We start from the raw sequence: 576,716 nt of genomic DNA, 5'->3' as shown, positions 1-576,716 counted from the left end.
GAAACGCAATGACATATATTCTTTCCACAAGCTCCATGTTTTGTTTTAAAATATTCTAATAGCGATGAATATTAACTATAGGTTGTAATTTGATATTCACAACCCTGTAACAATTGGCATAACAATCAAAAACTGTCTCCAAAGAAACCAAACAATGGGCCAAGAACAGGAACAAAACAACATGGGCCGAAATTAATGCTATGATTCTTTCTTCGTAATGCTTCCAAAGATTAGCACGAAGAGGTGACCTGAGAAAAGACAAGATAGACAAGGAATGGCTAATTCCCTTATCTGAGGGATGGAAAATGTGAGGACTATAGGGGTCAGTCCCTGGAGAAGGACATCATACTTGGTAAAGAAGAGGGTCAGCGAAAAGGAGAAAGACCCTTAACAACATTAATTGACACAGTGGCTGCAACAGTGGGCTCAGTCATAGCAAGGATCGTGAGGATGGCACAGGATTGGGCAGTGTTTTATTCTGTTGTACATAGAGTCTCCATGAGTGGGAAGAGACTCAATGGCACCTAACAACAACAACAGAGACAAAGTAGTTACCTGACCAGAGACATATAATTTGTTGGGTATATGACCAAGACAAGCGCTCAGCTTGCCATGTTCCAGTACCTGTCTTGCCTAGATGTAGGGAAGGGGTAAAAATAGAGAAGGGCTCGATCATACACACATACACACACACACACACATTCCAAATTTTCAATGACTCTTCTCCTTCATTGTCCAGAATGCATACCTTCCCATGACTTATATCTGAAGTGAATATTTTTCATTTATTTTCTTTCTTTCAAATATCTGCCAACAGGTTTATCCGCAATATCAACATATACTTATCTAAATCTTAATTTTGTTTAAAAAAAATCACAAATGTTTGAAATGCTTCTTAATGTAGAAGTAACACTAATTCCTAAGTGTAGCACAGTGATTTAGATTTTTTTGATTGTTTGCATTTTATATAATATAAATTCTATGCAAAAAATGAAATAAAATAAAGCAGTACTACTGAAACAATAAAATAACTTGAAACAAAGTTGGGACAATATGACTAATTTTTTACCTTTTCTAAGTAAGCATTTTCCAATTTAACATTTACCTAATTTTTCCTTAGCATTTTTTCCAATGTGTTATAATTCAGTAAGGGGCTGGGTTGTAGGAATAACAGAAAATGAAACATGGCCCTTACAAAGTGGGATCGTAATTTAAATTGTAAATGCTAAAACAGAATGTCCTGGGAGTGTAATACTTGCCCCCTCAAAGCAGGGCTCCTTTTGATGTCCTGAAAGAGCTCAGCCAGTAGTGATGCAGGGGTGAGGAAGAAAGGGAGAAAGGATGGACAGTGACTAGAAGTTGGCATCCGATTTCAAAACTGGGGTGCTGACTTGTTCTTACAGCCCTGAAATTATATTCTGAAATATAAGAGCCTGCTGATTCTGAACACACTTAAAAGGAAAACGACCAGGTCCCCAAGCCCCTGAGGGTTTTCACTGATAATCAGTACAAAGGTTTTAAGGCAAGTTCTTGAAATAGGGGTGATACATTGAATAATGTGACACTCTGATTTAAAAAAAAGTTTAAGAAACTTCTTTCTATATTAACAACACTCTAGAAAATCAATGAAATTAGGCAGAGAGAACACTGGGATGATCCAATTTTGAGAACAGTGAAAACCGGCTTTTTCAAAACAAAAATTTTTTGTGCTTCAAAAGCAGTTTTATTTTTAGCTGTGAACACACATAACACTCAATACTAGTGTCCTCTCGCCTCTGTCAATCAAGATAAAAATAGAAATTTATACCGATGGCCCTTTTCTTCTAATTTAAGCTTGTAGGAAATCATACAATTTGTCCCAGATTGATCTACAACCCATGTCATGGGGCAAATCTGACATTGCATGCCCCAGATCTAAGACAGGCTCAATCATAGGCCTACCTGTCTTTTCCCCCTGTGGTTTCTCTTGGTGTCAGAAGACAGCCTGAAGGGCTGAGGGGATTTTTCCTCTTGCATTATACCTTCAGGCAGAGGCCAGTGCTGTTGTTAGGACTGCATCACCTTTACTGCGTTTCTTCCTCCTGCCCAGATGCCTGGTTATGCTGGAGCTATGGTTAGCAGAACCAAAGACTCATGGCTAGAAACGTTCTGAAGCTCCCATCAGACTAGACCGCTGAGAGAGTGTTGCTTGAAGGCAACGTGGAGAAGGAATGCAAACTGTGGAATAAAACCTCGGGCAGCAAGACGCGACACCACTGCCCAAAGCACCAAGAACTCAAAAGCACTCTTTGGTGTCCCATGTTGATCAAAAGCCGTGATAGTGACTGTGTGTATCAAGCCGTTCAGAGAGAAAGAGAGAGACGGAATGATTCAATCACAGTAAAGCATTTGGAGCTGCTTTAAAAAACAAGTTAGTAACAGGACAGGCATTTCTAGATTCTAGCTGCACAGTCATAAAGGGAAGTCACAGCAAACTAGGCCAACAGAGTGTTTCTGGACTTGTCTAATTTAACCACTACACCTTCCAGCCTGTCCCCACATCAGAAAAAAAGAAAAATTGTATTGAAGAGAAGTGGAAAAGCCACGTCGTTTGACATACAAATAAATACATCAGACAATCATTTGAATTCTGAAGGTAGCCTGAGGAGCTACAGCATAACCTAACACCCTTCAGAATTGGTCTGGCACACTGTGCTAAGATTTTTTATTCAAAAAACCCCTAATTTCACACCTTATCTGAATGGGCTCCTTAGAGCCAAGAGTAGCTAGGGTTTGGGGATTTGTTTTTGTTTTTTGTTTTTAAGTTATTTCTTTGCTTGAAAAAAAAAGGAATTGGGGGATTCTGAAAAATATTGCCTTCTTTTGGAGATTTTATGATACCTAGTTTGTACCATAAGTTAACCTTTTAAGGGGTGCCAAATATATCGGCCAAAGTTCTTCTATTGTCTACTTCATCTAGCTGGAAAATACCTGAACTTTGGGAACTGCAGATGATGCTAGATTCTCTATTTTGAAAGAAAGAAAGACAGGCATGGGTAATACACAAAAACAGTCACGAACAGTTACTGCATTCTAAGGACCAGGTACTGTCTTAAGTCATTTACATGCATTATTGCATTTAATCTTTATGATAACCCGTAGAACAGGTATTAAATTTCCTCCTTTACAGGTGAGGCAACTGGAGTTTATGAGGATTAAGTATCTTGTGTAAGTCCATCCCATTAGTAAGTGGACCGAACCCAAATATGTGTGACTGCAAAGGCTACGTGTATGTCCTTAGCCACTATTCTCTACTTCCTCATACAATCAGGGTCTGCAAGAAGAAAAACACACTGAGGAGACACCTTCAAACATATGCAGGTTCTCATAAAATCATGGCATCTCAGCATGGGCATCCCCCACCATATTTAAATTCTCCCAACGTCCCAAATGTTCCCTCTATTAAATATCTAGGCTCAGCTCCCTGTCAGGGAGCTTAACCAAAACCAAACCAGGGGCCAGTGAGTTGATTCCAACTCATGGCAACCCATGTGTCAGAGTAGAACTGCTCCATAGGGTTTTAAAGGCTGTGACATTTCAGAAGCAGGTCTCCAGGGATGTCTTCCAACATGCTTCTGGGTGGGTTCGAATAGCCAAACTTTCGGTTAGTAGTTGAGCACTTAACAGGTTGTACTATTCAGGTAATTTAGTGGGAGAGAAAAAGAAAAAGGAAAAAAAAGTCTAGATTATCATGGAACATCTCTTCATGATATTCCTTTCTTCCATATACTTACCTGGAAAGATGGGGAAAAAGCAAGTGTAACACAGTCAGAGTCCCATGTAGAAATATAAAACTAGCTCTCTCTGCTCCAATTGCTCCTTCACACACCTTGTTGTCGTTAGACGCCAGGCAGTTGATTTTAACTCATAGTGACCCTAAGTGACATAGTAACTGCCCTATAGGATTTTCTAGGCTATAATCTTTACAAGCGCATATGGCTAGGTCTTTTCTTCCACCAAATGGTTGGTGGGTTCAAACCACCGACCTTTTGGTTGGCAGCCCAGTGCTTAGTTGTTGTGCTACCAGGGCTCTTTTCGCACACCTTACTCCCATGTTTAAGTCTTTTAGCACTTAAGAACAGTCTTCTCCTTGACCCCCTCCTCTTCATTGGCTGCCATCTTTCCCTCTTAAAAGAACAGTCAACTGGTCCCTAAAACTTTACATCACTCGCCATCAGGAAAAATATTTTTCACCGTGTACCCCAATAAACATATATATTTTTAAAACTTGTCTCTCTTCAGCTACAAATAAATCAGTTCTAAGACAAGTAGGTAGGTGCCTCATATTAATTGGATTATGCCCTTAGAGCTGCTCCCAGACATGGGTATGACATTTTCAAGAAGTTTCTTTGCTTCAAAGGCTGCAGTAGCACAACGGCAGGGGAAAGCTTCCACCCAATATGAAGATAACCAATATCCTTAGAAAGATAGGCGAATGTACTACATCCAGAAAGAGGGTAGCTTTTTTTAATGAAGAAAGAACAAGGTTAATAGAAATCAAAAATATAAGAGCAAAAATAAAAAAAAAAAAATAGGATTAGAAAATAAAGTTGAAAAAACTGTCCTACGAAGTAGAGCAAAACACAGATGGAAAAAAAAATTTTTTTTAATTAGAAAAGTAGAGCATCAACACAGATTGTCCCATATTCAAATAACAGTTATTCCAGAAGAGAGCAAAAACAAATGGAGAGGAAGAAATCAAATAGTGATTTAATAAAATTCCCCAAAAATGTGTTTCCAAATGAGAAGGGCCCATTGCCCAGCACAATAGAGGAAAACAGAACTACACCAAGACACAGTCTCGTGAAATTTCAGGAAACTGGGTGCAAAGAGAAGATTCTAAAAGCTTTGAGAGAAAAAAAAAAATATGTACAGTGAGTCAAGCATTAAAATGGTTCCAGATTTCTCAACATCCAAAATTAGAATTAAAAAACAATTGAACAATGCTCTCAAAAGTCTGAAATTATTTCCAACCTAGAATTCGTCACTCAGCTAAAATACGAATTAAGAGTGACAGCACGTAAAGATTTCCAGACATGCTTAGAATTAGAAAATTTACCTCCCATGTACCATTTCTTAGGAAGCTACTGGAAGAGGTTTTTCACAGGAACAAAAGAAAAAACCAAGACAGAGGAAGACATGGGGTACAAAAAATAGTGGAATCAACTCAACAAATTAACAAAGAAAGTTCCAGAATGATGGCAAAGGAGAAGTTCAAGATGGTCCTTTATGAACCAGGGGTAGAGGGTACACTCCAGATTGGATGTAAAAAGGCTTTGAGAGAGATGTGTCCACTGAATTGTACACCTGAAAAATGTTGGGGGGGAAAAAGAGAGAAATGTATCCAAGAAGATGACATTGATAGAACATCTGGTGGACTTGAATATATTCTGATGGGGAGTTTAGAGATGAATAGGAAAAAAATAAAATAATAGAAAACAACAAGATAATTACATAATACGTTGAAATTTTTCAAAATGGCGTTCAAGAAAAGAAAAACATCCCTAATACACCACATAGCTCAGTTTTAAATACTATTTACGTAGACATAAAGTCATAATCTTGTAAATGCTGAACACTGGTATAACCAAAATTATGATTTAGCTACACAGAGTGGATGAGAGATGCAAAGTGTGTTTGTGCGTGTGTGTGTTTGAGAATGTTGAGTAAAAGAGAAGAGGTAAATTCTTACCTTGTGTAGCCCACAGAAAATACCTAAACTGAAAAATCAAGATAGAGGGCTGGAATATTGGGAAGAGGGACAGTGTCAGGCTGGCGACAGCTGTTTTTTACAATAAGCCTTCCAAAAAAAAACCAAACCTGTTGCCATCGAGTTGATTCCGACTCATAGTGACCCTATTGGACAGAGTAGAACTGCCCCACAGTGCTTCCAAGGAGCGGCTGGAAGATCCCAACTGCTGACCTCTTGGTTAGTAGCTAAGCTCTTAACTCCTGTACCACCAGGGCTCCATAAAAAACAAGAGAAAAGATTTTTACTCATTTCAACATTTGTTAAGCCGCTGTCACATGACAGGTTTTGTACTAGGTCATGGGAACACCGCTGCTTCCCTGAGGACTCCAGATTCTATGGTGAAATGCTAAACACGCAAGACTTTGGCAAACTCCACGCAGGTCTCGGAGAAGCTGGGCTCACCTCTGTATCCTTGGCGCCTAGCCAGCTGCCTGGCCCAGTGAGGCGCCTCCACCGCGCCTGCCTCCAGGAGCTCACATCTTGCTGGGGGAGAAAAGTGCGGTAACAGATCCAAGGGTAAAGCGCACAGTGCACACAAAGTATTATCATTTTGTAAATTATCCTTTAAAAATTCTACCTTTATGGCACTCCCTCACACACACACCCCTCATTTTATGTCTTGTTCTTCCCCACCATGGTGTCGTTGTTAGGTGCCTTTGAGTAGGTTCGGACTCATAGCGACCCCATGTACAACGTGAATCTTCCCTTTATTTATGGCATGCTGGTTGCCAACTTCACACCTTTGCTTGGTTCCTGCTGACTCCTTGACATGGAATGACCTTTCACCCCTTACTTCATCTGTCCAAAATCCTAACCTCTGCCATGAAACCTGTCTTAGTCTTAAAGGGCTATTAATTCTTTAAACTACGTGCATTAATAACTCATAAAAATAAAGATTAAACTTGTTAAATTAAATGACTTATTAGGGTGGATTCACATCTTCAATACAAGGAGAAGTAAATGAAGGTCTAAGAGGGTAACAGGAAACCCTGGTGGCGTAGTGGTTAAGTCCTACGGCTGCTAACCAAAGGGTCAGCAGTTCGAATCCACCAGGCGCTCCTTGGAAACTCTATGGGCTAGTTCTACTCGGTCCTATAAGGTCGCTATGAGTCAGAATCGACTTGACTGCACAGGGTTTTTTAATGGGGTAAGAAGGGAAAAAAAATCATAAACTGGGAACTGTCAGAAAGTTAGCAAATAAGAGAAACAAAAATTTAACTTGATGGTGGAGTAATCCTTTTTTCAGAGCTCATCAAAATCCATAAGAAAACGAAATAACTTTTTACACTCCCTCATCATTGTTGAATAGGGAAATTAATAACAGACAACTTACTTTGATTTAAGGTTTTTCTTCTCCTCAAAGCCAAATATTAACCACAAAAGCCTGATCCGAACTGCAAAAGCCTGCCAGAAACTGGTCTACAGCAATACAAATGTGTTTTATCCTGCTAGAAAAGGTAGTTGTAAGACCATTGCCTCCTAAATTAAATCTCACAAAGCCTCCTGGCTGCAGATGGGTAGACCAAATTTTAGCAGCCTGGCCAGAAGTAACTTGATATCGGTTGATTTCAGTAAAGGTGGGGAAAAGAAAAAAAAAAACCTGTTCTAGAGTCCATTCCAACTCACAATGACACTATAGGACAGAGTAGAACTGCCCCATAGGGTTTCCATAGAACTGTAAATATTTATGGAAGCAGACTGCCACATCTTTCTCAGGGAATGGCTGGGGGTTCGAACCACCTACTTTTCAGTTAGCAACCAAGCACTTTAGCCACTGTGACACCAGGCTGTTCTTAAAGGGGGCAAGGCAGGGTTCACTGGTTAAGATTAACCAATAGATGATCCATTCTCCCTTCTCTTTATAAGCCTCTTTGTACTTAGCTTCTTCAAGCCATTTGCTTTTTCAGGAATCAAAATTATCTCCCTATATGCATATGAGGAGCCCTGGTGGCGCAGTGGTTAAAGCGATCAGCTGCTAACCAAAAGGTCAGCAGTTGGAAACCACCAGCGGCTCAATTTCCTTAGAGATTTACAGCCTTGGAAACCCTATGGGGTCGCTATGAGTCAGAATCAACTCCACGGCAATGGGTTTGTATGCATACAGAATAATTGCTCGGAATAAAACTTATGGTCAAATTTTGGTGAGTTTTGATTATTTTTTAACATCTGTAAAAGTAGGAGATTTTGTAGTCCTAAACAGTAAAACTGAAGACAAAAACCAAAAATGGATGGCGAAGTAGCAACTAGCTTGCCCAGTGACAGAAGGTAAAAACCCAAGAGGGGTATATGCTGAGGGGCTGGAGGTTCAAATCCACCCAACAACTCCACAGAAGAAAGATCTGTAAAACTACTTCTATAAAGATTACACCAAGAAAACCCTAAGGGGAAGTTCCACTCAGTAACACACGGGGTCGCTATGAGTAGGAATCAGCTTCACAGTAAAAGTTTACATTGACAGGAAGCCAGCTGTTTAATCTCCAGTTTCAAGTGCTGGGAGTGTCAGGCACTGAAGATGGTGGCTGGTGGGGAGGGAGGAATTGCTGAAAAGAGAGGGCTTGAAGAAAGCCTGGAAACCCTGGTGGCGTAGTGGTTAAGAGCTATGGGTGCTAACCAAAAGGCTGACAGTTTGAATACACCAGGCAGTCCTTGGAAACTCTATGGGGCAGTTCTACTCTGTCTTATAGGGTCGCTATGAGTCAGAATCAACTGGATGGCAATGGGTGAGGAAATTCCGTACAAGAACATTTGGGTCAAATGGTGATGGTCGCACAACATGGTGAACATAATTAATGGCACTGAATTGTACATGTAAAAAAGGTTGAAACAGCAAATGTTTTGTTATATATATTTCTACCACAATAAAAAATCATTTATATATATATATTTTAAGGGCATTTGAACCCCAAATGCCTGCCATACCCTCTGCAGCCAAAGGGTGACCCTCTCCACTCTCTCAAGAGACAAGAGCTTTATTCTCTGCAGCCACTGAACCAGGCCTGAGATGTCTAATCTTTAGGCAGTAGGCACAGTGAAGGGCAGAGAAGAGACGACAAATGGAAAATAGGGCATTGAATACAATTTTGCATACAAAATCATGAGATCCCATCCCAGCCTCCTGGATGTCTATAAATCCCCATGAAAACCTCCAGTCCCTTGGGGAAGACGAATACTTGAACAGTACACACTGTGAACCACCTTCCTTTGAACCCCAGAAGCCATAACAATGAACATCTCAGTGGCAATCATGGTACCCTAAAGACCAAAGGCTTGTCCCTGAATTTTCTAGACTGTGTATATTAGCCACCAGTGTCCTCACCCAAAAACCATGGCACATTGTATTTCCTGACAAGAGATGGGCAGAGACCTGAACCAGGTTTCTTTTTATTTAGAAAAAAATAAACAGATATGTTATTTCTTGCACCCGAGTATTGTGGCAGTTACAACTGTCTGTTCAAGCTGTTCCTTCTGCCACAAATGCCCTCCAACATGTCTTCCTAGTGAAATCCTCATTCCAAGAACAACCAGATCACCTCCTTTCTCTAGCTTTCCCTTATTCTCTTCCCCCTGGCAAAATTACTTACTCTTGAATTTGTATTCCCATAGCTCTTTATACTTACCTTCAAGACAGTTCTTTGCTCTTTTGTAACTTCTTCATTGCCCTAAGTAAATGTAAGACTGCTAGATTATAAATTCCTTGATGGGCAAACCAATGTCTTAATTCATCCTTGCAATGCCACTCTCTCCACTCTCTTGGATCGAAGTCTATTATGAAAATCAGCTATCATCATCAAAGGTCATCATCAAAGGACTACTTACCATCATTTTTTTAGTGACTCAACAAAGTCTGAGGAGGTACCTATGTTTTAGAAAAAAATAGCATAGTATGCTTTGTGTATGAGTATAGCACTAAACATATTCATTACTTCCGTATAATAAAAACTTGAAAAAAATTTTTAAGCTATTAGAAGCTTTGAAATAGATCAACCCAAGACTTTGAAACAGATCTACCCAAGACTTTCACCTCTTCACTCAAAGGGGGCAAAAAATCACCACATAATCAATTTAGTAAACACTTTTAAGAAACCTCCATCCGGAAAAATAATCAGCATGACTTCTAATCCTAATCTGAATTACCTAATTTCCCAAATCAGAAAGACTGTCCTGGGAGAATAAGAGAAAGCAGGACTTTTATGAGGCCCTTATCAGTATCTTAGAAAGTATGGATACAGGGTTGCAATCATATCCTGGCCATCAGAGCAGGCTAGGCAGGCATATAAAAAGGAATCTGTAGGGATCTGTCTAGGTGCCCTAGACTCCAGGCTTTATTGTTAATAGCAGAAATTGTTATGAGTCTGTTTAGCCCTATAGGATCACAGCAGAGGAAAAGTGGAAGGCACACCACCAGCCACTGCCACAATCCATGGCATGATTGATTTTAGTTGCCATCAAGTCACCTTCAAATTGTGACAACCCCATGTACAATAGAACAAAATGTTGCCCAGTCCCAGGCCACCTTCACAATTGTTGTTATTCTTGAGTCCATCCTTGGGGCCACTGAGTATTTTGAGTGGCTTCCAACCTAGGGGGGTCATCTTCCAGCACTATGTCAGACAATATTCTGTTGTGATCCGTAAGGTTTTCATTGGCTAATTTTTGGAGGTAGATGACCAGGCCTTTCTTCCTCATCTGTCTTAGTATAGAAGCTCTCCTGAAACCTGTCACCATGGGTGACTGTGCTGGTATTTGAAGTATTGGTGGCATATCTTCCAGCATTATAGCAACATGCAAGCCACCACAATACGACAGACTGACAGGTGGCAGGAGACATGGTTGGACTGCTCCAAACGACTCCTCCCACAGAAGCAGAGTTCATTGACAAAATTACAGCACAGAAAGAAACCAAGTACCACGAGTAAGAGCCAACAGATCCAACTAAACAAAGAATTTACAATATAGAAACTAGGGTAATAGAACAATCTGAAAGGGATTTTAAAATAAGTTTGTTTTAAATGTTTAAAGGGCTAAGAAAGAATAGAATCCATAAGGCAAGGATGGGACAATATTTTCTAAAAAGTTACATTTGAAAATGAGTTCAACTGAAATAAGAAATGAAAATATAAAGTAATTTAACAACGACTAACTAGAGCACGTTTTTTGTGGGCCGAACCCCACGCTAGGGCCTGATAAAAGGCACATTTTATAGAACCAATCTGTGTTCAGTTTTAAAGAGTCATGTACAGAGTCCTCTGACCTGCACGCTTCTCCTACAGTCAATAAAAAAAAAAAATCACTGAATGATACTATGTGGCAGGCACTGAGCTGGGGGTCGGTGGTAATAAAAATGAAGAATCATGCAAACCGAAACCACAATGAAGTATCACTTCACCCTGCTAGGATGGCTATGATAAAAATTAAAAAAAAAAAAAAAAAACAGAAAACGGCAGGTGCTGATGAAGATGTAGAGAAACTGGAACTCTTATCCATTGCTCATGGGAGTATAAAATGGAGCAGCCACCGTGGAAAACACTTTGGTGATGCCTCAAAAAGTTAAACATAGAATTACCACACCAAACCCCTTTCCATCAAGTCAATTCTGACTCATAGCAACCCTATAGGCCAGAGTAGAACTGACCCATAGGGTTTCCGAGGAGCACCTGGTAGATTCGAACTGACAAACCTTTTGGTTAGCAGCTGTACTCTTAACCACTACGCCACCAGAGTTTAGAATTACCATATGACTCAGTAATTCCACTCCTAGGTATATACCCAAGAGGCTTGAAAGCAGGAATGCAAACAGATGCTTGTACAACAATGTTCATCGAAGCACTATTCACAATAGTCAAAAGGTGAAAGCAGCCTAATTGCCTATCAACAAATGAATCGATAAACAAAATGTGGTATATTCATACAATGGAATATTACTCAGCCATAAAGAGAACTGAATTCCTGATTCATGATGCTACAACATGAATGAACATTGAAAACATAATGCTGAGTGAAATAAGTCAGTCAAAAAAAGACAAATATCCTATGATCCCACTTACATGAAATATCCAGAATAGGCAAATGTATAGAGACCAATGTACATTAGTGGTTACTAGGAGCGGGAGGCAGAGGAAAAGGGAGAGTAATTGCTTAGGGGAAACTGAGTTTCTTTTAAGGGTTGTCTTAGGCTGAGTACTCTAGAGAAGCAAAACCAGGAAAGCATATAAATATATAGAGAGAGAAGATTTATATCAAGGAAATGGCTCACGTGATTGTAGAAGCTGGAAAATCCCAAGTCCATGGGTCAGGCTGGAGGCTTCTGACTCTTTTAGCTGCAGGGGCCGAAGAACCCAACATCGGCAGATCAGACAGTAGGCCTCTGGCTCACAGGCTGTGAAGACCAACAAATTTCAAGACTGGCAGGCAAGATAGCAGGTAAGCTGCTAGCTCAAGTCCCGAGAACCAGAGGTCGGACGAACAGGAGCCAGCTGCAAGACCCAGAGCAAGCAAAAGCCCACAGTGTAGGCCACACCCCCAAGGAAACTCCCCTTCAACTGATTGGCTACTCACAGCAGACCCCATCATGGAGGTGATCACATGATATCAGATCCCATCATGGAGGTGATTACATCGTTATATGACTGTCAATCTACATCATAACTGCCAAGCCACTAAGAATCATGCCCCAGCCAAGTTGACACACAACCTTAATGATCACAGAGCGATGGAAAAATTTGGAAATGGACAGTAGTGATGGTTACACAACATGATGAACATAATTGGTGTCACTGAATTGTACATGTAAATGTTGAAATGGCAAGTGTTTTGTTATACATATTTTTGGCACGATTAAAAAACAGAGAATGAAGGATGCTTCAGCTCTAGAGGAATTCACTGTCCAGTAAGAGAGTGATTTCTATGGGTGACAAACAAGAATAGAATATAGTCTAATTATAATAGTTGTGGTTGTAACAACTAAGCATGTGCTCAGCTCCATGCAATGTGCCTACCTAATTGCATTCTCTAATCTGCCCAAGAACCATGTAAAATTAGTATTTTCACCCTCATTTTACCAAGCAGAACACTGGTGCTCAGAAAGTTATAGCACTTTTCTCAAACTCAAACAGGTAGTAAATTTTAGAGTTAAGATTTCAATCCAAGGCTTCTGACCTGACGCCCACCTTCTTTCTGATATGCTGTTTTTGCTAGTTGCCGCCAAGTCAATTCCAACTCATGGTAACCCCGTGTGACCTCATGTGCGCAGAGTAGAACTGCTCCATAGAGTTTTCAAGACTGGGACCTTTTGGAAGCAGATCATCAGGTCTGTCTTCTGAGGCACCTCTGTGTATGTTGAAACCACCGACCTTTTGGCTAACAGTCAAGTGCTTAAGCTTTGACATCACCCAAGGACTCCTTCTTTTTTGCTCTATGGTGGCACCCGGACAAAATGGCTTTGGTGCACAGAGGAAGGCATAATGGTCTGACCTTGTAAAAGTCTCTATCTTCTTAATTTGACCTTTTTCTGATTTCATAATTAAGACAAATCCTACCCAGAGTACAATGTTTTAGCTAAAAAGTCAAAGAATTTTGAGGTATGGTTCCAACTAGCAAGGAGGTTCTATTTTAGGAGAAAGGGGAAATATATATATATATATATATATATATATATATATATAGATCCTGGTGGTGAAGCGGTGAAGAGCTCAGGCTGCTAACCAAAAGGTCGGCAGTTTGAACCCACCAGCCACTCCTTGGAACTCTATGGGGCATTTCTACTCTGTCCTATAGGGTCGCTATGAGTCAGAGTCAACTCGACAACCCACAACAACTATACATATATATATATATATATATATAGTATAAATATTATAAAATATGTAAATAATATATTTATGATATATTAAAATTATTGCTAAAAAGGAACAACACTGAGACCTCAAATAGTCAAAGAAAGCATGGAAGATAGGAAGGAAGGTTGGGGACAGCTAGGCCTTGAAGAAAAACAAAGATATTAAAGAAAAGAAAGATTGTTCTGGGGAGTTAGTCGATTTAAAGGGTTGGAAAATTCAATCCATGTGTTCGCAGTAAGAATGGCAAATTTTCAATCCTAGCTCTTGTATTTACCAACTATTTGAAAGCTATTATTAACCTCGGCATCTCAAGTGTCAATTTCCTTATCTGTCAAATAGGGATAAAAATGCCTGATTTGCAGGATTTTGTCAGAACTAAATGAGATAATTTCTGGGAAATGCTCAGTGCCTAGTACATCACGAGGAATCAACAAATGTCAGGCTCACACGTATATTATTCCATCTAAAGCTGAGAAAATTGAGGGAAATTTAATTATAGCCTTCTAGTATACGAAGGGTTTTGAAAGAAAAGATGATAACTGTTTTCCATCTTCACAGGAGAAATAACCAAAAAAAAAAGATTTAAACTGATATGTGGGGATAGTCACTGATACTAGTGTTGGACATTGGAATACATTTCAGAAAGTTGGAACCCGGGGGTGGGAGGGAGGGGGTGATGTCACTAAATGAGAAGAGACTGCTGTCTACACCCATTTTAGGGAGGGTCTTTCACGTACAGGGGATAGACTTCTAGTACTAAGACCATAGGATTCTGTGAATATGTAACTTGGTATTTGCCAATAAAAACTTCCTCTTGTGTGGCCCTTTTTATCCAATAAAGATTTCCTGTTCCACCCTGGCTGCCAAATATATCCAAAATGTAATCAGTGTGTGGATTCTGAAGTCAAATTGCAAGCTTTAGAAGAAATGGCTAATGCTCTGATCACATGTAGTCGAAGTTTAAACCCAGCCAAGGTTTAAGGTGTCTTGGGGCTGTAGGCTCAGCTATAGTTCTGTTTTAACCTTTTCCTCTCCCAAACCCTCAGAAACAAACAGCAAGAATCCTCTTCCTCAAGCATCTTCTCTTCTAATTAAAATTATTCCCAATATCACCTTGAGTCAAAGTAAAATGTGAAAATCCTGGGCTTCTGAGTTATCAACCAAATCCACTCCTATCTCTACCTAACTTTCTCACATCTTTTCCAATCTATCTAAATTCAACCAGGAGAAACTACGTACCTCTTGTAAAAAGCCACTTCAAGAGCATCAGCTGCTAAACATTAGCCCTTCTAGAAACTGTGACAGATAGGCTGAACTTGCAGAATCCAACCAGGAGAGGCAGAGATAGAGTACCAGGTACAGTGGGTCTTTAAGTTCCAGGCACTAGGTTGTCTCTGTAACTAATTTGCCTGTAATGTAAACCTTCCCACTTTGAATTCCCAGGTCCCTAAACATAATTTGTCACCCTGATAACAGCCTCTCTTATCTGTCTCTCTTCTCGCTTCCTGCTTCTGCTTAATACAGATCAGAGTTTTTAGCTTTCTCATGGTAATCCGGAAGGAGCCCTGGTGGCGCAATGGTTAAGTGCTGCTAACTGAAAAGGGGTCAGTTTGAGCCCATCCAGTGGCTCTTCAAGAGAAGGACCTGGCGATGTGCTCCTGTACAGATTAAGGCCTAGGAAACCCAAACCCTGTGGAGCAGTTCTAACCTGTCACATAGGGTCACTATGAGTTGGACTTGACTTGCTGGCACACAATAGTAACCAGGAGTCCTGGGTAGTACAGTTGATGTGTTCAGCTGCTAACCAAAAAATTGGAGCTTCTTCAGCCTCATCTAGCCTGAGACCAGAAGAACTAGCCGATCCCTGGCTACCACTGCTGACTGTTCTAATCAGGGACACAATAGACCGACCCAGATAGAAGAAAAATACAGAACAGAACTCAAATTCTTTAAAAGTCCAGACTTACTGGTCCAGCTGAGACTGGAGGACTCCCTGGAATTATCACCCTGAGATTCTCTTTGAAGCTTGAACTAAAACTATTCTGAGGTCACCTTCTAGCAAAATAACAGATGGGCACTGAAAAAGGATATTACCCATGATTACAAGGCTCCTAAGGATAACGATTACTCTAAAGCGAAGATGAGATGACAAAGGGGGCAGGGAAATTAGAGTACTGGAAACAGAACAACCAGAATGCAATGAAGGAGAATGCTGACACATTGTGAAAAAATGTAACTAGTATCACTGAACAACTTGTGTAGAAATTGTCAAACGGGAACCTAATTTGCTGTGTAAACTTTCACTGTAAACACAATAAGATGTTATTAAAAAAAAAAAAAAGACTGAAGGTCTGAGTCTACCCAGAGGTACCTCAGAAGAAAGGCCTGGCAATCGGCCTCTGAAAAATCAGCCATTGAAAATCCTACGGAGTGCAGCTCTACTCTGACACACACGGACACACACGGAGTCACCATAAGTCAGAATCAACTCCACGGCAACTGGTGGTTTTTAACAGTAGTTTGAACCCCCCCCCCCACACACACACATACACACACGCACCCCCCAAGTCTTGATGGCTCCCTGGCATTCCTGATCCTGGAATCACACTGGCTGTGAGGGAAGTTTCCAAGCCAGCATCTTCTGTTTGTTTTCTGCACAACACTGGTTTGGGTACATACTCTTCAGGCTAAATTCTCCTGCAGATTCACTCTGTGCTGTGGCACGATAGAGACTCTAAGACATCCTCCAGAAAGACGCAAGGGGGGAAAGTACTTGTTCTAACTGTGTTTAACCCGGCTTTTTCCTAACTAGCCCGGATGGCTGTGTTTTCATCAAAATATCTACGTCTTCCATATTAGTCTCTTAAATCCAAGTAGTGGTTTAGTATTGGTGCTGGGCTCAAACCCTGGCCCTATCACATACCATCTCTCTGACCTTAGGCAAGTTACATAGAGCCTCGCAGTCACAGTTTCCGTATCAGGAGATCATGCAAACATGAGTTAATATTAGTATCTCCCAGGGCTGTTTTGAAAATAAGACTCATTCCCAGCATATGGTAAGTTCTCATTAAAAGCTTTTTTTTTTTTTTTCTTTCTTCTGCCTTGAGCATGCTGCTCTTTCAAGAACTATCTATATATGGGATCAAGTTGACAACACAACTCAAAAATGAGATAGGAAACTCAGGAGGCAGTGAATTTATTTTAATGGGGAGGGAACAATTCAAAAAAGAAGGCTGAGAATCATTGCACAACTCAAAGAATGTAATCGATGTCACTAAATGATCCATGTGGACATTGTCGAATCGGTGGGTGTTCTGTGTATATTCTCAATGACAAAAAAAAAAAAAAGTTTTTTAAAGTTCTGTTTTTCATTATTTCTCTTCCTTTCCATTACAGCCCTTCTAGATAATACTTTCTGAATTACAGAATCCAGCTTTAGGTCTCCTCCCTACTCCACTGACTCCTGCATATGGTTGCCCAAAAATCAGTCCAAAATACTGCTTTTATCAGATTCCTGGTTTCTCAGTTAAAAAAAAAATAAGCTAATTAAATTGAATCCAAAATTCTCTGCCTGCCTACGAAAGTCCTCGGTACCCTGGAGCTTCTCCTCCCTGCCTGGCCATCAAAGCCTCCCATACCTGGGAAGAGTCTGCCTGTTTTACCATGACAACTAACTCAGACAGAGCTCACTGTTCCACACACACGCACTGTACATTGCTTATATCATATACACATTGGCCTGTGGAAGGCACACTCCTTTTATTTCACCTCTTGAGTAAAGCTTTCCTTAACTCTGCCAGTCCATATTGATCACTCCCTCTTCTCAACTTTCTGTGGTCTGTTCCACACAATTTAGCCTTTAATCACATGCTGTCTTCGCTGGTCCTCTAAATGTTTCCTGTACCTTAGTTTTATCTTCTCAAATAGGTTGTAAACAACTTGAGGGCAGGGACCGTATCGTACACTTTGCTTTTTAATAACCCCATACTCACGGCTTAGGCACTTAGTTCCCATTTGCCAATTACCTGCAAGTTAGCCTAACCGGACTGCTAGGGAGTGATCACAGGGCTTGTACGTAATTGGTGTACATGAGCCTGAAAGACCTTACTATAATGCACATTTGTGACAGGTTCTATGCTTTATTTACATTTCAGTTGCACCTAATTTACCTGTTGTCTAAATACGTCCATGCTTTAACAAATTCTTAATGTGTGGATCTGGGGCTTGAAAACAAAGCTCTTCCAAATCCCCTGTGACTTGCTTGTAAGTAGTTATGAGGGATGAATGGCCTTACTCAGTTCTCCCAGCTCTCTTTTGGGAGCTGCTCTTCTGTCTTGGGAAGTTCATGCAAATGATGCAAGGAGCTGGTGGGAGACTTAATTACTCTCCAGTGAAAACCCAGACTGCTTGTTACCATCTGTTTCTTCAAGGAGAGTCAGGCGAGACACAGACTAACCTACAGTAAAGTTCCAACCCCAAAGGTAAAGGACTTCGTGGTCCTTCGATGAAAGGAAGCCTACAGGTCCAAGGCACTATTATTATTGTCATAAATAAAGGTGCTTTGTGTTTTATCAAAGGACCTTAGAGTGGTTTGCAAACGTTGACTAATTAATCCTCTGGAAAAAAAAAAAACCTATGATGTAAGTAGAAGGGAGATATTATTATCCCCATTATGTGGCTAGGGAGACTGAGACATCTATAAATTCACTGACTTACCCAAAGTCACATGTCAAAGTCGGAAATAGAACTCAGGCCTCCTGATGCCCAGTTTGAACAGACCACATTGCTTCTTGTGACGTGTAAAATAAATAAATAAATAACGTATGATTTGTGATATAAAAATAAGCCTTGCGAAACTAAAGGACATCTAACTCTTTCAATGGCTGTCGGGTAATAAAATAGCAAATGTGGGGAAAACAACATCTTGAAGGAAAGACGTGTGGGTAGAAAAGTTTAATAAATGCAATGCTTTCATCAAAGCTTTCCAAAAGGAACTAGTGACTCTTTAAGGAATCTGATATTTAATCATTGCTGTTCTAATGGTTTAAAACAAAGAGGTATAATCCACCAAGTTTTAAACAGAAACTAGTCCAACAAGTTCTATACTTTATTTTTGAACTCTATTTCCTTATTTTTCAGTGTTCTAAAGAACATTTTAAACGTTTATCCATGTGATGCAAATGTCACATGGAGGATATAAATATTACTCTTCAGATACCTCACATTCCTCCTGATTCAAAGTCATAGTTTAATATTAATGTAATTCAAAAAATTGACAAGGAACTGTCTCCAAGGAAACCGGGTGGAGGAGGGGGAAGGAGATTGGAGCCTGTGATTTGTTTAATAATTAGACACTGCCATTTTACCACTCTCCATCTCGTCCGTGAATAGCTACAAAGAACCTGCAGTATCCGCAGTAGAAAATCCCACCAAAGAGCCGGCAAATCCTGACCAGATAATGATAACTAGTTTTAATTTCAGGAACTCTATGTCATCCATCCCCAGATTCCATGTGGTAATTTTTTTTTTCAAAACCACCCTACATATAATTTTATTCTCTGATATCTACCCTCATAAGCTTGTATAAAATGGTACAGTAATCCCAACAATTCTATACAAAAAGTCACCAACAGAAATTGAGGTCAAATGAAAAGCCCTGAGATGACGTCAGACACCCCTTTGAAGTTGAGGCATCGCACCACAGAATCTTCTAGCAACATTATTCAGCTTCCATTCAAGAAGAAGACGTCAATAATTTGTTCTGACTTATCCATTATGTCCACATGTAGGTCTTTTCTGTGGTGCCTGTCTTCATCACAATGCCCTGTGTACTCAGGAGGAGATATTGTAATGAAACAAAAAGATAGCCAATCTGATCAAGAGGTCCTGGTGGTCTTATACCCCAAAGACTAAAGAACAGGACCTGTGATTTTTAACACTGCCACTCACCTATCAGAGAGCCATGAGCAATTTACCTTACTCTATTCTCCCATGTGTCTGTCAGTTTGTGGTACTGTGGGGGTTTCTGTGTTGCTGTGATGTTGGAAGCTATGCCATCGGTATTCATATACTAGCAGGGTCACCCATGAAGCACAGGTTTCAGCTAAGCTTCGAGACTAAGACAGACTAGGAAGAAGGACCCGGCAGCCTACTTCTGAAAAGAATTAGCCAGTGAAAACCTTATGAATAGCAGCAGAACATTGTCTGATATAGTGCCGGAAGATGAGCCCCCCAGGTTGGAAGGCACTCAAAAGATGGCTGGGGAAGAGCTGCCTCCTCGAAGTAGAGTCGACCTTAATGACATGGATAGAGTAAAAGCCTTCGGGACCTTCATCTGTTGATGTGGCACCACTGAAAATGAGAAGAAACAGCAGCAAACATCCATTAATAAATAAATCGGAACCTGGAATGAGCGAAATATGAACCTAGGGAAATTAGAAATCGTCAGAAATGGAATGGGATGCATAAACATTGATATCCTAGGCATTAGTGAGCTGAAATGGACTGGTATTGGCCATTTTGAATCAGGGAAGCATATAGTCTACTATGCCAGGAATGACAACTTGAAGAGGAATGCTATTGCATTCATCGTCAAAAAGAACATTTCAAGATCTATCCTGAAGTACAATGCTGTGGAAGACCAGTTAATATGACTATTATTCAAACTTACGAACCAACCACTAAGGCCAAAGATGAAGAAGTTGAAAATTTTTATCAGCTTCTACAGTCTGAAATTGATTGAACATGTAGTCAGGATGCATTGATAATTACTGGATATTGGAATGTAAAAATTGGAAACAAAGAAAAAGGATTGGTAGTTGAAAAATATGGCCTTCACGACAGAAACAATGCCAGAGATCAAATGATAGAATTTTGCAAGACCAGCAACTTCTTCGTTGCAAATACCTTTTTTCACCAACATAAACCGCAACTATACACATAGACCTCCCCAGAGGGAACACACAGGAATCAAATCAACTACATCTGTGGAAAGAGATGATGGAAAATCTCAATATCATCAGTCAGAACAAGGCCAGGGGCCGACTGTGGAACAGACCATCAATTGCTCATATGCAAGTTCAAGCTGAAACTGAAGACAATCAGAGCAAGTCCACGAGAGCCAAACTATGACCTTGAGTATATCCCACCTGAATTTAGAGACCACCTCAAGAATAGATTTGACATGTTGAACACTAATGACTGAAGACCAGACGAGTTGTGGAATGACATCAAGGACATCATCCATGAAGAAAACAAGAGGTCATTGAAAAGACAGGAAAGAAAGAAAAGACCAAGATGGATGTCAGAGGAGACTGAAACTTGCTCTCAAATGTCGAACAGCTAAAGCAAAAGGAAGAAATGATAAAGTAAAAGAACTGAACAGAAGATTTCAAAGGGCGGCTCGAGATGACAAAGTATTAAAATGACAAGTGCAAAGACGTGGAGATAGACAACCAAAAGGGAAGAACACACTCGTCATTTCTCAAGCTGAAAGAACTGAAGAAAAAATTCAAGCCTCCAGTTGTAATGCCGAGGGATTCTATGGGGAAAATACTAAGCGACGCAGAAAGCATCAAGAGAAGATAGAAGTAATACACGGGGTCGTTATACCAAAAAGAACTAGTCAACATTCAACCATCGTGCTTATGTTTCCATTTAAACAAGAACCAAAACAATATACTCTTATCAATTAAAAAAAAAAAAATTAGGCGTCGTAGATCTAACTTTTTTTCTTTCTCATACACAAATTATTTCATGACGTTGGTTGCGATCACTACGATGTGTCAGCACTCTCCTTTCCACCCCTGGTTCCCCGTATCCATTCATCCAGTTTTCCTGTCCAGTCCTGCCTTCTCTTTGCTTTTGGGCAGGTGTTGCCCATTTGGTCTCATATACTTGATTAAGCTAAGAAGCAGGTTCCTTGTGTATGTTATTGTTTGTCTTATAAAAAAAAAAATTATAGGACTGTCTCTATTTGGCTGAAAGGTGAACTTCCGGAGTGGCTTCAGTTCTGAGTTAGCAGACTCTCTGGGGACCATAGTCTTGGGGTTCCTCTGTCAGATCAGCACGTCTGCTCTTTTTTTGTGAACTTGAGTTTTGTTCTACATTTTTCTCTTGCTCTGTCTGGGATCCTTTGTGATCCCTGTCAGAGAGGTTGATGGTGGTAGCCAGGTACCATCTAGTACTTCTGAGCTTAGGCTGCTGGAGGCTTGGTTTATGTAGTCCAATATTTCTTCAGACTAATATTTTCCTTGGGTCTTTGGTTTTTTATTCATTTTCTGTTGCTCTGAACGTGCTGACCAATAGATGTATCTTAGATGACCACTTGGAAACTCTTAAGACCCCAGATGCTACTCACCAAAGTAGAATATGGAGCATTTTCTTTATGAATTATGTTATGCCAGTTGATCCAAATGTCCCCTAAGATTATGATCCCCAGCTCTCAGGCCCAGTAACTTGGTCCCTCAAGGTGTTTGGAGGTGTCTAGGAAGCTTCTATGAGTTTGCCTTGGTCAAGTTGTACTGACTTCCTATATTGTGTGTTGTCTTTCTCTTCAGCAAACTTGACACTTGTTTACTATCTCCTCACCTCTCAGTTCCCTCATAACCACCAAAGATTGTTTTTTTCTGTGTGTAAACCTTGAGTTTTTATAATAATGGTCTTAGACAGTATTTGTCCTTTTGTGATTGACTTATTTCACTCAGCATAATGCCCTCCAGATTCATCTGTGTTGTGAGAGGTTTCACAGATTCATCATTGTTCTTTATCATTGTGTAGTATTCCATTGTGTGTACGTACCATAATTTGTTTATCCACTCATCTGTTGATGGGCACTTAGGTTATTTCCACCTTTTTGCTGTTGTGAATAATGTTGCAATGAACATGGGTGTGCATATGTCCATTTGTGTGGTGGGGGATTGCTGGATTGTATGCTATTTCTATTTCTAGCTTTTTAAAGAGGTGCCATATTGTTTTCCATAGTGGTTGTACCATTTTACTTTCTCACCAGCAATGCCAGTCTCCCTGAAACCTCTCCAACATTGTTATTTTCTGTATTTTTGCTTAGTGCTGGTAATGTAGGGGTGAGCGCGTATCTCATTGTAGTTTTGATTTGCATTTCTCTAATGGCTAATGATTGAGAGCATTTCCTCATGTGTCTATTAGCCACCTGAATGCCTTCTTTGGTCAAGTGTCTGTTCATACCTTTAGCTCATTTTTAAATTGAATTAGTTGTTTTTTTGTTGTTGAGGTGTCAAAGTATTCTATAAATTTTAGAGATTTGACCCTTGTCAGATACGTTGTAGTCAAAATTTTTTTTTCCCAGTCTGTAGGTTCTCCTTTTACTCTCTTGGTGAAGTCTTTTGATGAGCGTAAGTGTTTTTTAGGAAGCTCCCGGCTATCCAGTTTATCTTCTGGTGTTCGTGTGTTGTTAGTTATGGTTTGCATTGTTTATTTATGCCACGTGTTAGGGCCCCTAGTGTTGTCCTTATTTTTTCTATCATAATCTTTATTAATTTAGGTTTATATTTATGTCTTTGGTCCATTTTGAGTTAGTTTTTGTGTATGGTGTGAGGTACGGGTCCTGTTTCATTTTTTTTACAGATGGACATCCAGTTTTGTCAACATCATATGTTAAAAAGACTGTCTTTTCTCCATTTGATGGACTTTGTTCCTTTGTCAAAGATCAGCTGACCATAAGTGGATGGATTCACACCTGGGTTCTCGATTCTGTTCCATTGGTCTATGTGTCTGTACCAGTTGTACCAGTACCAGGCTGTTTTGATTACTGTGTCTGTATAGTAGGTTCTGAGATCAGGTAGTGTGAGGCCTCCTACTTTGTTCTTTTTCTACAATAATACTTTGCTTATCTGGGACCTTTTTCCTTTCCATATAAAATTGGTGATTAGTTTTTCCATCTCATTAAAGAATGCTGTTGGTATTTAGATCAGGATTGCGTTATGTTGTAGATTGCTTTGAGTGGAGCTAACTTATTTTAAGTGCCTGAAAGCCTTTGCAAAATGGAAGCCTTATACAAAAGCAGAACAAGACAGAAAGAAGAAGAAAAAGAAAAACATCCAGATGATTAATACCAACAAATACTTCATCACCTTCAGCTGCTTGACAATATTCCTCACAATACACCTTCTACAGCCAATACTAGAAAAGCAGGTTGTTATTTCAGAACATTTTTCAACCTACCAAAACACACTTAAATCTCAAAAAGTGAACTGAGAAAATGGACTGCTTAAAAGAATCGAATTTAAAGAAATGATAACATTCCACTTTAAAAACAAAATTTTTGTTACCAGGGGCTTATCTGTGCTAATTCCCACTCTTTGCTGATAAAAAAGTAACCGATCAGGATTTAGGCATTTCTTCAAATCAAGCAACCTGTTGGACAACTCCTTAATGTGCCTATCAATCATCTGGTGATAAGAAGAGTTTGCATTCATAATAGCTAGTTGCTAAAATAAATATGAGTTACTATAACGAATTCAATCAACAATAGGACCTCAGAGGTCAGCAAAGAAATAATCAAACAGTAAGTATGAATAGGTTGTAATTTTTCTGATTAACAAATGTTCTCCTTGTCATATGATGTTAAGAGCTGCTTAAAGCGCTCAGGTAAATTTAGAACGTATGTGTTTACATTGGAGAGGTCTGTGTGCACTCTCCCAATCAGAAACCCATAAGCCTGTAAGTTTTGCAAACATCAAGTTTTGCTCTCAGAAAACATTTCCTTATATGGCATTTAATTTGAACAGGTTCAAGTACCACAATACATAGAATCCAACAGAGATCAAATAAAATGCCAACCCCACTTTTTAAAATAATTCTAGACTGTTGCTGTTGTCTTGGGCGATCAAGTTGATTTTGACTCGTGGCGACCCCATGTGTAACAGAGTAGAACTGCCCCATAGGTTTTGTTTTGTTTTGTTTTTGGCTGTATTCTCTCAGAAGCAGACCCACAGTGCTTTTCTTCCACAGTGCCACTGGGTCGGTTTGAACCACCAACCTTTAGGTTACTGTTTGCACCACCAGGGACCTTTATATATTTGTACCAGACCCTCCAAAATTATCTTATAAGCCAATTGTTGACTGAAAACTAGATAATTTCATCTTCTTTTTCCTATTAGAATTGCATTCTTTACTATGAAGAGGAAGAAAGATATTTGGATCCTGATCCAGAAAATCACTGCCAAACCAAAACCCACTGCCATCGAGTCGATTCTGACTCATAGTGACGCTATAGGACAGGGTAGAACTGGCCCACAGGGTTTCCAAGCCTGTAGATCTTTATAAAGCAGCCTGCCGCACCGACTTTTGTTTAGCAGCCCCTGCTTTTACCACTGCACCACCATGGCTCCTTAAAAACCTTATAGCCACCCAAATAACCAAGGTCAACTACAGCCCTGAAGGGGAAAAACAACAAGCTGATCACACCTTGCCCTGGCTGCACATTCATAATCCAACCAAAATGTAAGAGCTAGGTTTCTCTCAATCCCAACTTCTCATCTCTGGTCTATCTTCTCAACCATTTTGTTGGGAGCAGTAGCAAATAGAGTCCAGGTGTAAAATAGAATTGTTTAGTTAGGTTGCACATTTTAGGGGGAAACAGTGACAATATCAAAGGCACAAAACTGGAGAGGCAAACAGGAATGGAAGCTAAAAACATCAGCGATGAATGGAGGAAGAATCATTTCTTTAATTTAGACCTATAACTCCACTGCTGCCACAAATTCTAAGGTTTTTTAACAGCTGCTTGGTTTAGCCCTTTTTTTAGCCATAATAATTTACCCCAGATTTCAGAGACAGAGTAAAGGATGAGTGAATTGGACAAAGAGCTGTGATTGACTTCATGTATTGGTGTTTGAGGTGTCACTGTAGAATCCTGCAGAGAAATTCAGACCTACAGAGGCCCATCATCGTATTTCAAGCCTCCAAGAGTGGTGGGGATTAGGATCTCAGAAATACTGAGAACTGAAAAACATGCCACGTGACATTTATAAAGGAAGCAAGTGACACAAAATGACTGTTAAATGCCTAGCTATGAAAGCATAAATGTCATTAGACAGTCAGGTTTTTCTCTGGAAACTGGATTTTAATAGGTTTTTGATTGTCACTTTTCTTCTTGTTTCTTCATTACTCACTCCTTGGAGGAATTCACATTCAAAAGAATTTGCTTAAACTTCCCCCTCAAAATCCAATTTGCAAATACACCTGCAATTGAATTTTCAACATGCTCAGTCACAGGTGCTATCTTGTACATGCAAAAGAGTTTGAGCGAACAAGCCTGCCCATGGCAACACAGCTACACTGCAGAGTCCAGGTGGCTGGTTTCTGCAGTAAGGAAGCAAGTGGGAGAATTAAGGCCATTATTCAGCTGCTCAGGCCAAAAGTATATTGGAGTGAATTGGGAACTACAGATATACCCTCCTATAATCTAAGAGTTGGGCCTCAACTTTTAATAAGTAGAATTAATTTAGATCTCAATTTTATTGGTAGAAATATATCCAGAAACCAAAAAAAAAAAAAAACCCATTCCCATCGAGTCAATTCCAACTCATCGTGACCTTATAGAGCAGAGTAGAACTGCCCCATACAGTTTCCAAGGAAAGCCTGGTAGATTTGAGCTGCCAATGTTTTGGTGAGCAGCCATAGCTTTTAACCACTACGCCACCAGGGTTTCCGTGTCCAGACAGTGCAGACATTTTTCTGATACTTAGAAAAATGTTTCATGTGTTAAATCAACTATGGATTAACTCACCTGATAGTTAAATAACAGACTGGCTCACAAAATCATGAATATCACCCATAAGCACTGTGCTCCTTTAAAAAATCACCTGTATGAGACCAAATGGTTAACAATTATTTTAAAACAAAGATGAGAATGTAAGGCAGTAGGGAAACTAGATTAATGCAAACAGAGCAACCAGAACGGAATTAATGAGAATGTCCATGTGTTGTGAAGAATGTAACCAATGTCACTGAACAATTTGTGTAAAAATTGCTGAATGGGAACCTAAGCTCCTGGGTAAATTTTACCTGAAACACAATAAAATACTTTTTTTTTTTAAATGACTGTGGATTATTGGATCCATATTTTGTTTATTCTTTTTGAACACAGATCAAAATTATATACTCTGACCCTGGGCAGTCAAGGATTTCATCAGTCAACAAATATTTTTTGAATGCCTAATGTGTGCCAATCTTGCACAGGGACTAGAAGGGACTAAAAAAGAAGCAATGACTTCAGTGGAGAAAGCCGAATTATAAAAATCTATTAATAACTAAATCTGTGTAGCACACAATCAACCTACTTAGAAATGACAAGTTATATAAAACAATTTAGGATTCTAGTACATTAAGACCCTTATGTAATCTTAGGGAAAACAGATCTTTTAAACTTTATTTGAAGCTAAGTATACAGTTGCTGTTTATTAATTGAATTATGCCAAGTTAATTTTCAATTAATTTAACAATTACTGTAATGGCAGATTATAACAGTATAATATCTTCCCCGATATGCTTGAAATTTCCTACAGCACTCTTGATTCGAAGAGTTCTTTAAAGGATGAAAATATATTCTCCTTCTTGCTAATCAGTAAAATAATAAACTTTGAATGCTTTTTTTTCAATTTATATAAGTCTAAATTATACTTCCTGCTGCTTCCTAATTGCAGCCATTTCTGTGTTTTTATAATTTCTCACACTCCAATAAATTCCTTCTTCCTTTATCTTGGGAGTCCCTGGATGGAGCAAACAATTAACACTTGGCTGCTACCAGAAAGGTTGGAGGTTCAAATCCTCCCAGAGATGTCTCAGAACAAAGGCCTGGCAATCTACTTCCAAAAACTCAGCCACTGAAAACCGTACGGAGCACAGTTCTACTCTGACACACATGGGGTCACCATGAGTCGGGTCACCATGGGTCGGCGTTGGGGCCCAGTTGACAGCAACTGGTTTTTTCCGTGTATCTTTATGTCATCCCTGTTCTCATACCAGTCTAAGACACCTTCAATATGTTTCTTAATTTTCTGCTTCCATCCAGTTCTTCCCTGAGACATCTTATAATCTACGCTTACACAGTTTTCATTTTATAACTTTTGTTCATAGCACCCAAAAATAGTTTCGTGGTTACAGGTGAGGGTTGGAGGAAGGAGATGAAGGCAGAATATATTCATTCATCACATCATGCCAAAGAAAGAAATGCCTACATCTGTGAAGACATACGAAAGCAAGCTGGTGATTTAAAAGAGAGAGAGAGAGAAAGACATTTGGCAAATTTTCATTTTAATTCAAAGGTAATTTTTTTCTTTCCAGAAGAAAGATTTATCCTGACATTTTGTCTCATTTAAGCAATTCTTACATGAAATTATGAAATTTCTATTTCTTTATTATGTCCCAGACGGCCACTTCTTCCTAACATCTGGTTCTGGTTCAGGTATTTCCAGAAACTTGATAACCTTTTTTTTTTTTCTTCTGGTTTTACTAGCAGTGTTCTGTTTAACACCTGAATTAAGTTAAAAATCACCCTAAAAACAACTGGATATGATTGTTTTTCCACTCAACTCATATCTATTTTAATTTTGCTGTTCTATCCCGTACTATAAGGAGCCCTGGTGGTACAGTGGTTAAGCGTGCAGCTGCTGACTGAAAGGTCGGCTGTCCAAATCCACCAGCTGCTCCACAGAAGAGAGATGTGGCTAAAGATTTACAGCCTTGGAAACCCTATGGGGCAGTTCTTCTCTGTCTCAAAGGATTGCTATGAGTTGGAATCGACTGGAAGGCAATGATTTGGCAGGAGTGTTTTAGCATAGTCTTATATCCCTTGTCCTGGGATTTGCTTCCATTGTTAGACTTATCACCCTTTACCGCAACATATTATCTGTCTATCCAACTAGATTGTGAGCTCTTTGAGGGCAGCAGCTGTGAGCTAGTATCAGATCAGGCTCTGAGTAGATAACTAATAAATGCTTGGTGAGTGATAAGTGAATTCCTTTGTGTTGAGTGCACTTCTCCATGTACAATCTCATCTCCCTTTACTTTCCAAGATACGGCTCTCCACATCTCTTCTCCCTTCAGCCTTTTTACTCAGGACTCCCAGTTCTCTCCTCTAGCAGCCTAGGGGCAGGAAGCCTCAGGGAATACCTCACCTGGGTTGCTTACCACAATTATGTACATTGCAAATCTTGATGTCATTGCTGTCCTTTGGATATCTAAGGTCTTAAAAATTTACATATCACTAAATGGCCTTTAACATTCCTTACAATTCCTAGATTGTAAGATAAAAGAATTTAGGTCTTTTAGTTTTCATGGAAATGCCGGCTTTTGATACCAATAAAGAAGTGAGTCACCTTGACCACGTTGACCAGATTCAGTCTGTGGTTTAAATGTGAAAAGTATTAAGGAAAATGTAGAATATTAATATAAGAGTAAAAATGCATAGATAACAATTAAGTTGTTGTTGTGGTTGTTAAGTGCTACTGAGTAGGTTCCAATTCATAATGAAGGACCCTACGTACAACAGAACTAAAGGCTGTCCAGTCCTGCACCATCCTCACAACCATTGCTATGTTTAACCCCATTATTGCAACCACTGTGTTAATCCACCTCGTTGAGGCTCTTTGTCTTTTTTGCTAACCCTCCACTTTACCAAGCATGATGTCCTTTCCAGTGACTGGTCCTTCCTGGTACATGTCCAAAGTATGTGAGACAAAGTCTCGCCATTCTCACTTCTAAGGAGCATTCTGGCTGTACTTCTTCCAAGTTATACTAAGCAAAGCCTGAGTACTTCCTCCTCCCAATCTCTTCCAGAGTTTAAACACATCTTTATCCCTCGCCCCCGTGCTTACTGTAACTATAAAAGATTCACACCAAGTGTTCTGACTACCTGGCTGGCTGTTAGAATCGCTTGTAAAACGTCTGTTAAAATTCAGATTGCTGAGTCTCCTGCTGTCCTCCTGAGGGCCCGGCCACCACAGATTCTGATTCAGTGAGGCTGGAATGCCCCCCAGAATCTAGATGTCTAACTAGTTCATCAGATGGTGACACTCGGCTAGATTTAGGAACCAAGGATCTAGAAGGAGTTCCACAAAAAGCCAAGGGCTTTCCTCCTTCAAGGATCCCACAACTCCAGCAAGGGTTTTTTATTTTTTTTTTTTTTTTGAGCAACTGGCTTAACTCTTGGTTACTGAATTAAATTGTTTTTCAGTAAGGTGGTCAGAGGCAGGTGGGAGGAGGTGGGGAGTTAAAGTCAGGTGGGTAAAGCCAATGAGCTGGGTTTGTTTTTTTGTTTTCTTTTTTTAAAGAGACGCAATATGATTTGATGAGACAAAGAGGCCCACATAGGCTGCAGAAATGCCACCATCAAGTAGTAACCCTCAGAAAGAGAGATTTTATTTGTCTGAATGAAGAGGACAAGAGAGGATTCGAGCACTTGGGAGCATTAAATAAAGCCATGAAATCTCACATGCCAAAACTGGAAGGCGTTTTTCCAACACACCTGAATTGAGCACCCAAATGCCGAGCTCTGCCCGAGGTGCCAGGGGTTCAAGACTTCATGCATGGGCCCTGTCTGAAGGAGCACAACTCTGATATCAGCCACAAGGCATTAAAACTCCTCAAGGTCAACATTGTTTTACAGAAGAAGGGAACATTTAAGAATTTTCTTAAAAAAAGTTGTTAAATGAAAAGGTAACTTAATTTCATAATAAAATATCTTTTGGTCAAAGAGATAAAGTAAAATGTTTTTCTGCCATAAACCCCAATGCAGGTGTTTATTACGTTTCTCTCATGTCATTACAATACGTTCCTCATCTTCTTGACTCTGATCCTTCCTATATGCTTTACATCTTAATTAATCACCCTTGTTCAAAAATGTTCCCTGCCTCCCCAGTGAGGAACAAAAGAAAACAAGCAAAAAAGAACTGAATTACTTAAAATTACCCTCTAGACCCCCTAAGATCTAGTCTCAATATTCCCTTCCAATCCAGTCCCAGTATTTGTTCAGCATTCATTTGTTTATCCAAAAGATATTTACTAGACCCTTGCTATGTATGGAGTCCATGGGTGGCTCAAATGGATAAGAGGCTTGCCTACTACCTGAAAGGTTGTAGGTTTGAATTCACTCTGAGGCACCTTGGAAGAAAGTCCTGGCAATCTACTTCCAAAAAATCAGTCATTAAAAACTCTTTGAACCTCAGTTCTACTCTGACACAAATGAGGTCACCACAAGTTGGAGTCCATTGAATGACAGCCAGTTTTTGCTATGTATAGAGCCTTGAGAACACAGAGGAGAAAATAAGGCACAGCCTCTGCCCTCACAGAGGTAAAAATGAAAATAAATAGCATAGTTATATAATAAAATAATCACTTTAAAGGAATTACAAGCCCAAGCGTAATGGATGCATAAGAAGATAGGTCAAGTCGGGGGCAGTGGCGGGCAGGGGGGTAAGGTGGGGATGAAGGCTGCGAAGGCTTCAAGGAAAGCAATTTTAGGGCTGAAACCAAAATATGAGGCAGAGTTTGCCAGGTAAACACAGGCAGTGTGAGAGAACATGTTAGCTTCTCCCAAATGCAAGTAGTTCTGCATTGCAGGGAAAGTATAAGAGGAAGAGGGAAAGTGTAAAGGGTGAGACTGGGCAGTCACAGGAGACACAGCAGGAAGGCTCTAAAGTTTAGATATTTATCATATCGGTGATTGGGAGACAATGAAGAATTTTGTAAGGGGAGAACAACACAATCAGATTTAGAAAGGTCATCTGCCAGTAATGGGGACAATGTATTAGGGGCAAAGTCAGGGGGTGGGGGCATTGAAAGGAGTGAGATGAAGAACAAATTACAGGTAGGGAGAACCAAGAGGCTATTGCAATGATTCGAGCTACAGTGATGAGGGTTTCCCTCAAAACTCTAGTCAAACTAAGCTCCCTCTTGTTCCTCATTTAAAAACCACAGTTTCCTGTTTTATGGTTTTGCTCATGCTCTTCTTACATCCAGGAATGTTCCCACCCACCCCAACCCCTGTCAGTTCTGCACGTGCAAATTCAGGTCAAACACTACTTCTCCTGCGGGCTTTCCCTAAAACCCGAAAGGGAAAAATCTCTGCCTACTGCAATACCTGTCTCATTTTATCAGTATCTCTCCCAAATCACATAACATTTTTTCCTCGCTGGCATGCTTCTTGACACATACGCGGTATTTCTCCTGCTACTGTAAACTCACAGGGAAGCGAGCAAAACATAGACATCTGTCAAGTGTAAACCCAGTGTAATGAGTTAATAGTTGATTTATGCTACTTCACATGGAGCAGTTCTACTCTGTAACACACGGGGTCGCCATGAATTGGAATCTACTCAGCAGCAACAGGTTTGGTTTTTGGTTACTTACCCCAAGTACCACCATCTGTCTGTCAGTTGGTCATATTGTGGTGGCTTATGTATTACTATGATGGTGGAAGCTATGCCGCCGGTATCTCAAATACTAGCAGGGTCACCCATGCTGAGCAAGATTTGGCAGAGCTTCTAGACTAAGACAGATTAGAAAGAAATGTCTCGTGATCTACTTCTGAAAATTAGCCAATGAAAACCTTATGGATCACCAGAGAAGATTGTCTGATACTGTGCTAGAAGATGAGCCCCCTGAGTTGGAAGGCACTCAAAAGTGGCACAAGTGGCTACAAGAATAGACTTGGTCCTACCAATGATCATGAAGATAACACAGGACCGGGCAGCATTTTGTTCCGTTGTTCATGGGGTCACCACGAGTTGAGGCCAATTCTATGGCAGCTAACAATAGTACTTATCCCAACAAGTTTCAGTTTCCTCATCTATAAAACTGGACAATTAAGGCCTACTTTTGCAAGGTCTTTTTGAAGAAAAAACAAAATAATAAATGTAAGGCACCTAGCATAGAAGCCAATCCACAAGACGTGCTAAATAAATGGTAGCTATTACGATTACTACTATATTAATATTTCTTTGATACAGAATCCATGACTGATCAGCCTTGGACTCTGCCACATCACCTTGCACAGAAGTGTTCAAAGCCAGTATTCAATATATATTTGATGAATAATAATAGCTAACATTAGTTCTTAGTTCTTACTAAGCGCTAGGCACTGTTCTAAGGGCTTTACATGGACTTTGAATCGTCACAATAACGCCATCAGTACTATTATTACCACCATTTTATAGCCAGTAAGGCGTTGCTTAACTTCTTCAGTGCTCAGCAGCAAACAAAAGGAAAGTCTGACTCACGATTCACAAAGAGGCTGTCTCTAGGTAGGTTCACCCATTGGTGAAACAGACTATGGTCAATGTCATACAATTGGAACCACCGGAGAAAAGAATCTGTGTTCTACCTACAATTCTTCTAACATGTCATCATTAAAACTCTCTTAAAGAATCTTCCTTTGAAAGACTTGGAAGCAGGTAATGGTGATGGTTGAACAATATGATAAACATAAATGACGTCCAAGTAAAGAATGTTGAAATGCAAAATGTTTTGTTACATACATATTTGCCAAAAAAAAAGAATTTTCCTTTGAATTGGCAAAGAATTTTTCTTTTTAAAATGGGGAACACAGCTCCTAAGTTTAACCCAGTAATTCTTATCAGTTTCTAACACTTTAGTATACATAATTCTTTCCAGCTTTAACAAGTGGGCTTAGGCCACTGATCCAGTGTGAGAGAAAGCACACTACAAGGAATATCCAGGGCAAAAACCATGCCTTTATATCCCCAAGACTTGCAGAAAAGTATGGTCTAGTTAACATTTGTGGAAGACAGGCAGGCAGGCAACTCAGTAAGGGCACTGAGTCTCGAATGTTGCTAGACTACAGGGGATAGAAGAGCCTTTGCAAATTGTTGTACGCTGGGTCCAAAGTAGACGCTTGAGTTCAGTTCACACGGAATATCAACAGCTATAAAAGTCTGCCATATTCTTCCATACCTGAGTTACTTACTTTTAGAGTCTAGAAAAATATTATCTCTACAAGTGGTTCTCAGTCAGGGACAATTTTGTCCTGCGCGGGACATTTAGCAATGTCTGGAGACATTTTCAATTGTCAAGACTGGTGGTAATGATGCTACTGGCATTTAGTGGGTAGAGGCCAGGGGTGCTGCTAAACATCCTACAAAACCCTAGTGGATTCGAACTCCCGAGCCTTTTGGTTAGTAGTTGATCTCTTAACCACTGCACCACCAGTGTTTCCTAAAACAGAGTAAGTCAGAACAATTTACTGAAAGAACGCTCATCTGCATTATTATACTGATTTGCGTGCAAATATTTTCTGCTTAATTCCAGCTGGTTTGCATGCTCTTGGGGTCCTTCAGGGAGTCTTCTCACTTTCTGTACTTACACAGAATGGATTAGAAAAACAGCCTTTCTGAATATGTGTTTAGCCTTTGGCTCAGGTGGCTTAACTATAGTCATTCTCAATTACATCAACCAAATGTAAAGAGTGTTTTCAGGATTTCTTAATTTCTAAACTCCTGCCTTAAGCAGGTAAGTTTTCTACATTCTCTTAACTTATCTCCCAAGGTCAATACCTAGCAACAACATGAGAGAGCTGATAAGGATTAGGGTTGCAGCATCTGGCCTGGAGACAGATTCTATATGTTCCCTGGTCAGTAAAAGACAGTTGTCCTGCCTGTCCCTGATCTGTGGTTGGTGAGGAAGGGCTTCATTTCACCAGCTACTTCCTGAATTATTTTGTTCTTGTCTTTTCATTCTGAAATTGGGCTTCTCTTCCAGTGGTGAGTAGCCATCTAGGACCAATTATGACTTTCAATCATCAAAATTCAAAGCATCTACTCTTTGAAAGACATGTTATAAGAATAAAAAAGGAAAACCATTCACTGGGAGAAAAATTTGCAAAACACATGTTTGCTAAGAACTTGTATTTAGACTATATTAAGAACCCATAAACAATAACAGGAAAACAAGCAGCCAATTTTTAAATAGGACAAGAACTGAACAGACACTTCACCAAAGAAGATATACTGATGGCAAATAAGTACCTGAATATACTAACATAAAATTTGTCATTTCAACCATTTTTTAATGCACAATTTAGTAGCATTAGTTCTGTTCACTGTGTTATGCCACCATCACCACCATGTATTTCCAAAATTTTCCATCATCCCAAACAGAAATTCGATGCCCCTAAAGCAATAATTTGTCATCCCCCCCCCCCACCCCCGCCACCTACCAGTCCCAGGTAACTGCTCTTCTACTTTCTTTCTCTGTGAATTTGGCTGTTCTGGATATTTCATATAACTTGAATCATACAAAAAACAAATTTACAAATAGTATGATCTTCTTTGGGACTTAAAATCTTCGGCTTATTATAAGGAAGAATTAAGACTGTTTCATTTTGTTCTTTGCCTGCATTGTTCTATTCAGTTTAGATTGTAAGATAAAAATTAACTTCTATATTAAGGAAAGGAATAATACCTGGTAAAAAATATCAAGTTTAAGTTGTTTTAGTTCAACAAAAACCAACCAACCCGTTGCTGTTGAGTCAATTCCGACTTATAGTGACCCTGTAGGACAGGGCAGAATTGCACCATAGAGTTTCCAAGGAGTGCCTGGTGGATTCCAACTAACAACCTTTTGGTTAGCAGCCATAGCTCTTAACCACTAGGCCACCAGGGCTTCCTTTAGTTTAACAGAATGTCTTTATATGTTTTCAGGTAAAATATATGAAAATTTGCAACTGAACTTCCACTTATGGATTATCACAAATGGTGTTCACTGTACACAGACAAAGTCTAAGTAATACTGGATAATGAAAACAATAGAGAGAGGGTCTCTACTTATAAGTGACAATGTTTGCCGTCAAATTCCCATAACCAACATTTTACTGTGTGTTGTGTGCAAATGATTTGAACCTAACATTTATGTCTGAAATAAAACTCTCCAATTGTTTCTTTCTGCCAAAAAGGAAAAAGTCTGGGGAAAGAAAATATCTAATTTTAACGTAATAGTAAATCCAAAGGCAGTACAGCTGTTTGGTTTTGGTTGTTTAGCTCAGCTGTTTTATTCTCAGAAAAGCACAGCTGCCTTTTGATGTTGTCTGTTACTCAAGACTGTTCTTTAGGGGGTTTAAATGCACAAGAACATGTAGACCACTGATGGGTTCAGCTTCCTTTATTGCCACAGTGCCATTTCTTGGTCGTGTTCTTTACATTTCAACATTGGCTAATTGGCCAAGTTCCTTCCGCTGTACCTTGCTTTTCTGTCCAGAATTCTGCCCCCATGAGCAGCACTGTTGGTCGAAGTGTAAATTAGAAGCTTTCTTTTTTTTTAAGGACAAGTTTTGAGAACCTATTGAAATTTAAAATGACATATCTAGACCATATTAGGAAAGTATTAACGTTTAAAGTATAAAAACCGTGTGGTGGTTTTTTTTTTTTTTTAATGTGGTAATCTTTTAGAATTACATACTGAAATATTTATGAATGAAAGGATATGAAGTCTGAGATTTGCTTTAAAATAGTCAAGGGGGAAGCCAGGGAATGGGTGGGAGCAGAGGCAGTTTAATTGATTACCCTTAAAGCTAGATAAAGAGTGAATGAGAATGCGTGTTCATTAAACTATCATCTCTGCTTTTATATTTGTTTGGAAATTTTCCTACTAAAAAAGTTTTAAATTTACTAATTATAAATAAATAAATGTTTATATCTGTTGACTGCTCAGTTCCACATCTAGTGATATCTCCTATAGAAACATCAATACACACACACACATTTATGTATAAAGATGCTCCTATGGCACTGTTTGTAAGAGCAAAAAATTGGAATGTGTATTAATGTCCAAAATACTAAAATTAACTGTAGTGTATCCAACTGTCTAATTTTTTGATCTCCCTAAACTTGGAGTTAGTCAATATAGGATAGTGTCAATAAAGGTGAGAAGATGCTACACTTATAAGGACACTGAATGACATTCCAAGGAGATTGTTGAAATGAATGGAAGTCTGGCAGCTCATTGAGTGAGAGCTGCTCAGCACAATGCCAAGCCCCTGAAAAGAGTAAATCATCTACTTGGAAATCTTCTGGATAACTTTGCCAACAATCCGATGACTCAGAACAAGAGGGTGCTGACAAACACAGGATGACATCACCACTTCCTGCCTCAGGAAGTCTCTTAAAGGGGGAGGGGAGGCCACTGGCAGGTAAAGAAGATCAAAGGCCTGGGAACATCTCCCACTTTCCCTTTATCCTTGCTTTCCTTTAGGTAGAATCATAAGGAAAGTACTTCCCATTCTTTTCCTACAGTGACTTGTCTTATGTGGCTTGGATAAAACAAGTTAATGGATCAAGCATTCCCTACGCATGACAACTCCGATCTTCTACTATTCCTCTGAGGGACACTCAGGGTCTGCTCTTCTCTCTCCAAGCAGATAAATCCACCCACCACCTTCTTATCAGGGCTTACCTGCTTCTCTTGACAGGTCCAGGCTGGGAACTGGCTCCTACTCCTGGAACTGGCTCCTACCCCAAAAGGAAGGCTGGAAAGCCTTCAAGAGGCGCTGAAAGTTGTCTCCAGATCCAGATTCTCTAATTTCGTGACTCTGATGGGCTTCCCTATACTTATAGCGAGTCTCCTGACTCTTGAAACAAGTCTGTTACTGTGGAAAGAGCCAAGGAGTTGAAATCAGAACTCCCAGCTCTGTTACTAGCTATGTTTCCATGAAGTAAAATTAGTCACTTAACCTTCCTGAGCATTATTTTTCGATAAAATTTGTAGTACCTGGTCCCTTCCTGTTGGTTCTATCAGTTCTCAGTTTCCTGGTCACTGTTCATTTTGTTAGCTTTGAGTCACTGCTGCCTAGAAGCATGATGGTTATACATCTGTCCTGGTTACCTCGTACTGCTGTGACAAAAACTACCACAAGTGAGTAGGTAGCTTTCAAGAACAGTTCATTATTGTCTCACAATTTTGGAGGCTAGAAGGAGAATCAGGTCCAGGTGAGGGTCCTTCTTTGTCAGTAGTTCCAGAAGTTCCTTGGTGTTCCCTTGTATTCCTTAGCATTCTTTGGTGTTCCTTGGCATTCCTTGGTATCTGTCTTCACCTGTGTGTGTCTCTGTCAAGGACAGATTAAGGCATGTGAGGGCCCTAAGCACTGATAATCTCCGGTGCCTTCTCCTCTACTTACTCACCCATTCCAATGGGATGTGTGAGTTATACGTATATATATGTGTGTATGTGTATGTGTTAGCCATCCATGATGCAAGTTCTTTCAAATGTAACTATAATACTAGCGATTGAATGTGGCAAATGTGGCAAATGTGGTATGTGCCATTTTAGTGGAATGAGATGAACTGGATTATAAAATTTTTAGTGGTTGTGGGGTGCTAAGATTTTTCTATATATCACATTTTCTACAAAAAGAATATTCCATACATTCTACAATGAGTCAGAGAACTTAGTTGTTTCAACAATCAATGTAAAATTCTGTTGCTATCCCACAATGAAAAATTAACTTTTCACAAATTTTCCTTTAAATGGCTCATACTTCAATTTTGAGGCTTGTTTCAAAATAAATTCTATAATTATAAATGAACAAATGAAAATACGTCATAAAAGAAAATTTAATGATCAGAAAACAAATACTACAAATTACAGTATTATATTTTTCAATAGATCTTTCATCTCTAACGTGTTATAATAAAAAATATTTCTTTCTGTTCTTTATATATTCTTCAGTGATTTCATCACAATTAAGCTGCCGAGCAATATCTACTTACATACATAATAAGGGTAACGAACCGAGTCTTTCTTGAATCACTGTTGTGTGCTGGCTTTTCCTTATGTCCTTGGCATCTATGAGTCTTTGCTGTGGACAACTGGTGCCCCTGTTTTGTTAATGTCCTAAGCACGTGCTTACCTTGCTTATTGGGTAATCTGTTCCTGGGCTTTGCATCTATTCTGCTGTGCTTATAACACAGCACTTAGAAGTAATTAGGTTTAGGACCCACCATACTCTGGTATGACCTCATTAACATAACAAAGGAAACCCCTATTTCCAGACAGGGTCATATTTACAGGTACATGGGCTTCGACACATATTTTGAGGGACACATTCAATTTATAACAACATTATAAAGTACTAGTAGAGATTTAGTTATGAAAAGCAAACAAAATGCTGGGCTTTCCAAAAAAAAAAGACAATATCACTTTCTGCTTTGATGGCAGAAAGGTCTCCAAGTGTTTCAGCTCTTTGTTTATTCAGCTCTTCTTAATCCTTGACCCATTTAGACCTAGGAAGTAAACCACTTGCGGAAGTCCAGTTGCCACTGGGCAGGAATCAGATTATTAACAACAGCTACATCCAAAATTTACCTCCAGAACAATGTGTGAATGGATGCTTACTTTACATCTGTGTAAGTAAAGATGCCATCCAGAGGGTTAATTTTTGTTTTTTCAAAAATAAGGAACAACCAGCTCCAAAAATATGCGGGGGAGAAAGTCTGCTTGTAGCTTTTTAATTCATTAACATTTAATGTAATTAGTGATATTACAGGATTTAGATTCACATTTTACTATTTGTTTTGTTTGTTTCCATTGTTTTTTATTCTTCTCTTCCTCTTCCTCTCCTTATTTTCTCTTTGATTTTTCTTTTTAGAATCCCATTTTAATTTATCTATTGGCTTTTAAGCTTATCTCTGTATTTTTTAGTAGTTTTTCTAGGGATTATAAAATGCATCTCTAACTTTGTGCAGTGCACTTCGAGTTAATATTGTACTACTTCATGTAAAATGTAGAAAACTTGCAACCAGGTAAGGCCATTTACCAGTCCCCTGCTTTTTGCTGTAGTTGTCAAATGTATTACATCTACATGTGTTATAAACCCCAAAAGACAGTGTTATCACATTTGCTTTAATTAAGCACTCATAAAATTTAAGGAAATTAGTAGGGAAAAATAACATTTGTAAAACATCTCTAATTTTCTTAAAGGAAAATATTTTTCTTAAAATTAGCCTTAGTAAAATGCCTAGAATATCGAAGCACTTTGTTTTCTATTGTATCACAAAATCTGTTCCCTCTTAGTCTTCCCAAGTAACTGACTCTATTTTTATTATTTTTAATTTTTAGTCTTCATACCTCACTTATCTGATGCCATTCCAGGATTATAAACAGTCCATTTGTTTCACTTTTAGCCAAAATGGAGTCCCTGGGTGGTGCAAATAGTTAACGTACTCACTGCTAACCAAAAGGTTGGAGGTTCAAGTCTACGCAGAGGCACATGGGAATAAAAGCCTGGTGATCAACTTCTGAAAAATCAGCCGCTGAAAACTCAATGGCGCACCATTCTACTGTGATCCACATGGAGTCACCATGATTTGGAATCAACTTGATGGCAACTGGTTTGGTTTTTTTGGTTAGTCAAAATATCAACATTGCCCATAATTTCATAACAATCACATTGTCAAGGCAAAAAACAGAACATATCTTTCAACAAATGAATATCTCACATTCTGACGAATAAACCTTGGAGGGTAGAAGGGAATCTCTGAAGTTCTAGTCATCTTTTCAATTATATAATAATCTTCACATTTGGTAGACATTTTTACAATGACCAAGACAGCACTCAACACATCTGGACTATATTTTCAAGTATTTAAAGAACAGGAATTTATTGTTTCACAGTTTTGGAGCAATAAATTCTTGTTCTTAGAATACTTCAATCTATTATAAATGTATTCAATTAAAAACTTTTGTTTATTTTTGTATAAAGTTCATGGAATACTGTGGGGAATCATGTTGGACAGATAGATAGCTTCCCAAGCCTCTACTGGAATGATGACAAGTATAATTTGGTGCTGCAATCCTATGAAATCTTTGGTTCTCCACCACCTCCTACCAAACCAAAACCCACACCACCAAGTCAATTCTAACTCATAGTGACCCCATAGGAGAGAGCAGAACAACACTTAGGGTTTCCAAGGCTGTAAATGTTTACAGAAGTAGACTGCTACATCTTTCTCTTAACCTTTCTGTTTGTAGTCGAGCACTTTAACCACTGTGCCCCCAGAGCTGTGCCACCTCCTACAATCCCTGTGAAAAGTGAGACAAGAAAAGGAGCTGTGACACTCACTCTGGTAATCTCACCTGGGTTTCACAGCTCCACAATTCACCTGGAGTAGTGTAAGTGTAAGGAGCCGTGATGGTGCAGTGGTTAAGCACCCGGCTGCTAACCAAAAAGGTCAGTGGTCAAACCTACTAACTGCTCCATGGGAAGAAGATGTGGCAGCCTGCTTCCTTAAAGATCATAGCCTTAGAAACCCTGTGGGGCAGTACTATTCTGTCATATAGATTCACTACGAGTCAGAGTTGACTTGATGGCAATGGGTTAGTGTTAAGTGTGAGTAAATCTGGAATCCAAGAGCAATTAAAATTCAAAGAGGAAGCTATAATATTTTCAACAAAAGTTGCATTTACAAAAACTTTTGTGCTTGGGAGAAAATTATTGTGGTATTTTTTGGGTTTTCATTTCTGTTGTTTTTATAAGGAGAGAGGAGGAAAGAAAGAAAAAAAAACTTTGTCTCTGGGAAAATAAACAAGTTATAATCTTTTGGCAAAGAAACACACATGGGTCTTAGCCGTTGTCATCTTCAAACAAGTATTCTAAGGGTAAGATTAGATGGCCCTATCCCCCAACTCAGACCCTTCACTCCCTTAGAAAATGAAGTGAAGACAGATAAAATACATTACCCAAGAATTTAGTATATTATTATCAAAGTTTAAATTTTGTATTAGTTTTAAACTTTTTTTTAAACCTTAACATCCAAACAATATTTTTAATAAAAAGTAATTTTTAAAATACATTTGAGCATGATTTTCTTTTAAAAACAAAGATCCACATCCCTTCAGCCACATAGAAAATTAGCAGTACTTATTACGGTGCTTTAATTTAAGTGTCTCTGCAGGTAGACAGAGAAAAAAGATACTAATCTAATTCACAGCAGCAGGGCCATGATTAATCATTGAATATTTTCAAAGGGCTGTGCTTTCAAAGATAAAATTTTCTATGTAAATAACAAGCATATTGTTTTTTGGGCTCATTTTAGGGTCAAAGAAGAATAAATATCACTTCATGATCTTTTTATCTTTTTTTTCCTTTCAAGCATATACGAAATCAATGTACTTAGCAAGGTATGTTTATTTAAGTACAAAAGATATTAAAAGTGGCTTTGAATCCTATTATGTGAGTCTTAGTATATCCATTGGAAACCCTGGTGGCGTAGTGGTAAAGGGCTACGGCTGCTAAGCAAAAGGTCAGCAGTTCGAATCCACTAGGCGCTCCTTGGAAACTCTATGGGACAGTTCTACTCTGTCCTATAGGGTCTCTATGAGTCGGAATCGACTCAAAGGCAATGGGTAGTATATCCATTATTCAGCAGATTAGTATTGTCAAAAGCATTTTGTAACTTATAATATTCAAACTGTAAAATGCTCTTATGTTGATTTCAAAATATTTCCTACTATAACACAGAATACTAGCTTTTTAATAGTATCTGGTAAGAATTCATGACCAGTGTTTGTATTTTTTACTCAGATTTTTGTTGTTGCTAGGTGGCATCCAGTCCGTTCCCACTCACAGCAACCCTGTGTACTGCAGGAAGAAACACTGCCTGGTCCTGCGTCATCCTCACAATGGTTGTTATACTTGAGCCCATTTTTGTAGCCACTGTGTCAATCCATCTCATTGAGGGTCTTCCCCTTTTACGTTGACCCTTTACCTTACCAAGCATGATGTCCTCCTCCAGGCAATGGACCTTCCTGATAACGAACCCAAAGCATGTAAGACAAAGCCTGGCCATCCTTGATTCTAAGGAGCATTCTGGCTGTATTTCATCCAAGACAGGTTTTGTTTGTTCTTTTGGCAATCCATGGTATATTCAATATTCTTCGCCAACACAGTAATTCAAAAGCATCAATTCTTCTGCAGTCTTCCTTATTCATTGCCCACCTTTCACATGCATACGAGACAATTGAAAACACCATGGCTTGGGTCAGGCGCACCTTAGTCTTCAAGGTGGCATCTTTGCTTTTTAACACCTTAAAGAGGTCTTTTGCAGCAGATTTGCCCAATGCAATGTGCCTTTTCATTTCTTGACTGCTCCTTCCATGGGTGTTGATTGTAGATCCAAGTAAAACAAAATTCTTGACAAATTCAATCTTTTCTCTGTTTATCATGATGTAGCTTATTGGCCCATTTGTAAAGATTTTTGTTTTCTTTATGTTCAGGTGTAATCCATCCATATTGAAGGTTGTAGTCTGATCTTCTTCAATAAGTGCTTCAAGTCCTCTTTGATTTCAGCAAGCAAGGTTTTGTCACCTGCATAACGAAGGTTGTTAATGAGTCTTCCTTCAAACCTGATGCCCTGTACTTCTTCATATAGTCCAGTTTCTTGGATGCTTTGCTCAGCATACAGATTGAATAAGTACGGTGAAAGGATACAACCCTGATGCACACCTTTCCTGACTTTAAACCAAGAAGTATCCTGTTGTTCCGTTCAAATGACTGCCTCTTGGTCTATGTACAAGTTTTGCATGAGCACGATTAAGTGTTCTGGAATACCCATTCTTTGCAATGTTATCCATAGTTTGTTATAATCCAAACAGTCAAATGCATTTGCATAGTTAATAAAAAACAGGTAAACATCTTTCTGGTATTCTCTGCTTTCGGCCAAGGTCCATCTGACATCAGCAATGATACCTCTTGTTATTCAGATTTAGATCATCCTAATTTTCTTTTTTTAATTTTCTTACTCTAACTTACCTAAGGTTTCTTCTCTGTTCATCAGGATTTTTGCAGATTATTTATTCAACTCACATTTATTGAGCAATTACTATGTGCTAAATGCAGTGTGGAAAATTAAGAAACATGGAGAGAAATAATTATTTCCTATGAGTTTTTTCAAGATAACTGCATTGTTTGGTGTGTTTTTACTTTGTAAACCACAAACACTGATATCAGTGTGTCAACACAGATTGCTTTCGACCATTTTGTATAATAAAGAGTCTTCAAATATTATTATATCTAACTCCTGGTGGAGCCCTGGTGGCATAGTGGTTAAGACCTCGGCTGCTAACCAAAAACATCAGCAGTTCAAATTCACCAGTCACTCCTTGGAAGCCCAGTTCCACTCTTCAATTAAACTCAAAACTCTACCAGTTGTCTAAATCAAGGATTTGCAAACTTTTTCTGCAAAGGAAAACCCATTGCCATTAAGTTGATTCTGACTCATAGCAACCATATAGGACAGAGTAGAACTGCCCCATATGGCTTCCAAGGAGCAGCTGGTGGATTAGAACTGCAGACTGTAAAGGAGACAGTAAATATTTTAGGCTTTGTGGGCCACATACAGATTCTGTTGCATATTCTTTGCCTGTTTTCTTTTTCTTCCTCTTTATTCTCAACCCTTAAAAATGTTTAAGTCCTTCTTAGCTGATGAGCAGGAAAAAAAAAAAAATCAGGTCACAGACTGCGTTTGGCTATGGGTTTAGCCAAATGGTATTCATATGCATCAGATATTGTATCGATTTCATAATCTTAGAGAAAATTATCCCAGAGATTCCAACTCGTTCCAATCAGGACCAGTTGCCCTCTATGCCTGGTCTGCAACCGGGATCTCCTTCCACCATCACCCCTGAGAATCACCCGCACCTTTCATCTGTGCTGATTCTGTGTCTAGTATCCCCTGTGTCTCTCTTTCTTGGTTTACTCCCTCATTTTGGTCAAGTGCATCCTTCAGTAGCTCCTGGAAAGATAAAAAAGTAAAATTTTTGCAGGCTTACATGTCTAAAAATGTTTCAGTCTTTCCTCACTCTTGATTGATAATGAGACTGGGTATAAAATTCTAGATTAAAAATTCTTTTTTTTTTTTTCAGAATTCTAAAGACATTTCTCCTCTGTCTTCTAGATTTCATTGTTGCTGATAAAAAAGTCTGAAGTCATTCAGCTTCCTTCATATGTTACTTTTTTATTTTCCTCTCTAGGAGTTGTGGGAACTTCTCTACGACCTCAGGATTTGAAATTTCACCCTGATGTGCGTCTGTTTTACACTGATGTGTGGGAGCTTTTAGAGGGCCTTTTCAAACTTGAAATTCTGCCCTTTAGCTTTAAGGAATTTCCTTGAATTGTTTTTTAATCCTTTCATTCCTCATTTTTTCTATTCTTTCTTTCTGAAGTTTTTATTTAGGTGATAACTTCCAGGACTGAAACTCTAATTTACTTGTCTTCTCTTGCACTTCTTTTCTTTTTGCTCTACTATTGAGTCTTACATTTCTGCTGTCATATTTTAATTTTTTACTCTCTGGATATTCTTTAGAGCACCCTGTGTTTTTAATAGTTATAATATCTTTCTAATCTCTTTGAGACTATTCATAATAGTTTTTCTTTTTCAGTTAACATTCTAATCACCTTACATGTCTTCTTTTTCTCCCAGTTGCTCTTAACTTTTTTCATCTTTATCTTTTAGATATCTGAGAAATCTTGGTCATTTGTTAATACTTGAATACTTATGAAGGACCAGAGCGCTTATTGGAAGTTCTGAGAATGTGTGTGAAGCTAATCACCTATAGGTTTCTCTCTGAGCTGATTGGGCTGGGTGATGGGAACTCGGCATTTTCAGTATTTCAAATCTTTTCTCTTGAGCTAGTACATTCTGGATACTCTTCCAGCCTCCTTCCTGGAGGGTAAAGGCCATTTCTAACATTCTGAGAAGCAAAATTAAAAAACCAAACTCTTTGCCATTCAGTAGATTCAGACTCATCACAACTCTATAGGACAAAGTAGAACTGCCCCATCGGATTTTCAAGGCTGTAATTTTACAGACGCTTAATACCACATCTCTCTTCCTTGGAGCAGCTGGTGGGTTTGAACTACCAACCTTCTGGTTAACAGCCAAGCACTTAACCATTTCACCAAGAACCAATGGGGGGAAGATAAGGGTGATTCATCTCAGCAACCAATATGTGAGTATTCAATTAATCTTATTTTCCATATGGCCCTCCTACCCTCAACTGGGTCTGCTTTTCCATTAATTTAGAGACCTTCTCTAGGAGAAAAACTTATAAACATATTTTTTTACTGGGGTAAGGACTAGCTGGTTTTTCTCTATTCACAGTGAGAAGAAGAGCTAGGGATTTAATCGCTTCTTAGGCCAACTGTTAACAATCTTGTTTTAGCTCCAATTCCAGAAATACTTGGTGCCACCAATTCCTGAGACCTTTTGAGATGTTGTATATTAGTTCTCAGCTTTCTCCACTACTAGCTTAGCATTCAGCTTTTCCAATTCTGTCCAGCCTGCTGCCACTTATCTAGCTTCAGCTTCCAAAATTGGTTGTTGTTTCTCTTAGGTTTTCCCCATAGGTTTAAGCCTTGGTGGGGGGTGGGGGGAGGGTGCCCCATTTTAGCAGGGTTTTATGAAATTGCAAAATTAATTTTTTCACAATCTACCATCTTCACCTATAAGTCTATACGAGCTTCTTGGTTTCCTACTCAACCTCGTTTTTTTGTATATGTGTGTTTTTTTTTAGTAACTGAGTCATTCAAATGTCTTTGGTGGCCAAATAGCCTTAAGTTAATTTTAAGGAACCCTGGTGGCACAGTAGGAGCCCTGGTGGTACAGTGGTTAAAGCGCTCGACTGCTAACCAAAAAGTTGGCAGTTCGAACCAACCAGCCACTCCACAAGAGAAAGACATGGCAGTCTGCTCCTGTAAACATTACAGCCTTGGAAACCCTATGGGGGCAGTTATCTGTCCTATAAGGTTACTATAAGTCAAAATCCACTCAACAGCAGTGGGTTTGGTGTTTGGGTGGATGGCACAGTGGTTAAGCACCTGGCTGCTGACCAAAAGGTCGGAGGTTTAAACCCACCAGCCTCTCTGTGGGAGATGTGGCAGTCTGCTTCCATAAAAATTACAGCCTTAGAAACCCTATGGAGTAGTTCTATTCTGTCCTATAGGGTTGCTGAGTCAGAACTGACTAGATGGCAATGAGTTGTTTTTTTTTTTTTTTAAGGCTAATTTTTAGCATTCTCTCCCACCAAGTTACCTTGTGTTTTGTTCTACTTCATTATTTCATTCCTTTCTTACATTGCAACTTGGGCTAAATGCATCATTTCACGGTACCCAATTAGAGAATCCTTAGATAAGCACGACATGGCCTGCCTACAGAAAAAATGTTCTTCAAAATCTAGCTGGATTCCCTCTCCTATCTGCAACTAAGCCCACCAGACCTCCCTGGATTAACTTATGGGCCATAACATAACAAAAAAGGGTTTTTTTCTCCTTTACTAAATCTGATCTCTACTTTGAAGTGAACCAAATTCCATCTTTGGTTAGATTCTTCTCTGCAGTGTTGAACTAATCAACAAGACTATTTTTTGATTACTCATCCCAGAGTTATAGGTGACAAAATCTTGAAATTATTAAATAGCTCTTTTAACTGACTACGAAAGAAAAAAAAAACATAATAAATCACATGAAAGGTATTTATAATTAGAAGAATTTTTTATACAGAAACTCAGAATTTTCACTTTTCTTTGTAAACCAGCTATCTTTATTATGTTTCTATTCCTCCTAGCAAATATAACCTCATGAAAGCTTTTGGGGTTATAGGAATGCTTATATTCTTGCATATGAAAGTATCAACTTAAGATAGTTAAAATTCAGAGCATTACTTATTTGAAACCAGACCACATAGATGCATTCTGCCCAATCAAAATCTGGTGTATTTTTCTATTTTTGTCTTGTTACTGCACCTTATTTACAAAGAGGCTGGTCAGATTATGTTTGAACACAGATATTTATTTGGTGGAAGTAATAAAGACTAGCAATTAAATTATTTGCAGCTTTGAAAACCATGTTAGGCAAAGTTGTCTTTCTAAAACAATTTTCCCTTGAAAACCCATTAATAAACTCAAAAATCCTCAGGGCATTACATGTTTGCTTGTATCATAGTCACAGTTCCACAGTCACACATCTTATCAAAAATCCAATACTAAAGCTCTATCAATAGTGCAACATGAAGAAGAAATTTGGCAACTATCTGGCTTATTCAATTGTTGCAGAGGCTTAAGCCAGTTTGGACAGCACCAGAAAGCTATGTTTTGACACCTGCTTTATCAATCAATTAATAAGGGCAGAAATACAAAGACAATCCAAGAGATGGTATTTCTTCTCAAGAGCTAAAAATTTGAGGAAGAAAAGCATGTATATTAAAAATCAGAAAATAATTCACATGCTGAAATATCATAATGTCTCCAAATAGAACAGACGTTCCAGTTACTGTGATTAATCAAAGATAGAGCGCCTGAGCTGAGCTTTGGCAAATACGGATTTTTTTTTTTTTGTAGGTGGATGGCAAGAGAAGAAAAAGGACCAGAAAGGGGAGCCTACAAAAGAGGAAAAGGGATAATTCAGAGAGGGAAAAGACAACTTGAAAAAACTATGCCCTCTAATCTGGGGTGAAATGCTGTTTAAATGCTAGGAAGCTGAATACAATTAAGTATGGGGAACTGAAGCAAGAATGGAGGTTTCTACTCACAAGAAAATTTCTTAATTCAAACAGTTATCAGTTACTAACTCAATACCGATAAATCTCTGATTTTTGTTATGTAGACATAATAGAATTGTCCTTGCTTGCAAAAGCCTCACAGTTTTGTTTTGTTTTTTTTTTTCAATTTCTAGAAATAAATTTAAGTCAAAGAAATGATCTTATCTCCCATGAGCAGGTAACTTACGATTTTTTCTTGTACTCACCCTAAAAAAAAAAAAAACCCGTTGCAGTCGAGTTGATTTCTGATTTATAGTGATGCTATAGGACAGAGTAGAACTGCCCCATAGGGTTTCCAAGGAATGGCTGGTGGATTCGAACTGCAACCTTCTGGTTAGCAGCCAAACGCTTAACCGCTGCATCACTAGGGCTTCCTAGGAGGTAAAACTAATGATATTTATGTACGAAGAGGCTAGAATGATAGAACCAGCCATTTTGATATCCACTTAAGGTTCTCTCCTTCAGACAGGCATTGTAAAACAGGTTGCAGTTTTTCACATTCAAATTCTTAGCATAATTTTGGGGCAGAGCCAGATAATGAGAAAACTTGAAATTAAAAGTGAAAATATCTCCCAGTAATGAAGTCATCACTCCTGAAGTTCACCCTTCAGCCAAAGACTAGACAGGCCCATAAAACAAAACAAGACTAAAGGGGCACACCAGCCCAGGGGCAAGGACTAGAAGGCAGGAGGGGATGGGAAAGCTGGTTAACAGGGAACCCAAGTTCAAGAAAGATAGTGTTGACGTGTCATAGGGTTGGTAACAAATGTCACAAAACAATATGTGTGCTGTTTAATGAGAAGCTAGCTTGGTCTGTAAACCTTCATCTAAAGTACAATAATGAAGACAAAAAAAAGAAGTGACTCTGTCTTCATGAAACCAAATGAGGGGGTTATTCTCCTGAAAGGCATCTAATTCTATAATATCTATATCATAATTTATACCCCATCTACTTTTAGAGACAATTTGAAGTGGCAGATAAACAAAGTCAGCAAATTCAAACTTACATCAGTAAAACTTTTATATTTTTATTTTATTATTTTACTTCAGATGAAGGTTTACAGAATAAACTATCTTCTCATTAAACAGTTAGTACACATATTGTTTTGTGACATTGGTTACCAACCCCACGACATGTCAATACTCTCCATTCTCAAACTTGTGTTTTCAATCACTAGCTTTTCTGTCCCCTCCTGCCTTCTAGTCCTTGCCCCTAGACTGTTGTGCCCCTTTAGCCCCGTTTTGTTTCATAGGCCTGTCTAATATGTGGATGAAGGGTGAACCTCAGGAGTAACTTCAGTTCTGAGCTAAAGAGGTGTCTGGGAGCCACACTCTCAAGGTTTCTCCAGTCTCTGTCAGGCCAGTAAGTCTGGTCTTTTTTTATGAGTTAGAATTTTGTTTCATATTTTTCTCCAGCTCTGTCCGGGACCTTCTATTGTGATCCCTGTCAGCAATCGGTGGTGGTAGCCGGCCACCATCTAGTTGTGCTGGACTCAGTCTGGCGGAGGCTATGGTAGTTGTGGTCTGTTAGTCCTTTGGACTAATCTTTCCCTTGTCTTTGGTTTTCTTCATTCTCCCTTGCTCCAGACAAGGTGGGACCAGTGGAGTATCTTAGATGGCCACTCACAAGCTTTTAAGACCCCAGATGCTACTCACCAAAGTAGAATGTAGAACATTTTCTTTATAAACTATGTTACGCCAATTGAGCTAGATGTTCCCCGAGACCATGGGCCCCACAACGCTCAGCCCAGTAATTCAGTCCCTCGGGGAGTTTGGATGTGTCTGGGGAGCTGCCATGGCCTTGCCTTGGACAAGTTGTGCTGGCTTCCCCAGTATTGTATGCTGTCTTACCCTTCACCAAAGTTACCACTTATCTATTGTCTATTTAGTAAAACTTTTATATTTTTAAATAACTGTGTTAGGTTATATTTTCCCTAGCCTAGTGAATGGGTTAAAGTTTGTAGTTATGGCTGTAAGTACGTGTGTTTTGCACCTAAAATAAGGAAAGGCACAATGAGAACTCTTGGTACAGAACTCACTGCCTCTTTGACAAAAAATAAGGTTCATAATAGATTGAACACAGGACAGGAACCATCCCCGAAGACAACTCATCAGACATGAAAGGGACTGGACAGTGGGTGGGAGAGAGATGCTGATGAAGAGTGAGCTAATTATATCAGGTGGACACTTGAGATTGTGTTGGCATCTCCTGTCTGGAGGGCGGATGGGAGGATAGAGAGAGTGGGAAGCTGGCAAAATTGTCACGAAAGGAGAGACTGGAAGGGCTGACTCATTAGGGGGAGAGCAAGTGGGAGTACGGAGTAAGAGGTATGTAAACTTATATGAGACAGACTGACTTGATTTGTAAACGTTCACTTGAAGCTCAATAAAAGTTAATAAAGAAAATAATAATAATAGATTGAAAAACAAGAGGAGATTTAATGCATGGTCAGGAAAGTTTCACAAAATATCATTGCCCAAGCTCAGTGCTCACAGATCCTAATTTAATGGTCTGGGGTGAGGTCCAGGCATCAGGGTTTTTTTTAAAGGATGCCCAGGAAATTCTAATGTGCAACAAAATTTGAGAACCACTGTACTACATCCTATCACTTTATCAGTAAAATTGACTTTTATTAATGATACAGTGATGGCTATTTATTTTGCTAGACTTTGTGCTAAGCAAGATACTACCTGTTGCCATCAAGACAATTCCAACTCATAGTGACCCTGTCGGACAGAGTAGAACTGCCCCATGTGATTTCCAAGTCTGTAATCTTTAAGGAAGCAGTAATAGAGAATTCCCATATACGCCACATCCAACTTCCCCTATTAGTGACATCTTACATTAGTATGATACATTTGTCACAATTGTTGTTAGGTACCTTCAAGCTGATTTTCGACTCATGCTGACCCCATGTGACAGAGAAGTGCCCCATAGGGTTTTCCAGGCTGTAATATTTACGGGAGCAGATTGCCAGGTCCTTCTCCCGCAGAGCTGCTGGGTGGATTCCAACCAACCTTTCGGTTAGCGGTAGAGCACTAAACCATTGCTGCACGAGGTCTTTTGTCACAATTAATGAACCAGTGTTGATACATTTTTCACTGAAATCCATATTTCATACTCCCCCACCTTTCCCCTAATGTCTTTTTCTGTTCATCATCCTCTCTAGGATAACCCATTACATTTAGTCATCATGTCTCTTTAGGCTCCTATTGGCAGTCCCAGTTTCTCATTTTCCTTGTTTCTGATGACCTTGACGGTATTTTGTAGCATGTCCCTCAACTGGAATTTGGTAACATTTATGATTAGACTGGGGTTACGGGTTTGTGGGGAGTATCAGAGGCAAAATGCCATTCTCATCACATCAATGGTACATGTTATCAACATGACTTATCACTGTTGCTATGAACCTTGATCACCTGGCTGAGGTAGCATTTTGTCAGGATTCCCCACTGTAAAATTACTCTCCCATCTCCTTTCCACACTGTTCTCTTCTGGTCACTATACATAGCCTACACTAATGAGTTACACTCCACTTCCTTAAGGGTGGAGTATCTACGATGATTATTTGGAATCCTCCTGCAGCCTTTTCATCCATTCACGTGTATTGTTATAATATAAACTTACAAATACGTGCAGGAGTTTTAGCCCTTCTTTACTTTCGGGCACTACAAGGTGCTCCAGGCTCACTTTACGTATTTCCTGCGCTGGTACTACAAGGAGCCATTTTCCCAAGGAGCTTCGTTTTTATTGGAGAATGCTATTAGAAACCAAGATCTAGGTCCTAAGTGTGCTTGTCGTTATTGGGTTAAAAATAAAATAAACTTTTAATGTTCACTCTTTAAAAAAGTAAAAATATTAAAGACACAATTTTGTTTGCATCTGAGAAAATCTCCATACTAGCAAACTACTATACTGCATTATTTTCAACTAAGGATCTTAATAAGGTTAGTGCAATGTCTGTAGTGACCAGAAAAAAAGTCTTCATGAATCATGCCTCCCTTTATACTTCTAATTAAAAGGTTAATTATATTTTTAAAATAAATCCCTATCTCACAGGTAGATGTTGGTTCAGTGTGGCTCATGGAAAATGCCTGGGAATTGATTTTTTATTAACTGCCCTAATCAAACAAACATTCCTAAATAGTTAGCTTTGAGAATGGCATCTGCTAGCTAATTGTTCTCACTATTGTAGGTGAAGAAGGAAATCACAACATGAATATTTCAGGCACTTTTTATTTTCCAAAAAAAAAAATTGTCGTTAATATATAAACATCTCATTCTCTCAAAAAATTCTACAACTATACAGCTGTTTGCTCCATTATTTGCATAGGAAATGACCACAATACAAAAATAAGAGGGAAAAAGAAGCAAAACAGCAACCGATTTATGCTTTTTATGTATGTATGTTTTCACGTATAAACATTTGAAGCCTCTTACAAAATTATTTACACCGTTTGGCAACTATTTACACGTTTTAAGAGCAACTTTTCTAACAAACAAAACTATAATTTATCAAGTTATGAAAATTGTTTTCTAAAAAAACTTACTATATTACCACAAAATAAATAAAGATAAACAATATTTTAAAAACAAAATTAAGTTCTCATTTTCAATTAAGACCCCTTTTGGCATTTTGTGTATTTATTCTGCCCTTTGGTTAACAGCATCGGCATCACACTACTATTTTATATTGCATATATGTAGCACTTGCTTCCTTAAGTTTTCAACATGTCATTTATATTTAAAGGCAGACACTGAGTCAGTATTAACAGATTAACTACACTGCACTGTAATTTAGGTAAAATTACTGTGTCTCACTGTATATTACATGCAAAATCCACAGAAATTGGCATTTAACCGACAGTACCGCACGAGTGAACATTTTAGTATATGAAAACTGCATCACAAATTCAACATTGCCATGTGAAAACTACATCCTAAGTCCTTCTTTTTAAAAATGATACTGTTTAGCTTATTTTAAGAGGTCTATCTTTTGTATACTTTAACCATCTTTCTTAAGCTCTGGCATCCAGAATTCATACAAAATGTCTTTCCGTATTTAAAATAAACAATCCTATTATAATCAGTGCATGAAATTTGTTTTTTAAGTTCATTTGAGTGATTATCTCTCCCCCCCGCCCAGAGAAATTAATTTGGTAACATTTTTGAGAGGTATCTTACCACAAATCCTAACTGTAAATGTATTCATGCTTATTTTCAAATAAATTATGATTTTCCCCCAAAAGAATCCTAGAAAACATGTAATAAACCTATAAAGCTGATTTGTATATTTACAAAATTTCGAATAGCAAAATATGCAACTCATATGTTAAAAAAAAAAACAAAACACATTTGTTCAATGGCTATTTGTGAATTGCCACATACATTGGGCACCTCCAAGGAATTACTTTAATATTGAAAAACATATCCCCATGTCAAGTAAAATCTTGACATAAACTTCCTCCTCCTTCCTGTGCCTCCCAACTGATTTGTTTACTAAACACTGTCACATTAAATGATGGTGCGTACGTAAAAACACTGCAAACGCACCCCGTGCTGCCCCTACCCACCACCCCCCTACTCATATTGAGATGCGGCTGCCTGTCATGAGATGAAATCTGCTTGAGTAAAGCCATACACCTTACAGCAAGTATTCCAGATTCTTAAAATGACCAAACACTTTGGTATTCACACAATATATTCCCTGTTTTCTCAAATATACAAAATATACATTTCCAGTTTTTTCTTTTTTTTTTATATATATATATAGTTAAGTTTGTAGTTAAAATTTTGCCAGATGAACTGCATAACGTCAGTATGAATTGCATAGGCACGGAGCGTCCAGCAGGCGGTGGCCTCAGTTCTGGTGCCTCTTCATGTGCAGGGCCAGGTGGTCGGAGCGCGAGAAGCTGCGGTTGCACACTGCGCACTGGAACGGCTTGGCACCCGTGTGCTTCCGATAGTGGCGGGTCAGCTCGTCCGACCGTGCGAACCTCCAGTCGCAGCCATCCCATGTGCACTTGTATGGCTTTTCACCTGTGACAACGAAAAGGAGGAGGAGAGGTCACAGAAACTGCCTGGGAAAGAATGTGAAAAAGGAGAAAAATCATGGTCCTAGGAAGTGGGGAAAGATCATGAATTACATTAAAAAAAAAAAAAAAAACCATTGCCAGTCGAGTGGATTTTGACTCACAGTGATCCTACAAAGCAGAGTGACTGCCCCACAGGGTTTCCAAGGAGTAGATGGTAGTTTCAAACTCCTGACCTTTTGGTTAGCAGCCATAGCTCTTAACCACTGTGCCACCAGGGCTCCGTGAATTACATTAGGAACTAAATATTAAAAACTTTCAACGCAACCTAGTGAAGAGGTAAGGTTACCACTTCATCAATGGTCAATAACTTTAACTAATGAAGAAAAAACTATTTTGCATACCTTTGAAGAACTGAAAAATGGCAATTTTAAATGAACCAGTGCTTTTATTTTTATGTACTATTCTTGCACACATAAATTCATGAAATGATTAGATGAGCTTGGGTGGTTTTGTCATCACTGTCTAAATACAATTTCTATACCAACAAACTGAAATTATTAAAGGACTAATGGGCTATAAGATAGCCGCGGGAGGAAAATAACTGGGAACTACCCAAGAGGGAGCTCATCAAATCATTTATAAGATGAAATTGACGTACCACAATTGACATCTTTTATGTGAAACTTGTCCAAACACATAAACCACTTCACTTGAACACAAGGCCTCCAAAATCAATTACTAGGTCACCTGGTTGAGATTCACACTAACGCGCGCGCACACACACACACAGTCACTCTGGATTCAGGTTGGATTAAAACAAAAGAAAAATTTTTAAGTTGATAGTTTTAAACCTTTACGCATTAATATGCTTTCATATTTAATAAATGAAATTAACTAAGATAAATAAATTTAATAAACTCCTTAACCAGATCAGAAAGTCTGGTACTGATTAACTTCACTTTGGTAAAGAGTCAGAGAATATAAAACCATAATTCTAATATCTGCTTAATAATTGCCAACTGTCTATTATATGCCAGGTCCTCTCCTGCTTAGAATATATCAGAAAAAAAAAAAAAAGGCCTGTCCTCATGGAATTTACATGTAGAATATAGACCTAAAATGACTGCAATCATTCCATTAACTTATTCTATACTTTCACAGCTCTCTTCACAGAGTAAACTGATATTTGAGCCCCTCGAAAGCTGTATTACTCTTAACATTATCCCAAGTTTCCTAGCTTATCTTTCAAAACCACTTAATACTTATAATGCAGTTTTATTTCACTCTGCTTTGGAATTAATTAATCCTATGTAATCAAGGCCATGTGTTCCCCCCTAAATAAATCCCAGATCTTTCACCAAGCATTAACTACTAGTTCCTGCATTTATGCTTTAATTTTGTTACGATTTTCTAAGAATCAGTGTTTTTTTTTTTTTTTGGAGGGTAAGGAGTTAGAGATAGATTTGCATATTAAAGTAGTGTTGGCTGACTGTGGAGTTTTATTTGGGTAATTTTTTAAACTCTAATTCCTAAACCATACACAAAAGCCTCATTTCTTTTAAAAAAAAAAAAAAAAAGTTTTCTTCAGAAAGGAAAGAACCTCAGAGTTGCTCTGAACAATTGTCACTTAATACCACAGTGAAATTCAACAACCTTTCTGCCTGCCTCATTGTTGTTTAGGTGCCGGAGCCTGTTCCGACTCTTGGCGACCCTACGTTCAACAGAACAAAACACTCCTTGGTCCTGCGCCATCCTCACAATCGTTGCTATGTTTGAGCCCACCGTTGCAGCCACTGTGTCAATCCACCTCATTGAGGGTTTTTCTTTTTAACTGACCCTCTAATTTTACCAAGTATGATGTCCTTCTCCAGGGACTGTTCCTTTCTGATAACATGTCCAAAGGACACGAGCCTGCTTTAGCAGTATTATATTCAGAAAGATTTAAGATTACTCAGCTAAGTCTGTATCTTTTAAAAATACTGTCCACATCAACTGCGATTTCTACAGCATGTGGTTAATATATTTTTGCTGCCCTGATAAGCACTATGACTCTCAAACAAAATTCCATAAGCACACATACACACAAAAGGCTTGAATACAGAACATAAAATGTGCCTCAATTATTTCCAGAAAGAGTCCACATTCAACTCCTATGGTATGTACCACCTGCCTGCCATCTTTTCTCTCCTCCTTTTTCTCTAAACCAAGACACTTTTTTAAATTCTCTTTCGGTCCCTACATCATTCCATTTTAACAATGTACATCTTAATTCTTGTACTTTTTTTTGGAGTAAACTCATACTGACCCTATAGGACACGGTAGGGCAGGAGCAACTGGTGGATTCCAACTGCCAATCTTTTGGTTAGCAGCCGAGCTCTTAACCGCTGCACCACTAGGGCTCCGGAGTATACTCTAAAAATTTTCAAGTTAATACACTCAAACCTTTAAAGTAATATAAGAAATAATCCTTTCACTTATATTCACATAAAATCTATTTAATTGAAATATTTTAATACTAGTAAGTGTAACTGCTAGTATTAAAAGATCACCACACACACTGGGTTGCCATGAGTCGGAATCTCCTGATGGCAACAAACAGTTGCTGTTAAGGATCACTCTTGAAAACTAAACAGAGAAATCATTCTTGTCTTTTGAATTTAATAATTAAATGGGCAGGAGAAATGAATTTTCAGAGTTTATTCAAGAAGTAAGGGACACTAGACTCTTTTTGTTCACTATTTTTATTGGCTATGAAGCAATAAACTACACCAGTATTTTTAAAAGTTTACGTTACTAACTGGTTGAAGTACAGTAGCCATTAAAGTTCCTGAAACATTTGAGTTTTGCTCTCAATTCACACACATCTATAGATTCCTCAGCCAAGAATATTAGCAGTATCTGAAACTTACAGTTATTGGGGCCAAGTCTTACTATTGAAGCAAGGACAACTACTTCCCACTTGGGGCAGTTTCTATGGGATTTGTTCAAGTATCAACACTGCTCAAGCAAAACATCGCAGAGGAAGCTGGTACTACCAATTTCTGGCCAAATAGCAGACCGGAGCCTTTCTTCCTCAGCCAGAAACACTATGCAAAGTACTTCTGGGAAACCAAACTGACTTCCTTTAAGTTATATTTCAACAGGATAGTGCTTTCAAAAGTGTAATTGGATTTCTACAGAATCTCTTTCCAATACCACCAATTTAAAATATTTAGTTAAGCTCTTTCAACATCAACTGTATTTTTAAGTTCGCATGCTGTTAATGTGAAACTTTCCAAAGGCAAAGAGAAAAAACTGACAACTTGTTCAGCATGAAAAACAAGCTTTGACTCTATCTCAAATAAAGTCCGCATTTTCTCATCCTGTGTTAAAATTAGAGGAATACTTTGCTACGAATTCCTATCTTTGGGGGAAAAAAAAAGGCTCAAGGTAAACATACCATCCATACTGATAAGGTCACTGATAAAATTTATAAAAATGTTAATGAGAAACATTACCAGTAAAAGGAACAGGCATTGGGTGCTTATCATTTCACTAAATCCTCACAATAACCCCACAAGTTAGAAGCAAAAAAAGATGAGCTCAACATGAAGAATCCTGACCTGCCACTTTTCCTTAATGTCCTACTTAAATCTTCCATTAGCAAACACTAATACGCTCTCTCTGAATGATTTAAGAAACACATGAATAGTGTTCAAATTTATTTAAAGATTACGAAGCCACTTGTGAAGGTCAGCTAAAGAATAGCTTAATGGGCTAACAGCAGACCTTGAACCCCGGAAAGTCTGAAGCACAGGTCACACCCAGGCAGAGCCAGTCCTCTGTGGAAGACCCCGTTTCAGGACCCGTGGGTCCCCAAAACTGCTCTGTGCTGGCTCTGACAGTCACCAAATAGTAATTAACAATAGCACCCCTTTACCCCAGGCTAAGTGAATTTCAGGGGGTGAGCAGAACATGTTTGTAAAGCCTTTGAAAATCTTTCAGACTAAAACATTATTTTTTTCCCTCTGATGAATAGATAAAAAAAATGACATTTGAACCCTATCACAATGGAACGGGAGGTTTCTCTGCTCTACTGAACATATTCAATAGAGTCATACCAAGACCTTTTCCTAGAATGTTCTACATGGATTCTTCTTACAAAAGAAAAAAAAGATGAAAATAATTCTTTCAGAATAATTGTTTTAGGTAACTTTTAAAAAGTTTATTACAGCAAATTTGTACATAGTCCTTTCCTGATGGCTGGAAGACAACCCAATCAATTATATCTGACTAGAGAATAAATGCTAAAAACAATCAGAATTAAAGTCAATGTTTAGTAAACATGACCTGAATTAAATGCCTTATAAACACCCACAAATAAGACTTGGTCTCTGACCTGAAGGAATTTAAAATCTATATGCTAGTCTGAGAAACAATGTAAACTTTTAAAGTAGAAAGAGAATTATTTCAATAGCTAGTCCCTAACCTAATCTTAGAATTTAAGACTCTTTGAGGTTCTAAAAAAGGAGCGCTGGTAGTACAAGGGTTAAGCACTCGTATGCTAACCAAAAGATCAGTGGTTTGAAGCCACCAGGCCCACTCTGTGGGAGAAAGATGTGGCAATTATGGCCTTGAAACTCTATGGGGCGGTTCTACCCTGGCCCATTGGGTCGCTATGAGTTAGAATCGACCTGATGACAACAGATTCGCATTTTGAGGCTCAAAATCAGCTGATTTCAGGAAGAAAAAATTTTCACTCAATTCAGTTAGATTCCCCCCTCCCCCACCAATCATTACATACTTATGGTATTTACAGTCTGAAGTAGGCTCAATATTGTATTTTCTTCTATTAGCCGAAGGTAAAAGTTGGAAATATTGGTATCGAGATATCAAAGAAAGTCATGGAAAAATATTTACATATCTATGACAACACAGAAAAATGGCAGGACAATTTTGGCTCACTAGTTCTTATTTTTATGTATCTTGGTCAGTAATTTTCCATTAAAAAAATCTTTTTTCTTAAAGCTCACTGTAGCATACCTCCTATTCTTGGAACAGAGGGAAAAATAAGACAGTTTACTTCAAAAATCAGTATTTTCAAAATGTGATTAATATTTATTAAATATACTATCCTCGTCAGTATCGTGCTCACTTTGAAGGAATTAAAAGAAAACGTTAAGTGAGAATTTCCCTTCTTTCGTCCCACTGTCAATTTATGCTTTCCTTACTTCCTTTAAAATCTGATTCACTGTGCCCCTTCCAGAAAACCCCTGAACAGTCCATAAGGGATCATTCCACTTCTCTGTATCCCTACCATCACTTAATTTCGTTTTGAACTATTGATTTGCACTTGCACATATATTGCTTTCTGAAGCCTTCAAATAACTGTATTTTGCCTCCTTAACTAGCTTTTCAGGTTCCTCAAGGGCAAAGACTGTATCTTCTATTTCTGCTGTGATGCCACAATTTTCCTAATGCATCTTTAGAAAAACCACGTTTGTCCCAAGTCTGACGAACTCTTGGTTATTCTCATTAGTGAAAAAGAAGGAAGGTTTAAATCATGGAAAAGCATCTTGTGTGGATCTGTCAGATTGTCTCTTTTTTTCCTGTGGTCCCACGCACAACAGGGCTTTGCCTGGCTCTAGCTGCCTGGGACCACTGAGGACGACAGTCCAAGTCAATGTACAGACACTGAAGTGACCCGTGCTTTGGGATTCTTCTCGAGGAAATATTCTCAATTACTGTCTTTCCTGAAATTGTACAAGAATAACTAAAATCTATGTAAACCCTTTTTTTTTAACAGAGTTGGACTGGAATTGATGAAAACCAAGAAGGTCTGGAGTCCCTAGTGCTCGTCAAAGGCAGCAAAGAGACTTCTCCAGAAAGCAATGGTCTGCTTTAGAAGATGGGATGGCATGCTCATGCTGTCAAGGGTTTCACTTGGTCCTAAGTGAGCATACCTCCAGGCTGCAAAGCTACTGCTATTTCTCCTAAGGGTTCTTGACAAAAACAATGGAAAACCTCCTTTGTCAACTAATAAAAACCCAGTGAAATGAAATACCAACTTCTGAGTTACCTGACAAAAAAGTTATCATTCAGATTCACTTTCTTGTAAATAAGAGCTGAAACAGGTTCCCCCAGAGCCCCCCCGCAAAAAAAAGGCAGTATGGCAACAAAGTATCAATACAACATTTTACTTTTCCCTTTTTTTAACCAAATCAACAAATCCTTGTATTTTTTTTCTAGCACCAAGTAAGTGACTATATATCCTTTCCTTTAATTTGCATTTACTGTGATTACCCTGAGTCTCCTACCAATCCTTAAGAGTTTGCATTTATAAAGCAGTCAAAAATTTTTAAGAGTTACCTACTGTGCACTTTTAAAACACAAGGCAGTAATTCATCCTTAATCAAAGCTGTTAGAGATCCCTGAATATAAATAATACGGGCTGACAGAATAGGAATGCTGCTAGTGAGATACTCTTACTAAAGTAGGACATTACTTTGTTTCTAATCTTTCACCAGAAAAGATGTAGGTCATCAAGTAAACAGCTAGTACATTCTATAGAACTAAAAATATCTGCCAAAATAAAATTCTTGGGTGATTAAATTATTTTTTAAAAATATTACTCTGCATTCTGTCTACCTTCACAGCTGATTATTTCTATCTCAACTTCAGCCATTCTATTTAATCTCTTTATGAACCATCTTCTCCCACTTGTTTAAGAACGTAAGGGCAAGAGGAGATTGTTCCTACCCATCTTTGGATTCCCCACAATGATCAGTCAAAAATGTTTCTTGAAACAAATTAAAATTCTTAACCTTTCATAAGCTTTATCATCGCAAAACACTGTTTAATCAATTTTCTATGTAAATGTTTTTCAGATGAAAGAACAAGTCCTAGAAGCAAAGCTTCATCTTCCCAGTGAGTCACTAAAAAGAAACTGTTTCGAAGCGTTCATGCTCATAAATACCTTTCCAGGGGTCTGAACCAGCATGTCCATAAGCCATTTTTTTAAATAAGCCTGAAACTGCCAACATAGAAAACAAATTTCGAAGCAGCAAATGAAAATAAAGGGTTGAAAATACTTAATTGAAAGGTTTAATTAGTAACATCTTAACACTATAAGATAAATGTGATGATTTTTCTGCAGTTTTAAAAATAGACTTAAAAAAAATCACTGGGTACAAAATGTCATCCTATAAAACTTTTTTTGGGGGCGGGGGGAGTATAATATCTCTACTAATACCAAAAAAAAGCAAACCCACTGCTGCTGAGTTGACTCGGACTCATGGCAACCCCACTGGACAGAGCAGAAATGCCCCACAGGGTGGATTCAAACTGCTGACTATTTGGTTAGCAGCGTAATGCTTAACCACTGCACCACCAGGGCTACATCTCTACTAATACCTACTATCTCTACTAATAACAGAGGGGAGTCATTTAACCAATTTTGATCTATCTCTAGGTCCAAATTATATGATCTCCATTAAGGCTCTTGTATTGTTTTTTATCTTATGCTGATTTAGCTCTAAGTAAAAATTTTCCAAGGAAACGAGATTCTTTCTATACATACTTAAGAGCCTTTCAGTCCTTTTCTGTACTTCCACCAAAACAGTAACAATTACTTAGGCTGAGAACATTTTGAATAGTTCTTTTAGTAGGGAAGTAAGCGCCAGGAAAATCTTCAGTCAACATTGTATTTTTTCATCGAAATCTGTACCTAATATATTCAAATGGTTAGAGTTCAGAGCAGAGAACTAGAACAGAAATTTATATGTAAGAATTTTTAGTACTTAAACTGTAGTATCACTTCATGAAATTATGTGTATTTAGCAGCAGGTAATGTAGATGTAGAGGATCAGCAAAAACGAGGAAGACCCTCAATGAGATGGACTGACACAGTGGCTTTAACAACGGGCTTAAGTGTATCAGCGATTGTGATGATGGCACAGGACCAGGCAGCGTCAGTGTTTCATTCTGTTGAACACAGGGTCGCTATGAGTGAGAAACCAACTCAATGGCACCTAACAACAACAACATCTAGCAGCAAATCTCAAGTAGGGATTGTTTTTTAAAGTATTACATACTGGTATCTTAATTATCAGATGCCTCTGGGGTATTAATTGTTCTACATAAGCAAATAATACAGAACATACGAATTCATCCTCTTTACAACCAGATCTGGGCTAAAAATCTTTCCTGGATGTAATGTGGAATTCTTTCTTAAACTGGGATCCTGACTATAACTCACTGTAACACGCAGCACTGAATAGCAAAGTGCTTCACTTCCACTCTGTGTTCCTGGTATAATATTCCCGATTTCTTTTGTGGGGGATGTCTTCAATTGCCTTTTTTCTTTTTTTGGTTGTTTTCATCTTTTTGTCAACCTGTGGTCAGCTATTCTGGGGCCATTTAGTACACACGGACAGCCAATCCATGCAGTCCGCCTCTGGGTGCTGCCTGAAGCAAGCATGAGTGCTGTGTAAAGGCCTTCCACAGAGAGCTGCCCCGTTCCAGACAGGTGAGACTGATAGAGCGCAAATGACTATACTGCTGCTTACAAGAAAGGGATGGTAGTACAGTTTTAAAGGTTCTGAATTTATGGTAGGTTGTTCTACTTGATTCACAAATCACAGAAGTTCAGTCACGTTAATTTATAAGAACAGAATATGTAAAAAAAAAAAAAAATTTTAAAGATGTTTTAGGAGCAACTTAATGATGGCAATGGGCGTAGTCCCTTGTATACACCATAAACGAAACCCACTATCTCACAGTGACCCTATAGGACAGATCAGAACTGCCCCATAGGCTTTCTAAGGCTGTAGATCTCTATGGAAGCAGACTGCCACGTCTTGTCTGAGTGCTTTAACCACTGCACCATCAGTGCCCCCTACACAAATTTTAGTAGATTGTTTATATCTTAATGTTGCTGAAACTACAAATATTTTTATTTGGAATTAGGCCATTTGACACTGATGCCGAGAAATCATAATTATTTCTAACAAGAAGCACAACATGTATGTATACATATACACATTACATATAACACACACAAACGCCCATGTAAGTGCCTATATGGGCCTACATATATGCTATCTTACCTACGTACAGATACAGCATGTTTTTAAATGAAATATAATTATTTCCCAGAAGAGAGGCAAATTATGTTTCAGGTAAAAAGTCTAACCATACAAAGAAAGAGTTTTATTTTACACATTTTCTAAATATAAAAATCAAAATACATGAAACTGAGAAAAACTTGAGTACTATTCAACTTCTGGTTCGAGAAACTGGCATCTTCTACTCTTTCATCCCAAGTAAAAAAAAAGTTCTGTGCCTTGGAAAGGCAATTTGCAAGGCACATTAGGAAACATTTACAACCTAAAAATCCAAAATAAGCAACTAGCTAGAACTCAGACATTGTTTAAATGCATTTTTAAAACACGGGGTCACTTGACATTTTAAAGTAATTATATTCCAAAAGAAACGTTAGGGTGCTCTTCTTTCTGACTGTAAAATGGCAATCATTAAAAAAGTAATGTATTTTATGTCATCAAAATATAGATCAACATTCCCACGTAGAATGCTTTTCAAGTCCCCAGTAAACTGTCCAAGTTGGGAGAGGGAACAGAAAAAAAAAAAGTTATTAAATGACAGAAGATATTTATAAAGAACTGTTTGATCCACCTGGGCCTTAAAAGGAAGGGAAAAAAAAAAAAAAAACCCAATCCTTTGTTGGCTTCAGATACATTCATTTAAAAACAAAGGGTGGGGTGGGGAGGATGCAATGGGAGACCACAGGTCATTTTAAAAGGCATTGTCTAGAAACTAGAAATGAGGAGAAAACAACTCAATGCTCTATGATTACCCAAGAACGAGTTTAGCCAGATGAACAAGTCTGCTACAAACCCTCCCCAAGGCATTTGAAAGACTATCAAACAAAACTTTATTAAACTGGATTACACGGCCTCACTCCTTAGATGTTGAAGGCCACAACGTTTATGCCGACGTTTATGATCAGGTGAAAAAGTCGACGGATGGAACTCAAACTAGGCCTAGGCCCTCTTTTTAGTTTGTTTTTATTAGTACAAGCATTGTTAAGACAACCCGCTATTAAATTTCTTTGCCAGCAGGTCAAGTTCCTGAATCTCAGGCATAAGCATTCAGAGCACTAAACCCTGGCGGGGTGGAAAGGCTATTTAGATAGGTGCTGACCACATCCCTGCAATAAGCAGGTGATTACACTGTTATGTGCAATTGTACTCCTCTTTTATTAGGAGACTTTAACCCTATGAAAATGTGTTTCCTCCTTACTGTCTCCCGTTCAAGGACATTCAAAAGAGAAAAAAACAAGAAACAGTTGAAATGTTTCTAAATATTTCCCCCAAGGCCCATTAATATAAAATTCAGATAAAGATCCAACCTCAACTTTTCCATAAGATAATGTATACTCAGTAACAGAACATTTTAGTACTTCTACATAAGGAGTATTTTCTTTGCACATTTGTGTTTTGAAATGTTTACACTGGCTTTTTTATTAGATGCTTAATTCTACTACGGGTATTTTGTTTAACTGTAAACATAATTTCTACCTTGGGCTGCTTATGTAGTATTTTTCCTTTTATATAATCAATTTGTCTGTATCTAAAAACCTCAGGCCTAAATAATCCATTTATTTCTTTAAAAGCAATTTCTCGAAAAAGCCCTGGAATCTACCACCTTGTCGCCCACACTATTTAGATTTTAATAAGTAGTGTTTATCGCTAAGCCATCAACCAATACTTCCTAACATGCATACAAAATGTCTGCAACCATATTCCTCTCAGTGCTTTACTGAAGCACTGACCTTTGTTCAAATGCTTTTACTTTTTAATGCAGCAGTTAGAGATAACTACTTCATTTATCAAAACTCAATTTCCATAGTAACATCTAGCCTGGGGAGATTCAAGTCCTCACACTAATCCAACAACCCATTCAAAGGAACTGTTGAATACTTTGGTTTCCATAGCAATGATGGAATAATACATTTTGCTAGGTCATTGCTTTTATTAGCAAACTTATTCTTTGAACTTTAGGTAAGGCTGTATTTGTTCAGAGGGGGGAAAAAAGCAATCACTTTATATAAGTTCTTTCCATTAGGGCTGTTCTTTTAAGAAAGTCACAAATAGTAACCATATATGTATTTGAAAATACTTTGCGTATTTTCAAATACGCTTTTAAAGAATGCCATCTAGTTTCACCTTAAACTGGGTTAAAAAGCTCTTGAATGTGATTGCTATAGGCCTGACAAAACAAATATTTATAAAATTAATGGGGCTAAACTTAAAAGCACATTTTAAAACAGGGATGATACAAACTAGAATGAAGTCTCTGAAACCCATCAAATGTGGGCTGAGGTAGAGCGCAGAATAATTGATAAGCCACAAGCGATTCTTGGACTGCCTGATCTTAATACTCGTGCAATTTCAGCCCCACCTTTCAGTAAGCACAGAAAACACGCTAAACACAGATATTTTGGGCTCAACGTGAAATTAAAGATTAAGCAGTTCTGTTTTACATGCTACAAGAAAAAATTCTGGTACTTAAAACGCCGTTATAGAAGCAAAATCAGTTGTTTTTTTTTTCCTTTGAGGCAAGAATACCGCCTTTATAGTGTTTAAATCCATTCATAAATGATGCTGTGTTTAAGTTTTTGAGTAATTAATTCTACGTGAGGTGACAGGGCAAGGTCTGAGAGAGGAGGACATCATCCTTCCTGGAACCAGACTTTTTCATTGAACTGGATTTTGAGCCAAGCCAGTGCTGAAAAGGTAGGCCATTAAAAAATAAAAGTTGACAGAAGAAAGAAGAGATCAAACACGTGTTGGCTTTTAAAAGGATGAATACCACTTACACTATTTACACAACTCACAGAATTAACAAGAAAATTACATACCAGTATGAGTCCTCAGGTGAGCTTTTAAATGAGAAGACTTCGTATAAACTTTTGTGCAGCCTAAAATAAAGGAGGAGAGGAAGAACAGCTTGTCATTTTGGGGATCCTTTTGAAATCTTTACATTTGATGATTCAGTATTTAAAATCTGGCTTTAAAGATGAAATCCCTCATGCTAGCTGAGATATTTGAAGTTTTGGTTTTAAAAGAAGTTTTTAAGAGCCTTCCCCCATTACCTTATTAAAAAGGCATAAAGTGATTTGTCTTATGCATCGCTTTTGCAGGAACAGATGCAGTTAATCAAGCCAAACTACAAATGGAAAATTTGTGTTTATACCCCCAAAAAACCAAAACCAAACCCACTGCCACTGAGTCGATTCCAACTTCAGCAGGTGCCTGGTACTAGTAACAGTGATTTAAAAGCTACTTACTATAGTATATATTCTAAATAAATTTAAATGGCTCTAAAGCCGACAATCTTAAACCATTATCCAAGATGATTGTAATTTTCCATACTCCTACGCACCATGTTTTTTCATTTAGCATGGCATGCCGTATCATGTACCATAGTCAATAAATCGTACCCCCGTTAATCATATGAACTAGCGTATACCAGCAACTTACACAGTCATTACCATCATCAATGTATCCTGAGCCATGTACCTCACTCAAGTATGATACTAACATAGGCTATCAGAACCATCCTTAAATCCACCCTGTAGATGGTCTTGTCCCTGTATCAGGCTAGCTGCCTACCCAGTTGCCACTTCATTATCACAGCTTAATTTCCCTCCCAGTACATAATCTCTTTCTGGGGCACTTCATTTAGAATTAAAAACTCAACTACATTAGATGGCTATGTTAAAGTAACTGCAGCACAACTTTAAATGATATTGGAAATCCAAATTTTATTTAATATCAAAAGTCCAAAGTAATTTTTTCCCCCAAAATATGCTAGTCATTTTTGTTTAACACATAAAAACAAGCAACAGACAACTAGATGGTTACATGTAAGGACAAGGCAGAGACTGGGACATGGAAAGTAAAAAAAAAAAAGAAAAAAATTTTATCGTCAAGCACGATACTTCCCTACGTTAAGTTTAAAACTGTGAATCTGAGGTTGAAAGACACATACATACACACAATACACCTATTGATGCTTTAACCAGGTAAAATCACCTACCAGGGTAATCGCAGTAGTGGATGCGTCTTTTCTCCAAATCAGGATTACTCCTTCTATTGTATCTGACAGGTTGGATGTTCTGTGAATTAACTTGCAGGGTGGGAGGTAAATTTGGGTTGTGGATTGCCAGTTTAGACGCGATTGTAGCAGCATAGGATGGAGGTGGGGTTAGATTCTGGAGCATCTCTGCTTGCCTATCTGGACTTCCAGGCTCTGAGCTCGGTGGTGACGGGGGAAAGTAAGTGGCCTGTTGTGGAACAAACTGACTTGGCATTGTGTATGTGCAAGGGGGCATGCCCTGGAATTGTTTCACTGCAGTCTGCGGAAGAGCAGAGGTGAGTGTATTAAGGCCAGCCATGGCGGCTGACATAGAGACATTAAGAGAGTCTATTACTGCTGTCTGGTTTGTAGAACTGGGCATATCTAGATCCGGTGTGTTCAGTAGCTGGTACAAGTGGCCCTGCTGGGAAGGGACAGAAAGATGAAGATCTGGGGTAGGAACTTCTTGTTTGATGAAAATATTGTTCACCTCTGGAGCTGCGGTCTGGTGGGAGCTGAATATACTGGTGAACTCGGGGAGGGCCTGGGTCGGGGCCGGAGGAGGGGCAGTCGTTTCGCTCTGGTGGCTGAAAATGGTAACAGGTTCTGTCTTGATGTGTGTTACACACGGTCTCTGGGATTTGTAGAGGCCAGTTCTCAGGTGAGTGATGTCAGGGAGAAAGACGTTCATGTTGATACTGTAAGGTAACCCTTCACTGTCAGTGAAGAACTGGTCTACAACTGAGGCACTGTCTCGTCTATACTTTTTATGCTCTGGAATTATAGGAACTGGAGGAAGCTGAGGTGTCAGATACTTCTCCATTTCACATCTTGTCTGAAAAAGAAAAGACACAAACATATGCATGATCGACCTGACTCATCATCACAGGAAGAACAAACCTTGCTTAATAAAATCTTCCCTATTCTCCACGATCTCTTTAAAAAGTATTAGGGCAAACACCTTCCGAGGGTTTCTTATAAACATAACCAGGTTTTTTTTGTCAACCTTGTGATAACTGGTTCGCCAAAACCTTATGAAACTCTGTATAACGTGTATGTGGTAAAAATCGCTTCCCCAATCAATCCCGGACAAAAAGTCAAAGAGGCAAATCAAAAAAGGGAAGCAAACAGAACATATCCCTTTCTGATATAATAATAAAGTACCTTTCACATACAGGCAAGATTCCCTGCCCCATTTCACAGTAGTCTGCAATTAAAGTACAGTATCATAACATTGCCAAACTACCTCAACTCTGTTCACAGCATATAGTTAAATTTAACCCATTTTTAAAAACCAAATATGCAAACCTTAAAAACAACGTTCATTGCAAAGGTTTTCACTTGGATAGATACTGCCGAGATAGCTAATCTAAAACATATTCCTTGGCTATTTCAGTGCCTTTTCTTGTTTATAGTTCAATGGAAACTTAAATACAGTGTTCTGAGCAAAACACAGAATCCACTGAAAAAAAGAACAAAACAACTTCACATTCAACATTTGATCTAAATGTTGATTTTAATCAGCTGATTCTGTAATTGGTTAATACGATAATGAAATGTTCCTATTCATAACCCTATCTAATACAGATCTTTAATTACCTAGTTGGGAAAATCACTCCCTTGGTGGAGTGGTGCTGAGGAGCCTGTGGGTGGGGAGAGGCTCCTGTATTGCTAGCACAGTCATCAGCGAAGCATTTATCATGTCCTATGTCCTCTTCAGTGGGGCAATGCTACGTTCCCCCTTACTTTGTAAAAAGCTCAGTCATCCCTTATCCTCTTGGTGTCTCCTAGGCAGAAAACTGACAAACCAAATTAACCAAACACCTTTCAAATGGTGATTTTTTTAGGATATAACTTGGCTTGTATCCAGACACCTCAATCTTTTAACAACTATCTTCCCTCCTAGTACGACAGAAGCTTACTTTCAGGGGAAAAAAAAAATCCCCAACTAAATGAAATGTCTCAGCAACTCATTCACCTTAACCGGTGAATAAGACAGTCATTTTCTGCTACTACTTAATTTCAAAAGCGTTTCATTTCAAACCTTGGATCCTTCGTTGTGGATGAGAACGGGATTTCCCGGACAGACACAATTTAAAAATAAAATTAATGCTCCAGTCATGTGAATCACATCTCTGACAAATGCCACTGCCCTCTCGCAGCACCGCGACACTGGCAGACAAACCCCCCAGAGTAGGAGTTGGGTAGCAAACACACAATATGCCAAGGGGCTATATTAAATGAAGTGTCTTGAAATAAACCGAACTAAACCCTTTCGTGCACTGCGCTCCCGTGGCGGTTAGTGGTTTCTGATTTTAGCTCTTCCAGCTGTTTGCATGTGGGTATGTTTCCAATTTTTTTTTTTTTTTGTTTGTTTCCTTGGGACAGGCTAAAAGTCCCGGGAAGTTTTTTCTGGGCTATATGACTCCCTGCGTGGGCGAAAGAAACAGGCGGTTGCTCTAATTCGGCTGCTGGGCAAGTGTAAAGCCAACTGCCAGCTTTCAACGCGGCTCTGGGAGGAAATTTACGCGCACACCAAGGAAACAACAACCCCAGTTTTTAGGGTTTTCTTCTTCTTCTTCTTCTCTCCCTCTTTTTAAAGAAAAATTAAAACTTCTCCAGTGCAACCTTAGCTTTCCTAACTTGAGTTTCCCAAACATGCAGCCTCACAATCGCGTTTAGAAAAGGTCGAGCCAAGGGGTTTCAAACTAACACCCTGAAGAACCTCCTCGACACTTTAACTTGCGTTTCTACTTAATCCGAGACGCCGACGGGGGTGCGCGGGGACCTCCAGGGTCTTGGCGCTGGGGGGGAATAGGGGGGTTGTAAAGGCCAAATTTCAGGAAAGTTGGGCATGGGATACAAGCTTTCGTCCCGCAAATGTAAGAAAAACAACTGCGAAGCGCCTAAGAAGTCAATTCTCTCTTTAACCTCGCCCTGGCCAGGCGGCCAGGGCACGTTCATCTTCGACTCCCTCCCCCGGATCCCCCCGCTTTATCTTCGCGAAACACGGATGCCCAGGTTAGGGCTCAGGGCACGCTTGGCCACCCCAGCACGGGCTCCCGGTGCGCCCCGACGCACGCCCCAGCCTGGAGCGGCCCCTGTCGCCCGCCCGTCGCAGTGGCGGACACGCCCGAGCCCCGAGAGAGTAAGGGGAGGGGAGCGGCTCTTCCTACCTGGACCAGCTCCTCCGGCGGCAGCCGCGGGCCGGCAGTGGGCGGCGGCGCCGGCTGCGGAGGCTGCGGGGGCGCGGGCTGCGCCTGCGGGTGGTGGTGCGCGTGCTTCAGCTCCTCGCCGGGGAAGAGCGCCGCGTCGCGGGCCGGGTTCGCGGCGCCCAGCACGGGCTTCAGCTGCGCGAACACGGGCTCGTCCTGCGGGGCCGGCGGCTGGGGCACAGGTCCCAGACGGGCGCTCATGGTCAGCACCCGCGTAGCCATGGGCACTCGGCTGGCGGCTCCGGACGCGGGTCGAGCGCGCGTTCCCACCTCGCCCACTCTTGCGAGGACCGGCGAGCTCGGCGCGGGGCCGCGAGCGGAGGAGGGGGAGGCTCCTGGGCGGACCCCTCAGCCAACAGCAGGCGCGGTTTTCGAAGGCGCGCACGAAAACCAAAACTCTTCCGCTCGATCACGCGTAAACGCCAACGTCCTCGGGCGGACACTTTCTCCCGCCCCGCCCCACTGCGCTGCGCTCCCTCCCTAGCCGGAGCCCGCTCCCGCCGCCGCCGGTCTCCGCGAGAGAGTTGCGAGCGCGCGTACCTGCCCCGCGACTACTGACACTTGACGCCCGCCTCTATTTCACCCAACTCCGAGGGGGCGGGGCCCGCCGCCCTGACTGGCAGCGCCGCCGCCAATCCCGAGGTCCTGGGGCCGGCCCTGTCGGCGGGGCCAGCCTATGAGAGGGGAGAGTTTCGCCAAGGGCTCCGCCTCCGCTGGGCCGACCGCACCCCTCTCGGGCCACGAGCTTCGCGCGCAGAGCGGCCGCGCAGTTTGTACACAACTTCTCTGACAGATTAGGCTGGCGGAGCCGGGGGCGGAGGGAAGGGGAGAAGCGGGGTGGAATCTCGGAAGAGAGGGAATTAGGGTGGAGACGCCGAGGGAGATTTCTTCGGACTGTTGTCTACCAGGATGAGGGGAAAAAAAGGCTTTTTGCACGTCTTAGGTGTTGTGCAAGGACCTGAAACTCAAAAGCTGAAAACTCAGACGGTGGCTTGGTGGGGGAGCTAAGGTTTTTAAAAAATGAATGTGTGTTTTTAAATATATAAAATGTACTCTTCTTTAGCGGAAAACTAGGGGCAGTGTGATAAACAAATTTAAAAACAGATCTTGTCTCTGTGTATCTTTAGCAGTGAATATATCCATTTAGCAAAACAAATTCGGAATGCCCTGGATAAGAAGTATAATGGCAAGCATTTTTTAAAATCCTTGCATAAAAACCTGTGTTTTTCCTTCAGTATTTAAATGGTTAGAAGATGTTTTCACACACATTTCTATCTCATATCAGTGTATGGAAAGAGAGGGGGATGGGCCATATAAATTTTGAAATTTTTATTATTTAAAATGTTTAACCGAAGCATACAATCTAAGTACTAATAAACAGATAAAATATGTATTTAAATAGACATTACGTATTTGGCTTATTTTTACTAGCATGTATGTTCAAAAAATGGAGTGTAATATTTACCAGACAGAACAGCACATTTATCTAACACCGTGGCACCTTTTCCTACGAAAAGACAACCAAAGAAGTGACAAACACCGGAGGCTCAGTAGCAGCGCTGAGAACTAGGGATCAAAATTTGTAGGAAAGTAATAGGCAAATATATTACCGTCCATTTACTATGTTATTATAATGGGAATGTGAATTTTTGCCAGCAATCACCTAAGGAAACCACTTCCTTTAATCCTTAATGTTCTTGTACATGATTTTATCTAGCTCATTGGGAAGCTAATATAATAAACTGCAATAAAAATGCCTGGAATATTACTAGATATGTACTACATGTTAACAGCATACTATACCATTAGGCAGTTTTACCTATGCATCAGCCCACTCATCACAGTAAAACAGCTTTAATAAAAAGATTGCTTAGAAGAATGTTCACTTCAAAGAGCAGTCTTTGTCAGTGATATGAATCTCATTTTCAATGTGTAGACAAAAAAATATGTATGCAAAATATTAGATATATTTATTATGAGAAAAGATACGATTATGCTGTAAAATAGATTTTTTTTCTCCTTTTCCTTCCTGTTAATACATGATTCATTTTTATAGCTATAATCCCTGCTTTCAGAGACTGGTCGATGACTACTTTCCTGTTACCTAAGTATTTAATAAGTGTTTTTGCAATCCCATACTACCCACCTTCATCTTTGAAAAGCTGTCCTGCTTCTCGAATTAAACAGTTTAAACACAGGTGATAGGATTGGTATTGGATTTAATATAACTTTAAAGTTTTGAACTTTCAAAGAGTTTTACATACTTAATGCTGATAACATGACCACACCTGTGTATGATATAGATAATACTTAATAGAACTTTTGCACTTTTTTTTTCTTTTTACTTTAGTCTAAATCTGACTTAGATTTAATACAATTCAGTATCCATTTATACTTTAATTCTTTTTTAAAAACCTATCTAGATCTTTCCTTTTGTCTTTCTTTTCATCAGAGTTTCGGTGGCCTGTTACTCAACCCAAGTTTTCACTGCAACAAAATCCATTTATTTTACTGGAAATGCTTATATAATTTGACACCACTTTTTAACATGCTTTCATTTCCACAGGCTTTCCCATTGCAAAAAATGAACAACAAAAAAAAACAAATATTTGATAAATTCTTGACAATATATTTTATAGTCTTGTTCACTGTTTTCACATTTCCACTTAATGAAATATAGATGTGAACCTAGCTATGGTTGGGAGTTTACAGTAATTTACATTAGAAAAACTGGAAACATTCTTTTTGGCTCAAGTACTGTGGCGTTTATTTAAATTTCATTTCTGGCATAAGGATTCATGAAATAGGGCTGCCACTTTTAGGTAATGGTTTCTCTGAAATGCCCAGCTCTGCAATTCTCACAGAAAATAACTAGCTTAACACTGTACAATAGTACGGACATTGGAAAGTAATCCTTTTTTTGAGATGTTTGCTATGCGGAACATATAAAGAACACGTCCAACCAAGCTTACTACTTACTGTTGCTGTTAACACAAATTCTACAGCTGAAGACCTGTTTCACAAGCTTAGCAAAAAGGGTTAAAACTTGATAAATACTTTTCAAATGTTCCAGGTTCGACGTTGGCGTGAAGCCAGGCAGTGTGAATGGACAGATCCTCAATTACTTTGAACTTTCTAGTTCTTTGCATTCCTTCCTGCTTAGTAGTGCTGTACCACTAGGGAAGATAGGAGAAAACAAAAAACAAATGTCAGATTTCAGAAATCAATTAGTGGCCTGGCAGTGGTGTGTTAACTGAACTGTGCCAAAAGAGAGGCTTCGGAGAGAATGGAATAAAAAAAGTTGAGTAGTCAAGTTAGGTAGGAGGGTAAGCATAGAAGCCACGCATGCTTAAGTCTTTAGTCACTGGGCAACACAGATTTAGTCTTAGAATAAACCCTAAGTGTCACTATCTTTACGGGAATAAATACGCCTGAATGTGTGGGGGCTGAACAGGCAAAAAATGATAGGAGGTGGGGAAACTTGAAGGAGGTAGTGGGAAAAAAAAGAATAAATAGCTTCTGAAGGGTGAGATGAATATGAAGCTATCACTAGGGTAATGTTCACGCTAAGACATGACAAAAGAAATATTCATATTCAGTTGTTCGGAAAAATCAGGGAGAGCTTGAAATTAAGGGTTATGGAGTATTAAGGCTAACACATGTTCATAGGGTATTCCATTTCTGTAAAATCAGAATCAAATCACCTTCTGAGTTTGGGCCACAGAACAAGCATGGGAATGAGTAAAAATAACTTTTTATAAGGGAGGACACTCTTTTCCCGGGTAAGATTTAATTAAAAGTTACTTTCTGGTATTTGTTGATTCTCTACTTAGTGTTAGAATCTCTACCAATGGAAACATAATTTATGTCCGCCAAAGCATTTCGCATGCTTTTAATCTTTCTATTTTTTTTTTTCATTAATGGGACCGGCTTTAAGCCACACATTCAAAAAAAAAAAAAAAAAAAAAGTCAAAGGAAAAAAAAAGAACACAATAAATAGAAGCTTCAATTGAAATTAGTCAGGATCCAAACCATTTGACTTAAAAAGTTGAGCGACACGAGATGATCCTTTGTTAATTGCTTTTCTGATGAAAGAAATACATAATTTAAATAGAACTATATACTTAATTTTTGTATAAGCTAGAATGTTATTTTCCTTACCCACAAAAAAGCATAATGATCTATTTTTTGTACTGTCTCCTACTCCCAGTTCTTAATAAATTAAATTTTCTACTGAAGTTTGGATTTGAATGTGTTCTTTCTGACAGATATAAAGCTCCCATTGTGCACTTACTCTTAAATGTACTGTCATTTACCTAGCCTAACTTAAAAACTCTAGAAATATACAAAAAACAGTAGAATTTTACCTTTTTGGGAAACTGGAATTGCTTTTTCCTCCTTGTTAGTATAATTAGCAGGCAAAAATGACATAAATATAAATGCCTTGAACCAAGTTATAGGCCAGGCGTACTGTAGTCTAAACAGTACAGCATTTGAATTCTGACTCTAAACGTGATAGGAAAACTTTAGCTAAAAATCCTGAACTGAAGCAGTTACACCAAACAATCTTTTAGAACACTAAGGAGGCCACATCATCAGCATCACAATGAACAGAGTTTTGAGCCAATTGCTGTTCCTGTTATGGCAAAAGCAATAATGGTACTAGGCTGTGGGGCACATGCAGAAAATGCTGAAATGAACTGTTCACAGTTATAAGACAATACCTTTTTTGCAGGTTGATTTATAAATAAAATGTGTAAAAATAACGTTAATACCAATACTGATTTTTCATGCCTTTACTTGCATAAAAAAAAAAATAACACAAAGATGATAAGAAACTACAAAACGTGTGTATTTTGGTGGCTACCTTTGGATGGTTGAATTATGGGTAGTTTTTCACTTGTTTATACTTTTCTGTATTTTCTACCGTGTATTATATCATGCATTCCTTTGGGAGTCAAAATACATGTTTTTAGTAAAAACATAAATATTGCCTTTACACAATTAAGGACTAATTAGAACTGTAGGCGATAATTGAAAAATTTCTGTTTGACTTCAGCAAGTATAGCCACAACTTTACAACACCTTGTGCTGGGAAATTATGCAAATTTACTTAATCAAACTGCCAGGTTTTCAGGAGTCACTGCGGCATCAGCAAGCTGAAGAGTGATAACAAAGGAGAGTCTGAAGCTGAAATGGGAATGTTTTAAATATAAACATGCTGTAATGCATCTCCTAACTGACCAGCAAGACTTCTAGAATGATTTTTACCCAAATTTGGGGGTAAAAATTTCAGGTATTTGGAGTTATTTTGTTAATTTATTTTCCCCTATTAAATAAACTAGGTTGTTTACAGAGTTTTGGCAAAATGTGTAGAATCTTTTAAAGTACAATTAAGTTTATATGATCTTTTGGGAGGTGTTGTGTCATTCGATTTTTTTAATTCTAAAATATTCGTATAGAAGACACAGAATGAATAGTTTCAAATGGGATGTCCACACTACCTTTTTCCTAAGAGCCTTGTTCTCTTTCCCAGCACCCAAAGTTTTCCAAAAGTAATTCCCAAATTGGCTACTGGCAATTTAAAAACTAAAGGGAGGGGTGGGAGACTGGTCTCAGAACTTGATATTTAAAATATTGTCTACAAAGGCTTCAACAGAGAGCCATCTTCTGACCTAACGGCCACAGCACCCCACCCTCGTGACCCCAACCCATGTGTAAAGCACACACATACACTATGCCCCTTGCCTGTGAACGTTTACTGAACACCCTCTATGTGCTTAGTGCTGCCGCAGCCCTCCAAAATATAAGGATAAATAAGATACAGTCCCTGTCCTAAATACTCTAAGCATCGTCTGGTAAATAGGCAACCCACTCGTCAAATATGTCTAATTGCATCCCTGAGTGAGTGCCTTCATCAGCCTGGGACTGTGTGCCGACTCCAGGCTATCTTTGCAGCCTTGAATCTCACTCGGTCTCTCTTCTTCTTCTCCCATGAAGCTTAGGCTCTAACCATAAAGGATTATTTGTAATTTCCCAATTGTATTCTGTATTATTTTTCCCTTGCTGTTCCTTCTAACTGTAATGCCTTTCTTTGACCATTTACACCTGTTTGTTCTTCAAAAGCACCACTAAAATCCCACTTTTCTCTTGCAGGTCCCTGGGGGCATAAACAGTTTGTGCTCAACTACTAACCTGAAGGTTGACAGTTCAAATCCACCCAGCAGCATTGTGGAAGGAAGGCCTGGTGATCTGTTTCCATAAAGATTAAACCAAAAAAACCCAAACCCAGTGCTGTCGAGTTGATTCTGACTCAGTGACCCTATAGGACACAGTAGAACTGCCCTGTAGAGTTTCCAAGGAGTGCCTGGTGGATTCAAACTGCCAACCCTTTGGTTAGCGGCCATAGCACTTAACCACTATGCCACCAGGGTTTCCATAAAAATTACAGCCAAGAAAACACCATGGAGCAAGTTCTACTCTGTGCCACAAGGAACTACCATGGCTTTTGGTCCCCAGGGTCTCTCCATATCAATTACGCTCTCTTGATTTGCCCTCCTTCACATTAGCTTTGCATCCTCTAGCAAAGCACGTCTGAGCATTTGCCTTATGTCTGTATTCCCCAATAAATTGTATGTCCCTGTCAGGGGACTCGGAGGCAATGGGAATGGGTGTCAGGCACAATGGCCATCTTAACACAGTGCCCCATACAAAGTACATAGCAATGTTTGGTGAACTCAATTTTATTCTTAACAGACATAAAAGGTAAAACTAAAAAAGAAAATCTGGTAGAATATCATCTTAAAATATAGAAGGAAAAATAGAGTTAGAAAGAAATCACCATTTTCAAACATCATAGTATTAATTAATTCAGGGAAGAAGCTATGGGAGCTAAAACGACTGGGTGAGATTCTGCAGAGGAACAGGATATTTACACAGTTGCAAAGTATCCCCCCACAGATTACTTATTAATTATGGGGGAAATGGTAACTTAAGAGTGGAAAGACCTGGCAGACAAGAGTTAAGCAAATGATTAAAATTAACATCATCATTAATGGGACAAACTGGGCATCCTGTGCTTCCTGATGTGGTGAACTGAGAAGGACACACCATCGTTTCCAGTGTAAAAAACAAACAAACAAACAAAAAAACTGTTGCCATAGAGTCGATTCTGACTCATAGCGACACTATAGGTCAGAGTAGAACTGCCCCATAGGGTTTCCAAGGAGCCGCTGGTGGATTCGAACTACTAACCTTGGTTAGCAGCCAAGCTCTTAATCACTGTGCCGCCAGGTCTCATTTCTGTTGTGTTCCCATCGAAAATGCATAGCCTGAATCTAATCACCAGGACAGATCAGACAGACATAGATTCAGTAACATTCTAGGAAACAACTGGTCTGTACTCTTCAAAAATTTGTCAGGAACGACAAAGACAGACTCAGGACCTGTTCCTCTTTAAAGGAATGGACAATCCTGGGTTTGATCTAGATGGGGGGTGGGGGGAGGTTAATTAGCAAAATTTGATTAGGGACTATATTAGATAAGAAACCTATGCTATATTTTTTTTGCCTTGATAATATAACTGGTTGTTTAAGAGAATATTCTTAAGATTCACTGATGTGGTGATTATTCACTGATATACCCTGAATATTTATGGGTAAAAAGCATGATGTTTGCAATTAACTCTCAAATTACTCAGGACAAGAAATGTGTGTGTGTGGATATGTATGTATGTATCTATCTGTCTCTACCAAAAAAACAAATCAAGTCAAGTGATTCATAGTGACAGAGTGAAGTTGCCCCACAGGGTTCCCAAGGCTATAGCCTTTACAGAAGCAGACTGCCAAGTCTTTCTTCTGAGGAGCACCTGGTGGGTTCAAACCTCCGACGTTTTGGTTAGCAGCGGAGTGCTTAACCACAACCACCAGGGCTCCCTATCTATCCAGCTAAGGGAGAGTAAAGCAAATGTGGCAAAACGTTAATGACTGGTGAATGAATCTGTGTGAAGAATAGTATGGGAATTCTTCGGATTATCCTTACAAATAATTTTGAGATGGAAAGAAAAACAACAAGAAAAAAGAATACGAGTTTGGAGGCTGTCTTATTTACTTCAAAAGAGGAGATCCTGCCTTCTAGGACTGGTCTCCCCAGATTTGTGTTAGTAGGAGAGTGAGAGGTAAATTGAAGAGATCCCATCACAAATCCACAAAAACAACTCCATCTCAGCTAAAAGATGGCCCAGCCCTTTCCTCGGCTTTTATGAACCCATTATTTCTCTGTCATGATGGCCCTGAGGTCCTGAGTATCAACCAGCATCAGCACACTTATCACATTCCTTTTCATTATATTCCCATGTTATAATCATCTTTGCCTCCCCAGCTCAGTCTCTGCCACGTAGAGAACTAGATGAGTTGAATATTTGTCTGAATGAAACGTACACACACACACACACACACACACCTTCAGAGTTTCCAACTAAATTGCCAGAAAGAATATTATTCCAGTAATGTCATTTAGAGTATCATGAAAGTATTTACGTATAAAATGATGTGAACTTTGAGATTTGCTTCAAAATAACACAGAGAGGGTGAAGAATGATTAAAGGTATGGAGGAAACAAAATTGGCCATGGGTTAACAGTGGTTGAAGCTGGGCAATGGGTACATGAGGGTTCATTCTGTCTATTTTTATGTTGTTTTGAAATATTCTATAGCAAAAAATAAAAAAAGGTAAACATAATAGAAGCAGTTAGTAATAATAGGCACAGCTTAAACAACTAATGAAATAATTTTGTGTTAATATAGCTAAATTAGGTTTTGGCCTTTTCATTTTGAAAAACAAACAAACCAAAAAGTTCCCTAAAGCCATGGTACCTCTTAAGTGGATCCCACTGCTACATCCCAAACAAGATCTGTGATTGTATGTGAGAAGACACATCTGAGGTAGCAGGAAGTAAAGGCCCATGCCAGGGCACAGGAGTCCCTGGGTATCACAAAAGGTTAACACGTTGGCTGCTAACCAAAAGGTTGGCAGTTCGAGTCCACCGAGAAGCGCCTCGGAAGAAAGCCCTGACAATCTACTTCTGAGAAATCAGCCACTGAGAACCCTGTGGAGCACAGTTCTACTCTGGCCTATAGGAGGTTGCCACCAGTCGGTTTTTGTTTTTGTTTTTAAACCAGGGCACAATTTGGAGTTCAGAGACAAGTCTTTCAAATTTGAAAAAAATACTAAATTCTCCTTTAGGCCACAGGAGAATTTTGAAAAAAATTCAGATCCTTAACATTGTTCACAACTTTACCGTTGAGCCTTAAAGCCCCAGACACTGAGGAGGTGTGGCCTAGTGACAAATTACTCAAAACAAAGGACAAATTACACAAAAGAGATCGTTGAAGAAATTCATATGTAAATCGCCCGCATTGCCCACGTGAGCGCTGTGTGAGAAATAGATTAAATATTTCCCTACAAGAAAAGCTTTTAAAACCACCAACAAATACATTCTAGATTCTTTCTATGTGTAAAGCACTGTGAGTTCTGACAAAAGCAAAGAGTCAGCTAAACAGTTTCTCCTCTAGTTAAAGTTATAATGTATGTACACAAAAAATACAAAACAACTTTATCATGTGGTAAATGAATGGTGAACAGGGGAGAAGGGAGATCGCTGTGGACTTTGACACTTGAATTGACCCTTAAAGAAAACAAGATTCTATAAAACAGTAGATAAGAGGCAAGGAGGAAACACGGGACAAGAAATGGCATGGTGCTTAGTGTAAAATGCAAATTGGATAGAGAGGTGAGAGCATTAGCCCATGAATTGATTGAATCAGATTGCTATGTGCTGCTTAAAGAATTTATGTAATAAAGTCCAGAAGAATTTCGAACACAACAGAAAGTCTTGTAAATCAGTATGACCGTAAAGTTAAAAGACAAGTGACGCTCCCCTCTCAGATGGTAAATGACCATATGGGAGAAAATATTTGCAATAAAGGATTAATATCCATAATCATAAAAGAGATCCTAAAAGTCTATGACAAGAGAATCCAACAGAAAAGTGGGCAGTGGTGGTAAATAGGCAATGTAGAAAAGGAGATGCCCAAATGGCTGATAAACATCTGAAAGGATGCCCCAACCTCTCTAGTAATCAGGGAAATGAAAATTAAAACAACAACGTAATACCATTTTTTGCTCACTGATCGACAAACATTAAAAAGATTTGGTGAGATTGTGGGAAAACCCAGTCTCACAATGTTAGCAAAAATATAATTTTTATGGACTTTGTAAAATATGCATCTGTGAAGAGGACAACTCCCCAAAAGTAACATTTTCATATGCTGTGAGATAGCACTTTTCAGAATCTATTCCTCAAAATTTCTTAAATGTACACAAAGACATGCACGGTTTACGGCAGCATGGTTTGTAATAATGAAAAATGAGCCACCATCTAAATACCCCTCAGTAAGTGAAATAGTGATCGAAAGTATGATTAAGTAAGTTCTAGTGCATCGCATCCACTTCGTGGGATACTGTCTAGCAATTTTAACAGGATGAAGTCACTCTATTTGAACTGATGTGCAAAGATTTCGAAGGTACATTAAGGAAAAAAAAACTGGTAATACATATGTCATAATAGCATTTAAGTAAAAATTTATGCAAAATATACATTGGCTAACATATAACTGTTAACAGTTTACCTCTGGGAAGAGAGAGAGATTGAGATGTGTGGGTGGCAGAGAGGAGGGAGGTTGCTACAAATGTGTTAAGCGCAGTTAAGGTATCAGTATTATCATTCCTTAAGCATCGGCAATTCTATACACAAAGCAGTCTCCCTTCACAATTTTCCTACTATTGTCAGGTTTTTGGTAGCTGGCCTCCAGTCTTTTTGACTCATAGCTACCCCATGTGGCAGAGTAGAACTGCCTCATAGGGTTTTCTAGGTTGTTATCTTTAGTGAAGCAGATTGCCAGGTCTTTCTCCCGAAGAGCTGTTGGTGGCTTTAAACCACCAACCTTTCCGTTAGCAGCTGAGCGTTTAACTTTTTGTGCCATCAGGGGTCCTTTTCCTAATCTCAAGGGTTCATATAATTTATTGGATTGAAAAGAATCAGAGTTCATCTATCCTAATAGAACTCTTTCAAATGGAAACCTATTATTCAGTAAACATTAGCCTACTAAGTGACATGAACTGTGCTAATGAGCACTGGGAACTCAAAGGGGACCAAAAGTGTTATCACAGGTTAAGCTAAAATCCAATGGAAACCCAGAAGATAGAGCAGAATCTGTGCCAACTAGTCAAGACAGTCTTTCTGGAGGAACTGAGCTTTGAGAAGGGCCCTGAAGAATTTGAATCCACAGTAATCTTCCATGACTTGACCCCGGGTTTCTGTCATAGAAGCAAAGGCAGTAAGAGGTAATCACAAATAATCTCACGTTTCTGGAAAGAAATCAGTATAGAGAGAGAGGCCTAGCTATCTATTAAAAAAAAAAAATTAGAAACTCAGAATGACTGAGTTTAGTTTCTCGAGCTCCTACATACATACTGGAAGAGATAATGCTACTGGCAGTAGCTTCTGAAATGGAAGCAACTGCATCTTCGGTATGATGCTGTTGGTAGGCTTTTGCAATGTCAATTTAGGGGATTCAATTATCTCAATTTTCCTGAGCAATTATTTTGAGTTGATTATATCCCTGGAGGAGCCCTGGTGGGGTGGTGGTTAAGAGCTCAACTGCTAACTAAAAGGACGGCAGTTCAAACCCACCAGTGGAAAGATGTGGCAGTCTGCCTTTGTAAAGATTTACAGCCTTGGGAAACTCTATGGGGCAGTTCTACTCTGCTCTGTAGGCAACAGGTTTGGTTATAGTTTTTGGTTCTCTCCCTGGAAAATCTCCTCTTAGGGGTATTCAAACTAAGCATCATAATTTTTTGCCCCCCAGAAAGCATCCCCTTTTATACTTTTTCTTGTTTTATTTGGTTAACTGTGTTTGACGCCATTGTTGTTTTTAGCTGCCATGGAGTCGGTCCCCAATTCATGGTCACTTCATGTGCAGTGGAATGAAGTGCTGCCCGGTCCTGTGCCATCCCCATGGTCAGTTGCTGATCTGACCATCGTGTGAACCATGGTTTTCATTGGTTGATTTTCAGAAGTGGATCGCCATGTTTTCCTCCTCCCTTAATCTGTCTTAGCCCGGAAGCTCTGCTCAACCTTGTTCAGCCTCATGGCAACACAAAAGGCTCCCTGACAGATGGCTGGGTGTTGTCTGCACGTGAGGCGCTTTGGCTGGGATGGAACCAGGGTCTCCTTCATGGACGGTGAGGATTCTACCACTGAACCACCACTGCCCTTTAGTTATATGTTATCATTGGAGATATGCTGTGTAAATATTTTCAGGAATTTATGAAAAATTATTTTGTTAGGAGGGAATAATTCAAACCAATGCTAAATCAACCCTGTGACACTCAATATATAACTACATTGACCATGTGACACTTAGCAGCACATATATTGCACTGCTACGGAACTGTGAAGTCCAGAACATTTAAGAAGGTAAGTTACTTCCTAGGAATTGCAAGAATACAGCCAATAATACATTTTTATGACAACTTGGAAAGTCTCTTAAAGACAAGGGAGAGGTTTATGACAGAAATGGTGATAAAGCTTTAACTACGTGTGTGGTTAACTGTGTTTCAACCATTCAAGTTAAATTCTACCTATATTTATGGGCTTGATTGCATAACATACGAAGCTTGTAGGAAGTATCTGGAAGATAAGGTTACATAGACAAGTTATTTAAGTTTGAAAATAAACCGCAGTTCATGCTGGGAAACCAGTTTATGGACAATTTTGTAACACAAGTGAATACGTCATTCATTTTTTTTTTTTTAAGTTTTTTCTTATCTCATAGTTAACATTAGGCGATTAATCATTATTTGAAAGTCCAGTATAGTAAGTTAACCACAGAAAGTAGCATCAAGGATTGATTAGTTGAAAAGGCTATAAATTGCATTATAAAAACGAAGATAAATATCTGATGATATTCAAACAAGGCTAAAGAAATGGATGATTTTGCACATGTGATGATGTCCCAGGAGACAATGGTGTCCTTCACGAGCTTGATCCAGTAACGAGGCTCATTTCTACTGGCAAATATTACTTGATCAATAGACCTGCGTTTGTCACAAGAAATGACCTTTCATGGTTAATGTGTAACTGATTATTGTTCTTCCTCTATAAACCAAAACCAAACCCATTGCCATCGAGTCGAATCCTCTGTAGTAACCTAGGTTTTACAGAGAAATACACTGTGTACACCCAGCACCCTAAAACACTACAACATGTCAAGTGCTGGTAGTATACATTCATAGTATTACGTCTGAGGTTGTACAATGGTTATGATACATTTGCATTGCGCAAACCCACTGTTTCAGTACTTGCCGTAATATTTAGGAAGGAGCCATCAAGGACATTCTTTTTTACAAATCTACATTAAAAAAAAAAAAGCCTCTAATGATGACAACAGAGATGTTGAATGTTAATGTATATGGAAGAGAAACTACTCCATCCTAATGAAAGCAAATTACCCTAAAGTCCTTGTTTTGGAAAATTAAAACTAATGACATGTTCATGCTGAAATGCAAAATTGCCTGTAACCTAATTTCCCACTTTGAGATGCAGTTTATTTTCAAACTTAAATAACTTGTCCATTTAATAATTTGCTTTTCTCCATTACTGCAAAGGAGCCATTAAAAACAGCCAACTTTCTGTTCCATTAATTGTCAAGAATCATCCAAGGGAGTTTCATTATTTCCCCTGTGATAATTTCATTTTTTCCCCCTGTGATAAGCTTAACAGATTAAGCTATTTAAAATTATTCATATATCTGAGGGTTCCAGCTTTTAAACAGATGCAAATAAAATTTGCCGCCATATTTAGTTGAAAATGGTCTGTTACCTGTTCTTCCTTGACCTTGTAGAGAAGCTTTTCAGTGACAACTGAATTTACCAGGTGAGGGAGGTTCTTTGAGGGGGTCAGTCACACTCCATTGTGTGGGATGGCACTTAGTGACGTATTTAGATTAGCCTGTGGAGGGAACAAAGCTAGGTACCGCTCTTTCCAGCTCCGGGTAAACATAATTATTGTTCTTCATCCCTGCTGGCTGGAATGAATGCGAAGCTGCAAAGCTAATTGCTGCCATAATTAAGGGAGGAAAAAACAAAAACAAAAACACGAAATGACTCGGAATGTGCTAATTCAATATGGTTTAAGCCTCAGAGATATCATTTCCCTCATATACAGGTGTGGTAGGTTCTATTTATAGCTTTAAATCATGAATTTAAATGTTAACACAACACTGAAAAAAAATCCTCTCAACTTAAAAGGCAGCAGCTAGTTGCCAGGTCTGAGTGCTTAACGGTGGAGCATTCTAGGCCGGTGGGTAGAAAACCGTATTTTGAGATTTAATACTATCTGCAATAACAAATGCAATCGCTTGAAAGGTTCCCTATTAGGGCCGGCCCTGTTCCCCACACCGGCTTTGCCCCACACCCTTTCAGAAAATATGCAACTTTGAAGCCATCTCCACATAAGGCGATTTCACTCTGCTGTTGTGAAATCCTTCCGCGCGTCTGGCTAAGTCTCTCTATCGGCAGTGTAGCAATCTCATTTCCTCACACGTTCAGTGGTATGTAACATTCTATATTGACATATATGTTTCTTAAAACATAGCAAAACAAAGAAAATAAGTCTAATACCACAAAATGAAAATACGAGGACTTTAAAGAAATCTTGCCTGCCCTCCAAACTGTACTCGAACCCTCTCATGATTATACAGTTGGTTTCAAATTTAAAAAAACAAGATTTAAGGATCAACCATTATTTAAGTTGTGGATTCCTTCTAAATGTAAAGTCTGAGGGGCACAGACTTCTAAGCTGTCAGGGTAATTACGGATAACGGGTTAGCAAGCATGTTACATTCTGCTTTACCTTTTCTTTCATGCTTTTTAGGAAAAACAAAACATTTTTAAGATATAAATCTTATTTTTCAATTAGATAACAATTCCGACTTATGTGACCATTAATGAAAACACTGATAATTATAGCTTTTTACTATTTGGCCTCAAATAATCTTTCTACTATAATTAGATTTGAAGGGGAACTAGAAAAGACCTTCAATAAAATGTCACACGAAGTCCCTCCAAAACTGCTTGCCTGTAATTAAGGTGCATTTACGGATCTGATATTCCCTAAAAGAAGCATTAACATTACAAAGACCAATTATTCATGGTCAAACAAAGGAGATTCAGATTCTCTGATCAAAGCAGTAATCTCTTTTACAATTGTTATTTTTGAAGTATCTTCAAACGGGACAAACACACATTGACTATGTAAACAGGTATGGCTGTGGGCTAATTTGCTGTTTCCAGGATCAAATCGTTTTCCCACAGGGCTCAAACTTAGTATGGTCTAGAGGGTTTTCCATTCCAAACGCTAAACTGCTGATACAAAGGAATAAGGACCTTTTAAGAGAAAACCTCCAAATACAGTTTTCAGTATTACAACTATTATAAAGGTCATCTTATATTTTTAATATACCCTTGCCCATTCCTCACTGTTGCTGATTTCTAAAAATGTCAACAGGCCTTTTAAATGATTAAAGGCTGAAAGGCAAAGACATTAAGTGAAAGAGTACTAAATTCACGTTGAGAAAAACTAATCTGAGTTTCAGTTGGGTCCTTTTCTAGCTATATAAAAAAAAAAAAAAGGCTTGAGCAAATCCCTTAACAACTCTAGATTTTTCTCCTCAAATGTAAAACAAGGATAATAGCACGTGAGGAAACAAGGTTGTTGTGAAGTCCAGATGAGGCCTCAAGATATAGGAAGCCCTTTGTAAACACCAAAGCACTTATCCAAACGTGAGGTACTTTAATTTAAATAAGAATATATGCTTTAAAATTTCTTGATCTCTCTGGATAAACATCCTTGGGGTCCCAAAAAACAAAAAGAAAAAAAAAAATCATTAACACATTATAACAGCTTATGCCAAACATGCTTCTTGAAACTCTAGCTCTGTGGTTCAGGAAAGTTAAATGGGTTTCTTTTTAAAAGGACTTCTCAGAACCCTTTGAATTTCTAAGAGAATCACAATAGTATGAAATGTATGTCAAACATTTGACAGTAGAACTTTATCCTGAGGCTATTGGAAAGACTGGTGTTCCTCTGAAAACACTTTGAGAATTGTTGCCTTCTGTACCACAGCTGCGGAGTCCAAGGTGTGCTGCTGGTTGGATTGGGTAGAACATTTAGATACTCAAAAGAATCTGCTTTTTAGTCTATACCATTTGGTAAAAGTGAACCATGGTTGCAGAGTATCCTAAAATAAATTATAGCATAAAGAGTTTGTCAAAATTTGCCCCTTTGAGATAATATATGTAGTAGCTCCATCACTGGGAGACTTTAGGTAAGTTTTTTAGGTAAGCTTTTTCATCTAAGCCTGTAAAACAAAGATAATATTTACTGCATGGGTTGTGACAAAAATTAAATAAATGCAGTTAGCACAGCGAGTTTAATAAATGGTAGATTGAGTTTTCTCATTTTTTTTGGAAATGTTTATGTTAAAAGAGCAACTTTCCCTAGGTCACATAGGAGTCCAGTGATGTTGCTAAAAAGGAACTAGAATTTTGGAAACTACTCACTATTGAATTTGAATCCACCTGTATCAACATTCTGGAATAGATCATAAAAGAAATGATTTGTAAGAAGAAAAGTAATTAGTCCTAGGAACTAATATTATTTCAATAAATAGCAAGTTTAGCTAAACTAAGACAGATACTTTCCTTTTTCAGCGGGGCTATTAGACAACAGGAAACCCTGGTGGCGTAGTGCTTAAGTTCTACGGCTGCTAACCAAAGGGTCGGCAGTTCGAATCCACCAGGCGCTCCTTGGAAACTCTGTGGGGCAGTTCTACCCTGTCCTATAGGGTCGCTATGAGTCGGAATCGACTCGACGGCACTGGGTTTGGTTTTTTGTTTGTTATTAGACAACAACATTAGACTGGTAAAAGGAGCCCTAGTAGCATAATGGTTAAGCAGTTGGCTGCTAACCAAAAGGTCGGAGGTTTGAACCTGCCTGCCACTTCAGCAGAGAAAAGATCTGTGGATCTGTTCCCGTAAAGATTACAACCTAGGAAACCCTATGGGGCAGTTCTACTTCGTCAGATAGGGTTGCTATGAGTTGGAATTGGCTTGACTGCACACAACAACATTAGACTGGTAGGTAGCCAGGAGGGATGCCCAAGGCGTGAAGAAAAATATCCTTAGTTATTCCTGTGAACAAGATAATGTGATATGTGCATTACGCCACAATCCAGTAAAATTAATTTATACCCAGTTGAAAAAGCCATACCCAGAGAGTGATTGATTCCAACCTAGGAGGAAATGTTTAGCACACGTCACAGGGTCCCTATTTGGTTCTTCCTTGGTTAACATTTTTATCAATGATTTGGAGGAAGACATGGGTTGTTGTTTTTGTTATTAGGTGCTATTGAGTCAGTTCTGACCTATACTGACAACAGAACGAAACACTGCCTGGTCCTGTGCCATTCTCACAATCGTTGCTATGTTTGAGCCCACTGTTGCTGCCACTGTGTCAATCCATCTCCTTGAGGGGCTTTCTCTTTTTTGCTGACCCTCTACCAAGCATGATGTCCTTCTTCAGAGACTGGTCACTCTTGATAACATGTACAAAATACGTGAGATGAAGTCCTGTCATCCTTCTAAGGAGCATTCTGGCTGTACTTCTTCCAAGACAAATTCGTTGGGTTATTTGGGCCCATGGTATATTCAATATTCTTTGCTGACCCCATAATTTAAATGCATCAATTTTTCTTCAGTCTTCCTTACTCATTGTCCAGTTTTCACAAGCATAGGAGGCTACTGAAAATACTATGACTTGGGTCAGGTGCACCTCAGTTCTCAGAAAGACATCTTTTATCATGATGTTGCTTATTGGTCTAGTAGTGAGCAATTTTGGAAGACATGGGAGGCACACAAAACCCAAGTAGGATTTCCTAATATGTTGGATGGCAAAAATCATAAATCTTAAAGATCCCAACAGGCTGGAATGAGGGGCGGAAACTAAAAATGATATTTAACAAAATAATAGAAAATAAGTATGACATTAAAATCCAGCTTTCTCACTTTATATAAACCCTGTGATTTAGATCCTAAACATTAATTTAATTACAAGTGTGGATCATAACTACCTCGTGGAGTTGAGAATTAAGTAAGATAAAAAGCCCATGGTAAGGGATGCTCAGTGTACTGCCTGACACATATAGTTGGTCAGCTTATTGTTGTTTTTGTTGTTAGGTGCCATCGAGTTGGTTCCAATGCATAGCGACTCTATGCACAACAGAATGAAACACTGCCCGGTCCTGCGCCATTCTCATAATCATTATTATACCCATTGCTGCACCCACTATGTTATTCCATCTCATTGAGAGTCTTCCTCTTTTTCACTGACCCTCTAGTTTACCAAGCATCATGTTGTTCTCCTAACAACATGTCCAACATATGTGAGACAAAGTCTTGCCATCCTTGCTTCTACGGAGCATTCTGGTTGTACTTCTTCCAAGGCAGATTTGTTTGTTCTTTTGGCGGTCCATGGTATATTCAATATTCTCCCTCCACACCACAATTCAAAGGCGTCATTTCTTCTTTGGTTTTCTTTATTCATCATCCAGCTTTCACATGCATAGGAGGCGATTGAAAACACCATGGCTTGGGTCATGCACACTTTAGTTTTCAAGGTGACATTTTTGCTTTTCAGCACTTTAAAGAGGTCTTTTGCAGCAGATTTGCCCATTGCTATACGTCTTTTGATTTCTTGGCTGCTGTTTTCATGGGTGTTGATTGTGGCTCCAAGTAAAATGAAATCCTTGACACCTTCAATCTTTTCCTCATTTATCGTGATGTTGCTTATTGGTCCAGTTGTGAGAATTTTTGTTTTCCTTATGTTGAGGCGTAATCCATACTGAAGACTGTGGTCTTTGATCTTCATCAGTAAGTGCTTCAAATCTTCTTCATTTTCAGCAAGCAAGGTTGTGTCATCTGCATAACACAAGTTGTTAATGAGTCTTCCTCCAATCCTGATGTCCCATTCTTCTTCATATAGTCCAGCTTCTCAGATGATTTGCTCAGCATACAGATTGAATAGGTATGGTGAAATTATACAACCCCGACACACACCTTTCCTGACTTTAAACCATGCAGTATCCCCTTGTTCCATTAGAAAGACTGCGTCTTGATCTATGTACAGGTTCTCCATGAGCACAATTAAGTTTTCTGGAATTTCCATTATTTGCAATGTTATCCATAATTTATTGTGATCTACACAGTCAAATGCCTTTGCATAGTCAATAAAACGCAGATAAACATCTTTCTGGCATTCTCTGCTCTCAGCCAGGATCCATCTGACATCAGCAATGACATCCCTGGTTTTGCATCCCCTTCTGAATCTGGCTTGAATTTCTGGCAGTTCCCTGTCAATATACTGCTGCAGCCTCTTTTGAATAATCGTGTGACAGAATTTTGCAAGACCAATGACTTCTTCACTGCAAATGCCTTTTTTTGCCAACATAAACAGTGCCTATACACGGGGACCTTGCCAGATGGAACACGCAGGAATCAAATCGACTACATCTGTGGAAAGAGATGATGGAAAAGCCCAATATCATCAGTCAGTCAAGGCCAGGGGCCAAGTGGAACAGATCATCAATTGCTCTTTTGCAACTTCAAGTTGAAACTGAAGAAAATTACAAGTTGATAAGAGCCTTCAGTATATCCCACCTGAATTTAAAGACCATCTGAAGAGTAGATTTGACACATCGAACACTAATGACCGAAGACCAGACGAGTTGTAGAATGACATCAAGGACATCACACACGAAGAAAGCAAGAGGTCATTAAAAAGACAGGAAAGAAAGAAAAGACCAAAATGGATGTCAGAAGAGACGCTGAAACTTGATCTTGAATGTAGAGTAGCTAAAGCAAAAGGAAGAAATGATGAAGTAAAAGAGCTGAACAGAAGATTTCAAAGGGCAGCTAGAGAAGACAAAGTATTATAATGACATGTGCAAAGACCTGGAGATGGAAAACCAAAAGGGAAGAACGCACTCCGTGTTTCTCAAGCTGAAAAAACTGAAGAAGAAATTCAAGCCTCAAGTTGTAATATTGAAGGGTTCTATGGGAAAAATATTAAATGACTCAGGAAGCATCAAAAGAAGATGGAAGGAATACACAGAGTAACTATACCAAAAAGAATTGGCCGATGTTCACGCATTTCAGGAGGTACCATATGAGCAGGAACCAATGACACTGAAGGAAGAAGTCCAAGCTGCACTGAAGGCATTGGTGAAAAACAAGGGTCCAGGAATTGATGGAATACCAACTGAGATGTCATCTTACTAAGTAGTAGTAATAATAATAAGTACCAGTAATCATAATAATCTACCACCTGTCTGTCTTACTGTGATGGTTTGCAAGTTGCTACAGTGCTGGAAGGTATGGCACCAATATTTTAAATATCAGCAGGGTCACCCATGGTGAACTGATTTCAGCAGAGCTTACAGGCTAAGACAGACTAGGAAGAAAGGCCTGGTGATTTACTTCTGAAAATCAGCCAATGAAAATCCTATGGATCACAATGGTCTGTTCCCTAACTGATCATGGGGATGGCACAGGTTTCCTTCTTTTGTGCATGGGGTTGCCATGAGACGAGGCTGATTCCAAGGCAGGTAGGTGTACATATTCAGTTTTAAAGATAAGGAATTAAGTTTCACCGAAGTTAAGTGGTCATACAGCTAGTAAGAGGTGGTGCTGGAATACGAAGATGTAGAAAAAGGGATTATTTTATTCACTGTACTGTACCAATGTTAATTTCCTGATTTTGATCATTGTACTGTGATTATGTAAAAGATGTCCTAGTTCTTAGCAAACATTCATTGAAATATTCAGAAGTAAAGTACTCTGAAAAGGTTCAGTTAAAAAAAATAGATACAAGGAAAAGGACAAAGCACATGTGGTAAAATGTTAACATTTGGAGAACCTGGGGTAAAGGGTAAATGGAAATTATTTTATTATTCTTCCAACTTTTCTGTACATCGGAAATTGGTCAAAACAAATGTTTTAAAGAATTCGAAGATATGTAGGGTAACAAAAAACAGAAAAGAAAATTTATGAGGAAATGTTCTGTAGACAAGTCTTTAGACAATTTGTTACTAGTGGTGGAAAAGACTCCAGCAATGTAAAGGCTACCAGGAAGATTTGAAAGTCATACATGAGAAAGGATGAGATTAATTGATTGCTTGATTATTCATCCCTTTCATCCATTCACTCAGGAAAATACTTTTCATCACTTAGAACATTTTTTTATACAATTGAACTATTAGAGCTCAAGGAGCCCAGGAGCCCTGGTGGTGCAATGGTTATGCTCTTGGGTGCTAACCTAAAGGTTGGTGGTTCCAACCCACTCAACCGGTCCATGGGAGAAAGACGGGGCAGCTCTACTCTGTCACATTGGGTTGCTATGAGGCCAAATTGACTCAAATGTACCCAACAACATTTAAAGCTTGCTGACACTTTTTTTTTTTTTTCCAAATTAAATGAGTTTTTAAGCTATATGGTGGGGATACTGCAGTGACATAGATAAGATTGTTTGCTTCCATGAAACATATACTCTATTTAGGAGTGACCGGCAATGAGCAAATAAAGACTAAATAAGTGAATTTTAGATATTGTTCTAAAGAAAGTAAAACAGAAATGGAATATAGAGTGACGTGTGAGGTATAGTAAGGTGTGGGGAATGTGGGGGAGAGGGGCTGACCCTAAGCCTCATAATATGAATTTAATTACTTATGTATCTACATAGGGAGCCCTCGTGGCACAGTGGTTAAGTGCTCAGTGGCTAACCTAAAAGTTGTAGGCTTGAGCCCACCAGCCAGTCCGCAGAATGATGTGGCAGCTGCTTCCTTAAAGATTTACAGCCTTGGAAACCCCCTGGGGCAGTTCTACTCTCTCCCTCCTGTAGTGTCGCTATGAGTCGGAATTGACTGGACTGCAAGAGGTAACTGACTTATTTATAACATACCAAATAAGTTATAAAATCCAGGTAATTTTTAAAATTCATTGGGCTTTAGATAAGGTTTACAGAGCAAATTAAATTCTCATTAAACAATTAATACACATATTGTTTTGTGACATTGGTTGCCAACCCCACGATGTGTCATCACTCTCCCCTTCTCGACCTTGGGTTTCCCATTATCAGCTTTCCTGTCCTCTCCTCCCTTCTAGTCCTTGCCCCTGGGCTGGTGTGCCCCTTTAGTCTTGTTTTGTCTTATGGGCCTGTCTAATCTTTGGGTGAAGGGTCAACCCCAGGAGTGACTTCACTACTGAGTTAAAAAGGTGTCTGGGGGCCATACTCTCAGAGTTTTTCCAGTCTCTGTCAGGCCAGTAAGTCTGGTCTTCTTTTGTGAGTTAGAATTTTGTTTTACATATTTTTCCAGCTCTGTCAGGACCTTCTATTGTGATCCCTGTCAGAGCAATCGGTGGTGGTAGCCAGGCACTATGTAATTGTGCTGGACTCAGTCTGGTGGAGGCTGTGGTAGCTGTGGTCCATTAGTCCTTTGGACTAATCTTTCACTTGTGTCGTTGGTTTTCTTCATTTTTCCGTGCTCTTGACGGGGTGACACCAGTGGAGTATCTTAGATGGCCACTCACAAGCTTTTAAGAACCCAGATACTACTTATCAAAGTAAAAATCTAGGGAATTTTTAAAAATAAATTCAAGACTAATTATGAGGCAACAGAAAATCACATCAATATTCAATAATTTGGTATGCTTCTACCAAAACTACTTATCCCTGACCCTAAAAAACCAAAACAAATAAGAATCAGTTAAAAAAAAAAAAAATTCAGTTCACCTATCTGTATGAATATTTGTCAAAACAATCACATGCTAAGTTTTATGTTACCTTTACTGAAGCAATGGGTCCGGAAAGAACCGGTGATTGAAGACCCTGCAAAAGCAAACATTTTCTGGTGCATTTGGCCGTACGATTTATTTCCATTAACTGAATGGAAACAGTAATTAATCCTACAATTGATTATATGTACATATTCAGTGTCACATAAGTAAAGGACATGGCTATCTTCCCTGCTTGTCCATTGACTCAACCAACTTGTATCGAGTATTCATCATATGCAGATATTGTTCTAAGCTCTGTGCATACCCGCAGAGTCTTTGTCCTTCTGAAGTGTTTTATCCTTCTTTAAGTCACCAAAGGCAAGAGGAATGAGATAAATGTTGTCATCATTTGCTCTAGGTCCTTAGGATCATTACTTTATTCTAGATCTTGGTGCAAGCATATTGAATATGTCTATATATATATTGATATATGTATATAATACTTTTTTCTTTTAGAAAATACCTAAGAAAGCAAAAGTTGATCTAACATTTATAGAGTAGCTAGTATATTCCTGGAACTTTGATAGTAACTGATGATGATAATGATGAAAACATACTAAGAATAGTAAATCAAGCTGATCATACCAGAATAAATTGAAGGAACTGAAAGTAAAAGAGGCTGACATTTATGACTCTCATTGTAGTATTATAAACAAATGAGGAGATTCATGAGAAGACAGCAGCAGTTCAGAATGTTACACATACCTTAGAGCACAATTTTTAATGTTAGTGGCATTTCTGATACGTTTGCTATATAACATTAACAACTTGCTTACTAAAGCACCAACAGATGGTTTTCAGGAATATAACATATGTTATGAATTTTGAATGTTTAGGGGATAGAAATTTAATTTTAGATTCTCAGTAAATGTTTTAATTATTTATAGTTGTAAGTTTGATAAAGCATGATTAGATAAAGAAGATATTTCTTCAACAAATATCTGATGTAAAGTAACAGAGATCAAAGATTAAATAAAAACAGATTCTATCATTCTGATTCAGGTACCAATTTTTGAATTAAAGAGAAAAAAGGAAGCTTTTTTTTAGAAAGAAAAAGAGTGAAAGTGAGAATTAGAGAGAAAAAAAGGGATCTCGTAAGTACGTGGCCACAGAGAATTTCATGGAACTTTCCTGAAAATGATGTCAGTGAAAATATACACCACTAGTGGTACAAGTAAATCCTATTACTTAAAGACAATGTTTATAAGCTGATTAAAGTGACTTTTACATTTCAATTGTGTTTAATGATCTTAGGCAAGATATGAGGCACAATCTCCTCTCTTAAAAGGGATTAATTAAAAAATATTAGAAGTTTGAACAAGGACTTCAAAATCACATTACAATAACAGCATTGGGAATGAAATAATCATTCGTGCAGCTGGTATGTGGCATGTAAGAACTGCGGAACAAAGTCATCCTCTGTGAATGAACTCACCACTCACTGGATTTGAGCAGAGATATGAAAAGTGACCAAAACAAACAAACAAAAACCCCGTTGCTATGGAGTTGATTCCTACTCATAGTGACTCTATAGGACAGAGTAGAACTGCCCCATAGGATTTCGAAGACTGTAAATGCACTGGGTTTTTTTTTTTAAATCTTTACAGAAGCAGACTGCCACATCTTTCTCCTACAGAAAGGCTGGTGGGTTCACACCTCCTTTGGTTAGCCTCCGAGCGCTTAACCAGCGTACCACCAGAGCTCCTTCCAAGTGACCTAGAAGGGAGGTTTATAGGCTCCTAGGCTAATAGGACTAGAATGTAACTGGATAGAAGAAATCAACATCTGTGAAGAGAGAGTGTGGCAATGCAGGGGCGGTGTCATCGTCAATCTGAAAACTATAACATGAGAGTCTGGATGGCATTGTACACCCTAGTATTGTCTAGGGCAGTGGTTTTAGAAGATTTTGTAACCATGATCTATAGTAAGAAATATGTTATATTATGATCCTAATTCTTTCATAGTGTATGTGTGTTTATAACAAAAGTCTAAGACCTAAGGGATGTGGAGGAGTTAGCCAGGGGAGGGGGATACAGTATTCTAGGCAGAGGAAGCAAGCAGCATGCGGTGAAAATCCTGAGAAAAGAAAGAGCTGGGAGAATTTAAGAAGTTGGATCCCCTGGGCCTTGCTAGTAGCGGGAGTCGACTTGAACTAGCTCCAGAGAGCCAACTGTACACATCTCTTCCTAGCTCCGAGTACTCTTATTCCATCACATCATAAAAACTTGCAAACGCTACAAATCAGGGCCCCTTTTCTTGGGAGGCGGTTGTTAAACCTTTACTAACACACTACCAAAAGCCAGTTGGTGTGGAGCCAATTCCAAGAAGAACTGTGCTCCATAGGGTTTTCCATGGCTGATTTTTCAAAAGCAGAATGCCAGGGAAGTCCCTGGGTGGTACAAATGGTTAAGCACTCAACTACTACCTGAAAGTTTGGAGATTGGAAGCCGCCCAGAGGTGTCTTGGAAGAGAGGCCTGGCGACCTACTTCTGAACGGTCACAGCCTTGAAAACCCTAAGGAGCAGTTTTATTCTGCACACATGGGGTCACCATGAGTTGGAATAGACTCCAAAGCAACTAACAACAATAGGTCATCAGGCCTTTCTTCTGAGTCCCCTCTGGGTGGACTCAAACCACTCTGTGTCGGCAGCCGAGCACTTAGCCATTGGCACCACTGGGTCTCTCTACTTTTTGGATTTGGTGCATTTTCCTCTAGGGTTCAGGATATGGACACTATTACCATAAACTAAACACCACCCAAGAAGCTAATAATATACCCCTTTTTTCCTTTCTAAAAGTGCTCCAGGACATTTTTTTTTCCCCCGTGTTGCTAGTCTTTCAAAACAGCTTTTCAAAAGAAACATTTTTAACCTTTTCTTAAAGCAATAACATTAACAAATCTGAAGAAAGTATCTGCTTGCCTAAGAAATTTGGCAGTTACAATATAATGCCAAAACAAACTTTATGACCAGAGACTCCATCAGCCTGAGACCAGAAGAACTAGATGGTACCCGACTACAACTGATAACGGCCCTGACAGGGAATACAACAGAGAAACCCTGAGGGAGCAGGAGAGCAGTGGGATGCAGACCCCAAGTTCCCACAAAAAGACCAGACTTAATGGACTAAGACTAGAAGGATCCCAGAGGCCATGGTCCCCAGACCTTCTGTTAGCCCAAGACAGGAACCATTCCCATAGCCAACTCTTCAGACATGGATTGGACTGGACTATGGGTTAAGTGCTACGGCTGTTAACAAAAGAGTTGGCAGTGTGAATCCGCCAGGAGATCCTTGGAAACTATCGGGCAGTTCCACTCTGTCCTATAGGGTCGCTATGAGTCGGAATCGACTCCACGGCAGTGGGTTTGGTTTTTTGGTTTATGGGATAGAAAATGATACTGGTGAAGAATGAGCTTCATGGATCAAGTAGACACATAAGACTATGTTGGCATCTCCTGTCTGGAGGGGAGACGAGAGGGCAGAGGGGGCCAGAAGCTGACCGAATGAACTCGAAAATGGGGAGTGGAGGGGAGTGTGCTGTCTCATTGGAGGGAGAGCAATTAGGAGTATATAGCAAGGTGTATATAAATTTTTTGAAAAAAAAGCAGTGGGTTTTTTTTTTAAATGTTTTATATAAATTTTTGTATGAGCAACTGACTTGATTTGTAAACTTTCACTTAAAGCACAATAAAAATTAATAAATTAAAAAAAACTTTATGGTCACAACGAACACAAAATGAGCATGCTAAGAATAGGGGTTTATGTTGGTAGTTTATTTTGTATACTTTATACAGTTTAAAAGTATATCCAAAATTTCTAGCTTGTATTCAAGCTATGTAGTAATTTAACTTAAAATGATTTTTAATTACAACAGGTAAAATATTTATAGTGTTTCTAAGGCTGCAATCTTTACAGAAGGAGATAGCCAAAATTTTCTCCAACCCAGCGGCTGGTGGGTTTGTATTACCAACCTTTTGGTTAGCGTTGAGCGCTTAACCACTGTGCCACCAGGGTTCCTTAAAAGACAGTAACACAAGCAGAAAATTAATAGAAATAATGAAGCCTGATTTAATCTATGTAAAGTGATAGAAAATAAGGGTATATTATTAATAGTCTTGTGATTTTTCTTTCTCTAGACCTTAAAAGATGGTATGGATGGAGAGAAGAGAATCTATGTCATTTAAACATTTGTTTCTGTATGTTAAAAAGTTCCAAAGAACTGGCTGAGGTTTCAAGAATCAACATGTTAACCCAGTGTGATACAGTAAAATTATAGTAATAGTGTAAAAATATAATAGAAAGATTTTACAAAATATTTCAAAGTCATGACAAATATATCTATAACTATCTATCTAACATATTCTTGGCTTCAGTTTGAAGGAAAGTATGAAGATAAATTAACTGAAATGTGTTCCATGTATTTCCCTGAAATGGCAAAGCTGAAGTTCTTCGATTAGTTTCTAATATTTTCTTTGCTTTTATAATAGGGCATAGGTTTTGATTGCTTGAGGGAAGAAATTACAATTTATTTTTTTCCTCTGTTCTTAATTCATTTATTCTACATGACAGGGCATTTTAGAAAATTAAAGACAAATTGTACTACTGTGCATCACTCTCTGTGCTTGCCTTGTCGAGTGTTAACACAGTCTCTGTTTAAAATGAAAGTAAACAGTTTTATTGACGGCAAAGGCAGCTCGAGCTGGGGACTGCTGGATCTCACCAAGTGAAAATCAGCGCTCTGAAAAGCTGCAGTCACACAGTATAGTTATAGGGTTGAATCAGGAACTTCGCTTACAATATTCTGATTGGTAGGCAACCAATCAGTAAAGTGGAAGGCAGGGCTTTGGTTGGGATTGGCTGACAGAGTATAGGGGGGTTAAGGGGACTGAATACTCGCACATAACTGAGGAAGTACATGCTCAACAGCATCAAGAAATGATTGGTGGGGGGTCAGGGTCTGCTGATTCCACCCAGCCAGAGACCCAAGGTCATATGCATATGAATGGGCAGAAGACAGTCTGCTGGTTCCACCCAGCCAGAGGCCCAGGGCCATACGCATATGAAGAAATCAAGGTTACATTCTCAGGAATGCATAAGCAGCAGTCACAAAATGCAGGAGGGCCTACCCCTGAGCCAGCCACTGTAGGCATACCAGGCACCTGTCCTGGAACCCTTGCATACTTGGAACTACTTGTTATTAGTTTTCATGAAGCTGTCTGTCAGCTATAAGGCACACTACTTCTGTATGAGTATCTGGTGGATTTGAACTGCCGACTTTTCGGTCCCGCTAACCTTTTGGTTAGCAGCGGTAGCACTTAACCACTATGCCACCAGGATTTCCTCTGTATTATAAGCTGTATAATTCAACAATTTAAATGTTTAAAGTTTAAAACTTTTTTTCCCTAATAAGAGATACAGAAGCATTTCTATTATTAGAAGTAAATTTCCAGTATTACCATAAAAAATTTTTTATATTGCATCTAGGTTAAAAGGACAGTCTTATTCTATTCTATTCGGGACAGTTTGTTCGATAGGTTCTAAACTAAATACATTTTAGAGTCTGTTTCTTTAGCCACATAATTAAATGTAATGCATTGTGTTGTTTTTACATTAGAAAGTGCTCACCTATGTTGTTAGTGGCTGTTGATTCCAACTTATAGCTCATCTATAAAATAAAAATAAAGCCCAGAAGATAAAATAAAAAGTTAATATGCTCTTTGCTTATACCTCAATTGCATCTTGTTCTGTTTCCTAAATTCATATCTTATTAATATCCTGTATAAACTGTGCATTATATTCTAAAAATTGTAATATCAAAAACAAACATTATTCTTTGAGGAGAACGGCTTGGAGGGAGGCATGAGTAGACTTCGGGAGATTGGTTAGGAGACTATTGAAGTAATCTAGGGAAGAGGGCACCATGGTTTGAACTAAGGTGGGGATAGGAATTTTATATGCAGGAAATGAAATACAAGTAAAAAATCAGTTAAAATATTTTAATCTTAAATTTCGATTGGCTGTATCAGTAGGAACTCACAATTTTTCTCCTTTATTTAAAAACACGTATTTCATAGCTCTGTCTAGTGAAAAAGCCTAGGGGCAAGGAAGGCCTAGAAACAATGCACTTTTCCAATGCCCAGACTGTCGTCTGTAAGTGCCATTCACCAAAAGGGGCCAGGGGTTCTTAAAGAAATAGCTGATTTTAGGTCTGGGGCAGGAAAGGTACAAGACAAACCTGAAACAGCTTCGTATTTTAAAAAGCCATCAAATAGCCAAAGGAGTCAGCTTAAAGGGGTTCCCACTGGCCAAAGATGGGATAATTGGAATATAAAAAACAATAGTGACTGCAACTAATTGAAACACATTGAAAATGAGTATTTCATACTCATACTCTGAATATTTCATATTCATACTCTGTGTGTGGGTGTGTGTGTGTGTGTGTGTATGTGAGAAACAGAGAGAGAGAGAGAAACGAATCAGGTGAGTTTCCAGGTAGTAGAGCGGGGAGAAGGAAACCAGACAAAGCCTAGTGAACTCCCTGAGTTGAGAAGATTGAGCTGAGAGTTCAGGGAGACCAACGCTGCTAAAGTTCACAGGACAGTATAGCAGAGAATAGTGATCTGAAGAAAGAAAACTCTGGACATCTTGAGAAGGTCTCCCTCAAGTATTCAAGAGAGTACTGATGAGCACATGAGAGTGAAGAAATTACTCTAGGCTGGGAATTAGAAAGAACGGAACCCAGCACTCACACTGGGCTGCGAATATGCCTGTTCCTACCAACCAGACTGGAAAAATCTTATAATCCTCAGGGCATTTGGTAGAATACTCAAAAAGGTCTTGCCTCAGCAGTGGAGAAAAATTAGCCCTAGACTAAATGCTGTTTTGGTCCCACCTACCAATCAACTGAATGGCACACAATGACAACAGATCTTAAAAGCAAGATCTGAAAGGATCAAACTGGTTCCAAGTAATGTAACTGCATTCCAGGACAAAGCTCAAGAATATTTCTAAGAATACAAAACAAACAAACAAACAAAAAAAACCCTACCATCCAACAAAGTAAAAATCAGAATGTCTGGTACCCAACTGAAGATTACCAGGCATTTAAAGAAGCATGCATCCATCATCCAGGTCCCAAAATCATTAGTATCTTGCCTTGTTTCATTTGTTTTTTCCCTGAAATATTTTAAAGCAAATGATAGACTTCGTGTCATTCCACTTTTAGCATAACCTTACATATTCACAATGCCATTACCCCATAGAGCAAACTTAGAACTACTGAACAACATCTAATAACTGGACCATATTCAAATTTTGCCAGTTGCCTAAAAAATATTTTTTTATACTTAGTGTATTCGAACCAGGATACAAACAAGGTCCACATATCGCATTTAGTTATGTCTCGTCTCTCCCGTTTTTAAAATGTTATTGACTTGTAAGAAACCAGGTCAGTTGTTCTGTACAACGTTCACATTCTGGCTTTAGTCGATTGCTTCCTCTGGTGTCACTTCTATTTCTTGTTTTGCCTGTAAGCCAGAAGTAAGATCTAAAGACTGGATTTGGGTTAACTTTGTTTTTGGCAAGGATACTGCACAGGTATTTTATACTTCACATTACATCGTATGAAGAGGTACATAATTTCTTGTTGTCCCCCTTTTAGTGATGCTTACCTTGATTAGTGAATTTAGGTGATTATGGCCTGATATCTTCATTATAAAGTTCCCTATTATCCTTTCATCTAATTGCCTTAGCATTCATTGCTAAAGCACAAATGAATCATTACATGGTTGCCTGAATCATTCATTTTATTAAGAGTTGCTAGGTGGTGGTTTCTTTTTCTTCTTAAACTTCTTTATTGAGGTACAATTGACAGACAACAAACTGATGTTGACATGTGTATAAACCCACAAAACCATCAATACTATCAAGATAGTGAACATATCCATCTTCCCAAGATGTCTCCTCTGCTCCTTTGTATAAATGAAAATTTTCATAATTAAAGTTTAAAAAAAAAATTACGAGGCAGATCAACAGAAATTGGGGATTGAATGTTGGGTATTGTTAATGAGGGAATGGCCTGAAGTGACTCCTAAGTTTGTGGTATGCACCACTGAATAGGTGACGGTAACATTTACTGAATCCAGGAGCACTTGAGGAGAAATGTGGCGGGTTCAGTTTTGTACATGTTAAGTTTGAGGTCGCAATGGGACATCCAAATAGAGATGTCAAGTAGGCAGATGTTAAATTAAAACGAAAAGTCTGGACTAGAGATACAAACTTGGGAATATTTTGTATGGTAACTGAAGCCAGAGAATGGAAATTAGCTAAAGAATAAGTATAGAGTGGGAAGAAAAAAGGGTTTAGGAAAGAAAAAACCCTGAAAAATGCCTAATGATCAGGTAGAAGAGGAAGAACAGCTTGAGAGGTAGGAGGAAAACGATGAGTGTGCAGCCTTGCAGAGGCTGAGGGAAAATAGGGAGAGAACAGGCCAGCTGTACTGACCCCCAGTACATCATACTGGAAGAGTTTTACTTCTCACTCAAACTGAGTACCTTAACATCATGAGTTATACACTACAGAATGTGGGTATCCTCCTGAAAGACGTGTGTCACCTTTAGTGTATTCATATCCTGTAGAGCTGAGGACTGGACTATGGAATGTGACAAATCAACCAGCCTTGTGAGGACTCCTGGTAGCTAAATGGCTAGCCTTGTCTGCTGACCTCTAAGCTTATGGAAGTCTTTCTTTTAGGCATTTATACTATCTATTAAATTTAAAATGAGTAATATGAAAATAAACTTTTTATTGTGTATCATTAGCCTATCTAATATTAGTGGGAAAGTTATAGTAACCAAAATTTTTAACCTATAAGATTAAGCACGGTGAAAAAAACCAGCATCAATTTCACTTGAGATTTGTTCAGAAACAAAGTGTTTCCTTAATTAAGACAGTAGTACTTTTAATGTTTCTTCAAATAATTAAGTGGGAATTCTCATCTTTGTTTTTGTTGTTAGGTGCTGTTAAGTTGGTTCCGACTCATAGTGACCCTAGGTACAACATAAAGAAACACTGCACCATTCTCACAATTGTTGCTATGTCTGAGCCCACTGTTGCAGCCACTGTATCAATCCATCTCGTTGAGGGTCTTCTTTTTCAGTAACTCTATACTTTACTACGCATGATGTCCTTCTCCAGGTACTGGTCCCTCCTGATAACGTCTGAAGTGTGTAAGACGAGGTCTCACCATCCTCCCTTCTAAGGAACATTCTGGCTGTACTTCTAAAACAGACTTGTCTGTTCTTTTGGCAGTCCACGGTATAGTCAATATTCTTCGCTAACACCATAATTCAAAGGCATCATTTCTTGCTCAGTTGTCCCTATTCATTGTCCAGCTTTTGCATGCATATGAGGCAACTGAAAATACCATGGCTTGGGTCAGGTGCGCCTTAGTTCTCAAAGTGCTATCTTTGCTTTCAAACATTTTAAATAGGTCTTTTTGCAGCAGATTTTCCCAAAGCAATATGTTATTTGATTTAGATATAAATTATTTATAATAGTCTTCCTGTTTGTCATAGGATCTTAGCCTGGGAGGAAATCTAGCTTATTAACAACCTCAACCTCCCCTAAATGTGGGAATCTTGTTTTTAAAATTCCTGACTGATGATTATCCAACCACTGCCAGTAAACATGGGGGAATTTAGAGTACTTTGCATGACTCTATGAAAGCTCTTCCTTTTAGAGATTTCCATATTGCAGATCATAATAATAAGCCCCCTTCTTGGGTGTTTGAGATATGACAGGGTTCTTTTTCAGGGCTCTTTGAGAAAAGATAAAGAAAAACAATCCATAGTTTGAATATCTTACATACTTTAGGTTTTTAATGTTTGTTTAATGAAAGAATGGATGAGTCAATAAAATGAATAATGTCACGTCACTTGTTCTGAAAGTTGACCACATACTCTTAACCTAGTAAGAACTGCTAGAAGAATCATGGAATTCTTTAACACTAGAATCCTTCATCACTCAAACGTTAACATCTTTAGGAACAGATTTGATATCCATGAAATGGTCTTGAACAAACATGCAACTGTGCTAAATTCCACAGATTTTTTTTTTTTCCCTCAAGAAAATGTGATGGACACAAGATTTTTTTCCTCCTTCCTTCCATACTGCTAGGGGTAGGAACAAAATATGAGAAGCAATGTATTGTGTTGGAAAGGACAGCGCCATTAGAATCAGACATGATTCCAATCCACTTCTATTATTTCTTAAGTGTGTGATCTTGGGCTATTTACTTACTCTTGAGTTTCAGTTTCCTCACTTTAGAAATGAAGATAATGCTTACTTGGCACAATTACTATGAGGATTAAATGAGTTAAGGTGTAGTAAACATGGAACACAGCAACTGGCTGGTATTAAGTGTTTGATAGTTGTAGCTATTACTTTTACATTTGAGCAACCATTTAAAAAATATTCGCCAGGAAAAAAATGTAAGAATTGTTATGTTTAATTTTGTCTTTATGTATTTTTTAATTAAATAAAAATGCTAAAGCCAAGAGAGGATCAAGTAAGGGTTAAGAGGTAAGGAAAAAGTGAAAGTCTGAAAAACTTGGAAAAGAGGCAAGGGTTGTAGTGAACAGACTTTATGATACTAAAAAACTCATCTCTAATTTCTAAGATATACACATCACTGTATGTCATCCATGCCCAAACTCAGTCAATAAACATTTACCACCTAAGATCAAGGCACAGTTGTAAGTACTGAAGACCAAAAAAGCACAAGAAATTCTTGCCTTCAAGGAAATGGACAAGTAAACTGACAATTATAATAAAACGTGGTATGCAGAATTAAAGAGTACAGAATACAGAGTATTATGGAAGAACAGAGAAAGGCGTTTCACCCAGTCTGAAGACTGGCATCTGAAATAGAAATTCACAAATGTTTTCCCCAAAGTTACATATCAGAATCTAACTCTGAGGTTTATTAATAATAATTATGGTAGGAGATGACAGAAGGAACTAGTTTTTTTAAAAAGTAATTCATATCCAGGAGCCCTGGTGGCACAGTAGTTAAGTACTTGGCTTTTGGCTTTTAAGGTCGACAATTTGAATCTACCAGCGGCTCCGAGAAAGATCTGGTGATTGGCTCCTGTAAAGATTAAAGCCTAGGAAACCCTATGAAACAGAACTGTCATATAGGGTAGCAATGAGTCAGAATTAACTCGAAAGTATATGACAACAACAACAATTTGTATCTACATACAGAAGGAAGGGAGGAGGGAAATAAAGAATTACGGATTAGGAGGGAGGACAATTTTTTGTTTCTTCATCACTGGATTTTCCATTTCTTGAATTAGCTTCAACTTTTCCTACTTCTGTGCTTTTGTTCACATCATTACTTTGACCTGGATAATCAATCGATATGGCTTTATATTAAAACATGTACATATAACAAACTGGGTTGATTGAGCTACATTAGAAAATGCTTTTAGAATAGAGTTGAAAATAAAAGATGTTTTCTTCTAGTATCTTAGAAGGTGATTTAGGAGATAATACTGGAGCCATTATTCCTTGTCCTTGAGCATAGAGAAAGTGACCCAGCTGGAGCTGGACTCACAAGGACACATCAACTAACTGGGCCCTGAGATATAAAGACAATAGCTATGACAATCTGGGAGAATATCTTTTAGGGAAGCTTTTACATAAACCAAACAAAGAGAACACAGAAGACATTCCACTCTTATCTTTTTCTTTTGGCATTTAGTGACAACTCAAAATGTAGAATCACAGTGATTTGGCAGTTTCCGGCCAATCTCTGAAAAGGTGAAGCTTTCAATGGTTTGTGTCCATTTTGTAATGTTAATATATACCAAAAACTCTGCAATGTTCCTTGGGCTCCAGCAGACATGGCTCTAGCAGCAGGGTTGTCCATTTTCCACTCTTGTCTCTTCTGTGATATTCCTCGGACTTGGGCAGACGTGGCTTTGTTGTAGCGTTGTCCGTTTTCCACTTTGTCTCTTCTGTGATATTCCTCAGATTCGGGCAGACGTGGCTCTGGCAGCAGGGTTGTCCACTTTCCACTTTTGTCTCTTCTGTGATATTCCTCGGATTTGGGCAGACGTGGCTCTGGCAGCATGTCTGTCCATTTCCCACTTTTGCCTCTTTGAACGTATGCCAAATAAAATGTCGTTTTTTGCTTTAATACTAAACTTTGTGGTGTTTTTGCTTTAATACTAAACTTTGTGATGTTTTTGCTTTAATACTAAACTTTGTGATGTTTTCACACTAGAACAAAGGAAATATTAAATTATGTCTTCAAGTTAATTTAGTTTGAATGAACTATAGTCATCCTGGATTTAAAATGCATGCCTGAGAAACGCTGTGTTGTAGAAAGTCATATATTGCAAGATGTATTCAAATGAAACAAAAAGAGAGGATGAGACTAGGATTTTTAGGCCAAAAATAGCTGTTCGAGCATATATTATTATCAAAGGGTTTTCCTGTTTTTTCAGACTCAACTAAGGGCACAGCATTTTGACTTCAAAGAACACACCGAAGAGATAGCATTCTTTTCTCACATCTACAATAATAATCATTGATATGTATAGCACTGATTCTTCACTGGTGGGGCGGCGAGGGGTGGGGGGTGGTTTGCCACTCAGAGAACATGAGACATTTTTTGCTTGTCACAAATGGGGGAGGGTGGGTTTGCTACTGGCATCTGGTGGTGAATGCCACGATGCTGCTAAAAATCCTACAATACATGGGACTGCCTCACATCCTACTACCCACTACCTCTCATCTCACCAAACAAAGAATTATCTGACCTAAAATGTCAATAGTGTCAAGATTGAGAATATATATCAGGTTAAAAAATACATACAGACACCCCCCCCACCACAATTTTCCTTCCTCCCTTTCTCTCTCTTTTTTAAATTATGGATCTTAAACAAGAAAGGGAACACATTTAATGACAAGAAATTTTGTCCATACAGCATCTGGACCAGCATTATTTTGACCAATTTAACAACAGACTTTCCGCCGGATTTTTAGTTGACCAATGGTATAGCAGACCTTCTACCAAATTTTATTGGTTAATAATAATATGAAATATAAGGAAAAACAGTGCCCAAAGAATGAGCAGTCCGTATCCATCCATACGGTATCTGACCACCATTATTAGATATTTGAAATGTCTTCTAGTACAGTTCACGAACGATTCTTAGTTTTTTAAAATGTAAAATGTCTTAGCCACACACTTTGAAACGTATTGAACAATTAGGAAAGCTCCAAAATTTAAATAATAAATACAGTATACTTTATTCTGTATCAAAATTGATAACACCAAATAGAAAGTATACTATATTTTGATTATTATGCCAAAATGTTAATTTAACATTAAATTAAAATAAACTTCTAAATTAGTTATTTAAAAAAAAAGTCAGGTTCATGATTAAGATAAGCTTTTTCCATCAGAAAAAAAAATATCCAGAGTAAACAAAGAAATTGCAAATCCGTCCAAAATTCTAGGTCTTTATCTTTACTTTCTTGGACAATTCAGGTGCTTCTTTTTTGGTCTGTAAAAAAGAAAAAAAAAAAAAAATCAAGTAAAATGTTTGTAAGTAGGTCAAGAGAGGCAATTCACAGAGCTAAGTACATACATTGAGGCTTTTTATGTAAAACTGCAGTAAATAATTGCTTTCCTTAAATCAAAAGGTTGCTTAAGCCAAAAGTTTTGTCTTGTAACAGAAACAATCGGTATGTATGTAGAAGAAAACACATCTGTGGTTTTTCTTTTTGGGGGGGTGGGGTGGGAGGGCGGGGCTCAAAGCCTGTATTTAACATATCCTGTGAACTGATTCTATTTTCAAAGAGAATTATAAAAATCAAGGACAAAACTTCTTCTTAGTTGTCTTATCTGTATAGATATGGCTATTCATCCACATAATAAATATTCATTGAAGAATTACTATGTCTGGATTATTTTGTTTTAGATCTTCTGACATGCTAAGCATTTACCAGAGTGCTGCTTCGTTTCTTGCTCAATCATTTCAGCCTGAAAAGTGCTGGGCTGTACAGCATACTAAAACAAAACAAGAAAACCCAAACAACTGGGGTGGGGAGGGGGAGGGAACTGTTTCAGACAAAGCACTCAGAACTCCTTACATAAGGCAATGATTCCAATCCAAGCATCCTATTTCATACAATAGATTGCTGCTGTTAGTTGCCACTGAGTCAGCTCCAATTCATGTCATCCTTATGTATAACAGAATAAAACATTGCCCCTTCCTACAGTAAATTACAGTCAATTAAATATGCAGTTTACTCCTTTCCCACTTATATCTGCTTAACACTAAGAAGGACCACATTCCTAAATATATACACTTGACTGCGTGGATCATAACAAATTACAGGTAACATTGCGAAGAAGGGGAACTCCAGAACACTTAATTGTGCTCATGTGGAACCTGTACATAGACCAAGAGGCAGTCATAAGAACAGAACAAGGAGATATTACATGACTTAAACTCAGGAAAGGTGTGTGTCAGGGTTGTATCCTTTCACCATACTTATGCAATCTGTATGCTGAGCAAATAATCTGAGAAGCTGGACCATACAAAGAACACTGCATCAAGACTGGAGCAAGACTCATTAACAACCTGCGACATGGAGATGACATGACCTTGTTTGCTGAAGGTAAAGAGGACTTGAAGCACTAACTGATGAAGATCCAAGTCTACAGTCATCAGTATGGATTATACCTCAACATAAAGAAAACAAAAATCTTCCCAATTGGACCAATAAGCAACATCATGATAAACTGAGAAAATGCTGAAGTTGTCAAGGACTTCGTTTTACTTGGATCCACAACCATCACTCATGGAAGCAGCAGTCAAGAAATCAAATGACGTTTGCATTGGGCAAATCTGTTGCAAAAGACCTCTTAGAAGTGTTCAAAAGTAAAGATGGCACCTTGAGGACTAAGGTGTCCCTGATTCAAGCTGTGGTATTTTCAATTGTCTCACATGCATGTGAAAGCTGGAAAACGAATAAGGAAGAACTGATGCCTCTGAATTATAGTGTTGGTGAAGAACACTGAATATATCACTGACTGCCAGAAGAATGAACAAATCTGTCTTGGAAGAAGTACAGCCAGAATGCTATTTAGAAGTGAGGATGGTAAGACGTCATCTCATATGCTTTGGATATGTCACCATGAGGGACCACTCCCTGGAGAAAGACATCATGCTTGGTAAAGTAGAGGGTTAGCAAAAAAGACAAAGAGCCTCAATGAGACGGACTGACACAGTGGCTGCAACGATGGGTTCAAACATAGCAACGATTCTGAGGATGGCGCAGGACTGGGCAGTATTTCCTTCTGTTGTACATAGGATAGCTGTGAGTTGAAACCGACTGGATGGCACCTAATAACAACTCTTTGGAGCCCTGGTGGTGTAATGGTTAAGAGTTCAGGCTGCTAACCAAAAGGTCGGCAGTTCAAATCCACCAGTCACTCCTTAGAAATTCTGTCCTATAGGGTTGCTGAGTTGGAGTTGAGGGTTTGGCTGGAGCCCTAGCGGTAAAAAAAAAAAAAAAATTTTTTTTTTTTTTTTTCTTATAGTGGTTAAATGTTCAGCTGCTAACCAAAACATCAGCAGTTCGAATCCACCAGCTGCTCCTTGGAAACCCTATAGGGCTGTTCTACTCTGTCCTATTAGGGCCGATATGAGTTGGAATCAACTTGACGACAACGGATTTGGTTTTTTGGTTTATACGTACACACACATATATATGTATGTGTATATATACACATGCACACACATATGAAAATAGGCATATAGGTAAGTACACATTATCTTTCCAATATTGTTTTATATGTTATACCTGATGCACAAAATGTTGGAAGTAACATCAGTGATCAGCTCCTCTGAACTTATTCATGGCTGTGGCCAACTAAAATTACCACTTAAATAAGTCAGTGAGCCCTCTCCTTCCCCCTTATTTAAAAACTCGTATCTCTAACTTGAGCTACAAATGCTTTCACATGGATGGTCCCCACAAACAACTAAAATTCAGTATGTTAACGTGAACTCCCCAACTCCTCCATATTCTCTGTTTTGGTGAATGCTATTTTTTTTTATCAGTATTTGCTCAGTCACTTAAACCAGGAATGCTAGATTCCTCTTCATCTTAGATTTCTCCTCCTTTTCACCTCTTATTATCCATTCTAAATAGTCCCTAAATTCTATTTTATTGTGATAATATATATGACACATAAGTTTTTGCTATTTTGACAATTTTTAAGTGTACAATTCAGTGGCATTAATTACATTCACGGTGTTGTACAACTACCATCTCTATGTGTTTCCAGAACTTCATCGCACAAAACGGAAACTCTGGGCCCATTAAGCATTAACTCCCCATTCTTTCCTCCCTCCAGCCCATGGTAAATGCTAATCTACTGTCTGTCTCTATAAAGTTGCCTTTTCTAGATATTTCATGTAAGTAGAACCATACAGGAAAACATACAATATTTGTCTTTCTGTGTTTGGCTATAGAAAGATACTTCCATGGGCAAAATAAAGAAGCCACTTGGAAAAGGTCAGATGCTGTCTATCAAGAGAATTCAAAAGTGGCTGAAGCTAATCAAACCCAAAAGAAACCAAAGTGCAGGCCAGAATGCTAGTTTATTAATCAGTGATGAGAAATAAATTCGTCATTTGGTTAGGAAAGTCTGTCAGTTTTATTAGTGCTTTATTTGTTTTTTATAGCCACAGAACATAAGGACAAGTCTTAAGAGTAAAACAGCATTGCTTGGTTCTCTCATATCATCTAAAAAGTCTGGGTGACTGGAAAAGATGGGTCGGTGAAAAAGTCTAAGCCTCTCAGTATTCCCAGTGACAGAAGAATGTCTATGCTGGTGTTTTTCAAATGCAGGTCTCTACCTATGGGTTACAAAATACAATTTAGTGGATAAAGATAAGAATTGAGAAAAAATAGAAATATCTGAGTAACTGCCACAGTAAGGTAACTTCTGGTTTGAGAAACTGTGATCATCACTCAGTCACAATATAAAATGGTTTTCTTAACTGTGGATCCTAGACAAAATAATTTGAAAGCAATTTCTACAGTCCAAGTTATACATCCTCAGGATCATAGCAAATGGTACAGAATTTGTTTGTACATTTGCATTTTCTTAATCAACTGATATGAAAAGTTTTATTACTATTATATTTGTATGGGGAAAGAGTAAATAAAAACTTCATATTAAAAAGAAGCCATTGTGGTCAAAAAAGAAGCCCTGGTGGTGCAATGGTTGAGTGTCTGACTTCTAATCAAAAGGCTGGCAGTTTGAACCCACCCAGCGGCCCCCCAGATCACCTGCTGATCTGTTCCTGTAAGGATTATAGCCCAGAAAACCCTACGGGGCAGTCTAACTGTCACATGGGGTTGCTATGAGTCAGAATCGACTCCACGGCATCTAAAACAACATATTCAAAAAAAGCAGTACAAGAATTTCAGGGGGAGTTCTACCCGCTCTCCTTTTACCTGTGTCTGGGCCATAGCATTCAATCCCTTCCCCCATAAGCTATACATCCTTTCTTTAGATGTGTTAATGTGGGAGATTTGCCCAGTAAATGCTTGTCCACAACTTAAGGTGAGTTTTCAGACCTTCGATCACAACTATTTTAAATTAACTTCTTGGTTCGCTCCCATAGGATTAATGTATGTTCCTTATTGCCAGGTTATTTTGTGCGTGATTGTCATCATCACTGTCTTGTTCCAACGAAATTTAACTTAGAAGACAGGGCCCTTTAGGATCATTCCATATTTACTTTTAATCCTTTCTTTTGAACTAAATCATTTGTAGTTGAGATTACTTCAATAGCATTTATTGAGTACTTACTATGAGCCAGGTCCTTGTGTTAGATACTGGGGAATATAAAAATGAATAAAACCATATGACATCGGCTGCTGCTTATCTAGTCTTGACAACAGAGTTCTGATTTTATTAGGGCACCAATGTGCTCACCCAGTTGAAGATGACATTTATCAGCCCACTTTGCTGGGAGGTGTGGCCATATGACTAAGTTCTGGCCAATGCGATGTATGTTGAACAGCTTATGGGAAAACTCCTTTACAATGGGAGATGGTCTTGGCCCCACCCCTTCCTTTTGCTTCCTGCTTAGAATGCAGAAGGGATGGCCAAGGCTATTGCAACCATATTATGAATCTGAGAACAGAAGCCACACAACACGAAGGATGGTTGAAAAGGGCAGAAGGGATCTAGCCCTGATAACTTCATAAAGACACATCTTACACAACACATCAAGTTGAGTCTGAGTCGGAACTGCCCCATAGGGTTTCCTAGGCTGTAATCTTTACGGGAGCAGACTGCTATGTATCTTTCTCCCGCTGAGCGGCTGTGGTTTTGAGGCACCAACCTTTTGGTTAGCAGCTAAGCACTTTAATCACTGTGTACCGTACCTGTAACTCGTCACTGCTGAGTCGATTCTGACTCACAGCGACCCTATTATAGTACAGAGTAGAACTGCCCCATAGGGTTTCCAAGGAGCGGATGGTGAATTCCAACTGCTGACCTTTTGGTTAGCAGCCGAGCTCTTAACCACTGTACCACCAGGGCTCCATAAGGCCACGTATCAGCCCTGAAATGCTTATCTCCAGGCCTTTATCTGAGAGACTAAACAATTTGCTTAGGATACTGAACTAGCAGAACACAATTCCTAAAGATGCTGACTTTTTTCCTCAAATAATTTACAGTGTTTATCTTGTTTAATGTTGTATCTTCAGTACACAGTAAAGCGCCTGGTCTGTAGTCCATGCTTCCTTTGACTTTGTATGGTTTTGAGCACAGTACAGCACAATGGTTAAAGCACAGGCCCTGGGAGGAGACAGGCTCCAGCCATGTACTAGTTTTGTAAGCTTGGGGAAGTGAATGACTTCTCAGTTATTCGTATGTAATATGGAGAGAACAAAAAATACCTGTGCTGGGTATTCTGTGTGTTCTCAGATTTACTCTCCATTCTTGTTGAACCTGCTCTGAGCCCCAGGAGGCTGCCAGCCTTGCCTTCTGGTTTCTGGTTAGGTTCAGCCAATGGGAGGCACAAACGGTTTGTAGGTGGGAGAGGAAATGAGGGTATTTATTCCCCAGCTCTTTCTTTGCCAGGCCACAGTTTGGTAGTAATTAAATTCTTCTATGGAAGACCAAAGTTTCCATAAGGAGGCCCCACTCCCTTCCCATTGCCTGTTCAGGCCTAGGAGTGGTGCACCTACATTTTATGGATTTGTTAACTCAGACTTTGACGGGTTAAATGATCTACTAAGGTTACTAAGTACAACCGGAATGCTCTTTAGAAGCAAAGATGGTGGACTTTGTGTCACGAACTTTGGATATGTTATTAGGAGGGACTAGTCCCTGGAGGAGGACATCATGCTTGGTAGAGCGTCTGCGAAAAAGAGGAAGACCCTCAATGACATGGATTGACACAGTGGCTGCAACCATGGGCTCAAGCATAGCCACGACTGAGAGGATGGTGCAGGACTGGGCAGTGTTTCGTTCTGTTGTACATAGGGTTACGATGAGTTGGAATCAACTCAAAGGCACCTAATAACAACAGTGCGTGAATAATAATGAATTTAACTAAATATAAATAACAATAAAATAATGAAATGAAGCAGTCCTCTGCCTTAGTCACCTAGTGCTGTAATAATAGAAATACCACAAGTGGATGGCTTTAATAAACAGAAATTTATTCTCTCACGGTTTAGGTTAGAAGTCCAAATTCAGAGTACTAACTCTAGGGGAAGGCTTTCTCTCTCTGTCAACTTCAGCCAAAGGTTAGACAGGCCCGTAAAACAAAATGAGACTAAATGGACATGCCAGCCCAGGGGCAAGGACTAGAAAGCAGGAGGGGACAGGAAAACTTGTAAGAGGGAACTCAAGGTCGAGAAGGGAGAGTGTTGACAGGTTGTGGGGCTGGTAGCCACCGTCACAAAACAATATGTGTACTAACTGTTTAATGAGAAGCTAGTTTGTTCTGTAAACCTTCATCTTAAGTACAATAATTAAAAAAAAAAAAATTAGGGAGGTAAAAATGAGTAATCTTTAAGTGTAAAAAATAAAAAAAATTGTTTTGAGAAATGGCAGCATTGTTTCTAATGTTAGTAACTTGGATTTTGCTGTAAAAAAAAGTCATATTTTATTATATATTTTGCACTCTAAATAGGAAAAATGAAAAAACAAAAAAAACAAATGAAGTAATAGGACCTAAACTCTTCTGTATTTAACAGCAAAATAGGTTTCTATCAGAATCTATTTTTATCTAGGTATGCTGCCATTTAAAATTTCCTACATATTATAAGATAATGATGGAATCTAGAAAAATCCAGCTGCTCAAAAACCCTGAGCATGTGCTCTAACTTCCTTAAAGTCTTTATTTCATTGTCACCTTCTCAGGAAGGTCACCCCTCCCCATTTTTTCATCTTCCTGTTTTATTTTACTTTATACCATTTCTCACATTTGGACTTCATATATATATATCCATATACACGTACACATATTTTTGTTAGTTATAGTCTATCTCCAGCCAAGAATGTAAGTTTCATGGAGTCAAGATTTTTTAAATCCCCACTGCCTGGAAAGAATAGTACTTGGCATGAAGTAGAGATTCAATAAACATTTTTTGAATGAATACATGAATGAATGTTGTTTGGATCTGCCACGACAGAAGCCTCTCAGTTTTGTTTCAGTCTAACCACAAAGTCTCATGAAAGTTATTACTTAAGAATTCCCCCTATGCAACATGAAAGAAAATGCCACTAACAACAATGCAATAATACCAAACCAACCAAACCCAGTGCCATAGAGTCAATTCCGACTCATAGCGACCTTATAGTAAAGAGTCCACATAATCAGGCAACATTATCCTTATCAGCATGATGGGCAGTATTTATGATTCTAAGAAACATCCCAAATATTGAGTAGAAATGATAATAACCAGTAAGGTATGGAAGCAACATGTTCTGCTGTATTCAAATTCACTGGTATGTTCAATACTTGTATTGATGAACTTCTGCTCTCAGTCATATTATTGTCTGAAATTCAAGTTCTCTGCCAATCACATTAGGATAGAATATGTCCTAGTGATTTCTCATCTATCTCAGTACCAAAGTCTAATCATTACCAAAATTCAAACAAACTCTAAGTAGATAATTATGATTGCGGAAAGTTGATTTTTGATGCTCATTAAATGTACATTCTTCACTCCTAGATATTTCAGTCAATGAGGTACTCTCCATTAGTGATGGCTCTATGTTTCAGACACTGGAAGTTTCTAAGCCTTTACAAAATCTTCATTAGTATTGAGTAACTCGACTTAGATCAGGGATCGGCAAACTATGGCCCGTCAACTGTTTTTGGATGAACTTCCTGTTAAGAATGGTTTTGACATTTTTAAAGAAAGGTAAGAAAAAAAAAGAAACTCAAAACACAAAATATGCAGCTGAGGCTATATGTGGCTCACAAAGCCGAAAATATTTACTACCTTGCCCTTTACAAAAAAAAGCGTGCTGACTCCTATTAGATAACTGTTCAAAAAATGGGCACAATAAAATAATTCTGATATGCAATTAACTGTTTTATTTTAATTCCACTGACTTGTTTGAACAGTAGTGTTTCTTTTATACTACTGTCTTAATAAAGATATTTACCCATAGTACACATATGATGGTGCTTTATATAACAAATTTTTATATGCCTCCTCAGTTATTAAAATAATTAACCTTTAAATTCAGGAGGGCCTTTATTTTCTGGCTATTTCACATTTCTGTTTTTTTTTTTTTTAATTTAAGACCCCAGCAGGTTCCATTATGTGAAGTTCTGTATATACACATATATATTTGATATATACATATAGTTCACATTATTTTGTTATTGTTGCCCTGAGTCGATTCCGACTCATAACGACCTGGGGCTGTAATCTTACACATGTAAATTATTTACAGGTAGCCTTTTTACACTGGGAACAATTGCCTTAATTTTTATGTGCTGGTTTAAGTTAATTATATATGTCATTGTTATAAAGAAACAGTATAGATTAACATTAATTAAAACCTTGGGTTGTTAGTGAAGTGTTACAGGCCGCACAGTAAGCTGTATTCCAGATTTAGGAAAAGCCCAGGAAGCTGTGGCAGAAGCAAGTTACAGGATTAACTGGAAATCTACCAGAAGTAATTTACTATGTAACAATGTGATTCTGGAGATAAATAACTGATAAGATAGGAACTCTTGTGCCATCCAAAAGTAGCCAACTAAAACATTAATACATAACTTGGAGATCACAACATATTGAGAAAGTATGTTAAAATGAGGAAGAATGATAACTGATAAACGCTGACATAATAAACCTGGTAGACACTCCTGGAATCTAGAGAAAGAGGTACAGATTAAGAATCTATTAGTGTTTAACCAGTACCACTTCTCTAAGGAAACTTAAGACTACGTCTAATAGATATAATTATTTTGTTGTCTGAAAAAGCTATAAACTGAGAGTCAAATAAATAAATACTTACCAGTGCTTATAAGTGGGGCCCAACTTAAACGAATCTAGGAAAGATTCTACCAAGTCAATCTACCACTAGATGAAACCTTTTGAGATCATTCAACCCTCCTGGTCCTACATCTATATCAGAAATTCCTTAATAAGCTAACTTACATCAGGAAGAGGCTACAATGAATAGTCCTGATACTAGAAATTGAAATTTTTTTATTTTTAAAATGTAACTACATATAGCCAGATATCTTGAGGTCTGATCACACTTGGGTGAGATAAAACTAGTTTCAACATTAAAAGTTGACAAGCTCAGTGAGATCAGAACCAGTTAAACCGGTTGCCTTCCAGTTGATTCCAATTCACAGCCAATCTATAGGACAGAGTAGAACTGCCCCAGACAGTTCCCAAGGAGTGGCTAGTAGATTCAAACTGCCTACCTTTTGGTTAACAGCCAAATTCTCAACCATTGCGCAACCAGGGCTCCTCAGTGAGATCAGAGCATCCAAAAAAAATGTACCAAGAAAGTGTCACAGGTATGATGAGCTACTGGACCCTCAGCCCCCAATGCCACGGGCAGGGCCTGGGGTGGCTGCAGTCCCTTCAGTCTACCTACAAAGTTCATTTATCCCAGTGTCTCATACAAATATTATACATTTCCACGTATGTTACAATGTGAACAAGGTTGGGAGGCACTGTAGCAGTGCTAGCCCAATGAGGCACTCTGTGTCACTTGTCTTAATACGGAAACCCTGGTGGCATAGTGGTTAAGTGCTATGACTGCTAACTAAAGGGTCGGCAGTTTGAATCCGCCAGGTGCTCCTCGGAAACTCTATGGGGCAGTTCTACTCTGTCCTATGGGGTCGCTCTGAGTCGGAATCGACTTGACGGCACTGGGTTTGGTTTTTTTGGTTTGTCTTAATACATTCAATTGTACTCATTACATTACTATATTACAAATAACCACTAAGCCCAATTTTTTTTTTAATTGTATTTTAGATGCAGGTTTACAGAGCAAATTAGTTTCTCATTAAACAATTAATACACATGTTGCTTTGTGACGTTGGTTGTCAACCCCACGACATGTCAACACTCTCCCCTTCTTGACCTTGGGCTCCCTATTACCAGCTTTCCTGTCCCCTCCTGCCTTCTTGTCCTTGCCCCTTGGCTGGTGTGCCCATTAGTCTTGTTTTATTTTATGGGCCTGTCTAGTCTTTGGCTGAAGGGTGAACCTTAGGAGTGACTTCATTACTGAGCCAAAAGGGTGTCTGGGGGCCATACTCTCAGGTTTCTCCTGTTTCTGTCAGGCCAGTAAGTCTGATCTTTTTTTCTGAGTTAGAGTTTTGTTCTACATTTTCTCCAGCTCTGTCTGGGACCTTCTATTGTGATCCCTGTCAGTGCAGTCGGTGCTGGTAGGCTGTTACCATCTAGTTGTGCTGGACTCAGCCTGGTGGAGGCTGTGGTAGATGTGGTCCATTAGTCCTTTGGACTAATCTTTCCCTTGTGTCTTTGGTCTTCTTCACTCTCTCTTGCTCCAGACAGGGCAGGACCAGTGGAGTATCTTAGATGGCCGCTCACAAGCTTTTAGGACCCCAGATGCTACTCACCAAAGTAGGATGTAGAACATTTTCTTTATAAGTTATGTTGTACCAGTTGAGCTAGACAGATGTTCCCCGAGACAACAGTCCCCAGCCCTCAGCTCTAAGTTCAATTTTTGAAGAAAATTATAGAATTTTCCTCGTGAACAATAATAACCTACCTACATTTTTTCCCCCTTTTTTCCTAAAGGAAAGTGTTACTAGGTGGTGAAATGACTGAAGTCAGATGTAAGAATGGACTAAGACAGGAATAAAATCTAGATAAAGAAAATACATACTAAATATCCTATTCTTGAATAATGAAAAGGACACAAGTTAGAAAATACTTTATGAATAATGTATTTTCTTTCCACTTGGAATTTCTAACTCTAACCTGATATCTTCACCTGCCAAAATCCTAGCCATTCTTTAAGGCCAAGCTCAAATATTCTTTCTCACAAGGCTTTCCCAGAGCCTGCCAACATTGAGTATCTGTTCTTTCTCTGAATTCCACAGTAGTTTCTATTTCCCTTGTCTGCCAATTTCACCTTATATACTGTTGTTTGTTTACTTTTCCTTGATTCCAGAGTAGGGGTGTCTTTAAAGCTGATTCTGTACATTATGATCAAATATCCTATGTCTGCTATAGGTTCTTGCATAGTGCCTTAGTCATCTCGTGCTGCCATAACAGGAATACCACAAGTGGATGCCTTTAACAAAGAGAAATTTATTGCCTCACAGTAAAGTGGGCTAAAGTCCAAATTCAGGGTGTCAGCTCCAGGGGAAGGCTTTCTCTGTCGGCTCTGAAGGAAGGTCCTTGTCAGGTACAGGGACCCCAGGTCCAAAAGATGCTGCTTTCTTGGTGGTATGAGGTCCCCAACTCTCTGCTTGCTTCCCTTTCTTTTTCTCTCTTGAGAGATAAAAGGTGGTACAGGCCACACCCCAGGGAAACTCTCTTTTGGATTAGGGAGGTGACCTGAGTAATCCTTTTAGCCACAGGCAGAGATTATGATTTATAACACATAGGAAAATCACAAAATGGAGGACAACTACACATGGCCTAACCACATTGACACATATTTTTGGGGGACACAACTCAATCCTTTACATATAGAGATGGTATGAACTTGTTGAAGTGAACTGTACTCATCTGAACATTTCTTTTCCCTTCCAGATGACCATGTGTAGCCTTCTGAATTACTTCCAGAGAATCACAGCGTTCATTTATGTAGAAATTACATAAGCTTAATTTACCCCTCCAACATATGCTAGCCAATGAGATAACCAATACATGCTAAGCTTTAAACCTTACCATAAACTCACTGTAGCACTTCATACACTTTATCCTGGTCCTGCATATTCTTTCCATGTTGCCCACTCTACTTGCAGTTAAGACTCTTATTTTAATGCCTACAATCTACAAACAGGTTGTTAGAATCTGTACTTTTAGGGAGATATTCAGAAATTAGTGACAATGATGTGAATTCTAAGTATAAACGGTATTCTGGCATAGAAGGGCAGCAGACAACTACTGAAAGATTCCCAAGCTGCTCTCGAAGGAAAAAGGTATGTTGCTGCAAAGAGGATTAGTAGAGCTCCAGTTTTTCTTAGGAGACAAGTGAGGCTAGAAAAAAATAGGCCAGCACAGTTAAAAGCCACCTTGAGAGAAGGCAGATGATTAGTGGGAAAGAACTGAGTGTTTCTGAATGCAATAGGCTGACATTTTGTTCGTGGCCGAAGTGGCACTATTAGGCTGCTCTCATTCTCCTTGTGGTTTAGGTAGGGTGCCCGGGGGTTGCAGTGGTTAAGCGTCTGACTGCTAACCGCAAGGTCAGCAGTTTGAACCCACCAGCTGCTCTGCCAGAGAAAGATATGGCAGCCTGCTTCAGTAAAGATTACAGCCTTGGAAACTCTATGGGGCAGCTCTACCTGGTCCTATAGGGTTGCTATGAGTCGAAATCAACTCTAAAGCAATGGGTTTGGGTTTTTTTTTGGGTGGTTTAGCTTAATACTAAAGTTCCCCATATAGTTTAGAGTTTTAACAGCCAACCTAACTAAACTGGGGAGGCAAATAATTGTTATTTTTTCCTCCTCCAATGGCAAATATTTAAGGGTTGGCTTTGTTCATGAGCTGTGCAAGGCAATGGAATACAGCTTTTGTCCTTAAAGCACTTACATTCTATAGTTCAATCTAGTCTTTGTGTATTCAACATCCAAATACTCCATCGCACCTGTGATTTCAATGGCTTGCGCTTTTACGTAAAATGCTCCTTATGGGGCTGTCTTCATACATAATACCACATGTGTACTACGAAACATTCATATGATGTAAAAGCACATAAAGTAAAACGTCCCAATTTCCCTCCTCCTCCACATCGTAGTGCAGCACCCACCCCATTACCCACTTAGCAGTGGTCGTACGTGTACGTTTCCTCACATTTTCAACGTACATACAAACATGCACCCATACGTTCATTTACCCATCCATCCTTGAATCTTCTAGCAGGAAAAAATGCCAACATCAAATAATTTCAGCCAAGGGATTCAGAAGTAAGTTAGAAACATTATTTTCATTTCAGTTATGAAACTGTAAGATTAGGAAATTATTAGATATTATTTTCAAATATCTGAATCATAAATTCCTTATTAACAAGATAAGATCAGAGAAAATATTAAAAAAACATGGTTATGGAAGGTTGAAAATATTCAAAAGAATAACTGTAAAAATTATGATGTGTGTCCTAAGAGAATCATAGCATGTAAGCAGTCCAGATCTCATTTCATGTAACTTCTCTTCCCATTTTACAGATAAGAAAAGGCCCAGGTCATCCGGTCAGTTCACATTACTAATTTTGCATTAGCACACAGCCTTGATTTGACTGGTTTACAGTATTAAAACCAACTGACTGACCGACCGACCCACCCATTGCCCTGGAGTTGATTCTGTTGTGTTGACTCAGCCTCGTGGCAACCCCATGTGTTACAGAGCAAAACTGTTCCATAATGTTTTCTTGGCTGTAATCATTATGGATGCAGAGCATCAGGTCTTTCTTTTGTGGCACTGCTGGGTGGGTTGGAACCACAAGCCTTTTGGTTAGTAGTTGAGAGCAAACTGTTTGCGCCACCCAGGGACAGTGTTACCTTTCAGTTTTTGTTAGGACACAACTGACTTCATAACTTCTTTTGAAAATGTTCTCCATATTATAAAAGAGATAAAGCTTATGGTAGGGGAAAAAAAAAATACAGATGCGCAAAAAGAAGTAAAGAAAAACCCTACCCACTTAATATTTTACAGTTTGAATCTTCTTAATTTTATTCTCACTGAGTGACCTTATCTTGAGGTACTGAGGAAAATCCTAGGGAAAAAAAAAAAAAAAAAAAAAACCAAACCCAAACCCACTGTCCTCGAGTCGAATCTGACTCATAGTGACCCTGCAGGACAGAGGAGAACTACCCCATAGGGTTTCCAAGGAGCAGCTGGTGGATATGAACTGCCAACCTTTTGGTTAGCAGCCAAGCTCTTAACCACTGTGCCACAAGGGTTTAAAAATCTTAATGGTACAAGCATCCTCACAACTGGACCAATAAGCAACATCACGATAAGTGGAGAAAAAACCGAAGTTGTCAAGGATTTCATTTCCTTGGATCCACACTCGACACCCATGGAAGCAGGAGTTGAAAAATCAAAAGATGCATTGCATTGGGCAAATCTGCTGCAAAAGATCTCTTTAGTGTTGAAAAGCAAAGATGTCACCTTGAAGGCTAAGGTGTACCTGACCCAAGCCGTAGTGTTTTCAATCGTCTCATACGCATGGAGAAGCTGGACAATGAATGAGGAAGGCTGAAGAGGAAGTGGCGCCTTTGCTGCATAGACACATCCAAATTCCCTGAGGAACCGAATTACTGTGCTGAGGGCTGTGGGGACCATGGTCTCAGGGAACATCTAGCTCAATTGGCATAACATAGTTTATAAAGAAAATATTCTACATTCTATTTTGGTGGGTAGTGTCTGAGGTTTTGAAAAAGCCTGTGAGTGGCCACCTAAGACACTCCACTAGTCCCACCCTGTCTAGAGCAAGGTAGAATGAAGAAAACCAAAGATACAAGGGAAAGATTAGTCCAAAGGACTAATGAACCACAACTACCACAGCCTCTACCAGACTAAGTCCAGTACAACTAGATGGTGCCCAGCTACCACCACTAACTGCTCTGACAGCGATCACAACAGAGGGTTCTGGACAGAGCCAGAGGAAAATGTAGAACAAAATCCTAACTCACAAAAGAAGACCAGACTTACTGGCCTGAACACAGACTGGAGAAACCCTGAGAGTAAGGTCCCCGGACACGCTTCTAGTTCAGTAATGAAGTCACTCCTGAGGTTCACCCTTCAGCCAAAGATTGGACAATCCCATAAAAAAAAAATTAGACTAAAGGGGCACACCAGCCAAGTGGCAAGGACTAGAAGGCAGGACGGAACAGGCAAGCTGATAATAGGGAACCCAAGGTCGAGAAGGGTTGGTAACTAATGTCACAAAACAATATGTGTACTAATTGTTTAATGAGAAGCTAGTTTGTTCTGCAAATGTTCACCTAAAGAACATAATAACAATAATAATAAGAAGAATTGATGTCTTTGCATTATGGTGTTGGTGAAGAATATTGAATATACATACCATGGACTGCCAGAAGAAGAAAAACAAATCTGTCTTGGAAGAAGTACAGCCAGAATGCTCCTTAGAAGCAAGGATGGCAAGACTACGTCTCACATATTTTGGACATGTTATCAGGAAGGGTCAGTCCCTGGAGAAGGACATCATGCTTGGTAAAGTAGAAGGCCATCGAAAAAGAAGAAGACCCTCACTGAGATGGACTGACACAGTGGCTGCAACAACGGGCTCAAGCATACAATTAGGATGGTGCAGGACCGGGCAGTTTCATTTTGTTGTACATAGGGTCGCTATGAGTCAGAACTGACTCGATGGCACGTAACAACTACAACAACAACTACTGCTTATGTACTGGAGACAGTCTGGATTTCAGAAGTCAGATTTAGGTTTCCAAGTTAAAGTTAGAAATGTAGGAGGGTCAGGGTCAGAAGGAATAGTTCATTGACTGAAACAGGGTGGGTGAGAAAAGCAGATTAGAGGGTGCCGACAAGCTTTAAGTACCTGGTTGTATCCTGTGGTTTTCATCTAACCCTACTTTTCACATTAATGTCTATATATTCAACATGTATTCTTCCTATAGCTTATAACATAACAGACATACTTTGTGCCATCATCTCAGCCCCCTTTCTAAGGAAAACTTCCATAGGCACAGTCCATCTAAATAAATAGCTCCAGGCAGCTATATCTGCTCAATAGCCACAGTTGCTGATAGGGGTGGGAGAGATGGGGAAGGTGATGGGGTAGTACATGACTCAAGAGCAGCTATTCAAAAGGCTGGCTAATAACCTTAAGAAGTCTTGCCACATAGGATTATCATGCAACAAGGATAAGCTGCACCAGTTAGCTTCTTGCTCTAGGAAAATAAAGGGAGAATTAGGTTATATGAGTACATAAAGAAAGTGTGCACAGAAACACGACTCAGCACAAAGGGTTCTGAGTAAGGTAAAGTTACGAGGAAGTAGAAACTATGAGTAAGCAGAACTAGGAGAGCAACATATACACAAAGAGAAGCTGATGTACCACTAGAGGATAATATCCATGTGCTCAGCTGCTGAAGTCCCTAAAGCCCAGGTTGGTCAATCTAGGCTTCCTGTTTCTCCATCCTGTCAGCTCAGTCTCCATTACCACCACATGTATTCTTACAGCAATTATTTCTTACGTGATCTAGATTGTAACTCTGTATCATTAAAAAAAAAAAAAAACTAAAAACAAAAAGACAAAGGAGGTTGAATTATATATTCATTAAGAAATCTCTCCAATCTCACTGATCTTGAGTAGCATTATCCAAATGTATAATGAAATGGCTTAGATCAGAAGTTCCCATACTTGACTGATTATTATAACTATGTAGGGAGTTTAAAAAAATCAAATTCTGGGGACTCACTGAATCAGAATATCTTAGAGGAAATCTTCCTAGTTTTGAGTCTTTCCCCTGAGGAATGAAAGAATTGTTGGGAAACAATGTTGAATAAAAGTAAAATATTTAATGTTCCTTCTACTTTGACTCTGTTGCCTTTTTATTTCCATTCTTATTACTTGTTAAAGTATATCATTTTCAATATTCCATAATTTATTTTCTCTACCTTTTATCCCAAATTTTCTAGTTTCTTTTTCTTTGCCTAATTTCTGTGCACAAATTAATTTCAGTCTAGTTTAATACGATTGTTTTTATACTTTATGAAGAAACCCTTAGAGCAAAATATACTATTTTACAAATAAAAGGAGGCAGGTGTTATTTTGCATACCTTTTATTCTGAAGTAAATTAAAAAAAAATTATATAAAATGGCTTTCTGATTTCCCTATAATTAGTCCCTGGAGACTTGGGTGATGTAAGCTCTAGATTTAGGGTCATTTCTGGGTAAGTCCTATATGTTAATTGAAAACAAAAGACACAAATACTAACTGTAAGACAGGTAATATATTCAGAAAATGGATTAATATAATCTTTCAATGCCCCCCATAAACGTATTAAAATTATTTTAAAACCAACATGAATGAAATTTAAGAGAGTTCAGCAAAATATATTTAATGAAAATCAGAGATATTACAACTCTAAGTTTTTTCTTAATTATACTTACAAAGAGTGTTGGTGTGGGTATGAATATATTGTTATCATGTTCTCTAGGCACATCCAGAGTCTCTGATTTCTGATTTTCTGTCACAGTTTTTGAATCCTTTTTGGTAAGAAGTAAGCTGCCCTCATGAGGCTTACTACGCATATTAATAAGAATCTGTTTCATTGCTGCCAATTCCTGTTGGTATAAGAAAAAAGAAAAAAATCACAAGCATGGTTTCAGCAAGTAAGCTAATACAGACTGATATTAAAACAAATATTTTTATTCTTGAAAGTAGAAGAAACACTGGAAAGGAATTACACTACATAAAAGAGGGAAGTTGTGAAAATTACAAAATATTAATATAAAACAGTGATGCACATAAATCTTATAATCATTAATAGTCTTTCAATATGATAAATGATAACCATAACATTACACAGGCTAATGATTCCGAACTTGTCTCTCACTGGGATCGCCTGATGCCTGTGTCCCACCCCCAGAGGCTGTGAGATAATTGGACTGAAGTACGGCCTGGGCTTTGGAATGTTTTAAAGACCCCAGGTAGTTCTACTGAACAGATAAATTTGAAAACCACTGACATAGCCACTTTCCACCGAAGTTTTTCTACACCATCGTTGAGTAGGTTATTTAGGCACTGAACTTCTCCTTACACTGTATTATTTCCTTATGAAGTCTTAGAAAAAGATAATAGGGATAAAAGGTCGAAATTGTTTTTTCTTGGCTATGAATCAGCGTTTCAAACAATAAGTTTAATATAGTTTCAGGACTCCTTTAACCCCATTATCCTCTTATCCCTTTTACAAATGATAACTGGAGTTGATTTTATCAATTACCTGTTGAGCTAAGAATTATGCTGAACTTACTGAAGAGTTTCGATAAAAACTTTCACCCACTCCGTTTTCCAAGCCTGTTTTGTCTATTACCCCCGCCCCCCCCAACCCCAGTCAGACCTTTAGCACCTTATGCTACTGAGTGGATATTTACAATGAATTACTGAACAAATTCAATCAAACACAAATAAATGGAGAGATGACAGACTAAACTCTCCTTTACCTTAGTTATCTGTAGAATAGTGGCAGGCTGTGTTGGAGGTAATTTTTTTCCTATTATTTTATTTCATCCTCATGTCAAGAGACAAGAGCTATGGCTGATAGAATGTTCTGCTCCCTTCTACCGATCTGTTTATAGACATCAGAGCAAGTTCCTACAGGCCTTTCTTTTCTGGCAGTCATTAGTTCTATTTAGAACCATCTAGCCTGAGTGGGTATTTTAAAACAGAGCTGCTGAATTTAAGCCACATAGCCCTAATAGATCTTAGGGACAGGAGAGGAGCTGGAAGAAATGCTGCCAGAATCCTCTTTCTCTTTTTCCGTACTGGGGCTGGCCTGGTCAGTGCACACGAGAGTGTGTGCACCTTTAGATACTACCAGTTTGATACACATTATTTGAGCCTTTTGGGGGCTCTTTTTTTTTGTTGTTGTTGGAAGGAGTACTTTAATAACCATTTCAGATAATTGTGATATAATTCTCTGATTCTACTACAAAATTCAACAAGTGATCATTTCTTTTAATTTTTATTGTGCTTTAAGTGAAAGTTTACAAATCAAGTCAGTCCCTCATACAAAACCTTACATGCACCTTGCTATATTCCTGTGTCTATTCAGCCAGCTTCTGCCCCCCTCTGCCTTCTCACCTCCCCTGCAGACAGGAGCTGCACACACAGTCTCACGTGTCTACTTGATCCAAGAAGCTCACTCCTCACCAGTATCATTTTCTTTCTTATAGTCCAGCCCAACTGGGGGCTCTCTTTGTTTTCAAGATTGTGTTATTCCATTTATATGCTCCTCTAATACACAACCACTGATCTAATGTTAAACATGTCTGGTAGATTTCAGCTCTGTTCCACTTGCCAAGGTAAGGAGAAGGGAAAGGGGAGATGATGGTCTCCCAGCTTCCCGAAAAAACAGCTTTCTATCTGAAAGGACTTTTTTTTTTTTTTAAAAATTGTGCTTTAAGTGAGAGTTTACGGATCAGGTCAGTCTCTCACACAAAATCTTATGCACACCTTGCTATGTACTTCTAGCTGCTCTCCCCCTAATGAGACAGCAACTCTTGAAAGAACATTTTTTTATTAGCCATAATTTTTGTCTCTTGGCCTGAAGATAAGATAAAATAACAGGAAAAAATTATCTCCAACACAGCCTACCACTATGCTACAGATAAGTAAGTAGAGTTTAGTTTGTCCTACTTGCTGGGGGAAGGGAGGAGGGGAAGAAATGAGGAGGGAAAAAAGGGCTATGGCCCCCGAATGCCCTAGACGAGCCCATAAATTTTCTTCCTGTTTGGGTCCCCTCTGTTGGAGTTATCGGAGCAGTTAAGGACACAGATCACCCCTGATGCAGGTCAGGATAGCCAAGAAAAATGCACACAGCTTTGCCATACCCAGACCCAGGATCACCCCAATTCGGGGTGCTGTCACAGCACTACTTTTGTTCATCTGATAGTACAAACAGTGGCACCACGGTTTCTGAAATTCAGGTAAAGAACACTTTAAAATTGTTTAATAGTGTCCCCTAAAACTCATGTTCACCCAGAAATTCAGAATGTGACCTTATTTGGAAATAGTCTTTGCAGGTGTAATTAATTAAGCTAAAATGAGGTCGCTCTGGATTAGTGTGAGCCCTGAATCCAATGACTGGTGTTCTTGTAAGAAGGCCAAGTAGAGACACAGATACACAAAAGGAGAAGATGGACATTAGAATATGGAGCCAGGACTGGAGTGATGCTGCCACAAGCCAAGGAATGCCAGGAGCCACTAGAAGCTGGAAGAGTCAAGGAAGGACCCTTCCCTAGAGTCTTCAGAGGGAGCACAGCCTTGCCTACATCTTGATTTGAACTTCTAGCCTCCAGAACTAAGAGAGAATAAATTTCTGTTGTTCAAAGTCATCTAGTTTGTAGTATTTTGTTACGGCAGCCCCAGGAAACTAATATAAAAAGTAATAAAATTCTGTAAAATCCCTATTAGAATAATACAGTTATAATGGATACCACAATAATATTTAGAACAATTTTGTTCAGTTTTGTTATGTTTGATTTAAATGCTGATCTCTTTTATGTCAATGGTAATGAGAACTAAAAACATCCCACTTTAACATCATGTAGTATCCACGATATCATCATAGACTGATCATACATATGCCAAGCACACACAGTAGAAATATTTTAGTATTAGGCCAGAAGTTAAACATATCTCTATTTAAAAAAAAAAATTATTTATTGTGCTTTAGGTGCAAGTTCACAAATCAAGTCAGTCTCTCATACAAAAAGCCATACACATGCCACCACGTACTCCCAGCTGCTCTCCCCTTAATGAGACAACACATTCCTCCTCTCCACCCTGTACTCCCTGTGTCCATTCAACCAGCTCCTGTCCCCCTCTTCCTTCTTATCTTGCTACCAGACAGGAGTCGCCCACATAGTGTCATGTGTCTACTTGAGCCCCAAAGTTCACTCCTCACCAGCATCCTTGTCTATCTTACAGTCCAGACCAATCCCTGTCTGTAGAATTGGTTATGGGAATCGTTCCAATCTTGGGCTATCAGAGAGTCTGTGGACCATGATCGTCAGGGTCCCTCTGGTCTCAGTCAGACCATTAAGCCTGGTCTTTCTACGAGAATTTAAGATCTGCATCCCACTTTTCTCCTGCTCCATTACGGATTCTCTGTTGAGCTCTGTCAGGGCAGTAATAGGTGGTAGCCTGGCACCATCTAGTTCTTCAGGTCCCAGACTGACGGAGTCTCTGGGTCATGTGGCCCTTTCTGTCTCCTGGGCTCATATTTACCTTGTGTCTTTGGTGGTCTGCATACTCCTTTGCTCCAGGTGGGTTGAGACCAATTTTTGCATCTTAGATGGCTGCTTGCTGGTGTTTAAGACCCCAGATGCCTCTCACCAAAGTGGAATGCAGAACGTTTTCTTAATACATTTTGTTACGCCAATCGACCTAGATGTCGCTGAAACCATGTATACCTCTGTTTCTGACTCTATTACTGATTGTGTAAACTCAGGCAACTTACTCTGGTTCAGTGAGCTTTAGTTTCTTAATTGATAAAATGCAAGCTTGGGTTACCTTTTGGGATTTTTGCCATTCTGATAAGTATTTGAGTATGTTTAATTTGCATTTCTTCTGTAGTTAGGTTGAGCAGTTTTTCATATATTTAAGGCTATTTCCTTTTCTGTGAACGTCCTTGGCCCATTTTTATGCTGGGTTGTTAAGTCATTTTATTCATTTTTGGGGGCTCTTTATATACTAGGAAAATTAGCCCTTTGCCATGTGAGTGGCAAATATATTTCCAATTTATCTTTGACTTTGTTTATGCTTTTTTTTTTTTTAATGCAGAATGTATTGGTTCTGGTATACCTGAATGTGTCAATCTTTTCTTCAGTGGCTTCCTTTATGGTCTTCTGTTTTCTTCTTTCATTTTTTCTCAAGTTACTTTCATGGTTTCTTTTTCAAACATTTGTATCTTTGATCTGTTTGCAGTTTAGCCAAGGTTAGCCTAGTTTATGGTGAAAGGTATGGATCCAACATTTCTCTCCTGTCCCACAACCCCTGTCCGAGATGGCTATCCTATAGTAATAATTCCATGTATTGAAGAGACCATTTTTTCCCTCACTAATTTGAGATGCTATCTTTATCAATATACTAAACTTCCATAAGTGTATGGTCTATTTCTGGACTTTTGGGCTCTGTTCCAATGATCTGTTTACGCATATACCAATTTCACACTGTTTTATGTTTAATGATTGAAATAGTTTTCTGGCTATATTCTTGGGGACTGGAGTAGGATTATGCTGAATTAAAAGAAACATAACAACAACTGGCTTCTTTATAATGTTGGGTCTTCCTCACCATGAAAATACTTTAATATATCTTTTATCTATATTTTTGACATATATTGCCCTGCCCTGTTTTATTTATCTAGTGCCACTATGACAGAAATACCACAAGTGGATGGCTTTAACAAAGAGAAATTTATTCTCTCAGAGTTTAGGAGGCTAGAAGTCCAAATTCAGGGTGCCAGCTCCAGGGGAAGGCTTTCTCTCTCTCTGTCAGCTCTGGGGGAAGGTGCTTGTCATCAATCTTCCCCTGATCTAGGAGATCTTAGCCCTGGAGCCCTGAGTCCAAAGGATGCGCTCCCCTCCTGGTTTTTCATTCTTGGTGGTAGGAGGTCCCTTTCCTCTTTGCTCCCTTTTATATCTCAAAAGAGATTGACTCAAGATACAACTTAACTCTGTAGATTGAGTCCTGACTCATAAATATAACTGCCTCTCATCCTGCCTCATTAACATCTTAGAGGTAGGATTTACAACACAAAAGAAAATCACATCAGATCACAAAAGGGTGGACAACCACACAATACTGAGAATCATGGCCTAGCCAAGTTGGCACATATTTTGGGGGGACACAATTCAATCCATGACACGCCCTAACTGGTGTTACTATAACAATGAAATGATCACAATTCACAAAATCCCAATTCACAAACTGGCAAATAAACAGTAAATGTACCAAAATAACATGCAAGAACTAGAAAACATATTGGTCATTATAAAATGGAATCCTTTGGTTGAGATGATATCGACTTGAATTCTTCCGGTTTGTTCCTAGCCTCGTTCAAGTTCTTGTCCTATTCTCGTTTGCTCCTGATTCCTGGCTCCAACTCCTATTTAAGATTCTGCTCTTAGTGTTTCTGCTTTGCCCTGTTCTTTTCTGATTGCTGTGTAGGTTTATTTGTAGTACTGCCTAATGATTTGTAAATACTGTTCACTGCAGAGCAGAGAGTTCATTTGGTCCACAGAAAAGGAACCTATGTTGTTCAAAGGAGAATATTTCACTTATTAAGAGTTCAACTGGACTCTTTTTCTTACATGGCATCTACTGCTCAAAATCATGCTGTTTACTTAGGTTCCTATTTGGACCTTGACATTCTTAAAGAGATTTTTTCCGTCTCTTCTCAGGGTTTTTGCCTTTACTTTTTCTCACTGATAGAATATATGCTCCCCTCACCCCCATATTACTTAAGATTATCTAGCTTCCTAACCATGTTGTTTACTGGGATCAATTCTGTACCAACTGCTTTTGGGCCAGAGGTGCAGCTGTTATCCTGACATTTCTTTTTATTGCACATCTTGGCAAGTTCCACATTTCTTGCATCTCCCTTTTTTTTCTTTTGTTTTTAATGGCATACAATTTAGTGCTTTTTTGATACGGTACTGTGGAAGACAGTATCATGCTTTTCTTCATAATTTTGATTTTCTCTGCCTTCTAAAATCAAGTTTCTGAGAAGTATGCCAAGATGATTCTTACTTCTTTCTCTCTGCAATATTCTATAGTGTTCAGCGTTTCCCTTTTAATTTCAATCTTTTTATTTTTTAATATGTTTTAGAGGAGTATTGTAACATTTCTCACATCCTTCTACTGGCATTTTTACTTAGAGTAACTTCATAATTTTGATTTTATCAATTTTTGAAAATTTCACAAATTCTTTTTTTGTTCACTGTTTCTTGTTGTATGGAAATACTACTTTCTCAAAACTTTGTGAAGAAACTATAACACTTTGTAAGTTCTTTTCCGCTCCAGAATTTTTTTGATTTCTCTGGGAGAGGGGATTAGTTTCTCTATTTGTTTATTGTGTTTTTTTTTCCCTTTTGTGCTATTCATTTTCCTCAAGTGCCTGATGGTTCTTGGTGGTGTGTTCTAATTTATCAATGAAGGCTTGGCTTCCATGTATTTTCTGCTGTCATGGGCCACCCATCTGAATGAGAGGGGTGATTAGGATCTCTGTATACGTGGACAAGATAATCTGTAGAGCACGCTTCACTCTAGGGTCTTCTGCCTCTAGAAAGCAGCAAGCAGTAGCATCCTTCCCCCAAACGGACAAAACGTGTTCTACTCTGGAGTCCCTTCATTGCGGCAGTTCTAGCCCACTCCTGGCAGACGCTCTACCAATTTAGAGTCATTTCCCAAAATATTTTTTAAAACTCCTGTTTTTTAAATTGTAAAAGCATTACTCATTCATTGTAAAACTCAAATGCTGCAAAAATACCATGCCCCCAAACTCTCCTCCTTTTATACTTCTGATATGGTTTTATACTAACTTTCAAAAAGTTAATAGTACATGTTATAATTCTACTATATCAAATACATATGAAAATTAGTTACTAAAAAAATGAATGCACCATTCATTAGAATTAATGAATGAAGAATTAATTCTGATGATACACTTGAAAATTAGCATAAAACTAAAAACGACAACAAGAATCATATTACGGTACCATAATTATTCTTCAAAATAGAAAAGTCTGGCATTATTTATTTTAAGGGCAGGGACATTCTCATGAAACTTCCGAAAGACGATGACTAATGATGATTGCCCCGAACAATCTCTGTACTAGAGATAAATTGCTTTCTTGAATCCGAAAGCGTATCTGAGTCATTTAATATTAACCGTCTGCACAGAGTGGGGGCATATCAGAACAGCTCAACTGCAGAGCAGCTGCTTAATAGTATTGCATAGTCGATGCCAATAAGTTGCTGAAAGTTGTAAACTCTGCAAAGATGTTGGCAAGGGGACACATAGATGGCATTTCTTGATGAAAATAGCTCTGACAAGTATAATGCAAACTATGTGTGCCACTTGAGGTTAATTAAATGTAAGGGCTTTCATACAGGAATAACAACGTATCAGAACTAATAAGCCAGGCAATTCTGTGTGTCTTTCCTACTTGAGATAGCACCATGTAAAAAATCAACTTTGTTTTTAAACTAAGCTCATATTTTAGATCTTTGACTTCATCTAAAAGGAAATAAAAAAAAGTTTTATTATAGACTATTTCAAACATACACAAAAGTAGAGAGCATAGCGTACAGAGCCCCTGTGATGGTTATTTTTATGTGTCAGAAAACTCTAAGACAACTTCCAACTAAAACTGTTCAACTTCAATAATATCCAACCTTTTGCCAATATTGGTTTTTTAAAATAACTTTGAGATATAATTCACATAGCACACGATTAACTCATTCAAAGTGTACAATTCAATGGTTTTTGGTATGTTCACAGATATGTTTAACCACATTGTTGCTGCTGCTGTGTGCCGTCAAGCTGACTCCAATTCACAGCGACCTTACTGGACACAGTAGAGCTGCACCCAAGGGTTTTCTAGGCTGAATCTTTAAAGGAACAGACTGCCAGGTCTTTTCTCCTGTGGACTCACTGGGTGGGTTCAGACCACTGACCCTTTGGTTAGCAGCTCAGTGCTTAACCATTTTGCCACCATATTAGCACAGTCAATTTTGGACTATTTTCATTATCTCAAGAAACCCTGTACTTTTCAGCTATCTCCCTCTCCTCCCCTGCCTCTCCCACTTCTCCATCCCACCCCTAGCCCATAGCAATCATTAATCTAATTTTGCCAATATTGTTTTATTTTATCACTACTTTTCTTCCCTGAAATATTTTAAAGTATATTCCAGACCTCATATCATTTTACTTACAAATACTTCAACAGGGATTTTTAATAGGTAAGGACTCAACAAAATAGTAAATTGTCATTATTACATCTAACACAGGGAAAAATAATTTAAAATAAAATTTAAATTTAATTCAAAGTCATCCATATTCTAAGTGCTTAATAAGAACTTAAAAATTATTACCCAGGCAAATTTTCAACACAGTTAATACATGATACTCACTACGCTTTTAAAGAACTTTAAATGTACCCTGAATGCCAATAATAAAAAAAAATACTACTACACTATAAATGATACACAAAACAGATTTTTTAAGGCAAAACTGTTAGAAAATAGTATCAATATTTGCAACAGTAAACTGCTGTTTTCCACAGCTCCTTGGTGTTCTCATGTCCCTGGTAGTGCAAACAGTTTGTGCTCAACTACTAACCTAAAGGTTGGAGGTCTGAACCCACTTATTGGTGCCATGAAGAAAGGCCTGGAGATTTGCTTCAGCCAAGAAAACCCTATGGAGTTGTTCTACTCTGTAACATATGGGGTCACCATGAGTCAGAATCGACTTGAAGGTAATGGGTTCAGTATTCCCATCTAAATACTAGCTCTCATTTTTAGGCCAACCCCACCCTTTGCCTTAAACCCAGTACCCAGGGCCGTCGAGTCGATTCCGACTCATAGTGACCCTATAGGACAGAGTAGACCTGCCCCACAGAGTTTCCAAGGAGCATCTGGCAGATTCGAACTGCCGACCCTTCGGTTAGCAGCTGTAAAAAAAAAAAAAAAAACGGTTAGCATCCATAGGAGATGTATACAAAGTTTTTAGGTCTGAAGGAAGGAAGAGAGGATAGGAATGAACATTCACTAATACATTCCATGGAGTCCCTGGGTGGTGCAAACTGTTAAGTGCTGTCAGCTACTAAATGCAAGGTTGGCTGTTTGAGTCCACCCAGAGGAGCCTTTGAAGAAAGGCCTGGAGATCTACTTCCAAAAGATCACAGCCATTAAACACCCTATGAATGCACAGTTCTACTATGAAACACACAGGGTTGTCATGAGTTGGAATCGACTTGGTGGCAACTGATTAATATCTATTATGTGCCAAACGGAGCCCTGGTGGCACAGTGATTAAGAGCTTAGGCTGCTAACCAAAAGACTGGCAGTTCAAACCCACCAGCTGCTCCTTGGAACCCCTATGAGGCAGTTCTACTCTGTCCTAGAGGATCCCTATGAGTCGGAATCGATTCGATGGCAGTGGGTTACAGGTTTACAGGTTATGTGCCAGACAGGCTTTATGGTTTATGTATTTTACACAATAATTTAATCCTCTTCCGAACACCACTGTTTTTGGTATCGTTGTCAGTTGCCATCAAGTTGATTCCAACTCGTGGCGACTCCATGTGCGCAGAGTAGAAATGCTCCACAGGGTTTTCAGGGCTGTGATCCTTCGGAAGCAGATCGCCAGGCCTTATCTTCTGAGGTGTCTCTGGGTAGGTTTGAACTGCCAGCCTTTCAGCTAGTGGTTGCGTGCTTAACCGTTTGTGCCACCCAGGGACTCCTTCAGAACACCACTCAAAAAAAAAACCACCACCAAACTCACTGCCGTTGAGTCGATTCTGACTCACAGCGTCCCTATAGGACAAAGTTGAACTGCCCCATAGGAGTTCCAAGGAGTGACTGGTGGATTCAGACCGCTCATCTTCTGGTTAGCAGCCTGAGCTCTTAACCACTGTGCCAGCAGGGCACCACTAGGTAGATATTATTTCAAGTTTGAAGGTGGGTAAACTGAGGATTAGAAGGCTTAAGAAATTTACCCAAGTGTATTTAGCTACTAAGAAGTGAAACCAGGGTTCAAATACAGGTCTTTCTGGGTTCAGATGCCCCCGTCAAGACCGTGGACATACACAGTTTCGGGTTTGGAGGGGATCTTTAAGTTATTTAATCCAGTTTCTATACACAGTTAAGAATCCCCTCTGACCACAATGTGACCTAACTCATGCTGCTTTTCCATATTGAAATGTTAAACCAAAACCAAACCAAAAGGAAAAACAAAAAAAGCAAAAGACAAAACAAACAAAGCAAAACAAAATAAACAAACTTGTCTCCTTATAACTTCTATCCTTTGGTTTTAATTCTATCCCTTGGAGACATTATAACAAGTCTATTACTTCCTCTTTTACAGACCTACTTTGAATTTTTTAACATATCTAAGTCTTTTCTTTGCCCCAAATCCCAGTTTATTCATCTCTCTTAGAACCAAAAATAATTCTTTCACCATGCTGATCAGTTTCCTCAGATTATCTCTTATCATTAAAACTTTTGGGTCTAGAACAGAACAAAGAAAGAAGCCCTGGGCAGAGCAGAGCAGAATAAGGTCTATCTACTCCTTATTTCGGAATCCAGGGCACTGGGTTTTTTTTACTCCTTATTCTAATACATTTAAGATGACAAACATTTTTGGAGCCTTAGGACTGAAAGCTGAGTGAGAGCACAAGCATTTACATGACTTAGAGCAAATGAAAGACAACTATGCTAACATACCTTAGGGAACGTCACTAATCACCTGAAACATTCTTTCCAGGGCCTGGATCCGATCTTAGGGTCTTTCTCAATACCCATGCAGGTAGAGGGAGGGCGCTAGTATTAACACACTGAAGAAGGCCCCTGAGTTGAAATCCACAGGCACTACTGACCTAACCTAAAACAGACATGTGGGAACCCTGATTCTGTTCTGACTGGTTTGCCCAGGCCTTTTGGCTCATCTGATTCCTGAACAATACCTTGGACTTCTGACTGCTTGTACTGCTTTACCTTCTGGTATCCACGTCCTCTTAATGTCTGGGCTTTTTGGACCAAGTGCATTGTTTTGCCCTTCTTTAACGGTCTCCATCTAGCTGCTGCTCAGTTTCTGACCTTCGCTATTTCAGTATACTCTGACAGGTCTGGATGTACATCACTGCTGATTTTCAGCTTCAGCTGGAGACCCTAAACCCTATCTTTTACTTTGACCACTGGTTCCCAGAGTGTGACCCATCTCAGTGCGACGTTGTATTCTCAGCCTTCTTCTCTCAGTGTTTGCATCTTGATCTGTGGTCAATGCCTTGTTGAGTTTATATCAAAATACTGCCAATGGGGTGCCTAACAGAATTATGACCATAATGATCTCATATTATTGTTATATATTCTCCCCTGTCCGCCACAAATTTCCAGAGACTGATTTTAAAGTTTTGCAGTTTTTTTTGTTTGCCCTGTGGCTCCTTATGTCCTAGGACTGTTTGGTTTGTTATAAGCTGCTACTATTCTAAGAGAGTCATACAAACACAGGGTTGGAAATGATAGCAAGAGGTCATTTGTTTGTTCCTTACTGACAAAAAAGGTCAGAGAAGTGTACTTACTTAAAAAAAAAAAAATAATGCAGTGGGGAAAACACACATTTCACTCTTAAAAAAACAAAAACCAACAACTAAAACAAGCAAACAACTACATAATAGATGTGAAAATGTGATGTGAAAAAAGTTAAAAGAGTATGTGTGTGTGTATACATATATAGTATTTTTGTGATAAAGTGTAATACTGCTTCACGCAAGAGAATTTTACTTGTAGGATACAACAAAAATAATTGTAATTTTAATAAAGATGAATGAAGAAGATAAAGAAGAAGCCAAAGTATTATGGAAACCAAAGTAATTCTGACCTAGTTCTATAACATTCTGTACAAGTCCGTATAAGCATAGAGTCCAAAGAGTACAATTTAACAGGAATTCAAGTGTTTTTTATGTAGCTCAAGGAACTGAGTCTAACAATGGGGCTCTGAAAGGTCGCAGCCTTGAAAAACCTATGAACAGCTCTACTCTGTATAGGTGGAGTTGTTTTAAGTTGGAATCAACTTGACAGCAACTAACAGCATTCCAAAGAATAGACAAACTGGGATTCAGTCTTTGCCACTGCAAAATGCATATAAGGCTGTTTTGAAGCTTAAGTGAAAGACATGAATGTAGAAAGCAGTCTGTAAACTATAAAATAATACATAAATATTAAAAAGTCTTATTATTTACTGAAATAACTTATTTTTGAGGAAAAGCTTAATTCCCTCTAAATTTCTAGAAGACAAAAACAAAAGGCCACTTCCTTCACATATGGAGGGGTAATTTCAAACTTCTTTTCTCTGATTCTTTATTCCCAGATACACTCGGTTAAAATTATCTATAACTGATCCCTTACTAGGGTAGCACCACATAATTGATCTGGAAGTGTTTTAGACATTTAGGTAGAAAGAAGTTGTAAAAATTGGTCAAGATAGTATTACTGGTACAGTGCAGGTTTGACTGAGTCACACTTAAAGTATGTATAAATGCAACATTTGCAACGAGTATTTCCTCAGACCTGAATTCATATACTCTTATGCAGAAAAAATAATCTTAAACTTATGCACATAAAATAAGCCTTATACTATGTGTGTTTTAAGTTTCACTATAACTATCTGTCTTTAAAGTACCCATTTACATCCAGCAAATAGAAAAGAACAAATTTTAACTTGAAGAGCACCACTATGATGAGAAATGCATAAATACAAGAAGTAACTATAACTTCATATAAAAAAAATTAACTTATCCACTCAGTGCTTTTTTTAAAGTCATGCTGACTGTAAAGTTTAACTACATAGGTGTATAAGAAAAACATGTAAAAAGGTATTCTTAAGAAAATTTCAAAACAGTTAAGTACAAACCAAAAAGAATGACGCACATATAGAAATATGTAATTTGTTTGAAACCTTTATGAAGTGGATTGCCTAAGGGGCACTTGTGATGCTGAAATGTCCCTGAAACTTTCCGAGAAATCACAAAGAACATACAAGTTAGGAACCTGGAACATAAACATACCATAAAAGAATGATAATTATACTGTGACTTCACTTTTAAGAAACCCAGCTAACTGCAGGGTTTGTTTTCTTTTCATTAAAGTGACCTGCTCTGTAGTAAGAGGTAAGTTATCTGGGATAATGAAGTTGGTCCAACATTCAGGCAAGTGTGGAGCCTTGCTTATTCTGGCTACTTAGTAAGGACTGTTCGATTAATTCTGGTTAAATACCAACTGAAATGCCTTGGTCCTAAGAGGTATTATTGGTAGAAACACTGAATACGAGGATAAAAGATATCCGAGGTCTTTGAAACAGCATCTTACATTCCATAAATACACACACCACTCTTCTGTCAGTTTGTCATACTGTGGTGGCTTGCATGTTGCTGTGATGCTGGAAGCTATACCACCGGTACTTCAAATACCAGCAGGGTCACCCATGTTGGACAGGTTTTAGCGGGGCTTTCAGGTTAAGACAGACTAGGAAGGACGTAGTGATCTACTTCTAAAAAAATTGGCCAGTGAAAACATTACAAATAGCAGCGGAACACTGTCTGATGTAGTGCCAGAACATGAGCCCCTCAGGTTGGAAGATACTCACAATATGACTGAGAAAGAGCTGCTCCTCAAAGTAGAGTTCGTAAAAGAAGGATTGGTAGTTGGAAAATATGGCCTTGGTGATAGAAACGATGTTGGAGATTGCATGACAGACTTCTGCAAGAACAATGACTTATTTACTGCAAATACCTTTTAGCAACAAAATAAATGGTGACCATACACATAGACTTCACCAGATGGAAAACACAAGAATCAAACTGCATCTATGGAAAGAGACCATGGAGAAGCTCAATATCATCAGTCAGAACAAGGCCAGAGGCTGACTATGGAACACATCAACTGCTCATATGCAAGTTCAAGCTGAAGCTGAAGAAAATTAAAATAAGTCCACAAGAGTCAATGTATGATCTTGAGTTTATCCTACCTGAGTTTAAAGATCATCTCAAGAACAGATTTGACGTACTGAACACTAATGACCGGAGACCAGACGAGTTGTGGGATGGCATCAAGGACATTATACATACAGAAAGCAAAAGGTCATTAAAAAGACAGGAAAGAAAGAAAAGACCAAAATGGATGTCAGAAAAGACTCTGAAACTTGCTCTTGAACGTACAGTAGCTAAAACAAATGGAAGAAATGATGATCTAAAACAGTTGAACAGAGTGTTTAAAAGGGTGGCTCAAGAAGACAAAGTAAAGTATTATAATGAATTGTGCAAAGACTTGGAGTTAGAAAACCAAAAGGAAAGAACACACTCAGCATTTCTCAAGCTGAAAGAACTGAAGAAAAAATTCAAGGCTTGAGTTGCGATATTAAGGGATTCTATAGGCAAAATATTGAATAACGCAGGAAGCATCAAAAGAAGATGGAAGTCAGTGTATCAGAAAGAATTGGGCAATATTCAACCATTTTAGGAGGTCACATATGATCAAGAACCAATGATAACGAAAGAGGAAGTCCAAGCTTCACTGAAGGCACCGGCAAAAAACAAGGCTTCTGGAATTAAAGGAATACCAACTGAGATGTTTCAACAAGTAGCTGCAGCGCTGGAGGTGCTCATTCATCTATGCCACAAAATTTGGAAGACAGTTACCTGGCCGAATGACTGGAAGAGATCCATATTTGTGCCCATTTCAAAGAAAGGTGATCGAGCAGAGTGCAGAAATTATTGAATGATACCATTATCACGCACAAGTAAAATTTCTGAAGATATTCAAAACAGGTTGCAACAATACATTGACAAGGAACTGCCAGAAATTCTAGCCAGATTCAGAAGAGGATGTGGAAGGAGGAATATCATTGCTCATGTCATATGGATCTTGGCTGAAAGCAGAGAATACCAGAAAAATGTTTACCTGTATTTTATCGACTATGCACAAGTATCTGATTATCTGGATCATAACAAATTACAGATAACACTGTGAAGAATGGGAATTCCAGAATACTTAATTGTGCTCATTCGAAACCTGCATATAGATCAAGAGGCAGTCCTTCAAACAGAACAAAGGGATACTGCATGGTTTAAAATCAGCAAAGGTGTGTGTCAGGGTTGTATCCTTTCACCATACTTATTCAATCTGTATGCTGAACAAACCATCCCAGAAGCTGGACTATATGAAGAATGCGGCATCAGGACTGGAGGAAGACTCATTAACAACCTATGATATGCAGATGACAAAAGCTTGCTTGCTGAAAATGAAGAGGACTAGAAGCACTTACTGATTAAGATCAAAGACTATAGGTTTCAGTATGGATTACAACTCAACATAAAACAAAAATCCTCACAATTGGACCAATAAGCAACATCATGAAGAAAATATTGAAGCTGTCAAGGGCTTCATTTTACTTGGGTCCCACAATCAATGCCCATGGAAGCAGCAGTCAGCAAATCAAACGTTGTTTGCATTGGACAAACCTGCTCCAAAAATCTCTTTTAAAGTATTAAAAAGCAAAGACGTTACCTTGAGGACTAAGGTGTGCCTGACCCAAGGTATGGTATCTTCAATTACCTCTTACATGCATGCAAAAGGTGGACAACGAATAAGGATGATCAAACAAGAATTGATGACTTTGAATTATGGTGTTGGCAAAGAATACTGAATATACTATCAACTGCCAGGAGAATTAACGAATCTGTCTTGGAAGAAGTACAGCCAGAATGCTCTTCAGATGCGAGGATGATGAGACTTCATCTGACATACCTTGGATATGTTATCAAAATAGACCAGTCCTTGGAGAAGGACATTATGCTTGGTAGAGGATTAGTGAGAAAGAGGAAGACCCTCAATGAGATGGATTGACACAGTGGCCTCAACAATGGGCTGAAATATAGCAATGATTGTGAGGATGGTGCAGAAGCAGTGTTTCATTCTGTTGTACACAGGGTTGCTATGAGTTGGAACCGACTCGACGGCACCCAACAACAATAATAAACTCCTCATTTATTATCTTGTTATCTGACATTTTGCATATGCAACAATAGTAAAAAATCTAACCTCTGACTGTTTTGTGCATAAATGACATATATATGGCATTTTTTAACGAATGCAGAGGTGCAAGGCAAGAGTAACACGGGCTGTGACGGTTAAAGTTACATGTCAACTTGGCTGGGCCAGGATTCTCAAGTGGTTTGGCAGTTATGTACTGACATAATTTGGCCATTACGGAATGATGTAGTCATCCTTTATTTCGTGATCTGATGTGGTTGTCCTCCATTTTCACAAAACTTCAATTTTTGTAAAATGAATTGGTCTTTGGGAAACCCTGGTGGTGTAGTGGTTAAGTGCTACAGCTGCTAACGAAAAAGGTCAGCAGTTTGAATTCACCATGCGCTCCTTGGAAACTCTATGGGGCAGTTCCGCTCTGTCCTATAGGGTCGCTATGAGTCAGAATAGACTCGATGGCAATGGGTTTTTTGGTTTGGTTTTGGAACCTAACCATGTCAATAAGTGAGGAGTGTGTGTATTGTCCTTTGATGCCTGATGCTGGTTTCTGAGGCTACGGCTACCATGTCCAGGTCTTTAGTAGTGGTTCTACTGTAGACAAATTGTTCAGGCATGACTTTTTTTTTTTTTCAATAATTTTTATTGTGCTTTAATTTTTTAAGTGAAAGTTTACAAATCAAGTCAGTCTCTCACACAAAAACCCATATACACCTTCATATACACTTTGCTACACACTCCCAATTACTCCCCCCCTAATGAGAAAGCCCGCTCTCTCCCTCCACTCTTTCTTTTTGTGTCCATTTCACCAGCTTCTAACCCCCTCCACCCTCTCATCTCCCCTCCAGGCAGGAGATGCCAACATAGTCTCGAGTGTCCACCTGATCCAAGAAGCTCACTCCTCAGCAGCATCCCTCTCCAACCCATTGTCCAGTCCAATCCATGTCTGAAGAGTTGGCTTCGGGAATGGTTCCTGTCCTGGGCCAACAGAAGGTCTTGGGGCCATGACCACTGGGGTCCTTCTAGTCTCAGTCAGACCATTAAGTCTGGTCTTATGAGAACTTGGGGTCTGCATCCCACTGCTCTCCTGCTCCCTCAGTTGTCTTCCCTGTCAGGGCAGTCATCAGTTGTAGCCAGGCACCATCTAGTTCTGGTCTCAGGATGATGTAGTCGCTGGTTCATATGGCCCTTTCTGTCTCTTGGGCTCGTAATCGCCTTGTGTCCTTGGTGTTCTTCATTCTCCTTTGAGCCGGGTGGGTTGAGACCAATTGATGCATCTTAGATGGCTGCTTGCTAGCGTTTAAGACCCCAGACGCCACTCTTCAAAGTAGGATGCAGAATGTTTTCTTAATAGATTTTATTACAGGCATGACTTCTTACTGGCTACTTTCAGATGGTTCTCTGAAATGCATTTCTTGGTTTAGGAGAGCTTCTGTGATTTTCCAGTTAAAACGATATCAGTTATCAGAGTGAAATTTACATTTTGAGGGAAGGATATAAGTATATATTAAATGCTAGTTTCTAAAGCTTTCTATTTGACTAATAGCTTCCACAACAATTATTATTAAGGACTAGAAAGGATCAAGATGATCTGCCAAGTACTGAGCTAGAGGCTAAGATACAAAAGGAAATAGGTACTCAGTTGGGCAAGACAAATGCATAATTATGATATTATAGTGATACAAATATCAATAGAAATATTGAAACATTGGGAAAGGGGTAGAAAAAAGCTAAGTTTTGCTTTGTCAAGTTAGCGAGGTCTTTAAAAAATAGAATGTATTTGAGCTGACCCTTGAACTCCCTAAATTCTTACCATCAAAACTACAAACTTGCTTTTATCTTAATATAACCTTTCTTCCTACTCCTTAAAATGGAAAGGGTGTCTCTCCCATCTAAAGCTAAATCCCATCGTTTGCTGTGGCCTCTCTCCTTTTCCCAACACTTTGTTCAACTGATTATCCCCTCTCTTTTGTACTCTCAATGTCTTTCTCTACTTGGTTCTTTCCTGTGACCATTTAAACTGGATAATCTCCAACTCTGGAGTGTAAAAGCCCTTGATCTCATGTTCGCCCTTGTTCTACCCATATTTTCTTATTCAAATAACTTAAGAGTTGCCTAATCTTCCTATGACTACTCTTCATCAATTCACTGCAACTGTCTTTTAGCCCCACTGAACCTGCCCTAGCATCTCGTTAAATCCAAACGACAACTCTTTCTCTTTCATCCTTGTTTGATTGGACCTCTTGATAGCAACTTGCTGACCACTCCCTTCCTCCTGAGTGGTTCTTTCTGGGCTTCCCTGACCCAACTCTTCCTGATGTTTCTGCCATCTCTCCAATCATTACTCATTCTTCTTTGTGTAAGCGCTTTATTCCTCAGCCCATTCCTTAAATGTTGGTGTTTTTAAAGATTCTGCCGTAGTCCTTTTTCTGTTTCCGTTCTATATACTTGTACTAGTTTTCATTTAATCTATTTCCATGGCCTAAATTACCGTCTTTCCACTGATGATACTCAAATCTTTTATCTCCAGACTAGTTCTCTTTTTTGGGCTCCAAAATCTCTATTTTAAACTGTCTACTGGGTTTATCTACTTGGATATTTTCTTGAGCTTTTCTTCCCCAAATCTATAACTCCTGTGTTTTTTGAGGCATCACTGTAGACCCAGAAACACAAAGCAAAAATCTGGGCATCATTTCTCATTCTGCCTCTCTCAATCATTTCCAAAACCAATCAGTCACCAATTCTTGTGAGGCTGCCTCCTAAAAAGCTTTCAAATTGGTTCATTTTTGTAGGATCCTATTATCACCAGTCTAGTTCAGGACGTTACCACTGCTCATCAAATTACTGAAGTAGCTTCTTATGTGAGGTTCTTTACCAGGGTCTTGCTCTTTGTCTTAGTCATCTAGTGCTGCTATAACAGAAATACCACAAGTAGATGGCTTTAACAGAGAGAAGTTTATTCTCTTACAGTCCAGTATGCTAGAAGTGCAAATTCAGGGCATCAGCTCCAGGGGAAGGCTTTCTCTCTTTGTTGCCTCTGGAGGGAGGTCTTTCTTGTCAATCTTCACCTGGACCAGGAGCTTCTCCAAGCAGGAACCCCAGGTCTAAAGGATGTGCTCTGCTCCTGGTGCTTCTTTCTAGGTGGTATGAGGTCCCCAACTCCCTGCTTGCTTCCCTTTCATCTCTTGTAAGATAAAAGGTGGTGTAGGCCACACCCCAGGGAAACTCCCTTTACATTGGATCAGGGATGTGGCCTGAGCAAGGGTGTTACATTCCACCCTAATCGTCTTTAACTACAGGCAGAGATTATGATTTATAACACAAAGGAAAATCACAAAATGGAGGACAATCACACATGGCCTAACCAAGCTGACACGCATGTTTGGAGGACACAATTCAATCCATTATGCTCTTCTCCAGTCTATTTTCCACAGTGCAGCCAGAGTGATTAGTTTGTCAGCTTACCTACCTATCTATCCTTTCTTCTTTTTCTAAGAGAAAGTTATTAAAACATTTAACAAAACACAATAGAGAACAAAATATAATAATAAAGCTAACATCTGTAATCTTACCACCCTAAAGAGATGTTATATTTTTGGGGTGACTTTCCTAAAATGGAATTCTGATTATGTCATTTCTCTGCTGAAAATTCTTTTATGGCTTTGCATTAGTTTCTGATAGCTGCCATAACATATTACCACAAACTTAGTGGCTTGAAACAACAGACATTTCCTCTCTCACAGTGTAGAAGCTAGACATCTGAAACCAAGGTGTTAGCAGAGCCATGCTCCTTTGGAAGTGTCTTGGGAATAATCTTTCTCTGCTTCTTCAAGCTTCTGGTGGTGCCCAGCAATCACTGGCATTCCTTGCTCAGTAGCTTTATCACCCAGTCTCTGCCTCCAACTTCACATTGCCTTCTCTGTCTCTTCTCCTCTTCTTATGAGGTCACCAGTCAGTGGATTTAGGGCCTACCCTTATCCAATATGTTCTTAACTAATTACATCTGCAAAGACTATTTCCAAGTAAGTCACATTCTGAGGTTCCAGGTGGACACGACTCTTTGGGGACGCTATTCAACCTGCTATAGACTTCCTACCGTCTAAACTTCTTAAATGATCCTTCATGACCTGGTCTCTGCTTACCTCTCTGGCCTCATGTGATGTTTCTCCCTACTGCTAGGAGATAATTTTCCATGGATTTCTCATGTTTATGCATGCCATGCAAGCAGAGGTACTGACTGCCTTTGTTCTGGGCTTTTTTTTTTTTTTTTTTAATTTGTGTTTTAGGTGAAAATTTACACCGCAAATTAGGTTCCCCTTTAAGTTTTTACACAAATTGTTTCTTGCCATTGGTTACAATCTTATACAATGTGTCAGCATTCTCATTCTTTCTATTCTGTTTGCTCTGTTTCCATTGATCTAGCTTCCCCTCCCCTCCTTGACTTCTCATCTCTACTTACAGGTAAACGTTGACCGTTTGGTTGCATACAGTTATTTGTTTAACGGAGTACATTACTCATGGGTGATAATTATTTTATAAGCCAATCCATTATTTGGCTGAAAGCTGGCCTGGAGAAATAGCTTCAATTCCAAGTTCAAAGGGTCTCTTATGGCCACAGTCACAGGGGTTCCTCTAGTCACCTTTTATCTAGTAGGTCTGGAATTTTTTAGGAATTTGAGTTTTGTTCTACACTCTTCTCCCACTCTATCCGAGAACTTCTATTGCGTCCCCAGTCAAAAAGGTCAATAGTGGTCACCGGGTACCATCTAAGTTCTTCTGGTATCAGGTTGGATGAGGCTGTGGTTTGTGTGAGCTATCAGTCCCGGGGACTAGTCTCTTCTTTGAGCCTTTGATTTCTTTCGGTCCATGTAAGTAGAGACCAATAGTTAAATCTTAGATGGCCACGTGTAAGTTTTTAAGACCCCAGATGCTGCTCACCAAACTAGGACATAGAACATTATCTTTGTGAACTATGTCATGCCAACTAAGTTGTCCCCTGAGACTATGGTCCCAAGCCTCTTCACCCAGTAAACCGATCCTGCAAGTTGTTTGGGTATGTCTAGGAAGCTTCTGTAACTGTGCCCCATTATGTGGTTTGATACACATGTCGCTATATATGCAGCGCACAGAAACGTGTATATACCTACGCCTACATACACACCTGTACATGCATGTGCACTTACTTGCATACGCCTTCCGCATTCATATCTGCCTGTGTAACCATACACACATAGTTTTTGGTTGTTTTTACTGTTGTTGCAAAATTGTATGTTATACCATTTACTGAAATTGCCCCTTTTTCGTGTGTACTTCTGAGTGTCTTTATTTACCTTTGTCAAGTTGTGCTAACTTCATTCATGTTGCCTTTCCCATCACCAAAAGTAACAACTGTCCCAACCGTCTACTATCTAGAAAGTGATTCCCCCTCCTTCTCCTTTCCATCCCTGCTAACCATCAAAGAACTTTGCTCTCTGTGTGCATACCTATTCTTGACTTTTTATAATAGTGAAACCATACAATATTTTTTTGTGATTGACTTATTTCACTCTGCATAATGTTCTCCAGATTTATCCATGGTATGTTTCGTGGACTCTTCATTATTCTTTGTATTTGCATAGTATTCCACTGTATGTATGTATGTACCATAATCTGTTTATCCATTCATCTGCTGGTGGGTACTTAGGTTGTTTCCACCTTTTTGCTACTGTGAACAATGCTTCAGTGAACATATATGCACAGAGGTCTATTCATGTCACTGCTCTCCCATCTTCAGGATATACACCTACGCGTGGGATTGCTGGATCATAGGGTATTTCTATTTCTAGCTTTATGAGGAAGCACCATGCTGTTTTCCATAGTGGTTGTACCATTTCACAATCTCACCAGCAATGTATAGAAGTTCTAATCGCCCCACAACCTCACCGGCATTTGTTGTTTTCTATTTTTTTGACCACTGCTATTTTTGCAGGGGTGAGATGGTATCTCATTGTAGTTTTGGATCTCTCTAATGGCTAATGGGAAACCCTGGTGGCGTAGTGGTTAAGTGCTATGGCTGCTAACCAAAAGGTCAGCAGTTTGAATCTACCAGGCACTCCTTGGAAACTCTATTGGGCAGTTCTACTCCGCCCTATAGGGTTGCTATGAGTCGGAATCGACTTGATGGCAGCTGGTTTGGTTTTTTAATGGCTAATGGAAGAAGCCCTAGTGACAAAGTGGTTAGAGCGCTCAGCTGCTAATCAGAAGTTTAGTAGTTCAAACCCACCAGCCGCTCCATGGGAGAAAGATGTGGCAGTCTGCTTTGGTACAGATTTCCAGCATCAGAAACCCTATGGGGCAGTTCTACTTTTGTCCTGTAGGGTCACTATGAGTTGGAATCGACTTAATACCCGTGGGTTTGGTCTGGAATGGCTAATGATCGTGAGCATCTCTTCAGGTTATTTGTTGGCTGCCTCTTTGGTGAAGTATCTGTTTGTTTCTTTTGCCCATTTTTTGATTGCATTGTCTTTCTTTTTGTTGTTGAGTTGCTGAAGTTTACTATATATTTTAGAGATGAGGCTCTTATCAGATATGTCATTGCCAAAGATTTTTCCCAGTCTGTAGGTTTTCTTCTTATTCTCTTGGTAAAGTCTTTTGATGAACATAAGCATTTAATTTTTAGGAGGTCCCAGTTGTCTAATTTATCTTCTGTTGTTTGTGCATTTTTAGTTTTGTTTGATAGGCTACTTATGTAAAAAATGAGGTCCCCTACTTTTGACCCTTTGTTATCTTCCAGGAACTTTATTATAGCTTTAGCATTAACATTTAGGTCTTTGATCCTTTTTGAGTTAGTTTTTGTGCAAGGTGTGGAGTATGGATCCTGATTCATTTTTCTGTATATGGATAGCCAGTTTTGCCAGCACCATTTGTTAAAGAGACTGTTTTTATCCCATTGAATGGACTTTGACCCTTTGTCGAAGATCAGCTGCCTGTTAATGGACAGATTTACTTCTGGGTTCTCAATTCTATTCCATTGGTCTATGCATATGTCACTGAACCAGTACCAGGTTGTTCTGATTACATGGCTGCATAGTAAGTTTTGAGATCAGCAAGTATGAGGCCTCCTACTTTGTTCTTCAATATTTAGCTATTTGTGGTCTCCTTCCTGTTCGTATTAAGTTGGAGATTAGTTTTTTCATTTCATTAAAGAATGTTGTTGGGATTTGGATCAGGATTGCATTATATTTAAAGATCCCATTTGGTAGTGTTGACATTTTCATAATGTTAAGTGTTCCAATCCATGAGCATGGCATGTTTTTCCATTTATGCAGATATCTTTTAGTTTCTTACAGTTGTGTTTTATAGTTTTCCTTGTATAAGTCTCTTATGTCCCTGGTTACACTTATTCCTAAGTACTTTATCCTTTTGGGGGCTATTGCAAATGGTATTGTTTTCTTGATTTCCTTTTCAGAGTCTTCTTTGTTAGCGTAGAGAAAACAAACTGATTTTTGTGTATTGATCCTGTACCCTGCCACTTTGCTGAATCCTTGTATTAGTTCCGGTGACTTTCTTGTGGAGTTTATGGGATTTTCTATGTACAAGATCCTGTCACCTGTAAAAAAGGATAGTTTTACTTCTTCCTTTCCAATTTGGATAACCTTTTGTCTTAGTCATCCAGTGCTGCTGTAATAGAAATACCACAAGTGGATGGCCTTTAACAAAGAGAAATTATTCTCTCACAGTCTAGGTGGCTAGAAGTCTGAATGCAAGGTGTCAACTCCAGAAGAAGGCTCTTTCTCTCTGTTGGTTCTGAGGGAAGGTCCTTGACATCAATCTTCCCTGGTCAAGGAGCTTCTCAGTGCAGGGACCTGGGTCCAAGGGATGCACTATTCTCTTGGCTCTTGTTTCTGGATGGTATTAGGTTCCCATTCTCCTAGTCATCTGAATGGCACCTCCACCCTTTGAGACCCCAGAGGTTGTGGTCCTATCCTTTGAGAGTGAGGCAGCTCTGCTTCCGTGTTCCTTTTTTTTTTTTTTATTGTACTTTAGATGAAGGTTTACAGAACTATTTTCTCATCAAACAGTTAGTACATGCATTGTTCTCTGACGCTGGTTAACAACCCCACGACATGTCAGGACTCTCCCTTCTCAACCCTGGTTCCCTATTACCAGGTCCTTGCTTCTTCAGCTCCTGTTTCCTGGCTCCTTGGCCTCTCAGCCCCTCGGGGTACATTGCCCCCATCTGCCCTGCTGGGGCAAGTGTTCCAAAGCTCTTTAACTTCATCGATAAGTGCACCCCACTCTGCCAGTAAACTTCAGCCCGGAAGGCACAATTCTCTTGCTGCATGGGTCGGCAAGCCTAGCTCCAGTGATAAGTGTTCGGAGACACCCTACTCTGCCAAGAGGCCTCCTGCATGAAGGCACTTAGCTCTCTTGGTCTGTGGGTTGCCTCCTGCGCTGTCTTGCGCTGGTCTCCTAGTTCTGCTGCTGCCTCTTGCTGTCTGTGCCATCTCCAGTGTAACAGCTCTCCGTATTTCCTTCTGAGTCCTCACCAGAATTGGCTTTGATGTACATAATTCCACCAAGAGTTTCTTCAAAGCAATCTATGCTTTTATGCTTTTACTATTAGGCACTCTAAAACTCTTCCAGCCTCTATGCACAGTTTCAAAACAGTTTCCACATTTTATGCACAGCACCCCACTCTCTTGGTATCTCTTCTCCCTCCATCTTTATCTGGCAAATTCCTACTCTTCCTTTAGGACTGATTTTAGTTGTTGCTTTCTCTAAGAAGCCTTCCCTGAATGCAAATGTGAGTAAGATGCAAATACTATAGAAACTTTTATTACATTTTTGTTGTTAAGTGCTGTCAAGATGGTTCCAACTCATAGCAACCCAATGTATAACAGAATGAAACACTGCACCACCTCATGCCTTCCTCACAATCGTTCCTATATTTGGGCCCATTGTTGCAGCCACTGTGTCAATGCATCTTGTTGAGGGTCTTCCTCTTTTTCAATGACCCTCACTTTGCCAAGGATGATGTCCTCCTCCAGGTACTGGTCCCTCCTGATGACACGTCCAAAGTGTGTGAGCCAAAGTTTCATCATCCTTGCTTCAAAGGAGCATTCTGGCTATAGTTCCTCCAAGACAGATTGTTATTTTTCTGGTAGTCCATAGTATATTCAGTATTCTTCACCAGCACCATAGTTCAAATGCATCAATTATTCTTCAGTCTTCCTTATTTACTGTCCAGCTTTCGGATGCATATGAGGTGACTGAAAATATGATGGCTTTTACCTTTTTTTATCCTCAAGGAGACATCTTTGCTTTTTAACACTTCAAAGAGGTCTTTTGCAGCAGATTTGCCCAATGTCATATGTCTTTTCATTTCTTGACTACTGCTTCCATGGGTGTTGACTGTGGATCCAAGCAAAATGGAATCCTTGACAACTTCAGTCTTTTCTCTGTTTATCATGATGTTGCTTTTTGGTCTAGCTGTAAGGATTTTTGTTTTCTTTACATTGAGGTATAATCCATACTAAAGGCTGTGGTCTTGATCTTTATCAGCAAGTGCTTCAAGTTCTTTTTGCTTTCCGCAGGCAAGGTTGTGTCATCTGCATATTGCAGGTTGTTAATGAGTCCTCCTCCAATCCTGATGCCCATTCTTCTTCCTATAGTCCAGTTTCTTGGATTATTTGCTCAGCATAAATATGGTGAAAGGATACAGCTCTGAAACACACCTTTCCCGATTTTAAACCATGCAGTATCCCCTTGTTCTGTTTGGACAACTGTCTCTTGGTCTACGTACAGGTTCTGAATGAGCACAATGAAGCGTTTAGGAATTCCCATTCTTCTCAATATTATATTACTTACGCTATATTATAATTGCTGATTTACTGTTGTTATACGCACTAGGCTGTAAACTCCATGAATGCAGGAATTGTGTCTCTCTTAATCACTATGTCGAGGGCTTGCAAAGATATCTATTACAGAAGAGGTACAAAATAACTAACCATTGAATAAATTAATATGATTTTCTATATCAGTGGAATATATAACAACAAAGATGGTAAGATAAATTGTAGGTAAGAAACAAGAGCTTTTTTAGGAGAGGAAACATTTAAAGTGTATTCTGGAAAATGGGTAGGATTCCCATAGGCAACAAGGGGGAGAAGAAATTACAGTTAGAGGAAATCAAATGAATAAAGGCAAGCGATCTGTTGTAGAAGACAACAGATATATATGTGTGAGAGAGACTGTAGTAAGAGGTAAGACTGGACTGGTATGTTGAGGTTAAATCACAGATGGTACAAAATTACAAGTTAAGAGTTCTAGGCTTATTCATAGAGCTGTCCCCCCTTTAACCTCTCCCCCGGGGATATGCATAATCCAGAAATTAGACCAAACAATTAGCTACTAAAAAAAAATTAATTCTTGGTTAATGAGAAGGTCACGTCTGAAATGAAAACGATACTGAAATTTCAATGAAACATACCAATTAGCAATAGCCATATACCCCTCGCTTTATTTAAAAAAACTGATTGTTATGTTAAAAATAATGATTTTACTCAATATAATTCCTTAATTTATAGAGGAGAGGAGAAGAAAGAGTGGCAGTGAAAATGATAGAAAGGCTATAAAAATAAGTAAGTTGAAAAAATTCAACTGGAATCAATAGCTTACATCTATGCGGTAAGGAAACCCTGGTGGCGTAGTGGTTAAGTGCTTCGGCTGCTAACCAAAAGGTTGACAGTTCAAATCTACCAGGTGCTCCTTGGATAGTCTATAGGGCAGTTCTACTCTGTCCTACAGGGTTGCTGTGTATCGGAACTGACTCGAAGGGAATGGGTTTGGTTTATGTAGTAAAGTAGATGAATGCATAATTACTTTGTAGATTGCAAAAACAAAACGTAAAAATGAGATTTTATTGCTATATACATTTATATTCCTTTAAAATGAGAAATTATATCTAAATTTCATTTAATGTTTGTTGGAAAATACAGAAAAACACATTTTCGTAATGACGAAAAATTATTTGCGAAACTACCTTCTTAAAACTGGAAGCTTTCAAACTTGCTATCTCAGGAACATTAATGATACACTTAATGAGTATCAGTTAATTTTATCAGAATAACAGCGAGATTATATAAGATACAAAAATATTAAGAAAGACAATGTTAAATATTAATTTATATAAAGGTTGCTTATTCAGGCAATTCATAAAGCTTCAGAGTACAACTAGGTGGGCACAGTCTACATAATTTCCTAGCACAATGTCTAGAATAACAACAAAAACAAAAATCACCACCACTACCATAACAATAATGACTCACATTCATATTGTGCTTACTGTGTGCCAGGGACTGTTCTAAGTCCCTTTATTATTAACTTATTTAGTGCTCATAATCACCTTATGAGGTAGGACCTATAATTCTCACTCGAGGAAAGTGAGGCACAGAGAAGTTAGTAAATAACTTGCTCCAATACACACAGCTAATTAATGTTAGAACGATGATTCAAATCCAGGCAAAGGGTTCCAGAGTCTATGTTCTTTACTACTACAGAATACTACTTCTTTATATTGGAACACGGTAGGTGGTCTGCAAATATTTGCTGAATTATTTAGTAATATTATACAGAGCAGAGGTCTCAAGAACACTGCCTTGTAAACATAGTCTAAACCACTTCTAGATTACAGCTGAGGAAGAGAGGAAGAAATCAATATTTATTAAGTATCAAATGATATGGAAAATGCTGTGCAAAACAATTCAGATTGGCTTCTTCATTTTAAATGTCAGTGACCTGGGATTCATAGATATTAAGTTGCCCAAGGTAATATAACTAGAAATGCTGGACTCTGGATTTCAAACTGTCAAATTTCAAAGTTGATTCCCTTTCCACTCTATCAGCCTTCCAGTCTATGAACTCAAGACAAACACTTTAGGAGAAGGAGTGTATCATGTTCTACACTGTTATTTTATCATAGTGACAGGTAAGAGAGTCAGGCAAAATGCTGCTGAACAGAAAAACTGTCTGAGGACATTAATCAATGGAAGCATATGTATTTATCATCATACAAAGACGGCTCTGTCATGTATCGTCCTGAACCATTTCACTATGTAGACTCTACCCTTAATACAGCCCTAAAAGGTAACAGAAAAGTAGTTTTACATTGGTTTCCTAAAATTGAGCTCAGTATTCTATTAGACATTGGGCTGAGGACAGAAGACACTTTTGCTCATCCCCCAACCCTGTATTACTAAGGACACATGACCAAATACATAAAAAGAAAAGCAGAATTAGACTTTCCAAAGACTTTTCACTAAGGCAAACATGAATGAATAAAAATGAATGAAAAATGAAAGCAATAAATAAACCACTGGGAGGTAAGGTAAGCTCAATAAGAAAGAAACCACTCTAAGGAATCATATTGCCTATACTCAAAAGCCTCTCAAGCTGAAGGTTTTATCTAAAGCATTTTTATTGTTATCTAACAGTGAGATGATCATATCAGTTGATTTTTTTCACCAAATTATCTCAGGTTTATATTTTATTTACACCTAAGAGGTCTTAATCATAGCATAGTGAAGACATTAAGGGTACAACAGATTACAGCCCACTTGAAGGAAGCAGAAAAAAAAGTTATTCTGAGGTATCAAAATTAAAAAAAAAAAAAAAGATTATGGCACACTTGGATAAGACATTCTACTCTGAGTTTTCTAGAACCTAACACAAAAAGGAAACATATTAAATTACATAGTTTTTACTTTCTGACCAAGAAAAGAAAAAAAGAAGAAGAATATAATTTGATCTACAGAAGCAAAAATTTTCCCGGAACTAATGCAAGTAATAATTCATTACATTTCAGTCTAAATGGAGCTAAGGAAAAAGACCATAAGCTGTTTTTAGAGAGAAAAATTGATTTATTTTTAGTTTCAAAGTAAGTATGTTGTTATGGTCAAGTTACTTAACTTCTATCAGCATCAGTTTCATCTGTAAATAATAGGGACAATGATATTTATCCTAATGGACTGTTGTAAAGATTAACTTGTGTAATACTCATGGAAGTACTTAGTAAAGTGCCTTCAACGGTTTTACAAAACAAAGAGAGATCACATCAGATTTTATTCTGACCTATAAAGGTAGAGGGCATGAACATTAAATCATATCTTAATGGGAAGAACTTTGTGAGGAGAGATATTTTATCCCCCCCTCCAACCCCAACTCCGCTTTATAAAGATTTCACTGAACACTGGGGCAGAACTTGGAGAAATCAGAACGAAAAAATTTGCATAGATGCCTTTACCAGGTCTCCTTTACCCTGTCGGTGTCGTTCTGCTTTCCCAAGGAGGCCTAAACTCTGCGAGACGAGGGACGGATGTTCACGGTGAACCAGATCGCTCTCACCACGGGCCGCCAGTCTCTCTTCCCTGCCTGTTGGCGGTGGGTGGAAGGTAAAGGTGCAGAATACAGCCCGACCTCACTCCCCGCGCCCAGGGGCCCTGAAGGCACGGTGAGTAAGTGCTTGGCTGCTAATCCAAAGGTCAGCAATTCCCCACCAGCTGCTGGCGGGAGAATGGCAGTCTGCATCCATAAAGATTACAGTCTTAGAACCCTGTAGGGCAGTTCTACCCTGTTCTACAGGGTTGCTATGAGTCCGTGGCAACAGGTTTTTTTTTTGTTTTGTTTTGGTTTAAGGTCTCAATTCAATTTATGATCAGATCTTTTGGCCAGTATTTGTTACGCAGATCCTTTAACCTAATGTATTTGCCTATTGTAGTCGAGAGAGTCGTAGTCTAAAAAACCCCTCAAATATGCTATTTTTTCCACATTCACCCATTCTTCACATCTTTATATCTTTTTTCTTACTATTAGACTATTTTTTCTGAAGAAAAACTGTGAATGAAAATCACTTACCGTATTTTTATGCAAATAATGTGTGACTTCTACCTTTGTTTGCCAACTGCTCCCCCGCCCCCGAAGGTATTTTTGTAAGTGCTACTATGTCAATTTTTTTTTATACGTTGCTGTGAAAACAAAACAAAAAAAAACACTGGCATTGTGGGCTTATGAAAATACATGGGGGAGGGGAGAGGAGGGTGTGGGTTGCAAACAAACGTAGAAGGCATGTGTTATCTGCATAAAAATACGGTAATACTTCACTTATAATTCCAGAGATAACTACCATTTTCCTTTCTAAGTATATACAAGTAAACATAACTTTTTAAAAAATGAATAAATTCTAATAATTTATATCATAAAACCAAAACCAAACCAGATGCTGTTGAGTTGATTCTGACTCATAACGGCCCCATGTGTTATGAGGCCAATATTAATTTTATCGTTTCTTAAAATTTAAGACTTTGAATTTTTTAAACCACAATCAAATCTGTAACATGAGAAGAGTTACTTTTAAGCTATATTTCTTTAAGCTCACACTAATATAGAAAGTATCAACAATCAATATCCATGGAAGCAGCAGCAGTCAAGAAATCAAATGAGATACTGCATTGGGAAAATCTGCTGCAAAAGACCTCTTTAAAGTTCTAAAAAACAAAGATGTCATTTTGATAACTAAGGTGCACCTGACCCAAGACAGGTCTTTTCAATCACTTCATGTGCATGTAACAGCTGGACAATGAAAAAAGAAGACAGAAGAACTGATATACTTGAATTGGGTGTTGGCAACGAATACTGAATATACCCTGCGCTGCCAGAAGAATCAGTAAAACCAGAATGCTTCTTGGAAGTGAAGATGGTGAGACTTCTTACTTACTTTGGACCTATCATCAGGAAAAGCTAAAAAAGGACATCATGTTTGATAAAGTAGAGGGGTCAGTGAAAACAACGGAAATCCTCAATGAGACAGATTGACACGATAGTCTCAACAATAGGTTCCGAACATATCAAACATCATGGAGATGGCACAGGACTGGACAATGGCTCTGTTATATGTAAGGTTGCCATGAGTCAGAACTGACTTGATGGCAACAAACAACAACAATATAGAGAATAAAAATCTTCTGTGACTATGCCTAGAATTGTCAACCTAGAATTGTCCTGTTTTCTTTTTCATTTAATACATACTGAACCCTCAAAATGAGTTGGTGATCTCATGTCATATTACATGGCCATATATACAGTTTATCAGAACTGACACTGCTTAAAATGTTGCCCAATGCAAAAAAAGAAAATGAACACCTTTTGAGTGTTCATTTGGTATTTCTATGCATCTTTAATAGGAATTGTCAAAATTTAGCAATTAAAACGTTAACTTGTATTAGAGAATTTTTCCAGGGTTTTTTTTAGACTAGGATGAGGCAAGAGAAAGGCTGCGGTGCAAACTTTAAGTAGGTACTGGTTTTCAGGTGCCAACTCTGCACTTGCACGACTCTGAGAATAAGTGCCTTCTTAAATTTTGTACCCTACGTGCCTTGCTTAGTAGTTTCAGATCCAATTTTTACTTTCAAGAAATAACATGGATCAGTTATTCTTATACAACTGTGATTCACTGGCTATTCCGAGCACAACATGACCCTCAGAGACAAAAAGTGAATAAATCAATCCCGCAGTCCCTTGGTTTCATCAGGTAAACATTTAAGGGGATGGCCAAGCATTTCCATGGGTCACCAGGTGCTCTACTTTCATAGAAGCAGTTTACACAAGCTTCTGCACCACATACACCATACAAGTTGGTATTAAACTATTTCTTAGGAAAAAAAATAACAATTTGTATCAGATTTGCTTTGTAAAACTTTAAGTCTTCCTTTGTTTTAGAAAGAAAAAAAGTTACTTTTCCTTAAATGCTCAGCATTAAGGAAAGCCACAATATTGCATAGCTAAAACGTAACTACTGAAATGAACAGATATCGTCAAATGCATGAAAACTGACAACTTACTTCATTAGATATGCATCTATAAATATTTCACTGATGCCACACAGCAGTAGATAGTTTATGTAAGTAGTTTAATTTTGTTAGTATTTAAACATATTTTCTTCTAAATCTACTCAGTTTTCAACATAGTAAGTAAAATTTTAGTTTTTATTTAGGTTCATGAATAATGTCATTCCAGGTATGATGTATAAGAGCTATAAATTAGAATTGCTCACATATTTTTTGAGAGTCAATCATAACCCTTTAAAATTAAATGAAAACTGCCATTCTGAAAAAACAAAAAACTTGGTATGTGTTTTTATGAACGAAGTAATGGCTATAACCAAATAATCATCTGTTGTTAGTAGCTCTTAAACATTCTACTTAAAAACATTTGTGAAAAGTCAATATGGAGTAAGTTAGCTTCCACAGTGAAGAGAAACAATTTTGTGAAGGCAGAATCCTAGGACATAGTGATAGCGGTAGTGACGAATGAGGCCGGGAATGTCAGTAGTCAGAAGCTTCTGAGAAGCTTTCCTCAGCTCTGTTAATTAACCTATTGTTAGATTTATTTATCCACCTGAAGTCATCTCTAAAACCTAGTCCCTTATCGCTTTTCCCATCATATAATGGACACATTTAAGAAAACTCACACTATACGTCATTTCTAAGATACAGACAATCTCCCAATTCCTCTGACACCATTTCTATTATATGCACCTTTGAAATGTTTCTAGTAATATTTTCCAGTTCAGCTTTCTCAATAATACCCTTTCAAAAATATTTTCCCAAATATTTGGTATACTTCTTCTAGACTAGGAAACAATGTCTTTAGGATATTCATCAACCATGGTCTTTTTTAAGCATTTTTTTCTCTTTTGGGATGACAAAATGGTAAAAACACGGTAAAGATGAGGCAGTGTTAATTCAGTGGAAAAAAGGCTTTGGATTAAAACACTAGGCTTGACAATACCAGCTTCTGTCAAGGATATGCAGCAACTGGAACTTTCATTCACTGCTGGTAGGAACGCAAAAAGTACAGTCACTTTGGAAAACGGCTGACAGTTCCTTATGAAGAAAGCGTTTACCATACAATCCAGCAATTCTGCTTCTGGATATTTATCCAAGAGAAACAAACTTATGGACACACAAAAACCTGCACATGATGGCTTATAGTAAGGTTATTCACAGATGCCCAAAATTGGAAATAAATGTCCATCAACTGGTGAATGGATGAGCAAACTACGATACATCCATACAATGGAATACTGCTCAGTGATAAGAACAAATGACTAACATTTGCAACAACTTGGATGGAATCTCAAATGCATTATGCTGAATGAAAAAAGCCAGACTCAAAAGGCTACAAAATGATAAATTCATTTATATGATATTCTGGAAAAGGCAAAACTGTTAACAGATTAGTGGTTACTAGAGCAGAGGGTTCAGGAAAAGTGCTGACTACAAAGGGGGCAGGCAGGAATTTTTTGGGTTGATGAAATTATTCCCTACATTGTGGTGGTGGTTACACAACTGTGTGTGTTAGTAAAAAAATGATACACTAAATTTTACTGCATGTACTTTATGCCTCAATAAACCTGACTTAAAAACAAAAAACGAAAAATCTGGGCTTATGCCTTAGTTACTAACTGGCCTTGGACAAGCCACTTAAGACTCATTTCCCCTTCTATAAAATAGAAACTGTTGTCATTGTTGTTAGGTGCTGTCGAGTCAGTTCCAATTCACAGCCACCCCTTATGTACAAAAGAACGAAACAACGCCCAGGCCCATGCCATCCTGACAATCACTGTTGTGTTTGAGTTCATTGTTGCAGATACAGTGTCTATCCATCTCATTGAGGGTCTTCATCCTTTTTCCTGATCCTCTACTTCACTAAGCATGATGTCTTTCTCCAGGGACTGGTCACTTCTGTTAACGCCCAAAGTGTTTGAGACGAAGCCTTGCCATCCTCGTTTCTAAGGAGGATCCTGGTTGTACTTCTTCCAAGACAGATTTGTTCATTCTTCTAGCAGTCCATGGTATATTCAATATTCTTCACGAACGCCATAATTTAAAGGAATCAATTCTTTGGTCTTCCTCATTTACTGCCCAGCTTTCGCATGCATATGAGGCGAATGAAAATACAATGGCTTGGGTCAGGCACACCCTAGTCCTCAAAGTACGTCTCTGCTTTTCAACACTTTAAAGAGGTCTTTCACAACAGATTTGCCCAGTGTAATACATCTTTTGGTTTCCTGACTGCTGTTTCCATGGGCATTGATTGTGGATCCAAGTAAAATGAAATCCTTGACAACTTCAATCTTTTCTCCGCTTATCGTGACGTTGCTTATTGGTCCAGTGGTGAGGATTTTTGTTTCCTTTATGCTGAGGCGCAATCCATATCGAATGCTATAGTCTTTGATATTTATCAGTAAGTGCTTCAAGTCCTCTTCACTTTTAGCAAGCAAAGTTGTGTCATCTGCATATTGCAGGCCACTAATGAGTCTTCCTCCAGCCCTGATGCCATGTTCTTCTTCATATAGTCTAGCTTCTTGGATTATGTGCTCAGCATACAGACTAAGTATGGTTAAAGGATACAACCCTGACACACATCTTTCCTGATTTTAAGCCACGCTGTATCTCTTGGTCAATGCACAGGTTTATCTTGAGCATAATTAAGCGTTCTGGAATTTCCATTCTTCGTAACGCAAAAGATTTTTGGTATGGACCAAATGAAAAAATAAAATAACTCTATGAACTTTAAAGTACAGCACAAATATCATATCCTAGGCACTGGGCATACAATGATGAATAAGACAGAAGCAAGCTAAAGAAATTTACTGTCTAGTGGAGACAGAGATAAAAGAGATAATTATTAAATAATGTGGAAATTCAATGACAGAGATATGAACAAGGCAGTACAGGGGCACAAGAAGGGGCATTCCAGGAATAAGAATTAAATGAAAGTATCACATAAGTTGCATAAAAAGGGACAGGTCATACACAAATGTGAGAAGTCATTAACGAACATGGACACTGGAATCCAATAGTCTTTACCAAACACGGACTTTGAAAAAGCCTAAAAATGGTGAAAATTATGGCAAACGGGAAAAGTACCTCACGATGATTTAGAAGCTGTTCCAAATCTAACGCCATTTGATTCTTCATCTGCAGTAAAGCTGATTTTTCTTTATTTAAATTGCTGTAAAAAAAAACAAAAACAAAAAACAAACCCCGAATTTAAAAAAGTCATCATATTGGTGCAATTTAATTAACAGTAAATAACAAAATTAAAATAGTAAACATAAATCTGATGGTTTGAATTAAAGATAAATTTTTAGTCCATAAAGATATCAGACCAGCTATTGTTACATCCAATTTAACCAACGCTATTTTGTAAAAAGACTGTGTATGTGTGTGTGTGTGTGTGCGTGTGTGTGTACAATAATCATTTGGCAACGTAATTTAGATAATTTCCTGAGACTAGTTTCCTGACTATTTTGGGTATAAAATTAGGCTTTTAAAGATGAATGCTTACTTCTGAAATGTAAAAAGATGAAGTGGGACATAGAAAAAGGTAAAAAGCAAGTATATATGGCCAAAATACTACAACAGAGAAATGGAAAATCAAAACATTTATTCTTAAAAGTAGGAGTCCTATTCTATAATTTACCACAACCTAAAACACTGGGTATATAATTTGGTTAGGTGTATAGATGAGATATTGGTCGGTGCTCAACTTGGGAAAAGAATTTTTGTCTCCAAATTCTTAGTTCAAGCCTCAATTTCTTAGTCTGCACTGTCAATTTCCCTTTGATATCGCCTATTTTCTGATACCAAAGGATGGGAAATTATCTTATGAAACTGTAATTTTATAGGATAAATAGTTGGGGACTATTTTATGCTCTCTGGGGTTTGATTATTCAACATACATAAATTAATTAGAATCATTAAATATGCTTCTAAAGGCACTGGAATGAATCTACCCCGCTAGGATTACAACAAGAATTGAAAGAAAAGCAATAATGAATTGTAACAACATAATTCCTTAAATACTAAGACAAAATTTGCAACAGTAAAATTAATGAGGATTGTTTTGCTGAACAGGTAAGAAAGCTTTACTTCTTTAAAAAAAAAAAAAAGGGAAGCCCCAGTTCTTATTTTTTCTAAATTTTATTTATTTTGTTCTTGTTGTTGAGAATACACATAGCGAAACATACGCCAATGCAACAGTTCCAACATCTACCATTCAGTTACACTGATTACATTCGAGTTGTGCCACCATTCCTTACCCGTCTTTTCTGAGTTGTTTCTTCCCCTTTAACATAAAGTCACTGCTCCTCCAGGTTCCTATCTAATCTTTTGAGTTGCTGTTATCAAATTAATCCATATAGTTCTTTTTTTTTTGTACTTTAGATGAAGGTTTACAGAGTAAATTAGTTTCTCACTAAACAATTAACACACATATTGTTTTGTGACATTGGTTGCCAACCCTGGGATGTGTCAACACTCTCCCCTTCTCAACCTTGGTTTCCCCGTTACCAGCTTTCCTGTCCCCTTCTGCCTTCTCGTCCTTGCCCCTAAGCTGGTGTGCCCATTTGATCTCGTTTTTGTTTGTTTGTTTGTTTAAGGGCCTGTCTAATCTTTGGCTGAAGGGTCAATCTCAGGAGTAACTCTGGTACTGAGTTAAACGGGTGTCTGGGGGCCATACTCTTGGGGTTCATATAGTTTTTAAAAGAGCATAATGCTCCAGGCAGACATTTTTTACTAGTTAAGCTAAACTGTTGTTTGGTTTTAAGAAGACTTTGGGGGATATTTTTGGTTTAAGGATTAAAGATTATCTTAGGGCAACAGTTTCAGGGGTTCATCCAAACTTCATGACTCCAGGAGCTCTGGAGTCCATGAAAATTTGTAATTCTGTTCTGCATTTTCCCTCTTTTGATCAGGATTCTTCTATAGAATCTTTTAATTTTTTTTCTCTTTGAACATTTTATTGTGGCTTATATGATAGTTTACAGGGCAAGTTAGTTACCCATTCAACAATTTATACACAGCTTGTTTCATGACATTGGTTTGTATCCCCTTAGTGTGTTAGCACTCTCTGCACTTCCTCCCTGGGGTTCCTGTTTTCGTTCACCCAGCTTTCCTGCCCCTTTCTGCCTTCTGAACTTTGCTTTTGGGTAAATACTGCCTTTTTGGTTTCGTAGGGTTGATTGTTCTGGTGAGCACACTCTTCTCTGGGGTTATTGTTCACCTGACTATTGTTTGGCTGAAAGGTGATCTTCCGGAGTGGTTGAAGTTTCAAGTTTGAAGGGTGTCTCAGGGCCATAGTCTAAGAGGTTCCACCACTCTTTATCAGACCAGTAAGTCTGGTTCTATAGAATCTTTGATCAAAATGTTCAGCAATGGTAGACGGGCACCATCCAGTTCTTCTGGTCTCACGGCTAGGAGGCAATTGTTCATGGAGACAATTAGCCACACATTCCATTTCTTCCTCCTATTCCTGACTCTTCTTCCTCTTCTGTTGCTCCAGGCTAATAGAGACCAAGTCCCTAGTTTTTAAAATATTAGTCTAAAATTTTTTTTAATGCAAGAAATAATGGTAGGGTTTCTGGAAGAACTGGTTAATTCCAGGAATTTAAGAGGAAAAAGCCCACATTCTCCTCCTTGTGAATAATTGAGAGCTTCCTTATGAATCATCACAGGTTGCCCTCTGAGAATAAAGACTATATGCACTTCTGATTTCTATTTCCAGTTGTGCCACTGACTCAATCATATTGTACAAAGCCTAACAAACCTTACTTCACCAAACCTCAGTTTTTACATCTGTAAAAGTGGAAAATAATACTCATGTATGTCAAAGGATATGTGAATTACCTAATGAATGATTATATAAAGCACAGAACACATAAAAGTCTATATAAATGCTACACGGTATTACTAATTTAGATGAAAAACAGGCATCAGCGGAAAACAGTAATTAAACGTTAATAAATGTAAGCAGCTCAGCAGAAAAACAAATCAACTTTTAGAGTTTGGCGCCGGAGATCCTATTGAGCTGAACTGAAAAGAACTAACCGGTGTAAGAAAACTGAGTGCCATGTTCTGCAGGAATCCCCCCAAACATGGTAAGGACCACATGTTTCTTTAACTCCAGAATTCTAATCTACCTTTAGCTTGAATTGTTTCAAAAGAAAATATTTTTCAAATTAAACACCCAGTAAAAAGGAAAAGGGATTTTCAAGGAACATGTATGTGTTCATATTCACACACATGCACATACATACACACAGTATACAAACACATACTGACAAACAGTGCATTAACACACACAAATGCCCTCAACTACCAACAGGCTTATCAAATAAAATGTAGTGGAATAGGAATGGAATGCTGAGGTGATTAAAAGTTTTTGACTGAATAATTCCTGAGGTGTGATTTATATGTAGTGTTTAACCTTTTTCAAGAATAAACTAAATATTCTACATTTAAGTAAAAAAACAAACTTTATAACATGGACTAAAGGGTGGATGGATAAACTAATTTACAGAACAACTCTGTGGTATCTGTTAAGATGTCAGTTTTTCACAAACAGTACAGAATCCACAGACAATACTTCTATCATTAGAATATATGGGTATGTGTTTCCAAAGTTTTAGTCTTCTCTTAAATATTCTTAATAATATACTCTTAAATCACAAGAGAGACCATCTTCAACATGTGGGTATCTAAAACTGAATATGACGATGACTATACTAGTGTTCTTCCACTATGTATGTAATTACTCAACAGGTTAGTCTTCATGAAAGACATTTCCTAACACTGGAAACTTACCTTTAAAAATACAAAGCTTCTATGTGTGACTCATAAAGCAACAACAAATCTCCTTATAAGCACATCTATCTTGAATGGTATATTATACCCATAATTGTTTAATTCACTGTTAATCTTTATGGTATATTACACCCATAATTGTTTAATTCACTGTTAATCTTTATGGCTCTGTTTCACCGACAATATGAAAACATATTTCTGATATATTGCCCCTTAACTTCCTGGATCAATATACCCTGGGGTTTAGTCTTACAACAGAAGTTAACTACTATAACTAGTGGTCTTTAACTACTAGTTAAGAATAAACTGAGAACTGACAACAGAACTATAGATCAAACTATATAACCCAGACTGTCTCCTGTGGCTTGGTGGAGGAGAGGTACAGTATTATTTTTAAGACAGGTTATTACTTTAATGATAGGAGAATTCGAAGTAAATAGTGACATCTCGAATGTTAGCTTTAAACATGTTTATAATGATTTCATTTTAGCACATATTTACTTTAGCCTTTCTAGACACTGAATATATTGTATAAACAGCAAAATTTGTGAGGAGTGGGTACGGTATAGTGGTACGTTTTAATTTTCTAAGAAGATCACAAAATTATTCAGTTCTTTAAAGGGCTTTTAATGTATAAGCTAGAGAAACATTTCTACAGTCAGGTAATGTAAATATTCTTTACAATTAAACATCCAGCAAAGAAGAATAGGAATTTTCAAGTAACATAGTTACTGAGCAATCTTTTTGGCTGGGTCATCTAATTTTTAAAATTTGAATCAAGAGGAAGTAACATTACTAAGTTTTTCCTATGTGCCAAAAGCTTTATATGAATTACTTCACTTACACTTCAAAACCATCCCTTAATGTTCATGTTAATATGTTTATTTTACCAAAACTTTTACAGTAAGAAAAGAAACAAGGTTGATGTGTTTTCAAAGCCCAGGTTAATTCCACTATATCTCTAGGAGGCTAACTATGGGATTTGAAACGTCATTGGTTCAGAGGAGGGGCGAACTGTGACCTATCCTGCTGTACCTGACTAGTTGATTGGGCTGACTTTTTTATGGCATCATAACATTACATCCTTTCTAGGTGACCAGAGTACACCTATAGCAGCATCTCAAAGGCCATAATTAAACTACTGGAAGCATTTTAATTTTTCACATTAGAAGGTGGTGTTGTTGTTAGGTACCACTGAGTCGATTCTGACTCACAGCAACCCTACAGGACAGAGTAGAACTGTCTCATAGGGTTTCCTAGGCTATAATCTTCACAGGAGCAGTTTACCTGGTCTTCTCTCCCGTGGTGGGTTTGAACCGTTGACCTTTCAGTTAGCAGCTGCGTGCTTAACCACTGTGCCACCGGGGCTCCTTTCATTAGGAGGTAGTAAGATTTCATATGCTGAGAAATAACAATTCAGAATCTACTAAAATATTGCACAATAAATTTATGAAACACAGACAGGTGTAAAGGACTCAGATGCTTAGCAAAAAAAAAATCAGTTAAGTCCATAATTAAAAAAAAAAGAATTTTTTTTTAAAAATTATATTATTAGCATAGCTTTAATGATACTGTTGCTCTTAGTAAGGAAGTTCTAATTTTTGTCCATATTCAACACATTTGAGGAAATTTTATTTGTCATTTTTAAGATTTTCAATGTAAAAATTAGTTGACTGTAGGATAAATACTAATAATAACAAATATTTATCAAGCATATACAACGTTCTGGGCATTGTGTTACATATATCACAAGGGCTATATCATTTAATCCTCAGAACAGCTGTAAAAATGGCACGGGGTCAGCATCTGACCTCCTCTAACTTCACAAGGGGGAAGGAGAATTAAGACCAAGGTTCCTCTGAGGCGGAGGTCAGACATGCCTCCTCCCTCCAACCTTTTTACCAATTCTGACACCAACTATCCCTCCCATGGGACTCCCTATTTCTCCACTGGACTCGATAATTTCCTGCAATGGCCACACAGGACTCACAGACAATAATCACAATTGTGGAGTTTATTAGGGAAGTGACAAGTCACAACTCAGGTTTAGGAATGCTCAGAATATAGTTCTTCCATCAGGGCAGCTCCTTCTCAGCCATGACCACAGGCACACCTCCCTTTGGCCCCTTGGGCTCTGCCCTGCTCAGCCAAGTGTTACAAAGCTCTTTTAGCTCTGCTAATAAGTGCCCCAGAGGCACCCACTCCACCAGTAAGCCTCTGCCTGCTCTGCTGTCAAGAGACTGGAGGCACTCTACTCCACAAGGAAGCCTCCTGCCCAAAGGTGTTTAGCTCTCTTGCTTTGTAGGTCTGCGAGCCTAGCTCCAACAAGTGCCTGAAGGTGCTCCACTCTGCCAGCAAGTCTCCTGCCTGAAGGTGCTCAGCTTTTTTGCTCCGTGGGGCAGGACGCCCACCAAACCATCTTCTGCCGGTCTCCTGGTTTTGTTGCCTCTGCTGCTGCTGTTTCTCTGCTGCTGCTTCTTCCCATCTTTTGCTGTCTCTGGTGTTACAGCCCTCTCTCTGTCCCGTGGATCTAGAAGGTTCTTAGAGCAGGGATACCCAGTCCAAAGGATGCACTCCACTCCTGGCTCTTCTTTCTTGGTGGTGGTGAGATCCGCCCTTCCTGCCTCTGGAGTGGCTCATTTTAAGCCTAGCCAGATGACAAAACTGACCAATCCTATTTTTGTAGATTGACTTCTGCCTCATTAACATCATAGAGGCAGGGTTCACAACACATAGGAAAATCACAGCAGATGACAAAATGGTGGACAATCACACAGTACTGGGAATCATGGCCTAGCCAAGTTGATACACATTTTTAGGGGACACAATTCAATCCATAACACTATCCAATCGCTTTGGTGGGCCACAAGCACCTCATTTGCATAGTCCCACCCACTCATTTGGTGGAAGTTACAAAGATCTATGGCTGGAAGAATCATATTAAGATGCTGTTAGCACCACTCCCATTTCACACATGAGGTAACTGACTACACTGCCTAATACTGTAGCCATTAGCCCTAAATGGTAATTAAAATAAAAACAAATAAAATTAAAATTTAGTTTCTCTGTTGTACTAGCCACATTTCAAATGCTCAAGAGCCACATGTGACTACTGTGTGCCGTCAAGTGGGTTTTGACTCAAAGTGATGCCAAATGCCAGAGTAAAACTGCCCCATGGGGTTTTCTTGGCTGTAATCTTTACAGAAGCAGATTGCTAGATCCTTCTCCCACAAAGCAGCTGAGTAGGACTGAACAGCCAACCTTTTGGTCAGCAGCTGAGTGCTTAACCATCTGCATCACCAGGGCACATGTGGCTAGTGGTAGCCATACTGGATAGTGCAGATGTGGAACCTTTCCACATTACAGAAGTTTCTATTGGACAGCAGATGTTTAGAGAGTTTAAGTAACTTGCCGAAATTCAAAACTAAGTACTGAGCTAGATTTGAACCCATGCAACCTATCTATAGAGCATGTACTCCCTTTAAGAACATATATATTTTTTTCTTTTTTTTTTTAAGAATATATATTTAAAAAAAAACTTTTTTTTTTTATTATGGAGTATTTCAAAACAAGAAAATGTAACAACAAATGTATCTGTCACCCAGTTCCAACAATTATCAACCCATCAAAGCCCTACTTTTAATCACTATCATACAATGATATGCTGTCTTTTTGCTTCTCTTCCTTAATTATACTACGTCAATGAAAAACAATCCCTTATTCAGAATAGAACATAGGGAGGCAGTATAACAATGGTTAAGCACACAGAATTAGAAAGCAGACAGATGTGGATTCAAATTTTGGCTCTACCACAAAGCTACATGCACTTAGAGGACAAGTTAATTTCTCTAGGGCTGACTTTGCTCATCTTAATACTTTTTTATAATAGATAACTGTTATTCTTCTCTATATTAAACTCTCCAGCTACCTTATTTTAATTTTTAGTAAAGTAAGTATTCAAAGAACTTTATTTGAAGATAATTGTGAAGGAGGTAATTTTTCCTCATGTTTTTCATATATCCTTCCCTCTAAGAGTATAAAAATAAAACTATTATTAAAAATTTCCAAAACAACAAAAATATGTAAATAGGAAAGCTCCATTTGGAGTTCCTCTCTCAATTTCCCTAAGATAACCAAGCATGTGGTGAATAGTGGCAGACACACTTTCTATTTCTCCTAGTATCTATGAACAATTAATGTTGGTAATACATATTCAGAATATAATTTTTAGCTTTAAAATTAATCTAGAAATAATTCCTTTGTGATTTATTTTGACGTTTCAATGTGGTTTTAAATTAATTTTTCAAATCATTAAAAAATTAAGACCAGGAGTAAAGTTCTGGACCAATTATTTTGGTGGGGTAGAAATGAGAAAGGAAGGTAATCATTCTGATTTAACAAAAGGAAAACTCATACTTTGGAGCTAATTACGAATAGTTCTATATTTTTTGTTACATACCCTAGGAAACTTGGATTTAACAACTACTTTCTTATTTTTTTTCCAGTTTCTCGATTTAACAATTGTCACTCACATAAACTTTCAGCTTACATATTTGTGAGTCCATTAATAATTTATCCATAAAAACTTAAATTATTCTTATAATCGTAAATCTAATAATTAAGCCAACCAAGCAGCCATCCAAGAGTTGAAACCTCTTTCTTTAAGCATAGTTATCATTCCTTTTACTTCAATTTAAAAGAATTTAAATGATCATATAGATGAACAGTTAAAAGAATCTGAATAGTTTCTAAATGGAACAAGCCTTTCAGATAACGTCTCATGTGAAAAAACAATTTCATTCTAAAGAAAGGAAAGGAATTTATTTATTTACATTTAGGTATTTCATGGGTTTCCGTGTAAAGGGTCAGGGGAAGAAAAACCTAAAAATTCCTTGGAAAAGTCAACATGAATCTAAGTAAATGTGTACATTTTACCTCTTTAAAAAGTCATTTTGACCCCTTGAATGGCATATGGGTTATATTCCTCCTCTTCCTTTTGGTCCACCCACATCCCATTAAAGATTTCTAGGTGAATAAAACTCATAATTACTCTATGACTTTTAGATACTCTTTGACAATAAATTTCTAGCCGTATATACATGTTTAAATATTTTTTCTCTTTTCTCCATAATCACCAGCAAGGTCAACTGAGGCTAAAGCTTTGCTGTTTTTCTGGGACAAGAAATAATTTATAATTCTTCTCAAATGAAGCATACATTTATGAGATCTACATACTTCTAAAAAACGAAGACCTAAACTTACCATTTATTTCAGCACTTTAATTTTTTTAAGCTCAGTAAAATAATGAGGGCAAATATAATTAAACATTAAAATAATTTTACAGTCAATCCACATGATAGCTGTTTCGTGTTCTAGGCAGGGTGGAGTGTTTTGTTAGTAAGTGTAGGATTGTTATTTTCATGGTGAGAATTCTGATCATAAGGTGGAATGCGAACGCCTGACACGACGTGATCTAGTTTTTCTAAAGAAAAACCACATCACGTTTCAGACAACCTTCGTTATTTAATTTCTTCTTTACAATTTACAACTTGAATGTACCTATAGCAGCATATATTTACACTATCACTACTCTCCAAATATAAGATTTGTAGATGGCTTACCTGACATCTTTCTCAAGTTGTGCAACACACCCCTTCAGTGAATCGATCTTTGAATCTCTCTGACGCACTGATTCAATAAGGTATCTGTAAGGCTGCTGTGCCTGGTTTAATAATGAATTGGCCCTGTCAAGCTGAAGAAAAAGATTCCATTAAAATTTAGACAATTTTCCAACAAACCAAAATCACTCAAAATGGGGTAGCCTAGATACAGCATACAAACTCTGCCTTACATAAACTATTCTGAAAAGTTTGCCTCATATAATTTTGAAGGTTTTAAAAATGATTAACCAATATTGCTATTCTTCATAATAATAAAAAAAGATGATGTGAACAGGAAAGCAACATTTTAAACACAGTATTAGTAGTTAATGATTTTGGAGATGGGGGTACCTAAATTTTCTTAACATTTGTTGGTTTGAGAAACAAAGTGATATAAAATCAACTTCTTTAATAAAAATTCATTAGCTAAAAATGAAAATCTTTTATTTAAGCTTTATTTCTAGTCAAAATAACATTAAGAAAAATTTTAACACATTCATGATCACATTCTAATTTAGGAATTTTTTCACATCTACGTAGTTCTTTCTAGTCTGTTTGTAAGAATACATAATTTATGTATCTGATGCTATGTATAATTTTACATTATCCTTTTCATTTAACCTTACATCATAATCATTTTTCCAGGTTGTTGGAGTATCCGAATTTATATTTTTAATAGTATGAAATTATTAAACAAGCCAATGCACTATAATTATATTCATTGTAGTGATATTTAGAATGTCAAGTTTTGACTAATAAATAACGCTACAACAAACTTCTTTTGTATTTTAGACTTTTTTCTTAAAGTACTATTCATGTTAAATTTTTAAGAACAGAAAATGCACTAGGTTAAGTGGTGTAACAATTTAATGCTCTTTAATATAAAACCAATGTTCTTTCCAAAAGGATTTCATCAATTTACAATCCTACCATTAATATGAATATATCTACTCAGTCTTATTTTTTGTCCTCCCCCCAACCCCAAGCAGATATAAAATGTATGTCACTATAGGACTAAACACAACACTGTCTAGTAGGCCCCTACTTTGGTACATAATGAGTTCTTGAAAAACATTTTCTAAAGTTGGATATGCAAAAACTGAACAACCCCAACAAAACTGGTGGATGGATATCCAGTACAACGGTGAGGGGACAGGGGGCTGGCTGGAATGTATTTTATTTCAGAGAACAAAAATATTACAGAACTTCTAATTACTCTATGACTTTTGGATACTCTTTGACGATAAATTTCTAGCCTTTTATACCTGCTTAATTTTTTTTTTTTTTTCTTTTCTCCATAATCACTAACAAGTTCAAGTGAGGCTAAAGATTTGCTGTTTTTCTGGGACAAGAAATAATTTATATGTTTTTTCTCTAATGAATTACACATGTATGAGACTAACATTTTTTTTTTTTAAAAGAAGACCTAAATTTATCATATATTTTAGCACTTTAATTTTTTTTAACTCTCTTACTAAAATAATGAGGGCAAAATGTAATTACACATTAAAATAATTTTGCGATCAATCCACGTGCATAAAGATAAAAACATCACTGAAGTTGAACTGTTGTCTACCAGTCAGAATTTTCTCTTAGAAACAGAAATCAAAGTATAGGACACAAAAGTGTAAGTTGTCAGAAAACATTTTGTTGCAAAAATCATAGATCACTATTATTGGCAGTCCTTGCTTTGCACAATTTCAGCATTAATTTCAGCTAACAGAGTTTAGGTAAATAATACCAGTTCCCCAACAACATAATACAGATTTTAACCACCACAGTGTACTGTGAGTAATAATGTGCAAGCTTCAGTGATGGCCGTTTAGTCCACAAATCACTACGTATGATACAGACACACATCATGATCAGTGACCAATCACATTTCTTTCAAAGTCTGTTGATGATTGGTCAGTGTGCATCTGTTATTTACTTCACACACATACAACAAAATGTGCAGTTGTGTTGCCTCCTTGTAAATCAGTGACAAACTCAAGTGACATTTTATGAAAATGGAAAACGAAAGAGGGAATTGGCCAACAAAGATGAAAGGGCAGCAAAGAACATAAAAGACAATAAAAACAAGAAAACCAAACCCGCTGCCGTCGAGTTGATTCTGACCCATATCAACCCAACCGGACAGAGTAGAACTGCCCCATACAGTTTCCAAGGAGCGCCTGGTGGATTTGAACTGCTGATCTTTTGGTTAGCAGCCACAGCTCTTAACCACTGCACCACCATGGTTTCCAAAATGACAATGGTGGAGGTGAAATTCAAGTAGAACGTAAATGGAGTAATAGAAGAAATAGTTGATTGTGGAAACTGCTGCCATTGTGGAGACTCTAGATATGCAGTCAGCAGAACTTAATGGGGGGAAAATTATCAATATAAATGAGGAGGGTGGTTGTGACAAAAGGGACGAATGTATCCCTTAGGAACTGACTTGACTAAAAAAAAAAAAAAAAAAAAAAAAAAACCACCGCATTAAAGGACTCTCAGAGATACTTCATTACATTAAAAGTACAAAGGATAAAATCGTTAAGAATACAACAATTTTCTAACATATAAAAGATGTTCACTCTGAATCATAAGTTATCTGACAAGAAGGTGGCAAGTACTATGCAAAGAACTTTAAAAAAAATTTTTTTATTGTACATCAGGAGAAGGTTTACACAACAAACTAAAAAACAAACTAGTCTCTCATTAAACAGTCAATACACATACTATTTTATGACATCGGTTAACAACCCCATGACCTGTCAACACGCTCCCTTCTCAACCTTGGGTTCCCTATTACCAGCTTTTCTGTTCTCTCCTGCTTACTAGTCCTTGCCCCTGGGTTGGTATTCTCCTTCAGTCTCATTTTGTTTTATGGGCCTGATCAATCTTTGGCCTAAGGGTGAACTTTAGGAGTGACTTCATTATCGAGCTGAAAGGGTGTCTGGGGGCCATAGTCTCAGAGTTTCTCCAGGTCAGCAAGTGTGGTCTTGCAAAGAACTCTTTATAAGATTTTTATGAAGAAATAAAACACTTTAATGCTCATAATAAATATTAGTTTTATTTTTTTTGTTGTATGTAGACCACTCATATTTAAAAGGATTATTGATATAGTTGGCTTAATATTTATCATATTTGTAACTATTTTCTATTTGTGGCCCTTGTTCTTTGTTTCTTCTACTCTTTTTTTCTGCCTTTTCTAATTTTAAGTGAACATTTAATACAGTTGCATTTCCTCCACTCTCAGTATATCACTTACACTTTTTTTTTTTTTTAGTGGTTGTCCTAAAGTTTGCAATATACATTTTCTAAGAGTATCTTCAAATAACATTATACCACTTCATGGACAGTACAGGTATTACCAATTACAGAATATTACCAATTCCTTCCTCACATACCTAATTGCACTGGTGTCATTAATTTTACTTATTCACAAGTTATAAACATTGAATAGATTGTTACTATCATTAATTTCAAGAACCTGATATCTGTTTGATTAAATAAGAATAAGAAAAAAAAATTTATTTCACATTCTTTTTTTTCCTTGAATGCTCTTCCTTTATGAGATCTGAGTTTCTCATCTATATAATTTTCCTTCTCTCTGAAGATCTTTTAACATTTCTTGAAAGGAAGGCCTAATGGCAACAAATTCCCTCAATTTCTTTTCCAAGAAAGTCTTTATTTCTCTTTCACTTGTGAAGGCTAATTTTGCTGGATACAGAGTTCTAGGTTGATAGTTCTTTTTTTTCATCACTTTAAATGCTTCACTCTACTCTGCTTGTCTGCAGAGTTCCTGAAAAGAAGTCGGGGTGTAATTTCTTTCCTTGTTCCTCTAAAAGTGTTCTTTTTCTTACTCTGGCTTCTTTAAAGGTTTTCTCTTTGTCTTTGGTTTTCTGCAGTTCGAATATGATGTATCTAGGTATAGATTTCTTGGGTATTTAGCCAGCTTGGTGTTCTCTGAGCTTCCAAGATCTGTGGTCTGGTGTCTGTTACTAATTGTGGAAAAATCTCAGCCATTATTACTTCAAACATTCCTTCTCCTTTGGGTATTCCCATTATGTGTATGTTAAACCTTTTGTAATTGTCCTATAGTTTTTGGATATTCTGTCGTTTTATTTTTTTTTCCCTCTCCTATTCTTTTTCCTCTCTGCTTTTCAGTTTTGGGAAGTTTCTATGGACATATCTTCAAGTTCACTGATTGCTTCCTTGGCAGTGTCCTGATGAGCCCATTTCAAACGTATTCTTCATTTGTATTACAGCCTTTCTCTCCAGTTGAGTTCTAGCATTTCATTTCAATTCTTTGAGTTTCTGTCTCTCAATTCTTTGAGTTTCTATCTCTCAGCTTATATAACTCATCTGTTCTTTTATGTTGTCCACTTTTTCCATTATAGCTCTTAGCACATTAATCATATAATAGCTATTTTAAATTCTCAGTCTGATGATTCTAAAATCTCTGCCATATCTGTGTCTGGTTGTGATGCTTGCTTTGTCTCTTTAGGCTGTGTTTTTTTTTGCCTTTTAACATGCCTTGTACTTTTTTTGTTGAAAGTCAGACATGATGTATTGGATAAAAGAAATTGAAGTAAATAGGCTTTAGTGTGAGGTTTTATGTTTATCTGGCTATGAGTTAGATTGTTTTACTGTTTGCTGCAGCTGTAGGTTTGACAGGCTAAAATTTCCTGTAGTGCCCTTGTTTTTGTCTCCCCTGTCCTTGGGTTTCCCTAGACAATCCTTCTTAAATAGGGTCTGTGCCTTGCAGTGCTTTCAGCTGTAATCTCTTATTAGTCTGATTGATGTGGGGTAAGGTGCAGGGAAAGAGAATGCATCTCGTGAGCCATTTCCACTAGGCTGTGACCTTCACAAGTGTTTCCAAGTTTCCCTTCTTTCTCTTCCTCCCAACTTAGGTTAGACAGAAGGGCTAGAGATGACTGAGGTTGTACCTTTCCCTTCTCCCATGTCAAAAGCTGGTGGGGGCTGAAGTTGGGTATTTCCCTTCTCACAGGTCATTCAGTCTCTGGTAAAACCCAAGTCAGTTAGACTCTGGTAAACCTGTTTCCTCTAAGGGTAAAGAGAACAGAATGCCCTTGGTTTTTTTTTGAAATGGCTACTTTTCCCTCCTGTTTTCTGGAAGTATGAGGAAATTTTTCTTCAGTCTTCATCCTGGTGGAGCTTCTGGGTGTAAAACTCATGCAAATGTGAGGGTTCCTGAGACGAGGCCCTCTGGAGTGTTTAGCTCTCAAGCTAGTTCACACTGAGCCTCCAGCAATTCATTAATTACGGTTTAAGTGTTCCTACAAGTATTGGCTCCAGTGGTGGGCTTCTGCTTTTGGGCTTTTGCTCTTGGTAAGCTGTGATTCTCAGTCTGCATTTCTCTCTAGTTTTGGGGGCAATGGTTTACCCTGTGACTTTAATACTACAATGGATGTAAAAAGAATTGTTGGTTTTCAGTTTGTTTAGCTTTACTCTTTTTTTCATATAGTTAATTTTGTTGTTGTTGAAAATATATACAGCAAAACATACACCAATTCCATAGTTTCTACATGTACCATTTAGTGACAATGATTACAATCTTCAAGTTGTGTAACCATTCTCACCCTTCTTTTCTGAGTTGTTCCACTCCCTTTAACTTAAATTCAGTGTCCCGGTTTAGCTTTTTTCTTATGAGAGCAAGAGTGATGAATTTTAAGCTCTTTACATGTTGAAGTATGGTTATTTTAAAAACTTTTTCATTTCCCTATACATTTATAAGTGACAGTAAGAGAGCTCTTCATGTTTTGGAAAAAAAATTTTAAAGGCTTTGAAACAATCACATTTTTTTCCATTGGCTGTTAAGATCCTTTTGCCTGGTTTTAGGTAACATGCTCATTTTTCTGAAGTACTAAAAATGTACTTCCTCCCACCTGTCTGTCAGTTTGTCATATTGTAGAGGCTTGTGTGTTGCTGCAACGCTGGAAGCTAAGCCACTGGTATTCAAACACCAGCAGGGTCACCCATGGCAGACAAGTTTCAGCTGAGCTTCCGGAATAAGACAGACTAGGAAGAAGGACCCGGCAGTCTACTTCTGAAAAGAATTAGCCAGTGAAAACCTTATGAATAGCAGTGGAACACTGTCTGAACTTCAGAGCTGAACAGAAGATTTCAAAGGGCGGCTTGAGAAGACAAAGTAAAGTATTATGATGACATGTGCATAGACCTGGAGATAGAAAACCAAAAGGGAAGAACATGCTCAGCACTTTTCAAGCTAAAAGAACTGAAGAAAAAATTTTAGGCTTGAGGTGCAATACTGAAGGATTCTACAGGGAAATTATTAAATGACACAGGAAGCATCAAAAGAAGATGGAAGGGATACACGGAGTCACTATACCAAAAAGAACTGGTCGATGTTCAACCATTTCAGGAGGTAACATATGATCAGAACTGATAGTACTAAAGGAAGAATTCCAAGTTGCACTGAAGGCACTGGCAAAAAATAAGGCTCTGAGAATTGATGGAATACCAATCGAGATGTTTCAACAAATGGATGCAGTGCTGGAAGTGCTCACTCATGTATGCCAAGAAATTTGGAAGACAGCTACCTGGCCAACTGACTGGAAGAGATCTTTATTTATGCCTATTCCCAAGGGAGGTGATCCAACTGCATGCAGAAATTATTGAACAGTATCATTAACATCACATGCAAGCTAAATTTTGCTGAAGATCATCCAAAAGCAGCTGCAGCAGTATATCGACAGGGAACTGCCAAAAATTCAAGCTGGATTTAGAAGAGCACGTGGAACCAGGGATATCACTGCTGATGTCAGATGGATCCTGGCTGAAAGCAGAAGGATGTTTACCTGTGTTTTATTGACTATGCAATGGCATTCGACTGTGTGGATCATAACAAATTATGGATAACACTGTGGAGAATGGAATTCTGGAACACTTAATTGTGCTCATAAGAAACCTGTACGTGGACCAAGTGTCAGTCGTTCGAACAGAACAAAGGGATACGGCATGGTCTGAAGTCAGGAAAGGTGTGCATCAGGGTTGTATCCTTTCACCATACCTATTCAATCTGTATGCTGAGCAAATAATTCGAGAAGCTGGACTATATGAAGAAAAATGGGGCATCAGGATTGGAGGAAGACTCATTAACAACTTGAGTTATGCAGATGACACAACCTTGCTTGCTGAAAGTGAAGAGGACTTGAAGCACTTACTGATAAAGATCAAAGACCACAGCCTTCAGTGTGGATTACGTCTCAACATAAAGAAAACAAAATCTTTACAACTGGACCAATAACCAACATCATGACAAATGGAGAAGACTGATGTTGTCAAGAATTTCATTTTACTTAGATCCATAATCAATACCCATGGAAGCAGCAGTCAAGAAATCAAATCATGCAATGGATTGGGCAAATCGGCTGCAAGAAATCTCCTTAAAGTGTTAAAAAGCAAAGATGCCACCTCGGGGACTAAGATGCATCTGACCCAAGCCATGGTGTTTTCAATCGCCTCATATGCATGCAAAAACTGGAAAGTGAGTGAATAAGGAAGACCGAAGAAGAATTGATGCCTTTGAATTGTGGTGCTGGCAAAGAATGTTGAATATATCACGGACTGCCAAAAGAGCAAACAAATCTATCTTGGAAGAAGTACAACCAGAATGCTCCTTAGAAGCAAGGACGGCAAGACTGCATTTTACATACTTTGGACATGTTGCCAGGAGGGATCAGTCCCTGAAGGATGTCATACTTGGGAAAGTAGAGGGTCAGGGAAAAAGAGAAAGACCTGCAATATGATGGACTGACACAGTGGCTGCAACAATGGGCTCAAGCATAGCAACAGCTGTGAGGACGGGGGAGGATTGGGCTGTGTTTCGTTCTGTCATGCATAGCATCGCTATGAGTCAGAACTGACTCGATGGCACCTAACAACAACAGCAATAACAAAAATGTATTTCAGATACCAATCACATAGCCTGCCTGTGAGAAAAGGGCAGCCTTATGAGGGGGATGTGACCCTCCTCCCCTTCAGGCCTACTGATACAGTTCACTGGACAAAGGATGGGCATCCAGCCCTAGAGAATTCTGTTCAGAGGTTTGCTTTGTGACGTACGATCTACAGCCTGGTGCAAAGAAGTAATCTGCTGTAATCAAATCTCTTTCTTGGCAATTTGAGTTGAAAATCAGGGTCAGAACAAGCAGTTGTAACATAGGTGGAGAAATGATGAGTTTAAAAAAGAAATCAATAAATAGAATGTACATTGTTCTCATATAATGAGTTGTGTCTCACACACACACACACAGACACAGACACAGAATATTCTCTTATTTCAGTATTCATTTTTTTTCTCTTTAAGTCATTTTGGAGCAAGGTACCAGAGGAGATTGGTGAAGGGGAAGCCTTGGAAAGGAGATACGCCTCTTCCTCTAAAGACTGTACATGAATACAATATATGAAGATAGATACATCATTTTGGAAATTATGAATAGTTCATGCTCTGTGGAATCTATTTTGTATGAAATAGAAGGCAAGGTCAAGAAAAAAAAAATGAAGAAAACAAAAAATATTTGAAATACCTTCCACGAAAATAAGCAAGCTTAGGCGCTAAGAGTAAAAAACTGCAGAGCTATGTTCAGAGAACAATTGAGATTGGAAACCATAAAGCCACAATGACGATGAGCAAGAGGGTTCTGCAATTTCACAGGCGGTGATTAGCACCCCAGGAGCCGAAGGAGTTGCAAACAGTGGGATGGGTATAGTGGAAGGCAGGTGGCAGAAAGAGTCAAGGGCAGTAGTGAGAACACTGTTAAAATAATCAACCACAAAACCCACTACCACTGCTGAAATCAACCACAAGGCTAGGTAAATAAGAAAGAGGAAAGTGAAGCCAGGAAAGAACTGTGAGAGAACTGTCTCCTTGCAGTCAGAGGACTATTTTGTAAAAGTTATTTAAATTATTAATCTAAATTATATTAGAAAATTTTCTTATGGTTATACTAAGTATACTTCAGGAAAACACTCCTGAAAGAAAAAGGAATAAATGGTGAAAGAAAAAAAGACTTCTTTGAACACATGTCATTATTGTGAACCTCAGCCATAAAGGAAAAAAACCAAAAAAACACCAGAAATATTTTCTACAGTTTGGGTTTTAATGTCTTTTTCCTTTGCTTTGGTAAAATTGTAAAAATCTATTACAATGTCACTGGAATCTTATTATTCTGTTAAGTTACTTTACGAACATTCAAATATGCAGCTGGACAAAAATGAAACTAAGTTCTATCTACCTGTATAACCAGTTTCGCTAGTCAATTAAATCAAACAATTGCCTTGACTTTGTTTTCACAGAACCGACCCTAACTGAATAAACTGAACTGACAAGCTGCTTTGTGTTTTAAAGTGCATAAAGTACGTGTGCATGTGTGGGGAGGCTGGAGTGAGAGTGAGGCGGGTAAGGAAGGACTAACAGCATTTTCAAACTGTAGTTAACAGTGGTAGAGAGTGAGCTATGTTTAAAACTTATCAAATTGTATTTCGATTGCATACAAAAGATCTTATAACAGCAGCCATCGGTCTTAATTATTTTAGTTCAAATTTTTCAGGATGGCAATTACATATATTTGGTTTTAATATTATAAATAAAATTAAGGGCCAAAAGCCTTGATTTCAAAAGCTACCTCCCTAAATAATAAAAGCTACCACAGTGCTGTCAATTTTAAGGATATATTTCTTCATAAACTTGTTTGTAGCCTTCTAAGTCCCCCAAATTTATTTTTATTCTTTAGGAAACAAATACATGCCTCTCAATGAAAAGTAATGCTAATTTATCTCCTATTTGTGAAGTACATGCAATTTAACAAAATTTAATTTCATCCCCCCAATATGGTTTTAAAAAGTCTTTCCTTAACTATCATACATAATTAATATTCAAAAAGTTTCACAATCACCACTTTGTCTATTGTTACTAAGCTTTTCCTTTATAGGAAAGCCTTAGTAATTAGCGACTCTGGAATCAACTGTGTAATAAATGATGCAGTACTAGGTACAGGACACACCATTTTAGAGAATTACTATTCCTTCTTTGTTTTAATAAACTGTACATATGATTTAGAAAAAAGCAACACCTAATTAAAACATATTTTTAAATACTAATTTAACTTATCCTCAAATAATAATCTAGAAATATGTATTTTTCTCTTCAAATTTTACAAATTATGTAAATGTGACATTTTATATATTTCCTACATGGGAACTATTTTCTTGAGTTTTTTTTCACAGCAACTCCTAGAAATGGAGCTCTTTTCCTGCCAAGGACATAATGCATTCTGTTGAATGGAATTTAGCACTGAGTTACTTTCTGTGTGTAAAATTTATACAAGAGATACTTTCTAGTAGTGGTGGTAGGTTGTGCTGCACCACACACAGCCCTTGCCTAATCTTATTGATCATGCCATGGAATGTAAAATCCCTGTTTGTAATCCAATGTTTGGTACTTCTCTGTGTTCTCAACTAAAGCAGAAGCTCTCAAACCTGGCTAATCACAGGTGTGATGGTTAATGTTATATGTCACCTTGGCTAGGCTATAATTCTCAGTGGTTTGGTGGACACTATGTATTACCTCCCATTTTGTGATCTGATGTCAGCAATCGGGTTGGAAGAGGAGTTTCCTTGAGGGTGTGGCCTGCATTCATGATATAAACTAATGTTCTGGCAAAGGTTGGTCTCTCTTGATCCTGCATTTGTCTCATCATCCTCTGACCTCCAGTACTTGGGACATGAGAAGCCTTCAGCCTGCTGCCTTACCTGCAAATTTTGGATTCATCAGCTCTTGCAAGCCTGTGAGCCGGCAGTCTGTCGCCTGACTGGCAGACTTTGGATTCGTCAGTCGCTGCAATTACATGAGTCAGGAAAAGCGTCCATCCTGACACCTGACTCATGGATTTGGGACTTGCCAGCCTCCACTGTTGCATGAGCCACTTCCTTGAGATAAATCTGTCTCTCTATATTTGTATATATGCTTCACTGGTTCAGCTCCTCTAGCGAACCCAGACTAAGACAGTTAGGGTCATTTAGGGGGGAAAAAAAAAAAAAAAGCTGATTGCTGGGCCATGCCCTAGTCCTGCTGAATCAAATTTCTCAGGGTTAGGCTTAGAATTTGTATTTTAGAAGCTCCCCACATGAGTGATGATCAGCCAGATTTGGAAAGTACAGACCAGCTCCTGTGATCTTGGGCTTGCTGCAGGCCACTCCCTCCTATTTTAGTAGGTTTAGCAGTACTACTTATAAATTGGAAACCCTGCTGGGATAGTGGTTAAATGCTATGGCTCCTAACCAAAAGGCTGGCAGTTCAAATCTACCAGGCGCTCCTTGGAAATTCTACGGGGCAGTTCTGCTTTATCCTATAGGGTCTCTATGAGTTGGAATCAACTCAACAGCAACCGGTACAGTATAGGTACTTATAAACCATCTTACCTTCTGAGCTTATCATCCTCCCCATGGAAGCCAGCTCTGTCTCTTCTGTTCCCATATGGTTAATGACATCATCATCCTTAAAAGGGGTAATATCTAACCGATATAATTTAACCAATTAGGATGCTAGTCGTAGTACTAGAGCTGGATCCTGAAGAAACTCTGTCATGTCAGGTATTATCTCTTTGTAAATGAATTGCAGAGAAGTCAAGGGGGTCTCTGGAGAAGAGCAGGTCAGATAGGACTGTGGTGGTGGAAAGACACTCAGGGGTTGGGACAGCTGCTGTTTACCAATGTTTCTGCAAGTATTTTATTATTTTACCAATCAGAACGAAGTACATACTAGCTGGTTATCAGCCTTGATTCTGGTCCTGAGATTCTGAAAGTGTGGTCCATATAAGGCGAAATTCATGATAGTAGAATGTTAAGATACTTGAGAATGATCAACATGAAGTGATGGCTGAAATCACTGGCGTAGATAGGACAGCAGAGAATTATTTTTTCCAAGTGTGACCCTGCATGAGTTTTATTAAGGTCACAAGGACAGCTTAGTAAAATGGAGATTTCTGGATTTTATGTTAGACCTACTCAATCCCAGTCTCTAAGGGCAGTGTCTAGAAACCTACACTTTAAACAGGAATCTTTGGTGATTCTTATAGTAAGGTTTGGAAATCACTGTTACGGTGTAAACACAGGGCCAAAGGGTAGATAACTGAGTGATACCTACATTTCAGGGTTAGAAGAAAATTAAAAAGTCAGCTAATAAGACTCAAGAGTCATCTGAGTTACAGGGCAACAGCCAGAGAGAATAGTGCCGTGAAGTAAAAAGAAGAGAGAATTTCTAGAATATCTATAATGTTATGCCATAGATAGATCAAGTAGAATGAGGATTAGAAGAGACCACTAGCAATTATGAGGTCATTAGTGACCACTGAAGAAAGGCACTTCTAACGGGGAGAAAGAGCAGAAGGAATTAAGTACACAGAGAGAAGGTTAACTTTCAAAGGAAGAAAGGATCTATATGTACATAATACATACACATGCAAATATACACATACATACACAGGCAGTTTCCAGAATACGAACAAGTTCCAGTCCTAAGTCTGTCTTTAAGTCAAATTTGTACTTAAGTAGGAACAGTTAGGTACTGTTTGTATCTAATGTCAGTCAAATGTCTTAGTATATAGTTTACATTTCTATGCATTAAAAAAATTAAAGAAACACTTCCAGATACACTAAAATATCTTTAACATAGTAATACAGTAATAATACTAATGTTTTGATGCATTTTGCAAAGTAGCACTTGTTTATTATTACAAACCATTCTATGTACCTAGAATTTTTAATATAATAGGCTTTACAGGTGTTTGTAACTACGGGTTGTGGGTGTAAGTTAGACGTTCATAACTGGGGGACATACATACATGTACCCGTTACCCTTTGCTGACGAGTCAGTTCCAACTAATAGTGACCCTACAGGACAGAGCAGAACTGCCCCATAGGGTTTTCTAGGCTGTAATCTTTATGGATGCAGACTGCCACATCTCCCATGCAGCAGCTGTGGGTTCAAGCCGCCAACCTTTCAGTTAGCAGCTGGATGCTTAACCACTGCGCCACCAGGGCTCCTTATATGTACATATATATGTCTATGTCTCTCTCTCTCTCTATATATATATAAATATATAATTTTCTTTTCTTGGACTGGAAAACAAAATGGGGAAAGGAGAGTAATTGAAGATACTGAAAAATCCTCAGGTAAAAGGGATTTGAGAAAAAAAGTTTAGATGTCCTCAATATAATCAGGAAAGGAGATGAGATTGATAGTTTGGGTGAGTAGAAGTGATCTCCAATGAAGATAATGAAAAACGGATAGATACAGAAAAATAAAAACACCGGGCAACAGTGACAAGGGCCTAGTTGATGTTTAACAACATGAATTTGCAATGGTTCCAAGCAGCAAAAGTGACAGATTTCCACAAGAACTTTTCAGTATGCTAGCATAAAACCAAAGAATTTTCTCCTCCTCTTTTCCTCCTTCCCTTTCTCCCTCCCATTAAATATTTATAGAGTCACTACCAGATTGTAAGATACTATGCTACAGGTAGGGGCTGTCAAGAAAAGCATGATGGATGAATTTGGCAACAAAGCAATCAAGAGTGCTAGTGAATGTAATACTCAAATAGCTGATAAGATCCAAGACTAGGTAGGAAGAAAAGTGAAACCAGGAGGAGCTTGACAGATTGGAGAAATTCGAAGAGTCTATGAGACTAGGACTCATAATGAAGCCAAATAAAGCACAGATTTAGTGAGAATGAAAGGACCAAGGGAGCTGGAAAGGCAGGAGATTACAGTCAGAGAACAGAATTTTTAAGTTCAAGCATTTGAAATATCTTTTTCCTTCAAAGCTACCCCTCAGAAGTTCATTTTATGTGGTTCATGCTACAATGCTGGTTGGCAAGAAAGATTTCTTGGTTTAAGCATTGGGCAAATTTAGACACAGAGTTGTTACTACAATGAAAGTGAATATTTCGTCCATGTAACAAACTTAGCCATTCATTGATAAAACCACCACTCGTCTGTCAGTCTGTCGTACTGTCGATTGTATCTGCAAAAAGACGACAGAAAAGCTCAGTTGTCATCAGTCAGAACAAGGACAGGGGCCGACTGCAGAACAGACCATCAATTGCTCATACGCAAGTTCAAGGTGAAGCTGAAGAAAATCAAAGCAAGTCCACAAGAGCCAGAATATGATCTTGAGTGCAAAAGACCTCTGTAAAGTGTTAAAAAGTCAAGATGCCACTTTGAGGACTAAGGTTAGCCTGTTTCAAGCCATGGTATTTTCACTTGCCTCATATGCATGCAAAAGCTGGACAATGAATAAGGAAGAATGAGGAGGAATTGATGCCTTTGAATTGTGGTGCTGGCGAAGGATACTGAATATACCATGAACTGCTAGAAGAATGAACAAATCTGTCTTGGAAGAAATACAGCCAGAATGCTCCTTTGAAGGGAGTATGGCAAGACTTTGTCTCGTGTATTTTGGACACGTTATCAGGAGGAATCAGTCCCTGGAGAAGGACATTATGTTTGGTAAAGCAAAAGGTCAGTGAAAAACAGGAAGACCCTCAACGAGATGGACTGATACACTGACTGCAACAATGGGCTCAAACACAGCAATGATTGTGAGGATGGCATAGGACTGGGCAGTGTTTCGTTCTGTTGTACATGGGGTTGCTAGGAGTTGGAACTGACTTGATGGCACATAACAAATGGTTGATAAACACATGGTTCATCATTATTAGAATAAAAATGTTAATTTCTATATAATTCCTTATCAGGAGAACCTAAAAAAAACAAAGTGACAACACTTAATAATAATTTATACATATTAAAGGCAACTTCTGGTATTCAGTTTTGATCGTGTCACACATTCCTATGAGTTTTTGTTTTAACAGCCTCTTCACTTAAAACTCTTCTTCATGAAACTTTACTACCCATCACCAATTTAATCAGTCCCTCACATTCAGTTACATTAAAACCTGTGCATCCACAAAATATTTGAGAATACTAACTTCACAAGGGTAAAACACTACACATAATACACATACAGAAACACACAGAAAACTAGGTTTCTCTCAAATTCTTAAACATTATTTAAGAAAAACACAAGTTCTATCTGTTATCTATGTCAAGAAGTTAAGTTACAACGTTCCTCTAAAGTTACTTTCCAGGGGGTATTTTCCTGCTACTGACAAAACTAGCTTAAAGGACTGCCAGTGTGCACAAGTGACAAAAGGTGGCCATGATTACCTTCACAGAAAATGACCACTGACATTCCCATCCCTCCTTCCTTTCCTTTTTTTCCTTTCTGTCTCTTCTCTACCATGGTTCTCAGATTCCATCCCCTGTATCATCTTTCTTTGCCTGTTCTTAAAAGTTTCTTTTTCCCTTCTGTATTGCCTTTTTTTTTTCCGTTCAATGTTACAAAACATAATCTGTTTTAAAAACTACGTGTATACTACTCATGTACTCAGGAAATACTTCAATGAAATATATTTTATTTGGAACTTAAATAACGATGATTAAATAAAAACCTTCATGTAGTACTTTTGCTAAGCATTGTTCTAAACGCTTTACATATATCAACTTATTTAATCCTCATACCGGTTGCTGTTGAGTTGATTCCAACTCATGGCAACCCCATTTGTTATAGAGTAGAACTGTGCTCCACAGGATTTTCAAGGCTGTGGTCTTTCGGAAGCAGATCGCCTTTCTTCTGAGGTGCCTCTGGCTGGGCTCAAACTGCAAACCTTTCAGTTCGTAATTGAGTGTTTCACTGTTTGTGCCACCCAGAGATTCCTTTTAGTGCTTATAGTTCACTACTAAAATTAACCTTTTTTAGATGAGGAAATTAGGACAAAAACATGTTAAGTAATGTATCCTGTCCCTAGACCTAGTGAGTGGCCGGGCCAGTATTTGAACCCATAAAGTTTAGCCCCAAAGTCTAGGACCTTTACCGTGACTTTCTAGTTCCCAGCAAACAACTAATATATATGCTTAGTATGTGCCAAGCACCATTCTAAATCCTCATATATTAATTCATTTATATCTCACAAAATTTTAGGTATTATTGTTTGCCTCATTTTACAAAGGAGAAGGCTGAGAGGCACAGAGAGGTCAAATAACTACATAAGTTTACACAGCTAGGAGTTACCAGAATTGAGATTTGAACTAAGTTAACCTGGCTCCAGAGTCATGTGCTTATATATATGTGCCAATATTCCTTACTGCCTCTCAATAACTGAAAAGAAAGCAATACCATGTAAGAATGGTACAAAATATGTAGACATAAGAATCCCTTTCCCCTACCACCCAGAAATGAAGAATGTGGACTAAAGGCACACACATAGACAAACAGTTAAGAAATATGACCAGCTATCCACAAAGAGGAGCCCTGGAGGCACAGTGGTTAAGAGCTTGGCTGCTAACCAAAAGGTTGGCAGTTCAAATCCACCAGCCACTCCTTGGAAATCCTAAGGGGCAGTTCTACTTGTAGAGTAGGGTCGCTATCTGTCAGTTTTTCTCTCCTCTTATTACAATATAAGCTCCAAAGGGCAGCAATTTTTGTCTGTTTTATTCTGTGATTATCCCCAGAACCCAGAATAATATCTAGAACACAGTAGGTACACAATAAATATTTGCTAAAAGATTGAATTTGATACTAGAACTACCTAACATCTAACAGGAGCCCTGGTAGTGCAGTGGTTAAGAGCTCAAGATGTTAACCAAAAGGTTGGCAGTTTGAATCCACCAACTGCTCCTTGGAAACTCTAAGGGGCAGTTCTCTGTTCTACAGGGTCACTGTAAGTCAGAATTGACTCAACGGCAATGGGTTTTAACACTGAACGAAAGTGGTTTATTTAATATACTGAGTTAAATGGCATGGAATGGACTAAAACATTTTACGAATAGCGTTACTGTTAGAAATTATTCTAACCTAAGTCTTTTTTTTGTGTAAAGAGCCATAAGAAAACACATTTATTTGTAGGAAAAAAACCCTAAGGTTTCTATAATGAGAAAACTTGCTATGCATTGGAGTTGCTTGTTAAAGTTCAAAACAAAATTCCTTTAAAAATCATATGAAATTAGAGCGGTACACTTTTGTGAAGACCATGCCTAAAAACTTCTCTATATAAAGAACAAAAATAGTGGGGTTCTCTGGAGTCTTAGCCATGCATATGTACTATAAATGTTCTGGAGGATCACAGTGTACACTAAAATTAATCCAATTTGTAAATGCTACTAACTCCAACCAATGGTGAGAAACCATAATAAATATGTTCAAGACTGTTCAAGGGGCAGAAACGGTGTGGGACAAAAATATGGGAAAATATAACAGTTGTTTCAGCAGTACACTATATTAATTCCAAAGGATACAGAGACTGGTCTAGGACTGCTCTAGTAAGTAGATGGTGAACATATGAAACTGAGAAGACTTTCATATATTAGTCATACCAGTGACTTCATATTGCTTTAACATGATTTACTCATTTTTCCCCCTACTCATTCTTCTCTTGTATAAGAAGAAAATGTGTTACCTAACTGTCCAGATGAGTGTTTTCATACTGTGGGTGGTAAGTAGTATTAAACAAACCAAAAAAAAAAAAAAAAAGAAGAAAAGAAAAAAGAAACAGAACATAACAGTACCTAATAGAATGTATCGCATGTGTAAGGATATTCACTATACCCTGAAAATTATTTCATACACACACACACACACACATACACAATGTATATTGGGTTGCTATGTAAGATGCACTTTTTACTGTGAATCCTGGTCCAAAGTATGAAACCGATTTGTCTAAGTGGTAGTTACATTTTTAACTACAGAAGGCTGAATCTACATTCAAATCAGTCTTAGGTCAGTTTTGTGGCCAGTTTTCCTAGGGCTTAATTACTTAGGGAAAATTTTAGATTTGAAGAATGGAGATACCATACTTAATATGTTAACTATAGTCAACAATGTACCTACCAGAAAACTAAAAGTAGATTGAGTAGATTTTGCATTCGAGTCATCTTTCTAATTTTTTGCTTCTCAGAAATACTTGCCACCATCATCGAAGCCCACTCAGTCACATGAGTTCCTTTCAGGCCTAGTAAACCAACCTGGGTAAGCTTGCTAACGCGGAAGGTTCCAGTTAGCTTAAGCAACACTCCCATGGTTTCATGAAATGCAATGACTAGCAATGAGTAGGCATTCAAAACTGCTGACTTAGTATCATTACTCATATGTAAATGTGTTCATACGATAATTCTGATTTTAGTAAAATATTTACTTAAGATTGGTAATAAAGACTATATTTTCATTGTTAAATAACATCTTTATCTTCATTTTCTTATTATATATTATAATTGCTTAAATTTTACTTTTCTATACACTGATTTGGAGCCCTGGTGGTGCACTGGTTAAGTGATACGACTGCTAACCAAATGGTCGGAAGTTCAAATCCATAAGCCACTCCTTAGAAGCCCTATGGGGCAGTTCTACCGTGTCCTGTAGGGTCGCTATAGGTTGGAATCAACCGGACGGCAACAAGTTTGGTTTTTTTTTTTTTGGTATATACTGATTGAACTAATTTATTTCATCAGTTATTCATGTTCTTTAGTTTGAATATAACAAGTCTGGTTAATTACTTTGAAGTTTTTACTAGTTTGAAAATATACAGTTTTTTACATTTCTCCTAAGATGCTTAGTTTGTATGCAATTAGGTAGAGTTTTACATTTGATAAGAATAAATTGAATGCTTTTCAGAACTGGAGTTTTAGTACCACGTACCTCTTCATATAAATTATTTAAATTATCATTTAAAAAATCTAACTATACTATGTTAAAAATCCATTCAGAGAGTTCATTCTGGATACCTCCACATAGGCAAAATAAGCATTATTTATTCTAATTCTGAAGCTACTTTTTTCTTAAAAAAACTTCTAGGTTTATGAACAAAATACTTATTTTATCAATAATACACACATTTGTGACGTTGGTTGCCAACCCTGCAAAGTGTCAACACTCTTTCCTTCTCAACTTTGGGGTCCCCATTTCTATTCGTCCAGCTTTCCTGTCTACTCCTGCCTTCTCATCCTTGCCCCTGGGCTGGTGTGCCCATTTTGTCTCATATACATGGTTAAACTCTGTGTGTTTGTTTGTTTTATCAGCTGGTCTAATCTTTGGCTGAAGGGTCAACCTCAGGAGTGTCTTCAGTACTGAGTTAAAAGGGTGTCTGCGGGCCATACTTTCATGGTTTCTCCAGTCTCTGTCAGACCAGTAAGTCTGGTCTTTTTTTTTGTGGGTTTGAATTTTGTTCTACATTTTTCTCCAGTCAGGAAAACACGTTAGAAGGCACATAAATCCTATCACTTTTCATCTCTTCTCTGAAAAGGAACACATCTTACAATTGCTGTTGGTCAAGTCTACTCATGTACCGATTTTGGTCTCAGCTCTTCCTAGAGTCATTTCAGCTGAGTTATAAGTAAGGCTAGGCCTTCATATGTTGAGTTTAATTGCCATCAAAATGTCTTCGAAAAGACTACAAAGCTATTCAACACCAAAAAAGTCTGTGTTAGAAGAAAAGCATAGAAACAAAGCTGTGTGATACATGATCAAAATCACCGCCTGAAGTCTAAAACAGCTTACATATAAGATTAAAAAAATAATTAAATGATAATAAAGCATTGTATCATAGTTTAAATGGCAGCATGCCCCCCACCTTCATCCTTTAGTGGTACATAAAATAGTGGACTGGTTTTCACACCACTGGAATCTTAGAAATATGGTGTGAAGGTTGGCCTTGAAGTTTAATCACATTTAGTTGTTTAAGGGCTATGGCAGACATTTGAGTCTCTCCTTCTGATATGCGGTCTGCAGGGCTGTCTGAGTTATGTATGTTACAGTAACCTCTCCTAAAGGACTGCGCTCACTGGGGATGCCGGCGAAATACTCCCATGAGTTGTCAGGAGCAGAGGAATGGGTCAGGCAACTCAAAGGACAGAGGCAAATGTTTTATTCACGTAGACACTTATTTTTACTGTTTGTGGAAATGCATGTATGCACTGTCACTGGTACACACTAGAACATACTGGAAAGTATCAAGCAGATACTTTCCCTTTGTCACATCACTTTTTCCCCCTGCCTGAGCAGACATTAGGCACCCTTCCTGTTTCCGGCTCTCACTCCTAAAGCTTTCAAATGCATATTTTACCTTTTCAGATGCTTTCACATTTTCTTATAGGGAATCCCTTTTGTTGACGTTCTGGAACTCTTCCATGTTACTCTAATATTAACACTTGTTCTTGATAATGAAATGGAAGGCAGGAAGGGAGGGAATGAGGGAATACCACATGCACAGATAAGTGCTTCAAATTACAGAGAAGAAATGTAAACTGAAAGGATATCTCCCATCTGTCCTAGAACTTCAGTGCCTCCTCCCCAATGATAACCACTATCAATGATTTTGTTGTTTATATCACTCCAAAATACCTTCACGCACATATCATGGGTATATGTGTGTGTGTGTGTGTGTGTACATGTGTGCATCTGTGTAATGAAATTTTAGATAACAAAACAAATTGCTAGGATGCAATCTTTGTTTATGGATCTACTTTTTAAAAATAGGTTTTTACCATTATTTTCATAATCTTTATAAACCTACGTAAGTTTGGTGGATGGGCTATATCAATGACCTACCATATTTTTATGCAATTAACATGCGCCTTCTACATTTGTTTGCCAACCACTCCCTCCTCCTGTGAGGTATTTTCATAAGCACGCTATGCTAATTTTTTTAACAGCAACATGTGAAAAGAAAAATTGATATAGCAATGCTTAAAAAAAAACCTCATGGGGGAGGGAGTGGTTGGCAAACAAATGTAGAAGGTGTGTATTATTTGTGTAAATGTTATATGATTAATTAACATTTATTTTCTACCTATTATGAGTTAAATACTGTGTCGGTCACCATATCTGTGTCTTTGAAAAACTCTTTATAGGTTTAAAAAATTCATAAATCTATGAAGGTTAGAATAAATTGCAGCAATTTAAAAATGTTTAAGGTAAAAATGAGTAGTTCCTTGTTACTCCACTCCTAACCCCAGAAATAACCACTGATGTTAAAGACAGACAAATCTGGACAGCACTGGGGGCTCATTTCCTCTTTTAGTTATCGAGCTGATACCAGTTACTGCGCTCCAGAGACTCCCTATTCCATTGCTACATTGTCACCTAGATGTTCTCTGTTCTCTTTAAATATGCAGAATGTTATGAGGTGGAGTCCCTCTACCCACGCTCTTTCAGGGGTATATCCAGACCAAATATGCCAGGCCTAGGCACACTCTTCTTAGGGGGTGGTGTATGCTCTGTTGGTTCTCTGGAAGTTTTCCCCCAATAAAGCATAGTTTATATTCACAATGCATGACCTAGTGGTATTTGTGTCCTCTCAGAATGGTAGTTACATATTTTCTAAATGTTTTCCTCTAAGCTTCAACACAAATACCTCCTATACATACATACATATATGCAAATATATTAAAACCAAAACAGGGCCATACAATGCATATTTTTGCCCAAATTTCCTCTTTTTTGAAAAATTATTAATATAGCATGAACATCTTTTTAAAGTTAGTACATATAAACCAAAAAAAAAACAAAAAACAAAAAGCCCCAAACCCGTTGCTGTGGACTTGATTCTGACTCAAAGTCGACCCTATAGGACAGAGGAGAACTGCCCCATAGGGTTTCCAAGGAGCACCTGGTAGATTCAAAGCGCTGACCTTTTGGTTAGCAGCTGTAGCTCTTAACCACTACGCCACCAGGGTTTCCTAGTACTTATAAAAATAGGAGGTATAACAAGATAAATTAGCCAACTGAAACTAACCAAGAAATAATACTATTGTTGTTGTTAGGTGTAGGTTGAGCTGGTTCTGACTCACGGTGACCCTATGCACAACACAACAAAACATTGCCAGGTCCTACGCCATCCTTACAATTCTTGCTATGCTTGAGCCAATCACTACAGCCACTGTGTCAACCCATCTCATTGAGGGCCTTCCTCTCTTTTGCTGGCCCTCTACTTAACCAAGCATGATGTCCTTCTCCAGGGACTGGGCCCTCCTGATAACATGTCCAAAGTACATAAGACAAGATCTCACCATCCTAGTTTCTAAGGGACATTCTGGCTGTACTTCTTCCAAGGCAGATTCGTTTGTTTTTCTGGCAGTCTGTGGTATATTTAATATTCTTTGCCAACACGATAATTCAAAGGCATCAATTCTTCTTTGGTTGTCCTTATGCATTGTCTAGCATTTGATGCATACGAGACAATCGAAAATACCACGGCTTTGGTCAGGCCATCCTTAGTACTCAAAGGGACATCTTTGTTTCTGAATATTTTGAAGAGGTCTTCTGCAGCAGATTTGCCCAATGCAATATATTGTTTGATTTCCTGACTGCTGCTTCCACCAGCAATGATTGTGGATGCAAGTAAAACGAAATTCTTGACAACTTCAATACATTCTCTGTTTATCATGATGTTGTTTATTGGTCCAGTTGTGATGATTTTTGTTTTACGTTGAGGTGCAATCTGCACTGAAGGCTGTAGTCTTTGATCTTCATCAGTAAGTGCTTCAAGTCTTCTTCGCTTTCAGCAAGCAAGACTGTATCATCTGCATATTGCAGGTTGTTAAGGAGTCTTCCTTCAATCCTGATGTCACGTTCTCCTTCTTACAGGTCAGCTTCTTAGATTATCTGCTCAGCATACAGACCGAATGAGTATGGTCAAAGGATAAAACCTTGATACACACCCTTCCTGATTTTAAACCACGCAGTATCTCCTTAAAACTCAACGATGGCACTAGGTTAGTATCTCCTTGTTCTGTTAGAACAACTTCCTCTTTGTCTACATACAAGTTCTTCATGAGCACGATTAAGTGATCTGGAATTCCCATTCTTCACAATGGTGTCCATAATTTGTTATGATCCACACAGTTGAATCCCTTTGCATAGTCAACAAAACACAGGCAAACCTCTTTGTGGTATTCTCTGCTTTCAGACTTGATCCACCTGACATCAGCAATGACATCCCTGGTTCCACGTCCTCTTCTGAATCTGGCTTAAATTTCTGGCAGTTACCTGTTGATGTACTGCTGCAACTGTTTTTTGATTTATCTTCAGTAAAATTTTACTTGGGTGTGATATTGATGATACTATTAGATAATTTCTACATTCTGTCAGATCACCTTTCTTTGGAATGGGCACAAACATGGATCTCTACCAGTCAACTGGCCAGGTAGCTATCTTCCAAAGTTCTTGGCATAGACCAGTGAGTACCTCCAGAACAGCATCTGTTTGTTGAAATACCTTAATAGGTATTCCGTCAATTCCTGGAGCCTTGTTTTTCACCAATGCCTTCAGTGCAGCTTGGACTTCTTCTTTCACAACCATCAGTTCTTGATCATATGCTTCCTCCTCAAATGGGTGAACATGGACCAGTTCTTTTTGGTACAGTGACTCTGTATTTCTTCCATCTTCTGATGCTTCCTGCGTCGTTCAATATTTTTCCAATAGAATTCTTCAATACTGCAACCCGAGCCTTGAATTTTTTCTTCAGTTCTTTTAACTTGAGAAAGGTCAAGTGTGCTCTTCCCTTCTGGTGTTCTAACTCCAGGTTTGCACATTTCATGACAATACTGGACTTTGATTTCTTGAGCCACCCTTTGAAATCTTCTATTCTGCTCTTTTACATCATCATTTTTTCCTTTTGCTTTAGCTCCTCTATGTTTAAGAGCAAGGTTCAGTGCCTCTTCTGACATTCATTTTAGTCTTTTCTTTCTTGTCTTTTTAATGACCTTTCGCTTTCTTCATATACAATGTCCTTGATGTCATCTCACAACTCATCTGGTGTTCAGTCATTCATGTTCAATGCATCAAATCTATTCTTGAGATGGTCTCTAAATTCAGGTGGGATATACTCAAGGCTCTCGTGGACTTGTTCTAATTTTTTTCAGTTCCAACTTGAACTTGCATATGAGCAATTGATGGTCTGTTCTGCAGCTGGCCCCGGTCTTGTTCTTACTGATGAGCTGAGCTTCTCCATGGTCTCCTTCCACAAATGTAGTCAATTTGATTGTGCATTCCCTCTAGTGAGGTCCACATGTATACCAAAAAAAAAAAAAAAAAGACCAAACCCATTGTTGTAGAATTGATTTCGACTCATAGCGACCCTATTGCTACATGTACAGTTGCCATTTACGTTGTTGAAAAAAGGTATTTGCCATGAATAAGTAGTTGGTCTTGCAAAACTCTATCATGCGATCTCTAGTGTTGTTTCTATCACCAAGGCTGTATTTTCTAACTACTGATCCTTCTTCTTTGTTTCCAACTTTTGCATTCCAATCACCAGTAATTATCAATGCATTGTGATTGCATATTTGATTAATTTCAGAATGTAGAAGTTGGTAAAAATCTTCAGCGAAGATCTTTGGCCTTAGTGGTTGGTTCATAAATTTGAATAATAGTTGTATCAACTGGTCTTCCTTATAGGTGTATGGATATTATCCTATCATTGACAGCAGTGTACTTCAGAATGGATCTGGAAATGTTCTTTTTAACTATGAATGTGATATCACTGTCATTTCCAGCAGAGTAGACCATATGATTGTCTGAACCAAATGGCCAAAAACACCCCATTTCAGCTCACTAATGCCTAGGATACTGATATTTAAGTGGTCCATTTCAGTTCTGACAACTTCCAGTTTTCCTAGATTCATGCTTTGTATATTTTATATTTCAATTATTAATGGGTGTTGATAGGTGTTTCTTCTCACTTTGAGTTGTGCCACATCAGCCAGTGAAGGCCCTGAAAGCTTACTCCATCCATGTCATTAAGGTTGACTCAACTTTGAGGAGGCAGCTCTTCCCCAGTTGTATTTTGAGTACCTTCCTACCTCAGGGGCTCATCTTCTGGTACTATATCAGACAGTGTTCCACTGCTACTTGTAAGGTTTTCACTGGTCAATTTTTTCAGAAGTAGACTGCTAGGTCTTTCTTTTTAGTCTGTCTCAGTCTGGAAGCTCTGCTAAAAACCTGTCCACATGGGTGACCATGCTTGTATTTGACATAATGGTGGCACAGCTTCCAGCATCACAGCAACTGTAAGCCACCACAGTATGAGAAACTGACAGTGAGAGAACTGGCAGACAGGGACATTAAAACTGTTATTGTCACTTATTTAGTATATTCAAGAAAATACAGGAAAGAGTAAAACTTTTAAGTAGATACTTAAAGAGAAAAAACAATCCAAACCAAACTGCTAGAGATGAAAACTATAATATTTGAAATGAAAAATACACTGGATAGTACAAACAGCAGAGTATATACCAGAGAAGAAAAGATTAATGAATTTGAAGACACAGCAGGAGAAATGATAAAGAATTAAAGAAAAAAGATAAAAAAATAATAAACAGAACACCATTTGCTCTGTTGTAGGAAAACTTTAAAGAGCCTCGTACAATATTTTTACACATATAATGCACACTGTCTACATTTGTTTGCAACCATGCCCTTCTTCTGTGAGGTACTTTCTTAAGTGTGTATACTAATTTTTTACAGCAACGTGTAAGCAAAATTGGCAGAGCAGCGCTTATGAAAATACTTCACAGAGGGAGGCCATGGTTGGTAAATAAACATAGAAGGTGCAAGTTATTTGCACAAAAATACAGTATATATCTAACTGGAGTCCCCAAAGATAAAAGGAACAGAAAAAAAAAATATTTCAAGAGAGAATGGTTCAAAATTTTCCAAATTTGATGAACTCACATATCCAAAAAGTTCAATGAAACCTAAGCACAGGAAACATAATGAAAATGACAGCAAGTTACATCATAAGTCAGTGAAGAAAAAAAAAAATTTCGAAAACAGCCAGAAAAATAAGACACATTACCAAGTGAGGAACAAAGATAAGGATGACAGCAAGTTTCCTGGCAGAAACAATACAAATTATAAGAGAGTGGATCAACATCTTTCAAGTACTGAAAGAGAAAAAAGGTTTACCATATATTCTTTACCCAGGGAAAATACTTTCAAAAACAAAGGTGGCTCCAGCAATTCCACTTCTATGTATATATACAAAGAACTGAAAAAAGGTGTTCAAACAAAAATTAGTATACCAATGTTTATAGCAGCACTATTCACGATAGCTAAAAGGTGCCAACAACCCAAACGTACATCAATGGATGAATGGACAAGCAAATTATGGTATATACAGTAGAGTACTGGTCATTCATAAAAAGGAATGAAGTACTGACACAAACTACAACTTGGATGAACCTCAAAACATTATGCTAAGTATGGAATCCAGACTTTTGGGATCCATGGAGTCCGAATGAACCCCCGAAACTACTGCCTTGAGATAATCTTTAAACAGTGAATCTTAAACCAAAACTATTTCCTGAAGCCTTCTTAAAACCAAACAATAGTTTAGCTTAACTACTAAAGAAGTCTGCCTTTTGCGTTGTGTTCTTTTAAGATCTATCTATGCGAGATCAAACTGATAACATATCAAAAGATTAGACAGGAAACTTAGTTTATATTAATGGGGGAGGGACAACTCAGAAAAGGAGGGTGAGAATGGTTGCACAACTCAAAGACTAATCAATGCCACTGAATTGTACATGTAGAAATTATTGAATTGGTTTATGTTCTGTTGCATAGGACATAAAAATAACAACGAAAATATTATCCAAAAAATAAAAAATAAAATAAATTATTCAAAAAATTACTCTAAGTAAGAGAGACCAGACATAAAAGGTTACATATTATATGATTATATTTATATGAAACATCCAGAATAGGTAAATCCATAAAAACAGAAAGCAGACTGGTGTTTGCCAGTGATTGGGGAGAAAGGGTATTATATTAACTGCTTAATGGACATGGGGTTTTTATTTGGGGATTATGAAAATGCTCTGAAACTAGAAAGAGGTGGTGACTGTACAACACTATGAATGTACTAACATCACCAAGTAGTTCACTTTAAAATGGCTCATTTTATGTTACATGAATTTCATCTCAATAGAAAAATAATTAAACAAAACAACAACAAAAAAAACACAGATGAAAAACAAGGAACAAAAGGAAAAAAACAGATAAATTGCATTTGATCAAAATAAAAAGCTTCTGTGCATCAAAGGACACAATTCACAGAACGGGGGAAAATATTTGCAAATTATGTATCTGTTGAGGGTCTAGTCCAAAAAACCAAACCAAACCCACTGCTGTCAAGTTGATTCCGACTCATAGCAACCCGACAGGACAGAGTAGAACTGCTCCATAGAGTTTCCAAGGAGCGCCTGGTGGATTTGAACTGCCAACCTTTTGGTTAGTAGGCATTGCACTTATCCACTAGACCACCAGGGCTTCCAAGGGTCTAGTATATAGACTATATTACGAACTCTTACAAGTCAATAACAAAAAGACAAGCAGCCAAATTAAAAAATGGGCAAAGGACTTGAACAGACATTTCTCAAAAGAAGATATATGAATGACCAGCAAGCACATGAAAAGATGCTCACCATCATTAGTCATTAGGAAAGGCAAATCAAAACTGCAATGAGATAGTACTTAACACTCATTAGGATGGATGGAAACTAAAACAAAACAAAAATCAGAGAATAGCAAGGATGCAGAGAAATTAGAACCCTCATCCACTGTTGGTGGGAATGCAAAATCATGCTACCCCTGTAGAAAACAATTTGGTGGTTCCTCAATACATTAAACATAGAATTACCATTAAAAAAAAAAAAAAGAAACCCGCTGCTGACAAGTCAATTCTGACGCATAGCAACCTTATAGGACAGAGTGGAACTGCCCCATAGGATTTCCAAAGAGTGCCTGGTGGATTCGAACTGCCGACCTTTTGGTTAGCAGCTGTAGCTCTTGACCACTACATTACCAGCGTTTCCAGAATTACCATAGGACCCTGCAATTCCAGTCCTGTGTGTGTATATATATATACATACACACACATACCTAAAAGAACTGAAAGCAGGCTTTTAAACAAGAACATGTACACAAATGTCCATAGCACCAATATTCACAATAGCAAAAAGGGGGAAAAAACTCAAATGTCCGTCAAGAGATGACTGGATAAACAAACGTGGTGTATCTATATATTAAAATATTCAGTCATAATGAAGTACTGATACATGCTATGTGCATTAACCTTGAAAACATTATGCTATGTGAAAGAACCTAAACACAAAAGGTCATATATGGTAGGGTTTTCCATTTATATGAAATATCCAGAAAAGGCAAATCTGTAGAAACAGAAAAATTAGTGGTTGTTAGAGGCTGAGGGGAATGAGGAAAGGGAGTGGAAGTGACTGCTTACTGGACACAGGGTTTCCTTTTGAGGTGATGAAAATGTTCTGGAATTAGTGGTGATGGTTATATACATTGTGAATGTACTCAAAACCACTGAAAAGTACACTTTAAAATGGTTAAGATGGCAAATTTTACATTATGTGTATTTTGGATACACATAAGGAATAAAGAGCTTTAGGCATGGTAACTAGTTAAATATAATACCTTTTCTTCAAATTATAAATCTCTTTAAAATATTATCAACTGTTCAAAGTAAAAATAATAGCAGTGTAATGTAGGGTTTATAAAACATATAATGGTGCAGTGGTTAAGAACTACAGCTGCTAACCAAAAGGTCGGCAGTTCGAATCCACCGGCTGCTCCTTGAAAACCCTATGGGGCAGTTCTACTCTGTCCTATAGGGTTGCTATGAATTGGAATCGACTTGACTGCAACAGGTTTGGTTTGACTTTATAAGTAAAATGGAAGAAAACGAGAGCACATGGGTTGAGAGTAGACAAATGGAAGTTTACTGTTATAAAGTTTTTATACTATATATGAAGTGGAATATTATCACTTAAAGATATTCTGTAATTGGTTAAAGATATATATTATAAACCTAAGGCAATCACTGTAATAACAAAACAAAAAGTTATAGCCAGTAAGCGAACAATGAGATAAAATGGAATGATAACCACGACAATAAACAAACTAAATGTAAATGTTCTAACAACCTCAATTAAAAGTGATTTTTTATCAGACCAGATAAAAAAGCAAGACTCAACCTCTGTATGTTGTCTACAAGAAACACATTTTAATTATAAAGACACAAATAAGCTAAAAATAAAAGAATGGAAAAAGATATACCATGCTAACACTAATGAAAAAATGTGAGACTTTCACACTGAAAACTGCAAAAAAAAAAAATCCCAAAAACACTACTAAGAGAAATTAAAGAAGGCCTATTTCACCTGTATTATCAGTATTGTTAAGATGTCAATCCTCCCATTTCATCCGTAAAAAAATGCAATTCCAATAAAAAATACATTCAGGTGTTTTTGAAGAAATTAAGATTCTAGAATTCACATGGAAATGCAAATGACATAGCATAGCGAAAAAACTTTGAAAAAGCACAGAGTTGGAGTGTCAATGCTACCTGATCTCAAGACATTACAAATCTACAGTAATCAAGATGGTGTGGTATCAACATGATAGACAAACAGATCACTGGAACAGAACACAGTCCAGAAATAGATTCACACATACATGATGAACTGATATTCAATAAAGGTCTTTTCAAGAAATGGAGCTAGAACAATTGGGTTTCAATGGGCAAGTAAGTTAATTTCAATCTACATTTGCACTTTATTAAAAAAATTAATTAAAATTAGAATGGAGACCTAAAACTATATGACATCTAGAAGAAAACTTAGACAAAAACTCTTGTGTCCCTGGGTTAGGCAAAATATGTTAGATATAACACCAAAAATGCAACCCATGAAAGAACACACTAATAAATTCAAAGTAGTGAAAACTAAAAACTTTTGCTCTCCTAAAGACACTGTTAAGAGAATGAAAAGGCTTGTATTTAGAATATATAAAGAACTCTCAAAACTCAGTAAGAAGACAAACAACCAGATAAAAAAGGGCAAAAACTTTGACCAGACACGTCTCCCAAGAATATAAACAGAGGGCAAAGAAGCATATGAAAAGATGCTCAACATCATTAGTTATTAAGGAAAAGCAAGTAAAAACCAAGACGAGATATCACTACACATCTATTAGGATGGCTAAAATGAAAAAGACTGACCATACCAAGCTTGCCAAGGCTGTAGAGGAACTAGAGCTTTCATAAATTGCTGATGGGAATATAAAGTGGTACAACTGTTTTGGAAAACAGTTTGGCTGTTTCTTAAAAAGTTAAACATACATCTGTCATATGATCTGGCCATTCCACTTCTAGGGATTTAGCTACAAAAATGAAAGCACAGCTCATACAAAGAATTGTAAATGAATGTTCATATCAGCTTTATCTGTACGAGGAAAAAACTGGAAATAATCCAAATGCCCTCAACAGGTGAACGGATAAAATATTGCATATCCACACAATGGAATGTTACTGAGCAATGAAAAGGAATGATCTATGGTTGAATCTAGAAATAATTATACAGAGTGAAAGAAGGCAGATAAAGAGTAAATGCTTATGGTTCCATTCATGTAAAAGTCTAGGAAGTGCAAACTAATCTGTAGCAACAGAAAGCAAATCAGTGGTTGCTTGGGGGCGAGAATAGAATGTGGGGAAAGGCAGGGAGGAGGAATTCCAAAAGGGCACAAGAAACTTTTGGGGTGATATATGTGTTCATCATTTTCATTTTGATAATAATTTCATGGGTATACACATATATTGAAAGTTATATTGTACGCTTGAAATATAATTTCGTGCAGCTTATGGTATGTCAATTATACTGCAATAATGATGTTAAAACAGTAATTTCATTTTAAATATTATTTAGCATTCTCATTTTAGTAATGCATTTATATATATCAGACATATTCTGAATAGCATATAACTTTATGGTAATTCAAACATGAGTTATTTGAGTTTCATATTTTTTTTAAAATAATTTTTATTGTGCTTTAAGTGAAAGTTTACAAATCAAGTCTGTCTGTCACATATAAGCTTATATACACCTTACTCCATACTCCCATTTACTCTTCCTCTAATGAGTCAGCCCGCTCCCTTCTTCCAGTCTCTCCTTTCGTGACCGTTTTGCCAGTTTCTAACCCTCTCTATCCTCCCATCTCCCCTCCAGACAGGAGATGCCAACACAGTCTCAAGTGTCCACCTGATACAAGTAGCTCACTCTTCATCAGCATCTCTCTCCTACCCACTGTCCAGTCCCTTTCATTTCTGATGAGTTGTCTTCGGGAATGGTTCCTGTCCTGGGCCAACAGAAGGTTTGGGGACCATGACCGCCAGGATTCTTCTAGCCTCAGTCAGACCATTAAGTCTGGTCTTTTTATGAGAATTTGGGGTCTGCATCCCACTGATCTCCTGCTCCCTCAGAAGTTCTCTGTTGTGCTCCCTGTCAGGGCAGTCATCGGTTGTGGCCAGGCACCATCTAGTTCTTCTGGTCTCAGGATGATATAAGTCTCTAGTTCATGTGGCCCTTTCTGTCTCTTGGGCTCATAGTTATCGTGTGACCTTGGTGTTCTTCATTCTCCTTTGATCCAGGTGGGTTGAGACCAATTGATGCATCTTAGATGGCCACTTGTTAGCATTTAAGACCCCAGACGCCACAGTTCAAAGTGGGATGCAGAGTGTTTTCATAAGAGTTTATTATGCCAATTGACTTAGAAGTCCCCTTAAACCATAGTCCCCAAACCCCCACCCTTGCTCCGCTGACCTTTGAAGCATTCAGTTTATCCCGGAAACTTCTTTGCTTTTGGTTCAGTCCAGTTGAGCTGACCTTCCCTGTATTGAGTATTGTCCTTCCCTTCACCTAAAGAGTTTCATATTTTTTAAGAACACCAAGCTGGTTTAAACATTCAACCTGCTTCAAAGAATACAGAACCTCAGAGAATTTCCTTCTCTATTTTTTCACCACCTATCATGAATTGTCTATTGCTACAAAAGAAATCCAATAGGGAGGCGGAGCCAAGATGGCGGACTAGGCAGACGCTACCTCGGATCCCTCTTACAACAAAGACACGGAAAAACAAGTGAATCGATCACATACATAACAATCTACGAACCCTGAACAACAAACACAGATTTAGAGACGGAGAACGAACTAATACGGGGAAGCAGCGATTGTTTCCAGAGCCTGGAGCCAGCATACCAGTCAGGTACGGCACAAGCACAGAGACCTGCTCCACCCCCCTGAACTAACCCCGGGAGGGGGACTAGCCGGTTCCACGGGCGGCGTGGGACGCAGCCGTTAGGAGAAGTCCCCGGGAGGCAGTGACTGATCTTGGAGCAGAAAGAGCAGCATCCGAGCCGGGGAACCGTCCCACAGGGATTTGGACTGCACGCAGGTACGCCATAAACACGGAGAGTTGCTCCACCCCCTGAACTAACCCCGGGAAGGTGACCATCCGGGTCGCGCGGGCGGCGTGGGACGCAGCCGGTAGGAGAAGTCCCCGGGAGGCAGCGACTGGTATTGGAGCGGGGAGAACAGCGTTCCAGCCGGGACACTCGGTCGCGGCACAAGCACAGGGAGCTACTCCACCCATCTGAACTAACCCCGGGAGGGGGCCCACCTGGTTCACGGAGGCGGCACGGCCACGCGGCTGGAGGGACGAGAAGTCCCCGGGAGGCAGCGACTGATTTTGGAGTCGAGAGTGCACCGTCCCAGTAGGGGAGCCTTGACGCTGGGCGTGGGGCTGGAAGCGGAGGATCTGACCGTGACTCCAGCGGGCCAGACCCCCCGGGGGCAATCTCCACACAGACAGCACACATAGGCGACGCGCCCGCGGGAATCTCAGATATAAGAGTCATTCCAAGCAAGACAAGCAACTCTGGCTATATTCTGAGGTGCTACTCTCCTATCTCTCTGTTCCCTCCCCCACCCTGCCCAGGCGGCTTCATTAACATCTGAATAGCCTGAGCCAGAGGGAGAACTCTGATAGGGATCTGACTGCAGTTTTTTTTTAGCGGATTTTCTGGAAAAACTAGTTTCCCAGTGATGGCTCGGAGACAACAATCCATATCAAACCACCTAAAGAAGCAGACTGTGACAGCTTCTCCAACTCCCCAAACAAAAGAATCAAAATCTTTCCCAAATGAAGATACAATTTTGGAATTATCAGATACAGAATATAAAAAACTAATTTACAGAATGCTTAATGATATCACAAATGAAATTAGGATATCTGCAGAAAAAGCCAAGGAACACACTGATAAAACTGTTGAAGAACTCAAAAAGATTATTCAAGAACATACTGGAAAAATTAATAAGTTGCAAGAATCCATAGAGAGACAACATGTAGAAATCCAAAAGATTAACAATAAAATAACAGAATTAGACAACACACTAGGAAGTCAGAGGAGCAGACTCGAGCAATTAGAATGCAGACTGGGACATCTGGAGGACCAGGGAATCAACACCAACATAGCTGAAAAAAAATCAGATAAAAGAATTAAAAAAAATGAAGAAACCCTAAGAATTATGTGGGACTCTATCAAGAAGGATAACCTGCGGGTGATTGGAGTCCCAGAACAGGGAGGGGGGACAGAAAACACAGAGAAAATAGTTGAAGAACTTCTGACAGAAAACTTCCCTGACATCATGAAAGACGAAAGGATATCTATCCAAGATGCTCATCGAACCCCATTTAAGATTGATCCAAAAAGAAAAACACCAAGACATATTATCATCAAACTCACCAAAACCAAAGATAAACAGAAAATTTTAAAAGCAGCCAGGGAGAAAAGAAAGGTTTCCTTCAAGGGAGAATCAATAAGAATATGTTCTGACTACTCAGCAGAAACCATGCAGGCAAGAAGGGAATGGGACGATATATACAGAACACTGAAGGAGAAAAACTGCCAACCAAGGATCATATATCCAGCAAAACTCTCTCTGAAATATGAAGGCGAAATTAAGATATTTACAGACAAACACAAGTTTAGAGAATTTGCAAAAACCAAACCAAAGCTACAAGAAAAACTAAAGGATATTGTTTGGTCAGAGAACCAATAATATCAGATATCAGCACAACACAAGGTCACAAAACAGAACGTCCTGATATCAACTCAAATAGGGAAATCACAAAAACAAACAAATTAAGATTAATTAAAAAAAAAATACACATAACAGGGAATCATGGAAGTCAATAAGTAAAAGATCACAATAATCAAAAAGAGGGACTAAATACAGGAGGCATTGAACTGCCATATGGAGAGTGATACAAGGCGATATAGAACAATACAAGTTAGGTTTTTACTTAGAAAAATAGGGGTATATAATGAGGTAACCACAAAAAGGTATAACAACTCTATAACTCAAGACAAAAACCAAGAAAAACGTAACGACTCAACTAACATAAAGTCAAACACTATGAAAGTGAGGATCTCACAATTTACTAAGAAAAACGCCTCAGCACAAAAAAGTATGTGGAAAAATGAAATTGTCAACAACACACATAAAAAGGCATCAAAATGACAGCACTAAAAACTTATTTATCTATAATTACCCTGAATGTAAATGGACTAAATGCACCAATAAAGAGACAGAGAGTCACAGACTGGATAAAGAAACACGATCCATCTATATGCTGCCTACAAGAGACACACCTTAGACTTAGAGACACAAACAAACTAAAACTGAAAGGATGGAAAAAAGTATATCAAGCAAACAATAAGCAAAAAAGAAGAGGAGTAGCAATATTAATTTCTGACAAAATAGACTTTAGACTTAAATCCACCACAAAGGATAAAGAAGGACACTATATAATGATAAAAGGGACAATTGATCAGGAAGACATAACCATATTAAATATTTACGCACCCAATGACAGGGCTGCAAGATATATAAATCAAATTTTAACAGAACTGAAAAGCGAGATAGATACCTCCACAATTATAGTAGGAGACTTCAACACACCCCTTTCGGAGAAGGACAGGACATCCAGTAAGAAGCTCAACAGAGACACGGAAGATCTAATTACAACAATCAACCAACTTGACCTCATTGACTTATACAGAACTCTCCACCCAACTGCTGCAAAATATACTTTTTTTTCTAGCGCACATGGAACATTCTCTAGAATAGACCACATATTAGGTCATAAAACAAACCTTTGCAGAGTCCAAAACATCGAAATATTACAAAGCATCTTCTCAGACCACAAGGCAATAAAACTAGAGATCAATAACAGAAGAACGAGGGAAAAGAAATCAAATACTTGGAAAATGAACAATACCCTCCTGAAAAAAGACTGGGTTATAGAAGACATCAAGGAGGGAATAAGGAAATTCATAGAAAGCAACGAGAATGAAAATACTTCCTATCAAAACCTCTGGGACACAGCAAAAGCAGTGCTCAGAGGTCAATTTATATCAATAAATGCACACATACAAAAAGAAGAAAGAGCCAAAATCAGAGAACTGTCCCTACAACTTGAACAAATAGAAAGTGAGCAACAAAAGAATCCATCAGGCACCAGAAGAAAACAAATAAAAAAAATTAGAGCTGAACTAAATGAATTAGAGAACAGAAAAACAATTGAAAGAATTAACAAAGCCAAAAGCTGGTTCTTTGAAAAAATTAACAAAATTGATAAACCATTGGCTAGACTGACTAAAGAAATACAGGAAAGGAAACAAATAACCCGAATAAGAAATGAGAAGGACCACATCACAACAGAACCAAATGAAATTAAAAGAATCATTTCAGATTATTATGAAAAATTGTACTCTAACAAATTTGAAAACCTAGAAGAAATGGATGAATTCCTTGAAAAACACTACCTACCTAAACTAACACATTCAGAAGCAGAACAACTAAATAGACCCATAACAAAAAAAGAGATTGAAACGGTAATCAAAAAACTCCCAACAAAAAAAAGTCCTGGCCCGGACGGCTTCACTGCAGAGTTCTACCAAATTTTCAGAGAAGAGTTAACACCACTACTACTAAAGGTATTCCAAAGCATAGAAAATGACGGAATACTACCCAACTCATTCTATGAAGCCACCATCTCCCTGATACCAAAACCAGGTAAAGACATTACAAAAAAAGAAAATTATAGACCTATATCCCTCATGAACATTGATGCAAAAATCCTCAACAAAATTCTAGCCAATAGAATCCAACAACACATCAAAAAAATAATTCACCCTGATCAAGTGGGATTTATACCAGGTATGCAAGGCTGGTTTAATATCAGAAAAACCATTAATGTAATCCATCACATAAATAAAACAAAAGACAAAAACCACATGATCTTATCAATTGATGCAGAAAAGGCATTTGACAAAGTCCAACACCCATTTATGATAAAAACTCTTACCAAAATAGGAATTGAAGGAAAATTCCTCAACATAATAAAGGGCATCTATGCAAAGCCAACAGCCAATATCACTCTAAATGGAGAGAACCTGAAAGCATTTCCCTTGAGAACGGGAACCAGACAAGGATGCCCTTTATCACCGCTCTTATTCAACATCGTGTTGGAAGTCTTAGCCAGGGCAATCAGGCTAGACAAAGAAATAAAAGGTATCCGGATTGGCAAGGAAGAAGTAAAGTTATCACTATTTGCAGATGACATGATTATATACACAGAAAACCCTAAGGAATCCTCCAGAAAACTACTGAAACTAATAGAAGAGTTTGGCAGAGTCTCAGGTTATAAAATAAACATACAAAAATCACTTGGATTCCTCTACATCAACAAAAAGAACACCGAAGAGGAAATAACCAAATCAATACCATTCACGGTAGCCCCCAAGAAGATAAGATACTTAGGAATAAATCTTACCAAGGATGTAAAAGACCTATACAAAGAAAACTACAAAGCTCTACTACAAGAAATTCAAAAGGACATACTTAAGTGGAAAAACATACCTTGCTCATGGATAGGAAGACTTAACATAGTAAAAATGTCTATTCTACCAAAAGCCATCTATACATTTAACGCACTTCCGATCCAAATTCCAATGTCATATTTTAAGGGGATAGAGAAACAAATCACCAATTTCATATGGAAGGGAAAGAAGCCCCGGATAAGCAAAGCACTACTGAAAAAGAAGAAGAAAGTGGGAGGCCTCACCTTACCTGACTTCAGAACCTATTATACAGCCACAGTAGTCAAAACAGCCTGGTATTGGTACAACAACAGACACATAGACCAATGGAACAGAATTGAGAACCCAGACATAGATCCATCCACGTATGAGCAGCTGATATTTGACAAAGGACCAGTGTCAATTAACTGGGGAAAAGACAGCCTTTTTAACAAATGGTGCTGGCATAACTGGATATCCATTTGCAAAAAAATGAAACAGGACCCATACCTCACACCATGCACAAAAACTAACTCCAAGTGGATCAAAGACCTAAACATAAAGACTAAAACGATGAAGATCATGGAAGAAAAAATTGGGACAACCCTAGGAGCCCTAATACAAGGTATAAACAGAATACAAAACATTACCAAAAATGATGAAGAGAATCCCGATAACTGGGAGCTCCTAAAAATCAAACACCTATGCTCATCTAAAGACTTCACCAAAAGAGTAAAAAGACCACCTACAGATTGGGAAAGAATTTTCAGCTATGACATCTCCGACCAGCGCCTGATCTCTAAAATCTACATGATTCTGTCAAAACTCAACCACAAAAAGACAAACAACCCAATCAAGAAGTGGGCAAAGGATATGAACACACATTTCTCTAAAGAAGATATTCAGGCAGCCAACAGATACATGAGAAAATGCTCTCGATCATTAGCCATTAGAGAAATGCAAATTAAAACTATGATGAGATTCCATCTCACACCAGCAAGGCTGGCATTAATCCAAAAAACACAAAATAATAAATGTTGGAGAGGCTGCGGAGAGATTGGAACTCTCATACACTGCTGGTGGGAATGTAAAATGGTACAACCACTTTGGAAATCTATCTGGCGTTATCTTAAACAGTTAGAAATAGAACTACCATACAACCCAGAAATCCCACTCCTCGGAATATACCCTAGAGATACAAGAGCCTTCATACAAACAGATATATGCACACCCATGTTTATTGCAGCTCTGTTTACAATAGCAAAAAGTTGGAAGCAACCAAGGTGTCCATCAACGGATGAATGGGTAAATAAATTGTGGTATATTCACACAATGGAATACTACGCATCGATAAAGAACAGTGACGAATCTCTGAAACATTTCATAACATGGAGGAACCTGGAAGGCATTATGCTGAGCGAAATGAGTCAGAGGCAAAAGGACAAATATTGTATAAGACCACTATTATAAGATCTTGAGAAATAGTAAACCTGAGAAGAACACATACTTTTGTGGTTACGAGGGGGGGAGGGAGGGAGGGTGGGAGAGGGTTTTTTTATTGATTAATCAGTAGATAAGAACTGCTTTAGGTGAAGGGAAAGACAACACTCAATACATGGAAGGTCAGCTAAAAAAAGAAAAAAAAAAAAAAAAAAAAAAAAAAAGAAATCCAATAGTATTATACTTCAGCTAAGTAGTTTATATAATTACTTTCAATTTAAGCAATATAATTTTTATAAGGCAGAAAATATCAAACTATGAAATATTTCAAAGTATAGCACTTTCTCTTAAATCTTAAGGATAAAGTTATATATTACAGTCTGCAAAACTTCTTTAATAGAGGGCTACTGATTCTTTTAAAAAATACCTTATTATGAACAATTTTCAAACATACACAAAAGAACAGATTTGAATAATGAGTCATCTCTATGTACCCATCACCAGGCTGCAAACATTATCAACATTTTGCAATTCTTATTTTATCTATTAAACACCTCCCCTCTTTTTTGGAATATTTTAAAGCAAATTCAAAGTATCATACCATTTCACATCATAAGAATGGGGCTTTTTCTAAATATATGCAAACAGCTTATTTTAAAATAGCTTCATACAAAGTTAATTATACTTTATTGTTACAGCACTCAATTTTCTACATTTCCCCCTATAATTTATATAAGTGTTATGCAGATTTAAATTCTCATTTCAATTAACTGAGGTGCTCAGGCAGGCAGGTTTTTTTTTTTTAAATAAACACATACATGTATACAAGTCTACATATACCTTTATACTTAAGAATTTTTTGATAGGTTATCAGCATGTTGTTGTTGACCCCATATGTGCAGAGTAGAACTGCTCCACAGGGTTTTCAAGGCTGTGACCTTTCGGAAGCAGATCACCAGGCCTGTCTTCCAAAGTGCCCCTGGGTGGGTCTGACTGCCAACTTTTTGGCTAGTAGCTGAACGCTTAACTGTTTGCACCAAAATCTACAATATATTAGAAAACAGAGGTGCATTTGTTTCTTTATTCATTTATTTGTTCATGCTTCCTTCCACCCAGTGGTGTGCTGGAGCTGGCTTGTAACAGTTTGTGAGAGTAAACTATTTTTAGGAACTTTGTGAGCTAGCTGTTAAACATAAACATTATTGAGTATTAAATTATTTAAATTTAAAATTAATTATATTAAAAACAAAGGAATACAAACTTACCAATTTTTAATTATTTTATTACATTTTACTATCATCTATGCTCTTGAGTTCATATACATTCATTATGTGTATGGTGGAAACATTATGTAGTGCTGTGCCACTAAGCGTCTCTACTCTGCATTCAGTGATGTTATGTCGGCAGACTGAAATCAGCCTGGTGAGAATGTTTATCCCACATATATAAGCAAATTGGAGTCCTGCATCACACACCTGCCCAGGGAGCTGGCTGTTAACATTTTCCAGCACACCGCTGCTGCTGCCGCCCTTAGCGTTATCTATGTGCAAGGCACTGCAGTAATAAAAAATGATTCTAGTCTTTTGAAATTTGAGGATGAAGATCCTCCTAACGTTATAGTATTGAAAGTGCTTTAACAGAAGACACTCTGAAGACAAATATGAACCGGTCCTTAAGAAAATGAAGAATATATAAAAAAAAAAAAAAATAGTATGTATTAATAGTATTATACAATATCTTTAAAAAGTCCTTTATTATAATACAATCCAAAATCTTTAAATATAAACATAGAAGAACTTTTCATGCTGAAGCTCAGAAAATATAAGGCACTGAGGTGCCATCTTTTCACTTTATGGCTTGGATTTCAAAAGTATAGAAAAATGTAGCTAGGTGTTGAGTGAGTACGATAATTAAAAATACCATGTAAAATGTATACATATATACGTATTCTTTAAAAGACATAATCTAAGGCTTAGGAAAATAAGAAATGTAAACCCGATTTTCGAAAATAAATATAATTTAGGACCTATCACATACCAAAGAATGTGAGAGCTTAAGTGTATACCAAGTAGAGTGTGCTTAATAGATAACTAGTTTCATCAAACACAGAAGTCAAAGAGCAAGCCTATTTAAAAAATTGGGTATTAGTTAAAAATTTAAAATGCCACTAAAAATTGCCAGACTTGTTTTGCCAGTTGATATTCTCAGAAATCAAAGCAGTGTCTGTCTAGTCTACATTTATATTTAGTCTGGGCAAATTAATCTCTCTTTTGATCTTCGTTTTGCCATATACTATAAGTTGTTTTATAAGGCTTTAATATTAATTTAGGTTCATAAATTGTGAAATCATTTTATATTAGCAAACAGCTTATTTTAAAACTGCTCAGAAAATAATTAAAGGAGTTATAAAGAATTAAAGTGAACACTGTGATGCTTTATACATGTTTCTTTTGTTTAAGTTATTTACCTCTTGTGAAAGCTGTGTTACTTGGTCCTTTTGATGTTCCAGGTCTTTTAAAATTAGTGAGTTTTGTTTTTCTAACTGAAGCACTCTTCTTGCCAAGTGGACACTAGGCCAATGAAAAGAGAAAATTAATACTTACAGAAGTGAAACCCTGTCTAAAATACTAGAAACGTGTTTGTGTGCTTGAAAACTGACTTACCATTGCCTAATAATGCTTAAATACTAACAAAAAATAGTCAAATAATATTTTCAGATGGCAATAGTAGAAGACTAATACCCCCAAACAACTCAGAATTTTGAAAGTAATATTAAAATTTCCATAATAACATAACTGTGATACACTGTAATGGTTTCTAGCCCTTGCTATAAAAGTAGAGTTACATTATAGTTGCTCAAAAAGACCACAAGACAGCAATTTGCTGTTTTTTTCCTCCACTTGTATAAAAATTTCCCAATTACAAACAAATCAGGCAATTAGTTGAAATTTTATGAATGTTAATAAGTTTGCACTCTGAAAAGCATCAGTTTTACCTCCAACAATATAATGCATTTTAGATATACACAATTGAACAGATTTTCTATTGAAAGTGGAGATGGAACAGATTTATGAAACATGGGGAATGTCTACAATAAAGGCAAAGACTCCATACTGAAAGAAATTGCTCCCTTTCATGATCTGCATTACTACAACTTATTGCACTAAGTGTAATCTTTAATATTTAAAAATCACATTAAATGTGCAATGTCCCAATTACACTTTAAAACTATGTTTTAAGAAACAAAATGATTCAGTTATACAAAATCATTCCTCCTAACGACTGGAAAAAGAAGTAGCATAATTTTCAAGAACTGTTAATAATGTTGAGAAGGATTGTTGCTCCAAAAAACTTCTCTGCAATTTCTGAGAACCTAAAATTTTCATATTTATCACGGTTTTATGTATTTACGTCTACCTGAGGTAAATCTATTAACATAATCCATGCATACTGAAGACAAGATATTCTACAATGACAAGTAAGAGAGCTTCACTCAAAATAAAATTACAGGACAGAAACAATTCTGCTGTATCTTTTATATTTCCTAACAAGGGAATGTAGAAAAAGTCTCGAAAATAGAATACATGTTTATCTTTAAGAACTCATTATTCCAAATGAAAAACATAAGTTTTGGGAAAAGTTTTTTTTTTTTAATAATTTTTATTGTGCTTTAAGTGAAAGTTTACAAATCAAGTCAGTCTCTCACACAAAAACCCATATACACCTTGCTACACACTCCCAATTACTCTCCCCCTAATGAGACAGTCCGCTCTCTCCCTCCACTCTCTTTTCGTGTCCATTTCACCAGCTTCTAACCCCCTCCACCCTCTCATCTCCCCTCCAGGCAGGAGATGCCAACATAGTCTCAAGTGTCCACCTGATCCAAGAAGCTCACTCCTCACCTGCATCCCTCTCCAACCCATTGTCCAGTCCCTTCCACGTCTGAAGAGTTGGCTTTGGGAATGGTTCCTGTCCTGGGCCAACAGAAGGTCTGGGGGCCATGATTACCGGGGTCCTTCTAGTCTCAGTTAGACCATTAAGTCTGGTCTTATGAGAATTTGAGGTCTGCATCCCACTACTTTCCTGCTCCCTCAGGAGTTCTCTGTTGTGCTCCCTGTCAGGGCAGTCATCGGCTGTAGCCGGGAAAAGTTTTTATAGCGAATTGAACAGCTTGTTTAGATTCACTCAAATCTAAGTCTGTTCTTTCAACAGGCATACAATTTTGCCTTAATAATCACCTGAAGTTAGAGATGGAAAAGAGACACAGTTCCTGTTTTTTGACAATCACTTTTTTTTAAGTTGTTATAGAGTAGAAAGTTTTATTGATGTATAATTTATAGACCATAATGTCTACCCATTTAAAATGTACAATTCAGTATTTTCTATTATAAAGCTGTATATTTATCACTTTAGTTTTAGAACATTTTCATGACCCTAAAAAGGAACTCTGTGCCCATTAGCAGTCACTCCTACCCTCTCCCCTCCTGCCTCCTACCCCAGCCCAGGTGAATTACAAATTTTAAAGGCATTTACAATTTATGGCTATTTTATTTCTCACTCCTAAACCAAGTATACCGAGCTCTCTCAAATTTGACCCTAAAATAATAAGGTCTCTACAAATAAAATACACCTTAATGCTATTTTTACATTTAAAAATCTTTTGTTCTATCAGATGTTTATAAACACCAGTATTTTGTATCATTAACTCTGCTTTTCATTAAGTTAATTTTAAAACATTGGCATTATCTTCATTTATATTCTCATTCTTTCTCATTTTTCATATATTTTAGGAAGAGTATTTTCATCTTTCTGTCTCCCACAGAACTTTAGCATTAGGGTCTTCTGAATGTGGTATTTTCTCCTTAAATGTATGTTAAGTATAGCATATTATTTGTGTAATATTCCATGTACAGAACAATTAACACAATCAAATGCAACTACACAGAAACAGAATTTCTAATGAGATGAAATGGAAGACTGAGGGACATAAGAAAATAATGAGATGCAAAGGTCACCCATTACTAACATTCTGAAGAAGATAATGACTTGAAGACATCAAGTTTAATGATATTAAATTGTTCATTTAGTTTGGGCGCTCTTTGCTTTTTTTTTTTTTTTTGAGAATCGTGTAATGGTCTTATGCAGATATGACACCACTAAACAATGGAAAATGTCCCAGGACGCAAAACCCTGAACACGAGTAGTTCCTGGCATGTTGGTGCTTAAGCCTTGACATCAGGATTACACTCCTTTTAACGAGGATTCCCCTAGTTTTGGTTGGGGAATTCCAAGTGAGAAACGCCAACTCTAAATGGACAGAAAGCATCTTACAGTGTCTTGAAATTGCTCATAGATGTGTTCTGCAGTCCTCTGATTAGCAGCTTATGGTACTATTTTATCAAGGGAAAACTTTCTTGGGCCTGATGCTGATAGGAACGGCTAGGATTATTACTAGGTGCACTGATGTTATTTAAGATGCATAATAGTTATATTGTGGAAGACACTGTGGTACCATTGGGTCACATTTTAGAAAATTCACTTCTAAGCCAGTTGTAAGGACAGCAAAACACATTTCCTCATGAAAATATCAGAAATGGTATTAAGGCTCCCAGGTTGCCCTTAAATACCTTTTTAGCCCAAAACAAAAGAACGAAGAGTAGAGAATGACACTGTGAAATCTTTTTCTTTAAGCATATGTTAAAACACACAGAACATGGCAAAAACAAGAAATATAATTGTTCATGATTACAATATTTGCAACAAAACAAAAATGATAAAACAAAATTAACAATTTTTTCTTGATTCTGAATATCAATGATTGCAGAAAAGCAAGTTGAATTAGAAGAAAAGTTTTCATTAATTCATTCAAAACATTCACAAACATCCACATTTTCTTTTAACTAATATTTATTAACAGCTTATAATCTTCATGTTGTTGTTGTGTGCCTCAAGTTGATTTTGACTCATAGTGACCCTATGTGCAGAGCAGAACTGCCCCATAGGGTTTCCTAGGCTTTAATCTTTATGGAAGCAGATTGCCAGGTTTATTCTCCTAGGAAGGGCTGGTACTTTGAATCACCAACCTTTTGGTTAGCAGCTGAGCACTTAAACACCAGCACACCAAAAAATAAAACAAAACGAAACAAAACTGTCTTTGTAGGTGCTGCTGTTATTGGGTGCCATCAAGTCAATTCCAATTCATAGCAACCCGATGTGACAGAGCAGAACTGTCCCATAGGGTTTTCTTGGCTGTAAGTTTTATGGAAGATTCTGGAATCCGCAGAGCTGCTGGATCGGTTTGAACTGCCAACTTTTCGGTTAGCAGGCAAGTGCTTAACTGTTGCGCCAGCAGGGCTCCTTCATGGTCACTAGAAACACACAATTTCTGCCTGGAGGAACTAAGAGTCTACTGAGGAAGACAAGCAAACAAAAAGAAAAGCTACTATAGTGAGCTAAAACCTTTCAATGGGTATACTGAGAAATGAAAACTAATACTGACTAATCTGGTAAAGAAGCAGAAAAATAGCATTCTGGGTCATAAGCAAAAGTAAAAACATGAGATAAAGGATGATGTGCTGGGGAAAATTGTAAGTAGTATGGTATGGATTGATAAAACATGGTACATAGTGAAGGTGAAGCTAGAGAGATACAGGTAGGGATATATGATGAAAGAATGCATTTTATCCTCAAGCTGGTCAAGCATGGCATGATTGAATCTGCACTTGAGATAAAGTCCACTAGCAGTAGTATGCAGGATAGCTTGAAGAAGAAAGAAGACTGGATCAGTTAGAAAATATGGTCACAGTTTAGATTAGTGGTCTCCAAAAGGAGGTATGTACAAAATAATCCCTTGAAATGTGAGAACTTACATTTACATTTATTTTATATCACACATCTTTAAGTCTTCATTTTCTGTATAACAGTTTTATAATTTACAGAAGATATTATCTATACTGTTGTGCGTGCAGATAATCTATAAATAAATACTAGTAAATATATACATATATTGGTGGGTGTATGCTCAATTTTTTTGCTGATAGGGATTAATAAGGAAAAAAAAAAAAAGGATACCACTGGTCTACACCAGCTCTGTCCAAGAGAAATACAATGTGAGCCACACACGTAATTTTATGTTTTTCAGCAGCCACATTAAAAATAGTACAAAGCCCTTAGACCTCTATGTATGAGCTGAAACAATAAAACTCTCAGAAGAAAACACACGGGTAAATCTTCATGACTTTGGACTTGTCAAAGGATTCTTAGATATGACACCAAAAGTACAAGCAACAAAATAAAAAAAATAAATAAACTGGATTTCATCAACATTAAAAACTTTTGTGCTTCAAAGGATACCATTAAGAAAATGAAATGACAACCCACAAAATGGGAGAAAATGTTTGTAAATCACATATCTGATAAGGGACTTTTATCTAGAACATTTAAAGAACTCTTACAAATCAGTAACACAAAGACAAATAACTCAATTATGAAATGGTCAAAGGATCTGAACAGGTATTTCTGTACAGATAAATGAATGGCCAATAAACACATTAAAAAATGTTCAACATCATTAGTCAACAGGGAGATGCGAATCAAAACCACAATGAGATACAACTTCACACCCACTAGGATAACTAGAATAAAAAATTCAGATAATGACATAGAGTGTTGGCGAGGATATGGAGAAACTGGAACCTTCATACACTGCTGCACTGCGGAAATGTCAAACGGTACGGTCACTTTGGGCAACAGTCTGGTAGTTCCTCAAATGATAATAGTAGAGTTCCCGTATGACCCAGCAATTTTATTCCTAAGTACATACCCAACAAAAATTAAACCATATGTCTACACAGAAACTTGTATACAAATGTTTATAGCATCATCATTCATAAATGTCAAAAGATGGAAACAACTTAATGTCTATCAACTGATGAATGAAAGAACAAAATGTGGTATACCCATATAATGAAATATTATTTGGTCACCAAAAAAAAAGAATGAAGTACTGACACATACTACAACATGGATGAACCTTGGAGACATTATGTTAAGTAAAAGAAGCCAGTCACACAAGACCATGTAGTATACAATTCCATTCATATGAAAGTTCAGAGACAGAAAGTAGATTAGCGGTTGCTCAGGGCTGAGAGTAGAATAGCAGGTAGGGGAGTAGTAGCTAAAGGGTACAGGGTTTCTTTCTGAGGTGATGAAGATGTCCTAAAATTTTCTGTGGTTACAGTTGCACAAAGTGGCACAATGATTAAATGCTTAGCTGCTAACTGAAAGGTCTGTGGTTCAAACTCACCCTGGTGATTTCCTCCCATAAAGATTACAGCCTAGAAAACCCTATAAGGCAATTCTACTGTCATATTCGGTTGGTGTAAATCGAATCGACTGGAGGCACAAAACAACAACAAAGTTGCACAAATCTGTGAATATCCTAAAAACCACTGAAATGTCCACTAATGGGTAAATTGTATGGTATGTGAATTATATTTCAATAAAGCTGTTTAAATACTAGTATAGAGAAACAGGCAAAATTGATTTTAGTACTGTATTTAACCCAATATATTCAGATATTATCATTTAAAAATCTAATCAATATAAAAACTATTCATTAGATAATTTACTTTTTTTTTTTTAAAAATACTAAGTTTTTGAAATCCAGTGTGTATTGTATGCTTGCAGCACCTCTCAGTTTCATCAAACCATATTTTAGTGCTCAACAGGCACATGTGGCTTGTGGCTACCATATCAGACCACACAAGTCTAGATCAAACATGATTTGTGGAAATGAGATTGGAAGGGATAAAGAAGCACAGAAGGTCATGGAGCTGTAGCAAGAGATGGAAGCACAAAAGGGAATGAGGATGGGAGTTTCACTGTCAAAAAGGCTAATCACTGTTTTTCAATGTAAAAATTGCTTCTAGGTTAGATGTTCTGAGTTGAGAACTGCTTATACTATTACACCAAAAGACATAATACTAAAATCATTAGTTTAACATTCTCTTCCCTCAGGGACTGTTATAGTACGTAAAAAAGACAATTTATGAACTTCATTCCTTTCTGATCAAAGAAAAATGCTATAAATGAATATTTATTAAAAACTAATATATAAAACAAAAGGCAAAATTATAGTCTAAAAACAGTTTAATACTGAGAACATTTTAAGTTTCATTAACTCCCTGTTTCTGTTTAGCCTTTGATCCAGGTAATTATAAAAGACTTACTTTGTTCCCTTAGTATTTTTTCTTTTCCTTCTAAATTTTATTTGTTGTTGTTGAGAATATACACAGCAAAACGTATGTCAATTCAACAGTTTCTACCTGTACAATTTAAGGACTGTCTTAGTCACCTAGTGCTGCTATAACACAAATACCATCAATGGATAGCTTCAACAAAGAGAAATTTATTCTCTCACAGTCTAGTAGGCTAGAAGTCCGAATTCAGGGAGTCAGCGCTGGGGGAAGGCTTTTTCTGTCAGCTCTGGAGCAAGGTCCCTGTCATCAATCTTTCCCTGGACTAGGAACTTCTCTGCGAGGAACCCTGGATCCAAAGGACACGTTCTGCTCCCGGTGCTTCTTTCTTGGTGCTGTGAGGTTCCCAATTCTGCTTATTTCCCTTTCCTTTTATCTCTTGTAAGATAAAAGGTGGTGCAGACCACACCCCAGGGAAATTCCCTTTATACTGGCTCAGGGATGTGACCTGAGCAAGGGTGTTATATCCCACCCTAATCCTCTTTAACCACAGGCAGAGATTATGATTTATAATAAACAGGAAAATCACAAAATGGAGGACAATCACAAAATGGCCTAACAAAGCTGACACACATTCCTGGGGGACACAATTCAATCCATGACAGGGACACTGATTACATTCCTTGAGTTGTGCAACCATTCACACCCTCCTTTTCTGAGCTCTTCTTCGTTTATCAACATAAACTCTAAGGTTCCTCTCTAATTTTTTGAGTTGCTGCTGTCAATTTGATCCCATATAGATAGTTCTTAAAAGAGCATAATGCTCAAGGTAGACCTTTTTACTAGTTAAGCTTAACTATTGTTCATTTTTAATATTTCATTGTGTTTTAGGTAAAAGTTCACAGAGCAAATTAGTTCCCCATTCAAAAAATTACACACAAAGTGTTCCATGACATTGGTTGCGATTTCCACAGTGTGTCAACACCCTCCCCATTTCCACCCTGGGTTCTCTGGTTCCTTTTGTCTGGTTTTCAAACCTCTTCCTGACTTCTCATCTTTACTCCCGGACAAATGTTGCCGTCTTGGTTTCCGGTAATTGGTTTTTTAATTGTTCTGTGGAACACGTTCTTTTCAGGTGTTACTGTTTATATTACAGGCCTGTCTATTGCCTAGAGCCCTGGTGGCACAGTAGTTAAGAGCTTGGCTGCTAACCAAAAGGTCAGTGGTTCTAATTTACCAGGTGCTCTTGGAAACCCTATGGTACAGTTCTACTCTGTCCTATAGGCTCGCTATGAATCAGAATCAGCTTTACAGCAATGGCTTTGGTCTACTGCTTGGCTGGAAGGTGGTTCACAGGAATGGTTGCAGTTTCAAGTCAGAGAGGTGACACATGGCCATGCTCTTGGGGGTTCATCCAGTCTCTACCAGACCAGTAAGTTTGGTCTTTTTTTAGAAATTTGATTTTGTGTTCTATATTTTTCTCCTGCTCTGTACAGGACCCTCTATTGTGATCCCAGTCAGAGTAGTCGGTAATAGCATCCAGGCACCATTCGATTCTTCCAGTCTTGGGGTCTGTCGGCTGTGTGCATGTAGTCCACTAGTCCTTTGGGCTAAATGCTCTCTTGAGTCTTTGCTTTCTTCACTTGCCTTTACTCCAGACAGGATGACCACTAGTTGTATCTTATTGTTTGGTTTTAAGATGACTTCAGCTGACATTTTTGGTTTAAGGTTTAAAGATTATCTCAGGGCAATAATTTCAGGGGTTCATCTACCCTCCATGGCTCCACAAAGTCTAGAGTCCATGAGAATTTAAAATTCTGTTCTATATTTTCCCCGTTTTGGTCAGGATTCTTCTATGGAATCTTTGATTGAAATGTTCAGTAATGGTAGCCAGGCTCCATGCAGTTCTTTTGGTCTTACAGCAAAGGAGACAGTTGTTCATGGGGGCAATGAGCAACGCATTCCATATCCTCCTCCTATTCCTGACTCTCCTTTTTCCTCTGTTGCTCCAGGTGAATAGAGGCCAATTTTTGAGCCTTGGATGGCTGCTTGCAAGCTTTCAAGACCCCAGGCACTACACAATGAAGTAGGAGGTAGAACAGAAGCACCAAACACGCTATTGAGCCAAAAACAAAAAACAACAACAAAAAAACACTAAACCCATTGCCGTCAAGTCAATTCCAACTCATAGTGACGCTACAGGACAGAGTAGAACTGCTCCACATAGTTTTCAAAGAATGCCTGGTGGATTCAAACTGCCAACCTTCTGGTTAGCAGCCGTAGCTCTTAGCCACTATACCACCAGGGTTTCTGTTATTAGGCCAATTAACTGGTATGTCCCATGAAACTATAACTCTAAACCTTCAAGTAAGGAACCAAATCCCATGAGGTCTTTGGTTGTACATAAGCAGCCTCAGCAGTTACTCTTTTTTTTGTCATCGTAAATATATCTATCACACAACTTCTGCCAATTTAACTTCTTCTAGGTATACAGCTTACTGACAGAAATTACAATAATTGGCTGCACAACCCTACCCTTAATCAATACAATTTTTCCATCACTATTTAATCCTCCTTTCCCTCCTCCCTCCTGTCCCTGGTAACCACTAATAAACTATGATCTCTACAAATTTGCTGTTCCTTGTCTTTCTATATAAATGAGGTCATACAATGTATGTTCTTTTGCGGCTGGCGTATTTCGTTAAGCATGTCTTCAGGCGCCATCCATACTATCCCCTTAGGATTTAATTAAGTTATATGGTGTTATTTGCTTTATTTGTTGAAAGGAATTGTCACAATATGAAGACAAGTCTCTGTCCCAAATTTGAAATGCGTTTTATCTATTATCTCATATTTTATCACCTTGGTATATTTTTAAATTGTTATTTAGTTCAACGAATTGAAAATAAATTAACGTTTTAACCTGTAACTCTAATATGTTCTAGCTACTGCAAAAAATCATTAATGAATTATGATTCAATCCTTTTTACAGTAATTATTACATCAATTGATTCTGATCAGCATTTCAGCTCAAATTGGTGAGATAAGGAACTAAATATACGGAAAAAGTCAACTTAAAAGTGAATATATGACTAGTTTTAAACCACTTGAATTCACAGGAATCATAATCTGCTTTCTTGGTAAATTTAAGGGATAGTAGAGATTCTTTATCTACTTACTATATTTTATTATTGTCTCTACGTTTTTTCAAAATGAAAATGTTTTATCTCCCCTAAGGGTAAAAGTAGAACACTCTTGTTCTAATGAAATAAAGGCAAAACTGAAATAAAATGCTAATTAAATAAAAACTAAAACAACACAGTAGAGGTTTATAAAGATGTAAGGAAAGCGCCCTATAATGTAATTCTTCCATGAAACTTCTGGTAACAGTATAACATAGGGATATGACTCTTTCTGCACATATGGAAATTTAAAAAATCATCGAATATTTAGGGTTGGTAAGAAACAACAACAATGCATGCTGTGGATGCAGACGTATCATCTCTTTTAGTAGCTGTAAAGTAACTCACTGTACAAAGGAACCCACCATAATTCATTTACACAACTATCTCTTGATGGACAGTAAGGCTATTTCTATATTTTTGCTATTACAAACAATTTTGAGATTAAAAAAAAAAAAGTACCAAAACAGAGTGGGTATGCTCTAGAGTCAGACTGTCAGGGTTCAAAAAGAAATTCTGTCAGTTTTAAGCTAACAAAATCTGAATCTCTCTCTGTGCTCAACTTCTCTGGCTGTAGAAATCAGGTACTGGTGGTACCAACGGTAGTAAAATAGTGAGGATTAAAAGAGTTAATTAAAATGTAGAGCATTTACAGCACCGGTGATTTACATACACACCCACACACAGACGGAGCGCTGGTGGCACAATGGTTAAGAGCTTGGCTGCAAAGCAAACTGTCGGCAGTTTGAATCCACCGGCCACTCCTTGGAAACCCTACGGGGCAGTTCTACTCTGTCCTATAGGGTCGGTTTGAGTTGGTATCGACTAGATGGCAATGGATGTATATGTATACGTATATGTACATATTTGTGTGTGTGTGTATATATATACCCACACATGCATATTAATATATCTTTGCACTCCCTGTACTGTGATTTCCTTAGAATGTTTAATGATTGGGTCAAAACACATTTGCATTATAAATTTTCAGATAGTCCTTTTGAATGCTGTACAAATTTAAATTCTCATGGACTAGAATGAATGCTAAGGATAGAAATTTTTATTTTATTTCTTTCCCTATGTATCCCAATGCCTTGAATAATATTTTGCACAAAGGAGGTACTCAGTAATTACCTAGGGAATGAATCAACTTTATATAAGACCTCCTGTTTCCTCACACCCTAGCCAACAACCCTGGGGCATCATCAATTTTTAACTGTTTTACTAACTTTATAGATAAGCAATAGAATTTTGTTTAAAATTTATTTATTTGTGAGGTTACATACTATCTCATGTTTGTCAGATATCTGCATTTTTTCCTTAATGAACTGATGTTTATGCCCTTTTCCCCACACATTTTAAATCTTACCTACATGGTTAATTCTACCCTATATTTAATTTTTTAAAAAATGTCAAGGCCCTCTATAATCTCACCTGAACTAATTTTAATTCCCACTAATGCCTATTCTACTTAATGTTCCACATCAGTCTGAAGAAGACAGGTTTTTTCATCACCAGTTAGTCCAACTTAAAGGCTTTCTTCGAGTTCCAATTCCTCCTTTCCTGACCATACTGGGCCTTCATGGATCTCTAGTCCTCTGACTAATATAAGCTAACACACAGTACAACACTAAATTATATATTTATAGATGTTTCTTGATACTCTTTCGTGTGTTAACTTTTTCTCCCCGCAAACAGATGCAACTTACTTGAATACAGGGGTCTTACATATCCCTTGGTGGTGCCTAACAACAGAACTGAATGCAGTGACACTTAATAAATATTTCCTAATTGGTTGTGTTGCAGTGAATTTTGTCCAAATGAACGCACTGCTAGAAACCATATTTCAAGTTTGCAGAGGCTCAATATTAAAGTTCACCTAATGGTAAGTATTTAAGCACTGAAGTAACAATTAAAAAGTGTACAAAGTTAATAAGGGAGAAAAAGACAAATGTCACAAATGCCAATTCACACTTCTATATTTTCAATCGTCTCAATCTAAATGCAGCATATTGCTTTCAGGAGCGATTTGGTGTTACAGGTAGGTTCTGTTTAGAAAGTTGGGATATGAGAAGTGGGAAGGAAGGAGCGGAGTTTGGTTTAGCTGAAATTCAAAGCAATACAAATGAACTGCTTAATTACAGCTGAGTTTATGTCTCCTCGACCACAATGCACACAGAATGAAAAGAAATCCTTTCCAAGTTCTCTATAAAGAGTAACTATGGATACAGTGAGGGAAAACGACTCTTGCTTAAGGTTATTTTTTGTATAGAATGTACTGAAGTTCTCAAGAAAGCAATGTTTTTACAAGTTATCTGTTGTGACGCTAAAGTAGGTACAACACACAATACTTCTTTGTAACTATATTAATTGCCATGTAATTTTTATCTGTACCAAGATTAAGTTTAATACGAAACTAGAAACTAATACCAGAGAATAGTTTTGTATCTAAATATTAAACCAAAATTTCATCTGTTACTTGATAAAGTTATTTCCCCAAAGGTTATTTCTTGGCTATCGGCAGTTCTGAACTCCAAATAAAGATTACTTCCCTTGGATCTGCCAATGGCAGCCAGTGCCTCATTATTTCACATACAATTTCTTAACAGTCTAATCCAGGCAACGTGGACATGGCAGAGTTCTATTTAGAGCTGACTGATGTCAAGGAAAAATGGGGGACTGATGCTCTATACTAAGTCCTTCAATTGTGATATGGTTCTCTCGTGCTGTCAAAATTCAAAAAATAAAAAATAAACAAGTATATGTGAGGCATGCTAATTAGTTAGTTGCTATGAAACAACCTTTGGTTTTTTGATCTTCTTCACTTTTAGCAGGGCAGTTACAGCTGTATTAACATGGCAAGAAAAATGGTTTAATAAAAAGGCAGATGTACCAAAATGATTCCAGCTTTAGAAAGCTTCAGGTTGGGTCTGGCACCACCTGCTCTGGGGGCAATTACTGAGGACTAAATAATGGTCTCATGCTGGTTATCTGTTGTTATATGAGAAGTTTCCTATAGATTTAAACTTCCAAATTGATCACGAATGAAATAACAGTAATTTTTTGAAGCATTATTCCTAAAACCAACCCAAATGAAAGAAAGCACAGACCTTCTTCAAGGATAAAAATGAGAACTGATATACATGAGGATAAAAGAGAGGAAAACATATTTTCATTACATAAAAAAGTTTTTATTTTTTATGTAATGAAAATATGAGTTTATGTCTCCTCGACCACATTTATTTTTTCCTTTATTATGAAGCTCAGTCTACTGTGAAAAGTTTCAACTTAAAGTTCTTTTTAAAACTAGACGGAAACTAAAACAAAAGGTCTACAGAGCATGCAGTAAATCTTGCAATCTGAAAAGCTTTAAAACCTTTAGAAAAGTTCCACATTCATACCTGCCAAAACAAATAGAAAAGCCCACACTAAGGCCACTTAGTGTCTGGGTGTCACCCATTCAGTATTGCAGATTAAAGAGGATAACCAAAACATGTAACCAGAAAATCTTGTTTGCTATTTTCAAAACAGTCATGACTAAAACAAAAACATTACTTCAGATTTTCAAGTTCAGTCAAGTCAGGAAGAACTCATTTTATTTTAATCTACTTTAATTGTATAAGCCCTTTTAACTTTCCTTAACTGTGCCCCAGAGAGAGTTTAACACAATACGTAGTTCCTATCTCCATTGCAACTTCAAAATGTGAGTTACCTTATTTTCTAATTATAATGTGTTCAAGAGATATTTGGGGGAGTTATTTTTTAAACTAGAAAAACTAATTATGCTACCACTTTGTAGGAAATTGGCATCAGAGCATATGTCTTAAGGAACTGATTGCTATCAAAGAAAGTGAAGCTTGAAACTGGTTTCATGTGCAAGGGGTGTCTCTACTAATTATTTCAGGAAGTCTCACTAAAATTTTAAAACAAAATGGTTTTAAACTAAACTTCAAATTGTGCCTAGTGACAGTTCTTGGAATCCTGGCTTTTCTTCTAAAGTCAACTATGCAATTTACTTTAAGAACATATTAACTGATAGAATAAATTAACATTTACTGAACATCTACTGTATTTTTACACAACTATCACACACCTGTGTTTGTTTGCCAACCACGCCCTTCCCCTGTGAGGTATTTTTGTAACTGTGCTATGCTAATTATTTTTTCTACAGTAATATGTAAACAAAAAAAAATCGGTATAGCTGCACTTATAGAAAATACCTCGCTGGGGAAGGGCACAGTTGGCAAAGAAATGTAGAAGGCACATGTTATCTGCATAAAAACATGGCTGCTAACCAAAAGGTCGGCAGTTCAAACCCACCAGCCGCTCCTTGGAAACCCTATGGGGCAGTTCTACTTTGTCCTATAGGGTCACTATGAGTTGGAACTGACTCGATGGCAACAGGTTTGGGTTTCTGATGCCAAGCACTGTGTGATGAACTTCACATTCATTTTCTCATTTTAACTTCAGAATATTCCTTGGATAGCAATAAATAACTCATAAAATTTTTCAGTAGCTATTTTATCTAATGTATTAACAGCAATACAGTACTCAAAATCAGAAGGTTTAAAAACTAAGGCTTTTGATAACCATTAAAAAATGATCTTTTTGAAAAATATCTGATGACATAAAAAAATATTCAAGATATATTGTGAGTGGCCATCTAAGATACTCCACTGGCCCCACCCAGTCTAGAGCAAGGGTGAATGAAGAAAACCAAACACCCAAGGGAAAGATTAGTCCAAAGGCCAATGGACCACAATTACCATTGCCTCCACCAGGCTGGGTCCAGCACAGGTAGACGATGCCCAGCTACCACCACCGAATTCTAGAAGAACTCCTCTGACAGGGGTCAAAATAGAGGGTCCTGAACAGAGCTGGAGAGAAATGTAGAACAAAATTCTGACAGAGACTGTTGAAACCCCGAGAGTATGGCCCCTGGACACCCTTTTAACTCAGTACTGAAGTAACTCCTGAGGTTCACCCTTCAGCCAAAGATTAGACAGGCCCATAAAACAAAACGAGATTAAAGGAGCACACTAGCCAGAGGCAAGGACGCGAAGGCAGGAAGGGATAGGAAAGTTGGTAAGAGCGAACCCAAGGTCAAGAAGGGGAGACAGTTGACAAGTCGTGGGGTTGGCAACCAATGTCACAGAACAATATGTGTATTAATTGTTTAATGAGTAACTAATGTGCTCTGCAAACCTTCATCTTGAAATATAATAAAAAAAATCCAGGATGTAATTCTAAGATAATAAACTACTAAACTACGTAACAATACCCTAAACATGTTAAAAAAATACATGTACCTGTATAAATTTTTGAATGGTTATCTTTGGGTGGTAAGATTATCAGTAGTTTTCTTAGTTTTTTAATTTTTAAATCAGAAACTCCCGTCCAATTAAATGTTACACTAAAAATGTCTAAATGCTTGTAAAATACATAAGGTTTTGAATCAAATTTAATATGAATGGAATATATTATATAAAAAAAATTATAGTAGTTGGGAAATAAGTTTCTTTGAAATTTTAATATATTTTGGTATAAGCTTATACATAACGAAAACTGTATTATACAAGCATTTCATTTGCTGCTCTGTGTTGTTTTAGAATTCACCTTAAGTTTCTACTGCTTTGATTTGAAATGTGAAGGATTAAATATAGATTCTCTGAAAGGCCATACTGATTTCATGTTAAATTATACATAAAGGGAGCATAAACCCATTTGCCCTCTTTATAATATTAAGAATGAAAAATGTGGATTCTGCAAACTATAGAAATGCATCAGATTCTGAAACAAGTATCTTCTGTGTCTCCGATCAATGTTGTGCATGCAGTAGGCACTCAATAAAAGTCACTGAATGAATGGATGAAGGAATGTATACATGAAATAAGATGCCCTCTTTGGATATCTAGACTTTCCCCTCTCTGAGTTTAGATGACCTGAGAAGCACTTCCTCAAAATAACCCTCTGGTTCACCATAAGAAGAATGCCTGGCACCAGATGGCAAGAGATATTAATAGCTCGCCCATTAGGCATTCATTCAAGGCACACAGATAGCCTGGTGATAGAATCTTCAGAAATATTTGAACAGTTAGATTATTCAGAATATGAATCAGTTGTGGGTCCCCAAATCTTCACTCTGTATATTAAGAAACCAACTTCTGTTTTTGGAAATTCTTCAAAAGTAGAAAGGTAACAGCAATAATTGCTTTCAATTCTAGAAGAACTCAGTGTTTGGGGCTAAAGAAAGCAAGTTTAAAACAGCAAAATTCTTTTTTTTTTTCTTTTCTTTCTTGTGACAAAGATTCTTTTGGAGAGAATCCAGGTGTTACAATAGAGAAGAAAATGGACATCTTCCTTCACACTTTATTTTTTCAGTATTTTATCTATCATTTACTAATAATACAGAAGTCTCATACCCATAAAACTATGTTACTAACCTTCCCTAGGTAAGTAACACCATGCTAAAAAACAGAGATACGTATGCTAAAAATTACAAAATATCCCAGTGACCTTTGGAGGGACTGCAAGAAGCCTGGAAACGGGATGGGGCTACAGCTAATTTCTTATGTAATATGGAATTTAGACATACATGCATCTTCACCAGAGAGAATTAACCACTCCAGCTAAAACTGATACTTTTTAGTCATTTATCCTTGATCTCAATTTGGGAGATATTTAGTCTAGCCAGGAAGAGATACAAGTTCGAAGCATTCTTTTGCTACCTCCCATAAAATGTTCACATTCCATATCCTACTTAGTATCAGAGTTTAGATCTGATTTTTTTTTCTAACTTAGTAAGTCTCTAAAAATCTAAATCAATTAATACAAAAATAAGATAAACAGTTTCGAATTTTCAAATACTCTGATGAAGAAATGTCTTACTAGCAGGTATCTTGCTCTGTAAAGGGGACCTGGTGGTGCAGTGGTCAAGTGCCTGGTTTCAAACCCACCAGCTACCCACTGGTACGGACATGGTAGTCTGCTTACATGAAGATTTACAGCTTTGAAAACACTGTGGAGCAGTTCTACTCTGTCAGACACAGTTGCTATGAGTTGGAATCCACTTGAAGGCAACGGATTTGGTTTTTTGGATCCTGAACTGTGCTGGGTAGAGACAGTGGTGAATAAATAACAACGTGGGGTTGGTGACCTTGAGGAACTTTCCAACTAGCTGGGGAAATTACATGGGAAACTACAGCTAATGAGATAAGATAAATGCTCTATTGTGTGGTATGCAGAAAACAGACTGTTTACAGATAAAAAGATACACCTACTCTCATATTGGGTAGAGAGATAAATGCGGCTGGAGAAGTGGGGCCTCTTATGGAGGGGCTTAGAAATCTGGGAAAAACATTTGGATTTGGTCTGTTAGCAAATAAGGCAGTCAGAGTTTCTGCAAAAAGCATAATGTTAAAGAAAGATTGGCATAGCAACTATATGTAGGGGAAAAGGAGTTACAAAAAAGAATCAGCTAAGCCAACCAGAAAACTGATTAATATACGTATAATTTTCTGTTAGTGTACTTTAAGCAGTGTCTCACTAGATAACTAGCAGATCTTCCAAAAATTTCAATTACTATACATGCTTTCTCTCTCTGTAAAGTGTATGTCAATGAATACGGGCAGGTGAATAAAAAAAAAGAGATAAAGAAAATAAGGAAGCCTAATTAATTAATTTTAATCTGAAAATTGTTGATACACAAGTCTTTGTAACTCCTCTTTAAAAAGGTGAATAAAATTAAAATGGCTTTATTAGCACTGAATCTAATTCTAGGAAAATTCTAATGTACACCTCTGCCAAAATGATCATTAAACTCATTTTAAAAAACATGAAATGCATGATTCTTACTGTGTTTTATTTTGTAATGAATATTTATGCATACCAAGAATAAAGTAAATTCACTTCGTCGCTCAACTCTGCACATTATCAAAAAGCACAATGTAATTACACTTAGCTTGAGTAGATAAGTAAAACAAATATATATTGATTTTTACCTTTGCTTTAGTCGTCTTTTGGCTGTTGTGGGAACATTAGCTCCATAGCCATAGGAAAAAAGAATCCTTTCAGCCTCATCTTCATTTTCAACTGGAAAATATAAAAGTGTATGTGATATGAAATCTTTTTTCTTCTTAAAAAGCATGGCAGAAGTGAAAATAAAAGAGGTCATAATAATGAATTAGGGAGCATAAGAACATTAAAAAGGATTTAATGCGTAATCTCAAACAGTCCATTTGTAAGTAGACGCATACTTCTTAAAGCATGTGCTTGCCTGGATTTGCTCCATTTATTTTTAAAAGGTGTAAGGGATTGCATCGTATGGCACATTGAGTTTTCCTGTCATAAAGCATAACAATACAAATGTATTTATTCTCAACGATTCAAAGGCTTTTTGCATGCAATGTATGTTATGCAATTGAACAAATAATGATACCATATCAATTCACTACTTCCCTTCTTGATAAAAGAAGTGACTAATAATGATGTTGAGAAAACACACAGCAGAACGTACACTAATCCAACAGTTTCTGTATGTACAATTCAGCGACACTGATTACATTCTTCCAATTGTGCAACCATTTTCCCCCTCTTTTTCTGAGTTGTTTCTCTCCCATTAACAGACTCACTGCCCGCTACGGTTCCTTTCTAATCTTTTGAGTTGCTGTTATCAGTTTAATCCCATATAGATAATTCTCAAAAAAAGAACACAATGCTCAAGGCAGACATTCTTTACTAGTTAAGCTAAACAATTGTTTGGTTTTAAGAAGGCTTCAGGGGATGCTTTCAGTTTAAGGTTTAAGGGTAAAGATGATCTCAGGGCAATACTTACGAGGTTCATCCAGCCTCCATTACACCTTAACATAAAGAAAACAAAAATACTCACAACTGGACCAATACGCAACATCATGATAAACAGAGAAAAGACTGAAGTTGTTAAGGGTTTCATTTTTACTTGGATCCACAATCAACACCCATGGAAGCTGCAGTCAAGAAATCAAACCTCTTTAAAGTGTTAAAGACCTCTTTAAAGTGTTAAAAAGCAAAGATGTCACCTTGAAGACTAAGCTGCATCTGACCCAAGCCATCGTGTTTTCATATGCAGGCAAAAGCTGGACAACGAATAAGGAAGACCAAAGAAGAATTGGTGCCTTTGAATTCTGGTGTTGGTGAAGAATACTGAATATACTATGGACTGGAAGAAGTACAGCCAGAACACTCCTTAGAAGTGAGGATGGTGAGACTTTTGTCTCTCGAATTTTGGACATGTTATCAGGAGGAAACAATCTCTGGAGAAGGGCATTATGTTTGGTAAAGCAGAAGGTCAGCAAAAAAGAGGAAGACCCTCAGTGAGATGGACTGATACAGTTGCTGCAACAATGGCCTCAAACATAGCAATGATTGTGAAGACCGTGCAGGACCAGGCAGTGTTTCGTTCTCTTGTACACAGGGTCGCTGGGAGTTGGAAACACCTTGATGGCACTTAACCATGACAACAACAGTTAGGCAGAAGAGACAACAAAAGTGATGGAGAAGAATCAAAGGCAGGTGATTCAAACAGCAAGAAAACAAAGTTTTGAGAAGTGGGACAAATGCCTAGCAGAGGTTACCAGTAGGAGGAGGATGAATCGCAAGCAAGTCACTGAATTTGACAACTAGAAATCCAATTTTCTTTTATATTCAGTTTATTTAGCTTTTAGTCAATACTTTTGTACTTTTTAGCAATTGATGAGATCTTTGAGAACGAAACTCCTCAAATATCCAAGTACACTTATTTGATTACAAAAAGGGATTTGAGTGTAAACAGGATACTATAATTTGCCATGGTCATACTTTACTAAATGAAGCCCAATCATCTTCATGTCAGCTGAAATTATCTCAATTAGCTCATAAACCTTTGACAAGTTATACTCATTGAAGCAGTATAAAAAATGTTTTGCATTCACATTATGGAAATTTTTGGCCAATCAATAATACTCATTTAAAAAAAGGTAGTAATATTCTCAATTTCCAGTGTGAACTGATAGAGAATAGTTTCTTGATCTTCTAAGTACAAGTAAATGTATTTCATTCTAAGATGGTTTTAAGATTCTTCATACGGCATTGTAGAAAAAATAATTTCTATATTCTTCCAGGAAACCCTGGTAGCACAGTGGTTAAGTGCTATACCTGTTAACCAAAAGGTTTGCAGTTCGAATCTACCAGGTGCTCTTTGGAAAGATTTTATTTATATTTACATACATGGAAGAGATGAATCAACTGTGTTGCTGTTGTTGTGTGTCGCCAAGTTGATTCCGACTCATAGCAACCCTATATGACAGTGTAAAACTGCCCCATAGGGTTTCCTAGGCTGTAATCTTGACAGGAGCAGATCACCAGGTCTCTTCTCCAGCAGAGCCACTACTAGGTTCGAATTGCCAAGCGCTTATCTACTGTGACACCAGGCCTCCTTGAATGAACTGTACAAATAACCAAAACCTGGATTCTAAATTAATTTGCTATATTTGCTTATCACACATGTATCCATGCCTGTATTCACCCACAAATTTATCTCAGTTTTTTCAGTGCTTTTCAAAATAAGTTGCAGACATCCGTATACTTTGCTTCTAAAACAGTTCAATATATAAATCATCAACTATAGTTCAATATTTATTTATGGTTCTTTTATAAAAATAAAATTTACACACGGTTAATGGCATAAATTTTAGCTTCAGCATTCAATGAGTTTGTGAGAAATATATACCCATGTGTAATCTAAACCTTATCAAGATACAAAACATTACCATCACCCCAGAAAGTTTCCTCATGCCTCTTTTCCCAGTTAATTCTTAGTTCCAACTATCCTTAGAGGTAACTACTATTTTCACCAAAGACTGGTTTTATTTCTTTTAGAGCTTTATATAAATTGAATCATAAAGTATGATATTTTTCAGGTAAGGCTTCTTACACTAAGCATAAGGCTTTTCAGTGAATCTGTGTTTTTTTAAAATCTTTATTTAGTATTCCACTGTATAAGAAGCCCTGGTGGTGCAGTGGTTAAACACTTGTCTACTAGCTGAAAGGTTGGCAGTTCAAACCTACCAACTGTTCCATGGGAGAAAGATGTGGCAGTATGCTTCCATAAAGGTCATAACCTTGGAAACCCTATTAAAAAAAAAAAAAAAAAAAAAAGTCTATTCTGCCCCATAGGGTCACTGTGAGTTGGATTCGACTAGACAGCAATAGGTTTATTTTGTTTTGTTTTGATTCCACTGTATGAACGTGTGATGGTTTAACCATTTTCATGCTGACAGGTAACTGGGTTGTTGCCAGTTTTTTTACTATTATGATTAAAGCTGCTATGAACATTTTAGAAGAAGTCTTTATGTATGCGGTCTTTTCGTATGCGGTCTTTTCTTTTGGGTATACGACTAGGAATGAATAGCTGGGTCACTGGATAGGTTGTTTGGTTTTATTACAAACTGCCAGCTAGTTCCACATTCTCACCAACACTTGGTATAGTCAGTTTTTCTAATTCTAGCCATTCTTACAGGTATGTAGTGGCATCTCATTGGGTTTTTAATTTGCATTTCCCTCATGACCAATAATGTTGAGTACTTTTTCATGCGCTTATTGGCCATTCATACATTCTTCTTGTGAACTGTCTCTTCAAACTTTTTGCCATGTTTCAAATTGGATTTTCTTTTTATCACTGAGTTGTACGAGTTCTTTATCCTGGAGTACTAGTTTCTTATTGCTGCTGTAAAAAGTTACTACAAACTTAGTAGTGTCTTAAAGCAGCTCAAATTTATCATCTTACAGTTCTGGAGGTCAGAAGTCCAGAATCAGTCTCACTGAGCTAAACGTCAAGATGTTGGCAAGGCTGGTTCCTTCTGTAGGCTCTAGGGGGGGAAGAATCCATTTCCTTGCTTTTTTTAGCTTCCATACGGTTGCTATGAGTTGGAATTGACTCAAGGGCACACAACAACAACAACACAGATTGCCTGCATTCATCGGCTTGGGGCCCTCTCCTCCATCTTCAAAGCCAGCAGTGTACCATCTTTAAACCATCTTTAAATCCTCTGACATCATCCCATTATCTTCCTTCTTATAATGTCTCTTGTGATTTACATTGGGCCCAACTGATAATCTGGATATTCTCAAAATCCTTAGCTTAATTCTTTCTGCAAAATCTCTTTTGCTATGTTAGGTAAAATATTCACAGGTTCCAGAGATTAGGACATGGACATCTTTGGGAGGTAATTTTTCAGTCTACTACATCTGGATATCCCTTCTTTGTCTAATCTGTTTCATTGATATTTTCTCCCAGGATTTTCTAATTTTGGGTTCCATTCCTTTATCAGATAAAAGATTGTAATTATTTCCTCCTAGTCTGTGGCTTGGCTATTCATTTCTTAATGGTGTCTTCTGAGGAGCAGAAGTGCTCCATAGGGTTTTCAATGGCTGCTCTTTCAGAAGTAGACTGCCAGGCCTTTCTTTTGAGGTACATTTTGGGGGACTTGAACTATCATCTTTAGGTTAGGAGTCAAGTGCATTAACAATTTCCACCACCCGGGGACTACTGTAATGACCTTAAAAAAAAATATATCCTGCTAAATTCACTTAGCAATTGTAGCAGTTGTTTTGTAATCTACAAATACAATTTTACTCTTCGTTTCTGATCTTTGTATCTTTTTGTTTGTCTTTTCACTGGCTAAGGGCTCAAATGGTTCATAGAAATGGTTAAAACAGAAAACTTGCCTTTTCTCTACTTAAAAAGGGAAAACATTCAATATTTCACCATTAAAAATAATACTAGCTGTAGGTTTTTTGTAGATATCTTTTGCCAGACTGGAAACCCTAGTGGCATAGTGGTTAAGAGCTATCGCTGCTAACCAAAAGGTCAGCAGTTTGAATCTACCAGGTGCTCCTTGGAAACCCTACAGAGTTGCTATGAGTTGGAACTGACTCGACGGCAATGTGTTTAGTTTTTTGTTTTTTTGACAGATTGAGAAAGTTCCCTTCTATTCCTACTTTGCTTAGAGCATTTGTCAGGTCTGGTATCAGGGTAATGCCTGCCTCATCAAACAAGGTGTGAAGTGATTCCCCTGATGTTATTGTAGAGAGTTTGTGTAAGACTGGTGTTATTTTTTTCCTTAATGATGAATTCATCATTAAAACTCTCTAGGCTTCGAGTTCCTCTGTGAGAAGATTTTTGATAACGAATTCAATTTCTTTAATAGATAGAGTTATTCAGATTTTCTGTTTCATATCAGTTTTGTTCAAAGGAAGTATGTTCAAAGGAAGTCATCCATTTTAAATTTCTAAATTTACTGGCATTAAGTTTTTCATAATATTCCCTTAATGGCCTCTTACGAGTCTGCAGTATCTGTACTGACATACCTTTTTGCATTCCTGATATTGGTAATTTGTACTTTTATCTAGTTAGGAGTTTATTACTTTTTTCGCTTTTCTCAAAGAACCAACTTTTAGTATTGCTAGCTTTCTCTATTATTTGTCAAGTTATCTATTTCACTGATCTCTGCTCTTATATTCATTATTTCAGTTTTTCTACTTCGAGTTTACTTTGCTCTTTTTTTACAGCATTTTAGGTAGCACAAGGGATCACTGATTTTATACCTTTCTTCTGCTCTAATATAAGCACTGAAAGCTGTACAACTCCTTCTAAACACTGCTTTAGCTGTTTGTACGTGACAAATTTTAGTATGTTGTAATTTTCATATCATTCTGGCAGAAATATTTTCTTATCTTGTACTCTGCTTTTTTTGCTCATTTCCTATCTTTTGAAGAAAAATTTTTAAAGAGATCATAATTTATCAACTTTTAGCTACAGAGCTCCACTTTATCTTTTTAGTCAGTGCTCTAGGTATTACAATACACATCCTTAATTTTTCAGTCTTTTTAGTATTAACATTGTACTGTTTCATATAAAATATAAGAATTTTGAGTCTTGAGTCTTCTTAACTATAAAAATGGTAAGTTGCTCCATTTATTCAGGTATTTTTTATATCTTTCAATACATTTCATAATTTTGTACCTAAAGGGTCTTGTACATTTTTCATTAGCTTTATTCCTACATACCTTATATTGTATATTACTGTTATAAATAATATACTTATTTTTAAAACAGGAGTTTTTGTTTGTTGGTGGTATTTGGAAATGCAACTGACTTAACTTGATCATGATCTTAAACATTCTTTTAATTCTATTTTGCCTAATATGTTCTTTTGGGTTTTCTATATAGATAATCAAATCATCTCCACATAATAAATGTTTGTTAATTTTGATTTCTTATTTTCTTCTTTTTCCTTTTCTCTTATTGTGCCAGCTTCGTTTTGTCTCTAACTTTAAAAGAATACTTTAACATTTCACCAGTAACTGTGATGTCTGCTACGGTACATTATTTTTTTTCAACAGTCATAAATAACAGCAGCATTCTTCTAAAATTGGGAATAAACTTCAATTGAACTTGAATGTGAATCTAGACAAAGTTATTCTAATTATTTTGGCCTTGTTTTCCTATAAGGATAATTTTTTTTTTCTGATTAATATAAGAAAAATTTTACTTCAATCCAATCACTCTATGTCCCATTTCCAAGGCCAATGCCTGATAACTGCAATGGAATCCAAATGTATATTCAATTTCTTCACTGTAGTCAGAGTAATCTTTACAGAATAGAGATTTGCTCATATCGTGCCTGTTATGGATTGAATTGTGTCCCCCAAAAATGTGTTTAACTTGGCTAGGTCGTGATTCTCAGTATTGTGTGATTGTCCACCATTTCGTCATCTGATGTGATTTTCCTATGTGCTGTAAATTCTACCTCTATAATGTTAATGACATGGGATTTTTAGTGGCAGTTATATCAATGAGGCAGGACTCAATCTATAGGATTAGGTTGTGTCTTAAGCCAATCTCCTTTGAGATATAAAAGAAAGAAGCAAGCAGAGAGAGAGGGGACCTCATACCACCAAGAAAGCAGCACTGGGAGCAGAGTACATCCTTTGGACCTGGGGTTCCTGTGTGGAGACACTCGTATACCAGGGCAAGACTGATGACAAGGACCTTCCTCCAGAGCCGACAAGAGAGAAAAAGCCTTCCCCTGGATCTGACACCCTGAATTCGGACTTCTAGCCTACTAGACTGTGAGAGGAAAACCCTGGTGGCATAGTGGTTAAGTGCTACGGCTGTTAACCAAAAGGTCGGCAGTTCAGATCTAGCAGGTACTCCTTGGGAACTCTATGGGGCAGTTTTACTCTGTCCTATAGGGTCACTATGAGTCAGAATCAACTTGACGGCAATAGGTTAGGTTTGGTTAGACTGTGAGAGAATAAACTTGTTTATTGATGCTATCCGTTTACGGTATTTCTGTTGCAGCAGCACTAGATAGCTAGGACAATGCTCTTGCTTTAAGGTCTTGCTATTGTATTTACTAAGACACATAAAGTAAAAGTCCTTAGTACGGAAAATTCCTTTTTAAGAATAGGCTCTTGTGCATCTTTCTACCTTTTCATATTCTGCCATTTCCCATCAGATGTTATTATTTTGTAAGTTTCATATTTTTTCTTATTTCTGTAACTTTTGCATATGTCCCACTATCTATAATGCACTTTTACACCCAACACAGTATATTCAGTGAATTTCTATTCATTCTGCAGGACTCAGTTTAAGTGTCATCTCCCCTCTTAGATATTCCCTACCTGCAAGGTAGAATTAATGCATGTTCTTGTCTGTATTTCCAGAGAGTACTGTCTGTCTCTCGTTTATAGCACCTCTCCCGGTAGACTAGACTAGTAATACCCACAAGGCTAGGACTATTTGCATGACTCCATGGACCATGTAAACAGTAATTGTTGAATGAGTAAATTAGGTAAAAAAGATAAAATCTATCCTATATGGCCTACTTTTTCTTTGCTCCCAATTGCTGGAATTAAGATTAAATTTTTAAATAAAAATACTCTTTAGAAAGTGATTATCAATTATATTTTACTGAAATCTATAAAAGCAGTTTTAGCAATAATACCAGATTTGAAGTGCCAGTAAAGAAAAGCACACATTTGTGAGAGACTTACTTTCTGCAGTTTGCATTATTATCTCATCAAGCTCTTTTTCCAGTTTCTCATAAATATCTAGCCTTGCCTGATGCTCAGAGTTCTGTGCTTGAAGTTCAGTAATGCGTTTTTCAGAAGAGGCTTGGAGACTATAAAATTCTTTAGTTAAAACCTAATAGTGGAAGAAAAAAATTTAAGAAAGCAGAATTAAATAAGTTAGCGGTTAAGACAAAAACATGACACCAAAAAAGTATTTTAGGCCTTTTTCTCCTTTTTAATAAATTAAAGATTAAGAGAAAGTAGCTTAATTGAGATGACTAATGAGGAAGTAAAATACATTTATTTCTAATGTAAATAATGCAGTTGTTTCTAACTAGAAATTATGAAGCACCTTATGTAAGCTTAATAAAAAATAAATTTATAACTTAAAAATAGTTCTAAGAGTAAGATTAGCATTGTCACTGCTGTTGCAGGTGCTATCAAGTCCTACTCACAGCAACCCTATGTACAAAAGAACGAAATACTGCCCATTCCTGCACCATCCTCACAATTCTTGCTATGTGTGATTAGCACTGGCTTGTTGGAATTAAAAAGATGCAATAATGCTAAACTTATCCAGAGGTTATTTATTTGGCAATCTTAGCTGAGAAAGGTTTACAAGCAGTCTAAATGTAACAACGCTGTGTGTGAGAACTATATACTCATAATGAGTCCCTCAGTTTTCTATCACTGCTTATTTAACCTATAACAAGCCCTGGTGGTACACTGGTTAAAGTGCTTGGCTGCTAACCACAAGGTTGGTGGTTTGAACCCACCAGCCACTCGGTGGGAGAAAGATGTGGCAGTCTGCTTCTGTAAACATTTACTGCCGTGGAAACCCTATGGGGCAGCTCTACTCTGTCCTATAGGGTCGTCGTGAGTCGGAATTGACTCGATGGCAAGGGGTTTGGTTTGGTTTCTACCATGGTTTTAAAATTTTTGATATCCTGGCCAGCCACAAATTCAAACCAACAAATCAAAAGATAACTATGCAGGGCCCTTGGTCAGTATGAAAAATGTCTTTGTAGAGAGAGGGTGAAAATTTTTCTTAAAAAAAAAAAAAGAGGAGATGTAAAGAAGCATGGAAATTGTGGCATTTTGCATAAGCAAAAAAAAAAAAAATCCTACATTCTTAATAATATCTTATTAAAGGAATCACTAAGATGACAATAATGAATTGACTAAAAAGAGAGACACTTCTAATAACAAAGGAATGTTTTAATGTCTAGGGTAAATTCTAATTATCAAAAATGTTCAAGTACTAGTACAGACCAAATTATGGAGCGGTGCTACACTTGCCTCCTAATACAGCGTAAGTAATGCACTACTTCCTGAGAAACAACGGAATATTACTTCAGAGCCAGAAAGATTTTGTCTTCAATCCTGGCTTCACACTTAGAAGCTGTGATCTCAGGCAATTACTTACTCTTCCTAGGCCTACCTCAAAACATCGTTGGAAGGATTAAGTGAGATGATAAATTCATAGCACTTAGCAGGGTGCCTGGAATATAGTAAGTATTGAAAAACAGTACTACTACTATAAGAAAAACAATTATGAAAGCTTTTGTATTAAATAGCTCATAAAAATAGAGCTCACTAATTATCCTGAGTTCTCTACAATTAAACAATTTTGAAGACAACTTATTTTCTCTAATGATACAAATGTCACCTTAACAAAGGTATGTGATTGTATGCTTTCTGTGATGCCGAAAAGATAAAGACCTGTTTATAGTTCTTAATTCACTCTATATCCTTCAATTAATTCCATCAAAAGAACCCCAATAGTAAATAAGACATTATCCCCTCTCTTCCCTTAAATAAATTCCTTCAGAGCATAAATAAAGAAAAGCATGGGAATAATACTTATAGGATGATTTCTAGTGTCCCTCATCAGGTCAGAAAAGCCAAAATGAACAAAGTAAAAATCACAAATTCATGTTTTAGCATTATTTCTGCTTTATTCATGCAGACTGAGAAGGTGTCTTCTAGAAAAGTATTAATTCATTCCAACAAAATCACTGCTCAGTGAAACAATCTGGGCTTTCATGGAGCTCAGTATATGCGAAGTAACTCAGTAGCAATTATGTGCCTGATGATACTTTTGAGTTCCCTGCCAAACGAGAGGATGAGTAAGGAGAGTGTTAAATGACTATTCCATAACATAACGGATACTTTTCATCTATACCCCACTCCCCTTAACAAAAACACCACAGAAAGAAAACCTGCAGGAACAGATGTAAAAAGATAATCAGGGTGCTAAAGAAGGGATCTCATGAAATATTTTAAGAAGAGATTTTAAGAGAGGTATTAAATTGAAAAACACAATTTAAAATTCTCCATAACTTGGAGGAAACTTTTAATTTGGGGTATCTCCCCACACATCTAGTGTCCCATGATGAGGAACTCCCTTTTATTATACGTTTGTATGAGTGGCTGCTATGGCTAAATTTATTACTGTTTCTGAAAAGCCAAGGAAGAACTTGGTTATTGGATTTATGGAGAACCTTTACTGTTCTTTTAGGAAAAACCAACATAAGAACACTTGAGTTGAAAAATGAAGGCATGAAATAGGTCAATTACTTGAAGTGCTAAATATCTACATGTGGCTAGTGGCTACTAAACTGGACAGTCAGTATACATATTACAGCATTCCCATCATTGCAGAAAGCTCTGTTCAAAGCCCTGAACTGTTAGCTTCTTGAAGACAGCAACTGTTTCTTGTTCAAAGTTGTGTGCCTAATCAGGCCGAGTACAGTGCTCATTGCGTATCAGATGCCTGGTTAGAAATTACCGAAAACCATCAATTCAATTACCTATACGTCAGATTCTGGCTAGGTCCTGGAATATGGCAATCATTTCAAAAAGGCCCATTTTATGGCACTGTGGAACTTTTAGACTAGTGAGGAGAATGAACAAAATAAAAACCACCCATAACTGTACTATGCAGAAATAAATTTCGATATTTTCATCTATTTCTTTCAAATCTTTCTTACTGTGTATATTTATGGTTTTATTGAACACATAACCCATAGTCAAGATCATGCTAAAGACATTCTTGTATCCTTCATTTAATGATTTTAATGAGCATTTCTCCCAAATCTAAAATATTCTAGAACATGATTGCATGAATGTAGCAAATTGCATACTTTATAACATACTGAGAACTGTCTAATTATCTTCTATTGGACTTCTGAGTTACTTCCAATATTTTACTATAATACATAATGCTGTGATGTACATCATTAATATAAACCTTTATCAGCATCATCTATTATTTCTTCACATAAAATTCACTTAAAAAAAGCAGTGGATCAATTTTTTATGGCTTTTATTACTGATTACCATACTGCCCACCACAGTGGCTGTTCCATTTTTTAACTGCATGCAGTTTCCCGTTTAGGGGTACTCCTGCCAGCGTGTTAAAGACAGACAAAAAGACCTACGTAAAGGTAAAAAAATTTACATTTCTTTAATTATTAGTAAAAATAGGTATTTTCACCCATTATTAGCAATCTGCATTTCTTTTGGAAATGGTCTACTATTTCTTTCCACTTATTTATCCAGAAGAGGAAGGAATGTTTTCTTGATAAAAGATTTTTTTAAATTAAGGACACAGACCCTTTGCTATACATATACAAGTATTACTTTGTAGTTTTCATTCTAGTGTTATTCAGGCTTTTTAAACACATGGAAAGTGTTCCTCTTAAAAAATTTTCCATATGATTTCTTTCCTTGCTTTAACCAACAGAAAGGCCATCTCCAAACTAACGAACTATAAAATTTCATCTGTATTTACTTCTAGGAGTTTCATGGTCTCATTTTTAAAATTCAGCTTAGTAATTCATCTGAATTTTACTTTGTTATATGGTGTGAAGTATGGACCCAAATATTTTTTCTAAATATTGATGAGATTATCACAGCACCATTTATTGTCCTAGCCATTATTTCCCACTAATTTGAAATATGATCTTTACCATGAGTAAATTCTTAAAATATATGTGAATCTGTTTTCTGGGCTTTGTATTTTGTACTAATGTTCTTTTACTTTGTGTTTTAAATATTCTTGACTCAGAATACATTTAAAAATGGGATATATATATATATTTCCTCTCAATTAAAAAAATTCTTTTTTTAAAATATTGACTATTATTATATACTTTTCCTTTCAGTTGTACTATAGAATTATACTTTGTTGGGTTACGTACAACCAGCATGCTTGCATTTGATTAAAGTGAACACATAATACTATCTGATGATAATTGAAAATGTGTAAGACTGAATATTCCTGTCCAGAAAGATGGAGTTCCTTTCTTTATATACTTCAGTAAATTTCTTGATATAGGCTTTGCACTATTCTTATTAAAAATATTCCAGGTAATAGTATATTTTGGGTTGCTACTGTGACAGTGGAAGCCCTGGTGGTACCGTGGTTAAGAGCTTGGCTGCTAACCAAAAGGTCGGCAGTTCGAATCCACCAGCTGCTCCTTGGAAACCCTTTGGGGCAGTTCTACTCTTCTATTGGGTCGCTATGAATCGGAATCAACTCAAAGCAAAGGGTTTGTTTTTTTTGGTTTGTATTGTGACTGAACTTTTTCCATTTTTTTAATAATTCCAGTGTTTTTTGGTATGCATTTTTCTGAAATCCGTAGTTCTTTTTTGTGTGTGTGCAGGACAGTGTTAAGTCCTACAGGGGAAATAAAGCTCAAAATAACATAGTCTTGTACTTAAGGAGCTTACAGGCTATGCTAATGTCAAAAGAAAAGCTTTTACATGTACCTCCAATTTTTTCTGGTATTTTTCACATTCCAACTGACACTGGGTGAGATTTCTTGCAGTTTCTTCTTGTAGAAGTTGAACACGCTCACATTCAAAAGACTTTAATTTACTTTGATGGAGAAATTCTGTCACTTTGCTTTCCTCACTAAGTTGTAGTTCTCTGTATCTGGACGAAGTAAAACGGTTAGAAAACCTCTCCAAAGAAACAAGTCTCAACAATTTATATAAACATAACGTTACTTCTACTTCTCCCATCCCCCCTTCCATATTTACAAAGTTAGTAATTTATATCTATTTAGTAAAGCTTTTATAAATAATTTAGATAAGCAAGTGTATGGACTTCTGTAAGTCCAGAGCACATACCATACCAATTAACTTCCTTCATTCCTCCCTTATTTCCTTTCATCCATTCAAAAATAATATTGTCTATTATTTTTTTTGCAAGTCACTTAAAAAATAGAGAAAGTTTCACTTATAGTGCTTAGAATAATTTTATTTCAACATATTTCATAGGTCTTAATTTTACAACATTGTTTCCAAATATATTTTGCTCTAAGTTTAAATAATGTCAGATGCAGAACATGAAATATGTACATTAAACTGCAAACTTGTGAAACACTTGTAAAATAAATTTTTACATTAGTAAATATCATATATATTTGGATACTATGAGAAAACATAATGTAGAAACAGTAAGATAAGAACAGAACCACGAGTAGTCTATTATAGCACAAATAAGGAACATTTTCGTCATCCCAGGTATAACTAATAATAAAAACATTTTCATTTAACCTATGAATCACCACATATTATAAATTTGAAAATACTTCAAGTTGATTATGTCCTAACAAAAAGTAAAACACAGATACAGTACGCCATTTCAGGGAGCTATGATGAACCCAGGCGAGTGCCAGATATGGTATTAAAATTCATCTACTCAAAGATCTATTGAGTTAGTCACTACATTTCGTAATTGACCTACAATGATAGACAAGGCATTGTTTTTCCTCTTAAGGAACTTAAGATATCTCTGGTAAAGATATGCAATTAAACATAACAATTCAATAGAGTATTAAAACTAAACCAAAGATAAAAAAATCAAAACCCATTGCCGTTGAGTGGATTCTGACGCACAGCGACCCTACAGGACAGAGAAAAACTGCCCCGTAGGGTTTCCAAGGAGCAGCTGGTGGATTCGAACTGCCAACATTTTGGTTAGCAGCCTCAGTTCTTAACCACTGTACCACCAGGGCTTGTGGAGTATGAAAAGTGCTTCAGTAGGGTAATCTCTAGGTTCAATGGGAACATACAGGAAAGAGATCTCACTTGGTTTGTGTAGGTGTGTGTCTGGATGTGTAAGACAGCAGGAGGCATAGGTGGAAGATGTTCTAGAGAGAAGAAACAAGAGCACACGCAGGCAGCGAAGCAGAAAGTATACCTGCTATGCAAAACTGTTTTGTTCATAGTATCTCATTTAATCCTTACAACAACCCTATTAGGCATTTTTGCAGAAACTATGAGAAAATTGAGGCTCAGAGATGTCAAATAATTTCTTTAATCAGGAAGGAGCTGTCTTAAATTTCAACATGGGACACAAATCCAGATGTTTGATTCTACAGCAATGGTCTTTCCACTATTATGTGACACTCTTAGCTGTTATTTCTGAGGTCAGATAAAACTTAAGTGTTTTTTTAAAAGGCCATTTCACTCCTATGACAACAATAATAATAACATTCAAAGAATAAGCAGAGAAGACAGGCACTGGGTATTTGCTATAAGCTATTCCACTCTCAGCACTTTTATCTCTGGTAAAAGCATCTCACACTCAGATTGGCAGAAGTTCTGCACAATGCATATTGGCACATGTTACTTAAAATACAGCAAGACTTCGAGGTAAATTTCAGCTTTTGTGCTTAGCTTTTTGGATCGTCCTGGCATTAATTATTAAAAAATAAAACCCTTTCAATTTAAAATTTTATTTAAAAAAAAAAAAAAAAAAAGCTTGTTTATATAGAAAAACAACCATGGATAAAAATATTTTTTAGTGAGACAAAATTCACATACTATAAAATTCACCCTTCTAAAGCATACATTTGAGTAGTTTTTGGTATATTCATAAGGTTGGACATCACCACTATGTAATTCAGAACATTTTCATCACTCCAAATAGAAACTCTATATTCATTAGCAGTCATTCCCCATTCCACCCTTCTCCCAGGCCCTAGCAATGGATAATCTACTTTCTATCTCTATGGATTTGCTTATTCTGGACATTCCATATAAATGGAATTTAGTATGTGCCTTTTTCTGTCTGCTTTGTTCACTCAGCTTAATGTTTTCGAGGTTCATCCATTGTTGTAGCATGAATCAGTTAAGTACTTCACTCCTTTTTTATGGTCGAATAGTATTCCATTATATAAATTTATTACATTTTGTTTATCCATTCATCAGTTGATGAACATTTGGGTTGTGTCTATGTTTTGGCTATTATGAAAAATACTGCTATAAAATTCATGTACAAGTTTCTGTGTGGACATGTTTTTTTTTTTCTTGGATACACACCTAGAAGTACAACTGCTAGATCATACAGTAACTCCGTGTTTACCTTTTTGAGGAACTACCAAATTGTTTCTAAAGTGGATACTTTATTTACATTCCCACCAGCCATTCACGAGGATGGTGATTTCTCCACATTTTCGTCAACACTTGTTATTGTCTATCTTTTTGATTATAGCCACATTAATAGATGTGAGAAGAAGAAAAGATTCTTTTATTAAAAAAAATCACTCATTCAATACTTTACTCACATGAAAATATCCCTGTACTCCATGGGGCAAGTAATTTCACAAATATAAATTTGAAAACAACCCCTTTTTGTACGCTAAACTATGGAACACACATAGACCACATTACTGAAATAAATTTTGGATAAGATATTAGGACGTGATATTGATCTTTAAAACAATTTGTTTTGAAAGGATTAAACTGCAGGTTTTGCCTTTCTATGGATTCAGGACAGCGTGGGTGATCCTGAAATCAATGCCAACTTCAAGTAGGAAATTAAAGACTTAGATTTTAGCTTGACCTGTTCTTCTTATTCATTACATGGCACTTGAAAGTTACTTTTAGCACCAATATTCTTCCTCTATGTTGGAAAGTTAAAGAATAATAATATAAATTTGAGAATACCAAGACTGATAAACTGATGCTTCTATAAACCAAATAACTCTAAAGGACTACTCTATTCCCATGTTGTTTTTACGGTGAAAAAATCTGCTTCAAATCATTATGCCTTTGTAATACTTATAATTATTTTAATTTGTTAAATGGACCTATGAAAACATGCAAACATCAGAGCTATAAAAGTGGCTCTAGCAGTGAGGCGCAGATGAAGACAAGAGCATGGCCTGACAGTTTCAGGTAACTCCCTCTTACTTGTTTTGCTAGATTAACATTTTACTTTGTTGACTCAGACTTCTCATCTCATCTTCTTAATCTGAGTTTCTCATTGAAACTAAATCTGTATTATTCACACATTAACAATTTTCTGCTTAACATTTTAATTCAGCATAATAACCTTAAGAGGTCACATTTTCTATAAAATTAAAATATAATGAGAATTTCCAATCATTCTTACAACCATTCCATTCCAGGTCCTATATTTGGCTAGATTTGTCTTCACGCTACATTTGTAACTGTCTTTTCATTTTCATAAAGCCCATCTATGTGTTTCACCGCACTTTAAAAATAATAATATGAAGTCTTAAGATGCACTGTTTCCTCTGAAGGAATATTCACTGCAACAGAGATTTTGGGCTGGAAGTAAAACAAGAAAAAATACTAAAAGGTGAAAGGCAGCTATCATGTAGGGAGTTATAAAGAAGTTATTGATCCAGAAGAAGTGCTCTCAGGCTACAATGAATCAAACTTCAAGCAGCATGTTCTGCAACACTGAGAAACAACCACAGGAAGACAACCATAAGGCAGTCAGTTCTCAGAAAGGGGAGAATATATTTGAACAAAGGCACTGCATAAAATATTAAATAACGAGGGCTTTTAAAATAATACCAGCAGTCTTCACATACACAGTGTGACAACAATAACATGCAAAGTATAAGCAGAGAAGATAGACATTAGATATCTGCTATAAGCTATTTCACTCTGTTGTTACACTCTGATGTATATAGTTTATTCCTAACTACTAACAAAGTTATCCTTGAGTAAGAAGGTCAAAGACCGATATAATTATTAACTTTTTTATTTTATCCCAGTTTTTTATTCCAATGAGAAACGCTTGATCTTTGATTTCTGATCTTTGAATTTTGTTCACACACACACACACACAGTTCATGGCTTCTTCAGTGTTAAACCGGGCTTTTATTCTGAACCTAGTTATCTAATCTCATTTGGTAGAAAGGCATTCTAGGGCAAAATACCCCAAAAGTACTGTATTTAGTGGTCCTTACATTAAGAAGTTTGGTTCAGTGTGGAAGTAAAGCAGTATAGTGATTGAGGCAAGGCATTTGTCTGCATGCAGCAGGACAATTATTTGTAGATAAAGAGTATGGGATGCAGGATCCTGCTCCATGTAAGAATGGCAAAAGAAGCTCAGCAAAGTGACAGGTTCTTGAGTTACCAGTATTGGTTCAAGGAAGGATTTTTAGTACTAAGGCATTAAACAGATTACCTGGGCAGAAAGTGCTGGAAGGGACTCTAGGTCAATACGGAGAGAACACTCCAGCTTAGAAGAATACATCTGATCAAGGAGTCTTGGCTGGGCCACTAAACCCAGTAAGGAAGTGGGGCAGAGGCTGCTGATAAACTTTCTATGCTTGAAAGGTATGCTTTCAAACAGAGGTGGGTCTGAGTCGCCAAAAAGGGAGCCACCAGTGGATTCAGCTGTGGGAAACTGAAGGTGACAAGGACAGACGCTAACATTTCTAATGAACTGGGAATTCAAACTTGGTTACTTAGGTGGGATACCAATTCCATTTTATTTTGGTATCTCCAGTTCTTCTTTCTCTCCATTCTTTTAAGAACGCCTCACTAACTGATGTTCAATTCTATATGAATTACTCATTTGGTGGTGCTAATAACTAACCACACCTTCAACTACTCTTTGCCTGTACTATTTCCAGATCCCTGGGGTAAGAACTCATTCCCTTTCTTTTTAAAGAAAATTTTGGTTGTGTTTCTTGACTCATACCACATGTATTTCTAGGCCTATATGGTATGTTCAAATGTCTCTGGATAACTCACTGAATGACAATTAATTGAACCTTAAAACTAATGTACTCCAAACAAGAGAAAAAGATTCCTGTTTCTTTTGATTTTGTGACTTTATTTAGCTAAGGAAAAGCTAATTAATCTTAATTATCTAAAGATTATTTTCTTGCTTACAACAGTATTGTATTCCCTACACATTTAAAGCACAGTAAGTATGAGGTGCCACAAGACCTTTGATAATATTTTTTACTAAAGTATATTTTTTATTTCTTACTTCTTTAAAAACTGCTATTCCATATATGGCTAACTTTGCATTAACCAGAATATTTAATTCCTCAACATCTAATTTATTTAAAAATATTTACTGTGCATCTACAATGTGCTAGATACAATATGCTAGATACTAGTAGATACCTGTAAACACAAACAGCATCACTACTGCCAAGGAAGTCACACCCTAGTGGTGAAAGGCAAACAAGTGTATGTGATAGTAAATACCAACAAGTGCAAATAATAATGACAATAAAGCAGAATGAGGGAACAGAGAATGTTAGCGGTATTAGTGGTGGTGCTATTTTAGAGAGGTTGGGCAGGGAAGCAATCTCTCTGTTAAGGTGATATTTGAGCAAAGACACACACACCAGGATTTACTAAAATCTGTATTTTAAAAAGCTTGTTAATTAGAACATATTTACCGAACATCAATCACAGTCAAGATTTATATAATATACATTCTCCAGTTTAGAAGCAGAGATACAATGTCAGTCTTCAGGGAACAGAAATCCTTTACACAAATGAAACTTAGTATTTTAAACCAGTAACTAAAATTATAAACCAAAAATATACTAATAGATCTACTAAAGAGCTTTCTCTATATGAACTGCAACTAAAAGAAGACTGAATTTTTAACAAATAAATTAGAGACATTAAAATGACTGCTACCATTTCAGAGGATTCGGGAAATATACACTTATTTAAACACTTATGCTATTGTATAAAAATAGTTTGAACTCATTTTCATTTTGAGGTAATTAATAAGCCACACAGAAACCCTGGTGGGTAGTGGTTAAGAGCTACGGCTGCCAACCAAAAGGTCAGCAGTTCAAATCCAGCAGGTGCTCCTGGGAAACTATATGGGGCAGTTCTACTCTGTCCTAAAGGGTCGCTAGGAGTTGGAATCGACATGACAGAAGTGGGTTTGGTTTTCGGTTTGGTTAACAAGCCACACTAAAAAATGTCCTTTTACTGTTTATAGTTAACAATGTCTTTAAAAAAAAGTCTCTTAAAATTTTATGCTGACTACACAAGCAATACATATTATAGTTTTAGAAAATACAGAAAGAAAAATATGAACTGTAAGCCCCCAAAAGCAACTGCTCTTTATATTTGCATGTATTTCCTACTCTTTTTCTCTATACTATTAAATATTCTCAAATTTATTTTCAATTCTATAAGTAATTAATTTTATTCATTTTTTAGGATAAAAAAACTTCAAACACTACAAATAAAGATTTAAGGTCACTTTATCACCACTCTCAACTTCATTTCTCCTCTCAGAGATAATCACTGTTACCAATATTCTGTGTATCTTTCCAGGTTTTTTTTTTAAACAATGCATACATACTATATAAAAAGTATATAGCAGGCTTCTTTCTGTTTGTTTTAAACAAATGGTATTATATCATACATACTCTGTAGCTTACTTTTTTTTTAACTTAAGAATATGTCTTGGGATCTTCCTATGTCTGTATCTCATTCTTTTTATTTGCTACATAATAGACCACAGTGTGGACGTAGTAATTTAATTAATTCCAAGTTGATGAACATTTAGATTGTTTCCAATTTTTTATTCTATACAATGCATCAAAGGCAATCCTTATCAGTGCCTCCACGTGCAAAAGTCAAAAGTCAATGTTTCTCTAAAAAGACAATGAAGTGAAACTGTTAGATCAAAAGATTTTAGATTTCAATAGATACTGTCTGTTAGCGAGGGTTCTCTAGTGAAACATATCAGTGATAGATCATTTTCTCTACATATACTGGAAACCCTGCTTGCGTAGTGGTTAAGTGCTACGGCTGCTAACCAAAAGGCCGGAAGTTCACATCTACCAGGCACTCCTTGACAACTCTATGGGGCAGTTCTACTCTGTCCTATAGGGTCGCTGTGAGTTGGAATCGACTCAACAGCAAGGGGTTTGGTTGGGTTTTGGTACACATATGTAAATATAGGGACTGATTAATTGACTAATTAACTTCAAGAAATTGGCTCATGTGATTGTGGGGGGTTGGCAAGTCCAAACTAAAAAGGTCAGGTGACAGCAACATTAACGAGTGAGGAAGTTCTGGTAAAATGTCTAATTATACTTTGGAGGGAGAATACATCTTACAGAAACTTCTTGTTTCTCTTAAGGCCTTCAACTGATTGGTTGAGGTCCACAAACATTATGGAAGGCAATCTATTTTAGTTTTAAGGTCAATGGCATAAAGGACATCATACATGAAGAAAGCAAAAGGTCATTAAAAAGAAAATGAAGAAAGAAAAAACCAAAATGGGTGTCAGAAGAGACTCTGAAACTTGATCTTAAACATGTTATTGTTGTTAGGTGCCGTCAAGTTGGTTCCGACTCATAGCGACCCTATGCACAACAGAACAAAACACTGCCCAGTCCTGCGCCATCCTTACAATCATTGTTATGCTTGAGCTCATTGTTGGAGTCACTGTGTCAGTCTACCTCGTTGAGGGTCTTATTCTTTTCCGCTGACTCTGTACTTTGCCAAGCATGATGCCCTTCTCCAGGGGCTGATCCCTCCTGACAACATGGCCAAAGTATGTAAGACGCAGTCTTGCCATCCTTGCTTCTGAGGAGCATTCTGGTTGTACTTCTTCCAAGACAAGTTTGTTCATTCTTTTATTCAATATTCCTTGCCAACACCACAATTCAAAGGTGTCAATTCTTCTTCTGCTTTCCTTATTCACTGTCCAGCTTTCACATCCATATGATGTGACTGAAAATACCATGGCTTGGGTGAGGCGCACCTTGGTCTTCAAGGTGACATGTTTGCTTTTCAACACTTTAAAGGGGTCCTTTGCAGCAGATTTACCCATAGACCAGCTAAAGTAAAAGAATAAATGATGAAGTAAAGAGCTCAACAGATTTCCAAGGGCGGCTTGAGAAGACAAAGTAAAGTATTGTAATGACATGTGCAAAGACCTGGAGATAGAAAACCAAGAGAGAAGTACACACTTGGCATTTCTCAAGCTGAAAGAACAGAAAAAACTCAAGCCTTGAGCTGCAATACTGAAGAACTGTTTGGGTAAAAAAACTGAATGATGCAGGAAGCATCAAAAGAAGATGGAAGGAATATACAGAGTTACCGTCCCAAAAAGATTTGGTTGATGTTCAACCATTTCAGGAGGTAGCATTATATGATCAAGAACTGATGATAATGAAGGAAGAAGTCCAAGCTACACTGAAGGTACTGGCGAAAAACAAAGCTCCAGGAATTGGCAGAATACCTAATGAAATATTTCAACAAATGGATGCAACACTAGAAGCACTCAGTCTTCTATGCCAAGAAACTTGGAAGACAGCTACCTCGCCAACCAACTAGAAGAGATACACATTTGTGCCCATTCCAAAGAATGGTGATCCAGCGGAATGCAGAAATTATTGAACGATAACATTAATATCACTCGCAAGTAAAATTTTGCTGAAGATAACTCAAAAATGATTGCAGGAGTACATAGACAGGGAGCTGCCAGGAATTCAAGGATTCGGAAGAGAACATGGAACTGGGGATATCACTGTGCTGTCAGATGGATCCTGGATGTAAGCAGAGAACACCAAAAAGATGTTTACCTGTGTTTTGCTGACTATGCAAAGGCACTTGACTGTGTGGATCATAACAAATTATGGATAACATTGCAAGGAAGGGAATTCCAGAGCACTTAATTGTGCTCATGTGGAACCTGTATATAAACCAAGAGGCAGTCGTTCTGAACAGCACAAGGGGATACTGTGTGGCTTCAAATCAGGGAAGGTATGTGTCAGGGTCGTATCCTTTCACCATACTTATTTGATCTGTATGCTGAGCAAATAATCTGAGAAGCTAGACTATATGAAGAAGAATTCAGTGTCAGGATTGAAGGAAGGCTCATCAAAAACCTGCGACACAATCTTGCTTTCGGAAAGCAAAGACGACGTGAAACACTGATGAATATCAAAGACCACAACCTTCAGTATGGATTACACCTTTACATAGAGAAAACAAAAATTCTCACAACTGGACCAATATGCAACATCATGATAAATGGAGAAAACATTGAAGTTGTAAAGGATTTCATTTTACTTGGATCCATAATCAACGTCCATGGAAGCAGCAGTCAAGAAATCAAACAACATGCTGCATTGGGCAAATCTGCCGCAAAAGACCGCTTTCAAGTGTTAAAAATCAAAAACGTCACCCTGAGGACTAAGGTGTGCCCGACCCAAGGCATGATTTCAATCGACTCATATGCATGAGAAAGCTGGACAATGAATAAGGAAGACTGAAGAAGAATTGATGTTTTTGAGTTATGGTGTTGGCCAAGAATACTGAATATACCATGGACTGCCATAAGAATGAACACATCTGTCTTGGAAGATGTACAGCCTGAATGCTCCTTTGAAGCGATGATGGCAAAACTTCGTCTCACATACTTCGGACATGTGATCAGGAGGGACCAGTCCCTGGAGAAGGTCATTGAAAAAGAGGAAGACCCTCAAGGAGAAGGACTGACACAGTGGCTGCAACAATGGGCTCAAACATAGCAATGATTGTGGGGATGGCACAGGACCAGGCAGTGTTTCATTCTCCTGTACATAGGGTCTCTAGAAGTTGGATTTGACTCCATGGCACCTGACAACAATTACTTCATAACAGCAACTAGACTATAGTGCTCTACCAAAGAACTGGGTATGATAGCCTAGTCAAGTTGACACATAAAATTAACCATCACACTGTCCATTATTTTCCTCCCAAATGGCTGTATTAATTAAAATGCTACCAGGAAGTGTATAAAATATGGTCCCTCACCAATATTTGATATCATATATAAAAATGTTTACCTATACACATTATACATGAAAACCCTGCCTTTATATAGAAATTTGCTATCCTTTTCCCCGATACTATAATTTATATATTTTCCTATGTTATTAACACCCTTCCATAAATATTATTTTTATTGGTTCCATAATTTTCCATTTGAATTATTCCTCTATTGTTAGACAAGCCTCTCCTCAATTTCTCATCCCAAATAATGGTACCCAATTTATTCATCCATTTGATGCAATGGGCTTTACTCTGGACAATGTTTCAATTTTCAAAAGTAAAATACATTTTTGAAGGAAGACTGTTGTCATAATTAAGGCCTACTCTGAGGACTGTGCTGCAAAGTAACTGAACTGAGCAATAGGCACTGCTGGAAAATATACAACCCCCAAAGATGGCTGCTTTGGTGAAGGAAATTCTCATTTGGGTCCATATATTCTGATGTGTTTCTTTTAAAAAGGTAAACCTGACATATATCAGGGATGTATCTAAAATCACATACAGGCATTTAGAGTTTTATGTATATATATATATATATATAAAATTTTATACCCTGAAGAAATGAAATCACCATAGGTAAAGGTTGTCTGGGAGAGGGAAGGTTAGAGGAGAAAGTCGTTTTTATATTACACGGTTCTACTTAAAAGTAATTTTAGTAAACCAAAAATACTGAACCCGTGGCTATCAAACCTATTCCTACTCATGGCGACACGTTGTGCTCCATAGTGTTTTCTTGGCCCTAATCTTCATGGAAGCCAGTCATTAGGGCTTTCTTTCGTGGCACCGCTGGGTGGGTTCAAACCACCAACTTTTAGATTAATAGGCAGATGTAAACTGTTTGTGCTACCCAGGGACCTAATTTTACTAAAACAAAAAAAACTCATTGCCTCAAAGTAAGTCTATGGTTGGTTAGTTTTTTGACATCTGTAAAAATGGCTTGGGGGCAGTGCCTGGCCTCCTCCAACCCCACAAGGGAGAAGGAGAACCAAGATCAACAGACCAAGGCTGATTCCTATGAGGTGGAGGTCAGATACACCTCCTCTCTTCACCATCTTTACTAATTTTGACACCAACAGCACTCTCTACTGGGTTCGATAATTCACTGCAATGGTCACACAGAGTTCACAGGCCACACTCACGATTATGGGGTTTATTAGGGAAGTAATCGTTACAATTCAGGCTCAAGAATACTTAGGATACAGTTCTTCCATCAGGAGAGCCTCTCCCCAGCTGTGCTCACAGGCACGCCTCTCTCTAGCCCTCGGCTTCTGCCCAAAGGCACTCCACTCAGCTTTCTCTCTCCATGCTCTGGGAAGGCCAACAGGCCATCTCCTGCTGCTGGGTCTCTCCTTCAGGCTTCTTCTTTCTTGGTGGTGGTGGGCTCCTCCTCTCTGCTCTGGAATTGGCTCTCTTTTAAGGCAAAACTGACCAATCCCCTTGGTAGGCCACAACTACCCTATCACACAATCACCTGGGTGGGAGTTACAAGACCATGGCTAAAAAGGCAACATACAAAAGCCATTAATCATACCGCAACATCCTAAAAACAGCTGAAAGATCTCTGAATCCAGAAATAAGGACCCGTTACCCTACCATATCCAAACTACGATTTCTAATCTTTACTTAAAAAAGCAAATAAATAAAACAAATAAATTTTTATATAATTCAGAATATATGTGCATTTATATAGAGGTATATTTTACGTTTATATAAATTACTATCATGATTTACAACTGATTTTTGAAAGGCAGATTTTGTGAAAAATGACAGATCTTCCTTTAAAAATAAATTTTCACATTCCCACATATTTAGTATGCAAATATGACAGCCATTTCTTCAATTAAATCAAATTCTACATCAGTTGGTAAGGAAGGAAGATCAGAAACTTCCTTCACTCAGATTATGTACCAGCTTGATACATTGTAATATGCCCTTCTAGTGGGCTGTGCTTGTTCTCTAGCTGAAAAATCACCTTATGTAACCAGAGAAGTTACTGACAGGATTATGTTGCACATGTCAAAGTTGTGGAGGTAGAAACAGGTTAAAGACCAAAACTAAACCAAAGCCACTGCCACTGAGTCAATTCCAACTGACGGCAACCCTATGGGACAGGGTAGAACTGTCTCACAGGGTTTTCCCAAGCTGTAGGTCTTTATGGCAACAGGCTGCCACATCTTTCTACCCGGGAGCGGCTAGAGGGTCGAAATCTTCGACCCTTTAGTTAGTAGCCGTGCAGTTAACCACTGTGCAACCAGGGCTCCTTATGTTAAGGACAATTGCTATATATTAGAAAATTCATTTGAAATAGTTTTCTTTTTATAGTCACATTAAAATACATGGAAGGTATTATTTCAGATACTTTACTTTTGTTCGTCACTGCTAACAGTCCTACCAACTGTTCTTTCATTTTTTAGTTATTTCTGTATTGCTGTACTAAATTTTAAAATATACAACACATATATAGAATCAAATTTATTTTCACTAAAAATGGGGGCAGCAATTACGAGGTTTAAAAATAAATACACAGATGAAATTATAAAGTTCTAGTAACTTTACTCTTCCCATTTCAATTGTGAAGTTTTCCAAACTGAAAAGAAGGCCGGTGAGGAAAATGTAAAAAACCACCATGAACGGCTGTCACAATGAATACTACAGGACTCAGGAAAAGAATTTAAAAGACATTTGTGCGTTTGTCCAAAGGTTTCTATCATTTAGATGATTTCTTCAACCAGTTTGCTTCTCAGCTGTAATACTACATCTGTCATTTTTGGCTTACAAGCTAATTCGCAAATGAATGTGAGAGATCTTTTATTGCCGAGTTAAAAACGCTAAGTATGTTTAACAACTGTACCATGGATTTATAAGAATCTCAAGCATGCATTTAGAGTCATTCAATGCATCTATCATATCATGATCAAATAAACTATGTAATGTCATTAATAAAATAAACAATATGTAGTAATATTTGGCCATCTTATAAAGGCAAAGTAATAGGCACTTCAGGTATGTGAAGATAAAAAAATACTTAAGTGAAACAAATATAACGAAAGGAATGCTGCCTTAAAATAAATCAAAGCATACACGGGATTAGAGTAAAACATTTTATAAGTGTCTGAATGGGTAGCTTTCCCCCCCCCCTTTTGTGGCAACATGACAACAAACACTTAAAATTCATCCTGAATCATCCCTGTGAACCCAGGGTATTTATTACACCAGTGCTTCACAGCACTGAAAACTCTACTTTGCATTGCTTTCAACAGACACCTTAGAGTGTTTTTTTTTTTTTTTTAAGAAAAAAATCACAATAAATAAAATTAAACCTAAAAAAGTAATAATAAAAAACACTTTTATGGGATGTTTTTATATATAATAGTGTCAAGTACTAACAGTAGCAGAAAGGAGGCTAGTCACTTTTTTTTTTTCCCTTCTGATTTTTCCATAATATACAGCTCATTGAAAGAAAATCAATTCACTGTGGTTAACATATATTGTATAAGGACTCTATCCAGGCCAACTTCGTACTAACCAGCAAGCCCTACAAATTGCAACTTACATAAATCAGCGTTCTGAAAATGGCTAAAGACTTCCATGAGGACTCTAAGAAAAACTCCTGAATGGGGATCTAGAAACCAGAGCCCTAGGTCATCGAACCCACAGAATTGGGTTAGAGTTAAATCATTAGTAAGACTTCTTTCTTTTCTAAGAACGAGGACGGCTCTTGGGTTTGATTTCCCTTAAACCGACCAGTGATGACTCTCAGAACCACTTGTGTAACTTATAAAAACTATAGATGCCATGGCTCTAACCTAGATTTGCTGAATCAAAATCTCTGGTGAAAAACTTTGGCATGTTGGGTCCTGGGACTTTAAAGAGATAATACAAGTAAAAGGGCCAGAACAGTGCCTTGAAGAATTAAAATAAAAATCCCCCAAGTGCAGGAATCTTGTCTAACCCATCTTCAGATTCCTAGCATCTAGCATAGCACCTGGTACATTGTGAGCTCTTAACAGCTCTTTATTAAATGAATGAATGGAGTAATATTAGCCAAGAGACTTTCAGGTGTTATAAAATTTAAATTACGAAATAGACTCAAGCCAGGATAGAACGCACTAAAGCATCACAGACTGATCTGATAAGGGAGAGTCTCTTCTGAAGTATGGCAAAACCAGTGAATTAAGATTTGTATTTCTAGGTTTAGGTGTCAGTAAGATAAAAACAAATTACAGGAGTGAAGAAAAAAGAAACCAAAATGATTATAGGATAGGTATGACTGAGCTTCAAGATTAAAGTGTCTAAAAATGTATTTTGGTTAATGACTAATGTGGTAGAAGGAGACATGACAACATTCTAAAATCATTTTAAAAACAGAAATGCAAAAGAAAAGGCAAAGTTACTGTGATAGGATATATCTAAATTTTCTAATGAGTTAAAATTACTACAAAATTTATACACGATAAAAGTGCAACTAACTAGCCTACTGATAAGAATATAATAAAGTCTTATGAGGGCATGTGAAACAAACAGTGAAGGACACCAACATACTAAAGAGAAGAGCTAAATCACATTGTTAGGTCTGCCTCCTCATCTCTTAATTTCTCTCATTAGATTTAAGTACTTGTTAGTTTTTCTGTAAAATACTACCTTGGGATTTTCAAAAAAGTAGATATTAAATATAATATGCCCGTTAGGCATTCAGTAAACATGTATCCTATTTTTATTTTCTACAGCTGTTTACCTGAGGAGAAAATGTATAAGGTTCCAAAAAATGCCCGTGTAAGGAACCTGTGAAAGGCAGAAACCTGTCAGAGAAGGAAAACTCGCTGGGTGTTTATGAGGTAGGATTCTTAACAGAGAGCAACAGATAAGTGTGAGCACTCTGTCAAAGGCAGCAAACTTGCAAGACCTGGAAAAACAAGGCAGTCTCCTTGAGTGTTGGCTTGAATAGGTTTCACTGTACTTAGGTATCTACCTAGCTCATCTGTTTACAGTTATAAACACTTCCAGATAAAAATGAAATAATAAAGTAGCTAACAGAATCATGAGCCCTGACGGTGCAGTGGTTAAGCTGTTCAACTCCTAATTGAAAGGTCAGTGGTTCAAAACCACCAGCGGCTGCGCTGGAGAAAGATGTGGCAATCTGCTTCCATTGCTGAGTCTGAATCAACTCTATGGCAGTGAGTTTTTTTTTTTTTTTGGTTTAACATAAGTAATCACAGAAACTCAATAAATATTCATTGAATAAAAAAATCAATATTTTTAACTTTATAAATTATTTTTTGAAGAACTGTCTTTCTGTAAAAAATATTTTCTTGAGCCTCACTTTTCTCCCCCCACTTTTCCTATGCCCTCTCACCCCAGAAAGGGTTTTCTCTCTTTGGTTTTTCTTACTACTACTGCTCTGCCTCCACTATGATTTCTTACTTGCTATTGTAATTATGACCCAGCCAATGGGTTGTAAGAAAAAACCAGTGATGAAACTTAAAGATGTTTATACTTAGAGGAAATTGAAACTGGCATGACTCCTATCAGCGCGTGTGGAGAGCAATATGATGGAAAGGAGACTAACTTTTTTTTTTTTTCCAGTAGCCTAACACTTGAGTGACTTGTGTTTACATTTGCTTTCCTCATGCTTTTTCTTTTCACTTCATTTCCAAAACCCTAACAGAGAATTCATGGTTATTCTGTTTAAGAAACTGAGACTCAGAGAAGTTAATAACTTACCAAAGTACTAAAGCCAGAATTCGCACCCAGGCCTCCCTCCAAATTCTGTGTTCTTAAAAAAAAAAAAAAAAAATTTTTTTTATACTATACTGTCCTGTATCCCAGAGAGAAGAAATTAAAACAAACAAATAAATGCAATGGCAGAGGTGAGAGAGTCAAACAAGGAATCACTGAAAGTCTAAGATCTCTATTCAGTTGTCTGTGGCACTGGACACTAGATTGTAAGAGGTTAAATTGTGAAGATGCAGAGTCAGGAAGCGTAGACGAAAAAGGGAAAAAAGTTAATTTGAATTTCTTCTTCGGTGAAGTTATCTATGCAAATCCTTTGGCCAGTTTTTTTTTTAAATCAAAAAGTTTGATAACAGAGTGCACAGAGGGTAGAGTTATGGAAACTTCTTGGACTGGGTTACTGAGCTTGAAGGCTAAAGACCTCTCAGGGGTCATCCAGGTCAACTGGCATAACATCCTAGTTTGGTGAGTAGCAGATGGGTTTTAAAAGCTTAACTGTGGCCATCTAAGATACAACTACTGGTCTCTTCCCATCTGGAGCAAAGGAGGGCAAAGAAAACCAAAGGCTCAAGGAAGCAATTAGTCCAAAGGACTAAGGGCCCACAGGAACCGCAGCCGCCTCTTATCTGAGACCAGAAGAACTAGATGGTGCTGGCTAACACTACCAACCGCTGACCAGGAACAAAACAGAAGGTCCCGGTTAAGAATGGGAGAAAAATGCAGAACGAAATTCAAAATTCATAAAAAAGACCAGGCTCACTGATCTGACAGAGACTACTGCCCTCAGATACCCTTTTAACTTGGACCTGAAGCCACTCCCGGAGGTCACCTTTCAGCCAAATAATAGACTAGCTAATAAAATAAACAATAACACCTGAGAGGAGTGTGCTCCTTAGAAGAATCAACTATAGGGGACCAAAAGGGCAACATTTGTCCAAAAGCAAGGATGAGAAGGTAGGGAGGGACAGGGATAGCAGAAAAATGGAAACAGGGAACCGAGGTAGGGAAGTGCTGACACATTGCGGGGAATGCAGCCAATGTCATGGAACTAACTGTATATGAATTAATGAATGGGAAACTAATTTGCTGTGTAAACTTTAACCTAAAGCATAACAAAATCTTAAAAAAAAGAGTTGCCTTCTTCCCATTAAATTGTAAGTACTCTGGATAAAGTCCTTAATTACATATGTACTTTGCAAATATTTTCTCCCAGTCTGTGGCTTGCCTTTTTCTTTCATCAGAAGAACAAAAATTTCTTATTTTGATGAAGTCCAATTTAATAAGTTTCCCCTTTATTTTTTTTTTTTATGGTTCATGTTCTTTGTATTTATGAAACATGTGATTAACCCAAAGTCACCATGATTTTCACTTATGTTTTCTTTTAGTTTTTTGAATAGCTTGTCAATTTCTACAAAATGCTAGTTGGGCTTCTGATCAGGATTACACTGAATCTACAAATCAGTTTGAGGACAACTGTCATTTAGCAATATTGAGTGTTTTAAACTATAAACGGGCTATATCTCTACACTTATTTAGGTCTTCCTTATTTTTTTCTTAGCAATATTTTAAAGTTTTCAGGGCACAGGTGTTGTGCTTGCTTCATATTTTGTTAATTTTATTCCTAAGTATTTAATTTTTTTTATACCATTGCAAATGGTATTTCTTAAAAATTTCAATTTCCAATACTTCAATTGTTTACTGCTAGTATAGAGAAATACAACAGATTTTTGTATAAATGACCTTGTATCCTGGAACCATGCTAAAGTAATTTATTAGTTTTAGTAACTTGTTCGCAGATTCTAGCCAAGCCATTTTTAGAAAATTAGTTAACCAATTTGAGCCTCAATATTCTCACTTAAATAAAAGAGCACTATGAGAAATAAAAAATGCAAGTAAAATGAATCAAACAACCAAGAAAATCCTCACAACACTGAGCACAGTACCTGGCCCGCAGCGGCAGATGTTCAGCACTTATTAAAGTCTTACCGGAACTTCAGAATTCTTGCTACTTCAGACTTTGGCAATATTGACAATGTCCCACATTTTTATTGCTAGGCCTGACCTTTCTTACAGGCTGAGATCCTTATTCCCATTTGTCTACTATATTTCTACACCTGCATCTTGCTTCAGTACTGCAAGTACAAGTTCTAAATAAAAATGGTAACTTCATTCACCCATGAATCACTTCTGCTTTCTGAAAGTCCTATTTCTAATAATAAAAATCACAACTACCCAGTAAATATTGTAGAAATCATTGATTACCCTCCAAGACACTTTTAAATCTATTCAGTTGCTGAATCTTGTAATGATCACAGTAGATAACATTTAAAGCTTATTATGTGGCAAACACGATGTCAAACACTCGTTTAATCCTCACAGCAATTTTGAATTACTGTTGCCTTTATTTTATTTTTTATTTTATAGATGAGAAAACTGAGATATAGAGGTTAAATAACTTTCTCAAAGTCACACATCTAGAATGAAAGAGCCAGAATCCTAACCCAGGCAATCTACCTCCAGAATCAGTACCCTTAAACATAGGCTACATGGTCTCTAATGTGTGCATTCTGTAGGTTTCCCTTTTAGTGGTGATAGCAGGGTTGGGGTGCTATTAGATGATATTTGTGGGCATCCAAGAAATGTTTTAATGCTCCATTAAAATAAGCACCCCTCAGCATGAGGTTTCTGAAAAAGGTATGTGCAAATGGGCCAGTAACAAATGGGAAATAAAATTATGACTGGTGTTGGGTGGTGGTAGCTGGGCTTGTACTGTGAGTGCCAATTTAGAGCTCTCTGGTCGACTGGGCTAGGGAATGTGACAGGTTTAAGGTTTCGGAGAGGCTGTTAAGCCCCCATCTCCACCTAAACATTGGTTGGCTTCTGGAGATTAAAGAAATTGGAATATAAACACATATGTGTAGATATATATGCTTATAAAGAGCATAAGACTGAAAAGAACTCTAACCCTTCTGTTTTGTAGTACCAGGAAAAGAGGAAGTGGAAAATACACTTATGATTGCGACCTTTTAACTAGAGACCCATCAACTGAAAATACGGCCCAGACTATGTCTTGCAATATAATCAAAACAAATTTGTAATTTCTTTTCTTTGAGAAGAATGAATAAAGTATGATGGAGAAATCTCCGTCACTCATAGCCCTGGTATTGTATTTCTAAAACCAATTTTCCTATCTCTATTCCCAGTGCCATCAAACAGTTCAGGCCACTGTATCTCACCTGGACTTCAGGCACTCCTATTTGGGGTATCTTGAATTGTCTTAGGGGGAAAAAAAATACATATATATACATATATGCATATATAACTGCCAAATCAATTTCTCTAAAATGCAATTTCCACCAATTTACCCCTCAATTGCTTACTGAGGTAAGGATAAGCTCTTTATTCTGACATTCCAAGTGTACCAAAATATTACATCTGTGTATGTGGCCTTATCTCCTACTTACTTGTATACAACAAATCAATAAACTGAGCAGTCTGTTGTTTTCCGACAATCCTTTCATTTTCTTCCTTCTATACTTAGGTTTCTGAAGTTTTTGGAATGCTTCTTTCAGATCTGAGATCAAAATTCATTCTTCAAATGCTTGTTTCATATACCAGCTCCTCTAAAAGGTCATTCTCGACATCTTCTTAAAATAGATAAGGACATTCATTGCTCTATAGACTCCTTAAGAAATACATTTTGCTTTAAAATATAAATACGTACACTTGCTTATTCTTTTAGTTCTTTGAAAACAGAAACCATGCCTAAAATTACTTTTATTCTTCTTTGGTGTGTCATGCACAAAGGTTCAATAAATATTAAACTGAACAATTTCTGGCCCACTATAAGAAAAGTTTACAAAGATATTTTCACTCCTTATTACTCTCACCATAGTCTATACTCCACCAAAGAGAAATCTGAGCACAACATACATATTTTTCTCCACATTCTCCTCTGAAACCATGGGGAGAGCTGTGTTTCTCTTTTGCCTTTTGATACACACAAGAAAGTGCACAGTTCATACTGTTGGCTCTCATTTATGATAAAAGAAAACAAAGCAAGCAATGTTAAACCTTTGGACCGGAGAGGAAGGAAACCTTAGGTTCATCCACACATTAATGAATTAAAGGAAGAGGAGAACAGTTGGTAAAACTGGGCAATGGCATCTCGATTCTTAAAAGGAAAAGGCAGTCATGGTGGTTAATTTCCAGTAGGTTTTCGTATAAATTAATGGTAAAGGAAAATGAGTTTAGCTAAATGGAATTTTACTTTATATACAATTATGTGGGAACAAACTTAAAACATTTATCAGATAATACCTGCAATTAAAAATACATAAAAGTACTTATAAATTAAAACTTTTATAAAGTTCATAAGAGAAAAGTAAGAATTTTTTTTTCATAATTCTATCCAAATGTGTCCCAAGAAATACTACTGCTATTCTTTTATTGAAAGTTGATGAGAAGTCTGAGGTATTTAATTCAACACTGTTCTAGCAACAAAGATGTATGTATGATTATGGAACCATAAACTTTAGTTATATCTTGGTATAACTTACAATTTGCAAATGTGGTATTAAAATTTGTGGGATTAAACTAGTACATAATCCTGAACAAAGACAATTAGAGTTTACAAATTTCTTTTAAGTGGAATGGTTAACATTAAAGGGGGCTACTGATAGTGGTGGAGCCTGGTGGCACAGTAGTTACGCACTTGGCTGCTAACCAAAAGGTCGACAGTTCGAGTCTACGAGCTGCTCCTTGGGAACCCTATGGGACAGTTCTACACTGCCCTATAGGGCTGCTATGAGTCAGAATCAACGCAATGGCAATGGGTTTTTCAGTTTATTGATAGTGATGGGAGTCCCTGAGTGGTGAAGGTTAAGGTGCTTGGCTGCTATGCAAAAAGTTGGAGGTTCGAGTCTACCAAAGGTACTTTGGAAGGAAGGCCTGGCAATCTACTTCCAGAAAAATCAGCCACTGAAAACCCCGTGGCACAGATGGGGTTACCATGAGTCAGAAATGACTCGATGACAACTGGTTTTATTACTGATGGTAATAGGGAAGAGGTAGTGTCTATAAGGAGCCCTGGTGGTACAGTGGTTAAGAGCTCAACTGCTAACCAAAAGGTTGGCAGTTCGAATCCACCAGTTGCTCACTGGAAACCGTATGGGGCAGTTCTACTCTGTAGAACTTGGAACTGACTTGACAGCAACAGGTTTCGTTTGGGTTTGGTAGTGTCTGCAACGAAGAGAGACACTGCTAGCTATCCTGGACATCAAGTGGAAGTATATACACCAGACAAATAGCAACTGGCTGACAAATTGTTTTCTTTTAAAACATTCAGTTCACAGTTTTAATTAAAAAAAAAAAAATTAGAGATAAGTACTTTCAAGAATCAAAATCTATGTTTACTATATACAAATGCTTGAATTTCACAACACACATTTCTGATTTAAACATCTGTTGACTTATTTCTGGATCAAATGCACAGTTTAACCAATTGCAAAAGATGACAGATGAATAAGAATAGACATGTTTTGTGGGACCAACATACAGAACATTCCATTCTCATAACTGACAGGCTATTTACCATACTTTGATTTTCCTGTAAACTATTTTTAAAAACTATTTCGAAGCTAACATTTCATTGTCATTTACAGGTACATGAGTTCCCGTATGGGTTTACATATGGACAGCCTATCTGACTAGAATGATCAGGACGTACTCTTGCCTGGAGGCAGGGAGATGTTTTCTTTTGAGCATTTTCTATCTCAACGATTTCTGACAAAAAGAATTTAAGAAATGATAGGCATTGTTACAGTCAGAGTATCTATGAATAATCTAGCTAATAGACATTCACACTGGGGTCTCAGTGAATTAAAAGAAAACATCTGAATTTTAATAATGGATATGTAGATGTCACTTAAGCTTTGTTGTCTGAAGAAACATTAACTCGTTTTCTGCTTTTCCCAAAGAAGCCTAGCAGTCTAAATAAATTAACACACTTTTTTTTAACAATAAGCACAAAAGTTTTTAGTACCATGTTTTGGGATAAACATAATGGATGTATTTTTTTTTTTTTACTTATAAAAAGACACACGGAAAAGCTCGACAGTATGAACTGCTAATAATTAGAATAATGTTAAATTGAGGAAAGGGATCTCCTTTTTTAGAGAGCCTTGTAACAGTGGAGGTTATCCATCTGCATGCAAACAGTTTTACCAGATCTATTCAGAGACTGCAACTAGCCCTTTTCCCTTCCAGAGCAGAAAACGGAACATAGGCACGTCTTGCTTTAAAAATCAACTAAAGAGATGATAATAAATGATAACCAAAAAACCAAACTCAGTGCCGTCGAGTCAATTTCGACTCATAGCGACCCTACAGGAGACAGTAGAACTGCCCCATACAGTTTCCAAGGAGCATCTGGCAGATTCAAACTGCTGACCCTTTGGTTAGCAGCCGTAGCACTTAACCACTATGCCACTAGGGTTTCCATAAATGATAATAGCTAACATTTATTGAAAACTTATAATAAAAAGATTTGCATGGATTATCTCATTTCATTCTCATTAATAATTTTATGAAGCACTGATTATATATCGGTTACATTTCTTCTTTCCCTTACAGTAATACACTTTGAATAGATAAAAAGGAATTGAGAATATCTTCACATCTAGTAATAACGACTTCTGGAATTTCTTCACATCTAGTAAAAATGATTTCTATGGAACCAGAAACTAAATGATCACCTATTGAGCATATACCATTGAAACATACATGTTATACATAAAAGTTTATTAAAACCAGGAACGACGAGAAGTTTGCTAGAATGAAAAAAAAGTACGTATGACAGAGGTGAAACATGAAATAGTAATTACATTCGTAAAGCCTTCAAGGTCTTACCTAATGAATCTCAAATACTGTAAAGCAAAATTTAGTTGGTATACAGAAAAGAGCAATTACATGGTCCATAAACAATTTTTTTTTCTATAAACGAATTTAAGATACTTTACCTTAAACTAGATTTTTAGACTGTGCCTGTTAAAAATGTCCAATTTTGTTTCTTTAACCCTTAGTGTTACTGTCATGATGTTATTAAAGAATGCTGCTAAGTATTCATGTAGGATGAATTTTAATTCATAATAAATATATGCCATACATCATATGGTATAACATCTAGAATCTCTAAGGCAGTATTTTGTTCAAGAGATAATAATCCACTAAATGGCACCTTAAAATATAAGGGGAAAAAAAAAAAACAAAACCCTGTTGCCGTCGAGTTGATTCCAACTCATAGTGATCCTACAGGGCAGAGCAGAACTGCCTTGTCAGGTTTCCAAAGGGCAGCTGGTGGATTCGAGCTGTCAACCTTTTGGTTAGCAGCCGAGCTCTTAATCACTGAGCCACCAAGGCCTCCAAAAGGCACCTTACACCAAAAAAAGCCAAACCCGTTGCTGTTGAGTTGATTCCAAATCATAGCGACCCTACAGGACAGAGGAAAACTGCCGCACAGAGTTTCCAAGGAGTGGCTGGTGGACTTGAACTGCTGAGCTCTTAACTACTGCACCACCAGCACTCCAAAAGGCACCTTACTAGGTTAAAAAGATAATCCAACTTCAAAGAACTAGAAAGACTTCTAAAATTAGCTGATATAAAATTCTGGTTGAACAATTTAAAAATAAAATGTCATTCAAAAAGAAGGACCTGGATAAACAGTAATTCAGATGACTTAAATGGTACATGGGGTGGGTTGAATGGTGGTCCCCCAAAAGATATGTCCGTCCTAATTCTCAGAACCTGTGAATGTTACCATATTTGGAAAAGTGGTCTTTACAGATATGACTGAGTTAAGGATTTTAAGACAGGAGCTTATCTTGGATTATCTGTGGGCCCTGAACGCAATCCTGTGATTCCTTAATAAGAGACACAGAAAAGAAGGAGATACGAAGGCAGAGACACAGGCTGGTGGAGTGTTGTAGACATAGCCAAGGAAGCTAAGGAATGCATGGAGTCACGAGAAGCTGGAAGAAGCAACAAACTGATTGTCCCCTAAAGCCTTTGGTGGGAGCACAAACCTGCCGACACCTCGGTTTCTGACTTCTGGTCTTCAGAACAGTGAGAGGATACATTTCTGTTGTTTTCAGCCACCAATCTTGTGGTAATTTGTTATGGCAGGCATAAGAAACTAATAAAGTTCTGAATTTTGTTATTCTTTTCTATGTATATATGAGAACAAAATGTACCTACTGATGTTGCTCAACATCACACATTGCTTACAGATAGTATGACGTTAACAGTGTGGCAGACTGAACAATTAGGATAGGAACAGAGAGAACTAATGTCTTTGTTCTAACTTGATGTCTAATTTCTGGCTGTGATCCTAATAACAGTATAACTGAGAGCAAGTCACATAACTTCAGACTTGTGTTCTCATTTGTAAAACGAGTGGGTATTCTCAATGATCTCTAAATTTTCTCTCAACATTGGAATTTTCGAACTTTTTAAGTATCAAAAATAATAAGGCACAGTGTAAAATGTATCATAATAATAATAAAAAAAGACTATTAAAATAGTAACAGCGGAAAGGTGGGTCAACTGTAATCTGCCAGAAGATACACAGGATTTATAGAATTGGACAAATTTATATAATGATAATTATTAAAAACTGATTGAGAGTTGGCAATACGTAAAATTCTCCAACAGTCATTAGCTTTCACAAACTCACATGTAGTTCTAGTTATGTCCAGAACTGTGCCAGACTCCACGTTTGTAACTGAAACAAAGCCTGAATGGTTTACAAAAATATTAACGATTACCCATTATGTGGGTAAGTCATATCTTTTCTTCTTTTAAGTGCCTTCCGTATTTAAGAAAATACTTAAAAGGACTTCACAAATCACAAAATTTTATAGATAACATTAACAAGGTTTACGTAGTAATAAAATTTTAAAAGGTTAATTATCTGATTTTTACTCAATGGCAACTTTTTTTTTTTGCTTCTCCAAAACATACACTTCCAATCAAACCTGTTTCCTTTTTACTGAAGGAACTTTTCATGATGACTGCAATACTGAAGTATAATTCAGAAGCAGTCTCTAAAACTGGGAGGAACGTCCATCTAAACACGCCTGCCAAGTTTAAAAATGTATTAGGAGTTAAACTGAAACATGTTGAAAATGACTCACTGTAGACCAGAATATACACTGCAGGAAATAAGAGCTCATTTACAAGCGGGAGAACTACACTCACACTTCATCTGTGGTCATTCTCTGGACTTTCCTTCCAGTAAACATCATATTTTAAAATAATCGTGGAAAATATCCTACTTTTAAGTGAAGTTTTTATGAGTTGATTTAGTCAGCTGGTATTCCAATTTTTTACACATATCTTTTTTTGGACATGGGTATATTTACCAAATCTAAATCTATGAAATTTTCCCTAAAGCAACAGAGCAGTAGCCTATAAAGGAAGTTGTATAAACACACACACACCTTTTCTCTCTTTCACTCTCTCTGTCCGGTTCAGTTCACATGCACAATGACCAACTATGACTCCAGATTTCTATAAAAGCACCCTAAAAATACAGGCACACATTTAATAATGTGCTTTCCTTTGTTTACAAACACGATGTTAAGGTCACTAAAAGGACATGTACGTGAGTTCCTTTTTTAGCAGTACTTAGATATTTGTACTGATTCAATCTACTCTCTGTACTTGTGACCCAAATTACACATTTGTGAGGCAACTGGCTAGACTTAGAAAAGGCCATGGGACAAAAAAAAGGAAGCCTATGAGTGAACCTCGTGGTGTAGTGCTTAAGAGCTATGGCTGCTAACCAAAAGGTTGGGAGTTTGAATCCAACAGGCACTCCTTGGAAACTCCATGGGGCAGTTTTACTCTGTCCTATAGGGTTGCTGGTATAGGGTTGCTATGAGTCGGAATCAACTTGATGGCAACGGATTTGTTTTTTTTTTGAGTGAACCTGAAACCGTGGTCTCAATACCGATACATTGTCTTTAAGCTATATTGGCCACATTTTAAAATATATCAATGGACATAGCTTTAATGTGGCCATAAATTAGATTCAACTAAAAGGTGCTTATGAATTAACAATATGATTCTGGTTTTTAAATTTTTTCTGAGCTTTATTCCCTTATTTCAATTATTTAATGAACAAGAACTGCAGCGGACAATTCACTGAAGACATGTACATGTTTTTACTGTCACTTCAAGGAACTGAGAATAAATAAACTCCCTCTCATCTGGCACACTGAAAATGAAGTGTTCCAGTTAATCCAATATTCTAGTGGGAAATACACTAGAACTATATCATCAACTTTTGAAAAAAATGTAATTAGTAAAGTTAATAATGGAACCATATCAGCCAAATTATTTCATAATTATAATAGAAGCAAACATTGCTACAGTCCATATCATGTGCACGACACTGTTCTAAGTGCTTTACAAACATTACACGATTGAGTCCTCCTCAGTGATTCAGAGGACACTTCTGGGCACAGAAGTATCCCATGGCCTTTAGAATAAATATCATTCCTAATGCAGGCACAAACCCAAACCCCAAACCCACTGTCATCCAGTCGATTCCAACTCACAGGGACCCCCCAGGGTTTCCAAGGCCGTAAGGCTCTACAGAAGCAGACTACCGTATCCTTCTCCCTCACGTCCACTGACCTTTCAGTTAGCAGTCGATCGCTGTAACTGCTGCGCCACTGGGTTCCTTAATGTATGCACAAGTAGAATAAAAAGAATTCTACGTGTCAGGGCTTAGTATAAATATAAGTTGGCTGATTTTAAGATCAGATTTATTATTCGCTGCTTCTGAAATTCACAAAAATGCACAAAAGCTAGTAAGTCAGAGATCTTATAAAATTCTGCCTGAATATAAGTTGTGGATTAGCTAAAATCTGCTCTTTTCTTTTAAAGCTTGTTCATTTGCCCATAAATCTATTCTAGAGTCATCCCTAAATATATTACATTAAAAAACATTAACCCATACCTCACACCATACGTAAAAACTAACTCAAAATGGATCAAAAACCTAAATGTTAAACTCAAAACTATCAAGTTCTTAGAAGAAAATACAGGGACAAAACTATGGGATCTAATCTTTTTTTTTTTTTTTTTTTAAATAAACAATCAAGCACAAGTACAAATGCATGAACAGCGGAAGATAAATTAGGTACCTGGGACCTCACAAGAATTAAATACTTAGGGTCATCAAAAGACTTTATCGGAAGAGTAAAAATACAACATACAGACTGGGAAAAAATCCTCTGGAATGACACATCCGATAAGGGTCTAATCTCTAAAATACATAAAAAACTTCAACAACTCGATGACAAAAAAAAGAAATCACCCAATTAAAAAACAAAGGACATGAACACACCTCACCGAGGAAGACACTTAAGCAGCCAACAAACACGTGAAAAGATGTTTACAATCATCAGCCACTAGAGAAATGCAAATCAAACCCTAAGGAGGTACCCTCACACCCCTGCTAAAACAGCACTGACAAAAAAACCCGGAAACAACAAATATTGACAAGGGTGTGAGGAGACTGGCACCCTTATCCACTGTGGGAAAGAGTATGGCATTTTCATAAAAAACTAGAAACAGAATTACCTTGATTCATCAATCTCATTTCTAGGTATATACCCTAGAGATCAAAGAGCCCTGGCGGCACAGTGGTTTAGCATGCAGCTGCTAAGTAAAAGGTCAGTGGTTAGAACCCACCAGCTGCTCCATGGGAGAACTATATGGCAGTCTGCTTTCATAAAGATTAGAGCCTTGGAAACCCTACAGGGCAGTTCTACTCTGTCCTATAGGGTTGCTATGACTTGAAACTGACTTGAGAGCAACGAGGATGCTAGAGATCTAATACTAAAGGTACAAACAGACACGTGCACACCTATGTTCACTGCAGCACTATTCACAACAGCAAAAAGATGGAAACAACTTAAATGCTTACCAATGGATGAACGGATAAACCAAATGTGGTACACACATACAGTAAGTATTATGCAGCCAAAAAGAATAATGATGAGTTGTCAAAATACAGTATAATGTGGATGAATCTAGGGGGCATTATGCCAAGTGAAATGAGTCAATCACAAAAGTAAAAATATTGTACAATTTCACTTTTATAAAAAGACAAGAATAGGTATACATACAGAAACCAAAGTTCCCTGGTGGTTACCAGGGATGGGAGGGGGAGAGAGGAAGAATCGCTCTCTAGATAGTAAAAAAAAAAACAAAACAGTAGACACTTGTTATTTCCGGTGATGAGAAAGGTAGCACTGAACACGGGTGAAGTGGGCACAACCTGACAAAGGTAAGCGACGCCACTCAGAAGTATACAAGAATAAGGGACATTTTTGGCAAATGCTCTAACATATATAATTTTGCAACAACAACCAAAAAATATGTGTGTGGTTACATACGTAAGTGTGTACGCATATACGTGTACCGTGTTTTTATACAAATAACATGAGTGTTATGTCTATTTGCCAACCCATGACCTCCTCCTATGAGCTATTTTCATAAGCACACTATGCTAGTTTTTTTACATGTAAAAAAAAAAAAAAGTTTTTTTTAACATGTTGCTGTAAAAAAAAAAACATGAGCATAGTGCGTCATGAAAATACCTTACAGGAGGAGAACGTGGCTGGTAAAAAAAAGTATAATGTACATTACTCACGTAAAAATACAGTATAGGCAGATATATGTGTGTATATATGTATAGGTGTATGTATAAAACCAAAACCAAACCCACTGCCGTGAAATTTATTCCAACTCACACTGACCCTATAGGACAAAGTAGAACTGCCTCATAGGGCTTCCAAGGAGTGGCTGATGGATTCAAGCTGCTGACTTTTGGGTTACCAGTTGAGTGCTTAACCACTGTGCCACCAGGGCTCCTAAGTTTATCTACAGACATACGTATGTATGCGTAAGTGTGTGCTGCGTACATATTCATATATATATATATTAAAACCTGTGAAAGCTGGAACCTGTGTAAGGCACAAACCTGTCAGTGAGGAAAGCTCAAATATTTTCCACTAAAACGAGTGACAGAAATGTGGTAAGGCTGCACCGAGTCGAAGGCGGAAAACTTGTGAGACACAGAAAAACAAGGCAATCTTGTCAAGTTCTGGCTCTCAGAGGTTTCACTACGTAACAAAGCACATAGAGGGCACAGTTATGGATACTTCTTAGACATAACTAAACACCTAGCAGGACTGGTTTCCTGAGTTTGAAGGCTTAGGTCCACAGTCTTGAAAGACAACTCAGTCAATTGGCATAATATAGTTCATAAAGTTTATGTTCTATATCCTAGTTTGGTGAGTAGTGTTTGGGGTCTTAAAAGTTTATGAGCAGCCATTTAAGATATAACTCTTGGTCTCTCTTTGTCTGGAGCAAAAGAGAAAGAAGGAAACCAAAGACTCAAAGAAGAAACTAGTCTACAAGACAAAGAGCCTACACGAACCACAACCTCATCTACTCTGAGACTAAAAGAACTAGAGGGTGCCCGGCTACCACTACTGACTGTCCAGATCAGGGACACAACAGATGGACCCTAATAGGAGAAAAACGTAGAACAAATTCAAATTCTTAAAAAGTCCACACTGACCAATATGGACCGGTTGAGACTAGAGGAACCCCCGAGACTATTGCTCTGAGATACCCTTTAAAGTCTGAACTGAAACCACTTCCAGAAGTCACTTTTCAGCTATGTAACAGATTGGCTCATAAACAATATCACCCATGAGTAATGTACTGTGTTCCTTTAAAAAAACACCTATATGAGACCAAATGGCCAAAATTTACTTTAAAGCAAAGATGAGAAATAAGTACGGGGTGGGGGGTATGGAGAAAAGATTAATGGAAACGGAACAACCATCACAGAAATAATGAGAATGTTGACACACTGTGAAAAAGGTAACCAATGTCTCTGAACAATTTGTATAGAAATTGTTAAATGGTAACCTAATTTGCTGTGTAAACTTTCACCGAAAACACAGTATTATTTAAAAAATAAAAACAAACACAGAAAAAACATCAACAAAAGTCAAGTAATTCTTTAGTGGATATCATCTAGATTTATTAAGGGAGGGTTTTACATAATAAAAGATAAAAAATAAGATAGACTTTAACAGTACTCTAATAAAAACAGCTAAATTATAAATTCATTTTATACTAAAATCCTTAGAATCAAACATATTTTCACATTATAGGAATGATTTCTTCAGTATTACATTTATTACACTTTCTTCATGGGTTAAGGTTATGAAGTTGGTGTGAATACAACAGTATAACAATTTGAGCCATTCTAAAAGATACTGACAATAGGTTAATTATGCAAAGGCGTGTATAAAATTTTTTAGTTTAATGTATTGCTTAAATCATGACGCAATCTGTAGGTCTTCTTTTAACGATTAAAAGACACTTGAACTTAATTTCAAAAGTTCACCAATATGTGAAAGGTATATGAAAATCTTTGTTGTATTTTACCAACTTTTCAGTAAGTCTGAAATTATTTCAAAATAAAAAGTTATACTACCTAATTTCAAGACTTACTATAAAGTACAGTAACCAAGACAGTGTGCTATTGGTGAAAAAACAGAAAAACAGACCAATGGAACAGAATAGAGAATCCAGAAATTAAGCCACACAAATACAGTCAACTAATCTTTGACAAAGCAGCAAAGGCAACCCAATGGAGAAAGGACAGTCTCTTCAACAAATAATGCTGGAACAACTGGACATCCGCATAAAAAAATATATATATATGTATCTATAGACACCGACTTCACATCTTTCACAAATATGAACTCAAAATGAATCACGGATCTAAATGTAATGTGCAAAACTATATAAAACTTCTAGAAGATAACCTAAGAAAAAATCTAGGCAAGCTTGGGTTGGCAATGAGGTTTTAGAAACACCAAAAGCACAATTCATGAAAGGAAAAAATAAGTTAGAATTTATTACAATTAAAAATTTCTGCTTTGTGAAAGACACTATTACTAGAATGAAAAGACAAGCCATGGAGTGGGAGCAAATATCTGCAAAACACATATGTGATAAAAGACTTGTATACTAAATAAAAAGAACTTTTACAACTTAATAATATGAAAACAAAAAACCCAGTTACAAAATGGACAAAAGAGCTAAACAGACACCACACCAGAGAAGAAATACAGATGCAAATAAGCATATGAGAACATACTCAAATCATATCATGATGAAATGGCGAATTAAAACCACCATGAGATACCGCTACATACTTATTAAAAACAAACTGCTGTTATCGACTTTAACTCACGGCGACCCCATGTGTCAGAGTAGAACTGTGCTTTATAGTTTTCAAAGGCTGATTTTTCAGAAGTAGACGGCCAGGCCTTTCATCTGACTCCAACTTTCCAGTTAGCTGCCGAGTGTATTAACTGCTTACACCACCCAGGGATTCCTATGACAATGGCTAAAATGGAAAACACCGACACCACCAAATGCCGGCAAGGATGTGAAGCTACAGGAATCGTCATTCTTTGCTGGTGGGAATGCAAAACAGTACAGCCACTTTGGAAGACAGTCTGGCAGTTTCTTACAAACCTAAACATAGTCTTAAAATCCAGCAGTTGTACTCCTATGTATTTACCCAAATGAGTTGAAGGCTTCTGTCCATATAAAAACTTGCACATGAATGTTTCTATCAGTCTTATTTATTTGTAACTGCCCAAAATTGGAAGCACCAAGATGTCCTTCAAAAGGTAAATGGATAAACAAAATGTGGTGCATCCATACAATGGAATATTCAGCAATAAAAAGAAACGAACTATCAAGCCATGAAAAGACACACAAAATCTCAAATGCACATTGCTAAGTGAAAGAAGTCAGTCTGAAAAGGCTGCATACTATATATGATTCCAACTATCTGACATCCTAAAAAAAGGCAAAACTATAGAGGCAGTAAAAAGATCAGTGGTTGATAGAGGTTGGGGGCAGGGGGAGGGACGAATAGGTAAAGCTGTGATCTGTATAAGTCTGTATCAAACTGTGTATAATACTGTAAACAGTGGACAAGTGGCGTTATACATTTGTCAAAACCATCAGAACCATACTATACAAAGCATGAGCCCTAATTTAATCTATGGACTTATAGTTAATAATGTATCAATATTGGTTCACCAATTGTTACAAATGTGTAACACCAATATAAGATGTTAATGACAGTGCCAACTGGAAGGGATCAGGAATGAGCCAGCATATGGAAACTGTATTTTTTCCTCAACTTTTCTATGTAAACCTAAATAAATAAATCTAAATACTACTCTAAAAAATAAAGTCTATTAAATAAGTAATAAAAACCCCTCTGTTTACTCTGCATATAGTCAAAGCACTGAAAATTCAGGGGATTTAATGAGGTAATGGTATTTACTTTAATACTCCTCAGTGATTTTCCTTGTACTAAACCAAACCAAAACCAAACCCAGTGCCGTCAAGTCGATTCCGACTCATAGCGACCCTCTAGGACAGAGTAGACCTGCCCCATGGAGTTTCCAGGGAGCGCCTGGCGGATTCAATCAGCCGACCCTTTGGTTAGCAGCCGTAGCACTTAACCACTACGCCACCAGGGTTCCCTTGTAATAAGAACCTAAAAATAAATATCATTTTCTACTGATAAATTAGACAGTTCTCTTCCACTTCCTTCAATGCACATACACCAGAACATACAGGTTTTAAAAAAACGAACAAGGGAGCGTAAAATGGTGCAACCGTTCGGAGAACTGCATGGCAGGTTTTTTAAAGTAATACCTTCATCTACCTTACAACAAACAGTAAAAACATACGCCCATAAAAAGAGCTCTCACAACAACTCTGTTCATGATCATGCCAAGATGGAAACAACCTAAATGTTTAATCGACAGGGGAATAAATAACCTGTGGTACAGTCACACTCAGTAATAATAAGGAATAACCACTGACAGACACAACAGCATGGATGAAAATATAATACTGACGAAAGAAGCCAGGCACAAAAGAATACATCTGTATGATTCCATTTATTTTTAGCCCAAGGTCTGCAAAAACTAAGCTATGGTGACAGAAATCAGAAAGTGGTAGCCTCTTGAGGGGTTGTGGTTGAGACTGACTGAAAGGAGTACAAGGAAACTCTCGGGGGTGACTGAACTATAGGCAGTCTCTGGGTTACAAATGAGATCCGTTCCTAACTCTATCTTTAAGTCGAATTTGTAGGTAAGTCAGAACAGGTGCATATGGTTCTTTTTAGCCTGACTGTAGTGTAAGAGGAGCCCTGGTAGCACAGTGGTGAAGAACTTGGCTGCTAACCAAAACCAAAAGGTTGGCAGTTTGAATCCACCAACCACTCCCTGGAAACCCTATGGGGCAGTTCTACTCTGTTCTACAGATCACTGTAAGTTGGAACTGACTTCATGGCAATGGGTTTGGCTGTTTTGGTTAGTGTAAGAAAAGGCTCAAAGCCTTTCCAAGGATTCCAGGTGAAGGCGATTGTGATAAAAAATTTGTTGCTAGTAGGGGTTGGTTCAAGGAGTAGGGGTTGGTTCAACTGTTTCAAAGTGAGGACAAACTTACTTAACATTAAAGGGCACGTACCAGTTGTCCGTAAGCTGGACATTCATAACCCCGGGGACTGCCTGTATTCTATATCTTGTGTCCAATATATGCAATAATACCATATTATAAAAATATCTCATGCGAATTATACTTCAGTTGAAAAGAAAATTATACTTCCATTAAAAATACATTTTCTAAAAGAAAAAGTAACATAAAAATCAAAGAGTTTTAACATTTCTATTTTCAGGATCCTTACCTGTCTAAGAGTTGATCATGTTTTTCTAAAGCATCCTTTTCAGCCATCACAGCTCGGTCCTTTTCAGCCACTGCATTATCTCTTGCTTCGCGGAGATTTCTAAAATGAAATACACACTGCAGCTATTTTAAGTGCATAAATATCCATCTTTTAAAGATTCATAAGTGTTCTTGCTAAGACTTGGACTATATGGCAATCTTCAAGACTCACTAGAGCCTGGTGACCCAAAGTGTTTATTATATTAATCTGCCCGGCTTGGTGAGTTTCTAGTAGCACATAGCAGTGTAGGCACAAACATGGTCTATCTCTAAATACCATGCAACCTTTCTCCATGTGGGTGTCAAAGGGTAGGCGAAATGGTTTGTATATATAGCAACTAATTTAATCCTCACCATAATCCTATAATGTAGCTATAAATACTCACATATTAGTCACAAAAACTTAAGTTTAGAGAAGTTAATACTCTAAAATATTTTAAGTAAAAAACAAAATATACAGATCACAAGAATCAAAGTTGGAAAGAAGTTTGGTATACAAGAAAGATAACAGTTGAAATGAACCTTGAAGTCTCTGTTGTAGGGGACGTGAAAAGAAAGGAATATAAAAATGGCTGATAGATGAAGAGAAAGTGGAGGGAACAAAGGGCAGGAAGTCTTGATAAGATGATAAGATGGAAGTTATTATACTAGCAAGATGTAAGATAAAAGACTGCTGTTGGAGAATGGTGATTCAGAGGTAGAAAAACATTACCAGAGGTAGAAATTTAGTTGACAAGATCCAGAGGGTGACCATTCGAGTGGCTATAAGGTCCACAGTTCAAATCCACTAGCTGTTCCTTGGAAACCCTATGGGACAGTTCTGCCAGTCCACAATAAACAGGGACATGTCCCAAAGGCTAGAAAGTAACACCTCAGTAAACAGGGGAGTGTCCCAAAGGTTGGAAGGCAACAATAGTGAGCAATTAGCAGATGACACAGCCATGAGCCTTAAATGATCAAATTTTATGTGTCTTTTTTTTTAATCAAGGTAGAATTTTGGATCAAGAAAAGTATCAGCAGTCTTTGAAGAGAGTCACTTTTTTTTAAATCTCTTTCTCTAAATACACCTACTTCTCATTTATAAGTCAATTGTCCGATATTTTGCATTTATGACAATAGTAAAAAATATACTATCTGACTATTTTGCACATTAATGATGTACATCCGGCAGTAACAAACGCTGAGGTACGAGGCAAGAGTTAATGGTGGCTGTGATGGTTGTGGTTATGTGTTAACTTGGCTGGGCCATAATTCTCCATGGTTTGGTAGTTATGTAATGCTGCAAGTTGGCATTTATGTAATGATGTAGTCATCTTCCATTTTGTGATCTGATGTGGTCACCTTCCATTTTCACATAATGTTGATTTTTGCATAATGACATGATCTTTGGAAACCAAACTTGTCCGTAACTAAGGAGTGGATGTAAATGATTTTGCTCACTTAATCCCTATAAATACCTTATGTTTTAAATATTTTATAAGCTATTTTGTAGCTGAGTAAGCTAAAGTCTAGCAAGCTTAAGCACCTAGCCCTAGGTCACATAACTTAAGTGTTAAAGCCATAATTTGAACTCAGATACGTCTTACTCCAAAGCCAGTTGTTTTTACATTATCCCATCCTATCTTCTTTACAGAACTGGACTGGATATTAGAATTTGGTTCTTATTGTTGACGAAGAACATTAAGTCAGGAGTCACAAAGGCCCTCTCAGTTTGAGTAAATCTATAAAAGCTTAATGGTCATACTTGCTGAGCCAACACGCAATGTGGTCTTTTGCTCGCATATGCTAACAACAAATTAAAAATTGAAAACATGTCAAACATAAAAGATTCATCAACAGTTTACCAGACAGAAACAAAAGTTTTTAAAACTTGAATACAAATAACTCACTAAAAAGAAAATCTACTTTTGTATACTATAAGTAGATGTGTGTTTTAAGCAGATATCACAAAATTGTATGTTGTTATTTTCTGATGTAATCCTGATTGCAGTGACTTTCAAAAAATTCTGTTGTAAAATTAAATTGAGACATGAAAAATTAATTTTATGAATATAATAAAATTCTCGAAATACATTAAACATTTACATATTTTCATCCCTAAATGACCTAAATATTTTAGTCAATAAATCACCACAAATTGGTTTTAATTTTCCTTTCCCAAAAATAGCCTCAATATTCTATATATATTGGTCACATTATCAGCACCAGTTAATCACAAAAGGTTAGTTGGTAGATGGAGAAGCTTCAGTCCACAACTATACTTCTTTTCCTGCAACAACAGGCATTAAAATAAAAGCAAGCGATGAGGAATCAAAGAAAACCCAGGAGCAGCTGACATTAGGGTTTACGGCAGAAAGTGTGATTAGAGGGTACTAGTACGTTCTCTATGCCACAATCTGTATCATCTAGCTACCTATACTAAGTGCTCTGTTGAGGCATAAGCAAAATTCTATGACCATAAAGAGGAGAAATTATTTCTAACCAGAGGAAGAAAAAAGAGGAAGAGAGGTTAGTAAATAAAGAAAATTTTCAGAAAAGAAGGGACACAAAAGATGACAGTTATAGGCAATTCAGCAAGAGAAAACTGAACTAGGGGAATGTACTAGAAGCTGAAGCTGCTTTCAGTAGATGCTCTCACAGGTGTTTGCTGCTAAGATCTCTGTGTAAACCATATTCTCCTTACCAGACAGCACCTCATATATCCTACACACAACCCACATGCAGCATAATTCCATATAACACGAAAAGATGAGATACTTCCTTTACTATCATCAACTGACTTTTAAGGTTTTAAGTTAATTGCTGAGACTTGTAAGTTCAATGTATTCTTCCACTGATAACAGTAATAGCAAACACATATAAAGTGCTTACCACGTGCTAGGAACTGTTCTATGCACTTTACATATAATAACTCACTTAATCCTCAAAACAATCCCACAAGAAGTAGGTTGTGTTATTACCTCCATTTTATAAGTGAGGAGACTGAAACTCAGAGAGCCTGAAGTCACATAGGGGAACCAAAACAGTCTGGCTCCAGAGATCATGTTCTTAATCATACTATGCTACCTCTCTCAAGACTCCCTTTGTTTCATAGAAGTTATCTCCTTGGAAAGTTCTGACATGATGAGATTTTTATTAGATGATCACCTCATAGCACAAATAGATGTTAAAATAAACCTTGAATATGTTATACATTAACAGTATGTAATAAGGCTCTTTCAAAACTAGACTGGTTTGATAAAACACCAGATGGATTGGATTCCTAACACAGATAAAACAATAACTGTCCTATAGCTAATAAATTATCCATCTCTGAATGTTAAAATGCATTAGAAAATGTAATACAATTACGGAATAGCGGGAATTCAAATGTTCTTCAAAAGGGAAACTTGAAAAACTGGTAGATGATATTTGTAGCATGTACAAGCTAATGAATCTCAAGTTTTAAAAGTCTAAACTGAGTCCACGGTCGAATGTAACTGTAATAATAGAGAAAGATGTTGGGAGGTGGCCAATTGGCCAATATTATAACAAATGTTTTAGAACATCAAAACTTGAACATTTCATCTTTAGAAACACTTTTACAAAGCTAACATTTGATCTCAAAACTCGTTTTCATGATTCTCTCATGCTGTCTCCCACCCATCGTATACACATACCTACCTCTTCTATCTCCCCTCTGTTTGTATGTGGGAAGTGGACTGAGAAGAAAGATGGAATAAAAGGGAAAAGAAATCTTAAACCAATCTTATTTGTGAAATAGAAAGGGAAAGTGAGTATCTACTATTATAACCAGAATGTCTAAACAATGTATATTTTAACCTGGGACATTTTTTAGAACAAAGGGGGTGCTATTAATAATGACACCAGAGAAACAGGTGTAAAATAGAACTTTCTTGCATAAACTGGGAGATGTGGTCACATAAATTATAATATTTAAACAAGAAACTTAAAGAGTTAAGTTCTTAATTATTTCTCCAAGTAATGGGATTTCACTATTATAACAAAATAGATTTATTTCATATGCGATATAGTGCCATTTGTGCAGATGATTTAATACATGTAAGTTTATCCAAAAATACCTCATAAGCCAAAACCTGAAAACCTTACCAGAAAACATACATAACAGACTTCTGTACAAAATAAATTTTCTTTCTTTTTTTTTTTTTACTAAAAGACGATAAATTTCACAGTACTGATAGGCCAAATCAAGATTCATACCTGAAAAGAGGTAATAAGGATGAGAAAAACCTTAGGAAACCTTTGAAATTCTAGTAGCAACAAACCAGAGTTTGGCAATGCCAAAAGCATAGCATGTTTTACTTAGCCTGAATAAACACCACTAATGCCTTACAGGGAAACCCTGGTGGCATAGTGGTTAAGAGCTACATCTGTCAACCAAAAGGTCGGCAGCTCAAATCCACCAGATGCTCCTTGGAAACTCTATGGGCAGTTCTACTCTGTCCTGTAGGGTTGCTGTGAGTTGAAATCGACTCGACGGCAACGGGTTTTTTAATGCTGTAGAACTTGAAATATATAAAGAATAAATAGTGAAAAAATCACGGCTGTCAGGTGAGCTCAGCATGCATAACTAAGCAACTCATTCTTCTCCTTCTGCCTCCATGTAAAAAGTATTTTTGGTTAATAAAGTGAACCCATATTTTCCAGTTAGAACAAAAAGGAATTGAAAAAAGCTGTTCACACTATAAGCTTACTTATAGGGGAAGTGTTTGAATTAATCACTTCTACAGTCCCTGGGTGGTGCAAATGATTAAACACTCGACTGCTAGCTGAAAGGTTAGTGGTTTGAACTTACCCAGAGGCACCTCGTAAGACAGGCCTGGTGATCTGCTTTCGAAAGGTCACAGCCTTGAAAACCCTACTCTGCACACAAGTCGCCATGAGTCAGAATCGACTTGAGGGCAACTAACAACGAGAACCGCTAGATTCTTCTTCCTGAACAAAATATAAAACTACTAATTTCCTTTGTTTTTAAGATGGCCTAGAGTAAAAGGGTTGCAAATGGAGTATCTGCTATTTATAATCGATGACCAACAATTTCACTGTTAATGAACACAGACAGTTGAAAAGTGAATGAATGGGACACAGAAAGAGTAAAGTGGAAATTTTATCTAATAAAATTTCTTAAGGCAAGTTATTAATTTTAAGGGAAGAAAAATTTTGAGAACTCACGTTGACTGAACATGCTATACTTCCCTATGCTTTTATTTCAGTTGGTGCTTAAGCAGATTTTTTTTTTCATTGAATAGATGTGAATACTAAGGCACAAAGTACAAAAGGATATAACCCAAACAGTGGGCCCCCCAATAAATAAATAAATAAATAATAATAAATAATGAAATATTTAAGCCCCCAAATGCAAAATACTCATTTAAAGTTCATTAGTGCATTCAGGTTTAAAAAGTAGCTGACAGAATAAAATATATCAAAATGAGACTTAGGGGAATTTGGTGGATGGTAAGCTGAGTACTAACCACTATATATCAATGTTCGCATATAGTAGTATTGCATATAGTATATATATAGTAGTACAGGCGCTCCTTGGAAACTCTATGGGGCAGTTCTACTCTGTCCTATAGGTCGCTATGAGTCGGAATCGACTCGACGGCACTAGGTTACTAGGTAGTTACTACTATACACTGTATACAGTATATGTCCATTGCTGTTGAGTCGATTCTGACTCATAGTGACCCTATAGGATAGGGCAGAACTGCCTCCTGGGTTTCCAAGTAGTGGCTGGGGGATTCGAACTGCTGACCTTGGGGTTAGCAGCCATAGTTCACTGTAGCTCATATACTATATAACTACTACTACATACTATGTTGGAAACCCTGGTGGCATAGTGGTTAAGAGCTACAGCTGCTAACCAAAAGGCTGGCAGTTCAAATCCACCAGGCACTCCTTGGAAATTCTATGGGGCAGTTCCTCCCTGTCCTATAGGGTCACTATGAGTCGGAATCTACTCGATGGCAACAGGCTTAGTTTTTTTGGTTTTATATACTACGTTTGGTCCTGATCAAATCCATTTCGTTATAAACCAATAAGCCACCTGATTTCTAAAAAATAGTACCAACTCATTCTTTAATTAAATAAATTTTTTCTGACAGTTTACTATGTACCAGACGTGGGAAGCCAATACTAAACAGCAGATGAAAATATACAGAAGTAAATAAAATATGTAGTATGTTAGTAGTGCTCTGGAGAAAAATAAAGCAGGGAAGGAGCTAGGGAGTAAGGGGAAGGAGGGGCTCAGAATTTTAAATAGGGTATCAGAGAAGATTTCAGAGCTGGTGGCATTTGAGGAATTGGAGACAGTATGGGAACAGGGCTCTAACGGTATCCAGGAGGGAAGGCTAAGGAGTGGGGAGTAAAAACACAAGGGTCCTGAGGTGGGAACATGGCTAACAGCTAAAGGAAAGCAAGTGAATAGGATGGAGTAGGAAAAGGAAGAATGTGATAACAACACAGGTTGTGTTGTGTCCTGGGCCATTACTGTAATCATTTAAATTTTTCTGAGTGAGATGAAGAGAATTGGAAGATCTGGGCAGAGGAGTGATCCGATTTGACTTACCTTTTAACAGGAACCGTAGTGAGAACAGACTGAAGAGGGCAAGGAAGGAAGCTGGGGTCGCTTAAGAGGCTATTGCAATAATTCAGGCAAGAGATAATGGTGGCTTGGACCAAAGAAGTATTGTGAGATGGTAAAGAAGTCATCAACTTTGAAGATACAATCAAAAGGATTTGCTGATTAATATGATGTTGAACATTAAAAAGAGAGAAGAGGGTGAAGATGGCTTCAAGGTTTTAGCGAGTAAGTGGAAAAACAGAGTTTTAATTAAGCTGGGTGAGAATGAAGGTGGAGCAGGGTTGGGCTGGGGTGCGGGGCAGAACTTTGTTTCTGGATATATTACATTTAAGATGCCTATTAGACATGCAAGTGGAAATGTCAGCTAGGCAGCTGCAAAAGATGTCAAGGAGATGAGGAGGAACTACCAAAGGGACTTAACAGGAACAGGCAGCAAGAAAGGAGAAAAGGCAATTGTGTGGTAGCCTGGAAGCCAGTTAAAGAATGTTTCAAGGAGTAGGCAGTAGACCTACACTGCTGATAGGTCAAGTAAGGTGAGACCTGAGGACTTGACCACAGCTCATTTAGCAAAATAGCTTTGTTGGAGTGGTGTGGGAGACAATAGGTTGATTTAAAAAATGGGAGTAAAAAAATATATACAAAACAGTTTCCAGGAATTTTGCTGCAAAAAGGAGCAAAGAAATGGGGCGAGAGGGGGAAGTTGAAACAAGAAAGACTTGTTAAAGACTGGGGAAATAACATGTTTGCAGACAGTTGGGAATTATCTGGTATAAAGGGAAAACTGACAACACAGAAGATGGGAAATTTGCTGGAGTTCTGTCCTTCAGCCAGAGAGGAGACGGACTCTAATACACCAGTGAAAGGTCTGGGTCTTAGGGGAGTGCTATCAGAAAGGGAGGCTTTCTCAGAACATTATATGCGATTTCACAGAAATGTAAAGGCCTCTTTACTAACAAAATTATAAATGCTTTTACAAACTTCTAATGAGCCACAGGAAGCTCTGGTGGCGTAGCAGTTAAGAGCTGTGGCTGCTAACCAAAAGGTCAGCAGTTTAAATCCACCAGGTGCTCCTTGGAAATCCTATGGGGCAGCTCTACTCTGTCCTATAAAGTCACTATGAGTCAGAATCAACTGAACGGCAATGGGTTTGGCTTTAGAAACTCTGGTGGCGCAGTAATTAAGTGCTACACCTGCTAACCAAGAGGTCAGCAGTTCAAACCCACCAGGTGCTCCCTGGAAACTCTATGGGCCAGTTCTACTCTGTCGTATAGGGTCGCTATGAGTTGGAATCGACTCGACGGCAATGAGTTTTTAATGATCCACACTCAGCTCTCAAGTGTAGAAAGGGTTTGGAACCTCCCTTAAAAGACTGACTCTCTTCTAAATAAATTACCACCAAAATTACAGTTTTGATTAAGAAATATCTATCAATTTTCATAGCTTTGAACAGTAAAATAGAAGTTGGCATTGCATTGTGGAATCAGACGTATCTAGTTTCACTTGTTAAAACATTTGTAATTAGGCAAATCACACCCTCTCAGTTCTTTTTTTAGAAAATGGGGAGCCTACAACCTCATAAAGTGTCCCATTTTATTTTCTGTGTAATGTACGTGAAAGCTGAGTACAATGCTTGATGCATAACGATCAATAAATAGCTCCTTAGCATGTTATTTAAATATAAAAATCTGAATTAAAAATATGAAGTGCTCACTTAGAGAAAGGTAACTAGAGCAAAGCTTGCCAGTATGTTCCACTGTATAAAAACAAAGTGGTAATACTGGATCTGTAATAGCACGCTGGGAAAAGGGAGAGACTGCTGGAGGGGCTTTGGCAGCTTAAGGTCCCTTCTGACACCCTGAGGGCTGATGGAGTGAATCTGGAGCACGCTAGAGAAACATTTTTAATAATAAACTATGTGATTTTGGGCAAGCACTTTTGGTCTTGATCTTATCTGTAAAAGATCAAAAATGAGCTATCTTACTTTCTAAATCTTGTCTGCCACCTTGAGTTCAGAGCCATGCCTTACCATCCATCTCCCACAGACTACTAAACTAGAAAAGCTGGAGTCATTCCTGATGCCCAGCACCAATCAATCATCAGGTGCTGCCAATTCTACTACCTAAATATTCTTTAACACTACCCTCTTACTCTCGCTCTCACTTGTCACCTTCCCCTAAGCTTCTGCAATAGCCTTCTAACCAATCTCACTGCCTCTGGGCTCTTTTCAACTATAATCCACTCCGCATTGCCATGGCAGTCATTTAAAAATGAATAAATCACGTCACTCTCCTTCTACAAAACCTCCCAAAACTCTGCTTTTATTATCTGGCCCTATCCTACTTTACCAGCCTTCTCCACCACTCTATGAACTATACGATGCAGGCAAACCTAACTTCTTGTGTAACCTGAACTCACCTTGCTTCCTACCTAGACCACCCAATTACATCTTAAAATACTTAAATGCTATTAATTAAATAGTGAACACATGTGGTAATCACCTATGGACATAAAGAATACAGGTAGTAATAAAAAAATACAGCTAATTATAAAAATTCATTTATAATGATTTGAAAAGTTAAGATACCGAGTTACCCAAAGCCATATACTTCCAGAATAATCTAACGACAAAATAGAATATTCTTAAATTTTCCTTAAAAAATTATACAGATATCTGGAAAGGTATCAACAAATGAAGTTTTTTTTTAAGCACTAATAAAGACATGAACTTTTAAAATGACTAATGGAACCTCTGTTAAATAATTCCAATTTACTCACTGTAATTTATTACATATACTCAACTACCCTTTGTAAATAAACTTAGATTCAAATACTCAAAGCTGTTTAATATCACTCCAAGATTCTACACAAATTTCAAGTTTCTGTTATTAAAATTTCCCCTTGAGTACTTTTCTAAGATGATAAATTGTGATCAAGATGATTTTTATTGAGATGGTAGCAAAATAAAGTCACTAAAGAAATACTAATTGTTGTACTTAAGAGCACCTATTTTAATCATGTCCTTTTCCCTACTGCCTACCCCTGTTCAAGCAATTATAGAGCTACTTAAAGTCTGAATTTCCATATTTTGCTCAGTAGCAAGAGCATAAGCAGTATCTCTAACAAATTCATTCTCGTCCTTTTTGCAGTTATTACTCTGAGAACAGAACTTTCTGTGTTTATAATAATGAGACTACCTTAGATAAAGACAGCTTTACTTTCTGGAAAAATCAATCAGCCAAATTTACCTCCTCTTAATTTATTATTTCAGAGTATTAATTAAGGAACAAATAAGTTAGCTATTACATGCAGAGATTTAGACAGAAATAAATGGCATGAAGACTTTTTATGTCTATATCATTTAAGAAACATGATTAAATGCTACATGGAGATACACATAAGAATAACTATATATTTCATAATCATGCCTTTTAATGGTAATAAACAATCCCACAATTTTATCAACTGACTTTTATAGAAGGCTCATTTTACTTAAATTGTCAGTGCAATGGATAAAAGACTTCTCCTTAAGTATTACACATAGGGAAAGGTATCAAACTAATCATTATAAATATGTAAGTTCACAGTTTATAATGTATTTGCATATACATTATCTCACTTAGACCTCAGAAGCTACTCTGTGAAGTATTATTTGCTCATTTTATAAAAGAGGAAATTAAATTCCAGAGATATTAAGTGACTTATCTACTCAGGTAATAAGTGGTAGAGCTGGACTTAGTGTTTTAATCCAAATCTTTCAGGATATACTCCTGCTCATCAAATAAGGCTTTTTTTCCAAATACAAAGGACAATCCATAACATTCCAGCCATATGATATGTGCTAAGAAGTTATTTACAGGCAGTCCCTGGGTTACAAACATCAGACTTATACACAAATCCATAGTTAACAAACCTACCCTCTTACATAAAAAATTTGAGGCAGATACAATGGTTCATAATAACAAATGGGTGCTACTTTGCGACATGCATCAAAAATTATTATTATTAAGGTATTATTATGTTAAATGGAAACCCTGGTGGTACAGTGGTTAAGAGCTACAGCTGCAAACCAAAGGCAGTTTGTATTCACCAGGCGCTCCTTGGAAACTCTATTGGGGCAGTTAGTTCTACTCTGTCCTATAGAGTTGATATGAGTTGGAATTGACTCGACAGCAATGGGTTTGGTCTTAGTTTATTATGTTAAAGATGGTTTGGTATACTAATACTCATGAAGAGTGTGCTTCTTAGTTCAAGCAGACACACGAGACCAAATGGGTGGCTCCTGTCCGGAGGCAGGATGAGAAGGCAGGAAGGGACAGAAGCTGGTTGAATGGATATGGGAAGCCTGGGATGGAAAGGGTGAGTATGCTGTCACATTGCAGGGACTGAAACTAGTGTCACATGATAACATGTGTATAAAATTTCATATGACAGATTAGCTTGAGCCATAAACTTTTACCTAAAGTACAATAAAATTAAAAAAAAAAAAAAGCTTTTAAAATAAAAGTGGGTAGGAAAAGAGCAGTTGGTTGTGGTTGAGAAGCAGATGGATGTAAGAACAGGCCTCCCAGAGAGGAGCTGAGCCTGCTCATGGTGGGCAGCAGAGTGACTAATCACAGGCTCCCACTGGCTAGAACTCTGAGAGCTGCCGCAAACCCAAAACTGCCCTGATTTCAGGTGCCATGAGGCCCAGCCCCACCGCTCTTTCTGGTTTTGGATTTGCAGAGATTCTGCCTGGCTTTTTTGCTCTACACGTACCCTCTTAAGAAACAGCCACTGGAGTTAGCCTCAGTGTCTGTTACTCTCCCAAAGAGTCTAACAAGAACAGCTAAAAAATTGGCTTTCCCTGCATTTGGGCCACAGTATTGGGAAGAAAAAAAAAAGATGTTTTAGTGCTTCTGGAATATTTATTTAATGTTTTTAATGCATAGACAGGTATTCTGAATACTAAGACAAACATCTGATTAACTGACGTCAGATATGAACCGTACCTAACTCTTCTGACTTACATACAAATTTGACTTAAAGACAGACTTGGGAAGGGAAAACTTGTTTGTAATCTGGGGACTGCCTGCATATAATAAACCTCACCACTGGAGTAATTTCACTCATAATTTCCCAGAGGTTCAACTGGCACTTTTAAGTAGCTACAAAATACAGAAAAAGACAAGCTTAACTTACAGACTGAACCAAAATATAAATACACATTATAATTCCAATTATAGTATTTTTGATGTACCCAAATACCCAAGTTCTTTCTCTGCTCATCTTTGCCTTTTCTTAAGTGTAGTATATCTTCTACTTTCCTACTCTTCCCTCTCAATCCCTTAACTTCATAAAACTACGTGTACGACTTGATACCAAGATTAGATGGCATGAATTCCATCTTTCTTTTCCATATCTAAGAAAAAAAAAAAAAAGACACTTTCTTAACATTTTCCAATGTCTAGAAAGCTAATGAAGGGTAAAACATATTTCTCCAATCTTATAATTTAACTTATTACTAAAATATGTTTATTGGGGGAAAGGTTGGAGGCTAAGTACAAAGATGCAAGTATAAATAATTTATTCATTTTATTTCAGCCCATATAGTAACAGTTCATTTTGATAAAATACACTTAACAGACAAAATTATGCACCTACATCTAAAGCATGTAATTAATTTCTTCAGACACAAAAACACTTAATGCTGAAACTTGTTCTGAGTTGCATGTTTTACAACAAGGAATACTAGAAACATTTCCTTAACCATTTTAAGTTACAAAGTGTCAAAAGAAGTAATTTACAATTAATTTTCATCTTGTGAAAACTAGTGGGACACACCCTCTAACCACAGTTAAATTATGCCATAACAAGGAAAAGTGCAATCCAAAAAGATTCGGTCGCATAAAATACTATGTTAATAAAATGATCAAGGTTAAGTCTGTACAGCTAGCTAGCTAGGTGTTCCCTGTGCAATTCAAATCTATCCTGGCCCAGGTTGCAATGTGACACCACCTGGTGGCAACCGGCCATTCTACTGCCAATATCCTTGGAGTCAATTCCAGGTTCTGCGGCTGGCTAGGGATTCTAGGGCAGTAGCCACAATCCCAGAAATATCCAGGTTCAGTTGTACTCATTTTGATATGGACAGGGCGGCAGAACAACACTTGGGACGAGGACACTGACTTTCAGCTTCCCCGCTTCCAGAAATGACTCCGCTATTTCTCCACATAGCTTTACTCACCTGCCTCCACTAACCATCTTACCAAAAAAAACCAAACCCACTGCCGTCGAGTTGATTCCGACTCATAGCGACCCTACAGGACAGAGTAGAACTGCCCCATAAGAGTTTCCACGGAGCGCCTGGCGGATTTGAACTGCCAACCTCTTGGTTAGCAGCTGTAGGGTTTCAGAGAATACCAAAACCAAACCCATCACTGTTGAGTCGATTCTGACTCAGTAACCCTACAGGACAGAACAGAACTGCCCCATAGAGTTTCCAAGGCTGTAAATCCTTACGGGAGCAGACTGCCACATCTTTCTTCCGTGGAGCAGCAGGGGGGTTCAAACTGCTGATCTTTCAGTTAGTAGCCGAGTGTTTAACCACTGTGCCACCAGAGCTCCTATCCTTAGAAATAGAGATAATATATCTAAATTTGTTACCATGGGATGCATTTTCAAGAATTCTTTTTTCAAACAAAAACTAAAAAGTTATGAAATTGTCAAAATGATTTCATACCAAAGTTTATGTGGCTACGTGAACTGTTTAGAAATAGTCATGCATTTACATAAAAATAGTCCTGTGGTGGCTGGTTTTGTGTGTCAACTTGGCTAGGCTATGATTCTTGGTTGTTTGGCCAGGCACTAGTCTGGTTGCTGTTACGGAGTAGTTATATATGATTAAATCAGTTGACCTTGGGTAGAGCAGATTACCTTCCTTAATGTAATTTAATGTAATATAATGCAATTACATTGTGTCTAATGTAATGTAATTACAGTGCAATAAAATCAATATAATCGATCAATCAGTTGAGAACTTTGAGGGCAAAAAGACAGTTTCCCTAGGGTGTGTTCTGCCTCTAGACTACAAACAGATTGGAAGAACTCTCATACACACTCTTCCAGCTGCCTGACCTACGGAGCTTGGGATGCAAGCCTGCCTGCTGTTGGACCTATGGATTTTGGAACTGCCAACCTCCATCCCCCATTTTAGCCAATTCCTTAAAGTAAATCTCTCTTTATGCATATATCTTGCTGGTTCTGTTTCTCTAGAGAACCCTAAGACAAGCTCCATAAAATTTAACAAAAGCCTATGTAATTCATAGCAGAACTGTACCACAGGACTAATAGTGCTTCTTTGTATAACAGAAATAATATCACCTATGCTGCAGACGGAGTTGTTCCTGGGTGGTGCGAATGGTTAACATACTTGTCTGCTAACTAAAAAGTTGGTGATTCGAGCCCACTTAGAGGCACCTGCGAAGAAGGGCCTGCGATTACTTCTGAAAATCAACCACTGAAAACCTGATGGAACACAGTTCTACCCTGACATACACTGAGTATCCATGAGTCAAAAATGACTCGATGGCAACTGGTATGCAAAGGTCTAAATCCTGCCCAGTCTTTCTCCTGAGATTTAGAATCTTACAGCCAACTTTCCTATTTAGGTATCTCACAGACATTTCAAATGAAACTAAATTTACCAAGTTTTCCTGTTAAGCCCTCTCTTTTTCTAATATTAGGAATTGGGTCACCATTCGCTCAACTGCCAGGTCCTGAAATTTGGGTGACATTCTTAACTTCTCATCCCCAATCTAATCTAATCGCTGAGTCCTAAACATTTTCCAATCTGTCCCATTCTCTCCATCTCTACTGGTCCTCATCCAGTTCAGTCATCACCTCTCATGTTCATGACGGACACAACTGCTAAAAGTGGCTTCTTTGTCTATAGTCCTATGGTCCTTCAATCCATCCTCAACACTGTTGGCTGGTCTTTTCATATAATGATATATAAAAAACTAAAGTATACTTTTCAGAGATGCATATTTAGATGATAAAAGTATAAAGAAAATCAAGTAAGTTATTGGCATGTAAGTCAGAAGGGCATACCTTCACGAAGAGAGGAGTTAGACAAAAAGAGGCTAAAAGATATTTCTGTGACACTGGAAATATTCTACTTCTTGACATGAGTGGTGGTTAAATAGGTATTTAATTTATAATAATTTGTCATATGTTCACTGAAAAAAATGTACAATTCTTAACATGTGCTGTATTTTACATACACATACAAGCAAATGTATACAAGGTTAAAAAAAAACATAACAAAGTAACTAAATGAAAACCAGTGCATTTTAAACAGTAGCCCAAAATTTCTTTGAGCTACCTTGAAAAATATCTTATCAGGATTCAAATATAAAGGCTAAATTAGGACTTCAAAGGCCTTGATCACAGAAATGATTACAGTGCTCCCACTGGTAATTAAAATTTAAACACTAAAATATAAACTATGTGTAAGGAAACAAAAAATGTTTTTATTTTTCCTAAGATAAAAATTTTTATTCTTTTTAATTAATGTAATATATACATATAATTTAAATTTAATATCCCTGCTTTGCTGATCCCCAAAGTATATAGTCTGTCACTGGTAATACAACACTGAATAACCACTTAAGAATTTTTACATTATGAAGTTCTTTGTCACTTTCATTGTTAATAAAATCCTAAATTATGGCTGCATCATAATAATTTCATAGCTCAAAAAAGAGAAAGAACAATGCAAGCAGAAGAAAATAACCACTAAATATTTGTTAAGTGCACAAGTGAATGATTTCTTTCATGTTCAGTGTTCCCAGTTCTTTGTTAATTTCCTTGGGCATATACTTTTACACAGACTTAAAAAAAAAATCAAACAAGTAGATAAAAATCTATCCCTGTATGCTATATTTATGAGAAAAGTAATGATTAACTCACTAACTTATAAGTTACTGTATCTTAAAAAAGAAAAAGATAGCCTTTAAACTAAAAACACTGTCATATATTGCCTCCTTTGTTACCATAAAGCAACATTTCCATAAAAGAAATCCAAGAAAAAAATCATACTGCTCAAAAGGATTTCAGCATTATCATAAAAATCTCCCCAGTCTGCCGTATTAAAACAGTAATTTAACAGTAATTAAAAAAAAATCTTTGTTAATTTACTACCCCAAGGATAATTCTACATATGTAGTAGCTCTTGCATATTTTTCCCACTAGAAGTCAACTTATTGACACTATTGGAGCCCTCGTGGTGCAGTAGTTAAGTGGTACAGCTGTTAACCAAAAGATCGGCAGCTCAAATCCACTCTTTGGAAACCCTATAAGGCCATTCTACTCTGTCCTCTCGGGTCTTTATGGGTCGGAATCGACCCAACAGCAACATGTTATGTTGTTATAATAGAGAGCAGTTTTTTCCTCTGGAATTAAGGAGTGGAATCTTAAATTTTTCTGCTAGTATAGCCCTAGTAAAAATATGTTACTGTGCTAATTATAGATTATTTAAGTTTAATTTAAAGTATCACTGACAACAATCAGAAATATCATACACTTATAACAGTGCTGATAAACTATCCTGGCAATTAAGTTAAATTCAAAATAATTTCCCTATTTAAAATATAAACTTTCAAAAACCACATGAATTACAATGATGGTGTATAAAAATAACTGCCCTTATAGTAAGTAGCAAGTATTCCCCCCTAATACTTCCAGTTACTAACCTAGGGGAAACCAACATACACTAATCTAAATGTAACTGCATGAATTCAAAAGATCTTTCTTCAGAATTATCTAATATGACACCTTTCAGGGCCAGCAGCTAAGTGAGGATATGTAACATTTCATAATACTCTTTTAGTATCAAAAAGTTTCCAGGAGAAATTGTTGATATGGTATAAAAAAGAAGTACTTGCATCTCTTCAAAGTCAGCTGCCATTAAGTAGATTCTAGCTCATGGCAACCCCATATTTATCAGAGTACAACTGTGCGCCACAGAGTTTTCAATGGCTAATTTTTCAGAAGTAGATTTCCAGGCCTTTTTTCATCTCCACCCTCGATCTTAACTGAGGTAAAGGCAAAAGGACAAGTTATAGGGGTAATAAAGAAATAGTGGGAACATCAAAGTAAAGAAGCCTAAAAGACTGATAAACCTTATTCTAAAGCTAGCTATGAAAGATTTTGAAACTTTAATACTCTCATTATATTTGGGCTTAGGTTTATGTCACATTTCTTTAATGCATTCAAAAGGACATTATCTTATAGAAATAGAGCTTAATTTCAATAAAACTCCTATAACCTCTAAAAAAAAAAAAAAAAGAAAGAAATATCGCACAAACATCCTACTTTTTTTTTTTTTTTTTTTACCTGTTTTCCCGTTCATACATTTCCCTAGAGGCACTCCGAAGCTGATCAATCTCTTGATTAGTTTTCAGTCTTATTTGTTCTAGTTCATCACGTAGTTTATTTTCATATTCTGTTTTATAATGGTCCCTGCAAAGAGTCAAAGGGAATAACCACTAATTTTTTTTATGTAACACAAGTAGGCTTTTGTAAGATTTGTAGGATTTTAGTATCTTATGACCTACTTGTAAGATTTTAATAGCTCATGTCAAATGTACTCTCTGTGTATACTGTTATTGGAAAAACTTAACTATTACATAAAAGTTTTATAATTCCTAAAAATACTGTTTCAAACTAGTCTCACCTAGGGTATCAGCTTGTTAAACACACTGTCTTAAAGGATTACTATATAAATATAAGTCATATTGAATAATTATTCACCTTCAAAAATATTTTACTAATAGTTTTTAATGCATATGGCTGGAGGAGGCTTGAAAGCTGATGCATATGAAACGGCTCTCATTTAAAAATAATAATATGTTGACTTGTAAACTTGCACTTAAAGCACAATAAAAATTATTTAAAAAAAATAATATGGTGTGATGCATGCTGAAGGACAAATAATAGCAACAAAAATATAAAAATAAAATGACTAATTGACTCTTTACAAGGCTACTGTAATCTCTTAGATAAGGCAAAAGATTATACAGAGTATTAAGAAGAAAATCACAAACTGGTGAAAAAATACTACAGGCCAGAGAAAAAGTCACAAATATGTAAAGAATTAAAGGATACAACTTAACTTTTGTTTTAGTTTTGAATGTGTTGATAAAAATAATTCAAGGATTATAAGAGGCATAAGTACATAAAGAACTCTAATAAAGAAATTATATATGTATATGTAATAATAAAAGACAACAATCATGTAATATTTTTTTCACAGTTTACTATGTGTCAGGAAGTATGGTAAAGTTCTACATCTATATTGAAATCTCATATGAACCCTATTAAATTGTGGTTATTATGGTTGTTTCTTTTACAAATAAAAAAAATGAGCAGGTACGGAAGGTAACATCTTGTCCAAGTTTATACATCCAGTAGAAGAGTGAACCCAGGATTCAAATGCAGGGAGTCTGGTTCCAAGGCCTGTACCTTAAAACAGGAAGCAATGGTGTCTCCTAATTCTCCTCTTAAATTTCACACTGTCAGAAAAGGCCAGCATAGTCAGGATTTTTATGATAAAATTTTCTTTCAAAAATATACTCATATAGAGATACTTTTATATTCACTTTCAAAAAATACATACATAGAAATCTTAGTCATAGGGAATTTAGAAAGAGTATGTCACAATTAAAAATAGTGTATGTACACTTTATCTAAAAGAAACTGGGTTTTGGATGTTATGTTGGGAAAACCATTGTATCATAAAAAAGGAAAAAGATCAACTAATTAACTAGAATGAGAACATCTTCTAAGGAAACAAATCTTAAGGTCATCCTACAGACCTTAAAAAAAGAAAAAAATCACTATTCGTCCCCCAAACCATGAGTTCCCTCAAAGAAGATGGTATTAATTTGTAACTATTTACGTGGAAAATAATGAAAATCTTGCCTGGATGTTACGTATTTTTCATACATCTCTTCTCTAGACTTTTTGGTTTCTTCAAGTTGAGCTTGCAGTCTTTCAAGGCGATCCTCCTCATGGGCACAACGAACACTAAGTTCCATGTTTTGGCGATTTAGATATTCTTTATCTTTTTGCAATAAAGTAACAGTCTGCTGTAAGGTGGCTACCTACACATATGGAGAGACAGACAGTTTAAGAGCAACGTTCTCTTACTTTTCAAGGTTAATCATGCTATTTTCTGTTCGTTTGTGCTTTTTACCCACCATATAAAAATTCTCCTTTAAAAAGAACTGATTCTTACCTTTCAATTTTCAGTCCCAACTGAACGACCGAAAGTCCCTGCTTTTTGGGAATCACGTCAAATAGGAGAAACATCCCTTCCACATTTCTGGCCTGGGCTGTTTTCCACTAATCCTGTATAATAAAATTCAAGTGACTCTATCTGTAAGCTTACCTCTTTTGATAATTCACTTCTTTCTTTAACTTGAGTTTTGAGAGAGGCTTCAAGTATTTCATGTTTTCTCCTAAACTCAGTTGCTTCCTGTTCAAGTGCATCACGTTCACTATGAAAATAAAATTCGAACACACGTAAAACAAACCTGACTTCTCTTTCTACAGTGAACTTTTAAAAAACACTGACTATGTTTCGGGAAGATGAACAGAGATAACCAGTAACAGCGGTCCTGCGGACTCATTCTATGAATTACAAAGGATCTACTTTTCAAATTTAGAAGGTGCTCTCTGTTAAAGACCTTGTTCAGATTCGTACATATAAATTTACTACCTTTAAAAAATAAATACGTAAGCCACACTCACCAGTAAATAATAAAATTTTTTAAGGTATACTTTGCTACCTTTTCAATAATCATCTTCAATCTTATCGTGAAGCCAATACTTTTAAAAGAATTTATGCATGGCTCTAGGCATTCAGTTCAGTTAAGAGATAAAAACCTTTTACAATTTATATCTTAGGTTGCATAGCAGATACATAGGCAGGAATTCTTGTGATTATTTCATTCACAAATTATGATTACTCAGAGACTCTGATTTCCATTTTCAGACCATCTCTCTCCCCTAAATAGCAATACCAAGAAATGGACTGAAGCCAACAATGGGCATCTTAAAAACCTGAGTGTGTGAATGTGTGATGTATGAGCTATGAAATGAGCAGAAAAAGAGACTTCCTATTGTGTAACTAATCCTCTCCAGTCAGAAGCAGTGCCTTTGCACTTTACCTATCCATTTGGTATTCCCATGAAAAGGGCTGTTAAGAATTGTTTTTCTCTATCAATAATTCATTTACAAAGCTCCTCTTTGCCTGGTTAACAAGGTATTATGTACATTGAAGAAAATACAGAAAAGCATAAGTTAAAATAAGAATAAGCCATAGATCTGGCTACCCTTAATAATATTTTAATATATATTACACAGGTATTTTGTGCTTTTATAAGCAATACTTTTATTCTCACACAAAAATGAACATGTTCCCTTTGCTATGTTTGTCTTATGTAAAAATTATAAAGCATGATACAGCAAAACATCCATAAACTTGCTCTCCACAATTAATGACAGTTTACATTTGTCCATACTTGTATAAAAGTTTTGTTTTGCTTTTTAAGATGATAAAATACTATAGCAGCAACCTCTAACTAAATTAAAAAATACAATCTAAAGCCCCCAAAACAAATCCTAAAACTACATCCTTTTGTGAAATAAAGAGTAGGGTATAAAGTAGAATTAACAATGCTGATGGTAGGAATTCAGGTGACTTTGACACATGCATAAAATGAGAACTACTGTCAACATCTTAACTACTTACCTCTTGACTTTATCATAGTTCTCTTGACGGTAATCACCTTGCTGAATTAATTGCTTTGTGTCTGCTAATTCTAGCGCCAAACGTTGACATCTATTTTGAAGCTCAGAGCAGCTTCTTCGCTCTTCTTCATAGGTCTATAAGTTAAAGGAATAGTAAACATTTCAAATTAAGTATAGTTGACCAAACACTGTATTGAATTCTTCTGTTAAGCTGTGAATCTCCTTGCAACTAAACCAAACAAACAAAAAACCCTCGATTTTTCTGTTTAGGAATTTTTTTCCCTACTTAAAGATATATAATCTTAAACTCAAGGAGCCCTGGTGGTACAACAGCTAAGCACTCTGCTGTTAACTGAAAAGTTGGAGGTTCAAACCTTCCCAGATGTTCCATGGGAAAAAGACCTGATAATCTGCTTCTATAAAGATTACAGCTTAGAAAACCCTACTGAATAGTTCTACTCTGCCACATGCGGTCACTATGAGTTGAAAGTCGACTTGATAGCACATAACAACAAAAACGTCTTAAACTCACAGAGTAGTTTATAAATTCATTTGTAAGTCATTTGTTTAAAACCTGAACTTTGTTTTCCGTTAAAAAAAAATTATAACAACTATGTTTTGGTTCCTAGGATAATACATAAAATGATTAAACCAAAAACGTATCATCATCTAACTAATTCTAACTCGTAGAGACCCTATAGGAGGACAGAGGAGAACTGCCCCATAGGGTCTTCGAGGCTTTAATCTTTACGAAAGCAGACTACCACATCTTTCCTGAGCAGAGGGGCTGGTGGGTTTGAACCATCAACCTTTTAGTTAGCAGTGAAGTGCTTAACCACTGTACCACCAAGGCTCCTTCACAAAATGACTACAAATGTTAAATTACTTTTTCCAACATTTCCTGAGTTATTATTACGCCAAAGATATAGAAATGAATAAAACACAGTCCCTGTTCTTCAGGAGTTCACAATTTAGAGATTGATCATGCTGCTTCAATTCTGATATTCTGCAAAAAAGGAACTGTGGCCCTGGGAACACATGCCTACACTGAGCTGCCCTCCACTCATCATGCTGCAGCACACACGGACAGAGTTACTGAGATATGGGGCGAAGGGTGGAAGTGAACACCTTACAACAATCACATGCCTCTTCAGAATCTGGTCCTGCTTACTACAGGCCTCATTTCTCACCATTCCTCATGTTCACACTTTACCCTCCAACCCTATATCTGAAATTTCCATGCTTTCTCTATCCTGCAGGATTTTTAAGCGTGCTATTCCCACTACCTGAATACCTGCATATAATCTGAATATTTGCCTCCTTCCAAGCACTGATCTCACTCTATCACTGTCTTGTTCTCTATATACCTCACCAGAATAAAACATCTTAAGGGCAGGCACTTTGTTTTGTTCATCACTGAACAGCCATCACTTCACACAGTATCTAGTATACCAAAAAAAACAAAAACAAAAACAAACCCGTTGCCATCGAGTTGATTCCGACTCATAGCAACCCTACAGGACAGAGTAGAACTGTCCCGTAGAGTTTCCAAGGAGCGCCTGGTAGATTCAAACTGCTGACCTTTTGGTTAGCAGCAGTAGCGCTTAACCACTACGCCACCAGGGTTTCCAAAAGTGGAAAGGAAGACTAAATCTAGAGCAAAGCTTCCATTAAAGAAGAATGTTCCAGTGGTCTACAAATGAGGAAGGTTATAAGTCGGGGTATCCAGATGACACGAATGCCTAAAGAAACAGGAGTTTTTATGTGAGGGTGGCGGTGTAATCCTCTAAAAGTGTAAAGATTTAGAGAGGACACCAACCCCCTAATCCTGAAATATATGGGGTATAAACTTTTAGTGCAGAAGAGCAATTCCATGGGATATAAATTAATTTTCTTTAAATATAAACACCATATGACCAACTATAAGCAGAAAGTATATACATTCTACCAATACCTTCTTTAGGACTTTCCACCTGAATAAAATTCCCCTTTTAAAAAAAATTACTTTTGTATTTTTTTTTTTTTTTTTTAAAAACTGCTTCACTTGTTATCAGCAACTAAAATTAAGGGATAGTACTGAAAAATGGGAAAAGTAGCATTTTCCTGTAAAATAAACCAGACCTCACAATTGTGTAGAACTTTGAAGTTTAGACTGAAGAGAGCAGAAAATATTATTTTGTCCCACCCCTCTACATTCCTCCTTGTCTTGAGTTCAGCATCAACTTCTGAGGGAGGCCTCCAAGCCTCAGCTCTGAGTTGCATGTCTGTCTTGTATTTTCCCACAGCATTTGCTTTTACCTCTGACAGAAAACCCAGCACATGTACTGTGATCTGCTATTACTTGCCTCCTACATCATAATGAAAAACTTAACCTAGTACCTAGTACTCTATTATACAAAAGATTTGCAATTAATGGCTATAGAAAAGGACATCAAATAGATTAAAACAAAAGAAGAAAAACAACAACAAAAACCTTTTCAAGCATAAATAAGCATAAACTTCTAGGCACCAGCCCTTTGTAACTGAAAATTTTCTACGTAACAGTAAGTTAACAGCAAGTCTTAATTTCCTTAAAAAAAAAAAACTACACCATGAAAATAAGGACAATCCCAGTCACTGAGAAGACTTCAACTGTTTGCCAGTTCTTCACATATATGGAACAGAACTGATTTTCACTGCCAGGGTTAACGTCATCTTTCTAGCTCCTAAATTAGTCACGTGAGGAAAGAAAACAAGGCTACCCCTAGCCTGAAAAAACTAAATCTGTTATTGTAATTGCATGTTTTCTTCTTTTGCCTATAGCTCTTGCACTTTTCCCACACCCGCGTAAGACTTGGAGCTCCTTAAAGACCTCTTTTCTCTGTATACTCTAACGCCGCCAAAGTTTACAGAATCAGTAATTGTTGAAATGCGAATGGGCTATGCAGCCCTAGCTTTTAAAATAACTAGCTCAAGTTGTAGAAAAAGTGTCCTTAAATGTTGATAAATATTTAACAAATTATCAGTTTTCTAACTAAATTCAAGACTATTATTGTGTATCTGCAAATAAAACCAATCTAAAACAATATTCTATATAACATATATACAGAATGTTGTCAAAGATTTTCTCTAAACAGCATGAAGGAGCTTCTATTTCTTGATCTGGGTGGTGGTTAAACAGCTGTGTTCACTTTACGAAAATTCATCAAGTTGTACAATTATGATTTCTGTACCTATATTACACTGAAACAAACCCCCAAAACAAGAGGATTTAGCGGGAAAACCATTAACTGAGAAATTCTTCATAGATGCTTACATTAGGAACAGCAAGGGGGACGCACGAGATCCCCATCAAAGTGGAAAAGGAGCAGGATGGAACAGGATGGTAAAGAGACACCTTTTCTACTGTTTTTCTACTGTTTCAAGTTTTCTGTAATAGGTGTGTATTATTATTTTAATTTTAAGATATATTTAAAAACTTAAACAAATGATTTATTTTTGTATCCCCAATGGTTAGCCTGACGTTTAGGACAAATCGAGCATTCAATACACAGCGCCTTAATGGACACATGAATTAAATTTCCTGGAACTTAATAAATTGCCAAGTAACCACAAATTTTTTTTTTTTTTGAGAAAACCATGAATCTTATAGATCTGATTTTAAATTCGGCTGTTAGACACAAGAAATTGAAAATTTTATATTATGGGCTAAGCTATCAACTATTAGGTCCTTTATTTTCATACTGAGATGCTTTTTTACCAATGCCTCGTTTCCAAATAACAGCAGCTAAGCATTTAGATTAACAGAATTTCAGAGATGAAAGATGTCCCAGAGATAATGTCGTACAATCTTCTTATTTGATAAGGTAAGAATATTAAGGCCAAGAGGGGTTAAAAAGGAGCCTTGGCGGCGCACCAGTTGAAGTGCTCTGCTGCTAACCAAAAAATCGGTAGTTCAAACCCACAAGCTGCTCCACAGGAGAAAGATGTGGCAGTCTGCTTCTGTGAAGATTAAAAAAAAACCCATTGCCATTGAGTCAATCCTGACTCACGGCGACCCTATAAGACAGTGCAGAACTGCCCCATAGGGTTTCCAAGGAGTGCCTGGTGGATTCCAACTGCCGACCTTTTGCTTAGCAGCCATAGCTCTTAACCAGTATGCACCAGGGTTTCCTCTGTAAAGACTACAGCCTTGGAAACCCTATGGGGGCAATTCCACGCTGTCCTACACGGTCGCTATGAGTCAGAATCGAATCAACATCAAGGAGTTTGGTTTTGGGGGGTTTAGAGGGTTAAATGGTTTGTCCAGGACTCCAGAGCTAGCAGAGACAAAGCTAGAATTTAGATTCCTGAACTCACAAATAGTTCATTTTTTTTCTTAATTTCAAGTACCTGTTTTCTGAAGAATCTATTCTGTGAAAACTGTGAAACTACTGATCAGAAGTTAATATTATTATTTATTAATCAAATCCATGGCGTTAAAAGAACTTTAACTGCAAATTTTGTGGGCTCAAAAATGGCACATGAATAGATTCAGTTAATTTGGGGATTTCCCTTAAAACAATTACTGCAATTATTCCTTATGTACATATTAAAACGCAACTTGACAAAATTACACTGAATTTAAACACTGAAAGTAAAAAAGTATTCAAAGATGCAATTAAACAGGTACATTTTAAACAATCAGCAGCTGCTGTATAAACCAAAAGGCAATTACTTTGGACAAAAAGAATTTCGGAGCATCACTTAAATCTTTGGCCTCTCACACCATGTAAGTGGAAAAGAAAGTGGCAGCCTGTGTGTCACAATAAATCTTTTAAGAAGTGAAGTGACCTCCTGCCTGTGGGGAGATAGGGCATCCAAGGAAATTGGAAACAGGATACAGTGACATTTACCTTAAGGTCAATGGTTCAAATCAGAAGCAGTTTACATGGGATAGCAGTTCAGTCTATGATAAGAAATGGCTTGGTTAGCTATTCTGGAAAAGTAAGAATTTACTCTTCAAAATTCGCAGAAGTTTCACATTGTCAGTAACCTAATCCAAGCAACTAAATACTGAAAGAACAAGAAATGTAATTAACAGTTACAGGCTGTCCCTCTAAGTCACAACAGAAGTTTACTTTGCTGCCAGACTAACTTCTGCTGTGACTTTAAAAAAAGGTCTTGGGTTTTTAAAAAGTCTTTAAAAAAAAAAAAGCAAAAAGCTGAAGTAATAAAAGTCTGCTGTGGGCTAAGAAGGAAACAAGAAAACGTTAATGCTTTTTATTATACGCTATCTTTTCAATTACATTTTCTTCAATAAATGGTGGGTTCAAACATAAAAGGGTGAGCCTTTCTAAAAAAATTTAGACGGAAAAAGAAAGTTAACTTTTATCAAGTGTGATAAACACTACATTGAGATAAGAGACATGAATGAGTTCAAATTCTGACTCTAGAACAAGGGCTCTGGCAAGTCAACCTCTCCGGACTTAAAGTGCTGCCTCTGTAATGTGAACATACTACCTGATTCATTTGTTCGTTTACGTGTCTATGACTGTGCTAAAAATTGTATTACTGTATTAAGACATGATCCGTAGCCTCATGGATATCACAGAACCCTCCATTTCTAACACAAAATGTTGATGTGTCGGGAGGCCATTTTTAAATAGCCAGCATTTTATTCAGCAAAGAAACAAATTTGAAACATTGGTCTTTCAATAGGTACTGACCCAGAAGTGACTGAACCAAACATTTTTAAATCTTAGTATTTTAAAAGAGACAAATTTGCTAAATTATCTTTAAAATCTCACTTATTAAAAAGAATGTAAGTATATCAGGACCGGGCAGTGTTTCATTCTGTTGTACACAGGATCACCGTGACTCGATGGCACCTAACAACAAGAAGTATATCAATGCAAGAAAAGTATGTTTTTTCATGCCTTTAGGGTGTCTTAAATAAGCATTAAATACCTTTTTCATTTTTACCAATCTGCGTTCTTGCTTAATTGTATTTCCCAAATGCTAGCAATGTTGAATATCTGGCCACTTGTAATCTGCACTTCTTATCAAATGCCTATTTACAATCTTTGCTCATTTTTCTATTGAGCTGTCTTTTTCCTGAAATTTATTAAAAAAAAAAAAAAAAAACCAAACCCATTGCCACAGAATCAATTATGACTCACAGTGACCCTACAGGACAGAGGAGAACTGTGCTGTTGGGTTTCCAAGGCCGAAAAAAATTTTTTTTTTTTTTTTTAATCTTTATGGAACCAGCCTGCCATGTCTTTCTCCTGGAAAGCTGCTGCTGGGCTCAAATCACTGACCTTTCAGTTCGGAGCTGAGTACTTTACCACTGTACCACCAGAGCTCCTCTGTGCATTACTAAGAGCTTTACATAGTATTGGTATTAACTTTTTATCACCTGTATTCCAATTTTTTCCCCAAATGTGTCCTTTAAAAATTAAACTTTGCATGTGGTATGCTTTTTGTCTTTTTCTTGTAAAGCTTTTACCCCACCTCTGGAACAGCACTGGCCAGAAGAGCTCCCTTCAATGATGAAAGTCTTCTGTACCTGCACCATCCAATAGGGCAGACACCAACACATGTAATCATGAGATAGTGGCACTGAATTCTAATCAAATTTAACAGCTGCATGGGGCTGTGACTACTTTATGGAAAAAATTAGCCACTCACAGTTCAGCCCAGGAACTGGCATAGGCTGGGAGCACTGATATCACCTGGGAGCCTGTCAAAAATGCACAATCTTGAGTCCAACCTCAGAGCTTCTGAGTTAGAATTTTCATATTCACATTAAAGTTGATTCATATTCACATTAAAGTTTGAAAAGCACTGTCATTATTCACCTAAATTAAGAATTTTTAAACTTTTTTGTACAATGGACCCCACTGGCAATATAGTGATGCCTGTGAAACCATTTTGAGAATATTTCTAAAAGCATAAATTAAAATTATGGAATTACAAGGTAAACAAATTATTCTGAAATAAAGTTATCAAAATATTTTTAGAAGTTGTATATGTCCTTTATTAATACATTAAAGACAAGACTTAATGAAGTGTCTAATCACACAGTAATGGTGAACTAGTGATAAGCATAAACTATTGAAAGATACCTGCAATAACTACACTGTGATACGAAAATACCTGATTTTAAAGTTGAAGGAGTCACAGGTAACGGTAATACTACTTTGATTTTTTTGCCTACGTTTGTAATTGAAAGAAATGCTAAATTTTAGTTGGAAGTGAAAATAATTTCTTCCCCGTACCATCTGAAGGTCGGCAGACTCTAAGTTAAGAATGTCTGTGTTTGTTCAAGTAACTGCTTAGGTTTTCTTCTATAAATTTTAATCCACCTGGAATCACTGTTTGTGTATGGTATAAAATGTGAAGACCAGCTTTTTTTTTTTTTAAACAGATGAATACTAGTTGTGCTAGAACTCTTTTAATTAATAAGCATCTTTCTCAACCGAACCGAAGTAACACTACTGTGGTATGTAATTAGATCTGTTTCTGTAATCTGTTCCACTGATGTTTGTCTGTTTCTATGCTGGTATCACCTTTGATTATCTTAGTTTTGTAGTATAGAGTGGGATCTTGGAAGGACCAGTCTCTTACCTTCCCCCACGTCCTATCTTCTTTTTCATGCTCTTGACTATTCTAGAGCGCTTATTTTTTTCATAAAGTCTAAAATTATTGTACCCAGTTCTAATCCATGCACACTTCTCTTTCTCCCCCGCCCCCGAAGAAAACAAAAACAAGAAAAATATTGGGATATAACAAAACTGCATTAGATTAATATATTAACAGCGGGCAAACTGCTATATTTATGACCTTGTCATCCCTCTAGGAGCCCAGGTGTTGCAGTGGTTAAAGGGCCTGGCTGCTAACCAAAAGGTTGGTGGTTCAAAGCTACCAGCTGCTCCGCTGGGAAATTTTATTGCCTTCTTCATATAAGTTCATTACTTCTCTTGGGAATAAAATATTTTCTCCCATGTACGATCCAGACAGTTACTGTAAGTCTAAAGAAATGCTACTGATTGATTATGCATTTACCTTGTATTCACTCACACTATTAAATTTCCTCATTATTTTAGTTGTTTTCCAAACAATCTAGAAAAAAATAAAATTTTTTCCAATTTGTTGTTTTTTACCCTATCCTTTCATATTTTAATTTTTCTTTATGAATTTGCATAGAGGATATTTCTTACAAACAATACACAGCTGGATTTGGTTACAGAGTCAATATAAAAGTCCCTTTCTTTTAATGGAACACTTTTGTCTATTCTTCAGCTTTCTAGAGGTAAAGGAGTCCAAACACACTTTAATCCTGAGGGGGTAGGGCCCCAAAGATTTTTACAAGTCAAGATCTGCCTGCTCAGGGCTCTTTCACACTGTCTTCAGGCTCTCACTCAAGCTAGGGGAGAGAAATGTCAAACTTTGGTAGTGTATCTCCAACACGGCCTCTATCAATTTCTTTCCTTGAATGTGGCAAGCTATGTCCTGATTGAGAAGTAGAGTCGATTTCTCTTAATGACTTACTTGACCAAGACAATGTGGCAGAAGGAATGTTTTAGGACGTCCAAGTTAAGCCCTAAGAAGCCTTTAAACTTCTGCCTGGGTCTTTAGAATGTGTACTCTGGAGGCGGCCAGTTGCCACATCCTGAACCTGCCATGCCTAAATTAGTCACGCGGAGAAAGCGGTGTTTCAGCCACCCCATCCTGGTCCTAAACGTGTGACTGACGAAAGCTTCGTATGACTCCAATGTTAGCCAAACAAGAAATACCCAGCTGAACCTATAAACCTTCAGAGCCATAACAAATAATACATTGTTTTAAGACATGAAGTTTTAGGGTGGTTTGTTATGAAGGAAGGAGCCCTGGTGGCGCAGTGGTTAAGCACTTTGAACCCACCAACCACTCCATGGAACAGAGATACGACAATCTGCGTCCACAAAGATTTATAGCCTTGAAAATTCTATAGGGCAGCTCTACTCTGTCCTACTACAGGATCGTTATGAGTTAGAATCGACTCGACGGTAACAGTTTGGTTATGTAGTGATATATAACTGGAATAGTAATTCTCCCAAAGTCTAAGACCTCACTAAGACCCAGGCTGCCTTAAATTAATGGTGGCTTGGCTAAGAAGCAGATAATTGGAAGAATAAAATAAAATAAAAATTATATTTATTCAGGTTGTCATCTCTTAGAATCTCTTTATTTCCTCTTCTTTTTACTAAATCTAAACAGTAAGCTTTATTCTATCCAGACAGAAGTTTATACTGACTATACAATTTTATCTTAAAATGTTAAAATGATAGTTTATGTAGTTCTGAGTCTAGCATAGCTATACCCTGTAGTGAGTACAATGATTTAATGTTTTCACTATCTGAACTGTGAAACTTTATTCAGTGATCTGTGATAGCATATGGCCTTTATTTGACTCAAATACATATTAAGTTGACTGCTGTTCTTTTAAAATTTTCTTTTGTGTGCTAATGCTATTACAAAATTAAATTCAAACATGAATTCAAAATTAAATTTTAAGCAGTGCTATTCATTTTAAATATAAAGAGTCTAACCTATTATTGTTTACTAATGAATCTGTTTAACACTAGGATAATTACAACTGATGGGTATCATCATATAAATACGTCTTATAAAGGAATTTTAAGCTCATCAGTTGGGCAGAATTAAAAAAAAAAAAACAAAACTTCTGGAATACAGTTAATACTCCCTGAAGTATAAAAACAAGTACGTATCATTAAATACCTAATTTCATCACATTAACTAACTTACTTACAGATGAATATTTAGGATAAGCCTCAAGTTTATATTACAGACTTTTTCTCAATAAACGTAACTATGTTTTGAACAAGGAAACCACCTTGAACAAAACACTCTTGTTTCCTAGTTACCTAAGTTCTCATAAGAGAAAAAGATTCACCATTTCCTCATGAAACTTCATAGGTTTACTAAATGGTGACTCATTAATGCCTTGTATTGTTTACATTTCTTCTTTTTTGAAATGAAAGAAGTATCCTGAAATAACTCTACAACAGCACAGCGGTTGCACATAGCTTACCTGCACATGATGGACCAAAATTTTGACCTGCTATAAAGATTTTATAAAGATAATTCATAAGAATATCATAAAAACACTAAGTACCATACAGAAGCTCACATACATAATATAGCTCAAACTATGATACAATTAGACTATATTATTAACACTTACAAATAAACTCCACATTTGAAGGAAAAGATGAGCCGTATTTTTCAGTGTTAGTATCTAGATACTTCCAAATAACTAAAGTTCTGGAAAAAATTACAAAAGAAAATTCCAGAAATCCACTAAAAGTGGTACTTGAAGAATAATTTCTTTTTTTAAAAGTGAAGAATCGCACTCTATTAAATTTCGAAAACAGTTCCACCTCCTATCTGTCATGAGCTAGCAGATTACATGAATAAAAAGTGCAGTTAAATCAACTGTGTGGCTTTTACATTTCTGAACACTTTTGTTAGGGATAATTCTGAACTCAGTACACTGAGAAACCTCCGATCTGAAAAATATGTATTACACCAGAAAAGTTTTGTTTTTTATAATTTTTTCTCCCAGGGCTTCGAACAGGTTCTAAACAGTTCAGTTGGTCATGGCTGATGGAAACAAGGCAGGGCTTCAAACTGGCTGGATGTGGTTCAGTCACGGCCTATGGCAAACAAGGGCAGTACAGGCATTGCATAGAAACCAAACTTCTTGTGCATCCGCTTTTGACCAGGGGAGGAAATAGGCAGCAGTGCCCTACCCAAAGATGGCGGTCAACTCCGCTGCTTTTAGTGTGTATGGCTCCTTACAGTTCTGCCAATAATCTAATCTCCTGCATTAGGCTCCTGAAAGTTTCCTAATGCGGGAGATTGGATTACTGGCTCCCAAAAGCTCCCTGATGCAGGAGCTTGGATTATTGGCAGGATTGATGAAAGTGACACACATTCAAAGCTGCGTGGTTGGCTGCCACCTTCGAGCAGGTCACCGCTGCCTGTTTCCCACTCAGGCCAAAAGCTGATGTACAAGAGGTGTGGTTGTTATACAGTGCTTACTGTGCCCCTCTTTTCGTCGGCCATGACTAAACCACTTTGAACTGGTTTGAGGCCCTACCTTGTTTCCACTGGCCACGACTGAATTGTTTAGAACCGGTTCAAAGCCCTGCTTTCTCCCAGTTACAGATCAAATGAGTTTCACTAGGAAGAAATAGTATTTGATTAGTTGTAGGAAGTTGATATAAAATAAGGAATACAAAAGAAAATGAGGTAATCTAATGTAATGCTTTGGCCTCTAGATCAAAAATGTCAAGAAATTCTAAGCAGCCCCAAACTGGTTAAAAAAATAGATGGACATATGCTGCCACCAGGTGGTGAAAAAAAATTAAGATAATTTTGGATAAAACAAGATCAAGCCAAGGAAGTCTTAATTTTAGAGTAAAATGGAAAGTTTTGTTTTCTTAATGGCCAGCCTCAATTCTCAGAGACATAGATAACAAGTATCTTTCAGCTTCTTAGTAAAATATTATGGCACTATCATTATTGGTGTCATTTTTGAGACATCTATATATTTTGGCCTATGCCCGTTCTTTTAAGTTTCTATCAGGTTCCTAACTGCTCTATGAGATAGTAATATCTTCTATTTGTCCTGAGTTTATCCTCTTTCAAGTCAATGCTCACTTTATCTGTACTATGATTTTATAAACGCCCAGTTTTTTTTCTTTCTCGGTTATTAGTGTCCACATGACACATCCTAATCTTTATGTAAGGAGCCCTGGTGGCTCAGTAGTTAAGCACTCAGTTGCTAAGCTGCTCATCAAAAGGTCTGCGATTCGAACCTACCAGCTGCTCCGTGGGAGAAAGATCTGGCAATTTGCTTCCATAAAGATTACAGCCTTGTAAACACTATGGAACAGTTCTACTCTGTCCTATAGGGCTACTATAAGTCAGAATCATCTCGACGGCACAGAACAACAATCTTTATGTGTCAGCCCCCACCTACCAGATTATAATTTCTATATTTTGAACTTTATAGGTTTGTCAGGAATTCAATAATTGTTAACTGGTAAAAAGTGTAAACAACCAAAATTACAAACAGTATTCCAAAAACTGCATGTTTTATTCAGATACGTTGATGTTTATTTTGCTTCCACTATTTTTCTTAATAACACCTAACATGTCATCATCCATGTTAGTAGAAAGCTAAGCATGTTGAGAAAAATACTCTCCAATAAGGCAAAGCTCATTTCTTATGGGAAGAAAAGGGGTCTCAGAGTCAAATATTCTATATTCACAGATGAACTTCTGATTTTCTTCACTTGCATATAAAACAAAAACGTAAGATGGTTTTGCTTCTGGTAAATGGCTGAGTAAAATCCCCCTCGCCTCATCCTGCTTCAGATAGAACTATAAATTCTGGGCAAAATATAAAAACAACTATCTGAAGGCATAGAAGATGACCAAAATCAGATTCTGGAGGTAGGTTCATCTACACGTGGAAGGTGGAAAGGAATAGCCCTGGGTAAGTTGTCTGTTTTTTGTTTGTTAGTTTTTGTTTTTTTTTTTAATGGCTTTTAGTTGAAGGCAGGCCCAGTCTACGGCATGCTGGATGGATAATAGCGGAATAGAAAATCCTGTTTTCCAGCTCTAAGAACCAGAGTTTCAAGCAATCATGACTGCTTTTTTAAGGTGGGGAGGGAATTCCAGAGACTGGCAGGTGGAGTTCTAAATTCTGTGGATAGTATCTGTCCAAATCTCTGGCTGACTTCTGAACAATACACGTGCAGGACAGACAACAAGCAGCCCTGCTAAAGCTAAAAGAACCTAACTGAAATTTGACCTGCTGCCCAAGAGACAGAACATGCAATGTTAAGTACAACTAAGTTAATTTCCTACTAAGTAAAAAACATCAGTACTCTTCACAGAAATATATCAAAACCCTGAAACTAAAATCTGGTAGGTGGCGGAATGAATTTACTATCTAAGAACACACAGAGATTAGGTGTATAAAACGGATTATATCTGAATATAACAATATTACATTCACAACGTTATGATTTATATTTACTCTATTATTTCAAGAAACAATTTAAAGTTACTTGATGTACGAAAAAATGGGAAAATGTGACCCATTCATAAAAGAAATGACTATAAACACAGGCCAACCTGAGGTGATCCTGCTGTTGGAATTAGCAGACAAGGATTTTAAAGCAGCTATTTTTAACTGTTCTCAAGGATATAAAAGAAAATATGCTCATGATAAGAGAACAAATACAAAATCTCAGTAGAGAAATAAAAGCTACAAAAAACTCTACAACTCATGGAAATTCTAGAAGAATCCCACTCAAGTATTTACCCAAGAAAAATGAAAACATACATCCATACAAAAACAAATTGCAAATGTTCATAGCGCCTCTATTTATAATCTCCCTAAAGAAGAAATAATACTAATGCCCAACAAATAGTTAATAGACATTACTCGGAATACAGAATACATTACTTGAAAATAGAAACAAACTACTGATATATGAAAAAAATTATCTAATAATTTCTTATAGAGTTAAACATGACCGAATGGATGGATGTATTATGTATCAAAGCAAATGCAGTAAAATGTTAACGTCAGAAGTTAGGTAATGATACACTGGTGTTCACTGAAAAAATTTTAAGTTATTTATATGTTTAAAATTTTTATAATAAAACAGAAAAAATACACCAAATTTATAGCAGGTAATCTATTTTGAATCAATTCTGAACAGGCTAATTTCGGGAATATAAACTGACAGGTTATTAAAAGAAAACACATAACCAGTTCACATGTTATGTTCTAAGATCTTCCTCCAATGTGCCTTTTAGTTTGGTATTCTGTAACTCAGAAAAACTGTACTATCTGCAAACTTGAGATTTTACTTTCTGCTTCCTCTCCAATATAACTATTAATATGTTAACTGTTGAATAAGATTGGACTTCACAGTTACCTCTAGGGAATACTTCTATTTTCATTTTTATTGACTTAAGCTCCTTTTTTTTTTTTTTTTCCAACTTTTTGGCTCTCATCCTTTAACCACTAAAGAGAAAGCAATTCCCTGACAACTCATGACACTAATTCTTAAAAAGTCTGTCAATTTTTAGTGTGCATTGTTTTTAATTGACATTTAGAACACTGTTGATGGCTTTTTTAAAGTCTTCATCTATATGAATAGTTATCACTCAACTAAAATATAATGATGTTCATTTATAAAACTCTTTTTTGCCATTCCCCCAGTAAGTTAGTTAGGTATTGACTGATCCTAATCCTCAAGCATTCCACAAGTTCAATAAAGATGGAATTGTAGCTTATCAGTTTGGAGTTCTAGGGGCCCTTAGTTTCTAGGGTAAGGCAGGCAGTTTACCAGCAATCCAGCAATCAGACTTAACGTAACTACCCTATTTGATAACGAGATTATACGTGGCTGCTGTTTCAGCTTCATACTTCAGGTCCTTTAAAATTCTTGGGTAAATACCATCTTGCCATATTATCTTTCAAAGTTTGTGTTTTATTAAACTTTAAAATTACACAAAGTAATCTATAGAATCTATGCTATTCACCTTGAAACATTTAACTCTAAACACATGTACCTTGAAGACTGAAGTATTTGCTGAATTACTATGAAGAGATAGTTTAAATCGTACCTTATCAAAAGTTTCAAATTATGTTTTACTAAAAATCAGTAACCTGATAGTGGCTGCAGGTAGCCACTAATAGCATGGCCTTATCCTGAGCCTAGAAGGAACCTGGTGGTGCAGTGTTTAAGTGCTCAGCTGCTAACCCAAAGGTCAGTGGTTCGAACCCACCAGCAGCTTCATGGGAGAAAGATGCGGCAGGCTGCTTCTGTAAAGATTTACAGCCTTGGAAACCCTATAGGGCAGTTCTACTCTGTCCTACAGGGTCACTATGAGTTGGAATGCGCTCTTGGGCACACAATAATAACAATAACCCCATGCCTTACTATGACACAGCATCTTACTACAGTCGGCTCTCTGTATCTGCAGGTTCCCCATCTGCAGATTCAACCAACTGCACATTGAAAATACTCAGGAAAAAAAAAAAAGAGTTCCAAAAAACCAAAACTTAAACGTGCCCTGCACCGAGCACTCTGCTGAATCCACATGAACGAAGTGAAGTGTGGGCATCCCTGCTGTAGCTGCCCACCATTTCACAGACCCTCAGTCTCTCTCCAGCACTTGTTGTTTGAGCATGGTTCACCTCGTATCCTGGTTGTTTATTTGCTACTTGTGAGCACTCTTGGCTTCTGTGAAAAAAAAAATGGCTCCTAAAATGCAATTAAGTGGTCACAGCAATCCTTCAAAGGCTAACTATGAGAAATAAAAATCTTAGGTCTTTTGAAAAGTGGCATGTCAGTTGCTGAAGTAGACCGTAAGGTTGGTAATAAGGAACTAAGCATTCATACGATAAAGCAGAAAGAAGCTGAAATTCCTGCTCCCCCTAAAATGGTAAGAATGGTCTCTCTGGTTTCTGATAAGGTACTTGCAAAGACTGAGAAAGCGTTAAATGTTAAGTGTAAACATTAACAACTATTTACACAGCATTTACATTGTATTCGGTATTACAAGTAATCTAGAGTATTGTAAGTAATCTAGACAAGTACAACTAGAATGCTCCTTAGAAGCAAGGATGGCAAGACTGCACCTTACATACTTTGGAATCAGTATGGAAGGAATCAGTCCCTGGAGAAGGACATCATGCTTGGCAGAGTACAGGGTCAGTGGAAAAGAGAAAGACCCTCAACGAGGTGGACTGACACAGTGGCTGCAACAATGAGCTCAGGCATAACAACGATTGTAAGAATGGCTCAGGACCGGGTAGTGTTTCGTTCTGCTGTGCATGGGGTCGCTATGAGTCGGAGCCGACTCGACGGCACCTAACGACAACAACAGAGATGACTTAAAGTACACGGGAGGATGTGAGTAGGTTATATGCAAGTACTATGCCATTTTATATAAGGGACTTGAGGATTTTGGTATCCGCAGGTGTCCTGGAACCAATCTTCCACAGATGACCGCATTTGCAAAAAGAGTTAATACTTCCAATTTTTTAAAATAAAATTCAGGAAAGTTTAGAGTCAATGACCACTATCTTTCACTGGATGATTTTCAATTTGTTCAATACAAAACACAAAATTTATTCCCCTTGGGGAGAAATTTAAATTATCTTTCACAGTAGTCAAAAGAAAAATTTACCTTTTTGGGTCAAGAGACTCAAAATTGATGATGCCACTATAAGAGTCAAAATCTTTTGCTACTCCATTTGCATACTAGGCATTTTTGTTTTTCTCACTGCCTGACTCTGACCACCAATAATAAATATTCTATATAAAACACAAATACCTAGAGGAAAAAATAAAATGCCACTGGGTAAAAACTACCAAAATGACAGCATTTCAAGTAACAGGAAAAAACTGGTATTTCCAACTCAAAATGGATAATTTAATTCAGTATTTTTACTAAACTATGTGCTTGTGGCTACATAGTTGAAAGTCCTAGAGACAGTGATTCTTACTGATGATAATGAAACTCCAGTGACTTTACAGTCTCCAACTACCTTTTTGGCCTCCCAATTCAAACACCCAGCCCTTTAGTACTTCCTCCAATGATCAAGGTCAAATGTCTTCTACCTTCCTTATCTGTTATAATCATAGTCTTCAGTTTAGAAGACTGAGCTTCAACCTTCTGTGAAAAGATCCTACATAATTAAAAATCTAGTCATTAAGAGATAAATGATTTCACTTTACTAATAAAATCATTATTTTCTTTCAGGACTGTTACCTGGGATATTAAGAAACTTCTTTAAGACCCATCAGAAATAATTTAATCAACAAACAGCCCTATATTCTAATACTTTCTCCAAAATATCATAATTTCAGAAGCATATGATATTGGCTATTCCCCAAATAGTTGATTCTTGTTTTTACCACATGGGATCAGAATGAAGTCTTAAGTGTCAAACACAAGTATAAACTGGTAGTCTAATAGTACTGCCTACACTGCTGGCTAACAAACTAATGTCTTTCTGTAGTTGCTGACAATGAGAAACATTTCTACTATTTACCCAGTGTGTGTTTACATAAATTAGCTGTGGCATCTCCTATCTTAGAAATAAACAAGAAAAAACACGTCCCGTCGCCTTTACCCTGTTCTCTTTGTTACCCTGTACAGCAAATATCTCAAAGTAGTCTATACTTCTCTCTTAAATTCCTTGCCTTCTACTCACTCTTTTTTTTGGTAGCAATATACACACCAAACATATATCCATTCACAATTTCTACATGTACAATTCAATGACACTGATGACATATTTAACATTGTGTCACCATTCTCTCTATCTCTACCACTAATTTAGACTCTCTGCCCCTTAAAGTTCTCATAATGGTTGTCAATTTGAACTCAGGTAGATACTTCTCTATAAGAGCCTATAAAAAAAAAAAAAATTTTTTTTTTTTTTTTTTTTTAATGCTCAAGGCAAACATTTTTTATTAATTGAGTTAAACTGTTGATGGCTTCATGGGTTAGTTATGGCTGAAGGTTTAAAGATTGTTTCCGGGCAATAGATTCAGGGGTCCCCTCAGTCTCAATGGCTCTATTAAGTCTGGTTTTCATATGAATTTAGAGTTCTATTCCATGATTTTTCTCCTTTTGATCAGGATCAATCAATTGTTCATTAATGGCAGCCAGGCTTCCTCCCACTCACTCTTAAACACACACTGTAGTCAAGCTTTTGACCTTACCATTCTACCAGAACGACCCTTAATAAGGTTATGAATGACCTTATTAATTCCAGTATTAATTCTCAGTATTCACCTTGCCACACCTATCAGCAGCATTTCAAACTGTTAATCCCTCTGTCTCCCTTGACAGACTTTCTTCCCTTGGCTTCTAGAACATCATTCTTCCTTCTCTCCTACCTTTCAATATTGAAGTGCCCTAGAGCTCTGGCCTTGGTCTTCTTTGTACTTACTCCCCTCTGGCAAACTCATTCAAGCTTTAAATATCATCTTTATGCTGAAAATTCCTGAATATTTATCTCCCAAAGTTCACACTTGTACATCCATCTCCAACTGTACATGTAATAAATCTCTTAAATTCAATGAGTAAAAGCTGAACTATTTTTTTTGTCCCAAATCTATCTCCTCCACAACCTACCCATCCCAGTCAAACGCAACTCCATCCTTCTAGTTACTCAGGCCAGAAACCTTGGAGTTAATTTGGCTCCCATCTTTTTTCACCCACTCCCTCCAATCCATTAGGAAATCCTATTGGTGTACATATAAAATACATCCAAAATTTAACCAGTTGATGCCATTTCTACTACTATCACCTAATCTGAAGTAGTCTACCATACTTCAAGAGCCTCGTAACAAGTCTCTCAGATTCTATTCTTATAGTTCTTTAGTCCATTTTCAGCAAAAGAAAATTTTCTCTAAAAACGATTATGTAGGACATTCCAAAAGTTCTTTAGTACTAATTCAAAGTAATTAAATTGGCAAGTGTTTATTAAGCGTCTATTTTTTATGTACCAGCCAGAATGATTAAACTGTAAGTCAGATCATGTTATGCCTCTTTCCAAAATCCTGCAATGCTTCATTCACATATGGTTAAAATCAAAATCTTTACAATGACATCAAGCAACCCATTAGCTCTCTGATTTTATTTCAACTGCTCTCCTCCCTTCAACCAATCCAGTCATATTGCCATCTTCATTGTTCTACAAACACCACAGCATCCTCTTGCATCTGCATTGGCTGTGCCTCTGCCTGGGAAACCCTGGTGGCCCAGTGGTTAAGAGCTACGGCTGCTAACAAAAAAAGGTTGGCAGTTCGAATCCACCATGCGCTTCTTGGAAATGCTATAGGGTAGCTCTACTCTGTTCTGTAGGGCTGCTATGAGTAGGAACCGACTCAATGGCAACAGGTTTGGTTTGATTCTTTTTTTGGTTCCTCTGTCTGGAAGCTCTTCCTTGAGAATTTTGATATCTTCCTCACCTCCTTCAATCTTTGTAAACTTCCTTCCTTTCACTGAGACCTGCCAGCCCACCCTATGTAATTCTCTAATATGTTTTCTTTGCTGTTCTCCATCCAGCACTATCAATCCACCTCATTCTGGTCTATTTTGAAAATATTCCTTTGCAGTTAACCACCTTCTAACATACTATATAATTTGCTTATTTATAATGTTCACTGTTTGTTTTCTATTTATTTATTGTTTTAAACAATATTTTATTGTGTTTTTGGTGAAAGTTTACACAGCAAATTAGATTCCCATTTGACAATTTCTATACAAATTGTTCAGGGACATTACTTTCATTTTTCACAATGTGTCAACATTCCCTTTGTGCTCTGGTTGTTCCATTTCCAATGTTCTAGTTTCCCTGCTCCCTTCCCAAAAAAACCAAACCCAGTGCCGTCGAGTTGATACCGACTCATAGCGACCCTACAGGACCGAGTAGAATTGCCCCGTAGAGTTTCCAAGGAGTGCCTGGCGGATTTGAACTGCCGACCCTTTGGTTAGCAGCCGTAGCACTTAACTACTACGCCACCACGGTTTCCCCTGCCCCCTTATATTCTCATTTTTGCTTTAGAGTAACTGTTGACCATTTGGTCTCCCACTCCTTTTAAAATATAAACTCTATGAGGGCAGGGATCCTTGTTTTGTTCACTGAGGTATCCCAAGTATCTAGGAAAATGCCACTCACACGGTACATGTTCAATAATTTTTCACTGAATGAATTTCATTCTCATAATAATGACTATGTGAGGTAGGTGTTATATATTATCATCTTTATTTCACAGATGAAGAAGTTGTAAGATGAGGGAGGTATGCAGAAAACTAAGTATTTTATCCAAGATCATCAAACCACTGCCAAATTGCAGAGATGGAACTCAAACCAGTATCTTTGAATTCCCCTATGTAAAATACCAGAGCATTAAGTAATTTAATGAACCATTAAAAAAAAATAACCTCCATACGTAGTATGGCAAAGTTTCTGTAATATTAAATAGCAAAATTTATTGTTCACTATTTTTTTTAATATCCTTATAAGGAAATCCTGGTGGCATAGTGGTTAAAAGCTACAGCTGCTAACCAGAAGGTTACAGTTCAAATCCACGAGGTGCTCTTTGGAAACTCTATGGGGCAGTTCTACTCTGTCCTATAGGGTCGCTATAGGATCACTATGAGTCAGAATCAACTAGACGGCAACAGGTTTGGTATGGTTTGGTTGACGTATATATAAAAAAGGTCATTAAGAAAAATAAACTGATTAGCAACACCAATCTGATATTTAATTTAAAAATATTCATTTAGTTTTTATAAGTGTTGGCAAGTTGACTTGTGCTATGCCCTTGGCAGAGCAGAAAGACTAAACTTGAAGGTTGGCCTTAATAGAAAACTCATTCTATTGAGTCTCAATCATATGCTCTGAATTTCTAATGCCTTTTATTTAGTTGATAAGAGACTGCTTAATTTCTTTGTTCCAGTTTATAATTTAAACCTCTGTTTACATTATTATTATTAAATTTAGAAAAGCATTTAAAACAGAGTTTATTACACTTTTAGCTGAGCAGCGACAGACCTTTAAGAAAGAAAAGTGTATGTGGACTCATTAACAAAACTGTTTTCTATGTTTAAGAGTTATTAGCATGTTAACAACACTCAAGACTGCTATGAGTCAAACCAGTATTAATTATCTACGCTCTCCTATCAATAAAATACTAAAAGTGCTAGCAAGGTTGAAACAAACAAACAAAAATCGGAGATATAAAAGGGGGAAAGTGACCAGTTAAGCCATTAACTGACCCTTGAATCTTGAGAATAGAGAGGCTTGCTTTCCCAGGCAGTAAAATGTAATTCAAGAGTTGCAAGCTTTTTTTTTTTTTTTAAGCCTGAAGAATGCTTTGTTCAAAAGAGATCACTTTTAGAAGCACCAAATGTCGAAGTTATTTAATGAAGGGGTGTTTTGGTACCAACAAGGACAGGGCATTCCTCCAGGCCGCCTGCTACACCATAATAAGCTCTCGAAGGATGCCGAGGTACCATGGTGTGCTGTAGAACCAAGTCTGAGAACTTATCTAACTGCCTCCCCCCAATACTCCCTGAAGTTTTGATTATTATGACTGCGGAAAAAATTTTTAAACTTAAGATCTATTATTCCAAACGTATAAAACTGTTTACCTGCACAACGTAGCAGGTTAGCAGCAGAAGAAAAAAACAGAACCTTGCAGTGGGGTTCACATCTGCACATTGACTTCTCTGACATCGCTACTGGGGAGTTCGTTACTCCTATGAGGAAAGGAAGGAAGCTGTGCCTTCATTTTGCCTGTAATATTGCCTTTATATTACTGATTTAAGTAGATCCTGCTCAGTACTAATAGCACAGTAAGTTAAGGCATCAAAAATACAAATTAAACTATATTTATTTATTTATGGGTAACATCTTTGGTAAAAGCTGTTTTTGAAACAGCAAATATTTACTTTCAACTTTGCTAAAATTGTGTTTTTACTTTGAAACAGAACCATGGGCAATTCATTCCAACAAATGGACCAAAAAACCAAACCAAGTCTGTTGCCGTCGCGTCGATTCCGACTCATAGCGACCCTATAGGACGGGGTAGAACTGCCCCAAATGGTTTCCAAGGAACACCTGGTAGATTCGAACTGCCTATCTTTTGGTTAGCAGCCGTAGCTCTTAACCACTATGCTACCAGGGTTTCCAAGAAATGGACAAACAGTATTATTTTCTCCACTTGACAGCACAGGAAATATTACGTGACTTGTTCAGGGTCAAACAGTAAGACAGTGTCAAGATCTCATCTAATGTTCTAACTCTAATCCACTAGAATTTAAGTTCTAGATGGCAAACATGGTCTCTCTTCTGCTTACTGCTGACTGCACCTAGCAGAATACCAGGCACATCACTGGAGTTAATGCAGAGATCAGTACATTGCTCAAAGGAAGTATTATGAGAGTTAACTGTATTTGGAAAGTAAAAGAGGCAAAATGACTGATAAATGGGTCCTAACTCCCTTTCATATCATGAACAAGGCTAAATTGTAATTGAAGAACTGCAGCCAGACCTTATTCATCACCTCTAAACATAAGCTTTTTCCTTCTAAATTGATGCCCTAATTAAGATACCCTGAAAAAAAACAGCTATAACTGCTACCAAAAACCAAACCTGTTGCCATCGAGTTGGTTCCAACTCACAGCAACCCTGTAGGACAGAGCAGAATCGTTCCATAAGGTTTCCAACGAGCAGCTAGTGGACTCGAACCACTTACCTCTTGGTTAGCAGCCAAGCTCTTAACCACTGTGCCACCAGGGCTCTGTAACTGCTACATGGTAGTATTAATCAATCTATTGCTACATATTCTTAGCAGACTTAAGTACATGATAGTATTCTGGGATATTCTGGTCAATGCAATAACCAAGCTAATAACTAGTCTACCCTCCTATGGAGGAGAGTCATAAGTACAATGACCATATAATTTATTACCCAAACTAGAATACTTTTAAAAGAGAATGAAGTTCTATTAATACTTATACATAGGAATAAATGGTACTCTACTGAGCAAATCAGAACACCTGAGTGACCCTACTTAAAAGCCAAAGTATCCTCCTTTACTTCTTTTTTATGACGCCTGCGAAAGATCCCTTGCATATCTCAGCTTCCAGTTCTTGTTCTGGCTAAATTTTCCAACAGAGTGACTTTAGAAACAGAAACTTAAGTTATCAAATAAAGTCTTATGTGCCCCTGACTCATTTGGATAATTACACAGCAATTTTCAGACATGGCCTACATTAGGATTTCAAGATCAGCTGACTGTAAAAATTAGTTAAAACAATGAAATGGTCAACCGTGGATCACAGGTCAATATTATAGCCATACCTTGTCAACCTTTAAGATACCTATTTCAATTTTAGCCACTTTCCCACTACTTACAAAGAATCACAGCAGTCAGCACGCCCTAATTCCATTTTTTGATCATTGAATTTTATACTCCTTAACACAAATCTTGAGGAACTCTTCATAGAAAAAGTTGGCGCCTCTTCCCACCAGCAATCAAAACCATACGAACCTCCATCAATTGCTTCAGTTGGCCTTTGTTTGCACTCAGTTCTTCCGATAGGTCATTCTTTTTCACTTGTAGCTCACAGATTTCCTTTCTTAATGGAGTCACTAGTTCATAGAACCGAATCTTTTAAAAAAAAAAAAAAAGTCAAATTAATAAGCAGTCTTGAAATTTAAAATATAATTAAAATTTGCCAATGTACAGTACTCTCGATTACCAGCAATAAAAGGGAGTACCTACAAAACTAAACGAAGATAGCTGTTAATTGACCCAGACCACTGATACTTTATTAAGTCTTAATGTTTGATTAAATTTCTTCCAGATCAGATTATCTGTAACTCCCCAAACCGGCCACAGTCTCCCTTTCCTCTCTTTTACCAATACTCCATTTACTACTCCTCGTCCGCTACTACTGCTCACTCCACACTATCTGCTTGTCATTTCCCGAACACATGAAGTGTTCAAGGGGTTTGTTCTTGCTGTTTCCCCTGCTCGAAAACTTTTTCCCACATAAATGCATGGCTCATGCTTTCACTTCCTTCAGGTCTCTGGTCAAAAGTCACCTTATCAGTAAAGCCTTGCTTTATTCCCTTAGCCCAATTGATAACAGCACCCTCATTCAGCACTAGCTATTCTTCATTCCAGTTTTTTTCTCCATAGCACTTAGGACAAATCACATTCCACATATATATTTTTTTAATTCATTGTGCTTTAGGTTAAAGTTTACAGTGCAAATTAGTTTCTCATTCGAAAATTTATACACAAATTGTTTTGTGACATTGGCTGCAATTCCCACAATGCGCCAGCACGCTCACACTTTCCTGTACACCCTGGGTTCCCTGTGTCCATGTGTCCAGGTTTCCTGTCCCTTCTTGCATTCTTGTCTTTGTTTTTGGGTGGGTGTTGCCCATTGCCAATCTTGTATACTTGATTGAACTAAGAAGCACGTTCCTTACGTATGTTACTGTTTGTTTTGAAAGGTGGACTTTGGGACTGGCTTCAGTTCTGAGTTAGTAGGATGGCCAGGGGCCATAGTCTCAGGAATTCCTCCAGTTTCTGTCACACCAGTAAGTCTAGCCTTTGTGAATTTGAATTTTGTTCTACTTTTTTCTCCCGCTCTCTCCAGAATCTTCTATTGTAATTCCTGTCAGAGCATAGGTGGTGGTAGCTGGGCACCATCTAGTCCTTCTGGGCTCAAGCTGGTGGAGGCTGTGGTTCATGTGCTCCATTAGTCCTTTGGACTAATATTTTTCTCATGTCTCCGGTTTTCTTCATTCTCCTTTGCTGCAAACATGATGAGACCAATAGTTGTATTTTAGATGGCCACTCCCAAGCTTCTAAGATCCCAGACGCTACTCACCAAAGTAGGATGTACATTTTCTTTGTAAACTATGTTATGCCAATTGACCTAGATGTCCTCCTAGACCATGGTCCCTAGCCTTTGGTGCCAGTAATTCAGTCCCTCAAGGTGTTTCAATGTGTCGAGGAAGCTTCTAAGACTTCGTCTTGGCCATGTTGTTCTGACTTCCCCTATACTGTGTGTTGTCTTTCCCTTCACCAAAGTTAACACTTGTCTACTATTGTTAGTGCTTTCCTCTCCCCACTCCTCCCCTCCTTTGTAATCATCAAAGATGGTTTTTTTTTTTCTGTGTGTAAACCTTTTCTTGGGTTTTTATAATAGTGGTCTTATGTGATATTTGTCCTTTTGTGATTGACTTATTTCACTCATCATACTGTACTCCAGATTCATCCACATTGTGAGATGCTTCACAGATCCATTGTTCTTTATCATTGCACAGTGTTCCATTGTGTGTATGTACCATCATTTGTTTATCCATTCATCTGTTGATGGGCACTTAGGTTGTTTCCGTTTTTTGCTACTGTAAATAATGCCGCAATGAATAAGGGTGTGCATATGTCTATTTGTGTGATGGCTCTTATTTCTCTAGGATATATTTCTAGGAGTGGGATTGCTGGATCGTATGGTATTTCTATTTCTAGCTTTTTAAGGAGGTGCCATATCGTTTTCCAGAGTGGTTGTGCCATTTCATATTCCCACTAGTAGTGCATTAAGAGTTCCAATCTCCCTAAAACCTCTTCAACATTTGTTGTTTTGTTTTTTTTTTGATACATGCCAGTAAATGTCGGGTTGAGACGGTATCTCATTGTAGTTTTGATGTGCATTTCTCTAATGGCTAATGATTGGGAGCATTTCCTCACGTGTCTGTTATCTGCCTAAATGTCTTCTTTGGTGAAGCGTCTGTTCATATCCTTTGCCCATTTTTTAAATGGATTATTTGTCTTGTTATTGAGGTGTTGAAGTATTCTATAGAATCTAGAGATTAGACCCTTGTCAGATATGCTGTAGCTAAAAAGTCTGTCCCAGTCTGTAGGTTCTCTTTTTATTCTTTTGGTGAAGTCTTCTAATGAGCATAAGTGTTTAATTTTTAGGCGCTCCCAGTTATCTAGCTTATCTTCTGGTGTTTGTACATCGTCAGATATGGTCTGTATTCTATTTATGCCATGTATCAGGGCCCCGAGCATTATCCCTGTTGTTTCTTCCATATTCTTTATCGTTTTAGGTTTTATATCTAAGTCTCTGATCCATTTTGGGTTAGTATTGGTGGATGGTGTGAGGTACAGGTCTTGTTTCATTTTTTAACAGATGGACATCCAGTTTTGCCAGCACCCTTTGTTAAAAAGGCTGTTTTTTCCCCATTTAACGGACTCCGGTCCTTTTCAAGGATTGGGGTTTACATCTGGGTTCTCAATTCTGTTCCACTGGTCTGTGTGTCTGTCATTACACCAGTACAAGGCTGTGTGGGCTACTGTGGCTATACAGTAGGTTCTGAGATTAGGCAGTATAAGGCCTCCTACTTTGTCCTTTTTCTTCAATAATGCTTTGCTTATACAGGGGCTTTTCTTTTCCATATAAAGTTGGTGATAGGTTTTTTTCATCTTGTTAAAAACTGCTGTTGGTATCTGGATCAGGATTGCCTTATATCTATAGATCGCTCTGGGCAGCGCTGACATTTTCACAATGTTGAGTCTTCCTATCCATGAGCATGGTATTTTTTCCATTTATACAGGTCTCTTTTGGTTTCTTGAATTAGTGTTTGTAGTTTTCTTTGCATAGGTTTTTTACATCCTTGGTTAAAGTTATTCCTAAGTATTTTATCTTTTTAGAGCTTTTATAAATGGTATTGTTTTCCTGATTTCCTTTTCGAAGTTCTCTGTTGGTGCATTCTACGTATTTTACTTTTAATTTATCGTCTGTATTGCTGTACTAGAAATGTAAGCTCCATAATGGTAGGGATTTTTGTCTGGGTGAAGTTTACTTTTCTTTTTCTCTAAAGTGAGATAAGCCGTAGAAATCTTTTTTTAAATTGCGCTTTAGGTGAAAGTTTACAGAGCAAATTAGTTTCTCATTAAACAATACACAAGTTGTTTTGTGACACTGGTTGCCAACCTCACTATGTGTCAACACTATCCCTTTCCACATTGGGTTACCTGTTTCCATTCGTCCAGTTATCCTGCCTATTCCTTCCTTCTCGTCTTTGTTTTTGTGCTAATATGGCCACTTAGTCTTACATACAGGATTGAACTATGAAGGATGTTTCTTACGTGTGTTACTGTTTACCCTATAGGCCTGTCCAATCTTTTGGCTGAAGGGTGAACCTCAGCAGTGACTTCAATACTGAGTTAAAAGAGTGTCTAGGGGCCATACTCTTGGGGTAAAGTTTACTTTTTATTTTCATTTTAGGCTCTTGGTTTACTGCAATCATTACAGTGTAAAGAATAATTAGGATCAATCGAGAGGTGGCTTTCACATCACTACTTCCATTCAGTTTAGACCTCTCTTCCCATTCGTAATTCCCTCAGGAGAATTTTTCTTCCCTAAACTAGTGAAGAGTTCCATCTAATAAAGTTCTATGAAATTAGGACATCATCAGTAAATTCGGAAAAGACAATTAGGGACTCCTTCTTATATAGGAATAGAATCTGAAACCCCTCAACATATTACCATATTGCAGCAAAGTCCCATATCTCGTAAGAGTCCCAAGTCTTAAGACTAGTCCTTAACATATTAATGAATCTGTGTACAAATAACTAGTCAGGATAATACTGTCTGCGAAAACAAAAGATGGGATAAAGAATATTAACAAACTGGAGAGCAAAAATATATATATAACTGCCACCAGTGGGACACTTGATACCCACTATGGATAAATCCTCAATGACAGCCCCTGGAACATTTAACACGTTTTAGACAGCACAATTTGCGCAGAAAAGCTATATTTGAACTATTTAAATAAAAAGCTGCACAAGTACACTTCATTTTATAGGAAATCACAAATCTGGAAACAATATCCAAATGAGAACTAAGAGTAGCAATAACCACCCCAGCAAAAAGAATAGATAATATTTATTATGTGCATTCTATGTCTAAGCACTGTCCTAAGCATTTTATGTTTATATACAAATTCTTAATCTTCACAATTACCCCAATAAAAAAGCCCTATTATTATTATTGACCTTTTATAGATGAAAAACTCGAACTTCTTAAGGTGAAATGACCTCTATTAATCATAAGCCAGCAGTTCTCAGTAAGTGGCCTGGGGGCCCCTAGGAGGCTCCCAATACCCATCCAGGTGGTCCAGAAGATCAAAACCACTTTCAGCATTACAGTAAGATGCTTTTTGTCTGTTTCACTCATTCTCTCGTGATTGTATGGTGGAGTTTGCCAGAGGCTGCTTAACGTGTGACGGTGTCATTGTTCTGAAGGCTAATACAACGTGTGCTTGTGTATTCTTGTGTTTTAAAAATTTGTTTTAATTTCTAATATGGTAAATATTGATAGACATAACCTATGTAAAACAAAAACTCTTTGAAATTCTCAACACTTTTTAGAGTGTAAAGGGGTCTTGACACCAAGAAATTTGAGACCACTGCCATAGATTAATCCTATATATAAACATGACCTCTCAATTTATTTAGGTATTAATTTGTGAAATTATTTAAAAATAATTATAGATTCACAGGAGGCTGCAAAAGGGTCCTGTATGTCCTTCAACCAGTTGCTCCTAATGGATCCATCTTACATATGTATAACACAATATCAAAGCCAGGAAATGATATTGGTACAATGTGTGTGTATACCTCTAGATTCCTGCAACCACCATCACCACAATCAAGATCCCGAACTAGTCTACCACCAGAAAGATCTCCTTCCTGCTATCCCTTTTTGATCACACCCATTCCTCTCTCTTCCACTATCCCTAACCTCTGGCAACCACTAATCTGTTCTTCATCTCTATAATTTTCCATTTTGAGAATGTTATATAAATGGAATAATACAGAATTTTGAGACTAGCCTTTTTACTATTAATCCCTTGAGATCCACCCAAGTTGTTGCTCTTCCTCAGTAACTTTTAATAAAATTTTATGATATTCTTCATGAAGAGTTTGTATGTATTTAACAGGTTTATTCTGAGGTACTTTATGCATTGCATTGCGATTATAAATAGTATACTTTATAAAATTACATCTTCTCACTATTGGTTGCTGGTAGATAGAAATATGTGTTGAAAAAGTAAATCATGTAGTTGAGAATATTAGCCTAGAATGACCAACACCCAGATAAAGTCTAGTAAAATTACTGCACTTAAAAAAAGAGAAATTTTTTTTTTCCATATCCAGGCAAAAAGTGACTAAGGGAAAAGAGATTACCATCTAATTATTTGACAGCAGCACTTTAGAAGATAGTAAAGAAAGAAGATGTAAACCAAGGATCATCTATTTAGCAAAACTGACTTCCAAGTATAAAGGGCAGGGATAAACTTTATGAACTCAGGGAATGCAAGAATTCGGGGAATGTTGTCCTCGCAAGCTCTTCCTTAGCAAACTACTACATTCCGAGCATCAGACAACCAAAATGACCAGCCAGGAATTGACCTAAGGACCTGCAGATTTTAAAGAAACTTAACAGTTTCTTATAACAGATAATTACTTACACAACTAACACTAAATGAGGGTTAAAGGAAGACAGTATAGTATATAATTGCTTTAAGCTCAAACAAGATACAGTACAACTACAAAAAAAGGCAGGGGGGAGATAAAGTAAGTGACTACTTATGGGATATTCTAATTCCATCATCCCCTGTGTCCTTGAGAACCAGAATTTGTGGTGAGGAAGAAAAAAACATACAAATGTAGCACAGAAGAAAATTAAGTAAAACCTTGCAAAATTTATTTGAACTGGAGTTATCAATATGAACTCGAGGTATCTTATCTTTTAAAAATACACATACACACATGCATATTCCTGACTTTGTTCACTGACAATGACTAGTCTAGGAGCAATGATTCCTACTGCCCAGATGAAGGTCTTGATACATCACCTCCCACCAAGAAGCCAGGGTTTCTTAGACAAATGGTTGTTTTCGGGTTTGCGGCAGGAATTGTATGAGATGAGCCTGGAAGCCTTGTCAAAGCCAGATAGAAAACTATCAAAGCCTAGGAGTCACGTCAAAAGGACTCAGATGCTCACCTGAAGAGGCTCTCATTTGCCAAAGATTGCATTTTAAACTTCAAAAAGTATTAATGGCAACTGACTGAAACCCATAAATGTTCAAATTCATGAGTTCATAAGGACATGAACTAATAAGGATATAATCATAAGGATGAGCATATATAAATTTGCATGTATCCATATTTATATAATACAAATATGCATAAATATAAGTATATTAGAAATAAATAAAACTAACATCTTTGGAGTTTGCTAGGGAACCAGTTTTAGATAAATAGAGGGAATCAAGCATTTATCCTGCCTTTCCAACATAAACTGTACAACTTCGTAATCAAACAATACATGAGGGAAGCATCTCTTAAGAATTCCAACTAACAAAGAAAAATGAAATTAAAGAATTAGAATACCACTGTTCAGAAACCCTCAATTAATTCATGTATTTAGGCATTACACATCAATAGCTGTTAACATCATAACAAAAAAGAGACAAGCAGATATTATGTGCCTCCCGATGAAAGAATTTAACACCACAAATTAAACTTGCCAAAGGTACCAAATGTTAGTGTGTTCAAGTTCTAGATTCGGTTGTCAATTTGAAAGAAATACAGAGAACAAATGAATATGTTGAACTACAGCATGAGAATGTAGTCATAAAATCCTGAATGTGAGAAACTCTAAGACTGGGTTCTTCAATAGACAAAATGGATGAAAAATAAAGGAATGGAGACAAAACTTGCAGATTTTAGAGAATCTTAACAGACATATCACATTTTTTTAAAAATGAACAAAACTACAGTGTTTCAGTTTTATAGTCTTGGATGACAAAACTACAAAGAAATATAAAGAAATGATTACTGTAATAGTCAGATGATGTTTATTTTGGGGGGAAGAAAGAGAGCTTTGGCTACAACAGAGAATATGGAGGGGGCCTGAGGAGGTGAGAAAAGTTGTATTTTTTTGACTCAACTAATAGCTATTTGGGTATTCTACGTTACCTCATTAAGCTATACATTAATTTTGTGAAGGTCTCTATTATTTTATCATAAAAAGACTAAAAAATTAAATTGAAATGGGAATACAGAAAACATAGAATAATCCATTTCTAAGATTTCCATATACTGACATATATCCATACACGTTTGTACGTGAAACTGGTTACTTCTTGGGAGCGGGACTAGGAAGGAATGAATGTAGCACTTCTACTTTTAACTTCATACATTTCTGTGTTGGTTAAATTTTTTCTATGTATTACTTCTGTTATTTAAAAAACCAATAACGTTTAGTCTCTGATACAGAACCTGGAGAGATGTCAAGTGGGAGGAATTAATTCCTAGGTAAAGGTCCTCTATGGAATAATTTCAGATTACTCTTGAATAGAAACTATGCAGTATAAAAACCTCCAAATACATAAGTGATGGTTAAGATTGTGTGTCAACTTGGCTGTGCCATGATTCTCAGTGTTTTGGCACCTGTATAATGTTATGATCACTTCCCTGTTGAAATCTGTAATGTGATCACCCCCATGACGCAATCTGCTGAGTGTTACTGGCAGGGGTGAGACCTGTGGTAGCTCACTGTCCCCTCAGCCTTCATCTCTCTGCCTTTTGCTGCCTATTTCCTTCCTGTTCACCTTGCCAAGGTTTTTGGCTTATTCTGGATCCAGCAGCTGCCTCTTGTCTGACCTCTGGTTCTTGGGACTTGAGCTAGCAGCTTACCTGTCCATCTTGGGGTTTGGCAATCTTCACAGCCTGCAAGCAAGAGTCCTGCTCCCCAACCTGCTGATCTCGGGCTCGCCAGCCCCTGCAGCTACGTGAATCAGGAGAAACCTTGCAGTCTTGCCTGCCAACCTTGGAATTCCTTGACCTTCACAACCTGTGAGTGGGAGCCCTGATCTCCAACCTGCCGATCTTGGGTTCACTGGCTTTTGTGGCTCCATGAATTGGGAAAGGCCTCTATCATGATCCATGGACTTGGGACGGTCCAACCTCTACAATCGCGTGAGCTGTTTCCTTGATGTATAATCTCTATATATCTATATGCCTTACTAGTTTTGCTTCTCTAGAGAACATAGCCTAATGCAAGATACTAAAGAGAGGAGGTTCATAACCAGGCTTCTTGGAGTCAGCTGTAGAGTAGTTTGCCTCTAAAGTATTTCCTCATTTGTCCAAGTTTCAGTCACGATTGTTTGGGTCTAAAGGCCAGAGTTCCACTCAGGCTAATGAAATGAATGTTTACCATTAGGATAAATGTGTACTAAAACAAGAAAAGCATCAAGAACTGAGGCAAAGGTATGGACATGCTATTTTATCTTTCTTAGCAGTATACCTCATGGTCTCTCCTTGCATACTAAAAAACACCAAGTCCATGGCCATCGAGTTAATTCTGACTCATAGCAACCCTACAGGACAGAGTAGAACTGCCCCCACAGGGTTTCCAAGGAACAGCTGGTGGATTCGAACTGCCGACCTTTTGGTTAACAGCCTGAGCTCTTAGCTATTGCTCCGCCAGTCCCTGTAAACATATTCTATCCTCTACTCTGTAAGACCTGGTCTACTTTTTCCCTATTAGGGATACAGGGGATCTCCTGGGGAACATGCTAATAGCTAGAGAAGACTTTCTATCCATAAACTGCTTTTAACTATCTAGATGTAACTGGTCTGCCCATATCGCTTATTTAAATAAACTTGGAATTTATAGATTTATGGGGCATGGTTCACTGGAAGGAGCCCTGGTGGTACAGTGGTTAAAGTGCTCAGCTGCTAACCAAAAGGTCGGTGCTTTGTGGGAGAAAGATGTGGCAGTCTGCTTCCATAAAGGTTACAGCCTTGGAAACCTTATGAGGAAGTTCTACTCTGTCCTATAGGGTTGCTATGATCAGAATCCACTTGATGACAATGAGTTTCAGTTTGTGTTTATTGAAAAATGAAAAATAAACTAATGTAAGCATTTCCTATCTTTTTATTAACAGAACATAAAAACAGAGAAGCTCTGAAATCATATTTCAACAACCTCACCATTCCCTACAACACCCTTCGATCTGTATTCGAGCCCCCTTAGGCTTATCCTGGTGGTGACAAATACCTCTAATTAGACGGCACATTCATCTCCTTCAGAATCCCAAAAGCTTCAGGGTCATGCTGTTGTTAGTTGCCATCGCATCAATTCCAACTCACGGTGACCCCATGTGTACAGAGCAGAACTGCATTCCATGGAATTTTCAAGGCTGTAACATTTTGGAAGCAGACTGCCATGCCAGGTATGTCTTCTGAGATGCCTCTGGGTGGGTTCGAACCACCAACTTTCCAGTTAGTAGTTGAGGGCTTAACCTTGGGCACCATCCAGGGGCTTTTATGACAGTGCTACCACCAGTTTATGATGTAATTTTTCATTTCTATAGACTATAGTCACTAACTTCAGAGACCTATCTACTGCTTGACCTTGGAGATCGATGTTCAAAATCTTTAAAATTTGGCTATCAGAACACAACTCAACATCTTTAGATTAGGGCCATAAAATAATTTATCAAGTGAGTATCCCAAAAGTATCTAGAAACCTACAATCACAACCATATAAATTGCAAAAATTTAGTCTGAGAATATATGAAGGATTTCTTTTTTTTAAGTGATACACAATACTTACAGACACATATTCAGGAATCGAGAGCTGATCTTCAGGAAAAGCTTTTAGTTTCATATATTGCTCTTCTGCCAACTCAAAGTCACGAAGGTTTCGACGAATATCTCCAGCCTTCTCTCTTAGCTGAAGATTTGTCTCCTCTAGTTGTTTCTGTCTCAATAAGATAGTTTCCATTTCTTGTTTCAATAGTTCTTGATATTTTCTATATTAAGAGAGAATTTACAGCAAACTTAAGAAATCTTTGAGATTTAATTTTCTCAAAGTTTCCTTTACATAGTAACATAAAATTCAGACATGAGAAGCCCAAAAGAATTTTTGACTCTAGCTAAATGCTTATTTACGTAACTAGTTAAACATGAAATAACAATTTCATACTAAAAATTATTAGGTAGACACATAAGTTTTTAGAGAACTGGTACCTTTAAAGAATGATTTTAAAGGTTAAAATTATAAAATTATTCACCTCCTCTGCTTAAGGCTTAAGTCTTTTACATCTGTTTTGGGCCCCACCCATTAAAGTCATTTTCATTCTCTTTATCCAGGTACTTTCAGGTATACTTCTCTAAGATGGCAATACTGAACCATCATATGGCAACCACTGAAGAAATGTATATAGAAATCTGCACATAGTCACCATTCTCAAAGAATATATGCAGCAGACATTGTTATGGCAGGTTTAAGTAGAAAGTGACAATCTGATTTTTTTTTCTTTTCCTACTGTAACACTCCCATCAACACAGAAATGTGCTGTTACCTCTTTTACCTTAAAACAAAGGAACAAAAAATACAATTTTTGACCCATTTCACTACCTCCTCTATTTGTTCCCCAACATAGCAAAACTTCTCAAAAGTTGTCTAAGACCCCTGTCTCCATTTCTTTCCCCTTAAACCCATGCCAATCAGGTTTTCACCCTCTCTACCAAAATTTCAAGATCACCAATGAATTTCAGATTGCTAAATCCAATGATAAATTTTTAGTCCTTTTTATCCATAACTGACTTACAGCATTTGACAAAACCAATCTCTCTTGATACCGTTTCTTCAGCTGGCTTCCAAGACACCACACTCTCTTCATTTTTCTCCTTTTTTCACTGGTGGCATCTAATAAGCGTCCTTTTCTGGTTTGTCTTAATGTTGGAGACCTTGGTCTTCTTCTCTGTCTATATTCACTTCCTTGGGGGAACACATCCAGTCTCATGACTTTAAATACTATCTATACTCTATGACTCCCAGATTTATATCTCTAGGCTGGACTTCTCATATACATCCGATTGGATATCTACTAAGACAACTCTAACTTAACATGTCCCAAACTGAACTCCTGTTCTTTACCCACAAGCCTATCCCACTGTGGTTTTCCCTATTCTCACTGGTAGTAATTCGTTCCTTTCATTTATTCAGGCCAAAAACACTGGCACTATCCTTGACTTATCTTTTTCTCATAAACTACACATCTAATCCATCAGGAAATTCTATCAACTCTACCTTCAAAATATATCCAGAACCCAGTCACTTTTTACTACCATTAGGCATCAAGAGGATTACTGTAACAGCCTCCCAACTGCCCTCTCAGTATCATTCACCTACTGACAAATGTTTAAAGAATTAGAGTAGAAGCCCTAATAATGAATGCGGTATTTCCTGCAGTGTGGTCCCCAGCACAGGGTCATCAGGATCACTTGGGAACTTGGTAGAAATGCAAATACTCAGGTTCCACCCCAAATCAGAGCCTCTGAAGGTAGGGCCCAGCAATCTTGTTTTAACAAATCCTCCAGGTGTTTCTGCTGGATGCTAAAGTTGGAGGACCACTGATCTGATGTGGTAGTGGCCAGTAACTGGACAGGTAATTTTTTTTTCAAAATCAAGATACTTTTTATGGATTTGTTTGACTTTGCCCTCAATATTTAAACCTGCCTTGCTTACATTTAATGATTTTTTTTTAGTCAATCATTTTTATTGAACTGTTCCAAAGGATTCATTTTAGTTTTCATAAAACAATGCATCTTCTTTGTACTTAGATTTCAATTTTAAGCTCAATTATGCAAGTATAATAGCAAGTACAATTGGCATAGACATATTTGACAGTAAACACCATAGGTTCTTAAGGAGCACAAAACTCAGCCGGAGAAAGTATACAGGTAATACTAGAAGTTACTTCAAGCCAGGAGCATTCAAGGAGCCATGGGGTTCAATCAGTATGTTTCACACAGCAAATGAAGAGAGGTTAACCCAGAGAGTAGGTTAAGTGGTAGTCCGTTTAGAGAGCTTCCACTGTCATTTTATGGTTTACATACATTGGTCAATACTTGTCTGTTGAGTGAATACTGAATTTGTGTGTGTGCACGTGTGTTTGTACTGTATCAAGTAACCTACATTTTGCTGGTCTGGATGTAAAAATTATTACCATCTCTCTCTTAAAATTTCTTTATCTTGGCTCACAATCACATATATGAGCAGGTAATGAAATTGCTTTTGGCTGCTAAATACATAATGCTGGTGTTTTTAAACTCTTCTTACCTGGCATCCTTCTGCTGAAAACTCAATTGGTTGTCTAATCTCAAGGTTAGCAGCTGCTTCTGGTGAAGTGCATCATTCAGTTTCTCTTCCAATTCTTCAATCTTAATAAAGAAAAAAAGGTAAATTATACGTTAATTTTCAAACTTATCAGAAAGAAAGAACTATGTCTGAAAATGGTAAATATTAAAAAAAGAAAAAAGGCATTTAAAAGTAACAAGTTAAAAACGAGTAGTTTTTTTTTTTTTTTTTTTTGGCAACAGTTGTCTACGAATTGCAGCCTTGCTCATAAAAATGGTTTTCAAACTATAATTTGAAACTGTTCTCCTAAATGATTTTTGCCTGCTGCCATCAAGAGACAATTTTATTCCCTTTACCCATTCTCATTGAGAAGCTCATGTATAATGGGAATTTTATGTTGGTGCCTTCCCTGGGTTATTTCCAGCCCAGACTCCACATTTCTACTACAGATCCATGTATCAGTTTACTACCCGCTGCTGTTGGGTAGATTCTGACTCATCGTGACCCCACATGTTATAGAGAAGAACTGCTCAGTAGGGTACTCTTGGCTGTAAAGTTTTACAGAAGCAGATCGCCAGGCCTTTTTTCTGTGGTGTTGCTGGGTTGGTTCGAACTGCCAACCTTTAGATTAGTAGAAAAACCCAAACCATTTGCCCCACACAGGAACCTTATCTGACTACTATACATCTTCAGTTGGCTACCTTAGGGGCGATGCCATCAATATCCATTTTGAAGATTTATTTGAAGCATATTTTTAAACTCAAAAAGTAATAGGAAATAAACAGACGCTTTGTGATTAAAGATCTAGCCCCTCGCAAAGTCTCCATCATAAATCCCTCGAGGAATCTCGTCATTTTCAGCTTTAAATTTCTAAGGGGTAATTTTTAAAAAGTTATGGGAATATTCAGATATATTAATGACATATAAATGTTCAATAATTAATTTGATAATAAGATATAAATTACCAAACAAAAAGCTGTAAAATATGCCTTTCTAAGAATACCTTTTGGCCTCAGGGACACTGTGTAAAAAATTTAGGTGATGCTAGAGATAAAGAAACGGCAACAGAAGTTCTGCTCCTTGAGCATGACGTTCCCCATCAGCCTTTCTCTCAGGCTGTTCTCAGCTTTCTGCCAAAGATGCCCTGGGGCGTTACTGAGAACGTAAGTTAAAAAATTCTTAATATCATCATAAATAATCAAATCAAAGCTAGTTTTAAGTCCAATATGTGATTTTAAATACGTAGAAACCAGTGTTTTTCCTCTCTGCATTTAGTAAAGCAAAGCACTCTGGAGTACCACTGAAACCATTTGCTTCCTTGTTGAAAGATAATTTTTCTAGGGAGGCAATGCTACGATATGTCCGCTTTCTCAAATACGACATCATTGCTAGTAGTCGCAAATCAGAATGTGTGATTACCGTTAAGAAAATGAAGTTAGATTGTTTTTTATATAGACACTGATTTCAGAAGAACTCTGTTGCAGTGGTACTGGTGACGTAATTGTTTATTTCTTTGTAATATGGCCTCTCCTAGGACATGAAAAACTGAGAAGACCTGAAGCATCTGTGTGTTTCTAGTTAACCTGACAACCACTGATTTGTTTCTGTCACTCTAACTTTGCCTTTTCTAGAATTTCATATTAAAGTAATCAACCCAAACCCAATGCCGTCAAGTTGATTCTGACTCACAGCGACCCTATGGGCCAGAGGAGAACTGCCCCATAGAGTTTCCAAGGAGCGCCTGGTGGATCTGAACTGCCAACCCTTTGGTTAGCAGCTGTAGCACTTAACCACTATACCACCAGGGTTTCCTATTAAAGTGATCAGGCTACATATAAAGTCTTTTGTGTCTGGCTTCTGTAACTTTGAAAATTCATCCATGCTGCTGTGTGTATCACTAGTTTGTTCTTCTTTTCCCACTGAGTTGAATAGCATTCTATATACATATATATGCTGCAATTTGTTTTATCTATTTACCAGTTTTTAGCTATTTTGGATACAGTTGGTATGAACATTCACATATGCACCTTTGTGAATTTCCGGAGTGGTTGCACCATTTTGCATTCCACCTCTATATGAGTTCCAGCTGCTTCATATCTTTGCAAAGCTTTTTAATGTCTATCTTTAATGTTAGCCATTCTATAGGTACGTAGCAGTGCTGCACTGTGGTTTTAATTTCCATTTCCCTAATAACTAATGAAAAGAGCCACGGTGGTGAAACATTTAAGCACTCAGCTGCTAACAGAAAGGTTGGTGGTTTGAACCCACCAGGCGGCTCCATGGGAAAAAGACCTGGCGATCTGCTTCCACAAAGATTGTTGTTGTTGTATACCACCATAGAGTCAATTTTCAACTAATAGCAACCCTATGTGACAAAGCAGAACTTCCCCACAGGACAGAACTGCCCTGGTAAGTTTCCCTTTCTACATTGGAAGCTCCTGTAAGTTTTATGGTTCTTAGCTCTAATGTTCAAGTCTATGGTCCATTTTGAGCTAAGGGTAGAAGTTCATCCTTTGGCATATGGATATCTAATAGTTCCAGCACATCCACTGAAAAGGTTCTCCTTTCTTGATTTGAATGATCAATCTACTGAAGGTTAAATGATGATATAAATATGGGTCCATTTGGGACTCTCTTAGTCTGTTTGGTTCATCTATGTGTCTATCATCATACCAGCACCAAACTTTCTTAATTACGTAGCTTTACAGTATGTCTTGAAATCACATAGTGCAAGTCTTCCAACTTTGTTATTTTTCATAATTATTTTGGCTACTCTAGATCCTTTGACTAACCATATAAATTTTCCAATAACCTTACTATTGTCTACGAAAGAACCTGCTGGGATTTTGGTTGGGGTTACATTAAATGTACAGATCGATGTAGGGAGAATTGGCACCTTAACGATATTGAGTCTTCTAATCCCTGACCATGCTATGTATCTACTTTAATTTGGTCTTTATAAATTTCCATCAGCAATGTTTTATAGTTTTCAATATACATGTATTACACATATTTTGCTAAACTTATCTTGAAGCATTTTATGATTTTTTATCTATTTAAATTCCAATTGTCTGATGCTAATATAGGGCAATGCAACTGACTTTTGTATATTGACCTTGCATCCTTCAATTTTGCTGAAGCCACTTATTAGTTTTAGTAGCTTTCTTGTAAATCCTTGAGGATCTTGTACATAGACATCATGTCTTCTGTGAACAAAGTTTTAATTCTTCTTTTCCACCTTATATCATTTTTCGTTCAATGCAATTTTAATAAAAATTCCAGCAGGGATTTTTGTTGTCCTCAACAAGCTGGTTCTAAAATGTCTATGAAAGATGCTGAAGAAGGAAAAGTAAAACAGGTATTTGATAACAGAAAAATACACTGTGGCAAAGATTGGTTGGATGTTCACCAAATCCATTTTGTCTTCCTTCGCATACAGCCAAACTGTCTTCCCAAACCCCTTCTCATTTAGGCGGAACCATGTGGCTAGTTTTTGTCAATGGAATGTTGGTGGAAAAAACTAGTTATAGTTCTGGACAGTTAAAAGCGTATAAACTTTCTTCATACTCACTCTCTTTTCCTTTCCTGATGGTCCTCGAGGCCATATGCCAAAGATGACGGCAATACCATCAAAGATGGAAGGTATCTGGATCTATGAGTCACCACTTGTAGAAGACTCACCAGAGAGGGTGTGTGGAACATCCCCCATTGGTCTTTGAGTAAGAAACTCAATGAGATATGGGGTTTGTTACATTAGTCAGCCTATCTGACTTTTACCATCACTATAAAGAGAGATGCCCTAATGATGTCCTTTTTTTGGCCATCAAAGCTACAAAATAATAAGCATTCATAGCCACCTCTCCTGTGTAAATGGAAAAAGTGTCCCTGCTCTTCCTAAAATCCAATCCTTAATACATTCAAGCTATTCCCTCTTGCATTGTCAAATTCCTTTCCTGGATCATTCCTACCATCACGCAAAATGTTCAATATCCCATTTCAAAACACAACAAACAACATTCCTTCGATGACAAAACTTCCTTTGCTACAGCACCATTCCTCTGCTCGCCTTCCGAGCAAAACCTCAATACACTTGTCTTACACCATTCCAGTGCAACTGTTCTTGTCAAAGGTATGAGTCACTTCCACAATGCCAGTTCGATAGTTATTCTTGTATATTTTTCTTACTTGATTTTTTAGCATGACTTGACAGAGCTGACCATTTTGTCTTCCTTTGTTTTCTATGATACTACTCTCTGATTTTCCTCCTAACTCACTGGACACTCTTAAGTTTCTCAGTCTTCTTTGCTAGATTCTTTTCCTTTATCCCACTTCTAACTGTTGGACTGCCCCTTGGTTTTGGACCTTCTTTTCTCTCACTAGGTAATACTATCCAATCCCATGGTTTAAATGCCATTTATATGCCATGTGTATTTTATATACATATTTCTAGTCACAGACTCTCCTCTAAATTCTAATTTCATTTAGGAGTCTAGCAGGAATCTAAAATTTAACACGTTCAAAACAGAATTTATATTGTAACTCCCAACTTTTCATTTCTTAGTAAATAGCTCTAGTAGATGATGCTAAAAACTTAAGATTCTTACATTTAGATTATTTGCAATAGCTTGTCTACTGTTTCAACCCCATCTGCCCTCAGTCTATCACATCAGTAATATTTTGAATACAAAAATCAAGACATGTAACTCTGAGCACAAGCGTAAACCAACTGCCTAAAATCCGCCAATGGCCCCCCGACTACATAATCTAAAGCAAGGGTTAGAAAATGATGGCCATGGGCCAAATCCAGCCCATATCCAATTTCTGTGCAGCCTACGAGCTAAGACTAAATCTTCAATTTTTAAAGAATATATTAAAAAAAAAAAAAGGCAGAACAAAGAAGAATATGTGATAGACCATATGTGGCCCACAAAATCTAAAATATTTACGATCTGGCTCTTTACAGAAAGAGTTTGGTGACTCTTTATCTAAAGGAGAAAATCCACACTGCTAAGTCACTCTATGTCATATGACCTCTGAAGATACCGTTTGATTGTTGATCACTTCTCTCCTGTGAGTGTAACCTCCATAAAAAAAGGACTGTCATATTCATTGCTATTATACCTCAGCAGCATGTCTCATAAACATCTTCAATCAATAAATAATATGATTTTCCACAGTTTTCACTATTAATATTTTGCAAGTCAAGAATACTGTTAGCACAAGGAGAGAAACTACTACTTTTTTCTAAGGCTTGTAACTTTTAAAATTTGAACTGCCTTCTAAATTAAATCCCTTTACTCAGTGGCAATCAGGCTGGGAAGATGCACTCCATCTCCCACAGATCTCTAACGAGAGATGAACAAAAAGAGTTTTGCTATTTAAAAATAGATGGCTAAAGAGAATGAAGAGTAAAGGAATAAAGAAATGAGTAAGGAAGAGGACAGCACCAACAAACACACACAAAAAAAAAATCGTAGCAACCTCATGTGTGCAGAGCAGAACTGCTCCACAGAGTTTTCAAGACTGTAACCTTTAGAAGCAGTTTGGGAGACCTGTCTTCCAAGGTGCCTCTGGGTGGTTTCAAACTGTCAACCTTTCCACTGATAGTCAAGCACTTGACCATTTGCAACACATGGGGTCAGTATGATTCAGAATCAGCTCAGCAGCAACTGACAACAACAACAAAAAAACACGCTGCCATCAAGTCCATTTCAATTCATGGTGACGCCACTGGGATACAGGCTAATATATAGGATTTTTTGGGCTATAATCTTTACAGAAGCAAATTGCCAGGCCTTTTTTCCACAACACCACTAGGTGGGTTTGAACTGACAACCTTTAGCAGTCAAGCATAAACCATGTGCAACACCGAGGGAAATTTTAGGCAGCAATAGATAGAGATAAAAAGAGTGAAACCTAATAATTATACAGAAAGTTTGATCTGAATTTCTAAATTCTCTTAGTAAGCAGCTGAGTGGAAATCGGGAATCAATGCTTTTGAAGTGTTCTTTAACTTGTTCCTGTTTTTTACACATGGAGAAACCAAATCAAAATGGGTCAAGACATTCCAATTAACTTAAACTATAAAAATGCCACGTGTATATAAATATCTGTACTACTGCCATACCAGCATGGAAAGAGGTTAGATCACATGGGTTCACATATTTTCTAAGTAAAAAGACACTGATAAGTAAAGAAAACAAGTTACTCCCAGTATCAATTCTTCCCTTCTTTCTGATATAACCCTGATTTTTATTAGTGACAATCATGTGTTCATTAAAATTTATATTTCCCAGCTTCCTATCCTTAGCAGCTGGGTGTGATCATGCTATACAGTTTTAGCCAAAGTTTTGGGATTCTGGAAAAGCTCTTTAAAAGGAACTGATTGATCTGGCATATGCCCCCTTTTCCTATTACCTTTTTCCTTGTTTCTGCCTATAACACTGACACAATACTGGAGGTGGGTGTGCCATTCTGTGATTCTGAGGTAAAAAGCACATGCTAAAAACATCTGAGCACGTTAAAAGAAGCCTGGGTCCCTAACGACATCAAGGAAGAACTATATCAGATCCAAATTGCCTATATCCAAATTCTTGTTCTATCAGAGAACAAAATCCTTAACTTTTCTAAGCCACGGTTTCCACATCTCTTGCAACTAGCAGGCACCATTTTCCAAGTCTTTGTTATTAACAACTCTTAATCTCTGAAGCTCTGGACAACTAGTTTAATCTCTTTCCATAGCAGAAATACTTAAAATATTCATGAAAACTGGCCATTCAACATTGGAATGTTTCCAATGACAGGGAACTTAGTGACTTAAAATCAGGCCATTTAAAACAGTAACAAGTTTACATCCAGTACAAACTCACTTTTCCTGTGACTTCCAGGTATTATCATGTAGCTATATGGGTTTTTTTTTTATAGTCTAGTAAGGGAAACTTACGTTGTGTAACACTCAAGTGTGGTATTTTCATCTTTGCAGCCCTGATGCCCAATGCTTAGAAAACACTAAGCTTGGAGAATGAACAACTGGCTAAAAAGACCATTCGCATCAGTTCCAGACTCACACCTTTTTTTTATATTAACATATCTGAAATTAGAATGTATCTTACAATCTAAGGCACATAATCGATGGTGTCTTAGGTTCAATGAATCACAGAAGACTAATTCTTTCATGTTCATTAGAAGCAAGGATGGCAAGGCTTCGTCTCACATACTTTGGACATATTATCAGGAGGGACCAGTCCCTGGAGAAGGATGTCATGCTTTGTAAAGTAGAGGGTCAGCGAAAAAGAAGACTCTCAACGAGATGGACTGACACAGTGGGTTCAACATTGGGCTCAAACGTAATGATGGCGAGGATGGCGCAGGACTGGGCAGTGTTTCGTTCTGTAGCATATATGGTCGCTATGAGTCAGAACCAACTCGATGGCACCTAACAACAATTCTTTTATCATGCAATATTTCTTCATATATTTGACAGCAAACATCTTACCCCGAAAGGGTATCCAAATGGAACCTTAGGCAAAAAACTATGAGAATGCAGAGAAGGGCAGCTATTCCGGAGAGCAAGTCAGCAATACTTGGTCAAATTAAGCATATATGAAATTCTACTATGGTACAGAAATTCTACTCCTTGGTATATATCTCAAAGAAATTTTCACACAGATCCAAAAGAAAAATGTCTAAAGGTGGCCAAGGTTGCTTGTGGAATAAGGAGTTTGAAGCAATCTGAATGGATATACATAGTGGAAGTGAATGGATAAATTGATAGATGTACACCACTGGAATTATGTAGGAGTTGGAAGCAAAGGACTAGATGTACACATAGACGAATGATTTTAAAAATAGCAGTTAGTGGGGGGGGGGGAACTACAGAAGAGATGAAATCTAAAACAAAACATGTATTTTATGCAAACTAATGATTTTTTTTAAATGATAAAAGATATCCACTTTTAAGAATACATGGAACAAAAGAACATTAAAATGGTTGCACAAAGAGAGGGAGGAATGCAAAATAAGCTATGAAAATAAAAAAGAATATATAAAAGACAGTAGCCTTGCAAGGATCAATGATGACTATATGCCATAAACTGAGAAATATGATTAATTCAATCTTCTACATTTGAAGTCCAAGTAGAAAGCCACAACACTAACAAACTGTGCTATGCACCACAGGAGTACAAAAACAATAATATAGAGCTGAATAAGTGTAGCTATTATTATTATTTATTAAGTACCAGGAATCACTGTATGAGTTCACATGCATTGATTAACAACTCTGTGAAGTAAATACTATCTATATCCTTATTTTACACAAAGTCAGGGAATAGAAAAGTTAAGGAATTGATCCAAGGTCAAAAACCAGGCTGAAATTCAAACCCAGACTGTGCACATCTAGAACTGCAGCTCTCATCTATTACATTAGAGTGTCTATCATGAAAAAGCCACCATTTCTATAATGTAAAGCTTACACTTTTAAAAAGGAGAGAAGCCATTTATGAACAAACACAATACAATTTGAAAACAAATAACAAAAAGGTGGCCAAACAAAACGTGAGTTTGGATGTGGTACACAGCAGTCACTTAGAAAGTGTTAGAAGATTCACTTTTTAGAGTATGGGTTCTAGACTTCTTAAGTTTGAATCCTTCCTGGTTTCATCACTTCCATCTGAATGGCCTTGGGTATGCTATTAACTACTCTGTAGCTGTGTTTCATTAAGTGCCAAATGGGGTTTGGTCACTCATTTAACAAATAGTTGAGCACTTACTATCAGGCACAAGTCTGACTTACTCCATTGATTCATTTAATACTATGGGTCAGGCAAGATCCTCTTACAGAAGTACCCATACCTCAAGAGGGTTACTGTGAGGCTTAAATAAGATAATACATGAAAAGTTCTCAGGATGCTGTCTGGCAGAGTAAGCACTCAATTAATGTTAGCTACTAACATTTCTTTAAAATTTACTTGAACTAGTTCCTTATGTCATCAAAACTTGAGGTGTTGGACACTTCCTTATTTTCCTAGAGAGGCATGGTCAAGAAAGTTTTTCTACAAGCAGGACACTAATGAATGTTAGCATACATAACCCATTAACCTGTTGTGGTCGAGTTGATTCCAACTCATAGCGACCCTTTAGGACAGAGTAGAACTGCCCTATGTGGTTTCCAAGGAGTGCCTGGTAGATTCAAACTGCTGACCTTTTGGTAAGCAGCTGTAGCTCTTAACCACTACGCCACCAGGGTTTTCATAGACAAAAGCAAAAGTAAGGACGCTGACTTAGGAGAAGGTACATCTGAAACGAAAAAATGCAGAAGAGGGCAGAGAGTAGAAAAACCTGGGACAAAGAGTAAAAGTGGAGGATTTACTATTAGAAAGAAAACACCTTATCAGAGACAGAAATAAGAATAAAGAACTGTCTCCTGTCTTTCTGAAATTACTATACATTTCCTACAGCTAGTGACGACTTTACCAGATCTTATACACAATACTCTGTAACTGTGAATAACCACAGAACAGGACAGAAAAACAAGGACCATCCTTGGTATTGCCACGGCAAACGCCACTTGCTGAAGACTGTACGTAGTATCTGAATCTAAGATCCCTGGCTTCTTAATGTAAGTCTCTAGGTGAGAAAATCAGTTCAGCACTCGACTGTTAACCAAAAGGTTGGCAGCTGGAACCCACCCAGAGGCCTTTGAAAGAAAAGGCCCGATGATCTGCTTCTGGACATTCACAGCCCTGAACGCCCTACAGTGTGCACTTCTGCTCTGCCTGTGTGGGGTCGCTGTGAGTCAAGATCTACTCGACAGCAATTGGTTTTTCGGTTTTGGGTTCTTAACAGATGCAGTACCTATCGAATTAGGGTTTCCCCCACCCTAAATAACTTTTTTTTTAAATAACAGAAATAATTACAACAAAAGAATAGAAGACAGAACAAAAACTCCACGATAGAGGATACAGATTCAATAACTTAATGATCTCAATTCTCCCCATCAAGGTAGTCACATCAGGGTTAGTTTTCAATGAAGCAGAAAAGATTGTGGCTAGAATATAAACCTAAGACAACATTCTCACACTACCTAGAATTTTTAAATTGAGTCTACCTAGTGTTTTTTTTAGTGTGAGCACTACAGGAGACACTTCACGAGAGTAATTCACCTCGGCTACAGCCACACCTGTCTGTCAGTGGAAGCGTGCACGCTGCTATGATGCTGAACAGGTTTCAGCCAAGCTTCCAGACTAAGACAAACCAAGAAGAAAAGCCTGGTGATCTATTTTTGAAAATTAGTCAATGAAAACCCTGTGAATCATACAGGTTGGATCTGCAAGCTACCATGGTATTATGGACTGTGTTCCCCGAAAATGTATGTTGTAAATCCTAACCCCTACACGTGGTATAATTCCATTTGGGAATGGGTTGTCTTTGCTACGTTAACGAGACAGGATTAGTATAGGGTGAGTCTTAAGTCAATCTCTTTTGAGACATGAAAGAAATTAAACAAACTGGCGAAAGAAGCAGAGATGGGGGAAGAGAGATGCCAAACCACATGAAGACTCAGGAGCATAAGCTCAGAAGAGACAAAGACCTTCCTCTAGAGCCGACAGAGAGAGAAAGCCTTACCCTACAGCCGTGCCCTGAATTCGGACTTCTAACCTCCTAAACTGTGAGCAGATTGGTTTGTTAAAGCCACTCACTTGTGTTGTTATAGCAGCACTAAATAACAAAGACACATGGGGATGACACAGGACCAGGCAGCTTTTCATTCTGTTGTGTATGGAGTCGCCCTAAATTGGGGGCCAGCTGGATACCAGCTAACAATACAACAACTAACTTTAAATGACCCCTTCTTTCAGTATTCTTTTATTTGGTAAACAAATATTTTTCCCCTACCTATTAACAAAAATAAACTTTTCAAGTTCACATCACAGATGTTATTGCTATTGTGTGCTACTGAGTTGATTCTGACTCACAGTGACCCTAAAGGCAGAGGAAAACTGCCCCATAGGGTTTCCTAGGCTGAAATCTCTACGGGAGCAGATCGCCATGTTAGATCACATATACCCAAAACCCAAACTCACTGCTGTTGAGTCGATTCCAACTCACAGTGACCCTACTGGACAGAGGAGAACTGCCCCATAGGGTTTCCAAGGAGTGGGTGATAGATTCAATTTGTTGATCTTTTTTTTGGTTAGCAGCTGAGCTCTTAACCACTACACGACCAAAGCTCCCCAGATGACATATAAAAAAATCAAACCCAAATCCACTGCCGTGGAGTCGATTCCGACTCATAGCGATATTATCGGACAGAGCAGAACTGCCCCATAGGGTTTCCAAGGAGCAGCTGGTGGATTCGATCTGCTGACCTTTTGGTTAGCAGCTGTAGCTCTTAACCACTACGCCACCACGGCTCCCAGATTACATATAAAACCAAACCAATCCTGTTGCCGTTGATTCTGACCCACAGCGACCCTATAGGGCAGAGTAGAACTGCCCCATAGGATTTCCAAGGCGTGCCTGGTGGATATGAACTGCTAACCTTTTGGTTAGCAGCCATAGTTGTTAACCACTACGCCAGGGTTTCCAGATCACTTATAAACCAAAACCAAACCCAGTGCCATCGAGTCGATTCTGACTCATAGCGACCCTATAGGACAGAGTAGAACTGCCCCACAGAGTTTCCAAGGAGCGCCTGGCGGATCTGAACTGCCGATCCTTTGGTTAGCAGCCATAGTTGTTAACCACGACGCCAGGGTTTCCAAATCACGTATAGATAAATCTAATTCGCTAGGAGTCCAAGTCGACTCGACAGCACTTAACAACGATTCTTATTTATCTGCAGTTTCAATATAATAAATCATACAGATAACATTTGCACCTAATCTTACCTTTGTAAGATAATCCATTTTCAAATTGTCGATCATCATGTTTTTCTGGGATAGTTCTATTTTCAGTAACTGAATATTATGAAGTAATTCTTTCCGTTCAATTAGCTGCCTGGTGATTTTGATTTTACCATCTCTCTCTTCTGACGAGGAAACATCATCTGTAGGTACTGTCGTTTCTAAACTAATATCTTCAGATTCCAAAGAACTAGAGACGTTCACTTTTTTTGACTCCTTAGGAATTTTTCGAGACATCTTTATCGTTATGGGTCAGTTTTTGTCTCTAAAATTCAATTTCAACTCTCTGTAAATAAAAAATAATAATTTAAATGTGCTCATTCACTACAGAAAACAAAACGATAACGAAAACATGAAACGATACTAAGAATTCCCAAGTACTTGTTAGACAATCTGGAAGACCCAACATCTAGGACAGATTACTGGAGTGAGTGCTCAAATCAAACATGTTGTTGTTAGGTGCCATCTGAGTAACGCTCGAACTCATATCAACCCTACAGTACAAAGCAGAACTGCCCTGTAGAGTTTCCAAGGAGCAGCTGGTGTATTTGAACTGCCGACCTTTTGGTTAGCAGCCGAGCTCTTAACCACTACCCCACCAGGGCTCCAAATCAAACATATAGTCATTAAAACCCAACTGTGGAATAAAAGTCCCGGTTTCTGGGCAGAGGAATTGTTCCTGGAGGAAATAAAGAATTGTATACTTGTCAAGATAAAAGACAAAGCCCTAAATCATTATTACTCAAGAATGCTCCTAATAAAGGCAACACATGTTCCAGGAAAAACCACTTCTGAGTTGGTCAGGGGAAGGCTATATAGACGCAGGACTTAAAATCTTGAAGGATTTATGTAGGTATGGTAAAAAAGGAAAAGCATGAGGTATAGAGATGGTGAAAACGTAAAACAACAGGAGAAGATAGCAGTAGTCTCGCTAGGGCAAAGTCTTTGTGAATTTGAGCAGTGACTCCTTCCATTCCCTAAACATAAATGCACACACACAACCTTCAAGACCCTTGGGACAAGTCTGTGGAGGACCCTAAACAGCAAAGTACGTTTGGGTTTTATTCTACAGGCAATGGAACATCGCTGAATATTTTTAATATAGGGAAACAGCGCTATAAAAACTTTTGTAGACTACCCAAATAGCATAATGAAAACAAGGTGGAAGAGCAAAACTCAAGTACGCTAGGATTTTTTGCAACTCCTTTGTTTTAATACTACGCGATATAATAAATTTCTCGTGGTATTACAGACTTCAATTTTTCCTAAGGCAGTGAATGATTAGAAAAGAGGTGTGTGAAGAGGAAACGGTAAGAACTTCCGTAGTTAACCCTCCTTTTTGAAGGAAAAAGAGAAATGAAAGATGAAATAAAGGGCAGATAACATCTCCTGGACTACGTAGGATCGGACACTCAGAGAATAAGCCCCAAATTGGTAGCATCGGATGATTCCTTGCCCCGTGCAGGAAAAGAAGATCGATCGCCGCAAACTACCTCGAAAGCTTCAATTATTCCAGGTCGAAGGCTAGACCAACCGCCACCGCGAGAGCGTTTCCAGTCTGCAGTTCCGGTCGCAGCCCCCCAGCGAGCGCTCTCAGAGCCAGGGACCGTTAGGATCCGTAACCAAGACAACCATTTCCGCGCCCCGGGGAGGACGGAAGAAGCGGCTGCGTGCAAAGCCCTCGCTGCCGGAACTCAGCTCTCCCGGGTCTGCAGAGGTTCCGCAAGCAACGCATACCTGGCGCCGGAGTCCAGCGGCAGGCCCCTCCCAGACACGGGCGGAAACGGCTCCGGGCTCCGCCCATCCCACCGGGTTCTTCGCCTCTGCCCAAGAGAGCCAACCAACATCAGTCTCGACGTTTTCTCGCGAGCGTTGTTTACCAATACTCTCGAGCGGGAAGGGGCGAACTTCGGGTTGAGGCATAGTTGTGCGAGAGCTCCTCTCTTGATTTTTTTTTCCGGAAGAGTACTGCCGGCGTTTTGGGTTCAGCGCCTCGAGACAAAATGCTGAAGTCCAAAACTTTCTTAAAAAAGACGCGGTCAGGCGGCGTGATGAAGATTGTGCGTGAGCACTACCTGCGGGACGATATCGGATGTGGTACGACCGGGTGCGCAGCGTGCGGCGGGGCGCACGAGGGGCCAGCCCTCGAGCCGCAGCCCCAAGACCCGGCGAGCAGCCTCTGCCCCCAGCCGCACTACTTGCTGCCTGACACCAACGTGCTGCTTCACCAGGTGCGCTGGAGGGTGGGCGTTGGGCATCGCGGGCCCACGAGGATGAGACCCCTTTGCTGGTGACAGGAAAACTGAGGTCCAGGGAGAAGCGCTTGGGCAACATGACATGCCTAAACATGCCTAAGTGAGAGGCAAAACTTACCAGGAATCACGCCTCTTGTCCTCCAGCCCGAGGTTCCTTTCCTTGTGCTGTTCCCTCGCCCCACCCCTTGGGTCGTAAGAAGTTTTTAGACACGTAATATTCTAACTCCTGGTGTCTCTTCTGCCTTAGATTGTAATTGGAGGCCGGAGACCTGGGCTTCTGTAGCCTCCAGCCTGCAACCCCCAGGCAGCTTGTAAGTGCCTGCGAAAGAAAACGATGTGGGCCAACGTTTTTATTAATGGGTTTAATTCTACCAAGTTTTATAATCGGTCTGTTTACGTGTACCCTTCTCTAATAAACTCGAAGGGTTGAATGACCGTTGTCAGTTTTTCTGTAGCAAAACTGCTCGTTGGGTTAATGGATAATCCGAGTTTTTAAGCTGAATGGGTTTTATGTTTGAAAAAACAGTATGTAGTTTAACATAGTGAAGAATTAACATAGTGAAGAATTAACTTTTCATTTTTTTCTTTTTAAGATCGATGTTCTTGAGGATCCTGCCATCAGGAATGTAATTGTGTTACAAACAGTTCTCCAAGAAGTGAGAAGTAGGAGTGCCCCGGTTTATAAACGAATCCGAGATGTGACTAATAATCATGAGAAGCATTTCTATACATTCACTAATGAGCACCATAGGTAGGGGGAAATTCTCTTAAATTTCAAAAAACCATAAAATTAGCCAGACTTGGGGAAGGATTTGTGGGAGTAATTTGTGTAATCGTCAGAATGTGTGCAGAAAATAATGCCAAGTGAACCTCGCTGAGATCCCGTAGTCATTGATGAGGCCAAGACTAGAATATAGGGCTTCTGACTCCTAGGCCACAGTGGGTACTTTTAGTTCCAAAATGGTTTTTGTTTTGAATTGGTTTTATCATAAGTTGAGCAATAGAATCTTGGAAGATGAGATTTGGCCAGGTTTCTAGGAGTACCGTTTTATGTGAATAATCATCATAGGAAAATAACCATCATAAGGATAACCTGTGAGGGTGAGACTTAAAAATATAAAGTAGATTTATGTAGGGTGGGAAGGTAATAGGAATTCCTTGATTAAAAAAAAAAGTATTTTACTGTGATAAACTATATGTGACAAAACTTACCGTTTTTTAGTGTACAATTTAGTGGCATTAAGTATATTTGCAGCATTGTACAGTCATCGCCACCACCTGTTTACAAAACTTTTCCATCACCCCAAACAGAACCTCTGTACCCATTAAGCAGTAACTCCCACCATCTCCAGCATTTGGTAAACCTCAGTCCTTCTGTCTCTATGAATATGCCTGTTCTAGATAATTCATGTAAGTGGAATTATGCAACATTTGCCCCTTTATGACTACCTTATTGCACTTAGCATAATGTTTTCAAGAGGACAGGCATAGAAGGAATATGCAGTCATATCTGTGTCTGGTCCTTCGGTCTTTAGATAGCCCCTGCCATTTATTGAATGTTACCATGGATGATACCATGGGTGATGTACATCTATTATCTATTTAATGCCTTTGGAATCATATGGTCATAATTATCTAATATTATTTGTAGTTTTTAGGAGTTGCTGTTAATCTGCAGTTAGAAAGTATAACCATCATAGTATTTTCTTTGAACAAACTTGAGATTATTTTATGTCCCAAGAGTGTAAAAACTGATCTTGAATTTCTCATTCTTTTTTTCCCATCGAACAACATAATTTTCTTTTCCAAGCCAATTGTTTTAAAAGTATAACTATGAGGGTCCTATTTATTTCTTCTCTGAGGTATAATTCTGAATACATTCAAGAGAAAACAGCAGGATATATCATTGATTTTTAAGTTTAGCTGTTGTTAAGCATTTATGTCCTACCAGTTTTTAAATATCCCTGTTCTATTGGTTGTTTTCCTTTCATTTCATTTTTTTCAATCTCTTTACATTTAGAGAAACCTATGTAGAACAAGAACAGGGAGAAAATGCTAATGACAGAAATGATAGAGCTATTCGAGTGGCAGCGAAATGGTACAATGAACATTTGAAGAAAATGTCAGCAGAGAATCAGCTGCAAGTTATCTTCATAACAAATGACAGGAAGAACAAAGAGAAAGCTGTAGAAGAAGGGATACCAGCTTTCACATGTAAGTCTAAATGTAGTCATTAGTGCATGTTTGCAAGTGCCTATAAAACTTATTGTCAGACCCATGTTCAGATGTTCACTTAACTAGTATTTGCATAGTCTTGTATAACTTCACAGAGAGCCCAGTTGGCGCAGTGATTAAGTGCTCAGCTCCTAACCGAAAGATCAGCAGTTCCAATCTACCAGCCACTCCCCAGGAGAAAGATGTGGCAGTCTGCTTGCATAAAGATTTGTAGTCTTGGAAACTCTATTGGGCAGTTCTACTCTGTCCTGTAGGGTCGCTATGAGTCAGAGTTGAGTCAATGGCAGTGGGTTTGTTTTTTGGGGGTATAAGTTCATATCACATTTTTGCATTTTTTAATTTTTCGGAGTTTTTAAGCTAAGTGAGTTTTGGTGCCCAGTCGCTGTTAGTTTTCTCCCCGCTATTTGTATTTGGCTTAGCAATAAAAGTTCATAGATATACTTGACCATTGCCTATGCTTAAACATGATCACACCAATGGATTCCCCCTGCCCCAAAAAGAAAATTGACAGATGTACTGTCACAAACAAGATTACCCATGCTTTTTTGTATCTAAGGAAATTAAAAAAAAAAAAAAGAAAAAACCTCGTATTTATCAAGAACAACATAAACTTATTTTTCAGGTGAAGAATACGTAAAGAGCCTAACTGCTAACCCTGAACTCATAGATCGTCTTGCTTGTTTGTCTGAAGAAGGGGTATGTTTGGGTTTGTTTTGGAAAAGTGAAAATATTAAAATAACCACTTTGGGATATTAGGCTTATAGTTACCAAATTTAAACATTGGAATATTGGTGGGTATTTTTAGTTTTTTTTTTTATCTTAGTTACCTAGTGCTGCAGCAACAAAAATACAAGTGGGTGGCTTTAAAAAAAAGTAATTTAGTTTGACACAGTTTTGGAGGTTAGGAGTCTGAATTTAAGGAGAAAAATCATTCCTTGTCTCTTTCAGCTTCTGGCAGCCCCGGATGTCTCTTGGCCTTCCTTGGCTTGTAGATGGCACCTTATACAGAGTCTTTCTAGTGGGTGTCTCTGTGTCTATTCTGCTCTTTTTCTTATAAAACAACACTCAGAAGATTTGGGATCCACCCTGTTTTACTGTGACCTCATTGACATCACAAAAGAAATCCTGTATTTCCCATCAGGGTCATATTCACAAGTACAGGGATTAGAAATTCAGCATATCACTTTGGGGGACACAGTTCAGTCCATAGTAGTGGATAAATTGGTATTAGAATAGGAAATGGATTATAAACAACAAGAGTGACTGTAACAGACCCATCAAAATGTCATTCTTAAGAGCTGATTTTCTAAAATAGTGTTGTTCACTGATATAGCCCTAGCAACCTGAGTAGAATCTGGCATATAGTGGCACTCTTCGTTGAATGAATAAATGATGTGTGAATAATTAGTAGATGGTTGACAAATGAAAAGGAAGCAACAGAATGTAACAACAATTACAATAGAAGGTACGGCAGGCAGAGATCATAAAGCCCAAAGAAGGATAAAAGGAAGTCATAAGATGAGGTAGAATGGGAAAAATAATGAGGACCTAGAATTTGTTGTGTAGGTCATTAATTTTTAGAGTGAGTTTTCCTTTCTCTTGAGTATCTATCTACCTAGGAATGGAATTGCTGGGTTTTGTGGTAGCTCTTTAAACTTTTTAAGGAACTGCCAAATTGTTTTCCAAAGTGACTATACCATTTTACATTCCCACCAGCAATGTGTAAAGGCTCCAATTTCTCCACATCCTTGCTATCACTTGTTGTTGTATCTCTTTTTGATTCTAGTCATCGTGGTGGTTATGAAGTAGTATCTCATTGTGATTTTGATTAGTATTTCCCTAATGATTAATAATATTGAGCGTCTTTTCATGTGCTTATTGGCTGTTTTTTTTTTTTTTGATAAATGTTTATTCAAGCTCTTTGACCATCTTTAAATTTGGTTGTCTTTTTTTTTTTTTACTGAATTACAAGAATTCCTTATGTATTCTTGCATAAGAATATACATTATCAGGTATAAGATTTGCAAATATTTCCTCCCTGGCCGCCTATTTTGTAAAGGGCCAGGTAGTAAAACAGTCATCGGCAGACAAACAAATGTGCATGGCTGTGTTCCAATGAAACTTTATTTAACAAATACAAATTGTGGGCCAGATTTGGTCCACAGGCCATAAATTACCATTTCCTGATCTAGGGAATGAATGTACATAGAAAAGGGAAGAGGATCAGGAACTGAGCCCTTGGGCACGCCAGTATTTGGAAGTTGGAAGGATGAGGAGGAACCCACAAGAGAACTAAGAAGAAAACTAAGTGAATATGGAATTCTTTTAAACCAAGTACAGAAAGGAAGAGGGGGTAACCATCTATGTCAGACATTGCTCAAATAAATGAGGTCTGAGAACTGATGATTGGATTTAGCAATATGAAAGTTGTGAAGGGCCTTTCAAAAGTAGTTTGGTGGTAATGGGGAGCAGAAGTCTGGCAGAAGTAGGCGAAAGAATGGGTAAAGAGAATTTAAAGATGGTGTTGTAGCACTTTCAGTAGTTTTTGCTGAGATGGGAAGGAGACAGATGGGCTTAGAGTTGGAGGGCAAGTGGGTCAAGAGAAGGTGGTTTCTGTTTGTTTTTAAGATGGGACTAAATAACAGAAGTAAATGTAGATAGAGAAAAGAAGAGGGCCTGTAATTGAACCATGGGGCACTTCACCGTTTAGAGATCAGGGGAGAGTTAGCAGAAGAACTGAAAGGAACTACCAATAAAAGACAGAAAACAGAGGAAGGATAATGGGGATGTTAAAGTGTCTCAGGGAGGGCAAGATCAGTTTTTTTCCACTCTATTAAGACAGAATGGATCATTCAGTTTGCCAAGGTAGTATGTTATTTGTAATCTTGACAGTAGTGGTTTGTTGACTGAGGAAGGATATTGACTGGAGTGAATTCATGAGGGTGTGGAAATACAGAAGTAGATATATACAGCAGTTACAGACAACAGCGTTGTGGCATTTTGTTGTGAAGTGGAGCAAAGAATCAGTCCCATGTCTAGAAGGGGACCCAAATTTTATTTATTTTTAATAGCACATATTATCATAGTAAGTTTGGAGTCCCCGGGTGGCTTAAATGGTTAAGCACTCAGCTGCTAACTGAAAGGTTGGCGATTCAGATCTACCCAGGGGACCCTTGGAAGCAAGGCCTGGCTATGTATTTACAAAAGATCACAGCCATCGGAAACCCTGTGGAACACAGTTGTGCTCTGGAAAGCACAGGATTGCCGTGAGTTGGCATCAACTTGATGGCAACTGGTTTGGTTTTTTTGGTAGTATAAGTTTATGTAATGGTGGAAATGTTAGAGTAGAGAGGGAAAATTCTGATTCTGGTAAGAGAAGATAATTGCAGGATAAAGCTCTTGAATAGAGAAGAGGTGGTATGTGGTACTCCAGTTAAAGAAACGTTCAATGGAATGCAATGAATGCATTGTTACAGTAGAGAAAGCTGAGGTTTTGGTATAGCTATAAAAAGATTGGCAGATTCAGTTGCGGGGAGACAAAATAGTTTTCTATGGCTTGCTTTTAATTCTCAGTATGAGGATTGAGGTCATCACCTGAGAGTGAGAAGAGAAAACGGGAGTTGGAGAGTTTAGCAAAACGGGGAAAGTGTGACATCATCTTAAACAGTGGAAAATTACAGTAGGAAATTAGGAAGGACATTAAAAGAGCCAAGCAGGCAGGATTTGGGATATTGAGGTCTCTAAGGATCAAGACAAGTACTGTAGTAAATCTGAAGCAGTTCCCAGCCAACCTCTTATTTAAAATGGCCAAGGAAAAAAAATGCTTTTTTTTTATACTTACAGTAGCCCCAGTCTTCTCATGGATTTGAGGCTTCACATCAGCCTCTGCATCTCTACCTGCTCACTTGATCACTCAGCTACCAATGTTTATTTTGGGAGGGATGCAGTAGAAGAACACACAGAGTTTCTTAGTAATGCATCCGTGGCTAAACTCCTAAATGTAATTTAAGAAATGGAAATATTTATGTAAGTTGCCTTAAGAGTAGAAAACAATTTTTTTTTTCATTTTTATAGTCTCTCAAATGCATAGAGTTGTTTATACCATAATGAGATTTTTGTTTTGTTTTTTAATCACCTGATAGTGGTGATAGTTGTATATTGAGCGTACAGAAGACTTACTAATTGCATCTTTTGGTTTGCTTATTTCACAGAATGAAATAGAAAGTGGAAAAGTAATATTTTCAGAACATCTTCCCTTAAGTAAGCTACAGCAAGGCATAAAATCTGGTACCTACCTTCAAGGAACATTCAGAGCTAGTAGGGAAAATTACTTAGAAGCTACAGTATGGGTGCATGGAGATGCTGAAGAAGACAAAGAGGCAAGTGCGCAGAGAAGTTCTGTACACACAGAAATGCTTTTTGTTCATTATCTTTTTTTAATATTTAAAAATTTGTATGAGAATTTAATTTATCTTCCCAATTTATCATTTTGAAGGTAGTTATATGGGAGGTCACAGATACTTGTAGAGTTAATCACTTTTTCAGGAAACTGTTTATGGAAAAGAAGTTTCTAGTAGACTACTTTTTTTTTTTTAAATACTTTTTATTGTGCTTTAAGTGAAAGTTTACAAATCAAGTCAGTCTCTCACACAAAAACCCATATACACCTTGCTACACACTCCCAATTACTCTCCCCCTAATAAGACAGCCCGCTCTCTCCCTCCACTCTTTCTTTTTGTGTCCTTTTCGCCAGCTTCTAACCCCCTCCACCCTCTCATCTCCCCTCCAGGCAGGAGATGCCAACATAGTCTCAAGTGTCCACCTGATCCGAGAAGCTCACTCCTCACCTGCATCCCTCTCCAACCCATTGTCCAGTCCAATTCATGTCTGATAGACTGCTTTTAAGAGAATAAATGTCTAGAGTCAATCAAATAGTAAAAAACGGATGCTTCTGTTTTATGTATTATGACTAGTCATGGAAAGTAGCATTTGCACGGCATGTAATTGCTCCCGAGTGCTCCTCCCACCTTAAAACAAACAGCTGCTGTTTTGGGAGTGGTCACTATTTGCCAGGTACTCTTCTGACTGCTCTAAACGCTGCATTTTCACCTCATCCTATAAAAGTAGATACTCTTGTTTTCACTTTACCAATCAGGGCCCTGAAACTCAGAAAGGTTAAAGAATTTTCCCAATATCTCATACTACTAGTGTGTATCTATTTCCACATAGTGGAGCCATGAAAACAACCCATATTTTCTGATTCGTTTTTTTTTTTTACTTGATATTTTGATACTGAGAAATTGAGCCGGACTCAAAACCAAACCCACTGCCGTCGACTTGATTCCGACTCACAGCGACCCTATAGGACAAAGTAGAACTGGACTTAAAAAAAAAAAAAAAGGACTGAAGTGACTCCATATATGGATATATTCACACACACACATATGTGTATATGCCTGTGTGCACATATATACACTGTATATAAACCACCCCAAAACCCACCACCGTCGAGTCGATTCTGACTCGCTGCTAACCGAAAGGTTGGCAGTTCGAATCCGCCAGGCGCTCCTTGGAAACTCTATGGGGCAGTTTACTCTGTCCTATAGGGTCGCTATGAGACACGGTGTATGTATGTATGTATGTGTATATAATGTACAGACATATATGGAGGAGAAATAGTGATACATAGAGACATCAGAGTATGTATAATAAACTTTTGTTAGGTTCCCTTCTCATGATTTTGCTATGAAAAATATTTGAGCACGTGTCATTTGCTCTTTTCTTCAGATAATCTTACAAGGACTTGGAAATTTAAACCGAGCTATCCATGAAGATGTTGTGGCTGTGGAGCTTCTCCCCAGGAGTCAGTGGGTGGCCCCGTCTTCTGTGGTTTTACACGATGAAGGTCAGAATGAAGATGACATGGAGAGAGAAGAGGAGAGAGAAAGCATTGTATGAAACTAAGCAGCCTTTACTTTTTTTTGATCTATGTAGTTTGTGTTGTTAATGTGCCAGCTTTGAAAAAGCTGAACAGGTTTTGTTACTTACAGATTTATCAAATGAAATTATAGTTCTGTAGGTTTAATACATGTTCTACACATAGTTGGCTTTTTTTCCCTCTAAGCATTTAAGTAATTTCCCTTTAAATTAACTGAATGAATTTTAGTGCAAAAAGACTTATTAACTTGAGTATGAAACTATATTCTACTTGAAAGTATGTATATGATCTGATCTAGTGAGATCTAAGTAATCACAAATTTAAAATGTTCTGAAATGCTTTTATGTAATGTTAGAAAATTCTCTTAGTATACTAGATTTCTGGGCCCTTATAATTACATATGTTTAATAATTACTTCTCTGTTGGCATAATATTTATTATGAAGCAAATGCTTTCAGTTACTTCTTACCAATTAAAAAGGCTATCTGATATGATCTATTTAATTATTTCCTAATTTTATAATAACAAGAATATATAAATAATTGGAATTAGTAGGTCTTTTTTCTATAGATTATATTCAGTACTCTAGTATTTTATTGTAACTTTATCCTTGGAGAGCCCAGACGAGTGTTAGAGGTGAAATATTACAGCATCCTGATTATTTCTAGTAATAAACAGTATTTGGGTTTTTATTTTGCATAAAGAAGAACACTGAAGATCCATCTCCTTTTTAATGAATTCATAGAGGCTAAAAGGCAAGTCACTATGAGTCAGAATTGACTCGCTGGCACTGGGTTTTTTTTAAAAGGCAGGTAGTCATCCACACATCTAATTAGTACTTTAGTCTTTTAACTCCGAAGCCATATACATGTTTTAGTCAATAAATCCTCATATTAAAACTGGAAGGAGTTGAATTCTAACTTTTTTTTAGGTTTTATGTATATATATATATATGTTTGGTTTTGTACTATTTTATTATTATGAAGCTATTTAGAGTAGTTCGGTATGCTGTTGCCTAGAATTTTGAAGTACCAAGATTCTTTAGTTTTATGTCACAATTTAATGCCTGAATGTATTAGTATGCATATACATGTTCTAATTTTGGAGAGAAATTGCCTCGTTACAATTAGAGGAGCAGTAACTGAAGATTTTTATTTTTATTTTTAAATCTCAGCTTAAGACTGCTGTAAATGAAAAAATGTTAAAGCCTACAGGTAGAGTTGTTGGAATAATAAAAAGGAATTGGAGACCATATTGTGGTATGCTTTCCAAGTCTGATATTAAGGAGGTGAGTAAGGAACGTGTTGCCGTGTAATTAAAAAAATGCTGAACATTTAATAAAACGTAGCCCTCCCCGTGCCCCCATCCCCCAAATTCTTTTTTTTTTTTCCGTTTTGGTAAATTTCTTTATTTTCACCAGTCAAGAAGACATCTCTTTACACCTGCTGATAAGAGAATCCCTCGAATTCGGATAGAAACCAGACAGGCTTCCACGTTAGAAGGACGGAGAATTATTGTTGCTATTGATGGTTGGCCCAGAAATTCCAGATACCCAAATGTAAGCTTAAATTATTAATTCTATTTTAAGATATTTTATTAACTATTTGACAGTAAAATTGCTTTTTAATGAAAATAGAATCTACTTTTGTATAGAATTTGTAGTGAAGTTTAGAAGTTTTTCATAATGCTACCTAATAAATAATATATCCAATTTGATGAAACTCTAATGTAAATCTTGTAGTTATTTTTGCCCAAATTTCCAACAAATTTTTATTGGTGATAACTATGAAAAAGATGTTTGGTATCTAAAAACCTGTTGCCGTCGAGTTAGTTCCAACTCATAGCAACCCTATATCTAAATAGATACTAGTAAATACATTTTGAAGCCACTGTATTTGAAACACTTTTTAAACTTAAAAGATAGTAGGAAACAAACAGATGCTTTGTGATTAATGAGATAGAATCAACTCAGTGGTAATGGGATTTGTGATTAGAAGAGATGAATCGTCACAAAGTCTCCATCATAAATCACCTGAATGGTCCTTTCGTGTTCAGTTTTGTTACCAAGAGGTTGCTTTTAAGAAGTTATGGGAACTCTTAGATATATTAGAAAACCAAACCCAGTGACATCGAGTCGATTCCGACTCATAGCGACCCTATAGGACAGGGTAGAACTGCCCCACAGAGTTTCCAAGGAGCGCCTGGTCGATTCGAACTGCCAGCCTTTTGGTTAGCAGCCATAGCTCTTAACCACTATGCCACCAGGGTTTCCTAGGTACATTAGAGTGGTATGTAAATGCTCAGAAATTTAATTTCATAATAAAATATAAATTGCCAAACCAAAAGCTGTGAAATATGCCTTTCTAAGAATACTTTTTGGTTTTAGGGACACTTTGTAAAAAATTTAGGTGATGCTGGAGATAAAGAGACGGAAACAGAAGTTCTGCTACTTGAACATGACGTTCCCCATCAGCCTTTCTCTCAGGCTGTTCTCAGCTTTCTGCCAAAGATGCCCTGGGCCATTACTGAGAAGGTAAGTTAAAAAATTCTTAATATCGTTGTAAATAATCAAAGCTAGTTTTGTTTAAGCCTGATAAAAAAACCTGATATGTGCTTTTAAATATGTAGAAACCATGGCATTTTTCCTCTCAGCACTTAGTTAGGTATAGCACTCTTGGGTACCACAGAAACCATTTGCTTCTTTATTGAAAGGCAGATTTTTCTAGAGGAGATGCTAGGATGTGTCAGCTTTTTCAAATGTTACGTAACTACTACTAGTTACAAATCGTAATGTGTGATTATCATTAAGGAAATACAGATCTTTGTATAAACATTGTTGATCTCATGAAAACTCTGTTGCAGTAGTAGTGTCAAAGTCATTGTTGATTTCTTTGTTATATGGCATCATCCAGGACATGAAGTACCGAGAAGACCTGAGGCATCTGTGTGTTTGCAGTGTGGACCCACCAGGGTGTACTGATATAGATGATGCCCTACATTGTAGACAGCTTGAAAATGGAAATTTGGAGGTATTTGTATTGTAATGACTTTGTTAACCAAGTACAGTTCTGTTTTTGAGTTTATTTTCTTTTGAACCAGTATAGAATTTCTGTTTGTGATGACTCATGCCAAGTATAGTTACGGTTGCGAGAACTGATAGGCACGTGTCAAAGGTGACTGAGTCCTTTTTCGACTTAGCTAAGTTTGTTCGCATTAAAACTTCATCAATTCATTTACCCAGTTAAGCATATTGACACCTTTTTATTTTTACCTTTTGAGGTTGGTGTTCACATTGCTGATGTCAGCCATTTCATTAGACCAGGAAATGCTTTGGATCAGGAGTCAGCCAGAAGAGGCACAACTGTGTATCTTTGTGAAAAGGTAAATAATGAGCTGAATTTAAATTGGAATGTTGATGCATACTTTTACTTTTTTTTTTATAATTTAATCTTTCTGTTGAGAATATACAGAGTATACCAATTTACTTTTCTACATGTTGAATTCAGTGACATTGATTGCATTCTTCGAGTTGTGCAGCCATTCTCACCCTCTTTTTCTTAGTTTTTCCTCCCTCATTAACATAAACTCACTGCCCCCTAAGGTTCCTATGTAACCTTCCGTGTTGCTGGTGTCAGTTTGATCCCATATAGATAAAAGAGCACAGTGCTCAAGGCAGACATTCTTTTCAGTTAAGTTATTGTTTGGTTTTAAGAAGACTTCATGGGCTATTTTTGGTTTAAGGCTTAACGGTTTTCTCAGGGCAGTAGTTTCAGGAGTTCATCTAGCCTCCGTGGCTCCAGAAAGTCTGGAGTGCATGAAAATTTGAAATTCTGTTTAAATTTTCCCCTTGTGATCAGGATTCTTATGCAGAATCTCTGATAAAAATGTTCAGTAGTGGTAGTTGGGCACCATCCAGTTCTGGTCTCACGGCAAAGGAGGCAGCTTTTCATGGAGGCAATTAGCCACATGTTCCATATCCTCTTCCTATTCCTGACTCTCCTTCCTTTGTTGCTCTACCAGGCGCTCCTTGGAAACTCTATGGGGCAGCTCTACCCTGTCCTGTAGAGTAGCTATGAGTCCAGATAAGTAGAGACCAATTATTGTGCCTCAAATGGCCGCTCACAAGCTTTTAAGACCCCAGGCACTACCCAGCGAACTACGAGGTAGAACAGAAGGACTGAACATGTTATTAGGCCGTGAAACCATGACCCTAAACCTGTATGTGCATATAATTTATTTTTAATAATAAAGTTATCTGAAGTGTTTCTTGAGGAAAGAATTTAGTGAAACTCGGTAGATAACTATTAAATTAATTGTACATAGCTATTTTGTAACAATCATGGGCACTTTTGAAATTTGACAGTCATAGTTTCGGATAGCTAAAGGAAATACATAGCATAGAATGGCCTTAAATCAGTGAAAATATTGCAACATTTTTTTGTTACTGAGGGGACCAAATAACAGGTGGATAGGTGTAGTTGATATAAATTGTTGTGTCACATGTAACTCATTATCTAGGAGCAACTAGCTATAATGTATTTTCTAGTTTTTATAGAGTTTAAGTCATGAATCTATTCTGTTGCAGTTTATCTTTTATTCTTAGAGTATGAACTCGGTAAACTTGAGAGAAATTGTGAAAGTAGAGTGGAAACTTAAGCTTAGTCTGTTCTTCCATAAATTTAGTGTCTTTCATTTTAAGCATCTTTGGAACACCATGTAGTTTGTATTAAGCATTGGAAAAAAGTCCAGTTAGCTCAGAGAGCCTGTGGAATTGTCTAGCACAAATTACTACACAGACCAGAGTTAAGACTTTCAAAGGACAGCAGGGTGTTTAGTGTAGAGATAGGACTAAAACTTAGATCCACTGTTAAGCAGTCCAGTTTTCTTTCCTTCCATAACATTTTAGATAAGTACTTTTGTAGAAATAGACTATTTCACAATTTCTGAGTTCTCCTGCTCACAATGATCAAAGCACTCTTCTCTTTTTCTTGTTGAAGTAATACTACTGGAGGATAGAACGTCTAATGAAAGTACGGATATAACTAAGCAATCTGTGGTTCTGTTTTTATCTGTTACAGAGGATTGACATGGTTCCAGAGTTGCTTAGCTCTAACTTGTGTTCCTTAAGATGTAATGTGGACAGGTATTTATGCCTCTTTTTTTTTTTCATAAGAACATTATATTTACTTCTTTAACTGATTCCTGTTAACTGGTACTATCGATTTTCTCTCCATAGGCTGGCGTTTTCGTGTATTTGGGAAATGAATCATAACGCTGAAATCTTGAAAACAAGATTTACCAAAAGTGCCATTAATTCAAAGGTTAGTTTCGTGGTTCATCTTTATTGGTTAAAATCTTTGGTACTTCTCTGACAGTGTTGTAGATTGCTTTGAAAAAGCTGGGCTTACTAAGTTAAGTAATTTTTTTCTCTAGTGTTGCTGCAAAATCTGCTTTTTTTCAGTTATCTGATTAATTATTGGTATTATTCAAAAGTTACATTCAGTGTCAGTTGTGTTGTATTCAGAAACTTTGAAAAATTAAGTACCTGAGAAGACAAAATAGGTAACTTTAGACCCTAGCTCAGGCAGGAACCTCTGTAATTGCAATTTTGCCAGCTTATAAATGGTAGTGTTTTAAAACTTAAGGTTTACACCATTTTCTTTGCCTTCACATTTTCTGATTGAAACAATACTATAAATCAGCTGGATTCCAGTAAAATTAGTCTAAGATCTACGTTCAGACAGGTTGGAATCAATTGGTTTTTATCTTCCTTTTTAGTACTTCTCCCTAGATTCCCTTATGTTCTCCCTCATTTTGACCTAAATCTGCTTCTGAGGTTTCCCAAACCCGCTTTCTTAAAATGATCCTTATTCCAACTTACGTACTTTCTCTTTGATGTTACTTCCATTCTGATCAGCTAGTGGTTGGAAAGAAGGCAGTGTAAAACTGAATATGTGTGAATAGTTTGTCTTCCACGACTTGTGTTCTTAAGTAGGAATGGGCTTATAATTTTCTCAGACTTGGTCAGTGTAAGAAAATTGTATGAAAAAAATTTAGTGAACGTGACATAAAACCTTTTTAGAAGAAAAACCCTTGGTAATTGGCTCTCCCAGGAGTCTGATCTGACCTGGACATCATCTAACTTTTTTTCTGCTATTCTTGATTTGTTTTACTTCTGATGCTACTTAAAAAAAAAAAAAAAAAAACAGTTAAAAAATAATGATTTCCCATGAGGAAGTAAATAAGAATAAAACTTGTCGTCAAGTTGATTCCGATTCATAGCAACCCTGTAGGACAGACTAGAACCTCCTCATGGGGTTTCCGAGGCTGTAAATCTTTACAAGAGCACACTGCCACATGTTTCTCCCGTGGAGCAGTGGGAGGGTTCAAACTGCCAACCTTGCAGTTGGCAGCCATGTGCTTAACCATTGCACCAGCAGGGCTCCTTAAATAGGAACAGGAACAGGAACAGCTGTTTGTAGATTTGGGTTGTTTATAGTTGGAGATTGCTGTAAATATTTTCTAGTACAGTGTATCACATTTTCAGGTACTTAACTTTGCATATAAGATTTCCTGCTGAATATGACACAAAGGATTTCACTTTTCAGGTGTTATCAGAGAATAGATCTAATTTGCCTTCATATTTTAGCATTACCTAAATATTTGTGCATTAATTGGAACATGAAAGTAATTATAGCTTAACTATTTTTTTCACTAACGAAACTGCCATTTTACTTTGTTTTAACATAAGCTTGCTTGTGTGGTATAATGTCGCAGATAAGAGTTAATGGACCAGAAATGATTCTTCTTTTGTTACTGATTTTAGGTTTTTTGAAATTAAGAATTTCATGTAATGGAAGTATGAGAGCACAGTAAACCCGTTTTATCGTTTATAAGTATTATGTTATTATGGTTTCCCTTTTAGGCTTCTCTTACATATGCTGAAGCTCAGATGAGAATTGATTCAACAACCATGAATGATGATATCACCACTAGTCTCCGTGGACTAAATAAACTAGCTAAAATTCTGAAAAAACGAAGAATTGAGAAAGGGTATGTTTCGGAAATATCCACTAAGTTGTGACTTAATTCATTTATGCTCGTATTAAGATAATTTTTAAAATGCTGTAAGACAATTTAAAAGTGTTTTATCATGGGCAGTGATGAAGTGTTTAGTAAGCTGACATCCAATTTCTAGCCGCCATTTAAATATTAGCAACTTGGTTCTGAACTGATGCTTGTTCAGAAGTTCTGTCCTTGTAATTTGTTGTGCTAAAAACAAGTATGTTTGAGTTAAATATCCTGAAGAAATGCCAGGAAGGCAAGAAGTCCTTAAGACTTTTATGTGGATTGTTTCTTATTTTAGTTAGAAAGTAGGTTCCAGATTGAACACTCGTTTTCAGATGCTTAAGTAAATGTAGACGATATCCTCCATATGTTTTAGAATTGAAAAAGATTTTAGAGTTTAATCCAATCTCTTCATTTTTGAAACAATTAAAAATTACAGACCAGTCTTCCCAGAGACCTGATAGCTAGTGGTAGATTTGGGTCTTTAGCTATTAACCAGCCAACCAACCAATCCATTGCCATCGAGTCAAATCCGGCTCATAGCGACCCTATAGGACAGAGTAGAACTGCCGCATAGGGTTTCCAAGGAGCGCCTGGTGGATTCGAACTGCCGACCTTTTGGTTAGCAGCTGTAGCTCTTAACCACTACACCGCCAGGGTTTCCTTTTAGCTATTATATCGTGACGTTTGAAAACCCTGGTGGCTTAGTGGTTAAGTGCTATGGCTGTTAACCAAAAGCTTGGCAGTTCTAATCCACCAGGCACTCCTTGGAAACCCTATGGGGCAGTTCTGCTCTGTCTTATAGGGTAGCTATGAGTCGGAATCAACTCAACGGCAGTAGGTTTTTTTTATCATGACATTTGCCTGTCTAACTACAAAAGGCATAAAGTGAGGAATACTAACCCAAACTTGTTTAAGTAAAGTAACTAAAATTCTTGAAAGTTATAAACAGGTATGGGAGGAACCTAAGTACATGAGCCTTTCAGATGTTGATGTCTCTCTCTGGGGGCTCAAGCAGTTATTTAGTAAAAATATTTTCGTTGGGTAATGCAGACTTTAGTTTTGTGCTGTTTCATAATGTGTGGCTGTTTAAATTAAATTAAAAATTCAGGTCCTCAGTTGCACTAGCCACATTTCACCTATTCAGTAACCACATGTGACAAGTGGCTACCATATTGCACAGTGTAGGTAAGGAACAATTTTCATCACTGCAGAAATGCCATTAGATAGTGTTGCTCTAGATTGTTTTGCCGAACCATCCCTGCCTCCACAATCTCCCCACTTTTCTATGACTTTTTCATATGACCCTAAATACGAAACTTGAAATTGTATAAGGATCGTTTGGATGCAGTAAAACCCAATGAGAGTTATCAACCAAGAGCAAAACTGTTTCTCAAGCATGCCATTTAGATGTGAGAAAGATGACCATAATTGGGTTTTGTAAAAATATTCAAAATTCTTCTCTTGCTGAATTACTCAGAATTTATAGATCTGTTTCGTTCAAGTAGGATGAAAAATACTTTCTCTTTAGATTGTATGAAGAGACATATTTATAACACGTGAAATGGCACATTGTTCAACAAATATTTATCGAGAGTTTATAGTTTCAGAAGAAAGTTTGTGTAAAGATTTTTTTAGAAAATTTGTTTTAAAAGCATAGTCACTAAAACACATTTTGAAGCTATATTTATTTTGGTAGTTTAAAGTAAGTGATGGAAATTTGCATTTGTAACCTAGCTTATCATCATTAGGGCAAGGAAGAGATTTTTTTTAACTTTAAGAGCGATTTATAATTTTAATTTTCTACATTGTAGGTCATTGACTTATAAACCATGTCATTAAATCTTCTTAGTCTTAGGGTGAATAGGGAAGGTAATCAGTAGAAAAACTATGACATCTTTTGCCTTTCTGAAGAGGAGTATAGTAAAACCTGCAAAAGTGGGAACCTGTGTACGATGGAAGCCTGTCAGAGAAGGAAAACTCAAATGTTTTCCACTAATAGAGCAATAGAAAAGTTGTAAGACTGCACCCTGTCAAAAGCAGAAAACTTGTGAGACTTGGAAAAATGAAGCAGTCCTGTCGATTTCCAGCTTTTGCAGGTTTCTACGTAGTACATTGGATAGACATAACATTTTAAGTGTTCTCTGAAAAAAATGATCGAGATGTTGGTCAATACCATTGTTTTTTAAGTCATTATGTTTTAATAAACACATTAAATCTGATGCAGAACTTTGTTTAAAGTATTGTGAGGCAAGAGAGGGATGTTTGTTGAGATTCCCCCGCTGGTATTCCTTCTGCAGCCCTTCTAGTAGAGGTGAGGGGTCGAGGAACAAAAGAGCTCAGAATCTCAGTTTGCCCCGTCTCATCTCATTTTTTTCCCTCTGTCATTTTTCCTTTCTCCTTGATTGCTGTATGTTGCCCATCCTCACTAAAATTCTTAGTTTTGGGTTGATAAGGAGCTGATCTGGTAAAAGTATCAAGGTGTGAAGAAACATTAACTTAACTAGTCTCTGAGACTTTGCTTTTCAAAGGAGAGCTTGACAGCTCGTTGAATGAATCACACACGGAAAGTACTTAGCCTGATCTGACACCTAGACTTCAAATATCAATAGCGATCAACATTGGTGACGTATTGGTGATAATGTATCAGTCAGCCTCCTGTTGGTTGGACCCACATGGAAGAAGATTTTGAACTGTGGATCTTGTGATGTACCTGCTCTCTCTGTAGCAACTACCTGTTTTCCCTCTTTCCTCCCATAACTGAATACATTGTTTTCATGAGCAAATATGCTTGCAATTACCTTTATTTTAAAAATTGTTTACAAACGCATGTAGCTCAGTAAAAAATCATCATTTGGGTACAGAAAATATTCCAACTGAGAAGCATAGGGACTAAGATTTTCGTTGTGTTGCTTTTGTCCCCTCCTTAAATGGGTCTGAGATCTGTAAAATACTAAGCTATTCATGAAAATAGATCATAAAACTTAGCAGCTGGTCATACCTTAAGAACAACAACTGATACACACTTTCTCTAGTCATTCTCTGTTTTAAAAGGATCATTTCCAGAATTCTGTCTGCTGTTGGCTAACATGACTAATTTCCCTCTAAATTTTGTTTAGGGCTTTAACTCTTTCTTCCCCAGAAGTTCGATTTCACATGGACAGTGAAACTCATGACCCTATAGATATGCAGACCAAGGAACTTAGGTATGTCATTTTTGTGATGTGCAGTAGGTAAGATTTTGTTCTTATATGTAATGTAGGGTATGATTTCTATAGATTTTCATGGCTTACAAAATATATAGTAAATAAAGATGATCTCACTTTCTAGGTTTTTTTTTTTTTTTAAATATATAAAACTGGGATCAGTACTTTAATAGAAAAATTTCCAATTTGAATTGGCTTGTCTTGATGAATGGTGTATTACAACTTGACTAGTAATAGTTATGGTAAGCAAAAGAAGATTTTCATGGTTAATTGCTCAGTTTTTTAATATAGGTTATACTGTGGTAGGATAGGAAAATGATCAAGACCCTGAGCTTTGGCCTGCGTTTGGATCCTACTTCTGCCACTCACTGCCTATATAACTATGGACAAGTTATTTGACTTCTCTCTGCCTCAATTTAAGCGGCCCTGGTGGCACAGTGATTAAGCACTCAGCTGCTAACCAAAAGGTCAGCAGTTTGAACCCACACACTATTCTGCAGGAGAACAATGTGGCAGTCTGCTTCCGTAAAGATAACAGCCTTGGAAACACTGTGAGGCAGCCCTACTCTGTCTTACAGAGTTGCTATGAGTAGGAATTGACTCAGTGGCAATGGGTTTGGTTTTTTTGTATGCCTCAACTTATTTTTCTATAAAGTATGATTGATAATGGTACCTGTTTCATAGGATGTTGTGAAGAATGTTCAGATATTAGCTATTGCTGTTATCGTTTTATTGGCTTGTAAGATTTAGGAATCAAGAATACTTTCAATTAAATCAAAGTTTAGGCCTCTTTTCTGTGCTTGCTTCTTTTTGTATAAGGTAATTCTGAAGTTAAACATGCATTTTCACTTTTCTAGTAGACTACCAAGGGTTAAAAATGGTTTTTTAGTTAGGACCAACCAAACTCATTGCTGTTTAGTTGATTCTGACTCATAGCAACCCTGTAGTGTTGTAGGGCAGGGCTTCCCAGCTTGGGACTAAGCCCTGCCTAGGTTCTTACCATCTTCTGACCAAGAATGACCAGGTGAAGCTTAGCAGTTCCACATGAACAAAGGTTTATTAGGGACAGAAAGAAAGTAAAAAGCCTTGCAAGGGAGAGATGGAGAGGCGTTTCCACCTATGCTAGCCTCCAGTCTCTCACTGAACAAAAGATTTCCTAGGGCTTAGAGAAGTTTTTAAGTGGGAAAAAGGCATTATCTTTATTCATTAGATGGGCGGAGATTTTTAGGAGAAGGGAAGAGATTATGAAAATCAAATGCGTGCACACACAGTTAGAATTCAAGATGGACTTCCTCACAGAAGTTGCTGGAGCTAAGATGGAGTCTGTCACAAAGGCTGCCAGGATGTTGAAGAGGACTTATTCTGGGATGTTGTGCATGCATGATGCCTCTGGATCTTGGTTCGAGCCTCAGCGAGGGGTCCCTGCTCATGTTTGTCTCATGTGAAAGGTCATTTGTAGACCATGTTGATCTTTACTGCGCATGCCCTGCACCTGGTGAGGCCTTGAAAAACAATTCAGGAGGATTATCAGTAATTTATAGCTGCTCAGGGGCCTTGAAGTGGAGCCCCTTATTTTGTCTAAGCACCTAGTTTGTTAATCACAGGTAGTTCTCCGGTGCCATCAGTAAAAGTTACAATTAAATCTAAACCTGTTCTTAGGTTTAGATTTAATTATAGCTGATTGAGCACATAGGGCCTTGAAGTGTAGCCCTTATTTAATTCAGCCAGCCCAATCTCTTCCCTGTCTCAATAGGACAGAGTAGAATTGCCCCCATAGGGTATCCAAGGAGCAACTGGTGGATGCAAAGTGCCAACCTTTTGGTTAGCAACGGCAGGTCTTTAACCACTGTCCCACCAGGGCTCCTAGTTAGGACCAGTAGGTGCTATATAGCTTTGAAGCTAAAATAAAAAAATGCCATAGGGAAAACTTCTGCGTAGATATGTCTAATGTTAAAACTAACAATTAGCCCAATACTCGGAGCTTTTTTGGGGAAAATGTTGACTCTTGGAGCTTTGCCAAAGTAGAACATCACCCATTTTTTCTTATCGAGAGAAAGAAAAAGCACACTCCCAAGAGATCTCCCCGTATTTTTAAAGGTGTGAATGGAGGTCTTCCTAATATTTTAAAAATTAATATACTTGGAAGAATCTTACCAAGAACTTATAGAATACTACTATTGAAAATGGAGTCCCTGGATGGTGCTGTAAATCGTTAATGTGCTCGGCTCCCAAATGAAATGAAGATTGGAGTATACCCAGGGGCTCCTTGAAAGAAAAGCACGGCGGTCTGCTTCTGAGAAATTGACCATCAGAAGCCTATGGAGCACAGTTTGCTCTGACACATGTTGGGATTGATGAGTAAGAATCAAGAAGAAACTGGTTACTATTAAAAACGGAAGCATGAATGAAGGATTAATAATTCATGTTCAGTTAATTGGGAGAAAGCCGTATGCAAAGAAGGCAGATCATTTTCTAAATTAAGCTTTAAATGTACGTAGAATAACTACATGAAATGGAATGAAGAGCAGTATCATGTTGGTTAAGAGTTTTGAAGTTAGACTGCATGACCTGGGATCCTAACATTGCTAGTAACTGACACTGGGCAAGAGAGTAGCGTCACGCATGCTCAGTTTCTCATCTGAAAAACAGGACTACTACGTAGGATTACTTTATTTATATATATATATACACACACACACACAGACACATGTATGTATGTAAGTATATATGTACGTGTGTGTATATATATATGTTTACATATATAAAACCAAAACCCAATTGCTGTCAAGCGGATTCCAACTTATGGCGACGCTATAGGACAGAGTAGAACTGCCCTGTAGGGTTTCCAAGGAGCACCTGGTGGATTCGAACTGCTGACCTTTTGGTTAGCAGCCTTAGCTCTTAACCACTACACCACCAGGGTTTCCGTATATGTGTGTGTACATATGTATAGACGTACATATAACATACGTGTGCCTCTGTGTACGTATGTAATATATATAGTTCAAAGTCTGAGCCATACTAAGCACCCAAATTACACCAGTTGCTGTTGAGTCAGTTCTGACTCATGGCATATTGTAAGTATGGTCTCTTAATTCTGGTGATTTATTGGTGAAATTTTTAATTTTTTAAGCCAGAGTTTATATAATCTAAATTGCTTTAATTCTCCTTAGTAAACTTTCATTTGTTTATTTTAAATTAAATAAATCTCTGGATTTGGTCTGGTAAAAGTGCTTAATGTTGTATACTACCAGAGTTAGTAAAGCTTGTATTTTTGAATGCAAATTGGAAAGCCACTTCTAGCATGAGATTCACTCACACAGTAGATACATGAAGGTGACGGTTAGTGTAGTAGCTGAGAAATGGAAGAGCCAGAATACACATGTGTACATACACGCTGAATGTTTATATAGGAAATGCTCCCTTTATCTTGTTGGTAAAAAAGCCAACCTGAATAGGTAAGAAATACAGATTCTCGTTCCTTATTTAGTATTTTTTCCGTTGGCAGAGAAACAAATTCCATGGTGGAAGAATTTATGTTACTTGCCAATATCTCTGTTGCAAAAAAAATTCATGAAGAATTTTCTGAACATGCTTTGCTTCGAAAACACCCAGCTCCTCCTCCATCAAATTATGAGATTCTTGTTAAGGCAGCTAAGTCCAAGGTAAGTTCCTACAGTTTGAAGAATCATTTGTATTTGTGTTGCGATCTACCCATTGCATTCAAGAGTTTATATTCACAACTCGATAAATGTTTTACTGTTTCTTGAGGGAAAAAATATGTCAGTAATTTTTTCGATCAAAAAAAAATCATCTAACTTGGGTGAAGTCATCTCTGCCCACATTGAAATCTCCCTGCTTAATGAAATTCTTTAATGTTATTTGCACCTCAACTAAGGGCCCTCTCTGCTAAAGCCGGATGTTCCAGACTGTTATTTATAGTGTCCTGGAAGTACTAAGCTCTTCCATATCTCTGTGCCTTTATGCATGTTCTTTATGCCTGTGTTTGTAGTTTCTGTGAATGGACTAACTTCAGAGGATTTACAAGCAATCTGTTCTGTTTCTCCTTATCTCCACCTCAAGCCGTCTTTATATCATGTACCCAAGAAAGAATTCAATTTACTGGATGCATGGAAAAGAGAAAAATACAGGAAGGGCACCGTTTTACCAGCTGCTTGCATCCCCTGCCTCTAGTTCATTGATGTTTATTTAGTTGGTTTTCTCTGGATCACTTGTTCAGGCCCCATCTTTCCTGTCCAGAAGAAATCTGGACGTAGTAGTACTGGCTCTCAGAGTATCATTCTAAAAGGATATTGTTGACCTATGATTTCAGCTCAGACCTCTGTGGTGGGCCTAATCCTACCATATTCATTAGAGCAAAATCAGTTTCTCACTCCTTGTTCCAAGGCTTATATTGTAAATGGGGAGATTTTCTCTCATTGTCTTATTTCTTCCTGAGACTTGGGTAAAAGCAGGAGTAAAGAATTTTTGACTTACTTGTCTATGTAGGACCAAGAAGTTAAGTTTGATGAATCAGGACATTTCTTCTGACTGAGTTGTAGTGACCAGTACAGTTTTATTTTGTTTCTGGTTTTTACTTCTACTTTGAAGGGAAGGATAACATCTGCAAAGCAAATACTCAGTATTTAGACCTGGTTTGATTTTCTTTTCCCAGCACAGACTAGACAAGCACAAACTGTTGACTGAGAAATACTGTCACTGCTACCACCATCCTTTTCCCTCTTGAGTCTTGTTCAGGGAGCATTCCTGACTCCTGTTGAGATTAGGTGCTGCTGGCTATTTGCCCACCAGAGGATCCCATGCTTACCTGTTTACGTCTGTCTGAGAATTTACTGCGCGTTATAGAATTACTGTTTCCCTCACTGGAATTCCTTGAAAACAAGGACTCTCTTTAAGATTTTGTATTCCTGTCACCTATATGGAAACCCTGGTGGCACGTAGTGGTTAAGTGCTACGGCTGCTAACCAAAGGGTCGGCAGTTCGAATCCACCAGGCGCTCCTTGGAAACTCTATGGGGCAGTTCTACTCTGTCATATAGTGTCGCTAGGCGTGGGAATCGATTCGAGGGCGCTGGGTTTGGTTTTTTTTTTTTTTGGTTTATCACCTATAAACCCAAAAACCAAACCCAGTGCCGTCGAGTCGATTCCCACGCCTAGCGACACTATAGGACAGAGTAGAACTGCCCCATAGAGTTTCCAAGGAGCGCCTGGTGGATTCGAACTGCCGACCCTTTGGTTAGCAGCCGTAGCACTTAACCACTACACCACCAGGGTTTCCTTATCACCTATATATTATATATACAGTATCCACGATATATATTAGATACTCAAAAAAAAAGAATGTTGAAGGAATGAATAAAGGAACAAACAATAACAAACTCAGTGTAGATACTTCAGAAGTACATGGTGCACATATGGAGTAAATTGTAGGAGACAGTAAAAGTGATTTTTGTCTCCCCAACACCAAGATTCTATCCCATGTAAGATAGGTGAAGCACTTTTAGCTCATTTATATATTAAAGAAGAAATTTTTAACAATGAATCTGCTTTCTTTTTAGTAATTGAGCAGGTTTCATTCTGAAATAGTAAATTCCTCATCCCTGGAAAAATGTAGGCAGAGGATGGTTGATCAACTAACATAGCTATGGGAGAAGGTTTCTGCTTGGATGGGAAGGTAGACTAAATTAGTTATTCCTAAACCTGGTTTATCATCAGTATTGCTGGAGAGCTTTGTAGGAAGGCTTTATCCTGGAAAATAGATTGACTAAGTCTAGATTTAGACCTTAGAATCTATTAAGAAAAAGTTCTCCACAGTGTTTGTAATGTAATTTTTACTGTATATTTTGATTTAGTTCTCTTCTTAAATTCTTGAAGAAAAAATGTCCTCAGATCATTTTAGTGATCAGGTTTGCGAACCACCGAACTAGATGACACTCAAAGTTTCTTCCCACTTTAACATCCTGTGGTGGGTTGAGAGAGCTAGAATTACTATGCTAATATTTTATATACTGTTTTTATGGATGTCAAGAGAATTTTATTAATCTCTAATGAAACAAGTCTTTTGGAGGGTGTCTTAGTCTTTTAGTGCCGCAGTTACAGAAATACCACAAGTGAATGGCTTCAACAAAGATAAGTTTATTCTCTCACAGTCTAGTAGGCTAGAAGTCCAAATTCAGGGCATCAGCTCCAGGGGAAGGCTTTCTCTCTCTCTTGGCTCTGGAGAGGGTCCTTGCCATCAGTCTTCCCCTAGTCAAGTAGTTTCTCAGCACAAGGACCCTGGGTCCAAAGGGCATGCTATTTTCCTGGCTCTTGCTTCTTTGTGGTATGAGGTCCCCCACTCTCTGCTCACTTCCCTTTCCTTTTATCACTTGTAAGATAAAGGGTGATGCAGGCCACACCCCAACAAAACTACTTTTACATTGGATAAGGGATGTGACCTGAGTAAGGGTCCTCTTTAACATAACCCAGTCTTGCCTCATTAACCATATGCAGAGACTAGGATTTACAACACATAGGAAAATTGCATCAATCACAAAATGGAGGACAACCACACAATACTGGGAATCATGGCCTAACCAAGCTGATAGATATTTTTGGGGGACACAGTTCAATCCATGACAGAGGGACTGATTGAAATACATGATTTAGTTTCTTCTGAAGGTGCACTAAGACCAAAATAGTGATTCTCAACTAAAGTGTGTCAAAATAACCTGAGTAGCTTTCCAAAAGTACACCTCCTTAGGTCTCACCTGACAAGAGCGTGCATGTGCGTGTGCGTGCATGCATGCAGGAGAAGGGGGAATAGGGCTGGAGGAGGGCAGGGGGTATATCAGAAAACTTGAAGAAGTGACATTTAATCTCAAACCTAAAGGAAAAGTAGGAGCCTCATAAACCATAAAGATCTAGGCTTTATCAAAGAGTAATACTTTTACCACTTGCTCGGCACTGTCTCCTAAAGCTAAAGATATACGTGCCCTGAGACCTAACGTCCTGCTCCTAAAATATACTCGAACGAAGCAAGTGCATACAAAAGACACGCATGAGACTATTCACAGCAGCTTTAATCATAATAGCCAAAAACTGGAAACAACCCAAATACTGTACAAGAAATTGGATGAGTTGTGATATATTCATACAGTGGAATACTCGTCAGGAAAAAAAAAAAAAAACTGCTACACACAATTTGGATGAACATCACAGACAATATTGGGTGAAAAAAATAGATACAAGAGTATGTGCTATGAGATTCCATTTATATGAAGTGAAAAGGTCCAGCAGTTGGTAGAAGTTAGCATAGAGGTTCTTTCTGTCGGAAGAGAGGCTTTAGTGGAGTTGTTTTTGACTGAAAAGGGACATGAAGAAACTTTCTGGGGTGCTGATGATAATGTTTCTTGATGGGGGGGTGGTTTATACATATGTGTATATGGGGCCCTGGTGGTGCAGTGTTTAAGAGCTTGGTTGCTAGCCAAAAGGTCAGTAGTTTGAATCCACCAGCCGCTCCTTGGAAATCCTATGGGACAGTTTTACCCTGTCCTGTAGGGTTGCTATGAGTAGAAATTGAGTCTATGGCAACAGGTTTGGTATTGATATAGTCACATGAAAAAATTGAGCTGTGCGTGTAGACTTTATGTACTTTATATTATGCCTTAATAAAAAAATTTTTCAACAGAACAGTGGAAAGCCATCAGAGTTTTAAGCAAGGCAAACTATGACTGGCTGCGACATGGAGAGGAGATTGATTAGAGGAGGCAAAAGTGGGTATGGTGAGACCAGGCAGGAGTGTAACCTAGCTTAGTTGAGAGGCGGTGATGGTCTATATTAGGAAGATGGAAGCAGTGAGGATGAAGGGAAGTGGATGGATTAGGCAAATACTAGAAATAGAATCACCAACACCTGATGAATGTGGAGGGTAAAGGAAATGGAAGTATTGAGGACGACTCCCAAGTTTCTGGCTTGTTGCCTGGGTGGACCACTTTGCCATTTCTTAAGGTACATGGAATATTAAGGAAGTAGTTTTGGGGCTAGGATCATATATTCATTTTTAGACATACTGAGTTTGAGTACAAGTAGGATGTTTAAGTAGAAGACAGTAAAAGGTTGGATATAGCAAGTCAGGAGCTCAGAAAAGGTGTTGGTCTGCAGAATACTTGGAAAGAGATTAGCTCACCTAGGAGAGAACAAGTTAGATACAACCCTTTTAAAAGAAACTTACATATCCATGTTGGGAGCAGAATGGATATTTAAATATTTGGGAATATTCTGTCACACAAGCCTAAAGAATTTCCAAGACTTAATGATCAAGTAATAGAGGACTCAACAAGAATATCCAGGTAGGAAGAAAGCTAGATGAGTAGATGAAGGGAAGCCGACTGTTATTACAGAGGAAGAAAATCATGATGCTCAGAAGGTGTACAGTGGAGTTACAGACATTTATTGGTGAAAATAAGGAAAAGCGTGAAGTGTGTAAATAATAGGATAAACCAAAACAAACCAAACCCAATGCCGTCGAGTTGATTCCAACTCATAGCGACCCTATAGGACAGAGTAGAACTGCCCCATAGAGTTTCCAAGGAGCGCCTGGCGGATTCGAACAGCTGAACCTTTGGTTAGCAGCTGTAGTACTTAACCACTATGCCACCAGGGTTTCCAAATAATAGGATAGATGAGTTAATTCTGTTACAGTTGCAATGTGAAAGAGTTTTTATGTAAGACAGTCTTGTGTTTCCTTTTCCACTACTCTCCCCTAGTTAGGTTTTTTGACTATGCTAATCTAAATTATATTTTCATTTTCTTAAGTTATTAAAAGTTTATAACTTAACATTTTTACTTCTATTTGTTCTTCAGTACCTTTAAATGCATTAACAATTTTTTTTAATTTTAGAGTTGCGTGAAATAATCATTAGTTTTGTAATGAGTTTTTAGTTCTTAGGTTAAGGATAAAAGACATAAACACTGATTATCTGGTCAAAAATACTGTATTTGTTCAATTTGATTGGTTACATTTTGAAGACATGATGGGCTGGATTTAAAAATGTCTAATATGGTGCTTTTCCCCTCCTGTTTGTCTACAGAATTTGGAAATTAAGACTGACACAGCCAAGTCTTTGGCTGACTCTTTGGACAAGGCCGAATCTCCCACTTTCCCATATCTAAACACGCTGTTAAGAATATTAGCCACTCGCTGTATGATGCAAGCTGTTTACTTCTGCTCTGGAATGGATAACGATTTCCATCACTATGGCTTAGCCTCCCCGATATACACACATTTTACTTCACCCATAAGAAGGTACATTTTCCTTATGAAGTTAAAGAGAGAGAAAACAGTTAAATTTGGAATTTAAAAAAGACATGTTAATGCTGTCATATCATGGTTCGTTCTTCTTACATCTAGATATGCAGACGTCATTGTTCATCGGTTGTTGGCTGTGGCTATCGGGGCTGACTCTACTTACCCAGAGTTGACAGACAAGCACAAGCTTGCAGATTTATGTAAAAATCTCAATTTCCGGCATAAAATGGCTCAATATGCCCAGCGTGCATCAGTGGCATTTCATACCCAGGTATTTGTTTTTTGTCAATAACGCTGGGTAAGATAACTTTTTGTTCATTTTTAGCTTTGTTTTAAAATGCTTTAAGACTTTTTAATAAGGTTGTACTTTGTCTTACAGTTGTTTTTCAAAAGCAAAGGAATAGTGAGTGAAGAAGCCTATATTTTATTTGTAAGAAAAAATGCTATTGTGGTATTAATTCCAAAGTATGGGTTAGAAGGTACAGTCTTTTTTGAAGAAAAGGACAGACCAAAACCACGGCTTGTTTATGATGATGAGGTACAGTGTTTATTATCTTTTTGTTTTCCTTTTGGGGAGGAGGGGCACACTTTTTCTTTTAAAGGTCACAAGTGGTACCTATAAAGGGTAAAATTATTTTTTATACTCTATACAATTTATGTTAAACCTGTAAACACATGCCAGAAAATCCAGATTTCATTATGCCAATTAAGCTTATGGTTTTACTCTGTTTCTCACCTCAGTGTATTTTTCTACCTGTGTGTGTTGTCCTTGATTTATACCATGTAAAGTTCTCCTCCCTAGGGAAAACTTGGATTAAGTGTTGCCCCAGGTAGGGCAGATGGATTAAAGTACAGGGATAAATAGCTGTTTATAGCCCAGGGAGAGAAACTTTCTTTATAACTGATTTCCAGAGTCTCTTATCTGACACACTGCCTACATCTCTAATAGGATAACTCTGTGAGAATATTTAAACAATAAACTTGGCCTGCAGTACCTTTGTGCTCCTCTACTAGACCAGTAATTAACTTCCCTAATTGCTGGGGTGGGAATCTCAAGATTCATGGATATATTATTGGGACTGCTTTAATAATGAAAAGAGGAATTACGCATATAAATAGGTCATATTTATCAAAGGCTACTATTAACTTTTTAGTCCATTGAAAAGAACACCTAGATGTTTATCGATATTGAAATAGTTTTTAAAATTAAACTTTTAAATGAAGTCATTACTGTGAAAGATAAAATGTAAAAATGTAGACCAAAGCCTCAAGTGTAGGAAAGCAATAAAGTTAATGGTGAACTGTTTTTTGTTTAGATACCTTCACTTAAAATAGAAGATACAGTGTTCCATATATTTGATAAAGTTAAAGTGAGAATCATGTTAGACTCATCTAATCTTCAGCATCAGAAAATCCGAATGTCCCTAGTGGAGCCACAGGTGAGACCAAACTTTATGATGTCCACGTTGTGATGGAACAAACAGAAGTGCTTATTTTGTGAAGGAGAGCAATGTGGTCACAAGTTTTTTCTGTTAATGTTAGAGGGAATCCCGTAAGTGGTGTGGTGGCCAAATATCTGCATAGTAAATCCTATTTTCTCACTGATTATGGAATCCCAGACATCTGGAATTCTTCTGAGTTCCTTAAGTAACAAAATCAGAGAGGTCTTTCAGACCCCCCAGCTACTACTATTTCTGTTACAACAGTTTTGAAATCTGCACGTTGGAAGATTAAGATAAAAGTGTAGGTATTCATCTGACGTTGGTTATTAACCTTTGCTCTGCCCCAACATACCTGAGACATGTGGCCCGCTATCATTCTTATGGTTCAACTAGGATAAATTGGAGGTGGGAAGGATTAAATGTTACAGCTAAAAACATACTTGCCAAGTGACATGCTTCTCACCTATTGACACCATGATTACCTTTTCCATTTCTGATCTGCTGTTACTTTAGGCATTACTTGGTGTTTAAAACCTTTATTAGTTCCTCTCCTCTTTCTCCTTTCTATGCCTACACCCTTTTAAATGTGAAAGTGGCAGCGGGGAAGGGAAGAAAATGAGGATAAGATTAATTTATACTTTTCATCACCGTATTTTTTTTCCTTTACTTTAGATACCAGGAATAAGCACTGATATTTCAGACATGGACATTAATGAACCAGAAAGAAAGAAGAAGAAGCTTCAAAAATAGCTGCACACAACAAAAAAACTTCAAAGATTAGTCTCCTTAAAAAAAAAAAAGCTTGATAGAACACTTCAGCCTAAGAAGTGTGTGATATTTTTTGTTACTTTTAAGTATATTTTAATAATTTTAGAATTTGCATTTTTATAGCACTGTTTACTGTGTCTGTCTCATCATGCTACTTGATTTCTGGTTTGAACAGAACTATTAATGCATAAAAATTAAATTGAATATCCATCACTTAGTGACAGGATAGCAGCTTCAGCGATCTAGTAAAGATCATGTAAACGGAGCATTCATTTGCTCATTGGAGAGCAGATTAATTTTGTATAAGTAATTTGATTATTTAATATTAGTAGAAAAGACTCATTTTTTGTGACTCATGCAATTAAGGAGAAAATAGAATATCCTTAGAAGCAAAAAACCGTTTCTTTATAAACCTGTCAGTATGGCAGTTTTTAGATTTCAAGATAGTGAAGTCAAGCTCTGTTACAGAATTCCGTAATCTCCTTTGCCATCTTCAATTTACCTAATTTATGTCAAGTCTTCCCTCACTGTGTTAACAAGCCTCCTGTATTGTGAACAGCTGGAATAAAGCGTGATCATTGCCCTTGACCTTCAGTTATAATGTCTCCCCCAAAATGAGGCATTAGGGCTCAGAGAAAGAGTGGCGATGGCATTTTATATGTCTGAATCATGTTACTTATAAAATATAAAGCAGGTAAGTAATGGCTTTTTATCAGGTTAGGTAGGAAAGGGGTCATTGTGTAAGGACATTTTAGAAGGAAACAGATTAAAATTGAAGTATTATAATTTGATGTCTCAGAGTGACTACTTCCCTTGAAGTAGAGAACTATAATGATTAAGTTGGTGTATTCAATAATATTTTGGGATAGAAAAAAAACCTTAATAAACATTTTACTCAGTTCATTGAATTTCTCAGGTACCTTCTGTGTATCACGTTTATCACTAGCTGCAGGGGACACAGTCAGGTAACATCATCGCTGCCTTCAAGGAGCTTACAGTTCATAAGAAGAGACTGGCAAATAAATCAGCAGATAATGAAGATTTCAGCCTAGGAAACCTATGGGGCAGTTCTGCTGTCAGAGAGGGTTGCTGTGAGTTGGAATTAATTTGAGGGCGCAGAAACAATACTAAATGTTTACAAATCATTTAGGAACTCAGTAATTGAGTGATTGTTCTCGTTTCCTATCACTGAAGAAAACATCCATGAATTGAGGCAGAACTTGTTTCAGTTGAAGGAAGAGAGCCTTGAGTAATCTAGTAGGTGTAAGTAAAATCGATAGGTGATAACATGCTAGAGCAGAAGTCAGCAAACCTTCTCTGCAAAGGGCCAGATAATAAGCATTTTAGTCTCTCCTGGCCATAAGGTCTCTGTTGTAACCATAGTACTCAACTCTGCTTGCTGTTGCAGTCCAAAAGCAGCCGTAAACAATATATAAACAAATGCACATGGCTGTGTATGGACATGGAAGTTGCAATTTAATGTAAATTTCATGTGTCACAAAAGTCATTTAATATTTTCCCCCCAACCATTTGAAAATTCTTGGTCTGTGGGTTGGCCATAGTTTGCCTGTACTAGGAAAAAGGGGAGCTTCTTGGTTAAACAAAGAAGTTACCTTTCCAAGTTTGTTTTCTTGTGCCTTGTTTATGAGAAAGAAGGCCTAATTCATGCATTAGTCCCTATTCAGTAGTTCAAGATCTGAAACCCTGTTATTCACCCCTCGTAGTCCTCTTCCTCAAGTAAACTAAAATGAATCACTTTTAATGCTAAGCAGCTTACATGGAGTATTTCTCTTGAAGAATGTCTTAGTTATCTAGGGGCTGCTATCACAGAAAAACCGAAAGTAGGTGGCTTTAACAAACAGATGTATTTTCGCTCAGTTTGGGAGGCTAGAAGTCCAAATTCAGAGTGCTGGCTGCATGGGAGCGGGGGAGATTTCTCTGTCGGCTCTGGGGGAAGGTCCTTGTCTTCAGCTTCCGTTAAAAAAAAACAACTTGCTGTCGAGCTGATTCCAACTCACAGCAACCTTATAGGACAGAGAACTGACCCAGAGATTCCAAGGAATGCCTTATGGATTCAAACTGCCGACCTTTTGGTTAGCAGCCATAGCACTTAACCACTATGCCACTAGGGTTTCCAGTCCCTTGAAAATCTCCATGTGTCTTTGCATTTATTTTACCGTCTCTTGCTAGCTTGTGATTTTTCATTGTATCTCAAGAGATTTAAAAACACATCCTACACTAATCCTGTATCATTAACAGTCCATTCCCAAATGGGATTAAAACCACAGGCATAGAGGTCAGGATTTATAACACATTTTGGGAGGACATCATAACAAAGATCAAAAAGCCCTCTTACATAATATCATTATTCCCATTTTAACATGAGAAAATTGAGGTTTATGTCCCCAGATCAAGAAATAACTGGCAGAGGAAGGACTGGAAACCTGGTTGTAATCACTAGTCTTTTTTTTCCCTTTGGGTATAATCTTTATATATAAAGAGAATACACACAACAGAACATTCACCAACAGTTTCCACATGTCTAATTTAGTAATGTGACATTGATCACACTCTTTGAGCTATGCAACCATTCTCACCCTTTTTCCTAGTTCTTCCCCCATTAATAACCTCACTGCCCCCTAAATTTCCTGCTTAATCCTTCAAGTTGTTAATTTGATCCCATATAGATCTTAAAAGAGCACAATGCTCAAGGCAGACATTCTTTACTAGTTAAACCGTTGTTTGAAGACTTCAGGGGATATTTTTGGTGTAAGGTTTAAAGATTGTCTTAGGGCAACAGTTTCAGGGGTTCATCCAACCTTTCACGGCTTCAGTAAGTCTGAAGTCCATGAAAATTTGTAATTCTGTTGCACATCTTCCCCCTTTTGATCAGGATTCGTCTATGGATCAAAATGTTCAGTAATGGTAGCCAGGCACCGTCCAGTTCTTCTGATCTCATGGCAACAGAGGCAGTTGTTCATGGAACCACCTAGCCACACATATTCCATTTCTTCCTCCTATTCCTGACTGTTCTTCCTCTGCTGCACCAGCAGGACAGAGACCAATTGTTGTGCCTTGGATGTGTAGTCTTTATTTCTTGACATGTGCTCTAAGAATTGTAGGCAGGGTGACTCCTACCATTAGGACCCAAAACTCCTCTTAGGTTCAGCAATTGTTCTTAGTTTATATCAAGTCTAAAGCCTCTGTGATTAAATACTAAACTTCTTAAAGCAGTAACTTTGCCAGTGGACCTAATGGCTAATGGCTTTAAAGATTACTGTGTTGGAGGAGAGGATGAGCCAGGGACATAAAATGAAACATTTTTTTGCAGATCAGCAATAAGCTAAAAAGAGTACAAAAAGGAGGAAAATGACACAATGATAACATGTCTTTATTTCCTAGGGCTTCATATGAATTATTTCCTTTTGAATGAGACAATTGTAAAAAAAAAAAAAAATTAGTGAACACAAATATACATTCTCCAAAAGAAAAGAAATTCCAAAAATGTCATAGTATACTTACTCTACTCCCAATATGGAAGTAAGTTTTTAAAAAAATATTTCTGCCTGACTAGTTACTTCATAGGTCTAAGCCCTACAGGGACCCCACCACCATCCCAGTCCCTAGTGTTTATCAGTTCTGTCTTCCATGTTCTTCTCCCTAGCCAACCATGATCAGTAGCTGGAGCTAGAAAGGACATCCCTACCTTGGTAATGGATATATATTTACTCTGGGCATCCCACTTTTATCCCACTGATGTAACAAAGCATGATAGTATGATGCTGTTAGCACTACCTTTATGTTACATTCTTTTTTAAAAGTAGCAGCTACAGCAGTTAGCACCAAACTAAAAATTTCCCCACAGAAGTGAACAAATAATTCAACAATCAAAATTTTAGGAAACCCGTTTAAGTCCTTTCTGCCTCTTTAAGTTTCAGTTTTATCTCTAGATTTATTCCTTTCATATAGGTTATAATTTAAATTCATTTGTATGTTCACAAGTTTTTAATGCAAATTAAAACCTTTTTAATAGTGCCTTTAATTTTAATGTATTTCTCCACATTCTCAGAACTATTGCTAATTCAGTGCTGTCAATAAGGCTTAATAAGAAGTTCATTGGTCCTACAGGATAGGAGCAAAGTCAGCAGCTGCCACAATTTAAAAAGCTGAAATGTATTTTTTATTGTTAAACAAGGTTATTACAAAAATACTTATTAATAAAAAATAAACTTCAGCAACTTGTTGAAGTTCCAGCTTTTCTGATGTCCTGTATCACTAAATTAAGCCCTTGATTTTTCACATTGCAGAGGGAAGGAAAAAAGTGTTTAGCGTGTTGGTTGAAACAGTTTTCCCCCATCACGATTTCATTGTTGATCCTGTGCATAAAAACCATGCTCGGAGCTATTCAGCCAGTCTTTGGTTCTGAGGGAGGTATTCTATGGACTGCTGCATTGAGAAGGATTTGCAGTTTTCCTCCAGCACCTCTGTGTTGTATGGTCTTGCTGTGGAAGAAAAAGGAAATACCTTCTTTTCAGTTCAAATAGGGCCATTCAAGGATGCAGCTAGTACATAAAACCATTTTTACAACCTGAGTGCAGATTGCCTTAGCTGAACTCTGAGGAACAGTAAAGGTATGGTTTTTCACAAATCAGTATCCTGTCTCAAAAAAATGCTTACCTGGCTGTGTAGCTAGACCATGAGGTGGCTCTTCTTGGTGGGCTGCTCACTGATGACCATGTACCATGATTATTTATGCAGACCAGGGACTGACAAATTACAGTCCCTGGCCAATTCTTGCCTGCCTATTGCTTCTGTACAGTCCACAAGCTAAGAAAAGGATTTTGTGATGTGAAAGTTATATAAAATATAAATCTCAAAATCCATAAATAAAATTTTGCTGGAACATGAAAAAAAAAGTCCTTACTTGTATCTTAATGCCTACTAAATGTTTAAATGGACTACAACTAAAGTCCTACCTCATCAGACAGGGTAAACTATCAAAATCAACAGAAAGAAAGACAAAATGGAAGGGAACATAAAAGGTGGTCTCCCCATATTTAATCTTAATATCTGTTTGGAGACATTTTCAGTTGCACATTTCCTGATGTTTATAGTGTTTATTAAGACATGGGCTTATAAAATCAAAGATTCTACTGACTAGTGCCTAAACTCACTAAACTCTCTTCAAGTATGTCTGTATAGTTATACTCATCCGACCAGGAAGAAGGTTCTGTGAGTATTCTAATCAAGACTGTAATACCTTTGTATTGTACTAAAAAAAACTATGTTAAAAAAAAAAAAAGTTGCCATCAAGTCAGTTCTGACTCATGGTGACCCCATGTGTTGCAGAGTACAACTGTGCCCCATGGGGTTTTCAAGGCCGTGAACTTTTAGAAGCAGGTTGCCAAAGTTTTCTCTCAAGGAGCCTCTGGGTGGTTTCAAACCGCCAACCTTTTGGATCGCAGTCAAGTGCTTAACCATTTGCACCACCCAGGGACTCCTTTGTAGTACAGAAGAGACTTATATCTCCTTCAAGGACACCCAAAATCTATTAAAGGCTATCACTGGCTTTTAAGACACTAGATCTTACCTTTTCGTGCTTTTAATCTCAATTGGACTACTTCCCTCTCTAGTAATCAAATATTTTTTTTTTAATCTTTTTTAAGACACCCATTTATATTTCACAGACAGCAAGAACAACATTAGAGGCAGAAACCTCCGACTCTCCTACTTGGCACTCCCTATTCCTAACTCAAACTTTAATTTCAAGGAACTGATTTCAAGCACCAAGTAGTGGTCTCCCTCCTCCTACAATCACTTCTTAAACTCTCCCGTAGTAAAAGAGTTAAGGAAAATGAAGTGTTTTCATTTCAAATCACCCTCACTTGCTGTTAAATGAATGGGAGACAGGATAAAGCATAAACAGATAATAATTAAAAAAAATTTTAAACAGAACGTGAGGGAAACCATCGAAAAAGGTCATTTAGTAAATGCAACCTACAACCATATTAAGCTCTCCCTAGTTTCTCCATACCTTTGTATTAAAAACTTGACATTTGTTCTCAGCTTCACAGATTTGTGCATCACTTTCTTTGCAGTAACTTTCTGCCCCCACGGTATCCATAATATTGCTTCCGTAGTTCTGTGTATTATAGCCACTATCCATCTGATGGGAATGAGGAGGAGAAAAACAAAATCACCTAAGATCTGCAATCCTACTTACCAGTAATACACAAAATTTATTTTTGAGGAGCTTAAAAGTTAAATATTTAAGTTAATCATTTGATACAACAGAATACTACAATTCAATACAAACCAAATTTAAAAAACCCGTTGCTGTTGAGTCGACTCCGACTCACAGTGACTCTAGAGGACAGAGAACTGCCCCTACAGGGTATCCAAGGTGCAGCTGGTGGATTCAAACTGCTGACCTTTTGGTTGGCAGCCTGAGCTCTTAACCACTGTGCCACCAGGGCTCCCGATTCGATACAACTCAACAGTAAAATGCAGTAATGTTGGTCATATTGAATGAAATTTAAAATTAATATATATATGTAATCGACTTGAGGGCACTGGGTTTATTTTTTTTTATATATAAACATAAAAGGCAGGTCTACACAGAACTGACTTTTCAAAGTAGTCACTTTACGCTGTATTTCTTCCAGTGAAATACATCTTGTAATTGCCTTTAGAATTAGCAAATAAGCCCTAAGCCCATGCTTTCCTGTTACTTTGTGCTCATAGACGAGAGACAAAAATAAGGGTTACAATCAACTTCACCTTCTAACTCATTTACTCCTTCTAAGTCAAGTTTGTCTCTAAATGGCTTGGCTATACCTCCAAATAAAATTTACCTAGAAGGAATGGTACCATTGTTGTTGTCAATTGCTGTCAAGTCGATTCTGACTCATGGTGGCCTTAGCATTCAAACAAATACACTTTTTTTGAAAGGTGAGTTACATTATAATCACACCCGATTGCTGAAATAAAAATCGCAGCTTCATAATAATTCTACATATACAGTGGCTATAGAGGTTAGTTCAATTCTTTGCATTAATTTAAACTGTAGCATTTTAAGACACACTGTCCAGCCCTAAAGTGCAGAAGAAAAAAAAGATAGCAAACTGGTTTGGGTACATATAAGCATTTGTTAAATGCTTAAAGATGTTAACAACCCTATTACTTACAGATAAGGAAGCTAAGGCTCAGAAAGAGTAACATTACAATGTCACACAGTAATGAGGTGATCTACCACATAACACCCTACAGCTGAACACAAACACAAAAAAATCCCACAAGGCATTCATCTTTCATTTAAGCTCCTTTCTGCATATTAGGATCAGAGGAGAGGGGAAAAGACTATATTTTGCCCCCACACAAATATGGAACAGCCTAGAAAAGTGCATGTTATCACTTGTAAACCTAAGGAAAACATTTCTAGTTTCCAGGGATGCAAATTTCCCTCTACTAAGTACAATGCTCTATCCCCTGTGATGTGTAAAATAGAACCTAACGCTACATCTCAGGGGAAACACCTCATTCAGCTATCATTCAATAGCTATCTGATCAAAAATGTAATTATCAGACTGCTTCCAGAGAATCTACCAATTACTCCTTAAAGATCTTCCTTCTAATATTTACCACTGCCAATACATAACTGAATATACCAAGGGAAAATTTATTCAGTTGTACAGTACAGCACACACAGCGTTTGTCATACTATAGAAGGTTCAAAGGACACCCCATAATATGGTGGCTTTTTTTTAATCTGTCTCTCACCCTGTTGTTGCATGCCGCCAAGTCGATTTCGACTCAGAGACCCTATATGACAGAGAAGAACTGCCTCGTAGGGTTCTGTAGGCTGTAATCTTTGCAAGAGCAGATTTTAAGTCTTTTGCTGGTGGGTTTGAACTGCCAACCTTTCAGTTAGCAGCAGAATGCTTAACCACTGCACCACCCGTGTTCCTTGTCTCTCACCTAGACCACTACTAATGTTAATGCCTACTATATACCACCCAGACAACACGGATCATTTTGTTACCCCCCATTGGCATCAATAAGGTAGGCAGCTGAGAAGTGTTCAAAATGATTAAAAGTCATGCTCTAGTCACTATCAAAGGGATTTAAGTATCTCGCCTTAAGATCTCACAGCCTGTAAATAAGAGAACTCTTCAAACTTAGTTCTGATTGCAAAGTTTATGTTCTTTCTGCCAGGCTACGCTGCCTTTAAATTGTCTTCCTACTGCCTGAATCATGCATCCTTGAATCATCCTACACATCGTTACTAAATTTGTTTTTCCACCGCATAAATCAGATCCCATTGTCTTTTAAAAAACCTGTCATGGTTCACAACTGGCAACAGGATGCTCCTCCATTGGCATTCCTTGGAATCTGGTCTCAGCATCTTTCAAAGCTGTGTTGTAATTATTTGTACAGAGATTTACCCCTCACCGAGGTCAGGAATGTGGTCTTAATCCTCACCTGGGATCAAGACAGCATTCTCCACAGAAGTGATTTCAAATTTCTACAAGTCTCTTGGCCTTACTTCATCATTCTCATTTCCCCTTCCTTGCTACTATTCACAGAGGACCTTGTCTGCATTACTATTTATTGAAAACCAGGCACTGCTGGATTTGTTCATATTAATCACAATAATCATATGATTATCCTACAATCCTATTATTATTCTCCTTTGGATAAGAGGGAACAAGCTCAAAGAAATTGTTACTTTCCAAAGTTTATGAAGCTGTCAGAGCTGGGATATAAACTGAAATCTGCTGTTATGCTTTCCCAAGCCCATTTTCTTTATCTCATGCCAGGCTAGCCCCAGATACAAACACATCCATTCATACCCATCTTGGCCTCCTGCCCTCCTGTAACAGTGGAAGAGTCCTCTCTGCTAATCCTCCCATGAGGGCTCTAGATTCTGTCCCATCTTGCATGCTCAGTTCCCTCATCTGTAAATGGCTCACCATTTTACAGATGAGGATATTTACTGCATCTGGAAGGTACTGGAATTAAACTCTGATTATAAAATGCTCAGTACAGTCTCAGGTATTTGAAAGAACACGAAACTGATAACTATTATCATACCTCTCTCCATATAAATATACTTTTTGTTCCATCTAAAGTAAAAGCAAAAGTAATAAAAACAAATATAAAAAGATCTTTGGCTTTGTTCTCTTCTGGCTACCATTCTCTTTCCCTTCACAACTAAGCTTCTTCAAAGAGTTATCTACACACATTATTTCATTACCTGGCCTTCTTTATCTTCCATTCCCTCTTCACATGCTGCCCCCCCACCCCAAACACCTTGAGGCTTCTCAACCACCTAACTACTTCCATTATCAATCTAACACTTTTCAAGCCCTATATTCCTTGCTCTTATTTTGACAGTACCAACCATTTTTCCCTCCTTAACATGCTCCAAACCAAAACCAAAAACCCAAACCCACTGCCGTCGAGTAGATTCTGACTCATAGCAACTCTATAGGATAAAGGAGAACCGCCCCAGAGAGTTTCCAAGGAGCACCTGGTGGATCTGAACTGCTGACCTTTTGGTTACCATACGCAGCTCTTAACCACCACACCACCAGGGTTTCCTAAGATGCTCCATGCTGTTATAATTTCCTAGTGTCCCTCCCTCCTCTCTGGTCCTTCTCAGTCTCCTTGACAGGCTCTGCTTTCTTTATCCACCCTCCTCAATTTCTCCTCAGAAAAGATAATAAAAGCTGAAGACCCAAAAGCAGTTCCTGAGGAAACAATGAAAATGATAGGATAGAAATCTAAGATATTCAAGAAAAAAATCTCAGAAGTGAAGGGCAGAAGTTTCCATACTGTAAGGGCCCTCTGAGTGCCCAGTAAAATGGGTGAAAATAAACCCAAAGAACACCACTGAAATTTCAGAACACCGTGGACACAGAAAAGGTTCTACGTACTTCGGGGGTGGGGGGCTTTGGGGGGTGACAGGTAGAGCATAGGCGGACAAGATCATTTACAAAAAATAAGGTATTAAAATGCTTTCAGCTCTCTCAACAGCAATCCTGAAATAAAGTCAATGAAAGAACGCCTTCAAACTCTGAAGGATACTATTTCCATTCTCAAATGTGAGAGAAGAATACATGATTAAACATGCAATGTCTTAAAACATGTACTGTTCCTCAAAAAGCTACTAAAAATGTGCTCCAGTAAAATAAGAAGTAAATCAAGAAAGAGAAGATTGGGATACAGAAAACAGGAGCTCTAACCCAGAAGAGAGGCTAAGTGAATCCCCAGGGTGATGACAAAGGGATATCCCAGGATGACAGGTGGACACCATGGATGGATGCCAAATGAAGCACACCGGAAGGCTCTGGGAAAATATGGCTGTCTTCTGATGCTTGAAAGCTACCTATGCGGTAGGAAAATAAGACAATGTATGAAAACACTTTTAAATTACAAATTGCTCTGCAAAAAACGGGCATTATGATGTCACCCAAAGGGTAAAATTAAGACTAATTTTAATTAGTCACACACAAAACAATATAAAGGAGAGATTTCTAGTGGTAAGAGAAGTCCCAAAATGGAATGGGATACCTGCAGGTACTCAAGCACAGACTGGATGACAATTTAGCTGAAACTGTAATTATAGAAGGACATAGATTTCCAATGGGTAGTTAGAGTAGATGATTGGTAAGGTGCAATTCAACTAAAGTATTTCATAATTGCTCTATAATTGCTCTGCCAAAAATAGCAGACAAAAAGAAAGAGAGAAAAAAAAGCTGACAATACTTTCAAGGCTAAGCTTGACTAGAGTTACTATATGTGCTTTCTTTACTTATGAACCAACCTTGGAGGCTAAAATATACAAAGGTGATTCTAGTGAAAACTTTTTTGAGAAAGGACTCTAGTAGTCAAGATAGGAGATATAGGCATAAAAATATGAACAAGATTTAGTTTTGAGTCATTCAGAATCCTTCCATGAGTTGTAGACTGACAAAAACTTACTGATACCCAAGAGACTTGAAAGCAGCAACATGGACACATGTACACCAATGTTCATTACAGCACTATTCACAATAGCCAAAAGGTGGAAACAATCTAAGTATCCACCAAAAGATGAACAGATAAACAAAACGTGGTACATACATACAATGGAAAACTACTTAGCCATAAGGAGAAATAAAGTCCTAATCCATGCTACAACATGGATGAACCTCAAAAACCTTATGCCCAGTGAAAGAGGTCAATCACAAAAGGACAAATATTCTATGATTACACTTACATAAAATAACAAGAACATGCAAATATATATATTTGCAACTCATAGTGACCCTATAAGACAGAACAGAACTGCCCCATAAGGTTTCAAGAAGTGCCTGGTAGATTCGAACTGCTGACCACTGCCGACCTTTTGGTTAACAGCTGTAGCTCTCAACTACTGCGCCACCAGAGCTCCACATATATGTATATATATATATATGTGTATATATATATATATATGTATATATATATGTATATATATATGTATATATATATGTATATATATATGTATATATATATATGTATATATATATATGTATATATATATGTATATATATATATGTATATATATATGTATATATATATATATATTTATGTTGTTGCTGTTAGGTGCCACTGAGTCATCTCCGACTCAGTGACCCCATGTACAACAGAACGAAATATTGCCCGTCCTGTGCCATCCTCACAATTGTAGCATGCTCGAGCCCATTGTTGGAGTCACTGTGTCAACCCATCTTGTTGAGGGTTTTTCTCTTTTTTGTTGGCCCTCTACCAAGCACGATGTCCTTCTCCAGGGACTGATTCCTCCTGACAACATGTCCATGGGACTCAGTCTCACCATCCTTGCTTCCATATATACACATACGCATACATACATATACACACACACACATATATACACAGACATATGTTGTTAGTTGCCATTTAGTCGCCTCCAACTCATGGCAACCTCATGCATAACAAAACAAAACGCTGCCTGGTATATACAAGGTACAAGAGTGCCTGGCACATCAAAATACTACATAAATATTAGCTATTATTATGAGTCAGTATAAACTTAGGTTAAAGCGCAGGCACTCTAAAACCAGACTGCCAGTATTCAAACCTGGCTCCACTACCGACTAGTTATGTCAAGTACTCAGAATAGTGACTGGCATATAGTAAGAGCTCCATTAAAAAAAACCATTGCCATCGAGTCAATTCTGACTTGGAGTGATTCTGTACGACAGAGGAGAACTGCCCCACAGGGTTTCCAAAGAGCGGCTGATGGATTTGAACTGCCTACCTTTTTTGGTTGGAAGCCAAACTCTTAATCACTTCACCACCAGGGTTCCAAGAGCTACATAAGTGTTAGATATTGTTACTATGAAGTGGTGGGTAAGAATTGCCCATCTAACTATTTTAAAGTTCTTTCAAAATCGGAGTACTACAATTTATGGAACAAATGTCTCTGAATGTGCTGGCTATGAAGTCTATCTGCCAAATTAATCAGGCTTTCCTGTTGACAGATACTGCAAAATTAGAAACATAGGAGTACATGAAAAATGTTGGCTATAAAATCACATGATCTTTAAAGAAAAGTATAGAAATTATACATAAAAGTACTCTAAACTTTGTTTTTCCTGCTAAATCATATGTAGGAAAAATGAAAACTACTGCATTTTTTAAATGCAAATACTATACCAGAAACCTCATTCCTTTGGTATAAGATCCATATGAAAACAAGCTGAATCCTGAGAAGAAGCCTCCCTCTAAAAACCAAAAAAAAGAAAAATACCACCAAACCCACTGCTGTCGAGTCAATTCCAACTCATAGCAACCCTACAAGACAGAGTAGAACTGTCCTATAGGGTTTCAAGGAGTGGCTTTGAAGATTCCAACTGCCGACCTTTTGGTTAGCAGCCAAACACTTAACCACTGTGCCACCAGGGCTCCACCTCACTCTAGCTGTCTGTAAAAACAAAGCCTCTTGATTTCCTTTCTGCTCTCACCTTTTCTTACTCCAAATATCTATCAGTTAATGTGAATATTAAACATGCCTAATTGGTCCAAATTTAACCTGGTGTCATTTTGTGTTGGTATTTTAAAAAATTATTATATAATGCTACAGTCCTCATATTAAACTCATTTTTTTTTTTTTTTAAAGATAAAGAACACCAAGGGAATAAGTAAAGCACGATGGAATATTAAAATACTTCACCTGAATGTTGCTGTTTTCACAAGGAATGACACTGCTTTCTGCAAGAGGCAACATGCACATATGAGAGTTTTCAATACCGAAAGCAATTCCACTCATGAAATCAGTCATGGGTAGACTTCCATTATCAACCACCTCCTTTAAGTGAAAAGTGTTCTCATCTGCCATCTCTACAGGATCAACCATATCCACAGTGTTGTTCTCCTTCTCACTTTCAACATCCTGCAGCAGTGCTAATTCTTTCTCAGAAGCACTGAACCGATTTTGTGTAATAGACATGGCAGTCACCACTAGATGTGTGCTATTCAACTGCCGTAGTTGTACGCCCGCAGTATCCATGGCTGGTAATGAGACATCTGTGGGAGGAGCATTCTCTTTATCTTCCTCATTTTCACTGTGAGCCTCAAGAGGAAATGGTATCTGAATCAGTGAGGTCCGATACTGAGTCCCACCCCTACACATCTCCAGTCTCATTGGAGACCAATTTTTAATTGAGGAGCAGCCATCTCTATAAGGACTTCTGATACGCGGATTCGTAATTCCATTAGAATTTGTGCCAGATGAAGCATCAGGAGAATGAAAAGTCAACTTCCTTTGTTCTAAAGATTGGGAAGGAAAAATCAGACCTTAAAAACATGACAGTGGAAAAGCCATTACTAAACAGCAACCATGTTTCACCTCAGAAAAGCTGGATTTCTCTAACAGTTGTGTTGTTTACTGAAGAGAAATTTTGGTGCTAAAAACAATAGCACAAATGAAGAATGGGTCTAAATAAATAGGATAAAAAACCAATCAAACCCACTGCCATCAAGTTGATTCCAACTCATAGCAACTCTATGGGACAGAGTAGAGCTGCCCCGTAGAGAAAAGTTTCCAAGGACCAGCTGGTGATTTGAACTGCTGATCTTTTTGGTTAGCAGCCTGAGCTCTTAACCACCAGGGCTTCAATAGGCAGGATAAGGTTCTTCAAACAATAATTTCTCTGGTATTTTCCTTTCTTAAATTAAACAAAAGATTTTATTCCTAGGGAATTATTTCCTTATATGCATAATGGCATTATAACAACATTGTTCACATACAAAGAAGATACCTAGCAAACCTTGTGAAAGCTACAACTAAATAGTGGCATCTGGTAACTGAAATATATAAAAATCTATTGTATGTTAATGTAAATTACTATAAACATTAAAAAGCAAATGGAAAATAATATTCAGAACAGTAAAGACCTTAACAATGATAAAGAAATCATTTTTGTAACTTAATTAAAAAAATTTTTTTTAAATGGGCAAAAGCACATAAGCGATCCTCCCAATGGTAAATAAATATGAAAAGTGTTCAGCCTTGCAAATAAAAAAAAACATGGACATTAAAGCAACGAGAGACCATTTGCTTAACAAAAACATGAAGTCAGAACTAACAATCTTCTCCAAAAACCAAACGGCCAACAAACAATAGGAAAGAGTTCAACATCATTAATGATCGAAGTACAAAAATTAAAGCAGTAAGGGACCTTTAGCAATGTACCAAATTAACAAACACTGAACAGAACGAAGAAAATTTCAATTGGTACAACCTTTTATGAAGAAAATTTGGCAAAATTCATCGAAAGTCTTAAAAATATTCACCCCATTGACCAACTAATTACATTTCTAAGAAATTAACCTAAAGATATACACATGTACCTTACAATGTATATACAAGGATAATCTTTGGTTTTGTGACAAAGTAAAATTAAAACAAATTTAAATGTTTATCAATGGTTGAAAACAAATGATACACCCATGAAAGGGAATATTACATAGCAACTCAAAATCACGTTCTGAGGTTAAGAACTGACTAAATGACCTAGGGAAATACAATAATATTTATAATGCTTTTTGAAAAAAGCAGGATATAGATTTATGTATGTCTGTGCATGTGGATGCATACGTGTGTGTGCAGATACATATCTATGTGCATATAAACGTCATCTCCACATAACAATATATGAATAACAGAAGAAGCACTGGTGGCACCTTTTCAAATCCACCAGGCGCTCCTTGGAAACCCTACGGGGCAGTTCTACTCTGTCCTACAGGGTCGCTATGAGTTGGAATTGACTCGACAGCAATGTGTTTTGGCATAAAAGAATGACTAGAAAAACCTCTTTGAATTTTCCTTTTTTTTTTTTTTAGTATAAATAGTTTTTTTTATTGTGAAGTTTTCAAAAAGTGCTGTAACTTTCTGAAAGAGAAATTTACAAAATGTATGGAGAAATATGTAAATTCATATACTACATTTACTTTAAAAACATTACTCAAATACACCTTTACAAAATACGCATATCTCATTACCAAAGTGTAAAGCTATAGGCCAGAAGGCATAGAAAAAACAACTTGTCTCTAAAATTGTCATATTTCTTTGTGTCCCTTTATAAGAGTGCTTGGTATAAATACTGCCAATCAAAGTAATTTTACTTATTTAACACTAGAGTAGAACTTGGCTGAGAATCCCAGACTTGGTAGAGAGGTTGTTCCTTTTGTAAAAAAAATCAGCATTTCTAAATTTTAGAAATTTAGTCGTCATTTAGAGATCGATAGTAAAAACAAGCTTAGAAAGTGTCTCTTTATTAACAAATACTGATGATATCACAATTTAAATTACATATTTTATTATGAGACTACCTGAGAGTGGTGCCTTTCTTATTTGAAATGCAATTGGTGACAAAGTGGGTGAAGAAATAGGCGAATGACTGGCTATGCTTCCCAAACTGTATTTTTTTACATTATCCTGAATCGGGCTAGAAGAAAACTGCCCCTATGATGAAAAAACAAAACAAAACAAACATACAGATATATACATTTGTATATGACATCATATAGTTCACTTCCTTTACTCTGTTTTATTGCATGCTATTTATCTACACCTTCAACATACATTTATAAACTAGCAATCGTTGAAAAGAACCATCAAAAGGCATCTTATAACAAGGACAGCTAAGAAGACTTATTAAAATTTTGAAATAGAATATGTTAGTCAATACATAAATGCAGTATGTTCAAATAAACCATTAAATTTTATACTAAGCAGCTGTTTATGAAAATTTTTAAAATAATTATTTACTTCATCAGACATTAATGCCAATCCAGTTGTGTTACTCTAAGAATCTTGCATCATTCAGCAAATAATGACACATTTGGTCATCCCATATCTCTTTAAATACAAAACAGGAGAGTCTGACCAAAAAATTAATGACCATAATGACAATATGGGAACTAGGTTAATTCTCATGAAATATAAAACCCAAAAGACAACTCTATTCCTCTTACGTGCAATATGACCACCTACAGCCAAGTATATCTACAGCAAACTTCTAGAACACGCCACTTCCAGAACATGTCTTACCGAGCTTGGTGTCTGCACAGGGCTCTTACACTGCACAGGAGATAAATCTATTGAATAAAAGACCTCAAGTGAGGCCTGAGCACCATTATGAGGACTACTGGGAGAAGCTGGAGATAAGGAATCAGAGATACTTCCGTTCCCATCTAAAAACAGCTTTCTTCTGAGAGATGAAGAACTGAGGTTTCCAGGAGACTGATCAGCAAATTCATCAGCTCTAAAATAGGCACCTATATTAAATGTTAACAAATTAAAGGTAAAGCTAAGCGTTGTGAAAAGCAATTATACTTCTATGTTAATCCGATTTTTCTTAAAAACCAGCACGTATTACATGTTTGAATTTTTTTTAAATGGCAAAGTTTAACTGCATGCGTGATGTTTTCAATCTTAAAACCATTCCTTCTTTTTTGAATGCTTCATTATTAGTATAGGTAATACCAATAAAACGTGTCCCACGAACAGTTTGGGTCAACAGTAAAGTTCCTTACAACAGAAAGCAAATTCAGGCCAAGTGAAAGAAGACATTTTCCCCAGTTCTTTAGAAAGAGGGATTCCCATTTACAAATAGCCAGCAAAACAAAGCCTTCTATTTTAGTTATTAAGCGTTCAAACAAATACAATATTTACCTAATACATTTTCTAAGTTAAAATCCACAGGAAGAGACAGCAATGTCTGACAAGCAGCTAAAAGCAAACAAACAAATACAAACATGGATAAATCAATGAAAGCATATTACATGCACTTTAGCATGTCCTTCACAACCTACCACCTCCCCAGGATATTCCAGCCAAACCATTATCTCATCTCCACATTCTATTACAGACCATGCCACCTTCCTACACGCAGTTTCCCATACCTTCAAGCACACTGATGTAAACCTGGTAATGGTGATGGTAATGGTAATGGTTATCTCCTGGCTATGGTGATGGAATCAAAAAGGAAACCAGTCTACATTTGGGAATAGGCTTCTCAATATTAATAATTTTCTAAGGAATGCCTTCGAGGCAGAAATCAATTCACAGGCTTTGAACAAAAAAACAACATACTCTTGCTATTTTTAGAGCATGGCTGGATGTATCTATTCCAATATATTTGTTTTTAAAAAGCAACTCTCATAAAATAGAGTTATACAACTTATTCATACAAAGTAAACAATTGCAGTTCCAGTTAAGTATTACCACACGAACTGATTTTAAAACCAAACGTAGCTTAATATGGTACATCTATCTTTTCAGATTGTGTTCATACCCACCATTGCTTTTCTCAGAATGAATGGTCAACTTTCCTCCAACTGGAGATTCACTATTTATATTTATACCTGGAAAACATTTTAAATGAAAAGTCTTATTCTTCACTTACTTTAGGATTACTTTTTCAAGGGTAAAAAATAAGGTGAAAACTTCCATTTTACAATATTTAAAAAATAAATGTCTACATGTATCAGTATATATTTTGGCATGTTTCCATTAGCTTCTTTTTGTTTAACCTTTGAAAGGGCATAAGGATAAAACTAGAAGGGCTACCATAGCAAAAAAAACCAAAAACCCAAAGTCATTGCTGTCAAGTCAGTTCTGACGCATAGTGACCCTATAGCACAGATTAGAACTGCCCCACAGGGTTTCCAAGATTGCAAATTTTTACAGAAGTAGGCTGACGCATCTTTCTCCCATGGGGCAGCTGGCAGGTTTGAACCACTGATCTTTCGGTTAGCAGCAGAGTGCTTAAGCACTGTGCCACCACAGCTCCTTACCATAGCAAGTACCAAACTCGTTGCCGTCAAGTTGATTCCGACTCACGGTGACCCTAAAGGACAGAGCAGAACTGCCCCATAGGGTTTCCAAGGAGTAGCTGGTATATTGGAACTACTGGCCTTTTGGTCAGCAGCCTGAGCTCTTAACCACTGTGCCACCAGGGTCGCATAGCAAATAAGGAGGCATCAAATAACACTTTCTGTGGAAAGCATGGTTGCTCTCCATTGTGTCAACTGAAAACGGTTAAGGGTGCTCAGAAAAGGAGGGTGAGAATGGTTACACAACTCAAAGAATGTAAGCAATGTCATCGAATTGTACATGTAGACGCTGCTGAATTGGTATATGTTTTGCTATGTATATTCTCAACAACAGCAATGAAAGGAAAAAAAAGGTTAAGGATGCATTTTTAGCTTCCTATCCTCACTATCCTCAAACATTAAGGATATATGTCCTCTACGATCTAATGTTTTTCCAAACTAGATTTAGATAAACTGTGCCAGATTATTTTCATAAAACCTAAAACTCAATAAAACCATGTTTATCTTCTTCCTCAACAGGAGTAGTAAAAAGTTATTGTTTTGCTCTTTATACTAACAGATATACGGCTACAATTTTTTTTAACAACCTAACGTTAAGCTTCATAACTTGAAAATTACCACTGATAAAAACTAAAACAATGAAAATGGCTAATTAAAGCAAAATTAAGGGGAGGAAAAAGTGATAAAACAAGGAGACCAAAAAAAAAAAAGAAAAAAAAAGAAAACCCATAAAAAGCTTAAACTAAGATGACAGAACAAAGGCCAGGAAATGAACAGTTCAAAATAGTAAATAAATAAACAGGTGAAAGATTGAGCACGTAAATGAGTTAACGCTGCTTATTTAAGACTATCAGACTGGGTAAAAAAACAAAGTAAAAAATACAATCCTGGATTCAGAGGCCTTCTTTGCTGCAGGCAACATGACCTTCTATAAGACAAATATTTACAGAATTCCACTGCCTAAAATCCTGTAATATCCTTGGTCTTTAGGATGAAGTTCAAAGACCTTAGGCTTATGAGGGCCTTCAAACCTTGCCAACTTCTCTAGCATGGCTTCTCTCCAGCTAAACATTATTTGAGTACCCTGAAAATACCAGGTTCTCTCTTACCACCTGATATTTCTCACATACTTTCATCTTGCCTTTTCTACTGCATCTCCCAAGTCTGGCTAACTCAAGACTCAGCTTAAATTTTATCTTCTACCATGCCTACGGTGGCCTCCTTAGGGTACTTCACAAGCACAGCAACATTATCACAACACTTTTCAACTCCATCTTGTTTCCTCAGTTGTTTCACTCTAGAAGGACTTCTAAAACAAGCTTAAGACCACAACCATATGAGAGAAAAAAAAAATTGATGGATTTGATTATACCAAAATAAGAATTTCTATGCAACCAAGTACATCAAGAACAAACATAACAAGCATATGAAAGAATGCGAGATAGTATTTGAAATGTTTAAAACCAATGTTACAGTAATACACAAGGTATCTTAAAAATTAATGGAGGGGGCGGAGACAGCAACTCCAACAGAGACCAATGGATTAGAAATAGGCAATTTACAAGAGAGGAAAATCTGAAGGCCGTTAGTATATGAAGAACAGAACATTAGAACAGTTATTTAAAATGTCATACAATCTATCAGAAAGGCAAAAATTTGAAAGCTGGATACTGCCAAGTGTTGGCAGGCATGGCAGGACATAGGAGCCCTCGGCACTACTGGTTGCCGTGTAGACAGCTGCAGCCTTTCTGGAGAGCATCTGGCTCTGCAGAGTCAAATCAGGTAAACGCATATCCTATAACTCAGAAATTCTCTGCCTACATATATATATCCCAAAGAAATTTTCACACACGACCATAGATTAAAACACTTGAGGATGTTCACTGAATAATGGCAGGGAGCTGAAGGCATATCACTGAGAGAACAGAAGCGAAACGTAGAGAGTAAATTAGAAGCTGCAGATTAGATGTCCACAGAGAAACCTGGATGAACATTAAAGCTGGAGTGCTGAATAAAAACATAAGAAATAGAATAAGACAATATCATTTATATAAATTAAAAATACATATACATGTAAATATACATATTTTACAAGAACACCTAAAATTACCCATAAACCCATCAGAATGCTGCCTATGGGATGTGAAAAAAGAGTGGGGAGTGATGTCATCAGGAACCAATCAATCAAGACAAAAGAAGGCAAAGAAAAACCATTTCTCGTCAGAGTGTAAGTTGGGTAAAGTTATACACTGTGAAGTGTGTAGGTTGCGGCAACAGGCTGACTGGCTGGCTCTGCCATCTTGGTCGTGTGACCTGGGCCAAGTTTCTTCATCTGTATAATGAGGGAAATAGTAGCATATACCGCAAGAAGTTGCTGTGACCTCATGGGATGGTTGTGAGATGAAATAAAAAAATCATGTAAAGTGTCTAGAAAGAATCTGGCAACAGTATGCCTTCAAGCTATGTAAGCCAAGAGCAACAACTTTGGAGCCAGACAGCTAGAGTTCAAACGCCAGCAACTGGACAACTTATTTAACCTCTGTGCCTCAGTTGTCTCATCTATAAAATGAAAATAACTACTACAGCCCAGTAGGCTTCAAAAGCAAAAAGTTTAAACAATAAAATCAATATGCTTGATTAACTAAATGTAATGGAACTTTGTGCCCTGTAAATGTGGTATAGAATCTGGTGGTGCAGTGGGTAAAGCACTCAGCCCCCTAACTGAAGTCGATGATTTGAACCCACCAGGCACTCCAAGGAAGAAAGGCGTGGCAGTCTGCTTCTGTAACGATTATAGTGCAGGAAACACCATGCGGGCAGTTCTACACTGACCTATAGGATTGCTAGGAGTTGGAATCAACTTGACAGCATACAACAACACCAAAACACAGTATAAGTTTTATTTTGAATGTCCATGGGATCTTTACAAAAATTGATCAAATATTTGGTCCCAAAAGGAGACCTCAATAAATTCCAATGAGGACAAGTTGTATAGGCCGCAAAGCAACTAATAAGACAAGAATTAACAAAAATTTAGTCAAATTTGCTATTAAATAATTCTGTGTCAAAGAGGAAATCGAAACTACAGTTACACATAATTTAGAAAGTAATATCACTAGTAATAATATATATCAAAACCCTTGGACTATAGCCCAAGTTGTACCCTGGAGAAAAATTAACAACCTTCAGCATTCTTATTACTGAATAAATAACTAATAAATAAGCATTCAACTCAAAATGATAGCAAGGCACAAAGATTAACTGAGTGTGAGTTCTAGAGCCAGACTGTCTATTATTAACCAACTTTATGATCTCGGGTAAACCCAAAAACCCAGTGCCATCGAGTCGATTCCGACTCATAGCTACCCTATAGGACAGAGTAGAACCACCTCATAGAGTTTCCAAGGAGCGCCAGGTGGATTTGAACTGCCGACCCTTTGGTTAGCAGCCATAGCACTTAACCACTATACCACCAGGGTTTCCATGATCTTGGGTAAGTTACTTAAGTCTTATACCTTGGTTTTCTCATCTAGAAATAAGAGTATTAATAGTACAGTATCTTCACAAGGTAGCTGTGAAGATTACATGAGTTGATGCATATACCTAGAATAGTACACCTGGCACATAATAAACATGGTAGTTATGATAGTTAAGGTTATGTGTCAACTTGGCTAGGCCATGATTCTCAGTAGTTTGGCAGATATTACATAATCATCCTCCATTTTGGGATCTGATGTGAGCAGCCAATTAGCTGAAAGGGGACTTGGGGGTGTTGCCTGTATCCAATATATATGGCAGTTCTGGCAAAGCTTGCCCTCTCTGGATCCTACAGCTCTCTGGCTCTTGGGATACCAACTAGCAGCCTCTTGTCTGACCTGCCTGTTTTGGGCTTGTAAGCCTCTGAGACTACGTGAACCAGGAGAAGCCTAACAGCGTGAGCTGTGAGCCACTTCCTTGAGATAAATCTCTCTCTCTCAACACACAGACACACAGAGAGACACACAGACACAGACACACACACGCACACACACGCTTCACTGGCTTTGCTCCTCTAGAGTTGTTATTCATTCACATGTCATTGGCTCATACCATTCTTCTAGCCGTTTTCTGTGTTCTGGCCCTACTGGCCTTCACTGAACGGGCCAGGTTCCTTCCCTCCCCAGGAGTTCTAACTCCATGCTAAGGCCAGCAAGGTCTAAGTGCCCTGGCCTCTGTCTACCTCTGCAACCTCTCCTTTTATCTTTCCTCCTTACTCACTGCATTTCACCACCCAGTCACTTGCTCTCTATTCCTTTTAACCTTTTACCCTGTTTCACTTTTTTGTAGAACTTTGTACTGTATTATATACATATATATATACAGCACACAAAACAATACTTTTTTTTAAGTGAAAGTTTATAATTCAAGTCAGTTTCTCATACAAAAACTTAAACACACATTGTTATGTGACCCTAGTTTCTCTCCCTACAGTGCGATAGCACATTTCTCCTCTCCACCCTGTACTTCCCATGTCCATTCAACCAGCTCCTGTCCCCTCTGCCTTCGCACCTTGCTTCCAGACAGAAGCTGTCCACGTAGTCTCATGTGTCCACCTGAGCTAAGAAGCACACTCCTCACCAGTATGATTTTATGTCTTATAGTCCAGTCTAATCTCTGAAGATTTGGCTTTTAGCTTTGGACGAACAGAGAGTCTGGGGGCTGTGACCTCTGGGGTCCCTCCAGTCTCAGTCAGACCATTAAGTCTTTTTTTTTTTAAATGAAAATTTGATGTCTGCCCACTTTTCTCCTGCTCCATCAGGGACTCTGTTGTGTTCCCTGTCAGCACAGTCATTGGTGGTAGCTGGGCACTATCTAGTTCTTCTGGTCTCAGGCTGATAGAGTCTCTGGTTTATGAGGCCCTTTCTGTCTCTTGGGCTCATATTTTCCTTGTGTCTTTGGTATGCTTCATTCTCCTTTGCTCTGTGGGTTGAGACCAATTGATGTATCTTAGATGGCCACTTGCTAGCGTTTAAGACCCCAGAGGCCACTCACCAAAGTGGGATACAGAACGTTTTCTTAAAACACCTTGTTATGCCAATTGACCTAGATATCCCCTGAAACCACAGTCCCCAGATCCCTGCCCCTGCTACTCTGTCACTTTTTAAAGTCTATATATCTTATGTGAATCCATAAATATGTATGGATTGGAATGAAAACCAAATTTATCAAGTATTTGCTTTACAGCAGGGAAACAGGTGAAAGGAATGGAAGGAGTACAATGGGGAATGACAATTTATCTGTGATGCTTTTATTTCTTTTATTCAATTTTTTCATATTTTCTTTGTCAATTGTTATCTCTGGATGGTGGCCACACAGACCTAGATTGTTCTCTTTTCTGTATTTTTTTTGTTTTCAGTTTCTCAAAATGCAAAATTGTTTAAGAAATTAGTAGGAAAAAATAAGCTTTAGTTTGAAACTTTAAGTTCAGTTTAAGATCTAATATTAAAAACCCAGTGCCGTCGAGTCGATCCTATAACATCCTATTTTAATTTTTTCTTAGTATGCGAACCAAGGAAATTCTAACTACTACTCTTAAATCTGAATTAAAGTTTACATATACACAATTTAGTGAGTATAAATACTCAGGGTCATTTAGCATCAACCAATGCACTAGAGGAAACCCTCGTGGCTCAGTGGTTAGGAGCTACAGCTGCTAACCAAAAGGTGGGCAGTTCGAATCTACCAGGTGCTCCTTGGAAACTCTACGGGGCAGTTCTGTTCTGCCCTGTAGGGTCGCTATCTTATCATCTGAAAACAAGTTTAGCTGTCAAATAAACTTATACATTAAAAGTTGTGTTTTCCACATTCTACATCCCACTTTGGAGAGTGGCATCTGGGGTCTTAAACGCTAGTACGTGGCCATCTAAGATGCATCAATTGGTCTCAACCCACCTGAAGCAAAGGAGAACGAAAAACACCAAAGATACGAGGTAATTATGAGCCCAAGAGACAGAAAGGGCCACCTAAATGAGAGATTACATCAGCCTGAGACCAGAAGAACTCGATGGTGCCCGGCTACATCCAATGACTGCCCTGACAGGGAACACAACAGCGAATCCCTGAGGGAGCAGGAGAGCAGTGGGATGCAGACCTCCAATTCTCGTAAAAAGACTAGACTTAATGGTCTGACTGAGACTAGAAGGACCCCAGGTCATGTCCCCAGACCTTCTGTTAGCCCAAGATAGGAACCATTCCAAAAGCCTACTCTTTAGATAGGGACTGGACTGGACTATGGGACAGGAAATGATATTGGTGAGGAATGAACTTCTTGGATCTGGTAGACACATGAGACTATGTGGGCAGCTCCTGTCTGGATAGGAGATGAGAGGACAGAGGGGGTCTGAAGCTGGCCGAATGGACATGAAAATAGAGAGTGGAAAGAAGGAGTGTGCTATCTCATTGGGGGGAGAATGACTAGGAGTATATAGCAAGGTGTATATAAATTTTTGTATGAGAGACTGACTTGATTTGTAAACTTTCACTTAAAGCACGATAAAAATTAACTTAAAAAAATTTTGTTTTCCAGAGGCCAGTCTTCTAAAATCCTCAGTTTTGCGTAACAGCTACAAACCCAGATGTAGTCCTCACTCTGGTGCCTTTAAAATGTAAATAACACTAAGAAGCTCTCAAGAGAAAGGGATGATTGTACTAAACAACATGACATATATAATTTGGCAAAAGCATCAACAAAGACCAAAAAAAGAAAAAAAAGTGTGTATGGTTACATATATATGTGTATATAGGTGTCTTGGTCATCTAGTGCTGCTATAACAGAAATACCACAAGTGAATGGCTTTAACAAAGAGAAATTTATTCTCTCACTGTCTAGAAGGCTACAAGTCCAAATTCAGGGCGTCAGCTCCAGGGGAAGGCTTTCTTTCTCTGTACGTTCTGGAGGAAGGTCCTTCTCGTCAATCTTCACTTGGTCTGGGAGCATCTCCGTGCAGGAATCTCAGGTCCAAAGGATGTGCTCTGCTCTCGGCACTGCTTTTTTGGTGGTATGAGGTCCCCATGTCTCTCTGATTGAGTATCTCTTTTATATCTCAAAAGAGATTGGCTCAAGACACTATTTAATCTTGTAAATCTCATCAATATAACTGCCACTAATCCATCTCAGTACATCCCAGTGATGGCATTTACAAGACATAGGGAAATAACATCAGATGACAAAATAGTAGACAATTATATGATAATGGGAAACATGACCTAGCCAAGTTGACAGATATTTTTGGGGGAAACGATTCAATCCATGATAACAGGCATCTGTTATAAGTGTAGGTACAGGTGTATACGTGTGTGCACAGAGAGAAGTAGCTATAGGTACGAGTACAGACACATGCGTGCAGCACCGTATTTTCATAGAAGACACAATTAGATACTTCTCAGACTTAACTAAACACCTTGTGAGATTGGTTTTCTAGGTTTGAAGGCTTAGGACCTTAGTCTCATGGGACAACTCAGCCAATTGGCGTAATACAGCTCACAAAGTTCATGCTCTGCACCCTAGTGAGGTGAGTAACTTCTGGGATCTTAAAAGCTTGTGAGCGACCATCTAAGATACAACTATTGGTCTTTCCTCATCAGGAGCAGAAGAAAAAGAAGGAAAACAAAGTCTCAGAGAAGAAACTAGTCTACAGAGCTAACAATATACATGCGCCATAGCTTCATCTACCCTGAGACCAGAAGAACTAGGTGGTCCTCAGCTACCACTACCAACCATTCTGATCAGGGCCACGATAGATGTACCCTGACAGAAGGGGAGACAGATGCAGAACAGAACTCAAATTCTTCAAAAGTCCAGACTTATTAGACCAGTTGAGACCAGAGGACTGCCTGAGACTATTGCCCTGAGATACTCTTAATCCCTGAACCAAAACTATCCTGAGATCACATTTTAGCAAAATAACAGAGTGGCACACATATATTATTCATAAGTACGATGCTCTACTAAAAAACCATCTATAGGAGACTAAAAGGTCAACAGTTATTCCAAAGCAAAGATGAGAAGATAAGGGGACGAGGAAGCTAGAGTACTGGAAACAGAACAATCAGAAGGCAATTAAAGAGAATGCTGACACATTATGAAAATGAAACTAATGTCACTGAAGAATTTGTATAGTAATTGTCAAATGGGAACCAAAAACACATTAAAATATTATCAAAAAAATTAATGAGTAAACTTTCACCAAAAACACATTAAAATATTATAAAAAAAAAAAAAAAGGATGGAAATAAAAAGAAAACAGTAGAAAAGACTATACTTTTATGCCAGAAGGGCTACTACTGGTTATCTCACAAAACAAAAAAGGAGTGTTTTAAGTCTGCAGATGTCCATAAAAGTTTAGACTTTCCTTATAAAAGTCAAAATACTACCACTGCTAATAATAGCTAATGTTTACTAAGTGCTTACTATTACAGGCACGGTGCTAACTGCTTAATGTGTATTACCATATTCAGTTATCAAAACAACTCTATGACGTTAGACTACTTTCATCTTATTTTCACAAACGAAGAAACTGATTCAACCAAAACGACACAGCAGCGTTATCCCCTGTATCAGTATAAACAAAGTACACAGCAACTACATATAACGTACAAAACTACAACAAATTTCATGACTTTCCAGCTAATTCTGGAGCAGCCTATACCTTAAATTATTTTATGAAGCTGAAGAAACTGAGTCTGTTTAAGAATGATTTCCAATTTCTACCAGGCAATGAACCTGAATGACAGTGTGTGCTTGTTCACACTACACTGATGGCTTCCATCAAGCACACGCCTCAGTGCCTGACATAATCAATCATTGGTCCAGTATTCTGACAATTTACGTTTTGTCTTATCATCTACAATGCTACCTTAGCACATAAAAAATTGTAACAGTAAAGGCTAATAATGCAAGCTAACATATATAAACAAAACCACTTTTCTCCCTAAGTCAGTATTTCTTTAGGTAAATACTACTAAGCACTTACCAAGTGCTAGGGACATGATTTTAGAGGTATTATCTCATTTAATCTTCAAAACAACCATCCTTTTACAAATAATGAAACCAGGGCACACAATAAGCTAAATAACTTACCTAAAGTGACACAGCTAGTAAGCTATATTGGTAGGATTCAAACCCAGAGAACATTACTCTAGAGCAGGCAAACTATAGCCCATGCCCGAAATTTGGCTGGCTTTATTGGAACACAGCCACATTTTCATTTATACATCATCAATGGCTACTTTCATGTAACGACACAGTTGAGTGGTTGCAACAGAGACTGTGTGGTCTACAAAGCCTAGAATAATAAATATTTGGTTCCTTACAGATAAAATTTGCTGACACTGCTCCAGCGTTGCCCAACAAAGCTTTTTCTGAGATGATGGACATGTTCCATGTCTGTGCTGTCCAATAAGGTCACTACTAACCACATGTGGCTCTTGAGCATTCGAAATGCAAGTGTGACCGTGAAAGTAAATTTTTAATCTTATTTATTTAAATTTAAGCAGCCACATGTGGTTAGATGCTACCATGTTAAGAACTGTGAAGAGTCTGAGATTTTACCCTGTTTGAGAGGTAATACATTAACATGCAAAAGTTCCAGACTCTGGCTGAAGATATGTAGCTTCTGGGTCAAAGACAAACGACTTTATTATTCACAACACAGCACCCAGCATGAACTTCATGTTCACACCATTTCCCTTATCCCCCAAGTCTGATGGAGGTGACATCGAACAGCCTAAGTAGATGCTGTGCATGCAATGGGTTTGTGTCACAGCTAAGGAACCCCAAGTTTAGGAAATCTCAATCTTTTATTATGAGCTTCAAGCAAATCTGCTCTAAGAGACTTTATTAGACTGAACAGCAAACAAATTTACCTCCTGCTATGTTCATGATACAAACAAGCTTGAACAGACAGTTTGGGAAAAAAAACCTGTCTGTGTCTCTCCTCGTAAGATGTGCACAAATGCAAGACCCATGGAGAACTGTTTCCTTCCCAATACAGTATTGGACAGCACAGCTCTGAAGCCCACCCTATTAACCACTGCGCTGTATCACCATAGGCTTGATTAGCCTATTAAAATCTATTGTATTTTTACCATCTTCTTGATCTCTCCTAACTCCAATTTTGTTATAGATCACATAAGGTTGATCCATTTGTTCAAAAATTCAACATTAAAGAAATTGGGGGAAAAAACTGAAGTCTAAAAAAATGTCATGTTGAACACAGAATTTTAGAACTGTAAGGGATGTTAACAGACAATCATCTAGTTCAACTCCTTTATTTTACAAACAGAAAACTGAAGTGTAAAGAGACTGAATAACTTGATAAGGTCACCCTTTTTGGTTTATGATAGCATTAGGTTTACAACCCAGGTCCCCATCCAATATAGCATTCTACCTTTAGTTTATAATGGCTGAGCCTGGTTTTCAACCCAGGTGCCACTACTTTTAGCATCTCTGTAATCCTGGGCAAGGTCTACAGAGGCTTCTAAACCTAAGTTTTCTCACGTATAATATACGACCAATAATAACACCTCCCTCATATGCAGCTATTGTAAGGAATAACTGAAAGCACATAGAAAGTGTTCAATCCATATTACTATTGTCTTAGTTATCTAGTGCTGCTAGAGTAGAAATACTACAGTGGATGGCTTTAACCACCAGGAAGGAGCCCTGGTGGCGCAGTGGTTACAAACTCAGCTGCTAACCAAAAAGGTAACCCACTGGAATCCACCAGCTGCTCCTTGGAAACTGTATGTGGCAGTTCTACTCTGTCCTATAGGATCACTATGAGTCGGAATCGACAACAATGGCTTTAGTTTTTGGTTTAGAAGTCATTTAAGTATTCATCCTTTGCTCTACCTTTAGGAGAAACCAGTAAGTTAGCAAAAAACAAAGCAAATTAAGAATTTCCTTAGGAAAAAAAAACAAATTAACCTTAAAAAATCACTGCTAGAGTCATTAATAACTTACCACTATATTCAACACCACCTATTTCTGCATCTGTGGATCCACTATAACCACCATTGTAACTGAAACTCTTAATGGTCATTAAGAAAAAGTTAAATTTAGAATAGAATGACCAAAAAAGGAATTCGGTATATTTTTGTAAAGTTTTGAATCCTAACCCTTAAGAAGTTAAATCCTCTGTTATCTAGAAATTCCATTTGTGAAGGATAGCAAGTGCTTACCAAAGGAGATGAACTGAAACGTCACTGCATGCTGCTGTGTGTTCAGTGGGTAGTAATGTTTGCCCTTACTGTATTCAAAGTCCACGTAAAGCTATCTTTTTCTACATGTTCTTTGTGTTGTTTTCAAATAATAAGGCTTAAAAAAAGTCAGCACCTTTAGTATAGATACACTGTTAAAGTATCATTAAAATCATTACAATGCGTGAAATGGGAAAAATAATTAGGCGACAAAAAAGCTGCAGATCTCAAAAACATTCTGAGGTAAAATCAGATCTTCAGTAACGAAGCATCCTGGTGTTTTGAATACTTTGCTCTACGAGAGGCTTTAAAGAGCTGCTGTTGAGTTGAAAATCAGTTAAAAGAAATTGTTCAAAGTCTATGCTTCAGCAGGGGCCCGTCTAAATGACAAACGCACAAATTCCACTTACATTCTAGGATGGGCTCCCCAATGTCACCTTTCTGGTTCAAAAGCCTTTTAAAAATGATTTGTAGTAACTCACATTTACTGGAGTGATACTCTGAAAGCTGTTTCCCTTCGTGATCCGTCCAAGGAGAGGGTACGATGACATCTTTAGTGAAAAACTAGGAAAATCAAAGTCATGGAATTAGGCATAAATTCCCCACAAAATGTAAAGTTAAAAGGCACCTGTGGTTATTTTCATTTAATCATTTCAAACATGTCATATACTGATTTTATAGTTATACTTAAAATTTTTATACTTAAAAGCACAAAATGACTAAAGGTGAGATACAAAGAATTTAAAGTATATATAAAGAGAAGTCTTAATACTTCAACCACTTAAATTTGGATCTTGCAAGTTAAGATACAGGCATTAAACATAGAGCATATATTTTTAATTTCTCCCTCCAAATTTTGTTCTTTTTTTTTTTTTGGAAAAGGGAGAATGAAGAGGGAAGGAACAAATGGAGATAAAGGTATGCAAGTAAGCCGTTATGAATGGTGAGATAAAGCTGGCTTGCATTGGCTGGTAAGATCTGATTATTAAATATTTGGGAATTATGTGTACCAGTTGTTAAACAAAGCAGTTATCAAAATAAAATTATGTAAACTTACAATTAAATAAATTATATTAAAAATAAAGGCCATAAATACTTAAAACTCATCACTTGCTAATTATTTTACCACATTTTACCAATATCTATGCTCTTGGGATTAATTACATCTTTTGTATCTGTAGGGTAGAACGAACACACATAATAGTGTGCCACTGCACATCTCTTCCCATTCAGTGATGTACATCAGTAGCTTGAAACTGGCATCAACTGGAGTAATCACACTATGGGTAGCAGCAATCAGACTCCCAACTCCGCAACCAGAGAGCCAGTTGTTAAATATTTATCAGTACACCACTGAATAAATGGAGATGGAGCATTTGGACACGGGCAGTCCTCGGGTTACAAACACCCAACTTACAGACAACTCATACTTAGGAAAAGACTGCCATAAAGCCTATTACATTAAAAATTTGATTTAAATACAATGAGTCGTAATAACATACTCACGAACTACTTTGTAACATGAAAACACTGCATGGTTTTGAAGTGTTTATAAGTGTTTTATATGCTTAAAAAAAGAAACCAAACCCACTGTCATCAAGTCAATTCTGACTCATAGCAACCCTACAGGACAGAGTAGAACTGCCCCACAGGGTTTCCAAGAAGCGCCTGGTGGATTCGAACTGCTGACCTTCTGGTTAGCAGCCGTAGCACTTAACCACTATGCTATCAGCGTTTCCTTTATATGCACAGAAAGGTAAAATATATTCTATATACTAAGACAAACATTTGATTGATGCCAATAAGAACCATATATACCTGTTCGGGCTTACCCACAAATTCACCTAAAAAGAGACTTAGTAATGGATCTCGTTTGTAACCTCAGGACTACCTATACATTTCTTTCCTCTTTCATTCCAAATAAAATGAAGCCTAATATAATACATTTGTCTTCCCTCTCTGTGTTTTGGGGGCAAGTCCAAACATTTTCTTTATATTCTGCTACACATGTGACAAAGAGCTAATTTTCTTAATTAGACTATCTATGAATGTATAAGAAAAGATTTTAAAGAAAGGAAAATGGACAGAGATTATGATACAGACAATTTCCAGGAAAAATGGAAACATAAAGGACCCATAAACATGAAATAATTCATAAGTTCACTCAAAATTAAATACAAAGCCAAATAATGAGATATCATTTTTTCTAAAGTAAAAAGATAAGCAAAAATTAAGAAGTATAGTAATACTTAATACTGCTGATATGAGGAAAAACGCAGTATCATATATACAGCCAGAAGTATAAATTATTAGTATAGCCTTTGGGAAGGCCATATGACAAAATCTACCCAGAGTGGTAATTCACAAAGTTTCTACCTTAACAAGTCCACTTTAAGTACACAAAGGTGTATATACAAGTATGTTCACCACAGCATTATTTGTGATAGAAAAAAACAAACACAACCTAAAAGTCTATCAATAGAGCCTGGGTTAGGTTATGGTACATCCGTAAAATGGAATACTATGCTGCTTTTACAAGAACGTACATGCTAATTATCAAAAAATGCCTAAGAAAAATTATTAAGAAAAAAACAAGGTACAAAACAGTATGAGAATGGTGATCATATTTGTCTACAACATTTAAAGGATGTATAATTTTATATACATAAAATTGATCTGAAAAGGACACAAGAAATTTCATACTAGTTACCTTTAGAGAGTAAAGAGGAAACAATACAGCAATAAAGTGGCTTATTGTTTTTGTTTTATATCTTTCCTTTACTCTTTGAATTTTTGTTTTTATTATGTGCAGTATTTATTACTGCTATTTTCAAAAATAAAAATTAAAGTGAAAAAACTTAATTTGTTTCTTCTACATTAACCCTCATCTTCACTATGGCTTAATTTTCATAAAGTTTTGCCTTCTGAACTTCCTTTTAAAGTTGAGGATTCTAAAGAAAAAAACGTATTTTTCAAAATGCTAAGAGTTGGGAAAGAGTCTGAAAATATTCAAGTGGGGAAGAATTAAGTGACTGGATCAGAGTGAAAATTCTGAAGTTACTAGACAAAACTAAGTAGACAATGTTTGGCAAGAGTAAAGTATACGAAACTGTATTCTAAGAAATGCGCCATATCTGAATTCCAAAGGACATCACCTACACTAGAAAAATAAGTACAGTAGGAAACATGGCAACACCTGATCTCTGAACATGTCATAGCTGAAGTCTTCTGGGGTGCAGAAGTGCCAAGTATACCTAAGAAATAGAGGGGGCCAGAGAGGAAAATAAGAAATATTGCCACAGACTTAAACACTTTCTGAGGAAAGAACTAGATAAACTTTATACTCTAAAAGAAGGAGATTGGCAAACAAACAAAAAAACCGAAAAGTAGGAAACTTAGTTCATAATCTGTATTTAAAAAAAAAATTGCGATATACTTTTTCTATTTAGAGGTAAGACATTCTATTTCATGAAATACATTCTGTCTTAAAAATCCAAAGTATCAACAACAAAAAAAGATAAAACCATTACTAATGACAATCTAAAGGCTTATGGCCTAAAAATATTCAACTTACTCCACATAAACTCCAGCCTGAAAGGAAAGTTTGTGCTAATCAATATTCCGAAGACACAAGAAAGACAAACTGTACTAGGCTGAGAAAGAAAAGATGAATGAGGCACAATATTGGCCAAAAAAAGAATTCAGTCTAGAAGAGAAAAAAACAATTACACCAGTAATTATGACAGGTTCTGGACTAGCTGGAAAACACTGGTTTTATAGGAGCCCAGAGGGGCACTGAATTTAGCTGGGGGCAGGTTGGTGAGGAGATGGCACAGTGAAGGAGTTGAAGGAAGTCTTCTCAAGACGTGACATGCATGCAGAACTGAACTTGAACTAGCTTAATGATCAGTAACAGTTTTAAGTTACCTCTTCAATGGCTTTTTGTCTTTTGTCTTCCACATCTTTATCTATTCTATACAGAGATAAAGAAGAAAAAGAACCACGCCATTACTTTAGTTTACTGAACATTTAAAATAATAATCTTTCAGAGGAATAATTTTTCTGAGTAGAAAACTTACAAATGCTAAGCTTACTTTAAAAAAACTGGTACCATATAACATTCAGTAAATGTAAATTTAGTATCGTGAAATTCAGCATTCCATTCTTTTTCATTCCAGGTTTGAACAGAATAATATTTTCTTTTAAATGGCTTATAATGATATAATTTAAATTTACTATTAATGACACAAAGAAATTTGAAAAAAACTTTATACTTTCATTACCACAAATTAAGTACTTCTTTCTAGAGAAATCTAAAAACTGCCAAATTCTTTCTCTTCAATTTATAGCAAGTTTATCATAGCAGTAATATTAAGGCCAAGTCTTCTATGAAATAGAAGAAAACGATCATCCTTACAGTTTCTGAATAAACAAAAATAATCACTATGAAGTAAAACAACATATCAACTATAAAATTTTGTCCAGATGAAATTTTTTTTCACTTTGATGCAATATGCAATTACAGCAACACAAATTCTCAGTTATAAGATATAATATAAAATGTTGGGTCTAAAGCACAAGGCATATACTTGCCAAAGACTAAGCAGTTAGCCTTGTAGGACCACTTCTTTATTCTCTTTCAAGAAAGAGTAATATTTGTTTTCCATCAATAAATTGGTAAGACACTTTTTTATGAAAACTGAAAACCATTTTCTTTCAAAAATTTTTCCCATGAATATAAGGATGTACATGTTTCAGAAATTCATCAAGTAAATTTTTCAACTAAGGGAATTATGAGACAATACAGTGATAATCCACGTTATCTCAGCCTGAACAGCAGCCATTTTGGGATAACAACTCAGTTCTTTTCATTTTACCATGGTCGAAATGACAGTACATAGCAAACTCAGCATACGGTAAGTAAGCTCTGACCTAGCATTACACCTCATTTAGAAACCTGTTGCTGCTTCATCAGGGGGACCTAAAGAACCTGAATTACTCAGGTGATTGTTGGAAGCAGTCAAAATCAGTTTGGCCAAATATTACAGAGCCAGATCATGGAAGGTTTTAAGAAGTCATATAGGGCAGAACACTGGCATGATGCATACAGACTACAGGTGTGCCCTGAGTATTGATCCCTTGGACTGGGGCAACCCAACCCTCACCACCCAACCCCTCCTGTGTGGATAGACTCATTTGTTTACAGTGGTATGCCTTACAGCTATCATTTTCTATGTGTGCCCTGACATGGAAAAGGTGGGAAGCACTAGAATAGGGATTTCTGATTTGATAAGAAGAGATACAGGAAGCCACTGCTTGTTTCTAAGAACAAATCAACATCTTTTAAGAGAATCTACTCACTAACCTTGATGGATGCCATAATCATTTACTGAATTACATTAATAAATTAAAATTAGGCCCTGCTCTTTTCTCCTTTCCTATCTGACAAGTCTATCCTGTGAGCTACACCAAAATTCTTTTCATAAACCTACTCAGCTAATAATATATCACTTAATAACAGGTATAAAAAGCTTGTGTCATAACTTAGGTCTAACTGCATTGTTGACTCTTAGGGCAGGAATAATATCCTATACTTCTTCAGTGTTCCTCACAATGCCTCCTGGTCATCAACAAATGCCTCTTGACTGCTAGATTTGTTTTATAATAGTTGTCAATGGTTAAACAGACTGAACAGCTGAGGCAAAATAATAAAACAGTTTGTGTGAAACAAAAAATCTATCAGTAACTGTGACTCATTTGCTTATAGAAGTCTTTTTTACCTTCTTTTTCAAACATACTATTCAAGTTTAGGTTAAAATCCATGTATGCTCTACCACCACTGTATTCCCTTTCCATGACACTATCAATGGACATTAATTAATTATAAGTGAATGGTAGAAGAAGGGCTAGGAAAGTCAGAAAAGTATTCACAAGAACATCTCAACATGTGTACATCTTCATGTGATTAAATTCTAAAGTCAAAGGGCAAAGGGTTATCTGTTGGATTGATAACACATCCAACATGTCCACCCTTAGTGTAGACTGAAAAGCTGGTCATAGCACCTATTTGACTTTTTTGAATATAAAAAAAAATCAAGACTCTTCAACTGATATAAACAAGAAGAGTCCCATCAAACAAACACTGCTACCTGACATGTGGAATCAAAAACTAGGTCTGTGCCCCCAAGGAAGTACATGTTCTCAATATATTAGGCATCATTAAGCCGCACAAGTCTGAGGCACACTAGTGCTTTGAAGCCTACACAATACATCAACAAATAAATTCAGGCTACTCTGGTTACTATGAGTTATAGATGCTAACCAAAAGGTCGGCAGTTCAACTCCACCAGGCACTCCTTGGAAACCCTATGGGGCAGTTCTACTCTTTCCTAAAGGGTTGCTATGAGTCGGAATAAACTTGATAGTAGTGGGTTTGGTTTGGTTTTTTTTCTGGTTACTACGAAGAATTGAAGGCAATGTAATTCCAAGGAGCCCTGGAGGCCCAGTGGTTAAGAGCTTGGCTGCTAACCAGAAAGCTGGCAGTTCAAATCTACCAGCCACTCCCTGGAAATCCTACAGGGCAGTTCTACTGTGTCCTATAGGGTCATTATAAGTTAGAATTGACTCAGCAGCAATGGGTAAGTGTAGTATAAGGAGCTCTGGTGGTCAGTGGTTAAATGCTCAGCTGCTAACCAAAAGGTTAGCAGTTCAAATCACCAGCTGCTCTGTGGGAGAAAGATTACAGCCTTAGAAACCCTATGGGGTAGCTCTACTCTATCCTACAAGGTTTCTATGAGTTGGAATCAACTCCATGACAATGGATTTTTTTTTTTTTGGTAGGTGTACTATGTTAAAGTTGGATGATTTTCTAGAAAAGTTTTCTTTATTGCTAGTGAACACTCATCCATTCAATGTGTCTTAACTTGGTAAGGGGACTTTCAGCTTCTCCAATTATAGATGGCAACAAAACAGTATTTTGCTTTATGCACACATGGCAAAAAAAAAAAAAAAGAGAGAGAACACTCTTAAAAAGGAAAATAAAATTTTAAAAAGTCAATGACAGAAACCGTAATCATGTACAAAGGTATGAATTTCAAAACGCCTTGCCCTCTATCAAGTGCTGAAGAGGCAGAGTTACTTCATAAGCAGCCCAAGAAGAAGGCTATCTCTAAAAGAAAAGGACTCCCACCCAGATGTGGAACTCTCATCAAGGGAATCTTTGCAGATAGAGTTCTTTGGACTAACTCCTTATTTAAATGGAACAAATTGAAATTTTTCCACCCTGTTATCTTTAGATACAAAAATATTCAACCTTTGGAATTTCCTATCTCTCTTCACTTGACAGAATGTTATTACACTTTGGTGCAGGGAAGAAAAACTTACCGAGAATGACTTAAGTATAAAGCTTGACGATGAATGTCCTCTGGGTCTATTTCTACAGGATTTATTACAGCTAGTTGATCAATAGACCATCTAAATTTCCCTGGAGTCTTAACAAAAGAAAGTAAGCTTATCAGTAGAGGCAAACTAAACTAGTTCATCAAAATGCTAACCAATGTCACCTTCAAAAACAATGTGAAAAGCTATAATACAAAATATTTTAAAGTTCTTATCTTAAAATTTGACTTTACCACTAAATTCAAAGGCAAATGGTAATCATCACACTAAATCAACTTACTTGACTATAACTCTTTTGAAATATCAAAATCTATCTGGTTAATTTTTAAAATTATATACAAAACCAAACGAAACCCACTGACGTTGAGTAGATTCCAACTCATAGCATCCCTATATATAAAAACAGAAAAATCACGACACAAAAAGGGAAAAAATTCAACAATACTCATCAATGATGCAACATACCCACGTAAAAGTAAAAACTTCTTAGAGTTATCAAGGGTCTTTACTATCACCAAGAATAAACAGAAATTAAGCAAAGTTCTAACCATAGAAGTGGCTGTAAAAGCTCATAAACTGGTTGATTCTGAAAATAATTATGAATGGTAACAAGTGCTGCCATTTCTTATTCAACTACCCAGCTGAATCAAAAGCTTATCCAAACTGCAATCCGTATTTAGAAATATATTTTTTACAATTCAGACCTAAAGCCCCAAGATGCTATGGTTTCTGGATTTGAGGAAAATGTTGCAGACATCTTATTATTTAAGACTAAGAGAAAAGTAAAACCTAATGAGCCAAAAAAAAAAAAAAAAAAAAAGGTCAATTAAATATCACTGGGTCAGATTAATGAAAAGACTCAATATAAACTGTAATACTGCCGCACCTTCTTCTTCTACACATCTGTTTATTGTCCAGGATGACAGAAAAGGGAGCGTAAACAGTTACCCAGTTTGTAGTTTTACTAAGCAACTTACTAAGGTTAAAAGATCAGGCTTCAAAAGAACTTCTCCAGTGCAGCAAATAACAATAAAAATAAGCTAAACTGATGAAAAAAAAAAAAGCCTCTGCTAATCTCCTAAAGAGCACTTTCTCTTCCCTATTACCCTTGGACTTAACCGTCAATCATAATACGTATCACACTATCTTAAAATTGCTAGTTTAGTTGTGTCTATTAGAGCAGGGGTTGAATTCTTTTTGTAGAGCCTACAAGCTAAGAATAGTTTTGAAATTCTCAAAGGACTGAAAAAACTCCAGAAGAAAATTACAATGACGTGACACGTGAATATTACATAACATTGTAATTACAATGTCCATTAAGTAAAGCTTTATTGGAACTCAGTCACGTTTATTTGTATTGTCTATGGCTGTTTTTGGAGCCCTGGTGGCACAGTGGTTAAGTGTTTGGCTGTTAACTAAAGGGTTACCCTTTGGGGCAGCTCTACTCTGTCCTATAGGGTTGCTGTGAGTCAGAATCAACGTGACAGCAATGGGTTTGGTTTTTTGGTTATAGCTGTTTTTGCATTACATGACAGAGATGAGTAGTTGCCAAAGTGACCAGATAATGTGCAAAGCCTAAAATATTTCCTGTCTGATCCTTGACAGAAAGTTGCTGGCCCCTGCATTACAGTATAAGCTTCTTGAGAGTTTCCGTATAATGATCTTGACTATCTCACAGTGTAACCCCTATGCCTAGCTCTATCTGACACATAAACTGAAAACCAAACCCGTTGCCGCCAAGTCAATTCCGACTCATAGCGACCCTATAGACAGAGCAGAACTGCCCCACAGAGTTTCCAAAGAACGCCTGGTGGGTTGGAACTGCTGATCTTTTGGTTAGCAACTGCAGCTCTTAACCAGTTGCCACCAGGGTTTCCATCTGACACCATAGCAGCCTTCAAATAATGTTTGCCAAATAAATGAGAACAGAGTAGCTATTAGATGACACAGCTTCTTCTCTAATCTGGTATTAGTAGATACATCATTACCCATAGTATCTAACTACACCTGCACTGGCATGGAGCTATCCTATGTTTTCTGCTGAATTAAAAAAAAAAATGCTAACTAAAAAAATCTTCTAACTTATTTTTAGCCCAACCACTAGATTACAATGAATGCTGCAATGAAAAAAGCATATTCCAGCTATACGTACTCCATGATATATTTCTCCCTTACTTTGTAAAGAAAGGATATTTAAATTTAAAGTTATTTGTAAACACAAGTCAAAAATAACTTACCGGTAATTTTGTTGATTTAAAAACAGAGGGACTGGAGACAGTTTGCTCATGGAGATTAGAATAATCACTAGGACTTTCAAAAGGATTTAAAACAGTGATCCTTCCTGGAGTTTCTGGTGTTATTTGCATCTTTGATTCTTTGACATCTTCCATAGCACAAAGAGAAAACTAAAACGAAACCAGAAATATGTGTACTAAAACCACAGAGCGCCGTAGATGTTAATTCTGACAACTAAAATGTATTCAAGAAACACATGTTTCATAAAAAGAACGAACTCAAAACCTAATGCTCTTGGGTATTTTGTACAGTTCACAAAAAAGCATCACTTATATTTTCTCAAGCGATCCACTAAACAACCCTGGAAGCTAGTGAGATAAAATCTCACTTTGCGGAAGAATTAACAAGCTCACACAAGTTAAGTGGCCATCGTCCAAATTAGAGCTCAGATACACCTTCGAGGCAACTAAATGTTACCAACGGGCACAAGATTCTTTTCGACTAGTGGACTTACAGTTTTTTATTCCTCATCTAAAGTCTCTAAAGAGTTTCAACATCCTTCCGACACCCCAGCAAATCCCACTAAATTGCAGTTATTATTAAACAATTCTTAATAGCAAGAATTTAAAAGATAAGGACGCTTGTGCACGGATCCCTTCTTGAACATTAGACCTCGCCAGAAAAGTATGACTGATTAAAAAAAAAAATGATTAGGATTAAGAGATTAACGGTCTTTGAAGTTATCCTTCTTTAAACATCCTCCTCTCGTCAAGATACACAGGATAGAAGGAAAGACTGCATTATTTCCAGGTAGAGGGGTATACAAGTAAAGAAAAAGAAGAATCTACTTCTTGGAAGGCTGAAGTGCAGCTGGCTTCCTTGGATCAAGGGCAGAGGAGGACATCAATGCCGGTGTCACCCCCAGCCCCTAGGCGATCAGCCTTTCCCGGCGCCCCTCTCTTCCGCACCTACCCCCTGGCTGCTCCCACTGACCCCGGGGCGAGCAGGCTGGCAGGTCTGGAGCCGGGAAAAGTGAGCTATCCTATTACAAACAGGAGGAAAGGCCAGGAACTATAAAGAACGTACCTACTGGTGTGTGTAAAAAGGAAACCACGCTTCCCAGGGCAGAAAGCCCTCAATAGCGACTCCAGGGTGCTCCCGAGGGGCCAGACCCAGAGCCCACGACAGGCACAGACTCTTTAACTCCCCGCTTCCGCGCTGTCTTAGGCCAACCAGGGCACGGGGCTCGTGGACGACTGGCCAATCGCGTCCCATCGCTGTCCGCGAACCAGCCAATCGCATCGAGGCCGCGTAGTAAATTCGAATGGAAACTCCACGCTTCACATTCCGCGTAGAGTAACGAGGCTCCAAATTCAAATGAACGCAGCCGCACGCTGGCGACGAGCGCGAGGGGCGGAGCCTCCCTGGCGTGAGCGGAGGACGCGCGGTGGGATTGCCCGGGGGAAAGGAAGGCGCTCCAGTTCCGGGTCAGGCCCTTCCCCGCCTCCGTCGGCCGGACCGGCCTGAGCCATGGCGAGTAGTAGCGGCGCTGGGGCGGCGGCGGCGGCAGCCAATCTGAACGCGGTGAGGGAGACCATGGACGGTGAGTTCCCGTTTTCCTTCCTCTACCTCGCCTCCGCTTCCACAGCGAAGGCCCACAGGCGAGGGTGAGGCTAGGGAAGACTTGAGGTCGACCTTCTGCCCCAGACGACATCTTCGAAGATCTTCCAGGAGGACTGGCCGGAGCCGCAGGGCGGGCCGATGGCCTTATCCTTTGAGAGTTTTCTCTTGGCTCCTGCGTAGTTCGTCGCGCGTGCGGCGTTGGGACCCCCGCGTCAACCTGGCGCGCGCCCCGCCCCTCCCGAGCCCGACCTCCAACGCCTCCTCTGGAGCGGGACCCCGCGCGCACCGACCCCCAGACCGCGTCCCGCCCCTTCCTCGACCCGCCTGCGCTGTCCCCGCGCTCCCCGGCGCCCTGAGCGCTCATTCCGTGCTGCGCTGCGCGCTGCGACCCTCCCTCCCCAGATCTGGCTTCCACGTCCCCTTCCCGCGCCGGATCTGCGCGCCCAATGCGGCGGAGCACCCTGCTCCGGAGCGGGAAGCGGTGCGGGAGCGCACTACACCGTAACTTCCTAGCAGAGAGCCTGTGTCTGGTCACCGTTCTGTTCCTTGCTTTGGCACTTAGGTGGACGCTTTGTAAGTATCCGGCAAATGAACAGATAGCCCCTTCATCAGAAATGCGTCGCTTTTTTCTTGGATCGGATGACGGCCGTGTCGGGTTTTGTGGGAAGTGGCCAGTTTGTGTGCCACGGAACACGTGGGTGTGAAGCCTACTCAGGCGTGGAAGACGATTCAGACTCTTGGAGTTAGACGTATCATCTACGGTCTGCCTTGCCGCTTGTTCGTATCTCTGTGCTGAGCTTAGAAAAGCTACTTAAACATCTTTGAGCCTGTCTCTTTTTCTGTAAAATACAGTTATCCCAGGATTAGTTGTATTCGAGTAAGATGATGAGATAAAGGCATAGTAAAGATGACCAATAAAAGGTAGCTTTTCTCTAATTTTTTCTGTTTATTGAATGTCCTCCCAGCTGCAGACTCCTTTCTTTGTCTCCGCTTTACATGCATCCAGCTATAAATGAGTGTTGGATGGATGTTAAATATATCTGCTTACACGCTCCCTCCTAATTTTCCAGGGGATACCCGCATCAACCTCCATCTCCGTTACACAAACAACCCCACTGAATCCTCACTAGGTAGTGTCAGCCTTCCTGCCATATATGTGTCTCCTTTAATGCATGTTCTACTTTGTGATACGTTCCCTGGTTATCATCCCTTCTGATAACGCCTCTGCCTTTTCTTGCACTGGCTTTGCTTTCCTTTTCAGAGAATTACTTGTACTACTAGAGCGCTTGCATAGCTAATTTTTACTTACCCAGTATCTACTTTGCTGTTTTTCTGAAAACTAGAATTTTGTCCTTAACACCATATCCAGTCTATTTTGTTTCATTTTTCTCAATGTATCACAGCTAATTAATTTTGTAAATGATACGTGTACATAGGAATTTATATATATGACCTCATCATCTATCTTTACCTGGAAGTCAACTTGCTTTTTGAACAAAATGGGGAATATGAGACTTCGCTTCTAGCCAAGTGTGTAAGCTGTGCTTAGGTTCATTATTAATGTGGCCATAGAATCCCACGTGACTAGAAGCCGTGTGTTTTATCCCTGATGGAACTGCTCACCCATCACCCATTGCTGTCGAGCCTGTTCGAACTCATGTACATCACCTACTGATGTGCAGGTGAGAACTGATGGTTTGTATTGGTTGCCTTATCAAAATCTTTACTGAAAGAACTTTGTGTAAGAGGATGATTATAGAGAGTGTTAAGAACATGAAAAAGTGAAGATGAGAAATATTTTTTTAAACAAATTGGAGGAAAGGAGGTATGGATTAGAGAACATGGCTCCTCTACATGGAGTCCCTGCACTGCACTCTAGTTGGAGGTTCGAGTCCACCCAGATGTACCTCCAAAGAAAGGCCTCCTGAAAATCAGCCATCAGAAACCCATGGAGCACCGTTCTACTCTGACACACATGGAGCCACCTTGAGTCGTAATTAACTCCACAGCAACTGGGTTTTTGTTTTTCTTTGTTGTTGTTGCTGGTTTTTTTTTTTTTTTTTTTTTTTCGCTTTGATGGACAGAAATTTTCTCACAGGTTAGAAGGCTAGAAGTCTGAATTCGGGGTACTAGCTCTAGGGGAAGAGTTTCTCTGTCCACTCTGGGCAACTTTTTATATTTTTCAGCTCCTTCCACGGTTTCTCTTCACTCACAACAAGAAAGTAAAAAGAGAGGCACCAGGTTGCAGTGGGTCAACATTTGTAAAACATGGTAGTTCGATGCTGTTATGTTCATTAGAACTCTAAACTTACAGGAGTACCCTGCTGTAATGCCATAGTTGGGGCCCCAGACATTCATTCACATAAAATGCGGCGTTCAATTATTGCAGAGTTAATGGAAGATAGTGTTTCCTAAGCTGTCTATAGTGATTGGGGCACAAAGCTGAAGAGTATGAAACATCCAGTGTACACAGTTGACCATACATTGAGCTGAAAAAGTAAAGGTAGTCGTTACGTAATCCCACCTTCCTCCACCCTTATGTTCAGAAATAAAACTTTAGCTTGTCCAAAGGCCTGGGCTGACCTACTCAAATACCATTTGTCATTTGAAATTTTGTTAACCTGGGCCTGCACTATGTTTCAGTCTATCCATGAGAGCCTGAGTGAAGTGTTCAAAAATTGGTTGAGTCCCATTTCTTTCCTCAGTGGCAGATGTTGTCTACCCTTCTTTGCGATCACTTCATCTCCTGACACTCCCTCTCCCATCAGTATTGGAAAGAGTCAGATAACAGATCTAAATTTATTAATGGTTTGCATTTTAACACTTAAATTTTAATTGCAAGATAATGGGAGGAAGTAGATGGGCACCCTGAAAGAAACCTGATGGATCCCAGCTCCGATTATAAGGTCTGTTATATAAGATCCTCTACTCATCCTTAGAGCCTCAACATTTTCTTCTTGCATTCTGTCTTTGAAATAGCCAGGCCTTTTCACCTACCTCTCTCTCTCCTGCAGTGTACTCAGTTGCTTCTTTTGCTTTTCAGTATTTTTAAATTTTAGGTACTATTTATTGATAACTTAATACTTTATTTTCTTTTTCTTATGTTCTGAAACTTTTTTATTATCTCTAATTTTAACTTTACAGCTTACACTTTAAAATCCAGAGGCTTCAATGTGTGTTACCCATTGCCATTGAGTTGATTCTGACTTACAGCGACTCTATAGGACAAAGCAGAACTGCCCCATAGGGTTTCCAAGGAGTGCTGGGTGGATTCGAACTGCTGACCTTTTAGTTAGCAGCTGTAGCACTCAACTACTATGCCACCAGGGTTTCCTCAGTGTCTATTACAAGGCTTTATATATTAGTAAGCTTAAGAAACATGTTATAAAAAAGGAGTTAGAAGAGTCTACAGGGTATTGATTCCATATCACTAGCACAGCAAGACAGTGTCAGAGAAACAAATATACCATCCATGCTGCCACCATCAATCTGATTGCTCATGTGAGAAGGAAACCTGGGAGTCAGTCTTGCTTTCTGTCACCTCCCCTACCTCCAAGTCTCCCCTAAGCCCTTTCAGTTCTTCACTCAGCTCAGATTTGACTACTTGTCTTAATCTCTCCTATCCGTGCCACCTACCACGGTCTATCACCAAAATTGCAAAAACCTAACTGGATTCCATTTCCTTATTTGCTTTGGCAGTTTTCAAGATCCATTCTGTTTTTTTGCAGCCAAAGCCTTTTTAAAAGGCAAATCTGATCTTGTCACAATTCTGGTTTAAATCTTCCAATAGCTTCTGAAGTTCCAAGATCTTCAGTAGGGTGTTGGTGGATTTTCATGACGGGATTTCATACTTTACATTCATTCACCTCCCTTAATGACACTGCCTTCATATTAGTCATCCAGATCTGTGAATTTACAAGTTGCTTCTACCGTCAGAACATTTGCACAAGGTGTTCTCTTCCCTCTTTCTCCTGCCTCATTGGCCTGGTTAATTTCTACCTCCCCTTGAAATCTAAGCTTAACTCTCACTTCTTTGGACAAGTCTCTCCTAAACACTGTACTCTTTAAAACTAGGTAAGAGGAGTTTGTAGATACACTTTAGAAGCACCCTATTCTTTTTCTTTAATTTACTTATAACTAGAATCAGTTTTGTGTGTATGTGCGTTTTTAATACGTATCTCCCCCTAGACTGTAATGTGAGAACTGAGACCATATCTATTTTGTTCATCACTGTAAACAAAGCGTCATAGTAGGCACAAAATACATATAAGTACCAACTACACCACTGACACTGAAGAAATACTGACTGCCAACAGTTTTTGTCAAGTTAGGGAGCAAATATCAGTGTGAATTTTTAAAGAAAGCTTAAGGAGGAAATAGGTACTAGAACACAGATGCACCTGAAAGACAGCATGGGATTGTATATAAAAAGGCAGAGAAGAAAAGCGTGAGCAAAGGCTGTGAGTCAAGAATAAACACAGTTATTTATAGACAGGGGTCTGTGATAAAGAGACCAAACTCGAGAGAGAGAACTTAACAGGAAATGATGATAATGTTGGAGAGTTGGAGTAGGGCCAGGGTATGTGTTCTGGTTATCTGTTGCTGCGATAACAAATCACGCCAAACTTAGTGACATAAAACAACAAAAATTACTTACTATCTTTTGTGATTCTAGGTGTTGACCTGGCTCATTGAGGTAGGGCTCACTGAAGTTCTCTCACGCATTGCAGTTAGACAGTGGCTGGCTGGAGTCATCTCTAAAGATTCTTCACGCACACGTTGGTTTATGGATTTTGGCTGCCATGTGGAGCTTCAGCAGAGACTTATCTGGAGCATGTTACCTGGATTTCCTTACATTGGTAGCTGGGTCCCAAGGGAGAGTTTCTCAAAAGAGAACCAGGAGTGAAGTTATATTACCTTTTTTAACCTAGCCTCAGAAGACACTGAGGTGAGAAGACAGTGAGCGGTATCACTGTTGGGAGAAGCAGTCCACCATGGGCTCTGAGCATCCCTCTTAGTTTTACTAAGTGTGCCAGGAATGCAAGGTCCTGACCACTCTTTCCCCGGGACATTTCTTAGGATTGTGTTTATAGGAAGCAACGGTGAGAGATGAAGTGACATCTCCCAGATAAAGAGCAGGCTTGCTTATTGCTTATTATAAAAGTGGGGATTCCCCAAACTTAGTGTTCCTCTCATGCAGTACAAACTCAGTGCATGCTCAGCATCTGTCAGGCCCCTTCTCTGTCATCCCTGTGGACTTACAGGCCCAGAGGTGCTATGCTAACACATTAATATTCTGGCAACTGCTTCTGTTGTAACTGTCTTTTGTCACTGACCCAGGAGTCTCATGTTTTCTGTAGCATCCATGAAACCGTGGAGGGTGATACCAAAAAATAACCAAACCCATTGCCATTGAGTTGATTGTGACTTATAACAACCCTAAAGGGCAGAGTGGAACTGCCCCATAGGGCTTCCAAGGAGCGAGCGGCTGGTGGATTTGAACTGCTGACCTGTTGGTTAGCAGCCAGGGTCTTACCACTGCGCCACCAGGGCTACTTTTGAGGGAAGCTAGTAAGTAGAGTAAAATTCCAGACTGTCAGTTACTTGCATTGCATTGCATTTGTTAGAAACAAATCACTAAGTCCAGTCCATATTCAAAAGAAAGAATCAGGCTCTACTTCTTGATAGAATGTCAAAGAGTTTGTAGATATATTTCAAAACCATTACAGTATGGAACACTTTTTAAAATCAATTTAGAGGTAATTTACATGAAACAAAATTTACCAATTTTATGTGTACAATTCTATGAGTTTGGCAAATATATACGTCTGTCTAACCATCACAATTAAGATACAGAATATTTTTATCAGCCCACAAATTTCCCTCGAGCCCCTGTGAAATAAATACCTTCCCTCCATCTCTATCTCCTGGCAGCCACTAACTTGTTTTATGTCAGTAGTTTTGCCTTTTTTAGAATGTCATATAAATGGAATCATACATACATAGTTTTTTGTTTCTGATTTCTTCACTTAACATACCGCTTTTGAGATATATTTTGTTGGATGTATCAGAAGTTCATTCCTCATTATTACTGAACAGTATTCCATTGTGTGGATAAACCACTAATTGCTGATCCATTTAACATTTGATGGATATTTGAGTTCATTCTAGATTTTAGCAATTAGTAAATTTACTGTGAACATTCATTTACGTGTCTTTATGTGGATACAGGTACAGGTAATTGCCAACTACAACTGTCTTTTTTGGGGGGGGTTACATCTTATTTTTAGTAATACGTACTGTATACAATGTTAAACTGTATCTGTGAGTTTATATGTAATGTTTCTGACCCCCAAAGACAAATAAAGATCGGATTTATAAAGATAGGGATAATGAAAACTAAAAGAAAAAAAAAGAGGTATTCGTCTTGGATCAGAATCGACTTGGGACACAGTCATTGGAACAGAACCCTGTCGTAAGTCAGGGACTACCTAATATATATTTTTATTTCTCTTCAGAAAATACCACGATGTAGGATTGCTGGGTTGTGTGCTTAGTGCATTTTTTAATTTTATATTTTAATTTTAGAGTGCCAAAGTATTCTCAAGTAGTTATACTGTATTATAATCCTACTAGCAATCTGGGAGTTTCAGTTGCTACCCCTTCTTTTCAGTACTTGGAGTTGCCAATTTAGGACTCTCTTGTCATGTAATAGTATATGATTGTAGTTTCAGTTTGCATTCGTATAATGATTAATAATGAGGAGACTCTTTTTATGTGTTATTTGCCATGTGTATATCTTTGGTGAAGTGTCTCTTCATGTCTTTTACTCACACACACACACACACACACATTGCACTCATACATATTGCATTGCCTGGCTTTCGCTTGGCATGATGATTTTTGAGATTCGTCCATTGTTGTGTGTATAGTACTCCATTCCTTCTTACTGCTGAGAAGCATTCTGTTGTATAGGTATTCCATAATTTAATTGTCTGTCTGTTCGTAGACATTTGGGTTGTTGTCAGATTTTGGCTATTACAAATAAAGCATTTAGCGTAAACAGCTTGTACACCCACTGCTGTTGAGTCGATTCCGACTCATAGTGACCCTACAGGACAGAGCAGCTTATAGCATATGCTATTTCCTCCTCTTTTTCCTTTATATTGTTGTTGTCTTGCATTTTACATTTTACATGTCATAAACTCACAGTACATTGTTTATATATTCCTTTTAAACGTTAACTTTCAAAGTGGTTAAGAAATGAGGAAAAATATCTTCTGTATTTACTCACATTAGAAAAAATATCTTTTATGTTTACTCACCTTTTAGCATTTCCAGCTCTCTCCATTCCTTTGTGTAGATCCAAATTATGATTTTTTCATATTTTCCTTCTGTCCGAAATGCTTCCTTTTACTTTTTGTAGTGCAGGTCTGCTGGGTCTGAGTTCTCTAGTTTTTGTTTGCCTGAAAAGTCTATTTTACCTTCATACATGTATGTTTTTAATTTTGCGATTGTATTTTTGGTGAAAGCGTACACAGCAAATTAGGTTCCCATTTAACAGTTTCCGATTTCTGTGCACATTGTTCAGTATCGTTGGTTACGTTTTTCAGAATGCATCAGCATTCTCATTATTTCCATTCTGGTTATTTTGTTTCTGTTAGTTTAGCTTCCCACCTTCTCCCCCGGCCCCCCATCTTCTCATCTTTGCTTTAGGGTACATATTGACCATTTGGTCTTATAAAGATGATTATTTTAAAGGAGCACAGTACTCAAGGGTGGTCCTGTTTCTTTTATGAGGCAGTTATTTGGCTGAAAGATGACTTCTGGTAGTGGGTTCAGTCCCAAATTTAAAGGGTATCTCAGGGCATTAGTCTCAGGGGATCCTCTAGTCTCTACCAGTCCAATAAGTCTGAAGTTTTTACGGAATTTGAGGTTTGTTCTACATTCTCCCACTCTATCTGGAATTTTATCTTCATTTTTGAAAGATGTTTGCTGGGTATATAATTTTAGTTTGAAAGGGTTTTTTTTTTTTTTTTTTTCCTTGTGGTAATTTGCTTTCTCATTGTCACCTGGCTTGCATAGTGTCTGATGTTAAGTTTGTTGTCATTCTTAACCTTAGTTCCTCTGTATATAATCTATCTTTCTCCCCCACATTTACTGTTTTCTCCTTATCACTGGTTTTCAGCAATTTGATGATGATCACTTTGCTGTTCTTGTTTTATTCTGCTTGATCTTCTTGGTTCTGTGTGTCTATAGTTTTCATCAAATTTGGGGGAATTTTGATCTTAATTTCTTCAAATATTTTTCTGGACACCTCCTTTTCCAGGGCTCTGATGACATGTATCTTAGATTGCTTAATATTGTTCCATAGTTTACTAACTCTTTGTCCATCCTTTTCCAATCTTTTTCCCTCTTTGTGCTTTATTTTGGGTAATTTCTGTTGTTGTATCTCAAGTTAATTGACCTTTTGCATTGTCTAATCTGAAGTTTCGTATATTGTATTTTTCATCTCTAAAATTTCCATATGAATCTTCCTAGAGCTTTTATTTTTTCCTTCATTGTGTTCATTCTTGACCATATTAATGTATTTACAGTTGTTGTTTTAATGTTATTGTCTACTAATTCCATCATCTCTGAGTTTGTTTCTGTTGATGGTTTTTCTGCTGGATATGGGTCATATTTTCCTGCTTTGATGAATGCTGGATTTTGTTGTTTTCCTTTAAAGGGGTAATTTTTGTTTGACTCTTCTTAAGGAAGTACGAAATGAGATTGTAAAATGGGGAAGTAGGCTTTTTTTGTTGTTGTTCCAGAGGGACATGTGAAAATTGAGAATGGTGAAACAGATTTTTTTAGGAAAATGGAGAAATATAAAACATTAGCTTTTTCCAAGTTTGTCATTTTGCCAAGTAAATACAATAGAGGGAGAGAGGATCCTTGCTAGGAGGTAACTACAGGAATGCACAGGGGACATTGCTAGGAGGAGGAATAAGACTGTTGACTTCTATTTGATAACATTTGTTAGAATTTTAGAATCTGTAAATTCTGTAGGGTAAATAGTTTGTTGGTTCCAGAGGGGAGAATATTTGCAATAGGAAAAATAGAATAAGAAAGCTAAAAGTATAGCCAGAGGATGCTCAAACTCTGTATTTTGAAACTGCTACAGTTATTGATTATAACTAGATAAAGGGTACAGATATAAGGAGTGTGAAGATAGCATCAGAAGTGAGAAGGTCTAAGAAATGAGGACCAGATAGATTATTGCATGCATGAATGTTAAAGTCACAAGAACTGATAGGAGTAGTAAAGGAGAGTTAGGAAGTCTTTTGGAAGAAGGATAAAATTGATAAATCCAAAACTGCTTTCTTGTTTGCAAAAGTGATCAAAGACACATCATGAAAAACAAAAGACACAGGTATTTAACATTTAGGAATGAGAAATAGGATATAATCAAAATCCAGAAGAAGCATTTATATTATGCCATGAGCAGTTTCATACTGAAAAAATAAAACTATAATTGAGATGGACGGTGTTGAAATGACAATTTAGAAATGAGTAAATCTGAAGAAATTGAAGGTGTTACTTAAAGTATATTCTATAAAACATGTCAGTCACGGATAGTTTTGAACTAGTTCCCTCAAACCTGCAAAGACCAAATAATTCCTGTACTATCTTTTACTATTCCAGAGTGTAGAGAAAAAAGCACTTAATTTTGTTTGTTTAATAAAAATGTTGGCAAGGTCCTGAAACCAAAACTTAAACTGCACACCAGTCTCACATGAATTACAGATTCTAAAATTCTAACAAATGTTATCAAATAGGAGTCAACAGTGTATTGTAAAGACTCTCCAACTTTGTTAAGGTAAAATCAAAAGACCTTTATTGATGTCAAAACATTGCAGTGGGAGATTGCAGAGCCTCAGGCTGAAGCTCACAGATTTTGGGGAAAATGTAAGTCACAAGTAATTATAGTGCTGAAGTGGGGAGAATAAAGTTGCGCCTTTACCCGTTTGTTTGCAGTAATTAAGGTCAGTTAAAGGCAGGGCAAGTAAAAACTATCTTTAACATTATTGGTTACATGAGTGTGTTGATTGACTAAAGGACGTAATTGAAAGACATGGGGCCAAGAGGGGTAAATGTTGGTTACAAACTGGCGATATGATGGATATTTTCAGGTATGGTTGATTAACAGTTACCTTGCTTAGAAGGTTAGATCTCTGGAGGAGAATGGAAACAGAGTTTCCATGATCTATCAAGGGGCTCAAACATAGCAACAATTGTGAGAATAGCACAGGAACTGGCCATGTTTGTTTCTTTTGTATGTAGGGTCTCTGTGAGTCAGAAGCCACGGGAGGGCACCTGAGAACAGCAACACTGAGAACAGCAACATCGTTTTGCCCAATACATCAGAAACTGAGGAGACTGAGATCAAAAGTTTCCATTAAGTGTTCATATTCTTCAGCCTAACCACAAAAACTCATTTCCTTAATAATGGGTTGGCTTCTAGGCAATAAAAGTAAATCTGTGGGAAAGGTTACCTGGAGCTGCAAGGCAGCAGATATAAAATGTAAAATCTGAGTGAAAGATTACATTGAGCTCTTTGAGTTAGTTTAGTCATTTTATAGATAGGTTAGATACCCAGAATAATTTATTACTACCAAAAACTACCAAGTGGGGTTTTATTTAGGTACCTAGGAATGGTTCAGAGTTAGGAAGTCTGTCAATGTAATGTATTACCTGACTAAGTTAAAGGAGAAAAGCTACATGGTCATTTCAGTGGTTGATGAATAGGTGCTGACAAGACTCTATATTTTTTCCTGATTGTTATGGATTGAACTGTGTTCCCCAAAAATGTATGTCAACTTGGCTAGATCACGATTCCCAGTATTGTGTGATTGTCCCCCATTTTGTGATCTGATGTATTTAGCCTGTATATTGTAAATCCTAACCTCTGTGATGTTAGTGAGGCAGGATTAGAGGCAGTTATGTTAATGAAGTAGGATCCAATATACAGGATTAGGTTGTATTTTGAGGCAGTCTTTTTTGAGATGTAAAAGAGAGAAGTGAGCAGAAAGGAGAGGAGCCTCTTACCATCAAGAAAGAAGAACCAGGAGCAGAGCATATCCTTTGGACCCAGGGTACCTGTGCTGAGAAACTCCTGGACCCAGGGCAAGGTTGATGCCAAGACAGAGAGAGAAAGACTTCTGCTGGAGCTGGCACCCTGAATTTGGACTTCTAGCCTCCTAGGCTGTGATAGAATAAATTTCTGTTTATTAAAGCCATCCACTTTTGGTGCTTCTGTTATAGCAGCACTAGATAGCTAAGAGAGAATTTCTGTTAGAAACCATTGACTTTTTTAACATCAATGTTAAAGGCATTCTAAATAAAATTGGAAATACCTGCTTTTGTTGCTTTTTTTGAACATTGATTTGAAAGTTTTAGCAAATAAGGTAGAATAAGAAAAAGAAAAGGCTGTTAAAAAGGAGATGAAACTGTTACTTGTAGATGAAATGATTATGTGACTGGAAAACAAAGAACCAACTGAAAAACTGTTAGAAGCTTCATTAGAGTTCATTAAGGTGACTGGCTACAAAATAATAAGTAATATCCTGGGGTATTAGCAATAACCATTTAGAACATACAAGGGTGAGGTAGAAACAAAACTAAAAAAGAAGTTGACAGTTTAATATGGTGGATTGAGCACTTGTTGAAACTTATTTTTCAGCTGAAACTTGTTATTCTCCAAGCACATAGAAAATGATAAATAATATTAAAATATAATTATCGGGATAGCCATTTCAAAAACAAGGGAAATCTCCATTGGTTAGAAAGAGAGAGGTCCCCCCTCCCCCCCCCCCAAAAAAAGGAGCAGATGGGAACCACAGCAGGGAATTGGGAATGAAACCTGACCAAGCATACCACCCTGCCTGAGTGAAACTTGCAGTCCAAAAATGGGCCATCTGCCATAGCCAGGGAGTGAGAAGTGCCATTCATGTGTGTTCTGGGTGTGGAGCTAGCCTGCTTCCATAAGGCTTGATCCAGAGGGCTAAAGGCAGTATGACATTACCCCTCCAGGAACACATCACCAATCCAGGAATGCAACAGAAAGATCCCCTGTGGAAGATGAGCTTTAAGCCAAGAACCACAAAGCACCCAAGGTAGATAAAAAACAAAAAACTAACTTAAAAAGTGAAAATAAAATGTAGTAATAATAGCTAATACTTTTATTGATCACTGTCATACGCCAAGCACCGTTCTCAGTGTGTCCTTTAATACTCACAGCAGTACTATAAAATAAGTACTGTCATTATCCCCGTTTGACCCAGTGATAAAATAAAGGCACAGAGAGGTTAACTAGCAGTAAAGCCAGAATTTGAGCCTAGGTAGTTTGGCTTTAGAGATTACACTCTTAACTGTTCTCTCTTGCTGCTTGCTTATACTTGAAGAAAGAGATTATAGAGCAATCTAAAAGGTGGTTTAAAATAAGGATGAATATTTTGGTGAGTGGCGTCTGGGGTCTTAAAAGCTTGTGAGCAGCCATCAGAGATACTCCACTAGTCTCACCCCATCTGGAGCAAGGGAAAATGAAGTAAACCAAAGACACAGGGGAAAGATTAGTCCAAAGGACTAAGGGACCACAACTACCACAGCCTCCAACAGACTGAGTCCAGCACGAGATGGTGCCCGGCTACCACCACTGACTGCTCTGACAGGGATTACAGTAGAGGGTCCTGGACAGAGCTGGAGAAAATGTAGAACAAAATTCTGACTCACAAAAAGACCAGAATTGCTGGCCTGACAGAGACTAGAGAAACCCTGAGAGTCTGGCACCCAGATACCCTTTTATCTCAGTAATGAGGTCACTCCTGAGTTTCACCTATTCAGCCAAAGATTAGACAGGCCCATAAAACAGCCCAGGGGCAAGGACTAGAAGGCAGGAAGGGACAGGAAAACTGGTAATAGGGAACCCAAGGCCGAGAAGGGAGAGTGTTGACATGTCAGGTTGGTAACCAGTGCCACAGAACAATGTATGTACTGATTGTTAATAAGAAGTTCTATAAACCTTCATCTAAAGTACAATAAAAAATTAAAATAAGAAGGAATCCTCAAATACATAAAGACAGGAACAACAGTGCCACGAAATAAGTAGTTGTGAAACAAGCATTTAGTTATGAAATAAATACAAGCAGTTATGGGGGAAAACTAAAAATCTTAAAATATAGTTATTGAAATAAATAGATAATGTGAATAACTGGCTGGATACAGTTGAAGGGCAAAGTATTAGTAAATCTGAGTATCAAAACTGAAGACAGTGAAAATGAGAAGGGTTATCAGCTTCCAGCCAAGATGGAGTAACAGACCAGATTTACCCGCTACTTGAAACAACCAGCAAAACCCAGACAAAACGTCAAGCAAGTTTTTACACCTTGGATATCAAGCAGCAAAGGACAGTGATCCCTGAGACACAAGAAACAAATGAGCTGAGTCCTATGAGTGCCCCAACTTACGGCCTTTAGAGAGTTTCCAGGCCTCAGTTCAGAGAGGGGGAACCCAGTCAGAACCTGGTGAACATGCTGAGTTGTCCAGGGACAAAGGCAACTAGAGCTCACAGGACAGAGCAGTACTTGTTAGGGGCCCTCAAGTTGATTTCGACTTACAGTAACCCCTGAGAGAAAAGAGTTGCACAAAGAGAACAGTGGATCTCCCTGGAGTACTCAGTAGAGCGTTGATCAGCACACCCATGTGCGTGTGTGCGCGTGGGTGTGTGTGGGTATATAAACTACCCAAAGTTGAGGAAAGAATTCTTAAAATGATTAAAGGGAACAGTACCCTACATGTGCACAGGTATGTACCAGCTAAATGGAAAACCTCATAATTGATGAGATATTGAATAGAGTACTCAGAAGAGTCTTTTAATAGTGCGAATAATTAACCCTAGACTAAACAGGGCTCTCATCAGGCATAATCTTAAAGGTAAGACTTGATCATACTGTTTCTAGAGAACTACATCCCATCAGAAAATTTAAGAATATTTTAAGAATACAAAATATCCAGCATCCAAAGAGGTGAAATCCACAATGTCTGGCATCCAGTTAGGGATCACTAGGTAGGCAAAAAGCAGAAAAACACAGCCTGTGATAAGGAGAAAAATGTACCAATTGAAAGAGACCTAGAGCTGATACAGATGTTAGAATTATCAGGCAAGGACATTAGAACTGTATTCTGTATGCTCAGTAAGTTAAGTGGAGACAGGATGATACATATTTTTTAAAAAGACTCAGGTTGAACTAGGGATGAAGACTACAATGTCCAAGATGAAAAAGTGGGATAGGCCCATCGCATGAATACTGTAAATTTTTTTCTTAGTGGGACTTGAATTTAAATTAATGAATGACTTAATATTGTTAACGTGTATGTTTTTTCCAAAATAATATGTAGGTTTCTTGTGATTGAAATCAGAATCCAAATGTAATTTGGTTTTGAAATTGATAAAGTTTTTAAGCTCACCTAGAGAATAAAAGGGCTTATGAAAATGAATGGTGGCAAAGGAATCTTTAACCTACTACATGCAACGTAAAGTTAGTGTGAAATTGTGGTCATGACACAAGGTGGACATACAAGTACACAGATAAATGGAAATTTACTGTGTGCTAAATGTGGCATCTCAATGAATAGCAAAAGGATAGATCATTCCGTAAATAAGATTGGGGCAACTGGCATATTTCTGAGAAGAAAAGTTAGGTCGTAACTCCAGGTAGTTAAAATTGAAATGTTTAAGGAGGGGGAGAAAAAGAAACTTTCTAGTACTGGAAAAGAATACTGGTGACTTATTGTATAATTTTTGCATAGACAATTACTTTCCAAATGTAATGCCAACGGAAAATGATACAGAAACAGTAACATATTGACCGTTGACAAATTTTAAAACACACTATAGCAAACAACCAACATAAAGTTCAGTGAAGACAGTGTATTTACATCCTGTATTAGTAGGTATTCTTGGAAAATGACTTTTGGAAACCTGCGTCCTCTATGCTAGTGTTTCTCAAACTATCCATGTCAGAGACTACTTTGATAAACTCCATTAAGATGATTACTTTAAAAATGAGATTGAAAAATATAGGCTCTCATTTTTATTTTTAGGTTCAACAGACATAAATTACTTTGAAATTGTTCTAAGTTTCTAAACACAAAGTCTTAAATACATATATTACTGAATAAAATTTGTTCAGTATTCATCCCACAGAAATAAAATTTAATTTGTAGAAATACTTATCACAATATTATTTTTATGGGAAAAACATGAGAGCAACCTAACTCTTAGAATAGTGTAGTAGTTACGTACAGTGTTTCCATAAAATGGAATGCTATGCAGCATATTAAATGTAATGAAGGACTAAATGTAATAGGAAGAGTTCAGAATAATCCTGATTATGATAGATAAATTTTAAATAGATGTTGAATGAGTGATAGAGTATACACCAATATGTTAAAAATGGTTATATGGATAAAAAAAAAAAAAATGGATAGAGAATGTAAATTTATTTTTCAATTTCTAGAGTTAAATAAGGATAAAACAGTATTGCATTCCAACTTCCAAGTCTAGGGGTGCTCTGTTAGTTCCAAAGTAGTAATACTTTGATTAAAAACAAAAGTACTGTGTGCATATTTTAAAATGTAAGCTCTTTTTTTTAACTTTTCTCTATGCCTTTTTTTTTTTTTTCCAGTTCTGCTTGAGATTTCAAGAATTTTGAATACTGGCTTAGATATGGAAACTCTGTCTATTTGTGTACGGCTTTGTGAGCAAGGAATTAACCCAGAAGCCTTGTCGTCGGTTATCAAGGAACTTCGCAAGGCCACTGAAGCACTAAAGGTTAGAGACTCATATGTTAGTTCATTCTAAATAAGATGATTTCATTTAGAAAATTAATGATGAGATTTTGTGAAAGATCTTAGTTACACCACGTTAAACTAGCTTACAACACCATCAGAAGAAATCCTGAAGACCAGAAGTTTAATAGCATACGTTCAAGTTACCAAAATTGCTACTATCACGGACCATATTATCCTTTTTGTTTTTTTAAGATGAGATTCATATAACATAAATTAACCATTTTTAAGTGAACAATTTGGTGACATTGAGTACATTTACAATGTTGTGCAGTTACCACCTGTCTCTGGTTCCAAAACATTTTCATCACCCCAAAACTGTTAGGAAGTTGCTCCCCATTCCCTCCTGCCCTAGCCCTTGGCAACCACTAATCTCTGTTGTCTATAGTGAATTTGCCTTTTCTGGATATTTCATATGGCACCATACATGGGTGGCTTTTATGCGTGGCTTTTTTCACTTAACATAATGTTTTCGAGGTTCATCCATACTGTCGCATGTATTAGTACTTTTTTATGTTGTTAAGTGCTGTCAAGTCAGTTTTAATTCATAGTGACTCCATGAATAGAACTGCCTCATAGGGTTTTCTTTTGTGTTTATATATTTATTTTTAGTATCCCATGGTGATTCACTTCTCATTTCCTTTTATATATGCTCTTTAGGTATTTTCTTAGTGGTTATCATGTTGTTTGGTGCTGTAGAGTAGGTTTTTACTCGTAGCAACCCTGTGTACAACAGAACCGAAGACTGCCCGATCCTGCACCACCTTACAGTTATTGTTAGGCTTGAGCCCATTGTTGCAGCCACTGTGCCAATCCATCTCGTTGAGGGTCTTCCTCTTTTTCACCTATTTTATCAAGCATGATGTCCTTCCCTGGGGACCAATCCTTCTTGATAACATGTCCAAAGTATGTGAGACATAGTCTTGCCATACTTGCTTCTAAGGAGCATTCTGATTGTACTTCTGCTAAGATAGATTTATTCATTCTTTTGGTAGTCCATGATATATTCAATATTCTTTGCTAACACCACAGTTCAAAGGCATCAGTTCTTTAATTTCTTTATTCCTTGTTCAGCTTTCCCATGCATATGAGGCATTTGGGAACACTCTGGCTTGGATCAGACACACCTGAGTCTTCAAGGTGACATTTTTACACTTTAAAGAGATCTTTTGCAGCAGATTTGCCCAAGCCAATATGTCCTTTGATATCTTGACTGCCGCTTCCATGGGTGTTGATTGTGGATCCAAGTAAAATGAAATCCATGATACCTTCAGTCTTTCCTCTGTTTATCATTATGTTACTTACTGGTCTAGTTGTGAAGATTTTTGCAAAGTTCTAGCAAACAGGAAGAAATAATGAAAATTTTTTCTGTAATTTATGAAAACTGGGTAGCTTTCCGATTTAAATATTTTTTTAAAAGAAAGGATGCATGCTTATAATCTTAAAATATTTAAATCGGAAAATATAAAGAAGGAAACAAAAGAAAAAATCACTCAAGATTGCCCGAGAAATACCCAGCAATAATATTTGGTGGACATTATTCCAGATAGTACCATGATATTTTTAAAATAAATGCATTGTAGTTAATTTTTTTGAATTAGAAAAACAACCCTTCTTAGTATGCTTCCCTCCAGATTCAAAGGTATTCTTTCCTAACTGCTACATTGGGCTGTAGAATTTGGAGTTGAGAGAGAAATGAGAGACTAAAGAAGTCCTATGCCTCCACCTACCCTCCCCTTGGGGGGAATAAACTGACATAGCAAAGGAAAGTTGGGAAGAAGATTTTACTGGTCAGATTTCCCCAGGGCCAGCTCTTGCAAATTTTTGAAGTTTCAGTGGCCATCTGGTAACTATACATATGTAAGTGTCTAGTATACCATTGCTGCCCTCTCAAATAGAAAGTAGTTCTCCATTTGTGTAACATGAATGCTGCCCAAGCTTGACTTCCGTAGTTTAAGTGAAAGTACTTGGTTCATTGGCTGTATGTTGGGAGGAGAGCCTCCAAAAGTTAATATGAAATGGGATAAGGTGAATTAAATTGCATTTTGTTAAGGTATTCTAATTCAAAAAAACTAAAATTGTTTATATATATTTCAAGTTTTCTTTGAGGTAGGTAATACTGAGAATGGGGTTAAGGAGATGACAGAGTGCCAAAAGGTTATGTGGCTATACCTAATATTAAGAACCTGTAAGTCTAGAAGAGAGGAAGAAACATTTTAGAACAAACTTTTTTTTCAAACTAGTTTCTAATTCTCACAGGTAGTAAGCCTTATAAGTAGGTTATATAGAAAAACAAGGTATGTTTTGTTGACTGAAAAAAAAAAAGTTCCAGCCTTGTTTCAAATTGAGTTATCTATGATTTTCTCATATCCGAAGGGATTTTTGTGAAAGAGTTCTAAACCTAGACTAAACTTAAAAGTAAGTTTTAATTAGGAAGTTGAAATGAATTAAAAGCCTAATATTTATCTCCAAAATTGAACTTGCTTAAACCATAATTTTTATATTTGGCCTTAAGAAATTACTTGGTAGTTCTTGTATGATAATGGTATTGTTATTTAAATCTTTTTAGAAATATGCATCAAATCATCTATTGGTAATGATATGGTACCTGGGAATTTCTTAAGAATAATCTGGGAAAGAATAGTAGCTGGGGATGTAGGTGAGACAGGATTAGTTATGTGTTATTTCAGATGGAAGTTCATTTTACTATTCTATATGTATCTTTGAAATTTTGTACAAATTTTGTATGTCTAATATATATGTGTGTGTCTAAAACAAATATGTATGCATATTTTTAATATTATAGCTATAAAAACTGACCTTAAAAACCACAAACTGACCTTATGGACAACTAAGAACTTTAATAAACTAGTCTTTTCAACCATTTAATAATTAGAAACAACTAAAACAACTCCTAATCCGTTTATTCCTCTTTTGCCCTTTTTCTCGATGCTTCATAGCATAATGGCTCTTTTTCATTCTTAATCCCCTTTTCCCAATGTAAGAAACCAAAACCCAAACCAAACTCATTGCCATCAACTCGATTCCGAATCATAACGATCCTATAGGACAGAGTAGAACTGCCCCATAGAGTTTCCAAGGAGCGCCTGGTGGATTTGAACTGCGGACCCTTTGGTTAACAGCTGTAGCACTTAACCACTATGCCACCAGGGTTTCCCAGTGTAAGAAAGCATGCAGAAATAGACTAATGAAGATTATTGGGACAAAATGTGCTCCAACTTTATTTTCCAGTATCTGTATATTTTTTATAGGTACTCTTAGCTATTATTTAAGGTGATATATCAGTTTTCTGCTCTTAGCCTAGGAGAAAGTTCAACAGGTAGTGCAGATGCATGGCCACAAGGCATAAACCACTGCATTATCCTGACACAAGTAGTTTGGTATATATGGGGAAGGGTTGTTTGTAAATGACAGTGCAGTGTTGATAAATTTATCTCCATGGTGTCTCCTTTTCTACAGTTTTATTATAATGAATCTTACTTTCTTTTCTAGGCTGCTGAAAATATGACAAGCTGACTTTCTGAAGAAATCTTGATGAGATACGTCAAGCTTTGCAAGAGTATTTGAGGATTGCATTGTAGTCAAGAGTGTAGAATGAAATTACTGCATGCAGCAGTGTAGAAACATTTTCCTCTTTAAAAGAATTACAGAACCATAGCTTTATAAATCAGTGGAAAGTGGCTTACGGAGAGAACTATCCGATGTGTTTACTTCACATCTTATTCTTTTTTTTTTTAACAGCCCTAATGCATTGGCATCGCCATGTATATCGTATTTATGTATCCCTTATTTATAGCTCTGATAGCTTTAATTTTCTAAATAGTCTGTCTATCAGATGTGCACTTCTGCAGTGTGTGGTTGAAAGTATGGTAGAACCCATCAGTAGTGATGTAGTTATGACTTGTTGACATTTCCATTATAAACTTTAATTTTGAATTGTTTATGAATAATAACTGTGGATTTATGTTGTATTCAGCTGAAAGTTGACAGAATTTCAGCCACCATTTGCGAATTTTTATTTAGATTCATTATGTATATCATAATCCTGTTTTCTGTGTGAGCATGAAAAACATTTCTTAGAATCTGCTCTTTAACAAAGAGTGTTTAGTTTTTTAAACATAAAGTTTGGCTAGCAATTAATAATGTGAACCAGATCACTTTTGTATTGAAAAATAAAACTTTCAGAGACTAAAAAAGTAATGACAGTGTTCAACTTAGTATTGCTTGTAGTTTGAATCAATTAAATCTAATGAGGATATTAGTTGAGAATGTTTCTCTGAGTTTTATACTCTATAAATAAAGGCCTAAAAAAATGTATAAAATGAAACATACCCAACATGCAAAATTCTTTTTTACTTTTATTATGTAAAAGTAATTTGAGTGCTTACCTAATAAATCTTGAGTGGTTATCTCATAAATCATTAGATAGGAAGTGTCTTTCAGACCAAAAAAATGTTTATTTTTTTCCTGAAGAATTAAGGATTTCTAGTCATTAAACTGGAGCCCTAGTGGCATAGTGGTTAAGAGCTTGGCTGCTAACCAAAAGATCAGCAGTTGAAATCCACCAGATTCTCCTTGGAAATTCTATGGGACAGTTCTGCTATATGTCCTGTAGGGTTGCTGTGAGTCAGAATGGACTCAATGGCAGTGGGGTTTTTTTTTTTTTTTTTTGAGTCATTAAACATAAATTCAATAATCAAATGTTCTATATGAGCAATCATGTCTTTCTGAGATCAATTCTGTGTGTCATTATTTTTACCCTGAATGTTTTAAAACTAACCAAAGTGAGCATTCAAAATAAATTTTAGAAAAAGTTTTTGTTTCAGTAACAGCATCTCAATGGCATATTTTTCCTGAAACTAATATGGTCTTAATCTGATATTATTGTTCCTTAAATTTTAGATTTGTTTAAGCTTGTGGTTCTGTAGTTAATGATGGAACAAGCCTTCACTCTTTAGTTGTAGTTTTTTTTCTTTTAGACATGATGAAGTGATTTTAATAAGACTTAGTAGTATTTGAATAGCAATATTCTCTACAGTTTTAAGAATTGCATCATTTGGTCATTCTGACTTTTTAAACACATGGCATCTTTATCAAGTGCATTGGAAAGTCTGTTATTGGCATAACTGGTAGACAGTAATAACTTGTGATGATAAATCATTTGATTCATAATAATAACTGCAAATACTGCATGTTATTTATAAAATAAAAATCACTTTCGTTAAGCTCATAAAATAAAGCAAAATTTATATATAGTTTTAGGCCATAAGAGCTGATAGTTTTATTTATGACTTTGTAGATTAAGTTATTTATGTATGGAACAAAGCAGAAAAATGTATTGAGAAAGAGTTACGTTTACAGAGGACTTCTTTAATGTGTTACGTTTCTAAAGTGTAAACATATTTTTAATGCATACTTCAGTAATATTTAAGGAAATCAAAGTAATGATATAATTGCCATGTTGTGCATGTTATCAACAACAAAAAAATAAAACCATTCTGGTGGTATTGGCATGCATTTTGATTTAATATGCTTCTGTGAATTCAGCTTGTATTCCTGTAGGTATTCTATAAATATTTAGACACTTTTTAGTTATGTGTGATTTGAGAATATTTAAAGGTAGGTTATATAATTTATACCTTATTATCAGGCTTAAAGTGTAAAATGGAATACTTTTCCCCTGGTAGTGAAAGGAGATAGTTGTATTAACATTGCCTCAGGCTTGCAAACAAAGTTGGCAGTTAAAATAAGTATGAGGTTATATTTTTCAATACTTCAAATTAGAGCTTCTTTACCAGGTGAGACATTATGAAATCCCTGGCTGTGTGTGGAGCAGTATGTTTTACACTTATAGGATGCTAAATTTTCATCATAAATACTTGGTTTGTACTTAGATTTCATAAAATTTACAGTTGAAAAAGATAATACATACCCAAGTTGATCCTAACGTACTTAAAATTTTTTTCAACAGCTGAATCAAGTATCAGTTTTTAAACTTAAATTTACTATAATTAATTTAGTTCCTCAGTCACAGGAGCCACATTTCAAGTGCTCAGTAGCCACATGTGGCCAGTGACTCGGCATTGGCACTCTACTCAACTGTCCTTTCCTGTTGCTTTCAAACCCTAGTATACATAATTGGTTCTCCATCATCTTTGGTGTTATTTCATTTAGTATATACATCTTATAACCAACCTTATACATTTGGGTTACATATGGGCGAGAATGACCCTTCTGTTGTTGTAGGACGAACTTGTTGGTATTTGTGCTTGTTCAACTGGAAGAGCACTTCCCAGTGACTCACAAAGGAGAAGAGGGGTAGCATGCCCAGCATAAAGAGGATAACTAATTTGGCCAAGGTCAAAGTAGGGTAACCAAGCAGTCAGACTACTGGTCCCACTTATAATCTGTGTTGTTGTTAGGTACCATCTAGTCAGTTCTGTTGTACTATGTACAACAGAACAAAACACTGCCCAGTCCTTTGCCATCCTCACAATCATTACTATGTTTGAGCCCATTGTTGCAGCCACTGTGTCAGTCCATCTCCTTGATGTATTCATTCAATAGATGTTGAGGATCTACTATGCACCAAACACTAAAGCACTGCGGGGCGTTGGTGAAAAGGGGTGACAAAGGTTTGATTTGCGTGGACTTTTCACCCAGTTTGGCAGAGGTAGATAATAAAATATGAGCCATGGTAAGTGCTGGATGAAAATATTTTCCACACTAGGTCATCTACAGTGACGTTTCAGCCAAGGCCTTAATGGCAAGAGGAAGCTAGCCACTCAGACCTGGGGGGAGAGCGTTGCAGTCAAGGGAGTGCCTAGTACAAAAGCCATAAGGCAGTGTTATGGATTGAATTGTATCCCCCAGAAATACGTTGAAATCCTAGCCTGCAGATGTAATCTCAGTTGGGAACAGGAGTTTCTTTGTTATGTTAATAAGATCGTATCAGTATAAGGTGTGTCTTAAACCTAAGATTCTTAAACCTTACATAAAAAGCAGTTTATGCTCAGAGGCCAATTTATATCGATAAATGCACACATACAAAAAGAAGAAAGAGCCAAAATCAGAGAACTGTCCCTACAACTTGAGCAAATAGAAAGCGAGCAACAAAAGAATCCATCAGGCACCAGAAGAAAACAATAAAAATTAGAGCTGAACTAAATGAATTAGAGAACAGAAAAACAATTGAAAGAATTAACAAACCTAAAAGCTGGTTCTTTGAAAAAATTAACAAAATTGGTAAACCATTGGCCAGACTGACTAAAAAATACAGGAAAGGAAACAAATAACCTGAAAAAGAAAGGAGATGGACCACATCACAACAGACTCAACTGAAATTAAAAGAATCAGATTATTACGAAAAATTGTACTCTAACAAATTTGCAAACCTAGAAGAAATGGATGAATTCCTGGAAAAACACTACCTACCTAAACTAACACAATCAGAAGTAGAACAACTAAATAGACCCATAACAAAAAAAGAGATTGAAACGGTAATCAAAAAACTCCCAACAACAAAAAAAAAGCCCTGGACCGGATGGCTTTACTGCAGAGTTCTACCAAACTTTCAGAGAAGAGTTAACACCACTACTACTAAAGGTATTTCAAAGCATAGAAAATGACGGAATACTACCTAACTCATTCTATGAAGCCACCATTTCCCTGATACCAAAACCAGGTAAAGACATCACAAAAAAAGAAAATTACAGACCTATATCCCTCATGAACATAGATGCAAAAATCCTCAACAAAATTCTAGCCAAAAAGCAGATTAGACACAAGCTTCTGACAGTCCATTGTATATTCCATATTCTATGCCAACACCATAATTCAAAGGCATCAATTCTTTGATCTTCCTTATTCATTGCCCAGCTTTCACATGCATATGAGGCAGTTGAAAAAGCAGTGGCTGGGGTCAGGTGCACCTTAGCCCTCAGAGTGACAACTTTGCTTTTTAACACTTTAGAGAGGTCTTTTGCAGCAGATTTGCATAATAACGTGTTCTGGAATTCCCATTCTTCAAAATGTTATCAATAATTTTTTACAGTTCACACAGTCGAATACCTTCGCATAGTCAATAAAACACAGGTAAACATCTTTCTGGTGTTCTCTGCTTTCAGCCAAGATCCATTTGATATCAACAATGATACCCTGTAAATCTTGATATAGATAATTGGTAAAATCGTAAAAACTAACTCAGTTAACATCTAGGATAGTAGCTCCTAGAAAGCAGTAATGAAGTTAGTTTTCCAAAGGACATCAAAATTAGTGATTAGGAATAATTTATTTCAGTTGTGCTTTCCACTTTATGGAAACCCTGATGATGTAGTAGTAGTTAAGAGTTTGGCTGCTATCCAAAAGGTCAGCAGTTTGAATCCACCAGGCACTCCCTGAAAACCCTATGGGGCAGTTCTACTCTGTCCTCTAGGGTCACTGTGAGTTGGAATCGACTCAATGGCAATGAGTTTGGTTTTTGTGGTTTCCAGTTTATAGTGTTTTTTTCACTAACAATCTCATGGATTCTTAATAACACTCTGATGTTAGGAAATTGCCACTTACTTCCCTCCCCATTTTATAAGTAAGAAAATTAAGAAATAAAATGCAACTATTTTAGAGATGCATGGCTCTGTAGTTCTGAAGAGCAACACAACTGAAGGTTACCATTTAAATTAACAGAAGTCTTTCATAAAGTCTGCATTTTATGTGGCAAAAATGTATATCTCAATAGTGTTGACATCTGTAGACAGATTGAATCACGTGCAGGCAGCTTGAAGAGTCTCAAAGGGACCATATGACTGACAAATCAAGATGGCAGCTCGATGTGGATTACGACCTCAGAGGACATGCATTAATGTAAGAATTGTGCTATTCACTAATGGCAAGGGTATTTGTACATAAACTTTATAAAATGAAGAGTTGGGCTGTTTACATAACAAAGAAAATGGATATAATTTTCTGAAGACTAATCACTTGAGTCATTAAAACAAATATATTTGTAAATTGTAAACAGAAAATAGTTCCTATGCCTACGCCAAAAAATAACTTAGACATTAAGTTATCTTTATGCAAGTTTTTGCACTCATTGAGAGGGAATCCATTGGTTGACTGAGTCAAAGAACAAAGGGGAAAGCAGGATTTATAAGAGAGGGGAGAAAAGAAGTCAGGCGGCCTGGGAATAGTGAATCTTATTTGCATATTTTTTTGGGAAAACTAATTAGCTGGCATGCTGTCCTTGAAGAGTCTGACTAAAGGCATCAAAGGAAATAATTTCAGTTGTTGGCGGATTCTCCAGAAAATGGTGAGTCAGACTGGATTTGTGTGATGCCGTCCAGTGTCCTTCCATCAGCACTTCCCCACAACATTTCCCTCATGAGAATATCTCACCTGCGATTCTCTCAAAAGTCAAATTATTTTATAAAATTCCTCATAGTATTTTAAGTTTAATGAAACTTCTAATACTTCTACAAAGAGAAAGAAAACTAGCAATGCAGTGTTAGAAAAGAGCCTAATCATTGCAGAGACTCAGAGTGGGGAAATCTCCAGAAGTAGGTTATGTAGTTGAAATGGTGAAGAATTATTAGGGGAAGGTAGGAGAGAGCTGGAAAAAGACTGAGGTCAGACTATGAACATCCAGGAATGCGTTTGACCTTCATTCCACAGGCATTAGAGAAAGGGAGAGACATAATCAAGCTATGTTATGAGAATTGCGTTGCTAGTGAAGTGCAGGATGGATTGGAGCAGAGAGAGACTAGGTTGGAGGCTATGATAATAACCCAGGCCTAAATGTTAAAATCAGGGTAGATTTAAGAGACATTACATAAGAAAAACACATGAAACTTAATGGCAAGTTATGAAGAAAAATAGAGGGAAAAAAATAAGGTCACTGTATTTCTTAACCTGGGTAAGAGAATAATTATCAGTAGAAGGAAATCTAATTTTCCAAAAATAAATCAATTTTATTTTAGGAGTATTGTATTTAAATGTTAAATATTAAATCTCACACTTGCTAGCCCTTCCAATCTCTTTGCTACCCTCTATATATTTTTCCCTACAGCATTTGTCATTCTCTAACATGGTACGCAGGGGCAGTGGTCGTTCAGTAGTAGAATTCTCACCTCCCATTTGAGAGACCTGCGTTTGATTCCCAGCCCAGTGCACCGTGGCCACCACCCATTTGTCAGTGAAGGCTTGCATGTTGCTATGATGCTCAACAGGCTTCAGTGGCACTACCAGACTAAAACTGACTAGGAAGAAAAGCCTAGTGATCTACTTCAAAAAATCAGCTAACGAAAACCATGTGGGTCACCAACAGTTCAATCTGCAAGTGATCATGGGCGTGGTGCAGGGTCACCGTGAGTAGGAGGCCAACTTGACACTAGCTAACAGCAACAACAACAACATAGTATGCATTTTACTTAGTTACTATAGTTATTTTTATCTGTCTCTCTTACCTGAATAAAGCTTCACAAGGACAGAGATTTTTCTTGATTTTGTTCATTGATGTATGTCAAGCATCTCGAACAGTGCCTGGCACATGTTAGATGCCCAATAAATGTTAGCTGAATGAATGGATAGACTGGGCATCCAAGAGACGATATCCACCATGCAGCTGAAAAATAATAACTAACACATTGAACATTTACTACATGCAAGACACTGTTTTTGGTGCTTTACATGTATCAACTTGTTGAATCCTTAGACTTACAGTAACTCTAGGAGATAGTTATTGTCCAACTGCAGATAAGCAAACTGAGGCACAGAGTGGTAATAGCTTAATGTTGCACATTAGGAAAGGGGTAGACCTAGGGCTTTAACGCAGGTAGGCTGACTTTGGAACTCATTCACCACAGTGCCCCTCATTATACCTCTTCATTTCTTGGGGTAAAGAGGCAAAATGGGAGAAAAGGCTGAAGGAGATTGGGAATCAGATGCCCAGAGGTGACAATTGAAACTCTGAAAGTAAATGAACTTGCTGAGAATAGAACAAAAGATCAATGACAGATATTTGTCTTTCCCAGGGTTGCCCCATTTTTCCCCCCTAAGCATGCTATTGCTGAAGTTGGTGGACTGGTGAGTTTTGTGGCTTCTCTGCAGATCTATATTACCAGTTGCCATCGAGTTGCTTTCGACTCATGGCGACCCCTTGTGTTTCAGAATAGAACTGTACTCTGTAAGGTTTCCAATGGCTGTGATCTTTCAGAAGTAGATTGCCAGACCTTTCTTCCAAGGTACCTCTGGGAGGATTTGAACCACCAACCTTTCAGTTAGTAACCAAGTGCCTAAGCATTTGTGTCACCCAGGAACTCTGCAGATCTATGCTACTGCCTTTTAATTGGGAGAAAATAAAGAACAGGCTAAAGCCATCCATTTGGCAGAAGTCCTTGGCGGATCCAGTTCTAACAAAAAAATGATCTCTGTTTTTATGAAATTTAGTATAGGACTCATACAGATCAGGTTGGAATATTTTAGGCGTTATAAAGAAACCAGCACATTGAACAGTCTAAATAACAGCCTCAGGAAGTTGAGTCTCTGTTAACACAAGACACTCTTTTAGAATAGAGCAGAATACAGGGGTATCTTAGGGTCCCCAGAAGCTGAATGGAAATGCAGGCATGTTACATTGAATACATTCCACAGTATCACCTCTTAACTACTGAAAGCAATAAATCGCCAGATATACACTCGGGGAGTTACATCAAATGTTTTAAAGAGGTTGTTGTGTAGTTATGCTTTCAAAAAGTAATGTTGGAAAACTATCTCACCCATTAAATTATTTAGAGGAGAGCCTACATACTCAACCCCTAAAATGCCAGTAAACGGCCTTTTTATTTTATCAGTTACGGCTTGAATTTGCTGATGGCTATACATTGAAATAACTAAATACACTAATGTAAATGTTACACAAATACCGATATCTACTTCTGGTTTAGTCTGAATGCCCAGCTTACCAAACTCATTTAAAATACCACCCACTTCCTTAGAAACTCAATGGGGCAGTTCTACTCTGTCCTATAGGGTCACTATGAGTTGGAATCGACGTAACGGCAATGAGTGGTTTTTCGTTTTCAGTTTCACACCATTCAGCACAGGAAAAAAAACATAACAAAACAAAAACTGGGACTATGTGACCTCTCCGGAAGAAACTGGAATTTTTTTATTTTCTTAATTCTAATCTGTTTTTACTAGAAAAAAAGAAGTCTAACATGCCTTCAGGAAAAACAGAGAACTACAGTAGGAATTGACTTGCTTGTGAGGAGATAACAGAACAAAACAACAAGCCAGAAAGCTCTGCAGTTTGAATCCTTTCTGGTAGCTTGCCATGGCTCTTCACCACCATGCCCAAAAGGTAAATGATCCTGTTTCGGTAATTCAGGAAAATTGGATGTCAAGGATACTTTACTACATCGCTGTAAGACTCACTTTCTTCAGCTGTGTCATGTGAATTCTTTCAATTGTATCATGTGAGCTTTAGCCTAGAATCTCCAGATTTCTGCTCCCCAAAGTTCAGATTTCCCATGACATCTTCATGATTTTTCCCACACCTGTATATCACTGAACTATTATTGTAAACATTTTTCTTTAAATGGGCTCATTGTAAAAAATCTAAATACATTTAGATTTATTTTAGTTTCTAAATAAAAATTTACAAAACAACTAAAAAAAAAAAAAACCAGCATCATTTCCCATAACTAGACAGTAACTACAAAAGCAATTACAATGAAGATTAAACATTTAATTAAATCTTAGCTAGATATTGTCTTTAATAATTGTGATTCTGAGGCCTTTGTTTGGTAGAGGAAGAGAAGAGCAAGTGTTAGAGACATCTCACACCCAACTGAATTTCTACTAGGTAATACCAGAAGCATTAAAAGACTATTGAAAAGATAAGAACTTTATCATGGCATTTAATGCATTTTAGGTGCAATGTCCCGTGTAACACTCCCATTAGTGCCCACTCTACATTTTAGAAAACCATTATCCTAGATGATACCCAGGATTCCTTTTGGTTCTAATATTCATATAAATTAGCAGAAAGCTCAGGCTTTGGGGCCAGACAGGCTTGGATTTTGTGTGTCCTCAGTCTTAGTTTCCTTATCTCTAGGATGAGGATGATAATATATAGCTCACAGTGTTCTGAAGAGTAAGCAAAGATCATACATGTCAAATCCATAGTATACTACCTGTACGTAGTAGGAGCTTCATAAATGTTAATTTCTGCTTTATGCTTTGTATTAATTGTACTTATCTGCTAATTTAATTTCAGGGGTGCTCCAATGATTCTCAAGTGAGTTAAATTTGAAATGCACTTTCTTCTCACCTATAGACTCAGACCTAGTGTTTTCATAAAACCTATGTTTACATACCCTTTTTGGAAACATAGATAATATGCATTTGAATATGAACACACACTGTGTTTGTAGAGGAAGAAAGATCCTGACATCATACTAATAAAACTAAAAGCTTAATATGTAGCTAAATTTTAGTGTCAAGGCTTGCATAGCTAATTAGCGAAAGGAGCCCATGGGGATGAGAATGTGTCGGGAGAAGTGAGGATTATGAATAATTTTTAAATCTCTATTTTCAACATAAAAAGAGTTCGTTGTTCTCAGTTGCTTCTGATACACCCAATGGGAATATCAGTGATTTTTGTTCCTGCTGAAAACTGGGAACCTTCATGTAAAAGAGGAGCAAACAGCTGGCTAAATAAAAGCTTCCTTAGAAGTCTTTTTTTTTTTTTGAAGTCTACTGATAGAGGTTTGGGGGCGGAGGTGAGGAGGCAGGCAGGGAGAGAGAGCTCTGTAAGGTTTAATTTAAGCCCTGGATAAACAGCATTCCTGCTTTCACCTGTCTTCACCTAATAGAAATGGAAAGGATTTTATCAATCAGGACTGCATTCACACAGAGAAAGAAAAAAGCATTTTGTATAGAATGAAGTAAAAAGTGCCTCAATTTCACAAAAACAGCACTCTTGTAGGCAACTAATAACAATATACTGAGCTGTGAAGTCCCTGGGTAATCCAAGCAGTTAATGTGTTCAGCTGCTAACCAAAATGTCAGAGGTTCAAGTCTACCTAGAGGTGTCAACGCTTGACGTTGCACTTACGAAAAATCAGCCATTGAAAACCCCATGGAGCACAGCTGTACTCTGATGCGCATGTCGTTGCCATGAATTGGTGCTGAGTCAGCAGCAACTGGTTTTATACTAAGCTGTGCTTATACTGAAGCCCTGGTGGCGTAATAGTTTAGAGCTTGGCTGCTAACCAAAAGATCGGCAGTTCGAATCCACCAGCCACTCCTTGGAAACCCTATGGGGCAGCAACAGGTTGTGCTTAAACACTGAAATGCTACAGCAGAAGGACTTGAGGGCCCTGCAATCTTAGGAAAAGCTGATGAGGACCTGACTTTTCAAGGTTGTAGCCTGAATTAGACATGAAGAGAGTTGTTGTGATGTATTATTATGGCCCCGGCACTGTCATTTTCTTGAGTTCAGAAACGTTTTAGAACCTATGTTGGGATTTAATAGTAAACCTGGTTAACAAGTGAGCCCCTAAGGGAAGGTTCAGCATGTGAGCGAGGAAAGATGCTTTCTCACCTGGAATTTCTCAGGTCTTTTCTTCTCTCCCTTTCAGCATTTTGTACCAAGTTGTTTTGTTTCTCTCACAAGCTCAGGTCAGACCAAAGGAACCCATACTAAGATGTTAATCATAATGCAGGTCCTTTCTCTGGGGAAAGTCCTAGAGGTACCGTTTAACTTCAAGGATGTAGCCAGCTGGACAGCACGGGGGGGTTGAGGAGTGGGTGAGATTTTGGCGGGGGGGGGGGTAGGTTTTTTTAGGTCCTTCCACTTGCACGCTGGACTCAGCATTCCCCTAATCCATTTAATATACCACCAGCTCTTAGCATCAGCTAAAGCCCCATCTCTTGGTCCATAAATAACAGAAACTAAAGATGGAGTGGTCCCTCCCTTCAGCTTTGCTGGCACACCCTTGTTCTCAGCTTCCTATTTCAAATGTAATGCACTTCCCCTCCTGGTTAGCCCCCATCTCTCGGCTGTCACACAACCCAGGCAATTTCTGGCAATCTAGTCCAGAAAGAAGGAGCCATAGTGGCACAAGCATTTGCAATTGACCGCTAACCAAAAGGTAGGTGGTTCAAATGGACTCAGAGGCTCCAAGGAAAAAGGCCTGGTGATCTTCTCCCGTAAAGGTCACAGACAAGAAAACTCTGTGGAGCAGTTCTGCTCTGTAACACACGGGGTAGCCGTGAGTCAGAGGCTGTCAGAGGCTGACTTGATGGCAGCTACCAACACAATTCAGTAAACGGACTCCAGAAAAATAACTGCAATGCAGCCTGCACTGCACTGGAAATGATGTAGGAACAAAGTGTTATTACCATGGTTCTTCCAGGAAAACCAACTTGAGCTGCTGCCTTTGTGTTTTCTAAATTCATCAAACAGGCTAAAGCCAGTGTTAATTTCCTTAGAGAGTGAGATGGCCTCAAGGGACAAAGGATTCTCAAATTCCAGTACCTATCACTATCCACAGTATACGGTGAATGCTCAATAAATATTATCAAATGAATGGTTTAACAATCATACATAAAAAAAATAGGTGGCAATAATATTCACATGACATCTTCCTGCTGTGATTATTTGTATCCCTTTTTTCCACATGATCTTGAAAAAGCAGTTGTTGACTAGCGTATGCTATCACTGTACTTTGACATTTTTATATTCTTATTTTAGGTTTATGTTCCTCCTATGTTTTTATAATTCTCTGACTTCGGTCAGGTGGGATTGCCATAAAAGTTTTTGCCCTCTACAAGTGTACTGGATGGAAGCAAGATAATTCTATTTTCCTCTGTTGATTTTCCTCAGAGGCTGTAAGCTTCAAGGGGGCAGGCATGATTTCTAGTTCCAAAGTCTTACCTGTTGCCTTTCACATAGTAGGTGCATAATTAAAAAAAAAAAAATCGTGAATGGACTGGCTAAATTCCTCTCTCTTCCCACTTTTCTTAATGCCAGGGCAGTATACAGAAAACTGTTAGTTGAAAAGATAGCTCCAAACTGTTAGTCTTGGCACCTACTATGTGTCAGGCATCAGGCTCTATACTAAGCACACATTGCCTCATGTAATTGTCATAGCAATGTTGTGAGGTAGATATTAATATTTTGATTTTACAGATAAGGAAACTAAGGCCTAGAGAGGTCAATCATGAAAGAAAATATGTGCACAGGAAATTCTTCTTCCTGGAATATTTTTTTCTCTTCCTATTGCTCAACCAAATCACACCCAACCTTCAGGAACCAAATTAAGACTGTTGTGGGGAAGTTCTCCAATGACCTCTTGTGTTTCTGCTCATGTTTTGAGGAAAGGCATAGAGAGCTTTTTCATTGGATCATTTTTTAAAGCATGTTTTTACATAATGTCTCCCTCCAGGGCAGAGTGCAGATTTGTTTTCTGACCAGGATAATAAGATAATGTCTCTCTCTGGACAAAGATTGGACAGGTTTTCTAGCAGCCCCCTTTATAGGATTGAGGTTTCCTTAGCTTGGGGTTCCTCGACTCTGATGCAAACCCACTGCATGTGCAGCATCTCCCTGAGCTGCTCTTTATCATTTCTGAGGGACTTGGAAAACAAGGAGAATCAATGTGAACATGAAGTTCATGCTGCTGCTGTGCCATGAGTAATAATGTCCTTTGTCTCTGACCCAGGAGTCTTGTGTCTTCTGCCAGCCTCTATGAAAATGTGGAAAGCTAACTTTTCAGCTTTCAAGTAGAGTAAAATCTCAGACTTTTCAAGTTCTTGACAAAGGTCTTCCTCCTTTGGAAAGCCTTTTCTAGCACTTCAGCTTACAGTGGTATCTCTAAAGTACATTTGGTAGGAAAACAAACTGCTAAATAGTATAAATATTTGTGAACATTTTTATTGCCTCACACTTAATTGTTTAACTTCTACAGGACAAGGAAAATCATTATACTTCTTGCTAAGTGTTTAGCATTTTTCCTGGAAATAGAAATTAACTCTCTTTTAGTTAATTCAACAAAAACGTTTTGAATGTCTATTAATGGTAAAACGTTATGATCAGAGTTTTTAGGTACATTTTTCTCCATCTGGCACATAATCTTCTTGAAGGTGGATACAATGTATAATGCTTCCTTATAATTCTTTCTGTTACTCATGATTCTTTCATTCAATAAATAGTTATTGAGCATCTACCATGTGCAGGCAATAATGTTAGTTGCTAAGTGTACAAATAAATAAGAATCCCTACTCTCAATGGCTTGTGGAGACAGGTACATGCAATACAAGGAGGAAGTACAATTATAAAAGAAAACAAATCATTATGGGAACATGGAGAGCCCCAACAGGGCCTGCATTATATGAAGGTAGCTGCCAGCCTTTGCACTTCTTGGTATTTTTCAGTGGTATATAGTGCTGGGGAAGAGCTGCCTCCTCAAAGTAGAGTCGACCTTAATGACGTGGATAGAGTAAAGCTTTCAGGACCTTCATTTGCTGATGCGGTGTGACTCAAAATGAGAAGAAACAGCTGCAAACATCCATTAATAATTGGAACCTGGAATGTATGAAGTAGGAATATAGGAAAATTAGAAATCATCAAAAATGAAATGGAATGCATAAACATCGATATCCTAGGCATTAGTGAGCTGAAATGGACTGCTGTTGACCATTCTGAATCAGTCAATCATATAGCCTACTATGCTGGGAATGACAACTTGAAGAGGAATGGTATTTCATTCATCGTCAAAAAGAATGTTCCAAGATCTATCCTGAAGTACAATGCTGTCAGTGATAGGATAATATCCTTAGGCCTACAAGGAAGACCAGCTAATATGACTATTATTCAAATTTACGCACCAACCACTAGGGCCAAAGATGAAGAAATAGAAGATTTTTATCAGTTGCTGCAGTCTGAAATTGATCGAACATGCAATCAAGATGCATTGATAATTACTGGCGATTGAAATGCAAAAGTTGGAAACAAAGAAGAAGGATCAGTAGTTGGATAATATGGCCTTGGTGATAGAAACAATGCCAGAGATTGAATGATAGAATTTTACAAGACCAAACACTTCTTCATTGCAAATACACAGATGGAACACACAGATGGAACACACAGAAATCAAATTAACTACGTCTGTGGAGAGAGATGATGGAAAAGCTCAATATCATCAGTCAGAACAAGGCCAGGGGCCAACTGTGGAACAGACCATCAATTGCTCATATGCAAGTTCAAACTGAAACCGAAGAAAATCAGAGCAAGTCCACAAGACCCAAAATATGACCTTGAGTGTATCCCACCTGAATTGAGAGACCATCTCAAGAACAGATTTGATGCATCGAACACTAGTGAACGAAGACCAGACGAGTTGTAGAATGACATCAAGGACATCATACATGAAGAAAGCAAGAGGTCATTGAAAAGACAGGAAAGAAAGAAAAGACCAAGAAGGATGTCAGAGGAGACTCTGAAACTTGCTCTTGAACGTCAAGCAGCTAAAGCAAAAGGAAGAATTGATGAAGTAAAAGAACTGAAGATTTCAAAGGGCGTCTTGAGAAGACAATGTAAAGTATTATAATGACGTGTGCAAAGAGCTGGAGATGAAAAACCAAAAGGGAAGAACATGCTCGGCATTTCTCAAGCTGAAAGAACTGGAGAAAAAATTCAAGCCTCGAGTTGCAATAGTGAGGGATTCTATGGGGAAAATATTAAACGATGCAGGAAACATCAAAAGAAGATGGAAGGAATACATAGAGTCATTATACCAAAAAGAATTAGTCGATGTTCAACCATTTCAAGAGGTGGCATATGATCAGGAACCGATGGTACTGAAGGAAGAAGTCCAAGCTGCTCTGAAGGCATTGGCAAAAAACAAGGCTCCAGGGAGTGATGGAATATCATTTGAGATGTTTCAAGAAACAGATGTGGCGCTGGAGGTGCTCACTCGTCTATGCCAAGAAATAGGAAAGACAGCTTCCTAGCCAACTGACTGGAAGAGATCCATATTTATGCCTATTCCCAAGAAAGGTGATCCAACTGAATGTGGAAATTATAGAACAATATCATTAATATCCCATGCAAGCAAAATTTTGCTGAAGATCATTCAAAAGTGGCTCCAGCAGTATATCGACAGGGAACTGCCAGAAATTCAGGCCGGTTTCAGAGGAGGACGTGGAACCAGGGATATCATTGCTGATGTCGAATGAATCCTGGCTGAAAGCAGAGAATACCAGAAGGATGTTTACCTGTGTTTTATTGGCTGTGCAAAGAGATTCGACTGTGTGGATCATAACAAATGATGGATAACATTGCAAAGAATGGGAATTCCAGAACACTTCATTGTGCTCATGAGGAACATTTACAGATATCAAGAGGCAGTTGTTTGGACAGAACAAGGGGATACCGATTGGTTTAAAATCAGGAAAGGTGTGCGTCGGGGTTGTATTCTTTCACCACACCTATTCAATCTGTATGCTGAGGAAATAATCAGAGAAGCTGGACTATATGAAGAAGAAAGGGGCATCAGGTTTGGAGGAAGGCTCATTAACAACCTGCGTTATGCAGATGACACAACCTTGCTTGCTGAACTTGAAGAGGACTTGAAGCACTTACAAATGAAGATCAAAGACCACAGCCTTCAGTATGGATTGCACCTCAACAAAAAGAAAACAAAAATCCTCACAACTGGACCAATGAGCAACATCATGATAAATGGAGAAAAGATTGAAGTTGTCAAGGATTTCATTTTACTTGGATCCACAACCAACAGCCATGGAAGCAGCAGTCAAAAAATCAAAAGATGCATTGCATTGGGTAAATCTGCTGCAAAGGACCTCTTTAAAGTGTTGAAGGGCAAAGATGTCACCTTGAAGACTAAGGTGAGCCTGACCCAAGCCATGGTATTTTCAATCACATCATATGCATGTGAAAGCTGGACAATGAATAAGGAAGACCGAAGAATAATTGACGCCTTTGAATTGTGGTGTTGGCGAAGAATATTGAACATACCATGGACTGCCAAACGAACGAACAAATCTGCTTAGAAGAAGTACAACCAGAATGCTGCTTAGAAGCAAGGATGGCGAGACTGCGTCTTACATACTTTGGACATGTTGTCGAGAGGGATCAGTCCCTGCAGAAGGACATCATGCTTGGCAGAGTACAGGGTCTGCGGAAAAGAGGAAGACCCTCAATAAGGTGGATTGACGCAGTGGCTGCGACAATGAACTCAAGCATAGCAACGATTGTAAGGATGGCCCAGGACCGGGCAGTGTTTCATTCTATTGTGCATAGGGTCGCTATTAGTTGGAGCCGACTTGACGGCACCTAACAACAACATACAGTGCTCAGCAGATACTGAGAAAAAGTATTGATGAGTGGACTGATAATCCAAACTAGAAAGCTTAGTCAAGTCCTTACGTATACACTCTAAAATAGCCCATCTAAGATTTGTTTAAAGAACTTCAATAAACCTACACCAGAAATGATTGTCAACAGGCTCCAGTTCTACTTATTTAAACTACAGCTACTGAGTTCAAGTGAAAAAACATATATTCAATACTTAGAATAGAACCAAGGACTGGAAAAGTACACAAGTCATGTTCCCTATCCTCAAGATGCTCAAAATCAAGTTAGACAGACACATAGAAACATGATCTAAAAGTAGGCAGATGGCATAAGTATTGAACAGAAACTGAAGTCACAGTTAACAAGCTGTGGGAGTTCATTCTGCTAGAGACTGGGAAGTTTCTTGTAATGAATGGCATTTGAGCTAATATTTAAAGGGCAGAAAAGATTTCCACCAAAGAGGACAGACACTATGGCAGCCCAGGAAAAATCCTGAACAAATTCACATTTAAGAAAACAAACAAACAAAATGATTATTAATTAAGTAATAAAAGGAAAGTTCAGGGAATATTTGGTAGAACAGCGGCTAGAATGTAGGGTACACACAGGACTAGGGAGAGCTGGAGGTCAGGAAAGAATTTTGTTTAATGCTTTCAAGAAACATTTATTAAATACCTGCTGGGGCAAATACTCAGTTACTGTTAAGTCAATTTCGACTCATTGTGATTCCATGCATATCAGAGTAGAACAGTGATCCATAGAATTTTCAATAACTGATTTTTCAGAAGTAGATCGTCAGATCTTTCTTCCAAGGTGGCTCTGGATGGACTTGAACCTTCAATCTTTCAGTTAGCAGCCAAGATTGTTAACCATTTGTACTACCCAGGGACTCCGGGGCAAACATAGTACACATAAAAACAGGAAAAAATAGCCAGTGAAAACCTTACGAATAACAGTAGAACACTGTCTGATAAAGTGCCAGAAGATGAGCCCCACAGGTTGGAAAGCACTCAAAATATGACTGGGGAAGAGCTCCCTCCTCAAAGTGGAGTTGACCTTAATAACGTGGATGGAACAAAGCTTTTGGGATTTTCATTTGCTGATGTGGCACAAATCAAAACGAGAAGAAACAGCTACAGACATCCATTAATAATCAGAATGTGCAATGTACAAAGAATGAATCTAGGAAAATTGAAGTAAAAAATGAATTGGAACACAATTTAAACATGATTTAAAGTCAGGAAAGGTGTGTGTCTGGGTTGTATCTTTTCATTATACTTATTCAATTTGTATGTTAGCAAATAATCTGAGAAGCTGGACTTTATGAAGAAGAACATGGAATCAGAACTGATGAAAGACTCATTGACAACCTGCAATATGCAGATGATACAACCTTGCTTGCTGAAAGGGAAGAGGACTTGAAGCACTTACTGATGAAGATCAAAGGCTACAGTATGGATTGCCCCTGAACATAAAGAAAACAAAAATCCTCACAACTGAACCAATAAGCAACATCATGATAAATGAAGAAAAGATTGAAGTTGTCAAGGATTTCATTTTGCTTGGGTCCACAATCAACACCCATGGAGCAGTAGTCAAGAAATCAAACAATGTATTACACTGGGCAAATCTGCTGCAAACGACCTCCTTAAAGATTATTTAGAGAGTATAAAGTAAGAATTGAGGAGGATGAGAGAAGAAACCCTGGGAACCATAAGGTGGACAAATCTGCAAAAGACCTATTTCAAATGTTAAAAAGTAAGGTGTGCCTGACTGAAGCCATGGTGTTTTCAATCACTTCATATGTATAGGAAAGAGGGACAATGAATAAGGAAGACTGAAGAAGAATTAATGCCTTTGAATTATGGCATTTGTGAAGAATATTGAATATACAAGGGACTGCCAGAAGAACGAAAAAATCTGTCTTGGAAGAAGTATAGCCAGAATGCTCCTTAGAAGTAAGGATGGTAAGACTTCATCTCATGTACTTTGAACAGGTTATTAGGAGGGACCAGTCCCTGGAGAAGGACATCATGCTTGGTAAAATAGACAGTCAGCGAAAAAGAGGAAGACCCTCAACAAGGTGGATTGACACCGTGGCTGCAAAAATGGACTCAAGCATAGCAAAAATTACGAGGATTCGCACGACTGGGCAGTGTGTCATTCTATTATACATACAGTCACTATGAGTCCAAACCGACTGGACAGCGCTTAAGAACAGTAACAACAATAAAAACAGACAAGGACATCGTCCATGCTCACAGAGTAATGGGGGAGAGATAATCTAATTTAAAATAGTAAATGCGAATAGGGAACTAAGGGAGAGAGTCTGGAATGCCACCTTAAGTGGCACTCATTAGGAAGAGGATGCAATGAATGATGTAACCTGAGCTGTGAGAAGGAGAATAAGTGTGGAAGTTCTACGCAGGCTGGACCAGAGGGGTGAGAAATGGAGCCATGGGGAGCAGTAGGGAGGCTACTGTAATCACCCAGGGGACAAATGGAAGGAGTCCAGACTAGATAAAGCTGAAAAGAAAAACAAAGATATGAGACGGATTGTGAGGATAGACTCCACAAAATTTGGTGACCGATTTGATGTGAGAAGTGTTTAATGACGATGCATTTGAGCTTTCTCTTCTGGGTGATAGAGAGAATAATGCTAGTAGTAATGGTTAATAAAATATCCTCAGCTGAGAAGATCTCAAAGGTATTTGTATTCATTAACCAGTTTCTGTCATATCTTTTTTCCTTTAACTTTTTATTTTGTCATAGTCTCAGACTTACTAACATGTATTTTTAAAGTAGGCGTGTGTGTGGTGATGTTAGTGTAAGTTGAAGTTTTTAAAAATTTGAAAGCCACTGATCTAGACAAGTCATCTTTTCTGTTTGAACACTTCCTTCTCCAGTTTCTAGGATTGTTGTATTGAAGGAACAGAAAAGATGCAGGGGCCTGAGGCATCTTTTATCACTTTGACAGTGAACAACAATCCAATTACATAAAACAATGGGTACTAGTATCTTGTTTTGGAGTCTCTGGTGATTTTTATAGAAAGCCTAACGCACCCTCTACATTTTTAAGTATGTGGTCCCTTAGATAACACGGAGAATGTCCACGGTTATTCACATCTGGTCCACCTGCAGAACAGACCAGAAATTGGGAGGGAGTATATTGCTTTGTTTTCTTGGAATTTCAAACAAGTCTTTACTCAATATGGAAAGAAACAATAGAACTAAAAAATGTAAATAGTGAAGCCTCATAGATTTCATTTTTTCCACTAGATGGCAGAAAAAGCACTTGTAATGGAAAGTACGCTGTCATGTAATTAATCAGGTCTGCAGATTTTTTTAATAAAGGGAAGTATATTTCATTTCAGTTTGAGCAGTGGAATATGATTATAAGAAAACTGATTATTTTATCACTGATTTAATCACATTCAGCTTTAAGTTGAAGAGAAAACTTTAAATTAGTGTGTGTTTATATATGTACACACGTGTCCACATTTCTCAATTAGGAGATACCTGATAGAATTTTAGAATTCCAAATTTCGAATGCTGCCATGCTCTCTCTTAATGCAGATTTTTTGAATAAAAATTAGTATTTAAATATACTTTTAAATGAATACAGAAAAAAAATTTTTAATGTTACACATGGATATAACTGGGTGTACAATATGCAGCTATACTTAATTAAAATACATTACAGGTAATGATAATAATATAAGTAAAAGGATGAATGTTTATGGATATCCATGTTTACAAACTCAAAATGGGCCATTTTCTTAACAAAGAGAAAAATGTATGTGAACTAGGTAAATATAACATAAAAGTTAAATGTGGTCTGTACTTCTCTCACCACATTAATTCCAATGTGGTTTTTATCTTATATTTGTGTGTCATGTTGTCATTTATTAACATTAGTTCTTCAGAGACAATTTGTAATTAGAATACCTTACTAGGCATTTGAGAAACATTTCATAGAGAGTTATACTCTTGCTGTGGTTCATTTACAATCAAAGAGAAAACTATTTTATGGACCTACAAAGAATCAAATGGTTACTAATAAGTGAATTATACAAAAGAGAATGTGTTGGGAAACAGATGTAATTTGATCATGTAACATCACCTTATAAAATAAAATTCAGTTCAAAGACATTAAATGTTTTGTCTCCTTTTCAGTCATTGTTTTTGCTATTGTTTATCTTAGAACTGGGAGTCCTGGTGGTGCAGTGGTTAAACACTGGGCTGCTAATGAAAGGTCGGGGGTTCAAACCCACCAGCTGCTCAGTGGGAGAAAATTATGGCAATCTGCTCCCGTAAAGATTGCAGCCTTGGAAATTCTATGGGGGAGTTCTGTTTTAGCCTACAGGGTTGCTATGAGTCAGTACCGACTTGATAGCAACGGATTTCTTAGAACTGGCTTTCAAAAACTTGAAAGTGGCCCATCAGGAAATGAGGAGGAGAAAAGAAAGGATGGAAAAGGAGAGGTGATGAGAAGGAGTAAAATTAAGTCATTCATCCAGGCACTGGCGGTGGAGACATGGACACGCTACTTCTCTGCAAATGAGAGCATAAGAGAGTAGAGGAGATGTTAGGTGAGAGAATGGGAAGAAATGAAAAAATTGATGCAATTACACATAGTTGCCATGGTGTTGTTGAGCTACATCCTATCTGTCCTCTCCTAGTCTTTGCTTACTGCCACCTCACCAACAAAACTCTGGAGCATGCTGGTATTACCAATAATCCTCAGGAACCCATGGAGGATCTTCTGACAGTCTAGAAGGGGCGGGGGTGAGTATCACATATGCAATGACCTGCAGGAGGCCTGCTGTCTGTGTCAAGTTCCTAAGACAGTAAAACCTGCGAAAGCCAGAAACTGTAGGGGGGAAAACTGTCAGACAAGGAAAACGCAAATATTTTCCACTAAAACGAGAGATAGAGAAGTGGTAAGACTTTACCCTGACAAAGGCAGAAAACTTGCTAGACCTGGAAAAACAAAGCAGTCCTGTTGAGTTCCGGCTCTCACATGTTACAGTGTACTCAGTCCCAGGGTTTCTAGCTCAGAAAATCATGTGCTGCATGGCAAAGATGCCTGATCTTGTTTTGAGTCAAGGTGGGTAAACAACTTTCTGAGAATAAGCTGTTTACATAGTACAGTAAATTAGTTTGCAGGACAATATAATTTCAGAGTAAATGATCTACCCTGGTATACTGAGTGGAAGACTATTTTTATGCCTGGACCTTGGAAATCTGGTGGCATAGTGGTTAAGTGCTACGGCTGCTAACCAAGAGGTCGGCAGTTTGAATCCGCCAGGTGCTCCTTGGAAACTCTTGGACTCTACTCTGTCCTACAGGGTTGCTACGAGTTGGAATCGACTTGACTGCAGTGGGTTATCTTTGAAAAGGCAACTGTGGGTTAAAAACAAGTAAAATGAATTTAAAAATAAAAAGGAATATGATCTGGAGTACTTTTTATCAAAAAACATTACATTAGATTTGTGGGAGCATTTCTTTGCAGAGCCAAATTAAAAATAAATAAAAGTCCCTCTGGCCTTAATCCAGGCACTTTGGGTCCTGCTGCCTGCTAATTATGGGGCCCTGGTCAGTCACGTTATGTCTCTAGGACCCAATTTCTTAAATTATGTATCATGAGGGAGTTAGGCTTCCAGGTCGAACATTCTCTGCATGAGAAGAGAGACTCTTAACAGCTTCCTGTTGAACTGAAGCTAACTGAAAAGAACTCTGGTCAAAGTTCAAATGTCCTCCCCTCCTCCACTCAACTCTTTAGGTCCTCAGCTCCTCCAGTGCTCTCAAATTGAAGAAATAGAACTCTGAGTTTTCTGTGTAAACTCTTTCTTGTGTTCTGCTCTTCCCAAGGGTGCCACTGCAAGTGCCTAAATAAATCTACAGTCTGAGCCATAAAGTAAATAACTTCTTAAAGGCTGAATGAATGCCTCTCTTTTGCTGACCCAGCTCTGAGGAGACTCTGTCCCAAATTGTTGAGTGGATTGTGTCTTCTTGCTTAAACTCGAGAAGAATGTGTCACAGGACCGACCCCTCAGAGCGCACAACCCTGTGGATCTACACTCAGCACGTCTCTAATGGGTTCAGTGCAGTGACAGCTGTGACGAATACCATGGCAAGTTCCCAGATAAGATTGTATCCGAGTAGAGGCTACATTTCCTTCAGAGTCGCAGAGGCCATTATTATTCTTTGGAGAGGAATTTTGAGGAGGAAATAGCTGATTTAAATGCCTGCTGTCAGTTGCCAGAGAAATTGTTACAAAATGCTGCTATAATGATGTGGAAAACTGCCCATTGCTTTGGATTCCACTTTTTGTGTGCTCCCTGCCATTCATCATCCGAGATTTCTCCCTTTTAGCCAACCAGGTGCATGGGGACTGGCACCCTCTAAGAGCCTCATGACTTGGAGTCTCAGTTTGGGATTCCTTTGCATTTCATGTTGGTTACCTGACAGTTTCACATGATCTCTTAAACTCTCATGCGGTATTCTAGAGAAACTGTGTATAGTCTAGAAATACCAACCCAGCATCCACCTATCTGAAATCTCGTTCATTCAAGCATTTGTTGAGTGCCTGTTATTTTTCTACACATGAAGGAGCAGCATAGGGTGGTAGTTTAGAACAGGTTTTCTGGAATCAAACTGCCTAATATCTAATGCTGGCTTCATCACTTACTAGTTGTATAATTTTGGATAAATTACCTTAGTTTCCACATCTGTTGTTATTATTAGATACTGTCAAGTTGGCTCTGACTCATGGTGACTCCCTGTACAACTGAACAAAATGTTGCCTGGTCCTATATCATCTTCACGATTATTGGTATGCACAAGGCCATTATTGCAGCCACTGTGTATTTTGAGTACCTTCCAACCTAGGAACTCACTTACCAGCCCTACATCAGACAATGGTCTGTGATCCATAGGGTTTTCATTGGCACAAGACATCAACAATGACATATTTTTACCGAGCTTATGAACATTTTTTTTTAATGAGCATTAAAGTTTGAGAGCCTTCTCTTTCTCAGAGGATGAGGGATGACAAGGAAAATTCAAGATGATTAAAAGGTAGCAAATAATCTGGGTGGTATAGCTAAAGATGGAGAGAATTAAAAAAAGTTAGTACAAAATCGTCAATTGAATCGTGGAAGAAATAAGGCTTTTGATTTGAATATTAGGAAATAGAGGTCTTCCTTCCTCAGTAAGGTGAAGGAGTAAAGAGGTAGGGAGAAAATGGAGATGTTTGGAGACATGGCTTTCTTGAAAATTTACAGTGGAAAAGCAAATAAATGAAAAAGGTGACTGTGTCTGTAACAGGATTAAGGGTAAACATTGATTTGTTTTTAAGACTGAATGGGAGCTAATCATGCCTGTGAAAGATGAAGACGCAATGGAAAAAGAGAGCATCAATATGGGAGAAAGAAAAGGGATTGTTGATAGAGTTAGGTTACAGGAAAGGTAGAAAGGGTTAGCCTTGGGAAAGAGAAGGAACACTTCTTTCCTCCTGTTTCAGAAGAAAGAAAACGTGTTGAGATGACCGGAAAAGAAGTTGAAGAAATTCAAGCTGAATGTCCTTGATCTTTTAAATAAATTGGTTAAGGGTTTAGCAGTGGGAATATGAGGACACTAAACAGAATGTGAATAAGTCACTGAAGGGGTTCTTGCCAAGGTGGAGAACTTGCACGTGCTGCTGGGTCCTTCCCCCAAAACTAACCCTGGAGAAATTATAGAAGATAGAGGGGAAACTTGGTTTCTAGGAACAAATACCAACCTACCAACAAGCTACCAGTGAGAAATCCCTATAGAGAGGAAGATGATCTCAACAAGTGTATTTTCGTAGAGGGATGCTGAAGGTATTGATTTACTTTCTGTTCTTTTCTTTCTCTCAAGTTGCCTTGGATAATCATTGCCTATTTATCCTCTACAGGAGTTTGCAGCCACAGGTGGAACCGCTAGTGCCCATGATCAATGACCTGAAGGTAAAAACCAAAATCGGGTACGGACTGCTCAGTTTCCATTGGGCATTCACTCCTCGTACTTGCCCTTTCACATTTCCTAGGCTGCTGCATATTAAGTTACGGACACTGCCTCCCTCAAATGTTGGTTTTTTTTAAAACTAAGAGCTCAAAAGAGAACCACTCACCAGAGGCACTGCCTGGAGAGGTGGCCTCAAACCAAAATGATCAGCAGTGGTTTTGTGGTGGTGGCCTCTCCAACTCGGGGGTTATGTCCTCCTCTGTTCCTAAGTTCACTGGAACTGAAACCAATCAGGGCCCGGCCTTTGAATCTACTCCAATAAAATTACTAGACAGATACGCTGATATTCCAGGGGAACATAGACTCATAAGGAAAAATAACTAGACACCTGAGAAGTACAACTACACTAAGAAAAGTCATACTGGGCAACAAATAATATCTGAAGCAAAATTATTGGAACAGATAGCCCAACAAAACAGAAGGTCTACCACAGTGGTCCCAGGAATCTTGAGTATGTAGACTCTGCTGATGGATCAAAAGTTGAAATACAAGGTGTGATAAATAAACTTAAGAGAAGATTTTAACAATTTGAAACAACAAAAAAAAATACAAAAACAAAAACCTTAAAAAGGAAGTAGGTAATACTTAAAATAAAGATCACAATCGGTGGGAAAAAATGGTATTATGCATGCAGCTGAAGAAACAAATCAGGGAGTTGGCAGTCGGGATTGAAGAACTCTTCAGAAGGAAGCAGGAAATGACAATAAGAAAAAAATTAAATAAAAAGAAAGAAGCAGAAACAGAGAAGAGAAAATATCTGAAGAAATGATAGGGATAAGTTTTCCAGAATTAAAAAATACAAAAAAAATTAAGGGCTCATATAGCGCTAAACAGGAGATCAGAAACAACCCATACTTACGCACACTATATTGAAATGCAAGAATATTGATGACAAGGAGAATTTTCTAAAAGCGTCTGGAAAGAAAGAGCAGATCATAAACAAAACAAAATTCAGATTACTATCAGGTGTCTCTACAAGAACATTGGTGGCAAGAAAACAATGGAGTGACATTGAAGGGAACAAACTTTGAGCCTAAAATTTCACCTATAGCTGAATTGTCATTCATATATGAGGGTAGTATAAAAATTGTCTGATATAATTCTGCCACATAATGTTTGCTACAAAAGAGCCATGTTGACAATACTTCGAGAGGAAGACTTGAGAGGAAAGACAAAATCTAGATTCTTTAGTCTATACTGTGACTTTCAGTGAGAGTTGTAATTTCTAATTTTTTTTGATTATACAACTCTATCATTAATTTAGTTTCACTTATTCATTATTAAAAAAATGTACTAGTCATTATTTCAAAATAATCATTTATCACAGAAAATCTAGAAAATTGGACCCTATCTTTTTATAAAAGAAAAATGTGTAATTCATCTTTAAATTAGATTTTCTTTAGTACTTTGACATGAGATAATCAGCAAACCACTATACGTTACAAAATATTTTTCATCGTCATTCCCCTACTCATTGCAATTAATTGTAAAGAATTTACTGTTAAAGATAATACAGTCCACAAACCCATGTAAATGAGCTTACTGGTTTCTTGTTGCTGCTGTAACAAATTGCCACAAACTTAAAAAAAAAAAAAACACAGGTTTATTCTCTTCTAGAGGTCAGAAGTCCAAAATCAGTTTCACTGGGCGAAAGCCAAGGCGACAGCGGGTCTGGAGGCTCCAGAGGAGACCCCATTTCCTTGCCTTTGCCAGCTGCTAGAGGCTACCTGTATTCCTTTACCGTGGCTGCTATGTCTGCCTTCTAAGGGTATTGCTCAAATCTCTGCTTCTGTCTTCACATCCTGAGCCCTCCTGTGTCCATATTCTAAGGACTCTTGTGATTGCCTTGAACCCGCTCAGATAATGCAGGATAACCTCACCATCTCAAGAAGCTCAACTTGATCACAACTGCAAAGTCCCTTTTGCCATGTAAGGTAACATATTCACAGGTTCTGGATTAGAATGTGGACGTCTTTGGGGGAAACATTAATTCACCTACCACAGTGTCCCAGGTAAACTTGAGGATGTAGCCTCTGCTGTGAGGAACCCCTGTCAGCTCTCTGTATCCTGGGACTCCCACTCTTCCTTCTCACAGGATACCTTAAGTGCTGGTCATGGCATGTGACAACTCACATATAGACTGAACAGCGTGCTGTTGTCACTCCAAATACTAGGGAGGATAAAATTTTGGAGGCAAAAATAAATATAACAAGAAGTCCTATATTTCCTTCCCACATGCTACTGGATAGTCTGGAATACTCCTTGGAATATAGTCATCCCACTTTGGTGATCAATGATTTAGAGAAACACTTTCAACCTGTGGCATTATAATAAATCCCAGGTTCAAGAGTAATATTAATAAACGTAGAATTTCAAACTAAAATAAAATTGAGACTTGCTCATTCTTGCTCCAAATTGGCTCTACCTTTTATCAAGTGAACCTGAAATATGTATTGCTAGGGTGCCTCAATTCTGGCAAAAAATGCCTAAAATATAACTACTGGGATTGGAAGTGTGCTAGGAGGCGTTCTAACTTATCTCTTTTAATGATCTTACTAGCTTTAAGTATTATCAAGCCAGTTGATATCACTGTTATAAATACCATATTTCCCTTTATACAATTGCTTTGTAACGATTAGTTAATTAAAACTCTAAAAGCCTTGGCATTAAGAAAAGAAGACACCATGGCTCACTGACTTCTAGAATTGAATTAGGCATTCAGAGTAACATCACATTGTTTCAAGGAAGAAAGCAAGAAGAATGACATTTGAAATCATGGGAAGAGTAAGAACAGGTATAATATAATTGCTAGACTTGGAATTTTTCCAAAAGACAAGTGCTAATAATTTTTGTCATAAAAAAGTTCCGAGGATGCTCCTTAATGAGAACCACTTTTGTGAATTTCTGGGTCTCCATCCCATCAGAAAGTGGTATTGCTATCAAAAAAATTTTACTTATATAAGAGCATTTATTAAATACTGTCTCCTAAGTGGTTTTCTGGATCCTTGCAACCAGTGGAAATATGGGCAGAAGTATTCTAACATTTTTTAAATGAAATATAAAGAAAATATATGTAGGACAGTTTCTTTAGGATTTTTCTAGGGCAGTTTTCTTTGGCCGTATGAACACACATATTGGCTGTCTTCTCTGTGGTGTCCAGAGGTTAAGGTTGAGGCAAAAGGGTGAAAGGGGAGATGTGGGCATGGAGCCTGTGCATGAGGAAGAAGAGGGCTTCAGCTGCACAGATTATGTCTACATGTTCAGGGAACCTTCTCTAGTACCAAACTATAGAAACTATCCTAGAAAGTTTAGCCTTACACACAGATTATCTCCTCCTCCTAGTCTCCTTTAAGGCCCAGCGCTCACCTTGTTTATTGTCTTGACTTCTCTTCCCTTTGGCTTTTTAAATCCTTTAACCTATAATCTCAGATTTTGGAGCCATGTATCTTTTGTTCAATTCTCTATTCTACCGTTTTACTGCCAGGCAGTATTGAGTAAGAAGTGAGGGTTCCTGCTTTGACATTCAATAGACCTGGTTTGAATCTTAGCTCAACCATTTACAGTTTATATTATTTCAATAATACTGCATGACAAAGTACCACCAAACGTAGAGGCAAACAGCAACGATAATTGATTCTCTTGCTCATAGGTCTGTAAGTCGGTGGCAATTTGGCTGTACTAGGCTGCACTTTGGGCCCTGGGCTCTGGGCTCCAGGCTCTAAGCTCCAGGTTTAGCTTAGGTGTAACTGTACCTTGATACTCCTGAGATCAACAGCTTCCCATGGCAGGCGTTCTGACCCACATATTTCATTATGTGACTCAGGCTAAAGGGACACCATCCAGCAGACCGCTAGAATGCAAGAAGCAAGTCAATCCCATGAAACATTTAAGACCTTTGCTCACTTACGTCTGATAAATTTTTATGAACCCAAGTAAGTCACATGGCCAAGACCAATGTCAAGAGTGCAGAGAAGCCTGCCCTACACACAGTGAAAGGGAAAGAGTGACTATCTGATGAACAATATTCAATATTCTAAACACGCTGCCTGTGTGAACTTGGATGAATAGCTTAATCTCAATCAGCTTCCATTTTCTCATCTCTTACATAGAGATGATAATAATAGTAGCTAGTTTTAGGGTATTGGGAAAAAGACATTGTCTTTAAAGAAAATGGCACAGTTCCTAGGACATAAAGAGCATTCAATAAATGGTAGTTCTTATTATTAATTTCCTCTTCATGCATGTAGAGAATTGACAAAATGGGAAAAGCAATGATAAGGACTAGAGAAGTAATTAAGAATTGAAATCAAAAATACTAAGATTATTTTAAAATCTAAATTCATAAAAAGGGCACAGGTGGAAGGATAGTTTGTGTTTATTCCAATGGCCAATCACAGTTATTGTCAGCTACAAATTATAAACACCATGTTATTATTAGTTCCTGGACACTCATTTCTCCTTTATGCTATGTGTGAGAACTTTATGTGTATTGCGCTATACAGAAAACTAGGCAAAATGTACCCAAAAACCAACATCTTGCTTACGAAGCAATCTGGCAAACACGAGAAATCTATGTCCTTGAAGAAAAACACATAGCATTGGGATAATGTCCTTAATTAAAAAAAAAAAAAAGGAAAAGAAAAGTGAATCATAGTGAATATAATTTTCAGCAATCAGTCATTCCTAGAAAGTATCTGTGGTTTGCAAAAATCCTGTATTTTAAGTCATTTTTGTATCTTTAAGCGGAGATTTGGTCATTTTAACTGAATTGTGTTTCCTTGTGATGTTTTACAGGAAGGCCAGAGGCTCAATATTTAAGATTATAACCAAAATCCCTGAGATGATTGACTTATTTCTAACCGACCGAACCAGATCCAGACAAACTTCTGGAAGCTGGAACCCAGCTGGCACGGTTGATCACTGCACAGCTTCATGACGAAGGCAACAGAATATATTGAGTTCACCCCAGTTTGACTGATTTGATTGCTCTATGTAGACACAGGCTTCATCTTGACATTTAATCTCTCCATTCTCCAATATTACTTCCTTCCATCTGATAAAACCAAGTTTAAAAGCTAAGAATTCCTTAGTTCTATTGAGCTAGAAAATTGTCTCTTTTAGTGGCATTTAGCATCTCAGCTTTGATTTCCGTAAATGGAATATAGTGGTACTTCTTTATCTCTCATTCTGAGACCAACTCCTTCCGTAAATATGCTGAATGACCTCGAGCTATTTTAACTGCAATAACAGCAACACATATTGGACAGCTTCTTCTCAGCCATTTTTGCCTGCATATTTCCATAGATGAGGCTCACAGATGGCCCACTTAGCAGGGGAGAAGAGCTCTTACCCACAGAACCTAGCTATCTCTCTGCTCTCAGGTTCTCTCCTTCCTTATTCACAATTCACACATATCCAGTGTGGCAGTAGAGGACAGATCTGCTTTCTGAAAAACTGAGCTTTAACTGAATGCTCACTCTTGGGATTTTATTCCTCTATTTGATCTGCAGGAGCCCCGATGGCACGGTGGTTAAAGCCCTGGGTTGCAGACCAAAAGGTCAGAAGCTCCAACCCACTAGCAGCTGTGCAAGAAAAAAGACCTGGCAATCTTCTCCCATGACGATTACAGCCTAGGAATCCCTATGGGGTAGTTCTACTCTATAACGTAAGATCACTATGATTCAGAGCTGACTTGACAACACACAACAACAACTGTTTGATCTGCACCTCTTCATCTGCCAAGCTCTAAGCTTGGATTCTCTAGGAACACTGAATGCACGGGATGGTTTAACTGGATACCAGCTCTGTCCCCAGTTAGGGACTTTGCTCTGACCTCTCTCCTGGTTTCCTGCTCCCATTAGCTTGCCTAGATAACAAAGAAACCTCAACTCTCTCTTCATCACCCTTCCTTGAAGCTTGAACAAGAACTGGCTCTTAGGAGCCTGCTTCTTTCATCCTTTTTCTTTGGGCTTCACATTGATTTCTCTGGACTTCACTTTATTCTCCAGAGATGAAGTGTCTGAGTGCACCCAGCTCCAAGTCAAAGCAAAAAAAGAAGAAAGGACTGAAGAATTGTCATTCTATCTCCTCCAAATCCATGCTTTTGTTCACCCATTCATTTAGCCAGGATTTACTGAGTGCCTCCTTCATGGAAGGCACGGCACATGGCAGACACAAAGATGAATAGGACAGTTTATCATCAAGGAGCTGACAAAATAATAAAGAATATACAAGCCATTCCGATTCAATGTGTAACCGTCATAATGGAGATGAACACATACCTGGAGATCAGCTGCAGGGATCTGGAACATTTTTTTCTGGAGCCAGTATTTCTAAATAACACCTGAAGGTCAAGTTTGGCCATACAGATAGAGGTTTAGTTGAAAAAAGATTCCAGCCAGAGGAAACAGCATGTGCAAAGGACCAGATGCATTTTCATGTCAATGGTGACTCCTTCCGCATTGTATGTTGTTCTGGTCTGCCAAGGCTCCTTCTTGAGGAGGTTGGAGAGGAATGCAGAAATTGCAAGTGTGACCAACAGGTGTTATGTGCATGAGGCATCAACTTGTGATCTAAGGAGGCAGTGGACCAAACCTAGAAATGTGTTGGGCGTTCCCTACTTTTTCTCCCATTCATAATATTGTCCCAACAATTTTTTTTTTTTTGCAATCAGAGAAAACATGCCTCTCCTACTATTACTTATGGAGATCCACCTTTTAAGCAGAATGGAAAACAATTCTGAGTGAGTCTTTTAGTATATACTTTTCTCATCTTGAAAACTATAACCCTGGCATACAATTTAGTAAATTATACCTAAAAGTCATTAAATGTGATATTATACTTGCAGCTTGGGCTCTTCCCTTGCCATTGACATTCTTTCTTAGGCTGGCCTTCTTCAAGCATCAGAAGAGTCCTTCCACTCCCTTTGTTGGAGCCACATTGTCCGTCACAGTCCCCACTTACACTTCCCATAACCTCTAGGTGTTCCTTGAGGTGGCTGGTGACATCCACAGTTTCTATCACACTTTGCCACTCATTCCTCAGAACGCAGAGGGGCTCACAGAATACAGGGACTGGAAGTACTATCAGCACTATCTTAACCACATCATGGGTGAAATGAACTTCGTGGTCTTTCCTGGATTCCTATCCACCACTGGTAATAATGTTTCTATGTGGCCAACTGCATGGCCATCGAGGCAATCCCGACTCAGCAACCACATAGGGTTTCCAAAGTTGTAAATCTTTACAGAAGCAGACTGCCACATCTTTGTCCCTTGGAGCCCCTGGTGCTTTTGAACCGCTGACCTTTTGGTTAGCAGTTGATCACTTTGCCCACTGTGCCACCAGGGCTCCCACATCTATGGCTCCTACATCTAAATTCTAATTTGTAAACAGACTTTTAGAACCTGGTCTCTCCAGCTAAAATCTGCTTATCTTAACTTTCCTTCTAAATCAGATATAAAGAGTAACTATAATAATAATGTCTGACAATTATTGAGTGACTACTTTTTTTTTTTTACCATGTGTAAGGTATTAGTCTAAGAGTTTTATGGGTGCTAAATAATTTAATTCTTATGCTTTTAATCCTATGAGGATACATACTATTATTATAATCACCCTTACGCTATGAATGAGGCATTACTAGTTCAGTGGTAGAATTCTCACCTTCCATGCAGGAGACCTGGGTTTGATTCCTGGCCAGTGCATTTCATGGTAAGCCACCACCCATCTGTCGGAGCTTTCAGACTAGAGTAGGAAGAAAGGCCTAGTGATCAACCTCCAAAAATTAGCCTGTGAAAACCCTGTGGGTCACAAAGGTTTGATCTGTAACTGATCATAGGAATGGTACCGGTTATTGGGCAGAGTTTTCTTCTTTTGTTCGTGACATTGCCATTAGCGGGGAGCTGACTTAACGGCAGCTAACGACAACATGTTATGAATGAGAAAACTGGCACACAGAGGTTAAGTAAGTTGCCTGAGATTGATGGCTGGGCTGTATTTGAACGTAGATAGCCTGGCTTCAGTGTCTGTGTTTTTAAGCACCACACTAACCTACCTCTCCTGAAAAGCCATTAAACAATTTTAAATAATGGTATCTTGATAAAATATCATAATGATAAAAATATCAAGTAAAAATAGTAACCTCTAGCAGACACAAGAAAGATTAGATATTGAATGCTCCTAAATTCCCTTAAAAATGAAAACCTGTTCATGTGTTATCATATGTCTAATAATAATCACTAATAATATTGTAAATTTGTTGCTATAGTTAAAATGATTAGTCTCTCCTGAATTGATTTATGCATACATATCACTCATTACTTACTAGATGTTCATTCATCTAAATTTGCTCTTGAGTTACAGAAACTGCTTACTAAAAATATTATCAGTGTTACTATTTGGATATTATGCAAAATGTTTGCATAAGATACATATCAATTGGTGTCCAATTAAAAAAAAATCCTGCATAAGTATACAAGACTAATTGTCCATTGCTTGCTTTAATTGTAAAATGGAGTTAGCAATGACTACCCCAGAATGCTCTTTAGAAGCAAGGATGGCAAGACTGCGTCTTACATATTTTGGACTTGTTGTCAGGAGGGATCAGTCCTTGGAGAAGGACATCTTACCTGGCAAAGTACAGGGTCAGTGGAAAAGAGGAAGACCCTCAACGAAGTGGATTGACACAGTGGCTGCAACAATGAGCTCAAGCATAACGATTGTAAGGATGGCGCCGGACCAGGCTGTGTTTCGTTCTGTCCTGCATAGGGTCGCTATTAGTCGGAACCGACTCGACGGCACCTAGCAACAACAACAACCCCATTGTGAGGGTTCCAGAAAACTGTGGATATGGAAGTGGTTTATAAACTGGAAAACATTAGAAAATGTTGGCTTCTTTCATTCAAATGTCTCAAAAATACAGCCTTTGTTTTTGATATTTTAAAATAACCTCCTCTTTTAAACTCATAATTGAAACAAAAATAATTTAATTATTTTCGATATCTGACAATGTCTGAAACTTTTGACTGCTTTCTGGTTGCAAGCAATAGCGACATGTTTCAGTTATTCCCGGTTTTAGAGAAGAAGGACAAACAGCCTCGTAGAAATTGAACTGTCATTTAGGACCCACCAGTCATCCAAGTCATCCAACAGCAGCCCAGGCAATTCCATATCTTATCTGTGTAGTGCTTGTTCTCTCAGCAGTGGGCTCTGTTGCTTCTTCCTGCAGGTCTCGTTTGGTGACACAGGTACTCTCGGTCTCTGCTTTTGCAGCAGCTAATTAATCAGCTGATTGGCTCTTTTTTCGTTTTCTCCATCTCATGGTTTCTTATTCATAGTGACAGTGGCTACTGTCTCAGGCTTCTGCATTTTCTCTTCTCTTTGTACTTCTCCGCTCTCAACTGCTTGGAATCGACTAAGTGGTGAGCTGGTTGGCTAATGGCCTAGGGCACCAACTTTTAAGGATTGCTACATCATCTCTGGAATAAATAATATCTATGGTGCCAGTTAATTCAGCTTTTCACAAGAAATTTCTTATATAACTAGTGAAATATTTGGATCTATGAGTCGGAATCGACTCGATGGCAGTGGGTTTGGTTTGGCTCTTTCTGAAGAAGACACTAGCACTCACATGGAATGAAAACCAAAGGAACAACACTCCTCTCCAGTGCTGACCTGTCTCTGGGGTGCAGCTACAGGTGAACCCTTCAATCCTGGGAACAACCAGGTGAGTCACCACAATTTGGTAGGTCCAATCTGATCAAACAGTTGGAATTCTGATGTCAAATGAAGCATGGCATAGTGCTGTTTACCAGGAAAACTTTTTTTTTTTTTCCCAATCGTTTAAATTTAAAACCTTTTACTGCATCTAAGAAATTGGTTCAAAACTTTGCAAAGAAAAACGAAAGAAAGAACAAGAACAATGGACAAGTGTGGAATGGTTTGTTGACATGAAATTCTATGAAATAAGAACCAGGAAGCAAGAATTAACTGTCATTTTTATACTAATTCTGGATTTTAAAAAATCATTGCACATTTTTACATGCAGAAGCTATATTGAGTCATTGCAAAAAAATTTCAAACGTTACAGAGTGTGAACACTAAAAAGTCTATCCTCTCTGTGGTAGACAGCTTCTAAGATGGCATCCAATGATTTCTGCCTCCTGGTATTCAAGTCCTTGGGTAATTCCCTCCCTTCAAGTGCGGACTATATTTACAACACACTTCAACCAAAACGCTGCTTAGAAGATAGGATGGTAAGACTCCATTCAGCTCATTTACTTTGGACACATCATCAGGAAAGAACAATTGCTAGAAAAGGACATTATGCTTGGTAAGGTCAGTGAAAAGGAGGAAAACCCTCAATGCGCTAGACTGATACAATAGCCACTACAACGGACGCAAACATACCAACGATCACGAAGATGGCACAGAACTGGGCAAAGTTTTTTCTGTAAGGTCGCCATGAATCAGAGCCACCTGATGGCAACTAACAACTCTAATGAATAGAATATGGCAGAAGTGGAGGAATGTCACCGCTGAGGTTAGGTTATAAAAATATGATGGCTTCCATCTTGGGCACTCTCTAGCTGTCCCCTGGTTTTCTATCTCTCAGAGTTTAGGCCCAGTGTAAAGAAGTCCAGGCTGTTCTTCTGCAGAGTCCACATGGAGAAAAGAGGCCCTGGAGGAGGAGAGGACACACGCCAGAGAACTGAGGCAGCCTCATGGAGAGTTGTACACGAGGGAGCTTGGAAGAACACTTTCTGAAGCCTGCCAATGGCCATGTAAGTGAACTTGGAAGTTGATCCTCCTCTAGTTGAGACCCTGAGGTAGCTCAGTCAATACCTTCATTGCACCCTGTGAGACACTCTGAGCTAGCACCACTCATTTGTTCCCTGATCTCAACCCTCAAAAACTGTGAGATAATAATGTTTATTTTTTTCAGCTGCAGAGTTTTGGGGTAATTTGTTTATAGTGATAGATACCTAATATACTCTCCAATTTCAGTCCCTAGGGAAAATCACTGTTAACAACTGGATTCTTATCACTCTACCCTTTTGTCTACAGGTTAAGCCTTTCGCCTATTCATAGATTATTATTAAATATGTATATATGTGCATATATATATACACATGTGCTTTTTTCTTACAAAAATATGATCATTTGATATATATTGTTGAGCAAGTTATGTTTACTCATGTAATAATAAGCCATGACTATCTCTCCATGTCAATACATATATATCTAACTCATTTTTTCTAAACTGCTAAATAATATTCCACTCACTTTGAGGGATATTTAGGTGTAAGGACAGCAGTCATATTGGATTTACGGCCCACCCTAATTCAGTTATGACCTTATTTTAACTTGAATACTTGTGCAAAGACCCTATTTCCAAGCAAGGTCACATTCACAGGTTTCAGGTGGACATGAATTTTGGAGGGACAATATTCAACCCAGTACATGCACTTTCTGTTGCTGGTTTGTACATAATAGGACCTTGCACTTTTGAAAAATGTAAACGAGTAATGAATCCTCTACTGATTTATTTTTCGAAGAAAATACAAACAAAAATTTAGAGTTTTGTCGAAGTGGTTTCTGTAGGTAAGCTACATTGCATTCCTTATTTAATTCACTGCCACTGTCACTGATATCTGTGAATTCATATTCTGGGTGATTTTTGGAGGGGCTCCTTTAGCCCTAGAATCCCGTGTCCTTTCTAATTTTTTTAAATTTCATTAATTTTGTTGTTGTGGAGAATACAGGCAGCAAAACATACACCAATAATTTCTCCATGTACTATTTAGTGACATTGATTACATTCTTTGAGTTGTGCACCCATTTTCACCCTCCTTTTCTGAGTTGTTCCTCCCCATTAACACAAATTCACTGCCCGCTAAGGTTCCTATCTAATCTTTCAAGTTGCTGTTGTCACTTTGATTCCATATAGATAGTTCTTAAAAGAGCATAATGCACAAGGCAGACATTTATTACTAGTTGAGCTAAACTATTGTTTGGTTTTAAGAAGACTTCAGGGGATATTTTTCACTTAAGGTTTAAAGATTATCTCAGGGCAATAGTTTCAGGGGTTCATCCAACCTTCATGGCTCCAGGAAATCAAGAGTCCATGAGCATTTGGAATTCTATTCTGCATTTTCCCCCTTTTGATCAGGATTTTTCTATAGAATCTTTATCAAAGCATTCAGTAAGGTAGCCAGGCCTTATTCATTTCTTTTGGTCTCATGGCAAAGGAGGCAGTTGTTCATTAGCCATACATAGAATCCCATGTTCTTACAGACACTCTCAGGAAGAAACTGGGAAGTTTCTAAGTGAATATGCCAATCTTCCATATTTGAAATCATCTTAAAGACCTTCTAGAGTTTCATTCTTTGTCACTGAATGAGAATTCTTCCTTATTCTTTCTATTGCTCCAGATTTTCCTATGTATATATAATAGTAAAACATTTTCAACATTCTTACATAGAATAATTTAGAAGTTAATTTAAAAAATATGTTCAACTCTTTGGAAGAAAAGTAATCAATTAGAGAAAAATTAATAAAGAAAATAAATATTACTAAATGATGGCACCGGATGTTTTGATAAAATCAATATGATCAGAGGTAAATAAAGCATGTCTTTTGTGGGAGCATGGTGTTTCACAGGGAAAAATAGTTTTGCATCGAGTTTGGCGGCTATGCAAATAAAATAAAAATACTTCTTGGCTAGAAATCTGCACATGCTTCAGATTCAGATTAAATGTGGAGGGTGTAGTCAAGGCTTAAATCACAGCAGCATATTGTCTGTCTAATTTATTTTGTTATAGGAAGTCAGTGCACTGGAGAGTTTGAGGCCCCCTTAAGGTTTTTTTTTTTTTTTTTTTTTAAGATCTTAGTACAAAAATTGTACAAAGGGTTAATATATGGATCACATGCAATCTAGAAATGAGGGTGCAAGTGTTGGATGGTAGAATAAGCTTTATTTTCAAAGGTCTTAAAGGATTGGTAGAAACCCTGGTGGCGTAGTGGTTAAGAGCTATGGCTGCTAATAGAAAGGTCGGTGGTTTGAATCCACCAGGCACTCTTGAGCACCCTATGGGGCAGTTCTACTCTGTCCTATAGGGTTGTTATGAGTCGGAATCGACTCAATGGCAATGGGTTTAAAGGATTGGTTAAGAGCTCGGCTGTGGTTTGAATTCACCAGCAACTCCTTGGAAACCCTATAAGGCAGTTCTACTCTGTCCTGTAGGGTCACTAGGAGCCAGAATCTACTTGACAGGCTATCAGTTAGGTTTTGGTTTAAAGGGTTGCCTAGGAGAACCAGGTAGCACAAACAGCTAAGAGCTACAAAAGGTTGGTTGTTAGGACCCACCCAGAGGCACCACAGAAGAAAGGCCTCACAATATGCTTCTGAAAGGTCAAAGTCTTGAAAACCCCATGGAGCATAGTTCTACTGTGAAACACATGGGGTTATCATGAGTCTCTATTGACTTGATAGCAACTGGTTTGACTTTTGTTCTGAAGGGTTGTCAGGACCTCTTAGGCCTCTGAGGCTCTGATTTTTTGCATCTTCCCCTCAGGTGACTAGAGGAGGTGAGAAAGTGAAGGTACCTACTCTGAGACAACCAGCAAAGAATTTAGCCTCATCAATAAGTGAACCGGTTATTTCCTTGCCTAGTTCAATTTTCTCCTTCATGGCTTGTTTTGAAATAATTACAGGTTCACATGACCTTGCAAAGATAGTACAGAGAGGACCCATGTATACTTCTGCCAATTTTTCCCAGTGCTCACATTCTCTGTAACTATAGTACAATATCAAAACCAGAAAACTGATACTGGTACAATGGGTATGTATAGTTCTATGCCATTTTATCGTATGTACAGATTCACGTAACCACAAGCACAATCAAGAAACAGAACTATTCAGCCACCACTAAGATCTTCCTTGTGCTACTCCTTTGTCGTCATACCCACCTTCTGTCCCCATCATCCCTAACAACTTTCTGGAGACAGTCAGTGAAGGGTTTAGGGTCATCAATAAGTGACTATCATTTTCTTGCCTAATTGAATTATAAGACTATCATTAATTAGGAACAAAATCTCTCCAGCATAGTATTATAATTTGTGGGAGAAACATCTTCTTGCCATCATAAATGGCAATATTGACCAATGGAAAACGCAAAAACGTTTTACCGCTCCGCAATATTTCGTGTTTTGGAATTCTGAATATTTTGGATTTTAGAAAGATAAAAAAAGAACATAGGCCACATACTATAGAACACCTCAGTGGAGCCTTGGGCAGCATCCTATAACCAAACATGTTAATATTTATGCAGCAAAACAAATGGATATTAGCATTAAGTGGATTAAATAAAAATTACCTGTTGCCGTCCAATCGATTCCGACTCATAGCAACTCTGTGGGACAGAGTAGAACTGCCCCATAGCGTTTCCAAGGAGCGGTGGGGTGGATTTGAACTGCTGGTCTTTTGTTTAGCAGAAGAACTCTTAACCACTGAGCCACCAGGGCTCCAAATAAAACCTAAATAGTCTCAATTAAACCCAGGTCATGCTTTTCTGCGAAACGAGTTCAGAGAGTCAGATTTTGTCATCAAATGGGTTTTGAAAAACAAATTTCAGTTTTTAGAACTTTCTGGATTTTGGAGTTGTGGGTAAAGGATTGTGGACTGTATTCAGTGTGTTTTTATTCCAAAGTTTAGTATCAACCAGTCACTCAGTTGAGAGTGACTGTGATGTGAGATTTACTGTGGATCTCATAGGAAGTATGAGGAAACGAGAAACCAGCATGCTGCAGGCTTCACATGTAGAGCTAAATGAAGGTGCTTCCAAATGGATTTTACAATTTAATCCTCGGGCAAAATGGTGGAGAGAGAGAAAGAGCCAACAATAAGTGGTTAATTTACTTCAGTTAGTTCAGTTCAGTTAGGGCTGAAAAGAGATCCTAGAATTTAAGGAAACATATTTAAACCATTTGGGATGTAAATCTTTCTTAACTAAGTATACCATCAAATTTGTTTTTTATTGTTTGGAATTTATCCTCTGATAATTTTTTTTTTTTTTACCACTTGAAAAACACTCGTACCTCACATAGCATCTGTTTGTTCGTTTGAGTGATTTGAAAGAAGCAGTAGGAAGAGGGAGATGGCTCTAAAAATCTTTGAAACTTGTATTAACACAATTAGTTGAGAGCACCAATCCTACTTTAACCCAGACCATTATTAGGAAGGCAAAGCTCTGTGACTTTCCCTAGGCCTTCAAATTCGTTTGCAAGATTTCTTTCCTCATTGAAACTTGCACTTGGTATTGTTAAAAGAAAGAAAGATAAGAGTCAAAGAAGAGCAGGAGAAAAACATTCATGCATTCATTTTTTCCAAGACTGCATGTCTCCAAATTTAAGAAGACTTATAGGATTCAATTGCAATGTCTAATTACTTACATGAATGGTCTCTAACCCAAGAACAGCTTAAGTCAGTTAAAAGGATGCAAATATCTCTCCTTGACGTAGGGAGATGTTTGTGAAAATTTTCATAAGAAAAAAATTACAAAATAAAGGTTAGAAAGGTCAAATTTATAGCTGACCATATTTTTATGTATTGATTTATGTACTTCCTAGGCCCTTGTATGCTAATAAGCACCACATTCATGTTCATTTTTTACTACTCAGAATATAGTTTTATATTTTAAATTATTATAGCAGGACATGGTTGTTGCTATGATTTGAATGAAACGTGGTTATAGTTATGATTTGTTCAGCCAAGTTCGGTGGAACAAATATATTTCCCTATCTGCTGCCCCAAGCAAAATTATAATGATGGCATTGCAAAATATGGCCTGCTTTCTGAGGACACCTGTAGAGATACATTTTCTAGAAACCCCCAGCTTTGGAAAATAAGAATCTCTTATAGCAGTGGTTAAGGGCTACGGCATGCTATGGCTTCTAGCTAAAACGTCAGCAGTTCAAATCCACCAGCCACTCCTTGGGAACCCTGTGGAGCAGTTCTACTCTGTCCTATAGGGTTGCTATGAGTCGGAATTGACTTGATGGCAATAGGTATGTTGAATATCATTTGGCATTTCCTTGGAGAATCAGGTCATTGCTTCAAACATTACTGCTTTGAATTTTTATGTATATTTTTTCTCTTCTTCTTTCTTCTTCCTCGTTGTCAGAAGTTACCATTTTCAACATCTAAAATAAATGTTTCATTAAATAATCATAAACTTCAAGTCTTTACAAAAGCATTACATGCTAGCAGAGGGAAAAGTAAAAATTACGCAAAAGCAAAAATGAGGCCATCTGGAGAATCAACAATCTCATTCTCAAAGGCAACCTTTGTTAATATGTTTTGACTCTTTCTTGGTAAATATTTACATGAGTATGTGTGTATATATGTATACACATACAAGTGCACACACACGTACAATATGTGTTTTGTAGCTTGCTTCTTCCCTTAAATATATGAGTATACCATTAAATTTCTTTGGTATCAGTGGAAATACAGCTATTTAAAAAACCCAAATAATAATTAAATGTTGCACAAAGTAAGTATCATTATATACAACTGAACCCTCAGTATGATCCCTTTCCCCAGAGAAAATGACTCATATACTTGCCAAAATATCTAATCTGAATGTCTAATCAAGACTTCGGATGTAATTTCCAGTTAAAGAAAACATGTGGAATAGAGAGATCATTTTACACAATTCATAGTTTAAACAGCCCAGAGGTGGAATATTCTATAGGACAAGTGGTTTGGGTCTCCTCAACCAGACAGTGTCATGGAAAAAAGGAGACTGTTCTAGACGGAAGGAAGCTGAAGGTACGTAATTATAATCTCAGTTCTCAGAGATAACCATTGCTACCAGACGGGAGTTTATTATTCCAGGTCTTTTTGTATTTCTGTAACTTTTCTCTCACCTCTTTTTTAAAAACCACAATTTTGATCATGTTCTACATTACGTTCAATAATCCGCTTTCCCCCTCAATCTCAATTAAACAATATGATTTGAAGACTTTTCTTTACTCTTGGTGGTGCAAATGGTCAAGAACTCTGCTACGAATAGAAAGGTTGGCTTGAGCCCACCCAAAGGTGCTTCAGAAGAAAGCCTGACCATCTACTTCTGACAGATCACAGATATTGAAAACCCAACGGAGCACAGTTCTAATGTGAAACACATAGGGCCACCCTGAGTCAGAATCGACTCAATGGCAGCTGTACTTTTTTTTCCTTCTATTTATCTGCTCCTTAACTCTTTCAGGTCCCTATGTGGTGCAAATGTTTTGCGCTCAACAGCTAATGTAAAGGTTGGGGATTTGAACCCACCCAGCAGAAGAAAGTCCTGGCTATCTGCTTTTGTTAAGATCACAGCCAAGAAAACTCTCATGAAGCAGTTCTACTCTGTGACACACAGGAAGCAGTTCTACTCTGTGACACACGGGAAGCAGTTCTACTCTGTGACACACGGGAAGCAGTTCTACTCTGTGACACACGGGAAGCAGTTCTACTCTGTGACACACGGGAAGCAGTTCTACTCTGTGACACACGGGAAGCAGTTCTACTCTGTGACACACGGGAAGCAGTTCTACTCTGTGACACACGGGGCCGCCATGATTTGGAATCCACTTGATGGGATGGTTTTTGGTTTGGGTTAACTCTTTTAGTGACTACATGTTTGTACTGTGACCCCCCCCAACTACCTGTTGATAGACTTTATTAGTTTTTTATATTACAATTTAACTGAAATAGGCATCTAACTATATCTATCTTTTCAAACCTTTTTATAAAGTAAATTACTAAAATAGAATTGGTGAATCAAAAGGGATTCATGTTTTTAAATCTTTGTAACAATACTTGGAAACCCTGGTGGTGCAGTGGTTAAATGCTACGGCTGCTAACCAAAGGGTTGGCAGTTTGAATCCACCAGGTGCTCCTTGAAAACTCTATGGGGCAGTTCTACTCTGTCCTATAGGGTCGCTATGAGTCAGAATCAACTCGACAGCATTGGGTTTTGTTGGGTAACCATACTTATTTTTTCTGAAATTTGTTTGTTCTCATTTTACACACAGTATTCTGCCTTTCATATATATTGCTAGTATTTCTCCCAGATTGTCATGTATCTTCTGTATTTGTTGAGGATATCCTTTGCCAAACAAATGTTTTAAAGTTTTTATGTAGTAAAATCAATAATCCTGTCTCTCTTTTAGCTTGTAGGGCTTGTATTCTTAGTATTTTCTGATAATTTGAAAACTTAATATGTGATATAGATTATTATTTTTAATATTATATTTGTATTTACCCCTCTTTTTCTTGATTAGAGTCTCTGGGTGATACAAATGGTTAACACGCTCAGCTGCCAACCCAAATGTTGGAGGTTCATGTCCACCCAGAAGCACCTTAAAATAAAGGCTTAGTGATTTGCTTCTGGAAAACCAGCCACTGAAAACCCTTTGGAGTACAGTTCCACTCTGACACACGTGGGGCTGCCCTGAGTCAGAATCGACTCAAAGACAACTGATTTTCTTGATTAGATTTGCCAAAGGATTGTCTGTTTTATTGATCTTTTCCAAGAACCTGTTTCTGAATAAATTTATTAATTCTATATGTTTCAGTTTTTATTTTATTAGTTTCTAAATTTATGTCCATTACTTCCTTTTTTTCCTTTCTCTAGATGTTATTGTTTCATCTAAATTCTTTAGTTCAGTGCTCATTTAATTTATATTCAGTTTTTTTCTTTCTTGAATGATGTAAACATCCAAGGCTATGACTTAGTTTTGAAAGTTATGTTTTGGAGATAACTCATGAGTTTTGACCATGGCAATCGAATTATTGTTTCCTATTTGAGACAGGATTTACTAGCGGAATGTTTTAGGATTTCCTATTTACTGAGCGTTTATGTAAATTTTGTTATTCATTTCTAATTTCATTACATTTTGAGCAGGTAATATATACTACAATTTTTCTGCTTTTTTGACTTCACTGAGATTTACTTCTTTGTCTGATTAATGAATACTTTTTGCAAGATGCACGAAATGGAAAATTTTATTTTCTGTTTATAGAATATAAAGATTGACATTTGTATAATAAATGCTATTAATTATGTTATTTAACCTGTATGTACATTTTGGTTTTTGACCGTAGAATGCTTTGGATATATAGTCAAAGAAAAGCATATATTTGATAAACATAAAAGAAAATTCTGAATAATAGATAAACCAAAAATAACTTTCTTCCTAAATATATTTTAATACAAAATACACATTCTAAAAATACAGTTGATAAATGGAACTCTGGACAAGTTTATATTTGTGTAAGCTAACTGCTTAGATTCTGAAATCTATGAACTTAAGAATTTTCATGTTCCATTCACAATATTATAAACAAGAGTCTTTCAAACCTAATTCTAGAACTAGTCCATATACTAACTCAGACTTTGTCTTTTATTATAGCTGTACATAATCTTGATTGTCTTCTGTTATTTATATTTCACATACAACTGTCAGCACATCTGGATACTTAGTGAGTTAAAAAAAAACAAGTAAATTTTTAAAACTTGCACATTGATGTGATTAATCATGGTAGGGTATTTGGAAAGGACCAGCTGACTTGGTTTCCACTTTTTCTCTGATCTTTTTTCTGCCACTGAATATCTCAAGAGGAATAGAATTTAAAGCATTTTGTACTTTAAAATGCTAGTGGGTATCACCGAGCAGTGAATCTCTGCAAAAGGCTATCGTCTTTAATGCAAAATCATAAATGAAAAACTAAATTAGGAAGACACATTATTAAGAGCCAGCATTTACTTCAAAATGGAATTTGTATAAAGCAAAATTGAAGTAAAAAATAGTAAGTAAAAAATAGAAATTTATCAATTTTTACAAAGGGTAATAGATCTGAAAATTATCTCTTGTAAGTACCATGACCCACTGAAGTTTCTTAAACATTTCTTAGAGCCTTTTTTTTTTTTTTTTTTTGTCTTAGAGTCTTAAATAAAAAGGAAACCACCAATCTAGCCAATAATTTAGAACTGGAGCTGTGTAGACTTTGTAATGGAAACAACACTAAAACTCAATTTGCTTTTTCTGGAGTTTTTCCCAGTTTTATTTTGTTTGAGAGGAAATAACATTTTTCTTAATACAAACAAAATAATTTTTTTAACTAACAAAGATAATAATAAATAAGTGTCAGAACAGTTTTGTTGATTTAAAACTCTCAGTGGATAGGAAACACGTGGATTCCTATAAAGCTTACTTTGTACCCCAGATACATTTAGATACTTAAAAACTTTCTTGTTGGTGAGTCTTCTCACAGAGTTCCTATATCACAGTGTTTCAGCTTATAAAAGTAATTTCAGTTTAGTATTATTGTGTTAAATTCTTATTCCAAAAGTTTTATTTGTTTCTTATAGTGAGACGTAAAAACCCTTGTATTTGTCTCTTCAAAATAAAATTTATGCTTGCAAATTGTAGAAACATCTTTATCTCCCTGGGTTCTTCTTCCTAAAAGATCTCATTTGAAAATAATTAGAGAACATTTAGAAATTAAAAAACCAGACAAAAACCTTCTCACAGTGAAATAGAACTAAAGTAACCCCCCCAAAAATATCGCATCATTCAGCTCCTTGTTCCAAGCTAAATTAAATATGTTGTATGAAAAAGAGTGTGGGGAAGTGTGTTGTGCCTAGAAAATGAATGAAATGATACAGAAAACATTAAATGAGACTAAGTAAAGTGGAAATGTGGGTTAAGTGTTGCTTTTTCTTCTGAATGCTCTAAAATAAGGAGTTACATAATTCCGTTTTTCTGGCCCTTTTCCCCTTCCTCTGATCTTTGAAGTGTGTCACTCTTTCATTTTGCCATTCAACAGTCTGACATGCAAAAGCTTTGTTCAGACAGTTTAATTTAATCACTGCCACCGGTTCAACAAGATGATAAAATCCCCTGTGCTGTACAACATCCAACATCCAGCTCACTGTTATCTGATACTGTTTGAAGCTTCTCTCATGAATGCATGCTGATAACACAAGAACTCCAAACATGTCATAAACAATATATTAGTGCCCCAGTTGGAATTCCATTAGAATAAGAAGTAGATGAAGTTTAGGCCATTCAAGTGGGCCAATGTAATAAAATGTAATTTGGACTAATCTTTCCAAAGAATGTCCTGTGTTTGAAGCTGACAGTCTCCTATCATATGCAAAAGTAATTGCTTGTTGACTGCACTGCACACTTTTGAATCACGGTCTTTGTACTCATGCGCTTTCCAGGTGTCTCAGCCAGAAGACAATCTGCCTCTTTGTTTTAATCGAAAGACATCTAAACTACAAAAAATAAAACAAGCAGTGGCCATTTTAATGAGTATTGCTCATCTAGATTGGAATTTGTGGAAATCTGAGACAGGAGTAGTTTAAAGTCAAAACACAATAGAACAGTTATGACTTGAAGTGTTTGTTTCTATGATCGTGTCCAGGTTTTGCTAATTTAAAATATTTGAAAACACTACAAATATTGAAGTATGTAAGCCTCACTCATTTTAGAAGATGCGAAATTATTGCGGGGAAGACGAAATGATAGCTCTGCAATTTGATAACATCTCTAAAAATTTTTTCTTCTTTCGATATTAAATATATGTATTATCTGTGAAAGGATTGCTAACCTGATTAACGTAAATGTTACTTGTTGCAGAAACTGTGGAGAAAACAAAAACTCATAGTCATTACACAATTTGTTGTTGTATTGTACGCCATGTTGAGTCGATTCCAACTTACAGTGACACCATGTGACAGAGTAGAATTGCCCCATAAGGTTTTCTTGGCTGTAACCTTTAGAAAAGCAAATATCAAGGTCTTTCTCCAGAGGTGTGGCTGAGTGGTTTTAAACTGCCAACCTTTTGGTTAGCAGCTGAGAGATTAACTGCGGTGCCATCAGGGCTTATTCTACTGCACAATAAATAACAACAATAACAAAAAACACATATAGTACAGACTGTCTGCTACTAGGCACTCTTCTAAGTGTTTTACTCATTTCAACTCATTTAAACCCCATAATAACCCATTTTAGTTATGGATAAGGCAAAGAACCCACCAAACCCAGTGCCCTAGAGTCGATTTCGACTCATAGCGACCCTATAGGATGGAGTAGAATTGCCCCAAAGGCAAAGAGAGGCTGAGTAATTTGCTCATGGCCCTGCAGCTCTTGGTGGAAACAGGATTTAAGCCCTGGCAGTCTGTTCCAGAGTCTGTACTCTATACTCTTATGATTCTAACGCACTTAGTAAGGGCCATGTTTATGACAAGATGAGAACTATTTTTAAAATTTATTTTGATAAGCATTGAAAGTTGGGTATGTCTGACTTTTTGATGACATTCATACTACTGCAGGAGTGATCTGTCTCATATGTAAATATGGTCATGTTAATTCCATATTTAAATCCTTCTGGTGGCTCCCCATGATTCTACACTCCTTAGCAGGACATAGAAGGACCTTCTAACTACAAAATTCTACTCTTACCTTCTGCCTCTATTCCACATGCTCCAATATTCCAGTGAAACAATTATTTGCAGTCATTGGAATACTTTGTCTCTCACTTCACTGAGCCTTTCATTCATTGAAAAAAATACGTCAGCGTTTGTTATGTAACAGGCGCTCTATCTACGGATACATCATCAGTGAAGAAAACAGATAAAGTTCTCCAACCACATGGAAATTATGTTCTAGTGGAGGAAGACCAACTAGCAATGAACATCATTGTTGTTAGCTGCTGTTGAGTCAGTTCTGATTCATAGAGACCCTAGGCACAGTCTTGCACCATCCTCACAATTTCACTTTAGTCCTTAAAGTGATATCTTTGCTTTTCAACACTTTAAAGAGGTCTTTTGCAGCAGAGTTGCCCAATGTAATATGCCATTTGATTTCTTGACTGATGCTTCCATGGGCGTTGATTGTGGATCCAAGTAAAATGAAGTCCTTGACAACTTCAGTATTTTCTTTGTTAATCATGATGTTGCTTATTGGTTCAGTTGGGAGGGTTTTTTTTTTTTTTTTTTTTTTTATGCTGAAGTGTAATCCATACTGAAGGCTGTCGCCTTTGATCTTCATCAGTTAATGCTTCAATTCCTCCTCACTTTCAGCAAACAAGGTTGTGTCATCTGCTTACCACAGGTTGTTAAGTAGTCTTTCACCAATGCTGACTCAGTATTCTTCTTCATATAGTGCAGCTTCTCAGATTATTTTCTCAGCTTACAGACTGAATAAGCGTGGTGAAAGGGTACAGCACTGAAGCATTCCGTTCCTGATTTTAAACCATGTAGCATCACCTTTTTCTATTTGAACAACTGCCTCTTGTTCTATGTACAGGTTCTGTACGAGCAAAATTAAGTGTTTTGGAACTCCCATTCTTTGCAATGTTATCCATAATGAGCATCAAAGATAAGTAATTTGCAGTATGTCAGAAAATGGGGGAAAAATGTCTAGGTGGTGTAAGGGGACTGGAGCACATGTTGGTGGTTTGGGAGGAAGGGCAAGATGCAACTTCAAATAGAGTGGTCAGGGTAGGCATCGAGGAAGAGGTGACCTTTGATAAGATTTGAAGAAGACGAGGGAATTAACCATGCAGTTACCCGGAGGAAAAGTGTTCTAGGCAGAGGGAACAGTGCAAAGGCCCTAGAAGCAACCAGTTACCACGTAGTTGATTCTGATTCATGACAGCCTATGTATGTCAGAGTAGAACTGTGCTCCATAGGGTTTTCAATTGGTGATTTTTGGATCACCAGGTGTTTCTTCTGAGGTTCCTCGGGAAGGACCCAAACCACCAGTCTTTTGGTTAGTAGCCAAGCACTTCATTTGTACCACCCAGGGACTCCTTGCAAAGGCATTAATGTGGGAATATGCCTGTCCTCTTCTAGGCACAGCAAGGGGACCAGTGTAGCTGAAGAGCAGTGAGTAAGGTGAAATAGGTCAGAGAGATAATGGTGCCAGCAAAATAATGGTGCCTTCTAGATCATCGTAAGGACTTTTAGTCTGAATGAAATGTGGAGCCACTGCAGCGGGCTAACATGATCTGACTTAGATTTTAAAAGGATAATGCTGGCTGCTGTATTGAGAATGAACTATAGAGGGCGACAAAATTAGAAAACACAAGTCTAGATAGGAGTCTATCGCAGGTGACAGGTGATAGTGGTTTGAACCAGCAGAGGTGGTGAAAGGCTGTAAGATTGTGGGTGTATTTTGAAGGTAGAGACAACAGCCTTTCCTGATGGATTACATAAAGGTATGAGAGAAAAGAGAAGAGTCAAGAATGACTCCAGGTTTTCTTTTCTGAGCAACTGGAAAGACGGAGTTGCTGCCAAATGAAAAGGAGAGGGCTGCTGATGGGGTGGGTCTGGATGTGTTAACTTTGCATATTCTGAAATGCTCTTTCCAATTTTTCTTGCCTGCCAAACTTCTGCTTGTCCTTTACGAATCATCTCAGGTTTTCCTTGATTGTCACTCAGTTTCTTGAGTGGAGTCGTTTGTGTTTTTCTGGGCCCAACAGCATTCCATGTAGACCTCTATTAAGACCCTTTTCACACTATTGAACTTGATATTTTATTATCCACTTTTCTGCTAGGCTGTGATATATCAACTTTGTATCTCCCAGAGCCAGCACTGGTCCTGGCATACCATGAAGGTCTCAATTAGTATTTACAGAATGAATAGAAGAGTGAAGTCACCATATATATATATAATTAATGCTCTTATAATTTGTGAAAATCAGAAAATAGTAAGGAAAACTATTTTCACCTAACAACACCTACAAGGTTCTAAGATGCACAAGCAAGAAACTGTAAAATTTATTTGGGCATGTGGGATTAATAATGAGAATGCCTTATCCATAAAAATGACGTGTTGAATCGGGCAAATCTGCTGCAAAAGACCTCTTAAAAGTGTTCAAAAGCAAAATGTCACTTTGAAGTCTAAGGTGTGCTTGACCCAAGCTATGATACTTTCAATCGCCTCACATACATGTGAAATCTGGGCAATGAATAATGAAAACCAAAGAAGAAATGATGCCTTTGAATTATGGTGTTGGTGAAGAATACTGACTATACCATGGACTGCCAGAAGAATGAGTAAGTCTGTCTTGGAAGAAGTACAGCCAGAGTGCTCCTTGGAAGTGAGGATGATGAGACATTGCCTCTTGTATTTTGGACATGTTAGCAATAGAGACCAGTCCCTGGAGGAGGACATCATACTTGGTAAGGTAGAGGGCTAGCAAAAAAGAGGAAGAGCCTTGATGGGATGGATTGACACAGTGACTGCAATAATAGGCTCAAACATAGCAACAATTGTGAGGGTGGTGCAGGACCAGGCAGCATTTCATTCTGTTATACATAGGGTCACTATGAGTCAGAACCGACTTGAGGGCACCTAACAGTATCAAAAACCTCATGGCATTATTGTGCGAATTAAATGAAATAATGCATATCAAGCATTTAGAGTGTGTTTGGTACATAGTCCACATACAGTAAAGATTAACTTTTTAAATCCTGCTAAGGTTCCAAGAAATCCTTGACAACTTCAATATTTTTTTCCATTTATTATGATGTTGCTCATTGGTCCACTTGTGAGGAATTTTTTTTTTTTTTTTTTACGTTGAGGTATAATCCATACTGAAGGCTGTAGTCTTTAATCTTCATCAGTAAGTGCTTCAAATCCTTTTCACTTTCAGCAAGCAAGGTTGTGTCATCTGCATATTACAGGTTATTAATGAATCGACCTCCAAACCTGATGCCACATTCTTCTTCATATAGTCCAGCTATATGTCAAGGATTTCATTTCACTTGGATCAATAACCAACGCCCATGGAAACAGCAGTCAAGAAATCAAATGACATATTGCATTGGGCAAATCTGCTGCAAAAGACTTCTTTAAAATTTTAAAGGGTAAAGATGTCACTTTGATGACTAAGGTACCCCTGATCCAAGCCATGGTCCTTTAAATCCCCTCATATGCATGTGAAAACCAGATAATGAAAAAGGGAGACCAAAGAAGAATTGATTCATTTGAATTATGGTGTTGGCAAAAAATATTAAATATACCATGGACTGACAGAAGAATGAACAAACACTTTTCAGAGGATGTGCAGTCAGAATGCTCAGAACTGAGGATGGCGAGACTTGATCTTGCTTACTTTGGACATGTTATCAGGAGCATGCCTGGAAAAGGACTTCATGCGTGGTAAAGTACAGGGTCAGGAAAAAAAGCGGAAGACCCTCAATAAGATACACTGACATAGTGGCTGCAACAATGGGCTCAAACATAGTAACAATTGTGAGGATAGCACAGGACTGAGTAACCTATATTCTGTTACACGTAGAATTGTTGAGTTGGAATAGACTTGAGGACACCAAAGAACAACAACAAGGTTCCAAGATGCACACGTAAGAACTATAAAATTTACTTCGCGATGTGGGATTAATAATGAGAGTGCCTCATCCATAAAAGTGTTGTGAACTCAGATTCCATTAACAGACTGGACTGAATAGTTTATAATGAAAAGATTTACTTATTTGTATTTTCCTTTGTCTAAAAGGTTTCAGAAAAATAAAGTGATTAGACCTTCCTTTTATAAAAAACAACTTTATTGAGGTATGATTGACACAATAAAGTACACATATTTAAAGTGTAAAATTTGAAAAGTTTTGACTGCGAAATCATCACCATAATCAAGATACTGAAAAGGTCAATTATACCCAAACCTTTCCTAGTGCCCCTTTGTAATCTCTCCCTTATCCCCCCTTCCCACCCCCAGCTACCCACCCCTGTCCCAGGCAACCACTGATCTACTGCCTGTCAATATAGATTAGTTTTCATTTTCTAGAGTTTTATGTAAATGTGATTGTATAATATATATTTTTGTTTGATTTTTTTTTTTAACTCAGTATTATTATGTTGTTCTGTGTATTAGTAGGAAACCCTGGTTGCATAGTGGTTAAGAGTTCAGCTACTAACCAAAATGTCAGCGGTTCAAATCTACCCGGCGCTCCTTGGTAACCAACCCTATAGGGCTTGAGTCAGAATTTACTCGATGGCAATGGGTTTTTGAGTGTATGGGTAGTGTATCCTTCTTTTGCTGATTAACCAAAACCAAACCCGCTGCTGTCAAGTCGATTCAGACTCATAGACACTCTGTAGGACAGAGTAGAACTGTTCCATAGAGTTTCCAAGGCTATAAATCTTTATGGAAGCAGATTGCCACATCTTTCTCCTGCAGAGTGGCTGGTGGGTTTGAACTGCCAACCTTTGTGTTCTCAGATGAGTGCTTTAACCACTGTGCTACGAGGGCTCTATTTTGTTGATGAGTATTCCAACATACAGATATACTACTATTTGTTGAGTGGCATTTGGATTGCTTTAAGTTTTGGGCTATTAAAAATAAAGCTACTTTAACATTCACGTGCAAGTTTTGTGTAAACATAGGCCTTCATTTCTTTTGGGTAAGTATCTCAGAGTGGAATGACTGAATCACATGGTAGGTATATGTGTGACATTTTAAGAAACTGACAAACTATTTCTCAAGATGGTTTTAACATTTTACATTCCTACCAGCAGTGTAGGAGAGTTCCGGTTATTTCACATTTTTGCCAACACTCGGTGTGGTCAATATTTTTAATTTTAGTTATTCTAATAGTGGCCCCACTAAGTTAAGCACTTAGCTGCTATCTGAAAAGTTGGCAGTTTGAATTCACCCAGTGGCTCTGTGGGAGGAAGACCTGGTGTTCTGCTCCTATAAAGATTACAGCCTAGAAAAACATATGGGGCAGTTCTACTCTGTCACATGTGGTTGCTATGAGTTGAAATCAACTCCAAGGCACCTAACAACAATTCGTATGTAATGGTATCTCATTGTGATTTTAATTTGCACCTTCCTTTTTTTTAATGACTAATGGAAAAAAAAAAAATTTTTTTTTTTTTTTAATCACTAATGGGAGCCCTGGTGGCTTCTGTGGTTAAGAGCTTGGCTGCTAACCAAAAGGTCTGCAGCTGCTCCTTGGAAACCCTATGGGGCAGTTCTACTCTGTCCTATAGGGCCGCTCTGAGTCGGAATTGATTTGATGGCAATGGGTTTTTTGGTTAATGACTAATGATGTTGAGCATCTTTTCATGTGCTTATTTGTCACCAGTATGTCTTCTTTGGTGACATGTCTGTTCAAATCTTTTTCCTATTTAAAAGAAGTGGATTATTTTCTTATTATTCTTTAAGAGTTCTTTAAGTAGTCTAGATACAAGTCCTTTATCAGATATATGTTTTGATAAAGATTTTCTCCCAATCTAGAATTTGTCATTTCATTCCCTTAAGAGGTCAGAAGATTTTAATTTTGATGAAGTCATACTTACCAATTTATTTCTTTTATGGATCATGTTTTTGGTGCCAAAATAGAAGAAATCTTTGCCTGACCCAAGGTCACAAAGATTTTTTCTACATTTTTTTTTTTTTTTCCTAGAATTTTGATAGTTTTAGGTTTCACAATTTAGGTCTATTTTGGATTAAATTTTAGTATATGGTGTTTAAAAGGCTTGTTAATTTGCATAACATATTTACTAATTAGGATTTTCCTTTGTCTCAATATCCCAGTAAATCAAGAAGAGGCTAAATCTTCCTGGTTTTTTTTTTTTTTAGGTATTATTGTTACTTATGAAACCCTGGTGTCATAGTGGTTAAGTACTATGGCTGCTAACCAAAAGGCCAGCAGTTCGAATCCACCAGGCACTCCTTGGAAACTGTATGGGAGCAGTTCTACTCTGTTCTATAGGGTCACTATGAGTTGGAATCCACTTGCCAGCAAAGGGGTTGTTTTTTTTTGTTTGTTTATTGTTACTTAGGAGCCCTGGTGGCACAGTGATTAAGAGCTTGGCTGCTAACGAAAAGATTGGCCATTCGAATCTACCATCCGCTCCTTTGAAACCCTAAGGACCAGTTCTACTCTGTCCTACAGGGTCGCTATGAGTTGAAATCCACTCGATGGCAATGGGTTTGGTTTTTGGTATTGTTACTTAGGTTAGCCAGTTCTAACAGTTTCCTTAACAGATAACCTTTCACCCACCTTAGCATTCAGTTTTGCATACACTATGTTTTTGTGTACAGACTGTGTGGACATACTGCGGTCAAACAGCATTTTCTTCAGAGAATGCATGACTTAAAGGAATTCTGTTCACCCAGTGCATTCCTGGGCTGTAAGTCTTTTGAGTGTAAGTGGTACCTTAACTGTTACTTTAAAGTTTCTACCATGGCCTAAATGCATTATTAGTGTCTTGCAAAGAGTTAATGTACCTTCCCCAGAATTTGAATGATGACTAGGAAATAATTTAAGTACCAGGGAGAATCAGACTCAGATTTATTTTCTTAAGATTCATTGTATTTTCTCCTGCAAAGTAGTTACTGCAAATTTCATTGGTATACTGAGCAATCCTAAGTCTTTAATTCATTGCATGCTCATAATGGTTGGACTAAGAAATTGAATTAGATGGAAAATAGTTCTTACTTGCTCTGTATTTTTCCTAGAATTTGAGACTTCATTTGGCTATCTCTCTCTTCAGTTATTCTTTTCCCTTACTAGAGTCCCTTGAGTACATGAAAACAGCTTTAGTGTTCCTAATTTCAGCAACTGTGAGTAAACAGAATTAGTAGTCTTGCCTATAAAGTAATTATAATGGCACTGTTTTGCAGATTTTTAGCTTCCTTGGAGTTCATTGGCAATGCCATTACTCTTTATATCTTAGTGAACAAAACATACTACCCAATACATATGGCTTCGGTCTTCTGAAATTCATAACATGTATCAACAGTTATAAAAACACTTTTCAGGAAAGAATTCCAAGAGATTGATTGTTTCACTTTCTCTCTTAGGAAAGTGACCAAAAAAATCAATCACAATTGTTTTATAAATATGCCTACTATGCACCAAGTACTTGCTTCCTCTTTTAACAAAATTTATCCATCCATTAAGGCATAGACAAGTAAACAAAAATGAATTGTCATTTGTGTTATTGTATTAGTGTCATCTGAGATTACAGCATATTATTGACTTTTTCAAGAATATTTTACTTGAGGAGGCGCAGTTTAATATGCACAGATCAAGATCAATATTGGATATGCATTAATTTTTCTAAAAATGCTGCAAGGCAATTTTTCTTTACAAATCCCCTGTTGGTATTTATAGTTCTATAAAAAAAATTATCATCGTGACCAAATGATAGTTTATCTAAGCTTTAATTATTAAAAAATGGATTGCTATTTGAATTGCTGCTTTGCATCCCAGATGTATTCAGTGACCATATTAATGTATTTGTTTACCCTTTCCCAAAATAAGCATGGAGAGTTAGCAGCATTTTTGCTGACTTGATTTCTTTTAATATCATTAATTTTTTTTTTTTTTTTTTCCATTAGGGATCTCTAGTAGCTTAGGAGTTGTTACTGATTACTGCCAGTGGATACACGAGACTCATTGATACATTAGAAAAGTTAACCAATGGTGTGATATGAACAGTCTCTTTTCTCATTCTATTTAGTTTGTTTGGGAGTATGGGCATGAACATGCAAAATATCATCTTTCTCTAAAATACACTAATATGAAAATACTTTGAGTTGGAAAGCACTCTTCCGACCTGTTTTCACTAGCTTCGTGACTAAATAAATTATTTAATGTTAATGTGCCTCAGTTTTTTTTTTTCCTTTTTAAAATAATTTTATTGTGGTATAATTCCATTCACCCATTAAGGTGTATAATTCAATATTTCTTAGTATATTCACAAAGCTGTGAAACCATCACCACAATTTAATTTCAGAATATTCTCATCAACTCAGATCTACTACATTTCAACTGCCATTCAGAGCTCTGAGATCTCAGTCCATGCCTGTTTTCATTCATTGTTTTGTGGGTTAGTTGCAGGGGAATCGATGGAAGAGACTGTTTACTCCACCATCTTGCCACACCTCTGTACCTCAGTTATCTTATCTGCAGAATGCGAATAATAATAATGTTAACCTCATAAGGTTGGTATGAGGAATAAATGAGGTACTACATGCGGAACTTAACAAAATGAATTGTCACAGATAATGAGCTCAATACTTTCCAACCATTATTTTTATTGTTTTCTCAGGTGGCTGTTGAACCCTTTAGCAAGCTGTAAGAGAAAATGGAAAGATTAGAAATGTTATATTTTAAGGTTTTTTTTCAAAGTTTTGAAATAAAAAGTTTAGGAGAAAATACCATTTTAATTTTTTATTTTGGGCTTTAATTTTCTGTAATATATATCTGCTCATATATACACACGAGTGGAATAAATAATGAATTAAGAAATATAATATTTAGTGGGATCATATAACTCACAAATTGAATCTTGCATTAGGAAGTTGTTAAAAAGGGATAAAAATGACCTTTCAGAAAGAAAAAGCTAATAATTTGGAGGACTATTTTTTTATAATGATAAAATGTGAATAACAAAACCTACATCATTCATTCATTCATTCATTCATTCACTCTAAAATATCTGTTGAGCATTAACTTGCTGTGTGCCAAACACTTTACTAAATGCTGGAGATAGATATTAAGATTGATGTTGGCTCTTAGAAGCTCTTTGGTGGTGAGAAAGCTAGAGAGCCAGAGAGGGAAAGAGAGCTAGTGAGAGAGAGAGAAATTAACCAACAATTAGGAGTCAGGGTAATCCATGCTACAATAAAAATATGTGTAGGAAGCTGAGGGAGGTACCTCATTCAGTGTAGGGGATTGAGAAATGGGGATTCTTGGGCTGATTTGTGAAAAACAAGCAGGAATGAACTGAATAAATGAAGTGAGAAAGAGTCTTTCAAGCTAGGGAATGACATGATAAGCATGTGTTTGCCTAATATGGCTAGGTTACAGGGTATATAAGGAGCTCTGGTGTACCATGGTTAAGTGTTTGGCTGCTAATAGAGAGGTTGGCAGTTGGAACCCACCAGCCACTCTGTGGGGTAAAGATGTAGCAGTCTGCTTCCGTAAAGATTACAGCCCTGGAAGCCCTATGAGGTCCTTGCCCTGCCCTGTCAGGTCTCTATGAGTTGGAATTGACTCAATGGCAATGGTTTTTTTTTTTTTTTGGTTAACAGGGTATATGGGAGGAAGTAGTAGGACAAGAAGTTACAGGAGTAGGCAGTGTGCTGGACTAAGGAATTTTAACTTGAATGTGGATCATTAGTGGATAAGCGCACAGCTCTGAAATCCAATTTTGATGAATTCTTATGCTGGTTACTAGCCGCGTAAACTTGGGCTGGCTACTCAGCCCAAGACTTGGCTTCTTCATTTGTAAAACGGACATAATAACAATAGCTACTTCATAGGTTTTTGTGAGAATTAAATGGAATAACCTGTGTAGAAAGTGCTTAAGTGCCTGACAAAAAAAAAGTCCTTAATAAATATTACTTATTACTATTGCTATAGCAGAGAGTTTTACACAGCGTTCAGTTGAAGGTGTGATTCATTTGACCAGATTTGTGCCAGGAAGTGCTTTATCAGAAGAGTTTGCCAAGCAGAGAAATGGAGGGGGAGGTGGATCATGGTGTCAGAGGGGGCAGTAGACTAAGCAAAGAGGTGTGAAAAGCTTGAGGTGTTCAAGGAAAGATGAGTTTCCTGCGGCTGAGCACAAAAGGCCCTGTTGTAGAAAATGAGATTGTAAGATAAACTGTGGAATGCTTACCAGCAGGTGAATAGCCCAGTTAGTTTTGAACTTTAGACAGATAACTTGGTTGGCATTTGGGAAGATTAGGATATAAGGTAGTGGAGGACAGGAGAAGTCTGAAGGTAAGGAGGCTGATTGTGGTGGTTGTTGTTATGAGTGTCGAGTAGATTCTTACTCATAGCAACCCCATCTGACAGTGTAGAACTGCCCCGTAGGGTTTTCTAGACTGTAATATTTATGGGAGCAGATTGCCAAATCTTTCTCCCACAGAGCTGTTGGGTAGGTTCAAACTGCCAACCTATTGGTTAGCAGCTGAGTGCTTAAATGTTGTGCCACCAGGGCTTCTTAAGGAGACCAGTTAAAAAAAAAAAAAACCAAAAGCCAAACCCGTTGCCGTAGAGTTGATTCTGACTCATAGCGATCCTCTAGGACAGAGTAGAACTTTCCTACAGGGTTTCCAAGGCTGTAATCTTTGTAAGAGCAGACTGCCACATCTTTCTCTTGCAGAGCAGATGGTGGGTTTGAACCGCTGACCTTTCGGTTAACAGCCGAGTGCTTAACCACTGCTCCACCAGGTCTCTTCAGGAGACCAATTAGGAGGCTATTGTAACAGTTTGACATAGAGACAAAACCAAAACCAAACAAACAAAAAAACAAACCTGTTGCTATTGAGTTGATTCTGACTCATAGTGACCTATAGGACAGAGTAGAGCTGCCCCATAGGGTTTCCAAGCAGCAGCTAGTGGATTCGAACTGCCAATATTTTGATTAGCAGCTTGAGCTCTTAACCACTGCACTGTAGACAAGGGCCTGGTTAGTTAGGCAATGTAATGGATCGAAGTGTGTCCTCCTCAAATTATGTGCTGGAATCCTAACCCCTATCCCTATGATTGTAATCCCATTTAGAAATAGAGTTTTCTTTGTTAACTTAATGGACCATACCATTGTAGGGTGTGTCCTAGATCTAATCACTCCTGAGTCATAAGAAGCAGCATAGACACAGAGACAAGTAAGCACATATAGGGGAAGACGGACTTTATCTGATGACGGTGGAGGGAGATGAATCTATAAGCCCAGGAGCTCTAAGTATTGTCAGCTCTTAGAAGCTGAAATTGACAAGCACCATCCCCCTAGAGCCACACTCTGAATTCGAACTTCTAGTCTCCTGAACTGTGACAAAATAAATTTCTGTTCTTTAAAGCCTCCCACTTGTGGTGTTTCTGTTGCAGCAGCGCCAAGAGACTAAGAGAAGCAGGGACTGCGGGATGATGACTTTTTATTCATCTTTTTGGACACTGCATAGGCATTTTTTTGCAATGGGAAGCCTCAGTTAAACAATTCAAGTACCATCTCTCCTTTTGTGCCATTGCTGTACAAACTTCTGTTACTGCACTCAATCTCACTGTGTTCAAATAATTTGTCTTTATTTCTGTCTCTCCCACAAAGTGTAAGTTTCCTATCTTATTTATTTTTATATCCTTGGTGCTTGGAACATTACCTTATACTTAGAGAGGCTCAATAAATGTGTGGAATGATTTAAGTGAATCAGTGAAAGGGAGAAAAGAGGATGGCTCTGAGTTAACTGGCTTGTACAACAGAGAATTGTCAAGATAGGCTAGTGTCTTCATTATCTTCAAAAACCCAAACCCATTGCCATTGAGTCAATTCCAACTCATAGTGACCCTATAGGACAGAGCAGAACTGTCCCATAAGATTTCCAAGGAATGGCTGGTGGATTCAAACTGCTGACTTTTTGGTTAGCAGCCAAGTTCTTAACCACCGTGCCACCAGGGCTCCCTTAATTATCTAGTGCTGCTATAACAGAAATACCACAAATGGATGGCTTTAACAAAAAGGTATTTATTTTTCTCACAGTTTAGGAGATTAGAAGTCCAAATTCAGAGGGCAGGCTCAGGGGGAGGCTTTCTCTCTCTGTCAGCTTTGAAAAGGTCCTTGTCTCTTAGCTTCTGCTTCCTGATTCCTTGGAGATCTCCATATGGTTTGGCATTAATCTTCCCCCATCTCTGCTCACTTGCCCACTTGTTTAATCTTTTTTATATCTCAAGAAGCTCAAGAAACACCTATGCTAACCCTTCCTCATTAACATAACAAAGACTACCTATTCTCAAATGGAATTATAACCACAGACACAAAGGTTAGGATTTACAACAAATATTTTTGGGTGATACAATTCAATCCATAGCAGCTAGGCTTTACTGCAGCACCAAATAAATCCTGAAATATCAGCAACTAAACACAGAAAGGTTTATTTCTTGCTCATGCGAAATTCAAAGCAGGTCTATTGACCCTTCAGAACAGCTCCGCTCCATGCAGTGACCCAGGGATCCAGGTTCTTTCACTCTGTGGCTCTGCCATCACAACTGTGGCCTCCAGAGTCACTGCCGATGGGGAACGGCTGCCTGGAGACCTCATAACTGCCCCTTTTGCCTCTGACTAGAAATAGCACCTGTCTCTTAAAACCATCCTACTTGTAACTTTAAAACCCAGTGACACAGCAAGCAGGAGACAGAAAAATGTCCTAGGAGAAAATACATGTAACACCTACTGAAAGCCTAAAACATGATTTTAAGAGATTATCACCTAATTAAAACCAGTTTTTTAAATTCGTGAGCTTATTTTTCCCACTTCTTTAAAAAAAATACTTATTAAGTTTTTGGTGAAGGCTTACACAGCAAATTAGGTTCCCACTTAACAATTTCTACCCATATTGTTCAGTGACATTGATTACATTTTCCATATTGCACCAACATTCTAATTGTTTCCATTCTGGTTGTTCTATTTCCATTATTCTTGCTTCCCAGCCCGCCGTGACCTCGTCATCTTTGCTGTAGAATAAACGTTGACCGTTTGGTCTCAAACACATGTTGATTTTTTTCGTATATATATACGTACACACAGACACACACATATACAAAAGAAGCACAGTACTCACAGGTGATATTGTTTACTTTATGAGCCAATCCATTATTTTAGTTGAAAGCTGACCTCCAGGATTAGTTTTAGCTCAAAGTTTAAAGAGTATCTTAGAGCGATAGTCTCGGAGGTTCTTCAAGTCTCTGCTGATCCAGTAAGTCTGGTCTTTTCTTTCTTTCTTTTTTTTTTTTTAAGATTTGGAGTTTTGTTCTATAATTTTCTCCCATCCTATTTGGGACCATCTATTGTGGCCCTAGTCAGAATGGTCAGATGTGGTAGCCAGGCACCATCTAGGGCTACTGGTCTCTGGATAGGTGAGGCTGTGGTTCACGTAGGCAGTTGGTTTTATAGATTGGTTTCTTCTTTGAGTCTTTGGTTTCCTTCCTTCTTTTTTGCCATAGATGAATAAAGACCAATAGTTGTATCTGAGATGGCCACTTGCAAGCTTTTAAGGCCTCACATGCTACTAGGGTGCCGAATATAAACTTTATAGACTATGTTATGCCAATCGATCGTGATGTCCCATGAGACTATGGTCCTTAGCCTTCAAACTCAGTAAGCCAATCGCACGAGGTGTTTGGATATGTCTAGGAGCTATCTGTGTCTGTGCCCCATGTGCTTTATTATATGTGTATGTGCAGTGCTCATAAACGTGCATGTAGATATGCCTACCGATACGCTGATGTATGCTCAGGTACATATACGTATATGGAGCCCTGGTGTCGCAGTGGTTAAGAGCTGCAGCTGCTAACCAAAAGGCTGACAGTTCCAATCCACCAGCCACTCCTTGGAAACCGTATGGGGCAGTTTACTCTGTCCTATAGAGTCACTATAGTTGGAATTGGGCACTGGATTTTTTTTTTTTTTGGTTTTGTATATTCATATATGCATAGATCCTTATCTATGTAAAAACTCATATGTTTTTTGGTTATCACTGTTGTCAAATTGTATATGTTATGGTATTTACCAATATTGTCCCTTATTCCTGTGTGTTTCTTAGTGCCATCCTTTACCTTGGTTAGGTTGTGCTCATTTCACCAACATTTGATGTTGTCTTTCCTGTTACCAAAACTAACAAGTGTCTACTGCCTAGAATGATCCTCCCACTCTATACTTCCCATCTCGGATAACCACCAAAGAACTTGATATTTATCTTGTCTTAGTTATCTAGTGGTGCTATAACAGAAATATCAGAAGTGAATGGCTTTAACAAACAAAAATTTATTCTGTTACAGTCTAGGAGACTTTCTCTCTCTCTGTAGGCACTGGAGAAAGGTCCTTATCATCAATCTTTCCCTGGGTCTACGAGTTTCTCAGCACCAGGATCCTAGGTCCAAAGGAATTGCTTCACTCCCATCTCTTCCTTCTTGGTGGTAAGAGGTCCCTCTCCTCTCTGCTCACTTCTCTCTTTTATATCTCAAAAGAGATTGACTCAGGATACAACCTAATCCTGTAGATTGTGTCCTGCCTCATTAATATAACTGCCTCTAATCCTGCCTCATTAACATCATAGAGGTTAGGATTTACAACACATAGGATAATTACATCAGATCACAAAATGGAGGACAGCCACACAACACTGGGAATCACGGCTTAGCCAAGTTGACACACATTTTGGGGGGACACAATTCAATCCATAACATCTGTGTATACCTATTTTTGTCTTTTTATAAAAGTGGGATCATACAATATTTGTCCTTTTGTGCTTGATTTATTTCACTCAGCATAATGTCCTCCAGATTCATCCATGTTATGTTTCATGGACTCATCATTGTTCTTTATAGCTGCATAGTATACTTTTTCCACTCTAAATTAGTTAGCAATGTTTGCTGTTAGGTGTGATCGAATTGATTTTGTCTCATAGCAACCCCATCTGATAGTGATTTCAACTCATAGCAACCCCACGTGGCAGAGCAGGACTGCCCCAAAGGGTTTTCTAACTTGTAATCTTTATGGAAGCAGATTGCCAGGTCTTTTCTTCTGCAGAGTCACTGGGTAAGTTTTAACTGCTGACCTTTTTGTTAGCAACCGAGTTCTTAACTTTTGCACCACCTTTAAGAACAAAAAACCCGTTATTGTCAAGTCGATTCCAACTCATAGCAACCCAATAGGACAGAGTATAATTGCCCCATACAGTTTCCAAGGAGTGGCTGGTGGATTTGAACTGCTGACCTTTCGGTTAGCAGACATAGCTCTTAACCACTGAGCCACCAAGGCTCCTTTAGCAATGTTTAATTGTTCTAAAAACGTTTTCAGCATTTTTGTAATGCTCGCCCCACTCCCAGCTTACTCAGATTTCTGTCCATGTACCTTAGAATCTTTTATCTCCCTTGACAGCTTTCTCTTGGGATCTTGAATGGCAGGCAGGGTTTTTGCTTGTTAGCTCTGGGCTTTAGTGGACTAAATTTTTTGAATTTTGTATTGTACATCTCTAGGGCAAAAGGTAGGTAAGTAATGCTTAAGATCATAAATCATTTGGAAATTTAGTGAAGGTTTATTAATTTAAAATACATAAGAGAAAAGCAAATATGTCTTAATGAATAGTCTTAACACAGAATAGTCTAACTGAAATGCAGTTAATATCTTACAGGCACAGTACATATAATAAGCTAAGCTACAAATGGATAATACATAAAATTATGTAAGCTAATTAAAAACTTACAGTTTGCAATAGGTCTTTAATGCACTATACAGTAATTTGTCAAAAATATGTCTTTCAATAATTTCTGAAGTACATAAAAGTATAGTAAAATTTGTGAGCCTTTGTTTTAAAGTATCTAGGGCTTAGATGTTAGAGAAAGAAATTATTTCACAATTTTTGCTAAATTGGAATCATATGAGTCATATTAGGAACATCACAGATTCCAAGGAAGTAGAAATTTTTATTATATTTGATCACTCGACGGCAATGGGCAATGGGTTTTGGTTACATAGAAGGTAGTAAGTAATGACTCATTAGCCTCTTTTATATTAAAATTATTTTAAAGTGAGACAGAGGTTCTTTATTAAAGCAAACAGATGAATTATGAATATCACATAGGGTACATATATTTCAGCTCTTTGGAGTGTACCACTGATGATTTCTTATGCAGTTAAGTTTGTATGATATACTTATTCAATGCCATACCTTTTCTATTCTCTTCTATAAACTTAAACCCTTTCCAAAGTGATTTTTCACAGTACAACATTAACGAATGGAAATTGAGGCTTTGTGTGATTCTTTTAGGAAATTAACCCACAAGAACAGTGTGTACACATGCAAAGTGATGTGTAATGTTGAGGCACTACTCAAGATAATTTAAGCAGAACATACTCTAAAGTCTAATCTGAATTACCCAAATTGGCTTCTTACATTCATCTGGTTTACTCCCTATTTGGCTCCATTCTCTTCTTAACACAAGTCACTACTGTCATCTTTGAAACATATTAGGTTTTAGACAATCTCAGAAAATTAGAATGAACCGTATGAGATGGAAGATATCAATTGTTTTTAACTTATACCAATGGCAACCTCATATGGTTGAACCCAATACTTAAAAAAAAAATAGATTTGTCAAATGTACAAATGAATTCGAGGTTAGCACCTTGACTCAAAACTCCCAAAAGGTAGAGCCAAAATGAATTTCTATCCATTATTTTAATGGCACAGACAGCAATATTGGTTCTGTAGTTCACCAAGACAACATTGCAATTACAGCAGTAAATGGTGTACGTCATTAAAGAAACAAGGACTAAGACTTCACATTTCATATTTACTAATAGTAATCTGTGTGCCCTCCCCAACATTAACGTGGAATTTAGGTAGGAGGTAATCTGTCAAGCCAGCTCACTCATCTGAGCTGCAAAAGCAAGGGAGTGTTAATCAGTTGTGGGCGGGGTGGGTCCTAGAGCCAACCTCTCATGGCTCAACGAAACTCATCTAGAAAGTGAGCCTGGCTGTTCCAGCCTGATTCCTTTTAATGTCACAGTTCATTTGCAGAACCATAACTGGAATCAAGAATTAAAAAGCCTTGTATAAAAGTCAGTAACATTAAACCTTTAAGACTCATGTTTCATGTGTCATAAAAAGTCTATGAAAGGATTTTATATTCTGTACAGTGTTTTAGCACTTTCAATCACTTTTTTTTCAACATAACTTTTGTGAACACTTTTATAGCCTCTAAATGAAAAACTAAACTATGTGTCATTCAAAAAAAGGTTTTATGGATCACAGAATTTAATAAAAGTTCTGCACCATAACAAGTGCCTGATAAACCTTTATTAAAATTCATTAAAAATATTGAAAAATATTTTAACAGAAATTAGACCACACATTTTGGTAAACATGACAAATCACACTTCAAAGAGCTGCTTGTTTATCACATTTGCAGATTGTACAGTGATGAAATGAAGGAGTTTAGAAATAAATAATCTGCTATTCAGCATTAGGAAAATGTTTCCTTGTATAGGCTAGGAATAATCTTAGCTTCCTGTCTGCAAAAATTTTTAGTCATTAGGAAATATGTGGTAGAATTTACTATATACCAATAAAAATAGAAACAGTGAAAATGTTTCTGAAAATAGATAATATGAAACCTGGTATTCCCTTATAAGCACATTGGAAGCATTGTCCTATTGGGGTTCTCAGCGTCCAGAGAACAGACAAGGCTCGATTTTTCTAATACTTTTAGGAATTCATTTTAGATACATTTAGATATATTTCATTTACGCCAAATTATTTTTTTCGTTATAGAATCGTGTGCTATATAGGTTCTGGAACACTGATAAGTCAATGCATGTGATGTTATTTTATATATTTAAATATAGATAGATATGTTAAAATCCTCAAAAATCTAGAAATTATATAGCTATATACATGTATTTATATACATATAGATATGTAGTAATAGATAGATGCTTATACCCTGCCTTAGTTATCTAGTGCTGCTATAATAGAAATACCACAAGTAAATGGCTTTAATAAACAGATATTTATTCTCTCACAGTCTAGGAGGTTAGAAGTCTGAATTCAGGGTGCCAGCTCCAGGGGAAGGTCCTTGTCATCAGTCTTCACCTGGTTGGAGTTTTCAGCACAGGAACCCCAGGTCCAAAGGACATGCTCATCTCCTGGCACTACTTTCTTGGTGGTATGAGGTCCTCCTATCTCTCTGCTTGCTTCTCTCTTTTATACCTCAAAAAGAGATTGACTTGAGATAAAACCTAATCTTGTAGACTGAGTCCAACCTCATTAACATAACTGCCTCTAATCCTGCTTTATTAACATCACAGAGGTAGACTTTACCACACATAAGAAAATCACATCAGAGGACAAAATGGTGGACAATCATACAATATTGGGAATTATGGCCTAGCCAAGGTAACACACAATTTTGGGGGTACCCAATACAATCCATAACACACACACACAAAGAAAAACATTAAAGTTTTTTTTGGGAGGGTTATTTCTGTTTGTAAATTTGGAGTCTTGGTGTTTTAAGCGTGTGTGTATATGTGTTTGAGAATCTCGGAGTGGTAGGTAATCTTAGAACTCATCTATTCTAGCCCTTCGAATTAATCATGGATCCCCACTGCAAAACCCCCAATAAAGTAGCCTACCACCCTCTATTGGAACACTACCCTCTGTTGTGGATCTCTGCTTATGGGGGCTATCATTTTATCATTTCAGGCAAAAACACGTCTGGTCAAGCTTCCCAGGACCAAAAATGTACCTAAGCTTCTCTTGTCCTCAAATTACACAATATTCCGGAACGCCTATGTTGAAATTTTGACCTCACATTTAAAGTATTGGAGTACATTGGCAATGGGGGAGTGGTTTTCTGAACCTTAATATGAAGCTAACTTGAGGGGACCATGTGTAATCAAAAGCAGGGGCTGGTTCTCCATCTCAAAATAGTAAAGAGTTGATGTGGCCATGATTTTACTTAGCAGATGATGACAGTTGGAACATCATATTTGTTAGATGCTGTATAAATTTCCCTGAACTCTGTATAAGATTAAAGATTTCTATTAGTGTATATACTCATAACTTCTTTTTTTAAATGACTGCTAGTTTATACTACTACCTCTTTCAGTGGCCTTTAATACCTTGTCATAACCCCTTTTAATATTAGTGTAGTGTGTATTAGAAGAAAAAAAGACCTGATAAAGAGACAATATAGGGTGACTCACCTAGTTTCCTTGTTAAAAAAACGAAGTAACTTTTAGGTGGATTATTTATAGAAAAAACACCCAAGGTTCATAATAATTTCAGGTCACATAAACCTAACCTATTTCTGCATTATGTTCTAAGTTTCAGTGTTAATGTCTGTTGTCTTGGCAGCAGCCATAATTTATGCTTTTAATTATGCTTTTTTTCAGCTGTAAACTCATATTGTTTCTTTACAGTAATGAAGTCACTATGCAGCAATGTCATTGTCATAAAGTGATGGGACATAATGGGAACATGATTGGAAAAAATCATAGGAAGAGAGTGGTGGCATATTTAAAGGTGAACAGGAAAAATTCTGAAACTAAATGAAAATATAAGATGTGAAGACAAAGCATGTATATAATTATTGTTGTTAGGTGTCATCAAGTAGGTTCTGACTCATAGAGACCCTTTGTACAACAAAATGAAACACCACCATCCTCACAATTGTTGCCATGCTTGAACCCATTGTTGTGGCCACTGTGTCAATACATCTCATTCAGGGCCTTACTCTTTTGTGCTGACCCTCTACTTTACCAAGCATGATGTCCTTCCTCAGGGACTGGTCCTTCTGATGACACTTCCAAAGTCTGTGAGATGAATTCTTGCCATCCTTTCTTCTAAGGAGCATTCTGGCTGTATTTTTTCCAAGACAGATTTGTTCGTTCTTTTGGCAGTCCATGGTATTTTCAATATTCTTCAACACCACTACTTCATATATATGATTAGAACATTACAAATACATTATTTCCATACACTATTGCTTCTGTCTCTTGCTTTTCTATTGAAATCATAACACTAAAAGATTAAACAAACTTTAGACCAAGCCCAAGCCTTCAGCTACCAAACAAAGATGGGGCCACCTCATTTTTAATATCTCCATAAATGGAGATGTATGATCTTTCTTGGTAAGCCATTTATAAACATGTTTGTAACAACTAATTTCTTTAGCCCAAGTACTCATGCTGCTTTTTCTTTTGCTCAGCTTTCCCTCCTTTTCTTGAATTTCTGAACAACTGACAATTTTACCTCCCAAATACCTTTTCAATCTGTCACCTCTTTTATATTGTTCTGCAGTTTTAAAATTCCACTCCAATTTGTTCTTCCTACTGCTACCAGAAAAGTTACTCATGCCACTTATTCCTTTGCTTAAAATTCTCTGAAAGTTTTCGCCTTGCGTTCAGAAAAATATCAAACATCTGAGTACGGCACGGAGGCCCTTCCATGCCTAGTTACTTAATATTACATTTCTTGGAAAGTTAATTTTAGTTGCTTTCATTTTTTCTTTATATAAATAAAAACAGTTGACATTTGCTGACCACTTACCACGTGCCAGGCACTCTCCTAAGCAATTTTACATCCTCGTCGCCTTCCCTATGGTATTATAAGCTGTTATTGATCACTAAGTAAAAGGAAAGCATAAGCAACTTTTTTTCCCTCTTTTTTTCTTAACGTAGGCACTCTGTGCCTACAGTGTGTCAAGCACCAGGGATAAAAACTGAATGATAGACAGAAAATCCCTGTCTTCATGGAGCTTACAGTACTTTTGTTTTATGCCAACCAAATTGGGTAATTATTGATCTGCAAATGAACACTGAACTCTTCTCTGGGAGGGAGGATGTGTAATAAGGAAAAATTTGTGGCAGAGAGGAGGAGGGAGTAGTGAATCATAGGGAGATGGAATGAGGGTTCAATGGGTTTTTTAGGGTTCAGTGATTCAGTCTGAAAAGGCCTATGAACTCAGAAGCTGTGATTCCCTCTTGTCTTTCATGCCACATGGATCCCATGGTCAAGCAGTACAGAATTATATGGAGCTGTCTAAACTTCAAAGGCCTCTCAGACCTTCCTGTCTCTGCTTCACACCATGGAGCTTCTCAAAACAAGCACCACACAATTCTGTGTCACCAAAGTTTCCTCAGCCTATTTGTACTAAGAGGGTAAAAACAAAAACAAAAAAAACTCAAAGCCCAAACTAGTTGCTTTCAAGTTAATTCTGACTCATGGCCACCCCATGTGTTTCCCAGTAGAATTGTGCTCCAGAGGGTTTTCACTGGCTGTTATCTTTTGGAAGTAGATCACCAGGCTTTGCCTCCAAGGTGTATCTGGGTAAGTTTGGACCGCCAACCTTTTGGTTAGCAGCCAAACTGTTAACCATTTATGTCACCCAAGGACTCAATAGTATAATAATAGCAGTAATCCAACCCCAAATCCTAATATTCCACTCACAGACTCATTAGTTATTCTGAAGATTCTCTAGGGACATCTAACATCTACTTACGCATGGTAACCTCTTCCAGCCTCACCCATGTTTGGTGCTCAAACACTCATTTGACACTCATTTGGGATGCTATAGCCACGCTTGCAATGCAGTGAGTACTGTTCCATCTAAGCTGTCAGCCCTAAAGATCTCAAGGTGGTACAGAGGTACTTGAAGCTCTTGCTATGCTGAACCTGAAGATGGGCTACCCTGCCCTCACTCAGCGTCACACTCTACTTCCTGTTCCTCGAAGCTGCATGACTGGCATCCCTGAGGCTCACAGAATACCTTGTGAAGACGGTTCCTTCCATTTTGCCTGCAACACAGGATCAAGGATTAAAGACTAGGGTGCCTTGCTGTCCTTTTCAACTCCTCTCCCATCTGCAATCCTCTTGACCAAACTTCCCCTTATCTCCAACTTCAAGCCAGTTTCCCAGGCTGCTTGTCCACTTGTTGATGTCTACACTCAGATGTGTCCAAATCTTTACTTAGAGTCAAGGCACAAATCCATCTACATCTGTGCTTTTTGTCGTCTTGTCCATCGAGAGAAGAGGAATATGCGCTCCTCTCCTCAATCCCCATGTCCTACTGCAGGTGCCTCCTTTGGTCCGCTCCTCTTTCCTTCCTTTCCCTTCTTCTCATTTGTTTACCCAGGCCCCTTCCTGAGACCTGCCTTTTTACTATAGCCTGAACCTTGAAAATTCAACCTTCCACATCGACTCCACCTCTCCCACATCGACTCCACCTCTCCCACATACCTCGTTCTCCTTTTGCCTCTGAAAAAGTTTTTGGACTGCAGGTGTACACTTGAGAAAACTAATTTTTTCCATAACAATTTTTTCCATAGACAAGGTAAATGCTCCTTGTAAGAAGGCAATGTAAGAATTAAATATTCTCAGAGAGAGCACAGCTTGGTCTTCTAGTACAGACTTTTTGGGTTTGAATCCCAGCTGTCATGTACGAGTGTGTGGCCTTGGTTGGATTATTTAGCATCTTTCTGTTTCAGTTTCCTCGTCTGTTAAAGAGGGTGCTTCCTGTCTTGTAGAATTATTATGAGGACTGGATGAGTTAATAGTGGCTAAGCACTTAGAGCAGTGCCTGAAACATAGAGCTAAAAACAAATTTTTGTGACGTAAATAGTCATTTTATAGCCTCCATTATGAGCTATTTAACTATAGATGAGGACTAAACTGAATTTGATAATAACCATTCATCATTTTATAGTATATCCTCAGAACAATGGAAAAGAACAAAATTATTTATTAACAATTTTTTTCTAACCATACCAATCAAACCTTTTTATCTGCAGAGAATATGAAAAATACAGAGACGGGAATGAAAACACTTGTAATTTATCCTTCAAGATCAGGGGCCAGGAAGCTTTTTCTGTCAAAGGCCAGATAGTAAATATTTTAGGCTTTGTGGGCTATAAGGTCTCTGTTGTGATTATTCAATTGTTTTTGTTGTTGTTGTTTGTTTTTTCTGCAAAAGCAGCTGCACTAATGGGTGTGGCCGTGTCCCAATAAAACTTTATTTATAAGAACAGATGGGTTAGATTTGGCCCTTGCTGCCCCTTGCTCTCTAACTATTGCTGACACATTAATGTTTTTCTCTTCTTTTTTTCTTCTATGCAGATATATGTCTAAGTCATCTTAAATATAACTTGCAATCCTGCCTTTTCACTTAACATTTCTACTATAAGTAACTGGTGAATAACTTTAAGCATATACTTGGCTTTAATTTCTGCTTAATTCCCTAGGATAGATGAAGAACACTAGTGTGTGTTCTCCCAGGGAACACTTGGAGTCGGGACCAGGAGAGGCGAGTGAGTGCTCCTGGGAGTGTCATCGCGGGCTGGGCTCTCACTGCAGAGGCTTGCAAGTGGCTGTCCATCTCAGCTCCACTGCTCAATCACTCATCAACAGTAAGGACAGCTCCCTAGGTGCTGGGAGTCCTGGGTACAGGATGACCTGCATCACTGGCCAAAGTGAGGTTGGCTTGGGAAGTGTTGGATTACTCAGGGAGCAAAGCCTGCCACACGGTCATTGCAGCAGAGGGCATACAGGGAAGTAGGCTTTTTGTCCATCATACCTGCTAGCGGCAACTAGGGTGATGGCATGGCTCTGCATTTTGAGTATTCATGAACCTAATCTAGGCAGGGTCCTGAGCTGAATCTTGGCTGGGGCTCTTCTTGACAACGTTACTTCTCGCAGGTCTTTGCTCATGTCACTTTCTTAGTGAAGCTGTCCTTGACCATTCTCTTTAAAATAGTCACTCACTCCTGCCTCCTCCCCTGCAAATAAAAATAATTTCTGCATGGCTCTTACCAACAGCTGACATGCTGGCTATTTAATGGCTTCTTTTTTTACTTACTGTGTTCTTCCACCAGAATATCAGCTCCATGAGGGCAGGGGCTTTTGTCTGTTTCGTCCACTGCCTGGCACTCTAAGCACTCAATAAACATTTGTTGAATGAAAGAATGAATGGGTCATCCCGCCAAGTTGTGTTCCAGATTCCTACTGCCAAATTATTTTCCTGAAAGTTAACAAATTTGCACTTCCATCAGCAGAGTATAAGCATGTTCTTCTCACTGCACCTTCATGAGCATTATAGGCTATATTCTAAAAACATTTTTGTCAATATACTTTAGATTGCTTTTCTTTAATTATGACACATCTCTTTTAAGTTGTTTCATTATGTCATATGTCCAGTTGAATAAAAGGAACACCAAAAGGTTCAGTCTAGACCCCTTTACTTCCTTCAGTTTGTCTAATGAGTTGTATCTTGGATCTGTGGGGAGTCAGAACCCAGATGTTCAGCTGTGTGTGGGGGAGGAGTTCATGCCAAGACTTTCTCCCCAGCTTAGAAGGCCCGTTTTAGATATGGCTATAAAGGCTATGAATATGTTGGTTAACTTTATATATGTGTATTAAAGAGTGGAGACTTTGGCAATTTTCCAGAACTTTCAAATACTAAAATTACACTGGCTTCAATTTTTTTATTCATGGGGTGCCTCTTAATGATCTGGACAAGTTTCCCACTTTACTTTGTGACTATTGACTGATGCCATATGTATATACTAACAAAACCATTGTGGAATATGTTGGGAAAAATAGAATTGGTTGTGTAAAGTGATCACAGCCGTTCCCTAGGCATGTGTAAGTTAAAAACACAAGGCTTATTTCATTGATAGACACATTCTATTGTTCCTCAAATACAATATTATATCCCTATCTGAATATTCATTGCCAACCCAGGAGATGTGTATAAAATAACCACTTACAAGGTATATCTTAAGGACATACCTTCAAGAACATTAATAGTAACACAGAGAAGCACATCTGGATCCACCCTGGAAGCTCTCAAAAGCTTCCAGTGTGCAAGGTCAACATTTTTTGCCCATGCACCCATATCACTATGTCTTAAGTTAACAAAAATATAATATTGGAGAGCAGGGACATGGGTGCATGGGTAGGAATGTGTGTAGTTTTTTTTTTTTTCTTTAATCCCCATAGTCTTCCTTCCCTTGCTAATAGACATGGTCCTATAGTTGTTGTTGTTGTTGTTAGGTGCCATTGACTCTATTCCAACTCACAGTGCTCCCACGTGACAGAGACAGGGTTTTCTAAGCTGTAATCTTTACAGGAGCAGATCGCCAGCTTGCTTTGGGTGGATTCGAACAGCCAGCCTTTCAGTCAGCAGCTAAGTGCTTCACCATTGCACCGCCAGGGCTCCTGGCCATATAGTAGATATTTGTAATTGAAGCTTGCAAATAGCTTTATAAAAGTGTTTTTATTTTGATAGCAACTATCAAATTTCCATATCTCGATACCTATACATTTTTATAATAGTCCACTCACTCACCCATACTTAAATTTCTGTGCCTGTTGAATATTTCCTTATAGAGAATCAAATAAGAGTTCTTTGCCTATAAATTACACGCTATCCTATAAATAATTGAAACTACTTTATCACATATCCTAGAATATTAGTTTTTTTTTTTTCTCTTTCTTTTTACATGTCAGGAGATGATTACAGTCAAGCACTAATGTGTTTTTCTTTGTTTAACCACCAAATATTCAGTTGGAATGCTATTTCTAACCTGAGCATTACTGTTAAAGTGAGTTGTACCCATGCTGGTTTTTCTGCATGTTTTGACAAATGACACATTTCCTTTGGTGCTTCCTTGTGGGTAACAGTGTGTGAGGATGTGGTGGTGGAAAAATTTATTACAGTTATTTTGTAGTTGATATTAAAGAATGTGATGTATTATACCAGGTGCCTGACCTTTAAAGATCTTAAGACCTAATTCATTACAACATAAAATTTACATATTATTCAACTTGGCTGCAGATCTTTTAGGAACAAGTCATGGTATGTATGCATATCAGGATGGAGAGGAAAAAGTCAAAACTCAGGCAAGAAATTGAGGTCTAAACCCTGAGCTCAGATATGTTTGTGGCGCTTCTGTGGATTTCAGTGAGAGCCAGGTAACTGCCTAGTAGCCTAATTTAAATCTGGGGAGGAAAAGGCATATAGTACAGAATGGAAATTCTGTGAATGAGTGAAGCACATATTTTTACATATTTCTAGCTTTGTCTGCTCTACTCTGTCGTGCAATGAAAAGAGAGACCAAAGAATGACGCAGTCCTATAAAAGAATCTGAATAGGCGAGAAGATGCATATATTGCCTGTGATATAGTCAACAAAATAAGACTTACACTGTCATTTTTCATGCTTCATCTAAAAATACAGAAGTTGAAATAAAATTATTATAAATTACCTTATAAATAAAAAAGAACACACTTGAAATACTGTATGCGTTAAGAGTTTTTAAGAGAACAGAAATTTGCAGCACGTTGTAGCAAATTAGGTCTGAACATGAAAAGTTATGTGCTATTGGCAATCAGATAGTTCTCTCTTTAGTCTTGTAAGTATTTTTCCTTTCAGTAATTGCTAGAATATTCCTTCTCTTATCATTTACTTTCTTTTTTGGGCGTTTTGGATCAAACAAATATCTATTAAAATCAAAAGTCCTGCTTTTAAAAAATGTGTGTATCTACACGATGACAATAGAAACAGTCGTTTGTAAGGTCCTGGTCTACTATTGTTCCATATCATTCAAGGTTTCACAAAACTGATTGATAATAATTTCTTACTTTGAAGAGACCACGACATCATGGCAGAAAAAGAAGCCTAAATCCTTCCCTCTACAGAGACTATAAAATAATTTGAGTTAATGCAAATGGATTATTAATATCAATATTATCCAAACACTATTTAAAGATTCAGTTTGCTGTCAAAGATAATGTTTCCTTACTCTGCAGTTTAATTAGCAAGGAGGAAGCATTTTATCTGAAATACTGATTTTCCAAATTAGTTTGCTGGAAGGTACAGAAATACGCTTGAAGTTCTTTCTTTTTTGGTGATGTGACTGATTTTTAATCAATGTGTGGAGGCACATGAAATAGGACAAAGTTTAAAAAGCCATAATTATTATAATGGTGAGTTGCTTCTAGCAAACACAAACCAGTAGCTCAGACTCATGGCACATTCAACCGAAGTGCCGTGGATTCGCAGTAGAGGGTGCTGTCTTCTAGTTCTATCACAAGCTAAAATAGAAGGTCACTCAGTCTGTTGATAAATCACACTGCCGTGATTCCTAACTGACAGCTCAAACTAACATCAAGCTGGATGAGGAAGAACAAAAGGCCATCGAGCAGCCATTTTCTTGACACTTTTATTCAATCACCAGCAGATTGCTTACGACAGCAATAGCAGCTGTTCTGTCTTCATCTTTCCACATTTGATAAAAGGTGTCAACTCAAATTTTTGTAAATAATTCACTTACCCCTACTGCACACACCAGCACTGTTCAGCATATGGATTCTGTGTGAGCAGATCACTGAGGCAGGTCAGAGCTTGATGATATCAGCTGAAGGTCACCTGTGATCTAAAAGGAAGCTTCTGTAAAGCTACATAGTCCCTCAAGGTCAGAGATAAGTACTGCATGTAGATATTTGTGGTGGGAACGAAAAGGTTAAACAATGGAGAGAAAAAGTATGAAAATGCTTCCTTTAACATATTAATGATCTTCTTTGTTTAAGAAACCTCATTCAGAGCTCTCTGGTCAATAACCAATGTAGGGTGTTTGTAGACCCACATAAGAGATTAAAAATCTGAATTGTTCTTTCAAAAGTTTGAAAAAGAATATTATTTGTAGCGTGCAATTCATCATGATTGTACAGCAGCCAGAGCTGCAATTCGTTTCTATGTTCTTTTTAAAAGAATCGTAAAAAGAGTGTCAAAAATTAATACAGTTAGATAGAATTTCATTTATCTAGTTCATTTAAAATTCTACCGTGAAATGCATTTAGGCTTGATAGCTAAGGGAAAAAAAAATAGAGAAAGAAGGTGTTTTATATCATAAGAGCTTCATTTGCTTTAAGGGCTTAGAGAAACTAATAGAGAAATCCTTGAATTATTGCAATAAGATACTCTATCTGGTGTTGGCAGTAGCTAAAAGTGCTGAGATTAAAAATGATACATCCTTCAATGCTGGGTTGTTTTTTCAGTTACATTACTCACAAAATAAATCTAAGCAACAAATAGTCACTATTTGGCTTATATTTTCTGATAGGAAAAGTCCATGTGCTTTTGAGATCTTGTCTGAGCTCCAGCTGCAGGGGGATTTATTACCTATAATTGATGTACAAGGAGATCAAAGAGCAGCTTCCTTACATTTTCTCCTATTCTTTCTATCTCAGAAGTCGGGGGGCAATAACTCTTGCTATTTCATTGGAATAGGTGTAGAAGAATGAAATGATCCTGAGTAAAGTGCTCCCATAGTAATACAGGACATTAAAAATGTTATTTATTTATTTTTTTAACTTAAATAGGTGATCCAATTTCTGGTTGAAAGTAATTCTCTTCCCACAAGAAGAATGAATATATTCACAATGTAAACATGAATAAAATAGGAGATAAACTAAGAATTGGAATGCTGTTTTAATTCACTGAATTTAAAAGCACAGTGTTACTTTCTCATGTTCTCTCTACTGCGTTTTCTGCCGCTAAGCACATGTCATTTTATGTTCTAACTTGTACAGATAGCAGGCACAAGCAGTCTGCAATTGATTGCTAACCTAAAGGTTGGCAGTTTGAACCCAGTGGGGCCATGGAAGAAAGGCCTAGCCAGCTACTTTTGCAACAATGACATCCAAGAAAACCCTGCAAAGTAGTTCTACTCTGTAAACATATGGGTTCGCCATGAGTTGGAATCGACTGGATGGCAATTTTTTTTTTTTTAATACAGGTAGCACTTGCATATCTTATTTGATCTTCAGAATCATAAGTGATTAGATCACAGATTAGTATCTTCATATTGCAGATGAGGAAACTGAGGTCCAGAAAGGCACAAGATAACTTCACTCCTATGTTAGCACAGGCAGTACTTGAATTCTTTCTGGCTTGTAATGGAGTGCTCTTTCACATAACCTTAACATAGACATGCAAACAAGAGGCATCTAACATGGGATCTCAAGGTAGGGAGCACAGTGCTTGGTGTGTAGCAGGTATTCAATATATTGTTAAATAAATATATGATAACCACGTGTGTTCCCTGCATTTAGCCCAGAGATAGGTAGAAGACACTAAAGAGCCTTGCTGTTTTTATTCACAGCAATGATTTGGATAGTAGATCAATCACAGAGTAAATATACCTTGTGGGTGAGAAAACGAAGAGAAGCATAATGTCTTTGGTCTTGAGGAGCTTTCATTGTAGGCAGAGACCAGATGTGTTTCCATGACGAAGAGTTAATTTCCTTGACAATAAATTGGAGATAGTAATCATAACTTTATTTTTCTCATCAAGTTGTTGTGCAGATCAAATGAGGCCATGTATGTGAAAGTGTTTTGTAAACTGGAAAAAGCCATACATACATATGAATGGCATTATTTCATCAAGGCAGTGCATGATGACTGCCAGGTGAGGGCACTACTGGACCTCAGAGGTGAGAGAAAGCTTGCCCTAGTGAAATGGCACGAGCAAAATTTCTAAAGCATGATAGAAAAGGCATTTCAAGAGGGCAGGAAGACGTAAGCCAAAGCCAGATATAAAAAAGAACAAGACATATTTATAGGACAGTGAGTGGCTTGATTTAGGAGTGTTTATAGAAGGGAGCTGAAGGATTTATGTTTGGAAAGATAGGTTAGGGTGTGTTTGAGGGTACTCCACTCTGTTAGAAACCCTGGTGGCTTAGTGGTTAAAAGCAATGGCTTTTAACCAAAAGGCCAGCAGTTCAAATCCACCAGGTCCTCCTTGGAAACCCTATGGGGCAGTTCTACTCTGTCCTGTAGAGTTGCTATGAGTCAGAATTGATTCGATAAGAGTGTTCTTTTTTTTTTTTTTTTTTTGCTGTGTTGGTACCAGGTGAAGGAGTCTGATCACAAATAGAAGGCTGTGACTTATATGGGAAAGGCGATCATTTTTCATTTAGGTAAATGCTTATGAGAAAATCAGAGGAGACCTTAAGGGAGCTAACCTAATTCCTAAAGGAAAAAAATGACTTCCATGAATATGGAAACCCAAAGAAGAGTTGATGCCTTTGAATTATGGTGTTTGCAAAGAATACTGAATATACCATGGACTGCCAGAAGAACAAACAAGTCTGCCTTGAAAGAAGTACAGTCAGAATGCTCCTTAGAAGGGAGGATGACAAGACTTCATCTTATGTATTTTGGACATTTTATCAGGAGGGATCAATCCCTGGAGAAGGACATCATGTTTGGTAAAGTAGAGGGTCAGTAAAAAAGAGGAAGACCCTTGACAAGACAGATTGACACAGTGGTTGCAGCAATGGGCTCAAACATAGCAATGATTCTAAGGATGGCACAGGACAGGGTAGTGTTTTGTTCTGTTGTATGCAGTGTCACTATAAGACAGAGCCAACTCGAGGGCACCTAACAAGAACAAGAAATTGTTAAATGTGTTAAAGGTTTTACTCTTATGTTAAAAGAATCCTTATCTTTTAGAGATACATACAAAATATTTACAGATGAAATTATATTTGGGATTTATTTCAAAATAATATGGAACAATCACTTTAACAAATGGTGCTGGCAAAACTGGATATCCATTTGCAAAAAAATTCAACAGGATCTGTACCTCACACCATAGACAAAAACTAACTCATAATGAATCAAAGACCTAAGTGTTAAAGCTAAAACCACAAAGTTCACACAAGCGAAGGTTTAATAATTGTGAGAGAAAAGGTTCTCCAGACTTTACACAATAACAATAATTTACCTTTATACATAAGTGCTATGTGTCTTACAATATTCTAAGTGTATTATTTACGTTGACTCATTTAATCATCAGAGAAGCCCTGGTGATGCAATGGTTAGCACTTGGCTGCTAACTGAAAGGTCAGCGGTTTGAATCCACTGGGGGGAAAGACCTGGTGATCTGCTTCCATAAAAGATTACAATCTAGGAAACCCCATGGGGCACCTCTACTCTGTCACATGGGGTCACTATGAGTTGGAATAGACTTGACAGAGTTGGAATAGACTGAACATCACCAGCAATATTTAATCTTCATATGGGGGAAGCTATTACTACTTAACAGATGAGGTAACTGAGTCCCAAAAAGTTTAAATAACTGATCACACGTCTCATCACAAGGCAGTTGTGAAGCAGGATTCAACTTCAGGCAGTCTGGCTGCAGAAACTGGCTCCAACACTCTGCCATACTGTTGTGGACATGCTGCATTGTTAAGTCAAAAGGCAGGTCAAAATTAGTGATATCAGGTGTGTTCACTTTTGGGAAAATTCATTGACCTATGCACTTAGTCTATATGTATGTTATATATTAACAATTAGTTAAAGTTAGTGATAAAATTTTTTTTAAAAGTTAAGCACTATATGTATCTGTAGGAGAAAAGATTGGAAAGACATACACAAAGTGTTAACCTATTAATCTTTGATTTTATTAGGAATATGAGTGATTTACATTTTCTTTATTTTACTTTTCTGGGTTGTGAAAATGGTTAAGCACTGGACTACTAGCTGAAAGGTGAATGGCTTAAACCCACCTAGAGGTACTTTAGAAGACAGTCCTGGTGATCTGCTTCCAAAAGGTCACAGCCTTGAAAACCCTATGGAGGAGTTCCACTCTATACACATGAGTAGAACCGACTCGATGACAATCAACAGTGATAGATGTTCTAGATATCCAACAATTATTCTGTAAACATTTTGCAACAAGAAGTATTTCTTAAGAAAACAAGGAAAATATCCGGTGAGGAAAGGGGGGAACAATAGGGCAAGTAGGAAGAAAGGAAACTAACATTAATTTGACAGTTACTGTCAGTAGTGTCATATTATTTATCTAATACTCAACCCTTTTAAAAAGTTTTACAGGTTTGTTAGCATTTTGGCAGAAATTGAGTTTCAAAGAGGTAAATAACTGTCCAAGTCACACTCAGGACACAATATATAAGTAGAGGAAATAGGATTTGAACTTAGGACTGACTCAAAAGGCCAGGAAAAAAACAGAGAATTCAGGGGTGAAGAAAAGAAATACTAGAAGGCTCTAATTTGGTGTCGTAAGAAAATTAACTACCACTTGTCTCTCAGTTTGTTGTACTGTGGGGTGGCTTGCATGTTGCTGTGATGCTGGAAGCTATGCCACCAGTATTTCAGATACCAGCAGGTGAACAGTTTTCAGGGGTGCTTCCAGGCTAAGACAGACTAGGAAAAGGGGCCCACTGATCTATTTCTCAAAAAAAAAAAAAAAAATCGGCCATTGAAAACCTTATGAACAGCATGGGAACATTGATAATGTGCTGGAAGATGAGCCCTTTAGGTTGGAAGGCACTCAAAATATGACTGCCTCCTCAAAGTAGAGTCGTCCTTAATGATGTGGGTAGAGTAAAGCTTTTGGAGCCTTCATTTGCTGATGCAGCATGACTCAAAAGAGAAGAAACAGCCGCAAATATCCGTTAATAATTGGAAATTGGAATGTATGAAGTATGAATCTAAGAAAATTGGAAGTCGTCAAAAATCAAATGGAATGTGTAAACATTGATATCCTAGGCATCAGTGAGCTGAAATGGACTGGTACTGGACTTTCAGAATTAGACAATCCTGTGGTCTATCATGCTGGGAACGACAGATTGAAGAGAGATGGTGTTACATTCATTGTCAAAAAGAACATTTCAGGGTGTATTCTGAAGTACAACGCTATCAGTGATAGGATAATATCCACATGCCTACGAGGAAAACCAGTTAATATGACTATTACTCAAATTTAGGCACTAACCACTAAGGCCAAAGATGAAGAAATTGAAGATTTTTACCAACTTCTGCAGTCTGAAATTGATCAAACATACAGTCAAGATGCATTGACAGTTACTGGAGATTGGAATTTGAAAGCTGGAAATAAATAGGAAGGATTGGTAATTGAGAAATACAGCCTTGGTGATAGAAACAATGCCAGAGATCGTCTGATAGAGTTTTGCAAGACCAACAACTTATTCATTGGAAATACCTTTTTTCAACAACAGAAATGTTGGCTATACATGTGGACATCACTGGATGGAAAACACAGGAATCAAATCGACTACATCTGCGGAAAGAGACAATGGAAAAGTTCAACATCATCAGTCAGAACAAGGCCAGGGGCTGACTGCAGAAGCAGAATAGACCATCAATTGCTCGCAGGCAAGTTCAAGTTGAAGTTGAAGGAAATTAGAACAAGCCTACGAGAGCCAAAGTACAACTTCAAGTATATTCCACATGAATTTAGAGACCTCCTCAAAAATGTATTTGACCCATTCAACACTAATGACCAAAGACCGGATGAGTTGTGGGATGACACCAAGGACCTCATACATGAAAAAAGCAAAAGATCATTAAAAAGACAGGAAAGAAAGGAAAGACCAACACGAATGTTAGGAGAGACTCTGAAACTTGCTCTTGAACATAGAGTAGCTAAAGCAAATGAAAGAAATGAACTAAAAGAGCCGAAGAGAAAATTTCAAAGGGCAGCTCAAGAAGACGAAGTAAAGTATTATAAAGAAATGTGCAAAGACCTGGAGTTAGAAAACCAAAATGGAAGAACACATTTGACATTTCTCAAGCTGAAAGAACTGAAGAAAAAACTCTAGCCTGGAGTCGCAATAATTAAGGATTCTATGGGCAAATACTGATCGACTGAGAAAGCATCAAAAGCCGATAGAAGGAATCCACAGAGTCACAGTACCAAAAAGAATTGGTCAACATTCAGCCGTTTCAGGAGATAGCATATGATCAAGAATTGATGGCCTTGAAGGAAGAAGTTTAAGCTGCACTGAAGGCATTGGTGAAAAGGTTGCAGGAATTGACAGAATACTAATCGAGATGTTTCAACTAACAGACACAATGCTGCAAGCCCTCAGTCTTCTATTCCAAGAAATTTGGAAGACAGCTACCTGACCACTTGAGCGGAAGAGATCCTTATTTGTGCCCATTCCAAAGAAAGGTGATACAACAGAATGCAGAAATTATCAAACAATATCACATGCAAGTAAAATTTTGGTAATTCAAAAACAGTTGCAGCAGTACATTGACAGGGAACTGCCAGAAATTCAAACCAGATTCAGGAGAGCAGGTGGAACAAAGGGTATCATCGCTGATGTCAGAGGGATCTGGGGTGAAAGCAGAGAATACTAGAAAGATGTTTACCTGTGTTTTATTGACTATTCAAAGGCATTTGACTGTATGCCTCATAATGAATTATGAATAAAGCTGCGAGAATGGGAATTCCAGAACACTTAATTGTGCTTGTGTGGAACCTCTACATAGACTAAAAGGCGGTCATTCCAACAGAGCAAGGGGATACTGTGAGTGGTTTAAATCAGAAATATGTGTGTCAGGGTTGTATCCACTCACTATACTTACTCAATCTGTATGCTGAGCAAATAAGCTGAGGAGCTAGGTAATATGAAGAAGAATGCAGCATCAATATTGGAGGAAGACTCTAACAACCTGCAATATGCAGATGACACAATCTTGCTTGCTGAAATCGAAGAAGACTTGAAGAATTTACTGATGAAGATCAACAGTGTTTACACTTCAACATAAAGAAAACAAAAATCCTCACAGCTGAACCAATAAACAACATCATGATAAACAGCGAAAATATTGAAGTTGTCAAGCACTTCATTTTATTTGGACCTGCAATCAACGCTCATGTAAGCAGTCATCAAAAAATCAAACGAAGCATTGCATCGGGCAAACCTACTGCAAAAGACCTCTTTAAAGTATTAAAAAGCAAAGATGTCACTTTAAAGACTAAGGTGCACCTGACACAAACCGTGGTATTTTCAATCACCTCATATGCATGCAAAAACTGGACAATGAATAAAGAAGGCTGAAAAGAATTGATGATTTTGAATTATGGTGTTGGCGAAGAGTATTGAATACCCCATGGGCTATTACCAGAAGAATGAACAAATCTATACTGGAAGAAGTACAGCCAGAATGACCCTTAGAAACGAAGATGGTGAGACTTCATCTCATGTACTTTGGACATGGTATCGGGACAGATTAGTCCCTGGAGAAGGACTTCATGCTTGGTAGAGAGTCAGCAAAAAAGAGGAATACCCTCAAGGAAATGGATTGACACAGTGACTGCAACAATGGGCTCAAACATAGCAATAATTGGTGCAGGACCGGGCAATGTTTCTTTCTGTCGTATGTAGGATCACTATGAGTTGGAACAGACTTGAGGGCACCTAACAACAACAAGACAATTACGAGTCAGAGACAATCATTTTGAAAAACTGCTAAATAGAAAGAAAGCAAAAAGTAATATTTTCTATTACACAAATGTCAGCATAGTTTTAAGTTTAATTAGCGACCTGTAGATCCTTAATACAGCTAATTTGCTAGAGGTTATAGCTCAAGTTTTTAGCTTATCGCTACAAGTCTTCTCCTAACAAAGCTGAATAAGTCATCAGGTTTTGCGCTTGGCCCTGGAAATGTGCCTCGAAGGTATTATTTTATATATAAAGTTTTTTTTTTTTTAACCCATCACCCAGTGTGCCCACAACATTCCCTCTTTTTCTAATAAAGATGCCAAATGTTATGGATATTTTACAGCCACTAAGTATATTTTTAAGTATATTGGAAAGGAGGCGTGGTAGTACAACGGTTAACTGTTCAGCTACTAATGGAAAGGTTAGGAGTTCGAACCCATCAGTGGCTCCTCGAGAGAAAAGACGTGGCAATCTGCTCTCGTAAAGATTATAGCCTAGGAAATCCTATGGGGCAGTTCTACTTTGTCCTATAGATTTGCCATGAGTCGGAATCAACTTGATGGCACACAACAACAATTGTGTTGAATGTCTAGTAATTTCTGTAACTGTCAAATTTGGAAGAACTAAAATGACCAAGAGCAGTTAAAGTAGTAAAAAGGTTTTAAGCGTTTTCTGCAGAACTGGGCAGAGAAGCAAAAAAAGAGCCAGTAGATTCTGGTGAGTATGACAAGAAAGAAAAGCCATTAAGTTCTCCAGTTTTAAAACAGACAAAACCAGAAACTCTAGGCATGTGACCTTGGCCAAATTATGTCAACTCATTGTTCCTGTGTGGACAAGCTGTAAACGGCACAAAAAGACATCGCCTTGACAAAGCGGACACTATATCTGACTTGAAGTGCTATGGATGAATAAGTTATATCTTTACTAGTTCAGGGTGGGACAAAAAGTTGAATATAGTTCTCTGCAATAGAGGTTTTCAAGGTTCATTCTATTCTTCCACAATTTTTTTTTTTTTAACCCATGTGGCCATTTCACAGTTTACCACTGACTTCTTAGTAGACTGTGAAGCTGATAATAATAACAATAAACACTGATATTTTTCTTTCAGTAGAAGGGCAAAACATGTTTTCCGAATGGTAACTTCCACGGTATTACACATGTAACGCTGCATTTTTAAATCTATTTTTATATACACCAGTTTTTGTTGTTTTCCGACAGGTCAAATTCAGGAAAATGCAAACTTAAAAGGCTGATGTTAATTCTTAGATAATCCTAGAATGTATAGTTAAGTAAATGATTTCTGAGCTATCTAAAAACAAACGGTTTTTGGTGATTCTTAGAAATCAACAAGGACTATCTAAAAGTCAGTGCTGTCAAAACAAATCTTGTTTTAGCAAAATATGTGAGAATCTCCCACCGTATTTAATGCCACCTTTTTAATGAACTTTTCTAAACCACTCTATTTAAAAATCACACCTTCCCTATTCTGTATTCCCCATCTCTGCTTCATTTTTCCCCTTAGTCCTTACTGTCATCTAATGTACTATTTTATTACTTATTTTGCTTGTTGACTCCCTCTAGGATGTAAGCTCAATGAGGACAATCCACCCTCCCATCACCCCTGCCTTGTTCTCAAAACCTCTGTATCCCCAGTACCTAGAACACTGAGTGATAAGTGCTGAAAGAAGAATAATCTTTATGAAGATCGTGGTAAACAGATGAGATAATATTACTGTTATTTGGATTGAATCATCAGAGCCAATGGCTTGCCTCAGGAAGAACTCAGGTGGCTAACTACCTTAGAGCTCTGAACTATTCTCAACAAGGGCTGATTGAAAATGTAAATGGCAGGCTTAGGAAATTTTTTTGATGAACCTAAGCTAGAAAGAATAGCTATACAATGACAATAACCAGTCTTTAACACGATTTTGAGGGACTAAAATGCCAAACTCAAAAAATCTAACACATGATAAAAAAACATATCATCTTATTTATTTAATTGAAATAGTTGTAAAGATGTGAATAGTTTTTCTGACTTTCCTAGATCTCAGTTTTCTCTCCTCTGTATAAGGTGGAGCTGACTAGTCTTAGGTCTCTCGTATGGGCTGAGATAACTTGATTTTCTGAAGCTAAGTGACTCAGCACTCCAAGTGGCAGACAAATATGTAAAACTGATTTGTGAATTCTGGTGGGTTACTTGATATGCTCCAATAGTATAAATGGGGAGTAATGCCATTCTGCAGTTGCTCGGATCATATGTGGAGTATTTTGTTTTAGATCTGAATGACACAATTTACATTTAGAAATATGGTTTTGTGTTGTTTATTTATAGACAAAGGCTACCAGGATGGACCATTTGTTAATCATGCCATTTGAGGTACACGTGATTGAAGATACTGGAAATCCATATCTAGGAGAAGGCTCAAAAGAGCTATAACATCTGTCTTCTAGTATTTACGGGTATCTTATACTGAGGAGGGAGTTCTGTATTGCTCTAGAGCATAGCAATAAGCAAAGACATAAAAGTTGTAGAGAGTAGATTGAGAATAGGAGGGGTAGAAACCTTTTGCCTCTACCTGAAGTTAATAGATTCTTTGTAATTAGGAGAAATAACACCCATCTGACACAAACTCTTTCAGAATATGGGACAGGAAGGATATTCTCAGCTTGTTTTTTGAGGCAAACATAACACTAATACTAAACCTGAAAAAGTACCTTACCAAAAAAAAAAAAAAAAAATTATAGGACATCATGGACACAGAGTATAGACATACTTAACACCATTCTAGCAAATCTAATTCAGCAATAAATAAAAATGATTTATATTATGGCCAAATAAGGTTTATCCCAGGAATAAAACGTTGGTTTGACATTAAAAAAATAAATTCATGTAATTTACTATAACCCAGTGCTATCAAGTCGATAGTGACAGAAAAAAGGAAAAACATATGATCATCTCAATAGATGCAGAAAAAGCACTTGACAAAATTCAGCACCTGTTTAGATAAAACCTCTAAGCAGTTTAGGAATGGAAGGGAGCTTTCTTAGTCTGAGAAAACCTGCATCTAACACCATACTTTTATTTTTTATGGTGCTTTAAGTGAAAGTTTACAAATCAAGTCAGCCTCGCATGCCAAAATTTATGTACACCTTCTATGTTGCTCTCCCCCTAGTAAGACACCACACTCCTTCTCTTCTTACTCTGTATTTCCTGTGTCCATTCAGCCAGCTTCTGTCCTCCTCTGCCTTCTCATCTCTCCTCCAGACAGAAGCTGCCCACATAGTCTCATGTGTCTACTTGAGGCAAGAAGCTCACTCCTCACCAGTATCTTTTTCTATCTTATAGTCCAGTCCAATCCCTCTCTGAAGAATTGGCTTTGGGAATGGTTCCAGTCTTGGGCAAACAGAAGGTCTGGGGACCAGGGCCACCAGGGTCCTTCCAGTCTCAGTTAGATCATTAAGCCTGGTCTTGTTATGAGAATTTGAGGTCTGCATCCCACTGCTCTCCTGCTCCATCAGGGATTCTCTGCTGTGTTCCCTGTCAGGGCAGTCATCGGTTATAGCCGGGCACCATCTAGTTCTTCTGGTCTCAGACTGATGTAGTCTCTGATTTATGTGGTCCTTTCTGACGTTTGGGCTCAAAATTGCCATGTGTCTTTGGAGTTCTTCATTCTCCTTTGCTCCAGGTGGGTTGAGACCAATTGATGCATCTTAGATGGCCACTTGCTAGCATTTAACACCCCAGAAGCCACTCACCAAAGTGGAATGCAGAATGTTTTCTTAATAGATTTTATTATGCCAATTGACCTAGATGTCTCCTGAATGCATGGACCCCAGAGCCCTACCCCTGCTACTCTGGCCTTCAAAGCATTTGGTTTATTCAGGAAACTTCTTTGCTTTTTGTTTAGTCCAATTGTGCTGACCTCTCCTGTATTGTTTGTTGTCTTTTTCCTTCACCTAAAATAGTTCTTGTTTACTGTCTAATTAGTGAATACTCCACTCTCTCCCTGCCTCCACACCCATGTAACCATCAAAGAATATTTTACTCTCTGTTTAAACTATTTCTTGAGTTCTTATAATAGTGGTCTCATACAATATTTGTCCTTTTGCAACTGACTAATTTCACTTAGCATAATGTGTTCCAGATTCCTCCATGTTATGAAATGTTTCATGGATTCATCATTGTTCTTTATTGATGTGTAGTATTCCATTGTGGTGAATATACCATAATTTATTTATCCATTCATCCGTTGGTAGGCATCTTGGTTGCTTCCATTTTCTTGCTATTGTAAACAGTGCTGCAATGAACATGGGTGTGCATATATCTGCTTTTGTAAAGGCTCTTATTTCTTTAGGGTATATTCCAAGGGGTAAGATTGCTGGATTGTATGGTAGTTCTATTTCTAGCTTTTTAAGGAAATGCCAAATTGATTTCCAAAGTGGTTGTGCCATTTTACGTTCCCACCAGCAGTGTATACGTGTTCCAGTTTCTCCACAACCTCTCCAAAATTTATTATTTTGTGTTTTTTGGGTTAATGCCAGCCTTGTTGGAGTGAGATGATATCTCATTGTTGTTTTGATTTGCATTTCTCTAATGGCTAATGATCGTGAGCATTTCCTCATGTATCTGTTAGCTGCCTGCATGTCTTCTTTGGTGAAGTGCCTGTTCATATCCTTTGCCCATTTTTTGATTGGATTGTTTGTCTTTTTGTTGTTGAGTTTTTGCAGTATCATATAGATTTTAGAGTTCAGATGGTGATCAGAAATGTGCATGGAGTGAGGTATGGGTCTTGTTTCATTTTTTTGCAGATGGGTATCCAGTTATGCCAGCACCATTTGTTAAGAAGACTGTCTTTTCCCCATTTAACTGACTTTGTCAAATATCGGCTGCTCATATGTGGACGGCTTTATGTCTGGATTCTCAATTCTGTTCCACTGGTCTACGTATCTGTTGTTGAACCAGTACCAGGCTGTTTTGACTACTGTGGTGGTATAATATTTTCTAAGATAAGGTAGTGCGAGGCCCCCCATTTGTTCTTCTTTTTCAGTAACGCTTTACTTATCTGGGGCCTCTTTCCCTTCCACATAAAGTTGGAGATTTGTTTCTCCATCTCATTAAAAAATGTTGTTGGAATTTGGATGGGAATTGCGTTGTATCTAAAGATTGCTTTTGGTAGAACAGACATTTTTACAATGTTGAGTCTTCCTGTCTATGAGCAAGGTATGCTTTTCCACTTATGTAGGTCTCTTTTGGTTTCTTGCAGCAGTGTCTTGCAGTTTCCTTTGTATAGGTCTTTTACGTCCCTGGTTAGATTTATTCCTAAGTGTTTTATCTTCTTGGGGACTACTGTAAATGGTATTGATTTGGTGATTTCCTCTTCGATGTTCTCTTTGTTGGTGTAGAGGAATCCAAGTGATTTTTGTGCATTTATCTTATATCCTGATACTCTGCTGAACCCTTCTATTAATTTTCCAACACCATATATACTGGGAAATATTGAAGACATTCCCCAAAAGATTGGAAGCAAAGCAAGGATGGCTACTCTCACCACTTATGTTCAACATTGTACTGAAGGTTTTAGTTAATGAGATCAGGCAAGAAAGAGAAATAAGAAGTATATACATTTAAAAGGCAGAAAGCCTCTAGATCTAATTACCAATGTACAGGAAAATAAGGGGGATAAATGCCTATGTTAAATGACAGTACTGTGAGGCAAACAACAGAATGCAAACTGTACGAAACTGCAGGATGACAGGTTCTTCAATAAATACATTGCAAAGAAAAAAAAGGAGGAAGGACAAACTTAAATTAAAAAAAAAAAACTTAATACACATATGACCAATTGGCCCTTTTCTGGATCTTGATTCAAATAAACAAACTGTACAGAAAGGATATGAGACATCAAAGAATTTTGAAAAGGATATTTAATGATATGAAGGCATCATTGTTAATCTTTTTTTGAAGTGATAATGGTATGGTTATTACATTAAAAAAATTATAAGTGTGTAATGAAATATTTATGGATGGAATCAAAATGCCTGGATGAGTAGATACTTGATAGAGGTATAGATGATGCAGAATTGGTCATGAGTGGATAATTATTGAAGCTGAGAAATGGGTACATGAGAGTTCACTAAATTATTCATTCCACTTTTACATGTTCGAAATTTCCTATAATAAAATATACTCCAATATATGAAATAAAAGCCTAGATTTTGCTCAAGTGTGGGTTGGACAGCGTGTTGTCCTGGTTAAGAGGGCTCGTTCTACGGTCAGATTGCTGAGTTGGCATCCAACCTCCCCTACTAAACAGCTCTATGACCTTGGGGAAGTTGCTTCACGTCTCTGAACTTTAGTTTCCTCATTGTTAAATGGGAGTAGTAATTTTAGTACCTCATAGGGTTGTTGTGAAATAATTTATTAAAAGTTTTTTAACACAGCGCCTGGTATGTAGTGTATGCTCACAGAAGTCAGCAATAATGATGCAGGGGAGCATAGAAACCCACCTGCCTGGCTTCTCCATCCTCATGCTATTTTAGAAACCTCTAGGTGCCCATGTCTTAGAGTTTGAAAACACAATTTTTAAGGTTACTCCTATAACTACAACCTGGAAAGTCAGCAGTAGACATGCTAGAAATTTTCATGAATATTCTTGAAACATTGTAACTTACAATAAACTATGCATTCATTGTTCAAATATAGAAAAGTTCTGTTATTTTTGCTCTAAACTCCCACACTACCTTAATGGAGTTGTAAAAATGTAATATTTATCAGTCTCAAATATACCTCAGTTTCCTCAGTTGCTAAATAAGAATAATAATGATAATATTCACATCACAGGATAGTTGTGAGGATTAAAGGAGGTAGTGTACTTAACATAGTACTTACAACATAGTGAGACTTCAGTAAATGTTAAGTGTTATTGTTAATATTATTAATTATTCTTTAGGGCTAGAGTATCATCCTAAGCATTCTCATGTCACTTTTGGTTAGGGTTCCCTGAAAGTTAATGTAGCATTTCTAGTAGAGATGGCCAGTAATTTCCAGATTACATTAGTGGGTGATATTAACAGAAAACCCAAGAAAGGCTTATTAAGAATATAAAGATCAGCCAGTTATCCAGTGGCTGTGAAGGCAGGTTCTGACAAGTCCATAGAATCCACAATTGAGCAAGTGTCAGAAAATATTAAAAAAAAAAAAGACAAAACTAAGGATTTGATTGAGAACATTAGCTAAAGGGACAGCAAAGGGGAAGGGCAGAAGTTGAATGTTAGTTGTTGTGGGATTTACATTAACTTTACACAAAGAATTTGGTCTTTGTATTTGGTTCCTGAGAGATAACTCTCAAGCTATCGGAATTTCCTAAGTAATTGAGGTGCCTTGTTAACTATAGGCCCCGGACTACCCCTAAGAGTTTAGGCTAATGGATGACTGAGGTGGGGCTGGCTAGTCCAGAAAGACCACTGCATTTATATCAGCTGACCTCAGGATAGGTGGGCTGATTCAACCAACCATGATTATGTAATGAGGCTCTAGACACAGAGACTCCATGGACTTCCTGGTTGGTGAAAGACATTGATGCATGTGGAAGCTCTGCAGTGGGAACTATCCCAGACCTCTCCTATGTGTCTCTTCATTTGTATACTTTTTGCTGTAATAAATCTGTAATTGTAAGTATAGTGTTTTCCATGTGTTCTGTGAGTTGTTCCAGTGAATTATGAAACCTGAGGGAGCCTTGACAGCCAGCAGGTTAGAAGTGAGAGGGGGCCTGGGGCTGGAGTCTTAAGTCTTGGGCCTACTTGGCAGTCTGGAGAACCGTGTCCTTTAACTTGTGAATTTTACCTACTCGCTCTGGGTAGTGAGGGTCAGAGGAGTAAGTGCTGCATATGTAACTGTGTCAACAGAAGCAGTAGAGAAGTGAAAAGTGGGGGGATTTTAACTTATATGGATTATTATTCTCATAGTTGGGGTCAGAAAAAGTAGGAACTTGATATTTTTATCCACATAGCGTTAGTGAGGACAATGGTGGGAACTGGAAGGGTGGTGTTGGAGGTGATTGAGGTGTTAGCTGTGGAAGGGTAGCAGTTAAAAAGTGAAGGGAAAAGGGACAGAGGTGGCAGTTCTGGGAGCTGAAGAGACTGGGGACATGGAAGCTGCAGTTAGAAGCCTAAATACTTTGAGAACCATTGTGTAGGTTGTGTTCTGCACTAGGGGATCTGGCTATACAAACGAGTGGGGCAAAAGAGTCAACAGTGATTGAGCAGGCTCAGATAGCACCACAGGTGGAGGAGATAGGAAAGAAAGAGGAGGCAATAGAGACTCCTCTTGTACTAGTCTCTGAACTCTTGGGACAGTTGCTCCCCTCTCTTGGTCATTTCTGTATTGGCAGTAACCCTCACTGTGGAGAACAAAAACAAAACAGAAAACCACCAAATTTTTGAATAAAGGTGGGAATGGGCTCCCACTAGCAATTTGAAACTATTACTGTCAGGAAAGTTTTGTTCCTATGCTTCAAAATTTAGGTAACAAAACACATCTGCCAATACAGCTGGCATTTTATATAAAATTTTCTATAAAGAAGCACCTCCCAAGTAGAACTCTTAATTTCTATAATGGTAGTTACAGTATTGATTGTGTAGACCAGCGGTTCTCAAACTACAGCATGTGTGAGAATCACCTGAAGGTATGTTAAAACACAATGTTTTGGACACCATTCTCAGAGTTTTTGATTTAGAAAGTCTGGCGTGGGACCCAGGAATGTGCATTTCTAACAATTTCTCAGGTAATGCTGATGCTGCTGATTCTAGAACCCTACTTTGAGAACCATTCTGTAGACTGTGTTCTACGCTGGGGCATCTGGCTGTGTGAGTGAGTGAGGGATGAAACCCACCAGCTGCCTTGGCTAGAGGTCACACAAAGTTGCCACAGCAGTGCTGGTTTAAGGGTTTAAGACTCTGTGTTCTGGTATGGAAAACAATACTAACCTCACTATTGATATACCCCATTCCACCTCTTCTCAAGTGGAAGAAATAGGCTTAATGAGGGAAACACGTGAGGCGAAGTAGGCTGGCTTTAGTTGACATGATATTCTATTTTTTTCCCTTTCTTTTCTTTATCCCTAATGTTAATGATTCTTTGATTAAATTTAAGTAGTTTATTTTTAGCTCAGATTAGAAAATCTGTTTTTTTTTGTAAAAATGTAATATTGATTTAGACTCATTCTTTGGTACTTGTAATCCCATGAGTTTACATGTTTTGCCACCAGATAGCAGGATTACCCTTGTTATAATCTTTTTCTTTTTTTTTTTTTTAATGACATGTGTTTCCTTTTTAGAAGCTCTTTGATAGAGAAGTGCAGGAGAGGAAGTCCTCCTTACCTTGTTACCTGAAGATAATTGGTTCTGGCAAAAAAAAGCCTACTTAAAGTGAATCCATTTATACAGGTTGACCAAAATGTCACAGAAAAAATGTCTTGAGTGGGTCTAAACCTTGAAAAATAAAATTAAGAATTATGAAAATATATTATTTGCTCTTGCATTTAACCAAATTAGATTTTATTTGCAACTATATACCAAAGAATGAATCGAGTGTTTTTATTTTGGGGGGCTAGAATCTAGATAGTTCAGTTCTGTTCCCTGTTGGGGAGGGTGCTCTCTTGGCTCATTTACATAGGATAGTATAAATTTTTATAGAGGTGTTCAAGACCGTTATTAATTTTTCCAATGGCATCCCTTAATCCTTTGACATATAAATGGATCTCTTTGGAAATACTTACGGTACGTCATACTTATTTTTCTTCTTCCGTTGTTGACTAGTTTAACTTTCTGATTGTTACTGGCTTTGCGTGTGGTATGATCAGTTTTAAGACAGCCCTTTCTTTGATTTCATGGAATCCTGAATCTTTTGTAAGATTTGCAATTTCATTTTGTTATTTACAAAAGCAGGCTAATCTGAAGTGTGGGGATAGACATTAATGTAAGGGGGAAGTAATTTTTTTTTTAATCATTTTTATTGTGCTTTAAGTGAAAGTTTACAAATCAAGTCAGTCTCTCACACAAAAACTTATATACACCTTGCTACATACTCCCAATTACTCCCCCCCTAATGAGACAGTGCGCTCTCTCCCTCCACTCTCTCTTTTTGTGTCCATTTCCCCAGCTTCTAACCCCCTCTACCCTCTCATCTCCCCTCCAGGCAGGAGATGCCAACATAGTCTCAAGCATCCACCTGATCCAAGAAGCTCACTCCTCACCAGCATCCCTCTCCAACCCATTGTCCAGTCCAATCCACGTCTGACGAGCTGGCTTCAGGAATGGTTTCTGTCCTGGGCCAACAGAAGGTCTGGTGGCCATGACCACCGGGGTCCTTCCAGTCTCAGTCAGACCATTAAGTCTGGTCTTATGAGAATTTGGGGTCTGCATCACACTGATCTCCTGCTCCCTCAGGGGTTCTCTGTTGTGTTCCCTGTCAGGGCAATCATTGGTTGTAGCCGGGCACCATCTAGTTCTTCTGGTCTCAGGCTGATGTAGTCTCTGGTTCATGTGGCCCTTTCTGTCTCTTGGGCTCGTAATTGCCTTGTGTCCTTGGTGTTCTTCATTCTCCTTTGATCCAGGTAGTTTGAGACCAATTGATGTATCTTAGATGGCTGGTTGCTAGCATTCAAGACCCTAGACGCCACTCTTCAAAGTGGGATGCAGGATGTTTTCTTAATAGATTTTATTATGCCAATTGACTTAGATGTCTCCTGAAATCATGGTCCCCAAACCCCTGCCTCTGCTACACTGGCCTTCGAAGCATTCAGTTTATTCAGGAAACTTCTTTGTTTTTGGTTTAGTCCATTTGTGCTGACCTCCCCTGTATTGTGTGTTGTCTTTCCCTTCACTAAAGTAGTTCTTATCTACCAACTAATTAGTGAATACCCCTCTCCCACACTCACACCCTCCCTCCTCTCGTAACCACAAAACAATATTTTCTTCTCAGTTTAAACTATTTCTCAAGTTCTTATAATAGTGGTCTTATACAATATTTGTCCTTTTGCAACTGACTAATTTCATTCAGCATAATGCCTTCCAGATTCCTCCATGTTATGAAATGTTTCACAGATTCATCATTGTTCTTTATTGATGTGTAGTATTCTGTTGTGTGAATATACCATAATCTATTTATCCATTCATCCATTGTTGGGCACCTTGGTTGCTTCCATCTTTTTGCTATTGTAAACAGTGCTGCAATGAACATGGGTTTGCATATATCTGTTTGTATAAGGGCTCTTATTTCTCTAGAATATATTCTGAGGAGTAGGATTGCTGGGTTGTATGGTAGTTCTATTTCTAGCTTTTTAAGGAAGCGCCAAATAGATTTCCAAATTGGTTGTACCATTTGACGTTCCCACCAGCAGTGTATAAGTGTTCTAATCTCTCCACAGCCTCTCCAACATTTATTATTTTGTGTTTTTTTTGATTAATGCCAGCCTTGTTGGAGTAAGCTGGAATCTCATTGTAGTTTTGATGTGCATTTCTCTAATGGCTAATGATCGAGAGCATTTCCTCATGTATCTGTTAGCTCGCTGAATGTCTTCTTCAGTGAAGTGTCTGTTCATATCTTTTCCTCATTTTTTAATTGGGCTATTTGACCTTTTGTAGTTGAGTTTTTGCAGTATCATGTAGATTTTAGAGATCAGGCACTGATTGGAAATGTCATAGCTCAAAACTTTTTCCCAGTCCGTAGGTAATCTTTTGACTCTTTTGGTGAAGTCTTTGGATGAGCATAGGTGTTTCATTTTTAGGAGCTCCTACTTTTCTAGTTTTTCTTTTGCATTGTTAGTAATGTTTTGTATACTGTTTATGCCATGTATTAGGACTAACATTGTCCCTATCTTTTCTTCCATTATCTTTATCATTTCAGATTTTATATTTAGGTCTTTGATATGGTTTGGCTTTATGGGTGTCTACTTTGTCTTGTGCTCTCCCTCCTACCGAGTTTATTGCAGGATGGGAAAGAGACTCCATGAGAGTTAACTGCCAGCTGCTGGACAATCACTTCATAAAGCTGTGGGAAGCCATCCTTCCTGAGCTTGCTGACTTCTCATTCTCCTTTCTATGAGGGGGAGAATCTGGACTGCCGTATCAGGTTGTTTTTGCTCTTCTGTAATAGGATTTTTATTGCTAACTTATAGAATATGATATGGGTGAAAATAAACTAGATTTTTACATCTAACTGTACTCTGTACAGAGAAAACTCACCATATTAATAAATCTTTCATACTAGAAGTGTATCCACTCAAGGCAAAGGATGATATTTGTAAATCTTTAAGTTGAATTTCACTTTCATACATTTTTTGGGGGGGCATAGTCAGGCACAAGGAGTGTGCAGTTCTGAAGTGCTGTCCTGTGAGTTGGCATTACAGGTAATTTCTCCTTTTCACTCTAAGATGATGACTTATAATAAACTTAGTTGACTTTCTGAAATGCTCAGTCATAAACTGCAATTGTCTTGGGCAGGCTGGTCTGCACGTGCAGTGATGCTGGTGTTGCGAATTATGTATTTTTATTTGGTTTCATTTGTATCTTAGCTGAAGCAGCTCTCTTTGATGGAACACAGATAGGGTGGTTTTTATTAAAAATTTAACACATATCTTGTAGTAATATTTACTTTAATGTGGCAAATCAAGAAATCCTTCCTTTTCTGAATGAGATGTGTTGGTAAGATAAGCTCAATGCCGTAAGATAAATATTAACTTTATAATGAAAACTACAGAAGGCCTCTTCTGGTCCATTGTATCTGTGTTTCTGTAAGGAGATGAAAAGCTGTCCGTGTTTCTTGCGCTACCTTGCATAAGAGCTAATTGTTTAGATTTTAATCCTTAATCATCTGTCCTCCCTCATTTTATAGTGACAGCACATCCTGTCTGTTCTTCCACTTCTAGTCTTAAAAATATTGAATATGGTTGCTCATGCAAGAGACTAGCTAATCTGAGAGTCACAAAAGTACAACGAGGTGCTTCTGTATGCAGTGGTTCATGGTGGAAATGCTAACCTTAGTAGGCAAAATTCATAAGTGGAAAGGAGATTTTGAAGCTTTTAAGAAAAAAATAAGTCTTAAAGGGACTCTGGTGAACATAACCTCGAATCCAACTAGAAAATGTTTGAGTGGAGTTCAGAGGGCGCCTATGATAGTTTTGATAAAGTTACTGCTCTGGAAAGAACTGAGATATACTACTTTTCACCACCGTGATTGTCCATGTGTGGTACCTTCATGCAGTGGCACCAGTTATGAATCCTGTAAGTGACCTATTAATAACCGCAATATGAATGAAATGTGCTGCCTGGAAAATGAGGTTGCCTGGCTCTCATAAAATACCATTTTCTTTTCATAATTTACGGGACATGTTGTCCAAGGAGATGAGGTATTTCATGTTGGCCAGTTCAGGCTCCGCATTGGCCTAATGCTGTGTGGAATATTTTTAATGGCTGACTGATAAAACACCTTCTCCTGCAACTCAGCCCTTTTTTGATTACAAACATCAAGGCTACAGACACAATTTCTTACCTGGTTTGTCTCCCTGATGGTTATGAGCACTATTTGAGATCTAAACAAACCAACCAAGCAACTGTATTTTTATTGTGTGCCATTTACATGTGAAAATTTTGGAATTAAAAAATGTGGTTCTTGCTTTCAAGGGGTTGATAGTCTTGGGAACAAATGACGAATGCCCTATAGATGTTACGTTAATCAATGAATTCCATAAATTTTTACATAATGTGTGCAGTGAGTTATACTCAGAGGTAAATAACTTTCTGATCTTCCTTCAAGGTTCATATGTGTTGAGTTTCTAGCAGGACTCATGGGGTAGAGAGGGGAAAGGTGAAGTGCTCTGAGAATTTAGAGCTCATCCAACATATATGATAGAAGATACAATAGAAGACAGTCTCAATAATTTGTGTTTTTTCAAAATACGGATGCTCAAATTATATGAATTCTTTGAGATACGAGAGGTGCTTTATAAAACATAGTCATAGGATCATACCTATGAATCTGTCTAACAGAATGGTGCAAAAATTCTATTTGGCATCCTATGTGAGCTTGGCCTGGGTCTTCTTTGATGAATACCATGTCCTCTCCATTCAGGCTGATTGCATCTCCTTCTGTGGCAGGGGAAATATTGGCAACTCTTTTTTTGCTTTCCATAGCAAGCCTAGGAGAGTTATGACAAGAATAGTTGGGGTCTAGGTCAGAATATGATAAACCCATTGCCATCGAGTCAAAGAATACAATAAAGGACGACATAAATGAACATATTAGGTTCTCTTTTATTGTATCTGTGGCTGGATTTTAGTGGGGACAGAGAAGTTGGGGAGTAGTGAACGCTTTAGCTAAAGGCCAGGAGTCCTGGGTGCTGCAGATGGTTAATGTGCTTGGCTGCTAACAGATAGATTGGAGGTTCTAGTAGAAAGAAAGGCCTGGAGGTCTACTTCTGAAAAGTCAGCCATTAAAAACCCTATGAGCACAGTTCTACTGATAATGCATAGGTCACTGTGAGTCAGAGTTGACGCACCTGGTTAACTGGGTACAGAGCAGAACAGTGAGTAGGAATGGAGGGAAAGGGCTGGGCTCACTCAGTGGTGGTCTAGATGGTCATCATACTGCAGATCGTCCTGTAATGTGGTGTTTTGTTTGTTTCTGTCTTCCCTATCATACCCTGAGGTCTTCGCAGAAACTGTCTTTGTCATTTTGTAGGTTACAAAAAAAAAAAGAAGTCTAGTATCAGCAATTTCAAATGGTTCAAACCAAATATAATGCATCGTTTGAGATGGCATCAGATCTCATCTCTGCTCCTCACTTGCAGTGTGAGCTTGGGAAAATCTCTTAATTTTTATGAGCCTTGCTTTCACACTTGTAAAATTGGGCAAACCATATACTTTATCATAGAGTTGCTGGGATATTAAATTATTAATGAGTAAGGGATAAAAAAAAAATTTTTTTTAAGGGATATTTGTGCCTGGCATATAATAAATACACTGTAAGTGGTGTCTGTAAACTTATTTATCTTTTCAGTTTCTGAGCCTAGCACCATCTCCTGCTTATGCTAGGAGAGGTGCTCAGTAAATATTTGTTGAATAAAAAATAACCAAGTCAAATCCTGTGCTTATGGTAAGTGCTCAACAAACCCTGTATGAGTGAGTGGTTCTTGTCCCAGATCAAACGGCCGGAGAATCACCTGGGAGAACCACCTGGGAGTTACTCATCTCAGTTAGCTCTGAGAATTCTAGCCTGTGGGAGCTCACTTCCTACTGGGATTCTCTTGAAAAGCAAATCAAAAGTGAATTTGAAGGAGAGGCCAAATACATTGTTTCTTATTAGGCCTGGTGTTTGATTTTCATTAGGCATCCTGCCTGATTCTTATTAGGACTGCCTTGATTTCTTTTAGGTCCTGGTCATTTAGGGTCAGTGCTCATGAGCTATATAATGATGTCATTATTTGACTTTATTGCATACATGATTCAGGTAATGATTCGGGGTTTATTCCTGAAAATAATCCTGAGCACCTAATGTTGATTGGTTTAATGATACAAAAACTAATTTGGAAAGAATGGAAGATTTCCTGGGGCCCAGATGATGATGTGAATGTGAAAAGCCTTCATTTCCCACATTTAAAGAATGGAAACAACATGCAATTACCTGTTTTTCGATGAGGTGTTTTCTTTGAGATGGTGGAACTTGGAAAAGATCCATATGAGAAAGGTGGAAAAATTTAAGTCACTGTGCCAGGGTTACTTTTCCTTTTTTTATTTCCTTTATTATTGTTGTATTTATTCTTGGCCATAAACATATGCTTTCTCATTTTTGTTTTTTCTTTCTTTTAATATGAAATCCTAATGGGGAGACTGATGAGATTGGCCAAGTCTGTGAAATGAAAATGAACTTTGCAATTTTGTTTATCAGCTTGGGGGTCAATGACATAGAAATTCTGTAAGTTATAAATGTAAATACGAACATGAATTCCATGCGCTGCGTTCATTCATGCAGAAAGCGGCCCACTCCCGCTCTCTGCCATCCCCCACCTCCTACCAGTTAACAATTAGCTAGTTAAATAAGCCACCTTGGGATTCTTTCTGTCTGTTTTACTTCGCACCCTGCGGTGCTTATCCAAGCTCTTTAAGAGAGATTTGTGCTTGGATCTGATCTACAGGATGCTTTAAAAAAGATGAGGCCCTGGCCATTTTTTCCCTTTAAAGCTTTTCCTTAGAATGGGATGGAGCAAGGGGGGTTCACCGAGTGACCCCAGTCACTGTAGGCACCATTTCAAGTACCAACATCACTGACTTGAGTATGTAAACTGGTGTTAATTGGGTGAGTAAATTACCCTCTATTTCTGGTACTTTGATTTTCTGAATCACATTTATCTCTCACTGCCTGATTTCTACCCTCCCATTTATCCACACTTACTCTGTCCTAGAGGGTTGCTATGAGTCAGAATCAACTTGACAGTAATGGGTATTTATCCACTGGTTGTAATTACATATTCTTGAACGTCTTACTGGATGCTGCTTAATACACAGGAAAAAGGCTTAACACTTTCTGGCATCTATTCTCATGTCTTTATTCTTGAATTAAGATTAATTCTTGAATTCTTTTCCAATGGAGATATAGAAGAGACAATGTCTGTGTCCCAGAGCGGGTTACCATAATTGTTGCATTTGATTCTACTGGTGAGATTATGAATACCACGTCTCAGAGACAATGGTGTCACAAGGGTTGGTGTCAGTGTGGTAACTCATAGTGTCATCCCCCATGGACCTCTTTCCAAACCAGACCATACAGAATTCTTAGTAATGTTTTTTTGTGCTAATGTCACTTGTAAATTGTAATTCCCGTATATCACTACTTTTCCTTTAATTCCTACTTCATTCTGACAAAAGTTATTGATATATGTTCACAAATACTAATTTCCACAATACCGTAGCTAAAACATCAGAAAATTTGACAAAATTTGACTATGAAAACACCAGCAGCAATGAAAACAACAGCGTGTGCTACAAACCTCAAATTCAGCAGGAATAGAACTGTTCTTTCACAAGTTTGTCTCACTGGACTGACTAGGTTCATGTGACCTCTTTCCACCAAATCACTTCGTCCAGGGGGATGGAATATACTAATTATTCAGTCCAGTCACTTGCCTACTTCTTGTCTGGGGTCAGCTCTACCTGAAGCAATTGGGCTCAAGTAGGGATTAAAAAAAAAAAAAAAAGTAAGGATAGGCTGGAATTTTAGAAATCAAAGTTTTTTTTTTTTTAACCTCTGTTCCCTGTAGAAAAGGGAGTGAATGCTGGGCACGCAAAAACAACAGATGTCCACTACAAATCTATTTACCAAAATTAGGAGCTTAAAAAAAAAAAAATGAAAACATGCTTTCAATTGATCAGTTGAGTATTCAGAACAATCCTGTTTGTAGTTTGAAAGCCCTACAGGCGCCAGCATTTAAAATGATGATAATAAACATGTAAACATGTTTAGGGTACAATGATAAACATAAAAATTGTAGAAAACAAGATTATATGTTCTCAGCAGACATGTTATGGGTTGAATTGTGTCCCGCCCAAAATAAGTGTTGAACTCCATTTGGGATGTAATCCCATTTGGAAATAGGGGTTTCTTTGTTATGGTAATGGAACCCTAGCTGTGGAGGGTGTGTTCTAAACCTAATCACTGTTGGAGGGAGCAGCGTAGACACAGAGACAAGCGAGCACAAATGGGGAAGGTAGGTGAAGATCACAGAAACAGAGGGTTACTGGAGGAGACAAGGGTCTTCCCTTGGAGTCAATACAGAGATGCTTCTGCTGGAACTGGTGCCCCGAATTTGGACTTCTGACATCCTGAACTGTGAGAAAATGAATTTCTGTTCTTTAAAGCCACCCACTTGTCGTATTTGTGTTACAGCAGCACTAGGTAACTAAGCCAGGTCACAATTACATAAAGTCTGGAAGGAAAGTTTAAAATATCGAAATTGTTATTTTTGTTCAGATTAAAACGGTTATGGGTAATTTTCCCTTTAAAAATATTTTTGATGTATCTATAGGGTTTTCAGGAAAACTTGGTGGCGTAGTGGTTAAGAGCTACAGCTGCTAACTGAAATGTAGGCACTTTGAATCTGCCAGGGGCTCCTTGGAAACCCTATGGGGCAGTTCTACTCTGTCCTGTAGGGTTCTATGAGTCAGAATCGATGGCAATGGGTTTGGTTTCTGGGTATATAGGGTTTTCAAAATGAAAACGGAGAAAGCTCAGTGAATGACTGACGGTTGACCTTATTGGATGGGAATGTGTGCGAGTGCAGGTCATCTTCCCATATTGACAACTGCCTTTGGAGTGTTAATATAAGCTTTGAGAGAGATCCCTGTGTCCTTCATAGCATAGCATCTGGGTCAAATGTCCCAATTTCTCTTTCATTGAAGAGTGGCCCTGTATTTCACAGACTTATGCATTAGAAAGATATTAAACTTGTATTTAATCTTGTTGTTGCTGTTATAAGGTGCTGTCCAGTCGCTTCTGACTCATATGGACCCTATGTACGACAGAACAAAACACTGCCTGGTTTTCCGCCATCCACACAATCATTGCAGCCACTGTGTCAGTCCATCTCCTTGAGGGTTTTCTTTTTCACTGACCATCTGCTTTACTAAGCATGATGTCCTCTTTTTGATTTCTGTTTTCTCCCATAGCATAGAATTAAATTACCCAGTTCCTTCCTTCTCTCCTTGTCCCAAAGTGGCACCGCTCAATTATGAGTCCTCTAGGCAGTCAGAGGGTATAGGCAGCTCAGAGTCAGCATAGCACCTCAGCAATGCCACCAGGTTCCCAGGATCTATTTTCCCTATTTTTCCCATCCTGCCTTCCTAACTTAACAGTTATACTCAAAAGTCTCTCCATTATGATTTTTTCTACCATTTGGCTCTTTATTTTTATTTAGGGTTGCTGTTGTTACCGATTTTAAAGAAAAAAGAGGACAGTTCAGCTGATTTTATGACTAAGCCATTGTAATGTTTAAAAATGTACATAGCTAGGATATTTTTCTTTATTTTCATGCTAATTTTGTGACGATGTAATATACACCTTTTTCTTCCTGTTCTTTCTTTGGTAGAGGGGGAGAAGAGCTTTTTACTTTTATCCAAGCCCTGGAAGTTTGTTGTTATTTGTTGTCTCTACTTTATCACCTTCATGTCGAAGCTTAGTGTGTATTTTTTACCTTTAGTTATTCTCACAGGTTTTTTTACACTCCCACTTGCCATCAGAATCTACTGTATGTATACAAATATGACAATGGCACTTTGGTAGCTGTTTTAAAATTAGGCTCTGCCACTTCCCCAGGCATGTGATTGTGGCCTAGATACTTTACCAATTTGAGTTTCAGTTTTCCCAGCTCTAAAATGGAGATGCTTGTGTCTACTTTTTATGGTTGTTGAGGGTATTGAATGAAACAATATTAGATCGATCACAGGAAATTGCCCATACTTGATATACAAAAATAGAAATTTTATATGGTGCAATCTAATATTTGTAAGTTCCTAGCACCGGATCATAGGTGGTGGCCCAATAAATGGTATTTGTTATAGCAACAGTGATAAGGGTCCCATAAAATTTAGGAAAACAAGGGGACTACTAACAAGTTATTTCTTACCATACCTAAAGCTATAAACCCATTGCCACTGAGTCGATTCCAACTTATGGTGACCCTATAGGACAGAATAGAACTGCCCCACAGGGTTTCCAAGGAGAAGCTGGTAGATTCAAACTGCTCACCTTTTGGTTAACAGCCATAGCTCTTAACCACTGTGCCACCAGGGCTCCGCCTAAAGCCATAAAAAAAAAAAAAAGCCATAGGAGTCTGTAAAACCTTTTCACCACAACAACATTGGAGTCAAAGTTATGTTAGGGAATATTCACGTGCACTTGTACTGAAGGAGTCATAGGGGGAAGTGAAACTTTTATAGTTCTTGCACTGTGGAGATTCACTAAATGGATTAGGACACAGTGGCAACTGAAATACAATTACCAACCCTTTGTGGTTCAGAAAGAAAAAAACCTGTGCTTTAAAAATTGAGCAATTACAGACAGAAAGTCTGAGACCTCTCCCATGTTAGCACGTCAACATCAAGAAGTGAGTTATCTAGCATGAGATGAAGAAGTGAACATTGCCAGATAAAGATGCCAGGGCAAGACTTGGAAAAAAGAGGACAAGGTCCAAAGGCAGCGATATACCTGAACTTCTGCTAGTTAGTGCTTCGTTGGTCGTTAACATCAAATCCACACTGCAGCCAGACTTGGATTAACTTGTAGTTATATATACATTTAAAATTAATTGTTAGCAAGTTCTCTGGAGTTTTTGTTATAAATGACTTTATAGCTTTTCTTACAAAGATCTGTCTTGAAAGAAGTATAGTCTACAGGTAAACTCAACCCATGTTTGTAGTTATTGTCCTGGTATTCTCTCAATCTACACTCTTCTGCTCTTCAAAGGACTTATTTCATTGAAGAGTTTCAGTGATTAGAGGCTAAAGTCAGGAATTATAGCAATGCTTGAGTAAAACCATATAAATAATCATTAATAGCAAGTTGAAAAGAGCCCTGTTGGCAGAATGGTTAAGTGCTTCTAGCAGAGAGGTCCGTGGTTCGAACCCACCAGAGACTCCACAAGAAAAAAAGACTTGGCAATCTGCTCCCTTCAAGATTGCAGCTTGGGAAACCCTATGGGGCAGTTCTACTCTGTCCTATAGGTCACTATGAGTAGAAATCAGCATGACGGCACACAACAACAATAGCAAGTTGATAGAGTCACAGAGATGCATCTGAGGTTACAGCTGAGGCACACAAGAGGGAAAAGGATGGATGTTGGAAAATGATGAAGCCTGATCGGTCTCCCAGATGGTGGAAATTGAGTCACTTTTCCTGCCACCTCTTTTTTATTCACAAAGTCTTCTGGAGGGAAGACTTTAAAAGTGAAGGAGAAAAAATGGGACTTAAGGAAAAATATACTCTTTCCCCTTTCCTAAACTTTTGATTTGCGTCCTTCTGTTGAAGAAAGAAAAGGAATCCTGGTGATGCAGTGGTTAAATGCTAGGCTGCTAACCAAAAAGTCAACAGTTGGAACCCACCAGCTGATTCGCAGGAGAAAGATGTGGCAATCTGCTTCTGTAAAGATTACAGCTTTGGAAACACTATGGGGCAGTTTACCCTCTCCTGTAGGGTCACTATAAGTCGAAATTGACTCAGCGATAGTGAGTGGGTAGGTTTAGTAAAGAGCTTTTTTTTTTTTTTTTTTTTTAACCAATACCCCGTTTGACCCATACATCAACCCAGTAAAGCAGACTGAATGGGCATCATTAATGCTATGATGGATGAAATAACTAAGCCTCAAGAAAATTTAGGGATTTACCTGTGGTTGATCTTAGATTCGACTTGGGTCTTCCACCCCCTATCTGTTCCTGCTTTCACTAAGCATTTTATTCATGTGCATTACTTGATGTCGGACTACTCTTTTTTGTTACTTTGTGCTGTTAACGTCTATGAAAAAGAAAATTGGAATCTGGGCGGTGGAGCAGTATAGGATTAGAAATCAAACAATATATATCTAATTAATTCGATGAATACTTGATTAATACTTGGCAGTTGCATTTTCATTACAATATAATTAATTAGAATTTCTAGATAAACAATTTCGTGCAGTTGCTGTGAGAATTAAATGTGATAATGTATGTGAAAGTGTCTACCCCAGTGACTGGCAGTTAGGAGAGACTCAATTAGTTGAATATGAATCTTATCAAGACTAATTTTCATGAGGATTTATTTGAGGTAAAACTTTATAGTAGAGAACTAAAATTGGAAGAATACATGTAATGCTATCATTAGTTAATAAGTAACTTCTGAAAAGCAAACCTGAAGATTTCAGTGTGAACTCTACCTGTATACCCCAACATCATCTCAAAATCAGCATTCCCTAAATTCTAATCCTCCCACCTGAATTCTTTCTCTCATTCCTTACTTCTGCTAATGGTGTCAACCAGGCTTAAAGTCATGACTCCTCTCTCCCCTTCAAATACCAGTCACCAAATTCTCCTTAGAAATATCCTATTTGAATATTCTCTGTTTCCACTTCTGCTGTTGAAGTTAAGTTTTCATCAACTCATCAGTAGTTTTTTACCTATGAAATGTGTCCATCTCCTTGACCTCATTCACACTGGAATACTTTCTTGAATTAATAGTCCTAAAATTTCACTTTAATTATGTTAATCTTATAATTAATAAATTTCAAGGCTTCCCATTACCTCATGCACCAAGTCTAACATCCTCTTGATTTTCAATTACATTTAAAATCTCACATCTCACAGTTTATTTAAATCTTATCTCAAGTCTGGCTTCATCTAGAAACTTGGAAATTTAGACCTACATTTGTTTTTTTGTCCTTCCTTTTATAATATTTAGTGTTTATGAGAGTCCTTGGTTGGTGCAAGTGGTTAACATGCTCAGCTGTTGACCAAGAGGTTAGAGGTTTCAATACAGCCAGAGGTGCCTCGAAAGAAAGGCCTAATGATTTACTTCTGAAAAAAGCTAGCCATTGAAAACCTTATGGAGCACAGTTCTAGGGGGTTTCCATTAGTTGGAATCTGCTTGATGGCAACTGCATTTTTTGCATGCTGTTCAATGTTTAAAAATTGCTCTTTTTATTGGCTTGACTATCCATCTCAAATTTTAAGGTAGTTAAAAAAAAAAATTTTTTTTTTTTTTAAGATAGGGTCCCTATGCTGTGTCTTTGTTCCTAACATAGCCTAAACCAGTTCTAACAATATAGTAGTAAAAGGTTAATATATATTTACTCAGTTGAATTGAATTGAACTGGACTTTATTAATGGGTTTCATTTTGGGGCATTTATAATAAACTTGTTCAGAGCTGTCACCAGGTGACAGCAAACACGGAAAGCCACTAACCCTTGTTCAATAAAACAGTTGATCTTCACATAATTTGCATATAATTTTAAATTATAACTTCACACTGCTTTCTTAAATGTTGTTTTTCTTACCTCCCCAGGTTTTTTTTTTTTTTTTCTTAATTGAAGTACATTCTGAATAATACCAATACAATTTTTATGGTAAGACATTATACAATTTTTTGAGAACTAGAGATACCTCAAGGACATCATTTTAAATAAATGCATTTCAAGTTAAACTTGGAAAAGAATACCAATCTTCACTGGCATTTTAATAGGGGGAGTGTGCCACAAATATCCAAAACTCCTGTGAACTGGGAACCAAGTGAATCCTGTCATAAACCGCATAGAAACCTTGCCATGGTGTGACTTTTGGTGAAATTTCTGTCATTGGTCCTTTTCATGAAAATTAATTTAAATCCCAATAGAAATCATTGCTCATCTGAAAGGGAGTTAACAATCCTTAATAGCCTCTTCTGATTTGATTGATGTTTTTGTCACTTTCCTTGAAGTAAATAGGTTCTATTAGCATACCAAATATGCTATCTGTCCTTTTGCCTCTACAGGCACTTAGCTGACCACTCACTTAAGATTTAAATATCCCACCTAGGGTTTTGTTGTCAGCTCAGGGTCAATCTTCTTGGGGAGAAAAGGAAAGAGCTTTAACTATTTAGCTGGTGAGTAGCTCCTAAATGGGAGAAAAATAATTTTCTTTAGTAATAAGATCTCCTATATGTAGACTAATTATTCTGTCTTCAAAGTGTGTAAGATGCCAGAATAGTTGAGATGATTGAAATCAGTGTTTATTGAGGAAAAAGAAAAAAAAAAAAATTTGGAAGGTTGGGAAGTGATTAAAACCTTCAAGAACTAGTTGAGTCTTGAATCAAAGAGATGAAAATAATTTTTGGAACTAAGGCATGACATACGGAGATCAGTAAGTCCCAGTAACAGACCTAGTCAGGCGTATTTTCCCAGTGAGTAAATGAATCCCGAGAGACATGTGCGGAGTTGTGATTACCTTTTCAGGCCACTAAAATTTATAGTTAATTAAAAGGTGTGAAGTGGCCTGAAAGATACCATTCTTAGGATTGCCCGACCTCTTCCAAGGCAATAGGTTCCCACTGAGATGAGTTCATGACCAATAAGAAGCCAGAAGTGTTCCACACCCTAAATTCAACATATTTAACCTTTTCCTGCAATTTTCCTTTTGATTAGATTTCATGAAGAATCTCTGAGTGTATTTGCTGTCATCACGTATTTGTGATCTCAGTTGGGGATTGGAAGAGTGGTAGAGTAGATGGACCCAATACAGCGCAGGTAGAATGGAAAGACTTTTGATGGGTCTGATGCCTTTGGGCATGGAGAAACAAGGCTAAATTTATTTATTTGAACAATTGTTTACAAAACTTTTCCTTAATGACACAAAAACACTTAAAAAGCCTCGAGGTAATTGATTTGAATAACTTTTTAAATGATTTTTTAATTTTGTTGTTATTGAGAATATACACAGCAAAACGTACACCAATTTAACAGTTTCTAAATGTACAATTCAGTGAGATCGATTACATTCTTCAAATTGTGTATCCATTCTCACCCTCCTTTTCTGAGTTGTTCTTCCCTCATTAACATAAACTCACTGCCCCCTAAGGTTCCTATCTAATCTTTCCAGTTGTTGTTGTCACTTTGATCTCGTATAGATAGTTCTCTTAAAAGAGCATAATGCTCAAGGCAGGCATTTTTTACTAGTTAAGCTAGACTATTGTTTGGTTTTAAGAGGACTTTGGGGGACATTTTTGGTTTAAGGTTTAAAGATTATCTCAGGACAATAGTTTCAGGGGTTCATCCAGCCTCCATGGCTCTATAAAAGTTTGAAATTCTGTTCTGAAGTTTCCCCCTTTTGATCAGGATTCTTCTATGGAATCTCCGATCAAAATGTTGCATAACGGTAGCCAATTCTGGTCTCATGGCAAAGGAGGCAGTTGTTCACAGAGATAATCAGCCACACATTCCATATCCTTCCCCTATTCCCGACTCTCCTTCTTCCTCTGTTGCTCCAGGCAAATAAAGACCAATTTTCATGCCTTGGATGGCCACTTGAAAGCTTTTAAGGCTCTCAGGCACCAGGCAATGAGCTAGAAGGTAGAACACAAGCGCTAAGGAGAAGCAGAATGAAATGTAGAATGAACAACCCTGAACTTCAGGTTAGAATCCTTTGAGTCTCAGTTCTGACACTTAAACATCTCTGAATTTGTTTCTTTTTTAGGGTAAAAATGAAGCAAAATGTTGTGAGAAGGATTCACTGAGATAAAGTTGTATGTGAAAATACTTTATAATAGAGAAATTACCAATCAAATGAAAACTTACCACTTTTTAAAAACTTTTTTATTTTGAAGTAATTTCAGACTTATAGAGAAGTAGCGTAAGTTACTACAAAGAATTCCCATATGCCTTCACCTTGAGTCCCCAAATGTTGACATTTTATTGTATTTGCTTAATTATTTTCTCTCTGTGTCTATATGTATGTATGTGTATATATATATATATATATATATAATGTACACATATACACCCACACACTTTTTTTTGAACCATTTGAGAATAAGTTGCAGGCATAATGTGACATTTCCCCCTAAATATTTCAGTATGTGTTCCTTAAAAAAAAGGATGTTATCTTACATAATCACAATACAATATCAAAACATTATCTTATATAATCTCAGTACAATAAAAAAATCCGGAAATTAACAGTTAATACGTTATCATTGTCTAATTTAAAGAGCTTATTCAAATTTCACCAGTTGGCTTACTAGTATCTGAAACTTCATGTTACCAAATGGTCAGCAAATTTAGGAATGTGCATTGAAATAAGTCTGATTTTTAGGAGCTATAAAAAAATGGAATGATAAAAAATTAAAGAAAAGAAAATGTGGCATTTGTACTCTCTGAACAAATGATCACTTAAAAACAAAACAAAAACATTTGTTCTGAGTATCCTGTCTTCCTCTTTGCATAGATTGCCAGCACCAGAGAAGTGATCATGATTTACTCACTAATTCATTTTTTATACATTCAATGAACATTTACTGAATAACTAGTATATTCCAGGTACTCTGCTAAGTGGTAGGGAAACTAAACATGATTTTTGCCTGAAAGGAGCTCAGAATTTAATTACCAAGATAAAAGGGAGAGAAGAAAAGGCAAAAAGAAACCTCTCCATCACATCACTATAGATGCAAAGGGGACAATACAATGTTGTGCGTTGTATTGTTGGGGACTGAGATGATGGGTTCAGATCATTTGTTTTGCTGGCACAGAGAACAATATTTTAAAGCCTATGAATCCAGAAATAGAACATTAGCTTACTTTCTATTTATTATTAAGTGTTATATTGCTATCTGTATCAATAGACTGGAATTATTTTTGAAAGTGGATATATGTTATTATTTTTAAAATCATAATAAACCACCAGTCTGACTCCAGTACAACTAGATGTTGCCTGGCTACCACCACTGACTGCTCTGACAGGGATCACAATAGAGGGCCCTGGACAGAGCTCAAGAAAAATGTAGAACAAAATTCTAACTCATCAAAAAAAAAAAAAAAAAAAGACCAGACTTGCCTGAGAGAGACAGGAGAAATCATGAGCGTATGGCTCCCAGACACCCTTTTAGCTCAGCAATGAAATCACTCCTGAGGTTCGCCCTTCAGCCAAAGATTAGATAGGCCCATAAAACAAAACAAGACTAAAGGGGCACACCAGCCCAGGGGCAAGGACTAGAAGGCAGGAGGGGACAGGAAAGCTGGTCATAGGGAACCCAAGGTTGTGGGTTTGTTAACCAATGTCATAGAACAACATGTGTACTAACTGTTTAATGAGAAGCTAGTTTGTTCTGTAAACCTTCATCTAAAGTACAACAAAAAAAGAATAAAAAAATAAAATCACAGTAAACTCCACAATGTACATAGAATGAAAATTTTCTATAAAGTTTCAGAGCTCCCTTTTATTGTTGAAACTGATACAAATTCTTCTAATTAAATTTTCTTGGCCTATATCTTAAACCCAAAAACCTATTGCCATCGAGTTGATTCCAATTCATTGTGACCCTATAGGACAGAGTAGAACTGCCCCACAGGGTTTCCAAGACTGTAATTTTTATGGAAGCAGACTGCTACATCTTTCTCCTGCGAAGCTTCTGGGGGGCTCAAACCACTGACCTTTTGGTTAGTGGCCAAGCACTAAACCACTGCGCCAGACAGTATAATACAAGGAGAAACATACAAAATAATTTAGAGAATAGATGCATTTCCACCAGGTGGTACATACTTTAGGAAACAAAATATCCCAGTTCAAACCATTTTTACTAAGACCAAGTAAGAAACATATGATGCTAAACTAAAAATTGAAGCACAAAGACATGTTCAACTAAGTTGTTTACTAATGTCGATTGTGGATTACTTTAGACCCATTGTAATAGTAGAGAAGTGGGAAGGTATGAAGTATATTTGCACCTGGCGAAGTATTTATACACGCAGTGGTACACAGCAAAACATGTACACATTGGCAACACAATAAATAAATACAAAGGAGATATCAAGATACAGTGTAAGCCTTGAACACCATGTTAGTCTTGGGTAACTTAGAACCAATAATGTGAAGAAAAATTGGAGCTAGGCCAGAAGAAAGCAATTGCGATGATTAAGAGAAGGGAAGAATTAATTTGTAAGGATAGATTTAAGTAGACAAATATATAGCTAGGCAAGTAATGACTACAGGGTGTATTATAAGATTTTACAAACATGTGAAAGTTAAAAAGGTGGTAGTGGAGTTATTTTAAATGATACAAAAGAGTATGTTATGGAAGTAATTTCGGTGAAAGAACTCCCTGACATTGAAAATCATTAGCTTCTGGAATCTCTTCTACAGGAAGTTAAAAGTAACTACTCTTTCTAAAGATTCCAGACTACACAGGAAATGATTCTTGACTGTGAGTAGTTTTTCTGGCAAGTGGAAAGACTGATTAAGTCATTTGACTCTTCATCCTTTTTCTTGAACAAAAACTTCAAAGATATTAAGTCTAAGATTTGTTAGCATGGAGTCTACCAATTATTCAAGAGCTCATGTTAGTTTCTAGTGTCCCAATATCATTTTTAGATTGTACTACATAATTAAGCTCCGTAATGCATAATGACTTTAGCAGTTTATTAACTTTTTTTGGGGGGGGGAGGGGTATTAATTGGCTTTGTAGTTTCATTTCAAACAGAGCCTACCATGTTGGACACCCATTATGACCCCAAAGTATGCTTACTTAGTAAGTAGAAAGCTATTTATACTTTGAAAAAAGGATGTTTAAATTTGAATTGATTCCAGAAAACATTTGAGGTGTTTACTTGTTCCCACTTCTGCTTTGGAAGCTTTGTTTACATGTATAAAAAGACTTCTCCTCTGCTCCATGCTCCCACCAACTGCTTGCCAAATAAAAATGTCTATCTCAGCCATTCCATTCTTTCAATTTCAATTGCCACTGTCTTAATTTAGACCGTTTTCACTTCCCAGGAGACTAATGCAAGAACTGGCATTCTCTTTGTAACTTCATTGTTTTCCCTTTCTTATCCCTCCTCTACCTTGCTGCCAGAGATTTCTTTCTAACCCAAATTGGATTATGTCTGCTTTCCTTGGTTCATAAATCTTTGTTGTTGTGGTTGTTAGGTGCTGCTGTCAAGTCTGTTCTGACTCATAGCAACCCTGTGTACAACAGAACAAAACTCTCCACATCCTGAACCATACTCACAATCGTTTTTGTGCTTGAGCCCATTGTTGTAGCCACTGTGTCAATCCATCTCGTTGAGGGTCTTTTTCTTTTTTGCTGACCCTCCACTTTACCAAGCATGATGTCCTTCTTCAGGGACTAGTCCCTCCTGATAACATGTCCACAGTATGTGAGACGAAGTCTTGACATCCTTGCTTCTGAGGAGCGTTTGGCTGTACTTCTTCGGAGATATTTCTCTTCAATTTGTCATTTCTGACATAGTAGACCATGTGGTTGTCTGATTCAAAATGGCCAGTGCCAGTCCATTTCAGCTCACTAATGCCTAGGATATTGATGTTTATTCATTCTGTTTCATTTTTGATGATGTCAAATTTTCCTAGGTGCATACTTTGTACGGTCCACATTTCGATTATTAATGGATGTTTGCAGCTCTTTCTTCTCATTTTGAGTCATGCCACATCAGCAAATGAAGGTCCCAAAAGCTTGGCTCTATCCACATCGTTAAGGTCAACTCTACTTTGAGGAGGCAGCTCTTCCCTAGTAGTCTTTTGAGTGCCCTCCAACCTGAGGGGCTCATCTTCCAGCACTATATCAATGTTCCACTGTTCTTCATTAGGCTTTCACTGGCCAATTTTTTCAGAAGTAGACTCCAGGTCCTTCTTTGTAGTCTATCTTAGTCTGGAAGCTCAAGTAAAATCTATCCACCAAAGGTGACCATGCTGGTATTTGAAATACTGGTGGCGAAGCTTCCAGTATCACAGCAACATCAAGGCACCGTAGTACAACAAACTGACAGACACATGGTGGCATCAGTCTTTAGTGGGTCACAATTACTTATAGGAAAAAGTCCAAACCTGTTCATTCAAGTCTTCCACAATCTACCCTCTACTTACTCAGGCTACTTCTTGTGTTTCAGCCACACAGGACCACATAGGCTTTATCATATCCACCTCTGCTCATGCTGTTCTTTTCCTTAAATCCTTCTCGTCCTTCATGGTTTCACTCCGTGATGCCACTTTCTCTCTGAAGCTTCTCTTGAATCCTTTAGACAAGATTACTTATTAAATTCTTTGCAGTTTTTGTAGCATAAAGACTCCTGTATGGCTCAAATTTTTGGTTCTGTTTCTCCTTTTCCCATCGAAGCACAATATCCTTTAGGATAAGATCTGAGTCTTATTCAAACACCTACATGTCATGTGGCCTTGTATATAGTTTTTCTCATCGCCATCGAGTTGACTCCAACTCATGCCACCCCATGTGTTATAGAGTAGAACTGCTCTAATCTTTATAGAAGCAGATTACCAGGCCTTTCTTCTGGGGCACCGCTGGCTGAGTTTGATCTGCCAACCTTTCAGTTAGTAATTGAGTGCAATGTAGTAGGTCTTCAATAAACGTTTGTGGAATGGATGAAAAAACAGAATGCTCATCAAGCTAAGACTATCTTTGCGCAGAAGAAATCCTAACCCAAACAAACCAAACCCACTGTTGTTGAGTAGATTCTGACTCATAGTGAGGCTATAGGACGGAGTAGAACTGCCCTGTATTTTCCAAGGAGCGCCTGGCAGATTTGAACTGCCGATCTTTTGGTTAACAGCCGTAGCACTTAACCACTATGGCACCAGGGTTTCCAAAAAAATCCTAGTGACTAACAAAATGGCAAAAGAGATGCGTTTTCCCAACCTTATGGGATTTTCGTGAACTCTTTAATAGGACAGGGAATAATATAATTTAAAAAAAAATTACGTAGGTTACCTTAACCCAAAACCAAAACCACTGCCATTGAGTCTGTTCTGACACATAGCAACCCTATAGGACAGAGTAGAGCTGCCCCATAGGGTATCCGAGTCAGTAAATCTTTACGGAAGAAAACTGCCACATCTATCTTCTTGGAGTGACTGGTGAGTTTGAACTATTGACTTTTCGGTTAGCCACTGACCATTTTAACAACTGTACCACCAGGGCTCCTTAGGTTACCTTAGGTAACCAGATATGTCCTAATTTAAACAATGCAAAGATATAATAGTCTACTACCTGTTTACATCCTCAACTAATCTCTGATTCCTTAGCATTTTGGTTTTCTCAGCCATTATCACTAAAAAAAAAGAAAAAATTTTTTTTTTTTTTTATCACTACTAGACATATTATTACATATTTATTTAATTGTTTTCTGTCTTCTGACTCTGGAATGTGAGTACCATGAAAGCAAAGACTTTGTTTTTGTAAATTATTTTATTCCCATTGCCCTCAACAATGTTTGACGCATGGGAAGTGTCCAATAAATGTTTATTGAATGAACAACTGAATTCACATTATGTCATTTGTGTTATTAAGGAAATGACTTTTTTTTTCCACTGTCAATTTTGAGATTATTGAGTTTGTCATTTTATGAAACCCAAAGCGTATGATAAGAATTTGAGTCATTCAGAAAATTCACATTTATTTTTATTTAGGAAGTGGTTCACGATTGTCCATGAATTTTAATAGTAGTTATTAATGGCAGTCATTATTGCATAGAGAGCTATTAAAATGTTACATATTTATTCACAGGACCTTATTCTTGTTATAGAAAAAGGTATAAGCTTAAAATGCAAATGAATTCCCTAAATAATCCTTGGACTGTGGGGATATGGTGAGCCTCATTTGGTATAAATTTCAGAACATTGCTGTACATGATTTGTTTTTTATCAACTCTTTTTTTTTTTTTTTTTAATAATTGTCATTGAAAAAGCAGATCCAGTTCATTTTGGAGGGCCTTGCCAACTTATGGTAGAGTTTCTCAAAGGCTAATTTACACATTTTAAGGGCAGAGTGTGTGCAGCTAAAGCTGGAAAAGTATAATGAATCCCTGCCTTAAATTATGTAAGTTAATGATTATGCCTTTGATCTTAGTTTGGCTGGCTGGATGCAGCTCCACTTGTACCACGTACCGTGTTCAGCACCCACTGCTGTACTTAAGGATTTTGTTAAGGAACTCTGAAAAGGAATATATTCTCTTGGTTCTTTTCTTTTACTAAGACAACACTTTTTCTTCTCTCTCTCTTTTTAAAATCTCAGATCTAAGTATATGATTACCAGCTAATTTTGCATTGTAATGGGGTAAAATAAAAATAAGATAGAAATTTTAGTTAATGTAGAAGTAAGTAGTAATATGATTTTTGAGTTTTTAGAATTTTCTAAGATTTAAGGGTGTTATTATTTGTCCTTCGATTAACCAGGGGGAACAATAAGTTTTCTGTAAAGAGGCCATCCTATTTCTTGCCATAGTACTGCTCTGTGTGTGTGTTGCCTCATCTTTCCTTATCATTTATTGGTAATTTGGGCCTTCAAACTAAAGTTTCTTCAAGTAAAAGACAGCATTTTCTCAACATTTCAGGATTTATACACATATCACAATTTTTTTAGGGTTGAAACCAAGCATAGCAAATACTTAATTGAGGAGAGTTTTGATATATTTTTTTTAAGGATTAAACCCTTTTAGACATTTATTCAATTAGAGATTGCCACATTTATCATGTACACTTCTTAAGTAATACTTGATTGTATCATGAGTCTAACCATGCTAATTTATAGATAAAGTAATGCCAAAAGTTAAGACAAATTTGAGATGTATTATTGAGGAGGGCTTAGAAAGGAACCTGAATTTCTAAAAGTACAAGTTCGGCGCTCCGTTTTTCTACAGGGTTTCTATGAACTTGGCAAGTCGCTAGCTTCATTTGTCTTAGTGTTCCCACCTGTAAAATTGTGGTCATTACACCTGACACTTCCTTTCTTAAAAGGGAATGTTATGAGGATGAATAAGGTAATGTGTTGTGGTAAAATGCTTTGAGCTCCTTAGAAGAAAAGTGCCACATAAATACAAAGTATTATCGCGTATGAAAAATAGCTGCAATACTTTAAATATCACCACTAAAAGGCACAGTCAACTCCTAATCTATTTTTTTCTCAATGTAGAAAATTTCTTATATTAAAAGAAATAATGTTCATATATTGATTGGCAAATACATCATAGCTGCTTTCTATTACTGTGTCACTAATACCCTCTTAAATCTTAAACAGTTATCAAGGACACGATCAATCCTTCCTGTTCCTTGCACTGGAAACTTTGGAGTCATCTTCAGTTTCTTTCTCTGCCTTAACCCTTAAATCCTTACAGTCCTTTCTTTGTAAAGTTTGTTAGCTCTCTCTTCTTTCACTTTACATCCTTAGGCATCTCCTGTGAGTTACAGTGGCCTAGAGCTCAGACTTGGCAGCCAGAGCTTGGGTGCAAATCCTAGCTCTTTCATATGCTATGTAAACTTGGCCATATTTACCCACCCTGTGCTCAGTTTCCTCATCTGTAAAATGGGTACAATCATAGCACCTACCTAACAGGTTGTAAGGAGCACTGATGGTGTAACAGTTAAGCGCTTGGGTACTAACTGAAAAGTTGGTGGTTTGAACATACCCAACAGCTTCAAGGGAGAAAGACCTGGTAATCTGCTCCTGTAGGTTAAAACCAAAAACCAAACCCTTTGCCTTCGAGTCAATTCCGACGCATAGTGAGTCTGTAGGACAGAGCAGAATTGCCCCACAGGGTTTCCAAACAGCGGCTGGTGGATTTGAACTGCTGACCTTTTGGTTAGCTGCCGAGCTCTTAACCACTGCACCGCCAGGCTCCCCTGCAAAGATTAAAAAAAAAAAAAAAGCAAAGATTACAGCTTAGAAAACCCTATGGGACAGTTCTACTCTGTCACATAAGGTTGTTATGAGTCGAAATAGACTCGAGGGCACCTAACAACAGCAACAAACAGGTTGTAGAGAGAAATATATTAATACATGTAAAGCTATTTAGAGCTGTCCCTGGCACATAGTAAGCACTAATTTAGCCACTGTTATTATATGGACTACTACAATAATCTTATATTCATTTATTATTTATAAAATTTGCTGAAGCACTTGCATCTTCCAATAGTCTGCCTTTACAACACAATTCAACTTTAAAAAAAAGAATTAAGTTACTCCCTTTCAACTTTGAATCGAATCCCCACAAAACCTCCAAACTATTATCTTTAGCTGGTAATCATGTGTTTCAAGTAAACACTCCTCATTAGCCACTTCCTTCCATCCAACTAGCTAACCTTGCTATCAGTACAACACAGATGGGCATGTTGTTTTCATTAGGTAAATACCCCTGTCATTCTTCACCGATGTATCATTAGCTTCCACACTTAAGTCTGCCATTTCTCTTTAAAAAGGTATGCCCGTCCTTTCCCTGCGACGACTTTCTGCTCCTCAGCGGAGCCTTTCCAACGAGTCCCTCTTTCTTCTGATCTGTCTAATCACTTTAAGAATAATAACACATCAGCACATTGTACAGATTACCAATGTATAACTGAATCTGATTATGTAGTTGGTGTGTTTATATTTGTATGTACAATATAACTTTATATTGTTTTTTGAATCAGGGTGAGGCGTTCTCTATACCAATGAGAGGAGTCTGGAGACCTTTTCTCCCTTGCCACGGGACCCATAAATTAGGCTGAAATGGGTATTGTATGCACAGAGTTCTCTGACAAGCTTCTCAAATTATCCTTTGTTGATTTAGCAGTTCCGTAGCATACGGCTCCTCTGACTTCCTGTTTAGTCTCTTAGGTCCTCAAATTTTAAATGTACTGCTTACTACTGCAAGTTTGGAGCTGAGTGGATATCATCTGTAAATACATTGTTTTAGGGAGCCTTTGAGAAAAGTTCTAAGCAAACAGTAATAACCACCCATACAGTCATCAAAACTCAAGGATGAAAAGGTCCTAACATGTCATTTATTCTTCAAGACTAAGAAATCATTGTAGCCCCTGTTTCTTTTGACTTAACAAAGAGATCACTCTGGAGAATAAGCTGATATTTCAACATCTCCATAAAAATATCAATTTTGCATATCCTTCATTTCTGTTTTAAACTTATTACACCAAGTAATTCTAGCAAAGTTTTAAAGGCTGAAGGGGTCCAAGAGACAACCTCGAAATCATAGAATTTCAGACCAGAAAGGTCAATTTGAAGATCATCTAGTTGGTAACTTCTCCACATGTGTTCTGTGGAACACTAATTCCATTGGATGCCAATAGGTATTTTATGGACAAAGGTTCTTCTGTGTTAAAATAAAACAAAGTTAAAATGAAACAAAAATCAGACTTCTTGAATGTAGGACAAGTCTAGTTTGTGAAACTATGTTGTGAATCTCAAACAGGAAGATATATTTATGGTCTTTTTCTAATACATTTTTGCGTGGAGCCTCTAGCTGACTGAGTATTCTTACCTTTCACAAACACTTCTAGTCAATTTTTGTTTTATAGATGAGAAGCTGAGCCTCCGAGAAAGGATTGACTTAAGAATATACATCTGTTAATGGCAGTTGGGGCTAGAATTCACGTCTCCTGTCTTTTGTAGTCATGGACTTGTTTCCTCCACAAAGTCACCACTAAACTGAGAGGAGTAAAGAAAAATAGGTGACTTGGAAGGAGCCTTGATAATTCGGAGGATTATATGAAACATTTGGAAACATTTAGCACTTACATAAGCATTCCCCTTTCAGGGGTCATAGCAGTTATAGGGCTTGCTTTGCATGCTCTCAGGGAAAACAAGCAAACAACAACAACAACATTAGCCAACAAGTCTCAACAAAGCAGAGCTTAAGGTGACGGCACAGGAATCCAGCGATGGTTCTGTCCCGACAGTTGTTACTCCTAGCGTGATGTTGAGGTTTGTTTGGATGGAATCCACAGCAGATCTGGTCAGAAAGAGGGAAAAGGAGCAGGTGCTGGATTTTGCTTGTGAGCTAGAAGTAAGATTACAGAGTCAGCCAGGAGTGAGTCCTGGGACTGTGCCCATAGACGCAGCAAGTTAACATGGGAGAGCCAAGAGGCTTCTGGGAGATGAAGATCAGTAACCAGGGAAAGTAAATGAATTACAAGGAAGCAGGAAGAGGCAATCGTTGCAAGTGCAGTCCAACTCGTTCCACCAGGTAGAATGTCTTTCACTGGGAGACACTTTTAAACTGTTTGCTCCAGGCATATACCTTAACGCACATTTTATTATTGCAATTGCTGGCATCAGGATTCCTTTTAGGAAGGGAGCCATCTCCGCTTGGGAAAATGCCTTTAAAAGCTGTTTGGAGATAAAGGGTGTCACCGAAAGTGTTAGCAACAGCCCAAGCAACAACAACCAAGTCTGATTTACAGGAGCAAACAAAATAAAAGAAAAAAAAGGGAGAAAAAAGAACCAGGGGTCAGAGCAAGGAAGAGAGAAGTGCTGGTGAGATGGCAGACACTGTATTATATGGCATGAGAGCTGGACATGTGATGCCTAATTTGAATTTGAAGTTGTTAACTGTTTTTGCCCTTATTTTCTTCAACTCTTCCTGCCCAAAACCTTACTAAAATCTACTCATTAATCTGTTCTATTCATGAATGCTGGCTGTATGTGCAAAAGTGGGAGAGGGTCGTTTTACGTCTTTCTAAAAACTATGCAGAAAAGGAAAAAAGTATGTGTAGAAGCAGGTATCTGAGAAACAAAATAAAGCATAAGGCTGAGAAGTTATTGCCTCAGAAATCACAGAAACCTTGAAGAAAGTTTTAGAGCTGGTTTTGGAACTTGAACCAACTTGAACCAATCTTATCTAGGTCTTCAGGGATGATCAGGTCCCACCTTATGTCTGGGTTAAACGCTGCAAATTAATAAGGGTAGTTTTCATTGGGTACATTGAAAGTTAGTCTTATTATTTTGAGCCATAGACCATCTTCATTAGAATCAAATGAAATTTTGCTAAGATACTACATCTGTACCAAAAGAATCCCTGGGTGGGTATAGAGATTCTTTTATGCACATTAAAGTTAAAAACTACTGCCTTTGAAACACATCTCCTATTTTGTGTGTATTTCTATTTTAGACTATAGGTATCTTGAGAGTCATTATATTTTATATTTTTGCAAAATTTATAGGGTTTCTACTTAATTTGTAAGTCCCTTGGCAACCACCCTATCACAAATGCTCAATAAATATTGTTAAAATAGAAAGGAGTTACTACAAACATGTTTGCTGTTTTATACACTTCCAAAAAATCCCATAAGATGTCAGGAAGCGTATAACTGTAAAAATGCCTGCTCTTTTTTGCTCTCCTCTCTTGAGGATCCCGAGTACCAGCACAGTTGAACTAGAACTTGAACTGACAAAGTCATTATAGTTCAAGGTGAATACTGAATCCTTTCAAATCTCCAGGTGTTAACCAGTTGTAAGCTTTCTGGTCACATTGAACGCGTTGCCCCCAGGAATGGTAGTCTAATTGTGAAAAGAGTGAGAGTCACAGATCTATCATGTCCAACAGCTCTCATAATTTCTAGTGGCTCCCTGAACTCCAGACCCGTGTGTCCAACTGTCTTCTCAGTCTCTACTTGGATGTCTGATAGGCATCTCAAACTCAATCTTTCCATGTGCCAGATCAAAATTCTACAGTCGTCTTCCATCCCTCTCTCTCTTTTGGCCTACATCTTGTCTGTGAACAAATATTTTGGTGCTACCTTCAAAATATGAGTAGGACTTAACCGTTCTTTAGTTCCTTCACTTTCTCCTGATCCAAATCACCATGATGTCTTACCTGGATCATTGCAATAATCTCCTACCTAGGCCTCCCTACCTCCGTAATGAGAAACATTTACCAGATTATATCATTCATTGGCTCGAAATGTTTCCCATTTCACTCACAGTAAAAGTCAAAGTCCTTATAACAGCCTACAAAACCCTACATAAACTGTCAGACTGATGGGCCTCATTTCCAAAGATTTTGATTCCTTAGGTCTGGGACATAGTACCAGAAATCTGCATTTTAAACAAATATCCAAAGTACTTTTTGTGAGATGATGGGTGGACCACATTTTGAGAAACACATTTTTAGGAATGTACTTATCTGGTAAAAACCAGTTTTACTTCAGCAACATAATATAATTGTATTAGAAGAAAGAAAATATTGAAGTTAGACAATACTTTTTGTTTTTAGCTGCTGTTGAGTCAGTTCCAGTTCATGGCAACCCCATATACAAGAGAACAAAATGCTGCCCAGTCCCGTACCATCCTCTTCACCGCTTACATGCTGGAGTCTATTGTTGACTTCCAAACTAGGGAATCATCTTCTAGCACTATTTTGGATAATATTCTGTTGTGATCCATGTGGTTTCCACTGGCTAATTTTTGGAAGTAGATCACCAGGCCTTTCCTTCCTTGTCTGGCTTAGCCTGGAAGCTCCACTGAAACCTGTCCACCATGGATGACCCTGCTGGTATTTGAAATACCAGTGGCAGAGCTCCCAGTATCACAGCAATATGCAAGCCACCACAGTATGACAAACTGACAGACAGGTGGTTAAGTCTTTTTAATTCTTACAGTGTGCATTTAGAAAATAATTATACTCTATCCATCAATATTTATTAAGCACAATATTTATTTATTGAGCATGCGCTCAGTACGGTTCCAAGCACTGTGAATATTTAAGAGGCTGTAGAGGACGTGGTCTACTGCAGACTTAAGGAAAACTTGGACAGAGTTGGAAAAGCCCTTAGTGAAGAAAGACCTTGGTTTCCTTTAACGTATTTATCGTCAGAGATTGAAACTTTGGTGATGCTTTAGGAAAAAAAAAAAAAAAACGTTTTGTTATTGCTTCAAATATTCCTTCTTTCATAATGCAGTGATTTTCTAACTCATTACAACTACAATAGATCGTATGTAGAGGAACTGACTTGGCCGTACCTAACAACAACAACAACAGAGGATAATTAGAGAAATAGTTGAAATTTGGACATTGTCTTTACAGTTTTTATATCACAGTGGGATTATACCACCCAACCACACACAAAAGAGAACCTGAATCCTGAAGTTACAAGAAAACCCATCAATTTCAACACGTTGCCTATTTGGTCTCCAAACAGACTAAAAGTGAGTTTTACTTATCTAAAGACATAAAATTCTCTGTCTGACGAGTTATCGTCATGAAGATAAAACGCAAAAGTCCTGTCTTATAAAATTCTTCACCTATTTGTAAACGGATGCTTGTTTTAAGTTTATCATACATAGTATCTTCTTATGTGATAATGTGAAATAATATTAAGTGGCAAAGAACTTAAATAATGACTTTAACAAATCTTGGCAAACATTGCCACTCTTTTTAGTGATGACTAAATCCCTGACTTCCTAAATTAGACATCACTTAAAAAAAAGAAAGTATCGGAGCTTTCACTTAAAAAAGTTAAAAATCTCTCTGGAGTCTGATAACCTGTAGAAAGTGTTTCACTACACAGTATGCCTTCCAATGCCCAGGAGAAGTACTGCAGATGTCCTCCAAGCCTCCTACTGTATTTGTGCTTCAGTTGTGCAGTAATTTTTTTTTACTATGCTATTTTCTTTTCAGGGGAAAAATTGGAAAGTAGTACTTAGACTAAAATATAATCCTATCAATTTGACATAAAATATTGATAGGAAATAAACATTTAGCATCTCTGGTGTGAATTTGCTAGACTGCACAAAATACAAATATATAGATTAAGGGAAGTTAACATAATCCTTTTATGGGAACCAAAATCAATTACATGTCAGCTTTGTAGTATTATAAATGTATTTAGTCAGCATAGAATTTTTCCAGCCGTGTTTCCTGCAGATTGAAATTGACTAACCAGATGTTAAATATTAAATAGAACTAATCAAAGCCTGGTTCAAGAGACTTTAAAAACAATGATCAAAGGGAGCTATTTATTACCTGATTCATGTTACTGTTGAAGTAGTGGCTCTGTGATATTATATATAAACTTAGTTTTTTCAAGATCCCATTTTCTAGCTTTACCTGAACAATGATTAATGTTAATAAATTAACTTATAAACTTTGTAACTGGATAATTGTGCATAATAACTGTTGGAAACTTAACCAAGAAATTAAATGCTAAATTTGTAGAAACAAAGCCTTACTGGGATATTTAGTACGTATATAACTTTTATAATAACATAAGTATTGAAAAATACTAAAGTTCATTTAACCCATGTCTACGCGCACCTACATACCAGCCACACACACAGAAACAAAAATAAAAACAACAAGAGAGAGAATACTAGAATCATTTCTGAGTGATCTTACTTTCAGAAAATCAATTACCCAATTTTCAAAAATAGATAAAACAGTATTTTGGGGGGGGGGAGGGGAACTCTCTAGGAAAAGGCATTCCATATCCTCTTACAGACTCATCTCATTATTAGAGTACCAATTTTTTTTTTTTGGCTCATATTCAACAAGAATTTTTCTTAAAATCTTACCTGAGCCTATTATCTCTTGAAATATATTTAGATTTGGGAAAGCAGAGTTGATAAACTTTCCAGTACCTGATAGTGTTACTTTTACTATTCTCCTAATATTTTATATAGTTTATATCATTTAAGAAAACATGTTTTCAAAGCATAAAAGTTCCAGTAAACAATGCAATTCCCAACTATTCACACACCAGTGAATAAATTCCACCAGTATACAAATTTTTTTTTTTTTGTATTTCCTGTTGGAGAAAAAGTCAAGGGAAATGAAGTATAAGTGGTAAAACTAGAATTCAAAATGTTTTACTTTATTCTTAAATTTCCTCGCTTCTACGAATTTGTTTTTGACACAATTTTCAGCCATTTCTGCTTTTTAAAAAATATTTTTATTAGTAATTATTTTTAAGTAACCATCATAAAAAATTTTCAGAAAGTTTTAATTTTTTTTATGAGCAATACGGATTCTTCTATAGAAATGAAGCTTTACTACATGCTGTGCTAGGTTCGGAAACCCTGGTGGCCTAGTGGCTAAGTGCTGTGGCTGCTAACCAAGAGGTCAGCAGTTCGAATCCCCGGGTGCTCCTTGGAAACTCTACTGGGCAGTTCTATTCTGGCCTATAGGGCCGCTATGAGTTGGAATAGACTCTACGGCAGTCGGTTTGGTTTCTTTTTGGTATGCTAGGTTCTGTGCCTCGGACCTTTTAAATTCCGCAATAGTTATAAAAGTAAATCAAGATAAACATATTAATTGGAGAAGATGGTATGTATTCACACACCCCAACCATACATGTTTTCCTTAAATCTCATTCATTCATTGTCCCAAAATGGCCTCTTTTCTTTTTCACATTTATATGTTCTTTTATTTTATTATTATTTTTAATTGTGCTTTAGGTGAAAGTTTACAGAGCAAATTAGTTTCTCATTAGACAGTTAATACACAAATCGTTTTGTGACATTGGTTTCCAACCCTACGATGTCTCAACACTCCTCCCTTCAACCTGGGTTCCCTGTTTCCCATAACTTGGTCCCTCAGGGAGTCCAAAATGGCACTTTTCAGATGGTCGAGGACCTACCTTCTCCAATAATTCTCTCCCTAGACTGATTGTATCCCACACCTCTCTTAGGTTTTTTCTCTCAACACTTTGGATATATAATTATATATCAGTTTTGATTCTCTGTTTCATTTATCTTAGCTTCAAAATCAGTGTAAACATTATTGAACAAAAATTTTCAAAGGTCTTGTCTTCATGAGGAATCTCTGGGTGGTGCAAAAGTTAAACATCCATGGCTAGTAACTGCAAAGCTGAAAGTTTGAGTCCACCTAGAGGTGCTTTAGAAGACAGACCTGACTTCCAAAAAATTAGCCGTTGAAAACCCTATGGGGCACAGTTCTATTCTGACACACACGGGGTCTCCATGAATTGGAGTCAACTTGATGCAACTGGTTGTCTTCATGATGAAATACTCCCTTGTATGCATACCTACATGCATACAACCATCATTATGGGATCCTGGTAAGCTTCAGCTCCATTTCATGCCACTCGATGTTCTAGATCCACCAATTACTTGCAGTTTTCAGGCTGTGCCATGCCCTCTTGGACCTCCTTGCCTTTGTTCTGCTGTTCTTCTCTTTGAACATCCTTCTCTTACTTCTTTGCCTGGTTAACATATTCTTAACCTTTCCTATTAAAGATCCCTGGTGTTGCAATGATTAAATGCTGTGCTGCTAACCCACCAGTGGCTCCACAGGAGAAAAGACTCAGTGATCTGTTCCTGGAGGGCACACAACAACAACAACAACAAACTTTCCTATGAAGTTGCCCTTGGTTACCCCACCTGGGAAAGGTTCCTCTCCTAGGTACTCCCAGACCACGTGTCACACTGCATTGCTCACACAGTTTTGTAGTTTTGTTTCAGCAGCTTCGTGTCTTTCTAAAGAACGCAAGTTTAATACATTTTGGTTTAGTTGGACAAGTTCCTTAACCTATTTGTGCTTCAATTTCCTCATTTACGAAATGGGAATAATAATAGATCTAAGTTACAGTGAGGATTAAATGAGATAATACTCTGCTTAACATAGTGTCTGGCATGTGATAAGAATTGAATAAATGTTAGCAATTTAAGGTTCTTGAATGAATTAAATGATCTAAACTCCTCATGAACATCATTTGTTTTCATTTTGTACCATCTCTTGGTGTAGGATTTCATAGCTCTCAGTGCCTGCTGTGAGAAATTTTTGCCTTAAATGTACCTCTCTGAATTTTTGTTAGGTGCTGTCAGGTTGGTTCTGACTTATGGCCACCCGATGTACAACACTGCCTGGGCCTCCACCATGCTCACAATCGTTGCTATGTTTGAGTCCATTGTTGCAGCCACTGTGTCAATCCATCTTGTTGTGGGTCTTTCTCTTTTTCGATGACCTTCTACTTTACTAAGCATGATATCTTCTCCAGAGACTGGTCCCTCCTGACAACATGCTCCAAATACGTGAGAGGAAACCTCACCACTGTCCCTTCCAAGGAGAACTCTGGCTATACATCTTCCAAGGTAGTCCATGATATAATCAGTATTCTTTGCCAACACCATAATTCAAAGGCATCAATTCTTCTTTGGTCTTCCTTATTCATTTCCCAGCTTTTGTACACATATGAGGAGATTGAAGAAATCATGGCTTAGGTCAGGTGCACCTTAGTTCTAAAGTGACATCCAAATTTTAAGCTCCCTCGTTTTAATATTCTAGCAAAGTTTATTTTAAAAATAAATTCAGATAATAATCCCACTTATGGAGGATGGTGACACATTGTGGGGATTGCAACCAATATCACAAAACAATTTGTGTATAAATTTTTGAATGAGAAACTAATTTCCACTGTTAACTTTCACCTAAAATGCAATAAAATTAAAAAAATTCCACTTATGTATCTTTCTAAAATATCTACATTTTTGTCAACATTTTATGTTGCATTTTTCCTTTCCTTCTAATTGTTTAGTCCATTCTTGATGATTTTTAAATCGATCAATCAACAAATTGATCTTTATTTATTGATTCCTCTCATAGGTGTTGCAATCTTGTGGTGAGTATACGAATTTAAAAGAGATACTTATTCTCCAGACAGTTTCAGTCTAGTTGGGGTAAGATGAATCTATATGCAAAATCAGCAATGAAGTAATATCTTTATATGTTAATTGTGTGGTTTGGAATATAAGTATTTTTAATAGGAGAAAAAAGATGTGGGAAAAAAAATCGGACTAATGGAGAAAATTATATGTTAGCTGCATAATGAAACATTGGAATAGATACAGCAGTGACTGGAAAATGCAATATTGACAAGAAAATCAATAAGGATGAAAGGAAGGGTGAAGAAACATTCTTTAATAATTAAAGGGTAAAAATTTCTCTGGTTCATGTATATGAATTTTTTTTTTTTTAGCAGACTTAATACCATAATCTAAAATCATAAGAAAATTTGTTTATAAAAACAGGGAAATTTTGACCTCCAAAAAAAAAAAAGTGTCAAAGTGGAAATCATCACTTAAATAAAAACAAAAACACACAACAATAAAGCAATATATAATTTTTAGCCTTTAGTATATGTAAACTTAGCTTACATGGTATTGGGCACAAAATGATTATAACAGGAGCATCCCCTAAACAACTATCGTTGGGCCTGGGAGAGAGAGTGGGGTGGTAGAAAGGCATTTCCTGGTGTTATAGGGTGTTTCATGCTATCTGCATTTCTCTCCATTGTGGGAATTTCGCCCTGCAGTTTGCACTCAATTAGGAGTCCTGCTAAAAGGACATTCAATCTCCCTTCTGTCCCTGGATGACACAAATGGCTAACACTCAGCTGCTAATTGAGAGGTTGGTGATTCCAAACTCCTCAGAGGCACCTTGGAAGCAGGTGGCCATCTACTGAATGGTCACAGCCAATGGAAAGCCTATGGAGAAGATGTGGATGGATCCATAGAGGACTCAAGTAAGCTTAAGGAAACAGAGGTGACGAACAGAAGGAATTTGGCAAAGCCTGTATGAGGAACTCGTTCATTTCAAATCTGTACACTGAGAAAGGAAATCAACAAAGAAGTAGTAACTGTTCTGACACTCTGAAGATGTGACCTTGTAGGGGACGCCATGAGGACAAAAACAGCATGGACCCAAATACCATCCCAGAATTAAAACAACATAAGATGGCAAATCCAGATCAGACCTAAACAGATACATTTTATTAACCATTTTGGATTAATAGATTTTACTACATCCCCAGTGAGGCAAAACAGTAAGCATAATCAGAACCCAACTGTACATCATATGTCTATCATTAATCTTCCATTAACTGTATGCTAGTATGTATCTCATTCTCATTTTGAATGTCATTGCCATTCTCAGGAAATCCTTTTTGCTATCTTCACGAACTGAAGTCCCAATTTTTTTTTTAAAAAAGGAAAATCACTTCAACTGTGTATAAGATTTATTTTTAAGTTTTGGACTTAATTTTATGAAAACCACAAAAAGATTCTTTTTGTTTTTTTAAGAATGGCAATGACACAGAATGAATATTCCCTGATTGTTGTAGTTAAGAGCATCTCATTCAGAGTGGGAAAAACTGGGTAAGTGGCGCTGCTTAGCGAAAGCCGGTTCAGAAAGCTTCATTTCTCTCTGGGTATGCCACAAATTCCATAAGGAACCCAGCCTTTTTTTTTTTTGAGTGACAGTTTCTATATAGTAGGCTTTGTGTGTTTAACAGATTAACTGCTTTTTATGTTATTCTTTCTCCCAGGATTCAGGAAAGAAAATGACATAATAGATTTTTTTTTTCCCCAGGATCACAGTAAACCTCCTTAGTCAAACCCAGTTGCTCCTTGGGAGGCCAAGAGCGAACTAACCTATGTTTCTACAAGTTACAAAATCATTTACATTTATTATCCTTGCACAGTGAGGCCCCAAAGCCTCAGAGCTATGATTCTTCAAATCACTGCATTCTAAGCTTGACTGATTGGTTTAAAAGCTTGTAAAGAATTTATAATGATTCACTGTGTAACCCAATGATTTTGTATTTAAGGTAAGAGGCTGCTTATAAATGACAGAAAACTTTAGACTCTCCTTGGACTCAGCAGGTGACCAGCTGTTTTCATAGATTTACCTAAAACACCATTTTCTTAGCTCCGTTTGAGATAAAACATTTTAAAATGCACACACATTATACTGTATACAGGCTTTATAATATTAGCTCCCTATTTATGGTGCTACCTTTGGGTTATTCGGCTATATTAATATCTGAGTGTATTTACCACAGAAACTTAAAAAGCTCTGCTGCTTTTGAGCCTTTCCTTATTTGCCCTCATAAACTTTCATTGCTTCCCCAAATCCAGATCTATTACTCAAATAGCAGATACCACTCTACATCGCTTGGAGCAACTACTATGCTTTGTTCACTGGGATGTTTGACAACCACATATAATAGCACTATCTTTTATTGTTTAAAAGTTTATATAAATAAACTGTCATTAATACACGGTTGCCATGAGTCAGAATCGACCTAACAGCAGCAAACAACAACATAGGTATACATGAAAGAAATAAAAATAATGGAAAAAAAAATTAAACTTCTAATGAAGCTTTGTTTTGTGTGATCAATAGAGATAATTTAGGATTGGGGAGGAAGATCAAACATTTTAATGAGGAAGTTATTAAGAGTAATTAAAGGAGAGAGCTGCAGAAATATCTATTCCATCAGCAGTTTAAGAATCTCTACCAGCCAATCTGTTGATTTTCTACCATGAATACTGAGAGCACCGACTGGATTGAGCATGACGTTGCATGGAGAGGCAGTTTTCAGTGTTTTTGTTGGAAGAAAGTTAAGTCACTTCATCATTCTAATCTGCTTTATGAACCAGGATTCAATCCATCCTGCTCTTCTCGCTCTGTCTCCACAATCAACAAGTCCCGCTCCCTAGCGCCTCCCATTCCTGCCACGCATCACTCTGCCTGGTATACACGTGGCTTTCTACTGCTGCCTCCTGGAGGCTCCTTAATATTCAGATCAGCTCTACATGCCCCTGTCCCCAGTGACCTCTCTCTATTTGATCTCTCTACACTGTTTGGTGCAACTCTGTCTTATTTTGAGAAATACCTAGCATTACCCCAAGTGCAGCATTGCATTTAGGAGTGCAAACCTTAGGCTCAGACCTACCTTCTAGTCCCCAGTCTTTCACCCATCAGCTTCATTACTTTGGATAGGTTACTAAACCTCTTTGAGCCTCAGTTTCTTTGTCATTAACAGGTGAAAATATTATCTACTTCAAAAGATTGCTGTAAAGACTAAATAAGCTAATGTATGAAAAGTACTTAGTACCATACCTGGCATGTACTAAATTTGTATAAATCTTCCTGTTATTATTAAACTTTTCCCAATAGTGATTGCATTTTTTATTATTATATATTACCCTAATTGAGTAACATTTTCCCATATAAAGTTAATCTCCTGGAATCTCTTTCTAATAGATATCACTCTTTATCTCAAATTCCTATAGTCACTATTTCTTGAGGTTCTTAATCTACATTTATTCCAGTTCATATTTTGCCATCTTGTGTACATGAATATCATGAAGGACTTTGCACATGCCTTGCTAAAATTCAGATACACCATGCCAATGAAGTTACAGACCTAATAGTATATTTTACTCAAGAAAGAAATGAGACGAGCCTTGTTCTTGGATAAATCACATTTTTTTTCCTAGGGGCTCTGCTATAGATTGAATTGTGTCCCCCCAAAATGTGTATCAGTTCGGCTAGGCCATAATTCCTAGTATTGTGTGATTGTTCACCATTTTGTTATCTGATGTGATTTTTCTGTGTGTTGTAAATCCTACTTCTATGATGTTAAGGAGACAGGATTAGAGACAGTTATGTTAATAAGGTAGGACTCAATCTCCAATATTAGATCGTATCTTGAGTCAATTTCTTTTCAGACATAAAAGAGAGAAGCAAGCAGAAAGGAGAGGCACCTCATACCACAAGAAGGCAGAGCCAGGAGGAGATTACGTCCTTTGGGCCTGAAGCCCCTGCACTGAGAAGCTCCTAGACCAGGGGAACATTGAGGACAAAGACCGTCCCCCCAGAGCTGATGGAGAGAGAAAGCCTCTCCTTGGAGCTGTCACCCTGACTTTGGATTTCTAGCCTCCTAGACCACGAGAGAATAAATTTCTGTTTGTGAAAGTCATCCACTCATGGTGTTTCTTTTATAGCAGCACTAGATAACTAAAACAGGCTCCCAAACACCCCTTTGGATTCTTGCCTAGATTTTTAATCAAGTTCTTTGGCTCCCATATATATCAGAGTAGAACCGTGCTCCATAGGGTTTTCAAGAGCTAATTTGTCGGAAGTAGATCACCAGACCTTTATTTAAAGGCACATCTGGGTATAATCAAACCTCCAACTTTTTGGTTAGCAGCCAAGCATGTTAACTTTTTGCACTGCCCACACACTAGTAATAGGGGGTAGGGATAAGTAATTACAAAGTAAAATATAATCTACCTAACTGGTGAAAGGCAATTTTCTTTTCTCATGCTTGCTTTACCGGCAATATTTAAATTCTCATAAGTGTGCAATTGTATTGGTCACAATGATTTCATCGTCAGGAAACTATTTCGAACAACAGGAAAATATATCATTGTATATGATAAGAAGCTCAGAGGGAGGTGGAATCTAGACAGGTACAGCTTTGCAGGGTCCCCTGACTCAGGTTCTCATCTGAAAGCTGCAATTAAGTTGTCTGCAGGGGCTGTGATCTCATCCTCTGCCTTGACTGGGGAAGGATCTACTTTCAAGCTTTCATGGCTCTTGGCACAATTCCATTCCTTTCGGCCTTTAGACAGAAAGCCTCAGGTCTTGCTGGTTGTTGGCCTAAGGCTTCCCTCAGTTCCTAGCTAGTTGTTGGCTTGAGGCCACCCTCATTTCCTTGTCAATTAACCTCTTTCCAGCAAGACAGAGAGTTTCTCCTTGAAAGACATATATTACAATCTTATGTACCAAGACCAAGGAAATGACATCTCATCACAAGTTCTCTATTCTATTGACTGGAAGCAAGTCTCAGGTACTTCCCACATTGAGTGGGAGGGAAATTACACAAGTATGTGAATGCCAGGAGGCAAGGATACTTGGGGTTCATTTGAGAATCTGCCACAATTTCCAACTCAGAGGTTTGTAAAATTCTGTATGTGAATATTTCAGCAAGGAACTTGGCTCTTGGAAAGTATTCCATAAAGAGTTTTTTTTTTTTTTTAACCCTCTTAGATTACACCTCAACATAAAAAAAAAAAACTCCTTACAACTGAACAAATAAGCAACATCATGACAAACAGCAAAGAAATTGAAGTTGACAAGGATTTCATTCTTATTGGATCAACAGTCAACGCCCATGGAAGTAGCAGTCAAGAAATCAAGCAACGTATTGCTTACGAAAATCTGCTGCAAAAGATCTCTTTACGGTGCTAAAAAGCAAAGAAGTCACTTTGATGACTAAGGCGCATCTGACCCAAACTATGGTATTTTCAACTGCCTCATATGCATGCAAAAGCTGGACAGTGAAAAAGGAAGACTGAAGAAGGATTGAAGCATTTGAATTGTGGCGATGGTGAAGAATATTGAATATACCATGGACTGCCAGAAGAACGAACAAATCTGTCTTGAAGGAAGTACAGCCAGAATGCTTCTTAGAAGTGAGGATGGTGAGACTTCATCTCACTTTGGACATATTGTCAGGAGGGACCAATCCCTGGAGAAGGACATCATGCTTGGCAAAGTAGAGGGTCAGTGAAAAGGAGGAAGACCCTCAATGAGATGGATGGGCACGGTGGGTGCCACAGTGGCTCAAACATAGCAACAATTGTGAAGATGGTGCAGGACCTGGCAATGTTTCGTTCTGTTATAAGTCTATAATGTCTCTGCAAGTAGGACCCGACTTGATGACAGCTAACAAAGCCAGATGGGAGAGTGAATCTTAGGAACGTATATTTTTGTATCACTCTAATGGCGCTTCCCCCATGTGTCTGTCAGTTTGTCATACTGTGGGGGTTTGTGTGTTGCTGTGATGCTGGAAGCTATGCCACTGGTATTCAGATACCAGCAGGGTCACCCATGAAGGACAGGTTTCAGCTGAGCTTCCAGACTAAGACAGACTAGGAAGAAGGACCCAGCAGTCTACTTCTGAAAAGCATTAGCCAGTGAAAACCTTAGGAATAGCAGCAGAACATTGTCTGATATAGTGTTGGAAGTTGAGCCCCCCAGGTTGGAAGGCACTCAAAAGATGACTGGGGAAGAACTGCCTCCTCAAAGTAGAGTTGACCTTAATGATGTGGATGGAGTAAAGCTTTTGGGATCTTCATTTGTTGATGTGGCATGACTCAAAACGAGAAGAAACAGCTGCAAACATCCATTAATAATCGGAACCTGGAATGTATGAAGTATGAATCTAGGAAAATTGGAAATTGTGAAAAATGAAATGGAACACATAAACATTGATATCCTAGGCATTAGTGAGCAGAAATGGACTGGTATCAGCCATTTTGAATCAGACAATCATGTAGTCTACTTTGCTGGGAATGACAACTCGAAGAGGAATGGCGTTGCATTCTTCGTCAAAAAGAACGTTTCAAGATCTATCCTGAAGTACAACGCTGTCAGTGATAGGATAATATCCATATGCCTACAATGAAGACCAGTTAACACGACTATTATTCAAATTTATGCACCAATCACTAGGGCCAAATATGAAGAAATAGAAGATTTTTATCAGCTGCTGCAGTGGGAAATTGATCGAACACGCAATCAAGATGCATTGATAATTACTGGTGATTGGAATGCGAAAGTTGGATACAAAGAAGAAGGCTCAGTAGTTGGAAAATATGGCCTTGGTGATAGAAACAATGCTGGAGGTCGAATGATAGAATTTTGTAAGACCAACTACTTCTTCATTGCAAATACCTTCTTTCACCAACATAAACGGTGACTGTACGCATGGATCTTGCCAGATGGAACACACAGAAATCAAATTGACTGGATCTGTGGAAAGAGACGATGGAAAAGCTCAACATTACTGGTCAGAACAGGGCCAGGGGCCAACTGTGGAACCGACCATCAATTGCTCATATGCAAGTTCAAGCTGAAACTGAAGAAAATCAGAGCAAGTCCACGAGAGCCAAAATATGACCTTGAGTATATCTCACCTGAATTTAGAGACCATCTGAAGAACAGATTTGATGCACTGAACACTAGTGACCGAAGACCAGAGGAGTTGTGGAATGACATCAAGGACATCATCCATGAAGAAAGCAAGAAGTCACTGAGAAGACAGGAAAGAAAGAAAAGACCAAGACGGATGTCAGAGAAGACTCTGAAACTTGCTCTTGAGCGTCGAGCAGCTAAAACAAAAAGAAGAATTGATGAAGTAAAAGAACTGAACAGAAGATTTCAAAGGGCTTCTTGAGAAGACAAAGTAAAGTATTATAACGACATGTGCAAAGAGCTGGAGATGGAAAACCAAAAGGGAAAAACACGCTTGGCATTTCTCAAGCTGAAAGGACTGAAGAAAAAATTCAAACCTCGAGTTGCAATAGTGAAGGATTCCATGGGGAAAATATTAAACGATGCAGGAAGCATCAAAAGAAGATGGAAGGAATACACAGAGTCATTATACCAAAAAGAATTAGTCAGTATTCAACCATTTCAAGAGGTGGAATATGATCAGGAACCAATGGTACTGAAGGAAGAAGTCCAAGCTGCTCTGAAGGCATTGGCGAAAAACAAGGCTCCAGGAATTGATGGAATATCAATTGAGATGTTTCAACAAACAGATGCAGTGCTGGAGGTGCTCACTCGTCTGTGCCAAGAAATATGGAAGACAGATTCCTGGCCAACTGACTGGAAGAGATCCATATTTATGCCTGTTCCCAAGAAAGGTGATCCAATTGAATGTGGAAATTATAGAACAATATCATTTATATCACATGCAAGCAAAATTTTGCTGAAGATCATTCAAAAGTGGCTGCAGCAGTATATCGATAGGGAACTGCCAGAAATTCAGGCCAGTTTCAGAAGAGGACGTGGAACCAGGGATATCATTGCTGATGTCAAATGGATCCTGGCTGAAAGCAGAGAATACCGGAAGGATGTTTACCTGGGTTTTATTGACTTTGCAAAGGCATTCGACTGTGTGGATCATGACAAAATATGGATAACACCGTGAAGAATGGGAATTCCAGAACACTTCATTGTGCTCATGAGGAACCTGTACATAGATCAAGAGGCAGTTGTTCGGACAGAACAAGGGGATACTGATTGGTTTAAAGTCAGGAAAGGTGTGCATCAGGGTTGTATTCTTTCACCATACCTATTTAATCTGTACGCTGAACAAATAATACGAGAAGCTGGACTATATGAAGAAGAATGGGGCATCAGGATTGGAGGAAGACTCATTAACAATCTGCGTTATGCAGATGACACAACCTTGCTTGCTGAAAGTGAAGAGGACCTGAAGCACTTACTGATGAAAATCAAAGACCACAGCCTTCAGTATGGATTACACCTCAACATAAAGAAAACAAAAATCCTCACAACTAGACCAATGAGCAACATCATGATAAACGGAGAAAAGATTGAAGATGTCAAGGATTTCATTCTACATGGATCCACAATCAACAGCCATGGAAGCAGCAGTCAAGAAATCAAAAGACGCAGTGCATTTGGTGAATCTGCTGCCAAGGACCTCTTCAAAATGTTGAAGAGCAAAGATGTCACCCTGAAGACTAAGGTGCGCCTGACCCAAGCCATGGTATTTTTCAATCGCATCATATGCATGTGAAAGCTGGACAATGAATAAGGAAGACTGCAGAAGAGTTGATGCCTCTGAATTGTGGTGTTGGTGAAGAATATTGAATATACCATGGACTGCCAAAAGAATGAACAAATCTGTCTTAGAAGAAGCACAATCAGAATGCTCCTTAGAAGCAAGGATGGCTAGACTGTGTCTTACATACTTTGGACATGTCAGGAGGGATGAGTCCCTGGAGAAGGACAGCATGTTTGGCAGAGTGCAGGGTCAGCGGAAAAGAGGAAGACCCTCAACAAGGTGGACTGACACAGTGGATGCAACAATGAGCTCAAGCATAACAACGATTGTAAGGATGGCCCAGGACCGGGCAGTGTATCATTCTGTTGTGCGTAGAGTTGCTATGAGTCGGAACAGAATGGATGGCACCTAATGACAACAACAACAATGGTGCTTATAACTACAAGCTTCATGAATAATTATTTGTGTACATATTTACTGAATATTTACTGCTATATTGTAAGTTTTGGGAAGGCTTTTATATCTTTGAAGCCTCCAATACCTAGTACTGTGCCTTACCCATCAGATGATCCATTATTTTCTCCTTGGGCTCCTGTTGTCCCTTACATATTCATATTACATCTACCCTCACATTGTATTATAATTAGTCATATACAACCATTTTTCCTACTGTTGAAAACCAAACCTGTTGCATCGAGTCAATTCCGACTCAGAGTGACCCCAGAGGACAGACTAGACTTGCCCCATAGGGTTTCCAAAACACGATGGGTGGTTTCAAATTACTGACTTTTGGGTTAGCAGTCAAGCTCTTTAATCAGACTAGGTATTTCTTGAGGGAAAAAAGAAGAAACAAACAAACAAACAAAAACAGGAACCTGGGTCTTTTTCTCTTGTTTTTGTTTCTTTCTCTCTCTCTCTTCTTCCCTCCCTTCCTTCCTCTCTCTCTCTCTTTCTCTCTCTCGATTCCTTCTTATCAAGCATAGTGCCTGGCATGCAGGAGATGATCAGGAAATGACAGTAAAGTGAGTAATAATAATTGTTAAACAATTTGTTCAATGAATAAAGAAATTTTAAGAGGTAGTGTCCACCCTTACCATTGTGAGGGATAATACAAGCTTGGGATACAAAGAAAAAAAATTTTTTTAAAAGTATAATTCTCTTATTGTTACTGAAAAGAAAAGCGTTTTTTTTTAAGTCAAGCAATTGAATTTTGGAAACAAGTTGGTAGAGTACAAAAGGAATTGTTGGCACACTAAAACCATAAAGCTGAGATTATGGGTCTCTTCTGAGCCATGAAATTGCTGAAGCCTCTTCAAAGAAAAATAGATACGTTTTAGTAGCTGCCTGCTATTTATTATTGTGTTGAATCTGATATTTTGAAAATCTGAGCTAATCTACCTCATAGGATTATTGTAGGAATCAAAGGCGGTATTATGTAGAAACTATTTAGCACAGTTAATTTCACAGCAATTACAGTTCTGGATTCTTTAAATATTGTTGAATCTTTTTGCCGATCTTGGGCAAAGTGAAAAGCAGAATGTTCATCAGCTTTTTTCCGGGAAGCCTGATAACGTGGAACACAGGAGAAATCCTGAGTCAGCATGCTACTTCCCTGAGTTGAATGTGCATTTTGAACTTTTTATTAAAAAAAAAATTGTGGGATAAAAGGCTTATTGTTGCTGTATTGGTTATCTTTCAATGGGGTTAGGTAAAGAGAAGAGGGTCTTTCTGTCCTCCTGAAGTTATGCCCTGCTGATAGCTGCCTGCTTTTTATGCAACCTCTAGAACCTCTCATGACTGCTTCTGGGCTTGGTGTACCATAGATGTTTGATAAATGCTAAATATTGATGAATAAACAAAATTGGCCTTATATCAGGATTCTCCAACAGACATTAAACATTTAAATGTTCATTTCCAGGTCCAAGAGGAGTGCCTGGTATGGAGCTCATGCTCTGTAAGTGTTAAGATGAAGTGAGTCAGCTGACATGCTCCTTTCCTGCTTACAAAGAATATTATCTATAGTTTGCTCTGCATGATGACAATGTACATACCTTCACAGTTAGCTTCTGTGGGTATACCAACTTCTCAAGTGAGTGTTACATGGGATCCCCTTACAACCCTGCACACTCCCTCCATAATCCCTGACGTCTGGTTTCTTCTCTCACAGCTCAGGTGATCTGTTTGTTCTTAAAGTCACTGGCGCTGTCTTCCTGGTCAGATGCAGTGTTTGCCCCTTAGGGAAAGCCTTCTTGATATTTGCTACTCTTTACTTTTTTTTTTTTTTAATTTGTTTTTAATTTTTATTTTGCTTTAGGTGAAATTGTACAAGTCAATCTCTCATACAAAAATTTTTATACACCTTGCTATATACTCCTAGTTGCTCTCCCCCTCATGAGACAGTACACTCCTTCTCTCCACCCTGTATTCCCTGTGTCCATTCAGCCAGCTTCTGTCCCCCTCTGTCTTCTCATCACGCCTCCAGATAGGAGCTACCCACATAGTCTCACGTGTCTACTTGAGGCGGGAAGCTTTCTCCTCACCAGTGTCATTTTCTATTTTATAGTCTAGTCTAATCCCTGTCTGAAGAGTCGGCTTTGGGAATGGTTCCAGTCTTGGGCTAACAGAAAGTCTGGGGACCATGACCTCTGGGGTCCTTCTAGTCTCAGTCAGACCATTAAGTCTGGTCTTTTTACGAGAATTTCAGGTCTGCATCCCATTGTTCTCCTCCATCAGGGATTCTCTATTGAGTTCTCTGTCAGGGCAGTCATTGGTTGTTGCCGGGCACCATCTAGTCCTTCTGGTCTCAGGCTGATGTGCTGCTCTTTACTTTGTGAATCAGTGCTTTTTCCCTTAACTGGGTGTCATTTCTCAGTGCTTTGACCCTCCAGGTTCCCATAACCTCCTCAACAATGACATTTTGTCCTCTTCTGCTTGTGTTTTTTCTTTTTTTATCTTCACTGCATATGAATCACCACCACCTATCTGTCATTTTGTCAGAATGTGGTTGCTTGCGTGTTGCTATGATGTTGGAAGCTATGCCACCAATATTTCAAATACCAGCAGGGTCAACTGTGGTGGACAGGTTTCAGCAGATCTTCCAGACTAAGACAGACTAGGAAGAAAGGCCTGGTGATCTACTTCTGAAAATTAGCCTTATGGATCACAACAGAGTATTGTTTGATATATTGCTGGAAGATGAGCCCTCTAGGTTGTAAAAACAAACAACAACAACAAAAAGAGCCCGTTGCTGTTGAGTTGATTCTGACTCATAGTGTCCCTATAGGACAGACTAGAACTGCCCCCATAGGGTTTCCAAAAAGCGGCTGGTGGATTTGAACTGCCAATCTTTTGGTTAGCAGCCAAATGCTTAACCGTAAAGCACTCAAAAGGCACAGTGGCCGCAGCAATGGACTCGAGCATACCAATTATGTGCAGGACCAGACAATGTTTTGCTCTGTTGTACGTGGGGTGCCCACGAGTTGGAGCCAACTCAATGGCAGCTAACAACAAATACATGAATGAACCATGAAACTCAACATCAGATTTCTCCTCTCCTGGCACTCCTTTTTTTTCTTACTGTGTATACTTTAAGACGATATTTTAAAGTTCTCAAGTTCTGATCAAGTAATTTTAGCTGCTTCTAATACACTGGTTACATCAAGCTCAACCTGTGATATACATAAGTAATCATCCTGGTTGCACCAGATCCCTCCCAATTTCTGTCACTGTATTGGTGTTAAGTTTGGCTTTACCTTCGTTTTCTCCATCTTTGTCCTCCACGCTCAACTAGTCACCAGGTCTGGTTTCTCTTCCCTTCACAGTTTTCAACTCTATTCTGAGGAGATACAAACTAAGACATTCCTGTGATTGGTGGACACACTTTTAATTTAATGATGAAGTCTTTGGTGAAAAGATTGATTACGCTGTTTATATCTGAGGTGGAAATGTTATTGTATGGTTGAGCACAATTTTACACACAAGTGACGTTCATAGAGTTTCTGAATAATTTGAGTTATTGAATCTTACAGTTGCTGAATGATTTGGGTTCACTTTGACTGTTGGACATGAGGTAGCACGCAAGTCTGTAGTAGTCAATTGTTTAATTTCAACCAAACATGTATTAGGTTTAGTAGAAGAATACAGTCTTTGTTTCAGAAAAATACACAAGAAGGTGCTATTAACTTTTTCTAGGATGTGTCACATACTGACATCTTAAAAAAGTAAATGACATTCTGTGTTTCTTTTAAGCTGTTATATCTAAACGGTTTTTAAAATTTTAAATATGTCTAGTAGTACTTGCGCTTGGTATCAAATATAAGTGATTAATAATTCTGTGTTCTCTGAATTTTTGATTTGTTTCCTGTGTCAGATATTTGAGACTATTCAGAGGCGATTAGGGAGGATACCCTTGAAGTCTCCTTCACACCAAGAATCTCCTTTTTTTTTTGGTTCACTTAACTTAATGTGGGAGTTGCTTGTGATATTTTCTACATTTCACCTTCTGAGGTTATGGGCTCCATTCGTATGCCGTAGCTCCCTCTCAGATGAGTAAGTATGACTTTTATGAATTTTTCTTCACTTGCAGAATTTAATTTACATGAATAATTAGGAAGGGACCAAGTGAAATTTCTCTCTCTCTCTAGGCAAACAATCCTGTTAGAAAATCAGCTGCAAACTTTTTCATTAATTTTTTTTCTTTGCACCTTTAAATTTATTGCTTACTACAAAGGAGCAAAATAAAAAGAAATATAGGCTACTACAACACACCGCTACTTTGCATATTGATATCTGAATAATTACCTTAGGGCATATTGAGTTATAATATGAAATACTATTCCCTCTGGACATTATCTTAAAATATTTTACTTATTTAGCATACAGTTCGATATTTTAGAATTATGTAAAGAGTAAAGTTGTTAACCGAAATGGAGAGTGCTGGCAGAAACAAAAAAAATTAGACGGGTCTAATAGGAAAACGGAATTGTTCTAAGAATGTTAGAGTATTTAAATACTGTTGCTATGTAGCCAGTCAATTATAATAGCCAACATAGTAAAATAGAAGGCTGTAATTGTGTACAGATGGTTAATATGTGCATATTTTTCCTTTAAAGTGTATTTCACATGGAATTCTGTTTGATCTTCATACCTCTAATCTTGTCTTTTTAAGTTCTGTTCCCACAGAGCCAGCAGTGGGGATTCTTTTACAATACGAAGGCCTGTAATAGATAGGGTAAGAATCTACACCAAACCAAACCCATTGCCGTTGAGTCAATCCTGACTCATAGCAACTCCATCTGACAGAGTACAGTATTTTTATGCTAATAAAGCGCACTTTCTGTGTTTGTTTGCTGACTGCACCCTCCCCCTGTGAGGCGTTTTTTGTAAGCCCACTATCCTAGGTTTTTTTTTTTTTTTTTCTCTTACAGCAACATGTAGAAGATTGGCATATTGGTGCTTGTGAGGGTGCCTCTCATGGGGACAGCACGGCCGGCAAACAAATGCAGAAAGTGCACGTTATTTGTGTAAAACACGGTGGAAGAAGCAGATCTCTAGGTTTTTCTTCTGCAGAGTGACTAGTGGGTTCGAACCGCTGACCTTTCAGTTAGCAGCCAGGTGCTTAACCACTGCGCTACCAGGGCTCCTTAGCATGAGAATAGTGCTTGAAAACTAAGAGCTATGTTTGCTAGAAGACAGTACTCATAATGTGACTGATCACCAGCTTCGGAATGGAATACATCAAAGTCGGGATGTGCCCTACAGACTGCTGTGGTATAGTGGACTTGGATACCTACATCTTGAAGGTTGCGCCATAAAGTCTAGTTGGGATGTGAGCTTCCTAACAACACTGGATAGAAAGGAAGGCCCACCAATACCAGAAACATGGTGGCAAAGCTGAATGCACAGGGACTTTAGAGTGAGAAAGGTGTGGGTTTAAGTTTTGTCATTCTACTGACTGACTGTGGCCACACTAGTTATATTCTCAGTTTTGTCATCTATGAAATTAGCCACATGAGTTAAACGGGATAATTCAAAGAAAGCACCTGTTTTGCTTGCCAGTGTTTTTACTACTGTACTGTTATTGCTGTAACAAGATCAGATCTTTACATTAATTCCACTTGTCTGCTGTGCTTTGGTGGCTTGTGTGTGGCTGTGGTGCTGGAAGCTATACCTCCAGTATTTCAAGTACTAGTGGGGTCACCGTGGTGATCAGGTCTCAGCGGAACTTCCAGATTAACACAGACTAGGAAGAAAGGCCTGGGAATCTGCTTCTGAAAATTAGCCCACGAAAACCTTATGGATCACGACAAAACGTTGTCTGACTGCCTTGCTTTGGACACAACATTAGGAGGGATCAATCGCTGGGGGAGGACATCGTGTTTGATGAAACAGAGAGTCAGCAAGGGTGAAGGAGACCTTTAGTGAGATAGATTGGCATACCAGTCACAATAATCAAGTTGGACATGCTGGTGACTGTGAGGATGACGCAGGGCCAGGCAGTGTTTTGTTCTGTTGTACATAAGGATGCCGTGAGTTGGAGTCAAGTTGATAGTAGCTAACAATGACAAGAACAACGAGAACAGCCAGA

At 37.7% G+C, this 576,716-nt stretch overlaps 5 protein-coding genes across 10 annotated transcripts; 2 read left to right on the top strand and 3 right to left on the bottom strand.

Moving 5' to 3' along the window:
- Positions 1-52,440: 52,440 nt before the first annotated feature.
- KLF5 (KLF transcription factor 5) lies at positions 52,441-71,138 on the bottom strand. The gene is made up of 4 exons (XM_049853202.1): positions 70,559-71,138; positions 67,344-68,217; positions 66,163-66,222; positions 52,441-54,246 (listed from the first exon to the last, which is right to left on the bottom strand). The coding sequence occupies exons 1-4, from the start codon at positions 70,817-70,819 to the stop codon at positions 54,068-54,070; spliced, it is 1,374 nt and encodes a 457-aa protein (XP_049709159.1). The 5' UTR covers positions 70,820-71,138; the 3' UTR covers positions 52,441-54,067.
- Positions 71,139-106,992: 35,854 nt separating this feature from the next.
- PIBF1 (progesterone immunomodulatory binding factor 1) lies at positions 106,993-344,621 on the bottom strand. 2 transcript variants are annotated; one of them, XM_049853427.1, is made up of 18 exons: positions 344,388-344,621; positions 342,880-343,180; positions 330,971-331,071; positions 328,457-328,655; positions 318,292-318,411; positions 295,152-295,285; positions 293,787-293,895; positions 293,318-293,499; positions 291,731-291,856; positions 274,712-274,810; positions 240,784-240,949; positions 235,990-236,140; positions 227,916-228,006; positions 210,004-210,106; positions 169,189-169,319; positions 159,851-159,935; positions 124,502-124,675; positions 106,993-107,183 (listed from the first exon to the last, which is right to left on the bottom strand). In XM_049853427.1, exons 2-18 carry the CDS (start codon positions 343,129-343,131, stop codon positions 107,133-107,135), a joined length of 2,274 nt encoding a protein of 757 aa, XP_049709384.1. In that variant the 5' UTR covers positions 343,132-343,180; positions 344,388-344,621; the 3' UTR covers positions 106,993-107,132. The 2 variants fall into 2 exon arrangements, with proteins under 2 accessions (XP_049709384.1, XP_049709385.1); XM_049853428.1 differs by lacking the exon at positions 106,993-107,183 and adding an exon at positions 110,232-110,552.
- A 182-nt stretch (positions 344,622-344,803) lies between these two features.
- DIS3 (DIS3 homolog, exosome endoribonuclease and 3'-5' exoribonuclease) lies at positions 344,804-376,023 on the top strand. Of its 2 annotated transcripts, none has more exons than XM_049853425.1 (21): positions 344,804-345,125; positions 345,743-345,900; positions 347,170-347,363; positions 348,007-348,080; positions 351,596-351,763; positions 353,172-353,336; positions 354,497-354,610; positions 354,743-354,880; positions 355,709-355,855; positions 356,235-356,351; positions 356,602-356,703; positions 358,401-358,465; positions 358,559-358,643; positions 360,248-360,375; positions 363,510-363,596; positions 367,105-367,261; positions 372,688-372,902; positions 373,008-373,176; positions 373,285-373,443; positions 374,222-374,344; positions 375,020-376,023. In XM_049853425.1, exons 1-21 carry the CDS (start codon positions 344,898-344,900, stop codon positions 375,095-375,097), a joined length of 2,871 nt encoding a protein of 956 aa, XP_049709382.1. In that variant the 5' UTR covers positions 344,804-344,897; the 3' UTR covers positions 375,098-376,023. The 2 variants fall into 2 exon arrangements, with proteins under 2 accessions (XP_049709382.1, XP_049709383.1); XM_049853426.1 differs by lacking the exon at positions 344,804-345,125 and adding an exon at positions 345,405-345,460.
- A 2,483-nt stretch (positions 376,024-378,506) lies between these two features.
- Positions 378,507-415,806, bottom strand: BORA (BORA aurora kinase A activator). Of its 4 annotated transcripts, XM_049853429.1 has the most exons (12): positions 415,463-415,806; positions 414,379-414,546; positions 412,127-412,233; positions 408,671-408,716; positions 405,226-405,307; positions 392,969-393,034; positions 392,343-392,399; positions 391,719-391,945; positions 390,998-391,130; positions 388,338-388,933; positions 381,150-381,281; positions 378,507-379,617 (listed from the first exon to the last, which is right to left on the bottom strand). In XM_049853429.1, exons 2-12 carry the CDS (start codon positions 414,529-414,531, stop codon positions 379,552-379,554), a joined length of 1,665 nt encoding a protein of 554 aa, XP_049709386.1. In that variant the 5' UTR covers positions 414,532-414,546; positions 415,463-415,806; the 3' UTR covers positions 378,507-379,551. The 4 variants fall into 4 exon arrangements, with proteins under 4 accessions (XP_049709386.1, XP_049709387.1, XP_049709388.1 ...); XM_049853430.1 differs by lacking the exon at positions 392,343-392,399; XM_049853431.1 differs by lacking the exons at positions 408,671-408,716; positions 412,127-412,233.
- Positions 415,807-415,817: 11 nt separating this feature from the next.
- Positions 415,818-437,418, top strand: MZT1 (mitotic spindle organizing protein 1). The gene is made up of 3 exons (XM_049853433.1): positions 415,818-415,979; positions 431,728-431,873; positions 435,404-437,418. Exons 1-3 carry the CDS (start codon positions 415,907-415,909, stop codon positions 435,425-435,427), a joined length of 243 nt encoding a protein of 80 aa, XP_049709390.1. The 5' UTR covers positions 415,818-415,906; the 3' UTR covers positions 435,428-437,418.
- The last annotated feature ends 139,298 nt before the right edge of the window (positions 437,419-576,716 follow it).

The sequence above is a fragment of the Elephas maximus genome, chromosome 14 (genome assembly GCF_024166365.1).
Source record: "Elephas maximus indicus isolate mEleMax1 chromosome 14, mEleMax1 primary haplotype, whole genome shotgun sequence".
In the NCBI taxonomy this organism is placed as follows: Eukaryota; Metazoa; Chordata; class Mammalia; order Proboscidea; family Elephantidae; genus Elephas; species Elephas maximus.
Note: the sequence above shows the minus strand (reverse complement) of the source record. Positions and strands in the feature narration are given on the sequence as shown.

What these genes read in the sequence shown, in the direction of transcription:
- KLF5 (XM_049853202.1), bottom strand. Translation starts at nt 70,819, where the DNA reads ATGGCTACGCGGGTGCTGACCATGAGCGCCCGTCTGGGACCTGTGCCC. An exon ending in CCACTACTGCGATTACCCTG is followed by an intron (nt 66,223 to 67,343) that starts GTAGGTGATTTT and finishes CCTTTATTTTAG; the next exon opens with GCTGCACAAAAGTTTATACG. An exon ending in TCACCTGAGGACTCATACTG is followed by an intron (nt 54,247 to 66,162) that starts GTATGTAATTTT and finishes TCGTTGTCACAG; the next exon opens with GTGAAAAGCCATACAAGTGC.
- BORA (XM_049853429.1), bottom strand. Translation starts at nt 414,531, where the DNA reads ATGGAAGATGTCAAAGAATCAAAGATGCAAATAACACCAGAAACTCCA. An exon ending in AAGAAAGGCACCACTCTCAG is followed by an intron (nt 388,934 to 390,997) that starts GTAGTCTCATAA and finishes CCCAATCTTTAG; the next exon opens with AACAAAGGAAGTTGACTTTT. An exon ending in GTGAAAACAGCAACATTCAG is followed by an intron (nt 381,282 to 388,337) that starts GTGAAGTATTTT and finishes CATTCCCATCAG; the next exon opens with ATGGATAGTGGCTATAATAC.
- DIS3 (XM_049853425.1), top strand. Translation starts at nt 344,898, where the DNA reads ATGCTGAAGTCCAAAACTTTCTTAAAAAAGACGCGGTCAGGCGGCGTG. An exon ending in ATGCTGAAGAAGACAAAGAG is followed by an intron (nt 351,764 to 353,171) that starts GCAAGTGCGCAG and finishes TCTTTTCTTCAG; the next exon opens with ATAATCTTACAAGGACTTGG. An exon ending in CAGTGGCATTTCATACCCAG is followed by an intron (nt 373,177 to 373,284) that starts GTATTTGTTTTT and finishes TTTGTCTTACAG; the next exon opens with TTGTTTTTCAAAAGCAAAGG.
- MZT1 (XM_049853433.1), top strand. Translation starts at nt 415,907, where the DNA reads ATGGCGAGTAGTAGCGGCGCTGGGGCGGCGGCGGCGGCAGCCAATCTG. An exon ending in GGTGAGGGAGACCATGGACG is followed by an intron (nt 415,980 to 431,727) that starts GTGAGTTCCCGT and finishes TTTTTTTTCCAG; the next exon opens with TTCTGCTTGAGATTTCAAGA. An exon ending in AGGCCACTGAAGCACTAAAG is followed by an intron (nt 431,874 to 435,403) that starts GTTAGAGACTCA and finishes TTTCTTTTCTAG; the next exon opens with GCTGCTGAAAATATGACAAG.
- PIBF1 (XM_049853427.1), bottom strand. Translation starts at nt 343,131, where the DNA reads ATGTCTCGAAAAATTCCTAAGGAGTCAAAAAAAGTGAACGTCTCTAGT. An exon ending in AATACCAGAAAAAATTGGAG is followed by an intron (nt 236,141 to 240,783) that starts GTACATGTAAAA and finishes TTCCACTATTAG; the next exon opens with GTTTTAACTAAAGAATTTTA. An exon ending in CAACTTGAGAAAGATGTCAG is followed by an intron (nt 159,936 to 169,188) that starts GTAAGCCATCTA and finishes TTTTTTTTACAG; the next exon opens with CAATTTAAATAAAGAAAAAT.